We start from the raw sequence: 487,587 nt of genomic DNA on the forward strand, positions 1-487,587 counted from the left end.
AGAGGAATTCTTGACCTTGTTGCCTCTGAAATCCACAACCAGAGGTGTTGATATCTACAATGAAGTCAATAATTATTCTGTCAAAACAAAAATTCCATTGAACAAGGTGGTGGCAATAACAACTGATGGTGCACCAGGATGTCATTCTGATTTTGTTGCGTGCTGTAAAGCAGACCCTGATTTCCCTCCATTATTGCACTACCACTGCTTCATCCACCAGCAGGCAATTTGTGCCAAAGTGATGGGGTTTGATCACGTAATGGCCCCTGTTGTGTGAATTATTAATTCAATTCGTTCAAAGGCCAAACAGCACAGAATGTTCAAAATATTCCTGGAAGAACTATCTGCCGCACACAGTGATCTGTTGCTACACACGGAAATCCAGTGGCTCAGCAGGGGGAAAATACTATGTCGCTTTCTTTCACTTTTGCCAGAAATCAAAGACTTCATGAGGTCAAGAAATGAAGACATCGGCCAATTATGCAGCATTTCTTGGCTACTTGATTTGGCATGTCTGGCAGATGTTACTGAGAAATTAAATATCCTGAACTGTGAACTACAAGGAAAGGTTAAAACCATTGCTGACACAAGCGCAGTAAAGACATTTAAGTCCAAACTTAACCTTTTCAGTGAACAAGTGGATGAAAGGAAAATGCATCATTTGCCTTCTGTAATACAAATGCTGACGGAGCATACAGCTAGTCCTGAACATAGACAAATACAGCAGTCTCCTGAGCAGGCTTAAGGGAGAGTTCAGAGACCGGTTCAGGGATTTTGAAAGGATTGAACCGTGTGTGATGTTCATCGCAAACCCCTTCATGGAAGTCAATGTTTGTGAACTTGCAGAACAAATGAGTGAGCGGTTTTACTCTGGAACAGTTTTGCTATGGAACTCGAGATTGTCAGCCTGCAAGGGGACATTCAGTTGAAAAGCAGACAATCTCACATCAATTTCTGGAGCCTTGTTGATTACAAGGAGTACAGTAAAATTTGCACAGCAGCATTAAAAGTGTCTTCTCTGTTTGGTTCCACCTATCTGTGAATCTGCATTTTCAGATATGAACTCATCAAATCGAAATTTCGAACCCGCCTGACCGATGAGCATCTGAGTGACTCCATTCAAGTTGCTGTATCAAGTTATACACCAGACTACAGAGCACTGGTGGATGGCATGCAGCGCCAACCTTCACACTGAATGTCCCAATGATTTTCCTACATTGTGAAAGTCTTTTTATGAGAACTTCTGATAAAAAACAATGCAATAGAGATCGTGAAGGGATACGTTATTCCTTATATTTATAAAGGGGAAATTACAGCTCAAAGAAAGTACAAGTTCCAATGTTTATGAACAACCCTGACCCCTGAGATAGCCCACAAGTAGCTCATGCTGTTGCCCCCCCACTGAAAGTAGCTCACGGCTACATAAAGGTTGGCGACCCCTGGTCTATTGTATATAGAGGGCACAATGCTTGTAATTTTCAATAAATTGCCCAGACAGCTGCATGCCAGTGCACAGACGCCCGCTGGCATAGATTTTCCTTGTGTGGGGATTGTTGATGTGTGGCTTGTGGGAAGCGTGTGTGACTTTTGCAGCGTTTTTAATATTGCTTAATTCTGAAGCAGTGTGCCAAAGTTTTGTTTGGCTAGCATATAGGCTGGCTAAGTTTTGAAGTGTGTGGCAGACTGTTTGAGCCGCTGTGTGTGGTACGGGGTCTGCTGCACACACTGCCAGGTCTAGTCTCAGGCTGGGGATGGTTGTAACGCCCTGATAAATGAGTTCTTCGATTCCTGCATTCCTCCTTCTGGTGGCACAGGGTGCTTTGGGCTTAGATTTGTTGTTGTGATTCTGCGCACAGAGAATGGTTGCAAATATTGGCCATCCAAACTCATGAAGGAAGAGAAAAAGACTCCTCTAACCAACAGTGGACAGATGCCCACCATCACCTCCATCTATTTATTTCTCTTAACAATGCTTGCAACCTGATCATTGCTTTCACTCAAGCCATTGAACTCCAGCCAACAAAAAAAAAGTGGCATGTCCAGCAACTGTATTTGCATTAAAGGAGAGCCTCAACCCCCCTCACCCTCCCTTTTCAAGCTGGGGAATATTGTTGAGATTTGTGTAATGTGAAAAGTGTACAGGGCATGTACTCTGAAGTTCAAGGTCAAAGCACCCCTAAAGAGGTTCTGTAAAGCTACCCCCCCATAAAAAGCTAACTGTCCGGCATTAAAAGACTCATTTTGTATTGTAATGCTTTTGACATTTTTTTTTTACTGCTGGAAGTTACGGATGCTATACCCGTGAGGCAGAGCTTTTTTACGCCATTTATTTAAAAAAAAAAACACAGATGGCTTGTTTACCCCTGTTTTCCATTGCCTTTTTGGTTCATAGTAGGGCTAGTTGTGCCAGCCGTTATGTGCAGGAGACCGTGTTCTAATTCTCCTCCCCCCCCCCCCAGGACTCATGCTCTACTCCATCTACGTTTATTTTGTTTAACACTCGCTACTTGATTTAAATATATACAAATTTAAGTTTCAGGGACTCAGGATTACTGCATGTTTTAGTTATAATTGTGTCACATTCTCTATATAGGTTGATGAGGTTCCCGGAGGGATTTTATTGCCCCTTCAATGCTTAAAGTTAGGTATACAGTCTTTTTGAATGAAAGTAAAACAATATTGGGTTATTCATCTGTAGGTGAATTTATTACCATAAAGTCAGGCAACACATGCTTCGACCTTAGCCGTCTTCAAGGCCTTGAAATTGAAAATTTGGTATGGTGACCAGGTTTGTTGAGGGTGACAATTTCTAGAAACAATTTTCTGATGGTACTTGATGATAGAGGGTTGAGTCCCGAGAGACCCGTCAATGGCTGACGCGTTGTTCTAAAAGTCTTTAGTGGTGCTTGGACATCCTGGATTGGTTCCCCAAATCAAAATTCCTAAACTGTTTTGATAGTTTTTTAATTTTTTTTTTTAACCTTAGATGTAATCCTGAAAGTTTAGTTCACAGGTTGGTGAACCAATCTAGAATGTCCAAGGTAGATTTCGGTTTGCATATACCAATCCGTTTTCTGTCCTATTCATTCAAGGTCATTATACGTAGACCGTGTGGAATTGGTGACCCAGCTCGCCGCTATTTATAAATTATAGTGGTCACAGCGCACTCTCAAGGGTATGTACCCATACACACTTTTATGTGTGCAGCTACACTGAGTTGTGGGTAGCTGCATGGGGGAGGGAGGGAAAGGACCAAGGAGAGCAAGATTAAGCAAAACTCCAAGGGGGCGTATAGGATCGCGCTTAAGGGAAGTCACCCCAGTGTACAGATCAGGCAAAATGTTTGTTGTATTGGTAGTCACATTATGAAGTTTCAACTTGCCTTTTTCATACCCGCAGCCAAGAAACCGTATTAAGACAGGAAACATTTGATGAAATAAAGAAAAGCTATAATTGAGGCTTTAAAAAGAAAGGTAGAGGAGAGCAAGCAGCTACTGGTGGAATCTGGAAAAAGAAGATGCAGTGAAAAAAGAATTATATTGTAAAAGCTGATGGCTGAAAATTGACTATTCCAAAATGGCTCCCCTTCAGATTTCGGCCCCTCCAAAGTAGGAAGGGTTAAACTTATCACGCAAATACATTGCATTCCGGGGAGGTTGGCGGGCGCATGTGAATCCATGAAAGATACCAATGCTGGAGAAATGGAGTTACAGGTAAGAAACTATTAGCATTGGATCTTTCATGGATTCACATGCTTAGAATAGATTGTATAGCAGTAACACCTGAAACGGCGGTGAGAATGTAATGTAATATACCCTCACCATAATACACAATGCACAGCAGGAATAAGTTTACTCATATAACCTTTCCCACATAAAGTATACTGTCATCAAAAGGTAGAAAACAGACTCTCCCCAGCGTGGAGCTTACCTTACTGAAACAGATGGTGCAGGACAGCTCTTCCCATCTGCACCTCGTCCGCATGCTGCCTGGCAAGGCAGTAGTGGCGGGTAAACGTGTGGGGCACTGACCATGCCGCAGCCTGGCATATATCTGTTAGCGGAATTCCAGGCCCATAATGCTGCTGAGGAGGACGTTGATCTTGTAGAATGGGCTCTAGGATGCCCTTGCAGCCCTTCCGGCCTTGGAGTGGCAAAACGCAATCGTCGATGAGACCCATCGAGCCAATCCTTGTTTAGAGATCGCTTTTCCCCTCGTCGACGGACCATATGCGATGAACAGTTGTCGAGTAGACCTGAGTTCCTGTGTACGATGTAGGTAAAATTTCAGAGCCCTCTTAACGTCCAAGGTATGAAGAGCTTTTTCTGCTGCCGATGATGGGGTCGCGAAGAAAGTAGGTAGAACAATGGACGGGTGATACACTGTCGGAACTTTTGGGACGAACGTAGGATTAGTTGCCAGGACCACCTTGTCCTTAGAGAATCTTAAGTATGGCGGGTCTACGACCAGCGCTTGCAGTTCCGAGATTCTCCTAGCTGATGTGATGGCAATTAAGAATGCCAACTTCCACGATATGAATTTCATGTCCGACGTGGCCATAGGCTCAAAGGGCGGTTTCATTAAGCCTGCCAACACTGTGTTGAGACTCCAAGTTGGAGGGAAACGTTTTACCGGGGGAAAAGTTCGAAATAAACCCCTCATGAAGTGTTTCACAAGTCTGTCGCTGAATAGAGGAGACGACTGTCTCTTCCTCGTGAACCTCGAGATGGCCGCCAGGTGCACCTTTATCGATGTGAAGGATAAACCCCTCTCCGCCAAGAGAAGCAGGTAAGGTAGAACTTGTTCCGGCGTTACCGTCAACGGTTGTAGGCCTTGCTGTCCTCAACACCATTCAGAGAACCTCTGCCACTTATAGGTGTAAGATTTGTTTGTAGAAGGGGCTCGAGCCACCTGCAGAATTTTTTGACAATCCTCCGAAATGTCTAACGCACCGAACTCCGAAAAGTCAGGAGCCAGGCTGCAAGGTTGAGACTGTCCGGGTCGTGATGCCACACCGTGCCTTTGTCCCGGGATAGTAGGTTCGGGACTCTCGGAAACGCTATAGGATGTTCCAGCGACAGGTGAAGCAGGTCGGAGAACCACAGTTGCCGCGGCCAGTACAGTGCCACTAGAATTACCCGGCAACTGTATCTGCGTATCCACTGTACTGTCCTCCGTATGAGGGGGAACGGAGGAAAAGCATAAAGGAACATGTCCGTCCATGGGAAGGAGAATGCCTCCCCCATGGAACCCTCCTGAGGCCATCTGCTTGCGAATTGCTCGCATTTCTTGTTGTCCTTGGTTGCGAAAGCGTCCAGAGGGTGGTGACCCCATTTCTCGAACACTTTCATCAGCTGAACTGTGTCCATTTCCCAATCGTGTATCTGGGCCATGCTTCTGCTGAGGGAATCTGCTTGCGAATTCCTCACTCCAGGGAGATGGCGAGCCACGATGGAATGCTCGTGCTTTAATGCCCAATGCCATGTTTTCTGGGCCTCTATGGAAAGAGTTCTTGATCGCGTCCCTCCTTGTTTTCTCAAATAAAACATGGCCGTCGTATTGTCGGTCAGTACTCGTGATCCCTTGATGTGTGGTAGGAATGCCTTCAAGGCCCATCGTACTGCTCTGAGCTCTAACACGTTTATGTGTAGGAGTGACTGTTGGAGACCTTGCGTTTGAAGAGTACCCATGTGAGCTCCCCATCCGGTTAGGGACGCATCCGTGACTATGGTTCGCTGAAACTCCGGTTCCTGTAGGGGTACACCATTGTTCAGATTTTGGAAACTCTGCCACCACTGAAGGGTCCGAAGCAGCTTGTCGTCGTCATCGATGGTCATCTTGTCTGACCACGATCCTTGGGCCTGCGTCCATCCGTCCGCGAGGAATTCCTGGATTGGCCTCATGAATAGGCGACAGTTTGCCACTAGATGGATGCAGGATGCCATGGCCCCTAGGACCGAAACGCTCACTGAGAGCCTGTTTTGTCGTAATCGGCTCGCCAGCTGGTTGAGTTTTGAGGTTCTGTCGAGAGAAGGCTTCACTAGCCCTAACTGGGTCTCGAACTGTGCCCCCAGGAACACCAACGTTCTCGATGGCCGCAGAGAGGATTTTCGAAGTTTATGGCAAATCCCAGCTGTTGTAGAAGCTGCATGGTGGCTTGCAAACTTGTGTTGGTCGACGCTGGGGAGGATCCCCTTACCAGCCAGTCGTCGAGGTATGGGTATACGTGGTGGCCTTGCTTGCTTAGCCAGGCCGCTACTGGGGCCAGGCATTTTGTGAACGTTCTGGGGGAGGTCTTGAGCCCAAAGGGAAGACCCGTGAACTGGTAGGGAGTCCGCCCTATTACAAATCTCAGGAATTTCCTGTGTTTCCGACACATTGGAATATGGAAGTATGCGTCCTGTAAATCCAGGGACGCTAGAAAATCCCCTTCTTTAACGGCGCGGATCACTTCCTGCAGCTTGAGCATTTTGAATTTTAGGCTCTTTAAAGACTTGTTGAGATCGCGTGTCTAAAATGGGAAACCATTTGCCGTTCGGATTTTTTACGACAAAGTATCTTGAGTAGACTCCTTGACCTCTTTGTGATGTTGGAACTAATTCTATCACACCCTTTGCTAACATGAGAGTTACCTCTTGTTGCAGTATCCTCAGATGGGAATGAGCGGTGAATGCAGGTGGAATGTGCAGAGGGCTGTGCTTGAATTGTAGAGAGTGCCCGTTCCTTATAGTGTCCAGCACCCATTGATCCATAGTTATTCGTTCCCATTCATTGACATATGCTGACACTCTTCCCCCCAGAACGGTGTGTTGTCTGTCACTGCTGATCTTTATTTTGCTTGTCTCTCGACGACGGATAGGATGGTCTCTTCCTGGACGTCTGGAAGTTCCGGCGTCGGTTTGCCGTTTGGGAAGCACGCCTGTATCTCTGGGAGGGGTAAGCCGACCTGCCAAAGGATCTGTCTCCAGACGCAGAGAATCTGGAATTACCTAAAGACCCTCTAAAGGGACGAAAAGACTTGTAGCTTCGGCCACTCTGGAGGGAACCCAATGAATGTGCCGTGTCCGAGTCCTCTTTCATTCCCTTTAGGGCCTCGTCTACCTTCTCTCCGAATAGAAGGTCTCCCTCAAAAGGCATATCTAATACTTTGAAGTAGGTACACCTAAGCCATGACTTGTCGTAATACGACCTCATTGACTCGCTTGAAGCCTGACTCAGCGAGGTCCACCGCGATGTTTATTGCATGATTGGAGGCTTCCTCACCCTCTCGGACAAGCAACATCGCTGCCTTCCTATGCTCTTCCGGAAGATGATCCAGCAACAGCGCTAGCATGTGCCACATCTGTCGTACCTGGCTACAATAGCCAGAGAGTTTGTGGCCTTTACTGTGGTTGCTCCCACGCAGAGCACTTTTTTTCCCCAAAGGCATCCTGGCGTCTTGCTTCATTTTCAGGCGGAGTCATGCACTTGTGCTGGGCCTTCGCCTTCCTCGCCGCCGACACCACCGATTCCGGCGTTGGTTGGGAGGATAAACACTTGGGGGTAGACTCTGGAGCCTTAAACTTTTTCTTGAGGCGTCCTTTCACTGCCGGCTCGGAAAAGGGGTGACCCATTGTCTGCAACCCCTCCTTCAACACGTGGTCTAGTATTGGTATTGAGAACACAGACCTTCTCTTACCCATGTGGTCGAACAAAAAAACAGTCCTTTTTCTGTTCTTCCTGGGACAAACCAAATTCCTTACACGCCTTCTCCATCATAGAATGGAATGATGCAATGTCGTCCGGAAGGGACGGGTGAGCTGGCTTCTTGGGGTTTCTAACTCCACCTCTGACTCCCAGGTTGGATCCCTGGAGGGGGATGATGAGATATCCGACATGGCTCCCCTGTCAGACTCCGAATCTGGCAGCTCACCTTCCTCTTGAGATTGGCGTGCGTAAGTGGACGGGACGGACCCGGCTCGTCGACGGGTGACACTGGCAGATTTGCCTGAGGTAGTCTCTGGTCCAACGACTGTACCAAAGACTGAAGCGTGGGTAGAATTTCCAACGACAAAACAGATTGAGAAGAGGGGCAGATACCGGTATACCAGATTCCCTAGTCGACGACTTGTCAACCACTCGGAGCCCTAGGTCTGCCGGGCCAGCTATTCTCCCACTCTCGTCCTCCCCCGTGGACAGCGACACAGCCTGTTCTTGCAGTAAAGTATCCGGGGGGATCGGATCAAAAACTTCAGGCCTCCAGGCTTCCTGTAGAACCCCCGTTGACGAGGCCACCGTCGCAGCCGTTGACGGTGGGACGGTGGCTACCACATGCGTCAGTGGCAGGGTGGCCGATGACTGGACCGCCGTCGACAACAGTGATTTAGCAGGTGGTTTAGGCAGTCCCGCCTTTTCCACACTTGGCCTGCCTTTACTGGACTCTCGACTCGAAGTCGATCTATGGTGATCACCCGAGGAGGATTTCGGCCTTTCCTTGTCATACTTTTTTGAAGATGACGATTTTTCGACGAGGACTCTCTAGCTGAATGACTCCGAGATTACTCTTTTTCCGTCGGTCGAGGTTTCTTCGCCGGTGGTTCCGACGAGGCAGCGCGGTGTGATATTTTCGCCGATTGTGTGGAGCCTACCTCCGAAGGGGGGTATGCCCCCGCTCCATTATTCAGCCATGCCACCAGCCGACGATTTCGGTCTTTGAGAAAACCCTTTGCATATGTCGCAGTTATCAGCCGAATGATGAGGGTGGAGGCAGTATATACAATCCATATGTCCGTCCCCCTCGGAAACTTTTTTCAAGCCGCACGTCGCTCATGGACGGAACAGCGCTTTTCCTGCCATGGGGAAAAAAATGTCCTCGAACTCCAACTCCAGGCACACAACCTTGTACAAAATAGTAAGACGACGCGAGGAGATCCCACTACTTTGGAGACGGTTGAAATCTGAAGGGGAGCCGTGGGGGTGGGCCTCATAGTGGGACGGCCTACGGAGCATGCGTATGCGGGTCCTAAAAGGACGTAGATAGGACACAAAAGTGAAAATACCAGTGTGGCTCCTACCCGTATCTAATGGCAGTGTGAACCCCGTCAGAGCACAAGTCGAGGGTAAACGCCTGTCCACTTTTTCAGCGGGCCAACGCCACCCCCTATGTGCATTTTCAATGAATGATTTTTTTTTTAGTGCACTCCCCTTTCCCTCTTCATAGAAATAGCCACAGCCTGGGATTCAACCTTCAGGTCACGCGGCTGTGAAGCACTAACACTGGCCACAAGACAACAGAAAAGCATACTTTCTGTTGGAAATGGCAAGTGTTCTTACACATTCTAAAACATCAGCCAGCCTATTCCAACTCAAAGTGTTCGATTCTTGGCAAATCAATTTTCATTTCACCTGTCACAGTACTCTCCCTTGATAAGGGGGGGACCAGCAGGGAAGAGTGTCATGGAAAGCAGAAGCCCATCACCTGATCTCCCGTCTCACCTTTCCTACTATACTGTAACAATAAAGACTTACCTTTTGATAACCCAGGCTCTGGAGTGGTTCCCAAGTATCCTGCTTGAGTTATTAACCACTCCAAATTACATCAGGATCAGACTGTAAAATTGCAAGTTGTCTGTGACAGCAGTGAATTTATTTTCAAAAAGTCATTAACTACGTAAAATAGGTTATTTATAACGCGCTGACTACCCAGAGGTTTCTGAGAGCAGACCTGGGATCGAACCTGCAGAGGACAGAAGCCTGCACTCCCATATCAGTATACCCCACCACGGGGAATACAAAAACTTATCGATCTGGCTCACGACTGTAAATGAGAATATCTTGTGAAACCAAGTGTCCTGAATTTGGGTGAAAGAGGCCTCTAATAGGCCAAAGTAAGGCTAATAACTATCAGCCACTTGGTCTCGGTCTTGGGCCTGCGTCCATCCGTCCGCGAGGAATTCCTGGATTGGCCTCATGAATAGGCGACAGTTTGCCACTAGATGGATGCAGGATGCCATGGCCCCTAGGACCGAAACGCTCACTGAGAGCCTGTTTTGTCGTAATCGGCTCGCCAGCTGGTTGAGTTTTGAGGTTCTGTCGAGAGAAGGCTTCACTAGCCCTAACTGGGTCTCGAACTGTGCCCCCAGGAACACCAACGTTCTCGATGGCCGCAGAGAGGATTTTCGAAGTTTATGGCAAATCCCAGCTGTTGTAGAAGCTGCATGGTGGCTTGCAAACTTGTGTTGGTCGACGCTGGGGAGGATCCCCTTACCAGCCAGTCGTCGAGGTATGGGTATACGTGGTGGCCTTGCTTGCTTAGCCAGGCCGCTACTGGGGCCAGGCATTTTGTGAACGTTCTGGGGGAGGTCTTGAGCCCAAAGGGAAGACCCGTGAACTGGTAGGGAGTCCGCCCTATTACAAATCTCAGGAATTTCCTGTGTTTCCGACACATTGGAATATGGAAGTATGCGTCCTGTAAATCCAGGGACGCTAGAAAATCCCCTTCTTTAACGGCGCGGATCACTTCCTGCAGCTTGAGCATTTTGAATTTTAGGCTCTTTAAAGACTTGTTGAGATCGCTTGTCTAAAATGGAAAACCATTTGCCGTTCGGATTTTTTACGACAAAGTATCTTGAGTAGACTCCTTGACCTCTTTGTGATGTTGGAACTAATTCTATCACACCCTTTGCTAACATGAGAGTTACCTCTTGTTGCAGTATCCTCAGATGGGAATGAGCGGTGAATGCAGGTGGAATGTGCAGAGGGCTGTGCTTGAATTGTAGAGAGTGCCCGTTCCTTATAGTGTCCAGCACCCATTGATCCATAGTTATTCGTTCCCATTCATTGACATATGCTGACACTCTTCCCCCCCAGAACGGTGTGTTGTCTGTCACTGCTGATCTTTATTTTGCTTGTCTCTCGACGACGGATAGGATGGTCTCTTCCTGGACGTCTGGAAGTTCCGGCGTCGGTTTGCCGTTTGGGAAGCACGCCTGTATCTCTGGGAGGGGTAAGCCGACCTGCCAAAGGATCTGTCTCCAGACGCAGAGAATCTGGAATTACCTGAAGACCCTCTAAAGGGACGAAAAGACTTGTAGCTTCGGCCACTCTGGAGGGAACCCAATGAATGTGCCGTGTCCGAGTCCTCTTTCATTCCCTTTAGGGCCTCGTCTACCTTCTCTCCGAATAGAAGGTCTCCCTCAAAAGGCATATCTAATACTTTGAAGTAGGTACACCTAAGCCATGACTTGTCGTAATACGACCTCATTGACTCGCTTGAAGCCTGACTCAGCGAGGTCCACCGCGATGTTTATTGCATGATTGGAGGCTTCCTCACCCTCTCGGACAAGCAACATCGCTGCCTTCCTATGCTCTTCCGGAAGATGATCCAGCAACAGCGCTAGCATGTGCCACATCTGTCGTACCTGGCTACAATAGCCAGAGAGTTTGTGGCCTTTACTGTGGTTGCTCCCACGCAGAGCACTTTTTTTCCCCAAAGGCATCCTGGCGTCTTGCTTCATTTTCAGGCGGAGTCATGCACTTGTGCTGGGCCTTCGCCTTCCTCGCCGCCGACACCACCGATTCCGGCGTTGGTTGGGAGGATAAACACTTGGGGGTAGACTCTGGAGCCTTAAACTTTTTCTTGAGGCGTCCTTTCACTGCCGGCTCGGAAAAGGGGTGACCCATTGTCTGCAACCCCTCCTTCAACACGTGGTCTAGTATTGGTATTGAGAACACAGACCTTCTCTTACCCATGTGGTCGAACAAAAAAACAGTCCTTTTTCTGTTCTTCCTGGGACAAACCAAATTCCTTACACGCCTTCTCCATCATAGAATGGAATGATGCAATGTCGTCCGGAAGGGACGGGTGAGCTGGCTTCTTGGGGTTTCTAACTCCACCTCTGACTCCCAGGTTGGATCCCTGGAGGGGGATGATGAGATATCCGACATGGCTCCCCTGTCAGACTCCGAATCTGGCAGCTCACCTTCCTCTTGAGATTGGCGTGCGTAAGTGGACGGGACGGGCCCGGCTCGTCGACGGGTGACACTGGCAGATTTGCCTGAGGTAGTCTCTGGTCCAACGACTGTACCAAAGACTGAAGCGTGGGTAGAATTTCCAACGACAAAACAGATTGAGAAGAGGGGCAGATACCGGTATACCAGATTCCCTAGTCGACGACTTGTCAACCACTCGGAGCCCTAGGTCTGCCGGGCCAGCTATTCTCCCACTCTCGTCCTCCCCCGTGGACAGCGACACAGCCTGTTCTTGCAGTAAAGTATCCGGGGGGATCGGATCAAAAACTTCAGGCCTCCAGGCTTCCTGTAGAACCCCCGTTGACGAGGCCACCGTCGCAGCCGTTGACGGTGGGACGGTGGCTACCACATGCGTCAGTGGCAGGGTGGCCGATGACTGGACCGCCGTCGACAACAGTGATTTAGCAGGTGGTTTAGGCAGTCCCGCCTTTTCCACACTTGGCCTGCCTTTACTGGACTCTCGACTCGAAGTCGATCTATGGTGATCACCCGAGGAGGATTTCGGCCTTTCCTTGTCATACTTTTTTGAAGATGACGATTTTTCGACGAGGACTCTCTAGCTGAATGACTCCGAGATTACTCTTTTTCCGTCGGTCGAGGTTTCTTCGCCGGTGGTTCCGACGAGGCAGCGCGGTGTGATATTTTCGCCGATTGTGTGGAGCCTACCTCCGAAGGGGGGTATGCCCCCGCTCCATTATTCAGCCATGCCACCAGCCGACGATTTCGGTCTTTGAGAAAACCCTTTGCATATGTCGCAGTTATCAGCCGAATGATGAGGGTGGAGGCAGTATATACAATCCATATGTCCGTCCCCCTCGGAAACTTTTTTCAAGCCGCACGTCGCGCATGGACGGAACAGCGCTTTTCCTGCCATGGGGAAAAAAATGTCCTCGAACTCCAACTCCAGGCACACAACCTTGTACAAAATAGTAAGACGACGCGAGGAGATCCCACTACTTTGGAGACGGTTGAAATCTGAAGGGGAGCCGTGGGGGTGGGCCTCATAGTGGGACGGCCTACGGAGCATGCGTATGCGGGTCCTAAAAGGACGTAGATAGGACACAAAAGTGAAAATACCAGTGTGGCTCCTACCCGTATCTAATGGCAGTGTGAACCCCGTCAGAGCACAAGTTGAGGGTAAACGCCTGTCCACTTTTTCAGCGGGCCAACGCCACCCCCTATGTGCATTTTCAATGAATGATTTTTTTTTTTTAGTGCACTCCCCTTTCCCTCTTCATAGAAATAGCCACAGCCTGGGATTCAACCTTCAGGTCACGCGGCTGTGAAGCACTAACACTGGCCACAAGACAACAGAAAAGCATACTTTCTGTTGGAAATGGCAAGTGTTCTTACACATTCTAAAACATCAGCCAGCCTATTCCAACTCAAAGTGTTCGATTCTTGGCAAATCAATTTTCATTTCACCTGTCACAGTACTCTCCCTTGATAAGGGGGGGACCAGCAGGGAAGAGTGTCATGGAAAGCAGAAGCCCATCACCTGATCTCCCGTCTCACCTTTCCTACTATACTGTAACAATAAAGACTTACCTTTTGATAACCCAGGCTCTGGAGTGGTTCCCAAGTATCCTGCTTGAGTTATTAACCACTCCAAATTACATCAGGATCAGACTGTAAAATTGCAAGTTGTCTGTGACAGCAGTGAATTTATTTTCAAAAAGTCATTAACTACGTAAAATAGGTTATTTATAACGCGCTGACTACCCAGAGGTTTCTGAGAGCAGACCTGGGATCGAACCTGCAGAGGACAGAAGCCTGCACTCCCATATCAGTATACCCCACCACGAGGAATACAAAAACTTATCGATCTGGCTCACGACTGTAAATGAGAATATCTTGTGAAACCAAGTGTCCTGAATTTGGGTGAAAGAGGCCTCTAATAGGCCAAAGTAAGGCTAATAACTATCAGCCACTTGGTCTCGGTCGGAAGTTGATGCTGCAATGGGTTACTTCAGTAATCTAGATGTAACCTACAGGCAACACATCCGGTTCCCAGTGAGAGACAGGTACATGTTTGCTTGCACAGGTGCCCCGTTTTAATTCCCATCACAAGTAACTTATGAACACTGACCCATATGCTTCATGTTTTTCCTCAATTTTTTTCAGGACAGTTGGAAGCAGTGGGACAGGTTTTGTATGACGGTTAGAGGTGCAAAACAAAGACAACTGATAGGGAGCATGCAGGGACTTTGATGGCATTGGGTGAGGACTCATGAGCCCTCTCATGACACGCTTTTTAAAATAGCCCTCCATCCATAGCACCAGTTCATGATCTCCCGGCTGCCCCATCCTTATATTTGATTATTCTTTTTGTCAGTTTGCAGTAGAAGTTTTTCAAGTAAGCTTCTTATTCAACTGCTTTTTTATTAAAAAGCAGATGTTGGTATTCACACACCTAAAAGCTTGTGACGGGCTAATTGAGAGGTGGTTTGATAGTGCACAATTTAGAGGGTGGGGATCCAAGGGAGACTAATGGGGAGTAACTAAAGAGATGGATCGGGCCAAATTTACAGTGGTGCACGATGGTGAATTATTGAGAAAAGTGGTTGAATGGAGAGGTGGTTGGGCAGATGCTGATGGGGGCGGGGGTTGCTGGGTGGGGATAATGTATTTGCATTTGTAAAGTGCCTAGGCCCAAAAGGCATCAAGGTGTGGTAGCAAACCAGTTACTTGATACATATACTTAATGCAATTAAACAATTAACATTCACGAAAAGCGTAAGGAAGCGGTCAGGTAGCAGACCTAGTCACTTCCTGAGTCAAGTCTGTTGGTTGTGGTGAAGTAAGAGCCAAGTTTTTAGAGATTTCCTGAACACCCCGTCAGAGTTTTCTGCTCTTAGCAAGGGCATTCCATTAAGATACTGCTATGGAGGGGAAGCTTGTCCCTCCTCCTCTGAAACGTTTGCGATTTGGTGGTCGGCTCTGACTGGTCTGGAGTGGACTCAATTTTTTGGGCTAGGTATTCGGGTGTTTGCAAAGCATTTGTGGGTGATGGTGAGGATTTTGAAGTTAATCTTTTTCTGGATAGCCAACCAGTGCGCCTGTTTTTTTTGCTGCTGAAATATGGTCTCTCTTGGAGATGTTTAGTGCCGAGCATAACGCATTGTTTTGGATTACCCGCATTTTACATATGTTGTTCTTGGAGGTGCTTGTGAAAAGGACATTGTAATAGTCCAGTCTTGCTCCAGTTATCAATCTTGCAATGGACCTCCAGCTCACTGCTGTGAGGAATTGCCTAGCTGCCTTATGAAGTTTAGATGTGTATGCTGCTGATTAGGTAATTGCATGGACTTGTTTTCACAGATGTTGAGACCGGGATTGGCATCGAGGATGGCAGAGCAGCTGGGGTTTTCCAGTTCTCTAAAGATGCAGATTTCCTCGGTCTTGGAGGAAGTATTCTGGTGTAAACTGATGATTTGGCTGCTATAATTGCTAGTTGTATTCTTTCTGGTGGTTTTTTTTTTACAGGCAACTCCTACTTGACGTTTGTTGGTACCAAAGGCCTGGAGGTCAGGTGAACCAGGCATTGATGTGGGCGATATTTTTGGCTTTTTGCAAGGTCATTGGGGCTACAGCATTCACTGCTATATTCAGTGTGTCAGAATAGAGGTCTGCTAGTATGTTGGGGTCTGAAGAGGCTGTGTAATCCTGGCAGAGGGGTTTGAGGGAGATAGTTTTAGCTATCAATCGAGTACTACACGTCCACCTGGCGGGGGTGTAGACTGGTGAGCCTTGGATGGTCGGAAGATAAATTAGAGGACGTGGTGATCTGACCAAGGGCTATTGACAGAAATGGTAACTTGGGTATGGAGGTCAGCTACCCAATCCCAACGCCTTACCTTTATGGTGTGATAGGTTGTAACAGTGTATAAATCCCAGGTCAGTGTATTAGCAACGGCGGTGGCATGTAGGTTCATTAAGGCTGAGGTTGAAGTCCACTAGAATGATAGCTCTAGAAGAGGGTACGATACTACTTCCTATGAATAGTAGGCTGTCTTCCAAGGAGCCAGTAGGGCAATAGATGTGAATATTCAGGAGTTGGTTGTTGAGTTGAGTGCATCTCGTCCATACTGGGTGTCCCTGGTTAAGGGCAACCCCCTCCTGTGGCATCAGACCTGCCAATTCTCAATACAGTGAAACCTTCAGGGATTGCCAGGCAGAGGGCACAAGGGGGTAAATTAGTCGAATTAAAGAAGGGTTGTAGAATGGACAGCCGTGCATGAATCTGGCGCTGGAAGGTGGATCTGGAGGGAGGAGGCCAGTGTGCGCAGGTCTGGTGGGAAGACTGTATTTTGGTATATCTTTGTAGATCTCCATTAGGCCTATGCACGTGCAGGTAAAATTAAGAATACTACGTATGTATACGTTAGAGGTACTACACAACAATTTAGACACAGTTAAACACAATCAAGAAAAGTAAAACTTCAATTAAAGTGGGGAGGGAAAATCTAATTATAACTAAGGCTACTGGTTTTATGGCATTTATTTTTTTTGCAGTTGGTGGGGGCGTCACAAATAACAACTGGAGATGTTCCAAGAGTCTTTATTTGGATTTCAAATTGGTTCAGCTGAGGGATTCTTGGCTAGTCCTGGGGCGTCCCGGGCTGTGTGGTAAATTGGTGCTAGGCCATCCCCATCTCTACTCTCCCTTTGGCTCTCTGCACGCTAACCTAGGCCTCCTTATCAGTTAGTTCTAGTGCAAGGTAACCTCTACTGTGTTATCTGACTTCGATTGCAAGTGGTTTTACATAAATCAATGACTGGATAACTCCCTAGTTACCTTCTTACTCTCCCTATCCTGGATGCTCATTATTCTAAGGAGCCCCCTGCTGTCCACACACTTCCCCACGTCTCCCTCATTACTATCACTACCATCTACTACCTGAAATGATTCCATCTCCTCCGTCCGAGTCTCGATAATGTACCACTTCCATCGTTCCCGATATTTCCTCTTTGTCTATGGGACTGGCCACTCTCCACAGCCCAAACAGGTAGTATTCCAGTGCTGGTTAGGATTCGTATTATGGAGGTACCAGAAGGCCCTCGGACTCCTTTGCATGGTTCCAGGGTATTTAGGTTCAGAATCCCACTGTCAGCAAGACTTTGTTTATCATATTCAGAAGGGCTTTTGGTAATTGGTTCTAGGGCCATCCACTCTCCCCCTCTATCCCCATTGGGCCATCGCTCACCCAAACACAGGCATCTGTGACCCCAGTAAGTGCAAGGGGGCTTGGTTAACCCCCCCCAATTGACTTCTTGGGCTAAAGCTGCATTGGTATCCCCAATGCGGTTATCAGACTCCCTAGGGGCCTTCCTATTTTCCCTACTCTAGTCCCACTTAGTTCTATGGAGATTAACGGAATAGTGCCATTCATTCACCCTGTTCGAAACAACCAGTTATGCATTCTCACCTTGCTCCGTTTTCCCCCTGCGTTCTCCCCCACCAGGCTTGTCCCTGCAATGTTTCACTCCACCGTCCTACCTCCATCCTTAATGGTAGGAGGGAGGGAAGTAACCTCCAACTACTCTGTCCTCCACTTCTGTGGCTTTTCAGCTATTGCACTACGGTCCCTCTTCCGATACTACGGCCGTCATTCGTTCACTCTCTTGCACATCCACCCCACAGCACTCTCCCTCCGTCCTGCTGGTTTCTTGGTCCTCCTCCCCCTATTCCTTCTTAAGGCCGACAGGCTCTCACTAACCAAATTATTTTGGGAGGTGTATGAGGCAGGGAATGGAAAGCTTTCATAAGGCCCTTTCCGGCGGTCCATGTGACAGAAGGAAAAAAAGTCCATATGGGACCAGGTGTCCCCCATTGTTACAGCCTTGCTGTAGGCCCAACTTAAAAGCATGGGGGCTGCCATCATTGCCCTGCAGTGGTGTGAAGCTGTGGGTTCCATTGGCGTCTCTCCATCTACCACGGTTCCTCCTGCATTTTCCTTCCCAGGCCGAGCCGAAGATGAGGGGCTCTCTGCCATCCTCCCGGCTGCATTTGCCATGACTCATGTTATTTGGTTGAGCTGAGAATGGCAGGTTGGGATGAGGTCTGCCATCAGGCACGCCGAGAGGGCAACGGGTTGGTCCCCTCCCTGCACGGCAGGGCCTGAAAACGGGCCTGTTCACGCCCATTAGTAAGCAGTTGCCTTTTTCTAGCCAACCAAGATGATTGTTGAGAGATTACCCCCCCATAAATACCCGACACTAAAGGGTAGCATTAGCTTCTTTGCATTACCTATCCACCAGATCACCCTTACCAATACATACAAAAATATAAGATTACTTTATCCAGATGCAAGTGGTCTGTGGGCCAACTTTTCAGCCCCAGCCTGTCGCATACGTTATTGCACTACATGCACCCGTTAAAAAAATTAAAAAAAATATAAAACAGTGAGCAAACCCCTGGGGGAGGGGAACAAGAAAATTTTAGGCCACGTTTAAAACGGGGCAAGTGGCTTTGTGCTGTAAGAGGCAAACATTAACACCAAAATTGGATACAGTGGAATGGTGCCCTTTTGTTGTAACCAAAGGAAGAAGGATCAGGTGAATGATACTAGGCTTGGTTTGGAGAGAGGGTTGGACGAAACCATGAGAAAAATGATACAAGAATGAAGTGTGGGCAAGATAAATTTGATGGAATCATGAATATGAAAAATTCCGCCGAGGGGCTGCGTAGCATCAAAAGAGAGGCCGAGTGAAAGTTGGCTTGTTCACAAGACAGGGGAATGGTTAAAGCATAAGTGGTGTCAGACACTCAAGGTCCCACTAATAGGCATCATCCATGGGGATAATCTGCTGCGAGCTTTAACAGTAGGTAAAAAGTGAGAATATACGACCCCAATTTTGCAGACGATTCATTGCCACACCTTATTTTGTCATCTATTTGCACATTGGCGGCCAGTCACTCAGAATAAAAACAGTTTTGCCAACAACAGAAATCACATTTTAACCCAGTTAAGCTCTGGGGGCCCATGTAGAAGCTCTGCCACATTTCCAGTTCAGCTTTTCAAATACACACTGTAGACCCATATTAAAAATGAGAAAAGCCTCACCTCAGTGCGAAGCTGCACTGAAATGGGAGTGCAAAATCCAAACTGCATTTGGAATGGTACTGCCAAGAGCTCAGGCCCAGTAGAAGGGTGTTGCAGCCAGGTCCGTATCACAGGAAAGGGAAACGTGAATGACTCTAGGCTGTCTGGTGGGTCAAGAGAAGGAGACGGACCAAAGTGTGACAATTAAAAAATGTATTGCTTCATTTAAATAAGAAAAGGCCTTCCTGTCCCCATTTAAGGTTTTGCCCTACCCAACACAAGTGTGCTTTAGTCAATATTTTAGCCCAAAGCAATAGTCCAACCCAAAAGCTAATCTACGTTGACCCTACCTAAGCAAAACAAAAAAGGTCCAGGAGAAGGACGCCTGTCTCCTGGAAAAGCTCTCAGCTTCAGTAAGCAGTTCTTACATTTTTTTTTGTGCTTTGACTCAGTGAGGAGTGCCTCGCTTACTTTCACTTATGTTTGGATGCTGTTCATCCTTTTGCCAGACTTGCAACTTTTTTTTCTCATGTCTAATTGTGCATGACCAATTTACTGTACTGCCAAATCACCTGCGAATTTGCACATGAAAATAATATTTATCAGATTGAAAAACCAAAATAGCCAACAATCTCTTGCTCCTCTAAACTGCATCTTCATGCAACTACCACCATGTGAGCTCCCTGTGAGATATCCACCTTCTGATTTTAAATAAAAAAAAAAAACACATCGGTTTACCAACTTCAATTACCTTTACACTCCATCAAAACGATCACCATATACCAACCATCTACAAAATACGGGGGGAAAAAAAAGTCAAGCATGATCAATTCAGGCCAGACTAACTCATGGTGAGCTGGTGTGGAGTATGTCAGTTTTAACAGCAGTGGCTGGGAGCACCAATTGTCATTTTGCTGCAACCGGCAAATAGACCGAGTCAGTATGCCCATCATTTGAAAAGCCCCTTCAATTTGAACACAGTACTGCTCATTTGTACCACTGCCTTTAACCATTCCCCAATGGTTAGTTTGATTGTATACTGTTAGCCCGGTGAGTAAAAGTATCTCTGGTAGTTGCTGCTAGCAAGTAGCTATACTGCTCCCTGCATAGTAGCTACATGCAGCTGTACAGTCCATCCAGGGCGTCAGGCCCGCTAAAATTCAGTTGCAGTACCAGTCATGTTTTCCCCACGCATGTGTACACTAGAGCCCACTACTCACAGCAATACATTTTAGAACAGCACACTGCAGTCCATACAGAAAGACAATGTAAAGTGCGAAGCGCTAGCAGTGTTTGGAAGCAGTGCTTGGAATGCTTCAACTTTTAACCACCATCATGTAGCAAATATGAATGCACTATAGAAGGCTGACACTTTATTTTGGGAGCATTACAAAAAAAATATATACAAAGTTATCTACAAGTGTGCCCAATAGAATAGTCCAATGTTTTGAAGACTGCTGCAAAAGGGCACTTAATTACAGGAGCTTTGTCACAGACAAGAGCAGTTTTGGTGGATTCTTTTCCTGGTGCTAGGCATTTACGCTGCCTCTTCGTCTTCTATCTTGGGGGCCAGATAGTACTTCACATGTCCCATATCAGCTATTTTATACTCCACAACTGAAAGGCAAAAAGGAGAAATCAGTTCAAAGTGCATTCACCAAAATGTAGATTCAGAGTAGCAGCAACACCTCTGAACACTCCCATCGGAACTGGTCACCAACATACTGCAATGGATGAAGATGGAGTACCATACATGAAGACTGAAGGGAAGTGACACGTTAACAGTAATATATACATGCAAACTATAAACAGCCCCACAGATGAGCAAATATATGCTCAGTAGTGCCTCCACTTCAAGCAAGGCTACCACAGGGTGCTCTAATGCTACTGCCTGGTCTGAAGGAAGAAAGTGTAATCTTTAATTTACACCCAGTTCTGCAAAGTAGTTTGTGTATATACATGCCCAAAAATAACTATTGTTATCGAATGAGTCAATACAAAATGTTGACACAATCTAATCACCAATGATACTGTATGGAAAATAGCCATCCACTTTGAGAACAGAAATGAGGTCTAGCTTTGATAGCAGAAATGTAGACTGTAAATCTGCTCCAGTAAAGTTTACAAGGCTCTACTGCTGTAAATAAATGCTAGTACAAGCACATTGAGGCCAACTGTTTACTGATCTGCTGGTCCGCTCAAGTATCTCCACGTTGTTGGGAATTATGGGCTATACCATTGTAGATAAGGTACCAAATAAAGCCTGCACTCCAGTTGCCCATTTTGAATTAACAGGAACATCAAGACCGAGATATGGGACGTATTATGAGCAAATAAACCAGTAGAGCTCCGCCCAGTACCTATTGACCTACCAATACCAAGGAAACCATGGACAGTAAGGTACCCATTGAGACAACCATAACAAGCGAAATAAAGATTGTCTAAGCACAGTCCCTGAAGAAATCCAAAAGGTCTTGATGAATGGTGACGTCACAAGAACCCAGACTAACTCAGATAGAAATGACAACTAAAGAATGATGCAAAGAGAACGCCATGAACAAAGATATTGTGAACCTAAGTAAAAGGATGATGTCAGAATACAAGAAACTTGATGCGTAAAAATGGATATTTGTTTACACCTGTAAATATGCTTGGACCCACAAGAAAGCTAAAAAAAAAAAGTGGCTTGCTATGCTTAGGAAGAACAGTGCAGCAAACTCCACTATACTACCGAAAACTAAACAAAGTATGTTGCAGAACAAGCAGAATCAACCCAGGTTACTAAGGCCAAAGCTTCACATTTAGCAAAACGAGTAGAGGCGGCTGAAACTAAACTCAGCTGAGGCAACTCGTGCCAGGAGAGCCAAGGTCATACCAATAAAAGACGAACAGTAGCTACATGTAATTGAAATTAAGAACAGAATATCCTATCTCTGAAAGGTTGAGATAAGAAAGTGAAGGCAGGTGAAACGAAAATCAAATACACAAATTGATGGAAAAGAGGCAAATTCATGGTGTCTGAATCACGTGACCAGCTGAGCAAGAAGCAAGAGTTCACACCTACGCATGGCACCAGGCCAGATATCAGAACCTTTTCCAGACAGAAGATGTTGAGGCCAAAGTGAAAATAATTGACACATGGCTACTTAAGTTACGATTGATCGTAGCAAGGGCTGGAGGACGCCCTGGTAACTAAGGGGGACCTCGCATCTGGTCGACCATGCTGCGTGCCGCTAGGCCAAGTGGAAAAGTATGCACGGGTTGTGCCAACCCAATCACAGTGGACGAAATAATCACTGTATGGGACGACATACAGTTAGTGACGTCTTCAGTAGCCATTTTGAAGGTATGGCTTCGATGCCCACCCGACAGCTTTGACCCAATCCCCTCACTCTGTTACCATATACAGATTTAAAGTTACTTTTTCCTAACCAATAGAAATGCATGCCATGAGTGTACACGTTGATGACAAGTTTTTAGAATAAAGAACTTCAATGGAGTTGAAGGAAGCATCATTGCTATTACCCATAACACCCCGTTTACTGTACTGGTCATTAAACGGACTCCCTATGCCAAACCGTTTGAGTTGTCCTTATTGATGGTGTTGAAGTATAAATCTGCACCCCCATCCACTCATGGGTGCTGCCATCTTGTCTTAGTGCTTTGGAGCAAACCCCGACTCTATGGGTCAGTTGGGGGGTCTCAGGGTTCACCGACAGATGGGGCCGTGGGTGGTGTGTTAAGGTTTGCAGGACCAAAGATAGGTCCTTCTATAGGTATATGTCCAAACTGCTTAACAGAGGACCGAGTTGATGCAAATTAGTTTGTATGGCTAAAAAAAGATTTGGCTTCTGACAGCACCTTTTCCATAAATTTCCGTTGGGCAACATGAGTTCCGAGGTGACGCGCAGTAAAAAGTCTTTAAATACATGGCGACGTTGCCTATTCAATAGGGCCCTTATGGGGGATTTCTGGGACAAACCAAGCCTAGTCTCGTGTTTGTGAATAGTGTGCCAATTGACTGAAGCCACTAATTAGCTTTGAGCTATGGCAAACTTGAAACACTAACCTCCTTATGCATCGCCATTTGACACAACTTTCCCCAGGGTAAATTCGTTTCTACTGTGGAAAAGGTAGATCAGATTGCTATGTGCTACAGTAAACCAATATCAATCATGTTATCAGCAAGAGTGAAAACATGTATCACAAGTTTACCTTTGAGATGTCATGTAATACCTACAAAAGTAGGTATTAGCGGCTTGTAATATCCCAAGAGCCTACGGTATGAAGATTCTCCAAGAATCCTACAACTGTTGAAACTAGACTCGTGGCCACAGCATGTACTTGGCCAGCGGTACATGGCAACCATACCTTACTACAGAAGGGTGCAAGTCTTCTAGCCACCAAGATTCTATAAGTCCTGAGCTTTATGTAATTGTATTGCTGGAATGATTTGTTACTTGTAATTGAAAGGAAATATTTCGTTAATCCAATAAAGTGTAGAGGCAAGATGACCATCGTACTAGAATAGCGAAAGGATTCTAAACCAGAATAAAAATGGTACTCTTAACTTCAAATGTACACTTCACCACCTTACCTGGAGCCTGGTTTCAACAAGACAAGGCTCGCTTCTCGTTAGTCGTCATGGGTTGACTTTTGCAGCAAAGCATCTAATCACACCCTAATAAAAAAAAGCTGTGCAGCAAATGTTTTCCCACTTCAGCAGGTTCAATATAAATACACTGGCACAACAAGGACGAAACACATGCCTTGCCTGGCATGTCCGTACTGGAAGGGACAGATTGATATGCAAATTGACATTTATCCTCTGAAGCAGCAGTGAGCTCAAACGTGGTTGTATGCCTCAAATGCCATAGAAAAGGGTTTTTAACCCATGTTAATTCTCAGAAGGGGCCCCACACCCTTAAATTTATACTCAATAAATTAGATTAAATTAATGCTGTTCAGGTAGTCAAGATGTCTTACTACAAACGTGTGGAACACTAGTGCAACTAGAACTGGGTTTAGTGCTGTTCAAGTGCACAACTGGATGGCAAAAGTGGATCTAGCTCCATTAATTCATAATGCACCCTCTTGTAATATATTACTCCTTAATGGCCTGAAGCAGCTCAAAATGGACAACCATAACCGTGCGAACGTTAAGTAGGATAGATGGGCTCTTTCTAGCAAGGTAACAAACATGGAACACAAGTTGTAATAAAAGTTACTTACCAAGCGGAATATCTGCAGACATGCTAAGTATCACCTGGTTGCACAATGGGGTTGCTTTTGTGAAGAAGTTCAGGTACCGCAAAGCAAATGTCAGCTGGACGGGTTCATTCATTTCAATTGTAACCTAAAAAGAAAATCAGTGTGATATTCATTACATATATTGGCACAGCTGCACATTTTCTTGGAGCTTAACACAATCCTGGGATTAACGGGCGGGGGTCACCATAAGAAAAAGGGCAGGGTCCAAAATTGAGGGGACCTTTTAGATCATGCGTGCCCCCGTGCCAATTTATGCTGACCACACCCATGTGCATGCGAGATTCCCCAATGATGCATCTATATTTGAAGCATAATAGGAGCCTAATAAGGTCGCATCTTGCGTGGAAGTAGATACGTGAATCATTCCCCAGTGCCAACTAGCTAATACTGGATACCCAAGAGCAAATTTTGCGTGTCCAATCTCGTTTAAATCCCCAAGGATGCTGCCCCACAGATATGTATAGCCAACAGCCAGCCCCACTGGAAGATCCACTGTTTTAAGTGAAGGAGATTTTAATGTATAAACCTGCCTATGCAGTCTGGAATACAAAAATATTAGTAATTATTTTACTTCCGACAACTACCTCCATTAATACCCACGTTATTTTTGCGCCCACTAACAAATTGTGAAACTTTGCGTCCCTTGTATAAAATGCCAAAAGACGAACATAGTTCACTTACAGCTTCCTCCTCTTTGTCAACATTGGAGGTCTGTGACAACTTGATGTTGCCCGTCCCCAGAGAACCGCTAGCAGAAAACTTCACCCCATCTTTAGCACAGGATATAACAACAGCATCCCCCACTTGGCTGAGATCTCGACAAATGCGGGCAAATTCACCAGATGGCATCTTGATGATACAACTGTATTCTTGCTCCTATTTAGAAGGGGGAAGGTGGTAAACATGAATTACCATGCCAAATAAATGCATTATATGTATGGGCAGCAAACATGTCGCGCGGCACAAGGCTTTCAACTTCAGAAATGGCAACCATATTGCGGTGGGATCGTGTTGATCGACAAGCAAGTTACGGGGTGTACTTACTGGAATCCCAAGCTGTTCAACATCAAGGTCCATCAATTTCATCTCGTAATCAGACACCTTTTCCTGATCTATGGAAAAGACAAAAATTGTAATCGTTGCCCTTGGACATGCGTTCATATTCACAATACACACTCACAAGTGAAACGTTTCAGCTGTGAATCAAAAAGCCAATAGTTAAAAGAAGAAGCGTGGGACATTTATGTAATTCAGTGCAAGGCATAGACACCAATACCCGGCATGAATAATGTTTAAATGACGGGACCGACGTATTGTGTACTACGCCTAGGATATACAAATATTTATATAATTATCTGAAACGGGTCGATTCCAACTACTGGAGTGGCAACTACCGAGAAGAGCAGCATTGTCAAACATGTAATTGACTTCGCGCAGAGTGGAGGAGCCCCAGCTCAAGTTAATTTGTTACCCTGCTTTAAAAGCCACGCAACCATGTTGCGCTACCAACTCCGGCTTGCATTGATCACACGGCGGGAAAAGTGTTTAAACATACTCACTAGGGGCCTCGAAAACCAGCGTCATGGTGTCCGCATTGTCTTCAGCCCTGAGCGTTATCACATCGTCACCAGCTGCACACTTCAGAATTTTGGACATGCTAAAACAAACGTGTAAGTGAGTGCTCACTCGTTGATCCAAACAGACATGACCAGAAAACTTTATCTTTCACATATTTATCCTTGGGCGGCATCCTGCTCGAAATTCTCTGCATGCACAAAAGAAAACACTGCATGTATGACACTTGTCATAAGGAATGTGTGATCGTAGTAGCATGTACGGCTATACGAAACGAATATCGCGCCAGTCCATCTTTGTGAAATTGGCGCCTAAGTGACGTCACGGGAGCGCCCGTTTTATAACGGCGCCAAATGAAGCCGCTCCGCCAGGCTGACAGAACATGCCCGGGCAATGGGATTGACGCATGCGCAGACCAGCAGAGGGAGGGCTCACTTGTTAAAGCAAAAACATAACAAAAAACGGTAACTAAGAAAATGCTAGAAACCAATCCCAGGCGCAAGTTACCAACGATAACTCATTCCAACCACCCTGGCCGGGCAAGAATTAAACTAGTGCCGCCGCCCACCCACGTAACAAACCCTAACTATCACGTATCGCCGCGTTAGATCCCCTTCTCGCGCACTGTCCCACCCTTATCCTTGCCCCTGGACCCTCCTCACCTACTCATCTTGACACCGACGGACTGGTTGCGGTCGCAGCGGTACGTATCGAAGCCCTCTGAGCGCATGGTGAGCTGCACCAGGGACACGTGCGATGAATCCATGCTCTGCAAACTGATGCCACTCGAGCTGATGTCCCAGCACGCTTCATCTATCAGGTCCTTTAGGGCCTCGAGAACCTTCTTGAGAATGGAACCCTGCACCAGGCGAGCCTCAAACATGGCGACACAGGACAGAAAATTGACAGCTGAAAACGGGAAGCAAGTGAGAAGAAAGGCGCGAAGCACGGCGAACTAAAACTCAAAATGCAGCTTAAAGACAACTCTCGCCACTAGCCTCGCGCCAAAAAAGTGAGCCCAGTGGCGCGCGCTGAGTGTTTTTATAGAGCGCGTGACGTTTGCTGCGCACCCTCGTCCGTCGATTGGTCTATGCGCTAACTTAATGTTACGTCACGCCAGAAGGAGGTGGTGCACTGGTCGGTTCTTCTGGCAGTAACAAAAGCGCGCCAAACTCGCTTCCCTTTTTTTCTTCACCCGCTGTATCTTATCTTATCTAGTGTTTTTGACACCGGGATTCTACTAACGTTGGTTGAAGTGTGCAATGGCAGCGAATGAGCGCCGAGATGAAAAAAAAAAAGAAAATAGCCCAGTCAATCTATTCACCTGCTACAGTCCCTCCTTTCATCGCAAGAGTTTTTAAGGTCGAGATTTGTGACCCCATTCACCCAACAGTGAAACGTTCCTCAAAACTACGTTTACTAGTTTATATATTTGTTGAATATCGTCACATGTGTTCACAGTTAAAATCCCTTCTCGGTGTATGGTGTTTAAAAAGTCCATATTCTAATTTATGCCTGCTTTCTCCCTCTCTTGACCTCTCACTACACTCCGTCTTTAACTCCACCAGCCAATATTCCCCTTCTTTCTGTACTCTTCTTTCCCTTTGATGTCGCTCTTTCCATCCCCTTTGATTTTACTCCACCTACTCTTTGATTACTACCGCACCCACTACTAGGGTGACCAGACGTCCCGGCTTTGCTGAGACCGTCCCGGAATTTGGAGCTCTGTTTCCCTTTTCTCAACATTATGTTTCAATTGGAAACTGCAGTTGTTAGCGGTGTTCCGGCACCGCCGTCCGTGAGCCCCTCACCCCCCGTGACACACAGACACGGAGACGGAGATGTTACTCGTGTGGGCTCCACGGTGGTTCTGACGCCACCAGGGAACGCCCTGATTATTTATACAGAGCACGCAACGGAGTGAACGTCACCCCGTCACGTGCGCGCACTCCTCCTTTTCCATAACAACAAAACTTGAAAAGGAGAGAATCTAACTACCAAACATTTCACAGCACACAATATAACCCTAGTAATCCCCCATTTATTGAAATGATCCATGAGGGACTGCAACATCAGACCTTTGGAAGGAGTACCTTGCAGGCAATCCCTGGGCTCTTTCAGTCACAGATGGATACCTCTTTAAGGACACAAATTTAGTTGTTCCTACCCCGAGAATCCAATCCAAGATTATGAGTCTCTGCCATGACAAATTCCATTCCGGGCATCGTGGGGTCGCAGCCACTTACCAGACAATCAGGGGAAACTTCTGGTGGCCTCAGATGCGCTCCGACATACATGCCTATATTCAAGCATGTTCAATCTGCAACCAGAACAAGATTGATAACAGGAAACCAGTTGGTCTGCTTCAACAAACGGAAATACCATCTCGACCCTGGGAGCACATTGTTGTGCCAGATACCCCGGATCAACCCATGATTCAATGATCCTGCAGAACTCAACCATACCACGCAACATGGTGCGTCAAGCCGGACAACGATCGTGGCAACTTGGTGAGTAGCAGGGCATGCACATGGCGGTGTGATTGGGGGGGGAGAGATACATACTCCAACTGGGTGTTGACTGTCGTGCGTAGGAAAAATGGACATACAGATGTACGCCAATGTCCATTAGGGAAGGCCACAATGTACTTGAGAAGACACCACATGCAATTTGAAGCTGCACGACATTGAAAATAATCCATGTTTCAAAAGATTGCACATCCATCCACACCCACATTGCACATCATGCCACACCACATAATACACAAATCAGTAACATGCCGTCAAGGCAGTCACACAGAATTAGGGCAGCACAACATCAATACAGCAATGTGCCCTTGAATGCATGCAAAGGGATCACCCCTAGCCATAGCATCGAACAACACAACTATAGCACCACTGAAGTGATGCTTCACAGCATGGCAACATGGATGTCGGAATCGCAGTACACTGGCAGTGTGGTACTATATTTGCCTGGGCCCAGGGACACCTGAGACCTGGCCTCACCCAGGACATTTCTATTACTGTCGCAGGCATGATTCGGGCATGTCTACTTGCATGGTCAAGCTCAGCTTTGCACATTGCAGTCACGCAGATCGTCTGCATGCATGCTGGTAGTTGTGATTTTTAATCACAATGCAAAGACGATTTGTGTGACATGTACTGGCCGCACCAGAGGTGACCAGTAACAGTTACCCATTCTTCACCACATACAGGCGACACCACCTATCCCCTGAAGGGTGGTCAGTCAAAATCTCGAAAACAAAATCTCGAATACAAAAAGGCCGAAAAAAAAAATATCGAAAAAAAAAATATCGAATTTTTTATTTATTTATTTATATATGTTTTTGGGGTCAGGTAAGTAAAAAAAGGGGTAAAATAAAAAAAAAATGAAAAAAGGGGGGTTGGGGGAACCCCCCCCATTTTGAAAAAAAACACATTGAAAAAAAAATTCGATATTTTATTTTTCGGCCTTTTGTATTCGAGATTTTGGTTTTCGAGATTTTTAAATTCGGTATTATCACTATGAACCCCCCTGAAGAGGTGGCTCCTAACCCCTGTACGGAACCCACAGAACCAGCAGGAAGAGGACTAAAACATTGCACATACCCATACCCTCATCGTGAAAGAGCAGGCATTTGGCCTTTCGAAGACACAGCTCTGGTGCCTAAGCGGCCCGGTTGAGGCTCTCCTGTACGGCCATGACAAAGTGCCGAAGATAACCATGGCATGTGTAATGCAACACAAAATGTGCATCAGACGGAATGTGCCTATGCCACCTGACATTGACATGCAACCGCCAGATGAGGATGATGTTGATGGGGATGAGGATGGGTGAAATGGTCCGCCAGGACGTGCATGAGGCGATGTCCAGGAGGGACACGATGTGCGTCAGCGTGTGATGTATTAAATTTTATGAGATATAAGGTAGAACTTTTATGGATGGAGATGGGTATTGTTGTCCTGATGCATGTGGTGAGGCCCACAAAGGACCCTCTCCCCAATAAAGTACACATACACAATGATGAAGACCAAGCCTGTGTTTCAACTTCTCAACAGTGTATTGTGATCAGAATGTGAACAAAAAGTGCATGGCCCCAACTGTGCAAACAACCTTTCCCCCGTCCCCCCACAACACTCCCAAAAAGACCCTTTCCCCTCTCCCCCACAACACTCCCAAAAACACCCTTCCCCCCCTCCCCCACAACACTCCCAAAAACACCCTTTCCCCCCTCCCCTTCACAACACTCACAAAAACACCCTTTCCCCCTCCCCCCACAACACTCCCAAAAACACCCTTTCCCCCCACCCCCCACAACACCCCCATGTGAGCCTTATAGTGTGTACGTGTCCTGCTCCACATGTGCCACCTAGTCCTTGCTGGCCCTAATCCTCAGTGCCTCCTCTGCCATTTGGTGGTTGGAATGTCGTGCGCCTCAAGTTGTGCAGAGAGCGGCGCAGGGAGCTTGTTTGCCGGGAACTCGCAGAGGAGGAGGTACCCGGTTGATCCTGTGTTGGGGGTGGGTATTGGCGCTCAATGGCGTCTGCAATACATGTCATGGCCTGCCTGAGTTGGGCCATTTCCTCGTAAATCCTATTTGTGCAGGCCTCCATGCCCTCCTTTGTCTGGCTTGCATACATACTGAGGTCATCCCTAAGACGGGCTGCATCGGCCACATGCTGCCCAACCAGCGCAGTGATTTCTACCTGCCTCTGGCTGATGGATGCAAGTTCATGTTCCGTGCTACGAGCTGTTGGGGTGGCTGCTGCGCCTTGGTCCTTGCCTCTGGCATCAGGTGAGGACACCTGACCGCTCCATGCCCCTTCCACGGTGTGGGTGGCTGATCCTCCATGGCTACCTTATCCTGATGATGGCCTTGGGTTAGGCTCAATGGACCGTGTTGGGCTGGGGGTCTGGCTTCGATCCAGAACGTCAATTGCCTCCTCCTCGTCCGAAAGTGGTGCAGTGGCTGCTGCCTCACCAGTTCAACTGGTGGCAGCAGAGTGCGTGCCCTCCATGCTGGTTTCACATGTAATGGGACACACTGGCGTGGTGCAACAATAGCAGCAGCCGTAGCCTCAGGCTGCCTAGAACTGGTGCTCTTGCCGCCTTTGGCCCTCTGCTGCTGAACACTCCTCCCGATTCCCCTTGAGGTGGTGGCGGTGTCCACTGTGTCATCTCTCCTGGGCTTTTTCATTGCTGGGGGAGCAGGTGTCGCAGTGCATGGGTCTTCAGTGTCTGTCTGTGGTCCTGTAGGGGTAAAAAAAAAGGGAATATCATTGTTTATGGTTCAACGTGCCTTATGCAGAATGTTTACGTCATGCTTCTCTATGCATTGGGGACTCTTTATTTTGGATTCCGGTAATGGGATGTCGGGTGGGTCATGCATGAATGGGTCTGTGTTGCACGTGTATGTGGTGATGCATGCATGTATGTTTGTGACTGGATCCATGGCCTGAATATGGACACATATTTAGCGGGTCCCTCACCCTTCACTGTGCATTGTTTGATGTATACACTCACCTCCATCGGATGAACTGGCCACACCATGCTCCATGTCTCCAACTCCCTCTACCGATTCCACACCAATTGTGGAGGCGCAGGTCTCCTCCCATTCACAGAGTTTCAGAGGGGAATCGGCGCCACCTCCTGTGCCCATTGCCAGCTTGCGATTCACTGACAGTATGTTTCTGACACGGACCCGGAGGTCGTCCCACCTCTTACGGCAGTCCTTGACTGTGTGGGTGGTGGTGCCCAGCGCACTGACTTTGTGGGCAACCTCTGCCCAGATAACATTTTTCTTGAGGAGGGTCTCCCGGCGCATGTCATTGCTGAAGACTACATTGGCATTTGCCGCAAGTGTCTCAGTGAGCATGATCAGCTCCTCATTGCTGAATTTTTCTTTTCGCTGGCGATCTGCAGCTTTTTTCACGGCCTTGGGCATCTTCGGGCTATCCGGGATGAATTTGTGTTCGAGTTTCCTGGAAAGAGGTCCTGGATGCAGGGGATGGCAATGGATTGTGTTTTTAAAGATGGCCGCTGCGCTCTTTCCCGTTCCTGTGCGATGACGCTATTTCCGGTTCCGCTTTTTAACGGTGACCACTAATAGCGGTGACCGCTAATAGCGGTGACCGCAATTTGCATGTAGCGTGAGGGCAGAGGTGCTATTAGCACTTTGGTCGAAGCCGCTAAGGGACTTTTTGGGGACTTTTACGGCATGGCGGTAGGGTCATTACCGGCATGGCGCTATGCTCGTGTCCGCATACTCATAATGGTATGCAATTAGCGCCCTCTTGCGAGGGCGGAAACGCTAATAGCGCCATGCCGGTAAATGCCTTTTTTTACTGCACAACGTGTAATGAGGCCCATTGTCAGGTGTTGTCAGAGAGAAAAATAAGAAAGGAGGAGGAGAGGGAGAGGAGGCCAGTTGCGGGGCCGAGAGAGGTAGAGGGAAAGGAAGAGGAGACCAAGAACAGGATGTCCTGAGTTTTAGTGGTGAAGTGAGAAGCCAGAGCTGTACAGAGATCCTGGGAGGGAACAGGAGAGTTGGAGACTACAGAGGGATTGGCCAGCTGCTTGCAGATTTTAAATAGTTCGGCCGTGATGCAAGCTTGGATGTGGACTCTCTTATTGGACATGACAGTAAGTCTGTATTGCCTTTGGAGCAGACGGCTACTCCTACTAGCTCCTCTCTGGCTATTCTGCCACCTCCTCCTTCCACCGCCTCTCTGGCACCTTCCTCCTCCTCTCTGGCTACTATGCCACCTCCTGCTACCACCTCTGACCACTCTCTGGCCCCTCTACCTCTTCTGCTGAGTGTACCTCTAGCCTGTACCCCACCCCAGAAGTCTTTCAAATGTGATAACCTGCTCCATGGTGCTACTCTCAACTCTCGCTCTGCTGTCAAACACTCCTCTGACATCTATCACCTCCTCGAAGAACTTGACCTGGATGTCCTCACTCTCATGAGACATGGTTCACACCAGCTCTGTCACCAGTTTTGACACTCTCCTCCCTGATGGCTACAAGGTCCTCTCCGAGCCAGAACCAACTGGCCCAGAGGTGGAGTAGCTCTGATATTCCCAGAGATGGTCCCAGGTTCTGTCATTCCTTCGCTGGCCTACTCTCTCCTGACCTCTCTCAGACTGTGGCCACCATCTACAGGCCATCTGGCCAGGTTGCCTCTACCTCTCAACTTCTCCTCCTCCCCCACCTGGATGCTTCAAATCGCTCAGCTGGGCTTTTCTGCAGCCTCTGCAACACTCTCTCTCTCTCCATTCTACCCTTTGGTCCGACACACTCTGCCGGAAACACCTTGGATGTTCTCATCTCCTCAGACATGACCCTCTCTAACCATCTCACCAGTCCTCTCTTGGACTGACCACTTTCTCCTTTCCTCTCATCTGAAACACTCTGTCCCTCGGGCAGAGGCCACCCCAATACTGCGATCTACATTTACAGTCATTCGGCCCATGAAGTGTGTGTCAGTCGATGCTTTTGCCTCCACTTTCTCTGCTCCTCCTTCTCCTGCAGCTGACTCACACACTGGCACAAACCTCTCTAAACGGCATCTTTCTATCTCCAACACTCTGGACATCCTTGCTTGCATCCATCCTTGGGACAATTCTGAGCTCAGTGTTCCCTTCCCCAAGAGTTCAAATTCTTCTAGCTTTCAAAAACAACACAGTTCCTTGGGATTCTTCCCGCTCCTTTGGTATCAATACTTTATACCAGTTCACTTAGTCAGTCCTGTTCCTTAACTTCAATTTCACACATAAGGCTGCTGCAAAACACAAGCTTCTTTATGCATATTTTCATTGGCTTTTCCATGCAGGGCACTCGGTCTAGGCGCAGTTGTCGGACCACACAGTCCACTCATTAAAGGTCATGCAACCAATACCCCTTCTTACTGCTTCCATCAACAATAAACCACTGTTTCAATCTGACAGTGATGTTTAGTTGATTACCCAGTGTAACACTCTTCAGACACTGTACCATGACTTGCTTAGCCACCATGCACTTGGTTACACTTTTCTGTATTCCTCTGGCTCTTGCCAACACAGGTTTTGTCTTAACCTGCAATTCCTTGGCCCCTCTCAGCTTTGGTTTTCAATTTTCTTACCCTTCTTGGTATTCTCTTGACTTTGCCAATACTTGTTTCGTACACATGCACATTGTTACACTTTATTCCTGGGCCCCTCTTAACGTTGGGCCAATACTTGGTTTCTCATTTTCACACCCTTCTTGGTATTCTCTTGACTTTTCCCCTAAGGCAGAAACAGCTGTCTTCTGCTGCACTGCGAGGAGAATCCATGCAGGGCCCCTTTACCCCTGCCAGAAGAGTAAAATCGCCTGGATGCCTGGAATTGGTCCCCTTTAGATGGCTGCTGCCTTGGAAGCAAACAAGTGCCTGACCGAAAAGGCACAACCGAATACCGAAGACCCATATTGGCCACAGCAACAACCTATGCCCAAGCCCCTGGTCCACCGGATGGTGGAGCTGGCATCCTCCCAAGGCACTCCTCTAAGGCAGACACAGCTGTCTTCTGCTGTCCACTGCTTGCTGCAGTTGCCTATTGCAGACTACATACCCACCCTCTATAACATCTTTACACAACCCCTCTTCCTCATTCTTGACTCTCTGGGTATCTCGTACACCAACTACGCTGATGATACCCAGATCCTCCTCATACTAGATGGGGACTACGACACTGACTCCAAGACACTGAAGATCATTTACAACATAATCCAAGCCTGGATGGCAGCCTGTGGGCTCTGCCTTAAATCAGACAAGACTGAACTACTAATGGTTGGTTCCAAGGAAACTCTCAAGAACCTTGACCCCAATTTCAGCCACTTTATGATCGACAGCATCAAAATCCACGTGGCTAACTCAGTAAAAACACTGGGTGTCTATCTCGACTCCAACCTAACAATGACGAGGCAAGTCAATGCCATTGCCTCATCATCGGCATGCCATGCCAAACTCAGGATAGTAGCCAGACCCTTCCTGTCCAAGGACAATTGCATCACCGTTGCCACAGCTATCACAGGATCAAGATTAGACTAATGCAATGCACTGTTTTTAGGGACCTCCACCAAAAACATGGACAAATAGAAAGAATCCTCTTCAAAGCGCTTCCCCCCCACTCATAAGTGTATCCACCACACTGCTCCACCCTACCTCTTTGAAAGAATCCACCCATCAGTCTCCACAATGCTGACCAGAACACCGTACGCAAACCTGCTCACGGTACCCAGAGTTAAGAGGGCTTAAGCCGGAGGGGCTAGCTTCCCTTACTTATCAGCTATTATTAATTATTATTATTAATTATTATTTTAGCTCTGCAATGGAACGCAGTAGCACCACCCCTGTGAGAAGTCTCCCACCTAGCATTCCGTAAAGCCATGAAAACATTACTCTTCACTTAAATCCTGCTCTCTGACTGAAAACTGTACCAATCCTCATATATATGAAGGATGTCAGAATGTATGTACCTGTCTTGAATGTATGTTGTCTTATGTTCTGCTATAGTATGCTCTTCCAATGTACTGCATTCACAGTAACTATGTAACTAAGCCTGCCACAAGTAACAGCGCTGCGATGCCCCTGGGCTGTATGTGTGCTATATAAATGTAAAAATAAATAAATAAATACCGCCTGCCCAGGAGCCGATTCCCACAAGCAGTGGTAAGCCTGCCGTACCACTCCGGGCTGGCAGCATGCCCCATGGAATACTCGCTGCTCCTGTATGTCACCACAACCCATGCCTATGTGCTTACCCCTGCCCCACCCGTGTTCCCCCGCAGCACAGCCCCTACTCTCATAGCACCATTGAGTCCATTCTGACAAAATCCTTCACATGCCGCTTCCTTCCCCTACCTTACCCGGAGAAACGCTGTGTGTCCCAATCGATCCAACATTACCCCGCTGCAACCCACTGATTAACCCGACCCTCCCAAGCAACCCAATGGGCTCACCCATCCTCCAACCGCATCTGCCACTAACCGTGAGCAGCATAACCTTCTCACCCCTAAACCGCAGCGCATCTGTCATTCGCAGCCTGTTCATAAGCTCCGCCCTGTAACAGTTCCAGAGCACTCGCACACCCTGTTCCTGGAAACCATCTAGCACGAAAAAACACAGGACCAGCTTGCCAATGCACCCTCTCCCTCCCACCTCCCACCATGCATCGCACAAACATCCAACGGAGCCACACCACACAACAAACTGCGAGTTATCATGGACACATGCCAATTCAATCTGTTCCCTTCCCTGGAAACACTGCACACCGTAGGAACACTTGCTTTGCCCTGCATACTATGAGAAGCCCGCTGTATTGCTCTCCCAGAGTGCACGGACAGTCATTAATCACCAGCGCAATTGCAAAGCCAATACTTTAAACGCAGGTAGATGACGCAATGATTTACAACCAGACACACGCTTAGAAAATAATGAGCACTTATACGGCTATTTATTCAAAGCTTGGAAGCAACAAGTGATAACACAGAAATAAATCACAGAAAAGACAGAGAATTTAAAAGAAAATACATCACCGTGGGCGTAACTGAATCCCTCATCTCGCCAGAAGCGGCTGGAAGACCCCGATAACAGCCAGGCCGAGAGCACAACAGCCCACAGGTATGCCGGACATAGGCGCCCCCCTTCCGACTGAGGTCTTTGTACTTGTCCCGTCTGACCGTTGAGGGGTTCCGCATATATGCACTCCTCAAAAAGGGGTGGTAATTTCTCGAACCTTCTGGCAATGCACTTGCGGATTGATGGGCAACCGTTGGTTGCCAGCTGGGTCAACCGACAGTAACCTCAAGGAGCAAAGAGCTTCCCTCCTCTAAGAACAAGCACCACGGAAGACAGTCCCATAACTCATAACAAGACATAACAAAGCCAGCTTTCCCAGCAGAATGTCCTTGACTGCATACCAGGTTTGGAAAGCATGTTTTCTTCAGCAAAGTAAATTCAGCTCCCAGCAAAATGAGTACAGCTTTTCACTGAGGCATGAAGTAAATATCCATTATGGCTCTGAGTGCCCCCAGAATACACTGCGCACCAGCGCCATGTTTTAGCTCAAGCATAACAATTCCACCCTTGGATATTTATCTTCCATAGCCCAGTGGCAGAGGAGCCGGTCTCTGAAACCGACGAAATATTAAAACTAAGTTGGGAATGCATTGAATACAACAACAACAAGCTATTATGATAGCTAATATAATGCAAATACAAGCAAAAGCGTAACGCAGTGTACCCCCAATATCAGGAATCCATGAAAATAACCAATCCCACCAAATCCCAGTATGATCTTGGGACACTTGAGAAATGAGATCCCTCAAACCTCGAATATGACTTTCAATGGATCGTGAATGGTCACTTAGATTGAAACAACACATACCTTCAACTGCGTTACAACCTAAATTATGCTTTAGCAATAGATAATTAACAGCAACCCTGTTTTGAAGTATGATTCAGTCCTTTTGTAACCCCCAGCAGCTAAACCCCAAACTCCCACTAATGAAAGGGTTAATGCTAGAACCTCAGCTTCTGATAGCAAATGCACATGTGAATCACAATCGGGGGATAGACCCACAGACTCAAGATATCGCTGGGTGTAAAGGGAACATCATTAGTCCTAATCGAGTTAAGACACATGGACCTCCGGAAATGTTAGCTGGAATATAAGTGTATGTGATGTTGCCACATGAAAAGAGCCATCCTGTTGGAAGTTCCACATGATTCAAATGACTGGCAGCTATCACCGTATGATTACAAGACATAGGGCCTCATTACGAGTCCGGCGGTAACCGCGGCGGTAAAATCGCCTGGTTACCTCCGGACTCGTATTACCATTCCGCCTCCGTGATTCCCGGAATTACCCGGGCATTACAACCCCGGTTTTCCGGGAATCACGGAGGCGGAATGGTGTAAATCCCCATTCTCATTTAGTCCTACGGGACTCAATGGGAATGGGGATCATGGAAACACCAGCAGCATCTCGTAATGCTGCCGGTGTTTCCTCGTCCGCCTGCAGGCGGGCGGTGCTAAAGCCGCCAGGTCAGACCTGGCGGGAACATCACCTCCCGCCTGCAGGAGTTGGGATCAGGCGGTCCGGAAACAACGGTGGCTGCGGGTTTACCGCCACTGTTATTTCCGGACCGTCTGACCTGTAATGAGGCCCATAGTGTTATTCACACTGGTACATGTGCGTGGAATTCGTGAACACAATCGTTTCTCGAACACAGTTTGATTTTGCTGTTTGGTTAAATTGAGCTGTTGGCATTTGCCAATTTCTTTTGCATTGCATGTCATAAGGTAACACACATCACCTTGAGTTATATTGTAGGTTATAATACGTGTCATATTTCTCCATTTGCGATCTGTTTCCTGGCAAAACCTGCAGTACTCATAGACGGAAAAGGATTGCCTGATATCGGAATCTTGAACCAAAGAATCATTGTGCGTGATGCCGAAAATATGCTTTGGAACCGGAACTGGCGTCGGCACTGATACTAAGCACATAGTCAGTAAGGCTTCGGCATTGGGCACGTCAGTAAGGCAATACATCTGCGGGCACTGGTGGGCCACTTGGCCTTTCCACCCACGCCTTCGCACCCGGTACCATACTGTCTGAAGGGCCAAAACCACGATCCCCAGAGGTAGTTAACACTGTAGGAGGCTCCCCCTTCTTAATCATGGACAACTTAACAGGGATAATAATTAATTGGGCCACCCGATCGCCCTTGTCGATCGGTAATAATTGGTCCCCACTATTCATCAGGATGACTTTGATCTCGTCTTGGTAATCGGCATCAATGACCCCTCCCAACACTTGAACTCCCTTCAATGCTAAGCCAGATCTAGGGGCAATTCATCCCATATGCTCTGGGGGAACTTGTACTCCAATCCCTGTTTCAATTACAAAAATCCCTCTTGGGTCTAATCTGATTTCCTCATGGGAATGCAAGTCTACCCCTGCTGACTCTGGAGTCGCCCGATACGGAGCTAAAGAACCTTGGGTAATTTCCCAGTACAATAGGGTTTCTCTGACTGAGTTGGGTTGAATCTGTAAAGCAGGAGTCATTAGCCGCATCAAAGGAGTTTCATGCTCATTCACAGGCCTATTGTTTAGCACTTGCACCACATCAAACACACAATCACGCCAGCCTGCCAAATTGCCATCTCCAGATTTGCGCAGCTGTTCTTTCAACAAACCATTCATTCGTTCAATCAGCCCTGAAGTGGCAGGGTAATATAAGGCACATGGTAGAGCCATTCAATACTCTTTTCCTGACAGTATTTCTCAATCAATTTGCCTTTGAAGTGTGACCCATTGTCACTTTGAATCTGCAAAGGCACTCCGTAATGCAATATGATCTGATATAACAACCTAATGGTGTTCAGTTGTGTGGTACGCTTGCACGGCAAAACCATCATGTATCCTGAGTAGGTATCCACAATAGTGCATGCATACTGACAACCTTTACTGATTGGCAGGGGACCGATATAATCAATCTGCCAAATTTGACCTGGTAATTTTCCTCTTCGCAATGTACCCCGAACAATCTGAGGGATAGGCCTATGCTGTTGGTGTTGGCACACTGGACATTGCAAAATGATCGTTTTCACTACCTCTAAAGGAATACTGATTCCTCGAGCTTGTGCCCACCTGATATTAGCCTTTTCTTCAAGGTGCCCACATTTCTGGTGAGCCCACTTGGCCAAACCCTCCAAATCGTCTTCCTGAGCCTCCGCATCCACTGATGAAATCTTGGTGTGTTCATCTGTAACAAAATTAAAACACCGTTCTAATGAGTCTGTAGCACAATGAGCGTCCACATGATACACAGGGACTTCACTTTGTGATAACATTTCTGCAATATCTTGCCACAGTTCTTTTCCCCACAACTCTTTTGAATGAATCTTCCACCCATTCTTTTGCCAGGTTGGCAACCACACCGCCAACCCATTCGCCACTGACCATGAATCCGTGTACAAATGACATCGACCAGGGGTCTCTTGTTTCAATTCCTGGTAAACTGCGTAAACCTCTGCAAAGTGACTGCTCTTCCCTTTCCCTGATGTTGTCAAAATCTTTTTTGTCTTGGGATTGTACGACACTGCTTTCCAGTATCGCTCTGCTCCCACATATCGGGCTGAGCCATCCGTGAACCAGGCATGCTCTGTCTGCTCCACGGTCAAATCGCCATAAGGTACTCCCCATTTCACGGGAGACTCGTGTTTTTCGGGCACTTCCGGTGGTATGTAATCTGAGGGCGGTATGTTGGCTACTTGCTCATGTAATTTTGCAGCTCCACCCTTCCCTGATTTGGCTCTGTCTTGAATGTACCATTTCCATTTAATTATGCTGGCTTCTTGAGCATGTCCTATTCTATGTGTTTTAGGAGAGCTTAGTACCCATTGCATAATCGGTATTTCTGGCCTCATCAATACATCATGGCCCACTGTCATTTGCTCGGTATCAACAAGGGCCCAATAACATGCCAGCAACTGCTTCTCAAACGGAGTGTATGAGTTCCAGCATCGGGTAACTTACGGCTCCAGAACCCCAATGGCACACGTTTCCAGTCCTGTTCTGCCACACACTCCAGTTAGCATAATTGTCTTGTACAGACACATTCAATTCCACTTCGCCTTCCTTCAATGGCCATAGATCAAGCACCTGCTGCACAGTGTCTTTCGCCAAATCAAATGCTTTCTGCTGCTCTTCCCCCCACTGAAACTCATATTTCTTTCGTGTCACTTTGTAGAGGGGGGCCAGTATCTGCCCTAAATGGGGAATGTGCTGTCTCCAAAACCCAAACAGCCCTATATACTGCTGAGCTTGCTTTTTGTTCATTGAAGTGGTGAACGCGAGTATTTTCTGTCGGGCCTTCGGCACCATTTCTCGATGCCCATTATGCCACTGAATCCCTAGGAATATCACTGTTTCAGCTGGGCCTTGAATTCTATTCAGGTTAATCTCCCACCCTTCCTTCTTCAATCCTTCCATAATGACTTCTAACTGGTTTTGCACACTGCGCTCATCCTTGTCATGAATCAAAATATCATCAATGTAGTGAGAGATTTGTATGTCAGGTTTACAAGGTATCTTGTCTAAGTGCTCTGCCACCAGCCGGTGACAGATAGTCGGGCTATGTATGTACCCCATAGGTAACCTTGTAAAGGTGTACTGACGCCCGCTCCAAAAAAATGCAAACTGCTCTTGGCACTCTTCAGCAATTGAGACAGAGAAAAATGCATTGGCTAAATCTACCACTGCATACCAAGTCCCCTCAAACCTTTGGACATTCTCATTCAAGGTAATGGCATCTGGGACCGCGGGCACTAAGGGAGGAGTGTGTTTATTCAACTCACGGTCATCGTCCAAGACCCATCCCCTTTTTTGATAGGCCAGAGAGGATTGTTCCATGCGGTAGTGATAGGGCGTAACACACCTGCCTCCACATACCCTTTGATGGTGTCTGAAATTTCCTTGTGCCCCCCAGGTATGCGGTATTGCTTCATTGCTACCCACTTGGTTGCCACAGGCACTTGCACTGGGGGCATCTTCAATTTGCCTACAGTAATGGGGGTGCAGGTTAGTGCACTCACCCCAAACTGGTACGCTTTACCTCCCAGTCCCAAAGTCAACCCTTCCAGAATGTCAAAGCCAATTATGTACTCAAGTATCGGGACAATCAATACTTGGTATTTCTGCCTATTCAAATTGCCTATTTTCATCTCCACTTCAATTTGTACTGCGGGGGTCTCCTTTCTCCCAAGACCTGTAATAGTAAATTGTCTGCCTTTGAATCGTGCTGGATTGCCATGAATCAGAGAGGCCTCCGCCCCGGTGTCTATCAATGCTCGCACCACTTGCGTATTTCCTGGCCCCCAAAAAATCTTAACATTAACATGGGGCTTCCTATCAACATTTATGCGAGCAGACACTGCCGGAGCTTGGCCATAACCCTAGCCAAATTTTGAATGAGTGTGACTTGACTCTGCCTCTAGCATTGTACTCACCACCTTCCTCAAATCAGCGTATGTTGGCTGGTACGGGGAAGGTGTCCCCATAGACCCTTCTTTTTGTTCTTCTTCAGGAGGAGCGGAAGGTGAGGTGTCCCCCTGTGGCTTGGTTACTACTTGTTTCTTAACCTGTTTATAGCGCTCTTTGGCTGCAAGCCCTCTCTTTTTGTATAATTCATACATTACCCTAGTTTCAATGCCATCAATTTCTTCTTGTGGCACAGCATCTTTTAACAAAGCCAAACACATGTCCTTTCTGGACACTAGGGAGTCTCTACTATCTTGCCTCCTGCCTTCTTCTCTCACTATGCCCCTCCCTCTCCCGTGGCTTGTCATCACTCTTGTCCCACTCCCCTAAATCTGCCAGTTGCCGAATGGCATCCACTACCTCATCAGTGGGTTTGCCTGTCATACCTACGAGCAAAGTCATAAGGACACTTTTGTATGCGGGCGGTGCAGTTCTGATCACCATATTTCTAGTTGAAACTGAGAGCGGCACGGCCCCCATGTGTCCTGGAGCATCTACGTGAATTGCCTCTTTCATAGCATGCTCTCTGACCTTTTGAATGGCCTCTTTCAAAGTATACCACTTTGTTTCCTCGCTAGGCCAATCTGTGGTAATGGGGTATTTACGGTTACATGCTTGGGATGCTAGGTGCAACAAAGACACCTGTGAATCTTGGCCATTCTCATCAGGGGGCGGCCCTGCCCTTAAGACCTCCTGTACATTGGTGTCAGTTGACAAAGGTAGAAAACACTGTGAGTCAGTGGAATCTACCAACAACCCTGTGGCGCCCCCATCTAGCAACCTCACCATCCATGTCAATAAAGGTTCCCCTGATTTTTGCCTCAAATAGGTAATAATTTCTCCAACCTCCTGCTGGGTGTAATCCTCCAGCGTGGTTAAATCCACAACCCCGCCCGCAGGATTCTGCGGGTGGGGCCTGGCTCACCGTCTTCTAACTGGCTTAGCCACCACTGTCTTCTGTTTAAATTCCGTTTTGGGATCTGACTCATTTGCCGAACAACTCTCTGGACTGGTTGAGTTAAAAATGTCACCATCCCAATTATCCGGATCCCAGTCCACACCGGCGGTAGCGATTACAGCTGCCACCCTTCTTTGGTTGACCCCTCCCCGTCTTTTCCTATACTTATACCGGGCTACTCTGACTGCTGCCCTCTCGGCCACAGCTTGGTATGTGTCGGCTTTATCTTTAAAAAGTTTCATTTGAATCTGCTGCATTAACGCAATCTGCCTTTCTGCAGCCAGCTCTCTTTCCAATCGCAAAATATCATTTTTCATTTCCAAATTCCTTTGATGTATTTTCCTATAGGCATGCAGGAGGACCCAACCCTGCCTACCCAGCGCAGTGCATTCCCTTCCCCTTTCCACTGAAACTTGTTGTAAGCACAACATTACATCAGGCGGATCAGCATCTCCCAATCCCTGATCCCATGTTTCACTTAGCCCTGTGCCGCATGCCCACACCTGGGCCAATTTATCATATGGGCTCTTAGCCCAGCCTGGAATGATAACATCAGAACATTCACCGCCAGCGGGAACACTCTTTTTCCTAAACAAACTATTCATCATTGCACTAATGTACAAAACCTCTTTATATATATATTTTTTTCCTTTCCACACTGCAGTCACTCGCGCAGGCACGCACACACCAAAAAAAAAAATAACTGATTAACACAGTCCAACACTCACTGCCAAATTACTTTCGCTTGCAATGTAAACAAAGCCTATCTGCGTTCAAACAGATTCTTTAATATTTGGAAGAATTCATCACAAATATCCTGCTTACAGCGCCAAAAAATGTATTGCTCGCCCAGAGTGCACGGACAGTGATTAATCACCAGCGCAATTGCAGAGCCAATACTTTAAACGCAGGTAGACGATGCAATGACTTAGAACCACACACACGCTTAGAAAATAATGAGCACTTATACGGCTATTTATTCAAAGCTTGGAAGCAACAAGTGATAACACAGAAATAAATCACAGAAAAGATAGAGAATTTAAAAGAAAATACATCACCGTGGGTGTAACTGAATACCTCATCTCACCAGAAGCGCCTGGAAGACCCCGATAACACCCAGGCCGAGAGCACAACAGCCCACAGGTATGCCGGACAAAGGCGTCCCCCTTCCGACTGAGGTCTTTGTACTTGTCCCGTCTGACCGTTGAGGGCTTCCACATATATGCACTCCTCAAAAAGGGGTGGTAATTTCTCGAACTTTCTGACAATGCACTTGCGCGTTGGTTGCCAGCTGGGTCAACCAACAGTAACCTCAAGGAGCAAAGCGCTTCCCTCCTCTAAGAACAAGCGCCACGGAAAACAGTCCCATAACTCATAACAATACATAACAAAGCCAGCTTTCCCAGCAGAATGTCCTTGACTGGTGGTCAGTCAAAATCTCGAAAAAAAAAAAAGTCGAATGACAATGATCTCGAAAAAAAAAGTCGAATTCCCTCTTTTTTAATTATATATTTATTTTGGTGTCCGGGAATAAAAAAAATGGGTTAAAAAAAAAAAGAAAAAGGGGGGTTGGGGGAACCCCCCCATTTCGAATAAAAAATGTAATTAAAAAAGTGATTTTTTTTTCGGGATTTTGACATTCGACTTTTTTTCATTCGACCTTTTCACTATAAACCTCCTTGACTGCATACCAGGTTTGGAAAGCATGTTTTCTTCAGCAAAGTAAATTCAGCTCTCAGCAAAATGAGTACAGCTTTTCACTGAGGCATGAAGTAAATATCCATTATGGCTCTGAGTGCCCCCAGAATACACTACGCACCAGCGCCATGTTTTAGCTCAAGCATAAAACCCGCCCACCCACATTCCGGCACCAAATGATCACATAAACAGACACCTTGGCCTATGGTCCCGCCCTACCGCCCACAACCTTAACTGAAGCACACCACAGCCCCATCTTAGACTATGCTTCCCTGCCCCAGGACTCAACCTCATTCATCCACATACCATTCCCAACCACAGCACCCCCAACCACACGGATACCAGCTCAAGCCCCGAGCCTGCTGCAGGTCCTTTACAGACAACCAGCCCTTACCCATGCCATAAAACAGACATGTCAGACCACACCCCCTTGGTAGCCAAACTTCCCACTCAGATCCACAGAGCCCTCATACATGCTAGGTCACTCCCCGCCCACACGCTGGACATACGTGACCTGATAACCAAACATAACTTGGACCTTCTTGCCATCACACAAACATGGCTCAATCAGTCATCTGGACCCGCCCCGTACCTAGCCATGATATATGATATATGGCATTTATATACACAAGTGTTTCAAGGCGTGACCTGAACCATTCGTAGATGTGACCGCCCCATCTCCTGAGGGGGTGGTGGTGCATTATCTATAGGGTTACCCTCCAAATTAGACTCTCGCACAATTCCACAGACGAACACTGCGAACACCTTGTCATCAAATTGACCAACTCCCCCACAGACTCCACCACCATTCATATCCTCTACCGCCAGCGAGGGTCCATTGCGGCCATTGAGGACAATCTCAACCACACACTAGGCAACATCAAACCCACCACAAGAATCGTCGTGCTAGGTGACTTCAACCTAGGCTATCTAGACTCCTCTGATCCAGCTGCCACTGCTACAGCTGCTGCCTTAACTGACCTTGGCTTCGAGCAGTGCATCTCATCCCCCACGCATGACAAGGGTAGATCTCTCAACTAGATTGCAGCCTTAAACACACAGGTTAACATCATCACCAACAACACCTGCTCTTGGTCTGACTCTGACCAACATATCATAGAAATCACTCTTCCCTCATTGAAACATCCACCTGCACCTCGGCCCTCCTTGCCTCCAACCTGCACATGCAGCACCCAGAAAATATCCAAAGACTCTATCTCACCCACCTCAAACCCCTTAGCACAGAGCATTGTCACATAACTGACCCTGAAGGATTAGCTCACCTATATGACAGTACGCTCACCAACATGTGGGGATGTGAGGGTGGACGGAGAGGGAGAGCGGGACGCACGGCCTGAGGAGCCCGCTGTGCCGCGGGCGTGTGCGGCGCCGTAAGCGGGCGCCGGGAAGGCGTCCCTGTTAAAGGGAGAGCATTGTCGGAGTCCCGCGATGGTGCCGACGTTGCAGCCGCGGCGCCGCGGGTGCTCACAGCCAGAGAGCCGCGTGTGCCCACGAGGACCGGGTTCACTGGCGCTGCGGCTGGGAGACCCGCGAGCACAACGCACCTCGGCGGCCTCTGGCGGCGGCGAGGCTCGGGAACTAGAGAGCCCGACTCGTGCTGACCGCTCGGCGTCGGAGGTGCGCCAGACAGCTGGGCAAGGACCCATAGGGGGCAGCCAACCACAACCCCCTCCTTACCTCATGCAGGGCAGACCCAGAACGGCAGCATGGGGCCTCAAGCAGGACGGGCCTCCGGGAGACATGCCTCGAGAGAGACACAATGTTGGGGGGGCGGGGCCAATGGAGAGGGTGTGGCTGAAAGCACGGAGGGGAAGCTAGAGCCAGGCAGCCAGAATAAGGGAGGAGGTGGGGAGGAGGCAGCACTATTCATAGAGGGTGGGTGCCTAGGGTCCCCACCAATCAGACAGGGGGGGAGGGATGTTGTCCCCGATTGGCCCTTTTTCCCTCCAAACCCCAGGTATAAAAGGGACTGGCCTAATGGCGTTTTTGTTGCTTTTTGCAGGGGGAAGGAGAGGAGAGTGAGAGCAACTGGTGGGCCTATCCGGGTCCGTGAGAGTAGGAGACACTCAAAGAGAAGAGGAACTCCTGGTGCATTTTACTCGCAGTGAAGTAACTGTGGGATAAACCTGGAGTCCAACTACCTTGGTTAAGACATTGTGTAATAAAGGTCTACTAACTCCACTTCGCCTACTGTTCTGATTTCTACAAGTGGCGTAGTCGGCAGGATTAAGGAGAACGCAATGGAGAAAATAATACAGACACTGTCAGAAGGGCAACAACAGTTACAACAGCTCTTCAACTTCAGGCCCAGCAGGCGGCCGCTGATCGCCAAGCCTTTCAGCAGGCCATACAATTGCAAGGTACCCTGCAGGCCACTTCTCAAGACAAACACCAAGAGATGATAAAACACCTGATGGATGCTGTCACTGGCACCCGAAACCAGCCCATGGTCCCTTCCGCAGTGTTGCAAAAATTCAAGGAAGGGGAAGACCCGGGTTTCTTTTTCACCACATTCGAGAGAATCGCCCGAAACGCTCAGTGGCCGGTGGACCGCTGGGGCCAGTATGTTGCTCCCCTTTTGTCTGGCATCATGCAAGGTGCCTACCAGGCCGTTAACCCAAACAGAACCACGCCTTACGCTGAAATCAAAAAAGCAGTATTGGACCGGTTGGGACTTGACGAAGAGGCCTACAGAATGAGGCTGCGCGACACTAAACTCAAACCGGGTGAGAACCCCCGACAACTCTTCTACCGAGTTAAGGACCTCACCGAGAAATGGTTACAAGTACCGGGAACCGGTCTCCAAGATGTATTAGATAAAGTCACCCTCGAGCAGTTCATTGAGGCCCTACCCCCTCCGATGCAAAGATGGGTCCGACAACATCACAGGCCCACCTTATCTGAGGCAGTGGACATAGCGTCGGCCTACCAAAAGGCAGGGGGAGCAGGTAAACCCTTCGGAGTCAGATCTCCCATTCGCAATCCAATGCCACCATTGGAACCCCTCCCAACCAAGAGCCTGCGAGGAGGGCTTCCCAAATGGAGAGCAACGGAAGGACGCCCTTCTGGATCCGAGGAGAAGAGGAGCGGTCCCGACCCACGATCCACCCAGTTGTCCACGGGATACCGACAACGGCAATGTTATGACTGTGGCGAGTGGGGCCATATCGCCCGATTTTGTCCCCGGAAGAGAGGCACCGAGCCGATGGAGATCGGATTCATGAGGACCGAGCAAGGACCAAGATGCCAAGGTCTCTACGAGATGGACGTCCGGGTAGACGGGAACCAAGCCAGGGCCCTACTCGACAGTGGAAGTCGACAGACGGCGGTACTACCAACCGTAAGTGATTCTCCTTACCTCGCCAATGTTAGTATCCCGATTTGGTGTATACATGGGGATGTAAGGACCTACCCCATGAAATCCATAACAGTAGAGGTGGGCCCTAACATTGCAGAGATGAGAGCTGCCGTCCTACCCTCCTTACCCGCCCCAGTGGTGATTGGGACCGATCTACCCCACTTCCACCAGACTATCAAGGCCCTAGACCAGGGATGGTGGGAAGAAGCACCCTTTGCCAGGGAGCCCATCCCCCCAAACACCCAGGGACGAGAGAGACCCGCCAGGAAAAGAAGGGAAGCTTGCCTTGCTCAGTGCGCATCCATGTATGCCACCCAACGGATAGCCTGGAACCCGGAGGACCATGAGGATTCCATCCGGGGAGAAACCCTGACGGACCCTACCTTAACATTGGCCCGCGAAAGGGCCATCACTAATGGGGACCCAGACCTGACCAAGGGAGCTGGTTTTATATCTAGACAGGGCCTACTCTATCGGGTTTACCAAGAAGAGGGAGGTACACGGAGGGAACAACTACTCCTACCAAAAAAACAAAGGGGCATTGTCCTCCAGTTGGCACATAATCACCCTTGTGGCGGCCACATGGCCTCCCTAAAGGCACAGCAAAACATTCTAAAACGCTTCTATTGGCCAGGGGTCTATGGGGAGGTGGCGAAATTCTGTAAGGAATGCAAAGTCTGCCAGTTGACGAGTGGGGAAAAGCCAGCCAAAGCGCCTCTGCAGCGGATGCCATTGATCACCATACCCTTTCAAAGGATATGTATAGATCTGGTAGGCCCGCTCGAGCCAGTCAGTCGTGGATATCGATACCTGCTGGTCGTTGTGGATTATGCCACCCGGTACCCCGAGGCCTTCCCCCTAAAGGGGACGTCGGCTAACCAAATATGTGACCAGCTCATCCCCTACTTCGCACGGGTAGGCCTACCCACCGAAATCCTCACCGATCAGGGTACCAACTTCATGTCAGCTGTCATGCGACAAGTCTGTGAAAGACTACAGATCAGACGTCTACGTACCTCAGTCTACCACCCCCAAACGGATGGGTTGGTGGAAAGGTACAACCAAACAATAAAGAAAATGATGAAGAGGGTAACAGGCCCAGAGGGGAAGGACTGGGATAGAGTCATACCCCTGATCCTTATGGTATTAAGGGACAACCCCCAGTCCTCGACAGGATTCTCCCCATTCGAGCTACTGTTTGGAAGACAGCCCAGAACAATCCTAGACCTGGTTAAAGAGGATTGGGAAAACATTAAGGAAACATCCCTCACAGAGTACGCTGAGGACCTTAAGAACCATCTATCTACTTTAAGGGGACTAGCGGAATCCCATCTAAGTATAGCCCAAGACCGACAGGAGAAGACATACAACAAGGGCTGTCGCCTGAGAAAGCTAGAACCAGGGGATAAGGTACTGGTGTTACTACCCACCAGTACGAACAAAATGTTGGCTCGGTGGAGAGGTCCTTATGTGGTGAAAGACGTGGTGGGACCAGTGAATTACCGGATATACCAACCTGACCGAAGCCCATCATATAAGGTTTACCATATAAACCTACTAAAGAAATGGAACGAGCCTGCACCAGTCGATATTCTGACCACCCAGGATACAGGGTTGTTACACGCAACCGGACAATTGGATGCAGTGCAGTGGGGTGAAACACTCACTGAACACATGAAGAACGAGATCCTGGAGACGCTCAAACCACACCGCAACACCTTCTCCCATTTACCTGGAAGGACCGACCTAATGGAGCATCGTATCGAAACCCTACGCGGACAGATAGTCCGGCTGAGACCCTACAGGATCCCAGAGGCCCGAAGGTTGCTCATCAAGAAAGAGATCGAAGAAATGATTAGGTTGGATATCATTGAACCCTCAACCAGTGCATGGTGTTCTCCAATCGTGCTCGTACTCAAGCCAGACGGGGCTGTACGATTTTGTATGGACTTTAGGCAGCTCAACCTGATATCCCAATACGAAGCCTATCCCATGGCCAGGATGGATGAACTGCTGGAAAGGTTGGGTGCTGCCCGGTACCTCAGTACCCTGGACCTCACCAAGGGATACTGGCAGATCCCACTACAGGAATCTGACAAAGAAAAAACGGCATTTGCTACACCACAGGGCCTCTTTCAATATAAAGTGCTACCATTCGGGTTGCATGGGGCTCCGGCCACCTTTCAGAGGCTGATGGACGTCCTCTACAGCCCCACGACCAATACGCTGCAGCCTACCTGGACGACATCGTGATATACAGCGCATCATGGAAGGACCATCTAACCCATCTACGCAAGGTGGTCGGCACCCTGACCCAGGCCGGACTCCACATCAACCCAGTTAAATCAGTACTAGGGACCCAGGAAACCAAGTACCTCGGACATATAGTCGGTGGCGGCGTGATTCGGCCACAGGTGTCCAGAATCGAGGCTATTCAGGGGATCCCAGTACCAACTAACAGAAAACAAATTAGGGCATTCTTGGGGTTTATAGGGTACTATAGGCGCTTTATTCCCTGTTTTTCTTCCCTGGCTGCGCCACTGACCGAGGCGTTGAAAATCGGGGTTCACCAGACCTGTCAACCAATCACGCCGCCATACTAGCCGTTGAGGGACTGAAGCACAGTATATCATCCCACCCGGTGTTGGTATGCCCGGACTTCCAGAAGCATTTATTTTCTGCAGACGGATGCCTCTGGCATGGGATTGGGGGCGGTCCTGACGCAAGAGGTAGACGGGTTCCTGCGACCGATCTGTTTTGTCAGTTGGAAGCTCCTTCTGCATGAGTTAGCGTATTCCACTATCGAAAAGGAATGTCTCGCCATTAAATGGGCGGTGGATTCACTGCGATACTACCTACTGGGGAGGAAGTTTACGTTATATACCGACCATGCACCTCTGCAGTGGTTGGCGAGACACAAGGACTCCAACCAACGTGTTCTACGGTGGTTCCTGTCCCTCCAGCCCTTCGACTTCATTACCTTGCATAGACCTGCCGGCTTTCAGCTGGTGGCGGATTACTTGTCCAGGAGTTCGATCCGGCCCGACCTGCCTGGATCTGTGGTGGGGGTATGTGGGGATGTGAGGGTGGACGGAGAGGGAGAGCGGGACGCACGGCCTGAGGAGCCTGCTGTGCCGCGGGCGTGTGCGGCGCCGTACGCGGGCGCCGGGAAGGCGTCCCTGTTAAAGGGAGAGCCTTGTCGGCGTCCCGCGACGGTGCCGACGTTGCAGCCGCGGCGCCGCGGGTGCTCACAGCCGCAGCGCTGCGTGTGCCCACGAGGACCGGGTTGACTGGCGCTGCGGCTGGGAGACCCGCGAGCACAACGCACCTCGGCGGCCTCCGGCGGCGAGCGGCGGCGAGGCTCGGGATCTAGAGAGCCCGACTCGTGCCGACCGCTCGGCGTCGGAGGTGCGCCAGACAGCTGGGCAAGGACCCATACGGGGCAGCCAACCACAACCCCCTCCTTACCTCATGCAGGGCAGACCCAGAACGGCAGCATGGGGCCTCAAGCAGGACGGGCCTCCGGGAGACATGCCTCGAGAGAGACACAATGTTGGGGGGGCGGGGCCAATGGAGAGGGTGTGGCTGAAAGCACGGAGGGGAAGCTAGAGCCAGGCAGCCAGAATAAGGGAGGAGGTGGGGAGGAGGCAGCACTATTCATAGAGGGTGGGTGCCTAGGGTCCCCACCAATCAGACAGGGGGGGAGGGATGTTGTCCCCGATTGGCCCTTTTTCCCTCCAAACCCCAGGTATAAAAGGGACTGGCCTAATGGCGTTTTTGTTGCTTTTTGCAGGGGGAAGGAGAGGAGAGTGAGAGCAACTGGTGGGCCTATCCGGGTCCGTGAGAGTAGGAGACACTCAAAGAGAAGAGGAACTCCTGGTGCATTTTACTCGCAGTGAAGTAACTGTGGGATCAACCTGGAGTCCAACTACCTTGGTTAAGACATTGTGTAATAAAGGTCTACAAACTCCACTTCGCCTACTGTCCTCAATCCTGTAGCCAAACTCCTTCCTAGGAAAGCCAAACTGACAAACCATCTCAACCTCTGGCTCACCACCGACCTTCAGGCCATTGCGCACCATGAAGCGACAGGCAGAATTGTCTTGGAAAAGAGACCCCACTGACTGCACAAAAGCATACAAACAAGGACTCATGCTGGCTAAAGCCCTAGTCTACATTTTGAGAATCCAGCAAGCCTCTTCAAACACCAAAGAACTACTTAAAATGCTCAGGGAGCTGGAAACACCCACCACACCCCCTGATGCCATAGACAAAAATTAAGCCTGGTTCAGTAACATCCAGAATGCAATGGCAGAAAAAATCCTCTTACTCCTGATTTCTTTTTAACTCAAGAAAGCTAACACATCAGCTACCATACTGCCACCCCCTAAAAAACACACACAACCTCACCCTTCCAATTCAGAGACATCTCGGGAGCTGAAATCGAGAAAATCATCAGCAACCTGAAACCTTCGAATCGCAAGGCTGATATCTGCCCAACCTCAGTAATCAAAAACCGTGCAGAATCTCTTGTACCTTTCATCACCTCATTCATTAGCACCTCCTTTTCGGCAAACCGAGGCCTAACCAGCCGCAAGGAAGCCTGCGAAGGCCCTCTCCTGAAAAAAACACACTTGACCCTACTCTCCCCAACAACTACCGCCCTATCACCACCGTACCATTCCTGCTCAAGATTTTAGACAGAGCTGTCTACAACCGGATTCAAGCCTACCTTGAAATCAACCACATTCTAGGCATCTGCCAATCAGGCTTCAGACCTGGTCACGGCACCGAATCAGCCCTACTTGACTTGAAAATCCAGCTAGCCGGTCTCACAGATGAGGGCAAACCAGCCATTCTCCTCCTCCTTGACCCTTTGATCTTGTTGATCACACGACCCTATGCCCCCATCTCAGCACCTTGGACAACTTCTCGGCAAATGCTACCGCATGGATGGCCTCCTTCCTCAGTGGGAGAACCATGAGAGTGTTCTCTGACACAGCTAATGCACCCCCCATCTCCATTCCCTGTGGCGTCCCACAAGTCTCCTGTGTCTCTCCCTCCATCACAATATCTTCACCAGACAGCTATTCGACATCCTTGATGGCATCGGCATATCATACACTAATTATGCTGATGACACGCAAATCCTTGTCAGGCTCCTACAAAGACGACTCCTGCACAGTAAACAACATCTACTCCACCATACAAACATGTATGGCTGCAAACTACCTCTGTCTCAATGATGAAAAGACAGAGGTCCTCCTCATGGGTTCACCCGCCTGGTTACAGAAGCTTGGCCCGCAATACTCCACCTTCACCATAGATGGAATACAGATTCCAGTCTCAGACACTGTAAAAACGTTGGGGTTCCACCTTGACTCTGCCCTCTGCCTTTCTAAACAAGTAAGTGCGGTAGCATCATCAGCAGCCCACACCGTCAAACTCCTCACCTCCCCCAGACAATTCCTTACCCCAGAGAGCTACTTGACCATTGGCAGAGCTATCACTGGCGTAGAATTGGACTACTGCAATGTCCTTTATGCCGATACCTCAAAACAAAACATTAACAAACTGCAAAGAATTCAGAATAGCGCCCTCTGGGCAGCTCTAAACATCCTGAGAAGCGATCACATGTCAGCCACCAGGAGAAATGCACACTGGCTCCCAATCAAAGAAAGGTCACCTTCAAGACACTTTCGATTACACATAAATGCCTGAGCAGTACCGCCCACCATACCTGGCTCAAAGAATGCAGAGAACAAATTATTCTAGACAAGTCAGGTCTACTTACGAGCATAGACCCACATGCCCCAAAGTCAAGAGAGCCAAGGCGCGGGGAGTGAGCTTCCCATCAGTGGCAGCTCACCAATGGAACTCACTATCCAGGCCTCTGAGAGTAGAAAACCCTAACTGGGCCTTACGCAAGGCACTAAAAACTTTTCTCTGCACAAAACTCTCTGTCTTGTGTTGACATTTTTTGCTATGTATGATCATGTATGCATTTTTGCTACTCGCCCTGTACATTGCCTCATTCAAATCTATATCACGTAACTGGTTGCAACAGCGCCCTGGTGCCTCAGGATATGGGCGCTTTAGAAATATAAACAATAAAATAAATACAATGCTTTCTGTGGTATCTGCCACATGTAATACTTTGCTTTCACTCCATTGATGAGTATTCAACTTGCTTTTTACTCTGTGCTGCATTACAAAATGCTTTCAATCACTTTCAGTTCACTCAGTATTCAATGAGTAATTGTTTCGGCGTTCAAAGTACTTTCAATTACTTTCAGTTCTTCAGCATTCAAAAAGGACTCAATTACTTTCAGTCCATTCAGCATTAAAAAAGGACTTTGTTATGAGCGTTTCCCTTCGTTACACTCACCTGTTGCACATGGCAGCTGCCTTCGGCTGGGCATCCTTCACGACAGGCTTCTCAATGCTCCTCCAGCATTCTGGCTTCCCCAAACTCTGCCTCTCGCTCGCGGCATCCACAGACCGCATTGCGCGCTCCCCTGCTTTCCAGCAGTGGTGGCTGGGGTCAATGGGAGTTTCGCAGCTCCTGCTGCATGACCCATTCAGGAGAGTAACAGGACCTCCAGACCCTCTCACGGCCGACCACGGTCCCGGCGTCTCTTTCTCCTGCCCAACACGACTCTCAGCACCTGGATTGCCAGCTTCCTTCTCTGCAGCCCGCTCACTTTCTCTCAATGCGGCAGGCTGTCAGGATTCCATCCTGTGAAGAGCAAGAGTAAACAGGGTTCCGACCGGTGCTTATCCGAGATGCCGCAGGGGCACGGATATTCGAGCTACCAGGCTAGTTACAACGCCTATTTCTCGCTATCCGTGATCAAGGCAAACTACATTGCTCGTACCTGTTCCGAGTCGCCGCCATCATCCAGACATAGCCCCCCCGCGCTCCCAATACAACCTACAAACAACTTGGAGGTTGCCATGGCGACTCTGGTGACTGTTACATTCCCACGTACGACGCATTGGAGGGCGGGTTCATGTTTTCCCAGGAATGGGTATTTAGCTTCCGGGTTTCTAGAACCCGGTGCTTCAGATTTTGCTAAATCCAGTCGCTATGTGTTTTTTCCTGTTTTTGCATTAATCCTGATCTCCTGCTTCCTTTGTTACCTTGTTCTTGTTCTTGTCCTTGCCCTTTGTTCTGTCTCACCATAAAAACGAAATCGGATTGCTGCATGACTTGCCTTTGCCTGCCGAATTGATCATTGTACTGCCTTACCACGAAGACGAAACCGGACTGCACCACGACATCCTCTTGCCTGCCGAATTGGTAATTGTTCTGCCTCATCTAAAAACAAACCCAGATTGTTAAAACGACTTCCTACTTCTGTTAAGCTTCACTCCATCAAACGGATGCAGACTACTAAACCTGCGAGTTCACCAGGATCGTTCAAGCCTCAGGAACAGCCTATCATCTCTATCCAACACACCCCACGCGTGTATTGCCCTGAGTTCAGCGCAGGAACTCTTGGACTTCCATCCCTGGTGCTCAACTACTGTTAGGCGTCCGTGTTCCATTGGGACACGTGTCCCCCTGGGACTAGAGACTGCTGGTCACTACCGTTCAGGCATCCTTGTGCCGTCGGGTCAGACGTCTTGGGGCAATATACAACGGGTGCGGTGTCTGGATGAACATTCCCAACATTCACTGCTGGTAAGTGTCCTTCTCCTCTCTTTATCCTATGCTATCACTACGGGGGTTATCATTGTTGTTACATCATGTTCTTCTAATTCTATAGGGGCGGGCATTACCTGCGCATCCATAAACTGCCATCTGACAATAACAGAAGAACCTTTACTTCTCTTCTGGGAATCCTTAAACAACCAATTCCAGGTTAGCCACATTGCGAGAGTCTTGTTAACTCCCCACCATCCATATGTTCTCTGGTTGAACATCCTTGTTTTTGTTATAGTCTCCCAGTTCCACTGCCGTCATCTTTTTGCAACCAACATTACCTGGTTCCAGCTGGTGTCCTCCTCTCTCTCTCTCAACTAATAGATCCCTCTGTGTGGATATTTCACCAGAGGGTTAGATTGGTATGGAGATTTCTTCACCTACACTACGCAGCCAAGATCTCTCGTCCTCTACTTGCCATACCAGGTATTCTGACAAATCTGACACAGGCATTGTTATATCCATCATGTGTGTTAAGTGACCCCAGGTGTGGGTCATTGAGTTCAATTGCCTGACTATGGAGGACTCCATTAGGCGGACATGCCTGGTTGTTACATCAGAATGACTCCATAGCCACCTTCTTCGTCTCAGTACCAGAGTGGCGTTTGGAACTGTCTGATTTAATAAAAGGCGCGTGTATAACTCTGTTTTGTCTCTAGTAGGTGTGCAATAAAGGGTACAGGTAATCAGGGCGTCCCGAATGGATGACAAAACTCTAGTGAATCAGACCTATTTTGTAAAAAAGCTTAACTTTTGCTTGGTTTATTAAACGTGATTCTGCATACACAGGTGTCTTGAAAAGGGGAAAATCTTCCTCGGGACCGGCCCTTGAGAGCAAAAATTACCCAATTCAGCCCAAAATACAGGTTCTATCGTGCTGAGCAGTGAACTCATGCTAGTGAAAAATGACACCTTCAAAATGTTTAGCATTTATTAGACAAAAAGCATAAACAGTAAATTTAGCAGCACTTTGGAATTCAACTTGGAGAAGATTATAAAACTCATTAGAGCAATCACAAAACTTAGAGAAACACAAAATATAGAGAAACATAGAACTTAGAGAAACATAGAGAAACACAGTCTTACGTCCCTTAATCAGCGCTAGGAGATCCTGGCCCTCATAAGCTAGCTGTTGCCAGCCCCGCTCAGATGACAGCGCTGCAGGGTGCCGAAAGAGCATCAGGTTCCGGACACTCGCTCTTGCTTGAACCAAGTCCACGGATCGATCTCCCGCCCAGTTCTGGGTGAGTGCACCTTTTGTGCTCTCGTGCCGTCAATCAACATGACGCACAGTTCCAGAACTTTCCCTGTGCAAAATATATGCTTGCTCATGGAAAAAACCAACTCTCTCTGAGATGCTCCCTGCTCGCTCCTACCCCTCCCTTGGAGCCCTCTCTGCGAAAGCACTGGAATGTCCTTATCTGCGTGTGGGCAAGGCCGTACCAGGCCTTCTCAGGGAAACAGGATTTGTTTACAAAGCACGGCAGAGCCTCGGCTAAGGGAAGGCAGAATATTCTAGGAGAAGCCGAAATCAATTAACCCCATGTGAGCAAGCTCTAAAAGGCATGCACTCATAGCTTTAGTGTCCATAGCGCTTAGGATTGGCTATCTAAGCGCTATATAGGTGCCATAATGCTCCAAACACTCCAATAATGTCTCTATTAGCTACTACACTGGGGCCTCCGCCTTGCCTGTCTATGCACAATGTATAATGTGACCTACCACTCCTACTAGGCCTGCATATTCCTTGTAGCTCACTAAAGCGTAATGGAGGCGCTACCACACATTATTGTCACCATTACTTTCAGCATTTAGCACATACTTTGAATAAACTATTGGCTTTCAGCGGCTAATGCTGTCATCTGAAGCCCTAATTGGCAAATTGGCACTTTGTATTTCACGACAGCAGGACAAAAATATATCATTATACACGTGTGGTTTGATCAAAAGGGCACAAGATTCAATGCACAAAGACAGTTATTACAAAACATATTGTACAAGCATAGACAACAGAAAAATCCCATTCTATTTTACTGGGAAAAGTACAAATTTCAGATTCTGCTGCTTCAAACAGTTAACAGTGAACAGTGTTGAAATTAAACACTGTAGGTGAAGATGTCAACACGGATGTGTTTCGGCCAGTTGTCGCATATTGTGATAGCAATGATTAGGTGGCCTTCATCAGGACAGAGGAAGTGAAGGGACACTGAATGATTGATCCTGGGTGGGTCTTGCAGCACTTGCGTTACACAGTATCACCGGGACTCCCGTGAGGAACAAGCGGAGTGAAAGGAAGCCTGGAAGGAGAAACCAAAGGCCTAAGGAGCAGCAGCCTAACAGTGAGTGTAAGAAAGGGAACACTCATACCGGGGCACTCCAGGGGCTGGAAACAGGCATATTTAAATACTGAACAAACTGAAAACAATCACAGGTACTATGGAAGACCGAATTAAGGGTGGTTGAATGCTGAACAATTTGTGAAGTGGTAAAAATACTTTTGAGAGTGCAACAAGCACTATTGAATACCGAACTAAAGGAAAGATGTGATGAGCAGGTTAAAATACAGTGCAAGACAAAATCAAGTGATAAGCATTCATGAATAACGTGAAAATCAAGTAATTAACACTTATGAAAAAGGTGATGGGAAAAGGGTGAACACCACAGAGAATTTGGTTGTGTAAGATATTAGTTGTGGCAAAGCCCAAAAGACTGCCAAGGATAATATAGTTGTATGAGATAGCAGTTGTGTCACAACCCAAAAGACTGCCAAGGAGAATATGGTTGTATGAGATACCAGTTGTGGCAAAGCCAAAGGACTGCCAAGGAGAATATGGTTGTATGAGATACCAGTTGTGGCACAGCCGAAAGACTGCCAAGAAGAATCTAAAATAAGTGTCAGTCAAAGATAAAAAAAAAAAGGTGTGGTAGACACACTTTGTGGCAAAGCCAAGAGACTGCCAAGGAGAATCAGAAGTTATATAAAAGTATAACAGAGTGCCAAGGGGTTATCGGTTGCATGACCTATAATGGGTGGACCGTGTGGTCTGTCAACGGCGCCTAGACCGAGTAGCCTCTGTTCGAGCATGTATTATCAATTGCATGGCCTGTGATGGGTAGATTGTGTGGTCCAACAACTGTGCCTAGATCGAGTGATCTCTGCTTGAAAAGAGCCAAGAAATAAAATATAAAGAAGCTGTATATGATAACCATTGTTGAAGTGAATGAGAAAGAAAGCCATTTATGTGAACTGTTGAAAAGCATGGAGGTTTAAATAGTTAAACTGGAACTATTTTGGAACCCCAAGACTTTGTGAATTGTGTTGAACTCTTGGGGAAGGGAACACCAAGACCTTTTGGAACTGGTTTTGAACTCTTGTAGAAGCCCTGAGACTTTGTGAACTGTGTGGAACCCTTTGGGAAGGGAACCCTGAGACCTTTTGGAACTGGCTTTGGATTCTTGGGGAAGGGAACCCCAAGGCCTTTTTGGAACTGTTTTGAACTTTGGGAAGGGGAAGCAGAACACAAGCTAGGATCTGGAAAAAGCTCAGAAATGTATTTTGAACACTATTCCTTTTGCTGCTGACACCCATACACATTCCATAGATTTAGTTTTGAAGGCAAGTATAGGCGTTGGGCACAGACAGACTTTTGAGTTGAACTTACTGACACAGACTACCCTTTTTCTTAGGTAGGGAAATCCCACCTTGGGATAAGGCAAGTTAGGCCTTAAACCACCCTGACATTTAAGAAAAATAAACCTTTGTTTAGCAAGTTGAATCTGTGTCTTACGTCATGATACCTTCACAAATGGTGTTAGTAGTGGGATACATTCCATTGGTTCAAATTGGGGGATCCTTATGTTGCTTGTACTCCAACAACCCTCAGAGAAGGAAACGATTGTGAGAGTTCAAAAACAAGAATGAGTGTCAACCATAAAGAAGTTAATTTCCATTCAGGTACAGATCCCGATCAAGTGTCAAGATCTATTTTATAGATCAGAGATCCTTCTTGACACCCTTTCCATGGCCCCTGTGAATGCATCATGAAGCAAGACACAGACAACAGATTCAACATTCGAACAAAAGATCTATAGTAACTCAAATGTCAGGATGGAGTAAGACCTAAATTGCCCTAAACTAAGGTGGAATTTCCCTGCCTAAATAAACTAAGGATAGTCTGAGTCTGTAAGTTTTACTTAAAAGTCTGCCTGTGTCCAAAACCTATACTTGCAATCAGTAACAAAGCTAAACAATGTGTAGAGATGTCAGCAACGAAAGAAACAGTGTTCAAACTAAAGTTCTGAGCTTCTTCCAGCACCTAACAGGCTCTTGGCTCCCTTTCCCAAGTTCAAGAAAGCTTCCAAAAGAATGGCCTCTGGGTTCCCTTCCCCCAAGTTCAACAGAGTTTCACAAAAGAGTCTTAGGGTTCCCTTCCCCAAGTTCAACACAGTTCCACAAAATGGTCTTGGTGTTCCCTTCTCTAAGTTCAACACAGTTCCATCAAATGCTCTTGGGGTTCCCTTCCCCAAGTAGGCAACCCTTCTGGCTTCAAATTCACAGTCAGATCAATTTGTGCAGTTTGCCATTTCATTATGTCACTTGAACACAACCTCAGCCTCTTGACTTCCCTTGGTTTATTTCAAGGGAGGGTTTCTCGGTCTAGGCGCAGTGGTCGGACCAAACAGTCCACCCATAACAGGTCACGCAACCAATAACCCATGGCACGTTACAACAGTTTACTCTTTCTCATAGGACTTCCTTGACAACACAGGGTCCCTTTCTGCATCTATGTCAAAAGTCTAAATAGGTTTCTGGTTCACTTTAATGGCTTCTTGCCTTTGGAAATGTGTGACTCTTATACACCGTCTTTCATGGTATTCTCTTCTGGTTACCACATTGCTTTCATACTAGCCAATAATATTTTGCTTTTCACCCGTTTCACTTTGTTCACAAATGCTGTCTCCATAAAATCAGCTTGTTCGTAAATGCATATTACTTTCTGCTTTATTTGTGTGCTATTATTATATCTTTCCGTCAATTCACCATTCAAAACTCATTTCATGTTTAGTAATTTGTTCGGTATTCATTAGGTCATATTTGGTCTCCAGATCCATTTATCAGCATTCAAAGTATGTGATTGGCAACTTGTTGGGCATTCAATAGTTCACATTCGTTCTCCTGACCCTTTTCCATATATTCTTGCTTAACCAGCATTGGCCTTTACATACCATGCCCCTGGAGCACTCTGGTCTGAGTGATTCTTCCCCGTCACTCACATGTGTGCAGCCGCTCTGTTCAGTGCTCTGGTTTCACTCTCGGATTTTCAACAGTCCCTCTCTCACTTTCGGGGAGCTCTGGCAAACAGTACCTGCTTCTTCCCGACCCTCCTGTAGCAGTCAACGGCGTCTGGGAAATCTCTGTGCTCCCCACTCCCAACAGGGAACACCAGGAATTGGGCTCTGCATGGCTTCAGACCCTCTCGTGGCCTGCTCTGGCCTCTGCATCTTCTCGGCTTCTCTGCCGTCAGCAAATATTTCACCGGCCCATACTCTGTCTACTCCACCGTGGATTGCCACGCTCTCCTGCCCAGCTGCCTCCCTCATCGACTGCTCCTTTCTCCTTGTATACACCTGCAAACATTTAATAGGTTGCCGGTGTGAGCACTTAGTTCCAAGTGCCTGACCATAGTTATTGGACATGCCTGGCCCTCACAACAGTGCTTAGGCCTCTTCCTCATCTCAGTACCATAGTGGCGAAATAGCAAGTCAGTGTGTTCTACTCCTAGTTGCCTCCTCCTTGTCCCAGTACTCTGATGATATGAATGAGGGTAAATGGAGGGAATGGTTTGCCACAGTAAATTACATCCCCTAGACTCCCAGCTTAATCTTCACACTGAATCTGTTGGTTGCCTCCATGACCATCAATCTGGCTTCAGAGTTGCCAGAAGCACAGAAACTGCTCTCCTGAACATCCGTGAAGACCTGCTCTCCAACTTTGACTCCAACACCCCCTGTGTCCTCATCTTACTTGATCTCTATTCTGCCTTCAACACGGTCAACCATGCCATCCTGCTCAACCGCCTCAGTGATAACCTGGGTATCACCGATCAGGCCCTGGCTTGGCTGACTTCTTTCCTCTTCGGTCAACCCTCCCAAGTCCAACTTGGATCCTTTCTCTCCTCTATCTCAATCTCTGCCTGTGGTGTTCCCCAGGGGTCTAACCTGTCTCCCTGGCTGTTCAACCAATACCTGCCACTTCTTGGCCACTGCATTGCTGCTCGCTCGCCCTAACTTTCAGAGCTATACGGAAGACACTCAACTCATTTTAAGGCTCCCTCCCGCCACCTCTTCTCCTTCTCTCATCTCTGATTGTCTGTCTGCTATCCAGGAGTGGTATACCGCCAATGATCTCTGCCTTAATGCCAGTAAAACCAAGATTCTCCTAATAGGCATACCTGCTCCCTCCTTTCCTGTCACTCCCTGGCCAGCCTCTATTTGCCCTGTTCCTGCTCTCACCTGTGAGGCTAAAAACCTTGGGGTCATCTTCGACTCCACACTCTCCTTCTCTCCTCACATCTCTGACATCTCTAAGAAGTCACACTACCAGCTGCACCTCCTCAGAGGTATTCTTCCTTTCCTCAACTTCCCCCAGAAGCTCACTGTCTCCAGAGCTCTGGTTCTCTCTAGGCTGGACTACTGCAACATCCTCTTTCTAAATCTGCCTGCCTCTACTCTCCGCCCTCTGCAACTCATCCAAACCAGGACTGCAAGACTTGTCTTTGGCCTGAAGATCATATCTCTCCAGGTCTGAAATCTCTGCACTGGCTCACAGTGGCAGCGAGTATTAAGTTCAAAACCCTCTGCATTATCCACAAGGCCTTCTGGGGCCTCAATACCTTCAACTCTCTCATCCTAAATATGTTCCTTCTCTAGCTCTTCGCTCATCCGTCTCCAATTCCCTCAGGGTCAGTCACTTCTCCAAGCAGCGAGTTGGTGGTAGATCCCTTTCTTTTGCTGGGGCCTCCCTCTGGAACAGCCTCCCTGCTCTATGAAAATTGTGAAGAACCATCTCTGGTTCCGTAAGCACCTCAAGACCTTCCCCTTTGCTTCTGCTTTCTCTCCTCCTCTCCCCTGCTGATCTCCTGGCTGAAACTGAAACTGCACTGGTTACCTGGCTGCCCACTGATCTTAGGCCCAGGTCCACCTCCCAGCCAGTTGCACACCTGCACTGCCCCCCTGGCAAACCTTGCACTCAGGTACTGTTTCTGTAACCATACAGCCCCTACCAGCACTTGACACCTTGATGTCTGCCCTTACCATTGCACTTGCCACCAGCTGGCCGCACTTTTTATTTATGGTCTTTATTTATTTTATTGTTATTCCATGTACTGCACTGCCCCCTCCCCTCTTCCCCCCTGCACTTTTCCCCTTCCCCCTCCCATGCACTTGCACAATCTCAATGTCACCTGGCCTAGTAAGATCATTGTCTCTGTCTTCCCTCTGTCCCCCCTCCCTTGCCTCGTCGCACCCCTCTCTTGCCTCGCCGCGCCTTGAAACACTTGTGTATAGGCGCATTAGAAATGCCATATCATATATAAAGGCAGGGGGAGGTTAAAGTTGGGTCTCATCAGATAAGGGGGGGATACCATGTCTAACCTGCAGATATCCTCTTCCAAATCCCAAAGCACCCTCCACCCATGTGATTCGTCCTCGCATCTCCACCCCCAGGGTCAGGCTCCAAAAGCGATTGCCTTTTCCTGGCCACCTGAGAAGAGGATCCAAAGGGAGTAGATGGGAGGATGCCCTCAGGTTTCTCACACCCCCTATCATTAGAAACACAGGGAAAACATTGTTTTAACCATCAGAGAACCCCAGACCTTTATCCAACCTGGGGCCTTAGGTCCTTTCGGTCTGGAACAAAGATTCTCCTCTATCACTTTCTCTCATTATTCTCTTGAATTAGCAGAAGAGGAAAGAAGAAAAGGGAACACACACCGGACCAGCGTATGATGCAAGTTCTGATACCACAGGGGACTTAGAATTATTTCCTATGTTCGACTCTGAGGGAAATTCAGGTGAGACCATATCAGCTCCAGGAACTATGGTATCCTTAGATGACGTGTTAGCTCAGCTGACTGCATATCAAATACAGGCAGAAGAACAATTTCAAACAGGGTTGGAGCAGCTGATTGCCGCCCAAAAAAAACCAAACATCCCACAAGGAGTTATTCAGCCCTATAATGAAGGGGATGATCTGGGGAGTTTTTTCTTGAACTTTGAAAGATTAGCGACCCAGTTCCAACGGTGAGATGATTTAAAATGATGTTACCTAGGGTCCGTCCCTTCTCCCTTCTCCCTTTCCCCACTCCATTCCTTCGCAACTTAGGACCAGCTCCCCCTTCTTGCATGCAACGTGTGTTCCCTTGCAACTTAGTCCCAGCCCCTGTCTTTGCACCATATGCGTTCCCTCGCAACTTAGTGCCACCCCCCGTCTTCAAGCCTTGTGCGTTCCTTGCAACTTAGGCCCCGCTCCCCCTGTTCTTTGCATCATGTTTGCTCCCTCGCAATTTAGGCCCAGCACCCCTGTTCTTCACACCACGTGCGCCTCCTCGCAACTTAGACCCAGATCCCCCGTCTTCGCACCACGTGTGTACCCATGCTACCTGTCCATCTCCCCAACCTAGCGCAACCCTTCTCTCCGTTGCTCCCCAGGCAACTGCCCCCGCTCCCCGGCCTAACACATCCCTCTCTGCATTGATCCCCACATAACTTGGCCCCTCTCCACCGACCTTGCGTACCCTTCTCAGTGTTGCTCCCACGCAACCCAGTACTGTGACTATTCTATTGCCATTGCACTGGATTGCTTGCATTCTCCTCTTACTTCCAGGTCTCCTTGGATTACCAGTGTTTGTGTATTTTGTTTGTAGTGTTACCATTGTATCGCTTACGTGCTGCATCGTGTGCCAGCTCAGTTTTCTGTTTTGTACTTGCATTCTCAAGCCCTTGAGTACCTTTGCAGTGTACATTTGTTGCTTGCACTGTTTTCTCCACTCACGCTGGGGTCCTGGAAGGTTCCAGTATTCTTGTTTTGTGGTGTACTTACTGTTGCCCCCTCTATTGTGTATGACCCTCGTGTGCCTCCCTCCTGTTCGCCCCAGTGTATGACCCCCTCCCATGCTTGGGCTGGCCCCCTTACACTGTGCCCTGCACCCTCTATGGTGATCTCTGTCTCCCCTATCTTCTCTAACTGCTATTCCATTGACTATCCCTCTCACTAAATCTGGTAGGAAGAAGCTCAAAAGGGACATCTTGGTCTTCAACCTAGACCTCCCTATCGCTGATACCTACACCAGTGCTTCCTCCAGACTTACCCACCAACATCCTCTTTGTCGTTCCCTCTCCATGCCAATGCACCCCCATATGGTCTCTGTTCCTCTCTTTTTTCCTCCTCTCCCATTAATGGTGGCACCAGGTGGGAGGCCTGCCTGGCCCCCTTCAAATCCTCCAACACCATCTTTAATGTCTGCTTAAATGGCACCATCTTGGTCCAGGACCCTCAGGCCAATCTCCTCCTTTTCGATAGATTCTTCATACGTCTTATCAACTTCCTTCCTTCTCCTGCTACTCCTACCTACCTCTCTCTGGATCCTCTGCCACCTCCTTCTTCCTCCACCTCCCTGGCACCCTCCACTGCTTCTTTGGCCGCTCTGCTGCCTCCTTCCTCCGCCACCTCTGTGGCACCCTACACTGCTTCTCTGGCTGCTCTGCCTTCTCCTTCCTCCGCACCTCTCCGGCACCCTCTTCTTCCTCTCTGACTACCCTGCCATATCCTCCTTCCTCCTCTGCCCATTCTCAGGCACCTCTTGCATTTTTGTAGGACGTATCTCACGCCTGTTCCCCCTCCACGGAAGTCTTGCAAAGGTGGCAATCTGCTGCATGTCGCTACTCTTAACTCTTGCTCTACTGTCAAACACTCCTCGGAAATCTGCCGTCTCTTCAAAGATCTTGATGTGGATGTACTCGGTCGCACCGAGACTTGGTTCACAACCAGCTTTGTCACGAGTTTTGACACTGTACTCCCTGATGGCTACAAGATCCTCTCCGAACCCAGAACCAACCGTCCTGGAGGGGGAGTAGCCCATATCTTCCCGGAGTGGATCCCTGCTTCTGTCATCCTACGCAGACCTGCTCCTCCTTTGAATGCCTGATCTGCAGGCTCTCTTTCTCTCCTGTCCTCTCTCTAACTGTGGCCACCATCTACAGGCCACCTGGCCAGGTCTCCCTCTTCCTCTGCGAATGCGCTGATCTCTCCTCCTCCCTCCTTGCGTCTACGTCTCATCTTCTCCTCTTCTGAGACCTCAACATCCACTTGGATGCTTTTAGCCCCTCCTCTGGGCTCTTTCGCAATGTCTGCAACTCTCTCTCTCTCTCTGTGTTCTTACCTCTTGCCTGACTCACTCTGCAGGGCACACCCTGGATGTGCTGATCTCGTCAGACCTCCCCCTCTCCAATCCTCTCACCACTCCTATTTCTTGGACTGACCACTTTCTTCTCTCCTCTCACCTGTCGCTCTCTGCCCCTCAGGCTAAGTGGACTGCAGCACTGCCACCCACCTTCTCGGTCATCCAGCCCATGATGCGTGTGTCAGTGGAGGCTTTTGCTGCTACTTTCTCTCCTCCATCTACACCTTTGGCTGACTCACACTCTGACACAGCCCTTTCCATCCTTCATCTCTCAATCTCTAACACTCTGGATGTCCTTGCCCCTGTCATAGGATTTGTTTGTAGCTTGCATCAAGTGCAACTGTTGGTACAATTCTGACCTCGCCACCCTTAAGCACAAGTGTAGGGTGGCTGAGAGGAAGTGGAGGGAATCAGGCTCATCCTCTTACAAACTGGCCTAGTGCATGCTTCAAAGGCAATACAGACTCTCTGTCCTTTCTAAGAAGAGATCATACATTCAAACCTGTGTCTCGGCGGCCTCTAGCAACTCGGCCGAACTTTTCCAAATCTGCAAGGAGCTGGCCAATTCTGCTGCAGCCTCCACCTCTCTTGTTCCCTCCCAGGCCCTTTGCATGGCTCTGGCATCTCATTTCACCACTAAAACTCAGGACATCCTGTCCACTCTCTCCTCTTCCTCTACCTCCTCCCCCCCTCCCTCAACCATTCTAGGCCCCTTTCCGCCTGTATCTCCTCTTCCTTTCTCCTTCTCCCTGTTCACTCCTGACGAGGTTTCTAGACAAGTCTGATCTATGAAAGTCTTGTCAAAGCAGGTGCTCCCCTGTTCCTCAGTAACCATAAAGGATCACATCGACACCCTTGCTCCAGCCTTGGCCAATTTATGCAATCACTCTTTTGCCACTGGAACCCCCCCTTTAAGCACTCCCTTGTGCACCCCCTCCTTAAGAAGCCCTCTGCCGATCCTTCATCTACGGCAAACTATCGCCCGATCTCCATCACTCCTTTCCTCTGCAAACTCCTGTAAAAGCTGGCCATCTCCCAGCTTAATCTACATACTGCATCTGTTGGTTGTCTCCATGACCACAAGTCTGGCTTCAGAGCAGCCAGAAGCACGGAAACCGCTCTCCTGAACACCCATGAAGACCTGCTCTCTAATCTAGACTCTAACCATCCTTCTGTCATCGTTCACCTTGATAAATCCTGTTCACCTTGATAAATCCTCTGCTTTCGACACAGTCAACTATGCCATCCTGCTCAATCATCTCTGTGACAACCTAGGTATCTCTGGTCAGGCCCCAACCTGGTTGGCCTCCTTTCTCTCAGATCGACCCTTCCAGGTCCACCTCGGGTAGTTCCTCTGTTCTATTTCTCTCTCTTCATGTGGTGTCCCCCAGGGGTCTAACCTCTCTACCTGACTCTTTAACCACTACCTCGCACCTCTGGCTCATTGCATCTCTACCTTCTGTTCTAACTTTTATTGTTATGCGGATGACACCCAGCTCTCCTTCAGGCTCTCCTCAGCCTCCTCTGCTCCTTCTCTCATAACTGATTGTTTGTCCACAATTCAGGAATGGTGTGCTTCCATCGTTCTCTGCCTTAATCCCAGTAAGACTGTGATCCTCCTCATTGGGACACCTGCTCCCGCCTTCCCTCTCACACTCTGGCTGCCCACCCTGGGCCCTCTACCTGCACCTTCCTGTGAGGACAAGAACCTTGGTTTCATCTTCGACTCCACCCTCTCCTTCTCTCCTCACATCTCTGATGTCTCTAAGAAGTCACACTATCAGCTGCATCTCCTCAGAGGTATTCTTCCTTTTTTAAATTCCCCCAGAAGCTCACTGTCTCCAGAGCTCTGATCCTCTCTAGGCTGGGCTACAGCAAAAGCCTCTTTCTAAATCTGCCTGCCTCTAATCTTCACCCTTTACAACTAATCCAGAACAGGACTGCAAGACTTGTCCTTGGCCTCAAACCCAGGGATTGTATCTTTCCAGCCCTAACATCTCTCCACTGGCTCCCTGTGGCTGCAAGGATCAAGTTCAAGACCCTCTTCATCTTTCACAAGGCTTTCTGGGGCCGAGGACCACACTACATCCAACTTTCTCTTCTTAAGCATCTTCCTTTGCGAGGCCTCCACTCATCCACCTCCAACTCTCTGAGGGTCAGACGATTCTCCAGGCGGAGAGTGGGGAGTAAATCCCTGTCCGCGGCTGGGGCCTTTGTGAGAAACCTGAAGGTGTCTTACCCGCTAGTCCCTGGGGATCTGTCATCCAGGTGGCCAGGACACGGCCATCGCTTTTGGATCCAGTTCCTGGGGGTGGACAAGTGCGGAAGGATCACCTGGATGGGGGGTCTTTGGGGAGTGGGAGTGGGACACCGGATGGTGAGACACAGTTTCCCCGTCCTACCAGGTAGGATACTTAGGAACTGAACGCCTCCTTTCCCGACATGAACACTCTCTCACGGATAGCTCACTGTGAGCCAAAATGGACTAACACCAGATCCATATACCTGACATGTCCCAATACAATGGTCAGGCAAGGTCAAGGAATTACTGATCATTACAAACACCTGACTTCCATCAGACGTCCCCACATGGATAAAAGGCAGAGCACGAAAGTACACTCCAAGCAAGGCAAAGCGTACGAGGAAGCAGCAGTTCCAAGATGGCAGTTTAATACGAGGAGAAAGACGGCAAGACCAGAAAGGGTTGCAAGGAGGGAAGTGCCCTTGACCTTTTCAGACCGTTACTTTCATGAACCTTGGAAATTAAGAATCCTAAGAACTGGGACTAAAGTTGAAGAAACTTGTGTTTTGTGTCAGAGGTACCTAGGACTCTCCTGCCTCGCTAACGAAGGTGGGAAGGAGCGGTTGCCTCTGTGGTACTATCCTTGGCTCCTACAACAATGCAGTGTCAGTAGAGACAGCACAGGCGGTGAGTGAGAGAGACTGATACCAGACCAGCCTGTGTTATAACTGAGGTTGTAAGCGACAACAATGTATGAAGAAATATAGAGAACAGTGTGTGAAACGTATGTGACGAGCGACGCAAATATAATTGAAAACCAGACGAGAGAATGAACTTTGGAGGCCAAGAAAGATACCGTAGACAGAGTGGTCCAGCGCCACATGGGTGCTCATTCAAAGGCCCCTGTTAGGTATCGAACTGGTTGGCACCTGTGAAAAGGAAATTTTGAGATTGAAGTGGTCCTGCAATGGGTCAAGCTAAACCCTGTGCACATTGGAAAGTTTAATGGGAACTAAAATTGATCTGAGCCTGGCTGAGGGGTATCCGGGGTGAACCGTGAGTCACCCGAGAAAGAATATTCCCTGAACATTGTAAAAAGGGGTATCTGAGCCAGAAGAGGGGGATCCACAGTAACGATCGTCTTATAAAAGGGATCTGAGCCTGGCTGAGGGAGATCCATGGTGAACCACCTGAATGAGTACTTATAACAGGAAAATAACGTTGTGTTTTGTTTTGGTACATCAGGCCCTCTTAATCAAGAGACTTTGATAAATAAAGAGACTTGGGCACTGAAGGCCCTGTTGCTGGTAATGGAACTGTATCCTCATGCCAAAGAAGCCAGAGTGTGTGCTTTGCTCGAGTGAACCACCTTGTCCCTTGCTGAAAACATGGGAAAGGGATGCCAACAGCCTGAACATCCTGGCATATTATTTTGTGAACACTACTTTCTTTTTCATGAACACTATCCCACACTATTTGTATTTAGCAATAAGGATTGACAATAGTTTTTTTTAGTATAGGCCCTTTTTTGAGATACTGCACTAGGACTGCAATATTATTAGATGGCCGTAGCTTGCTACCATCTGCAGATTTAGGATTAGATAGGTGTTTATCACACGCTTGTACAGGGGGACCCTCTCCATCCCCTCATCAGCCTGGACATATGTCAACTCTGGTACTGGACCAGGAATAATACAGATTCAGAAGATAACTGGAAAGCACACTGAACTCCTAAAATAAACTTTTGAGGCTGATGCAACATTTCCTATGATTTCACAATACATACTGATTGGTCCAGTCCGCCAAAAGCAAACCCGTACTTGTCTGTGATTGGTTGGCTTACCTGTCACTGACCAAGCCCACATGACTTCTTTTTGGCAAGCATGGTTTGACTGACAGATTATCTGATAAGCTTGTGTGAGATCCAGCTGGATCAGATTATAAATCCTTAGATGCCTGCCAAGAACCAGCCCTTATCTGAATCCCGAGACCTGCCAAATCTACTTGGCAGCTCATACAGTGAAAACCCCTCATGCGCTCATCTTATTTGTTGCCAGTTAAGCAGCTGCTCCGCCTAATTTGGTAGCCTTCCCATGCTCCTTATCTGGTTTACTATCAATCATTGTCTACTTTTCCTGCCAAGAAGTTCTAAATATACACTACCCAGCCGTCTGCCAAAGAATATTCTAGATTCACAATGAGTCAGCCCTTCTGGACCCAAAGCCATTTTGTTTTTTGACATCCATCTTAGAAAATATCTGAGCCTGTTCAGCCTAGATGTTTGGTTACCAAACGCTACACCAATTTACTTTTAAGCATAACTCATTTTCTATCTAGTTTGCAGTTTACATTTTTAAATATTCATGATGTATGTGTAATACCCGAGACACCCTCCATCTCCTGTGTCATTCTGATCCTAAAAATATATGTCGCCCTATTTGTACCTTTTGTCTTCAAAAATCAATATAATTCTGAATTTTGCAATATTGGAACCATTGATCCGCCTGGCATGTTACCTGTATTTAGTTTGAGGGGGGAGTGGTCTAGGACCTTCTCTACACTCCCCCTCTGGTCTGTATTAGACACCTATTCAATACCTGACCACTACACCCAATGTCCACTCTCCCCCACATTCAGTGTACCTATGCATCCCTGTCCCAATCACCCCCCTCAGTGTGGAGATTTGTCTCAACATGGGAGGTATCATAAAAACATTTCTACAAAACCAACAATAACTTTAATCATATTTTATTCTCTTAGTCTAAAACATATGTGTATCCTTAAAGAATACCTTTGTTTGCTTCTGTCTGCATCCCACCTCTATTACTTAATTAAATATAAACTAATCATACACAGCAGGCGATTTCTGCCATCACGAAAATTGAGAGAAATCATTCCTTGAGGGAACCCACCAGCCCATTTCTTGATTTATCCACATGTGATTTTTACTGCACACTTTTTCCTTCCTCCCACCCCACAGCACTTCCTTGCTTCCCGCTCTCTCCCCATGCATATTTTTAAAATGTTCTCTTCTTTTTTCTTCACCTTTCATCAACACATCTTTCACCTGGTTCACCTTAGTTTAACTTTCTTTTGTATACACGGACCATCTTAGTGGTAAGTACATTTTTCTAATTGTCCTTTGGGCTGCTTTGCAGCATAGGCCAGTAGTCCATTGTTTATCGTATCGTTCATTTCATCATAGAGTGCTATGACTCTTAGTTTGTTTATTTGAAGTCAGATAGTCAACGGGGGCATTCGATTGTTTCTGGGGAACACAAGGATGGGGGAGTTTCGAAGGAAAATTTTTGAAAACAAAGGTTACTGCAACTGGGCATCTGGCTGGGTCCCTCGATCTTTTCTCTCTGCTCGCAGGGTCGGTTGCCGTCAATCACCTGGTGTGTATGTCTCTCTCGTCCACCTGTAATATAAAACCTAATGAGTTTCTTTCAAAAAATAAGTGTGTCCTTATCGTCTGTACTTCCTCCTCAAACCCAATCCTTAACAAATACTTGTGCGTTTCTTTCAAATATTCCTGCCCCCTAAACAATCTCTACTGCATTTTCTCTTTAATACAATTGAATGGTTAATCCTTTCTCTCTTTGTGCACATTTTGGTGTTCATTTATATTTAAATACATGATGGCTGATATCGGTACTTGGATTTTTAACTGAGGTTATACAATGTATACATCTGTCTTTGTCTGTCATTGCCCTATTTTATCATGGGCTTTTATATTAAATAAGTGCATAATATATGAAAGGAAATACTTCCTCTATGGTCGACATTCTCAGGCCAAAGGGTCAATTTTGGTCTCTTTTTTTATAATAAAAATAATAAACGACAAACAAACAACATAACAAATTCCAACACTTTTTTTTTCAAAAAGAATGTCTTCTTCTTTAATCGTTCCTCTTCTGTCTTCTTGGTGCATCCGTAGCTGAAGAAGACAATGCTGGTATGGGTTCTTGCTCTCTGTAGAAAACCAAAATAGAGGCCAAGTCATATTGGGACTGGCAAGTGGTCAGGTTTTTCCCTAGCATAGACCCTTGCTCATTCCTGTCAATCATACAAAAGGTTTACTACAGTCATTTCTTGATCCTTTCAGCCCACTGAAATGCAGGCTTACTTTTCTGTCCCCAAAGATACGTTGCACATAAAAACGATTTCTCATTAGTGTAGTAATCAGGCTTGTCTTTCTTTGGAGTTTTTTCTTCCATGCTGAAAATGTTCTCTGTACTTTTAAAGGCATCCTTCTGCTAGGGTGGCACTGCGGCACTGTTATTTGGAAACCAGCACTGTTCCTATTAAATGTATGTGAGTGTGACATGTAAAAAATACATTATTTTGCCTATCCTAAATATTTCTATACTTTTTCCCAAATGTACCCATTTGGCATTTTGTCATTACTAGAATTAAAAAAGTGTTACTCCACCTTCTATCCGAAGTCTTTTTTGTCCTTGTTGTTAGATATGGCCATACTTGCATACACATGCTATTCTGTGCTCACACCTGTTTGCGCCCTTCTTGGGAAAATGCTGCCTATTTAAAAGGCTGTACCCCTTACTGCCTTTCTTCTGTACTCACCTGGGTCCTCTTACTCCTAATAATGATCAATAATTTGTACCGCACACTTGCAGTGTGAACTGATACTTGCCTCTTCTAACCCTGCTTTGTCCACTAGCACTTACCTCTGTCGCAACATAATGTTTCTCCCCATTATATTTGCTATACTTTTCTAGGCCATGTAGACATTCCTCCTGTGCTCAAGGATGACAATAATTTTCATCTGTAAAACAGAAATCACCTTCATCATATACTCTCATATGTACTTTAGTCTAGCCCTATAAAAATTCTTTTATATTATCAAATCAACTTTGGCCACCCATCACCCTTTGGCCCTTCATTAATCACATTGTCTCTTTTATTAAAATACACTACACTATTCAATTATAACCAGCACCATCCATTGTGCTTTTCGCTGCTTTATTATCCATTCATTCAGTTTTTATTTATTTATTTATTTATTTATGTATTTATTTCATCCCTTGAGTTGTCGTTGATCTTTTCAATTTTAAGCATCTTACTCCTGTGCTGTCAATGTCAACTGTTTATTTTTTTATCTTATATTAATTAGTCTAATTATAACACAAACCCTCATATATTTCATATTATAATCCCTTACGTGTGTAATTTTATTTTGTTCCCCTAGTTCCTTTAATACACCCATGTCATAAGAGCCTATGGTTCACAGGACACTTGGCACTCTCTGTTCAAGTCTTCCTAAATTATGCTGAGCGCTGTTACATTATTGCCACATGATATACGTATTTCCCTTTCCTCTTTCAGTGTGTGATGCTCCTAGAAAAACACCACTTCATCATTTGTTTAGTGTTGTCTAAATATGCCATCATCAGTGACATTAATCAACCTAGACCCTTCCTTGAGAACTATCACTGTCCTCCATGGTCTATTCTTATTGTCCATTCCTTTCATACTATGACTACTTTTAATTATATAGGGATAGCCTATCCCCCTCTTTATCAATAGGTATCCATGATCTGAACAAGAATTCATCAGGTATTCTCCCCATTTTCTGCACTAGGCCACCCACGTTCAAACAGTATATTCCAGGAGCATAACATACTATCCCTTGGTCAATAAATAAACTCCTCATGTTAAGTTTTGTCATCCAATCCCTTCCCAAAATATTTAACTAGTGTCTGTCGTAAATATAGCAAATATATGTCATGTCACACTCTCCCATAAAGGCTGTTAATTCATTAATAAAAAAGAACTCAACCCATTGCTCCAAAAGCCACTGATTACCCATGACAATTCCCACCATTGAACACCTTTCTTCCTTCATTCATGGACTTGCAGTGCCAGTGTCCACCAATAGAGCAAATATTTTGCCTCCTACCGTCACATTAACCTTTGGCTCCTCTTGGGGCCTAGTGTCACTAATAATTCTGAGCAGATCAAGTCGTTTTACGAACTGCCCTATTGTGGGTGCATGCATACCCCTGTTCCTGTAAAAGGATTTCCTCCTACCACAGTGGCACCTCCTATCCTGGGTGTCAAGGGCTGTCCTATGTTTACATATTACTGAATCTGCATGGGGGCTCGCTGCAATTGCCCCTGTAGTGAATTCATTTTACACTTGCTCTAGCTGCCGTACATGTTGCATTTTCAGTGCTCATGTATTATACAATGTCTGATCCTGGGCAAACACTTCCCTAGTTTGTGAGCAATGTACTGGAGGAGACGCTGTCCCCCCTCTTTAAAATGATCCATTTTGTGCATATCCCTGGCTCTTGCATGTGTGCAAAATGTGCTCTGTCATCCCATACATTTAATATATGGGAAGAGCCCTCTAACTAGTCGCCCTTGGTTAAGAGGTCCTTTTACATTCTGATTATCATTCTTCATATTCTGAAGACTGCCTTGGTTATTTCTGTAAACTACCTCTTTCTCTATTTCCCATTTCTCTACCTTTTAGCACAAATCAATTATTGTATTGGTCCATTTGATGCTGATTATTTGCCTGCAATAAACCTGCTGCTTGCTGCTGCATTCCGAGCCATATTCTACTTGTCAATACTACCCTTTATATGGCGTTTATTGAAAATTTGTTTCTCTGAACTAACTTAGCTTCCTCAAGTTTTCTAGCATCGCCTTTCTTCCTGTTTTTTTCTCCTGTACCAGTTGACAGTGACGCACCATAGTCAACTGTACTTCAGGTTATGGTTTCACTTTCATTCCCACTTGCTTTTCAAGTGCCTCTATTCCTGTTCAAACAATCAATGACATAAAATGTGGCAAAATACTACCACGGTTTTCACCCTCGATTGCGTGCTTCAGAAGTTCAGTGCTCCTGAATATAAGCAATAAGATCTTTACCTTTCATTCATATTTCTTCAAAAAGACCAGCTTGTCTTATATTTCACTTCAATGAAACATAATGTTCCCATCTAGTACTCTCAATGCAAAACAAAAGCATCCTTTGTGTGTGTGTGTGTGTTCTCATTGCAATGCTGAATTCCTTCTTCTGATTACCTATATGTGTTTTTATGTGCATTGCCTATAATTCATTGATTGCCTGTGCTTAATGATTGTGCCAAACCTTCCTCATTCTTCCTTGTCAGTGTCTCAGCCTGTTTGTACTTTTTTCATAAATACATTTTACTTGAAGAAACCCCACAAAAATCTAAATAATACACTAATTTTCTTGAAAATCCTACTAATTAAGGTGCGTGCATTTATAAAACATACTCCTTTGACCTAATGTTTTAAAATACATTTGTTTAAATATATCATGGCCCTTTAGCTATATTGCGTGTGCCTTAGCCTCAGTTCATTTTGCAAACACTGCCCCTTATTGCTCACCGCTTCCTTATTCTAAATACAAATGTGTGCATTAATACATGCCCTCCAAATATTTTCCCCAAAAGCGGTATTTTTATCTTATTTATTCTTGCTATTCCCTATAAATATTCACTGTGCTTAGTTCAATATCATCCACTTATACATAAACCTACTTTTTTTTAAACTGTAATTTACACTCATAATTACATTTTTTATTCTCAGCAACACCTTTTCAATTTGTGTGATCCTGGACACATGTTTTCCTTTTCTTCTCCAAATGCTCCTATATTGCATAGATATAATGTATGGTAAGGGAAACATTGTTCCCCTTTCTTGGAGTCCCTCCAATGTGCTCTAACCTTGGTGCATAAACCTGCATGTATAACATCCCATGACTCTACATTGTATTGCAATACATATCCCATGCCTTCTCTCTGTCCCCAACCACCGGCATTCTCGCTATTGTGGTCACCTTACAGCACTCTTTTGTGCTTTCATTTAGCAATATGTCTTTGTTCCTCATAGCACACTGAAGACATTTTAATAAAAAATGTTTCCTCACTTCTTTTTATCTACACAATTGGCCCATACCTGCCCCAAGACCCATGTCTTTTCCAAATGTCCCATCCCTCCTCCAGAAGGAATGCTTAATTGCCCAACATAAAATCAACAACTTAGGGGCGCTCTTAGTGTGTGCCCACCAAGGAAGCATCCATCACTACCCCACTAAATGATCAATTAATCCCCCAAAATGGGAATTAATTTGTGTAGCCCTAAAAAATGACTCAATGGGGCCCCAGCTCACGCATATACAATAGCCTGGGAAAGCCTCTAATACAGAAGCAATATATTCAAAACAAGGTTCAAACCATATATAGCTCTTCTGTCAGAAACAACCAATTTTTCAAAATACACTGACTAAACAACCACAGGTTAAATTACCTCACAACATATTAATTAAGGCCAGCGCTTCTCTCAGCATCTGTTTTTAACAATTGAGCACTTAATGCCATAAACAATGCTATTTTTCAAAACATGCTTATCTGTCAATTTACTCATCGGGTATTAGTCATTCCAACCCCTAACTGAGCATCTTTACTTAAAAAGACATATCTCACATGTATTTATCATGAAAACCCTTTAAGAACAATAATTAATTTGATGGGTTCTGGTTTAAGTCTACATGTCCATAAGAGTCTGGGTGAGCCCTGCCCAGTTTTAACATGGCATTAAAAAAATTAATTTTCTCAAAGCTGTACAAATAAATCACTAAACATATTTCTTATATACTTACATACATACTAGCTTGAGCCCTACTAATAGCTACCTGTTTCAATCATTTCTTTATGACTTAAATGCACATACAAATGGTTTCATAATTCACCCACAGCCTCGCTGAAAACATTTGTCAACAGCATATTGCTGCTTCCTCTGCGCAAGCTGTCTCAGCTATTCCTGCAATCATGAATCAGCCTGCCAACTGTTATCTCTTCAACCTTGAACAGACATTCTAGCTGGGTCCAGCAACGCAGTCTTGATCATAAATTTCCATTAGACACTGTCAGTGCTAGCTTTTATTAGCTGCGTATTGCATCTGGAAATAGTCATATGTCTATGTATTTTCACTTTTAAACTATGTAATGTATCTTATTCTCTTGGATATTTGCTGGGGACAAAGAATGTGATGTCGGTTTTTGTATGAATTTGATTTACAACCCCTAAATTCCTTTCTTTGTAACTGCCTAGTTCCTTGTTTAAAGCAAGATTAATTTCTCTCATATGTCCTTATCTTCCGTGCTCTTTGTTTACATGAATCGATGTGCATATTTTTATCGATAAAAGCTTTTTGGCTGGCTACAGCTGTCAAGTAGGTAGCGATATAAAAATTAACTCTGTAGCTGCCATCCCTTGCCTGCCTCAAGGGTGCAAAGCAGCCACAATTTGGCTTCATTTTATCTATCATTTTACCAACAGCCTTAAAAAGATTTTAAAATCAAAAAATATAAGCCTGCCTATCAATGGCTTGCTTAAACCGCTATCCTTTTTACTGATCCCTGCCTACCTTGAATTGGTGCAAATCACCTTGCCTAAATAAATAATGCAACCTCTTGATTTTTTCTCCCTCTCTTTACTCCTTATTGTCACTCTTCGGCATCTTTAATGTCAAAACAGACACATAGACAGACAGACAGACAGACACATCGACTTTACACATTAATCCTCATCAGTGCTCTTCACTTTACTTTTGCTCCTAAATATATACCCGGATAGGGTTGTAAGTCATCATCTTTACAGATGCTCCTCGTCTCTCTGAATGCTCCTCATCTGAACATTTGTCATCATACACTAAACAAACCCCCGTTACTTTTCTCCCATTAATATATATATATTTAACATGTTATTCTTCCTTTACCCCTCTCCCCTTTCAATACATTATCTAACAACAAGAGATAAGTGGAGTGGCTTACTGATGCCTGGATTCTACTCCAATTTAAAAATTATAGACAATATATAACTTTGGAATCCAGCCATCTCTCTCCTATATCACCTTTCTAATTCCTTACAGAACTCAGTCCGTGGACCAAATAGGTACTGAGTCACAAGATAATGAAAAAATCTTATTCAATTTATTAGCATATCAAAAACAAATATTATCATCTCATAAACATACATCAAAGATAAACAATGTGTAAAATATTGTGCACATTTCCTAAAAACCAACATACAAAAAATGTTAAAAACCTGTATAGATGTACCTTTAACACCCCACAGAAACTTCACTGCCTATACAAATCTAACAAATACAATTTGTGACAGGCAATATCCCAAATAATGTGCAAAACAACGCTTTGGTAAGTAGCGTCTTGGAATCCTTTAATCAGGAATTGTTCCAGGAAAATAAATCTTGTTTGATTCTAAGTAATTTTCTACCCCATATATATGCTACGAGGGTGATCACAAAAACTCGATGGATTGTTATCTGGCACCACTACTATTTATGGTGCTTTACAAAACCCAACATGTTTCTTTCATAGGTTAATTAGCATCAATTCTAGAACTTCATCAGGGGACCAAAAGCGCCCTGTCAACACATCTTCAATTTCAATTATTTCCTCTAGACCAACATCAGTAGGTAAGTGGCCTGTCTGGAGCTGATTCCCACTACAGCACTTCAAAACTTGATTTGGAGGGGAACCACCAAGAAACCAAGGCACATAGAGAGAGAGAGAGAAAAAAATACAAGAACAGTCATCAGAAAACTCATTGAATATTGTATGCTGTCCATCTACCTAGGCTATCATTGTCCTAAGTAAGACTTACCACTAGCAACAAGAATTCACTGTCAATCTTGAGCCTGGTAACGGGGGGAGCGTTTTTTTAGTAGACGATAAACACACTGGTCGCAAGGGGAGAAAGTGGAAAGAAAAGAAAAATCAGTCGGAGAAGGAGTCAAAACGATGTCAAATACTCATCTCGACACAACTATGTCCTAGGATTCCAACCACCTAGCTACTATGGTCAAGTTCTAAAGTGGATCAGTGTTATCTTAAACGTTATCCTCAAAAGCCCTGCAAACGAGCGCAGGAGGTCAGGTGAAATCAACAATGATCTAGCTCCAACATTCGTGTCAAAATGCTTTTAGAATAAGCAATGTCTCATGGCTATGATTTGTAGTGAAGCTTCTCTTTCAACTGGCCAAAGTGCACTCACATAAGTGATAAAATATTATGTGAACCATTTATACCTTCAGTAATATTTCATAAATCACTGACTCTTGATTGTTAGGTGGCCTGTTCTGCTATTATGCGCGTGGTTGTCAATTCTTATTATCACCTCCCAACACGTTTTACTGAAATTGCAAAAACCGCCAATTACAAAGAAACAGAATGTTAGAACCGCGTTATTACAGATGTCCATATGTCTTCAACAAGATCTGACCATCTGAAGCGTACGTTGATCAAGCAAAATCAGCTGCTTACTGCGTCTCTGTTTTCCTACGCGTAGAACGATGATATTCCTATGCGTAGAACAATAATATGTCTTGCTTCCTTCCTGGACACGTACTTCTGATGTGAGCATACACCCGAGACCTATCAAATCTACTTGGCAGTTCATACTGTGAAACCCCCTCATAAGCTCATCTTATTTGCTGCTAGTTAAGCAGCGGTTCCACTTAATTGGTAGCCTTCCCATGCTCCTTATCTGATTTACTATCAATTATTGTCTACTTCTCCTGCCAAGAAATTCTAAATTTACACTACCCAGCCGTCTTACTTCATTCCTGTTTCAGTACCAGAGGCCACAGATGTCCAGGCTGATGAGGGGACTTAGAGGGTCCCCCTATACATAAGGTGACCACTTTGAGGGACCCTGAAATATCTTTCCAGGGACAAGAATCCAAACCTATGCTGACAGAGATAGGAGATGCCCAGGAGAAGTGACAGTGCAAGTGAACCTGCAGTGTGCCCTAATTTGTCAGGGGAAGTCTTCCTATGACTTTCAGCATAGTGATACATGGCCCTGACATCTGTGAATTATGGTATGGATTGAATATTCTAGATTCACAATGAGTCAGCCCGTTTGACACCTGGACCTGAAGCTATTTTGCTTTTTGGCGTCCATCTTGTTCAGCCTAGTTGTTCGGCTACCAAATGGTAAACCAATTTATTTTTAAGCATAGCTCATTTTCTATCTAGTTTACAGATTACATTTTTAAATATTCATGATGTACGTGTAATACCCGAGACACCCTCCATCTCCTGGGTCATTCTGACCCTAAATATATATGTTGCCCTATTTGTACCTGTTGTCTTGAAAAAGCACTATAATTCTGATTTTTGCAATATTGGAACCTTTGATCAGCCTGGCATGTTACATGAATTTAGTTTTAGGGGGTGGGGGATCTAGGACCTTCAATAAACACCCTTGAACTGTGGTTACTCGTGTCTGTCTTACTGTTGATACCATACCTTCCTTACATGTGGTGTCAGTAGTGGGATGTGACTCAATTGAAACAAACTGGAAAACCCACCACTTCCAGAAGCTTAGTCATAGAGCCTCCAATCCCTCTATTGCCATGAAAGAATCAATAGGCTTTGATATATGTAGCAGTAGAGAGGATACTATCCCCCCTGGGAAAAGAGGAATGATTCCCACAGACTTAGTTTTGATACCCCCTGCTCAGTGTTATATAAGATTGATCCCACAATCTGGCCTGGCTTGGAAGTTCGGTATAGATGTTCTAGCAGGCGTCATCGATCCTGACTTCCAGGGAGACATATAGGTTCTGTTACAAAACCATGGTGAAATCCCATTTGAAGTACATTGTGGTGACAAAACTGCCCAAGGGATTCTTGAAAAGGCTCTATTTCCTCATTTTAAAGAAAGTGAACCAGAAGAAACAGAGAGAGGTATGTTGCGCTTTGGGAAAGCTGATGAACCAACTACCACTAAAGAGGAAAAAGGAGAAGAGTTTACCAATTATCCTGACCTAGCCTTCACCCAGCGAAATGACCCAGCCCTCACTGAGTCTTTCTCACAATCAGTTCCCCAAAGGAGAGGGTGTAGAAAAGGGAACTCTTTTTTCTTCTTAAAGCAAGAATTACTATACAGAAAAGAAACGTCCACAGGAGGCATAATTAAAACTCATTTTTCTAACCTCGAGGAACTTTTTAGAGATATCATAGGCTTGTACCTGCGCAACCTAATTTAGTTTGCCTTTGTAATTTCTTTCCTTTTTAGAATTTTTCTCCTTTTTGGTTGGTTATTTGTCGCATGAGTGTAGATCACTTCAGAGACACTGTGTCCCTCTACTCCGTCTGTAAACTTGTGAGAGAAATTACAACTGTGCCTGCACTTGTTTGCGCCATTATAGATTGTTGATGTGTATCCTTTGACTATGAATAACAATTCCAAAATCCGTTGTATTCAATAAAAATCTTTAAATTTGTTTTGTATTTCCAGCCCCTCTTGGATGACACGTGTTTCGGCGGGTGGCCTGCGCCTTTTTCCAATCCAGGCCTTTTTATATAGTGTTGAGGTTCACACAATAAATATTGTTCTTGTCTTAGAGGTTAGCTTTAATTCTTGGGTTCAATCCCACCTCAAAATTCTACTGCTCGAGGAGGAAACCGAAGCTTGGAGCATGAGCAGTAGAATTTTGAGGTGGGATTGAACCCAAGAATTAAAGCTAATCTTTAAGACAAGAACAATATTTATTGTGTGAACCTCAACGCTATATAAAAAGGCCTGGATTTGAAAAAGGCGCAGTCTATATGCCGAAACACGTGTCATCCAAGAGGGACTGGAAATACAAAACAAAAATAAAAGACTTTTATTGAATACAACAGATTTTGGAATTGTTATTCATAGTCAAAGGATACACATCAACAATCTATCTTGGTGCAAACAAGTGCAGGCACAGTTGTAATTTCTCTCATTAATTAAAACTCAGTAATCTCCAAAACTCACTGGAAGATCATACTAGAGATTACGCAATATCATCTGACAGGGGGACACCTAGGACAATGCAACACCCAAGCGCACATCAGTGGGAGGTTTTACTGGGCAGGTATCGATGCTGATATAAAAACCTTTATTCATACGTGTGAAATATGTCAGAAAACCAATACTCATATACCATTGTCTGTCCCTCTGAATCCTTTGCCAATAATAGAAGAAATGAGATGGACATTATTCGACCTTTAGAAACATCTAGACTGGGTAACAAATATGTCCTCGTGATTGTCGACTATGCAACCAGATACCCTGAGGCATTCCATGTGCAGAACAACACCACCTAGCAAATTCTAAAGCACATCCTACCACATATTTCCAGGGCTGGCTTTCCTAAGGAGATCCTGATGGATCAAGGACCAAATTTTATGAGCAAGCTCATGGGTGAAGTCAAGGAGCTGCTCCATATTACCACCTTACAAACTTCAGTTTACCATCCCCAAAAAGATGGTTTGGTAGAGAGATTCAATAAAACACTTAAAATGATCCTAAGAAAGCTGGTAGACAAGGACGGGAAGGACTAGGACTGTTTGATCCCCTGGGCACTATTTGCAGTGAGAAAAACCGCTCAGGCATCCACTGGATTCTCTCCCTTTGAACTACTTTATGGTAGTGAACCTAGAGATGTCCTGGATATGCTCTGGGAGACCGGGCAAGAAAGAGAAGAGGCACCCATTCCCCTTTCGAAAACTGCTACCAGGTTGCAAGAGCATATGAGATTTGTTCACAATCTAGTCTATACTCATATGGAAAAGGCCCAAATCCAACAAAAGTCCCCCTATGACAAAAAGGTAAACTTAAGATTGTTTTACCGTAGGACAAAAAGTATTGGTCCTCTTGCCTACCTCGGAAAACAAGCTTTTCTCTAAGTGGCATGGGCCATATGAAATACTGGAACGGACAGGAACCTGTACTTATAAGTTAGCACACCTGACAGGAAATAAAAGGTCCATCTATATCATGTAAATCCTGTAAAACAGTCAAAGGAAAACCGTCTGCCACCAATGCCACAATACTATCCTGTTTGGTGCCAGAAGAAATAGACAACTTTGAATTAATTCCTCAAGAACTATCTAATCATCAACAATAGAATTGAAAGGATTTAATTGTATTATTTCCCGGTGTATTGTCAGAGAAACTAGGCAGAGTGAAAGGCACCTATCACTGCATTAGAACACCCAAGGGCAAAGTGGTTCATCTGAAACCATATAGACTCCTGGAAACCTGTAAACAGATAGTATTTGAGGACGTGAATAAAATTTTAAGAGCAAATATTATCGTACCCTCTTCAAGCCCATGGTCCTCCCCTATCATATTTGTCAACAGACCTGACCATTGCTAGAGGTTTTGCATCGGTGTCTGCCAAGTTAATGCCATTTCCCACTTCAATGCCTAACCTATGCCACGTATCGATGACCTAATTAATAAACTCGGAAATGCCACTTTTCTATCAACCATAGACTTAACAAAAGGGTACTGGCAGGTCCCAGTGTATGGAGCTGATAAGGAAAAGACAACTTTCTCGACGCCCCTGCACTGTTCCAGTTCAAAGGCCTCCCTTTTGGCTAACATGGGGCTCCAGGCACTTTCCAAGGACTTATGGACAAAATATTACAGCCCTACTCTGATTTCTGTGGAGCTTATATTGACAATATTGTTATTTATAGAGAAACTTGGGAAGATCATCCTTTCCATCTCTTTACTATTATGAGAGCCCTCAGAGAAGCTGGCCTAACTGCAAATCCATCCAAATGCAGATGTGCCCAATCAGGTGTGAAATACCTCAGCTTCTTTGTAGGGAATGGTAGTGTACAACCTCATTACGAGAAAGTGAAGGCTGTCCTAGATACCCCTACACCTAAAACTAAAAGAGATCTCAGAGCATTCCTAGGGTTATTACCATAGGTTTATCCCAAACCTCTCAGACAGGACAGCTAGGCTGACAGACAAATTAAAAAACGCTGAACCCCAGAAAATTCATTGGACTGACGAGGATGATATATGTAAAAACAACCTAAAAAAACCCTATGCCAGAACCCAATCCTAAAGGTAGTAGATTTATCCAAGGAATTTGTATTACAAATGGCCACCTCTTACAGGGTAGGACCAGTCTTCTCACAAATGTGCAACGGATTGGAACATCCCATCTTATTTACAAGTCGCAAACCTTTCCCACGTGAAAAAAAGTACTCTGTGCTGGAATTAGAGGCCCTTGCCATCAAGTGTGCCATTATCCACCTTAGATACTACCTGTTAGTAAGAAAGTTCACACTCATCACGGACCATTCTCCGCTAGTTTGGATTAGCCAGCAAAAAGATTCCAACCCTTGAGTCATGCGATGGTTCTTAGACCTGCATCCCTATTGTTTCAATGTGGAGCACCGAAAAGACAAAGACCAAGGGAACAAGGATTTCATCTCTTGGTTCCTCTGTGAAACAGATGCAGCTACATTGCATAGGGGAAGGGTATGTGAGAAACCTGATGGTGTCTAACCCGCAAGTCCCTAGGGATCTGTCATCTAGGTGGCCAGGACATGGCTATCGCTTTTGGTTCCAGTTCCTGGGGGTGGACCAGTGCGGGAGGATTACCTGGATGGGGGGTCTTCGGGGAGTGGGAATGGGACACCGGATGGTGGGGCACGGTATCCCCTTCCCTGTAACACCTTTTCCCCATCCTACTAGGTAGGATACTTAGGATATCAACCCCCCGGTCCCTTTCCCGACACAAAGAAATTCATGTGGACAGCTCACCATGAGCAAAAACAGACTAACACCGGAGCCATAAACCTGACTAGTCCCAAAACAATGGTCAGGCATGGCCAGGCAATTACTGATCATTACACACACCTGACTTGCATCACCCTTCCCACACAGATAAAAGGTGGAGCACGAAAACACACTCTGAGCAAGGGAAAGCATACATGGAATCACCAGTTCCAAGATGGCAGTTTAATATGAGGAGAAAGACGGCGAGACCAGAAAGGGTTGCAAGGAGAGACGTGCCCTTGACCTTTTCAGACCGTTACTTTCATGAACCTTGGAAAATCAGAAACCTGGGACTAAAGCTGAAGAAACCTGCATTGTGTGTCGGAGGTACCCCGGGCTCTTCCGCTTCGATAACCAAGGCAGGGAGGAGCGGTTGCCACTGTGGTACTGTCCTTGGCTCCTACAACAAAGCAGCGCCAGTAAAGACAGCAAAGCCAATGAATCAGAGAGACTGATACCAGACTAGCCTTTGTTAGAAGCAAGGTTGTAAGCACCAACAATGTATGAAAAAATCTAAAGAGAACAGTATGTGAAACGTATGTGACGAGAGACGCAAATACAATTGAAAACCAGAGGAGTGACTGAACTTTGGTGGCCAAGAAAGATAACGTAGACAGAGTGGTCCGGTGCCATGTGGGTGCTCATTCAAAGGTCTCTGTTTGGTATCAAACTGGTTTGCAACTGTGAAAAGGGAATTTTTAGATCAAAGTGGTCCTGCAATGGGTCAAGCAAAACCTGTGCACATTCGAAAGTCTTCGATAGTTTAATGCGAACTGAAATTGGTTCAAGCCCGGCTGAGCGAGACTAATTGTGTAAGAGGAAGGATCTAAGCCAGGCTAAGGAGGATCCGGGGTGAACATGAGTCAACCGAGAAGAATATTCTCTGAACATTGTAAAAAGGAGATCTGAGCCCGGAAGAGGGGGATCCACAGTAACGATTGTGATATAAAAGGGATCTGAGTCTGGCTGAGGGGGATCCAGGATGAACCACCTGAATTGAGTACTTATAAAAGGAAAATAACTTTGTGTTTTGTTTTGGTACATCAGGCCCTCTGAATCAAGAGACTTTGATAAATAAAGAGACTGGGGCACAGAAGGCCCTGATGCTAGTAATGCAACTGTATCCGTGTGCCGAAGAAGCCAGAGTGTGTGCTTTGCTCGAGTGAATCACCTTGTCCCGTGCTGAAAACGTGGGTAAGGGAGCCCGGACCATCCTGACATATCATTTTAATTTAATTTAACTTTAATGTGATATAGATTTGAAAATGAATTCAAAACTTTACACATAATATGAATTACATACATTAACAAAAATAAAGAGCAAGTCATAAAATAAGGAATCAAATCATACAATATACCATATAACATATTGTATATATCAACCTAAAAACAGATATATGTGATCTATATATATTAAAACATCAGACATAATTTCTTTAAAATGAGAATGAGATAAAATATTAGGACTTCATTATAACAGATCTTTAACCGTTATGTTTCCCAAGTCAGTACCGTAAATACGGGCATTACATCTCTCACCCACAGCTATCCTAACGAAAAGATGCCATAGATACAGGGTTCCATCAAGTAAGGGTGCTTTACAAAATAGCATGCTTATCCAGCACATGCAACATCGGCAATCTTTTAGCCCACCATGATCGGACATTTCAGATCAGAGTAAAGGACCCAGATGTTTTTCGATCTGTTGCCACACATTATACAATGCAATAAACAGGTGCATATTGCTGGTATTTGTGCAATAGCGCCAGAAGGAGGTTCTACGTATGTTAAGTGGGTCGTGTACGAATTCCCTAAGATATTTAAGTATTGGCTGTTCCAACATTAAGCACTCCGTTAACAGATGCTTAGCTGTTTCCACACATCCAGGAGATTTGCATATACGACAAACTCTGTCACAAGCTGCAATTTTTTCTCTGACTCCTATGTTATAAAAGGTAGGTAGTTGCTCCATTCGGAACAGAATAATGAACCGTCTGAGCCTTTTGGTGGGGCAGAGATATAAATATGCTTGTGGTTGCATTAAGGTATATAATCTATATTTAATGAAGTGGTAGGAGTTTAGGTTACTTAAATGTGAGAAATTCTCTAGCCAATCCCACATATCCACCTTTTTGCCAAGTGCTATTAGCACCTCCTTAGAGAATGTTTCCTCTCTTTGCATCCAGCCTATGTTCGCAAGAAATTTGGTCATTTCTTTCAGGAGGGGGGAGGAGGAATGTTTTTTACTCACTTCTTGATGTATCACCACCAATAATTGGTTGGTAGTGCCACCCTTCATTTTCAAATAGAATCCTGCTCTCCTCTTAAGTACTAATGCTTTAAGAGAGGGCAGGCCGAGTTCGAGCCTAATCAAGGCCATAGGGACACTAGGGGGTAAGCCGAGTATCCGGCGCCAAAATTTGCCCTCTATTACTTGCAGCCAGGCGAGGTCAGTAGAGAGAAGAGACTCCAGGCCATAAATGATCATGGGCGCAAACACTTGAATATATAGCTGTCTTGTCCCCCATAAGGTAAAGCCACCCTGCTTATTTGTAAAAGATGATATTAATGCTATTACTTGCATAGCCCTGGTTATGCGCCCTTGCCTGCACAGGGTATAATCACCCAGTGGCTCAATATCTACTCCAAGGTATCTATAGGATGGAGCATAGAGTATATTATTGTTGTATACCCATAGGTTCACTCTGGAGACTCTTCTCCTGGTGAATCTAAGTACCTTTGTTTTGTCTAGGTTTATAGACAAGCCATTAGTCTTAGCATAATCCCACAGAGTAACCGCTGAACGCCTCAGTCCGGCTATGGTGTTATCAAATATGACCAGGTCATCAGCATATGCTAAGACACTACAGGGAGCCTCACCAATTTTTGGGGGGCAATTGTTTGTCTCCGCCAATGCTGCAGGGATGTCGTATACATATAAATTGTAAATAAGGGGAGCAGTTACGCATCCCTGCTTTACCCCCCTATTCTGGATCACCTGTTTAGTCATACTGCCTTCCTGATTTAGTCTGAGGCAGGCGGAAGTATTATGATGTAATTGTCTAAGGTAATATAATAGGCCCGGCGGACAGCCCATTTTTTCCAACTTCATCCATAACCTTGCTCTAGGTATAGTGTCGAACGCAGCCCTGAAATCTATATATAACGCATATAGCGGGGGCTGTCCCTTACTGAGTGCACGTGTGCGTAGCATATCCATCACACAAAGGTTATGGGAGGTGGCATAGTCACGCCGGAAGCCACATTGGAACCTACTGAGGATGTTAGTATGTTCCACCCATTTCTCTAGCTCATTGAGCAGTAATGCCGCAAAAGGTTTACCAGTGATGTCCAGCATAGAAAGGAGCCTATAGTTGTTAGGGTCTGTGCGGCTACCTTTTTTAAACACAGGTATCAGAATAGCCGTTTGCCAAGAGCTGGGAATAGTCCCCTGGACTAGGATCTTCTTGAAGAGAATAGAGAAGAGGTAAGCCCAGAATGCAGGGTAGTTCTTTATAACTACATTTGCTAACCCGTTAGGGCCAGGGGCTCTGGAGGCCTTAAGAGCAACCATTTTCTTATAGATGGCCTCAGTAGAGATATCGAAAGGCGGAGGAAAGGGAACCTTCTCTAGTGTTATCTTAGTGGTCTCATCCTCTTCTAAATTTCGCCCTAAAAGGAATGTTATCCATGTTTCTTCGCCTATTGGATTAGCTAATGGTCCCTTAACCTCCTCTCTGTTCTCGTTTATGAGTGACCATATATTACGAGAGTTTCTGGTACAGATAGTTTGTATGAGCCTTTGATGTCTGTTGTTCCTTTCTGACATTTTTATGCTCTTAACACAGGCTCTATATCTGGATTTCGCTTTTCTAACTTTCTCATAATAGTCGACTCTCTCCCACCAAGTTCATGCTCCTAAGCCCCCTTATGTCCGCTCTGTATGCTCTCTTAGCATCCCGGATACCCTTATTATAGTAGGGAGTTCTGCCCTCGGGCTTTAACATGCACCTAGTTTTTGTTGTAGCATGTAGGCCAGTAAAACCCCGAATCCAATCCTCTATGTCATTCGATGTCATATGTTCGAAGTGAGGAAGGACCCGTGCATCAGCTGATTTGAGAGCTTCAGAGGCCTTCGTTATATTCTTCTCTGACCAAATTATTCTGGTACCAGAGCAGTTGGTTTGTATGTTTCCGATATTAGAATGAGAGATAGAGGAAGTGGGGAGACGAAGAGAGCAAAGGAGCAGCGCATGGTCGCTCCATGTGTTATGAGTTACAGTCATGTCCATTACTCTAGACTGCAACTCGGGACACATAAAGATGTAGTCCAATGTGCTGCACGATTTGCCATTAGTCCAAGTATGTTTCCCGGGCCGGTCTCCCAGTGTGCGACCATTGATCATACTAAGGTCCCAGGAGTCGAACAGTTGTAACCAACCCAAACCTTCCCCCTCCCTTCTACCATGCATCATCACACATCTTTCACTAAGATCAGGATTAGGGGATATTAGAAGGTCGCCTGTCATATGGCAATTAAAATCCCCCATCACCACTACTGCAGCATTTCCGGGCCTAACTGCCCAATAAGACAGTATATCCTGAATTGCTTCTTGTAAGGATTCACTTATCACGGCACCTGGTGGATTATAGAGATTTAACAGTAAGAATCTACACAGATCGCCTTCTTTTACATAATCGATCTCTACCGCTAATAGGAAGTCCTCAGCTTTGCACTTTATCTTTTGTGATATCACTGTATTCACAACCCCTGTAAGTAATCCCCCAAATGGGCGGCCCTTATCACCCCTTTTTGCAAATGACTGATATGTGACAAAACCGTCGAGGAATAGAGGATCAGAGGACCAAGTTTCCTGGAGGCAGATGCAGCTGTGTTTAGACAGTAAAGCAACTGAACCCTCGGGCCTCAAGAGATGCGTAAAACCTCGACAGTTCCAAGAAATTAAAGAGAAACATCAGTGGTTCTGAAGTACTCGGGGGAAGGATGCCAGGAGTTGTTGGAGTGCAAGCTGTATTTCGGCCAAGGCAGAATATTCAGCTGCTACGGACTTGGCTTCGATGGTGACTAGTGCCGGTATAGCCGTGACCTCAGAATCGTCATGAGGGTCCCTCTCCTGCGGATCCACATCTATGTCAATGTCTACAGCCCTCAATTCTTCCTTAAAGTTTCTGATTAGATTCGCAGAGGCCAGGAAGGTACAGTGTATGGCCGAGACATGTGAATTAGGTACCTGTAAAGGTTCAATAAACAAGAAGTCGTCAGACTTCAAAACTCTGAGTTGAGGTATGTGGTGGAGTCTAGTTAGGAACTCTGAGCGTGACAGCCAGGGGTTTTTGCCACTAGGATACAGATTCTTAATGAAGCAGATGCGGTTCTTGTTGCTCTCCTCCACTTTATTTTTTGGGGCATTCCGTATAGGCTCAGATGGTTCTACTACTGCTCCTATTTCTGACAATTCTTCTGGACCTACGTGGAAGCTGGAGTCAGGATACAACTCAGGGTCCCCCAGAAAGGTATCTTCAGGCTCCTCCACTATAGATTTTTCTCCCGGCACTAACCATCCTGAGAGCGGACCCTTAGTTTCCGCCGCTCGGGCTGCTGCCCTTGCTTGTCTTTTCCTCGCTTTTTTGGAGCGAGTTTCCGGGGCCTTCAATGGCTCAACAGTGGAGGTAATGTCACTCTTAATTGCTTTCTTGTTTTTAAGTGCCTTCTTGGCCAATCTGCGTTGTTTCCGAGTAAGTGATGAGATATCCCCGGGACTTAGTGTGGGCTCTGGGTCCTTAGCGGCTACTGAGGGTGTTTCCCCCTCCGGGGAGTTCCCATAAAGCGTAGCGGCTTCCCCCATTACCTCAAGCGGGACTTCAAGCTCTTCAGATTCTTCTACAAAGTGTACAGCGTCAGATAGATTTTTCTCTGCATCTTCATGGAGAGGATCCTTGTGTTCTAACGCCCAGGTGATTGTATTAGTGTTTGTCAGGATACGTCCTGACATTTGCAGAAGTATTTTAAGTGCGAATTGGAGGGAGGCCACCGAGGATTGTAGCTCGGCTATCGCAGTTGTACTTGGATGTAGATTTTTATCATCTTCAACCTCGTTTTCAGGTTCGTCCTCCATAGATGCCATCGCTAGATTTGGAGAAGCGGACAGACGACTGACATTACCCTCAGATGTTTGCTTCTCTGTGAATGTGTTGGGATTAACCTTGGGTGATATTGTACTGCTAGATACCTTCTGGGGGATCTGAGATAGCATACCTCTCTGTATGTCTAAACAGAGGTCAAGCAGCGAGTTGTTATCTATATCGTCAAAGTTAGTGGAGTTTAGGGTGATATTACTGATTGACACAGGTACTACCGTTTCCTCGTTGATAGTTGAGTTTATTTCAAGGGGCGGATTTGCTGTAAAGAAATCGGTGATCGCTCCTTGGGCCCCATTATTCTTCTTGATCTTGTCTTCTTTCTTTTTGGTCACTTTATTTTCCTTCATAGGTTTAGCCTTAGTTTTCCGTAGATTGTAGATAGAATGGGGAGCTCTTTTCCCTCGTTGCATTGTTACGGCTAAGCCCCAGTTCAGTTATCTGGGTCCTAGCTCAAAACACACCTCGCTGTTTAAATAAAAGCGAGATGCCTGCAACAGCCTCTTCCAGTAAACTCCAGTAAACTCCAATAAGCTCACACTAGGCCGAAAGGGGGTAGTGTTTACTAGGCACCCCCCAGCTGTGTGCACCGAGGTGTCTATAGGGTCAAATGGTTTCCAAGGGGATTTGCCCCCCTGCTGTCTCCCCCGCCGGTGCCTTTCGTTGTCTCTGAGCACTCCCACCTGTGCACCAGTACTGTGCAGTATTCAGGGAAGAAAGAAGAGATCCCACCAGCGGCCCGCTTTAGTAATGGCTCACTGCACCATAGGCCTCTATGTGTTTTAATACAGTGTTTTAATACAGAGTATTATCCATTTAATCTATCGGTAGCGCCTCCCCTCTGTGCACAATCGGCGGTAGAGCAGGCTTACCGTGTCACTATGTGCCTGATGTGTCCCTGGGTCAGCAGGAATCCCTGGGTCAGCGGGAATCCGCTGGAATCCGCAAGAATCCGCGGGGGTCAGACCCGCAACGCAGGCCGACTCTCGCTCTCAGCCACACTCAGCCGCTCGCGTCCTTACACTGGACGTCTGTTGCAGCCTCTCATTCTCAGCCGCTCGCGTCCTAGCGGCCGTTCCGCCTCTGGTTCCCTCGCAGAGTTTCCGGTTTAGAGTAAAGGACCTGGGCTTCCAAAAGGACCGTCAGGCCGCACCTCGCAGAAGCCGTCACGTCAGCACAGCTCTGTAAGGCCGCCTCCGATAATCAAACAAGCCTATAGACTAACATATCATTTTGTGAACACTTCTTTCTTTTTCATGAACACTACCCCACACTATTTGTATTTAGTGCTAAGGATTGGCAATTGTTTTTATTAGCATATGCCCTTTTATTTTGACAAGACTCTTCTAGCACTGTATTATTATCATTTGATGGTCGTAGCTTTCTCCCATCTGTAGATTTAGCATTAGATAGGTCTTGATCAATAAACACCCTGAACTGTGGTCACTTGTGTCTGTCTTACTGTTCATACAATGCCTTCTTTACACCTCCCATCTGGAAACACCCTCCTTGCCTCTCTCAAACTTGAGCAGGACCACCTAAGGTTCAGGAAGCAACTCAAGACCTTCCTTTTCGCTTCCACTTTCTCTATCACTTGCTGAAGTCCCTGTCGGCTGTGCATACTGGTTACCTGGCCACCCACTGAACTTATGGGACCAGGCACCTGCACAGCCAGTTACCCCTGCACTGTTTCCAGGCCTCCCAACCACTTTGGGACTGTATATGCAACCCTACAGTCCCCTGACTCTCTGCACTTATGAGCTACCTCCCTTTTCGCGCAATTATGAAATCTTTTGCACTCTATCCTCCAAAACCCCCCATGCCACTAAACCCCCTTATTCCTCCCCCACACGTACGCGATCTGAATGACACAAGGCCTAGTAAGATCGTTGTTTTGTCCTCTCTTGTCTTCCCTTCCCTGTCTTGTTGCGCCTAGAATCACTTGTGTACAGGCGCGTTATAAATGCCTTATCATATCATATCAGTTACTAAACCTCCCCGGGATCGCTTCTTTTGCTGAAATCCAGGAAGGCCTCTTACAACGAGTAGGTCAAACCAGAAACGTCTATCGTCAGAAGTTAATAAACCTCTATTTAAACCCTGGGGAAACATCAGTGGAACTTGTAGGACGAGTTAAGAATATATTGTCTTTATGGTTAGGAAAGAAAGCTTGCCTGAATGGTTGAAGCCCTAAGCAGAGAACAATTGATCAACTTATTATCTCCCTCACTTCAACGGCCGTCTTACAACTAAACAAGCCCACACTCTCTTAAGCCATTGAAACAGCCCAACATTTTTCTAATGCTAACAAGCACTTCCATTTATTACATCGAACAGAAGAGAGGAAGGAACATTGGGGACCTCTGCATCCACATTTTTTCCCAAAAGAATGAATAGATTTCCCTTACCGATCCAGAGACCTTATTAGCGAGGACAGGGAAAAGATAGAGAAAATGCAAGACCCCAGAAATAAAGAGGAAGTGAGGACAGAATACAGTAGACCAACAAAACCCATGATCCCCATTTGTTTTTCATGTAAAGAGCCAGGACACCTAGCCAGAAATTGTTCCCAAAATAAAAAAGAAAAACCCATGAAAAGTGGATGTATGGTAGGGGAAAAGTGGAAGGACCCAGGTTCTTATGAAAATGTGGAAACCCGACGCAATTTCTTTTGTTGAACATAATCCAAGTCCACCCACACATGTATTTTTGTAAATGGAATCCCGATTCTGGAAGCAAATGGTTAAAATCACCTGTGTCCACGGAGACCAGGAAGTTTACCCCAAAGTGACTATACTCATTTGCGTGCAAGAGGAACAACCACCAATTTTCCTTCAGCCATAATCCCAGGTCTGCCAGAGAAAAGTATTGTTGGGACTGACTTCCCCAATTTTCCATCATTATTGCATGAGGTCAACACCTGCCATTCACTATTTTCCCCATTCAAACCTGGCAAAAAGAACCGTTTATACACACAACTTCTGTGTGGTATTAGGCTTTGGTTCCAACAGATTTGCAACCCGACCCCTCCCAGCCCCCCAGGAAGCCATCAGCATATGCCCTTTTTGCAGGAGCCCTAATTTATAGGGGAAGCAATGTGAGGAGCCTGAGGGTGTCCTCACTTACTTTCCCCCAGCATCCTCTGCTCAGGTGGCCAGGGAAAGGCCATTGCTCTTGAATCCTGACCATGGGGTGTTAGGGAGAGTTCTCATTCTATGGCTAATTTCCCTTACCTATAGAGTCCCCTAGCAGCTTTGCTGGATTTGAAGGGTTTGTTTTTTTCTCCTGCTAAGAGTGAGACTCTTTTTCCCCACTCTTAGGCATTTTTTGCTATGTGTGTTCTAGGCTATTTTTTGTGTTTAATGTCTATGGGGTTTTTCTCACCATCATAGGAACCATCTTTATACACGTGTTACACAGCACCCTCATTTTCAAGAGGGTACCGTACAGTCCCTCTCTCAAAAGTTTCTGGCTGGTGGCAGTGGTTACTACCGTAAATATTCGACCGCAAATATTTTCCTATGGGATTTTGCCATTGTTCGAGGCTACCACTTTTTCTGACAACCTCTAACATACCGCCAGTGTATTTTAATATTAACTTTACTCCGGTAGGTTTTTATTGCCAGAACTTTATTATAACTTCTTTCTTGTGTCTTTCTCTAAACTCCTAACCCAGGTCGGGGATCCTTTGTTCGTCCTTTTGGCTGGCTTCAGCCGAGAGGCCCTCCTTTCGGCGCCACTGAGTCTGGGGTGGGTCCATTGTGTGGGAGTGGGAGTAGGACCCCTGGACAGGGTTGCCTCAGCAACCCATGTCGCACTCTATCCTGATAGGCTGGAGGGTCTCCCGCCAAGATGACCACTCCACTGTGTGAGTGACAGCTAGGCTGTATGAATGGGGATCTTTTTGCATAAAAGCAGGGTCCGGAGGACTGGAAGAACAAGACGTCACCACTGGAACTAAGAAGCCGAAGTGGAGAGAAGCCAAAGACATCTGCAATGAACCCGCGGTGAAGCCCTGCTGCAGCGTCTCACTACTTTTCTCCACACGACGAGAGAAGATCTTCACCTGCAAGAGCCTTCTTCCCTTGAGCTGGTGGGGCCAACCAGTTTTCCAATCACCTTCCCCGGACCTGCCTTGGTCGAATCTCCTGTACCCTGTACTCGGAGGCCGGATAGCCAGGCACCAGTCCACCTGGACCGCGATTTAAAGGAGCGTATCTTTTATTCATTGGGCAGAACCGCGGCTGGTTTCATCCCTGGGTAGTACAGTAACTCGAACCTACCTCCACGACGAGAGCCTCTCTTCCTCTGCTGGATCACCCGCACTGCAGGAACTACCAGGAACAACCGCCACCGCAGGAGCCACTTCTTCATTTAAAGGTACATTGTTCACCCAGGCCGCCCTTTCTTCGTGGTAGCACTAAAGGTATTTTAAATCCTTTACCTACCTGTTGGGTAGGCCCCCCTCTCTCTTAAAGTTGTCTTTTCAACTTCTGCATCCACCTTTTGAACTTCGTTAACCAAAGACTTGATTGCAGCTACAAGAACATTTTGCTCCTGGGCCCTTGCCCTGTACCAGCTGACTTTGGCACAGGCCTACTGACTCTGGTCACATTTGTTAGATCTGCCTTTTTTAGACTGATTCTCAGCTAGAACTGTGTGGTGCGCCTAATTCTTTTAACTACCCTTTCTTTCCCATGTTTAAACCTTGTGAAATGCCATTTTGCTCAGTTTTCATTTAAGTATTGCTATACTGATACACTGTCTTGCTGAAACTGGAACACAAACCTATGGGAAGTGTTGTTACGGTGTGTAAGAACCTATTTTTATATAACTTGTGCTTTCTCTCCTTTGTGAGGAATTGTTAGAGGATCCCTTGTGTGTAGTTGTCACTGTGCCTTTTTGCTCAGTTTTCACTCTGTTTCACTTGGTCTACAATTTAACTTGGAAGAGTGTATATTTTTCCTTTGACTTAATTTAACTTGCTTGATGACTGTGATACATATGTTTTATTAGAAGTGTATAAAATAAATATATAACTACTTTTTAATACAAAGCGTTGATCAGTGTTTCCTTGTGCCATAGTACTGAAGGCCTATTGTGTAAACCCTGAATACTGCTCATCTCCCTCTTGAGATAAGTCTGACTGCTCAGCCACAGCTACCAACTAAATCTTTGTGGTACAGACTGATACCAAAGGGGATGTATTGCTCTCACCTGTAGTCCTAATCTTGTGTAGTGCTCCATAAGGGAACTGCACAGGATTCTGCCTAACACTGGTGGCAGCGGTGGGATAAAAGTATTGGATTTACATTTTAGAGTTCTGCTAGTGCTTTGGTTCAATTAACCACAAGGCTAACTATCACAACAATTTTATTTGAAACAGAAGTCAAAATTATGGAAAGTTACAGCCAGGAAACCCTGCTTACTAATACTGCTGATTACTTATGGAAACTGTGTAGACAGAAAGGTCTTCCTGTCAAAGGCAAGACATTAGAAATGATTGATAGACTATTAGAGAAACAAAGTCTGGATAATGGTGCTGTAGTGCCCACTACTCCAGCAAATGTAGCAAATCTTGAGGAAAATAATGTTGAAGATGTTATTGTTGAAACAGATGAGGAAGAGGAGGATAACAATGTAACCCCCGGTGGCCCTCTACCTGCTCAAAGGCCTCACCCTATGGCTACCAGACCCTTACCAGGTCCCACATTTAGTCCTGAATTTATCCCACTAGAAAAAATGAGACTTGAACTTGAATTCAAAAGAATTAGCGCCCAAACTGAACAGAGACATCAAGAACTAAGGCTCAAAGCAATGGAGCTCAGCCATGAGCTTGAGATGAAGAAAGTGTCTTTGGTAAATGCTTCTCTCCCCGAATCCTCTAGATCTTACAGTCCAAAAAGACCCCCCGATGCCTAAATAGATTGTGGGTATGTATGAACCTAAATTGGATGTATTAGATTCGCTTGCTATGTTTGAATACAATCATGGGCTCCAGGATATCACAAGGAATCAGTTGATCCCCTGATTATTCTCTAGGCTCCCCCCTGTTGCATCTGATGTGGTAATGGAGTTGGGGGAGGTGGATAGGATGAATTCTGAATGTGTAAAGCTAGATTTGATAGCTAGATTTGGGAAGACTCCTTCCAGTACCTTAAGAGGTTTAGGATCCTCAAAAAGCATGATAGTACCCCTTGGGCTACTTGAGTGAATGAGTGTCTGAAGAACTTAGAAGGTTGGATTAAGGGTTATAGAGTTAACACTTATGAAGGAATGAGAAATCTTGTTATGATGGAGTCTATCTATGATGCCTGCTCTCCTGAGCTCAGACCACACTTGACTGATTCAAAAGAACCTGATTCTAAGAAACTAGCTAAGGCTGCTGACTTGTGGGTTGCCAACAGGGCTGCTCACAAGGATTCAGGGGTAACTCAGAAAAAGGATGAGGGAAAGCAGCCAAAGAAAGACAACAAGGAGAATTCAAATAATTCCAATTCCAAAGAGGGCCCCAAACAAAATTCTAAGGGTAAGCCACAAGGGAAACCTAATCAGGCTAGTGCACCTTCTGGTCCCAGACCAGAAGGGGGTCAGAACAAGCCACCATTCATAAAGACATTTGGAAAATGTTATGTTTGAGGCTCTAATGATCATGTGAAAGGGGATCCCAGATGTAAGGGTAAACCTTCAGGGCTCCATACTGTCTCCTTAGCCTTCGCTCCAGGGAGGAAGTACATATGGCCAGTGGAATCTTTCAACTGCTAGCTGAAGATCCCATTGGAGTCTCATCTAGTGTATCTTTAGTATCTCTTGGGTTGTGGGAACAACAGAATTTAGATGTGTATAATTCTATCCCTCCTAATACTAAAGAGTATTATAAAGACAGTGTCCTAGTCAATGGTCAGGAAACTCCTGCCATTAGAGACACTGGGGCCAGCATAACTGTGGAGGACAAATCTTTTTTCAAGGTGGAGGATGTTGCTAAGGCACCCAAACGCCTCACCAAGTTAGCTGGAGGGCCTGTGCAGATGCTTCCCCAATTACCAGCTCTCATCCAGTGCAATGAAATGACTGTCAGGATACCTATGAGTGTACAATCTGAAGTACCAGGAAGGGTGCTGTTGGGCAATGATCTGAAAGACCTGGGAGTAGTGTCCAGTACCCCCAGACCTCCTAGTAAGAGATTACAGGAGCTTACCAGACCTGCAAAGGAGAGGACCTTAATGGGCTCTCCTGAGGAGATGATAGAAAAAGAAATCACTCCTACTCCACTGGAGTTACTAACTGCTATTTCCAAGCAACCAGAAGCAAAGGGGAAACCCAAGACTTCAAAGAAGAAACCAGCAGAAAGCACTCCAGTACTGCCAACCAGGAAATCTCCTAGGTTGTCAAAAATCACACCTGTGATTCCTCCTCCAGCTGAGTCTGAGAGTGAGGTACAACCCTGTGTGGTTTAACTAGAGCCTGAGGACTCAGATCTAGTAGAAGGCCAGGAACTCATTGGAGATCTTGACCCTGTCGACCATCCTAAGCTGCAGTCTTTACTGGCAGAAGGTGGACCCCAAAGGGCAGAATTCAGTAACGACAGAGAGAATGTCCAACTTTGGAAGGTCTTTGCCACCAGGCAGCTTCTCAGCTTGAAGGGCAAGAGCCTGGGAAGTATAGGTTACACTGGGAAGATGGCCTCTTCTATAGTGAACCAACAGAGTCACTCCCTGGGGACTACAAAAGACTTGTAGTGCCTCAAGAAAACCGTCTCCAATTCTTGCAACTAGCCCATGAGATACCTTTGGCTGGTCACTTGAGTTTCAAGAAGACCAAGGAAAGGCTCTCTCTCTACTTTTATTGGCCTAAAATAGGGGCTGAGGTAGATAAGTATTGCAAGAGTTTACACACTTGCCAAACCTCTGGTAAAAGTGGCTCCAAGAACATGGCACCTCTAGTGCCTCTCCCTGTGGTGGGAGTACCATTTGAGAGGGTAGGAATCAACATTGTTGTCCCCTTGATCCCCCGACTTCTTCAGGCAACAGGTTTATCCTTGTTGTAGTAGACCATGCTACTTGGGTCCCTGAAGCAATTCCTATGAGGACTGTTACAGCTCTGGCTGTGGCTAAGGCCCTCCTTGGTATCTTTACCAGGGTTGGGTTTCCTAAGGAGGTAATATCCGACAGGCGGGCATATTTTATGTCCCACTGCATGAAGGCCATGTGGAAAAACTGTGGAGCTACCTACAAGTTCTCAACAGCATACCACTCTCAGACAAATGGGTTGGTAGAAAGGTTTAACAGAACCATGAAGAGCATGATAGGAGCTTTAGAGGACCCTCTTAAGAAAAAGTGGTATCTTCTACTGCCATGCCTTCTCTTTGCATATAGAGAAGTCCCTCAGGAGGGAGTGGGTTATAGTCCCTTTGAACTTCTCTATGGCCATCCGGTCAGAGGTCCATTGGGCCTGATCAAGGAGGGGTTGGAGAGTGTTCCTCCCCCCACGCCAGTCAGAGGCACTGACAATGTGATAGGACTCCGGAGGAGAATGTCACACATGATGGCTGAGGCAAGTGATAACTTGAAAGCAGGTCAGGCTCTGGTCAAGCATTGGCATGACCAGAAGGCCAACATGGTTGAGATTGCTCAAGACCAGCTAGTTCCTGTTATGGTCCCCACAAGGCAGAGGGCCTTGCAGGACAAATGGATGGGACCCTTCAAGGTTGTGGGAAAACTTGGAGAGGTGAACTATCTGGTGGACTTAGGCAATCCTAAGGAGGCTCCTAGAGTCTTCCACATCAACCGTCTAAAAGTGTATGTCTCGAGACCAGAACTGGGAGCTTTGCCTCTAGCTTCAGCTCAAGAGGAGGAAGAGAGTGAAGCTCTACCTGACCTCCTCAGAGGCAAACCTTTAGATGAGAAAATAGAAGGAGTTACCTCTCTTCTAATCTGACACCGGAGCAACAGGAGGAGTGCAAAGTTTTGTTCAATCAATTTACCTCCCTGTTTTCTCTAGCACCAGGCTTGACCCCTGGGGGACACCATGATATCCAGACTGGTGACTGTTTACCTGTCAAAAGCAGGGGCTCCAGGATGTCAGAAAATATAAGAACCCACATCAATGGAGAGGTCAACAAGATGCTTGATCTCGGGATAATAGAGCCCTCTACTAGTCCATGGTCTAGCCCAGTTGTGTTAGTACCAAAGGCAGGATCCAAGGATTTGAGATTATGTGTGGACTATAGAGCTCTAAATGCAGTCACTAAGACTGGTGCCCATCCTTTGCCAAGGACAGATGAGCCGGTGAATAAACTTGGTTCAGCCAAGTTCCTCAGCACATTTGATCTCACGTCAGGCTATTGGCAAATAGCCCTGACTGACCATGCCAAGGAGAAAACTGCATTCTCCACCCCAGTTGGCTTATACCAGATTAAGGTTATGCCTTTTGGATTAAAGAATGCACCTACTACATGCCAAAGGATGGTTAATCAGGTTCTGAATGGGATGGAGGACTTCTGCATGGCATACTTGGATGACATTGCAGTGTTCAGCCCTACTTGGAAAGAACATGTTGACCACCTCGGATATGTGTTGCAGGCTCTGGAACAGGCCCATCTGACCATAAAGGCAAGGAAATGCCAAATTGGTCAGAGTAAAGTGGTCTACCTTCGGCATGAGGTAGGAGGTGGTGAAATAAGGCCTTTGCTCAGCAAGATTTAAGCTGTGCAAAATTGGACAACCCCTTCTACTAAAACCCAGGTGAGAGCCTTCCTAGGCCTCACTGGGTATTACAGGAATTTCATTGAGAACTATGGATCCATAGCTTCTCCACTGAATGTAATCGCCTCTCCTAATATCCCTAAAAAGATCAAATAGAATGCGGAGTGCAATCAGGCCTTTGAAAGCCTGAAGAAAGCCCTTTGTCAAGCTACAGTTCTCAGAGCTCCTGATTACCACCAACCCTTCATTGTACAAACTGATGCTTCCAAAATAGGTATAGGTGCAGTATTCAGTCGACTGGATGAGAAAGGTAGGGAGCACCCCATTTGCTTCATCAGTAGGAAACTGAAGGAACCTGAAACAAGGTAGGCAACTATTGAGAGAGAACGTTTGCCATTGTGTGGGCTTTGAAGAAGTTTAGACCATACTTGTATGGATCTACTTTCATCATTCAAACCGACCACCAACCCTTGAGATGGTTGATGCAAATTAAAGGGGAAAACCCAAAACTGCTAAAATGGTCAATCTGCCTCCAAGGGTCTGATTTTACCATTGAGCACAGGTCAGGATGTCACCACCAAAATGCTGATGGTCTCTCTAGGATGTTTATAACCGACTAGAGGTAAGAGACTCATCCAGGAGTGGATTAGATCCTCCTGTCCCTTAGTGTGGGGGTGGGGGGCGAGTGTTAGGAAGAATTCTCATTCTATGGCTAATTTCCCTTACCTATAGAGTCCCCCAGAAGCTTTGCTGGATTTGAAGGTTTTGTTTTTTTCTCCTGCTAAGAGTGAGACTCTTTTTCCCAGTCTTAGGCATTTTTTGCTATGTGTGTTCTAGGCTACTTTTTGTGTTTAATGTCTATGGGGGTTTTCTCACCCTCATAGGAACCTTCTTTATACACATGTGTTACACAGCACCCTCAGTGCAGTGACACAGGGGTGTCATAGTGACCCCCAAACATACACTCCATACCCTGGGACTGACTACTGTCTCCCAGGGCATGTAAAGCCCCCATTGACTTTACTAGTCAAATCCTATGAACTAAACCAGTACAACCCATCTTACTATGGAGGTACTCGAAGGAGTTAATAGTTTTTCCCCTATGTTAATTTACGAGAGGGTACCGTACAGTCCCTCTCTCAAAAGTTTCTGGCTGGTGGCAGTGGTTACTACCGTAAATATTCAACCGCAAATATTTTCCTATGGGATTTTCCCATTGTTCGAGGCTACCACTTTTTCTGACAGCCTCTAACATACAGTCAGTGTATTTTAATATTTACTTTACTCCGGTAGGTTTTTATTGACAGAACCTTAATATAACTTCTTTCTCGTGTCTTTCTCTAAACTCCTAACCCAGGTCGGGGATCCTTTGTTCGTCCTTTTGGCAGGCTTCAGCCGAGAAGCCCTCCTTTTGGTGCCACTGAGTCTGGGGTGGGTCCATTGTGTGGGAGGGGGAGTAGGACCCCTGGACAGGGTTGCCTCAGCAACCCATGTCGCACTCTATCCTGATAGGCTGGAGGGTCTCCCACCAAGATGACCACTCCACTGTGTGAGTGGCAGCTAGGCTGTATGAATGGGGATCTTTTTGCATAAAAGCAGGGTCCTGAGGACTGGAAGAACAAGACGTTGCCACTGGAACTAAGAAGCCGAAGAGGAGAGAAGCCAAAGACATCTGCAACGACTGAACCCCCGGTGAAGCCCTGCTGCAGCGTCTCACCACTTTTCTCCACACGACGAGAGAAGATCTTCACCTTCAAGAGCCTTCTTCCCTTGAGCCGGTGGGGCCAACCAGTTTGCCAATCGCCTTCCCTGGACCTGCCTTAGTTGAATCTCCTGTACCCTGTACTCGGATGCCGGATAGCCAGGCACCAGTCCACCCGGACCGCGATTTAAAGGAACGTACCTTTTATTCGTCGGGCAGCACCGCGGCTGGTTTCATCCCTGGGTAGTACAGTAACTCGAACCTTCTTCCACGACGAGAGCCTCTCTTCCTCTGCTGGAACACCCGAACTGCAGGAACTACCAGGAACAACCGCCACCGCAGGAGCCACTACTTCATTTAAAGGTACATTGTTCCGCCAGGCCGCCCTTTCTTCGCGGTAGCACTAAAGGTGTTTTAAATCCTTTACCTACCTGTTGGGTTGGCCGCCCCTCTCTCTTAACATTGTCTTTTCAACTTCTGCATCCACCTTTTCAACTTCGTTAACCAAAGACTTGATTGCAGCTACAAGAATATTTTGCTCCTGGGCCCTTGCCCTGTACCGGCCTACTGACTCTGGTCACATTTGTTAGATCTGCCTTCTTTAGATTGATTCTCAACTAGAACTGTGTGGTGCACCTAATTCTTTTAACTACCCTTTCCTTCCCATTTTTAAACCTTGTGAAATGCCATTTTGCTCAGTTTTCATTTAAGTATTGCTATACTGATACACTGTCTTGCTGAAACCTGTCCACAAACATATGGGAAGTGTTGTTAGGGTGTGTAAGAACATATTTTTATACAACTTGTGCTTTCCCTCCCTTATGAGGAATTGTTAGAGGATTCCTTGTGTGTAGTTGTCACTGTGCCGTTTTGCTCAGTTTTCACTCGGGTTCACTTGGTCTACAATTTAACTTGGGAGTGTGTATATTTTTCCTTTGACTTAATTTAACTTGCTTGATGACTGTGATACATAGGTTTTATTAGAAGTGTATAAAATAAATATATAACTACTTTTTAATACAAAGCTTTGGTCAGTGTTTCCTTGTGCCATAGTACTGAAGGCCCATTGTGTAAACCCTGAATACTGCTCATCTCCCTCTTGAGATAAGTCTGACTGCTCAGCCACAGCTACCAACTAAATCTTTGTGGTACAGACTGATACCAAAGGGGATTTATTGCTCTCACCTGTAGTCCTAATCTTGTGTAGTGCTCCCTAAGGGAACTGCACAGGATTCTGCCTAACATGGGGGTGGATATGCGAGAGGATCACCTAGGTGGAGGAGACGTGGTGAGTGGGAAGAGGACATCCTTGGGTGAGACATGGTATTCCCCGTTCCCTTTTCACAATGAACCTTCGGTCTCAAAGGCATTTGTAGGTTATTGTCAATACTTACCTTTTCCTCCTTTCAAAGTGACTCTCAGAAATGCCATTGTTGTACTTGGACGAGGAAGAGATTAACTGTCACCTCTTCATTGGGCATGTTAAACACACATCAGCCGCCTCTTGAAAATACAGAGAAATATCAGATTAATACTAAAACAAGAAAGAAACAACTGGGAGCTATGCACACTTCCATTCATTCACACCACTTTCACACTGAAACAATGAAGAGGACTGTGGAGGAGTACTGTTGTAATAGCCAGGCATGTCCAGCTAATAAGCTTAATTATGGTCAGGCAACTGAAGGGAAGGACTTGCACCTGCAACCATTTAGCCAGTTTCATGTGTATTGAAGCAAGGTCCGCCCAGCAATGGGAGATATATGGCCTGGAGGCAAGGAGGCAGTCTACATGAGGGAGCAGGCTGGAGAGAAACCGGCTGGAAGGAAACCAGACTGAGCAGGCAAGAGATGCTGCAGCCCAGGTTGGCCGTGAGAAGGTTGTGAAGCCTGCAGTCCACCTTGTGCGGTGTCCACACCAGGAGCTGTGGGACACGGAAGTTACCTGATCGCCGCAGGCTGCTTCTGGCAGCTTCCGCTGGTGAAAAGCAGCACACTCAGCAAGATGCCAGGATAGCAAGCGCTGTTCGCTGGGTCTCCCATGAGGAACAAGCAGAGTGAAAGGAAGCCGGGAAGGAGAAACCAGATGCCCGTTGGAGCAGCAGCCTTCCGGTGAGTGTAAGAAAGTGAACACTTATACTGTGGTGCTCCAGGGGCTGGAAGCAGGTATTTTAAAATACTGAACGTACTGGAAACAATCACAAATACTATGGAAGACCGAATTAAGAGTTGTTGAATGCCGAACAAGTTGCAAAGTGGTAAAAATACTTTTTGAGAGTGCAATGAGCACAACCGACTATCGAACTAACGGAAAGATGTGATGAGGAGGTTAAGATACAGTGCAAGACAAAAACAAGTAGTGAGCATTTATGAATAACGTGGAAAGCAAGTAATGAACACTTATGAAAAAGGTGAAAGCAAGGTGGTGGGAAAAGATTGAACAGCACAGAGTGAACATTTAGTTCTGTAAGATTTTAGTTGTGGCAAAGCCCAAAAGACTGCCAAGGTGAATATGGTTGTATGAGATACCAATTGTGGCACAGCCAAAGGATTGCCAAGTAGAATATGGTTGTATGAGATAACAGTTGTGGCACAGCCCGGAAAACTGCCAAGAGAAATCTAAAATAAATGTGAGCCAAAGATATAAAGGTGTGGGAGACACACTTGTGGCTAAGCAATAGACTGCCAAGGAGAATCAGAATAAATACAGAACTATAACAGAGTGCAAAGGGGTTATCGGTTACGTGACCTGTCATTACGGGACTTGTGGTCCAAAAACTGCGCCTAGACTGAGTGACATCTGCTTGACCATGGGTTATTGGTTGCGTGACCTGTAATGGGTGGACCATGAAGTCCAACAACTGCACCTACTCCGATTGACCTCTGCTTGAAAAGAGCCGAGGAATGCAAATACAAAGAAGCTGTATATGATAACCATAGTTGAAGTAAATGAGAAAGAGAGCACTTTACGTGAACTGTTGAAAAGCCTGAAGGTTTAAAAAAGTTGAACTGGAACTGTTTTGGAAAGCCAGGAGATTTGAACTGATAGTAGTTTTGAAGCTGGAAGAGCTGACTTCTTGGGGAAGGGATCCCAGAGACTTTGTGAACTGTGTTGAACTCTTGGGTAAGGGAACCCCAAGATCTTTTGGAACTGGTTTTGAACTCTTGGAGAAGGGAACCCCAAGGCCTTTTTGGAACTGTTTTGAACTTGGCAAAGGGGAAGATGAACACAAGCCAGGAGCTGGAAGAAGCTCGGAACTTTATTTTGAACATTTTTTATTTTGCTGCTGACAACCCCACACACTGTATAGATTTATCTGTGAGGGCAAGTATATGTGTTGGACGCACACAGACTTTTGAGTTGAACTTACTGACACAGACTATCCTTAGTTTTCTTTAGGTAGGGAACCTTAGCATAGGGCAAGTTAGTTCTGGTGGTAAAAAGACTGCCTGGTGAAAAAATTAAAATTGGCCGTCTCAACTCTCCTAGAGTTATTCTCAAGGTTAGAGACTCCACCATCTAATTCCCCTGAGTGTACCAATTTGTGCCAATTTGTCCCAGTTTTTACTTGAGTTCATTTTAATGAGTAGTGGATCAGATGCTTGGTAAATTTGTCTCTATCAAGGGTTCCCCAACTTGTATTGGCTGATCTACATCCCACCGCTGACACCCTTTATGAAGGCATCATGGAGATGGAGTTGACACTGACACTGTGAGAAACCAAAGGGTGTCTCACCTGCTAGTCCCCAGGGATCTCTCTCTCTCAGGTGGTCAGCGCACAGCCATCGCCTTAGTAATAGACAATGGGGGTGGACCAGTACCGGAGGATCACCTGGGTGAGGGGTCTTCGGTGAGTGGGGGTGAGACAACCAATGGTGAGACGTGGTATTCCCCCCTTTGCCGTACCCATGCCCCATCCTATTTTATAGGATTCTCCAATGTCCCAACTCCCCCCCCCCCTTTTTTCTGCACAAACACTGAGCCGAGGAAGAGGGCGACTGAGAGTAAAGAGACTAACCCTTAAATATCTCATTGGACATGTCGCACTAATCGGGTCAGGCAAAGTCATGCACTTGGCTTTAATCACATACAGCTGATACCCATTGGCCTTCCCCATGTGGGTAAAAGGCAGTGTTACGCTCACCTTAACTCTGCAGGAGAACCCGGAACCTCAGTGCGTGCCGTGCTCTGATGAACTTGTGCTTGCTCCACAAGGACTATGATACTATCTGCTTCCCCAGAGACAATGATCTAAGGATAGAATTCAGAGAAGGTGAGAAGTGTTAGATTTGTATGTGGGGGCTAGAGATGATCACACCTTCCACCCTCCCACACACGTGATTCCACCCCTGCACGTGAGCTCACCTTATGTGATGAGGTAGGGGGCTCTCCATTCTGCTCTGGTCAGCAGGGGCGCAATGTCCAGCTGTCACCAGTTACTTCACTGGTGCGGAGTCTGTAGGGAATCTTCTGAGCAAATAACCTTAGCGCGTTAGCACACTCAACTGTGTGCTGTCCAATAACTCCTAAATTACTTAACTCAAGTGGGTTCTTATGGATTTTTTCAGTATTCTCCGTTAAATTCACATGCAAGAATACGGCCGTGTCCACCGCTGGTTTTCGCGTGATTTTCAAGAGAAGGTAATACTACACACTGCCTTCTATTCAGGTCCTGTTGAATGCTGCTCTTACATGTTAATGGATTACAGCTAACTCTTCTCTTTCTTTTCCTTACAAGACCACTGGATAGCCAAGCACGGAGACTCGTCGCGTACACTATGGAAACATGAGATCGGGAGCGGAAGAACCCACGAGAGGAGGGGCCAGGAGCCGACGCGAAACGAAGACACGACCGCCGCGGAACGAAGACCAGAAGCGGAGAAGTCCTGGAGATCGGAAGACTGCAGAAGCCGCCGCGGAATGTGGAGGCAAGCTTTCTGATTACGCAAAAGCGGAATGAATGCATCCGGAGCGGGAGATGACTTGGGGATTCACAGGAAGAATCGCGGAGCAACGGTGAGCGTTCAGATGCATCGGGCAGAGTAACGCGAAGCGGTGGAGCACGCCTGGGTGTGGCTTAAATAGCCAGCCACACCCAGAGACTAGACCGTTGCCCCAATAGAGGCAGAATGGAGTCCTCCATGTTGGAGTGTTCAGTAAAATGCTGAGTACAGTGACTGGTGCAAAGAGTGCCATGCTTGAGCCCAACCGAGTCTCTTCCTATTCCTAGGCACCAAGTGATGAATATGTGACAAGGGTCTGTGGCCCGGCTGAGAAGCCCCTGGGGTGGATATGTGTGTGTGAGCTACAGGGGTTGTGGTCATAACAGTACTCCCCCCATGGCCCCTCCTAAAGTGACCGCCCCGGGGCCCGGTTTGGTTGGCTATGTGCGATGGAAACTTTTCACCAAACGAGGAGCATGAATATGTTCACTGGGTTCCCAGGATGTGTCTTGTGGCCCATATCCTTTCCATTCGACTAGATAATATTGCTTTGACCTAACGTTCTTGGAGTCTAGTATGCTTCTGACTTCGTATTCCAGTTCCCCATCCACAATTATCGGTGCTGGGGGTTCTTGTATTCGAGTGCCAGGTTGAACAGGTTTCAGAAGGGAGACTTGGAATACTGGGAGAATGCGCATTTTGGTGGGAAGGTCCAATTTTTCGGCCACCGGATTGACGATTGACTTGATGGTGTATGGGCCTAGATATCTTGGGCGGAATGTCTGAGGTCCTTTCATTGCGATGTGTTTTGATGCTAACCATACAGTATCTCCGACTTGATGCAGCCTTCCGATGCTGATCTGCACATTTTTTATGTCTTTCCTTGGCCCGGTTTAGGTGCTCTGTTGCATTCTTGAATGCTTGCTTAATGGTGATATGCAGATTCCTCACTGCCGGCATTTCGAGTGCCTCCGGTGGATCAAGGATGGAAGTTCGCGGATGCTGTCCGTACAAGACATAGAACGGACTTTGCCCGGTGGTGGAATGTTGCGAGTTGTTGTAAGCATATTCTGCAACCCATAGTACATCCTTCCAGGAGTTTTCAGATTGATGGAGCAAGCATCGTAGATATTGCTCAAGCGTCTGGTTTGTCCGCTCTGTTTGGCTGTCAGTTTGGGAATGGTGACTAGTGGACAAGCGAACATCCACCTATGCTAATCTGCAACTCTTCTGCCAAAACTTTGAAATGAATTGACTGCCTCGGTCTGATACCAGAATCAATGGAAAACCGTGTAACTGCACTATCTGTTCCAGAAATACCTTTGCTAGGTTAGCTGCGGTGGGTAATTCCTTCAGAGGGATAAAGTGGGCCATTTTTGAGAAGAGATCTACAACGACCAGTATCGTACTGTAGCCATTACAGGGAGGTAAATCAGTGATAAAATCAAGGGACAACGTATACCAGGGAATAGGTGGGACTTCTAGGGGGCATAAGAGACCTGCTGGTTTTTGTTTTTGTGACTTGGTTTGTGCACAAATGCCGCATGAAAGAACGAATTGAGTCATATCTTTCCGCCATGTGGGCCACCAGTAAGCTCTTTGTATTTTGGCCATAGTTTCGGCTATGCCAGGATGTGCTTCCAATAAGGAGCCGTGATATGTAGCTATGATTCTTTCTCGTTGTGTTGCAGTGGGAATATATATCTGACCCTTGAAGCAAGGTAGACCGTTGATAATTGCGTGTTGACTGCTCTTGAGAGTCCATGATTGGAGTTCTTCTTCACTCATGTGTTTGAGCACATCTGTCTTTAAATTGTCAAGGGAAGCAATCGTTAGGGCCCCTAGGATTCTACCTTCGGGTATAATTGCCACAGGTTCTGTTTCTTCATGCACTTGATCCTCACTGTCCAGACATGACAAGGCGTCAGCCTTACCGTTTCGCACCCCCGGGACGATATGTAATGAAATAATCGTACTCTGCGAAGAATAAGGCCCATCGGAGTTGGCACGATGACTGTGCCTTTGCTGACTTTAGGTGTTGCAAATTACGATGGTCTGTGATGACGGTAACGGTGTGCCAGGCTCCCAAGAGATAGTGTCTCCAATACTTGAAGGCTGCCTTGATTTCAAGAAGCTCTTTGTCGGTAATGGCATAATTACTTTCGGCCGGAGAAAACTTCTTGGACCAGAGAGCAACTGGATGTAATTGGCCGGTTTCTGGGTCTCTCTGTGAGAGGACAGCTCCAATGGCGGTGCTAGAGGCATTGGTTTCCACTGTGTAGGGAAGATCGGGTTTTGGGTGTCGCAAAATCGGAGCTCAGATAAACTTCAATTTGAGGGCTCGAAAGGCTGCTTCTGATTCAGCGGGCTAGTCAAACTGCTTGTTTTTACTTAATAAAGATGTGATAGGATGGACCACTTGGGAAAAGTCTGGTATGAAGCAGCGATAAAAGTTTGCATTTCAAGAAAACTCTGGATTCCCTTAATGGAGGTTGGTGAAGGCCAATTCTGAATTGCATCCACTTTTTTGTTGTCCATTCGGATACCTTGGGGGGTTAGAATAAACCCTAAAAACTCTACCTCGGATACGTGAAAGGAACACTTTTCCAATTTAGCGTAGAGTTGATGTTGTTGAAGTCGGTCCAGAACAGCTCGCACATATTTGATGTGTTCTTGTTCTGTGGATGAGTATACCAGGATGTCATCAATGTATACCATGGCGCAGACGTCTAGTAAGTCTCTTATTACATCGTTCATAAAATTTTGAAAGGCGGCTGGGGCGTTGCACAGCCTGAAGGGCATTACTTGGTATTCGTATAGGCCGTACTTTGTCCGGAAGACCGTCTTCCATTCATCTCCCTTTTTGATCCGTACCAAATGATATGCCCCTCGCAAGTCTAATTTGGTGAAGATCTGTGCATCCTTCACCTGGTTTAAGAGTTCCGGAATAAGGGGTAGAGGATAACGATTTTTTACCGTAATCTGGTTTAGAGATCAATAATCTATGCAAGCCCTTAAATCAACTTCTTTCTTTGGGATGAAAAAGAGGGGTGAAGCTGCCGGAGATTTAGAGGTTCGAATAAAACCGTTTGCCAGGTATTGTTCTAAGTACGTTTACAGGTGGGTGTTCTCTTGCTCGGTTAGCGCATAAATGCGGGTACATGGCATCTGGGCACCCGGGACGAAGTCTACCTGGCAATCGTATGTGCGATGTGGTGGTAACGTGTTAGCCCGCTCCTCTGGAAGTCATCCTGATAATCTGCATATACCGGAGGTAAGACGCCTAAGAGCCCAATCATACCTTCCTTCTTCATGACTGATGTTTGCTTTTCCTGGAGGTTTGTGGAAGTGTAGCAAGAATGGGTACAATCCTTGGAGAAGGTTATCGCTCTTGTGCGCCAGTTAATAAGTGGGTTATGGGCCTCTAACCATGGTACTCCCATTATCAACCGAAACTGGGGGGCACTTATTAGGTCGAAGGCTATGTCTTCTCTGTGTCCATCCTGGCAGAGGAGAGTTATGGTCTCGGTGCAGTGGGTGACAGGTCCAGAGGACAACTGAGTGCCGTCTACAGCCGTAATGTTCTCTGAGGTTGCTTTTGGGTGAGTGGGAAAACCGATGCAGCCCGCCAGATCCTGGTAAATATAGTTGCCTTTAGTGCCGCTGTCTATGTATGCCTTGAGAGCGTGCATTTGAGACGACAGCCGTTGGCAGATCTGGATCACTGGGACAACAAGATGAGAGGCCTGTAATTCCTTCTTCTTGCTCGACAAGCGGACCTCTACGCATGCTGGGCGTGGGAGTTTTCCGGATCAGGTCTGGTTTCTTCGCAGTCTATTGCCCCTACGGATTTTCTAGGCCTTTTCAAAGGACAATGTCTTGGGAAGTGCCCTGCCTTTCTGCAGTACACACACAGCTGCTGCTGACATCTCTTTTCCCGTTCAGCCTTGGTTAATGGGCCTTGTACCCCACCAATTTGCATAGGTTCTGGTTGATTCTCTGGGTGGCGAGGTTGCTGTTCCTTAGGACGTACATACATCGTTCTTCCTTCTGACCATGCTCGGTCGGTTTTTCTTGTAGTCTATGATCGAGTCGTACCACAATATCGATGAATTCCACCCAATCGTCTGGCGGATTGACAACTTGGGCAAGAACGTCTTTTAATTCACCGCGTAGCCCTCGATGAAAAAGGGTGGTTCTTTTCTCTTCTGGCCAGTTGGTTTCAGCCACCAATCTGTTGAACGTGGCTACGTAAGTTAACAGGTCTTGATTTCCTTGCCGTAAATACAGAAGCTCGTAGTCTAAGGCCGTGCAAACTGTTTTTCTAGCTTTTGCTGAAAACCCGCGAAATTCCATAGTAATGGGTCATCGAGATTTACAAGGGGAATGGACCAGTCTGCTGCGCTTCCCCCCAGGTATGATAACACAAAGGCTACCCTGGATTGCTCATTAGGGAATGCCCCAGGTCTGCAGAGGAAATGTAGCCGGCACTGATTCATAAAAACTTGTTTGGATCCCCAGAAAACTGCTCAGGTGGGGCTAGTGGTACTGTCCCAGGAAGAACTACTTGCACTGGTGTTTCTGCGGGTGTAGGGGAAGGTTGACTTCCTGGTAGGGGGGCCTGCCCGGCCTGGTTTTGTAACATCTGCCGAGCTAAGTCCTCCATTCTGCCCCTGTTAACAATTAATTCCCTGCGCAAAGCATTTGTTTCCTGTCGGGAGGCATGGACTTCTGCCTGCAATTCCCCTAATAACTGGGCCAGTTGGTCTGTATCTGAGGTCTCCATGGTGCTCGGGCAGAGATTTCAAAGATGGCTTTGCGTTCTGTTACGCTCACCTTAGCTCTGCAGGAGCACCCGGAACCTCAGTGCGTGCCGTGCTGTGATGAACTTGTGCTTGCTCCACAAGGACTATGATACTATCTGCTTCCCCAGAGACAATGATCTAAGGATAGAATTCAGAGAAGGTGAGAAGTGTTAGATTTGTTTGTGGGGGCTAGAGATGATCACACCTTCCACCCTCCCACACCTGTGATTCCACCCCTGCACGTGAGCTCACCTTATGTGATGAGGTAAGGGGCTCTCCGTCCTGCTCTGGTCAGCAGGGGCGCAATGTCCAGCTGTCACCAGTTACTTTACTGGTGCGAAGTCTGTAGGGAATCTTCTGAGCAAATACCCTTAGCGCGTTAGCGCACTCAACTGTGTGCTGTCCAATAACTCCTGAGTTACTTCACTCAAGTGGGTTCTTATGGATTTTTTCAGTATTCTCCGTTAAGTTCACTTGCAAGAATATGGGCGTGTCCACCGCTGGTTTTCGCATGATTTTCAAGAGAAGGTAATACTACACACTGCCTTGTATTCATGTCCTGTTGAATGCTGCTCTTACATGTTAATGGATTACAGCTAACTCTTCTCTTTCTTTTCCTTACATGACCCCCGGATAGCTGAGCACGGAGCCTCGTCGCGTACACTATGGAAACAGGAGATCGGGAGCGGAAGAACCCGCGGGCCGTGAGAGGAGGGGCCATGAGCCGACACAGAACGAAGACAGGACTGCCGCGGAATGAAGACTAGAAGCAGAGAAGTCCTGGAGCTCGGAACGACTGCAGAAGCCGCCGCGGAATGTGGAGGTAAGCTTTCTCACTACGCAAAGGCTGAATTAATGTATCCGGAGTGGGAGATGACTTGGGGATTCACAGGAAGGATCGCGGAGCAACGGTGAGCGTTCAGCTGCATTGGGCAGAGTAATGCAAAGCGGTGGAGCACGCCTGGGTGTGGCTTAAATAGCCAGCCACACCCAGGGACTAGACCGTTGCTCCAATAGAGGCAGAATGGAGTCCTCCATGTTGGAGTGTTCAGTAAAATGCTGAATACAGTGACTGGTGCAAAGAGTGCAAAGAGTGCCATGCTTGAGCCCAACTGAGTCTCTTCCTATTCCTAGGCACCAAGTGATGAATATGTGACAAGGGTCTGTGGCCCGACTGAGAAGCCCCTGGGGTGGATATGTGTGTGTGAGCTACAGGGGTTGTGGTCATGGCAGTCAGAACATAGAGACACACTCTAAGCAAGGTGGAACACAAGAAGGGGGAGATCTTCTGGGGCGAAGGCAAACCCACTGGATCAGAACGACCAATCGAGGTACGAGAAAAAAGGGTAGGGAAACCCAGGGGATCCCTCCAGGAGGTTGTTGCCTCCAAAGAGCTGTGAAAGATACACGGAGAAGGCCAAATACCAGACAAGAAGACTGCATTGTGTTTCAAGGATGCCAGCAACCCTCCCTGGTGACTGACAGAGTTGGAGAGGCGAGGCCACGCATGTGGTATTAAATTTGACTCGTGAATTAAAGCTGCAAAGACAAGAAAGGAATGCACACAGCCAGTGATTTAGCGAATGACATGAAAGGCCAGTGTGTGTTAAGGAAAGATTGAAGTTGCACCAGTATATTTCACGATTGAAGGGTGCGCACGTGCTGATGAGACGTGAAGGAAGGCATGTGGTAAACTTTAGATTACCGATAACTTTGAAGCCAGTGATACAGAATAGCATAGTGGTCCGGCGACAGGAAATATCCCACTTGAAAGTTTCCGAGAAATACGTGATATCTTGTTGTAAAACAGCAAAGTGAACAAACTACTTTAAGAGAAAGATTTCTATGAACATTTGTGCTTATGATACTGAACTACCAAGACCAAGAGACACTGGGGCAAATAACACAAGTGCTGTGATTGTGAGGTCCAAGCCTGGCTGAAGGAGGCCTACGTTGAATCAGGTACTTTTTGTTGAAACAGGTGCGAGCCCAAATGAGGGAGACCTACATTAAATTATGACTGAGAAGTCCGAGTCCGACTGAGGGAGACCTACGTGAACTTTTAATACCTTGAGAGGTCGGAGCCTGGCTGAGGGAGACCTATGTGAACTGTTAAAGCTTTGAGCGGTCTGAGCCCAACTGAGGGAGACCTACGTGAGTTTTTTGGTTGAACTGTGAAATAACTTCTGGAAAGCTGGAACAAGTAACTTTAATGTGGAAGGCCAAGGGGGGCTCCATCCACATTTGGAACTGCCTTTGTTTTGAGAACCTTTGCCAGAGTGTGTCATCCTGTTTACAGGGGCCGCCTTACTCTGTGCTGTCAAATGTGGGAAGGAGAGCTGACTCAGCCACATTGATTCATTATGTTAAAACACTGACTTTCCTTTGCATACATATTCCCCTTTAGACACATTTTGTATAAGAGATACGGCAGGAATTAGATTTTGTTAGTCTAGGCCATTTTGATTTGACATAGACTGACGAAGACAGTTTTTTCTTTATTATTTGATGGTAGAGACTACTCCCATTTTAGCTATAGGGCCGAGTAGGAGTTTCTCTAAACCCCAAAAAGATAATAAATGTTTTGAAGCTTGTAACTCTTGTGTCAGTATCATACTTATGATTCTATGCCTCCCTTACACACAGATTCAAATGCATTCTCAAAACCTGTATTTAACTTAAAATGCAGGATGGAGTAAGTCCTAACTTGCCCTATGCTAAGGTGGAATTTCTCTACCAAAAGAAAACTAAGGATAGTCTGTGTCAGGAAGTCCAAATCAAAAGTTAGTATGTGTCCAAAACCTATATTTTCCCTCACAACTAACTGTATTTCAGCATCAAAATGATAGTGTTTAAAAGAAAGTTCAGAGCTTCTTCCAAATCTCAGTTTATGATAGGTTTCCCCTTCCCCAAGTTCAAAACAGTTCACAAAATATTGGGGGTCCTGTCCCCGAAAGTTGAGATCAGCTTTCAAAAACAAAAAAGTTCCTTGCGATGCTTCCCAGCTCCTTTGGTATTAATACTTCACACCAGTACACTTAGGCAGTTCTGTTCCTTAACTTCAATTTTACACATAAGGCTGTTGCAAAGCACAAGCTTCTTTATGCATATTTCCATTGGCTTTTACATTCAGGTCACTCTGTCTAGGCGCAGTTGTCAGCCCACACAATCCACCCGTTACAGGTTATGCACCTGATATCCCTTCTTACTGCTTCCATCAACAATTAGCCACTGCTTCGTTGATTGCACAGTGTCACACTCTTCAGACACTGTACTGTGACTTGCTCAGCCACCATGCACTTGGTTACACTTTTCTGCATTCCTCTGGCTCTAAACCTGCAAATCCTGGGCCCCTCTCAGCTTTGGGCCAATAATTGGTTTCTTGTGTTCATAGCCTTCTTGATATTCTCTTGACTTTGCCAATATTTTTTTCATACAATACTTTCCGGGGTATCTGCCACATGAAATACATTGCTTTCACTCCATTCATGAGTATTCACCTTGCTTTTTACTCTGTGCGGCATTACAAAATGCTTTAAATCACTTTCAGTTCACTCTGTATTCAAAGAGTACTTGCTATGGCTTTCAAAGTACTTTCAATTACTTTTAGTTCGTTCAGCATTCAAAAAGGACTCAATTACTTTCAATTCATCTGGATTCAAAAAGGACTTTGTTAAGAGCTACCAGTGTGTCCCCGTTATGAGTGCTTCCCTTTGTTACACACTCCGCCCTTGAGGGGCTGGGGGAGACACAAGTGTACAAGCGGTAGTACTCTTGCTACCTAACAAGCAAGGGACTGGGCTAATGGATTGAAGCGCGCTATAGGGTAAGCTAACCCGGGACCAGCCTATCTACGTGGAGAAGTGTAGCTGTTGCGAGCTGCCGAGCCAACGACCAGCGAGCAGTACACTTCGAGCGCACTTCTGAATGTGCATGTGCTGGATGCGCGTGGGAGGCTGTATTTATGGTGCCTCCTACTTGTGGGCATGGCTTGAATTCTAAATACTAAACAAAGGCACAAATATACCATATTAGTCTCGTAGTGAGTAAAGGTAAGTATATGTTAACAAAACAAGTCCATATTATATCCACCTGAGGTATAGATTATAGTCCAGGCATGAAGTGGCCGTGGTACAGATTCAGGAGCAGAGATTAGCGCAGCGAAAAGCACACTTCGAGCGCACTTTTGAATACGCGCTCACTGGTTGCGCATTGGAGCTTGTATTTATGGTGCCACCTGCTTGTGGGCGTGGCTTGAATTCTAAAAACTGAGGTGTAGATTATAGTCCACGCATGAAGTGGCGGTGGTACCAATTCAGGAGCAGAGATTAGCGCAGCGAACAGCATGCTTCGAGCACACTTCTGAATGCGCGCACGATGGATGCACGTGGGAGCCTGTATTTATGGTGCCTCCTACTTCTTTTTGTGGCTTGAATTCTAAACACTGAGGTGTAGATTATAGTCCAGGCATGAAGTGGCTGTGGTACAGATTCAGGAGCAGAGATTAGCACAGCGAACAGCACACTTAGAGTGCACTTCTGAATGCGCGCGCTGGATGCGCGTGGCAGCCTGTATTTATGGTGCCTCCTACTTGTGAATGTGGCTTGAATTCTAAACACAAACACAGAGAGTGGTCACTCTTTTAAAAGTCTCATGAAGGATTAAAAAACAGGTAAGCCTGCCATTATTTGAAACTGTACGTCACATACACATCAGAAATCTCTCTGTTTCTTCTGGTTCACTCTCTTTAAAATGGGGAAATAGAGCCCTTTCAAGAATTCCCTATGCAATTTTGTCCCAACGATGTACTTCAAATGGAGTTTCGACACGGTTTTGTAGGACGACCTTTATGTCTCCCCGCAAGTTGGGATCTATTACGCCCGCTTGGACATCCAGACCGAACTTCCAGGCCAGATTTTGGAGCCAATCTTATACAACACCCAAGAGCAGGTATTAGGACTAAGTCTGTGGGAATCATCCTTGCTGCTACAGATATCATAGCCCATGGATTCTTTCATGGTGATAGAGAGATCTGAGGCTCTAAGACTAAGCTTCTGGAATTTTAGGGTTCCCCAATTTGTCTCATTTGAGTTGCTCCCCACTACTGACACCATATGTAAGGAAGGCCTGGTATCAATCAATAAGACAGACACAAGTGATCACAGTTCAAGGGTGTTTATTGAACTTCAATTGGGTTTGAAAAATGCCTTTCTAATACTAAATCTAAAGATGGGAGCAAGCTACGACCATCAAATAATAATAACAGAGTCCTAGTCGACTCTGTCAAAATAAAAACGGCTTTACTAATAAACCGATTGCCAATCCTTACTTCTAAATACAAATAGTGTGTGAATCAATGTTATGCAAAAGAAACGGGTTCAAGAAATGATATGTTGGGATATTCAAGCCGTTGGCTTCACTTTCCCATGGGACAAGGTGGCACACTCGAGCTTAGCACACTCTGTGGCTTCTCTAGCACGAGGATGCAGCTCAAAACTTCAACATCAGGGCCTTTTGTGCCAAAGTCTCTATGCCATTCAAAGTCTCTTATTTCAGAAGGCTTGATGCAACACAACAAACATTAAAGTTCCTTTCTTCTTTACATATACAACTTCTCGGGTGATTTACTGTTCACCCCAGTTCCCCATCTGCCGGGCTCAGACCACTTTAACCCAAAACCCTCAATTGGTCTCCCTCTGCCGGGCACGGACCAAATGTATTCTACTATTCAAAACGTTCTCCAATTCATCAAAATTGAAGACGTTCGACTGTGCGCAGGATTTTGCTTAACACGTTGCAGGACCACTTCGATTCACAATAACTTGTTCTTTTCTTGATATAGCCGCTTTCTCACTTTCACTTTTGCCATTTCCCAGCTGGATACCTTACAGAAACCTTCGATTGAGCACCCACGCCGTGCCAGACCACTCTGTCAAAGGAGCCGTATCTTGCTTTTAAAGTTCAGTCACTCATCAGCAGTTCAACTTTACTTGCATCGCTTATCACACACTTTTTAACAATGTTCGTTCCAGCACTCGCCATACAAAGTTGCTGCTTGCAACCTTGGCATCAACAAAGACCGGTCTTGTATCGATCTCCCCAACTCACCGGCTGTGTTGATTTTTAAAGGACAATGGGCCTCATTACAGCTTTGCCGGTCTGGAAACAACGGTGCCAGTAAGCTTACTGGCACAGTTGTTTCTGGACCAGCAAAGTACAAGTCAGTGTGGCGGGTGCCCTCCCTCCAGGTCTGACTTGCTCGGCGGAGCGGCAACTGCGAGCAGACTTTCACAGAAGCACCGGCACCTTTATTAATGGCACCGGGGCTTCCGTGGTCCCCACTCCCATAGAGTACTATGGGACTCTATAGGAATGGGGAACAACATAGTTATCAGCGCCTGACTTTCCGCAGCCAGGGTTGTACTACCCCGGTGTTACCGGCAAGCCAGGCACTGGTAACTGTTTACAGGTCCGGCGGCTACCTGCCGGTTTTACCGGCACGGTTACCGCCGGACCCGTAATGAGGGCCAATATCTTGCGATGTACCCAAATCTTCTACAAGAGAAAACTCTTCGGTCTTGGGTAGGAGATAGGGATAGAGGGGATGGAATGTCTCCATTCCCAGCTCCTATCACAAGAGTGTCTGGACCTGATCTATAAAATGTCTCTAACCCTTGATAATTAGGATGTATTTGGAGGTCCAAAGGATGTGGTTCATATGGGTGGCTAGGTTCTCTATATGAATAACAGGAACCCGCATCATTTAATGATCCTGGAGGAGAATAGAGACTCTCACCCGCTCTCCTCATAGTGTTTAAATGGGGTTCACTATATTCAGAATCATCGGATGTCTTTAGTTCTAGTGGATGGGTATCCCTGGGGAGGATGGTATTTGTTCCTCTTTGTCAAAAGGGAAACCTCCCATGTCTTCTCTACCAAATGTTATGGCATTATCATCCCCAGATGGGGTTAGGGAACCCGCATTTTCTTTGGTTTCATAGCCTGATAAAATTGTGTAGGAATTCTCTTTGGTCTCTGATTCTATTTCCCACAGAGAGAGACGCTTCACAGACATTGAAACCTCGAGAATAGGGTTACACTTCCCTAAGAGCTTACTCCGTATCTGATCATACTTGACCTCACTTTTGGAGGTGTAAAAATAATTGTCTGGGGACCCCCATCCTTCAGAAGCATTGTCATAACCCTCTCTCTTATTCTCCTAATAGGTCTCATGATAGGGAGATTTCACCAAACTATCATACACCATGCTTCCCATTAGCTCACCTCTTTTCATTTTGATTCGGGTTGATGAAAAATTCAGGAGAATAAACTTTAGTTCCTTCCCACAGGAGAGGAGAGCTAGAACCTTCAACTCTCTTTTGCGGCGGGATATTACATAGATGGCAACATTTTCAGGGACTTGCATCTGTATTTTCAACAAAATTATTACTTTGTCTATTTACTGCACCAAATAAACTTGGGGACAATAAAGGTGTAAATTGCTCCCGTCTACACTTTTCCTCATGGGGAGAATAGCCTGTAGTGTTAGGGGATAAAAGGTGACTCCTAATTGACAGCCCAGTTGGTAATGAGGATTATACTTCCCTCTAGATATTTTGACAGGTGGTTAGAAATGAAGGGAGGTTGTTTCTTATTATGATGGGATCCCCTGTTTATATCACCAGTGTCACATCCCACTACTGACACATTTGTGAAGGTATCATGAAGTAGACACAGACAGCTTGTTTACAGGCGTGCTATAAATGACATATCATATCTACAAACTTGTATTTAATCAAAAAGAGAGTTGGAAACAAGGTCCAACTTGCCCTATGCTAAGGGAGGATTTCCCTACCCAAGTGAAACTAATGATAGTCTGTGTCAGGAAGACCAAAGCAAACGTCTGTGTCCAAAACCTATACTTTCTCTCACATCTAATTGTATACAATGCGTACGCATTTAAGCATCAGAATGAGAAGTGTTCAAATAAAAGTTCAGAGCTTCAAGGTTCAAGCTTTCAAGTCTCTCACCTTTCCAAAACAACACAATTCCTTGGGAAACTTCCCAGCTCTTCTGGCTTGGTTACCTTTCACCAATTTCATAGAGTTCCGTTCCTTAATTTCAGATCACACAAGTTTTCCTTTATATTCAATCACACATTTGTGGGTGATTTAATTGGCTTTTCCTTAGGTGGTTACATACTCCGTCAAAGTGCAGTTGTCAGACTGCACGGTCCACTCATTAAAGGTCACGCAACCGACACACCTTACTTGCTTTTACTTCATAGACACATTGCCAATGTTTCAGCTTTACAGTGGTGCTTGGCTTATTGGGCCTCATTACAACCCATGCGGTAGCTGTGCCGGTAAGTTGTGTTTTTTTCCGTAAAATGTAACTCCCCATTCCCATTTGGGTCCCAGAGGACTCAATGGGAATGGGGAGGATGGTAGTACGTCAGACCGGCGGGTGGGAGGGCATCCGGCCCGCAAACTTGTACTCTCCCCATCCGTTAACAAAGGTGCCAGTAAGCCTACCGGCAGCGTTGTTATTGGACCAGCAGGGTCGTAATGACCCCCATTGTCTTTTCACATTGTCTTTTCACATCCACTTGATGCTTTAACGCTGCTTGTTTTGCCACTATTCACTTGTTACACTTTCACATATTCTCATGGCCCTTGCCAATGCTTGTTCTCTCGGGTTCTCACAGTTCCTTTTTATCAGGGATTTGTACAAAACTGCTTTCAATCAGATAGGGATTCAACCACAATTGCTTTCTTTCAGATCGGTATTCAAAAAGTCTTCCTTTCATTCAAATCAGTCACATTGTAGAAAACAACATCACATTCTCAGTATACTCTCCTACTGGCAACCTGTACACTTGTTCACGGGCATAGTCACAAGTTCAAATATTACAGTTTTCTCTGGCCCACTCTTGGCCTTGTCAATGCGGCCCTCTTGGGCCTGGTGAAAGCTGGCTTAAATTCAAACTTTCATTAAATTCACCCTGGTATTTTGCTTGGCTCCAGGTTAGCCTTTCTTTCATCTCATTTATAGTTCAGTATTGACAAAACCTTTACTAAGTTTTCTTAGCAGTTTCATGTCATCGTGATGATCAAAAGTATTTAGTGATTTGACGGCGTTCAAACTCAACGGCCCTTCATATCGCTGAAACGGTCTCTCGCTCACTCTCTTCATTGTGGAATTCGCAGCCTAGTGCTAGTTCTCTGAGATGAGCATGGTAGTTATTGATACTTTCTTTTGCCCTCTGCCTGAATATGCAGAACTGGAACTGTGCGTAATCGGGGTACAATTCCGGTTGAAACAAATTTATTGTTAAGCGCCAGTTTTGCGGCATCATAATTGTCTGTCGTTCCTCTATTTGGCAGGGTGCTAAAAAGCCTAAACGCGAGGGCACCAATGTTTAGTAGTATTAAGGTGCGTTGTCTTTCCCCTTCTGATATTTCCCTGGCTTGTATGTTGAGCTCAGACTGTTGTAGCCATATTTCCAACCTTAGGGTATCTCCTGAGGCGTATGAGTCGAAGAGCCTCATAAAAATCAATTGTGAAGCTTCGGGGCCTAGGACTCCTAGACCAATTTAGCTGTCTCTGGGGCGTCTGCTGTTGCTGCCACTCGCCCTTGTTGGGCTGTTCTCAGGGCTTGCCATTGGTGTGGTGCACCTGTCTTGCATGGCTTAATTTTCCCTAGTTTTTTCTGTCTCTGTGGGATAATGCTTGGCAATGGATAGCCCTAGAGGAATCGGCCTTCCAAGAGATAGAGCTGGCTCTCTCATTAAAAGTCACAATGGCATTCTTTGAACCGAAAATATCATCAGAAATGGTGATGGAGCCAGTCCATTTGGACTAGGTGCAGTCATCCTACAAATGGACTCAAAAGAACAAATGAGGCCAGTGGCATATGCAAGCTCTGCACTGTCAGAAACCGAAAAAATATATTCACTAATTGAATGCAAAGTTCTGCTGTCCTGTGTGGATATCGGCATTCATCATATATATATCAAAATGGCAGGTGCTTTGCTATATCCAGGTGGATTATCTGTCACGACGTCCATCCTCAAGTACCAAGGACTGCAGAGGGGAGGAACTACAAACATGAGCATGATCACAGAAAGCCATGCTAAATTCTATGTCTATTAAAGAAATTGTAGAGGCTTCCGTACACAATGAATGCTTTCAAACAATTGTGATTTGTCCAAACAATTAAGACTGGTGTATGGTAGCAAGTACTTAAATCTCTAGATAACAAGACTTGAGCAGCCAAAGATGTACTAGAGAAGCAGTGGCAAATAAAACATGCTCTGATAATAGCCCTAGAAGTGCTACTTTTGAGAGATACACACATTGTCAACCAAATGCCACTGATACCGAGTTATTCAGTTGGCTCATCAATGTCATCAGGGAGCAGTAAAGACTGAGGCACGTTTAAGGCAAAAAGTTTGTTTCCCACTCCTGGAAAGTAAAGTTGATGAGTACATAGAACAGTGCATATGATGACAAGCATCATCACCCACGCTGAGAGGATCTCCTATCCAATCGCCAAATAGGATTTGCAAGCCATGGGAATGTGTCAGCGTTGATATTGGATCCACAAGTGCTGACCACCATTTCCTTGTAGTGGTAGACCAATGATCAAGGACCCCAGAAGTTGAGTTGGTCACATCAACTGCTGCCAGTGTCGTCATTCTAGCATTGGAAAGGATGTTTGCCACACATGGTTTTCTGGAACATGTGAAATCGGATAATGATTCGCCCTTTGAAGGGAATAAGCTCCAGGGTTTTCTGTCTGATAGAGGTATTCACCATCAATGAATCACCAATGTGTGGCCACATGGCAATGGTGATGCAAGAAGTTTCATGAGGACATTTAACAAGGTGTTTAAAATTGCGCATGGCGATAGGCTGAATTTGGAGCCAGCTCTATATCAGTTCTTTAGCGGATATTGAGGTACACCTCATTCCTCCACAACCGTGGTGCAGCCTCTGCAGAAGCACTCATGGGAAGATGATGGTGAGGACTCATCCCTAATTGCCCGACAAGGCAGAATTGGGTGATAGATGATGCTGCTCTAAATGAAAGGGGGACTGGAAAGATTCGAGAAAGTATTTGGAGAGGACAAGATACACCACCCATACAATACAAGTTGGAGACAGTGTCCTAATAAAGGCACAAAAGCCTTCTGGGAAATTAAGTCTCACAACTGAAACACACCCATGGAAAATGAGTGAGAGGAAAGGTTCCACGATAACTGCATTCAATTTTAGACAAGACAATGCTTGTAATAAATGCTTTTTCAAGATGTTAAACAAACCCCCTCATCAGGAACAGTCCTGTAATAAACGATCTGGAATGGGCACAGTGCAAGATGAGTTGGAAGACCTATCTCTACCAGACCATGAGATCACCAATTCAGAAGTAATGAAGGCAAGTCCCTTTACGCTCACGCCAGAAATAATACAACCCTCTAGGAAAAAAAGGGCAAGTGATTGCTTGCAAGGATAACGTTTAATTGTACACAAGGTAAGGGTGTCAGCAGAGGACTCTGCTGCCCGAGAACGTTCTGCCTGAATCATCATGAACAATACATTATAAGAGTCCACAGCATCACTAATGATGTCATTCCATAGGATCTAAACCCGCACAGCGGATTGGTGAGACCATATACATGGTCTTGCTGCATAAGGGATGCCAGGCTGCGATTGGTTCCAGTCTCCACCATCTGTCTTTTCCCACGTGGGTCAGCTGGGCTCATCTCTCCAGGGACTGAAGGTCAGACTCTTCACATGTTGCTGTTCCCAGGCTACTATTGTACACTCTTGTTCTTAAAATCCGCCTTGATCCAGTATACTCCCTAAATCTATTGCTTCTTTATATACCCCCTATTCATACATCCCCTTTCGAAGAACAGCTGCTGGCTTTTGTTGGCAACTCCTGTAAGTCATCATTAATGTCTTGAGTGATACCAGTCTTGGGGCAAACAACCCTACAGCTGGAACTGCTATTTCCCTTGCTATGTCCTTAACATCTATACATTTTGTGCAGCATATTAAGTTTCCCACTCATACAGGTGGTAACACCCTAGATTGAGTTTTATCAAAAAATCTTTCCATCACAGGTATTCAGGTAGACACATGTATTTGGTGGGACCATTAAGTCGTATGCTTTGAGATGAATCATCAAAACATCATCTCTATTGACAAGCAATTGCCCATATCCTGCATGACTAGGACCACACAGAAAGTTACTCAAGATGCTTTCCAGGCTACGGTTCTCCCATTTTTACCATCACTTGAAGAACAAATGCCTCTTGGTAGTTTCGTAACTAATATAAAATGTGCAGCAGACAAAGCTTTTGAGAAACTTGCTCCTCTTAAATCCTCCATAATAAAAATAACTAATCCATTCTATACTCCCTTCACACCCGAAATAATTGAAGCCTGTGCCAAAAAACACCAACTGGAACGACTATGGTGGAAACAATCATCCAAGGCAAACCTTACTACTTATAGGCTTGCTGTCAGACATTACAAAGCCCTTATTCATGAGACCAAAGAAATACACTTGAATTCTCGGATCTCAAAAGCAAAATCTAGGCCAAAGGAGCTCTTTACAATCTTTCAGGAATTAAAGGGCTGTACTATGCCTTGTTCATCCCCTGGTTATAGCTCTTGGTGTCAAAATATTCATAATAGCTTTATTAATAATACTCTTACCCATCAAAATAATATCAATGCTTAGGTTAAATTATCATCTGATCCCATGACCTCTACGATAACCGGCACAGAATAAGTCAGTGACTCTCCTGTATTTTCTTGTAATGCATTTTCTATAGAAGAGGTAATTGATGTAGTCTCAAAGCTCAAACCTACCTCTTGTAAAGTGGATTTGTATTTGTATTTGTTTTATTTATAACGCGCAAACCATCAGGCCCGGAGGCATCAGGGCGCAATTTGTACAAAGTTACCATAATATATATATACAGACATAAAAATTACATTAACAACATACTAACAGTGTTTCTAGCTACATAAATTACAGTAATTACAGTGCTGCTAGGCTTACCAGTAGATATACCCAAAGGGTGTACAGTAAATAGTAGCAGAGGTCAGCAGGCCAGAGCACGTAGGACAAGGGGGCAGAGCATGTATTAGTGCTGGTCAAAAAGCCAAGATTTGGTTTTAAGCCTTGAATGTGTTGAGTGAGTCTTCAGCTCTGATTGTAATGGGGAGGGAGTTCCATAGCTTAGAGGCTAGGACAGGGAAGCTGGTGCCCCCCGCTTTTTGAAGTTTAAATCTAGGGATCGATAGACAGTGGGTCTGGGCTATTCTTAGAGGTCGTGAGTTCGAGTGGCGAGACAGCCGACTGCAGAGGTAGATAGGGGCCTTGTTAGCCAAGCATTTGTGCGTGAAGGCAAGTGTTTTTAGTGAAATTCTCTGCTTGACAGATAGCCACTTTAGGTTGGTTCTGGATTCTGAAATGTGGTGGTTACGGGGGATGTTTAGGGCAGCTCGAATGGCATTGTTCTGGGTTGTTTGGAGTTTATTCAGGTTCTCTTGGCTAGTACCTAAGTAAAGAGCACTACAATAATCCATTTTGGCGATAATGAGAGTTCTAGCAAGTGTGACACTGTTAGGGGTGGTAAGGAATGGTCTGCAGGCTGCAATAAGTTTGCACGTGTATGCAGAGGCAGATCTGACTGCATTTATTTGTCGAGATAAGGATAGGGTGGCGTCAAGGTAAAAACCTTACGTTTTGGTATCTTTCGAGACACGTTTGGTATTACCATCTATGGTAAATGACTGATAGGACGGCTCTAGTTTGCTCAGGGTTGTGAGGTGCCCAGGATGAGGAGCTCCGTCTTGTCGTCATTTAGGCATAATTGGTGTTGGGCCATCCAGACTTGGATGACCAAGTAGATGTCGTTAAGGGCCTTGGTGTCAGCTAGATAATCACCTATGATGGGAATGAGTATCTGGGTGTCATCCGCATAGTTAGTGTAGGAGACACCCAGATAGTCAAGCACATCAAAGAGTGGTTTCGTGAAAATGTTATAGAGTGTAGGTGACACGCAAGATCCCTGAGGTACGCCGCAGTGAATTGGGGAGGGGTCCGCGGCTGCAGATGGGGCAAAGACCCTCATGGATCTATTGCTCAAAAAGGATTTGATCCAGGCCGCAGCAGAGGACAAGAAGTTGGCAGCAGAGTGGAGGTGCCTCCATAGGATCTGGTGGTTGACCAAATCAAATGCGGCAGAGAGGTCGAGGAGTAGTAACATTGCTAGTTTACCCTTGTCCTTCAATACCTCAATTTGGGTTTTTAGGTCTATTAAAGCAGTTTCCGTACCATGTCTAGGACGAAATCCGGATTGTTGTAGACCTAGCAAATTGTTAGATTCCAAGTAGTCTTGGATCTGAAGGTATGATGCGCGGTCTAAATCCTTAAGCAAAAACGGTACCGTGGTGATAGGGCGGTAGTTAGTAGGTATGCTTGGGTCTAGGGATGGCTTTTTGAGCAGTGGGATCACCCAAGCGTCCTTGAGGTTGTCTGGGACAATACTTGTTTTAAAGGAGGAGTTGATGAAGGCAGTGTTGAATGGGGCCAAATCATGTGCAGAGTCCTTGATGATGCGGGCTGGGCAAGGGTCACCTTGGCAGTTGGATGGTTTAATTCTCAGGATGATATTTTCTACCTCGGTAACGGTGAGCGGTGAAAAGGCAAATGGTTTGGTGTTAGCAGTGTCTAGCGGGAGTGCCCTAGCAGGGGAGAGTGAGCGGTTGTCAAGCTTCAGACTGTCCTGCTTGTTTTTCATTTTAGATTGTAGCGTAGAGATTTTATTCAGTAAGGCAGCTTGAATGTTAGCACACCATTTACTATCTTTCGAGCAAGTGTCTGGGGGGAGACTGGAGTTTTTAGCTCTTTTAGGATTCTGAAGAGTTCCTTTGTATTCAAATCAGCTTGCAGAATACGATTGTTGAGAGACTCCTTTTTTGCAGTGATGATAGCATCTTTATAGCTAAGTGAGGCAAGAAGGAAACCATCTTTATGCTCATCAGAGGGGTGGCTTTTCCAGCGATTTTCAGCACAGTGTTTAGCTTTACGGAGCATTCTTAACTGTGGGGTGAACCATGAATTAAGATGTGCTCGTGGTTTAGCCTTCCTAAGTTTGATGGGTGCTATAGAGTCTATGGCCGTGAGCATAGTTTGGTTATAGGTGTCTGCTAGGGAGGTGGGATCAGAGCAGGTGTCAGTGGCCGCATTGAGGGAAGGGAGTAGCAAAGGGAGGAGTTTCTCCTTAGTTATGTCCTTTTTACGTCTAGTAAGGAGTGCTTGGGCTATCAGTGTTGGGGCTTGCGGGGTTGCTTCAATATTAAAGGTTATGATGTGATGATCAGACCATAAGCAAGGGGTATTGTCGAGAACCTTGATAATGCAGTTAGAGCCGGCTAACCAGTCAAGGGTCCTGCCTTTGATATGGGTAGGTTCTTGAATGTACACGGTGAGGCCAAGGTCAGTTAGAACATTCTCCAGATCTATTGCCACAGGATCTTTTGGGTCTCCAAGACCTAAGTTAAGGTCGCCTAGGATGATAGTTTGTGAGTTATTTTTAGTTTTGCCAAGGAGGAGGGTGGATATTTCACCGACAAAGGTCGGTGCCGGACGTGGGGGCCTGTAGATAAGGTGGAGGGTGGCCGTTTGGTTAGGTGTTAAGTGTTACTGACAGTGACTCGGCTGATTCGAGTTTGGAGTCGGATACCACTCTTAGGTCAAGAGAGTTTTTGTGGATGAAGGCCACGCCACTGCCTCTGGTTGGGGCAGTGGTACGGTCACATCGCGTGATGCCGTAGTCAGGCGGTAAAGCCAAGGATAGTGAGGGGCCAGATGCGGCATGTAGCCAAGTTTCGGATATAGCGATGAAGTCAAGGTCAGAGGTGGTGATGAGGTCAGCAATGTCTAATGCGTGTGCTGTGAGAGTTCTAGCGTTGATAAGGGCGCCCTTGAACACAGGCAGTTTTCCCTGCAGCATTATCCACAGAATATATTTCTACTCTTGCTCCATGGGTGACTACTTTCATCATCCGATCGTTTTATGAGTCATATGTTCCTGAAAATATGAAGGAGGCATGGGGAACGCCTCTGCTTAAGAAGGAAAATGTAGATCCTGCAGAGGCTGGGAACTATTGTCCAATTACAAACGTTCCCTTTATCCTAAAACATTTGGATTAAAATTGCCTACTGCCAATATCAGACTTTTGTTGAAGAAAATGATATATTAGCTGACCAGCAGTCCGGTTTCCGACCAAATTATGGGACCGAGATTGCATTGTTAGATCCAAAATCACACATTGCTGGCATCATAGATGAGGGTAACACACCATTATTGTTTATCTTGGATCTGTCCGCTGCGTTCAATCTTGTCGATCACCAACTGTTGCCAGACAGATTCATTTTGGTTGCCAAATGTACTAAAGCGGCAACCGCCTGGTTTAAATCTTTCTTGGGTCCACGGAATATGAGAGTAACTAAGGATAATGCCTTCTCCATTGCCTCTATCTTATTATGTGGTGTCCCCCAGGGGTCGTGTCTTTTGTCCTTGCTCTTTAACATTTACTCACAAATTCTCTGTGCTCTTCTATCGGCTATGGGCATATATTTTGCCAATTATGCTGAAGATATGCAGATTGTCATCAAACTTACTGGTGAGTATTATAAAGATCTGGATGGCCATTACTTCCTTGCCCTCAACAATGCTAAAACCAAATTGCTTGTTTTGGGCACTCAGCAGTGGCTCAAGAAGCTGGATGTAAGATACAATCATTTTCTGATCAGCCAACATGTCATCCAAGTATCAAAAACTGTTAAAACTCTTGGGGTCTTTTTCGACCCTCAGCTATCATTTAATCGGCAGACTAGGTACTAAAAATCTTCCTGCCATTTCTACATTCAGCTTCTTTGGCAGACACGGCCTTATCTGTCTAAAGAAAATCTAGCTCTGATTGCAGCTGCGATCGTGAACTGCAAACTGGATTATTGTAATAGCCTCTTAATTGGCACATCTCAGGCTAATCTTAGATCTTTGCAGGTGGTCCAGAATAGTGCTGTGCTTGGTCTCAAGTGTAGTATGCACATTTCTGAGGCTAGACGCAGCCTTCATTGCCTGCCTGTTGAACAGCGGCTGCAGCATAAGGGTAGGTCTATAGTGAACAAATGCCTGCAGGGCGAGGCTCTGTCATATCTTTCCGACAGGATTAAAAAGAAACCCGCTGGATGTCTATTACGTTGTAGTGGTAGTATCTCCTTGGTTCAACCTCTGTCTACTTTGAAGAGAATTGGTGGTGCTAGTTTGAATATTTGGGCTCCTGCCCTATGGAACTCTATGCCAAAACATCTGGCTGAAAGCAACTCATTAACTGTCTTCATGAAATAACTAAAAACCTTCCTATTTAATATAGGTCAATGATACATTTTTTAAATCTGTTTTTCTGTCCTTCATTCTTACATCGCCACTTTCTAACATCTAATGATTTTCTCCTATTGGCTTTGTAGGGTGTTTTGTTCTTTCTTGTCCTCTTCAGATTATATGTTTTGTTGTTGGTTCTCTTTTTCCATCTGTCATGTGCGCCCTGAGGCCTTTGGGTTAGTGGCGCAATACAAGAACATAGATAGATAATGCAACTACTACATCATTATGGCATGCACCTGGGAGGCTCAGGGCTGGCACCATGGGGAGTGGACGAACAAAAACCATGCTGACCCACACAGTCTGTGCTCTGTCTATATCGCACCCCTCACACCCAAGGCTTCCACCCTCGTTTTGATCTATAATGTATCCGTCCCTGTACCTCGTACTACAAAGTGTGTATTTATGGGAAGAGGTGAAACAGTTGTGCATGTTCAGATCTTTTATGACCATTGGTTTTATCGCTGGTGGGCTGGGGTCACTCACTATCGTAGAATGTAGCGGTTCTAGTGCCCGGTCAGGGATAGGTGCCATTACTCTTGGATGGTTGGTTGGGGTTGTGGGCTTGCAGTTGGCCTAGCTGTGATGAATGTGCTGCGAGGAGCCTGGTGCTGTCTCGTAGCCTTGCAGCGTGCATTCTTTCTATGGAATAACAAGTAATTACAACCGTTTAAGAACAATGGGAGGTTTATGTGTGAATTTAGCAGCACAGCTCTTCTTCCCTCCGAGTTCGAGTCTGCTCACGTGTCTTCCCCAGGCATATGTTTTACCACACAGCCATGTAGGTCTGCCTCTGTCTTTCATGACTACAAAATGGCGTCCCAGTATATATACGCTCTACGATTATGTATCAGTTAATTCCCTAATATTAAATTTGTGCTGGCTCAGCACGGCCTTCTCCCCCCTGGTATATCGCATGGCTCCCTATGGAATTCGTCTCACTCTGAAGCGCCTAGGGGGGCGGGACAGACTCCTTTCCATCCCAACATACCTCCCTTTTGTTACTTCTACAGTAACAAATTCTTCCCCATATTTGCGCTCGTTCTCTCTTCTTATCGCAGCTTCATATGGGGTGTTCCCTTTATTGGCATCCATGCCCTACACACATTTTGTAAGCTTTGTCCTGCTCACGCATACTCTTCAGGAGTACATGTCATATAAATGCAGCCATCGTCCCCTGCCAAATATACCCATACTTCCTTGTAATGTTCAGGGTCTGGGGGAGGGACAATGGTTGTGTGGTAGAGTCGATCAACTTCCTCTCTGTAGGGAATAGTGACCATGTGGGGAATGGGGTGGTCAGTTCGCACTTCTATCTCCTTTGTGCTACGAGGTACTTTTGGAACGACAGTAGAGACCATCATCATTGTGCTATTAGGCACTGCTTTGGCCCAACACCGGAGACCCAAATGGCATGTGAAGAAAATGACCAAGATGAACACGATTATGGGCACCGGCATCTTCACCAGTGCTCCCAGCCACGGTGGAGCCCAACTAAAAGTCACTGTGAACCAGTCCTCGTTTTGAACGCCAGCCTCCTTTTTCATTTTGGCCCCTAGATCATTCACTAGATAGCGATGACGTGTGATAGAGTCCCATTCTCAGCATCTTCAGAAGGTATGAATGTGCAACATGAACTCCCTATCTTTTTGCACACACCACCTTCCATCTCTGTTAGCATATCTAGAATGTAGTGGCTCTGCATTGTCCTCAGCCTTAGGGCGCGCAGCTCCACCCTTTTGACGTTGAATCCCTGCTCGGTGTTGTTAGCCAACTGGACTAGTTCCCAGTGCACAATTTGGAGCCATTCTGCATTGGCTCATGCTTGTATACGGGGTAGCAATTAGGATGCCAAAAATGTCTCTGCTGAGGTGAATAGCTTATATTATTCTGGTATTTCTTCAAGCAATTCCAATTAGTCTTTGGATTCAGTCGATGTTCTCTTTTTTTCTTCACAGCTGGCCATACATTTCTTTCCAAGGGAGAATGTGAAAGTCTGGTGGTGGCAGTGTGTTTTGTTCTGCGATCATTGGAGGCACTGTTGGTGCTTCGTTGAGCAGTGGCCCCCCTTTCAGATGTTCTTCTGGGACTACTAATAGGGCTGAGTGTAGCATAGCTAGCAAACAATAGCCCCTCCAAGATGGGAGGTGCAAGTACGCTTGTTGGCCACACACCCAATGGTAGTCCATCAGTGCTGCTGTGCCCTTCTTTACATCAGGAATCAAGAATGTGCTGTTGCATTATTCATTTGAGCTGACAAAGACAGTTTCTTTGCTGAAAAAGCACAACTCATAGTTCTTTTCTTGGTGCAATTTACTGGCTTCTCCATTGCTGCTATCCATGCCAGTTCCATGATGTGCTCTGTCCATGTTTGTGCGCATGTTCGTTCCACGAGGACTACAGTTTATTCTTGAAACCACAGGAGGCTTTGGCTCGGCAAGTGAGGGTCGTTTCCTGCCACTTGTTAACATACTTTGCTCCTTCGATGCTTCTTTATGGTTGCTTTAGTTGATGTTTGTAGGACTTGCTTTACATTTCTTGGCATGTAGATCGACAAGTTGTAGATGCACGTTGCGTGCCTGGAAAGTGCCTATGAGCCTACATAGCGCAAGATGAATCATGCATTGTGCCTCTATAATCGGTACTTTTTGTGGTACTGGAACCTTGGGTGCCCACCGATGCGTGCAGTATTAACAAGCATACGTAGCAACTGCTATTGGTTGTTCATCTACTCACTGCACTCATGTCAGAATACCAACTATTCGAGTGCTCGGGATGACGGATATCTTCAACCTTATCCATGCTGTCAGGTGCTCAATCTTGCGCAGGGGTAGCACGTACACCTACCTCCCCGTTGGGTCTTGGCACCCGGTTTGGTAACAACACGGGTCACCGCGACCCGCCGGGGAAAGAGGGTTAGGGTCCGTTGATTGGATAGGTAGAGGGTTGTTTGGGTAACCGGGTAAAAGGGGAGGAAGGGTAGGAATGGGTTATGGATAAGAAGGGATTTAGGAAAGGTCCGCCTTGGTGTTCTGCCTGGGACTCCTGAGTTCGACGGTACTCCGCCCATGCACGCTTCCACACTCCCAACCTACTTGCCCCCAAAACACTGTGACTTCTATACACGGTTCACTTACAGTATGGAAACACCATGGGAAAGGACATTATGAACACGCTACAGTTTCTGACATAGAGTTGGCAGTTTCATCTACCAACCCACAAGGTTAGCATTATCAATAACACCCAACACCTTTACAAGTAACCAAATGAGCACTTAGCTTCGTTTGATGGTGCCGGGTGGCGTGCCAGGCGACTGCCAGAGTTCGTGCCGTTAGACTACGGCGGCGCAGCGGGTTCTGGCAACTGATACTGTGGGATGCCGTAGTATCACCGGAGCTTTCCTCAGCCCGGCGCTCATACTGGCTAGGAAGTTGTGGGAGAATCAACAACGTTGCATGCACTACTGTTTTGTTCTGTGAACCAACGGTTCGTAAAAGCAGAGAAAGGCACTTATCTTGCCGGAGGCGCGGGGCCTGTAGAGGTCACAGGCGGGGAATGGCCCCGCGGGTCGCAGCCTGCAGGAGCCCTCAGCCTACACGTCCGCTCCCATCCGAGTCTGTTAGCGCAAGCGGGGATCCGTGCGCTCGTCGCGCGCATGCGCGGACCGTCGGGCGTTGTCCCACGTAGTTCCACTGCTTGCTAGCACGCGAGCTTGCTGGGACTTGTAGTTCTGGCTACCGGATGGCGTTTTCTGCCATCTGCAGCCAATGTTCTGCAACAAGGACACAACAGTGTTCTGAAATACAGTAAGTTATGGCTCCTACCGGACCTAATCCCCACACTGGACACAGCTGAGGCAGTGGGGGTCCTGACAGTACTCCCCCTCCCAACAGGTCCTGCTTTTGCAGGATTGTTTCTATGAAACAAGCGCACTAGTCGGGGTGCATGTACATTTAACGCTGGTTCCCATGAGCGTTCCTCGGGCCCATAACCCAACCAGTCCACCAGATAATACAATTGTCCCAGATGCAAGCGAGAATCCAGAATCGCTTTCACCTCGAACTCAGGAACCCCATTCACAGTTATCGGGGGAGGTCTTTTGGAACGTATGGAAGCCGGGGCAGGTTTGAGTAGTGCTACATGGAACACAGGGTGGATTTTCATTTGTGTTGGTAAGGTGAGACGGACTGCTAATGGATTGATGATTTTTTCTACCGGGAACGGGCCTATAAACCTGGGTTGGAATTTGCGTGGGCCTATCAAATGCAGGTTATGCGTGTTTAACCATACCTTGTCCCCAACCCTATAAGTTGGAGCGGGTTCCCTGTGTATATCTGCATATTTCTTATAGGAAGCTTTAGCCATGTCTAGATTGACTATTATACCACGCCAGACATTCTCTAAATGTGTCTTGAGCTGGGTCACAGCGGGTACATCAATATTGGGCAAATGTGGCACTGGTTGGAAACGGGGATGAAAACCATAAGTCCCATAAAAAGGAGTCACCTTAGTAGAACTATGTACAGCGTTATTATAGGCTAGTTCCGCCAGCCAAAGAACATCCGCCCACGTGGATTCGTTATTGTATGTCATACAGCGGATGTACTGCTCCAAGGTCTGGTTCACCCTTTCCGTTTGCCCGTCTGTTTCGGGGTGATAACTCGTGGATAGTTTCAATCGCATCCCTACAGTGGCACAAAAGGCCTGCCAGAAACGTGAAGTGAACTGCGCTCCTCGATCTGAAACAACATGTAATGGCATGCCATGTAAGCGGACAATATGTTGAAGGAAAAGGTGAACCAAAGCCCGAGCCGTAGGGATTCCTTTGCTGGGTATGAAATGAGCCAATTTGGTTAAAGAATCCACTACCACCAGTACAGTGGTATATCCCTGACTTAATGGCAGGTCCACTATAAAATCCAATGATATGGTGTGCCATGGTACTGGCGGAGTGGGTAAAGGGCGCAAGTGCCCAGCTGGTTTTCGATGGTCTGATTTGTTCCTCAAACAACATTCACATGTTTGTATATACTGCTGAACATCTTGCTTGAGACCAGGCCACCAAAAATGTCGAGTTAACAATTCACAGGTTTTTGCATTGCCGGGGTGCCCCACAAAAGGGGAATCATGACACCACCTGATGGCTTGTTGACGGATAACCGGTGTGGGTAGATATAAGGCTGTTCCAAAAAAGGGTAACCCATCCTTCATGGTTTTCTTCTTGCTTGGGTCGGTCCACTGGGCCAATTCCTGTGCGGTTAATGCTTTCCTGATTTCCGTGAACATGTCATCTACCACTATAGATCCAATTATACGAGTTGGTGGTACGATAGGCTTTGGCTCTTCCGATTGATCGGTTTTTGAGTCTGGTTCTGGGTAGCGAGACAAAATATCAGCCTTCCTGTTCTCCACTCCAGGGCGGAATGTAACTACAAAATCGAAGTACATGGCCCATCGCAATTGTCGGGGACTAAGCGCCTTGGCGGATTTCAGGAATTGCAGATTTCTGTGATCAGTCAGGATTGTTATAGTGTGTTGGGCCCCCATCAGGTAGTGACGCCATTCACTGAATGCCGCTTTAATGGCTAGTAATTCTCTGTCCGCTATTACATAGTTACGTTCTGCTGGTAAGAGGGTACGAGAGTAATACGCTACTGGGTGCAACTCGCCGGTGTTATTCCGTTGGGACAAGATAGCTCCTAGAGCGTAACTTGAAGCGTCGGTTTCGATGACATAGGGGCGAGTAGGGTCCGCATGTGACAACACTGGGGCTGTAGTGAATGCCTTCTTTAAAGCTTGAAAACTTGTTTCTGCGGCCGTATCCCATTGGAACACTACTCCTTTCTTCAATAGGCGAGTAATTGGTTGTACTTTACTCGCGAACCCATCAATAAATCGGCGATAAAAGTTTGCAAACCCCAGTACTGTCTGCACATCCTTAACTGATGTTGGTGACGGCCAATCAATTATAGCCCGTACTTTGTTTTGGTCCATGGTTACTCCTTCTGGTGAAAGGATGAATCCTAGGAATTCCACCGTTGTTTGATGAAAAACACATTTCTCAAGTTATGCATATAATTTGTGTTCCCTCAAACGTTGTAGTACGGCTTTTACATGCCCTTGATGCTTTTCCAGATTCCGAGAGTAGATGAGGATATCATCGATGTAGACGATAGCAAAGATGTCCAAATATCCCCGCAGAACCTCATCCAGGAAATGCTGAAAGGCGGCGGGTGCGTTACAGAGGCCGAATGGCATAACCTGATATTCGTAGAGCCCATACTTGGTTCTAAAGGCAGTCTTCCATTCGTCTCCCTCACGCACCCGCACCAAGTGGTAAGCCCCTCTTAGGTCGAGCTTGGTGTAAATCTTTGCATTCCGCACCTGGTCTAATAGAGTGGGTATTAAGGGCAGAGGGTACCGGTTCTTGATCGTTATCCTGTTGATTGCCCTATAGTCAATACAAGTCCTCAAGTCCCCGGTCTTTTTTGGGACGAAGAACAAGGGCGACGAAACCGGTGACATTGAGTGTCGAATAAACCCATTAGCCAGATTAGTCTCAATGTATTTCCGGAGGTGTTCGTTTTCAGCCTCCGTTAAAGCATAGATCCGACTACATGGCAACGCTGCTCCAGGCTCCAAATCAATCCTGCAGTCAAACGTCCGATGAGGCGGTAGGGTTTCTGCAGCGGCCTTACTGAAAACATCCCTGTAAGCTTGATAGACAGTTGGTAGGGCTTCCATGCTCCCAACCACATGCTGGATTTCCGGGATTCCGGCGGAGGGTCGACAGCAATGTTCTGAGCAATAGCTGGATGTAAAACGCACTGAGCCCTGAGTCCAGTGCACTTCCGGATTAACCAGGGTAATCCTAAAATCATTCCAAACTGCGGTGCCGCAATTACATCGAATCGTATGTCCTCATGATGTCCAGAGGTGCATTCTAAATGTACCCACCTGGTCTGCTTGGTTATAGGACCCGACGTGAGCGGTGATCCGTCCACTGATTTGACCTCCTCCGGACACTCCTCGTTGCTAAGAGGTATTCGTAATTCTGATGCTAAGTCTTGATCAATAAAATTGCCTGTTGCTCCAGAGTCCACCATTAAGGTTACGGGCACTTGTTGGTTTGCCCAACTAACCTGACCAGAAAGTGTCACATGAGTTACCAGCGCATGATGGGTATTTGCCAAAAGTCTCGGGGTGTTTTCTAGTTGGCTCGCCCGGGCCACCCTCACTGGCGAGCTCTCTCGTTTCCCGGCAAGTCTTTCTTGGGTTTGTTTGGACATTCTTTAACGAAGTGTCCCCCCTTACCGCAATACAGGCAGAGTTTTTCTCTGCGCCTCTTGTCTTTTTCCTCTTTAGTTAGAGGCCCACGTACTGTTCCTATCTGCATGGGTTCTTCAACTGATTTCTCGGGTCTTAATGCCTTAGGTTGTTGATCTAACCTAGCCACAGGCCTTACATCCCATTTTCTTTTGTCCTGCCTCCTTTCGCTTTGCCGTTGATCCAGTCGCAACGCAAGATCAATCATTGAGGAACAATTGTCCGGTTGAGGATCCACTTGTACAATGAGATCTTTCATCTCATCACGTAACCCTTGATAAAAGAGGGCTAAACGTTTTTCTTCCGGCCAATCTGTTTCCACAGCTAAGCGGTTAAACGTGGTTACATAAGTCACGAGATCCTTTCCACCCTGACGCAGAGAAAGCAACTCCCTATCCTTGATTAAAGTTGCAGCTTTGCGGTTAAAGATCTTTCCAAATTCCTCAAGAAAAACGTCCCAATCATACAGTATAAGATCATCCTTAGACACAAGGGGGGTGGCCCAAGACGCTGCGTCTCCACCCAGATACGATATCACAAATGCAGTCCGAGACTGGGCGTTGCGAAAAATGTTTGGCTTGGTGATAAAATGCAATTGACACTGCATGATGAACTGGTTGTATCGTTGAGGATCCCCATGATACCTTTCTGGAGCTGCTAATGGTAACGGAGTTTCCGTTGACACATGTACTTGGACTGGGGTGGGTAGAGCGGGATCCCTGGGCAAGGGGGTAGCTTGAGCGGTACTTTGCAAAGTAAGTGTGTGCACCTGCCCTGCCAGATTTACATAGTCCTGGCGAGTAGCCTGTAATTCCCCTTTTAAATCTCGCAGGGCCGCTAGTACCTCCTCCATGGTGTCGTGCTACCCAGGCACTTGACGATCCTTGGGCTTGCGCTACTGTCAGGTGCTCAATCTTGCGCAGGGGTAGCACGTACACCTACCTCCCCGTTGGGTCTTGGCACCCGGTTTGGTAGACAACACGGGTCACCGCGACCCGCCGGGGAAAGATGGTTAGGATCCGTTGATTGGATAGGTAGAGGGTTGTTTGGGTAACCGGGTAAAAGGGGAGGAAGGGTAGGAATGGGTTATGGATAAGAAGGGATTTAGGAAAGGTCCGCCTTGGTGTTCTGCCTGGGACTCCTGAGTTCGACGGTACTCCGCCCATGCACGCTTCCACACTCCCAACCTACTTGCCCCCAAAACACTGTGACTTCTATACACGGTTCACTTACAGTATGGAAACACCATGGGAAAGGACATTATGAACACGCTACAGTTTCTGACATAGAGTTGGCAGTTTCATCTACCAACCCACAAGGTTAGCATTATCAATAACACCCAACACCTTTACAAGTAACCAAATGAGCACTTAGCTTCGTTTGATGGTGCCGGGTGGCGTGCCAGGCGACTGCCAGAGTTCGTGCCGTTAGACTACGGCGGCGCAGCGGGTTCTGGCAACTGATACTGTGGGATGCCGTAGTATCACCGGAGCTTTCCTCAGCCCGGCGCTCATACTGGCTAGGAAGTTGTGGGAGAATCAACAACGTTGCATGCACTACTGTTTTGTTCTGTGAACCAACGGTTCGTAAAAGCAGAGAAAGGCACTTATCTTGCCGGAGGCGCGGGGCCTGCAGAGGTCACAGGCGGGGAATGGCCCCGCGGGTCGCAGCCTGCAGGAGCCCTCAGCCTACACGTCCGCTCCCATCCGAGTCTGTTAGCGCAAGCGGGGATCCGTGCGCTCGTTGCGCGCATGCGCGGACCGTCGGGCGTTGTCCCACGTAGTTCCACTGCTTGCGAGCACGCAAGCTTGCTGGGACTTGTAGTTCTGGCTACCGGATGGCGTTTTCTGCCATCTGCAGCCAATGTTCTGCAACGAGGACACAACAGTGTTCTGAAATACAGTAAGTTATGGCTCCTACCGGACCTAATCCCCACACTGGACACAGCTGAGGCAGTGGGGGTCCTGACACATGCCTAGGCCATGGTATGCATCATAATTGATATTTGAGCCTACGTGCTTGTCTTTTCATTCTGTCATGGCGTGATATATATTTCCTTGGTAATCTATTCCTGCTATCCATGGTGCTATCACTACTATATGTGCTACAAAAGCGGTATTTAATAGTTGGAAGTAGTTTTTCAAACATTTTACTTGTGCATACGGTCATACGGGTACCACCAACCTCTTGAGGACACCAGGTTCAGGCTTAGTGGGCTCACTAACAAGGAGCTCACCCTCCCAATAGATCCGGAATGTCCTAGGCACTTCTCCTTGTGCCTGGGGCAGGGCCTGTTTCCTCAGACCCTCGAGAGAGAGTGGCACTCTCTTTGACCCTTACAGAAGTCTGCCTGGGACGGTCCCCCTTCAGCCGGCATTGAAGGTCGGGGTGGTCCTCCGAGTTGAGAACCTCTCCCGCAGGAGGGTCTTCTGCCTCTTCTCCCTCAGGAGTTGAGCCTGGGTGTTTCACTGGACCCAGCCCGTCCAGAGCATGGATCCCAATGGATGCTGTAGGAACAGCAGGAGGAGAAGGAGCCCCCTTCACAGAGGTGGCCTTCTTGTTCTTCCGTCTTCTTGCCTTAGGCCTCACCTTTGGCTCGGGTACCTGACTCACAGCCAGACCCTGTGTGACCTGTGACCTAGTTACTGCAGCAGCAGTCATGGGTAGACCATCCAAGATCAACCCCAACTCTACTAGATAATTTCCTAACAGAATGTTAGCAGGGACATTGTCCTGAACCAGGACAGGAAGCTTTGCTGTCTTGTCTCCAATCCTGAGTGTGACTAAGGCTACAGGTGATAATTTGGGGGGCCCACCAGCTAACCTGGTGTTTCTCAGAGGAGCACTTACATAGTCCTCTGGCTTGAGCAGGGTCCTGTCATGCTTGCCCCAGTGTCTCTCAAACCAGTAGAAGGCTGACCATTCAAGAGGACACTTCTGGGATAGTCGCCAGTACTTCTGCGTACTGGTCCCAGGCCCCAAGGGACACTAAGGAAATCTCTACAGGAGCACCAAATGTGATCCCTGTAGAGGAGGGGAGGACAGTGGCCTCCACCTCAGACATGCGGTAAGGGTAGGTCAGGCTGACAGCCGGGACTCCAAGTGCCTTACATTTACACTTGGGATCACCCTTCTTGTGATCCAGAGCCCCACATCCCAACAAGTGCCAGTAATGCGGGGTACAGTACTGGAACCATCGGGAGCCTGCTTTGCAGCAGGTGGACCACTACTCTTATTCCCACCCACAGATAACTTATCCCCACTGGATTTTTGGATCTTAGGAGAGGAATGTTTTGGTTTACCCGACTGTGATTGCTTTTGGGACTCCTCGGCTTTCTGAGAGGTCCCCTTTTCTTTGTCCTTGTCCTTTTCACTGGAGCCCTTAGGGGACACCCGGTGGGAGACCCACTTGTCAGCTAGCCTGGCCAACTTAAATGGATCCAAAATGTTCTGGTCAGCAACATACTGATGCAGCTCTGGTGAACAGGCTTCAGAAAAATGCTCAAAAAATAAAAGGTGGGACAATTCAACAAAAGTTCTCACCTTGTATCCATCAATCCACCCCATCATGTTCATGTGCGCAGCACTCACCCAGTCAACCCAAGACACATTCTCTCTTTTCATAAAACCCCTGAACCTTTTGAGGTATTGGGTAGGTGTCTTGCCAAACTTGGCAATCAAAGCAGACTTCATTCACTCATACTGACCCCTTTCTTCCACACTCAGTTTCAGAATACAGTCATATCCAGTCTGAGGCACTCTGCTTAACAAACACTTTGCCCAATCTCTCTTATCAACCTCATGAATTGCACAAGCCATTTCAAACGCTTCAATCCATTGGAGGATATCAGAACCCTCCACAAACACACCAACCAAATCTTTCATAAACTTGGTGGCTGGAGACCTGCCACTCTCAACTGGTTTAGCTGAAGTCTCCACTCTAGCTTTCTCTAGCTGGATCCTCTGGTGCCCAGTGTCCCTATCTTTGAGTATCACTTGCTGTGCCAACTCCTCTTTCTTCAACTCAGCTTCTGTTTCCAACTTTTTGTATTGAAAGGCTAACTGTTCCCGTTGTAGCTCCAATTTTAAAAGTTCAATCTTCAGGGCTTACCCCTGAAGAGCAGTGCTGGGGTTCGGAACAGAGGCAGCAGGAATGGTGGCATTCCCAGAATCAGATTCAGCAATAAACCCAGGGGCAGAATCCTCATTGGTTGCATCCCCCACTTCAAGAGTTTCACCATCAGTCTGGTAGTCCACCAGGGCAGCATCAGCTCATCCCTAGACTTATCTTCAAAGTCTAATTCCCTGGCTTCACAAGCACTCTGGAGAGCCTCTATGCTCATCCTAGTCAATTTACCATTTGGAAAAGACCCCATTGCTTGTAATGCAGTTATCTTGTACACAACTAAACCTCAATTTAACAAAGTGCAGATTTTTTGCAAGTGGCACTGTTATACACTGATTCTTTAAACCATAAGCATCCCACCGCTGCCACCAGTGTAAAGACTGGAGGGGGGAGTCTGTACTCCTGCTCTCTATATGGTAGAGGAGAGGCACAGAGGACCCCAGTCAAGATTCTCTATTGTTGGTAGCAATGGACAAGCAATCAAGGCCTAGCTTCCCAGGAGGTGATGCAGGTTGGTTCTTAAGTACAGTGTAGTCCCCAAGCCCCCCACAAAGGAATATCCACACACTGTATTAGTTACAACACAGTCTTTATATAATTAAGTTCAAGGTTATGTACACAATCACAATAACTCACTTTGTGCTTAGTAAATCTACAATGGCAAATATATACAATTCTAAGTGGTACCACAATTATTATCAGATTTCATTAAAGTACAACAACTGTCCTTTGGTTAAATGTCACACAAAAAACTTAATAAAGGTAACCTAACATAGACATAGGAGGAAATCAGTTGGTTAGAACAATTGGCAGAATACTGGCCTCTACCATTACACACAATTCTGTGTGGAGATCCCCCCAACTGGGCAACCTGTAAAATATAGATATAACACAAGCCCAGTACATATATTGTTCTATTTGTCTTATTTCCTTCTACAATGTTTCTACCACCCCAATGTACCTGGAATAGCAGAGTTCAACGACGGGTCGTCGACGGATCATTCTTGAGCGGCTCCCTTTAAAGCAGGAGACACGGATAGTCGCAATCCCTTAAAGAAAGTGAAGTCGACGTTGAGGCGGCAGCTTCGGTCCCAGCAGTGCTCGTCGACGAAGGAGCGAAGTCGTCCTTCAAGGAAGAGGCATGCTGGGCCCCCCAGGGTTGATAGTTCAGGACCGCAAAGGGTTTGTGAAAAACTGTGGCCCAGCAAGGGCGTTGAGTTGTCCGGCATCTCTACAGTCGTTGGGTGGTGGGAAACCCATCAGCGGATGCTCCTCGGCAAGTCGACAGCCTGGCCTTCTCCGGTGGGATAAGGTGGGCGGCGGTGCGGACGAGTGCATCTGTGAATCAAAAAGTCTTAGGCAAAGGAGCGTTGCGGATCCGGTCGTCAGCGGCACAGCATCAAGCGGTTCCCTCTTCTGGGCAACACGGCTTCAATGGGCCTCAGCTGTTATGCAAACCTGCGAACCCTGGTAGACGACGGTGGACGGAAAGTCTGGTGCTTATCTTTGTTCTCCTCGGCGGTCCCAGTCTCCGATCGGCAGACTGCCGAGGGTGTGACTTCCAGGGAGCTTCGGCGAAGGTTAGCGGTGCTCGATGGTCCCTCAAAGCACGGGAAGAGGGCGCCTAACCAGGTTATCTCTTGGATCAGTCTTGACGGCTTTCAGCTTTCGGCGAAGGGTGACAGTAGTCAACCTTCTTCTTCAGGCTCGGTTTCGAGATTAAGTATCAGTTTCAACTTAAGCTTCAGAACGATTTCTAGCAGTGAGACACCCCCAGATATACTAGTTGATCTCCCATTCATTCTGCCGGGTCACACTTAGGCAACCAATCACTCAAAAGGGCATCCAGCAGTCAGTAAGCCAATCAGGCATACAGTGCAATCAGGCCATTCTCCTCCCTCTCAACAAGGAATGTGTATTGGGACAAGTACCCAGCCATTCAACACTACACATTGCATTCATACCAGTTTCGGGCAGGGCTGTCTTAGTCATTGTGTCAAACACCATAAACCAGACATCCACAACAAGAAGTGCATATTGGTCACACCCTCCATTCACCCATGTCCCACCCACAGGGTGTACCCACAACATACAGTCACTGGGAAGGCTCCAGGCAGTCTGGTCTGGACTTCACAACAACACCATATATGGAAATTCCACCCAACAGCCAGTCAGGGGGAGGGACAGAGTCAGGGCTTGCCAGGACTTTGGGAAAACAAGGTAACAGGCAATAGAAAGCAAGAGGCCACAGGGGCCATCTTGTTTCCTATCAGGAATCAACTCATTCCAATTGCAGGGCCTGAATATCTCAAAATGGAAGATACTCAGAGCACCTGTCAAATTCAGCATGGAGCTGCCACTAGCCCATACCCTGCTCTGTGGGCCACACACAGGTGCCCAAATACATACACTAGGGGCACAGGGTTGTAGGTTGTGCTCCCACCCACGGGTGCCATAAGGGTATCTCATGGGTCTGTACACCAAACCAAAAACAGCAAGGGCTGCACTGCCAGGAGTCCCACATGGACTCCTGGGTGGAAAACAATACAGAACACAAATGAAAAAGGACTACAAGACAAGGACAGGGAGGCCCTCTACCTCCAATGCATTTCCAGCATTATAGCGGCCTACCACATACCCAGCCATTTCAGACTGGGAGGCCCGGTCCACATGGGCAGATGGCATGCTAGGTGGCGCTGCGGGCCCGGAATCTATGTCTGGTGGCGCCTCACAGGTATTGCACCTGCCTCACGCCTTTGACCTGCCAGATACTACTAATCTGGGGCCCCGAAGGGCCATATGTCTACCTGACTTCAAATTCTACCTGGGGGCCATATGGCTCATGGATGATGCCCGACTGAAGAACACCCTATCCATGGCAGTGGGACCCGCAGTACGAGACAATGAAAGGGAGTTGCTTAATATTGACACAGCTCCATACCGCGATCTGCAAGGCAAATTGTCTGAATACTTCGCACCCCACACCAATATTGACTACGCAAGACACATCTTTCATACTATACGGCATGACAAAGGGGAATCTCTCGACAATTTCGTCATGAAGCTCTGCATAAAACTCAAGTACTGCGAATTCCACCATTATTCCAATGAAGAGGCATTGTGGTTCCAAGTCATCACCGGTTTCGAGTCGCAAGCATTTAGCAAGAAGCTACTGCAGGAACAACGGTCATTGGAGGACATCCTGGCGCTAGCTCGGATGGAGGCGGCAGTGGAGTCCCAGCTCGACAGTCTGGGGAAAATCACCATCCAACACCATCCAACACAAACCCGCCTACTTGGATACCTTAAACAAGCTATCCACCACGCACAACATGCCGGGCAGATGAAAAGTAGCCACATGCTTCCGGTGGTGATACGAATATCCCCACACAGGCAAATGCCCGGCCTTAGGACAGCAGTGTGCTGCATGCGGGGGAGATGACCACTATAGGGCCTTCTGCAAAAATGCACCGGTCACCACACCTGGCAGACAAAGATTTCAAGAATGATGGAGAAGAACCCAGACCAGCCCTCCGGCAACAGGCAGGAAGGAGAACCCCGGAGTCAGAGGCGGGAGGAACGAGAATGCTGACCGTCGGCCTGCTGATGGGTCCAGACACACTGGCAGGAGAAGGATCGTCCGATACATATGAATGAGGTCTTCATCGAGCAGCGACTCCCGTCTTCATGTGATGGTCAACGGAAAAGGGGCTACATGTGGGCCCTCAACAACAGTACAGCCACGCAGCACAGCCCGTCCTCACACTCCACATGAATGACACACCACTACAATTTCTCATCAACACAGGGGCAACCGTTAACATAATTAGTGAAGAGGTGTACAACACCCTTGCCCAGCCTCCATGCAAAAGCATCAAAACGTCCTGGTGCACCCACAAGTCAGACGCAGCTAAGATCACTCTGCAGGTACTGAAGACGGAAGTCAAAAAGGGCTGCATACTTAGCTTCCGGACAGCGGTCGACATGGGGCTGGTACACATATTATACCAGTTAATGGCCCATAAGTACTTCGCCATTTCAGAGGATATAGAAGCGGCCTTCCCAAAGCTGTTCAAAGGGCTCGGAAAGCTAAAGCATCGGAGAATACAATTGCACATAAATCCCGAGGTTCATCCAGTTGCCCAACACTACCGGGGCATACCTGTCAATATTTAGAGGCAAGTGGGGGAGGAACTAGACAAACTCATGCAGCAACAGGTGAATGAACCAGTCAACGGCCCCACACCGTGGGTCTCACCCATAGTCCCAGTACCCAAGAAGTCGGATGGCAACATACGACTGTGCGTCGACATGAGGAGGGCCAACAAACTGATCGAGCGGGAGCCACACCAGGTGCCAAGGATCACTGACATGATCCATCTGCTCCATGAGACAAAGGTGGTTTCCAAGCTGCACCTCACGAAAGGGTATCACCAGATCGAGATTGCACCCGAGTCTCGATATATCACCACGTTCGTGACACACCTGGGTCTATTTCAATACAAAAGACTCTGTTTCAGCATCTCGGCAGCTGCTGAGATATTCCAGGAGGAGATCCATAAGGTCATACGGCACGTACTCAACTGCCTCAATTACTTTGACGACGTCCTTGTGTGTTCGGGAAGTCCAAAAAAAAACACAATGTGGCCCTACACCGGGTGTTCCGTGCTCATGGAGGCCGGCCTAACGCTCAACAAAGTGAAATGTGAATTTGGGAAAGGGTTGCTTGGCTTTTTCAGGCACATCTTTTCTGAAAAAAAGGATGAGGCCCTATCCCGATAAGGTGGCAGTGCTCAACATAGCACAACCCACCCAGAATATATCTGAACTGCAATCCTTACTTGGCCTGGCAAGCTACTGTTTGAGAAACCTCAAGGACTACGCCACCGTCAGTAACCCTCTTCGTCTCCTCAACCAAAAGGACTAGCCTTTTGAGTGGTCCAGAGACTATCAAAGTGCCTTTGAAACCATCCGGAACAACATTGCACGGGCCGAGGACATGGCCTACTTCGATGCCCAGAGGAAGACCGAAGTGATTGTGGATTCTAGTCCTGTAGGGCTCGGAGCAATTCTGATGCAGGGAGACCCGGCGAACCCTGCTGACACGCTCATCATAGCCTATGCCAGCAGGAGCCTCGCGGCCACAGAACAGGCATACTCTCAGACAGAGAAGGAGAGTCTGACGGTGGTATGGTGAGTATTTTCACCTGTTCTTATATAGGAAAGCATTCACAGTCGTGACTGATCACCAGACCCTGTTAACGATCTATGGAAACCCGAAGGCCAGAATGCCCCCCAGAATAGCCAGGTGGGGGCTGCACCTGCAGGACTACAAGTTTGACATCAAACATCACCCAGGCGAGGAAGACAACCCGGTGGACCGCCTGTCCCGCCACCCCACAGGCCTGGCTGGGGTGGGGCCCTCCATCGCAGATGTGTATATCAGCTATGTGGTAAACAATCTACAGCCACTCCCCGTGGACTGGGCTGACCTTGCGGCAGCATCGGAGCAAGACAGAGCTCTCTGCATAGTGATGCACTGCCTCAAGCCGGAAAGAATGTCACATCTGAAACATCAGGCCAAAAGTGAGAATGAGTCTGTACAGGACGACATACGGTGTCTAGACCTGGTAAGAAAGGAACTGTCCATCGTGGATGACCACATCCTCCTAAAAGGCTGCAAAGTGGTCATTCCAGAGGCACTGCGAGAGAAAATGGTAAGGCTGGCACACGAAGGTCACCGGGGGGGTAGTGTCTATGAAGCGCTGTAACGCTTACCTGGACTCCTCGGGAGCGTAATACCCTCCCAGCCTGTGGACCTGATACCTTGGAGTCTTTAGGATTCTTTTTCTGTTTGAACAAACAAATGACAACAATAGAAATGCTATAACATCTATTAACTGAGATAATACTATATGAGGTGTGTATACCCCTAAAATCACTCCCTTCTAACTCTAGGGCGTTATTCCCTGCTCACCTGTGTTTTATTATTGTGGAGCTCTCCATCCTGATTTTCTACAAGGGAGCGTTGAGATGGAGAAACAATGGTAACTTAGGATGCTGATGAACTCTGTAGCTTCTTGCCTTGAAATGTCTATTCTTTTAAGAATGAGTCTTTTGGTAATTCAGAAGGTGAAGATACTGTAATCTTTAAGGGCTTCAATTGATCCCTACATTGGAGAGATCTCTCTTTCTAATTACTTGTGTCTTTTTCTCTTTTCCGCAGGTTCAAGGAACTTGGCAAAACAATTATGGCTGCAGATGGCTGCGCAGTTACTCAGGATGAGAAAATGTTTTAAACGTAAGTTTGCCAATACAGAGTAACTGCAGCCTGCAAGGTGGAGTGCGGTAACAACTGTGAGGTGAAAACTTGAGGAACCTTCAGGTATGTAAACGCTTATAAAACGTCTTCTTTGTAAAACTGTTAAGGTCGTTTTTTAGTTAAATACCTCTTGTGTTGTCTACAGGTTTTTGGAAAGCTGCGGAAAAAGACCATCGGAAGATGCAATGGCTGCAGATGAAACGTCTGACTGAAGATGCTGCAACTGCTAGCGAATACTGTTGACTGAAGATGCTGTGAGTGAAACTTCTGATTGAGATGCTGCGACTGCGAGCGAATAAATGTTCTTAACTGAATATAACAACGTCAGAGATAACTTCTGTCGGGTAAGTCTCTTCTGTGAACTATGGTTTACTATGGTAAAACTAATGTCTCTATTATCTTCTTTTTCTCAGGTTCTGTGAGGAGAAATGCTGGTAGCGTTACCCGCTGTCAGTGGACCAGACACCAAGAGCGCATTCCAGCGGAGGCTGGGCTTAAGTAATTCCCTCTGCAAATATGAATCAAACCGTGCTGCTACTTGTAAATGGGTTTTGCGGCCGGCCATCTTAAGTGTATGAAATTACTATTGAATATCACTGGAGTCTATGGAAGTAGATGCTGTGAATGGTGTAAAAGCCATATGTGCCAGGCTAGCACCCACCTTTGACCTGCTGATTGATAGAATGTACTCTGCCTAGCCTGAATGCCTGAATGAGGACTATGCTCACTGACTGGGATCATGACAGTTTTACCCCACCAGACCCCTCCCAAGGATGGACCCTCCGGCCCTGGCTTAGAGGGGTGGTTCTATTGAAACTTCTGAAGCAATTTGGTAGCATGAATATTGGAACTAGGATCCCAAGTTCTGTCCTGTGGACCAAACCCTTTCCAATTACCTAAGTAGAACAATTTTCTTTTGACTATCTTGGAATCTAAGATTTCTTTTACTAAGAATTCTGGTTACCCTTCTATAATCATGGGTTTGGGTGATGGTTGTAGTCTGGTCCGCGGAATCATTGGTTTTAACAAGGAAACATGGAATACTGTATGAATTTGCATGTGAGATTCTAGGTTTAACCTTACTGCTACAGGGTTGACAATAGTTTCCACAGAGAATGGGCCCAGAAACCTAGGTTGGATTACTTGGGCCCTTAAGCACAATGTGTTTAGAAGACAACCATACTTTGTCTCCCACCTTATAATCTGGAGGTTTTCCTCCATGTTTATCTGCAAATTTCTTTTGACTTTCCTTTGCTATAGTTAAATGTCTCAGGACCTCTTTCAGTACCTGGGTAATGTTCTCATGAAGATTCTGTACTGCTGGCATCTCTAAGGAACCTGTTGGATCAAAGATAGAGGTCCGAGGATGTGAACTGTTAAGGATGTAAAAAGGGGTATAACCTGTGGAGGTGTGTTCAGAGTTATTGTAAGCATACTCTGCAACCCAGAGGACATCTGCCCAAGAACAATTTATTTGGTGGAGAAGACATCGAAGGTATTGTTCTAAGGTTTGATTGGTTCTCTCAGTTTGACCGTCAGTTTGTGGGTGGTGGCTGGTAGATAAACGTACTTCAACTTTAGCCAACGCACAACATTGCAGACAAATTGACTCCCTCTGTCAGAGATCACTGCTGATGGAAATCCAAGAAGACATACAATTTGTTCTGGAAAAACCTTTGCCAAAACTGTTAACGTGGGAAGTTCCTTAAGGGCAATGAAATGAGCCATTTTGGAGAACAAGTCCACCACTATAAGGATTGTGTTATAACCCGAACAAGGGTGTAACTCATTAATAAAGTCCATAGAAATGGTATGCCATGGTGCTGGTGGAATAGGTAACGGTTGAAGAAGTCCTTCTGGTCTCTGCTTTGAGCTTTTGTTTTGGGCACAAATAGCACATGTTTGGATGAAATCTATGATATCATTGCGCCATGTTGGCCACCAAAAATGGATTTTGATCTTGGCTGTTGTCATAGCGATTCCAGGGTGGTTTTTTAGTGTTGTTCCGTGGTAATCTGCCATGACCTTTCTTTGTAGCTCCTGATTTGGTAGTTAAAGGCGACTCGGGAGATAAGGTAAACCTTCTTGAATGCAACACTTTGGTCCTTGTGACTTCCAGGCCTCTAACTCCGAAGTGGTCATGCTGAGTTGAATCTGTGACTTTAGGTCTTCTTCCAAAAATCCAGTGACTCCCAGCACCTTTTCTTCTGGAATTATGCTTACTGGATCCGAGGTACTTTGGACCTCTTCTTTCTCTCCAATACGTGAAAAGGCATCCGCTTTACCATTACATGCTCCTGGGCGGTAAGTTAAAACAAAATCATATTCAACAAAAAGCAATGCCCAGCGGAGTTGTCGGGATGACTGAGCCTTTGCATTGCGTAAATATTGCAGGTTTCGGTGGTCTGTGAGAACCGTGACAGTGTGCCGGGCCCCTAATAAATAGTGTCTCCATTCCTTGAAAGCGTGTTTTATTGCTAGTAATTCCTTATATGTGAAACTGTAATTTAATTCTGCTGTTGAAAACTTCTTCGACCAGAAAGCCACTGGATGCAGTTGTCCGGTTTCTGTGTCTTTTTGAGATAAAACAGCTCCCATTGCAGTACTGGATGTGTCAGTTTCTACTACAAACGGTAGCTCAGGTTGTGGGTGTCTCAAAATGGGAGCAGTGGTAAAATGTTTTTTCAATGTCTGGAAAGCCTCTTCCACTTCTTTGGTCCAGGAGAATGCCTTTTGCTTTCGCAATAACCACGTTATTGGATGGACTAGTTGGGAAAATCCTGCAACAAGGCATCTATAAAAATTGGCGAATCCCAAAAAACGTTGAACTCCTTTCACTGACGTTGGGGAAGGCAAATTCAAAACTGCTTCAACTTTTGGATTATCCATTTGAATTCCCAATGGTGACAGAATGAATCCCAAAAATTACCTTGAGGTCGCATGAAATGAGCATTTCTCCAGCTTGACAAATAACTTGAGTTGCTGTAGTATTATATGTACTGCCCTCACATGAGTTATGTGCTCTTGGGCCGAGCTCGAATAAATTAGCATGTCATTGAGGTACACTACGGCACAGGCATCTAGCAATTTGCGTAAAACATCATTCATAAAGTTCTGAAAAGCCGCTGGAGCGTTGCATAAGCCGAAAGGCATAACTTGATACTCGTATAAGATGTATTTTGTGCAGAAGGCAGTTTTCCATTCATCCCCTTCTTTGATTCTCACTAAGTGGTAAGCTCCTCAAAGGTCCAGTTTGGTAAAAACATTTGCATCCTTAACTTGGTCCATTAACACTGGAAGGAGTGGAAGGGGGTACCTGTTCTTAACTGTGATCTGGTTTAAGGCACGATAGTCAATGCAAGTACGAAGGTCCTCTTCCTTCTTGGGCATGAAGAACAAAGGAGAAGCCATAGGGGACTTAGAAGGCCGAATAGAACCATTGGCTGGGTAATTATCCAAATATGTCTTCAAAGGAATATTTTCTTGTTAGGTTAAAGCATAAATTCTACTACATGGGGTTTTGGAACCAGGGATTAAATCGATTTGACTATCACATGGCTGGTGTGGAGGCAACACGTTGGCCTGTTCTTCTTCAAAAACGTCTTGAAAATCTTGATTCTCTGGTGGACGTGTTACTATTAATCCTAAAGTGGGTTCTTCTCTTGAAATTGCTTGAACCTCTTTTCCAAAGTTTCCGCCTTGAACATAACAGGAGAGTTTGCATTCCTCAATAAATACTAAGGTTCTGGCACGCCAATCAATCTGTGGATTATGTTTCTCTAGCCATGGAATACCTAAGATTACTTTAAACTGTGAGGCACTGATTAGGTCAAAAAAGATCTTTTCTTGATGTCCCTCCTGGCAACGCAAGGTGCAAACTTCAGTACACTTCGTCATAGCTCCGGATATCAGTTGAGTACCATCCACTGCGGTGGCATTTTCCACCACAGCCTTTGGATTTATACCAATACCCATCTTGCCTGCTAGTTCGTAATCCATGTAGTTTCCAATCACACCACTGTCCACATATGCTTCAAGAGCATATATCTTGCAAGGTTGAAGGTCACTACTTAAGAAAGCAGGAAAAACTAAATGAGAGATCTGAATTTCCTTCTTCTGGCTCGACAAGTCAACTTCTACACTTGTCGGTCGTTGGAGTTTTCCGTCAGTTCATTTTTTATTATATTCCTGTCCGCCTTGTCTATGGTTCCCACTGGTTTCCACAGTGGTTTCACTGGACAGTTACGAAGGTGATGACCGGCTGAACCACAATAGAAGCATACATTCGGTTGTCTTCTTTTGTCTCTTTCTTCTTTAGAAATTGGACCCTGAACACCTCCTAACTGCATTGGCTCAAAGTGACTTTCAGACACTTGACAAGTTCCACTGTCTTTTGAATGAACATAGAGTGATCTAGTCTCTGACCTGGCCCGATCAGTGCGCCGGTTCTGCAACCGGTGATCCAATTGTTTAGTTAGGTCAATGAATAGGAGGGTTTACTACTTGTGCCAATATGTCCTTGGGTTCTCCTCGTAATCCTCGATAAAAGAGTGTTGTTCTCTTCTCCTCAGGCCAATTAGTCTCTGCTACTAATCGATTAAAGGAAGCTATGTAAGCTAACAATTCTTGGTTACCTTGGAGTAAAGAGAGCAGCTCATTATCCAAGGCCTGCCCCTGAGCATGATGGGCAGAGAGTTTTTCTAACTCCTGCCGAAAACCAGGGAAGTTTCTTAATAATGGGTCATCTCGATTGACTAAGGGAATGGACCAGTCAGCAGCATGTCCACCCAAATATAACACAAATGCCACCTTAGCCTGATCTGAAGGAAAAACTCCGGATCTACACAGGAAGTGTAAATTACATTGGTTCATGAAGACTGCAAAATGCTTCGGATCCCCCATAAACCTTTCTGGGGCTGCTAGTGGAATGTTCCCTGGTAAAACCACCTGTAGAGGAGGACTGGGAGCAGAAGCTTGACCCTGTGGGAGAGCACCTGGAAGTGGTGCTTGTCCTGCTTGGGACTGTTGTAATAATTGGCAACCCAATTCATCAGTGCGTTCTCTGGTAACCACCAACTCTCTCCTGAGAGAATTGGTTTCTGACCTAGCTGAATGGACTTCTGCCATTAACTACCCCAAAATCTGGGATAAATTGTCTATTTCTGTGTTTTCCATTACGCTCAGGTGGAGTATTTTTTGTATGGCTTCGTATTTTGTAACGCTTACCTGGACTCCTAGGAAGTGTAATACCTTCCTAGCATGTGGACCTGGTACCTTGGAGCCTTTAGGATTCTTTTTCTGTTTGAACAAACAAATGACAACAATAGAAATGAAATAACATCTATTAACTGAGATAATACTATATGAGGTGTGTATACCCCTAAACTCACTCCCTTCTAACTCTAGGGATGAATTCCCTTCCCACCTATGTTTTATTATTGTGAAGCTCTCCATCCTGCTTTTCTACAGGGGCACGTTGAGATGGGGAAACAATGGTAACTTGAGATGCTGATTGGTATGTTGTTGTTTACACACTTTATATGGTAATGAAGCACACCAGCTCATGCATCCTTATTCATCTTTATTTATGGTCAAACTGAACTTGCTCCAGCCTCTACATTCTAGAGCCTTTTCTTAACCTCCTAGCATTCTATATTCTATTTAGACTATCCCTACACTAAGGTGTGTACTACCAATACATAACAACCCCCCCTTACTTATCATGTAAATGCTTATCAAACTGTAAACTATTACATTTGTTCAATTAGTCTCGCCGGCTTGTGAACTACTCTTTGATACCTGCTTCTCATGTTTAAGTTCCGGGGCTCATCATCAATGTTCATGTCTCTATGATCCAAACGACCATCTATACAAGAGTCTTTATGTCCAGAGTCCCCTTCACCCAGATTCACACCTCCACCAACACTTGTTTCCTCTTCACTTTGGACATGCCCCGCGCTACAATCCAACAACTCACCTTCTTCCGGGTATAACCATGCTAAACCAATATCCCTATCAGAGCTATTCACCTCATTTGCCCCATTCGCCTTACCCTGGCCATTCCTTTCATCCCCTTTCTCCTCACACCCACCTTGTACGAATTTTCTGAAAAAGGATACATTTGTAGGTATTACACCATTACTACCAGCCGCCGTGACCATGGATCCCTTTATGTTTTTGACCTTCAACACCATCGGCCTATATTTAGAGTCTGTCTTCTTTCGCTGTTTCTGTTTCACTACCACTGCATCTCCTTCCTGTAGCTCCAATTCCTCAGCCTTCCTTTTTCCGATCCACCCACTCCTTGGTCTTCAATTGTTTCCTTTGATCCTGCTCTCTGATTTCATCGTCCTCTTCAACTGTATAATCCTCTGCTCTAGGAATTCGAATTCGTGGTAGGTACTTGATCATCAATTCCGCTGGAGAGCGCCCTGTCATTTCACGAGGGGTGTTCCTATAGCTCCTTAACATCTGCAAAACTGCTTGTGGAAATGACACATTGTCCACAACAGCCTTTTGTCTGGTCCTTTTTAAGGTACTCATGAATCTTTCCACCATCCCATTTGTTTGTGGCCATAAAGGCGTTATCTTCTGATGCCTGATCCCATGTGGGATGCAAATTTTGTAAAATCATGTCCTTGGAAAGGTGCGCCGTTGTCTGTCTTGACTGTCTGTGGGATCCCCCACTCACTGAAGAGTTTATCTAATACCACTATGACATGATGAAATGCTGTGGATTGAACTTGTTTTACCAGCGGAAACCTTGAGTACTGGTCTATGGCCACTAGGAAATACATTCCTTCTTCTAGTGGACCGAAAAAATCCAAAGCTACTCTGTTCCATGGTCCCTTGGGAAGCTGCACTATCTGTAGAGGCGCTGCTTGAGTAGCAGGAGATGTTATCTGACAAGCAAAACAATTCTGTATGGTGTCTTCTACAATCAGATCCATGTATGGAAACCATACTTGATTTCTCAAAATTTTCTTTGTGTTTACTACTCCTCTGTGCCCCTCATGAGCCAACATCACTAAGGTTTTTCTCAAGCTCTTAGGTGCTACAAGTCTGCTCCCTCTTAAGAGTATTCCATCTTTTGTTAGAGATAGCTCACAGCTCACCTTCGCTAACTTCTTCAGATCTTTCATATCTCCCTCTTCCAAACTCGTTTCTTGATGAATGCACTGCCATTTTCCATTCCGTGTGAGTCTAACTGCTACTTTTATCAAGGGATCATTCTGACTTTTGTTCACAAATACCTCTTTTGTTATGGCCAGGGGCAGTGCATTTGATGATATATACGATATGTACTGTTCCGCTTCCTTCTGCATTTCCTGATCCATGATGTTCACTGGATGCCTTCATAAATAGTCAGCTGGATTTGCATCCTTCCCTGGCCTATGTACGATCTTGTAATCATACTCTTGTAATCTCATGCCCCAACGCTCAATCCTGGGGGGCATTTTAACTCTTGGGTTCCCAAATAATGAAATTAGTGCTTGATGGTCCGTCACCAGTACAAAAGGCTTTCCAATTATGAAATGGTTGAATTTCTCACAGGCCCACACGGCGGCAAGACTCTCCCTTTCCGGCTGCGAGTAGGCCTGCTGGATGTCACTTAGCGCTCGACTAGCATAACCAATAACCTTCAGCTGTTGGTCTTCTGATGTCTCATCAGGATTTGTTTGTGACAGTATTGCACCCAATCCCACAGGGCTAGCGTCAGCAATCACTTCAGTGTCCCATTTTGGGTTGAAGTATGCTAACTGTCTATCGTTTGCTAGTTGCCTCTTTATATTCTTGAAGTTCTCTTCACACTCTCCATCAATATAAATGTTACATCCTTCTTCAGAAGATGTCTCAACGGCTCAGTGAGTGTAGCACATTCCGGCAAGTACCTTGCACAATATCCTACCATTCCAAGGAAAGATCTCAATTCTCCTACATCCTTTGGAGGTAAAATCCAATATTACTCTCACTTTTTCCGGATCTGCTTTCATGCCTTCCTCAGAGAATATATGTCCAAAGAATTTTAGGCTCCATTTATTTATTTTACACTTTTGAGCATTCAGTGTTGCCCACTCTCCTGCGACACTCTGCATACTTGTCTCAAGGTATCAGCATGCTGACCTGATCAATCCTGTATACAAGAATATCATCGCTATAGTTGAATGCATTTGGTGCTGGTGCTATCACTTTCCTGATGGCTTCCTGAAAGATCTCAGCAGCTGAGGAAACCCCGAAACTAAGTCTCTTGTACCTAAATAAACCCTCATGGGTACTAAAAGTGGTTATTGATCGAGATTAATTATCAATTACCAATTGGTGGTAACCCTGGTTCAGATCCAATTTACTGAATCTTTTAGCTTGGTTCAAGCGAATGATCATGTCCTCTATATTCGGACCTGGATGTCTCTCCCTCATTATGGCCATATTTGGTATTCTTATATCCACACAGAGTCGAAGTTGCCCATCAGCTTTGGGAACTCCCAGTGGAGAGATCCATGGGGTCGGGCCGTTCTCAACTCTCTCGATGATGTCATTATCAGTCATATATTTCAGTTCCTGTGATACTTTTTTCTGCAGATGTAACCCTACACGTCTTGGGTGTTGTGGGACAGGCCGAATCGAATTATCAATATGTAGATGTACGCTGTTAGATTTCAACTTCCCAATTCCCTGGAACAATTTTGGGAATTCCACCTTTAGCTTTTCTAGATCCACTTCTTCTTTGATCAGGAATCTTATGCTTTGGGTCTTCGAGGGAATGCCTCGTATCTTTTCATACTGATTATATTGTACATTAATGAGTCCCAAATTAGTTGCAATCCTGCAACTAATGAGGCACCTGCAAACCGTAGGGGTCTTAATGACATGTATTTTGGTTGGTATGCACCTTCCCATGTGGATCAAATCACAGTGATATAGCCCTTTGTTCAACAAAGGCTGTTCCGCTCCCCACTGAAAGATCACAGCTCTTGATGCACTCAGAGGATACCGCCCAGCTACTTTTCAGTACATTTCCTCACTCATAACATTGACTGTAGCACCGGTATCCACTAGGAAAGGTATATCTTCTCCATTCAAATTCATTACCACCTTTATTGTATTCTTTTCGCTTTCTTTGTTGCCTATCAATCTCACGTATTCTCTGCTATACCTGTCGTATTCATATTCTTGTTGGTAGTCGGTAGGCTCCACTTCTTCCTCATACAACACAGTTGATATTGGGGGATTCTCATATGGGTCCTCATATTTTACTCCTCCTTGAACTGGGGATCCATTATTAATTGTTGTCCTTTGTCTCAAGTTTTGTGTATTGTGATCTGTTGTCTCAATCTGTAACTCATCCATGGCTCTAACAAACCCTGGTCGTGTCATGTGCGGATTTATTCACGTTCCCGAATATAGCCGCGCATCTTTCTCCCCGGGGTTTCGTCCTCCACCACCTCTTTGGCTATCGTACCTTCTATTCGGCATGACTTGTGATTCATAAGTATTAGATGGAGCGTTCATTCTTTCTCTGCACATTGTCTGGATGTGGTTCTCCTGCCCACACCTCATGCATAGTTAGCCCATTGCAGGGCATGGCCGTTTATGGGAATTCAAAGCCACATCGTTAGCACTGTCTCTCTCCGCTGTCCCTACGCATCAAACTTGCTGATCCCACTACAGGATATCTCCTTTGCCACTGGATATTCCTATTCACAACAGCAATAGTGTCCATCTTTTTCGGGTTTTCTATGTTTGCCGCCTGCGCACCACCCTCTCATAAACCCTGACAAGCTCCAATACTTCCTTCATCGGTAAAGGCTTTTTTAGCAGGTGCTTTCTAAATTGTGACAATATACATCCTTCAATCACTCTTAACCGTATTGCCTCATCGTCATTAAAATTGGTAAATTCACAGAATGAGGTCTTTTTTTGCAACCTCTGTACAAATTGGGCTATTGTCTCGTGAGGGCTCTGTGTGCACTGGTTGAAAACATACCTCTCGTAATCCCTATTGAGTGGGATTATTACTTGTGTATTGATTGCAGCCACCAACAGCGGACAGGTCATTCTTTCTTGGGGCGGAATTGTTTTTATAATACTTTTTATTTCTTTCCCAAACAAGTTTGTGAATATGTCCATTTTATTTGGTGCATTTTGATCTCCTACAGCTCTCAGGAACTCCTCGAACTCTTCAATCCACTCTTGCCATCCGTTACCTTGTATCTCTTGCGGATCCAGAGTGAAAGGATTTGGCCTCCTCAGGTAATTTAGAAGATTTGTCGACATTAATGTGCTTGCTGACGATTAGGGCATGCTTTGTTGTTCACTTGCGTCCCCTGCCGAATGTGTGTCTTCAAGTGACATTCTTGTGTAGTTCTCTTGTTTTATTTGTCTTATGAGAAATTATGTGTGCTTTTCTTTGTTTTCTTTTATTTTATTTTATTACTTTCTCTTTTTTTTTAAATTCTATTATTGAGTCCACTTCCTTGTCCAAATGTGAGTGTGTGCTTTCACTCTCTATGTTTTACCCACAATTGCTTGCCTCTTAACAGTGTTGCCGGTCTTTCCTGTATATCATTTCCTCATTGGTGTCCCAGCACACGTTGCTTTCACTTTCTACTGTATATGTTTTGGTTTGCACCTCATTCCGATCTGTAATTTTGTTTCTTCTTAAAGTTTTTGTGCGTTTAAATGTTTGTTTCTTTTATTATGAAGTCATCCGTGCCGATGCACTTTGTAATGGGCTGGTGTCCTTTAAGATGGCGGCACATATTCCCACATCCGCAGGTCCTTTTTTCTAATGTTTCTCTGCTCTTTCTCTATTACGGCGCATATGGGCTCGCTCGCAGGCTCGCGCACTCCGGTACGTTTTGTTCTGGTTTGAAAAATGGTTTTCAATGTTTCGTTCATTCGCGCAATGAATACATGTATAAGTACATGTATATTCTTTCACTAGCGGATGTCATATTTAGTCCTCCTACCTCAAGTGCAATTGAGTTCGTAGGCCGTACCTTCGTATTTTCCGTTGTGTTTTCCTTCTGTTTCTTTATTCCTTCCGACGTCCCTGTTTATGTTTCTTCGGCTTTGTCTGCCCTCAGGAGATCCTTTCATTCACGCCAAGTTTATCCTCGTCGCCATTGCTATGTTGTTGTTTAGACACTTTATATGGTAATGAAGCACGCCAGCTCATGCATCCTTATTCATCTTTATTTATGGTCAAACTGAACTTCTTCCAGCCTCTACATTCCAGAGCCTTTTCTTAACCTTCTAAAATTCTATATTCCATTTAGACTGTCCCTACACTAATGTGTGTACTACCAATACATAACACCGATGAACTCTGTAGCTTCTTGCCTTAAAATGTCTATTCACTTAAGAATGAGTCTTTTGGTAAGTCAGCAAGTGAAGATACTGTAATCTTTAAGGGCTTGAATTGATTCCTAGGTTGGAGAGATCTCTCTTTCTAATTACTTTTGTCTTTTTCTCTTTTTCGCAGGTTCAAGGAATTTGGGAAAAGAATTATGGCTGTGGATGGCTGCGGAGTTACTCAGGATGAGAAAACTTTTTAAGCGTAAGTTCGCCAATACAGAGTAACTGCAGCCTGCAAGGTGGAGTGCGGTAACAACTGTGAGGTAAAAACTTGAGGAACCTTCAGGTACGTAAATGCTTATAAAACATCTTCTTTGTAAAACTGTTAAGTTTGTTTTTTAATTAAATACCTCTTGTTTTGTCTGCAGGATTTCGGAAAGCTGAGGAAAAAAATCTTTGGAAGATGCAGTGGCTGCGGATGAAACTTCTGACTGAAGATGCTGTGACTGCAAGCGAAAACTGCTGACTGAAGATGCGGAGGCTGTGAATGAATCTTCTGACTGAAGATGCTGCGGCTGTGAGTGAAACTTCTGACTGAGATGCTGCGACTGCGAGCAAATAAATGTTCTTAACTGAATATAGCAGCATCAGAGATAACTTCTGTCGGGTAAGTCTCTTCTGTGAACTATGGTACTCTGAAACTCTTCGTAAAACTAATGCTTCTGTTATCTTCTTTTTCTCAGGTTCTGTGAGGAGAAACGCCAGTAGCGTTACCCGCTGTCAGCAGAGCAGACGCAAAGCGTGCATTCCAGCGGAGGTGGGGCTTAAGTAGCTCCCTCTGCAAATATGAATAGAACCGTTCTGCTACTTGTAAATGGGTTTTGTGGGCGCCCATCTTAAGTGTATGAAATTACTATTGAACATCACTGGAGTCTATGGAAGTAGATGCTGTAAATGGCGTAAATGCCATATGTGTCAGGATAACACCCACCTTTGACCTGCTGATTGATATAAGGTATTCTGCCTAGCCTGAATGCCTGAATGAGGACTTTGCTCACTGACTGGGATCATGACAAGCGCCTTCTAAGACACAAGGTGTGGTTCCTCAAACTGGACGTACTGGTAGAGGAGATGGTCGGAGGGTGCCCGACATGCACCCAGGTTGCTCCGTCTCTGCACCCAAATCCACTGCAAATGCCCCCACTACCAGAAAATGTCTGGGATGAACTTGCGGTGGACTTCTTCGGTCCTCTCAGGAACAGCAAGTATGTCCTGGTGCTGATAGACGAACACTCTCGGTTCCCAGATGCTCAAGTGGTTGAGAACACATCTGCCACATGTGTGATCCCCGTACTCGACCGCATGCTTTCAAAATACGGAGTTTCGAATGTTATAAAATCAGACAATGTCCTGCCGTTCACCAGCCAGGACTTTTAGAACTTTGCAAGGGTCATGGGGTTTCAGCATAGGAAGATAACCCTGCAATGGGCCCAAGGCAATGGCATTGTCGCAAGGTTTATGGCCAGCATCAAGCGGACTCTGCAGATAGCCACCATTCTCAATAAACCATTTGAGCAAGCACTGCATCAGCTGCAGCGGGAGTACCAGCACACCCTTCACAGCATCACTGGGGTTTGCATGTCAGAACGAGGCTGCCACAAGGGCCCACGTCGGTCTCACCAACCCCCCTCGAGCAGCAGGCGAGAGAGAAGGATCAGGAGGAAAAGAGCAAGATTAAGGACAATGCGGATACGAGAAGACGAGCTCAAGAATGCTTAATCGAACCCGGAGACCAAGTAATGATACGACAACCGAAGGGGTGGAAGGAAGACTCCACCTTTGCGCTGGAACACCTGATAGTGACCCACCAGAAAGGTACGATGATCACTGCCAGTGGAGATGGACATTCGCCTGTGACCAGAAACTCGTCACATTTTAAGAAGGCATCAGCATCATATGTACTGAGATGGGAACAGCCATGCTATAGTCAGGATGAGAGACAGTCAGATGAATCCTACCTCGGAGATGATGAATTATCTGAAGAAGATGACAGCGGTGGGAGAGAGCCCTCACCCCCGCCGGTGACTCGCATTCCCTTGAGGCCCCAGCGATGTCGTGTGAAGCCTCACAGACTAATTGAAGAGATGGCCTGACAAACTGCGAGTGACCCACTGTCTTAAAAAGGGGGGGTGATGTCATGTCATGCGTGCGGCTGGCGTGGCTGCTCTCTACCATTATGCGGGTTTGTCTGCGTTTGGGCTAGGTTGAGGGGTTGTGACGTTAAGACTAGGGAGGCGGGTGTTGGGGGGGAAAAGTTAGTTCTGTGTTACTGTTGAAATAAACAGACGTTCCAAGCTGCGACCCGTGTCTGAGCATTATTCTCACCAGTGGTGAGATCCTGTTAGCCGGTAGAATGCCAGGCCAAGCTGACACAGGGAATGTTTAGGGCAGTCTGTGTGTTTCCAGCTGTACTATCACATACTTGCCAACCCTGCTGATTTAGGCAGTAGGCTACTGGTTTTTAAGCAGTCCTACCTCCTACAGAATTAAGTGACAGATCCTACTGCTTTTTACAGTGGCAGGTAATTTATGTGACTCTAAGGCAATTAATCATCTGTGCGGTGGGCGGTTAAGTGATACATTTGAGTGATGGGCTCAGATCAATTCACTGACCTGACAGCTACATGACTCTGCCCTGCAGTCTTGCTGGACAGACCTTAGGTGAACCACCAGTGAAGGCAAGTGGCAGTGCGTACCACCATTACACAGCATCTGCCTATCAGAATGAGGAGGGTATCAGTCTCCATGTTGTTCAGTGTTCAACCTGCACTGCAGGAATAAATATGTACTGCCCAGGCTGCTGAACATAGCAGTGGCAAACATTGCCTACCAGCTGTGTATGATTATTTTCTGTGAAGTTAGGTAATTGAATTTGAATTTGGTGTTAACAATTCACAATGATACATTTAAAACATTTGAGCATATTTCGATGTTTTGCTGGTTGATGGGTTGTGCATTTTAGAATGCCCCAGTGGTGCCAACAATGTATGTTTTGTAATTTCCTGCAATGTCATTGTTATGCTAAGTATTACTTTTGAAACTTGAAAAATCCTACATCTTTTTGGTCACAGAATGTTGACAAGTATGCTATCAAACATGGTGTCCGCTACCTTCATTAATGTTAAATGTTTAATGTTAAAGGTATTTGTACTGCGCACCGTCACCAACGGAATTGGTCCCCTAGCGCTCAGGCGGATCTGTAAACGATAAAGGTGGGATGGGTTAGTAAGGTGAAGAAGGGAGTAGGATAGTGAGAGGAGTGGTGTTCTGTTGGCAGCATCAACTCGTATACACCGGGTGCTGAGCTTTGGTGCGGGTATCGGATCGGAGTTAGTCCGCGTGTGCTGTTGTTCCTGCTTGTGTGTTGTTGCAGTGTTGTGAAGTGCGTGCGGCTTGTTGTGCGAGAGATGGTTGTGTGAGTTTTTGAGTGAGATAAGTATGCAGAGTTTGAGCTTATATTGGTTAGTGGGTTACCTGACCTTTATCATGCTAACATTCACAGCTCTGTCCGAGTGCGGCACCTGTCGGCCTCCACATTCCCATCCAGACGCGGCGCAGGCCAACGCCCAGGGCTCCCTCCAGGCGTGGTCGTGCCAGCACTCACACTCCCACCCAGACGCGGCGCAGGCCAGTGTCCAGAGACCCGTCCAGTTGTGGGCATGCCAACATTCACAATGCAGAAAATTTACGTGCTGATCCGATTGCTGTACCATGGGCCTCAAGCTAGAGGAACACGACACTTATAGTGGGAAAAAGGAAACTACAAGCATACAATGAGAAAATACAGGACTAGCTCACCCATGCCATGGGGCATGTTGCTCTCTGGGAAGAACACTGTGGGAAACCCCCGCAACCTTGCCATGCCCCATGCATTTGCCTGTCTCAACCCCACACACCCAGAGTTTATTTATTCTACAGATGCTTCAGGCTGCGCACATCCTTGCATACGGAAACACATAGCAAGAGAACACACATTCTGCTCTGTTCTAGGTGAAAAGCGAAGTCAATATTTCAACATCTACTTGTGTAACTAGCAGTGTCTTCTTCTTGCTCACTTCCTTCCCAACATGGCCGCCAGTTAGGTTTGTTTTGGGTTTTTTTTTTTCCATCACCACTCCATCGCTTCTTATTGGGAGCGTGACAGGGCTAGCTAGGTACGTCACAATGGGGTCTCGCGCAGCAGTGCAAAGCGCGAGCTCTGTGAGCTGCAGCTGAAGGAACGGAGCTCGTGCACAGCGTGCTGCATCCTGGCTGTTTTTTTTATTTATTAATGTACATTGTGTTTACAAAATGACCGAAGTCAGGCAGAGAATCACCCGGGAGCAGGAGGCAGAGGGGCAGGTAAATGTTAACTCAGAGCTGGTGACAAACGGGCGTTCCTGTTTTGCATAGCACCTTTGCTCTCTCTCTGTGATTGTGCGAAGTGTATTGACAGCACTATCCCGCATCAGGGACGTCATTATGTTTTGCATGAAAATACTCTCTGTGCTTCACTAGATATTGCAGATATCGCCGGACCTCCGTTATGCTGCAAACTCGGGTTTTGCCATTTGTGTGCACATCATTTGAAAGACTATACATTAACAGTAAAGGTATAGAGATACTGCAAATGATGTTGGTACTTCACATGTTGCAAGCGTGCGACTGTCTGCCAGACAACACATCAGCGATAGCATGCATTATTGCACATTCTTAGTACAGCACCATTCTGTCCTGCAACCAGTAAACGGAGCCATACATTTTCTGTGGATGAGAGTGACTTGAAAATTCTGCCCGATCACTGTTATAATCTCGAATACACATCGATGATGTTCCCGAAGCTGCCAATGAACGTTAATATCATGCATATGGGAGAAGCTCAACAGTAAGTGAGTAGGTATTGTCAGTGATTAGCCTTAAAACGTTGCTTGCACACTATTGATGTGTACAGGGCATCCAAGCTATTGGTTTTCAAAATAGAAATGCTAGAGCCAACGTTGTTGGAATGTATCCAAGTGAAGCTGTTGGTACCGAATGTGTTGCAGCTCTCCATGCACTCTGAGCCTTTTTATTTAGTATCCACGTATATCTGGGCAAAGCAAACTCTCAAATATTACAGTGCAACAGCCTTTCACTTTGGGGGGTGGGGGGAGGGGTGTCACATGTGCTACGCTTTGTAGTATCGCACAGGTGTGCAACAACATTGAGCTATTTGGGGTTGTTTCTCCCATCACCGCACCCTCCTTTGAAACGTACATTTGTTCGGAGCAACATAATTTGGTAGCAGCATATTTCAAATGAGAAGCCCTTTGAAGTGGGTGGTGGCAGACACCGAATTAAATGGTGAATTGATCACTGGAATCGACCACGTTTGTTTATGATAATATACTATGCTTGTGGTTGATCTGTGATGGACACGTTTCCAACTGAAAGCCCTCTAAGTGCGTAAGTAACCCACTAGATCTGCAAATTCTTCAACGAATACGACTCGCACAAACCGTTAACTGCGGGAGTGGGCGGAGCCTACATTCATTTATTGTACGAATTCAGGATGGTCATGCACTTCCTTAGCACTTACGGGTTTTTAAAACTCGCCGTTTAATCTGCCAGCTATGCATTCATGATGTCTGCTAGTTTGACTTAAAAAAGGTTTAATTGTTTGAGGGAGCACGTTTCCTTAACTGTACAAAAAGGTGTATGGGCAGGCGATCTTCTTTAAATCCTGAAAATGACAGTGATAAAACAGATGGCGATTTTGGGCTACATAATCCTCTTGCTTAAAATTGTTTATTATTTTATATGTGTTTTTTTCGCCATATATGATTACGTTTGAACACTCTTAAAATCAAAATCTACCAAATATTTGTAACAAGATCTTAGAGGTATGTGGTTATGCGCCTAAATTGTTGAAGAGGCTCATATCACAGCTTCATCACTTAACCAAAATCTCTGATTCTAGACACATTAGTTTATTTTACAGTGCCTTCTCGGCAGTGCTGGAAATGGAAACAAAATTATCGGGGGAACCTCTCCTCTTTTGGTGGACGGGGGTGGGGCTAAGCAATGTGTCACCAGGACAGGTTACCCAACATCTCTTAATAGAACCCAATCCTGGGCGTTTACATAAAAGCAAAGAGCTTTATGGGAACGTAAAAAAATTGCCACAATTGTAAATTTGATCATGCCTAACAGTCATTCAGCAAGAAACGCTTGAGTAATGGAATTTGGACTCTGCACTTTTCATTACTCACCCTAGCAAAACAAATCTGCAAATTGCAAGACAAAAAATACCAATTTGGAGGCTTTGAATTGAGGACAAATCGGGGCGTTTTCTGGGTTAGCTGCTGGGCCTTGGGAGACAGGATAGGTTCGGCTCTGCTCTGTTTTGTTTTGGGCAATTTCCTACTCTGCTTCTCTGCAAAAATGTGGCGTCTTCCAAAGTAATTCAGTTTACAGTGTCCTCTAATTGAAAACATCTTCACCCGTAATAGGCTATAATGTTGCATCATATCTAACATTAATAGTGACAATTCATATACTGCACATCACAAGGTTTCATACTGTTTCAACTTAAACATTTGTGTCAATACCTTCCAGACCTTGCTCCAGTACATTTTGACAAATTTACATTCGGGAAACATAAATGAACCTTCAGTATCTAAACTGCTCCAATATTTATCATCCTGAAATAACTTACACTTAAATAGTCTAGCAGGAGTTATGCTTAAAGAAATATAGGATTTGGGCTAGACACACTGATGTAGTGGCTTACAAGTTTTTGGTCCAAATTTGAGGCCAGAGTTTTTCTTCCAATGGATTACATTCTAGCTCCCAGGTGATTTCTGATTTCCATGTTGGTTCATCCATTTGGGTAGCATTAAGTATTTTGTAGAACATTGATGCTTTGTAGGTAATGTTCCAGCCTTTCCTCATTAGGAAAGGAAAGGATATGCTATCTGACGAGATTAATATGTTCTCCGTTAAAGTATTCATAATCATCGCATATTGGTACCAATTGGATACAGGAATGGTAAATGTTTCTCTATGTTCATTAAAAGATGGGGGGAGTACCATCAGTCGGGAGCTAGTTAACATATTTAATACCTTAGACAACCATAGTTTCCAAAAGATAGATTTCCCATTAATACCCATTAGCTTATTTAACCATAATGAATGTGAGATAAAAATCAGTTGGTCTTCTAATATGTGGGTACACAAAGCTTCTAAGATGTTCAACTGATACCTTAACACTCATACATTTAATACATCTTTTTTTGCCTTTTACAAAACAACTATCTTCTAATGATAAGCGAGAGACCAGTGCTTTTTCTAATAGATACCATGCAGGTATATATTGATTATCCTCCAGAGTGAACCAAACTTGAATTTATTTCAGCAAAAAAGCTGAGGGATACATCTTGAAGTTTGGAAATGTAACCCTTTCGCTGGACATGGGCCTTTTTAAGTTTACTTGGGGATATTCTCTGCCTTTTGTTTCCCCACAGAAATATCGCCAAACATGAATCAATTGATTTAAAGAAAGTGGAGGAGAAGGAGAATGATACCATATATAGTAGATGCATTACAATGGGAGAGATCATCAACTTGACTGTTTCTCAGCGACCCACCATGTTAAATACAGAGATGACCAGGAGGCAGTGAGCTCGTTAAGCTTAGACATTAATAATTTAGGGGTTTGCTTAACAATATCCAAAAATGAAAAATGTATCCCAAAGTATTTGATTACCTTTGTGCACCATTTCATACCAGATGCTTGCATATCATGTTTTGTGCGATTATTTAGAGGCAAGATTCAGATTTAACGGTGTTCAACTTGAATCCCGAAATTGATGAGAATAGGGGTGTTTTACGCATAAGGTGCTGTGTGCGAATGTTAGGGTTTTTAAGTAATAGGGGAAAATAATCTGCATATGCAGCTAATTTGATATTTAGATTACCTATTTCTATCCGCTGTGTGATCATATTTAGGAAGGGTTCCAGAGCAAGAATAAATAAAAGGGGAGACAAAGGTCAGCCTTGTCGTGTCCCACTAAATAAGGGAAAATAGGATAACCTGTATCCTTTCAGAAATATAGAGGTCTAGTGATTGGAGTATAATAATGTAGTCATGGAAAGGAAAGGAACGGATCTCCAAAGCCTTACCATTTAGCGCTGCAAACATATAGCTCTGTTCCACTCTGTCAAAAACCCTTTCTGCATCTAATGCAAGTGCAGAATAACTTTCACTAGATTTGTTTATGGTATCTAGAATTGGAGGATCTACCATTGATATATCCCACTTGGTCTCTTTTAATTCGTTTGTGCAAGAAGGGGATTAGACGATTGGCTAAAACATTGGCATACATTTTACAGTCAAAGTTTATTGGGGCATATAACTTTGAGGACCTTCTGGATCTTTATTCGGCTTTAGAAAAACAATTAACTTGGCTTCTAAGAAGGATCCATCAGATTTACCATGTGATGTACAATAGGAAAACAGCTCATCCAGCTTAGGCACAAGTAAGTACTGAAAGTGCGCTGTAAGTGATCAAGAGTAAGACTCTGACACAGTGGTAGGTTTTGGTTATGAACTTTTATTATTGAAATAATAGGAATGATTTCCCCAACCCCATCTATCCCTAACTCTAAGAGGTGTTTCCCTGCCTCAACAAAACTAAGGAACGTCTGTGTCAGGATGTTAAATAAACAAAGCGTCTTCAGTCCTGTGCCCAAAATCCTAAACTGACACTTACACTCCAAACTAAATACTTCCATTGGGAAAGGGGTTTCCCTTCCCCTAGATTTCTTCCAGTGACGTTAAAAATACTTTATTCCAGTTCCACTTGGTTGAAGGCGGAAAGCTCTTCTCTTGAATCGCCTCAAAATCATACAGTTCTCATGTATCAAAGTACAGTATATTTAAAGGGGTAAGGGTCCTCCCTTATTTGTAGTGCATGCGCATGCTTAGGGATTCTGACCCCTAAGCTTTTACAATCCCTTTTCCTCCCCTGGTATACTCGCCTGCCACAGTATATTCACTTCCTTGCTTGTGTGTGATTCCCAGACTCACTGTTTGCCTGGTTCGCTAACCTACCAGGGCTTTTCCACTCTTTGTTCATTTTCTCTTTTATCCAGCTCACAACAATTCCCCAGTATCGGGTCAGCGCCCCCTTTCCTTCTTCCACTGTCTTTATTTAGACTGTTGCTCTTAGCATTGATCATAGTTGTAATAACTTCACTGCCTTTGCTTAGGCTCTTTCTCTTAACAATGTTCGTAATAATTGCACTACCTTTATTTAGGCTTTTTCAGTTCACAGTGTTTGTATCAGTTATAATGGTGTTGCTTTTACTTAGGCTTGCTCTTACAAAACTACTCGTATTGGTAAGAATTGCTTTGCCTTCACTTAGGCCTGCTCTTTCAACAATGTTTGTATTGGTAGAAATTGCTATGCGTTCACTTGGGCTTGGACCCGTAGTACGCAGTTCATGGCATTCACTGTAAAGCGTCCGGTAACCCGTTCTTTCTCTTTGGCCATAATGGCCTTTGGCCTTAATGGCTGGCATCTTCAGTGCATTTTGTGTTTTCCCAGCTTGGCAGCTCCTGGTCTTTCCCTGCAGTTTCTAAAGACTAGTACGCAGCATTGTTTTGTGGTGTCTAGTTATCATCATTGCTCCTCATCTCAGTACTACAAAAGGGGGGGGGGTTGGGCTAGAGAAACCTGGGAAATCAGTATCTGTTACAATAGGCCATGTATGACTGTTGCAAAGCCCCTTGGTGATCACTAAAATGTATGACTGAAGGGGTATCTTGATAGTTTCTTTCTGTCTCCTTGGGGCTTGTCCTCTCCCACATGGTCCTCTCACATATAGCCACCCCCAGGGCCAGAGTTGGGTACCTTCTGCCATGTAAGAGAGGCTCCAGTGATGAAGCCATCAGATTTGTCATAGCGCATAGAAGTCCATAGAAAAACCATCTGGACCAGGAGCTTTTCCTATTTTAAGATCTGGGATTGCTCTATAGATTTCATCAGTGCTTATGGAGTTTTCCAGAGAGCTAAAATCCAAAAAGGGTAAGGTAGCATGTAAAATATCATGAAAGAATTCTTGAAAATTATCAGTATTATATTTTGTTTCTGTGGGATATCGTTTGGTAGAATTTAGAAAAAACATCAATGATTTCTTTATCTGAACATTTTCGAACTCCTTCTTCATATTTAACCACCAAGATTGTAGTTTTATCTTTTTTAAACTTCAGGTACGGCGCAAGAGATTAACTGGTTTTATTTGAGAATTTATACATTTTAGCCTTCTATTTCATCAATGTAGCACTGGAGCATTCATAAGCTATTTTGTTATATTTAATCCTTAACTTCATTACAATTAAGCACCAAGGGATCCAAAAAGTTATACTGTTTCTAGGGTTTTCAATTGTCTTAAAATTGACAGATTTCTATTTCAAGCTTTTCTTTTTCCTGGCAACATAGGATATAATAGGGCCTCTTAGTACTGCTTTATAACAGTCCCAGTTATTTGAGAATGACATGTCTTCACTTTTATTTTCTGTGAAAAATTGATGATGAATTTCTGTGAGAAATGGGGTAAATAATTCATCATTCATTTGAGGTCTTAAATCTCCATCTATGAGTTCTATAATTATTTTGCGCAATTTCTAACTTACTATAAACTGAGGCATGATTAGATAATGTAATAATGTCAATATGGGCATGCAGTATGGAACTTAATAGGGATATGGATAAGAATATGTAATCTATTGTAGAAAACTATTCACGTAGAATGTATAGTTAATGTCTGTAGGATGAGTGATATGCTAGGAGTCAACCAGACCTAATTCGGTGATAAACCTCAAAACTGTTTGTGTTCATGGAGTCTCTGAACTTCACCTCTGATATTCTATCTATGAAAGGGTCAACACCTTTGTTACAATCTCCACAAACAATTAGATTATAGATGTAAGTTTGGAAGAGAGAATCCTTCAATTTGGACCAGAAAGTAGAATCAGGTAAGGTGGGACCATGCACATTTAGTATTGTATACTCAATAAATTCGATCAGGATATTGATTAAGACCCATCTGCCCAAAGCATCAGATTCAGATTTGAGTACTTTATATTTAAGAGATTGTGAGAAACCAGATGGTGTTCTTTCACCTACTCCCCTGTGATCTTCTATTCAGGTGGCCAGGGAAGTGCCATCGCTTTTGGATCCTGACCCTGTGGGTGGACAAGCGAGGGAAGATCACTTGAGTGGAGGGTCATGGGGGATTGGGCAGAAAATAACCAAGGGAGAGGCATCGTATTCCCCATCTCCCCATTTCCCATCTGAAACCCCTTCCTCAGCTTTCATGGGATATTTGCAATCCCATTTCATTATCCCTCCCCATTTCCAAAAAATACTGGGAAAAAGAAGAGCAACTGAGAGTAGTGAGGATTACCTGCACAAAACACCTTGAGAAACAAAAGGAAGACTGCCACCTGCTACCATCAGGTTGTCCCATTAATAGGGTCAGGCATTTCACACTGACTACTCACCCCTGACTCCACTTGACTCTTATGTGAAGTATAAAAGGTGTGGTTTTGCACAGTCACGAGAGCGAGCCGTGAATCCTGAAGTAAGCAGAGAAGCAAAGGAGCAGGGAGCTGAAGGGAGAGGTGCCTGGAGGATCCGGAAGAGAGCAGCATGCTGCGACGCTGGCCAGTGCCTGTCAGGGTCTGCAGAGTGGCTAGGGAACCGTGTCTCCAGGGAGCCAGATTGAGGCAGCCCGTGTCTTGCTGGTAGCGTGTGGAGGAGTGGTCGTTCCCTTGGGACATGTGCCAGTCCTGAGGGGGTCTGACCTCGATTTCCCCAATGCCCTGAGAGGATCACTCGCCAGCGCAACGTTACGCAGTGAGTTTCAAAGGGGAAAGAGAGGAGAAATTTGGGAGTGTGCAGCTAGCTGGAGCAGGAAGATAGAAACGACAGAATTTGTAAGCAGCATGAAGCAGAAAGCAAGAAAGATAGTGAAAGTAAAAGGAAAGTGAGAGAGCACAAAGAAAGAAAAAGGCTGGAAGATAAATGAGAATTGTGTGAGTGATCTGAAAGTAAAGGAAAGGTGCAAGTGAGCACCAGTGAGCAAAACAAGTGTGCATAAGGCACGAGAATGAAAAGGACAGTGCAAGGGTGCACGAAAGCAAAGAAATGAATGTGCTAGAGGCACAGTGAAGAGAAGGTGAACCCAAAGAGAAGATGCCAGGGGCACAGCAAGCCAAGAGAAAGCAAGACAAAGAAGGTGCAAGTGAGAACATCAAAGTGGAAGATAACCAGGGGGTGCAGGAAGCACCTGCAAGAGGAAAGGATGGAAGAGAAGAAAATACAGGAAATACAAAGAGGAGCCAAAGATCAGGATGGTCACACTTAGGATGAGCCAAAAACCTAGCGTTTTTAAAAGACTCTGATATAACCCCATGAGAAGGTTGTTTGTGAAAGGAACTGTAAACAAGCAAAAGGCACATCTTGACAAGTTGACCTTTTTTGTTTAAAACTGAAGAGGCCTAAGCTTGGGGAAGGGAACCCTGAGAGGCTTAAGAGAAACTGTGTTGTTAAACTGAACTTGTGTTTGAAGCTGAAGGGGCCTGAGCTTGGGGAATGGAATCCTAAGAGGCCTAACAAAGGCGAACTTTTATTTCGTGAAACAAGGAGGCATACGCTTGCAGAAGGGAACCCTGAGAAGCCTGGAAGAAATTGTGTTATATTTTTGTTTGATTTGAAACTTGGAATTCCTGGAACTAAAGACATTGGGACTTGTTGAACAGAGTATAGGAACTTTGTGGAGAAGAGCTGATGAACAACTTCTTTTTGATTGTGCTAAACATTGAGGATACTAACCAAGTCACACCTGGTGAGATCACCTGAAACTAGCCTTGGTGCATATTTCTTTTTGAATCGCTATTTTTCATTTAAAGAGACTTCCTACCACGTTTTATCAGACATTGAGGGCAACCATAGGTTTAGACACAGACAGATTTTGGTTTTGGACTACAGCCCTTAGAAACATAATTTGAGAGAACTATCCCTTTAGAGTTGGGGCCAGTTAAGTATTACACCAACCCCAGCATTGTAGTAAATTAAAGGTTTTGGAACTATAACAGATAAAATATGAGTCTGTGTCTCTCTTGATACCCTGCCTGTCTCACAAGATTTATTTATAAGGGTAATCGCACCATTCTTTTTTCCAATTACAGCACTTGGTAAAATATAAAACTCCACTCACCCAGAACCTTCTTAATTTTATTGGCTTCAGTCTCAAGTAGGTGAGTTGTTAAATACATCCAATAGAAGGTTTGGACATATTTAAATGGGATAGAACCTTTTATATAGGATTAGTCAATCCTTTCACATTCCAGAGAGCAATATTCAACGGCATATCTTTGAGGATGAAAACCAATAAGAACCAAGGTATTCATTTATTAAAGTAGAATTTCAACATACTCTTTTTGTTTGACGTAAACATAGGTACCAGAACCAGGAATAAAATCTACATTTTTCCACAAGTATCATCCTGTGGTGACCACAAACAACAAAGACACTAACATATTATAAAAAAGTTATTGTGAAAAATTATCTAGAATGTGACGTTACGTTCTTTTCTGGGTGAGGTATCCATTTCTTCCATCTTTTGAGTGCGAATTAAATGCCTCAAGTCCATAGGGGTTCCAAAGGTAGAAGTTTGACCATTGAAGGTTACTTTCAGGATTCCTGGACGAATGATGCCAAATCCTGAAGGTCTAAATGTTAAGAATTAATTTCTTCTGGAGGCAGTTGCATTAGAGACATCCTGGGAAATGTAAATCTGCTGCCCGTTCCAAATAAATTGTTTGACCAATTTAAAATGTGCTTAATCTAATCTGAATATGTGTATAATCCAGCAGTACAAAAATCAATGTTGTCGAGGAGTTGCTTCTATTAATTGAGGTATTGATGGGGGCCTATTTGATGAGCTTTTTGAATATTCAATACTATCAAACTGAGGTGATATAGTTGCTTGGTAATCATGGTGCTTAGAAATAACATTGGGCTGTCACCCTCAAGACCATCAATATGCTGATTATTTTGCCTGTTTCTGTTTTGTAGGTTTTCACACTGTTTCTGTAAGGTTTTAACCGCAGATTCAAGTTGAGTCACTGTATTACATATTCACTTTTCTACTTCTATCCTAGCTTCAAAGTGTGGGGAACAGCTCTTAAGCATGCCTGTATGTGTTCACAAATAACTTTAAATAAATAAAACCACTAGCACAGGAGGTTTTTAAAAGAAAATTCAGAGAGACAGGTTTATTTCGCTTCAAGCGAGCCCAGCATTATGTACAATCGTTCATCTGGGCTTCCTACCCTCACTCCCTCTCTGACGTGAACAGCTTTATCCACGTCAGCAGAAATAGCTTTATGATATGTCACTCACTCATGTCTGAAAGTGGACAGAGACCAGAATCTCAGCTGCCATTTGGCTAATTTAACCCACTGGCCTACTGCACAAGCACATGTCAACAGTCAATCCAAACAAGGACATTCTGTTTTCTGCAAGCTAAGGTCTCCTTAAATCGTGTGCGCTGCTATCTCATTAGAGAACCTATGTTATAAATCTTTAAAGCGCCTACAAAATTAACACATATTGTTTACAGTCGCTTCTTTTTTTAACATAGGTATACTATCTCAGTAAGTAAATTAATCTGCTACATCTATGGCCAGCATTTCCTTAATAACATTCTCTTTTATAATAAAAGCATTTGTGCTGGATTTTGAAGTTGCATGTGTTAAGTGATATGGTTACATTGGGGGCACTCATTACTATAGTAAACAAGGATAGCGCTATATAACATTCCACTTGTTGTTTTCTTTTTCTGACTAGAGCATAAAGATGCAAAGACCCTCTTTGGAATTAAATAGACATACATGTGGTTTTGGCATAGCTTGTGTAATGGTGCAAAGTAAAACAGCAAAATGAAATTCCATCAGGACAGGTTTCATGGAGCTTAATCGCTCCTTGGAGTGTCTTTTTCCTATGTTTACCCTCCAAGTAGACAATAATGATGCTCTTGCCCATCTGGTAGTTGTCCTTTACGGAAAGGGATTCCTTTTCACAGTTTGTAGTTCATTCCAGGTTGTGCTGGATCTCAAGTTCATATTGCAGTCCTTCTATTGCGCCAGCAATGTCTTTGGGACGAATGGCAATGATGCAAATGTCCAATGTCTCAGCAGAAGGGCCGCTTTTAGTACTAAAGATGGCAGGCAATGGTGTGGGTAATCAAAAGAAGATAATTCTTGCTTTTATGCGTAAAGCGTGGATCCAAAACTAGCAGCAACAATCGTTTGTGGTGAGCAATGCCTGTGATGCCCCTTTTCACCTGGTGTGCAGTCTTAATGCTCGACAAATACCCAGTCATCTGCCTGGATGGCGTGTTGAGGCTTCCCCAATGGTGTTTAGGAAAATACTCCAATCAGCAACCTGTTTGCAGAGAAAAGACAGGTGTTTAGCTAACTCTTACAGTAGTTGATTAACAGCGGATATAACACATATTTTGAAATTTGGCACACCCCATTCATTTGCTACGCGGCCCATAACTACTTTTTAAGGAGACAATCCAACACCTGAGTGCACTAATTCTGTTGCAGCATTAACAAAAGATACATTACTGTTGCTCCAAACTGTGTAATGCGGTCCACATCGGGGTAAATACTCCTTTACAAGTATTTTTGCAATGCTTAATGCAGTACTGTCTTCCCAGAGGAAAAAAACGGAGTTAGTACAGATAACGCACATCCTTGCTTTTCATGCACAAGCATAAATTAAGCGCGCCTAAAAGCAGGTGAATTACATAAAGCAGATTTTAAAACCACAAAACTGTCTTGCAGAGCAGAATTCCATGGCAAGGGAACTGGGGTTCTAACAATGCATAGTTGCAAATTTCTCAGCAAATCCATTCCCAACAGATTCAAAGCACATTTATCAGTGTCAACAAGCTGAGCGTTGCAAGATAAAGGACCTATACTGAACTGTACGGGATCAGATATTGGACTTTGCACTGGCCCTATGCTGTGCAGTCTATTGTGCTATATTCCTCTTCATAATAATGCCTAGCTGAATATGGCTGATTTTGCCTAGGGTCAAAATAATGATTCTGTTGTTCATTATTCTCTTTGGATGTCTCAGTATTTGTTGCTATAATGTTCCCAGCCTCCGTTCTTAAAAAGAAATTCCCCTCGTCATTCCTCGCCCATAAGAGCGTCTGTGCCCTTTCCAGCGCAAAGGACATTCCCTTATCCAGTGGTCCTCTGCCTTACCAAAATGACACCTAATGTCTATCGTACCTGCTCCATTACATGGTGGAGCTCTACCACTTCTTATTCCTCTATACATTCTTCTTTGTCTATACGTATTACCTCTGCCTCTTTTCTGCAAAAGCCTGCTGCATTAGTGCTCTGGTTTTTAAATTACTTTATTTTATTTTCCTTCTCCCCTTTATCTTTAGCGTGGCGATTTGCATAGAACATAGCATCAAAATCTGGGCAGCAGTTTCAGTTGGCCATGTAGATTCAAAGGTTTGAATATCATTGTTTAGGTGAGGCAACAGTCCCTCTACCAAATGTGAACAAAATGCTTTCTGTCCCTCTGTTATAGCCATATCCATTCCACTAAACGGGGTAAAAGCTTCTTCCCTTTTTACCAAATATTTTTCAACTGACTCCCCTTCGTTCTGCTTGCGGGAAACCACTTGCTGGATACGTGTAATCAGCAGTGCTGGAAGAGTTATTATTTAATTGGACAATTCCCCAGTCTACTGCCTTGGTCAGCTCATACCACTTCATGACTGGATCTAAACTGTCTTGCATTCTGCGTTGGCACCATATATCTGCTGGCAGAATACATCAAAACAACTGATCCATACATGCCGGTGTAAGCGGACTTGTTTTAAGTACCTGGTCTGTCTGGGTGTAACACTTTTCTGGATTCTTTCTAATATCTGGATAATCTTAAGTAAAAGACAGTAACTGTATCCTGTTTCAAAGAACATGAATCTGGTGTGTTGGATTATCGGTGTCAAACCCAGGCACTTCTCTCATTGTAAACACTTGGGTTACCATAGACATTGATTGGTTAAGGGAAACATCTATGTATACTCTTCTATAGAGGCTAGGATTGCTATTGGCTGTCCATTATCAGGTGGACAACGTATGCCCAGCTCTTAAAAACATGTAATTTCAGAAACATTAGTTACACAGGAGGTCATTACAAGATGGGCGGTAGCCATGGTGCTATTAGCACCATGGCTGCCTCCCATACCGTGTCCGAGTCCTGTCTTGCTCAATGGGGACTTACGGGTGCATTCCGACCCCGGAGGGACCAGTAAGTCCCCATTGAACAAACCATTCCCCATTCCCATTTGAGCCCCCATAGGGCTCAATGGGAATGGGGAGGGCGCTAATAACGGGCTCGCGACTAGCAAGCCCGTTATTAGCGCCCTGGTCCCTTAGCGGAACCCGTAAGGGACGTGTGGTTAGACCACACGTTCCTTACTGTTCCCACTAAGGGACCTCAGAATTGGGCGGTAAGGGATTACCGGCACAGGTCTCCTTACCGGTGCCCGGTATCCCTTACCGCCCAACTTGGAATGAGGCCCACAGTTTCTCATTGGTCTTTTAAGTATAAGGTTCTTTGTTATATGGACTAATCTAATTGGTTGGCACACTTCGGCCACGTCTGGAACATTTGGTTCATTTTAGCAGCACATAAGCCAAGTCACAGGCGCGGGGAGGTAGGTCATGAAGCTACCTCGCAAAAACAAAGAGGCAATGGCTGGAAGGTTTAGATTGAATCTTAACCTCTGGCATTGCTTTAGGCAACCCTCCAGACCGTTGTTCTTCGCCTGCCAAGCCATTATAGAAGGGGAAAGATCATATGCAAATCAGACTTGGTCCCACCCCAAAAAGGGGCAGTCCAGCCATAACTGCTAGGTCACACCCCCTCTGCACGATACCACATGCATCCCCAGACATGTATCAGCCTTTTTGGGCCTCATCAGTGAGGAGTAGCTTGGGTGGCAGTACCTGGCTGATGTGCATATGGCTGGACCCCTTTTGCAATGGTGCAGATGGGCTAAATAACAGTGGTGTGCAAGGTTGCCCAGAGCAGTGCTAGTGGTTGGGATTCATTCAAAACCTTCCGCCCATCACTTTTGTGGTTAGATACCTTACCACCGAATTAGCCTAACATCTCATCGCCCATGCCTTCAGCCATGAAATTGTCTTTGTTGTTGGCCTTACAGAGCATCCCTGTCTTTGGGAATGCACGGGAGTGAGTGCGCTCGCTATCGTGTCATGGACTTGAAGTTCAAGCTCTATTTCCATCCTTGGCTTACATGACGGGAGGCCATGATTTGGTCCATTTTGTAGCTTTTAAATGCTCTAAATGAAATAAAGTTTGGCATCCTTTGTGCTCTATCTTGCACTTTAATGCGAAAAGGTTCATCCTCCGCATAGTCGTTCTTCTTCGGAACAGATAGCCGACCTTGCTTCTTAAATAGGCCAGACAGCCTTGCCCTTTGGCTTCATGAGCCGATTATTCTTGCTGCAACACAGTTTTCTATTCCAACTTCATGGGTTCTGGCCTACTAAATACGTGATACCAATGTCCAGTTTCCATACAATGGCGGCTTTGCCTGCATTCTATTCACTAATCATAACCAGCTTCTATGATGACTTAATCTATCTTGCATTTCAGCAACTGTACATTTATTGAACAGTTGTTTTCCTGCAGCACTTCATGCACGTGTAATCTTCCTTTTGTATATTGGGATATCTCACTTAATTCTTTACTTCATTAGGTTCTTCAGGATCTATACATCATCTGTAGGCAACATCTCGAGACGTCTTGCACGCTTCTTATGATGTCATTAATTAATTGGTTAGCTTCTTTTCACACTCTTTCAGGTTTTTCCCCTCCTGCAGGTTATCATCACGTCAAGGCTAACTTTGGTAAGGTTGTCTCAATGGTATCTTCTTTCAAACACTTGCTGCAATATTGGTATTATGGCTGATGATAGGCACGGCATGATTTCATGTCTCCAATACACAGGAGGTAGGGGGGCAGGATCTCCTGGAGAGGCACACAGCTGCTCCTCTACATTCTCCCCTCTGGTCGAGTCCTCAACCATCTCCTCCTCAATTCTCTCGGTGCCCTTGTATCTTCTTTTGAAGAAATGTCTCTTTGGAGTCCATATCTTCGTCACCCCCCTCAGGGTGCCTGCTGTTTTGATGGGTTCATCGACACTTCAGGTCATGTAGTTACATTGTCCATTTGGGGTACAATAGACCCATCGTCCCACGTATTTCTTATGGTCCTTTTGGATACCAGAATTTTGTCCCTTCAGGTGCTACAATGCTGACCTTTATGTAATCCCTGATGGTGTCATCATTCCGCTCCTTTGCTTCCGGTTCATCTTTGGCATCAATTATGATCTTTATTCCTACTGCTTTCTTGGCAGTTTTCTTACATTGTGCAATTATTATCCTTATCAAACAGAATCCAAATATGATTATCACCAATATTGCTCCAAGGGACTTGAACAAGGTCGCCATCCAATAAGGAATCCATGAAAACTGGAAGGCGAACAAACTGTAATTTTCAATGGCTGATGTTTCGTCCACCATTTTTATGTGCAAATCTGTCAGCATCGATAAGGCATCTGTCAATGTCCTGTTCTCTCTGTAATGAGATGGTATGAATGTGTGACATGATGGCGCGATCTTGGTGCAAACACCTCCTTCCATAGCTGTGATCATGTCAAGGACATACTGGTTCTGGAGGGTCATCACCCTTGTGGCCCTCAATTCTTCTTATATTGCGCTAAATCCCTTTATGGTGGCATTGATCGTCTGGAGCAGCTCCCATCTGGTGATTTGTAACCACATGGCATTTACAGCAGGCTGGATCCCAGGCATGAACATAGATGTGAACAGCACTGGAGTTTTACTGAATAATTTGTGCTCATTGGGAATATCGTCAAAAGCCTTTTTTGAATTTTCTTAGAAGTAATTCATTCTCTTGCTTCACCAGATTTAGACTGATCTTCTTCTTCTCAGATGATCATCAACTTTTGGGAACTCTTCAATCTTTTGGTCACTTTGTGGGATCACCAATGCTGGAACATGGATGTATACTAGAGAGCACACTCCACCACAATTTTTGGGTAACTTCATATACGCTCTAGATCTGCAAGCCCAATACTGACCCATTAGGACAGCCGTCCGTCTCCTCATTCCTGGAATGTCCATGGTGTTTTACACCCCTTATTATGTCTGACATAATTCTTTCCCTTGCCTTGAAAGCACATAGTCTCATTTCTCAATGGGACTACAGATACTGGCCCAGCTTCATCCTCCACCCGTGTCCGCATCTTAGAGTATTTACACCATGAATTCAAACACTCATTGTTCACCTTCTGTACTTGTTGGACTGCTTCTTTTCTTAGTAGATGAGCTGCAAAGGAAATAATTCCATCTTACCATCCTTTACTGTTATGTACTCGCCCATAGATCAACAGCTGTGACCGTTCCCAGCATTCAGGCATCCCAGTCTTCTCAGCCATGTCAGAACAATTCATTCTCTTAATTTCTTCGATAATCGCCTTGTCCTGGCCTGCAGCAGGTTACACGAGCATTGTGTCTGTCCGACCAGGTTCCTTCTCCATTTGTCTTGTTTTGATATACTCATCCTGGTATGGAAACGATTGTCTTGATCTCCATCGCAATGTCGCCCAGCTTCCATGGAACTGTTCTTTAGTAGTACATGGTGCTAGATGACTGAAACTTTTTGCATCTTGCGCTGGCATTTCTTTTGAAATGAAACTTTTGACAGTATTCATGGCATAGGGGATGAGAGAGCAGACAGACATGACGATTCTCATCAGATGCTCTTTCCCCCACCTTTTCCATGTGCTGATACCACATATTATTTCCCAGGTGAGCTGCGTTATCAAGTTAAGTATTTATCCCCTCATTATCTTCTTCTGCATTTCTCTTAAGTTGTTTAACATGCTCATAGAGATTAACAAAATTATCATCATTTGTACCTGAACTGGCGAGAATCATAGACTTACTTTTTCCAGTTGTATCAGTGGGAGAATAGATTTTCAGAAATGTGAGATAAAGAAAGATAAAAAGAATACAAATCCATATGTATATTAAACATAATAGCCTGGAGAACTATTTGCTGTGCCGTTCTAATGCATACTGCGCTAATGCTCTCTCTATAACCACATTGCCCTCTTCTTTTTGCATCTGCAATTGTACAATGTGCTCAATAATCGCCGTCAATAGTCTCCTTATCACGGGACCATTGTTGGGATCATGTAAAACGGTGTGAACATCAACATCTCTCCTAACAAGGGGAGGGTTGGATTGAAGCAAGAACACACAAATAGCAACCACAAGTCTGTTTGTATTAGTGCCAACAGGTATCGTGTATCTTATTAATTAAAAGAGATATTCCCCACGAAATGAATCTGGATATTGAGCTCTTTTCCAATTTCTAATCACAAACTGCCGTTTAGGCATAGTATTAATGTATTAATCGTTTCTTCAATATACTTCTAAAAGTTTATTTCAGCCTCTGGAATTCTTCTGCAAGTCTTTGCACTCCCTGCTAAAATGTATAAGGAGTGTCCATTACATTCCTGTCCACTAAAAGTATGTACTAATCACTTTCAGCTTTATCGTCATCCTTCTTGGACATCGATCTAGTCTGCACACATGTAAATTCTTCTTCTTGTCTTGCTTCTGGGTCAGCAATCGTTGGAGGGGGGGGTTCTCACCTTTTATAAACTTTCATGTTGCTCAAATGCAGCCACGGTCGTCTTCCTGATACCTTGGCTACAGAAGGGGAAACCTCCTCAACTAATAAGGGGCCATTGAACCTAGGCTCGTGCCACCATCGAGTGATGTTCTTTATTAAAATTAAATCTCCAACAAATAACTTTGGTGGTAATAGTGCATTTGGATTGGTCACTGAATCGTCCTCTTCCATGCTCTTAGACCTCTCCTCTCGATGCTTGACTTGATCTGAAATAAAAGAAATACTGGTAGTCGTACATGTCACTTGTGCATTTCATTGTCTAGAGTCTTTGCTACACTCTGGGCATCACTCCTAATCCTAGATGGATGTGTAAGAGGCATTCTCATATAATGCCTCATCACTAATTCATACGGGGTGAGGTGGTGGTCAGAACCTGGCTGATTCCGAAGGGCATATAAGGCTAGGTGTAAGCAATATAGCCATCCCTTCTTTAAAGTCTTGGCAATCCTTTCCTTGGGGAGGCTGTTGAGTCGCTCACATATTCCATTTGCTTGCGGGTGATAAACAGAAGAGAACTTGGGCCTCATTACGAGTAGCCCGGTAAAAACGGGTTCATTACCGGCATGCCGGTAAGAGCGGGTCCGTGCTCCTATGAACCTGCCAATAGCGGGTGATTACGAGTGCATAGGAATGCCCAAACCCCCATGCCAGTAATGGCAATAACGGCATGCCGCTAAAGGACCTCCAACCCCCTAGAGCGGAATCGCGGGACGCGCCGATACCGGCACCACCTCGGAGCAACCCCTAAATACCGGCACGGTAATACCACCATGCTAATACCGGGTTTGCAAAACCGGACCCGGAAATAACTCATCGCGCAGGAACTGGAAATGGGCCGGCGGCCATCTTTAAAAACACAGTCCATTGCCATCCTCCCTAACCACCAGTCTTTTCGTGTCGTGCTGTGTCAGAAAACCCTGAGGATGTCCAAGGCTACCCAGAAGATGAGCCCCCCCACCCCCCCGGAAGCGGAAACAGCGTTTCTCTGACGCTGAGCTCAACATGCTGGCAGACACTCTGGCCCAGCATGCAGACATAATCAAGTCAATGACATGAAGCATGCTGCCCAGATAAAGAAAAAGCAAATCTGGCAGGAAGTTGCCAAGAGGGTGTCGGCGGTGGGGACCACCCCATGCGCTGTGCGTGACTGCCGCAAGAGGTGGGATGACCTCCGCTTGAGGGTGAGGAACATCCTGGAAGTCAACAGGAGGGCAGCCATGGCGACAGGCGGGGGACCACACTCACCAGCAAAGCTGATGCCCTGGGAGGAGACTGCCAGCTAATTCATTGATCCTGAGTCAATAGAGAGATTCGGAGGGATGGAGATGGAGATGGGCGCCGCATCATCCCCAGAAGGAGGTGAGTGACCCTGCACATCCCTGTAGGGGAAACCATGACGTAGCACAAGTGACGTGGAAGTGAGACTAGGCAAGCCAATGCATGTCCCAGACCCACATCAACATATCCAGTCAATAATGCGTGCCACACCCTGCCACACACAAATGCATGCTGAGTCCCAATCCCAATACCAACACACGGGCAATATAACATGACCGTGCCCATGTAACTCAACACACAGACCCCATATCAATGGCATGCCACCTGCCATGCATTGATAGCCTACATGCCCCCTCAGAACACCAATTGCCACACCCCTGTAATAAATGGATGCATGAATGTATGAATATATCGCAGTGCAATAGTATGTTGCTGGCATGTGACACCATCACTGATGACCTGCATCTCTTCTAACCCCCATGCACCGATGAGGAAGATGCCAGTCAGGAGAGGGGCGCAAGGGCATCAACATCACGCCATGGGACAAGGGCCACTGCCACCACCACCCCCCAGCCAGAGAAACAGGCCAGACCAACATGCAGTGTGCCAGACCGGGTTGACACCCAGCAAAAAACACCTGCTGCCAGTGTGGGCCACACACATCAAGACCAGCAGCAGCCACCCACAACAGTGGGAGGGGTTTCCTTTCCTGCACCACCAACCACCCCGGACGTTGTGGATGCAAATGTGGACACTGAGGGTGTCACAGCCGTGTCCACTACACCCACCCCAAGACCCTGACCAATTCCCCACCCCATATGGAGGCCGACAGCAGTGACGATCCCTACCTCCGCGACTCCGACCTCGGAGATTCCAACATGTGCCTCTTCGAGCAGGACAGCACCCTGGATGTGGGCCCCACGCAAGCGCCATCCACCACCCCGGCTACCACCACCCCTCTACCACCACCCCGGCCACCAGCATTCCAGCTACCACCAACACCGTTGAGGCTCGCCTGTCGGGGGTGGAGGCACGACAGGAGTGAATGCTTGATCTATGCGGCAGTATATTGCCTATGAGGAGGACACCAGGAGGGCCATTGCTACTGCTATTGGGGAGACCACAGCAGCCATCTCTGCGAACACTGCTGCCGTTAACACATCTGCAATCGTCATGAGGGACTGTCTGGGGGCAGTAATGCAAGTGCTAACGTCCATCCTGCTCCATGTGCAGCAGCCACGCCTTGGAGCAGGCGTGGAACCTGCCTCTGACACGTCCTCTGCTACGACACCTTCAACCTCAGCCCACACAAGCCCTGTGCGGATGACCCGGAGGAGTGCATGGCACTCGGAGATGCCACCCCCGGATACCAAAAAGGACAAGAAGTAGATTAGCCAGACAATGGCCGTTGGTTGGTGAAGGGAACAATCATTAGAGTACATTTGGGGTTTGTAGGGTGGGTTAGGGATTTCACTGGGGGTTATTGGGGTTTGTAGGGTGGGTTAGGGGGTTCACTGGGGGTTGGGGGGGGGGGAGTGTTCACATTGTTGCCTGTTTGAAAAATACACCCGTTGTGTGCCACAAATTCAATGGCTGGACATTCTTCATTTTGTGCATATACATTTAATGTGTGATGGTGTTCAGTGGCCAACTCCCAACAATACAAGTATGCATGTCCACATGGAGCCAGTGTGTCACTGACACATGTCTATCATAGTCCCTGTGTTTCAGACGTATTTGTGAATTAGTGCTTGGCGTACAGCATGGCCATCCCGTGCATCACGTACTGGCAGGGGGGCTACTTCACCTCCGTCTCCATCCTCCTCACCCTCACCCGGGCCATGCATGTCAATGCCAGGTGGCAGTGGTACATTTCTCCGGACGCACATGTTGTGCAGCATGACACAGGCCATGGTGATCTTTGCCACCTTCTCAGGCCTATATAGGAGTGCCCTACCAGACCTTCAACAGGCCAACGGTCTGCTCAATCACAACACGGGTACGGGTGTGCACACGATTGTACTTCTCTTCATGGCTGTTCTGCGGGTTCCGCACAGGGGTAAGTAGCCAGGCCTCAAGGGATATCCTCCATCACCTGCAAGCAGATACAAATAGGTGTGTGTCACTCTGAACTGCCACCTTCAGGGTGCATAGTCATGGCGGCAGCTATTTGGTGTGGGCATGCACAAGTCCCTGTACGCATGCAAAAATGTCACCTGGATGCAATCTATACTGTCATGAGGTGTGGTAGTCTGGGTGGCGTTCAATAGATGATGCAGGGTGTAACTGTGCTGTGGTATTGGTGTCTTTGGTGTCGGCTATCTCCTCGGCAGTCCGTGTTAGGGGTATGTGACTGCTTGCGTGCTTCAGGAGGGCATCCAGCACTTGGTTCAACACGTAAAAATAGTGGCCTCCAATTCATGCTGTTCATTCTTCACTATGCATGGTCACACTGACCACATTGCCTCAGTTGCCATCCTGTTCATTCATGCATTGCTTGCCATCACCATGGTGGCCTGGTTGTGCCTCTTACTTGTCATCGATATGCATAATTTGTGAAATGTGGCCCAGTGATGTGTCCTGTTCCGTTTGGCCGGTTCAGGTCAGGAGTGTTTAGCTCTGCATGCATTCTCCAATCACCGGCAATTGCCACCCAGGTGGAGTATGCCCCCCCCTTTCCCACCCAGGTGGAGTATGCCCCCCCCTTATGCACCCCTACACATCAGTACCCCAAAGCACTGCCATGGGACAGTTGTGCAACTCACCAAGCAGCCAGGAACGTGGTCCAGCATGTCGCTCCATGTGACAGGGTAGCGTGGAGTTGCGCAGTACCATGGCATCATGTGTTGATCCGGATAATTGGGCGCAGCAATGTGTGATGATCTTCCTGGAGTCACATACCATTTGCACATTGTTGGAGTGGTATTGCTTGTGATTGTGGTACACCGCCTCTATGGCATGGGGGACTACCAATTCCACATGGGTGCAGTCGAGGACACCAACACAATTGGGCATGCCTGCCAGTGCATGGAAGCCTACTTTGGTGTCGGCTATCTCCTGGGCAGTCTGTGTTAGGGATATGTGGCTGCTTGCGTGCTTCAGGAGGGCATCCAGCACTTGGTTCAACATGCGTGAAAAATGCCATGCAGCTGGCCCACTGTGTGTTGGTAGGTACCTGTGGCCAGATAGCGGAGCACAGACACCACCTTTTAGTAGCTGGGGGATGGCAGTGCGTATTTCTATGAGGCTGGCAATGTCGTTCTGTATCATGTGCACTATGGTGGTGATGGTGTCACGGTCCAACCGGTACTGGGTGTGGATCTGCTCAGGGGTTAGGTTAAAAGGGCTGGCTCTGGTGCGAGGGATTGGTGGTTGCCTACGAGGCACTGCTGGCTGCGCTGGTGGTAATTGTTGGGCCTGTCTCACCCTCCTTCTCCTCCTGCGTCTCCTCTGTGCTGCCTGTTGTTGCTGCTGTAGTTGTTGTTGTTGCTGTTGTTGCTGTAGTTGTAGCGGTATGGGCATGTCCTCCAGCGCCATGATTGCAACAGCTAGTGGTAGCATTTTGGTGTTGGAAGGGGTGTGGTGTGTGGGTGTGCTCATTTTATACTGGCCCAGCCCCCATTGACTCCACCTGTGGGGATTGTGTGCACCTGTGGCAGTTGCCTTGTATCCTGATTGCTGTTTGCGAGTGGCCGGCGATGCCTGTATGGGCGGCATCGTGCAGCCTGTGGATACCGGCTTTGTGATGCCGGTATTTGCATGTCGGCGTGGGTTGGGGTTACCTCCTATCCTCTCCTAACTGGGTCTGAAATCTTGCTGTAATATGCCAAATGTTTGTACCCCAATGTTGTACTTTGTGTAAGCACTGCTGTCATGACTGCCCCATTTGTATGCGGAATATATAAAATTCTGTGGCATAATTGGGAATACCTAAAACTGGTGCTGTACAAATTGCTCTTTTCAAATCCTCCATTTCTTCAATCCATTCTATCTTTTTCTTGGCAACTTGTGCTTTCTTTAGTGCTTGCAAAAGTGGCTTGGTATATGTGCTGTAATCAAACACTCAGCCTCTGCAGTAATTGCACAAGCCTAAGAACTGTTACATTTTTCTCACTGTGCCCGGTTCTGGTGTTTTCATAATTGCCTCAGCCCTTTTGGATGTCACTTTCTTCCCCTCATGTGAGATCAACTGACCTATGTACAACACCTCTTCCCGGCAATACTGTAATTTCTCCCTGTCCACCTTATATCCTTTGCCTGCTAAAATAGTCATTAGTTGGATAGAGTCCAGCCTACACTCATCCTCTGTGGTGCTGCAAATCACTATGTAATCTACGTACTGTATCACCACACTTTTAAGATCGATATTACCTAGATCCTTCTGTAGGACCCCGTTAAAGATCGATGGGAACTCACAGTACTATTGGGGCAAACAAGTATGTTTTAGTCTTGTTTGTCTTGACGTAAAGGAAGTCAGGTCTTGTGAGGAGTCGTGCAGCGGGATTGAGAAAAACGCATTTTTCAAATCGATCACTGTGAAATACTGAGCCTCAACTGGAATGCAGCACAATATTATTGCAGGATTATGAACTAAAGGAAACTCTGCCTCTAAAATCTGGTTAAAAAGTTGCAAATCCTGAATAAATCTCAACGCCCCCTTTAGATTTTTTAATCAGGTACACTGCAGTATTGCATGATGATCCCGATGGCACCAGGATCCCCTGATTCATTAGTGCGGAAATAGTTTGGAGTATACCTTCATCAGCTTTTCAGGACATGGGGTACTGCTTTGCTCTGGGTAAAATTTGCTCCTGGTTTGAGTTTTATTTTAACCTCCCATATTCCCTTTAGTAAAGCTACGTCATACGGCCCTGTGGTCCATAGCACACTTGGAACCTTTTCTAGATCTTCCTGAAAAAATGGTTGTTGCAGCACTATTCCCATTCGCTGTGGGATCTCTCTTCTCGATCCTTATCCAGTATGTAATGCTCATAAAGAACACCACTTTGTCATTGATACGTTCATTTCTGAACATATCTTCATCTGGTATGTCAGTCAATCTGTACCCTTCCTCAAGAGCTATCACTGTTCTCCATGATCTACCCTTATCATCTACCCCTTTAAGCATGGTTATCTCGTCTCAAACTATAGCTGCTTCCAACTCTGTAGGGACAGTCTGTCCATTTTCCTCATCCATAGGTATTCGTGATCTAAACATAAATTCATCAGGTATCCTCACAATCTTCCCTACCATACCGGGTAGCAATGTTAGCAAAATGCTTACTTCATATAAAAAGATTTCTGGATCTACCGGGACGCCTCACAGAGCTACTTGCCCAGTGAATGCCAGTATGTACTCTCCCACATTTAAATAGTGTATTCCTGGAGTGGAGCACTGGTGTCTGCCGTGAATATAACAAAGGAACGGACATGTCACATTCCCCTATAGAGACCTGTAATTTATCAGTCAAAGGAACTAAATTCGTAGCTTCTGAGAACACTTGAGCATTTGTGGCAAATGGCTTACATTTGGGTATTTTCCCTTCCGTATACATAAATGAGTTGCCCCAGTGCCTACAAGAAAAGAAAAGGATTTGCCCCCATCGTCACATCGACCCTTGGTTCCTCTTGGGGGGGGAGGCGGGGTCTGGTGTCACAGATAGTACTGAACACATCAAGTCATCCTGTGAGTTGTCCTATTGAAGGTACAAGCTCATCCCCTTCCCTGTGAAAGGGTTTCCTCCCACCACAGTGACACCTCCTATTCTAGGCATCAGTACCTGTCCTGTATTCGCATATTGTTGTGTTTGCATAGGTGCTCGTTGTGATTGCCCTTGTGGTGGTTGCATTTGCACTTATCCCTGCTGTTGCGCTTGCTGTATTTGCGGCACCTGTGCCCGATAGGATGTGTGATCCTGGCTAAAACCCTCTTGTTTGTGTGCTATATGACAGTGGATAAGCTGTGCCCCCCCCCCTGGAAAACTGACCATTGTCACAACCCACCTTGGTTGTTCTGAAATCCACCTCCTCTTCCCTTAAAACCCATACCACTGCTTCGTGGCGCAAACCAATACCGACCTTGATCCATCGGGCGTGAATTATTTGCCAGTGATTTCGCCCATCGCTTCCTGCATTCCCAATCCTTCTCCGCTTGTCAATACCGCCACTTCATGGCAAATTTTGACAATTTTTTTCTGAACTAATTTGGATTCCTCAATTTTTCTATTTTCATCCATCTTTTTATTCTTCTCTTGTAGTAACCAACAGTGATGTACTATTGTCTGCTTATCTCAGCCCATGGCTTCGCTTCCATCCCCACTTGTTTTTTCATCTGTCTTTGTACTGGTTTTGGTAACTCGTGACATCAAATATGATAAAATAGTGCCCCTGTCTTGTCCCACGACTTGCGAGTTTCAAGCTGCCATTTCTCCTGAATATCCTGAATGTAAGCAATGGAGTCTTCATCTTCCTTCATTTTCCGTGTCATAATTGCACCCATATTTTATGCATCAGGATACTGTACCCTGAGAGCCCTCCAAACATGTTCCCTACAGTTATTAAATGTTGCTCCATCATGCACTGTGTTTTGTGCAGGCACACTTGAATACCCCGCTCTTATCCATATTTATTGTATTGTATTTGTTATTTATATAGCACTCTTTTCCCATTTGTATGGCCTCAAATCACTTTGTGGTTGGAACTTCCTCAGTAACCGCAGTCAATGTGAAGGAGGTTCTAAGAGTTTAGATTAAGAGATGTGGGTGTGCATTTTCGCCGCCTTAGGACTTAGGTGACTGGCTAGGCTCCAGTAAGCAGCCCAGAGGTTAGGCACGTGGGTGGGCGCTATTGGTGGTTTAGGATAGAGTGCTATTGCTGAAGATTCGATGTGTGCCCAGCTATACCGAATTTTGTTTTCGTTGGTAGTCACTGTATGCTAGTGGCAGAGGTGTTAAGGTATGTCAGTGGTTTAAGTGTGGACGTTTATGTGCGCTGCTAGATCGGAATGGCATAGCTATAGCTGCATTTTATGGTGCATGAATGGATGGCCGTGCCTGCGCCCTGTGTCCACAGACGTGGTGTGAGGTGTATGTACTGTATGCTTTCATGTAGTTCGGCTTTTTCTTTGTCCAATGTGGACGGCATGGTCTTGTTATTCGTGGTCTCACTGGAGCAAAGTGTTTCATGTCATCAGCCCTCCCCAAGAATGGCTGCCAAGGGACCTTTTATGTCTCCTATGGCCAGTGTATTTCCTCCTGTCATTTTCTCTAACCCATATATCCATTTCCCAGCCCCCAAGGTCAAACTAGGGAGCTTACCTTTCACATTATCCTTGTCCATTTGGGGCCATGGAATGTATTGTGGTCTTGCTCCCCCTTCTCAAGGGGAACTGTGTGAACCCACATCCCATATTCGGATCCCGCTATCAGTCTATCTATGGCGGGGGTAATCGTCCCTATTTGCCCTATTGATGGTAACAACCTTAACCTACTTACTTATGTTGGAGACTCTCCCTTCTCACTATATGATCATCCTCGGGGACTCCGAGGATATGCTACGGGATCTGGCGTTCTTCCTTTAGGATGTTCCAGATCTGACCATCTTATTTCTTTATCCATATGTTGATATATGTTCACGCTCTGAAACACTTGTATACGAGCGCGATACAAATAAAATATCAATATCTTTCGCTCTATTTCTTCATCTATTCCCTTTGCTTTCTCGCATCATTATAACTTTTTCTTCCTCCTGCTTTCGTTCTTCCCTCCTTACTCCTTCTCTTTATTCCTCTTCTCTTCTATGTAACCTTTTGTCCCTTAATATGTGTGCTTCTTAATCCTCTCTTTCTATCCTTCCTATCATTTCTTCTATCGTCCTTTGTCTATTGTCATACTTCCTTTGTTCCTCTGCCCGTTTTTCATCTTTATCTTGTTCCTCCCGTTATATCTATTCCAGTCGCTCCCTGCTCTTCCTTCGTTTTTACCACTTTGCCTTCCGACTGCAGGGTCCCTGTGGGAGGCGAGCAGGGATTTGGATTTCTTCGAAGAAGGACCTGCCCACCGTCTCAATTTTTCTTGCAAGTTCATTTCTATCAGCCGCTCTCCATAGGAAACTCTGCGATCTTACAGCAAATGGCGGAGGATACCCATTTGTCCGAAATACTGTAGTAAAACTAGTTTGTATCTTTAAACCATCTGCACTGCTACCACATGAGTTTAGGGCCCTATAGGATGTGCATATGTAATGGATGGGATCACACCAGAGTCATTCTGAATCCAAATAACAGAACCAACTCAGGAAGATGGCAAAGTGCTGTTTTATTAACAATTGTCTAAAACAGGGAGGTTACAACGAACATCAACTGACGTACGCTCAGTCTTTCAATGATCTCCACAAAAATTACAATTCTTATAGTGATAATGCGTCAGAGTAACATCATACTACGTGGCAATAGTGAGAAAACCGATCAAGGGTTGAGATTGGTTAAGGGAAACATCTAAGTATACTCTTCTATAGGGGCTAGGATTCTTATTGTTTGTCAGTTATCACATGGACAACTTATGCATAGCTCTAAAAAACATGTAATTTCAGAAACATTAGATACAGTTTCTCATTGGTCTTTAAACTATACGTTTCTTTGTTATATGGACTAATATAATTGGTTGGCACACTTGTACTATGTCTGGAACATTTGGTTCATTTTAGCAGCACGTAAGCAAAGACCCAGGTGCAGGGAGGTAGGTTATGAAGCTATCTCGACACCCAAATTAGCACCACATCTCTCATCGCCCATAACTTCTTCCATAAAATTGTCTCTGTACATCCTTGTCTTTGGGAATGCAGGGGGGTGAGGGCCCTCACTATCGTGTCTGAGACTTCAGGTTCAAGCTGTATTTCCATCCTGGGCTCACGTGATGGGAGACAATGATTTTGTCAATTTTGCAGCTTTTAAATGCGCTAAATGAATTAAAGTTTGACATCTGTGTTCTATCCTGCACCTTAATGAGAAAAGGTTCATCCTCTGCATACTCGTTCTTCTTCGAAACAGATATCTGACCTTGCTTCTTGAATCTTGACTTTAGGCCAGGCAGCCTTGCCCCTCAGCTTCACAAGCTGATTATTCTTGCTGCAACACAGTTTTCTATTCCAGCTTCATGGGTTCTGGCCTACTAAATTTTGTGATACAAATGTCCAGTTTGCATACAATGGCTGCTTCGCCTGCATTCTAGTCAATACTCCTAGTCCGTTTCTATGATGACTTAATCTATCTTACGTTTCAGCAACTGTACATTTATTGAACAGTTGTTTTTCTGCAGCACTTCGTGCACGTGTAATCTTCCTTTTCTATATTGGGGGAAAACTCACTCAATTCTTTACTTCGCCATTAGGTTCTTCAGGATCTATACATCATCTTTAGCCAACATCTCGAGACGTCGTGCACACTTCTTATGATGTCATTTAATTAATTGGTTACCTTCTTTTCACACTCCTTCAGGTTTTTCCTCCTGCAGTTTATTACATTGAGGGTGCATTCGGTAGGGCTGTCTCATTGGGTATCTTCTTTCAAACACTTGCTGCAATATTGGTATTATGGCTGGTGTTAGGCATGGCATGATTTCCTGTGTCCAATACACGGGAGGTAGGGGGGTTAGGATCTCCCACAGAGGCACACAACTGCTTGTCTACACTTGTCACTCATAATCCTAAAAAAAGGGATTTATCTGTAGAAAACAATGCTCCAAAAACCAGGGTGCCAAAAGATGAACCAAAACTAAAGTTCAGGAGTGCCTCCCTCCTCCTAACAGTTCTCCAAGTCTTAAAGTTCCAGTTAAACCAGGTTGAACGATTCCTTTCCCAAGGTTTGTTAACACACAAAAGTTTCCAAAGACAGTCTTACTCCGTGACTTTTGTGCCCTCCGAAAGTTCAATGAGGGGCATTTAATTCTTATGCATCATCACTGGTCAAGGGGATGCTTCCCTCTTTTTTGCTTATTTCCCAATGGTTTCAACACCAGAGGGAGTGACTCCCCTCCCCTGGTCAATCTACCGCTGCTGATATCAAAGCCAACCTGGTGCACTACCCTGCCAGGTACTGTGACTATGAAGATTCTGCATGATGCACTCTTCATTTGGGTGCGAGTTACAGACTTGCCTTCTCTGTGTTTCACAAAATGTCTGCTTCTGCTTCTACTTATTCTGCTTATGGTTCTTCAGCACTATTTTGGGGCCCCAGTGCCTCCCTGACAACCAGCATACCCGTTTGTTTGGTCTACAGTAGTTTTGGGTCTTCCTAGGCACTGGCAGTCTGCTATGGGGCTACACCAGTCCTCGTGGTCGTTTGGTGGCTTGTAGTAGCTCAGCACTGTTAGCCACCTTCATGGGGTCGCAGGACTCCCTTCCTGCGTCCCCCTCCACCCCTGTCCCAGGAGCTTCTTCTACATTGTGTAAGTGGTCCTTCTACTCTCTCTGGATCCCTCTGGTTCCTTCTCACTCCTGCCTCTGCGTCCCGGTCATCCAGCTTCCTTCTGTTCACCCGGCAGTTGCACTTGTAGTTCCTCGAGCGAGGGCTTGACAACACTTCATGGTTTCCCTCCTCTATTTCTACTCCCATTGGACCAATGAGCCGCCGGCGCAACTAGACCGCTCAAAATGGTTCTCAAGCACTCTCTATGCCTCCACTCCTCCCCGTCCCAGAACTAATCTTTCGGTTCCCTTTTGAATCAATGGAGGGCCTCCTCGTCACAGTACTTGAAAAGGGATATTCACGTAAAACCATATAAGTAGATTCCATCGGGTTAGATTTTGCGGCAGATTAAATTTCTTTGTTGTTGAATTTTGCCACAAATGTATGTGGCGGTGGTTTAGAGTAAAAATAAAGGTGGGGGTGAGGAGGGGTGGCTGCTGGGGCTGTAGGAACAGGGTCTAGAGTCACATGATTGGTGGTGATATTGCTTCCTTCCCGGGTTATCCCCATAAAAAGCGGTTCCTCCTCCTTTCAAAGAGACACCGCTTTGCATTTCATCATACAGGATACAAGATGCTCCATTTTGTGCTGGTTAGTATCTTCTGGGGAAAATGTGCCTAATTGGTTATATTTCTAGTGGCATTCGTAGGTCCACCCTTATGAGAAAAACATAAATAAAAGTCCTAAACTGCTATCTGCTGTTTGCTCAAAAGCCAGTGCTAGCTGAAGATGTTACAAATGACGTTTAGTCAGTCAGTCAAATAACTATTTTTACAATTACATAATTGTTTTCTAAGGGCAGCTATAGAGAGTTAACTAGTTGACGTTGCTCACCAAATGATCTATCAATGAATTATCATATATTGGTATACAACCAATAAACCTCCAAAATATAGTTTAAGCAAATAGTAACTGATTATAGACTGTTTAAGTAATTGGACTGCTCTTTATATTAGAGAAATGTAACAGAGCTTGAAGCATTAGTTTCTTTCGGACAGTAATCTGACAATAACTTGGTGCAAATTGCACGTGTCAACAAAAAATAAACGTTATTCTCCTATTCCGGTAAGAGCTGACACGTATTTAAACCAGTAGTCTTTCTCAAGGCTGACGCATAAGCTGTTATCTTCAAATAATATCAAGTTCACCTTAAAATAATATCAAGTTCACCTTAAAACGTAACATGTAATGATGGTACAACATTATTTTCAAACAAGAATACATACAGGGTCAAGGTTGGGAGACAAATAAAAAAGCAAACAGAAGACATAAGAAAAATTGAAATGCAAAATGTCAGTAGTTCTACGTCCTTCTAAAATTGTAAGAATACATTCTTAATAGGCCCTATCTAATGGCATTATCAAATACTTGTCATCTCTAAATCTTCTAAAATGTAGATTCATTGAAGCACCCACAAACCCAAAAAACATAAAGGATAAATCTAACAAAACGCTCCTATTGCAACCATGCATTGTGCAGATTTGTTCCTTTCAATTGGAGTTATTAGTAGAGCAAATACAGTGGTGTCCTTACAACTCGCCAGTTAGTATCTCGGGTCCAAGGTTTCCGTGCGTTAGTCCCAGTGGTTGCCCATATTATATGTGATGGTGAGATTGGGGTTTTAGTAAACTCGCCAACTATTCTTGTATTCTGAATAACCAAGTGTTTGCTATTGTATCATTGACATGGTGATCTTAGATTTCTCCCACTACCTGGAATTAGTAAATTAGATGGTTGTTCACTTACCCAATGTGCAAATTCATATCATTCAAAATCACTGGCTAGATATAACTTTCTCTTTTTCATAAATGCTTCTTTAAAAGCTGCAAAAAGTATCATCATATACTTTTTAAGAGTTATCCAAATTAACTGTAATATCATTGTTATGAACTGACATCCATTGTTCAAGTATAGATATCATAAACATACCCCTGGATAATTGTTTTCATTCACTTTTACTGATGTTGCATGATCGGTGTGTCCATCTTCATCCCATGAGTTAACTGCTGCAAAATGCAGGAATAGCAAATAAATGTGTTTGTGTGATTACACTCCTAATGATGGCACAACACCCTAAATCTAAAGCACGTAGGTGTTACTGTTGTCAACAGAATGATCATTGTGCTGTAGTTTTGCCAATATTAATTGTTAGAGCAGTTTTCTAGTAGTGTTATTTCGAATTTACATTAAATATTTTATTTGGTATAACCTGTAACAATAGATTTACTGATCTCTTTAAGTCAATATGTATGAAAGTCTTTGATATTTGGTCACAAATAATCATTTAATGGCATGATGTTTGAGTATGGCACTCCAAAACACTTTGTTTCAAACTGACAAATATGTACCAACATATTGGTATGTGGTAACCCACTTGAAAATCCTCAACTGCCAAATTAAGAATGAGTTTACCATGGATTTGAATAGAATGTCCTGTCAGGAATCATCATGTGGCGTCCTGTGTATTTCTCACGCATGCACCATTTTGTTAAGCCAAATATATAGAAACTAACGTCTGACGTCACACGTAGGCTGCGTGGGACATCACATATCTGCTTCACAACAATAACAGTTGCTAATGCTAGTAATCCTAAGTGGATGCGGTTACTACATTTTAAATTGGAAACAATTGGGTTTAGAGATGCCCATGGTAGCGTGCTGATTGTGTACTGGAATAACCTTAAAATGAAGAAGTAGTGGAGTTAAGAATATGTAATTTTATAATGTTGAATCGGTCTTGCCCCATCATTAAAGGTGCTGGTATATTCTTAACTGGGTAATGTCATCCCAATTGGCTCCCCAATTCTCAATGGGGTGCTACGATCACCTTTTGAGTGTTTGACACATTAGTACTCACTTGTTACACTTGGTACATTACAAATGGAATCAGTTGCTAACAGGTCGCAGCCAAGGTCATAGATGAGCAGATCATTCCTGGCTCCAGGGAGAGGGTGCCACCAGCGAAATAGCAGAATAAATGCTCACTAATTGCAGACAGAAAAAGCTCAATTTTGTGGACTTCACCCACGTGATCTGGCCGAGCCGAACAGTAGCCATTTACCCACAGTGGGAAGAAGAGCAGTTCCCAGCGAAGCAGACAAGAACTGATAAATGTGTTGTTTTATAATGTTGCAACCTGCATGCACTCGGCGAGGTGGTTATACCACTGACAACAATGGGGACACATAGTCTTTCTCATCACCTTGAGAAGGTACAGAGCGCTGAGAACAGTGCTGGGTCCCAGGCCTGAGGAGGCCTTCTCCAGCCAATCAGGGAGCATAAATTCAGGGGTGGATGGCAAAGGGCAAGGGCCAATGGTAATGCTGAGACCCTGCAACAATGTAATAGATCGTTTTTGGGATGGCTCAGGCAAAGCCACCTGACATGCAAGGGCTAGTCAGCTAATCTCTATAGGTGCCGTCTATAGGCACTACCACACCAGCCACCCAATTGTGTAAGCTCTTAGGTTTTTGGGCAAGAGCCCCAACTTGTGCCGACACGTACCAACAAAAGTCCGTGACATGGGCCCAGGAGCTCTGATTGCTCGAGATTTAGTTGTTTCCTATATGATCTCTGTCTGTTATGGAAAATCAAGGACAGTTCTAATTTGCCCTTGGCTGGGTCCTCTCGTTTACCGGGGGAGGATTTGTTGGGCCCTGGATACTCTGCTGAATGGTGATTGTGTAGCACAAACACTGGTCCTCTGGTATACCTATACACTGATACATCTGTATGTAATAAAATCCAAAACGCACATTAGTTCTGAAACCCCATTGAGCCAGAAGACCATTGCGTCCCCCCTTTAAACAAGACAATTCTTGCTTCTATAAACTAAGTTTCATTTGTTTAACAGGAGTAAGTAATTGCAGCACTGGCAGAGAATTGTAATGGGGGTGACACAAATAGGAACATTTCCACCAGAGCCTAGCAACAGTGAGAACAAGTCCCACAAAGTCACTGGCCCGTACAAATGTTGCAAGGTAATCTGAGTGCTACCCCTTCTCATTGTAATAATTACCAGTGATGCCTCTGTTCTCCTTGTCACTATTGTTTGCTCCTTGCCTTCTTACTTTCGTACCTTCTCATCCCTTGCCCATCTTTCCCCTCAGAGCTCTGAAGCAGATACAGGGAGCTGTAAGTGCTATAAAAGTAATTAACACAATATTGATAAAAGCACATCTTTGTGTGGATAATAGCAAACAGTATATCTTTCAAACCCATTGCCTGAGCCCAGACCCCACATGATTTTACGTTTCTGTAAACCTTTTTTCTAGATGGCATTCCAAACTCATTTGTAATTAGCTTGATGGCTCTTTGTTTCTCAGAATGTCCCACAATCGGACTATCCTGTAACGTGAGTGGAACCCACTCTGGTTTAGTCCTGTGTCGGGTACTATCAAGTATCTCCTACTTGGCCATCTCTGGCTTTCTATTGCAGTACCGTAAATCTTATCAGGAAGTGATTGATGCCTGCAAGAAAGAAAAAAGAAAGTGCTTATCCTTAAACAATCCAGAGGTCCAAAGATTGCTGAGAACGCTTTTGCTGCCTAAAATATCTTACAAGTAGCCTGCAAATCTGCTATATAGAAACATGGGATTGTCCCCACTTCAGAACCTTGTATTGAATCTTTCTAGTACAAGTCACACATTTTACATTCGCCAATAGCCATTGGTGAGTTAGAATTCTATCAGGCCAACTGAGAAATAATGAGCATTTCTGGAGCTTCGACATGTACATTCTGTGTGTGTGTGCATCTCTTGTTACCAGAGATCCAATTGAAGGGATAGCCAGGATCGCCCTAGATAACTTAATTCAGTATATAGCATCAGTATCTGCACTCACTAGGTCTTCAGGTGCTGGATTTGCTGAGTGACTCGAATACCTATGTGAGTCAGGGCATGGCCCGGCAGGTGCCCATCAAAGTAAGTGTAAATGTTCCAGCCAATGCTAGCCATTCGGGGCATTCTCCATTAATTAAGGAGGTCCTTCAAGTGGTCCGGAGGACACGACTGGGTCGAGTGTCCGCGCATGGTTGAATGCCTCTCTGAGATTGCAAGGCAAAAAGCAGTTAATTTCTGCATGTTTGAGGACTGGTGGCTGACACCCCGGCTTCTCGACCGCAGTTTCTCAGGATTTGGTGGGACAGGCTATCATTAAGATATTGTTGTGTGTAGTCATTCCAGGAAAGGTGCTGGGCAAACATGGAGCTGTCACCTTCAAGTTTACCTACCTGGGTGGCAGTTTCACCAAATGTATCTGTCTTTTGCCTTCCTCATTTTTAGTCTCTTTTTCTGCTGATGTCTTCCGGTGGTCCAATGGGCATTCTTCATAAGCTGCATATGCAAAAAATGTATGTGTCTGTGTTTTTTTTAACGTTCATTTTAGTTTAGAAAAGGTTCCTTACCCGTGTTGGGTTGTTTGACATCTCTGATATGTGTCTCTGATCCGTGATTTAGGGACCCCTCCCCTACCTGCGACCTTGTTTCATCCCACATAAAGTGTGACCTACAAAAGGATGTAGCATGGCTACTAACTAGTCAGTATTTTATAAGCTTCATGACATTGGCAGCCCCGGCCTTGCAGCAAGCAATCCTCTTCTGTGAACATTCAGTATCCCTAATGTTCGAAATTAAAATGATTGCTCTTTATATGTGAGCCTTCAAGTAAGGGAAGATAATCAGTCTAACTTAATTCTGTGAGCTTCTTGGTGATCCTAATGTTAACAGTGAGTGAAAAGGAGGCAAAGTGAAATAAACTGATTTACCCAGGGTGACCTAATTCAATTAAGAGGGAAAACTGTGATTTGAGCCTAGGTTTTCTGGTTTATAAGTTTGCAGTTAGACAGTAAACCTTCCGAGGTGGACACAGTGGCCCTGTTTTCCTTTTGGCACTCTCCTTTTGTAGTGGTAGTTATTTTATGCGATTTTGCTATTTAAATGGAGGGAGTCTGTGAGGAATTCGACCATCTGCACGGGGAGAGTGCTCTCGCCTGGGTTTTTTGATTTTTTTTGTTGAATGAAAATGAATGATCGGAGACCAACCTCTAAGAAATGTGTGCCACCATTCCGCACCCATTTCATTTGCTTCCCACACAAAACGCATAGTCAAATGTACTCCGGGAAGATGCAGCCTACAGGTGCCGTCTTCCCCTGTCATATTGAGCTGGAATGTGACAGCCACGGGTACATCAAAGCCTTCCAAGAAGGGGGAAGTCGCACCTTCCTCCATCCATGAGCAGCCAAATTTAAATATCAACGGCTCCATGGATCTTTGTCTAATCCGACTTGTGGCAATGCATACTAACGAGATAATTGAAGCAAGCCTGAAGGGGCTTGGTTGCTAGATGGACAACTGGAAAGATGGGGCTAACGCCCATATGGTATGCAATGTGTCAACTTGAAGCTAGTTCCCACCTCTCTGTATGAAAGGCAGTGAATGGCCTGTCTGGGTCCAGCAGTTACAGGAGTGTGGTGAAAGTGTTCCTTATGTGCCTTGACCTATTGGCATCTCGATCCCGATTCTACGTGTTGAACCTGGAGATCAGAATTACACGTGTGAGGGAGCATCGCCCCTCTGTTGCTTTGGTTGGTTGGGAATTATTCTGTGCTGTGCTCACCGCCCTGCACCAGTGAAGGCATAAGCTTTAAATCTCCATTGTACACGCGGCAGGAGTGTGGTGAGAGTGTGCCTTAGGTTCCTTGCATGCTTTGGTGATTTTGACCTTGTGGAGTCTATGCCCCCCTCCACACCCCTGTGGACTCGCAGTATGAACAATGCCATTTCAATGAATACTGAGGCGTCTCTCTTTTCCTGGATGGAAGGGACCAATTCCATAGTAACCCATTCTGACAGTGTTGGAGGGGATTGATGTGAAGGAGAGTGACATCGTCCCCCACACTTCCCCGGACTCCTCCTTTGAACTTAACGCCATTCCAGCCTTTATGTAATAATCAACAGCGGGAATCATGAACTCTAAAATAACCCAAGGGAGTGGAAACGTTACATGTCCACTCCCAGGGAAATGCAGGCCAGTAATGCTCCAACCGACTCTAGTCCTACTCTCTCAGCCTTAAACTTTGTACTGACCTCTCTGATCAAAGTATCTGAATCACTAAAGATTGAAGTACAACAACATACAGGTTTTCTTTTAGAATTAACTAAAGATATGGATGAAAATAAATACACGTTGGTTGCATTAAATTCAGAAATAAATTGTACAATTGGAGCAGCCATAGTTAAAATTTGTTCATAATCAAACAACATTCCGAAAAGTTAACGTCTCTGCAAATGCAATGGGAGGGTGTCAAGGAAGAAGTTCACTTATTGCGTGGGACCCTGAGGAAATAGATCCTGGGTGGTCGTTGTATACACCACTCAGTGTACCCTAGACCTAGATGTATCCCCACTCGAAACATTGGGTAACCCTTTGGATGAAACCCCCCTTTCGCTTTCAACTATGGAGGAATTTGTGCGTCTGGTGAAAATCTCAGAGAAAGACTATGCAAGAAGTCAAGAAACAGCTTCTGCTCCTGCTCCAAAAAAAAAGATGTTGGGACACCGAATGAACCTACTTTAAAGTCGAATGGTAAAACTAAAAGGAGGAGGAGGAAAAGACAGCTATAGGAATTGAAAGGAGACATGGCAGTGGTGGAGGTCTCAAAGAAAAAGACAAAGCACCAGAGCCGGAAAAAAAAACTGAAAATCTGAAGTCAACCAGTTTATCCGCAAGCTCAAATCAGTTAACTCTATCCAAGCTATGGAAGAGGTTAACGTGGCTGGTGAGATAATTGAGGAAGGTACTGCAAAGCCTGAGAAAAAAGGGCAAGAAGGTAAATAATCTAACTACACCTCTTGCTTCAGGCCAAAAACCAGCTCCTATCTTTTTGAGGGGAAAATTTGGAGGACACTTTCCAAAAGAGGCTTCTGACCACCCAGGAAGTTCTCGGGAGGCTCCAATTAATCCAACTCCTCCCTCTAGGAAGGGAATAAATTTGAGATCAGCCAACGGACAGGAAGTTGGGGGGGGGGCAGGGCCCAAAGCAGCAGGTTGGTAGTCTGACCCTTCCTGTAAATAAAGAGTCAAATAAGAACAATCTTGATGATGTAGTGCTGAGTATGCAGGCACAGCCTGCCCAGGGGCCTCCGACATTCGATTGAAAAAAGAAATCAAAAAGCCATGGGCTGTTTGCTCTAGCATGGTCCCTAAACTGTTCATGCAACTGGTGGCTAATACAGGTTCAAGAAGAAAGCCTTTGAATCGGACCTTGATCCTCTCAGTCTTGACAGATGCGCCAGACCTGCATTACTTTGTATCGCTGGACTTAGAGCATGTATTTGTTTTCCTTATGTGCTCTCTACGGACACCGTGAAAAATGGGGTCAAGTCAAGACTTGGTGTCAACGCAATGTTGGCTGCACAAATGGATCTGCAGAAACTGGGTTACAAAGTTTGCTCCGTCTTGCCGCAGAAAGTCAGCCCTGGAGGAGAGTCGATTAAGGGAAAGGAGCGATATTTTAAATTCTGAAGCGAATTCAAATCTGCTTGTTTTGGTTCCAGAGATTGTCTCCCAAAGTCTCAAAAAATTGGGCGCCATTGAGAAGCCGCTCTAGCAAAACTAAATGTAAAGTTGCTGCAGTGGAACACTAGGGGCTCCAGTTCTTTTAGCAGCAAACTAAGAAGGGGGTATCTTTTTGACCATTTTGATTTAATTGTCTTCCAGGAAACTTGGCTAAAGTCGGGCTTTGGGGTGGATAGCTTCTCGGTGTTCCATCAGTTGGCAACGGGTGAGAGAGTCGGGAGGCCCTTGGTTGGTCTCTTGAACGTCTGTAGAAACTCAGTTGTTACCTCCACAGTATTGCTAAGCAACTCAGTAAGGGGTATCCTGGCAGTGAAATTAAAACTTTGGACAGGAGGTAGGAGTAGGAAATGGATAGCAATCAACATCTGCTGGAATCCTTCCTGTTCCACCCTTGATAACTTTGTGCAATCTGTCAGACTTCTTGGTAGAGCAGGCAATTAATTTCCCCTCATATGAGCTAGTCATCATGGGTGACTTCAATTCACAATGTATTCGATTGGGTGCCCAGGGTAAGTTACTAGGTAAAACACCAACCAAAAATGGGAAGATCTGGCACAATTTTATGAAGGATTGGGATTTGGTCATGGCAAATGGGGAATATAATCCATCCTGGAAGAGAGGATAGCCATTCTATTATAGACTACTTATTACTTTCTAAAAATGTATTTGACCAATGGACATCCTTGGCTTTTACCAGTGGTTTTCCTAGTGATCATGAGATCCTAGAAGCAGTCTTTGCCCATCACATAGAAACTAAGCAGGTATGTGTCCAAAATGACTTGTGTGTGAATAATGGAAGGAATAGTGTGGCAACATTTCAGAGAGGGGGAAGGGATCTCATTAACTCTCTCTGTGCAGCAACTGAACATCTGAGTGTAAAGGAGTTGGGCTCACTGTCTGATCCTAATACATTTGTCCAATTCCTTTGGGACCTAAATAAAAACAACTATAGGACTGGTCTAAGTCCAACAAAAATATCCGACTGCAACATAATGGGGAATTGATGTTGAGAGCAATTATATATTAAAACTCACGTAATTTCTGGTCAATAATCAATTCAAACGAAATACCACAGTGCAGGTTGCTACACTGGATAATACAGGAAGAAACCTGGTTAGATCATTTTCGAAAAGTGTATGGTACATCAGAACCTAGGAAGGTGGTGTCTATAACAATGATGACATGGGAACTAAATGTAGTACAAGATGAGATTTGTATTTGTATTTTGTTTATTTGTAGCGCGCCCCGGGCCCACCGGCATCAGGGCGCAAAAACTTGCCAGCAGATACGTAGTTATGCAAAAGACAAGAGCTTGGGTCGTGCTCAAACAGTTACAGTTACAGGTACATACAATGATATGTCAGTTAGGATCAGAGTGTTACAAGATGAGCAAGAGCAAGTTATCATGGCAACAACATAAGTTAAACAAGAAATTTACATAAATTACAATAGGTAAGTAGGGCCCAAGAGCTAAACAGGTGACCAGTAGCTATGGGTGCTTACTGGATTCCAGGACTAGGTCAAATATGAGCAAAAAGCTAAGATTTTGCTTGTGTTCGAACAAATTAAATGAGGGCTCGGATCTGATGGTAGTGGGGAGAGAGTTCCACAACTTAGATGACAAAACAGGGAAGCTCGCACCCCCAGCTTTCTGAAGTTTAAATCTAGGTATCGATAGACTGTGTGTCTGAGCTATTCTTTGAGGTTGGGTATATGTGTGGAGAGAAAGACGGTTAGATACGTATGGGGGGCCTTGTTAGTCAAACATTTGTGGGTCAGAGCAAGTGTTTTCAGAGAAATTCTCTGCTTGACAGGGAGCCTGTGTAAACTGGAATTCAGAGATGTGTTGGTTTCTGGGAATGTTTAAAGCGCTCTAATGGCATTATTCTGAGTGATTTGCAGTTTATTCAGGTTTGCCTGGCTAGTCCCCAAATAGAGGGCACTGCAGTAGTCAATTTTAGACATAAGGGTTCTGGCTACGGTGATGCTATTAGGTGTAGTCAGAAAGGGTCTGCAGGCTGCTATAAGTTTGCAGGTGTATGCCGATGCTGATCTGACTGCGTTGGTTTGACGTGACAGAGACCGGGAGGCATCTAAATAAATGCCTAATGTTTTGGTGTCCTTGGAGACCTTGAGAACGTTGCCATCAATGATGAAAGACTGATACGAATGCTCTAATTTATTAAGACGTTGAATAGAGCCCAGGATAAGGAGCTCTGTCTTGTCATCATTGAGGCAAAGTTTGTGTTGGGCCATCCAAGCCTGGATGACCAGATGCACATCGTTCAAAGCCTTAGTGTCAACGGTGTCGTCAGCATAATTTGTGTAAGACATCCAGATAATCAAGCACATCAAAGAGCGGTTTAGTGAACACATTGTAAAGTGTAGGTGACCCGCAGGAACCTTGTGGGACACCACAATGAGTTGGAGCAGGGTCAGCGGCTGCAGACGGGGAGAAGACCCTCATGGATCTGTTGCTCAGAAAGGAGCTGATCACGCAGTGGCTGAGTTGGTGAAGTGGGCAGCAGAGCGGAGGTGCTGGCACAAGATTTGGTGATTGACCAAATCAAAGGCCGTGGAAAGATCAAGGAGTAATAGCAAGGCTAATTTCCCATTGTCTTTCAAGACTTCGATTTGTGTTTTAAGATCAATCAAAGCTGTTTCAGTCCCATGCCTGGGACAGAAGCCGGATTGTCTTAGACCTAGAAGATTGTTAGATTTCAAGTAGTCTTGAATCTGCAGGTATGCAGGACGGTCTAGTATTTTAAGCATGAAAGAGATAGTGGTGATAGGTCTATAGTTAGTAGGTATACTTGGGTCTAAGGTTGGTTTTTTCAGCAGTGTGATCACCCATGCATCCTTGAGATTATCTGGAACAATGCCTGATTAAAAGGAAGAATTAATAAAGGCTGTGATGAACGGGGCCAAGTCGTGGGCAGATTCCTTGATGATAGGAGCAGCGCAGGAGTCGCCTTGGCAGTTAGATGGTTTGATTTTATTGATGATGTCTTTCACCTCGGAGATAGCAATAGGCGAGAAGGCAAAAGGTTTAAGGTTAGGTTGGGCCACGCGGACAGCCATTACTGGGGTGGTGGGACGATTGTCGGACTTAAGGCAGTTTTGTTTGTCTTTAATTTTAGATTGAAGGGATGCGATTTTGTTCAGAAGTGCTGACTGGATGTTTGCACACCATTTACTGTCTTTAATACAGGTGTCAGGAGGTGTGGCGGGAGATTCAAGTTCCTTTAGGATCTCGAAAAGTTCTTTGGTATTTGAGTCTGCTTGCATGATGCGATTGTTGAAGGACTCCTTTTTTGCATGGAAGATAGCATCTTTATAGTTGAGGGAGGCTAGGATGAGACCATCCTTGTGCGCATCCGACGGATGACTTTTCCAGTGATTTTTCCGCGCAGCGTTTAGCTTTGTGGAGGACTCTTAAATGAGGTGTAAACCAGGTGTTAAAATGTGCATGTGGTTTGGGCTTCCTAAGTTTGATAGGAGCGATTGAGTGTAAGGCAGAGAGCATCACATGGTTGTAAGCGTCCACTAGGAGTGTAGGATCCGAGCAAGAGTGTGTAACTTTGTTGAGGGAGGGGAGTAACAGAGGGAGTAGTTTCTCTCTGGTTATATCTCTTTTATTTCTCCTGGGAAGGGTCAAGCATTGGTACAAGCATTGGTCAAAAAATCATCATCCTCTAGGGCCGCGGATCTGAATGGCTTAAGCAATGAGATCCTAAAATCCGATCCCGACCTTTGGTCACACCTGTTGGCTGCCTTGTTGCCCAAAATAATCTGCGTCACGCAATTACCTGAGTCTTGGAGAAGGACCATAGTTATTCCCATCTACAAAAAGGGGGACCGTTTGTCCACCTCAAATTATCCTCCTATCTCCCTCTTGGACGCTGATGGAAAAGTATTTTCACGTCTGGTCCTAAAAGAACTGGAGAAGTGGGCGGAAGCTAATGCCATCCTGTCAAAGCATCAGATAGGTTTCCACAGAGGTCTCTCGACCTCATTAAACGGACTAGTCTGGAGTTCAATCATCTGCAGATCATTTAGTAAAGGTGGGCCCCTGCTCTATTGTGGTTGGATTGACCTGTCACAGGCAGTCGACACTGTTAAGAGATCATCTCTGGGGTAAGCTGAGGAGCTGGGGCCTCCCCAAAACTCTGCTCGCAATACTAGTTGAGCTACATAGGGGATCGGAAATACAAATAAGGTTGGACAAAAAGGGATCACTTTCCAGAGCAATCAGTATAGACAGAGGGGTGAGGCAAGGTTGCGTGGTCGCCCCTTTCAAGTTTAATCTTTATCTCTCAGACCTGGCAAAGTGGTTGGCGGAAGCAGCACTGGCTAGTCCAAAAATCGGCAAAGCTAAAATCAACTGGATTGCTTATTGCCCTGCTTGATTAAACACAGATTGGTCTCCAAAGATTGCTAAAAGCCCTGGAGGAATATGCCGGGTTATATGATTTCAGGATTAATCCCCTTAAATCCAAAATCCTGGTTTTCAAACATCCGCTAAAAATCACGAAGGCTATCTCTTGGCATATGGATGATCAGATCATCCCGATAGGCAATGAGCTTTCCTAATTGGACTCAGTAGTTAGATCCTTCTTGACTTAGGTCCATCTAATAGACACCTTGGAGGGAAGAACGCTGCAACTAGGTGCTCAAATGAAAAGAATTGTAACTACGTTTTGCAAGTTTTCTCTATGTCCTGCTATCAAATACTATATAGGCAAAGTTGTACCTATAATGATATTTGGCCTAGACACACATCCCCAGTTTCTTGTATTAGAATGGCAGAAAATTGAGGGTACGCTTTGGAAGTGTGCCCTCTCCCTCCCTAACTGTGTTCCGGTAACTTGTTTAAGGTGCAAGTAAGGTTTACAGTTCATGAAAGCGTGGATGGAGTGGAGATGGGTTTCTCTCTACAGGCTCATCTTGGTGCCGCCTCCCCTGTCTCTGTATGAAGAAGTTTCTGCCACTATCAAGGGGTCCTGCAATCGATTTCTGATTTATTTAAATTTGGTATGTAAGTAACTGTACAGGTGATTTAGCTAATTCATAATCCACTGAAAGTAAAGGAGAAAATAAAAAGGGCAGATTGGATTAGAACAATATTGGTCATGCGCTCATCTAAAGTATCTCCATCTTTAACCTGCATCGATAAACCAAGAGCCAGCCTTCACAATTATTTGAAGAAGTTACCAGCCTCATCTATGAGGTCTGAGTTCTTAAGGTTCCATCTGAATCTTCTGTCTACTCGTGAAATCCAATATATTAGACAGAGAGAGGCAACTGGAAACAACATTTGTAATTTATGCGATGCCCATAACCTGCAAACCCTGAGGCATTGCTCAGTGATTGTGCGGGGACCTTGGATGTGAGGCTGTCTAGGTTATCTCGATTTGTGCCTTGTGATTGGTGGTTGAATACATCATGTTTTTGGGAGAGGTGGCGTTGGGTAATGAAGCTCTGTTAACAGAGATTGTGAGACAGTTGAATTTGCTCGGAAAATATTCATGATTAAGTTTCTGAAGCCCCACAGTGGGGCGTCATCCTAAATGTCTGATTATGTATTTTCTCTGTTCTCATGCTGCCTGAAACTTTCGCGCTGGGTGACCTCACCGCAACTGTCATGTACGATGAGCTAGATTAGGAGATCACACGTATTGTCTTATCTCTTATTAATTGCCTTTGACTTGGAGATTTTATTTCAATTATTTTTTCTAAATTGTAGCCTGATCTGTTTTTATTTCTTTATTTTTTCTAATTTAGATCAGGTTATGTATGTGATAGTCTTGTAATTCTTTGTTTTGTGAAAAGTCTAATTTTAACAAACAAGTGTTATCGCAGGTGACCCTGCAGAGAAGACCCCTTTTAGAGGGCAGCGGTATGTGATTTGGGGAGGTGAGAAGTCTGCTCCCGCCACACACTTCAAGGGAAACCTACGCTTTGATCAAGGGTCACAGAGGACTCGGTTAATCAGAGAGACGCTGATTGTCAAAAGACAGGAAGATGGGTGCATAACAGAAGATTGTTGGTGGGGGACTCAGGATTGGTTCATTAAGGTAGGCTTGCCTGCACCAATCACTGGGGCCTAGTTGGCTTTAAGAGAGGGCTTAACCTCTCACTTGTCGGATCATCCGACGACTTCGAAAGGAGTGAGGACTCATTTGGACCCGGGCTGAAGGTACAGTCTACCTTACATCTTCTGCCAGTGAAGCAAGGCCATGGGTTCCAAGAGGGAAGTGAGATCCCTCCCCTAAACATCTCCATGGGAACAGAGGGAGATTCCGGACTCAGAGACCCGCCCAGCAGCTCATAACCGTTACCTAGCAAGCACACAGCGTGGCCTGCTAGTTTCTGCCAGCAAGCTTCCTAGGTTGGAAGTGCTGGAGAGTCACTGGACAAAGGACAAGGCTGTTTCCTGTAATCACTCTCCTGAACTTTGGGCCTTCCGCCTTGAAAGGACGATACGAGCCCTGCGAAGAAGGTAGGAGGAGTGTTACACAAGCATCATCCAGCACCTATCTTTTAAGGACATTTTCGAGACAGTCGAGTCCTCAAACTGCATCCGGTTGCACCATTGACTGTTGTCACACCGCAGTCGCAAGAGCCGTCCAAGCCGCCTCAACCAGCATTCCAGATTCGCCAACTAGCACAGAGACAACGATTCTTGTCCCCGGGCCTCTGCGCTGGACAGCCTGCAAACGCCCGTCCAGTCTCGCTTGCTGAATTGCCTGCTGCCTGGTACCCGCAGCTGTCTCCTGCCACTAAGTCTGTCTCAAATACTTCAAAGCGCCCTGGAACCGCCTCGATGCTGTCGAGCACCAAGAACTTCTTCAGCACCAGGCACATTGTGGTTCTGCCCCCCTGGTCCATCTCTGAAGGTCCCTAGAGAAAGTTCTAACCCTTTGCCCCCTTTGTGCTGGAACCAAATAACCTTAAACAGTAAGAGTGATTACTTTACCAACTACCCTCCTGTCATTATCCAGAGTGAATTCCATTGCTTTGTGAAACTGTCCTGTGTTCCTTTACAGGGTGGGTTGTATTTTGTAGTGTGCTAGAACTGTCTGATGTAGTAATAATAAAGTAGATATTTTCATACAACCTTGACTGGACAGTCCATTTTATCATTGGGTAATAATTGTGTTTTCGCTGTGTTCAAACTAACGATCCACAACCTTGTGGAGATAACCCTGCTGCTCCGTCCACGTTACCAAAATTGGACAAGGAGGTCTATTAATTCACTTGTATTGGAATCTGTTTGGATCCCTTCTGATGTACTAGAGGTGTTGGGTTGATTGATGGTTTAGAAACCGATATTCATCCCTGGACCACTGGTGCCCTGGAAGTTGATTTGTCACAGAGTCAAATTGAGATTAGATGTTTTCCCCATGAGGAAGCCAGGATTGTAATCAATGTCTCCTGGTTCCAAATTCCATATCACTTCCATGATCTCCACACAATAATATTTGAGAGCTTGAGCAAGTCAACGCCATTGCAACTCTTGAGATTTGTTATGCTGCATCGTGGTAGTGTGAGATTTACACCTGAATGTCATTGTTGTTTTGATGCAGTTGCAACAAACGCAAAACTTTGTTTATATATGTGAGGGATGTACATGTGGGGTTAATAGTTTACATCTTGAAATGACGCACCTTGGTTTAGTAGGCACTTGTGACAAGGTCCTGTGACTGGCTCTGAGGCCCGCCAAGTGAGTGACTCAGTGGACCAGGTGCTTCCCTGAGCCAGTGGGTGATGGGCAAAGGAAGGTATGGGGTTCATCCCTTAGTTAAGATTCCTTGTGCCCTGCCCCTCCACCCCCGCGCTTGGTAGGGTACTGTCGCAGATCAACCTTAAATGCATACCGTCCCCAACTGAGAGAGGCTGAAGTGTTTTTCTAGGCGTACTCAATGTCCAATTAAGGGAGAAGAAGCGCTTCCCTTTCACCAGAGGCACTTGTGTTCTGAGAAATGCCATTTCCTGGTGTTTCGAACGGCAGCCTCAAAACACTATGAGATGTTCTGTGAGATGTGGGGAGCCATGCTTGTTACAATATTGCCAGTTGGCAGGTCGCCTCGCAAATGAGTTCGAATGAGTTCCAGAGACTCCAGCCTGACAAAGTTGCAGGCACGTGGGTTTCAGAACATGGGTATCTTCCTGGATGAACCCTGAAATTGCGAACCTGATCAAATATTGCAAACTCTCAATTATTTTAATCTTGATTCACGCTGCCTATGATTCAAAGTTAACAGTTCAAAAGTCGGGCTTTTTGGTGTGCGGCTTTTAAAATGCAGAATAATCGCATGCAAACATCACAGTATAGAGTGAAAATCACTCTTTAGTTTTACCTAAAGAAAATCGATTTACAAAGACTGCTCAGAGCAATTGGGCTGGACGGGAAGATGAAAGCTGTGGACGTTGAAAGTGAGTGTATGTGTGTGGGTCTGTATCTGTGTGAATGTGGAGTGGAATGTGTGTGGCATGGGTTGGAAGGGGGCAAGAATAAACGTGTTTGCTGGGGGTCGGTGTTGCATGCCACCACTCCAGTGAGCATGGTAGCTCCCAGGATTTGTGTAATGGACACATGGTGTTAACCATGTGACCACCCCAATAAAAGGGACGCGTCAGTCGACCAAGAAGTGACTCCTGTGTGATCATTGTTAGCACCATGCTGGTGCCACGTGGTATGCAGCAGGTCTACTGGAATGGCCCCGCATTCGGAAGGTGCCCCTGCCAGGCAACACCATCCCAACTGTATGGATCTGCCGTGTGATCACTGCCATGGGTACAACCCTGGCCTGGGTGCCCCCAGAGCCGGGGCAGCGGTAAACTGGGTGCCCCAGCCTCGGTGTCCCACTCTGGTGATCCGGAGTGTGCAGGGTATTCACTGCGGTCTCCACACTACCTGGATGCAGTGTGCTTTGTGTATGCTCGGTGGTCCTGGCATCTTGTGGGACCCGCTCCGTGAACCGGGAGTGGGGGCCACAAGAGTCAGGAAAGAGTGTTTCTTGTGTGGAAGGGAGGGGGCGAGTGAGCGGGTCCATGTGCGTCTGTGTGTTTATGTCTGTATGCAACTGTGCTGGAGGAAAGGCTTGCCTGGGGGCTAACCCCCCCCCCACCCCGAACACAGTGATGTATTCCGTGTTTTAAAGGCCACACAAAATCGGCCGAAAAAAGTCTGTCTTTTTGGTGTGCAGCCTTTAAAATGCGGAATAATCACATGGGACGCTCGCGGGATTTACACAACACACCCAGAGCGTTTCCAGTGTATAATTCACACAGTGGAGGAACAAAATACCCATATCCTGCACAGACCGTGTCAGAGAGAGGCAGAGAGGGAGGGCTGGGATCCAAGCTGGTGGACAGTCTAAATGAAGGCTTTGTTTGCCATTCTACGGTGGGCCCAAAATGAGACCAGGAAAAGCAGCCGATCTCAACCCATTGTTATAACTAGAGCAATGAACTCAATAGGTATAAAACAAAATGCTGTTTTTTAAAAAGCCCACTACAACCTAATCCATTTTGGAACTATCTGTCTGACTTGAGAAATAGAAAGCTGGTACATTTGATCTTCCAGCAAAACCAATAGTTCACCCCTCGTTTAACTGATTCGTAAGATTTACAAGGCTGCTGGATGGAACTCTCCAAAACTTCAAAGTTAGGCAGGTCATTTTTAGTCTAGCAACCGTATCCATCCAAATCACCTCTGTTATCCATTGTATGGGGAAATGTACCATGATTTACAGGTGGAAAGCAGCAGAGTCTATTCAAAAAGGATTTGTGGCTATTCTTCTGAATTTCACAGATTCGCCACACAAAGAAAAGAAAGGAGTCTTTTGTTCCTTCCACCAATCCCGTGACCCTGCGAGCAGAGCCATGGGTTAAAGAAATACAATCTAGAGTATAAACGGAAGGGGGTTCAGAATTCTCAGATTTTGGAGAGTTGACATTAAGCATGGAGTGAGAGGAGGATCCATTGGTAGGTCAACAAGCCAAGTACACAGCGTACAGGAAGCTGGCGAGATGGCGACAGTGCTGAGAGGGAGTTTCACTGTCCACTCAAGCATACAGAGAAGTGCAGATTCAAAGGATGCCAATCCGAGTGGGACACCAAGTCACCGAGAGGCCTCGGGAGGCTTAGCAAACAAAAGGTGGCACCAAGTCGACGCCAGCTACATAGCGCTGTTAATAAGAAAAATAATATAAGTTTTCATATTTTTCTTGCAATGTAAGTTAGGCTGTGTATTGCGGAAACGTTACAGCATGCAAATGGACCTGGCTGATGTCTGGAGCAGTGGAGCGTGCATTTAGCTATTGGGGAGAGAAATGAAGTCGCAAGTAAGACTGCAGAGCAAACCGGAAGCTTGGTAATCTAGGAGACATTATGAGGTGAAAGCATTGGTTATTTTCTTGAAGGGAAAACCTAATATAATAAGCATTGGCAAAACCAATAGGAATGACTCTGCACATTATCGTGTGCCCCTTTTTAATTTTGGCTATTGGTTGGCACTCTAGTGCAACTGTATGCTGAAATGTTGACATAGGAGTACAGATACGAATACGCGGCCTGTTGGTGGTGTTTTGGTAAGGTATTGTCCTCCCATGGCCACTCCAACTTTGCTTGCCCTTCCATGACCAAAGCACACACACTGCGCTGTCTTTTTAAGGTAGCTCTATGTGACCTATCAGGCTGCCATTGTTATTTTTAAGCAGTCTTCTGAAAGGTAGTAGCTTCGTTACAGCTGCACATCTGCTCCCAAGTGTCCACCACCTGATTAACGAGCAATGTCCTCCTGCATCTAGTTGTGGGTTACAAATAAGGATGGGTATCCTGGGTATCACCCATCGCCCAGTAAGCAGGAACCATCTATGGGGAACGAGGAGCTAGTACATCGCGGGTTGGAACTCTAACCTTCACTTGAGAGGCAAACTATAACCTTCTGTCCATTACATACAAAACATTACAGTTAAATGTTTTCTCTATGTGTCCTAATGTTTCGGTAAACCTATTCTCGAGCCCCCAGAGTTAATGTCACATAGGTATACTCCAGTGGTTCTCTGGAGTCAAAAGTAGCTCCTGGAACTGTCTGTGTTGAGGTAAGCAGGCCTTTCTAAGCTCAAACAGGAGCTACATGGCGTCCAGCTCCTGGCAATCTCGAAATCCTGTAGTTTAAAATTCAAATTGGACACCCTGCTTGCTATGGTTTAATGATACAACACTGATTGTGCATGGGGAGCTGTGGAAATCTTGTGGATGTTATCTTTTAGAACATATTTTTATTTTTTATTTTCGATATGTCCGTGCCATTTGTTCAGCGTGAATCATGACTTTTAGTTTTGCCCACCATTACAAACTTTTCCCGTTCCTATTAAATGCCTGGGGAGTCACTGTTTAAGTTCATACAAATATATCCAGAGTTTATTAAAGTACAGAAGTTGTCACGACCCTCGCCCAAAACCCCCTCTGGCAAACCCATTGGCCTGGTGGAGTCAGGATTCGGACCTCTAGAGCCTGGCATCCTCTTTAAAAGCCCTCATGGGGCCAGTCCTGGCGCCTATGGCGCCACACTGGTACACCATGAACAACAATGTGCTTGGGAACTACTTTATTGTATTGTCAGCCAACATGGAGGCATCCACATAGCTTGGTTCCCTAAGAACCAAGCTATGCGGTCTAGTGTTTTGGGTGTGGCAGGCCTGGAACTACTTTCCCTGGTGCTACTTTACCTGGGCTATATAAACCACACCCTGACTGCAGAACATGTTTCGTGTTACTTTGCAGCTTGCAACGTGACGCTCGCCGTGTCCAGCTATTCCCTCGAACCTCGGAGAAGCATAACCTGCAAAGAGACAAAAGGAACATCATTAGCAGCAGCATCTTACCTGCAGTCTTCATCTTTAAACACTTGCAGCTACTGAGAACAGCTTCCTCGAATCTGCACGCCTCCCGGACAGAACGACCTGAAAGAGGAAGATAGAGGCAACATTAAAGAAAGCTGTAGAGACATTTACAAATTACCAACTGCTCAAAAGGATTACCTGCCTGGTCGCCTCTCGGCTGGCACCACTCCGGACATTCCACTCGCGCTGAAGAACACAGCGACCTACAAGGAAGGAAAACACAGGTTAGCAAAGGCAAGGCTTCTCAGCGCTGCGCATAGCGCTTACTTACTGCATCATAGCGCTCTTAATGCGCCATCATTTACCAGCGGGGCTCAACCAAGCCAGTTCGCCGCGCTGAAGCTCTGCATACCTAAGGGAGAAAAAAAGAGACATTTTAAACAAAGAAAGGCATGCATGATAGCAACAAAACTAAAGAACAGCAATAAGACCTACCTGAACAATATCAAATGGGCCGGCGTCAGTGAAGTAACTGGACCGGACTCGCCCATGAAAGACAACGCGCCCCTGCAAAGAAGGCAGGACGGAGAGCACGCCTAATTCTACCATAAGGCAGAACCTTCCCCGCAGACCACATCAGGGCAAAGCTGAGAAGCATACCAGCGAGTAACCCGGCTGGGTGGCGTCCCTGTGGATAGCAGGTGAGCGTAACAGAAGTAGCAACTTGACAATGTCCGTGTTAACTCCTCTTGAAATGTTCATCATTCACACTTCTTATTAGTACCTGACTAAATTTCTCTTACTGATGTTTGCACGTAGGAATCCTATTTAAGGTGCTAAATTGAGCCGTGACACACTCACAGATTTCCCAGTTTTTTTCCCCTCCATTTAGAGTTCTAAATTGGGTGATTTAATATAGTGATTCATGCCCAACTCATCCAGCTTCTGAGGGCTGTATCTGTTGTTACCCACTTGTTGCACTCAATTTATCTACCTAGGGGAGAGGGCTTGTGGTGGTAAAGGGCAGATTTGGCCCAACCAGAGTCTCAAATCCATAGTGCATAGCATTGTCCTGTTCCCAAGATGTGTGCATTGCACTTGAGCTATCCTCCTGGCCGTATGCATTTAAGTTTAATTTGTCACAACACCAAACCATCTCATTTTGTGGAGGAGGAAATACTTGGCAAGTGACCATCAAAGCTGCAAACTAGCCAACCTTGAGCAAGTTCTGGCTTTTTGGCCAACAATTCAACATTCTGGAACATGTACTTTCATTTTTCTCCTTAAAGAAATATCTACTCTCGATATCTATGTGCACCTGAAGGTCACATGCTTGATTGCATTTCATGCATGCATGCGGTGGATGAAGTGAATTGAAGTGGCTTGAATAATAGTGACACAAACACAATTGGCTACATAAAATTCCAATCTGAGTGGACATTTTTTTTTGTGCAGGTAGCCTGACTTTGGGCTGTATTTTGCTGTAATAATGTGTGTCCCTGCTTCTGTGCCCTGCACTGAATTTCTGTTAAATACAACAGTTTTGTCTCTTGTATAGACACTTGCCAGGCATTGTCATCATATGCCAAGGTACCAATGCTATTTTCCGTCTCTTACCAACATCTACCCAGGTTATACAATTACGTCCATGCCAAAATGCCCACACAAAACCAAGAGCTGTTGGATTTGCCAGTGCTTGTTTGCCCAGTGTGTTTTTATTTTCCTGAATCTTGGCCTATGTTTTTGTTTGCAAAAGAGATGGCTGTAAATTGATGCTGCTTCTTCTAGGGTGTCTTATTTAAGCAATAAGCCCCGAGCCGCGTGGGCATTACCGAGTCAGGTAATGCCCCAGGGCCCATAGTTACAGGCCCCGGAGCATTACCTGACTCGGTGAAGACCCCGCGGCGCGTGGCTTATTGCTATTAGTACTCGGCCTGCCAGACCGGGGTAATAATCGGATTGTTTTTGTGTTCCGAAATGCTGCAGCATTTCGGAACCGAAAAAATAAAAAGTTTTTAAAAAATGGCCACCGGGAAGGGAAAACAGTCTGGGATCGGACATGCTGATGACAGAAGTGTTCCCAGCGCGTTCGCTCCCAAAAAAGGACAAAAAAGAAGGTAAGTGGGGTTGGGAGGGCAGCGGGGAGATCGTTTGGAGGGTGGAGTGGGGGAGACAGACAAAAAATGTAACCTGAATCCCCGGCGGGGGAGGATGGCAGTCTCCAGCCGTGTGGAGGCTCGGAGCAGGGATTCCCCTGTTTCGAGCCTCCTCATTGGCTGAGGGGCTGCCAGGCACCCCTCCGGGAACAAAGGGTAAACCCTCGGCGAGGGCCAATCAGATTGTTTACATTCTGATTGACCATCGCCGGGTACTAATGTTTTTTAAAACTCCCCACAAATGTCAGCGAAATAAGGTGCCTAGGGCGAGACTATTTTTTCCTAGAACATCTCGCCATTCACTTTTTCTACACCCAATCCTCCCCGTCCCCTGGAGAATCCCTTCCACTTCACCCCCATTCCATGCCCTCTGCTACCCCTTCATCCACCCTGTAACCACCTGGGTGCATTCGCTATTTACAGCACTCTGTTGCTGCCCAGCTAGGTTTGCTCTTTATGAATCCCATAGATAAATACACAGTTAGTCCGAATACGTTCCTCAGAAAGGTAATGGAGTGTACCTTCCCCTGTGAGTGGAAGAACATTCATTGTGGACTTTGGTGGGAGGTGCCTCCATTTGAGGCCACTCCAATGCGCCTGCTTGATTCAGGAGACCCCAAAGAATTCTGGCATCGTCCAGATTCCAATGCTTAGACATACACCAATTTAAAAAACACCACCAAGGGGAGCACCGAAAGTGCACTATTAGATATCCACAAAGACCTGCTGTGGAATAATTTCAGACATAACCGTTCTCTTCTTAAATTGGATCTGTCTGCAGCATTTGACACCCTTGATCTTGGGACCATCCTACAGAGAGGTTGTTACGTGGCAAAGGTATCTGGCAATGCCCTGAAGTGATTTCTTTTCTTTCTTGACGATTGTGTACATTGTGTTAGTCTGTTTGGACTTGAAACTGAATCTACAGCGGGAGGCCCCCCAAGGGTCTGTTCTCTCCCATCTTTTATTTAACACTAACACTAAACCCTTCCATAATCTTCACGATATATAAAAGTTACTGTTGCTATGCTGATGATTAGCTGCCATTTTTCAAATTGACAGGAGACTGCATTTTGAGAATAACCGTATACAACAACCTTTTTTTTTTTTTAACAATAAAACCTGGATGCAGCATTGGTTTTTTTCTTAAAGGCTGTCCAATTGAGCTATTATTAGCACACAACGCAAGGATAATACTAGTGCAGCCCCCATATTTTAGAAGCTGAATCAGTGACGCTCCCCATCCTGTGGCATGAACTTTGACTCGCATCTTGAAATGACCACTCGAGGCAATGCCTTACTTAGCAGCACTAGCTACTATATTTTTCTGTTTAAGCAAATATGTCCATGCTGCAGCGAAAAACATCTTGACATTCTCATTGGATCTATTGTTTGGACAACATTGTATTTTGAAGAGTCTCTGTACATTGGTGCCACAAAATCCTTTGTTCAGATAATTCTAATTGTTCAAAAGCACTTGGATGGAACAGTCACTAAAGCATCTTTTGATCTATCACATGATGCCTATTGTATGCCATCTTCACAGGCACCCTGTTGAAGCAATGGCCATTTTGAAATTGGCTACTATAGGCCATCCATGGTTCAGCACGGAACTACCTCACACAGAGATTTAAACCCTATAACCCTGCCAGAACCTTGTGCTCATCCAGCTGGCTCCTCCAAGATTCAACCTTTCATCAATGGGTGTTAAGAGTACCTGTACAGGAGTCAAAGTTATGGAATTCTGTTTCTGCACACTTAAGAAACATCCTTAATTTAGCATTGACATGGAAACATTCCACCAACACACACTCCAAATTTGGTAAGTTGGTAAACGTCTTTTAATGGTAAAAGCAGCAAGGCAGTAAACGGACATCAACAGAACAGGTCACCAGGAACACATATCCCACACCAAAGCCTCTCCCCTCCCAAAACGCAGCAGTTTTTCTACCTTTCTAGATGCATTGAATACTGTAAAAAAAAAGGGCGTACACAACAGTGCTCATTAAGACAACCATAGGGCGTGAACTCGTGGCTTCCTGCTAATCGTACAAACTTCAAAGGGCAAACCATATTTCTATTATTCCTTCAGCTCTTGTGTGAGGAGGCCCATAAGAGAGGTGCAGCTGTGTCTTGTTACAAACAATGTATGGCAGCTTTATCTAGCTTCGACTACAAAGCAGTGTCCTCCAGTTACAACTGGATCAACTATAATGGTGCAGGTTCATAAAAACAAACTAACAATGCAGAGCAGAGTAATGCAACATGAGAATTCCCGCTTAGGGGTGCCAAGTGGAAATACATGCAACAGTGATAGCATCTCAAACACCTACGGAGTAGCCTCTCTACCCAGGCCAGAGTAATGTTATATTGGCCTGCCCTAAGTAACATTGTAGCATGAATACTGGCTTGATGATCGAGCATTAAATTACTTCATTTATCTTAAATGCATACCATCTTACATGTATTTTTTCTTCTGCCGCAACATACTTGAAGAAACTATTAAAATGTTCTTGTTCCACTTACATTTAAATTCTTAATCACCTGACCGGCTTCATCTCAGTATCATTTTGCTGATTTTAAGCCTTCTGTTTGCACTTTATTACGTACCGGTTGTTAATGCAACACAAATTAATAAAACATAACACCTCAGAGGCCGCATATAACTGGTGCACGCTCCAGTCCTTTGGAATGCCTCGCTGTTCTATGTGAGAATGTCTCCAGGAATAAGTAGTCATGTTAAAATGTAGTCAGCAAAAAGGCATTTAAAAGAAATGTAGTCATTCAATACAAGCAATCCAAAGTGTGAAAATGTTGCCAGTAATAAGGCTGCCAAAAAAGCTATTTTTAAATGCACAATAGTAGAAGGCTGTAATCCTAAATATGACCCAAACCTCTAATGACACCTCCACAATTACCCTAACTCCACTCCTAAATCCTACCCTAACTCTAATTGCAACCCTTATCCTACCCTGAACTCTTATAGAATACGAACCCTTCAACGTGCTAAAGTATTCTATTTGCATGCTCAGAAATAAAAACTAAATAGAAAATGAACCGTGAACTTATCTCCAACTCCATCACCAGCGTGCCACAAATTACACAGTCCTTGCCTTATCCCAAACCCTTGCTCTAATACTGACTTTAGCCTTATCCTAACTGCAACTCTACCACTTACCCTAATGCTTTCTTTACACTAACCACTAGGTTCATCCTAATCTCTATCCTACGCCAACACCACCAGCCCTCTCCAACCTCCCTATCCCTTTCTTTAGCACTTACAAAACCATTACTCTACTAGCCCTAGCCTTACCATATCCTAACATTTACCCTGGTACTTAATCTACCCTAATGACTAACCAAACCCCAACATTGTTACTCTGATTTCTATCCTTGCCCTAAACCAGCCAATCCCAAACCCACTGAAGCCTCCTTATACCTACCAATTACCGTAGCAGCACTACATATTGTCTACTTTTCAGCTGCATTCATTGACTACATTTTGCTTGGCAGCTTTTTCACTGCAGAGGGATTTTCACTACGACTTTTTCACTGACTACATTTTTGTTGACTATATTTTCACTGGATACCTTTTTTAAATGCTCCAAATACTGCTCTGCTACAAGATGTGGAACTAGAATCTGTACGTTTCAGTACTACTTTGACTACAGTGCACTGTGATGCACCAATGCAAGACCTGGAAAATAAATCTACACTTTTCAGCACTACATTTGCCATAAAGAACTGTGCCAGTATATTTTCACTTAAAACAAGTAAGTATCTGCGCTACTTGGCTCTATATCCCCTAAACTCCTCTGGGTAGACAGGTCAATCATAAGATGCTCACCTTGGGAACTATGCGATGCCGTGCAACATGGATTCGATACACTGGTCGGGCCAATATGGTGACCCTGATTATTGCAGCGTTTAGAAACTGAAAGAAGCTATATGCTCTGTTCTCCTAAAATAACCTGCAACTTGAAGATATCTTTTTTAACTTTTCTGATTCAGTGACATTAGATATGATGCAGCCAGAAAACTACTTCTCACATTGCACTGTACTGATCCACTCGAAGGCTTTGGATTGAAATAAGCAATTGCCAGCCTCCATGAGTTGATCATGCCAATACCCTGCATCCATAAACTACATCTCCCACAATGCCACTTATTGAGCTACTGGGAATTCTGGAAATTGATTCGATTTGGGTTTGAAAACTAGGTTGAAGCAGTACCCAATGTAATCATTAGATTTAGGAGGCAACTCCTGCACGGGTGCTCTCAGCTGATTTCCCCCCCCCCCTCCTCACCTCCCCCTTCCAGCATGACGATTACATACCTCGTTTCCACCAGTTCACTGTGACTGGATTCCTGGCGAAAGCATCTCGAGGCTTGTGTCTTTTGTATTATTGTTTCTCGTAAATGATTTGAGGCAGTGTTCTCTTACCATGTGATTGCTGGCTTCTGCCTTCAAGCATGCTTTTAAAAGCTGCTCTTAGTTGATTAAGGCTAGAGGCTGTACTTTGAGCTCTCAAGGTCCAAAGCTGCATTTTTATTTGGTCATTAAGCAATCTTGCCTCCTTGTGCAATAACCCCCAGTGCCCTTTTTTGCTGTTCAAAAACGTCCTACTTGGATGACGCGCTTTAATCCTCAATGATTCCTCCTGGTTCCTTGTCTTCTGCTGCTGACTGGTCCTTCTGTCCTTGGATTCTAGTTAAAGCAAAAACTGCAATTGAAGGGGTCGTGTTTAAATGGGGGAACAAAGGAACCTCTTAGCTCTCTAGTCGTTGCAAGTGAAATGTCAACATATCATCCAGTCCCGATTTGTTTCCGTGCATTCTGGGCTTATAGTCCTGTAGTTACAGTAAGACAAGGAAAAAGTACAAATACCAGGGTGCTGGTAAACCAGGACAGGATAAGCCGCTAATGCCCGACAGGGGACAACCTGGATGGATTAGTTCAGCAAGTTGCACTGAAACAGAAAATAGGTTGCAGAAATGAAAGCATAATTTGTACACGTTCAAACAAGCATTAGTACTGTAAGTAGCAATATCCCAATCTTTGAATTAAACATATTATGGAGCAGTTTGTTGTCCCCAACCCGTCAGGTATTAACATTTTTTCTGGAGATAAACCCCCTTTTAAATGTATTTGCATATTAGCAGAAGAACAGTGTTTGTTTATGCTATTTAAATGCTACAATTGTAAATGCTAGGTTACCCGATGATGTTAGCAGATAGTTTCATTTTAAGGGATTGGTTAAATAAGACATTAGATCCTACTGTGAATTATAATACTTGAAAGTAGCACAATCAAGGAGACCAGTACTTTTATTTCTATTTCAAACTTGCAAACACTGCATGCATTATGCACAAAGTAACCACCACCAGTATGCCAGCCTACCTGAGCACCAAACTAAAAACATCCAGCGCACAGCGTCATTTCACACTAAGCCTATGTCTAGACTTCCTCGCGAGGAGAAAACTAGGAAACGGTTCATATGCTACTTTGCAAAAAGTAGTCAAAAATGCAGATGAAAAGTAGCCAAAATGTAGTGCTGCTAGGATAATTGTTAGGGTTAAGAAGAGTTTTGTGGGCTTGTGATTGCCCGGTTTAGGGTAAGGATAGGAGTTAGGGTAGAGTAAAGATTTTGGTTAGATCTGTGGGGTTGAATGGAAGCCCCAGGAACAGAATGAAAAGTCCAGCTTAGGCACCAATTTGCTGAAATACATTATTCTCATGAAAAGGCACACTGGCAGAATGAAACGCCAGCCTCTGAACTTTAACACAGCCGTGCATAGTGAATACAAACTGTGTTTCTGCAGTTAAAACAAGGAATTTGCTTGCGAAAAATAAAATTAGGCTGCAGAAAGTAACTGGGAAGGCACATTGTGAGCTGACAGACAGACAAAAAGGCAGCCTTTTATTTTCAGCTACCACATAACAAATGCTGTGTGTAAATCAAGGCAAAGACACTGATTCAAAAGGGCCTTGCTTGTGATTGATCAAGCCCAGACAAATTAAATAATTATTCTGCATAGAATGAGAGTATTTCTATTATTCAAAGCACAGAAGGTGTGTGCCAGTGTTAAAACTCTTCCCCTGAACGTTAAAGTGACCTTCCCCCAATCACATGTTCTGTTCAGCCACTCCATCTGAAAGACAATTGTTCTGAGATTTCAGGGCCTGAGAGGATCTGTGTTCATGCGTGACAGAGCGAGACCGCCATTAAGTGGGGCTGAACTTTGTAAAATCCCCAAAATTCAAGAAATGTTGTGGACCATCCCTGGACTGACTTGCAATTAAGATTGTCACATGAGGCCAGAGACCCATCTGGCCAGAGAGATAAAATCCCTTCAGTATCCATTAGCCTGGTGTTTGACTTCATAAGAATGATTGATCATTTTGCTTCAGGTTTAAGTCAACATTGAGGCTGCAGAGCCTTTAAAAGATGCTTGAACAAAAACAGCAAGTTAAACTTTGAAATGAAACTCAGAAATATGTATGTAAATATATGGCCATAGGTTTATATTAGGAATTTCATCAAAAGCCGAATTTTGCGAACTCTGCTACAACCTACAATGCATGCCTAGCTCCCCAGAAAATGTTATCAAGCTGAATGTTGGGGAGCTGGTGGCTTATATAGATATGGTTAGATATCAGCATCAAACATTTCTAGTTGGTAGCTGTTATAATTGTTGTCTAAAGTGCGATAAATCGGCATTTAAACCTGCAACATCCTGCCAACACAGGGATCATTTTGGTAAGACTGCCACGAGTATAGGAGCTCAGAAATATATATGTTGTGATGTTTATTTATAAAACACAATTTTCTCATGCAGGACTTTTTCAGTGCAAAATTACATGTGTACAAAACATTTAAAATGACAACTCCAGTAGGTGTGTTCCTCTGTCCCATCAATTCTACATCATATTCCAAGGGGCCTATTGATGGAGAGGGGCTGGGCCTTGGGGAAGGAGAAGGGGATAAACCTCCGATAAAAAGTCAGAACCAATAAACTTGCACCTTCTAATTTTTATATTTCAGAGGTGTGACTTAGAGGGTAAAAAGGCCTTGGGAAAGAGATGCAATGCCTACAAAATCTTCAAAGAGACTTGCCTAGAAACCATCTGGGTGAATCCTGAGACTGCCTACATATTATCTGGGTGGAAAGACACAAAATTGCTTTAGGACTAACTTTGCCTGGGAAGACAGCAATTGGTAAGCCTAAAAGCTGACTTGGCCCTGTGACCAAGGAAAGCCGAATAGAGGGTTAAATGCTGGTGGCTATCTTTGACTGAAGTACCTGGCCAGATCCCCGTGCTTCCACAAGAGAAGGTCCTGAAATGCGGCTGACTTAACTACACACCAAACCCAGAGTAATCCAATGTCAGTAGCTTGTCAATCAGAACCAAGAGGGTGGGGATTTGTGTGATGTAATACCTTCCCCTTAGTTAATGGATGGGGGTATGGAAGTTGATCCTTAGTATATTTGATAAATAATAATACAATTCAATTCCCCTATAGCCAAATATCACGGGGTGATTTTGTTAACGTTCATCCCCATTGTACTTTAAAAACTATAGTCTGTGATTTAATGAGTACACCTATTTTTCTTGTCAACCCCATACTTCCACAAAGGAAAGGGGTGTCCTTGCCCAAAAACAAATTCCTAACTGCCACCATTCCTTAGATCTGGCCTTTTGGCATAGGGGTGCAGAATGTCACAGAAGGTCTGGGTTTGGTGCCAGGTAAGCAAAGTGCTTTTGCTAAGCGTAACCAAGTGTAATTTCTAATTGAAAAATGCACACCCTCTCCTGAGAGTGAGTATGTGATCCGGAGAAAAGGAAGATTTTGAATTGCTTCAGGGTGAAGAAGGAATATGGGTTCTATTAATCCATAGTATTACCAAAAGTCTGTTGTGATTTCAAAACTGCTAGCATTTTCTATTGTGCAGGGAAATTATATATACAAAGCACTGTTTGAAATTGCTTTTGAAACTAGCAAATTGTTGCAGTTGTTTTAAATCTAAACCTTATCAAGAAATGCTAATGCTCAGGATCTGGTAATGTCACATGGTATTGTTTACATTTTGATGTAAAGGGGTTTGTGGGACAAGAGGTTGGAACTGATTATTTGGCTTGTGTTCCCTGTACGCGAGCCAACAGTAAACTTCAAAGAAATGTGAGATTTTGTATCAAAGCTTTGTTTTGTGCCACAGAGAGGATGGCATGTGTAATCATTTAGTGTGAAGATTCATGGAACCTATTATTTAATAAATATATGTTCTTTCTGTACACAGCCTGGTTCTTGGCTCGTTGGTTGCACAGGGGGAGGGAATCTACGTGGCGCCATATGAGTCATAGACAGGGATAGCTGAACAAAAATAACTGATGCTTTGTGTGGTACCTTCATTGGGGGGAGGGAGGAACTCCCTATGTTAAGTGTGGTCTCCCAATATATTGCAACAAAATAAAGGTAGGAGTTGGGGTCAGAGTGGTTGCTGCAAGGCTGGTGATGGTGGGGTTTAGGTAGTCGTTGGGGTAGATTAAGTGTCCGGGTGAATGCTCGGCTAGGGGTTATGGTAAGGCTTGGGCTAATAGAATCATGGTTTGGGTAAGTGATAAAGAAAGGGATAGGGAAGTTACGGAGGGCTGGTGATGTTGGCGTAGAATAGGGCAGTGGCAGAGCCAGGTTTTGATGCCAGAGGGAGTGGTGGGGGTGAAGAGTCTGCAAACTTCCCTAGTGCAAACGTTAAAAATATAATCTTGATAATACAAATAATCTTGATGGGTCACTTTTTTGCACTGATGAAAAGGTGAGAGAATCTGGCCCCAGGTCAGCAATCAATCAACTTTAAAAAATAAGGGACAGTGCATACCTTTTTTGCTTTTGCGCTTAGCGCTAGCACAAATAACATTTGCGCTCACATAACGTTATCATAAACAGATTCCTACTCTAAAGCCGGTAAAATAGCACAGGGGATTAAGCGTTGGCTGCTGCAATCTGTGTGTGATCAGCAGGTCGCACGCTCCACTCCCAACAAGGCCAACTCAGCCTTCCATTTTTCGGGGGTTGATAAATCGGTTCCAACTTCGTGTGTGTGTTATTGTATGGAAATATGTTCCATAGAAAGTGCTATGTCTTTATCGGTAAATAGGGAAAACGCACATGAATGAGCACTGCAACACATTTTTATAAAGTAATTCTGCCGCAGTGTGTGCCCCACTTCTTGCACCATTGTTTACATGGTACAGGAATTGGGGCAAGAAAAATGTCACCATTCAAATTGCTTCGGAGGTTCAATATAGATATTCACCACAATTAAAGCCAAAAAAGGAGAGAGGAGCAGACTCTAAAAAAGAAATTTAAAAAAAAAACAATCATTAACACTTTACAAGTGTCAAAGTGAACGCTTATTTAGGTCGAAGAGAGGATGTGTTCTGACATATTTAGAGTGATCAGTGCAAATGTTTTCATAATTTAACACCACATAAGTCACCGGTTAGCTATCTCTAGGTTCAAACAAGTGAACATTAAACCCATTTAAAAACATACTTCTGTAGACTCACTTCGTCAGCTGTTTGCCAGAGCCGTTTTCTGATTTTTTTTCTTTCTGTTTTTCCTTAACACAATACTAACTAACCAAAGCTGACCATGCATGTGGTAGGCAATACAGGGTGATGCATTTTTCACAGCCTAGAAACACTTGTGTACAGGCACGTTATACATGACTTGTCACATCATAAAGGTGTTTTAAGCTCTCCCTCTTGTTAGGTGATGTTTTAGCCCTTGCCTCCCAACCTATAAGGATCTTTGCTTTTCAACTGCATGATCCTTGCCCTGAAGCAAAACCTCTACCACCTAGATTATATGCTGAATGTTTTTTCTAGCCCACATAATAATTATATTTGTTATTTCCTGGTGGAGAATCCCTTCTGAGAATACATCCGCTCATCGCCTGGTCTTTAGACTGCTCCGTTCACGTCACATGTGCTCTGGGGACTAAGCTTGGTGCCTGCGTGCCTGTTTTTCGCGTCAGCATTGAAGTTGCATGAAGATGAAGTGCCGGGGTGCTCTCGATGGGCCGCACATACATTTTTGTTTTCTTTTTAAGACTCCTACATTGGGAAAACGGAACTGTAAGAGGGGGCGCAGATATATACCCTTAACACTGTATGCTGGACGCGTTGGTTTTCTGGCAGGACTGGGGAATTGTTTTGGATGGCTTTGCAGCTGCTCCAGGTTGTGTCCTTCCTGTACACTGACCTCTCGGGAGGATAGCTCGGGGGCAACGCGCTCGCCTTGGAAGCAAGACGATGCGGAGCAACACAGGTTTAATCCCCGGATCCGCGCTTAGAAACCGCCGCGTATTAAGCGCGTTATAAATAACCAAACATAATGTCATAATGATGAGGCGGATGGGGATATTGTGGTAGAATTGACTGTGAGCGATGCAGTGGAATGTCCATGGCTTGTTCCTGTATCCCCCATTGCGCGCCGCTAGCTTTGCTGGAAGAGAACCTCTTGCTCTCCAGGGAGAGGGAGAAATGTGGCTGAAAAACAGAGAGCATGAGTTAAAGGATTATTTGATTATTCTGATTCCAGGGGATGTTGGGGGGGCTGCTCCGGACCACCGGGCAACCCCCATACTCATGTTCGGGGCACCCGACGGGACATACTGGTGCAGCGATCACGCCGCGGACTCATGGGTGGGAGTCACCCCACCCGCTCCGGAGCGCCGCACGTGGCCGGGGGCACCAGGCGCACAGCGGCCCAGGCTCTGGGGGCACCCAGGCCGGGTTTGCCACCCTAGCCATGCTCACATGGCAGGGGAAACCCACAGGGACGGCGTTGCCCGGCAGGGGCACCGTCCTCGAGCTGGGCCCCGTCCTTGGGCCCAGCTAACACGGTGCAGCACCAACACGGTGCTGACAAAGAACGACACTGGAGCCTCAAGATGGAGTGACTGACGAGCCGCTTCTTTTATTATGTTGGTCAGGACTGCCACGTGACCCATTACAATATCCTGGGAGCTACCATGCTCCAAGGAGGTGTCAACATGCTACAGGGGAGTTCTGGGTGGCCAGGGAGGTTGCTCAAGAAGTAGACGCAGAATCTAGGCATGGGAAATAGGATATATGTATTATTTTTACTGGCATGTTGAATGGTAAAGCAATCTATATGGTAAATGTGTACGCCCTGAACGTGTGAGTATGCCAGGTTTTCCTAGAAGTGACGAGTGAACGAGCGGCGTAGCTGGAAAACATGAAGCTTGCTATGTTGAGATATAATCTTGTGTGATTCACTTGAAGGTAAACGTTAGCCCCACCTCCATTTCACAACGCATCTTTTTGTATCAAATAAAGCACTGCCCGAACACTAAAAGAACAATTAGTATACCATGATATACTATATCAAAAACTTTGATTACCAAAACATTTTTTTGGCCTGGCAGCCGTGAGTTTTGGAGCTCTCTGAGTCTTTTCTTTACAAAGTGTTTTCTTCTGCTTGGCGGGAAAGGCGAACGGGAAAAGACACTTGTAAAGCTAAGCAGGGAGGGGACTGGTTATGGAGGGCACATGGGCATGGCTCCACATGCATGGAATGAATTACTCGTGACAATTAAATTCCTCCTCGCCAAACGACAGTGGGAAGTGCACATTTGAGGCCTATCAGTGCAGTGTTTGTCCATGTTAGATGCTGTGCCAATTCAGGACCAAAGAGGAAGGCTTTGGTCATGTTACTCGCCATTGCATGGCTTACACCAAGCGCTGGTCATTGGGTCGGATTTTCCCGGATCCGGCAAAAAATGCCTGCTTGGATCTCCGAGCTTGGAAATCTATTTTGTCCTTTAATGAAAATGATCTTCCCTTGTTGCCGAATCTGGGACTGGAACTCGTTCATTAGAACCAAAGTCGAAAGACTTAGCCACTAGACCACTGGAACGTGTGTGTGCACCTTGTGAAAATGCATGTTCAGATTGTACACTGCAGAAAATATTTAGGTATAGCTTTCTATGTTTTAAAAGTTGTGAACTTTTTTATAATTTGCAATAGAAAATTGTCCTCCTTTCTTGGGTTAGTTTCCAGTTGTAAAAAATGTAATTATTGTTATTGGCCTGAAAAGGAAATGTTTGTGGATAAGGGAGAAAGGTGGGGGGGGAGGGGCTGAGAGTCGCCCCCCCCCTCGGGTCGCTGGTGGGATCCCACAGTTTATAATTTCCATTTCCAGCACTGCCTGCACCCAAGAATTTACTACTGTGTTTTCTGATGATTCACCCGAAGGGGTGTGGGGGATGGGGTATTTTTCCACAACGGTAAAGGAATGGACCCAAAATACCAAGTCAAAACTGTGGACAGAGGCTTTACGTTGGGAGATTACAACGTTCAAGGAGGGACATAGGTAAGATATCCGGAGGTATTTTGAGGAGAACTACGTCACTGTGGACACTATGGCGATGTTACTGGAGGCTTAAGACCCACAGCCAATATGCTGCATTGTAAATGATCAGGCTGGGGCATTTAGGCTGCAGGGAGGAAGCACGTGGTGCTGCTATATTTGATTGCATTATAATAGTTATGCGTGAATGTGCCAGGCACAGGTGACTCCATCTGGGCGCAGCTGTAATGAACGGATGCTGTCGAAAAAATGGGTCAGAATTTTATCAAAACAGCAGATATATGCTGCTATTTTCAAAGGATCTGACTGTTCAGGGCTGATCAGTCATTGGGTAATGTTGTCCGGTCCGTTTCAGTTGGGAAGGGTTTATATGGGGAGGATTCATCAACCCTTCCCCGCTTGATCCTGCATTGACCTCTGCCCCTGGTAACTTTAACGTATGTAGAGACCATTACGTATCACCAGATGGCCAATTAATTTTAGCACAAAATGAATGAGGTGTAGTTGGGTCTAAAATACTCCATAAAATAGAAAATCTTCTATCAGGTTGATTTGGTGTCTGAAAATAAGGAAGGTATTGATTTAACATTGTTAAGTCATTCTACGTAAGATTTGCAAGCCTCAGTTTGTGATGCATAGGAGTAGTCCTCTCAATTGCACTTTGTAGTGGACTGGTTAGTTTGACCCTACTGAAGAGTCTTAATTACTAAATATGGTTATTGCAGCATGACGGATATCTGGCTTGCTCACCCTAGAAACTGACAGGGGTATTTCCTTACTTTATTTTGCTCTCCGATTGCCTCGTCTTGCTGATTTAATGTGCACACAAGTGGTATTCATCTTAACGGCCTAAGGCATTTTACCCAAAATGGATATTCCTATTTTATGTATTTGGTTCTCTTTAAATATGTACATTACACGTTAAAGAATTTGTCTTTGTGTTCAGGATTTTGTATACATTGCTATCTCATCTATAATAAAATGGTTCACTACATGGAATCTATGTTCTCCTTTATTACTGAACTTAATGTTTTTATCTATTTATTGTATTTATGGAGAGGGAAATGTGTTTTGACCACACACACTTAAAATAGTTAAAGTTTAGTAGACAATTCTTCAATAGGTTCCTTACAAAAGAGGGATCAAGTGATTACCAGTTGTCCGGTTGATCATGATGCATGCCACATGGTGGCTAGACCAGAGACTAGACAGGACATGCAGTTATACAAGGGAAGGATGGATATTGTGAAGGCCTCATGAAGCAAGACACAGACAACAGACTTAAATTTCAAACAAAAGCTATTTATTAATTTAAATCAGGATGGTTGAAGGCCTAACTTGCTTTATGTTAAAGCGAGATTTCCTTAGTGAACGAAACTAAGGAACGTCTGAGTCAAAGAGTTCAGGTTAAAAGTCTGTATGTGTCCAAAACCTATTCTTGCCCTCACATATAAAACTAAACAATGTGTAGGGTATGTCATTGTAGCCTCTCTTGGTTGGCCTCTTAACTTACAATGTCCCAGTCTTTGGGTCCTCCTGATAAGCCTTGTGGCTCTGCCCAAAAGTGTCACACACCCCTTCCCAGTCTTTTGGTCTTGCCACACTGTAATTGTCAGAAAAGTTCACTTTGTGGTGGTCTTGCTAAAGCACTTTTTCCCATGTGCACTCTTTCCAGTCATTTGGTCGAAAACAATTGGTCGACTGGACAACTGGTCGAATCAATTTGGTCGAAAACCAAATGGTCGAATTTTTTTTATTTTTTATTTTCACCCCCTTTTTTTTCTTTTTTGGGGGGGACCCCCCTAACCCCCTTTTTTTCTTTCTTTTTTTTTTCTACACGAAAACCCACAAAACACATATATAAATAAAAAAAAAAATCGACCATTTGGTTTTCGACCAATTGATGTCGACCAAATTGCAGTCGACCAGTTTGTAGTCGACCAAATGACTGGACACCCATTGTTTTCCCATGAGCACTTTCTCATTGGCTGTCCTCTGCTTTGGCCATAAAGTGTTATTCAGTTCCATATTTAATAAGTGAAAGTGTAAGGCTGCGTTAAGTTCGAAATCCAACAAATATTCACTTTCCTTATTTTCAAGCAGTTATTTTCTATTTGTTATACTTGACTTCATGTTTTCCTTCACTTTGATGTTTAAATATGCTTCTGGTATATTTTCCAGTTCAGTATTCAAGGTTAAAGTTTTCCTTCAATTGGGTATTCAATATATAACCAGTATGGTTTAAGTTCAAGTTGTTATTTACTTTGGTATTCAATAAATGTACCTTAAGCTTAATTTCAGCTGTCTGTGCAGTTTGGTAACAGGAATACATTCATTCCCCACTCGCAGCCCACTTAACGCCCCGGTCACTGAGCGCCTCTCCCTGACACTCACCGGTACTTGACGGCGTTCCCAAATGGCTTCCACTGCTTCTTTCTTCCTTGTAGGTCAGCGGGCCAGCTCCTACCAGTCCTGCTCACATACCAGGGCCCGCCTCTTGCAGGCTGGCAGCTCTGCTGCCTCGATAGAGACACAGACAGCGTTTTCCTTCCTCCTGCACAGTTCAGCAACATGGAGGCTCCCTCTATGGGCTGCTGGCTGGCGTTCTGGCGCCTCCACAAGTCCCACCAAGGCTTCCTCCTCCTGAGAAGGTTTTCTCACAGGTTTCCCTGCTTCTCTCTCCCTTCTCCTACTATGTCTCTGTCCTTTATTCCGTCTGAATACCAGTCTCTGGCTCTCATTTTATGTACACCTGCAAACCTGTAATAGGTTGCAGGTGTAAACCCTTCATTAGGCTTGCCTGACTTTGATTAAAGGGACATGCCTGACACTCACTATACTCCTCAGGCATCTTCCTCATCCCAGTACCAGAGTGGTAAAATGTAGATGTACTGTTCATTACTCTTAGTCTCCTCATCCTCGTCCCAGTTTTTTCAACTTTCAAATGTTGGGAATGAAGGGAGAGGTTTTGCAATAGCCCATAAAGGTTGGGGAGAGGGTTAGGTTGGTCAACAATAGGAAAAGGGGGATACCATGTCTCGCCTGCGGGTGCCCCATTCCCAATCTCTGCAAACCCTCCTCGCAGGTGATCCTCCCTCGCTACTCCTCCCACAGGGTCGGGATCCAAGAGCGATGGCCTTTAGCTGGCTACCTGAACAGAGGATCCAGGGGGAGTAGGCATGAGGATATCCTCAGGTTTCTCACAATATACACAGGTGGAACGGTTCTATGAACTGTGGTACAAGTGCTGGTGTTGTCAACGAGGGGGGAGATTTCTTGGGATGTGGAGGATACTCCTTCCAGCCTTCAGGTGCAGCTTGGGTGTACATTTAAAGTAGTGGATACTACAGGTTTTTTTTAATGTGCAAGGGTAGTGAGTTGTAGTGGTGAGGGGTAAGGCTGAGATAAGGAGAGGAAGTGAGAGGATGCACAAAGTGGCTGGGCAATGGCGAAGTTAAGGATTGTGCTAGCGGGGAGGAAAGTATCAATAGCTGTTTTGAACCAGGTGCAACCTGATGAACCCACTAATGGTTTTAAAGCAATCTGTAGAAACTGAAAATGGGCTCCATTTTTCTCAGAGAACAATCCAAAATCTATACACGGTTGAGAAGGGGGAGACGAGTAGGCAATATTATAGCGGGTATGTATGTCAAAGTTGATAATTTTCCAAGAAGGGAGAAGGTGTACAGCGGTAGTCTGAGGACAAGACATGTGCAGTAGTCAATGCGAAAAGTTAGGATGAGGGTTCCGGCCGAATGGTAGGTGAGGAGCGGTGGTTTATAAATTATTTAGCTTACTCCTGGTAGTGGTCTAAATCCCCATCAAAAGGACCCCAATGTTGTGTGCTTTTGGGCAGGAAGGAGCAGGTCATGGGGAAAGAGATGGGTAAGGGAGAATGAGGAATTTGAATGCTATGAAGTATATGACCCAAGTCTTCAAGAAGTTAATCATGGGACAAAGTGCCATCAATGGACAGCTGGTACAAGGGCCATTTGAGATAGGTGCAGAGATATGAGTGAGAGAAGGGAAGGGGGGTAACCTTTAATCATCATCTACATAGGGATGATAAATGGCCAAAAAGAGGAGTTGTCCAAGGGAGGCGGTATCGATTTGAAAAATAAATTGTTATACATTTCCATTTCTTACAACCAAACAAAATTAACTCGGGCAGCTGCTCGTATAGCCAAACAATTAACATATGAAGAAAAGAAAAACTAAAAATGCAGTTCTGGAGACACAATCCAGAATGACCACCTTCTACTTTATATCCTACAACTTTCAATCGCCCCTCGCTCCCCACTCATCCCAACCTCCAAACACCCATTCCTGCCAGTTCATCCCTATCGACCAATGACAGTGGCCACCCACCTCCCCTTCTTCTCCAGATACTCTTCCACTTCTCTTCACCTCAGCCATTGTAAGGAACTCATGGTGGCAATAGTAAAGACAGTGACAAGTGATCACAGTTCAATGGTGTTTATTAAACTGTATAAATGGGTGAGAAAAATGCCAAGTCTGAACCTAATTCCAAGATGGGAGCAAGCTACAACCATCATATAATAATAAGTCAGTCCTAGTGGCGTCCTGTCAAAATAAAAAGGGCCTATACTAAAAAACCTATTGCCAATCCTTACCGCTAAGTTACAAAAGAGTGTGGGATAGTGTTCACAAGAAAAGAAAGAAGTGTTCACAAAATGATAAGTCAGGATGTTATAGCCAGGGTCTCTTCCCCACATTTTTATCATGGGACAAGGCGGGGCTCTTGAGTACAGCACACTCGTGGGCTTCTCCAGCACAAGGCTACACTTCCTTTCAGCGATATCACGACCTTCGGTGGTTAAGTCTCTTTTCTACAAAGCCTCTAGCCTCCGAGGGCCTGATGTGTCCCCTCAAGGACAATGGCAGAGACTACCAAAGATTTACAGCATCATCAATCCCTGACTACGCTCAGCATATATTGTACACAAGTCTCCTCGATAACATGGAATATCTAAATGCCCAAATATTTAAAGGATTCTAGTTCCCGTTTTATACCCCACTCCAGAAGTTCATCTCTATTTCGGTTCTTTAGGGCAGCCAAAGGGAACAAAGCAAATCTTTCCTTATTAATCAGAAATCCCGATAATGTTCTGAAGTTGTCCAAGATCGCCAACGGATTGCTTATGTACTGTAAAACAGTAAAATAATCATCTGCATAGAAGGATATATTTTGCATAAAGCCCTGTACCTGGATTAGGATGGAGGGGTTTTGTAATGGTGAGCAAGGGTCGGAAAACCTGATCCATGGATAAAGGCTGTTTGCATTGATCGCTGACTGTGGGATTCCAACTGGAGAGGGTCACGGAGGTCATTGTTGTCAGGCTAGGTGCAGGTCCAGTTGAAGACAGCCTCTTCAGGATTTTTGAGCCGTGAGGTAGGAGGGGTACAGGTCGATAGTTAACTCGATTTTTGGGGTTGAAGGCTTTAACTCATTCCTCTAAATTAAATAATATGCTTCCTCTTATTCTTTTGCTTATTCACGCCACTGCCTTCTCCTTACATCAATGATAATGAAGCAATTGCTATGGCAGTGGAAGTGACATCAAAAGGTCGAATGTAAACCGTAAACAAAAAATCGCTGATGAGCGTCTGGAAGACACATTTTCAGTGCCTTAATGTCCGAGCATCTTGTGTCGATTACTAACACTCTAGCATTAATGTAAATTCTTATCCAGTTTAAGAGCCCGCCTTTAGGTCTTCTGGGCGCCCCCTTAAAACTGGGATGGCATATGTAGCAGTACCACCTGCCCAGGTTTCCTGTAGGCTGATAATGTGAAAATCAATCCGAGAATAAATGGCAATTAGGATCTACTGATTTAGATTTAATACCAGCTATATACCAGGAGAGAAATATTAAGGGGGAAGCATTTCCCTCATCTACAAGTGGAACTCTGGCAGTCCAGGGGACCTGCTGGGGGGGGGCGACGTATCATGATGATGGAGGGGGCGATATTTCTGATGTGACTCTACTGTTTACTTCATTATTGCCTTGCTGCTGTCCTAACAGTGGGGCCTGTGCCAGAGGGTTAATACTTGTAGTCTGTATAGAAGAGGAAGCAAAGGGTGGACTTCTGAAATCCAAGATAGACGACTCTTCTGCAGTATCAGTTAGATAATATCAGAATCATTACCATCAGGATCTATAATTCTTGTGGCTTTTGTGATATCTGTTCTGACCACAGATAACAGCCCCTTACATGTGTTAACCAATGGGCACATTTGTTTCTTAACGATTCCTTGTTTTCAAATTTACTACCAATGCATTTAGGGACCCCAGTTAGATACACTTTACCTAGGCCATGGGACGCACTAGATGTACTATCATTACAACAATCTGATGAAAGATTTGCCTCACACGCAGAATGCCATAATCGCTACACTTTGCTTTGGAGATGGTCTAATTTCTAAATTAGTTCTAATAGTATACAATGTGAGAAACTTCAGGGTATTCTCACTCCTAGCCCTCTTGCATCCTCTGCGCAGGTGGCCAGGGAAAGGCCATCGCTATTGGATTCTGACCCCGGGGGTGGAGAAGCGTGGGAGCATCACCTGCGTGAAGAGTCTTTGAGGACTTGGAGCGGAGTACCCTTGGGCGAGAAATGTTATCCCCCTTTTCCAGTTGACAACCAATCTAAACTGCCAGGAAGCAATAGATTGCCACACGCAATGCTGCATAGCTTAGCTGGAGCATGGCTGAACGTTACCAGTTAGGCCTAATTTCTGCTGGCCAGGGACTGGTCGCTTGGATGCCTCGCTATGATGAGAAAATGCATAACAGAGGAGATGGGGCCGACCCTACTGTGGTCTCTGGAAGGAAAGACAACCTACCCAGTGTAAAAGGTAACACTCATATACATAGAGTTAAGAGGCAAAGACGTGAGGGAGAATGGGGGAACAAGCACAACACATGGTGTGCGAGTGGCGTTTTCTGCGAGCGAGCGCAATGTAGTGCCATGCAATGCTGCATTAAAATATGGATGCTGGTTAAAACACCAGAAAAGTTAATGTTTGTGGCGTGCTGTTTGTCTTTGTGGGGTAACTGACTGGGTCTGGAGAGAGAAACCACGCAGACTTGGGTCCCTCTTGGGGGCCAGACGATGCCCCAGGTGCGGGGAGGAGGAAGCTGGGATGTTACACATGTTCTGGGCTTGTCCAGAGGTGGGTAGATTTTGGGCTGAACTGAAGAATACGCCTGGCTGGAAAAGGTATCAAGCTAGAGGTGAAGTCGGCCTGGGCATGCATGCTAGGAGGTTTCCCTAGGCCACGTCACCTGAGGCACATTAGCAAGATAAAGGATTTAGCATACATCCTGGCCAAGAGGAGGATTGTCAAGAGGGGACTGTCAGACTCTCAACCTGGGGTGGGAGGCCTACCAGGGTGGAATCCAGAGTCAGTCATACCCCAGAGGTGGACAATGGCAGTTTGAGGGCCCCAATTCCTATCGCCTCCCGATGTGCCTGTTTGTTTGTGTAGTATACAAGTGCATCACTTCAGGCGTATGACCCGAAATGCTGGCCAAGGTTTCTCTGTTCTTCATAGAGAAACCAAAGAATCTGGAGAACACCCATGAGATGGACAGCCAGGAGTGCCCCACGCAAGAACCTTTCAGTGCTATGGCGGTGAGAGGTAGCTAATGGGAGGAGGGACGGAGACCTGGCTTACTCTGTAGCAGTTCTTCGTGAGTGGCATACAAGCAGTGCCATGGGAGGGAACGTGGCAGAGACAGGAGCTGCAGCTCCTACGTGGCAGCCACCAAAGCTGGGCACTGCACGCCTGTTGGCCATTGGTTAGTCAGTGCAAGTGGTACTGAGTTTTGAGTGTGCAAATAAGAGTGGCAAGTGTGTTTTAGAGAAGGAGTTTAGGGAGTGAATGTGAAGTGCTTATGTGAGTGAAAGGGTGTTTGCGTGGAAGGTGGTGTGAGGGGTTAGAAATGTGAGGCAGACAACTTTGTGAATGGTTTTCACAAGATGCCATTTTATTCATTCAACAAGGGTGGATAAACACCTTACTATCCCTACCCTAGCGAGGATTTCCCCGTCTTATCAAAATAAACTAAAGGAAAAACTCGAACAAAAGAATTCTGCCCCTCAAACTTGTACATACAACAAACTCAACAAGGTAATATATGTCAATTCAAATATAATGAAATTTATGTTCAAAACCTGATAACTATTTCTCCTTGTTACCCCGCTGGTAAGTTCCCATTCCCCAGATTCAAACAGGATTTCAATCAACAGTTCAAAAGAATAGGGTCATTCTGTCTTACAAAGAAGTTCCAATAAACTTCCTCTTGCTCCAGTAAGTCTCTCACTTGGACTTGACCAACAGTTCAAAATGTTGAACAAGTCTTTTATCTTTCATTTGTGGCAGAGAGTTCTGCACAACTTCTCAGAAAATAAGTAAACTTCCACAGTTCATCAGTATTAACACAGACTTCTGTCAGGATAGTCTTTTGACTTTCCACACCATCGATTATGACTACTTCTTCTAGGAAAACATGGGACACATTGGTGTTGTTTGTTCCCCCATGCAAAGCAGGTTATGCTTGTCTTCTCCTGAATACCTTCTGACAGAAGGGCAGCCTTCCTGCCACTTTTGTTTTCCCACTCTTGAATTAACCAAATGCTGATAATCGTTTCCACTCACTCTTGCTCTTCTTTGGCTTAGGCAATGATCCCTTAGGTCATTCCCCCTTTCGCTCCTGTCTCTTTGACAATAGGGTATATATTCAACTTGGTTCTCAATTGCCCTCTCTTGGCTTTGGCAATGTTTGTTATCTATACTTTGCTTTGCTATTGCCCTCTTTTGGCTTTGTTAATAAGTCTGACCTTCCAAAACACCCTGACACTTTGCTGGCCTGTTCGCCAAGTTCTTATATTGCCACTTTCTGAACTTCATATCCGCTTGGTATTCAAAATAATTAGCCCTCTTCTTTACATCAGTTTGACATTCAAAATACTTCTGTTTCTGCCCCTTTGCTCTGTTTACGTGAGTTTGGCATTCACAGTACCTGAACCTGGCCAGCGATGGATCACAGAGCGCTCCGGGGTCACAATATGTTGGTGAACTCACTGGGTTCGGGGTGCACATACGCTCGTTCTGCTGCCTTAGGTTCTTCTGCTTCTTTTTCCCCGCTCAACACGGTAAACTGCTTTTCTCTATTTTGCCCGTCCCGCGCCAGTTAGAAAAGGAGCATTCCTCGCTCCCAAGGCTCTCTGGTGTTCGTTTGCCACTGGAGCCTGCCTTACTGTGGGGAAGGCTTCTCAACTTCATGCTTCCTGCCTCGCGACTCCTGCAACCAAGGTCTCTGAAGGAAAAGATCCTCCCATAGCCGGCATCCGTTTGGTAAACGGCGGCGGCTCCGCTATCCTTCAGCTGAAACTGCAATGTGTGGAGTTACTGCAACACTCCACCTCCCACTACTGCTTTCTCTGCTATTCTCTATGGCCTGCACCTGAGGGGGACTTTTATGCCTCTCAGTCTAAAGTGTCAGTCATTAACCCTATTGACCTGCAGCTTGCAGATCAATGCATCTACACCCCTCCTCTTCGTCCAAGTACTTTGGGCATTGTGAGACTTTAGCCCCCAGTGTTCAAATCACATTTTTCTACAGTTTCAATTTTACAATAAGCCATTAGGATTGTCGGGTCTCTGAGAAAGTTATTACAGGGGGTTTCCCATTCATCCTGACCTGCATCCCCCCCCTCACCTGTTCCTTCCTGGCCACATGAGAAGGGTCCTAGGGCAGATTTTCTGGAGAAATCATCTCTGATTCATCACATAAGGAAGGAATAAGATAAAAGGGCGGAGACAGGACTTGGAAGGACCGAAAGACATTGGAGGGGCAGAAGAGGAAGATGGAAGGAAGAGAGAAGTTTGAGTTGGAGGAAGGGGAAGCAACAAGAGGGAAACATCAGGGAGCGAGAGAGGAGACAATGTGGGAGTGATAGAAAAGAGACTGAATGCAGTGAGTGCCTGAACAGCACAATCTGATATCCCTGTTTAAATAACTAACATCTGGATAGTGAAGCTGCAGGAGGTTGGATAGATTAGGTTTTAGGTCATCACTGTTAGTCTAAATCAGAACCTAGACAGCAATGGGGTCAATATTTGGTACATACTAACCAGGGGAGTGGGTATCCCTGGGCTAGGCAGGATTGGTGCTTTTTAAACGAGAGATAGGAAAGGCCTCAGGGCCCTGAAAAATAAATTCAAAACCCTTGAACTGTCTGAGATTTGGAGTATTATTTTAATCATTTGTGATAGTTAGCACACAAATGTCATCCATGTTGCCTAGACCTGGTATGGTATAATGAAGATCCTGTATTACACCAGTCAGTATGTCAAAATACTCCCCATCAGAACCTCTTATAGCCACACTGGAACCTGCTGTATGAAGTGTTTGGCTACTTTGAAAAGGCCAGTACCCTGGCCTTGTCAGAAGGTGAGCCAGCGCCAGTCCTAACCATGAGGGGGTCGGGGTGGGGTTCACAGATGGACCTCCAATTCCTATTCCCAACCCTGCTGCTAGCATGCTAGTTTGAAGATCCTTCTCTTTAGCCTTGCCTCCAAGTACAGATGCTCGCCAGTGTTTTCTATTGGTTGCAGATATTGTCAAGCTGAAGGATGAGGGCGGGGAAGAGAAAACCAGAACACCACAATGCCGCAGAGACCCAATTAGGGGGCAGGGGGTTGGGAGGAAGGAGAGTGTGAACACAACAACAAACAAGAAGTATTCCCCATTTGGACATTGAATTTCCTACGTTGTTATGGCCATTACACTGTGATTACGCTTGAAGAAAGTGGGTGGGTTTTAGCCCCCTTTTGATGACTTTCTCATGCACATAAACATCCTCGGAGGGATGGAAGCAGGAAACAGAGTGTGTTGGTTTTTCTGGGTGAGGTCAGCAGTGAAGGTGGAGGAAGACCAAGAGACCAGCAGGAGCTAGGAAGGAGCGATAGCTTGAGAAAGACATTGTTGGAGAAGGTGACTGGCTTAAAAGAGAAAGCAGTTCTACAGTGGGCATGTGCGTGTTTGTGTGGCGAGTGATTAGAGTTTAGTATAAGGAGTGGATGTGAAGCAAATGGGGCTGGGTGAAAAGCGGGTGTTTGAGTAATAGTGTTGGGAGGAGAGGTCCAACCAAAATCTTTAAATACCCACTCAGCAGCACTGTGTAGGCATTTATGATATGATAGGTTATTTATAACGCGCTTAATACCCAGAGGTTTCTAAGCGCGGACCCGGGGATCGAACCTGTGGTGCTCCGTGTCGTCTTGCTTCCAAGGCAAGCACGTTGCCCCTGAGCTATCCTCCCGAGACAAGAATGTTTACAGACTGTACAAAGATTTACAGATGTTAATGCCCCTGCAGTGGACTTGCATACATTAGCTTCAGGCCCCACTTGTTAGACAATCCTAGCTATGCCTCTGAGTGGTAGCATAGAATGGGAGTTGAGGAATAGTGAAGTGGGGTCTCTCCCTCGCTCTTTCATGCTCCCTTGTTCTTTCCCTCCCCATTCTCCTGGTTCTCTCCTCCGGCCCTTGTCTCCTGCCTGTTTGCCAGCCATTGTAAAATTAGCTCCTTCTCCAAACCTTCTGCCAGGGCCCCTTCTTTTTATAGGCCCGTGGCCCCGCCTTTCAGCCTTGTTCTGGCCTAAGGAAACGTGTGTTTTATTCCTGTTCAACTTTTATGGAGATTTGCTGATGGGCCCTACTTCTGGGGATGGGACTTGACGCTGGTTAATCCCTCCCAGTGGGTGGTCCTCTTTCTTTTCGCCAAACCTTGGTTCTGCCCACAAGGAGGATTTCAGAGTAGGACGTTTGTGTGAATCTTCTAAGGTGATTGGTTAACTACTTGCATTTTTTGTCTTAGTTTGGGCCCGACTGTCTCCTGTTCCACTGTGCAAGTGGCTAGAAGCTCATGTATCCATTTCGACTGTGATTTATACACCCGTGCAATAAGAGCCAGTCATGCAGATGCTACCAGCTCTGCAGTTTCCTTAAAGGGACAGTAGCTTTTAAGTCAATGTGACAAACCCACGCTGCGCCCCGCCCCGCCCCACCCCACTTGATTTGTGGCCGCACCTGACCGACTTGGCGACCCTTCCATCCACCAGCAGGGTCAGCCAGGGGACTTCAAAGTACCCAAAACATTCTTGTTCACTAGCTATACATTGTTTTACTGGATCCTTTTGCTACCGTGTGGTTATTTGGGCATCAAATGAACTAGTACAGAGAATAATTCAGCTGTATCTTGGAACATGCAATGGGTGTCTTAACAGTGTTACTTTGTTAGTTACTGCTGTTATATTGCACGCCTCTACCGTTTGCAAGGCTTCCAGGCACTCTGGCAGCTCTGAAAGAGAGGGCTTAGGGGTGTGGAGAGGGAAAATGCGAGATGGCTTTACTCCTGTGTGGATGAATGCTCTTCACAAGAAGCTGGGTACTGTGTGCAAATATGTTTCTAAGTGGCCTGTATGGAGGGCATAGATGCTTTGCGTTCAGAGTTAACCAGAAAGAAATGTGCTTATTTTTTTCACAGAGCCTAAATTAGTCATGTGCTCCCTTATAAACTTGTAAAACAAATTTGGTTTTAACCTGCATATTTGGACTTCGCTTTGAAAAGCCCAGGAGACTCCAGTTTCATACCATGAAGTCCATGTGAACAAAATGAGTAAGCAGATTCGAATTTTCCAATGGAAAACCCCACTTTTGCCAAGTGACAAAGGTCTAGGATAGCAGTTCGAGGACATTTAGGCCATGCCTGCAAGTTATCACCCATTTAAGATCATTTTACTACCACTGCAGTGTGCACAATGGTCTGTTTTGACACTGATGTTGAAGATTGTCATGCGGACTTCTCTAACCATGCAGTCTTTTAAATGGTGGTTGTAAATGTGACAGCACACATCAGACTATATTGTGATTGATGTGGAGTTTCACCTTTAGAACATTTCTTGTATGATGTTATGATTCCTGTCAGAGTAGCTATGGTGATTTGATGCTTGCTGGAAGGCTGTGCAAACATTTTAGTATAAATGTTTGCAAACTTGCATTCAACAAATTCTAGTCAAGAGCCATTCGCCTCGGCTTCACTAGAAGTAGGAAACTGTTTATTGCCCTGAGTTTTACTGTCTACATCTTGAACATAGAGGTGAAGATGTTCTTATACTGTGGCTTCCTTCCCTGAGAAGATGTTGCTGCCTTTGCACTCTTCAGAGCCCGAATCGGTAGTAGTAGTCATTTATTAAAGTGCTTATTCCCATTTCTATGGCCTCAAAGCGCTAGTGGTGGGAACACACTCGTGGGCCGAAGTACAGTATGGGAACATTCTCAGGGAAGGCTTAGAATGTGTGTGCACATTTGGCCAAGATTAGGAACTTGGTGGGCTGGCTAGGCTCCTCCAGTAAGCAACCCAAGAGGCCAGGCATGTGGATGGGTGCTGAGGGAGGTCGCAAGAGTGTGCTAGTGCAAGAGATTCATTGTGTCCAGCTAGTCTGAATATTGTCGTAGGTTGTTGCTGTATTCTAATGGCAGAGTTGTTGAGGCAAGTCTGGTGTAAGGAGGCAAAGACGTTACTTCTCCAGGTAGACTACATTTGTCATAGTTGTAGCTGCATCCTAATGTGTGTGAATGATTAGCTGTGCCTGCGGCAGATGTCCACTGAAGTGGTGTTTATGCGTACCTTGAGCTCAGATGGAGCTTATCTTTGATCTCCCTATGTGATCAGATCATTTGTGTGAAAAGACAAGCTACTGTGGAGAATCCTGCACATCCCTCACTAAAACCCTGCCTAGAGTCTCCTCCAAGATAGCCAGGAGAGGGCAGACACTTCCTAATCTCAATACTGGAGGTGGTGTACTGTGGGCGGATCACCTCAGTGGAGTGCTGGCACAGGGAGGTGAGGACATTTTTGCAGGGTGAGGCATGTTACTACTCCTTGGGCTCAAGCCCAGGGACCGCATCTCTCCAGCTCTAAAAACTCTCCACTGGCTACCAGTTACTGCAAGGATCAAATTTAAATCCCTGTGCATCATCTATAAGGCTGTCTGGGGCTGGGGACCACGCTATCTACAACTGGCTCTCACTAAATAGACTCTCTCCAGGTCTTTACGCTCCTCCGGCACCAACTCTGTGTGTCAAGCGATTCGCTAAACAGCAAGCAGGTGGACAATCTCTTTCCTCTGCTGTCTCCCTCCTATTGAACAGCCTCCCCGTTCCTCTTCCTCTTGAGCCGGATCTTTTATTTTCGCCTCCTCCCTCCTCTGCTAAACCCCACAGTCGCTGAGATTGGTGACCTGAGCCCTTATGTGTCCACCTAGGTCCTGGCCTCCCTTCCCTAATCGCCTTCAGCCTCTGCCCACTCCCAGCATTTGCCTTAGGCACCCTCTGGCCATGCTATCAAAGGCCTACACTTATTTATTGGCATTTGACCATCTTCGCCAAATGTTCTCTTCCAGTCACTTAACAGTTTGCAACGTACTTCCTAGCACTTCCCTCCATGTTACTCTCTGAATGCGCACAAGGCCTAGTAGGACCATCTTTCTCTTTCATTGTTATATTTGCCTTTATTCCCATGTTACCTCCCTGTTGCCCTGTGAGTGCTTTGAAACACAAACTACCTGATGTGGAAATGTCTTAGAAATGCACAATAAAATAAAAATAAAAAATAACGGTAAGATTGTTCCAAGAGAGGTAGTAGTATCTTGCCATTATGATGTACATCAGTATATGGTTCAAATGAAGGCAGTGGGACCTAAGATTAAATGGTGCCAAGGTAATATCTCTCCAAAACCATTCTTTTATACCCCTAAGCTCCCATGTCTCCCACAACACCAAAGATATGCCAACAGGAACAGTGAATATGCGACCTTTCCTACTCCTTCTGTCTCTGTAAGGACTAAACCTTATAATTCCTCCTAATAATATTATGGGAAGAAAATCCATCTTAACAATTTTGAAAAAATTAGAGAAACCGAAAAAGTACTGCAAGTCCCAGAATCCCTCAGGGACTGTGAAGAGGAAGAGGTCTAAAGAGGCATGCCGGAGTCCAAGGCAAGCCTAATGGCTATTGGGAAGGTCAGGCAATTAGTCTTAAGGGCCTGTACCTGAATTCATTTAGCTCACCTGATGGGCATAAAAGGGTTGCACCAGGGAGGAACAGCAGAAATAAGCTGGAGCAGGAGCTGGAAGGTCGGCAGTAGCACAAGAAGCAGAGCACGAGGCTGCCAGTTCACAAGGAAGTGTGACCACAGAAGGGACGCTGGAGCAGAGGAATGGCAGATTTCACCTAGAGGCTCCAAGTTGGTCCTCTGCCCACAAACCCTGTTTGGCTGTGGCAGCATTTGAAGAGACTGGAAGCAACAGGTAGTCTTTCCAGGTGCGCCTAATTGCTGTGAATGAGAGCTGAAGTTGTGCATTCTCCCAAGGCCTGTCTGCAGAAGCAAGCCGAGGGAAACTGGACAGTAGGAGACTCTCCCTTGATGAGGCCGGATCGGAGACACCCGTGCAGCAGAGGGGCGTGGGTCCCAGGATTGCCCATAGCATTAGCAGGAGAAGACACCAAGCTGGGAAATGGCAGCAGCCCGCAATCGTTGCCATTGGGAGTCGGAAAAGAAAGCTCCATACTCCTGAACAACAGAAATACCTTGCCGGTAACTATAGCCAGCTTTTAATTGCCCTTGCGCATACATCTAAGCGAGTAGCAGTTAATTGTAGAAGTGGGAAGTCTTTTAATAAGGAAAAGGTAACACACGCTTATGTAGAAGGCTTGCGTGTGGTGAAAGCATCTCCGTTCCTTAATGATAGAAATACTTTGTTGCTGAGCGGTCTCGTGGCTACCCTTGTCATGGAGAATGCTTCCGGTAAGCCGAATTGAAGAAGAACAGACTTTCCCAAAGTGTTACGAGCACCGTTTGAAGAGGCAGCGCATGAGACAATGTTTCCCGATACCTTGGAAGCTGAATGCTGACCAAAAGGTGGGAACGCATCTCCCTTTGTAGTTGCAGTTCAAAAGTAAAACAAAATTGCGTGTACCTAATTACATTTGCAGTAAGAAGTCTCCATTTTGTAAAACATAAATCGCGGAAGCAGCAGTTGTGGAAGTGGTTGAAGCTGAAGCGAGAACAAGCATTATTCAAGCCCATAGAGTGAACTCTATCAAAGGGAATCCTGCTCAATTAAGAACTATACACTATTGTTCTGGATTTGATGAAGTTGTTGTTACTGAGGAATCCTCTAAAATAACCATGACCAAGTTATCCAAAGCTGGAAGAGTGACACAACAGCCTTGGGCTAACTACTGGAGGAAAAGGTGTATATGAATCTGGGGAAGGGAGCTGGGTGAAAGATACCGTTTTTAAATCTGCATGGCTAAGACTATTTGAAGGGAGAAGTGGTCTAAAAGCCAGAGGCAGATTTGTGGTAGCTGCAAGACAGGCAAAGAGGCTGCCCTTTCTTTCCATACAAGAGAGAAGAGTGCCTTGCCAACCTGCAGAGGTCGAGGAAGTTTTGTTGAAGTTGCCTAAAAGTGAAGTTGTGGCAGCAAACTTGCCTAATATCAGTAATTTTAGTAGCAGCAGTAGCACTGTGGTCGTCAATATTCTAGTCAGAATTGTAATAGCTGGAAAAGTAGAAGCACCCTGACAAACTGTGTATGAAAGACGCCGCAGAAATTGAAAGCAGAGAAGTTGATATAAGCAGAAGTGGTACTTTTGTCTTCAACTTTACCTATTCTTTCTTGAAAGGAAGTCATCCGGGAAACTCCATTGGTGCTGTTATTTTCTTGGTGGAACTGTAAAAGGGGAATATTTTCATCAAGCAAAGAGACTTTTGCCAGTGGATTTTTATGTGCAAGCACCTTTGCTTCTATGGATCTTTTCAAGACTGTGCTTAAGACTTTCTTTTCCTTGGAAGAAAGCGACTTTGGGACACCCCTGGGGGGAACAGGATCTGCCCAGGACCACTAGAAGTCATCCAAGACATTGGGTGTTTGGTAACCTATTAATTTATGTTGTTTTCATGTTGCTTTGAATGTTTGTTCTTTAGTGTGAGGGTTAGTTTTGTGAATGCTAGGAGGTTTTCCCATTGACTCTAGACTAGGTAGGGAATACCCTGGTAGAGTAGGTTTAGTTAGGGTTTATTTTATAATTTTGTGTTCAATATAATGTCAAATCCTGAGAACTAAACACAGTCGCGAGTCTCACATTACCGACCCCTCAAACTACCCTCATAGGTTCTTCTAGGCACTTTAGACAGGCTACCCTCAAAGAATTTTAAGCACAAATAGACCTGCTATCTCAGTACATCGTATAGGCTTGACAGACAAGCTATCTGAAGGTCTTGGTGTTATAGTATTCTCTAAACGCAATAGATAGGATACCCTTGTAGTCTTACTATATATCTTCTAAGTTCCATAATAGGCTACCATCAGGCATCTTCTAAGTGCAGTATCAAGGAAACCCACATGTATCTTTGTGTTGCAGTGGCTAAGTGCCCACTCCAAGATCCATCTAATTGCAGCACATTGTCCACCCTCAAATCTGTCTAACCTTCACATGTCTTCTAAATGACATAGATGTGCTAACCTCCACAATTTCGTCTAGAGCAGTACATGTGCTAGCCTTCACAGTTCTTCATGTGCAATACATCTGCTAACCTACACAATGCTAAACTTCACAATTCCTGCTAAGTGCAATGCCTGTGCTAACCTACTCAATTTCTTTTAAGCGTAACACGTGTGTTAATTTACCCAATGTCTTCTGATTTCAGTACATGTGTTAAACTTCACAGTTCTTCAAGTGCGATACAGGAGCTGCCTGCACAGTTTCTTCTAAGTGCAACACATGTGCTAACCTACAGGTGCCAGTCTTCTAGTTGCCATATCAGGCTACCCATATATCATTGTGCAAGCCCTGGGCTATCCTCACAAATGTTAGCGCAAAAGACTGGCTAACATCAAGTAACATCCTGGTCCGATACCAATGCTAAGTGTGATATGTGGGCTTTCCTGATAAATCTGTTAAGCGCAAGAGGGAGCTGTCCTAAATACATCTTCGAAGTCCAAATCTATTCTCTGAGATCTTCTAATTGCATGATCATGGCTACCCGCATTATCGTGGCTACACGCTTATATCTTTATGCAAATGATCAGCTACCCTCAGTTATTCTTAGCGCAAATACAGGCTACCATCTTGAATCTTCCAGGTTCTATACCTTCGCCAATTGCAATAGATGGGCTGTCCTAGTACATATATTGAGTGGAAGAAACACTATCCTAATACATCTTATAGGTGCAATTAACAGCCTGTCCTCATATATTTTCAAGGCGCATTGGACCAGTTCTCCCTGTAATCTGTGGTCGGGTTACCATCATAAATCTTCTGATCATAATGGACGGGATAATGTTTGAGTGCCACACATTGTCCACTGTCCAAATCCATCCAAGTGGGACACATTTCCTGCTGCCCAAAAATATCTATGTGCGACAGATGGTTAACATCTAACTGGCTGTGGGGTGCAGTAGGTAATCTGCACAGTGTTCTAATATGTTGGTGGTAGTAATGGAGAAGTGGCAGGGATTTAATTGAGCACATTAATGGTGTGTTCACTGCCCATACCTCCTTACCTTCGTTGTTGTTGTAGGGTGCTTCATTCATGGGCGAACAGGTGCAAACGGGTAATGGAGCTGCTCTGAGGGGAGCTGCCCTTTGCCTCTGGCCCTTAGCTGGCTGCCCGGGCAAGGCTGCCCTGGGCTCTTGGTGATGAAGGGCTTCCTGTGGAGCCTGGCCAATCACAGTATGGGTGGCAGGGAGAGGGGAAGGGCAGGAGCAGTCCTGCAGCCAAGGGAATTGGAGCTCCTTGTGCCTAGCCCTTTGTCGAGAACACATGTAATGCAGCGCCTTCATGCCTTTGAGCCTAGTGCGCTTAACAAATGCAAAAATAAATAAATAAAATAAGCAAGAAATTGGAGATGCTATAGTAAAAATGCATTGTGGAAATTAATTTGTGCAGCACTCCATAGCAAATGCCCTTTCCAGAAAAGAAATGGTTTCCTAGTAGCGTCTCGTTTCCAATTCATCTTTGCTATAAGGTATATCTTTCTCTGCTGCCACTAATTTATTCAGCTCTTGAAGCAGATCCTTTTTTGTTAATTATTTTTCTTGGGATTAAGGGATAATATCATAGGACACTGTGAGTTATTGGTTTAACAGTTTTCTAAATATGGGCGACTTATACTAATAGCTTTCACAATCATTTAAGAGGAAAGTGCTGTAAGCAATAATTTTCTGAAACAATGTAATGCAGCAGATCAGAAAATGAAATGGAAAAGATATGGATGTGCAGAAAGAACAGGCAAGGCAGCAGATCCATTATTGCCAATGTCAAGTGCTGTACCTATTCAGAAATCTCATTGAACTTTGGCAGGGTATTCTCTTATTGGAAGCAGACCCATCTCAAGGCCAGCAAGGGTGTTTCCTTCATCAAGCCAGGTTTCAGTAGCTGCCTTTTTAAAATATAATTCAGTGGCATTAGACATACCGTTTAATGCAAGTAATTGCTCTCAAAAGTCACTTTTTATCTTGTTTTACTATATTGTGCACGTTGTATATACCGCTTATAATTGTATCCAAATGCTGAAATCAACTGGTTGAGAGACAGGAACTTCATCAAATAGACAATTTGATAGTGGCTTTATGTTGTCTAAACTGTTTTCAAATGTTCCCTTCTGTTCTGTGGTGATCTTTTTCTTGTAGCTGTTTCGTTTTTATTTTATTTCTCTCTTTTTTAAAAAGTTTGTAATAAACTGTATAAAATTAAAAAAAACAATAATAAAAAAATTATTGCAATATAATGCATTATTGAATACCTTGTTCCTTGGCCATTTCTGTCCATCCAGATTCATGACCGCATTTTATGGGCCTTTAATGCAGTTTAGCCAATGCCAGCCCTCTTCTCAGTGGTTTGCCAAAACCATGCCACATGAAACAACCCCTTGCACCTGGTCAGACCATTACATAGTTAACTTCCACATCGAATTTAAGACTCCCATTCAGAGACCCTCTAATCCCAGCACAAGGGCTACAAGCTGGAATTTTAAAAAGATCTCCTCCCTCGATATTCAATCCTGCCTGAACACAGTCATGTTAAACACCTCAGATAATGACCAGGCTGATGTTTTGGCTGACCATTACACTAAGTCTCTCCAGACCATGATTGATCTCATTGTCCCGCTTCTTTGAAGGCTTATTAGAATTAATCCTAGACACCAGCACTGGTTTACCTCTGAACTATCTGTTTTTGGCCTTCTTCAGAGCTGGACAAATACCATTTGAATAATAAGACCTCCCTTGACAGTTAATGCAGATTTCAATATTTGGGTATAATCCGTTCTCCTCGAGTCCGTGTGGGATACTGACACTGACCTTTCAAATTGTATTTGTTAAGCTCTGAAGAAGGCCAAAGGCTGAAACACGTGCAGCGTACTGGACTCGACTAGTGACTTAATATTTCCAATTGGAAACTATGACCAGTGAATACATCTCATTCTTTAACTGGCGCAGACTTCATGGTGGAATTTAATTTTTGTTGTGCAAATAAGAGGGCAGTGGGACAACTCTTTTGCCTGCATGCAGTTCGACAGACAATATCAGTTATATCAGTGGATATTTTCTAATTCATTGATCCCTGTCGTGCTAGGAGCCTCTCAAACCAACCCACAATCGGCTTTACAGTTTTGTATTCTGTTTGCATGCAAGGGGATGCAACATAACATAGGTGTATTTGTAGAGCACACTTTCAACCCCAGAGGGGTATCTTGGCGCTATTGACCGATTCCTAGAGTTTGTTACCCAACTTATTGGTATTCATTTTATCAACTTCAGAAGGGCTGAGTGGACCTCAGGTATTCGAACCTGTGTCCATGAGGTCAAACACAGGCCACTGTAATGTATGAATTAGTCCATTGATCCACAGACCCTTATTAACACTCTTTAAAACCTAGTTTAGATTACAGCTTATTGGTTGTTATTCTTTGACATATGGGTGTGAATGTGTAGAGTACTAATTATTAATAAAACCCAGTAGGACGCTAAAAAGAGGAACATTGAAACGGCACCGGGTAGTCTGAAATAGTGTGCTATGTGCTTACTTTAAATTGCCTTTCCAGTGTAGACTCTGGCATGTATGCTGATCGTTGCACCCTGGTTATTAGCACACATGGCTATTAATGCTTCCAGCCTGATGTGCGGCTCCAGGCTCTGGGTGCCCGTAGCTCGGAAGTGCACAGAGCCGCGTTACCATGGAAATCCCAGACAGCTGGATTAAGAAAGACAATTCCATGACCTGTAATTCACCAGAGTCAAACGGCAGCTTTTGAATTAATGATCGGATGTTTCCGATGGGGGAGCGTGTCGAGAGATATTTTTAGATCTTTTGTTTTGCTCTTGTCAAGCCAGACAGACGCCTTGTGCTTCATTGGGAGGGACAGTGACCAGTTCTGCTGGTAGTGGGACCCGTTTCATCGTCCCATCAGAAACTGTCATGAACGCGCATAAAGCTTCACCAGGTGCACATTAACAGTATCGACACGGCAAATACCTCGCTGGGATATTGAAGGTTTGCTATCGTCTTTTGCAATGCTCAGTGCTTCAACTGGAAACAAATACTCTCATTCTAAAGGGCAGGAGGAGGCAGAGTGGGGCTTGTTTTCGAGTTATGGGGCAGGCAACAAATAGGCTTGTACATCGTGTATAAACAAAAGGTTAACATTAATATAACATATCACACCGTTTTACAGAGACGATTTGAAACGACCACAAATCACGCAATAAACCAACTCGACAATATATAAGCCCTTGGAGTAGCTTGTTTACCAACATGCTAAATAATGTGACCTACAGAAATCAAATCTAGGTTTTAAACTGTAACATAAAGACTGAAACACACAGACATTGCGTGCTACCATAACCTGATGTAGTAAAATAATCGCACTTCAAGCAATTTATATGTACCCCTCACTGTCTAACTACTGCATTGTCACCCCTTAAGGGACAATAGGTTCCCAATCACCTACTCGCCTCTGTGTCTGTAGTCATCTCACGTTAATAGCACTTTATTCTGTTTTATTACACATCAGTGGCAAACCTGAGCAGAGCTCTCCGGAGCTCAAGGTTTGCCTCCCTGCGTTGTGAACAGGTGATCACTGCGAGTGAAGTGTTTAGGGGCTCGGGCCTTTCATTTTCTTAGATTCGCAATCGAGGGAAATCACTTGTATTGGTTTCGAATGAGGAGAATTACGGCCGATTCCTGCACTGGTTATGATGTGCACTGTTAATTGGGCCAGATAATTCATGGGCAGAGCCGAGGTGTCTGTCCTGGATCTAAGAGTCAAACAGGAGACCTGCTACTAAAACGGAGTACATGGAGCCCTACCCCACACAACCGCCACTTTCTCCACAAAACAAGACCTATATCTGGAGGTCTGCTCGCCCTACCCCCCAAACACACCACCCAAACCTGGCGTCCTGCCTCTCAACCCATCACACACAAAACCCATACATGGCATCCTCCTTTTTCTTTTTTTTTTCTTTACAGATAATACATAGTAAGATGACCATCCTTTGCCTAGGATCACACCATTTAGCGAGTAGGAGAAGTGGGGATTTGAGCCCAGTTTGCACTGAAACACTGGACCACATATTTTCTCGGCTCTTGCTGATGCTAATGTTTGTGAGTTCATGTATGGCTTTAATATACATATTTATGTTGAACAAATAGATTAAGATTGACACCCTCCATCCCCCACCCCAGCTATAATAAATGAAACATTAAAAGTACCAGGATGCATAGTATGTCAGTGCAACATTCTATTCTGGGTTATGCAACTATACTGATGTAAAGGCACACAACAAACAAAAAATAAAAACTGTATAACAAAGTCACCTGCTTGTAGTCAATTTTTTGCAGAGGCATGCAACTTGTTATTGTGCATGATGTCTATAAAATATGTAGTTCTACAAAAAAAGCAACACCTTAGTTTGTGGTAAACCAATAGACATTATCTAAACAAACTGGACAGTTTAAAAGATGGCTGAGGGTATTTTGTAACTAATTTTGTCTTTTAATCAGACACATACTTTGGAGTCTGGTGGTGGACTTTCAGGTGCAAATGCGCCCATCCAGTTCTTTTCACCGAAATTTCACACTTGGGCTCTGCTGTATAAAACCCTGATATAGATATTACTGTGGTGTATGGCTTCCACAGAACACCATAAGCAACGACTTCCCTTTGTGAATACTGTATCCTGCTGTGACATCATGGTAGAGATTATAGAATTCATAATAACTTGATATGATTTCACAGCAGGGTGATATGGCATTTTCTGTATCCCCTCATCAATACAACCGAGAGGTCTTTTGTTGCCAGATGTGTGAATAGATATTAATCAGTGTAATAATCACTTTCTCTAGTCTCCCGGTAACCACTGGGTGCTAGGAACTGACTTCAGAGTTCTCACAGGAGTCGTTGTTAAGGCGATGATGATCTCCAAGCAGGACTGTGCACCACCCCAGAAACCAATAAGAGAAGCCCACCTAAGGGCCGGATTCACCAACAGGAACATGCCAAGAACTAGAGGTTCGGCAAACGGCAGCTGGCTGAAAGACCCAGATGGAATTGATTGGGAGCAGGTGATTGGAAGGCGCAGGTGGTGTGTAGACTTGGCAGTTATTGGGGCTGTAAAGATGAGGGAAAATCTTTAGGAACAGACCCAATGCTATGGACAACCCTCTCTTCCCTTTCCAGGGAGACAATATATCCCAAATCCTGCCTAGGAGGACGGCTCCGGGAGGCGGCACAACTAATGGGAGAGCAGAACAAGTTGCTTGGGTGGCAGGTTCTTCTGGTCTTGAGATGAAGTTCTTGTACAAAGACATGGCACAGGAAGGGAAAGAGGAGAAACACAGTGCCTGTCTTGGGCTAGAAGTAGTAGGTCTACAAAATGGGAACCACACACCCAAGTTTAAATACATAATCTACATAGCTTAGTCCTACTGGAACATAAATCACAGAGTTAATGACCCTGTAAAGCACAAGACTTCAGGTTGGGGCGATTTATACAGTAACATCATGTAAAGGTATCTTATAATGGCCTTAGAATAACATGCCCCATCAAGTTCATTTTATCTAATACCAAAATCATAAAGGACATTCTTCTTTTAAAGCAGTCTGTAAATGTATTGAATATTGAAAAATGTGGAATGTTCATAAGGGGTCGTTTTGTAAACAGCAGCTGCCTGCACATTAATTAATGTGTGACTTTCCTCAGAGTGGAGGATGGGCCTCAAAGATTGCAGTATCTGATGGAAGCATCACTACTCGCACCACAGTTCGATGTGGCGATGTAATACGCCAGGTGTCAGGTTGCTATAATAGTTTCTTCCAGTTGTGATGTCAGACTTCTAAACTTATATACGTACAACTAATAGTAGATTATAAAGATATGAAGTCACTCAGGGGTTCTGTGCTATATAAGGCACAAGGATGCAGGCCATGGGTTCTATACAATCATATAACTCAGAAGTGGCCTTTAATATCCTTATAATGTATCAAAGGAACGTTAGCAGATGAGTAGACCAGAAGGGCTACCATTCATCCTAGGATATGATCTATAGCCGCTTGTTTGTTTCCTCTGGACGTCACCTGCACAGTCCCAAACAGTTATATTAAAGGAAAAAAGGAAACTGCCTTGTTCTTTATGATCGGCAGATTCTTTATTCCAAAATCTTCAACATTTATTTTTTATTGAATTGTTGAAATTATAATTGATACATTCCCTTAGAGTGTTATCATTCTGTGACTCTGTATTGTTGATCATGTGATATCTTCTTAAAGAGTGTCTTCATATGTGTATATAAAAGCAACACCCGTATAGCCTTATTTCCTTTCTCTTGGTGTCTTCTATTAGATGATCTTAATTTCCATATTAGGAATGTCCTCTACTCGTGTTTCGCCATTAACTCAGGAAGAATGATAACGTTAAGATCTAATTAACCAATTTTATGGTCAATTAGATCTTTATTCTTGATTAATTTGAAAGTAATTAGTTATTCAAGGTGCTTTTTCAGGGCTCTTCTGCTTATGAATGACGGAAATGTCTTTGCTATTAGCAGCATTTACATCTGCACGCCGGATTATAATGTACATTCTGGCTGTATTGTATCTTATTAATGAAGTTAAACATTTTCTGGTGTGGGTATATAAAATAGTAGTGCAATAGGAGTGAATTCAATCGGAAACCTTTAGATGAACCAGCATTTTACATATGTGCCTAGTTCTAACCCTAGAGAGGGGTGGGGGATGGGCCTCGGAGTATATTCTCTTTGGGAGAGCAATGGACCTTAAGGTGACAATGAGTCACATAGCAGAGATGGGCTTTGCGATGGGGAGGGTCCTCGAACAAAGAAGGACCTCTCTGCTGGGATAGTCTGGGGACAGCGTGGGTATTGAGTGATTATGGGTATCAGATGGGGATGTGCCTTGGGCAAGGAGGGACCTTAGGTGAGGAGGTGGCACAGGCCTAACAAGTATGCATGGTAAGGTTAACTTTGACTGGGGAGAGCAGTGAAACCTCGTCTCCCATGCACGTGTCCCAACTAGCTGATTATACTAGAATTGGCTAGTTGTGATGTCATAAGCTAGATGGTTATAAGATTATTGTGAACTACAAAACCTATCTAAATTATGTGCTCTTGGGCCTGTCTAGACCGAGTCCATATTCATGAGGGAGTGTTTCTGTTACAATGCAGATGTAGTGGCAAGGGGTCGTTACGGATTGGACAGCCCAGCCAGTTTGAATGCTGCAGATCCTTACCATTTTTGGGCTGGGTCAACTCCATCTTGGATAAAAGGGGGACTCCTGCAGCCATTCAGCCATTCAACAGATCACGGTTGGAGACAAGATCCCTATGAAGGAGAGCAGCCAGCTGAAGACCTGGACCTCGTTGTTGGCAGCACTTTCGTCACTTGTCCTGTGAAGCCCTTTCGCTCTGCAGATCTCCTGAAGGCATTCATCGGTGCTTGAATACCTGGACCAGTGGGAACAACCAGTCCATGCTTGAAGATAGTGCTGGAAGTGCTCAGAAGAGTCCTGGAACCATCTTGTGGACTAGCCAGACATCCTCCTGGGCAACCTCACTGCAGCAGTCGCTGTCTGGAGTTGCGCCTTGGAGAGTCCGCAGAGCCTCGGTTTATGAAACAAGAAGCATTTTCTTGAAGTTGCATCTCTCCACCAGAAAGGGGGCCTTGCAGGACCAGTGTCTTTGTTTCCTCCACAAGGATCACTTTTTGACATTTTCTTCAAGTGGCTGTCACTACTTGCCGTTTGTATAGTGTCCTGGGAGCCCTCCGAGTTCATATCCAGAGTAGTGGTCCAGTAGCCAGCGTGTCCAGCTGTCCGATGACCAGAACTGATCCATCGGAGCTCAGAACCACAATCAAGCCAGACCCAAAACCCTGACGGCTGAAGTGATCTCTGCACCTGAGGCCCCTAGAGTTCGTTAAACCGAACACGGCACAAATCCAGAAGGCATAGTGAAATAGGGAACTCCTGCACTGGCCGCCAAATGAATCGGAGTAGAGTGGATGAGTAAACATACCTGTTTTGGGCCCCCTTTCTCCATAGGGTTGCATGGGTGTAAATTCCTGACCCTACATCTCCCTTGCCTAACCCTGAATGCTGATGTTCTGGTCAGGTATACTCCTTGCGTCTCCTCAAAGGAGGATGGATTGGGAGAGGTTCTGTTAAGAACGTTCCTATAGTTTTCACTTAACATTGGAACACTTGCAAAACCTGCCTCTTGGCCTGGATCAGCATTTGTTCGACTTCCTAAAAGAGAGTCCTAGCCTCCTGACAGACTATAAGGGATTACTTCCCAGAAGTACAGTATCCGCAAGATGTAACATTGTGTCTGGGATGACTTTACACTATGGATGCATCCGATGCCAAATAGCTCTCACTATCATTGTCCCCAAATGATGAGCAGAACAAATATATACTAGTAATGAGGAGAGCTGCTAAAGGGATCAATCGACATAAGCTCAGAGGCAGAGAACAAGGATTTTCTCTAGAAGCTCTGGATGAGCCTAAACCAATTTCACATTAGATGCCATTTATGAAACTAGTGAAGAAAGAGGGTTTCACAGATTCTGGTCTAACATGGTGACATTTTCTTTCCAAAGTAGTTGAAATTCAAATAACTCACAATGGGTTGTCAGCGGTCGCGTCTCTCTTGGTTAGTGGTTTAGCCAAGAAAGGACCACATATAAACATTTAAAACAAGAAGGAAAACCCAGGATGAGACTGCGCCCAGTTTTTCAAAACATGGTTTAATATATAAATGCCCTTTCAGATGACGTGTGTTTTGGTCCCCTTAGGACCTTCTTCAAATCAGGGCTAGTTTAGTGTATTAACGAAATAAATTGTTTTTCGATATCATCCAACATCAACAAAAAGCAGGTATGTTCATTCACATGTTACCAAATGAGATGCGCGTGATCTAATGATATATGTTTAGTGACAGAAATAATGTTTGTTAAATCAAAGAACAACAAACAAAAAACAAAAAAACAAAAGTGCCAGACAATAATGGGGTTGGGGATAGGGAAGGACAAAGAGGGTCAAGAGATAATCAAAGACACCTTAATTAGTCAATCCTGGATATATTGTCACATTCTTATTCCAAATAAGAATAAATGTTTCTGTTTTACCTTGTTTTCACCTAATGACCCTTAGTGGGTTAAGCAGACAGTATCCGCTCCTCAAGTCTCGGGTTAGATCCCTTGAAGACAATAAATCAATCATAGTATCAACTTTGCCATTTTTTACAGAGTCATTTAAAAGTCTCATATTATTTAGTGGCAAGCATATTTCATCCTTATCCATGGGTCCCTTGGGTTCCATTGAAATGGTACCATTGTGCATGCTCTATAAACCAATCCCAAAACATGGTGCCCAGTATACATTATGGTATAAGATGTTATATATTCTACAGAAGTAAACCTTCACGTATGGTTTGCTGAAACTTTCCCTGTGAAACGGCGCAGTAAATACATGTAATTCTAGTAATATATTTTTTTAGATGGCCTTTAAAAATGACTTTCCCTTTCTCTGGTGCTTTCAAAGATATGTGCTCATTTCTATTTGTAGTAATAGCTCTTCTGAGAGAGCGTATAATCAATAATGTTTGAATTAGAATATTGTGTGTGTGCGCGCGGAGACGCCATGCTGGGCTGGATAATGGAATCATCCGCAGCGTTCTTCAACGCGCACACAAACGCACGGCAGACATTTTTTCATGAGGGCAAAGCGCCACTCTTAGGAGACAGTCTCTTACCTAGTTCACAGTGGTCTCGCGTATAATCGCGTGCTGCCGAATGTCCAGAGGGGGCCTCAATAGATGTTATATATTCTACAGAAGTAAACCTTCACGTATGGTTTGCTGAAACTTTCCCTGTGAAACGGCGCAGTAAATACATGTAATTCTAGTAATATATTTTTTTAGATGGCCTTTAAAAATGACTTTCCCTTTCTCTGGTGCTTTCAAAGATATATGCTCATTTCTATTTGTAGTAATAGCTCTTCTGAGAGAGCGTATAATCAATAATGTTTGAATTAGAATATTGTGTGTGTGCGCGCGGAGACGCCATGCTGGGCTGGATAATGGAATCATCCGCAGCGTTCTTCAACGCGCACACAAACGCACGGCAGACATTTTTTCATGAGGGCAAAGCGCCACTCTTAGGAGACAGTCTCTTACCTAGTTCACAGTGGTCTCGCGTATAATCGCGTGCTGCCGAATGTCCAGAGGGGGCCTCAATAGGCGTCCTCTCCCTCATTATTGTGTTTCTGTCGCCATGGCAATGGACCCCAGCACTAGTCTGTTTTCCATCGCATGTGCAACTCATCCCTATGCCAAAATAGAGCAGCCATTTTAAGAAGGTGTAAATCACCATTCTCTAATGTTCTTGGTATAATAGAATCATTATACTCTCACATTGTACACACTTAAAGTTTTAGGAAATAATAATAATGTCGTAATTTCAAAGAATACCAATCCGGAGCGACAATTTATATGTTATTTTATGTTATGTAAATCACCATTCTCTAATGTTCTTGGTATAATAGAATCATGATACTCTCACATTGTACACACTTAAAGTTTTAGGAAATAATAATAATGTCGTAATTTCAAAGAATACCAATCCGGAGCGATAATTTATATGTTATTTTAAATAAATTGTGCCAGTCAATGTAAAATGTTATATATATATCCTTCCGGTGTGATAAAATCAAATGGCTCTACATAATGCCTGATCTTGTATCTAGCAATCGTCTGGTGCATTTGTAGTGAAGTGAATAATTACTAGGATGCGCTATCTGGAACGCCTATCATGTGGTTCTGGGTCTTAATCTGTTTAATGTAATAGATACGTTGTATCACAAGGGTATGCTATAATATTCACTAATTACCTAGGGAGCAAGAATTAAAATATCAAAGTTATATGTAGCTTTAATATGGATAATGAGCACGTGGATTGGTTCAAACATAGTAACAAACATTCTTTTGTCCCATCCAGATTCTGGATTATAACTATACAAATGTTATATACATGTTGATTCACTTTGTTAGTTATGTGCACAGAGATCATTATTATATGAGTCGCTTTAAGATCTGAACAGAAATGAGGTCCCCTTATAGAAAGGACACCATTTTGTTGTCGTGTTCAATCCGAGAACTGTAGCATTTAGTTTGAGACAAGCTGAAGCATGAACAATTTGCAGTTTCTTTTCCTTGTTCCCACCTCTTTTGCCTAACATGATTTTCTTGAGGCCAATAAATCGTATGTCCGCTTTGTTGGAGAAGAACTTGAATGGCAGCTCTAACAAAATGGTAGAGCTTCTGATAGAACATGCAACACGGGAGCACAAAAGGACAATTGAATTGATAGATAAAATAAAAAAAGAAATTGCAGAAAAGAATTTGCAAGAAACAACGAAAGAGAAAAATTATAACGCCATGCATGACATTCTAAAAAAGACCAGGACGAAGTTAAACTAAGAAAACTAAGAAAGCACTATAGAGATGAAAGAGACTATCCGGAGGATAGGGTGTATACCTTTCAAGCTAAATATAACCAAATTTACGAAATTTGATCTAAAACAAGCACACCTAATGCATCATCTGCAAGCTCAGATGCTGACTCGGAAGGAGAAACACTCACCGTGGAAGACACAACTGAGAAAGAAAGTACAAGGGGGAGATCAACCTCTAGCTTCATGAATCAAATAAAGAGGTATAAGAAAGGCAATAGAAATTTTCCACCAAAACAGGTCTGTTTTCAGTTACCTGGGAACATAGGATCAACAACCAGTACACCAGGAGGAGAGGAAGGAGGGGTTGGGGGGTACAAGACCCAACAATTCTAGGACCTCAAGGAAACGCAAACAAAAGGTACACCAGAGCGTGCGCAAAAGAATTGAACAGAACGAAATCGCACAGAACCTTGTCCTGAACCTATCTAGAAGAGGGTTATCTCTCGAACAGAACAAGTTACTTAATAAAGGACTGTCATTCGCCCCCACGGCGAAGCACAACAAAACGGATTTACACATAGACCTATTTAAATTTGTACGAAAATTAAAACGTAAAAGTTTTTTGCCACCAAAGCACCTGGGAACTACCATTAACAAACGACGACTCAACCAAGTGACCTGAGCATCAAAGAAATAGAGGAAATTCATCTACTCAGATCCATCGCAGAGCCTGCAGACTATGACATCAACCAAGTACTAAGAGACCTAAATGTGGAACCTGATATGCTGTCCATCAAAGAGCTAAAACCAGTTTCTAAATGTGTACCCCAATTTGCAGCGGACAATATTATCAACACCTTTTATAAAGCGGTATCACAGGACCTACACCAGACAGATTATAAGAGACACAAGGCGAAAACTACACGCAACCTGACTATGAAGGAACAAGAAGCCCTCCGGATTTTAGAGATTGACCGCTCTATAGTAATAAAAGAAGCAGACAAGGGGGGGGGCAATATCATGAACAGAGAGGATTATCTAGAGATGGCCAGGAAACACCTGAGTACACTAGGCTGCTATGAAACACTACATACCAATCCAATGAAACAAATATTACTGAAATTGGACCAACAAATCAAGATCTGGCCTCTTGGCGGATGACGAAAGAAGTTTCCTTACTATCAAAGAACCCATATTAGCGATTATGTACTTTTTGCCCAAGATACACAAGGAATACGACCAGATACCAGAAGGACGACCAATCCTTAGTGGAATAGGCTGGGCAACAGAGAACATCTCCCAATATCTTGATAATATACTAAGACCAAGAGCAATGAGTTTGAAGGCATACCTAAAGGATAACACTGACGTCATTCTTAAGCTGAAAAATGTGAGTTGGAAAAGAAACTATCAACTTGCAACATTGGATGTGAGGGCCCTCTATACATCGATTCAGCACACATGGGCTTTGAGAGCAATAGATCATACTTTCAAGGAGGACTCGGCGTCAATGTACCAGCAAATCCAAATGATAAAGGAAATGTTGGAACTAACATTTGAAAGTAACATTTTCAACTTTAATAACAGCTTTTGCAGACAGACCAAGGGCGTAGCAATGGGCACCAATACGCCTCGGCCCTAGCAAACATCTTTATGGGTCTGTTTGTCTTTGTAAATAATTGTGTCCTCAAAGCATATGAGAAAGAACTTGTGCACTGGATGAGATATATCGATGATGTACTAATAATATGGAAAGGCATAACATCAGAATTCATGGACTTTAAGGATAGGATCAACCATAATGAAATGGGAATACAATTCACAGGCTCCTGCGATGAGACAAGGATAGACTTTCTGGACCTTTCAATATATATTGACCACAATCGGATCAGAACTTGCACATACCGGAAACCCACATAAGTTAACTCAACTCTACATGCAGAAAGCTGTCATTATAGACCAACCATTCTCAACATACCCTCAGGGGAATTTTTAAGAGCCAGGAGACACTGTCAGACAATGGAACATTTTGAGAAGGAATGTACGCTCCTAACATCAAGATTTCTGGCAAGAGGCTACACAGAACAATGTGTTAAGAGAGCTTTGGACAAAAGTTCAACAAAAAGCGAAGAACAAACTCTAACAACTAAGATTAAAGTGACGGAACAACCAACGATTGGCTTTATTACACAATACAGCTGTGATCACAGAACCCTGTATAAAATCTTAGCGAAGCATTGGTACCGCCTTAAACTTGATGACAACATTGCAAATAATGAGGATGACAAACCAAGGACTATCTACAAAAAGGCGCAAACCTTAAAGAATAAATTAAGTTTCTCAAACTTACCAGACCTAATTGTGGAGGAACCATTGAACTGGTTAAAAGTGTCAACCAATGGTTTTAGAAAATGCGGATCATGTACAATGTGCAAATTTGCACATAGCACAACTGACTCATTTACTGGCTCCAACAACAGAACCTTGAACATTTTACAATCCATCAATTGCAGGTCAAATCACGTAGTCTATGGAATCATATTTGTTTGTAATCTGGTCTACATTGGCAGTACGATTAGAGAATTAAGGATTCGGGCCAGGGAACACCTAGCCAAAATTGGCAGCCAGGATCCAAGACTGCCACTGGCATGTCATTGGTAGGAAATACATCAAATGGACAACAAAGCAGAGTTACGATTTATTGTCCTCAAGAAGATCACGTTAGGCAAAAGAGGTGGGAACAAGGAAAAGAAACTGAGACAAGCTGAAGCAAGAACAATTTGCAAACTCAATTCTACAGTTCTCGGATTGAACACGGACAACGAAATGGTGTCCTTTCTATAAGGGGGCCTCATTTCTGTTCAGATTTTAAAGCGACTCATTATATAATAATGATCTCTGTGCACATAACTAACAAAGTGAATCAACATGTATATAACATTTGTATAGTTATAATCCAGAATCTGGATGGGACAAAAGGATGTATATATACCTCATGAAGCTTTCAGAATGTTTGTTACTATGTTTGAACCAATCCACGTGCTCATTATCCATATTCGAGCTACATATAACTTTGATATGTTAATTCTTGCTCCCTAGGTAATTAATGAATATTATAGCATACCCTTGTGATACAACGTATCTATTACATCAAACAGATTAAGACCCAGAACCACAGGATAGGCATTCCAGATAGCGCATCCTAGTAATTATTCACTTCACTACAAATGCACCAGACGATTGCTAGATACAAGATCAGGCATTATGTAGAGCTATTTGATTTTATCACACCGGAAGGATATATATAACATTTTACATTGACTGGCACAATTTATTTAAAATAACATATAAATTGTCGCTCCGGATTGGTATTCTTTGAAATTACGACATTATTATTATTTCTTAAAACTTTAAGTGTGTACAATGTGAGAGTATCATGATTCTATTATACCAAGAACAGTAGAGAATGGTGATTTACACCTTCTTAAAATGGCCGCTCTATTTTGGCATAGGGATGAGCTGCACACCCGATGGAAAGTGTACTAGTGCTGGGGTCCATTGCCATGGCGACAGAAACACAATTATGAGGGAGAGGACGCCTATTGACGCCCCCTCTGGACATTTGGCAGCACGCGATTATACGCGAGACCACTGTAAACTAGGTAAGAGACCATCTCTTAAGTGTGGCGCTTTGCCCTCATGAAAAAATGTCTGCCGTGCGTTTGTGTGTGCGTTGAAGAACGCCGCGGACGATTCCATTATCCTGCCCAGCATGGCGTCTCCGCGCGCGCGCACACAAACAATATTCTCATTCAAACATTATTGATTAGACGCTGTCTCAGAACAGCTATTACTACAAATAGAAATGAGCATATATCTTTGAAAGCACCGGAGAAAGGGAAAGTAATTTATAAAGACTATCTAAAAAATTACTAGAATTACATGTATTTACCGTGCCATTTCACAGGGAAAGTTGCAGCAAACCATACGTGAAGGTTTACTTCTGTAGAATATATAACATCTTATACCATAATGTATACTGGGCACCATGTTTTGGGATTGGTTTATAGAGCATGCACATTAATGACAACGGTACCATTTCAATGGAACCCAAGGGACCCATGGATAAGGATGAAATATGCTTGCCACTAAATAATATGAGACCTTTAAATGACTCCGTAAAAAATGGCAAAGATGATACTATGATTGATTTATTGTCTTCAAGGGATCTAACCCGAGACTTGAGGAGCGGATACTGTCTGCTTAACCCACTAAGGGTCATTAGGTGAAAACAAGGTAAAACGGAAACATTTATTCTTATTTGGAATAAGAATGTGACAATATATCCAGGATTGACTAATTAAGGTGTCTTTGATTATCTCTTGACCTTCTTTGTCCTTCCGTATCCCCAACCCCATTTTTTTTGTTTTTTGTTTGTTGTTCTTTGATTTAACAAACATTATTTCTGTAACTAAACATATATCATTATATTACGTGTATCTCATTTGGTAACATGTGAATGAACATACCTGCTTTTTTTTGATGTTGGATGATATCGAAAAACAATTTTTTTCGTTAATACACTAAACTAGCCCTGATTTGAAGAAGGTCCTAAAGGGGACCAAAACACGTGTCATCTGAAAGGGCATTTATATATTAAACCATGTTTTGAAAAACTGGGCGCAGTCTCATCCTGGGTTTTCCTTCTTTTTTTAAATGTTGAAGAAAGAGCTCATGCACACTTTGCTAGTCGGGGCAGTGGCAAGGCATGTACGCTTTGCCTTCCGAAGAAGCATCCCTTTGTCCAGAAACACTGTAATTAATTATTATGACTGTACAAAGATGTGGCACTCCAGCTTCGTATTGATAAGGAGGATAATTACATTCATGCTTTGGACTTAAAAGATAGTTACTAGAGCTGTGTACAGTTGAAGCATATTTAAATACCACTGCACCGTTGGGCCAGTATGGCCGTTCAGAGTTGGTACAAGATGCAACCCTTCGTAATGATGTTAGGAGAGGAGAGGAGAGGAATCGGTGCGCAGGCTAGGCTCTGGCTGTTGTACAGGATAGGAAAATCACATCCAACCCCTTTAGCAAGAGTAACATGGCTGCAGCATAAATGGCAGAAAGGCAGGCAGATCAAGAGTTGGTTTTCAAGATGTTCTAGGCACAGGTTTGGCGGTTTTCTACCTAGGGACACTGGCTAGCATAATCAGTATGCCGTTAGATGGGGAAAACTGTTCAGAAGACAATTGGGCTTTTGAGAAATCCAAGAAAGAGGATGAGCCAGCGCATTTCCTGCAAGCAATTTCCAGTAGACCATTCTAAAGGAGAGCCTCCACAACAGTTGGAAGAGGATATAGAGGGCATTGCTCATTTGGATTGCAGGGCAGCAGTCCTCAAAGGCCCGAGCACAAACATGGCAGCAATATTCCCAGCAGTAAGGACAAGGACCAGTATTGTACAGAGAAGCTTAGACAGAGGACAGGGTGGCCCTTACAGTGGAGCTCTATCAACAGAGCAGTGACTGCAACATGACGATGCCCTCCCGCAATTCCCTTCAGGCAAAGGGTTACACTATATGCTCACAAACGGGATATCGCCTCAGAAAAGTGGGTGAGAGATACCGTAAAACAGGGCTATTGCATGGAGTTCCAAGAGAAAACGTGTAACATACCAAAAAGGCCAGATTGAGCAAGCAAAGAACAATTCCCTCTGTCACTAGTGCAGGTCAAAGGCCTCTTGGACAATCAAGCCATAGAGGAGGTACCAAAGAAGGGACAAAATATATGTATATATTCAACATACTTCATTATTCCAGTGAAAGACTGGTAATACCAGACCTGAGACCTCTGAACAGGTGTTAGGAGAACTCCATAATTCAGGACAATGACTCTTCAAGAAGACATCCCCTTTTTACGGTATTAGCATAATTGTTTGTTTTCTTTTTCACGATGGAATAATACATTTGGCTGATTTTGGCCAGTACCATTCAATCGTAAAAAAAAATAATTAGGCTAATACATACCGAACATGGGTAGCAGGGGTTGCGGGGGTGTCCCCGCTCCCTATGTTCAGTATGTATTAGCCTTGGGGGTTAGAGGGGTGCCCCCACTTCCTCAATATTGGAGGTGGGGGACTGGGGGGTGGGAGGGGCGGGTGAAGAAAAAGGGACCCTGCGACGTCGGTTCCAACCTGCATTTGAGGGACTATATGACGCTGCAGGGCTGAAGGGGACCAGGCCGCGGGCAGTGCGGAAGGGGGAAGAGGGAATGGGGTGGTGGATTGTGTGAGTGCGTTTGATCCTCTGAGAATTGATCACATGTGGACTTTTTTTTTTAATAGTTTGCAGCGATCAATTCTTAGACGAACAAACACAACCAAACCCTTTTTACAGCAGGGAGAATACATGGCCACAACTTGAAAGGTGTTTGTTTTCATATTTTAATGTATTGTAAGCACAGACATATTACTCAAGATTCAGAGTGGGTCATTGTCACCAGTTCAAATTACTATTGTCTGCAATAACAACAGCCTCCCTCCCAGGTCTTTATCCAGATCCATCTCTTCCTTGTCTGACCTTACAATGTCTCCTGGGTATTTATCCTCCACCTAGTTCTCCCCTTGCCTGGCCTCAGCTACTCACCTGGAACTCTCCTTCAAACTCCTCCTTGTACTCTCTATATTTGCCAATGTTTGTCAAACTTCTCTTTCCAAATCTAGTTCCTTCTCCAAACCAGGCCATCTCTCTCCAAAAACCTACACCGCCAGACTGCTATTGTAGGTTTTTATAGGTCTATGCATCCTCCTCTTGGGCTGCGCTTTTAGTGAGGGACTGCACCTATGTCCTCAAATCGGTAAGAGCTGGGATTGGCTTCCCCAACTAGGCTCACCTGAGTTTACTGTTGGTTTTAGACCCAGGACCAAGCCTTTATCTGGTTGGTCCACCAACCTGAAATCGACCTCCCTTTTTGTGTTACTCGAGGGCGTAACCTGGAGATGACACATCTGTCCTGCTTCTCCAACATTTGAAATGGATGCTAGTAAATCCATTACAAATATTTTTAATCCCTGCGAGTGTATAGTGCTTGTCTGTCATAAAATTGCAACTTTGTGTCACTCTCGATTGAGAACTTGACAAGTGGACCATTGATTGCTGAGTTTGTGTAATTTGCATGTGTGAATACTGCTGGTAACCATTGAACTTGCAACATTGTATCGAGAGTGAGAACTCAAGGCTCTGAGGCAATTTCTTTGGGCCTTCTGAAGTGAACTATCATCTCCTGCAGAACCATCGGCAACAGTTGGTGTGGGTTTTAGAAAAACTGAATTTCAGAGAATACACACTCCATACTTTCTTTAGCCAGCAAGCTAAAATGACATTGGAAAACAAAACAAGGGTTGACAATATGGTAAAGCCGCAGAAACCAACACCTGCAGATCAGTAGGCTGTAAATAGCCTGCACTTCAACGGATCCTCAAGTGGAGCGGCATTCTGGATGCTTGAGTGCCACACTTTTTGAAGGGATTGGCAAAGCATTTTAATCTAGTGTATTACCCCCAGCCTCTACTAATCATCTGCTTGCGCTCCAAACCTGAGTAGCAGATGGCCTTCCCAAGGATGGTTTGAAAAAACATTCCTGACATGAGAAGGGATGACATTGCAAAGATCATCACATTGCAATGGCTTCAGCAACCAGCCAAGCCTTCCTTCTTTTCAGCTGTTCAAGTTAGTTGCGTACTGTGCAATGTTTCCTTTGCTGGTCCCGTTTCAATTTCTTCTTGTTCGTTTTCATTATTCTAGCTTTGGTATTACTATTCCTCTCCTTTGCAATTACTTTCCCAACTTTGTGGTTTCTATCCCCCTCCTTCAGTTTACTGGCTGATACTTTTCATTGAACTGAACATATTATGCTACAATGGAAAACGCATTAGCTTTTCAAAGTCTCAGGCAGGGGTGGGCTGACCCATTGGGAACTCTGGAGATTTCCCGGTAAGCCGCTGCACCCCGTGCCTCTTTTGTGTGGTAACGTGTTTTATTTCCAAATGTTCTCATAGAAGAAGTTTGGGCTTGCTGAACATGTGTACTGTAGAGCCACTTGAACATTATTTCCAGGGCCTATTTTGGTTCCCAGTCCACTCTTGGTCTTCATCAGATGGTAATGGGCAAAAGTGAGGGAAGAGATACGTTCTGAGAGTTTTATCAAGATTGGCATCTGAAGAATGCAGTGGTGTGATCCTCTATTTTTTTTGTTTTTTTTTTGTTTTATTGTTTTATTTCAAACCTTTAACTATTAAATACAACTATAAAAATACTTTCCAAATATCCATATATAAAATTGAAAAGAATAAAACAAACCACAAAAAGAAAGAAAAACATCATAACAACAACCTAAAAGGAAAAAAAATGATACTTCAAGATATACAAACACAATCCAAACAAGGAGAAATGTCCTGTTGGGGTTTCCCTTTTTGTACATCAATTTCCTCGGTATCACTTAGGGGAATTCCACCAAGAAACTCAACCAGAGCAAAGATCAGCATATGACTTTCTCCCCTTAGGAATTTTGACCACCACTCATCCGCATCTAGTTTTGGAGCTGTTGCAATTGTCCGGCCGAAGAACAGAGACTGACGGTCTGACCAGCCAACACATGTTGTTAGTAGATGCTTCAATGATTCTATATCTATAGGGTTCCGACAGATTCTACAGGCCGACTGTCCTACATTAAGCTGTTTCCTGGCGACTAGGAGTTCCCTTGTTGGATACAGGTTTAATCGGATTCTCAAAAACTGCCCGTGCACAGACGGAAAAGAAAACCTCTTCAGGTAGTTAGGTATCTGGTTCAAGTGTTTGCACTCCAGGGCGTAATCTTTCATAACAATCAGTTTATTCCTTTTGGCCTGTGTCAAAAACCCAGTCCTGTTGATTTTTATAATTTTTTTTTTAAATCAAAACTGGATTGGAGATTAAAGTTGCCACTGAAGGAGTCCAGATCTGCTAGACAATTAGTGCATTTTGTTTTCCATATGAATAGATAATCCACATTGCTTGACATAATATTGTCTCCCAAGATGGATAACTGTGGAATCATGTGGGCCAGCAACGATTTACGGAAAAGAGCGAGGGATATCCACAGAGAAACTGAATATAGGGATTGCAAGCCCAACTCAAAACGCCTCCTCAGATGTTATGGACAATTGCATCCACAACAGCTCATTTTTCACCTTTCTCCTTTTTACTAAGGGCTCGCTATACAAAAATCTAGCAACATTTTTCCAATAATATCCTTTCAAGAAACCTACATACAGGAAATACATCTTTAGTTACAGTGGGGAAACGTGTGTAGAGGCTAATATAAAGAGGTTACTAAACTAAGAAACTGTAGGCCTTCTAAACACAAGTCTAAGAAACAAACTTCAGTCATTGTCAATGACACAGAAGGCGCCCTGACTGAAAGCCAACAAGATAAAGACTTTCCAAATAGAATTTTGAGAAATCATCAAAATGTACTTTTGAAATGGAATCATTACTCCAAGGCATCAAAATTAACTTCTGACCAAAGACAAGGATTTTCTAAACATAATTGTGAGAAACAATCAAAATGCATTTGTGAAAAGGAACAGCTATTTTGAGGAACTATCAAAATGAACTTTTGAAGTGGCAAAAAACCACTTAACTATTGAATCATCAATACTTTGTCAATTTGTTTTTTTTCAAGATGGTCTTTAATTAAATCACCAGTTGTATACTCACCTGACTTGTATGAGTTTCATTCACAAATCTAATAGTTGGTGCAATTTGGATCACCCAATCAAGCAAACTTTCATTTTCTATCTTTGCTTGTTTTATGACTTCTTTGTTGGCGGTGGACTGCCACATCACTTACTAGTATACAAATAAATTGGCCACTAGGCTAGCACCAAAAACGTGGATTATCCATCCACTGGCCATCAGGCAGGAAACCAATCTTTTCCGTTTTCCTAAACAGTTGAAAACATTTCTATTTATTTAGTAAACAAAAGCCTAGACATCTTCCTGACCAACTGTCCTGTGTTTCATGTTTGTCCACATGTCTTTATGTGCACCCTGATGCCTGCGGGCTGCCGTGCGGTATAAATAAATAAATAGTATGACTGTTTTATGCGTCTTCCTCTCCAAGAAGGAACTTTTAGCAGTCCAGTTTCTTTGTGATTCTTTGCTGCTGATTGCTCCACTTGGCACTGTGAAAGCTCCAGGCCCCGTTTGTTTGCCATCCTTTGGTGGCAGAGTGAAGGAGACCGTGAGAGGAGGATGGATTAGGCCACTGAGTCCCTTAACTCCCACCTAGACGGGTGCTTCAGTTTTTGTCTCGCTCCCCAGACTCTGGGGTCATGACCCTCCTGGCAAAGTTGTTATAATCTCTCAAAAGATGCAACACATGAAGGAAACCATTTTCGGGGTCCCACGGTGCGGCATGGCACTTTATATGAAACATTATATACTGCATTGTCCTCTCCCATCAGCCACTCTTGGCCCTTCGAGGAAGACACTTATTCAGATTGACCCTTCAGGGAGTGATAAAGCATACATTGCCTATCTGATTGTGAAACGCATATGGAACCGGAAGATGTTCTTTTGCTCTCATTGGATCCTTCCTGTCACTAAGTAGCCCCTAGAGATGAAGACTCTGAACCTCAGAACCTCTGAGGCTCTGTTTAAATGCCATTCTTAACCGTCGCACCTGCCGCAGGGTTCGTCCACAGAAACCAAACTTGAGACTCAAAGTATGGTTCAAAAAGGTTTAGTGCACAACAAAAGTAGGGCAAGAGTTTAGGGTAACCTGAATCTAAGAATTGCAAGAAAGATTATAATTCCAGCTAGTTTAAGCACTGTAGTCTGTAGATGTGTCCCTCTCTTTCCTTGGGCTCCACCCCCTGATGTTCAAATTACAGTCACTCCACCTGTGAGGTTTGTCCCTGCACTTGCTTCTTGTATTGGCTGAGTGGTTGTTGTGTCGATCTCTCACATGGACTTTCCAGCCTTCAAAGCTTGAGGAGCCTAGGGTATTTCTTCAGTGTTTCAAAAACGGAATGAAGCTGCATCAGACTGCCCTAGACCTGGGTATGATGCAGGATAGGTACAGGACTAGCAAATGCAGGCTCTGCTACAGTCATCATAAGTACTGGACTGTTAGGTGTCTTGGTCTGTACCTCTGCTCTGACTCCTACCCTCCCTACCTCTGACTCTTCCTTCTTCTTATCTGGTGTTCTATCCCTTAGTACCTACTTGATGCCCATAAAAGTCACACCCTCTTAATATCCCTGCTTAGTTTCCAGCCTTTCCTTCTCACCCCTCATGCTCTCTTTATCAGTCCCTTCCTCCTCGATAGTCATGTAAAAAAAAACATTTTTTATATCGGGGAACCCGTTTAGTTTACTAATGGAACATATCCCAAAGTTAGTGGCCCATGAAATTGTCAAGGCATATGGTTATCAGAACTATTTCTTTATGCCAAATTCATTAGGCATATGAACAATTTATGATGACATATCCACGTTATAACTCTCTATGCACCAGATACTTGGCATCTGGTTATTTCTTAAAATATAGGTTTCAAACCACTATGAATATATAGGTGCATTCAATGTGTTTGTTTTTTGTCTTCTATGTCTTGATTTGATTTTCCTCTAGAACCACATTAGTTTAGGGACCAGTGTATGGTTTATGTTGTTTTGTTTATGACAATAATATATTTTTCTGTCTTCAGTCTATAACTTTGTTATATGTGCATATAAGAGAATTTTTTGCTTTAATACAACCAATTATATTCACTATGCAGCCCCTTATTTGTGTTTTTCTTCCTTGACAATTTCATGGGCCACTAATTTTGGGATATGTTCCATTAGTAAATGAAACAGGTTCCTCAATACAAAAAAAAGAAAACATCTTTAGATGACTATATATTTGGGTAGAACCCCTGTGCAGTAGTACTGTCCCCTTTTTTGCTTCTTATTTACGATTGCCCAAATCTGCTACTAGCCACCATGGGCAAACCGGATTTTTGATTTAGGTATTAATCGATGACCATATGCCAACCCCCTTCCTTCTTTCCTTTTCTCACCTCCTCTCCTCAAGATCTCAAGATGCTGCTTCTCTTTCCTGCCTTCTCTTCATCTGTTAATTTTCCTCTACTTCTCCCTGTCACCTAAATACTTTTCTTCTAGCCTTCTTCTCTCTTGATTTACATGACTTTTTTTCTCTTTATTTGTTTTTCCCTCCGCTTTACTTTCTTTCCCAACTCCTCTTCAGATTTTCCTTGCTTCTTATGCTGCTCTGCTCCTCTCTCTCCTTTTGCTCTGGTCTTAATCTTGCCCTTCTTTCTTTTTCTTTTCTGTGTTTCGCCATAGGTTTTTCACCCCCCCCCCCCTGATTGTTCACTTTCCACTTTCCCCTTCTCAGTTGTCAAAAAAAACTAAATACTAGAACGTACGTGCCCACGAACACGAGCTGCGCTCTGCTAGATAGCCAAGTAAGCTGATTGCGGGGAACAGTCCTTCGAAATCAAACTATGTCGCAGCTACAGCACGTTAATCTATGCGTCTCTGCATGGAACGCTCATAACCGTCGTTCACCATCTGATTTGTCAAATCCTGGCTACCCCTGTTATCACTGTCCTCTGTACAGTGACTGGCAGTCTATCGGTCAACATCTCTTCCACATACGTGAGCTCTCCCTTCCAAGCTTGTGGGCCAGCACATGATAGTTGGTGATAGTCCTTCGAGGCTTTTTGCTCCTATCCATGTTCCACAGCCTGGCCTGCAATTCTCTTATGCTGTACATTTTGCCTTTTACATTTATTAGTTATTACATTTGTAAGAGTTCTCGATTGAGTGGCCAGCTAGTTAATGAAACATAAATGTATGCATATAAATAACCCTCTTTCTTCATCACACAGGGCCCTGGACTGGAAGCCAGAGTTACAGGAGATGGCGAGACCCCATCTGACAGTGAAAGTAAACCTCTACCTGCTGCAACTCCACCAGGCCAGGGAACGGATGACACCCCAGAGGTTCTGAACAGAGCCCTCTCAAAGCTGTCTTCAAGGTAATATTCGGATCTGCTTTTTCCGATAAAGATGGGTGTTGGTTTCTCATGTTGTCCATCTCATATACCTGCTTTACATCTTTCCGTATTCTCTTGCAATCAGCCTGCTCCACGGAAGGAATTTGGCCAGAATAAGATGGAGCTGTGCTGTGGCAAAAACTGTCTTGCCAGAGCCACGTTCCATGTAGACATGAGGCCCAAACCCCTCCAAGTTTAGAAAACTCTCTGCCCCTGACTGCAGTGAGTCTCCCAAACATAGTGTCTCAATGCGTCCAGTTGAGTGGTGAACGTCTTCAGACAGCATCTGAAATTCGTCCTTTGCTCAACAGCCCAAACTTAAACTATTAAACCGTTGTGAGAAACCTGAGGGTATTCTTACTCCCAAGACCCCTGGATCCTCTTCTCAGATGGCCAGGGAAAGGCCATTGCTCTTGGATCCCGACCATGGGCATAATTATAGGGCGGCACAGGGGGTTTTGTCCCCCCCCCGAACTTCTATCGCATGCATTTTCCCCCCATCTTTTGGAGGGAGGGCAGGGGGGCCATAATCATCAATTATGTAATTGGATAGCGCGAGCCCGGCTGTGGTGCCCAGCAAGACTTGGGCTGTCTCATTACATAATGCTGAGATGCCTGGCAGCTGCGCTGCAACACATTCAGGGCGGGATGCCCTGCATGGCTCAGTCCCTCACCTTGGCTGGCATGGGCCTGGCTGCTCAGCTCGCTACCAAAAACTGTGTGTACAGACTTATCCCAAAGGTTGGTCTTGCTTACACCTGTAGTCCTAATTGTATGTGGTGGCCCCAAAGGGTACTGCATGCAATTCTGCCTAACACTGTCTGACAAATTCACCAAACACCAGTCAGCCAGACCTACCACAGCTCTGTACTCGCATTGCCTCGAGGTTCAAACTAAAAAGAGCTGAAGGAGCCAGTTTCCCCATATTAGCTGCCAAGTATTGGAATGCCCCTCCCCTTTCCATCAGAATGGAACCCGCGTTCTGGACCTTCAGAGCTGAAGTAAAGAGCTGGCTCTTCGATGAGAATCACTAACGGATGCCCAGTATGCTCTGCAAAAGAAAACCTATCTGCCTGACTCAATACTTCTGTATCTTTTATGCAACACTGTCACCCGGACACTGGCGCCAGCATTCCGTATATCGGCCTACCTGTATTTTTCTCCTGTATTGTAACTTCATTGTAACTTCCTTCGACCTGCCTATAACCAATGGTCTACCTGCACTTATTGTTGTAATCCTTGTATGTTTGTAACACTTCTTAAGGTCTGGCGCCCAGTTACCCAAGGATTTGGTGCGCGTTACAAATAAATTAACTAAACTAAACTAAACTGACTCAAAGTCAGCAGCCAGGGTGCTGAACTGGGTGTTGCAGGGCCTGGCGCCTGTGCTGCCACGCTAGCAGCACCACTTCCAGGGGTCGCGGGGCAGAGAATCGTTTTCCGGCTTTGTGTTTGTGCGATACACAGACAGGAATTAGGAAGCTCATTCAGCTTGCTGGTTTCTGTCTGGAGGTGCGTGAGTTCAAAGAGGTTAGGTCGGTGTAACATGAGACGTGGCGTGGGCGGCATTTAAAAGTAAAGCAGAGGTACTTGAAAAAAATATATATATTTTTAATTGTGTATGTTTGTTGGGGGGCTGGGCTGTGGGCTGACCCTAGTGAGAGCGCGTGTCACATTTGGACGATGTGAGCAGAGCTCACAGTACACATTAAGGCCCCAGGTATGAAGACACACTAACAATAACAAATGGTGCATTCTCTGTGGCAAGCCACAGCTCTGCAACGCCTCTAAAATTAGTCTTGCCACTTTTCAAATGCTACTAAAGCACCACCATCCTAATTTCAAAATGAAGTTGGTGGAAGGTGCGCCCTCCCCAAGTAGAGTGGAAAGAGTCGAGCTGAGAAAACCTGTGACCCAAAACTGTCGTACTCCACAAATTCTGTGAAATGAACTTGAGTGCTATACGCCTTCCAAACATGGTGAACCTTTGTTAAGAAGTTTTTTCTCTAGGTGCACAGAAAGAACCTTATGGGATTTTGTGTTAAAAGCACACTTTTAGGAGCCCTGTATAGCTTTCCCCCTTCCGCCAAAAATAATCTTCACCATTAGTAAACGGGTGTCATGGTTTAGGTTACAGGCCTCCAAAAACTGCTTCACTTACCAAACTAAGCAGGGGAGTATCCAGCATTGTAAAAGTGGCGGGGGTGGGGGGTGAGCTACGAAATGCAGTGTGTGGAATTCCACATGGTCTCATTGGTGCCCCCAAACCGCCCACCTCTGCCCCAATCTACTTTTTTGGTAACATTAGTGGGAGATGGCATTTTAACACAAAACAACAAACATAAAACTGCAGGATCATTCCAGATGCAGGAAACTCATCTATTAGAGCTCTGTCCAAGCCCTCTGTGGCCAAATACATGCACACTTCCTAATTATTATATGGATTGCACCAACAGAAGTGACTTCAGAGAAAAGGACATTGCAAGGCGCTTCATCAGTCCTTGATACTTGGAGGCACCATGGAAGTGACTTCAGAATAGGTTGCCATGAATAAGCCAAGTGACAAATAACTTTGTGGTGCAAAATACCTAAATTGCACTATTGTTATATGTGGAGCAACTCTATAGTCATTAGGCTTTTCCATTATAGTACCATGATACATTAACATAAGCTTTGAAGTGAATCAGAGTCACTTGCAGAGCTTCAGATAAGGCACAATGTGAGTAAATGATTTGCTCTGGATCACACACTTGGTTAAATGGTGAAACTGGGATGTGGACAATTTAAGCGACTGCGCACATCTTTCCAGGTTTAGTTGATATAGATATTTATTAAGGTTTTGCTTTACATTTCATGTGCATAATTATTTATAGCAATGCCTTGGAAGCAAACCATATAACATAATAAACTATCCTTTCATAGTAAACTAACCATACACTATATACAGTGTCATACAAATATGTTGAGCAATGGGAGTATGGCTTTAGTTTTATTCTCCCCATTCTGCATGCAAAGTCACAATAGCATCATGTAGATTAATGTGAGCCTAACAAATCCCCCTTGGGTTTTAAACCCATAATCATTATTTCATAAAGTATGCAACATTATGCATCCTTCTCACTTTTGAACACTCCCTCCCATTCCCATTTCTAAAGGGACAAAAGTCCCTGGTAAAAGTACCCCCTCCCGCCTCCCATCAGTGCCTAATGGCTCACATTGTAATGCTCTATTGATACAGAGCAACGTGAGGACCGTCTGCTGCCTGGAGCTTCTTGGGACATTATCCTGGCAGCGGGATACCTCTACCATTCGGGAACTGGTAAGGTGTTCTGGCAGGACAATGAGCGTGCTGAGTAGGAATTGCCCAGCACACAGTGTCCTGCCAGTGGGACACTTTTGCCGTTGGGAGCCCTCTTTGATGTGTCGAACGGGAGAGGTGTCCCAATGACAGATGTCCCGGTCTGGCTTTTAAAAGAGCCACGGGGGGCAGCTTGCCCCCTCACCCCCCCGCCTCTCCCGCTTGGTACTTCCCTGCTTGGAGCCATTTGAACACAGGAAAACATACCTTAATTTTAACCAGTCAGAACCTTGTAGAAAGAATCTATCAGCACGTACACATAAGGTGCTGTGCAGAACCCAAGTTTGGAGATATATGGCATTTAAAAATTGATACCAAGTATACTTGATCACCCGCTGCACTGCATTAAACGATGGCTTCTGCCTTTGAATGAAAGGAAAAATCAAGGGAATTGCGAACATTCTAGTGAATCTCTTCCTTTCGGCCATGGCTTTATAATTCAGCTAGGTCAAGTCAACTTAGCCCAAAATTTCAGGGATCAGAGGATGATAAATTATGGTTGAGAGTGTACAATCATATGTGTGTTGACTTTTGTGTTTGAATGAATGATAAATAATGCATTGTTTGTATGTTCTATTGGAATTAGGTTTGTGAATGATATGTTGTGTCACTGGGTGCATGGCAGGCCGGCTGAAGATGTGTCGAGGCCCAATTGAATTTGAAAGATAGGCCACTAGTCTTATGAAAATTATACCAGAGCGACAGCAATGGACTCTCGTGGTGTAGTAGTCTAGTGTTATCCCTCAGGGATTTTGGTTGTTTGACCGAGGTACAACATCACGGCAAAATTGACCGCAGTCCTTTTCGCTGCAAATATGTTTTTACCTCTGGACAAAAAACCAAACCCATGTCTCCCCAAACCGCCAGTACACCCATAAACCCTCCCTACTTACCTTTTCTCCATCCGCTGCCTCTCCTGTACCCTGCAGCGTCAAATCCATCCATCAAACGCGGGTTGGATCTGACGCTGCAGGATCCCTTTTTTCTTTTGTTTTTGTTGGGTCCCCTGTCACCAATGCTGAGGAAGCGGGGGACACCCTGCCACCGCTGAAAGCCAAAAATACCGAACATGGGGAGCAGGGGACACCCCCGCAACCCCAGCTCTTCATGTTCGGTATCTTTGGCTTCGAACTAATGGTGGTGACCGAATCCAATCAAATCTACCATTTGACCAATATCTATCGAACAATTTTGGCGAAACGATCACTAAGAACCACCACCCGCCCTCACACCCTCCACCCCACCCCTACCCCCCAACATTTTCAGCAAAGTTACTCCACTGCAAACAGTGGTCCCGACGTCTTCGCTCTCCTCCAGCTTCTGCCTGGGCTATTCAGCATGGATCATGATGCTTCTTGCTTTCTCTGCTCCTCTCTAACAACAACTCCAACTCTATGGCCTGCTCATGAGGGGGCCTTTTAAGCCTCCGTCTCCCTCCGGTGTGGTTCAGCTGCATTAATGAACTGACCACTTCCTCAACATTGTACCTTTTCAGCCCTCTTCTTTGTCCCATTGCTTAGGAAATGATGGGACTTGAAGTCCCTAATGGAACAATTAGGATTTTGAGTTTCTGTTTTACTTTTAAACAGCAGTTTGGTTCCTATAATATTCTTTAAAGGAACATCAGAAGGATTAGTCATCAGCCTTGATTGAAGACTGAAAGGCAATTCTTTTAAGCCGTTGTTATTCACATATTTCCCTTCACTGTACCTTTGGGTGTTTGGGAGGTCTTTAGTTTAGCAGGTCTCCTGAATTTTAGAGGGGTTTTGATTTCTCCCAAGGCCTTGGAGTTGATTTGTTTTCACCCCTATTTACACATGTATCTTGTCAAACAAGAAGATGGTTATTACAACAAGCCATTACGTACTTTGGCATTGCGGAGCCATCCTACCTAAAGGGAGACCAATACTATGTCTCATCCCACAGAGTCCTCTCATTCCCCTGGGCCCATTCTCCTCCCTAGTGATCCTCCCGCAGAACACCACCCCCAATGTCAGGATCAGAAAGCGTTGACTTTCCCTGGCCACCTGGGAGGAGACTTTAGGCAGGTGCTTTGTGAGGATTCCATAGGATTCATCAAAGCTGGTATTTTACAAAATTTGAATCCAGCAGTGCTGCTGTATTTTTGCAGCAGATCCGCTAGCGATGCTCTGAGATACGGATGTGGGCTGCTCTTATAGTTTAACCTACCTATCTGAGGCCACATGGACGCTCTATGCAGTATACTTCCTTATTGGTCTTGCCGTTTGTCAAATTTCTCAATCCCCACTGTTTGTCTCCAACCACAAAGGACTTCATTTTCTTTGTGTACTTACACACCATACATGACCCGCAGGGGAAATGGCCTTGGATGGGACATAGGTCCCAAGGCAATGTTCTCAGGCCTTCCTGCTGTAACTGTGAGTGTACTAAATAGTCCCTCACATTTTTTGATCGTTTGAGGGCAAACATGGGAATAGGCTTGCTTAGCAGGCTCATTTGAAGCAGTGGCTAGCATTTCTTAATTGTCCTTTTAAGTCCAATGTATTGGGCAGTGGGTAAAGACACACATACATTTTTCTTGCTGACTGGAAGAGTCCTTGGGAGTGAGCAATGTCTCTCTGGGGGTAAACCAAGCCCGTTCCTTGGAATGACTGATGAGCTTTTTGGGATAACCTCTTGCCCTTAGTCATTTATCTAGGTTATTGGCATGAAGTTAGTAAACTGCAGCGGACATACAGTTGGAATGTAGTCACAGGTATTGGCCGTACAGGAGATTCTTTCAAGTTCTATGGGCGGAAGCTATCAAAGTGCAAGATGGTGTTCCTGTCACTAGGTTTTTTATAAAGAAAACCTGCTAGGTTACCCTGTTGATTCTTGATGACAATGGCCAGAAATGTTATATGTTTGTTGTACTCTATGGCAAATGGAATATTCCTATTGTATTGATTGATCCACCTGAAAAACTGCATGAGGTACTTTGTTCCCTGCCACACAAAGACTATATGATCGATATAGTGCTTCCAGACTACATTGGCATGAAATGGATTGGCTTTTTGCTCCGACAAATTGAGTCTCAAACTATGCCATAAAGAAAATAGCAAGACTGGAGGTAAACACTGCCTCCAAAGCAGGGCCATGAGTTTGAAGAAAAAATTGATTGTGAAAGAAAAAGGTTTTCCGGAGAGCTATCGTCATTAATTCAATAATGAACTGACTTGGAACTCTATACTGAAAGGTTTTGTGGAGTCAGATGTTCCCTGATGCACTCATTTGCCTCCTCCTGGGGAATACTTGGCAAAGGGACTTGGGTCTGATTCACAGAGCGTTTACCTATGGGATTGCGCCATTATAGAACGCTTCTTTAAATCAGGCCCTTCATGTCCATTGTCACAAGTAGCTCTGAATCCGAGTCAAAAGTGTGATGAATCAGAGGTGATCATCCTAAAGACCCTGGCCTGGCACCCTTCTCATGTGGCCAGGGCAAGACAGACACTTCCTGATCCTGACCCTGCAGATGGCGTTCAGCGGGAGCATCGCATGGGAGGGAACTTGGGTCCAGAGTTTTGGGAAAACCCTCTCACTAACTTCCCTAGTAATCCCACGATCTTAATGGCCTATTGAAAAATCAAAACCTTTGATAGAAAAAGGATTAAAAACATTAGGAACTTAGTCCCATAATGCCCTAAGTACTGGGACGAGGAAGAGGAGCTCAGTGGCACCGAACTGCAGTGTGCAGTCTTGCTTAACTGATGGCCCACACGTGAGTGGGACTTTTGAATATTTAAGACCCGTCCAGGTATGGACCATCCGAAGCAGTAGGAGAAAGGCAGCTGCCGTGTATGCAGCAGGAACAGAGAAGCCAAGACGCCGGGACCGCTGCTATGTGCATAGCGGATTATGGTGCTGAGAGAGTCGTATAAGGTGGAAGCCCAAAGTGCAGATGTTGCGCAGCGGGAAGCAATGCTGTGACAGGCTGCCCCATGCGAGAGGGATGTTCTCCCTGTCTGGTGCCTTTATTCCAGTGGCTGGTGAGCACAGGAGAAGACAAGGAGCAATGCAGGCTCCTGTTGTGAGAGGCGCGGACCACAGTAGTGCGATTGGAGCTGTCAGAAGCTCTGGATTTGACGAAGGAACAAGGTACAGCAGCAGGTTGAGCGAACGCGCAGGGAGAGACCGGTGAGTTGGCCTTTAATAGGTTATCCCGGGGCGCTCTGCGCGAGACTGCTGGCTGCTTACAAACATTCTGAATACTGAGCTAATGAAAGAAAGTATTTGTTGTGCAAAACTCGTATTGAGCGGAACCGCAAAGAGAAAACGTGCAACTATCATTACCAGAGTAAAGAGGGGGCAATATTGAATCCAGACAGGAACCAACATTGTCAAAGTAAACAGGGGCAATACTAAACAATGACTGTAATCAACATTGCCAAAGCAAAGAGGGGACAATACTCAAGCCAGATAACAACCAGCATTGCCTAAGCCCAAGAAGGGCCATTATATATAAAAAATGGCAGGAGAGGAGCCCTCCTTCTGGATGATATCAAGGGGGAGATGAATCTATCCTGCATTGCATGTGGCAAACAAATCAGTGGAACAAACCGCATCAATGGGTGTTGTATCCTTATGGAAAAAGTTGTGAATCTCAATGTTGTTGAAAGCCAAAAACGTTGTTAAAACTTTGAAGTAAACCTCACCACAGAGTACTTGCAGTACTGGTAGGAGTTTTATCCGTCAGGCGAGCATACCAGGAACGTGACTGTTGGTGGTAGTCCTGCCAGGTTAGTGGATGAGGAAGAAGATATTGAAGTACTGCATTGTGATGAAAGGTGGTTGTCTAAAGAAAGTGGCAAGGCAACTAATGTGTTTGATGAACTGTAGTAAAACCATCCTGACAAAAACATTGTTGTTGATAAAGAAGAAATTTAAATAGTTGTATTTTTCAAAGAGGAGACGTTATATTGAAATATTCACTGGAGATCTGAAGCCAAAGACTTTGTGGTCTGATAAGCAAGAACTTCTGGACACTTTATTCTGAAGAATAATGAACCTTGTTTACTATAAGACAACCCAAGCCCCAAGTGAGACCCTCACAGAGTGAAGGAACGTTCTGTTGGAAACAGAACTTGGCTATTGGAAGGAACGTTTGTGTTACCTTTGAAGGAAAACGTGACTAGTGGAATGAACTTTGCCAATTGGAAATGTTTATTTGAAAAATGCTACAGTAGTCCTTGGGAAGGGGATCTGACCCCGGTTACAAGAGTACTTGATTCCAACTGTTATTTTGTTGGGGTTGAACAGCCCTATAATACCTGTATGATTGTGTTGTATATAGAAGTTTGAGGGAAAGATACCTTTTGACATTAAAGTGTTTTCCTTTATTCTTAGTATCATGGGCAGGGAAATCCTCATTAGGTTGTGAAAAGCAAGGCATTTATCACACTGTCAAAGATTAATAAAATGGTTTCTTTTGAAAACCTCTACAAAGTTGTCCGCCTCGCATTTCTGACTCCTCACAAAAGTCATCCCTTCAAAGATTTGTGGAACTGACAAGGTAACTCTCAAATAAGTTGTTGTGAGTTGACTCGTAGGTTTTAAAAAGAGAGCAACAAACTTACAGAGGGGTTCGAGAATGGAACTGCACTGGGCCACTATGGGCCATCCAGGGGGATTAATTTGGTTCTTGTGTATCTCAGGGATGGGCGTAGAAAATGTTCTTGAGCGTTGTTTAAAAACTCAAACTCCTTTTTCGTTTTCCATATTCTTTGGAAGCCATAAAGGGCTGTTTCCGAAATGGTTTGGCGGATTTACTGCATAGGGTTCTTTCTGAGAACAACATAGTTGTTGGTGTCATTAAGAAGGTCCATCACCATATTCTTATATTGAGTCACATTGAAGACCACTATTCTGCCCCCTTCATCAGCGGGTTAGAATACCAACTATGGGTTAGAGGATAGAGCCTTAAGTGCAGCTTTTTCATCATTGGATAAGTTATGTCTAACTCATTTGCTAGAGGCCCGCAAAGTTTTGAAGTCCTTAAGGATGCATTTGTCAAAGGTGAGGATGCCAGACGAAACCCAGAGTCCTCTTCCCTGGGTGGATCATCATGGTGTGTGAAGATTGTTTTAAATCTGACATTCCTAAAGAACTGCCTGATGTCCATCTCTGTAGTTAACCAATCTGTAGGGTTTGAAGGGACAAACGTGAGACCTTTGGACAACACTGAATATTGTGTCAGTGTTAGTTCTGAAGTATTGTATGAATGGAAGGTGAAAACAGGGACAAAAACATTCCCTGGGGCAGAGCCCATTTCCGTAATGACTGCACCTTGCAGCAGAGGATTGAAGATCGGGCCCTGCATTGCTTTCAGATATAAAGCATCACAGGTGTGCTCTGCTTGACCACACATACACCTTTCCCAAGTAGGTCTGGCAGAAAGAAAACCTGAGAGTCTCAGTACCACCCTGAGCTGTAAAGCATTGATATGTAGAGACATTTCTCTATATTGACTGGAGGGCTCCAGCATGAAAATTGGCAGTTTTGACTACCGAGCCCTAGAGGCATTTGTGATTACAATCACTTGATGCCATGGGACTGTGAAAGGAGCCCTGCTGGCTGGAGGGTTGGCAATATCCTTTCACCAACATAGAGTATTGCAAAAGGAACTGATTAGAAAGAGCTTGTTTTCCCAATGTCCTGAGACCTTATCCAAATGGGCGTCTTGTAACTCTTGCAGAGGCCACATGTGCAGCCTGCTATTTGTGATGAGCAGAATGCATGAGAATATAATGCCCAAAAGGGTCTTGATCACTCGTATTGAGGAAACACGTTTGAGACACAACTCTAGCACCTTAGACAGTATTGTGTCAAGTTGGCAGATGAGATCGCAGTTGAGGTTCTAGTGTCTAGGCATGCCCTTAGAAACCCCATTTGTTGAAGTGAAATCACAGACTCCTTGTAGTTGAGTGGGAAGCTGAACAATGCTAGACTTACTTTCGTGGGCCTTGTGTGTTGAAGGCCCTGTTTGAGGGATAGTGCTCGGATTAGCCAATCGTCCAAATTATGGTGGACATAGAACCCTGTCTTCTTGAGATGTGCTGCATCTTGGTCAAGGCATTATGTAAACATCCTCGGGTGAACTTGTGTCCAAAAGAGCAGGAACTTGAATTGAAAGTGGTAGCCTGCCACCATGAAACACAGGAACGTACAGTTCCTACGGTGGTGAATGGGAATGTGGAACTAGGTGTCTTATATGTTATGTTATGGTATGATAGAAAATCTCCATGAAAAGCTGGGCAAGAATTTGTTTTCGTGGTGTAATCATCCAAAATGATTACGAGCAGAGGAATTTTCTCAGGTAACGTAGTTTGAAGATGGTACTCCACCCATCCAACTTTTCTCGGCCCAGGAAATGGTGCGAGTAGAAGCCCTGATTCTTTTAACAACGAGGGACTCGCTCTATGGCTCCCTTGGACAGAAGCACTAGCACCTTTTAGTTAAAGCGCATGCAGATGCTTTTGCTGGCTTGTCGGCAGGGAGGAATGTTGGCAGCCTTTGTACAAATTCAAGGGCACGGCCATGGGCCACCTTGGAAAGCACCCAGTTGACTGATGTTTTTCGCCTCCATTGATGTTGAAATCAAGACAGGCGCCCTCCCGCTGGGGTTCAAAAATGGAAGGGCTGGAGCTGGGTGGCAATTAAGCTTTCTCATTGGACTTGCCCTTGGGCCAAGAAGTGCTGCATCATGTATGGACAGTTATGTAGGGTTGAGATCGAGCTTTATAATGCTTGCCTTAGGTGTACTATGCCCCCCCGTATGACTATGAGTGGTATGTTGAGCAGTTGTCTTTGCCGGATTTCAAGAAGCAGTATGGCTTACAGTGAAAGGACTGAACGCGCCAAATTATCGCAGAAAAAATATGTCCTGGATGAGGCTCCTTACAAATAAGGTCTTCTAATGGATTGTGTCCTCCCACATATTCCTCATCTCTGATATTCTCTGATATCCTGCTTGCAGCTTCTGATTTATTTTCTCAGCAGAGTGCGCTGTGTGTCGTCGACTCGTTCATGGATGAGGCCTTTTGGCTATTAAGTCACCAAGTACGATACCTTGTTTTTGAATCCCTGTCATAGACAAGACTTCTTCCTGAATAGAACACTCACAGACTAGGTCTGTCATATAATGGGCATTTCGTGCGTTGACCTGTCCTGGATGAAACCCCTCACAAGTTTGTTAAAGACCGGTTTCTATCCAAAATAGGCCTTCTATAGACGAGTGTTTTTGTTGAGGCCTGTTCATTGATGAAGCTGTCGTAGACTAAGCCTCAATTACAGACAAGGCCTCTCGTAAAGGAAGTTGCCGCAGACAAGCTTGTGGTAGATCAAGCCTTTATTAGATGTGCCTGTGTTAGAGTAAGCATCTCGTAGTTGATGCTCTGTCGTATTGTGGTCTTCTTATTGACAAGGTTCATTTGTAGAATAAGTCTAATCGAAGACTAACTCCACGTGTAGACAAACTTCTTCATTAATGAGACTCTGTGGTAGACTGGCCTGTCATGGCATATCTCATCTCATAGACCAGGCTACTTAGTAGACAAGCTTGTCACCTACTAGCACTTCCTTTACACAAAGCTCTCTCGTAGAGGAACCTGCTGTTGATTGGGCTCTCTCATTGATGAGGTTCCCTCGTTGAAGAAGCCCTGTGGGAGATGAGGTCATCTTGTAGATTGAGGCTTCTCCTTGCTCTTCTTACTTTGGCCAAAATCAGCTAATTTATAGCCATTCCCTTCGAATATCTTTGATATAAAATGAAAGGCACATCAAACAAATGCCATTTATCAGAGGTTCCATAAGCAGCATGTAGATCAGGTGTGCAGACCCCTTTACTACAGGTACAAATCGTTGAACAAAGACTGACAAATGGAGCCAGAATCCAAGTTGTGGTCAGGGCGACTGCAAGATCTACATGCTTGTATTCCACATAGATGTTTTCAATCTGCAAAAATGGCAAGCTTTGAAAGGCCCTTTAGGATCAGTAATGGTGAGGAGAGGAAGGTGCACTTCAATGGACTCTACCCTGAAGGAACACAGAGTAAACATGTGCCCCCATTAGGGCAGTACCAAGAGAGTGCAGAAGCTCACAAACACCACACTAGTAAAGTACTTGTAGCGTTCAGCAGATGTACATGTGTAAACTGTAGGTTGAAACTTCTTGAAGCAAGTGTCTTAAAAAAGTGAGAACTCTGAAGAGGAGTCCAACTCTAAACATGTGGTAAAGAATTAAGGTGGCCTGCAGTAGTGGAGCGAAGGGAGGCTCTGCCTATTGGCTGATGGGTAAAGGAACCAAAACAAGACTAAGCAAACACTAAAGTGAATGCAGTTTCTTTGGTTTTCTATGAAAAGACTTAGGGCCTCATCATGAGTTGGGCGGTAGCCCTCAAATGCGGCAGTAACGCTATTATTGCTGGATTTAAGGGTCTGCCCAGTCAAAAATCTGGCAGCATTTAGCCCCAGTTTTAAAAAAAATAACGTTATTTATTGATTGTGGTACACGTCACTGCAACAACACAACATTTCATACATTTCTATAACTGAGATGTCTAGTTCAGATTTATAGCATGACATATGATATTTACAGAGCCGGCGCATTTCTGGGCCCTGTCTGGCTGCTACTGGCCGATCCACATTCACATAGATACACTCTGAACGGGGCCCAGATGTCCTTTGGTTTACTTGTCTTCGGGAGTGTCATTACATACTGCTCCTCGCACTCATTAACATACGTCAGTTCTTTGAGTAAGTGATTTATGTGTGGTGCGTGTACGCTCTTCCAGTTCTGTAGTATACTCTTCTTGGCCACTGCGCATGTAATATTGAAAAGCCTTCTAGTCACTTCAGATATCTTTCCTATATCCCCAAACAGGTATTTTTGGGGTGCAAGGTCTGTTGGGACATGCGTGATTTCTTCCAGAATTTTCGCCACTTCCCCCCAGAATCCATATATTTGTGGGCAGCTCCAGTACATGTGGAATGAGTCAGCGTGTTCACTCCCGCATTTCTGGCAACTACCGGGACAGTTTTGTGTACATTTAGCAATTTTTCCTGGTGTGTAGTGCAGCTTATTCAGTACCTTGAATTGGATCAGCCGGAGGCCTGCGTTGATGGATACCTTCTTGGTCAGTTCACAGTATCTCGCCCAGGTCTTATCTGTTATGGTTGTTCCCAGGTCGGTCTCCCAGGAGGCTTTAAACGTGTTTATTGGCGGCGTGTTCGTCTGTACAGCCGTGTAGAGCCCAGAGACACTGGCACCCGATCGGGTGGACAGAGCCACAAGGCATGGGTGTGGTGGGGGCTCATCTGGGAACAGTGGCCATCTAGCCTTGAAGGCCATTCGCATCCTATGATACTGTAGTATCTTCAACTGGTCCCTCCCCATCCCAGTCTTGAATTCTTCCAGTGTTAGAAATTTACCGTTGGGGAAAATGTCCCTAATTTTAAATTGCCCTTCTGGGTCCCATGTTTTCTGGACGTCAGAATCATATGGGGGTGCTATGCCGGGAAAGTTCCAGAAAGGGGCTTCTGAGTAGTATGGTGTCTCCAGTTTAAGCCTATGGTAGATCTTGGACCACGCATGTACTGTTGTACTGCCTGGGTCGAATGGATATTCATCTTTGTGTTTTGCTTTGAAGATGATGGACCTTAAGTCGGTTGGATGTGCTGCGTGTTTCTCTTTACAGATGTGTGGTGAGGTGTCCAGATCATCGTACCAGTATCTGACAAACTGATCCTGCGCTACCAGGTAATATAATTCGAAGTCCGGAGCTGCTGTGCTCCCTTTGTTATAGGGCTCCACCATTTTTTCCCATTTCATTCTGGCCGCCCCTTTCCCTGCACCAAACAAACTGTACAAACATGAATCTAAGGGCATCAAAGAACTGTCTACCAGGCCATATCGGGATGTTGGTAAATATATATAATAGCTTCGGCAAGATAACCATTTTTAGTATGGCCACCCGGCCGATGAGCGAGATAGGGAGTTTGGCCCATAAACAGAGTTTGGGAGAGATTGTGTTTAATAATATTTCATGATTGTCCGATTATAGGGAGGTTTTGTCCCCCGACACGATAATTCTCAGGTATCTTATTTTAGTGGGAGACCACTGCAGGCCTTGTGTGTTGCTTGGGCACCTAGTGGCAGGGGTTAGGGGAAAGATTTCAGATTTGGAGCTGTTGGTTCTGTAGCCTGAGTATTCTGCAAACTCATGTATAGTTTCCATTGCTGACCCCAAGTGTATGTCGGGTTCTCGGATATACAGCAATGTGTCGTCCGCATATAGTGATATTGACTGGATTAGGCCGGCCATCTTTATACCCCTTTGTCCTTGATGTTCCCTAATGGCTGCTGCGACTGGTTCCATTGTGAGGGCGAACAGTATGGGGGAAAACGGGCATCCCTGTCTCGTGACCCTGCCCAACTTAAACCAGTCAGACATGGTACGGTTAGTTAGTACCCTAGCTCCCGGATTAGAGTATAGTAGCCTGACGCATTTTAGAAAGTATGGGTCTATTCCAAATTTCTCGAGTACTGTAAACAGGTACATCCATGACACTGAATCAAACGCCTTTTCAGCGTCAAGGGATACGGCCACTGCCTGGGCTTCAGGTTTTATCTGGGCCATCACTCCAAACAATCTCTGAAGATTCAGTGCCGTTGACCTAGTGGGAATAAAGCCGCACTGATCCGGGTGTACCAGCATGGACATATTGGGTAGGAGTCTTGTGGCCAAAATTTTAGCGAATATTTTTGCATCGCAATTTATTAGAGACAGGGGCCGGTAAGAGGACATCTCATTGGGCGGTCGCCTGGGCTTCAAAAGCACTGTTATTATGGCCTCTCTCATGAATGTTGGCAGGGTTCCTAGTTCTATGGCTTCCTCCCACACCGACAGCAGTACTGGGGCCAGCTCCTCACTGAGCTCCTTGTACATCTCGGCTCCCAGTCCGTCTGAGCCTGGTGCTTTTCCATTGGCTGATTTAATTGCTTCAGTGATCTCGTCAATCGTTAGGGGTTGGTCGAGTGCTAATTTATGTTCTATGGGCAATTTCGGGAGTGTAATATTGTCTAGGTAATTTCTTATATCAGTGGCTGATTTCAGGTCATGATTAGTATATAGTTCTGAATAAAAACGGGTGAATTCTCTATTGATGCCCTCCTCACTTGTGGTCACTGTGCCGTCTCCTGCTAATATGCTGGGAATCGGCGTATGATATGTCTCGAACTTTAACAGGTTTGCTAAGGTGCGATCTGCTCTGTTTCCTTCACCGTAGCGGCGTGCTCTAAGTGGAGTTGCCATATATAGTAGTTCCCTGGTTGCTAGTTTAAACTCTTGTAAGTTGCTATTAATGTCCGCCAGGGTTTTATCCTCATGTGTGGCTGTTTATCGTGCTTCTAGCTCTCCCAAATGTTTCTCCACCTCTGCCAGTTCTACCCTGACTGACTTCAACAGACCCGTGGATTTAGAAATTGGGATCCCTCTCACCCATACCTTAAAGGTTTCCCATAGGGTTGCGTTCCTATCAACTGATCCCCTATTGGTTTCAAGGAAGTGCTCCACCTCTATATGTAGCGCGTCTGCTACTGCTGGGTCTTTAAGGATGTCGGGTGGCATCCTCCATCTCCTGACCGGGGGTTTTATATTCTCTAGTGTCATGTCCATATTGATAGGGTAGTGATCTGAAAGGGTGCGGGGAAGTATCTCACAGTTATTAATTTGGTTCATGAGAGATGCGGATATCAGCCAGTAATCTATACGAGACTCAGTGTCATGCACTGAGGAGTAAAACGAGTATTGTCTTTTTTGTGGTTGTAGCATTCTCCAGGCGTCCACCATTGTCAGTTGCAATAGGATATGCTGTACCATGGCAGATGTTTTTGTGGGATTTCAGTGTTTGGTGGTGCAACGGTCTAAAGTGATATCCAATATGGTGTTAAAGACACCCCCCACAGTATCTGCTCATTCCCAGTGGAGCCTATTTCATGTACCACATTTGTGTAGAAATCGGGGTCATCCACGTTTGGTCCATACGTATTCACTAACACCATCTCTTTCCCCGCAATGCTGCCCCATACTATGACATAACCACCCTGAGAGTCTATTTTGCTTTTTCCAAATCGAAAGCCAGAAGAGGGGTGGATCAAGGTGAGAACACCTCTTGCCTGTGAGGAGTAGCTATGCTGCCCCCAGCCCTTCAAGAACTCAGTGTTTACCTTCCGGAGTGCATGCGTTTCTTGTAACATAATCACCTGAGGTTGGTGTCTGGTGACATAGGCTCCCACCTTGTTTGACATAGTGCGATTGTTCAGTCCACGGACATTCCATGTAAGGAGTTTTAGCTTCAGCCCCTGAGCCGTCGTACTAGTGTGTGCCATGTCTGCATACCTTTATTATGTCCCTTATCTCCATATTTCTTAGGAGTGTGTCATGTGCAGCGGCGAAACCACAAACTTTAACTTGTAGGACCCCTCCAACTGGGTCCCCGGAACCTCACCCCCCAACCCCCTATTCACATATAGCTCAACATAGCTAAACATCCTTTGGCATTTTGACCCCCCACCCGCATCATCTCCCCCAACTTGACGATGCTGCCCGTTGACTCTTGAAACCTTCCCCTTGGGCATTCCCTTGAACTGGTGGAACTTTCCTGAGGGTCGTCTGTTGTGGCCATCTGGCTAACCCTATCAGAGGCTCACTGCTCGATTAAAAATGAACCTTTGCCCAGGCCGTCCTTGTTAGTATTCCTTTATCCTTGTAACGGAAGGCAGGTGGCGTGCCTTTGTCAGTCTGCAGAGTCTTGCCTCTCCTCTCCCGGCTGTGGTCTAGCATTTTGATCGATCGCCCAATCCTTGGAGGCAGTGGGATGGAGGCTTCCATATACGCCATGGCTTCTGCAGGATTCTCGAAGAAGCGGGCTCTTCCACCATGTTGAATTCTCATTTTTGCCGGGAAGATGAGGGCATGGGGCACGTTGCGCATCCGTAGCTGTTTCTTGACCAATTCATAGGACCTTCTCTGTGTTTGTATGTTGGCTGAGAAGTCCGGGTATATGTGAATTCTATTTTGCTCATAATGTAAAGTTCCTTTCTCTCTGGACAATCGGAGTATTGTATCTCTGTCCCTGCAGTTAAGAAGACGTGCTATTATGGTGCGGGGTGGAGCCCCTGGTTTCGGAGGTGATGCTAGGGTACGGTGGGCCCTCTCGACGAGGAAGTGCTCCGAAAAGGATTCCGCTCCCAGGATATCTTTCAAAAGGTTTTCCACTTGTCTCTCCATGGGTCCCTTGCAAAGGTTTCCAAAACCCCGACAATCTGGATGTTATTCCTCTGTGATCTCGATTCGAGGTCTTCACACTTGTTCTGAGTTTTATGTAGTTCTGTTTTGAGTTGGCCTATGACGCGGCCGTGTTGTGAAATTGTTTCCTCGTTCGTACTTATCCTATTCTCTGCTTCCGTGATACGCGTGCTCTCCTTCTCCACTTGTGCTTTCGGGGATCCAATTGTCGCCACTATGTCATCCAACTTGACATTAACCGTCAAGAATCCTTTTTGTACCAGTGTTGCTAGGCGATCTAAAGGATCTTCCTCCTGTCTGTCGGGTGCTTGTGGCGCCACCCCAGCCGCTTCATGTGGCTGGGAGCTGGCGAAGGAGTCCATTGGGCCGGTCTTTTTCCCTCCTGTGCCTTTCTTCTCGTTGCGGCCCATGCGTTGTGGCTTACGGTTTAAGGGTGGACTGTGTTCTCCCACGTATCAATGCCAAACGTGATATTGTCCAGCAAAAGGAGAAAATAAATGAAGGGAGTGTTTTCTCTTTAGCCCCTTTTTGCTCAGTATGTTTTGCACGCTTATTGAGTGTCTTTGCTTCTTCTATGGCACCTGAATCCCCCCCATGTGCACCCCCAAGTCTGTTCTGGTTGTTGCCTTGCTGAGTTTTTTGTAGACTACACCTCTGCGCGCTTCTAGTGTGGTTGGAGTATCGCCCGGGGGGGGGGGCTGTCTGGCTGTGCCCGCTGTGTTCATGATATACTGTAGTTGCAGGCAGCTGTCCCACACTTAAGGGTTTATGTTGACCCAATTACTGATTTTGCCAGAGTCTATGGGGGTTCAGATCATTGTGCCTCCTTGAGACCCCAGTCTCAATTTAGGGTGTCCACATGCGATCTCCCCCAGCGACCCCCACCGTGGATCGTGTGTTGGGTGTTGTTCTCTCTCTGGTGTGTGAGTGTCGGCAGAAGCTCCCCCCCGGCCTTGCTCCATTTACTTGGTGTGGGGGAATGTCCGCCCCCTTCGCGTGCCTCTGCCTCCAGCCCGCGCTGCGTTAGGGCGCTTCAGGCAATGTGTTGCCGTGTGGGGGATGCGGACGTGGAGGCCAGGCTCCTGCGGTGGCCGCGGCGCTCCCAGCCGTGCACCCAGCGGGAGCGACTCACAGCCCCCTCCGATGTGCCGCCAGCTTTCTTTTCCCTGCTTCTTTCTCCTGCGCGGCTCCCGCCTCTGGTCCCGCGGGGCGCCGGTTAATATTGGTGTAGCGCACCAGGGTTGGGCGGCCACTCGGCATTCTTCTCTGGCCCTGGGGTGCTTCTGTCACTGTGGCGCCCCTCCCCCAATGCGGCCTGCTGTTCGTGTCTGCCTCCTCGGCTCACAGCAGAAGTCTCGTGGAGCCGCCGGCCCATTACCGTCTAACTCTTGATCCTTTGCTAATAGCGCCACAACAGTTGGCAGTAGCGCTATTAGCGCAGCGGTATCCCGGTGGTATTCCCGCCGGGATACCGCCCAACTTGTGATGAGGCCCTTAATGTTACTGCTGATTCCCAGCCTGATGATGGATTATTTCAACAGCATGTGAATCTATAAACAATCCAGGGCTGGAGAATATGCAAGTGATGCAAGGGTACAATGAGAACATGTTGTGAGTTTTGCTAATTTATGGTTGCCTGTTTGTAAGCCTTGCCTGTGATATTACACTTGTTGTTTGTGATCCACTGTCCGCCTAATGTCTCCAAGTCTGGTACGTAATATGTCCACTGGTCCCTCTCTCAGCACAATGAATTAATCACAGATAAAAGAATAACATGGCAAAACTATTTTAGGAGGCGCGTGATCTCAATTAATTAATTCAATTGCAGAAAAACCCTTATGTACATAACGAGTTTTCAGCAATCAAATTGATTTATTTTGTGTTTTAGAACAAAAGTGAACTTTTCACACATCGATGAACAAATATCATTTAACAATTTAGGCATCTTTTAAAAACTAGAGTTAAAAGACCTAATACAAAAATCCTTAAAATACTTTTGACGTAATATTTTTAAAACCACAAAACCAAATTCATTCCCTTTAAAAGTCTTTAAGAACAACTTCCAGAAACTGCAATAACCTTACTAACAGTGAAGGCTCATTAGTATTTAAATTCTGATCCACAGATCCTCTTCACTCAGCCCAAGGCACAGTTCAGTTATTTTCTCCCACACATAGCGTAAATCCGGGCATGAGACACACAGATGTTTTAAGGTCTCATCCTCTACGGCACAATAGCGACATGACAGTTTACCTTTAGGATCCTTACTACTTCTCCCTAAAACTTTCCTATTTGGGCATAGATTTAGCTCTACCCTCAACATTTTGAACCTAAATTCTCTCGACTGATGTTTCCTCAGGTATGGGGCTAAAATGTAATGTTTTATTGACCAATTAAAATGATCATCAAAGGTTTAGTATTCCATTATTACAGCCCTGAGCTGGATCCAAACATGTCTAAATAGTTTCTGTTTTACCTTGTTAGGATTCAGCGTAAGTTCCTCTGTCGAGGATTCGATTTTTGAGAGTATCAGCGTGCCCCACTCCACCCATTTCATTAAGACCCTGCAGTTACCCTTTAACCACATTTCATTCAGATGTGTAAAAAAGGAAGCATTTGGAGGACTGACAATCCTGGCAAGATTTGCAGCTTTCACCAGGCAATTCCTTTCTCAATTGGGAGCTGGCCCAATTCAAACAAAATAACAGCCACTGGGACAACGGCCTGAAGGCACAGGACTTTGCACCATAGTTCAGCCTCCAGCTTAGCCCAGGGTGTACAATCTTCTCTCACCTGTGCCCCAAAAGTAAGTTTAGGCACTATTTGATGTCTGAATAATTTCATTACCGGCAGCAAGGAGTACCTTCCAAATTTAAAGTCAAATTGAATTAACTGGGTAGTTGCTGCCAAAAACTTTGAGTTTATATCAGCATCAGGCGCGTTCCTATTTGTTGCATCATAAATGAAGGATGCCAGATACTTGTCAACCACCACCAACAGTGGTGATGTTATGATGGTTATGGTGAGAGATTATGATGTTCCAACCAAATGTTTTCCACTTAAACTTACTCCTGTTCAGTAACAAGATTTTTGATTTCATGTTGTTAATCTTAAGATCCCGCTGGCTAAGACACTCTTCCACCGCCTGCAGTGCTCTTTGCAGCCATATAGGGGTTATATCGCAGATGACAGTCATCAGCATATGTCAAATGTATCACATTTTGATCTCCTAGTTTAGGTGGGTTAGTCCTGATAGAATTCCAAGTTTCGGGAGGATTGCTCATGGGCAATGTGCTCTCCTTGGAAGCAAGACGACACAGAGCAACACAGGTTCGATCCCTGGGTGCGCGCGCGCGTTATAAATAACCTATCATATCATATCATATCAAGTGGGCATATCATTTATATAAAAACAGAAAAGAAACGGACCGAGGACACACCCCTGAAAGAGTCCCCGATTAGTCTCTATCCAATTAGAATATGAGCCCTGCAGATCTAATCTCACTTTTATTTTTGTACCGGAGTGCAAAGCCTCCAGGATTCCAATTAATGGTTCAGGGCAACCACTATCATACATGGTTTTCCACAAAATTGCCCTATTTACGTGATCGAAAGCTTTACTGACGTCCAGGAACCCCAGGTATACCGATCTCGTCTGTTCCTTCGCTTGACCAGGCAGTAATGTCAGGACAAAACTATTCAGAGTTGTCCCTACTCCTTTCTTGAAACCTGTCTGGTATAAATCTAAGCAATTTGCTCTTCCTGCCCATAATTGCAGTTCTTTCAGGATTATTTTAGCGATGGTTTTATTGGATGCATCCAATAAAGAAATCGGCATATACTGCGTTGGGGACGATCTGTCTCCCTGACCCGGCCATTCAAGCAGGACCGCTAGCATATCTTTTCTTTCCAAATGTTTTTGTACTGTGAACCTCTGTTTTCGCCTTATTGCTGTTAGTATTCTACCAAAAGGACGTCCCTTTAGACCTCTTTCTGCCTTGATAAATACAACATCAAATCCTTCAATGATCGGCGTGTCCATCAGCAGAGTCTCTTGGAAACATACAATATCACACGAGACAAACAGATCTTGATTATTTACAATGTTTACAAAACGCCTAGAGTTCCAAGATACCATAGATACCCTCAAATTTCAGGCTACCTGGTCTGTGATGTTGTCCCCAGTAATAGCATGGTACTGCCCATAATTAGCCTTATTTTGTGGAAAATGTACCCGATGCAACAACGGCTCACTTACTTCAACCCGCATTGCGCATTCATGCTCTTTCTCCCTTTGTTCCATCCCAGGTTGCAGAGGAGCAAGTCTGGATATAGTAGGAGCACCTGCATCTGCCACTTCAAATCCTTAAGTTAGAAAACATTCATTTTCAGCCAGAATCACATTTTTGATCATCTGTGAGCATCTGTGTAGTTTGGCGATATCAAGGCAATCCTCGTGGACAAATCCCACTAAACTGATGTCACCGGTAGTTACCAGCCTTAAGCTAGGGATTTCAAGCATCAGAGACAAAATATAATGTCTACGTGGAATTCTATTAGAACTTTCAGAAAGGCGGCTTAGATAGAGACATGCCACATCTTCCCCCATCAACTTTTTAGCACTGTCGCCCATTGACATTTGAATATCACCTTTAGCTTGCCCGCCCTTCAACTGCAGATTGGGAGCAGAAGTGAACCCTACTGCTAGCATTTTACTCTTGGATGTGCCAGGCCCCCTTTCCTCAATCCATTGTGACTGTTGCACCGGCATTTACTCTCTGTACCCTCATCTGATAATTCTGCGTGCACAATCAATGGTCTAGCAAAAATAGAGTATAGCTTCTGCTCCTTCGCTGGTGCCAATTCCTCTGCCACTTTATTCATCTCCACCACTGGCTTAAAGAGCTTAGTACCTAGTACAGATTTAGGGATTAAAACACAAACGTGACCACCTCCCCTACCTACAATTGGGTCAGCCTTGATTGAATCCTTAGGTTCACCACTACCATCCACCCTGTCCATTACATTCTCCTCAACAGAATAGGTTGAAATGTTATTTAGATCAAAAGAAGGACTACCTTCAACTTGGTTAGCACTCTTAGGGGCATTCAGACCAATCCCTGACCCGCACCTTGTAATGGACTGGTGACAGCCGCCGCATTCCCCTTCGCCGTCCTACTTTTGAAGTATCCCTCTTTCGTTCGGAATCTGAGTCCCTGCCCTGCTCAACCTCCCTACTCAACATTGCCACAAATGTACGTGTTCCCCTGTTTTGCTTTCAGGGCAGTTTACAGTTACAGTTTTTTGATTTGTTTTTTTCAGCCACACTCTTTTCTTTACTTTTTGGCCCTTTTACAGGTGGCAGAACCGCCTTAAAGCTACTGCACAAAATTACGTCTGTCTCCTTGTGACCGCTCCCTAGAATTGATACTGGCGGCAAAGGCTCTTCTACAAACTGAGGAGCGTCTCCCAGGGCGTTTTCTTTTAAGCCCTCCGTTTCCACTGTTATCACTTCCAATGCATTCCCAGCACAGATGGGCATCAAAGGTGGATCAACCCCTTCTCTTGTCCCTTTGGCCCCAATTTAGGCCTGTCGACCCTTAATGAGGCAACTATAAACCCTTCTAGGAAGCTAACTTTACCTGCAAGCTCCTTTAAGGTTTTCCTTACCTCATGTGGTTCAAAATTTTATGAGTCATACCCCATATCCATAGAGTTTGTGACAATATTGGGAAGGATAGTTTGTCAACCACACAAGATGTACCTCCCCTAATTTGAACTCCCCCCCCCCCCCCCCCTTGAGATGCCTGGTTCTCGGCTATGGGCCCCACTCTATCCATGGAATCGAAGCCCCCCCACCCAATGGCTTTCATCTGGGACCCCCAATCTCCCACACATAGAATATAACGGTTGGGGTGAACAGGAAGCGTCCACTCTGCATGGGATCAATTCTTCTGATTGGTGCAACATTCTTGCAGTCAACCCTTGAGCCCTAGCTGCTGAATCCGGAACAGCCCAATGGTTGTCTAAAAGTCCAGGGACAATCTTGCAGGTTTGCCTAGTTCATGTGAAATTGCTGGGCGCCAAAATGGACACGTCAGACACCAAATCCTTTGAAGCAAAATCCTCTTCCACCATATTGGTTATGTCTGTTTCAATTCTTGTTAATGCTCTTTCGACACTTCCTGTTACCGCCTTGAAGAAGTTGTCCTGAATGTTTAATACCCCAATCTGCTGACCGTCGCCAACAACTGCCAGACCGATGTTATTACTTGGAGCTTCAGTCCCTATAGCTTTGGTACCCAGCATCGGCACTGTTAAGCAAGTCAGGGCTGTGCCTTCTTGGCCCCCACCCCTTCTGATGGAGCATCACCGCGGTTGTATTTCCCCCCTCCCCACTGATGGCTCTGCTATCAACCCCATGCTTCTAAGGGTTGCCACCATTCTGTGAGGGATTATGATGTTCAGCCTTTGCTCACCATATACGTACTACGTTTTACTATAGTCTTTCTGGGAGCAATCAATTCAATTTAATAGAGGAGCAGTACATGGCCAAGTCACCTCGTATGCTGCTTTCCGTAGCAGCCTTCTGGTGGGGGGTTCAAAGGCACAATAACCCACAGTCACCCCAAGCCAATTTGATGCATTTTTTTTAAGTCTGAACTTGGTCGCTGGCTCTAATCCCGCTCCAAGGCACTCCATGTGCCTCTTGTCGGAAGAGTAGATCAGAGTTTGAAAATATTGGCACCGTAAAAGTAGCGCTCTGTAAGACACTGTTCACTGTTCGCTGAGCGCGCTAATGCCTGTTACCTGAACTTGCAGCAGCAGATTCTTTGCCGTCGTAGCCTCAGCCCACACACCTTGAACACACCAAACGCACTGCTTCACACCGCAGCGCACTGCACAGTGTAGTAGATTTTATAATCTCTGCCTCCTTCTTCAACAGTGTAGAAATATTAGACCGATCCAGACTTTGCTTCAAAGAAGAAACGGGAAGCTACTCTGGAACAGGCTCACCAAACACACTGCTTCACACAATTGAATTAATACTGAACCCTTCAGTGTACCTTACTGGCAGAACCTATAATGGCGTTCTTTCCATTGATTCAACCTAGAAGCTTTCAATACCAAGAAAGGGACTTCTAGTTTGATAAGTAATATTCCATGACCAAGAAGGGCTTAGCCAAATTGTTTATTAATGGTAAGACCCACAGTTTGTGAAATCTGTGCGCCCATACAGCAATATGTTACTTATTTCCTCAAAGACTCAAGATTATATAACTGAGAAATGGGGAGTCCTGCAGGCTTTAGTGGATAGTGGGGATGTTGAATGGTTTTGGCAGCTGGTCGTACATGGCCCAACTGGAGATGGCCCCATTCATGCACTATTGAATAGTATATAGAGAATTGTTTGGATGGATTACTTCTATCAATTATTTGCCATCTTTGAGCTGGGTCTGTGACCATTCAGTCGTTACCACAGAGAACATGGATCCAATAGGGCCATGGTGACTAAGCTTATCTCTGAATGAAACGGAGCTGGCAATACTTTCACAACACCCCAGTAAGACCCTGGGCCCGGATGGCATTCCAGAAGTGATCTGAAGATCTGGGTCCTAGCAGTTGTGTGCATCTTTATGGCCGTTTTGCATTGTTTCCAAGTCTACTCTTCATGGTTCAGATTATTCCCATGCATAAGAAGGGTGACATTGCAATCACAGGGAACTATTGACCAGAGTCCCTTTGAGATAATCTGGGTAGGAGTTTTGGAAAATTCCTTTTGAGCAAACATGAGGTGGTTGTGAGGGATACTAGTTTGTTGGAAAATGCACAAGGAGGGTTTCGGAGAGTGCAAGAAACCTTTGACCAGTGTTTTAAATTCTAGCTTTTCATGCAGAAATGGGTGCTAGTGAGAAGAAAAAAAGGGTCCTCAGCATTTGTTGGCTTGAAGGAAGCCTTTGATTCTCTTAATAGAGGTGAGCTTTCTGACCTCTTGAAGGAATAGGGGATACCAGAGGATCTTATAAGAGCAATAAAATGACTTGGTAGTGCCAATAGTACCTCAGGTTCGGTAACACAAGGCAGACGATTGGCAGCTTTTGATATCAATAAAGGTTTATGGTAGGGGTGTATATTGCTTCTGTCTTTTTTACCTTTTTGATTGATGAGGTTGTACATCAAATGATTAAAGAGGGGACTGATGTCCCACTGATGTGCAAGGATCTGTGGCTTATCCTGCTCTGTGCAGATGATGCAGTGCCGATAACCAGGACTGATTTATCTATGAGGTGGTGCTTACACACCTTTGTGTTTTACGGTAAGCAAGACCTCATTGTGAATCTTGCAAAAACGAAGATCCTGAAAGTAGGAGTCTGGAACCCCCCTTTTTCACCTTTGAAATGGGAGAAACCTCCCTGGATGTGGTTAGTTTATTGGATTACCTTGTCTTGCGTTTCTCCTCAAATGGGTCGTGAGCTTTGCATATTAATCAAGCTACATATTCATTTTTGAATTCCTCAAGTTCCATTGTGAGATTGTATAAACAGTTAGTGAGCGCTAAATGAGGTCGGCCCTAGAGATTCACACCAGCAAAGCTGTCTCAGTGGCGTTCTAGGGGGGGTGGGTGCGCTTTGGGGCTATGTTAACCATGTATCCCTAACCAGAGCTGAGAAGGCATTCTTTAAATCATTCTTAGTTGCTCCTCCGGCCACCCCATTGGAGCCCCTACATATGAAGTATAGAGGCACTGATTACCCTTAAACCAGTTTTAATAGGACCCAGAATCTTACTTAAACTGGATGATGACAAATACGGGAAACATTTTCTGTGACATAAAAAACTAGATGTGAAGAGAATACAGCCCTGCTCTGCGTATGTTAAATATAGGCCTCTGGAACTTTTGGATTAAACCTCACACTTTGTGGAAGTAGCAAGTCTCTAGTGAAGACATCAAGGCTATTGGTTAATGATGTAGAAATGAAATCTTATTTGTTTTTTAATATTTATATCAAATGAAACACCATCACGTTTCCCTTTAGATTTTAAACTGCATTTGCAAATTCTTGCAGTGCTTGTGGTGGTGGAGAAATGGAGTAACGCCACTACCACTGAGCGCCAGCCCATTGAGACGGTTATTCCTTTACTACTCCTATGTCCCTATTCCCAGATTCTTGGGCCTCACAGCTTATGAGCCTTTATCAATGCTACAACATCGGAGCTCTTGCAGAGGCCTCCCATCTCTGCAGGTTTTCGGGTACAGAGGAGGTGACATTTGCAGTTAGTCATTAGTTATAGAGGGTGTGGATACGCACACAGGGTGGTTCCTCTTCAGAAACCCGGCCTATTGTGCTGCCGATTTTTACATTTGAATGTATATGTTTTTTTTTTTACTCTCAGTATGTGGCATGTATCTAAGGTATTTGTGGGATTTGTATGCTATTGATAAACCTACGGTTACCAATAAATATACATTGATAACAAAAAAAGAATGCAAGCAAGGTTGGAAGAAAAGGTCCTCTTTCCTTTGCAGTGGCCACTTTGTCATCTAACTGCCTCACTACTCTTGTGCGGTCTGCACACATCTGTGATGGCCGATGGTTAATCCATTTGCTGTCTTAGCCACCGGGGTCAGCACAAACAGCCTCTGATCTTCAATCCACAAACCATTATAGAACAGTGCTTTTTTTACTCTAGTCCGTGATTTCTCCACTCCAGCATCCATTGCTTTAGTGTAATAATCACACAAATATGGCTATTCGAGTCATGGCACATGTGCAGTACCTAGAGAGTACGGGGATAAATGGGGGGCAGTGACATACACTCCCTACACCAATAAAGATTGAAGGATGCTTCAACGTCGGAGGTGTCCAGCAAGCAGTTCTTTGTGACGCAACCGGATACACACCCTGTGAGTCTGTGGGCTCCTGCAGCCCAAACCTTGTCACCACTGTAATGTCCGGAAACAGGGATACAAGGCCATTTAACAACTGCAATGTGTGGTAAGGTAGCTCTAGACGCAGAAAGATTTGATATTCTGCGATGACTTTATATTACCAGGTAACGATGGGCACCGGCATTCTAGAACATACATCTAGGGTACATTGCAGGCTGAGATCATCTGCTCTCTCCTGCTCTGCACCTCTTACTCTGCACTCTCCTGCATCCGCACTTAGCGGGGACAGCCCACAGTGATACCCCTCCCCCCACATACTCAGGCTTCATCCACCACGCCAGTCATACTGGACCCAAACTCGTATCCGCACTCCCGTTATCCCACCACCTCCCCAAGACCCCCCCCCCTTGTGGTTTCCCTGACATAAGGAGGCAGGACCAGTTGTCAAAGGTGGAAGTCACAAATGCTGCAGCAAGCGATCTTGAACATCAAGCCAGGAGTTAGTTTACAGGTGATGTTTCTCCAGCACACTTCAGGATTCAGCACTGAGCGTGGCTTCCTAAGCCCCTGCCCCTGTCAGCGTCTGGAGGACCCTGCCGGGTAGACCCCCCTCCCTTCATACTCGTTCCCTCTCTAACCATGGCCATTTGTTTGTTTTGCTTTTCTTTTCTTTTCCTCATTCTTTCCTTCTATTTATTAGTTTTTTCTTCACATTCTATTCTTTCATTATTTTATTTCTTCACATTCTATCCTTCTTTTCATTTTCTTTCTCATTCTTTTCTTCTTTTCATTATTATTCATTTTCCCCATTTCTTTCATTCCCACACTCTGTGCCCCTTCTAACTCATCGCCAATTCTGCCATTCCTGTGTATCTTCTCACTCCCCCTTTACTTTCTTCCCTCTTCAGTTCTGTCCATTTGCCCCCTACTATTTCCTTTCTCAATTCTTCCTATTCCTCAAATACCTAGCATTCACGCCCCAATTCTTTCTATGCCCCACATCTTGGTGCCCAATGCTTTGCCTGCCCCCGAACTCCTTCGATCACTAATCGATTCCATCCCCAGTACGCTCATTCCCCAGCTCTTCCAATACCCCATAGCCAAGTCTATTCAAACACCCAATTCATTCCAGTCCTGAACTCCTTACTCCCCAATACCTTCCCATCCCCCAACTCTTCCCATCCCCCAACTCTTCCCATCCCCCAACTCTTCCCATCCCCCAACTCCTTCCCATCCCCCAACTCCTTCCCATTCCCCAACTCCTTCCCATTCCCCAACTCCTTCCCATTCCCCAACTCCTTCCCATTCCCCAACTCCTTCCCATTTCCCAACTCATTCAATTCCCCAGTTCTTTCCTCACCCAATTACTTCCTTTCCCCTCTTCTTATACATTCCCCAATTCCTTTCATTTCCCAGTCTTTCCTGTACCCTAATTCTTCCTGTTCCCCGACTTCCTATCCCTTTTACATTAGTTTTCATTCCCCATTAGTTTACCTTCCCCATTTGCTTTCATTCCCCTTCTCACAAGCTTTCCACCCACCCCTGCGTTGTTGGAGTTGGAAAGACTTCCAAGCCCCCTACACCTCCCCCTTTCCCTGGGCCTCCTCTGAGTCTAGTACTCATGGGTGCCGTACTTTCTAAACTAGTGGCTGCGCAGACCCCTTGTGGTATCTGCCAGTGCTTTCTAAAGTGATATCGATGCACTGTATCATTTATAGCGTCCTTTGTTAGGGAGGCGTTGAGCAACAACATCGTGCGAGGCAAAAGAAGCGTGTGTGCACACTGCTGCAGTGTTTTAGTATTAATGTACCCCACACTGCAGCACTCTGTCTGCTAGAAGAGGGAGGAAATCTACAAGGACGCAGCTGAGGCGTGGACTGGCCTGGCAATGCCCGAACTAAAAACACAAAATGCTAGTGTGTGCCAGTTTTTTGGGTCAAAGTGGCCCAATTTTTTAGTCATGCTAGTGTGTGCCAGTTTGATTACTTAATTCACCATGCGCTAGTAGTTTTGACCGCCAACGCCCCCTTTCCCCCCCCCTTCGGTACTACTAAAACAGTCTGTCACAAAAGGAATGATTTGCCATTTGTAACTGTGGGCCACTTTTTCTTTGTTGCCCGAGACAATTGTACGCCTCACTCCGACTCTGACACAGCTCAATGCACAATGTTGACACAGGGACATATGCGTGCAGCAGAATGGTCCGATTGTTCTTGTTTTCCATGTTACCTTTTTTCTCCCTTTATCTGCCATAACTTGCGACTGGATTCCAAAAGGAGCAACATTCTTTTCTCTAGCCCAGACCTTAAAAAGTAATGCTAGTTCACATTTTGGAAGCAACCCAGGCGTCCTATGCCCGGAGACCTGTCTGCACGAGACCCGGCCAAAAGGGCTGATGGAATAGCTAACATGTTTGAATGCGGATGGATCATTGCAGCGTTTGTGAAGATATGCAGTGTCTCTGCTAAACGATTACTCTTAATAGACATCTTACTCTTTTGTACCAGAAGCCACCGCTTAATTTTTATCATTTTAACTTCCACAGTAGTCTTTCACCAACACAGGAACATTTTCTCATAATCCCCAACAAACTCACGGTCCCGAATAACATACTACGACAATGACATTAACCTTGCTGCAGGCTCCAGCCTATGAATATATATATATATTCCATTAAATCATTGTTGATGATTTGTAAAACTAATGTTATTTTGGCAGAACTAACTAGATTTTATAAAGGCACCCATCTCTGAATAAAACAAATATTAAACACCGTTGTATGCATATTTACTTCACCTTAGTCATCAAACAGTTCTCTAGGACTGAGCCATGCTATTGACATTTTTAAGAGATTACAATTTCAAACATCTAGAGTTGACCAGTAATAGAATGTACTAAACGGAAAATGCTTATGGCTGGTATGCAAATATGTACAGCCCATGCCCCCACTCACAACACACCTATCAGCAAATACACCGACTATTACGGAGCGAACACAAGAAGGCGGGCTATTTTCTATCCATACTCTCCAATATAATCACTGCAGCCGAGCCACAGAATACAAAATGCACTCAACGCTTGAATTATTAATAAAGCTTTCAGAGATGTACCCCATTGGCAGTCTTGTTCACATTTGACTGTTCAGATATTGCTGTATCGACAAACCCATATTCAGTTATCTCTTCGTCTTCCGTGTCCGTACTGGAGGTCGTCTTCTGTCGGCTTGGGAGGTGGTGGGGGTTAGGGTAGCAGAGCCAGACTTTAACTTGTAGAAGAATCGGGTTCTGTTCAGCGCTCTGTACACTTGGACTTGTTTGGTTGAAGCCCCAACACTGCCGTTTTGAGCGTTTCTCATGTTTTCTTTTAAGCTTAGCGGCTGGTTTGCATTATTTTATATGACTTACTCCTGTAAAATGTCGTAAATATGCATGCAGTTATCAAAAGCTGCATTTCACACGTGGCACTGTAAAGAATGCGAATCTCACAAGCTCGTGTAATCTAGCACTTGGCTTGCACCAGTGGGCCGCTCTGCGGTCGGTGTCAGGGCGGGTGTAAGGAAGTGCAATGCAAATGTCCACCAGAGGAGTAATTCTGCCTAAAAAGTTGGGTGGGTGGGAGGACATGACGACAACCTCATTCATCCGAGGAGAGGCAGCCAAGTAGCATAGTTTCTTCGAGTAATTCTGGACTGAACTATGTAAATGAGTGCAATTTCAAGTCCGTGTTTATTAAGGACGCTTGCTACTTACTGTCTTAAACTGGGCCAATACACAGCGAACCCGCAGTACATAATCAAAATGCATTGCACACAGCTACCGCCAACAGGTGAGAACTCCAGTCCAGTTTAGCCAGAGGTTCATGCCCTCAATGGAATGGATCAACATTTTCAAGGGCAATAACATGAGAAGTGTTGTTTTAAAAAAAAAAAAAATTCTTTATTGATTTTACAAAAAAAAAAACAGAGAGAGGCAAACAGTAATCAAACAAAATTATACATCTTCGAGAAGTACATGTCAAACAATCAATGCAAACTAGCACCTATTATTGAAGTCTCTTAGTTGTGTGACAATCCCGTTTACCTGGGTATGTCTCTTCCACTGTTCGCCTCAACCCACTCCCACCCCCCACCCCCACTTGGATTGGTGCACATCTCAATTATGAACGTTTAACGCAGATACTAGGGTCACACAATTGACACAGTGCCCCATCTGGGAGCACCATGGCCGCTGGAAATGAGTCTCTCAGCCTTTGTAATGTTTTGAGTCTTGTATCATGGGGTTAAGCTTCTGAGGGTTCCTCTGATTGGGAATCGGGCATAGGTGTGATATATTTATTCTTGAAGTCCATCCATAGGGTTTCACATTTCGCTGATTTATTATGCAGGGAGGCAGTGATCGTTTCCATCACATAAATATTCGTGGCCAGTCTAATCCACTCATTCTTTCCTGGGACCTGAGGAGATTTCCATTTGATCGCTATCAGGGCCCTCGCCGCCAACAATAGCTGGGGGGCCAGGCCTTTCACCCGAAACCAATCGTCTTTGTCCTTTTCGAGACCAAACAGTACAAGGCATGGGTCAAGCTCCCTTTGGATCTCATCTACTTCCTTAATCCATCCCAGGACCTCAGTCCAAAACACTTTAATATACGGGCAGCCCCACCACATATGCCAGTAGTTGGCATTTTCTCCACAATTTCTCCAGCATCTCGGGCTCATGGACTGGGACATTCTAGAAAGTCTGAGTGGATCATAATGCCACCTGTGTAGGAGCTTTATTGCATGGAGCTTATATTGGTTAGATATGGAGGATTTGGGTGCAGCTCTGCACATTAAGTCCCATTGATCGGGGAGTATCTCTTCGCCAAGATCACTTTCCCATTTGGCTCTAAGGGATTCTGTGGTTCCGCCTCTCGCTGCTGGTAGTGTTTGATACATTACAGATATAAGGCCTTTCATTTCTGTTCTGGAATCTAGGAGTTTCTCAAAGGCGGTAAGGTCTCTTTTCAATTTTTCTCTCCATTCAGGTTTCGATAGCACCCCTTTTAGTTGGATGAAGTGGAATGTCGACAAATTACCTATCCCCAGTGCCGTCGTCAGGTCTGGTAGTGTGATGAACGAGTCCTTTCTTTGGAGTTGTCCCACCCTTTCCAGGCCCGCCTCGTACCATGACTGGAATCGCTCTAGATTCGGAATATGGTCGTTTATGCCAGGAGACCACGGGTGGCTGAGCGGGGATGGCCAGGTAGTGACTTCTCGCATCTCTTTCCCAGTGCGCCATATGTTCCATATGGTGGTCAGTATGGGGTGATGTTTAATCCTCCTCTGGACACGCTGATATGGTGAACACAGCCATTCTGCCACTGTGGCGGGGGACATGTAGTGGTTGTCCATCTGTACTCATTGCAGGTGTTTGTGGTCTCTAAGGTGTGGGATTAGGACACGCAGCTGGGCTGCTTTATAGTAAGTCTCCAGATCGGGAAGGCCTACCCCTCCCTTTTCTCTGGGGAGTATAAGTGTGTCGTATGCTATCCTCGGTTTCTTCCCCTGCCAGATGAATCGCATCTTGATCTTTCGGGCATCTACAAAGAATTTTTTGGGCATCTCGATCGGCAGCATCTGAAAAGGATAGAGAAAGCGTGGGAAACACACCATCTTGAAGGCGTTAATACGCCCCAGCCAAGAAATTGTCAGTTTGCTCCATTTCTCGAGGTCTGCCTCGAACCGTCAAAGGAGCAGGGGGAAGTCAGCCTCATAGAGGTCGCCCAGGGTTCTGGTGATCTGTATACCCAGGTATTGTAATGTCGTGTGTTCCACTTTAAGCCCTAAGGGGAGGAACTTGGCATCATTCTCATCGGGGGTACCTTGGAGGGGGAATAGTATGGACTTTGATTTGTTTACTTTAAATCCAAAGTACGGGCCATATTCTTCTATTAGCGTTAGGGCATGATGGATAGAGTCTGTAGGCTTAGTTACGTATAGAAGGATGTCGTCGGCGTACAACGCTGCTTTATACTCTGCCTCTCCCAGCCGTATTCCCTCTATTCGGGGATCGTCTCTAATTTCTTGCGCCAGGGGTTCGAGGGAGAGTGCGAACAGAATCGCAGAGAGGGGGCATCCCTGTCTGGTCCCTCGCTGTAGTTCAAACCACCTGGAATATTCTCCGTTCACAAATATTGATGCCTTGGGAGAGGCGTATATTGCTCGTATCCCATCACGGAATTTGGGGCCTATCCCTACTTTCTGGAGGACTGCTCCCAGGAAATCCCATTCCACCCTGTCAAAGGCTTTTTCTGCGTCAATCGATAGGAGGGCCGGATCGTCTGGCAGACTGTGCGCTGCGTGGACAAGGTGTAAAGTTTTACGCATGGTGTTGGCCCCCTGCCGTCCAAGAATAAACCCAACCTGATCGGGGTGGACCAGTTTAGGCATTAAGGTTTCCATTCTCGCAGCCAGTACACGAGCGTAGATCTTGGCGTCGAGATTGAGGAGGGAAATGGGGCGGTATGACCCACATAATTTGGGGTCTCTGCCCTCCTTAGGGATGACTGTTATGAGGGCTCTCTTAAAGGAGTCCAGTGCGACCCCCGAGTCCACTATCTCATTAAAGAGTTCCGTGAGGAAGGGTGACAGTTGATCGCTAAAGGTCTTGTAGAAGCCGGCCGTGTAACCGTCTTCACCCGGAGACTTCCCTAGTGTAAGCCGTTTGATTGCATCCCGTATCTCGTGTTCGGCTATAGGGCTATCGAGGATGTCGGCCTCAGTGTGTGCTATCGTAGGCATAGTGATTGAGGACAAGTAGGAGGCTATACCAGCTTGGGCAGCGCTCAGCTCGGAGGTATATAGGTTTTCGTAAAAGTTGGCAAAGCACTCGGGTATTGAGTGAGGGGGGTGCATCGTGGGATTAGTGGGCTCCATTATCTCTTTCACCTTGCGTTCCTCTCTCCGTTCCCTGAGCCTGGCAGCTAAGAGTGCGTCAGCCTTGTCCCCCTTCTCATAGTATGTCTGTTTTAGGAATTGCAGTTTTCGCACCACCTGGCCATGTTCCAACAGCCGTAGTTCTTCTCTTTTACGATGAGCTATGTTTATTTTAGTGGGGTCTACCTCTGTGTTATCTCTTACTTCCGCCTCCAGTTGGTGTATTTCATTACGCAGTTTGTTTTCTACAATCTTGCGTTCCCTTTTTTTAGAGGAGCCCTCGCGTATCAATATGCCTCGCCAAGTAGCCTTCCCAGCTTCCCAGATCACTTGTCTGGAGACCTCCCCGTTGTTGTTCACCTTAAAGTATTCTTCGATCTCAGTCTCCATTTCGTTTCTAAACACCACATTGGTCCAGAGTGACTCGTTGCAGCGCCAAGATCCCCCAGCGGCAGGCAGGTTGGTCCAATTGACGTCGGCCAGAACCATGTCATGGTCCGACCATGTTATCGGGACAATGCCAGAGTAATTCGTGGATTCTGTGAGGTCAGGTGAGAAGAATATATAGTCTATCTGTGTGAATGTGCCATGGGGATTCGAGTAAAAAGTGAAGCCACTTTCGCCGGGATGTAAAACCCTCCACACATCCCGTAGATCGTATAGTTCCATCATGACGGCAAATTCAGTACGGTCCCCTCTATGCTGAGCCCTCGTGGCCAGTCCACGGATGGGTCCACCCACTGGTTAAAGTCGCCTCCTAGGATGAGGTGACCTGCAGTTTCTAGTACTATTTTGGGAATCGTTTTCGTAAGGAATGCGGCCTGTCCGCTATTGGGTGAGTATATTGTAGCAATTGTGACCTGAACTCTTGCAATTTTTCCCACTATCAGAAGGGCTCGACCACTTACATCCGACCAGGTCTTTTCCAATTCAAACCCAATTCCCTTCTTGATGAGGATTCTGACCCCTCCCCTCCTGAGCGGCCTAGAACCACAGAATTTCGTGCCTCCCCAGAACGCTCCGCTCCTCTCCTCTTGCAAATTTCATCTCCTGAATGAGAAGAATGTCTATGCCAGATCTTCGGAATTCTCTATGCACCAACGACCTTTTAGTAGGGGAGTTCAATCCCTTCACATTAATAGACCCAATTCTGAGGAAACCCTTGCCCTTAGACTTCTCAAGTGATGCCATCATTGGTTTGTATTCGAAGATCATTCATCCCCAGCGGCCAGAGAGACACGCAAGTTCCCAGTGCCACCTTGGCTGTGATGCGTTGAAGTGAGCCCATTAATGTCTGTACATTTCCCAAGTGTCCATTACCTCCCTCCCCTTTCCCCCTGTTCCGCCATAGTAGGTGGTGTTCGTTTGGGTCTAGGAACAGGAGGTGCTGCATGGGCAGCTGTTGGCGGCGTCCGGAACGGGCTAGATGACAGTGTGCAGTCCGTTGGCGGACCATCAGTGGGGACCGTTGCCTCACGGTCCCGGTCAGATTTACCATCGCAACATAACGGTGAGCCCCTTCTCAATTTCCCCCCCCCAAATAATATGCAATTTCAACAGTAATAACAACAAACATGTAAGAGTTTAACGTTACGTGTGTCCCCCAGGTCTTCTTGTGGGAGTTCTCGTCGCAATCCAATCCAAAGGGGTGCCCCGCCTGCGGCGGCACCCACGCGGCGGGGTCTGCAATTTCGCAACCTCTGTGGGGGTCCACGCCCTGTGTTTCAGCTGTCGCTGTAGTCAGGTCGAGTCGCACGCAATTCCTCTTGCTTATTCATTATCGGGGGTGTTGTTGGGGCGTCTGTATTTTCTCGATCCCTTTACTCTCTTGCGCCTGGGGCCCTGCAGCTCCCACTGCGATCTCGGTGGCTCATTGTCGCCTCCTTCCTTCCCCCTCGGGCCTGTGCCAAGGAGGTCAGCGATGCAGTCTTTGATTTCATCCTCAGAACGTAGGACTATTTTTCTGCTGCTGTGCTCAAAAGTGAGCGAGAAGGGGTATCCCCATCTGTACAGTGTGCCCTGGTCTTTGAGCCATTTCGTCAGGGGGCTGCAAAGGCGTTTTAGGGCTAATGTTAGCGAAGACAAGTTCTGAAAAATGGTGATTTGGGCACCTCCCAATGTGAGTGGGCCTCCAGACCTGGCCTTCTCAAGAATTCTGGTTTTATCTTGATATCGATGGAATTTGGCCAGGACAGAGCGTGGGCCGCCAGGCGGCCCGCCAGCTCTATGTATGCGTTCGGTCTTAGGTTCGTCAATGTCCTCATCAGCGGTCAGTATTTTTATGATGTCGTGGATGGTGTCTTTGAGGTCCTTTTCAGTTTCACCTTTGTGCTCTGGAATACCAAAAAAGCAGAGGTTGTTCCTCCTCTCCCTATTTTCGAAATCATCCATCTTGAGCCGCGCCTCAACCTCCCTTTTTTCAATGTTACGAATCCGTACATACATCTGAGTTTCAAGGGTGTCAATCGACGCCTGATTATTTTCCACACATTCCAGTCGTTCTTCAAATCTGTCCATTCTCTGGGTAATTTTATCGATTTTACCGCCAAGATTAGCCCCCATGTTTTTGATCTCATTCAGTAGTGTGGTGATGTCTCTTTTGGTGGCAGCGGCACCCGCTTCTGATACGTCCATAGACATAGTTCCTGCAGATCCGCTGAACGAAGGGGACGGGTCGTAGGCAAATCTGGCTAGTTTGTGATGTGGGTCCATATGATGAAACCCGGGTCAGAGGAGGTACACGCCCCTAAACAGGGGGCTCTACCCTCTTTGAGGATGCACAGGGCTGGAGATTCAAGACTGGCTCCTATCCTTTACACCTCGTGGGTGTCGACGTACAGCCATTGGGATTTACGGTGTGCGTTCTACGCTGTTGTGGGTCCACACCTCGATTCAGGTCCATGAGGGGGCCATGAGACGAGGGCTCAACGCGGCTCCGGGGCCAGAGGCGCAGGGGTTCACACGCAACAGGCTAGTAGATACTGCTCACGGGTGCGCATAACGCGATCTGGGGCTGCCGGCGGAACACGGGGCGGTGTGACACAGTCAGGACGCCCAACAGTGTGAGTCCGCTCCGAGGACCAGGGAGGTGGCGGAGGTGCGTCAGATTCTGGAAGCAGTTGGAAGATAGCAGCTGCGTACATTTATATGGACACAGGTGGATGTCCGTATGTATGCGGGGTGGTGGACTCCCTCATTCCATGAATCGGGTTCCTCCCCCAGGCGCAGGCACAATGTTGGACCTGAGAGGTCCCCCGCGCTGTGCCAGCAGAAACCGTGCACGGGGCCTGCAGGGAGGCGCGGCACAGTGATCCCTGCGTATCACGGCGTGCAGGGAGTTCAGCGATTTTAACTAACGTGTCACCACGTTGTTCGTCCTCCCCGCTGGGGGCACTTCATGGGGTGGGGGTTAATAGCCCTCCCAGTCCGGGAAGGGGGCCGGAGATGGACCCAGTCAAGCCTAATGGGGTTCACAACAGGGCTCCACGATTCGGCAACGGCAGTCCGTGGGGGCTTCCTGACTGGGGTCCGCCCAGTCGTGCTCACCGTTGGTTCACTCGCTGCTGCAGGGGTTGCCGTGTTGGTCGTAGGTGCTGGCGATTGACCCGCTGTCCTCCAGAAAGCTTCTCATGCGTTCCGAGGGGTCCTCGGCCAGGCCCTCCTCCGTACTTGCATGCGTATGTTTACTTTCACTTTCACCGGCTCCCTTCCCGGGCCGTTTCTGGACGAATTCTTCACCGATTTTCTTCGGGACTTCGCTCAGCTGACGGAGGACACTTTTGGACAGCTGCCACTGGTGGTCACTCGAGGGGGGGAACCCAAAACGGGGGCTCAAGTCACTTTTGGCACCTCCGAGGGGAGAGCTCACACGGAGGTTGCGTTCATCCGTGCGCCCCCTGGTGGCTGATGTGTTTTTGTTTTTAATCAACAAATATGAGAGTAAGGCAGGGGCAGAGACCTTGATTAACATGCCTTGAGCAATGTTCTGCTACAGTGAACTATTGCCCACAATTACTATCTGGCAATTGTTTTTAATGAACCGTCTAGTACATGTTATCATTTCCATATGCACCCTTTGCAATTTAATGTTTGTGTCATTAATGACACACTTCACAGTGTGACAAAGCAGGTTTCTATAGTGAGAGCAGATTGCCCCACTTCAATTCCTTGTGTGCCCTCAGCCAATTTGTACACGTTCCAATGTGTATGAAGTTGATGCCCAGTGCAATGGTGGCTGAGACCTAATTGCCTTTGTCTTGTGGGTTCTGTCTACAGAACAGTTAATTGGTTTGTTCTCTAGGCTGGTCGGCCCTGTACGCCCCCTCCCCATGCCTATTATAATTGATGGAAGTACCTGGACACCTGGAGTTTCCTGGGATTGTTATGTTATACGGTTTAATGACATGCTCCACTGCTATTTGCATGGTCAATAAATAAAACAGCAAAATCAGTGAAACAAAACCCACCCAACCCCTGGTTCACATCTCATTACCTACATAATCAATTCAGTACAGTACCAACATTTTCCCCAAATCTTTGTAAACAAACCCATTTTGCCTTGTTTTCTATACAACCGTTCCTCCATGGCTGCCAAATCCCGCATTTCAATCAGCCACAAATCTTTGTCTAATGTAGCAATCGACTTCCAATTTCTAAGGATAATCTTTTTACCCATTGCAGCTCCTCTAAAGAACCATTTTTTTTTACATTGAGTGAGATCTTCCAAAATGGTATCATTCCCCAAAATTATTGTCTCAAAATTAAAATCAATTGTCACATCCAAGATTTCTTCACAAATACCACCGACATCATTCCAAAACCCACGGACCTTCACACAATCCTACATCATATGTTCCATAGTACCATCCTCCTGAACACATGCCCAACATTCCGGGCCATCCTTCAAACCTCTCCTCCACAATTTTTCCGGGGTCCAATACACCCTATTCAAGATCTTAATTTGTCTTGTCCGTTCAGTCAGTCCCAAGGAACACAATTTAACATTCTCACACATCCTTGTCCAACTTTCCTCAGTAATGTCCGTTCCAATTCTCCGACCCCATTCAATTCTTAGGCAATCATTGCTTTTATAATTGCCTGTACACCCGGCTTGCCAATCCACCCTCATTCACCAATGATTTCCTCGTAAGAAATTCCAGATTGAGACCATTCTGAAAATCAATCATACCAACTGCCAACTTCAATTTCCTGTAATCCGATAATCTGAATCCGTCAATACTAAAGTCTCGTTGTAATTCTCTCGCGCTTTTCCACTCACCCTCAGTGAAGAGGTCCCCAATCCATTTGATACCAGCCAAAAACCATTTGGGCCAGAAAAATGATTTACCATTCAATTTAATAGACGGATTCATCCAAACAGACGCATTCGGATCCCCGTATGCGTTCACACCCAACAAGACATTCAAATTCTTCCAGAAATCTCTCAGTGATGTAGTCAATATATCTTTTACTCCTTTCAATACAGTGGTTAACAATGCCCTTGGAGATAAAGGACCATTTGCACTCGCCTCCACCGCAGCCCATACACTAGGACTTGTTTCCTTGTAATCCACCAAGAAAGCACAATTAAAGGCCAGATGATAGGCCCTGAAGTTTGGTACACCTAAGCCACCTTTCTCTAAAGGTAATTGTAGCTTCCACAAACTCAATCTAGCCGTTTTTTTTGTCCCACAAGAATCCTTGTATTAGCCTGTCCAATTCTTTCCATGGTCTTGTGAGTTCATTTAAGTGCTTCCTTCCGTAGGGATATGTTGCTAGGTGTTACGTTGGTGTTTCAATGAGATGTATGTACGCTCTGTGGGGGCTACAATAGAAATACTTATCGGGTTACACTATTATGGGATGTCTGAGGGGTCCGAGTGAGGAGACACAGACTTTTCCGAACAGCTGTGCGCTTCAATTGTATTCAGTTTAATTGGAGCTCATATGGAATTTACTTATGATGTAGTCAAAGGGAATTATTATGAGGCTTTCAAAAAAGAACGTGTGCAAAACTTAAGTGGGGTTCTCAGTCTGTGATTCTATCATGTATATTTGATCACACAAGAAACTGAGAAGAACTTTTATAAATCACAATCACTTTATGAAGGGACACCTAGAGCATAATCTTATGAACGCTTACACTGATGGGAACTAAGCATGCTATTCAATATTTTCATTGCGTTGCCCCGTGGAAGTGGTTTATTTTAAAATGCTCGACACAGCCTGTTTGTGTAAACACTTCAGGAATAGTCGGCAATTAAGTTGTCGGTTTATTCCAATGACTTCCCTCCCTAGCCGTCTTTAGCCACGGACATTACTTGTATCCTCAGTTACGTTAAAAAAAAAAAACAATGGTAACACAGACCCATCTGGACCTTTAACGGTTTTACGCTGTTCAGCTGGTACCTTTCCTGGTCCCTGCAGAGACAATGTTGCCAGCTGCCTGGGACAAGAGGCAAATCAGGATGATTGCATCAGCGCCATGCAAAATTAAATCGCCCAAAATTGGAGGGAGGTGGGGAATGTTGTATTCTCACACAAATTGTGGGCAACAATGTCCTGCTTCTGGAAAATGTGTATTTCTATTTCTATTTATAAAGCAATTACGCCTAAGCCCTGCGGCATGGTGTGGCACAGGCGTTTCTGGTGGAAGTGCTGCATTAGGTGAGCCACGATTCTCCAGTTGGAATGTTTTTCTTTTTCAGCGTTTTTCAAAAGGAGTCCACCGTGGATTCCAAAATGGCAGAAAACAGAACAGCAGCTTAAGCTGAGAGCTCCTACTCTCCCCTGACAATTGATTAGCCAAGGATAAAATGAGTTCACTAAACAGCAAGAAAAAGATGAATTCGGTAGAAAACCTAATTTCAAAGAAAGCTAAGTGGGTCAGACTTCAGCTGCAGATGGAAAATGGAATGCCATGTGCTAAAGACATATACTATCTGGTGAAATCTACGCTTGGACAATTGTCATCTAAAGTGTCACAGCTAGAGGGCAGGATGTCCAGGGTGGGAAAGAAGTCAGAAGAGCTGGCTGGAGAGATCAGTGGGAGCTTAAGAGCATACAAAGAACTGAAAGAGGAGGTGAAAAAACTTTGAACAGTCAATATCAAACACAAGGAGCAGAAATCTAAACCTGCGTTTGTTGGAGTAAACGAATCGGTGGGGAGTGAAAAGTATCTGAATCAATTTGTGGTGTAAACCCTAACTGAGGTATGTAATGAGGAGATTCTAAATGCTTAAGAACTGGATCTAACCTACAGAGTAGGAAGACTGGAGGGTCACAGGTCACGATCATTTTTTCATCAACCAAAGTTAGCAGCAAAGAGAGAATACTGAGATTCGCCAGAGAGGAAATGTAGAGCTGAAAGTAACCCACGTGGCAATTTACCTTCCTTAAAGATGTTGTGTCTAAAGAGAACATCTTTTAAATGCACTTGCAAGGCAACTCGAGATTAAGGTGCAGCTTAATAAACCAGCAGCATTAAAGATGTTTCTGCTGGATGGCATCACCTGATGATGCGACAAAGGTGACTTACTGTTTTAGAGGGTCCCGAATGGGCGAGGACATTTCAAGTTTGGAAAACACATTCAGGTGTTGATTGGCAGCTTGGGTGAATTTTATTATTACAATAACCTATATTGACTTTTTGACGATATTTAAATGGTTTTGTTTTTAACTTCAATATATATATATATATATATATATATATATATATATATATATATATATATATATATATATATATACATACACTGAGGCTTGTGAAATCTGCTTGGATAACATGCTGTGCATAGGACGACATCTAGTGGAAGCTGCAGACAGTGGAGTAACTTTGCTGAAAATGTTGGGGGGGGGGCATGACATCTCAAGAAAAGGTGCCCCAGCCAAATGAATGGGGACAAAATGTTGTGCCATGAAAGTTGGGGGGGGGACAAACACCCTTGCCCCCCCCCTCCTAAAATTACGCCCATGGCTGCAGAGTATTACAGTTGTTTTCAAAATTCAAAAAGGGACGTTGACAGGGCGTGCCAGTAATACTATTGCATGTGTGACATCCACTGTACCCATGGTCCTTCACACGTCGAGGTACCTCAGATAGTTTTTTTCTGCCATTGTAGACGGACGCTAAATCGTGGTGTTCTGATTTTTGCATAATAGCATTGATTAATCAAATTAGAGTTAGTTTACTCTTCCTATCCTTTATATCTTTCGCTCACTGACTATCGATAACATCTCCGACAGCTGTGAAGAAAACGACCGTCAAATAACACTCCCATCGACAGATCCCACACAGTAGGGAGAGAGGGGGAGGACATTGGAGAATGTATTTACCCCTTTTCATACATTATCTTCGCCTAGTTGCCATTTCATTTAATTATTGATAGAACCCCTTGCAAGTTCTGCCCAAGTTGCAACAAAACATTCCTCTGGGTCGACAAGCACTTGGTGTGCAATCTTTGCCTCCCACAAGATCACGTTGAGAACTGTCAAGCCTCTAGGCTCTTTAAACCCAAGACGTTAAAGGACCGTAAAACTAAGCGCTGGGCCCACCACCCCATGCAGGTCGAGGCTGCCATGGACATGGAGGGAACCTACAGCGATGGCGGCAATGCAGCATTTTCGGATGGTGAAGGCGACCGGGAAACGTTGGTTTCCAAAGCGCAAGCCAACGACCCCAACAGACAGGCTGGTGGCTCAGTTATGGGGATGACGCACTCGCACTGCCCCGACCACTAAAACACAGCCAAGGGCCGTGACTCGACACGTTCGTCGACCAAGAGCTCACACATGACATCTAGGGAGAGGTCCACAGAATCCCTGCCCTCTGGGCACTCGTGGTCCTGATGGCCACATGACAGTACAGACGACGTGCCTGAATTCATTCCCGAATGTCGCACATGGGGAGAGGAGACGTTGGGTCACTCCACAGCCGAAGTTCGACATGCCTCGTCGAATATGGTAAAAAGCTCAACATAGTCGGGAATAGCCCACCTGGTTAAAAACACGTCCCTAAGAGTGTACTGAAGGGGAAGGAGTCCAAGAAGCACTCTTCTAAGACCCCTCATAAGGAAGGGTCCCCTACAATACCCAGGGAGAGGGATTCCCATCCACTCAAAGAAAAAGATTCACATCCTCAGGAAGAGGAATCCTTGTCAGCAGCACTAAAAACAAGGGACAGCCCTCACCTCGGGTTACAGTCACACCTCAAGGTCGGGCTTTTCCACTAGGCCCTATGTCCATTCCAAGCTCGGCCCAATTGTAATGTGAGGACGTTTATAGAGTCATGCGAAGGATGACCTTTATGGCATTTCTTTTAAAAAATAACCCAGATTCTTTCCAAAGCTTTCAAATCACCCCTCCCATTACAGCTGCCTCTGGTGCTCAAACCCCTGCAGATGACCCTGCTTCTCAGCCCCCTCCTAAAAGGTCTCGTCCTGAAACCCTGGCTATTCCATCCCGGCAGGACCCACCCTCCATTGATCTGTATGACCTACATACCAACACTGAAGACCTCTATACAGCTCAGGAGGGCAGAGAACAGGACTATGGCGATGGCGATGAGGAGGAAGATATGTATAACATAGCCTCTCCTGTCATCCTAGATCCCCCAGTGGCAGATTCGCCAATAGACAACCAGCCACTACAAAATGACATGCTCATCAAGGCAGCTGAGCACTTTCAGATAAAAACAGAGGAAACTGAACAAGACAAGGACTTAGTTGAGGACATTTTAGGGGACAAGAAAGCCGCGGCACAGTTCATTCCCATCCTAAAATCTAGCCAGTGAAGGATCCAGCCTTCTCTGGAGACACCTAACCACACACAGTTTATCCACGCATCGAGAAGCTCTTCCTCCCTGGTCCTACAGATCCTCTCTGTATCAGGGGACAGCTCAAACCAGACTCTCTTGTAGTAACAACATCAAGAAAGAGAACAGGAACTCCCTTAGCCTCTTCAGAGGCACTACCAGACAAAGAAAGTAAGAAACTATGCACTAGAGGGCGGGAAGTAGGCTCTTTGGCTGCAATATCATACTTCTTGTGAGTTATAACTGCCATAATTGGGATGAGGTGTCCGCATTATTCTCATCAGCTCCTGAACCCTGTTAGGGAGAATTCTCTGTTTAGGCTGAATTTCCCTACCTAGTGAGTCCGCCAGCAGCTTTGCTGGATTTCTGGGGTTTCTTTTTTTTTCTCCTGCCAAGAGTGAGACTCTTTTACCCTCACTCTTGGTCATGTTTGAAGAGTGTTTCTTTGGTTAACCTTGTGTTGAATGGGCTATGGGGTCTTTTACTCCATAGGGCCTCATGTATTTTTGTGATCTGGGTTACACAGCACCCTCTGTGCGGTAACCCAGGGGTGTCCTAGGGACTCCCCAACATAGACTCCATACCCTGGGACTGACTACTGTCTCCCAGGGCATGTAAAGTCACCAATGACTTTACTAGTCTTAAATCCTGAACAGAACCAGTACAAACCATCATATTGTGGACGTACTGGCTGGGGCAATTCGATTGCCCCAGGGTCTGTTAGTCGAGGGGGCACGTCTCCGTCCCCCCTGATCGAGTTTTGGCTGGTGGCAGTGGAAACTACTTTTTATATTCAACCGCGAATATTTTCCTATGGGATTTCCCATTGTTTTAGGCTAACACATTTATTTATTTATTTACGGTAGCCTCAAACATACCGCCGGTTTATATATTTATTATTATAACTCCGGTTGGGATTTTTTGCCAAAACTTGATTCTAAAATGGCGTTGGCGTTCGCCTCTGTAACTCTGACCCAAAGTGGAGCCCTTTGTTCCACTTTTGGCGGGCTTCTCCACAGAAGCCCTCCAAAGTGGTGCCACTCTGTCTGGGGTACTTAGGAGGGGTGGAGGGGGATTTAGGCACCCTGGACTGAGTTACCTTGGTAACTCAAGTCGCACTCCGTCCTGATTGGCCCAAGTGGTGAGCCGGCCGGCTCACCACTTAGCATGGTTGAGTGACAGCTAGGCTGGGTGAATGGGGGTTTGCTGCATAAAAGCAGGGCTTTGGGGACTGGAACTTTAGAAGTCGCCACAGGACCTAAGAATCCGACGAGGGAAGAGCTGAGCCGACCTGCTACGACGACACCACCGGTGGAGCCCTGCTGAACCGTCTCACCACTTTTCCCGACGACCGAGGAGAGCTCTTAACAGAGTGTCTCCTTCCCTTGACTGGTGGGGACAACCAGTTTTCACCTTCTTTCCGCTTCTTCGAGGTATCTCGTGGCCGCCTTGCCAGTGCCAAGCACCCCGGCAACCGGAATACCACACTTTTACCACAACCGCGAAAGTCGGTACAACCCTTTAACCGGAGGACTCCGCGGCTGGTTTCTTCGCGGGCAGTGCAACGACCTTCTTCTTCTGCTCTTCAGCGAGATCTTCTTCTTCCTTGACCGACGTCGAGCCTTGCTGCCACTGCCTGGAACAACTGCCACCGCTGGAGGATCCTTCCCGTTTAAGGTACCGTGTTCCGCCTGGCTTCCCTTGCCACCGACTGTACGGGGTAGTTTTAGCCCCCGGCTTTCGAACCTGGGATTGCCTGGGACACCCTGGCTAAACTTTCTATGCCTCTCTAAACTCTTTCTGAACTCTTTTGCAAGACTCTGAATCCCTAATAACTGTGTGATCTTGGGCACATTTTCGCTCTGTCTGCTCTAAGAGTGGGCCCTGCCTAGTGACTCTTGCTCACCTGTGACTTTGTGCTTCCTTGAACTTACTGAAAGTGTTCTTGACCTTAGAGTGGTGTGTTTATCCTAATTCTGCTCTTTTTCCCTCCCTTCTTTGAACCTACTAGAGTGTCATCTAAAGTTAAGTACTCACCTCTGTTTGAATTATGTGGTGTTAACCAAGAGTTGTCTAGTTAGGAATAAGGGTTGGGACTGCTTCCCATATAACTGTGTTTGAAGTGTTTTACTATATATTGCTAGAGTGTTTTCAACGTGTGTGTTCTTAACAATAAATAACTATATACTTTTGAAACCAAGCTCTGGTCAGTGTTTGCTTGTACTATTGTGTTTGAGTACATATTGTGTATACTTTGCATACTGCCTAACTCTTCTTGAGGGAAGTCTGACTGCTCAGCCACAGCTACCAGGTAAATCTGGGTGGTACAGACTGCTACCAAGTGGGTTTACTGCTATACCTGTAGTCTTAAATCTTTTGCAGTGTTCCCCAAGGGAACTGCACAGGTTTCTGCCTAACAAATCCCTTAAAACACACACAAATGGCCCTGGTGGCAGCAGAAGGCAGTGCAGTTTCTAGCTGCATTCTGAAGAGTAATCTAGGCGCCACGGACAATGTGGGCAGAACTATTGCAGAAGGAACAATTATTAGCCATGCATGGCTACGCCAGACCGGCTTCAAGCAAGAGACTCAAGCTACGCTTCTTAATATGCCTATTGAGCCTAACATCCTCTATGGAAAGGACGTTGAAGACGCCCTAAAATCTGCTAAGGATGAATACGACACCTTAAAGTCTTTAGGTCAGCTTACGAATGAACCCACAGGCCAAAGAGGTAATAATAATAATTTTTGTCGCTTTCGTGGACAAAATTCACAGAGGGGTTCAGGTTACAGTCAGAATCAGCGATCATCCTGGGGTAACAATCAAGGCCAGGCCTCACAAGGTTACCAAAGGGGACAGCGCCGATCTCACGGCCGGGGGAGGTCCTCCACTTCTAGAGGTGGAGCCACACCTCCAAAACAGTGACTTTCCGTTTCAGGTGCCCTCCCATGCCTCTCCAATAGGAGGGCGTATTTCAAACTTCACCCAAGCATGAGAGGGAATCGCCTTAGACAAAAGGGGTGCTATCCACCATGGTGAGCGGTTATTGTCTGGAGCTAATCCAGTGACCCCGGAACCATCCCCCGCGTCAAGACACACTCTAAGGAAGAACAACGCATCCTTCTTAAGGAAATCTCAACGCTGCTCCAAAAGGACGCCATTAAAGTCGTCCCGGCGAACCAGGTGAACAAGGGTATTTTTTCAACCTACTTCCTTGTGCCAAAAAAAATCTAACAATGCGCCCAGTAGTAGACCTACGCCCTGCAAACACCTATATCAAGCCACAAAGTTCTGCATAACTAGGCTACAAGAAATAATCCCTCTGCCAAAGTGGGGGGACTAAATGGCAACAATGGATATGAAAGATGCTTATTTTCATATTTAAATGTTCCCAGCGCACAGAAGATTCTTGCGGTTTAAGATAGCAAACCAGCACTACCAATTCAAGGTGCTACCCTTCAGAATAGTATAGGCACAAAGGGTATTCACAAAGGAACTGGCGGTGGTGGCAGCGCACCTGTGCAGGGAGACCATCCCAGTGTACCCTTACCTGGACTACTGGCTGATTACAGGGGAGACTCCCCAAATTTGCAGGCAAAACACTCAAAGAACTATCAACCTTCTCTTTTAATTGGGCTTCACAATAAACAAGGAAAAATCAAGCCTAGTACCAAGCTTAACTAAATAGTTCCTATGAGCTGTAATAGACTCAACGGAGGAGTTATTATTCCTGTCAGAGGAAAGAGTCCCAAATGTGTAACTGCAATTATTAGGCCGGCCGGCCGGCAGATAAGCGTACACAAATCTATGCGTTTGCTAGGCATGATGGCATCTTGCATTTACCTGGTACCGCATGCATGCCTGCGCATGTGTCCCATGCAGGAATGGTTGGCGAAACGGTGGTCTCAGGCAAGTGGTCAATGGGACGATCTAGTGGTCGTTTTGCCAACACTGGTACAAAACCTTCACTGGTGGACAAGGGAAAGAAAATCTGTTGAAGGGGAAACCCTTCCACGATCCAGAAGTACAGGCGATAGTTCCGATAGACGCATCACTCGCCGGGTGGGGTGCTCATCACCTTCATCACACAGCACAAGGTCTGTGGACTCATGCTATGGTGCAGAACCACATCAATATGCTGGAACTACTGGCAGTACGCAAGGCCCTTCAAGCATTCAAGATACACCTAGCACACCAGTCGCTGCAAGACCTCACCGACAGCACTACGGCGATGTTTTACATCAACAAGCCGATGTTTTACACCAACCAACAGGGGGGGCACACGTTCTCGAAATCTGTCCAAACTAGCACAACAAATTTGGAAATGGGCACTCAAACGGAAGATATTCCTATCCTCACAACATGTACCAGGGGAACTCAACTCTCTAGCCGATTCACTGAGCAGAGATCCCCTATCAGAGGAACACGAGTGGTAACTAGACACAGGGGTCGTAGACCACCTGTTCTCTCTCAGTGGGATTTCCCCGCGCTAGACTTGTTAGCTACAAGTGAAAACAAACGATGTCCAAACTTTGCGTCCAGGTTCCCCCAACCAGGCTCCAAGGGGAATGCCCTATGGATTAACTGGTCAGGGAGATTTGCTTATGCTTCCCCCCCACCCCGACTCCTCTTATGAGCAAGGTGGTGAACCAAGATTCACAAGGAACAAGTGACACTTATCCTAGTTGCTCCTATGCGGGGAAGACAGCCATGGTATCCACATCTGTGCAAACTGGCGATGTGCGATCCCATCAAACTCCTGTGCCTGACCAACTTACTCAACACGGGGGATTAACGGTGCACCCTCAACCTCACTCGATGAACTTGGCAGCGTGGCTCCTGAAGTCGTATAGTTCGAACATCTTAACCTACCACAAAGGTGTATGGATGTCCACAAGGAGGCACGAAAGCCAAACACTAGACACTGTTATTTCGACAAGTGGAGGAGATTTGTAATTTGGTGCAGTCTAAACAAGTAAACCCCATAGAATGTACCCCATCCCACATTCTAAATTATATGGTCCACTTGCTAGACTTGGGGTTAGTATTCAACTCTATAAAGGTCCACCTGTTGGCCTTATCGGTTTACACCACCTCCCACAAGAAAGTTTCGTGGTGGAAGGTGCCAGCCATCAAAGCATTAATTGAGGGAGTAAAGAGACTCCACCCTCCAATTTTACACCCACCACCAGGATGGGAACTCAATGTAGTACTTGCAAAGCTCATGGGGCCCCCATTCGAGCCGATGCTCGATTGAAGTCTGAAACACCTCACTTACAAGACTGCCTTGTTAGAGTATCAGGTAATAAAATCTCTAACAGCAAAAATGCTGTGGTTTGAACCGGTAAAGGTGTTCCCCATTATACCATTTAAGGGGAGCGGGGGTACCCCCCGCTCCCTTTAAATGCTATAATGGGTCCGAGGGTTGCAGGGGGTGTCCCCGCATCCTTTACATGATTGTGGCGCAAAAAATCATGTCATTTTTGCCGCAATATTTTGTATTCACAGCCATTTATACCGCGATTTTAAGACATGGAACCCTTCTTAGTGGCTATTACTTCCATGAGAAGAGTAAGTGAATTGCAAGCATTGTCAGTGCAGGATCCTTTCTTTGTCATACCCAAAGACAAACTGGTTTTACGTACACATCCTATTTTCTCTCCTAAATTCATCTCTAAATGTCATGTAAACCAGTCCATTGAGCTACCGACTTTTTTCCAGAACCCAAAGAGCTCAGCTGAGGTAAAACTCCGCACACTAGATGTAAGGAGGGCGGTCCTTTACTATGTAAACAAGACCAGACCGCTAAGAAAAACAGAACTGTTTGTCTCCGTAGCCCCAGGCAGAGTAGGAGACAGCATTTCCAAAAAGGCCATCTCCAGATGGATAGTCGGATGCATACAACTGTGCTATTCTCTGTCAAACAAAACACTGCCTTTCATGCCAAGAGCTCACTCCACAAGGAGCACAGGAGCCACTCTGGCTTTTATTGCAAATATCCCCTTAGACAGCATTTGCAAAGCAACTACATGGAACTCAATACACACTTTCACTCAGTACTACTGCATTGACACACATTCCAAAGCAGATACACAGGTGGGACAAGCAGTTCTAAAACATCTGTTTGCCAATTAACCTTCTCACAACCCATCACCTTCTCCTAACACTGCTTGCTAATCTATGCACAGAATGTGATCTAAGCAGATTTCACAAGCTTCAGAAGGGATACATTACTCTCCATAATGTATCCCATATTTCTGATGCTTGTGAATCTGCTTAGAATCACATGCTGTGCATATAGTCCAACATCTAGTGGTAACCGCGGAGTATTGCATCTTGTCTTTTGAGGATCGAAAGGGGACATCGACATGGGCGTGCCTGTAACACTATCCCTAACGTGACATGTAGTGTACCCAAAATCCCTCACGCGTCGAGGTCCCTCAGATTGTTTTTTTCCGCCCAGCTAGCTGGTTGCTTTATGCGGAGCTCTTACTTATTGCAAAATTGTTATACTTCCCGACCTCTGGTCATTTATATATTATTCGTCCCTTCTTCGACGATTACTTCGTTACTGCCAGTGAAAACAGCGAAAGAACAGACTTCGATGGCTGGTGCTCCGGTGGACACTGTCGATCCCGTGACAGGGCCTTCTTGCCGTCTCTTTAAAACACCTGAGCTATGGACAGGACACCATTTAGATTTTGCCCTTCCTGTATTGGAAAATACCCCTGGAAAGACAAGCACTGGCGGTGCAATAAGTGTCTCCCTCTCAATCATGACGCAGCGTCCTGTCGGTACTGTCCGCTCCTGCGTCCTAAAACGATCAAGGAGTGTCGAGTGAAAAGGTGGGCAGCCTACGCCATGTCGCAGGGCGAGGGTAGCTCCCCCGCTGCCGCAGATGCCGAAAGTGATGGGTATCTAAGCGGCGGCCGTGGCTCCGTTCTGGATGCTGGTGACCTCTCATCAGAGCGCTCGCGCTCCATGATGTCCGTCTCTGGCCCCACCATGCACAACGATAGTCCTGCTATGGGGAATGTGCATGCCGGTGACAGGGACACACCTGCTACTCATAGGACAAAGCACACAACCCCCGGTACCGCCTCGACGGATCAGCGGTCGGAGGCGCTAACGAGTACGTCGACTTCCGCGTGATCGGCAGCCCTCCCCGCAACCGCTGCATGCATCCAGGCATTCTGCAAGCAAGGGCACCACCATCAGAAGCCTCCTAAGAGCACGCCGATGCATAAAGCCCTGGTTGCATCGAAATCCATGACACAACCGTCTAAACAGCCTAAACCCCTCCTGGTGACACCGAACATCAGCGAGAGTCTTGCTAAGATCCTTTTGGCGGCCAGTAAACCAAAGGACGAGTTGAAAGACACGTCTAAATGCCCGGAAGGGTGGGAGGATTATTCTGAGAGTCCTTATCGAAGACTCTCCTTGACAAATCTTGGCGTTCTAGGCAAGGGGATCCCCAGGAGGAGCCCTTTCCCCCTCTGGACCCCTCTGGAGCCCTCTGGCTCATCTCCATGGACCAGGAAGAAATTTGAAGGGTTTATGGACAGGCTGGCTAAATTTGTGGACTTCTCTGAGAAATCTACTCCTAAAAGGCAGAGGGAAGAAGACCCTTATCGCACAGTGGCCAAATTCCAAATAACCTCTTGCCCACTTCATGAGGAAGTCTTTGACCTTACAGATCAAGAAGAGATTCCTCTTGACCCTTATTCACAGGAGGATGATCCCTTTGAGGATCCCACTGATCAGACCCCGGATTGGGAGAGTGAACAGCGGGTGGATAACCCGCTGCGACTGTCTCCTACCCATACGCCGGATCCTGATACCTTATGCATGAACCCCCCCTTCCTCCCCACCTCTTTAACGCCATCCTGAAAAAAGCAGCCGACCACTTCCAGATAGCCACATAAGAGGCGGTGCTAGATTCAGATTTCGTAGAGGACATTTTAAAGGAGAAGCCTCCTGCCAGCCAGGCTATCCCTTTACTTAACTCCATCAAAAGGCGCATCACCCCTTCCTTATTAACACCTTAACAAACTAGGGCTGTAAACCCACGGGTGGAAAAACCTTTTCGCCCTTCCCCTTCTGACCCCCTCTACATTAGGGGTCATGCCACCCCTGATTCTCTTGTGGTCACAACGACAAGGAAAAGGGCACGGGTCCCCTCGTCCACAGGTGAGGCACCGCCGGACAAAGATTGTAAAAAATTGTATACTCTTGTAAAGAGAACCACTTCTGCGGCAGCATATTCCACCAGGATAGCCAACAACACCACGCTGTTGGCTTGCTATTCTGATATCCAATGGAACCTGCTGCAGGAGGTCCTGCAAGAGGTCCCCAAACCAGTGCGTTCTCGTCTGCTTACATTTGTGTCAGAGTGTAAGCAAGTAAACCATAACATCCTCAAAAACACCTTAGATGCTGCTGAGACAGCAGGAAGAACCTTAGCCCAGGGTACCCTTTTAAAACGTCACACCTGGTTAAAGAACTCAAGGTTCAAACCGGAGACACAAGCGTTGCTAATCAACAAACCGGTGGAAGACTCCAACCTGTTTTGCAAGGCTGTTGATGAGGTGCTGGAAACTGCCAAAAAAGAACACAAGACTTTGAAATCTTTGAATCAAATTACTCAAAGGCCCTTTCAAAAGAGAGGGGGAAGTTCTTGCTGCTCCTTTCGCGAACATTCCTATTCTCGTTCACCACATAACCAATATGGCACAGGTAACAATTGGTCCTCAGGACGGGGGTCTGCTGCCTCGAATACATATCCACCCAGAGGATAACACCGTGGGAAAGGAAGGGGTCGCAACACCACCCCCAGAGGCTTACCAGCCTCCAGTCAGAAATGACTCTCAAATTTGGGTCCCACAGACCAGTGGGTGCTCAAGACCGTCACCCACGGTTATTGCATCGAGTTCAGCCGGCCACCTCGATTCAGACCTTCAAAATCCAGGCGTCTAACACCAGAACACCTGAAGATCCTGCTGCAAGAGGTCGAGATCCTGCAGGAAAAGGGAGCAATCAAAGTCATCCCCGTTCTACAGGTAAACAAGGATATTTATTCAGTGTACTTCCTTGTACCCAAAAAGGATCTCACCATGTGCCCTGTGCTAGACTTGCGTCCAGCAAACAAATTTGTCAAACCCCAAAAGTTAAGTATGGTAACGCTGCAAGAAGTAATAACTCTACTAACGCAGGGGTATTACATGGCAACATTGGACATGAAAGATGCATACTTTCATATTTCAATGTTGCTGGCACACAGCAAATACCTAAGGCTCATGATAGAGGACAAACACTATCAGTTCAAGGTCCTTCCCTTTGGCATTGCCTCAGCCTCAAGGGTATTTGCGAAGGTACTGGCAGTTGCAGCACCTCACCTGCACAGGCAATCCATCCCAGTTTATCCTTACCTCGACGACTGGCTCATAACAGGGCATTCCTACAGAACATGCCTGTCAAACACTCAAAAGACAATAGACCTCTTATTCAGTCTGGTATTCTCCATAAACGAGAAGAAATTCAGCTTGGACCCCAGCCAAATCAAGCAGTTTCTGGGGGCTCTAATTCAGACAGAAGACGGCCTAGTCTTGCCCTCCAACAAGAGGTTTAAAAAATGCTGTTTCAGATCCCTCAGCATGTAGCCAATCGAGAGGTGACAGTATGCAAGGCCATGCGGCTGTTAGGGATGATGGCATCCTGCATTTACTTGGTTCCTCATGCACGTTTGCGCATGCGCCCCATGCAAGCGTGGCTCAACAGCCAGTGGTGTCAGGCCAGCGGACAATGGGCCGATCTAGTGGTTGTCTCGGCAGCCCTCATTCTCTGTCTGCAGTGGTGGTCGAGGGAAAAACTCTTGAAGGAGAAAACCTTCACCACCCCCGCAGTGGAAGCCACTCTCAACGACGGATGCATCTCTCAGCGGGCGGCGGGGGGGCTCACCTCCTTCAGCAGACGGCGCACAGCCTTTGGTCTCCAGCAGTAGCATCCAACCACATAAACCTGTTGGAGCTGTTCGCGGTATTCGAAGCACTGAAGGCCTTTCAGACACAGTCACAGGGAAAGACAGTACTGATCTTCACAGACAGCACCACGGCCATGTACGACCTGAACAAGCAAGGGGGCACTCCCTCTCCATGGCTGTCCAAACTGTCACAGAACATTTGGAAATGGTCTCTCATACACAAGATGTTTCTATTGTTTCAACACGTTCCAGGGGAACTCAATCTTGTGGCAGACGTGCTCAGCAGAGACTTCCCATTGCCCTTGGTGTACAAATGGCGACTACACGAAGAGATCGTCTCCAATGTTTTCGCAGAATGGGGCTTCCCAGAGATCGACGTGTTCTCAACTCTGGAGAACTCATATTGCCCAGATTACGCCTCCAGGTACCCTCAGAACTGATCCAAGGGGAACGGTCTCTGTATAACATGGTCAGGGAAATGTGTTTATGCTTTTCCCCCCGACCCCCCTACTCAACAAGATTGTGTACAAGATGCACCATGAACCAGTCACCATGATATTAGTGGCCCCAATGTGTGCATGCCACCCTGGTGTCATGATTCCTGCCCCTCATGTCCCCAGCCCTCCAAGAGTCAGACTTGGCGCTTGTGGCCCCAGACTCACTCCCATAGGATAACATTGGAGATTGGACTTGTAGTACATTGATGGGGACAAGATGGATGCCCCCATATATTTCGGTTCCCAGAACTGCATGTGCAGTCTAGTCTTTTGGGTGTGGTTCATCCCAGAGACACCTGGGGTACCCAGAGACTATTTAAGCCACGCCCATGCTGAAAAACATGCTTTGTGTTTTCTGCACCTGCAGCGTGACACTCACCGTGTTTGGATCGGTCTCCAGTAGGCCTGCATCTTTCTTCTGCGCTCAGCTCCTACAAGAACACTGTTAGGAACAGCCTTACCTCGCAGCGCTTCTGCCCATCATTCATCGCTTCTTCTGTTCTGCAGGCATCTTCGGCAGTGTCATTCCCATCTCGGCACGCCGCTTCCTAAGGAAAAGGAAAAAGAACAGAAAAAAGGCATTAGTAAGCATTCAGCAAATCTTTGCTTATTTTTAAAGACTGTACGAGCTTCAAACTGTTACCTGAATCCCAGCCGCTCTGGGGGAACTCTGTCTCCGGAACTTCTCCATCTGCAAGAGGGAAAAGACACTCCAGGTTAGCGTGGAAACATCTAGAGGCGCTGCATACCGCGCTTACTCACCGCATTTCTTCTTCTTTACCGGCATCCACGCTGAAAACGTTGCGGCACCTAAAAGGCACAGAAAAAGAACTCAGTTCAATACAAATACGAAAGTGTCGCATCACGCATCACGCTCTCACTCACCTTCAGCGCTACTCATCTCAGCAGCACGTCACCATCCCCGGATGCTGGCCATCATCTAAGGAAGGAAAGGAACGAAGTTAGAGAACTGTTCAAAAGACTCATTATACTTACCTGTCGGACTTTTGCCAGTGAAGTAACTAGGCAGCAACGAGCCTGCATCAATCAACGCGCCCCTGCGCTGAAAGCAGGGTGGAGAGCAAACTTTCCAAGAAAACAAGGCCCAGTGTCCAGTCGAGTAGACTCCAGGGAAGGGTTCGAGGTCATAAGCGGTCAGAACAGGCTGAGTGACGTCCCCGTGGATACCAGGTGAGCGTTAAACCTGGTTCTCCCATCTGATGGAGATGTCTCTCTCTCCTCTGATGAAACTACCTTGCCCATGCAACATGCTATCTCAGGAAAAGGGGGAAACCTTTAATCCATGCCCGCAGACTCTCTGCTTAACGGCCTGGTTCCTGAGATCATTGAGTTCGGGCATCTCCAACTTCCTCAGAGATACATGGATAAACTTAGAGAAGCAAGAAAACCGAACACCAGACATTGCTAATCCAATAAATGGAAACTCTTCGTCGTCTGGTACAATTCCAAGAGCATCAATCCCATTGACTGCTCTCCTACTCATATTGCATTATACCTGACTTCCCTACTAGACTCGGGTCTAGTTTTAAATTTCCTGAAGGTCCACTTAGCTGCACTGTCAGCCTATACCACGTCCCAGCAAGAGGTGGAAGATCCCAGTAATTTAAGCTTTCATGGAAGGGGTTAAAATAATTGATCCCCCTAATTCTAACTCGGCTCCCAGATGGGACCTAAATGTGGTATTAACTAGACTTATGGGGTCTCCTTTTGAACCTATGCACAAGGCAAGCCTCAAAGCACTGACACACAAGGCCGCCTTCCTAGTGGCAGTCACTTCAATAAGAAGAGTCAGTGAACTTCAAGCCCTTTCAATTCTCGGCCCTTCCGTTACAATTCACAGAGATAAGGCGGTTCTGCGCACTCACCCACGGTTTGCGCCCCAATTTATTTCTTAGTTCCATATGAACCAGTCAAAAGAACTACCCACATTCTTCCAGAACCCTACTTACACGGCGGAAAGAAGCCTACACAGCCTGGATGTCCGCTGGGCAGTCATGTTCTATCTGGAAAGAACTAAACCACTGAGGAAAACAATCCAGTTTTTCGTTTCAGTGGCGGCTGGTAGAGAAGGGGACCCTATCTCTAAATCGGCCATCTCAAGGTGGATTGCCAATTGCATCACACTCTGCTACACTCGTACCAAGAGAGATCTGCCCTTCAAGCCTAGAGCACACTTTACTTGGGGCACTGCAGCTTTCATAGCATTCATTGCAAATGTTCCTCTCAAGTCCATCTACAAAGCCGCAACCTGTAGTTCTGTACACACCTTTACAAAACACTATTGCCTAGACACTCACTCTGGGTCTCATTTTCAGGTGGGACAAGCAGTACTAGGAGATCTTTTCACTACTGTTCCTTCTCACATCCCACCTCCAACTCCGGGTACTGCTCGCTAGTCCATGCACAACATGTGAGTCTAAGTGTATTCACAAGCATCAGAAGAAATGCATTACTTACCGTAACAGCATTTCTGATGATTGTATCTGCTTAGATTCACATGCACCCACCCTTCCTCCCCACTCGGATGGAAGGAACATAGACATTTTATTACTTCTTCTCTCTTTCTGTACTCACTCACGATAGTCATAAGCCTCCCTCACAGCAGAAAAAATACAATCGGAGGGACCTCGCCGCGTGAGTGATTTTGGGTGCACTACAAGTCACGTTAGGGATAATGTTACAGGCACGCCCATGTCAACGTCCCCTTTCGATCCTCGAAAGACAAGATGCAATACTCTGCGGTTACCACTAGATGTCAGACTATATGCACAACATGTGAATCTAAGCAGATACAATCATCAGAAATGCTATTACGGTAAGTAATGGATGTCGTATGTTTAAGATGGCTTTTCGTGAGACTGGCAGATTAAACAAAACTTACTGCAAGCATAGAATGAAAAGACGCAAGCCGTCTCGCTCTCGCTCTCTCTCTCTTTCTCACACACACTCCTTAACTCTTACGCACTGGTATGCTCTATGGTGAAGAGGGGGTCGGGATAATGCCACCCCTCTCCCCTCCTCCTAAATTCATAACAAGAAAGAAGGGCAGGAAACATTACATTCATCCATTCTATTTCGGACGAATCCCTAACGGACCAATGATTAACAAATATGTTGAGAGGTATGCCCTCAGCCAGCCATACAGACCAGGTGCGGTACAGATCTATTCCTGTGTAGATGAAGAGCTGTATGCCTTGGTCAGAGAGCCCTACGTGGACAGCCTGGACTAAAGCACCAAAAAGCCATGTTGCTGACGTCGTTAGAGATGCCACGACATAGATGCCTTCCACTCTTCGGGACACAAACTCCCACTCGAATACATGAAGAACACGAGTGTACAGTTCTATAGTTAGAAGACAGATACATATACATACTGCCATAGCTTTTATTATTTTTACCATTAGTCAAATGCAGTAACGCAGAAACCGCAAGACGCAAGAGATCCTGAGCAAAGCTTGCAAATGCTTCAACGTGAATAACCCTTTGGAACTGCAGGAGCACCTATGGACTTGACAGAGCCAAGTGTGACTAACCTATGGAGAATATAGCATAGCATGGACACTGTAGAAACCACATTATAAGTTTTAGTAAAATGACAGCGGGCCTCGGACCACTGAGCAAGAGACGAGCTGAGCTGATTCAGGCTGGACAGAGAACAAGACGTGTGAGACAGGACTTGCAGCCAAGGTCAAGAGATATGGATGACATTCCAATCACCAGACGACAAGGGGAACAGCTGCAGAAAATACGAATAAAGCAGCATAATTCAGAGCTGCAGAGATCAAATTCATGGTCTTTGAACACGTGACGCGGCCGAAGCAGACAATGGACAGCGATCAGCGGTGGGAAAGGAGAGCTGGTCTCAAGCAGCCAGACACAAATGGCAACAAGTATGCAACAGTATGCAACAAGTGTTGCGCCGGACAGGAGAGCACTCTCATAAGGCAGAGGTGGTACACACAAGTAACAATACAGACACATAATCATTCACATTACCTTGAAAAGGTACACAGTGAGCTGAGAACTTTTTCGGGTCCCAAACCTGGGGACATCCGCTCTAGCCAATCACAGTTTACTACCTTTGAGGTGGGTAGCAATGGGCAATAACCAATAGCAAGTCCACAACACTGCAACCATATTATAGTTAGTGACTTGGGGATGGAACAGGCCAGCCACCTGACATGCAAGGGCCAGTAGAACAACATTTATAGTGTCTTGTATAGGTTATAGAGTGCTCAGTACCCAATCACCTTTCCCGGTAGGTTTTCAGGAGAAGGGTCCAGGTTGTGACAAAGTGCTGACACCATTTGATAGTAAAACCAGCCTGCGAGCCGAGGAACAGCGAGATGTGCATGAATATTCTCTGTTCCTGTCCTGATCCCTATTGGTTTTGTCTGTAATAAGTCGCAGTTTGAACTTGCCGCTGACTGAGTCCTCAGTGTATCATGGGGGACGGTTTTGGGACCTCCATGTCCTCGAACTTTCAATACCCGTCTGGCATACTTGGGAGTTCTCCCCCAACAAGTTGGTAGCAGAGTGAATGGTTGGCTGCGCCAGCCCAGCACCAGATCATCTCCTCCACCGCTGAACCTGAGAGTCTGCAAGACCCTCGCATATTTTGAGAAAACGGGAAAATGCGTGCCCGTGGAAAGGCAGTCAGGAGCCAGTTGGAAACCATCCTGCCCGTAGTCGGCGAGGAGTCCAGGCAGACCAGGACGGGGAAGTGAGCACCTTCTGGGGGAGTCGGCAGATGAGCATTGCCAGCAGACCACAGAGTATAAGTATTGGCCCAGTCTAGCGGCAACTGTGGGTGTGAGGGAGGGTATTGCGTATTGTGGAGTATTTAGTATCATCGAGTATTGTCAAAGTATTGTTTAATATTGTCAAAATTAGGAGGGACAGGAGCGGAAGTAGAAGTTGTTTTTCTATGTTTAGGGCATATTCAGTTTTAGGGTTAAACGGTTCTGGTGAATAACCTACACTATTGACTTGAGGACACAGATAATAAAAGATAAGTAAAAAAGTGGATTCCCTGTGGGTTGACAGTTTTAGCTAAGGTCATACAAGACGATATCCATGCAAGGGTTAGTAAGAGAGCTGGCCTAGATTGCGGAAGGTGAGTCGACTGATTAAGTCTCCTTGAGTGAGAGGTTTTGCACAATAGGCACTGCAGCGGGTACAGTGTGATCACACGAGAATATTGGTATACCCTGCTTGAAGGAAGGAAGACAGCTGTGAGGTTTTGTGTGGTTTGGGAGTAACAGGCTATTACAGTGTACATGCAGTATTTGGTTTGTTTTAGCATTACCTTGGTTAGTAAACTGGAGATGTCCCCCATAGGGTTGTACATAAGACACGGAAAACATGAGACGGTGAGGAGCTAGTATTGGAAAATTGGGATTGACAGACAGGGTGAACCAAGTAGCGGTGCGCGGAAGGTGCATGCGCAAGATTGTGAAGGGGAGGGTGGTGCGCAGAGATAAATTGTGGAGCTAGAGAGGCTCGTAGAAACCGAAAGTACTGCCATCATATTGTACTTTTTTCCCTCAACAGTCCCTCCTTACAAAGAAACTATTTGTAAATATAGCATACAATGGTCCAAAAGTACAGAGGGAAAGTTAACTAAACCGTGGTCACCTTATGGAAGTTTCTCCAAAGATGTGCAGCAATCACTACTGACACACATACAGGGTACCTATAAGGTGAAGAAGCTAACGAAACGCATGGCCATATTCGAGTTGTATCCAATATGAGAATTAAGGGCAGCAGAGGGGTACTCAAATCCAATATATGAGCCACCACCATATACAAAGGAGGAGAGGCTGGTAGGCGGTGTGCAGGAAGTTATTGCGCAAGAGACAAGCAGCAAAAGTGCAGAAGGGTGCGAGGTAGGGGCTTGGGAGCATAGCCATGAACGAGTGGATAGGAGGACAGATACTCCTGAAGTTGGAAGGGAAAACAGATGGAGAGGCAGAAGGGACGACTAAGGCAATGGAGGTTCTGAAGAGAAGTAGCGAAGCATCACACTGGGTGGAGATAATGGACGAGGAGGACAGGAGAGACAGGGAACAGTAGGAGAAATTGAGAGAGAGGACAGGGAGAGAAGGAGATAAGTTGGAGATGGGGAACGAAGGAAGGGGGAGGAGAAGGAGCGCATGGAAAGGGAACGGGAGGAGAGGATCGAAAGTTACCTCAAGGAAAGGAAGAGAGCAGAGCGTGGGCAGCGGGGAAAGACAAGGGAAGTTGAAGAGATCGAAAGGTGAAGGGAAGTAGCAGAGGTGTAAAAACGTAAGTTGGCTGAGAATGAACAGAGGAAGTTACAGTTGGATAGACTGGCAAGAGAACGAGCACGAAGAGAGAGCAATAATAGCGGTAAAGACACAAGGAGAAATAGGTAGGGGAAACAACAGACTGTAGGAGGACAGATGGACGGAACCAGCTAGTACAAGCTCGCCGGGTAGGAGCACAACTGAGAGAGAAGGTGCAGGCCTACGGGTCTGGGGGGTGGGGTGAGTAGATATGACTTATGGGACATTGATATCAGCACAAAACCTAACACAGACTTGACATCGAGGCGACTGAGTTTGGCAGAAGATTTTTGTAGCAACATGGACACAGGGTCCAACAATGAAGACAGAGCCAGTGGGGACGAGAGGGGGGAGCAGTTCCGACCCCAGTCAACTGGGATGGGGACAGACAAGCGGGTGTCATGGGAGTTTAAGATGCACACAAGGGGAGTAGGAGGGGCAGCTCGAATGAGCAGACACGACTAATCAACCGATCTACGCACCCTACATGACACCACTACATATGTCGATAGACTTAGAGACCTTCCAGGATGAAGGAAAGGGGAGACAGCAATGGCCTGTTCAAGGGGAAGGTTAACAAGGAGATATGACGATAGTATCCGGGTACTCATACTAGAACCGGTGGACATATGCGCAGGCATTGACAGCGAGAGAGGAGACAGATGGGTCAGACTGACTAGACAAACGTATGAGGAAGAGGAGGGTTTCACACAAATTCCGTTATTAGAGACAGGAGGAGTACGACGCCAGGATATACCATGGAAGCACGCAGAGAAGGAGAATGTGAAGTGTAAACTGCCCTTGTTGAGTGCTGGAGCTGGGAAGTGGATTTAGGAAATGGAGAAGGTGACCGCAGGAAATAGGCTAGCTGTGGGAGACGTAAAGGGACTACTAGTGTCGATTCTGGGTGATGGAGCCGGAAAAGGGCGTGGTTCCTGGGGTTGACGACACAGAGCACAGCACATGATGGGTCGCCATTTGCAGCAGTATGGCAAGCACTAAGGACACAATACCCAGACAAATCAGACATTGGGGCAATTACGTCCCGGTAAATGAGGGAAGACGAAAACACTGTGCAGTACATTCAGGAGATTCAAGAGCTTTGGTGCCTTGAAACTCGTGAGCCGTGGGACAAAACAATAGCAATATGTTATCACATACTAGTACAGGGGCTACCAGAGCCTGTGCAGAAAAGTTTAAGGAAGTTGGTAGGAATGGAAGCAAAGGGATGGCCAGAAATGCAACTCGCAATAGTTCACCATTGTAGGTTCTGGCAGGAGAAGATTAAGAAAAAGGCAGAGGACAGGAAGATGGACGAAGCGAAACTAGTACAGAAAAAACTATTGAAGTATGCAATGTAAGGGGCGGTCTTAACCAGCCCCACCCCACAGGAGCAACAGCCGCAGCAGCAACAACCACACCAATTTGCACAGCCCATGGGGGGGGGTTCAATGGGTGGGGTGGCCCACAAGGTTTTCGAGAAAGGAAGTGCCAACGGAGAGGGCGTGGGTTCAGGCTACAGATGCACCCTAACCAAGGGGGCTTTCCAGGAGGGTTTCAGGGATATGGGTAACAGATGCAGAAGAACCCAGTGGATTTTTCGGGCAGGGTTCTAGGGGCAAGGGAGGGACCCACCACAGTGTTGGACACGTGGGCAGCTAGGACACATTTCAAGAGTGTGTAGGTACAGGGGGATGTAACAAAACTGGGGAGCGCAGGGCCAGCAGCCCTACCAAGAGGACCAGTAAGATTGCTATGCACAGGACCAATGACCGCAAGGACAAATGCAGGGCACACATCAGCAAGACACCACAAGTACAAGCGCCACAAACAGAAGTGCAGGTACCACAGATGCCAGCACCAGTACCACAATATTTGCAAGCACCACAGATTCGAGGAAACACACAGCAATCAGCACAGATACAGAACAATGACGCAGCAGCACACATGGACTCAATGGCGACAGTTCCTGTCAGGCAACTGGGAGGAGTGACCATGGTAGGGAACATTCCCTTTACATGGAGTGGAATGTCCTTATTCCCTCAATAGGACAGCCCACAGACGGACTTGATATGTCCCATCCTGTCGATCACACCCAAGCCTACCGAGAAACCTCCCATAGGCATGGCGACAGGTGACAAAACTTTTTCCTTTCTTGTTGACACATGGGCGACTAGGTCCTGCATTAGGAAAGGAACATTTACGTTGTCAGGCATTGCCATGAACACTCAGGCATTCACTGGGGCTCATGAAGTGGTTCCTTTCACAGACAACATCTCACTATCTATAGGAGATCACAATCTATCCTTACCTTTTCTTTACTCTCGACAGACACTCGTAAACATACTGGGACGAGACATTATGAGCAGATTGAACATGACCATTTCATTCACAGACAAGGGGAAGGTGTGCTCTACACCAGGAATACATATGCTCAATTTAAGACAGATTGTTCAAACATATTGTGGACGCACGTTACAGAAGGGGGTGCCAGAGGACAGAAATGTTCAAGTATGGAACTGACATTGCTATTGCATTGCTTCCCGGAATTGCAGGGATGGTGTGGACAGTTCCAAACGAATATCTATTCAAGCTTGAGCTGCCAATGGACGAGGAGGAGGAAACCATAATGCCATTAGAAATAGAGGCAATGGTTGGGAGAGAGGACTGGATAGCGCTACACAGGATGGATGACACAGGATGGGCATGGAGAGCAGTGGTGGAGGGGTGCAGATTGACCACAGTGACAGACACAGAGCTATTCAGGGAGGAAAGGCTAGAAATAGAGATGGTGTTTGAAATGAGTGTGACTTATTGGTTACAAATACACTACAGGGAAGTACCACAGAGAATGGCAATGGCGCTGGAGGCGCCACCCCCTTTCTGGGTGGAGCACATGGCAAATGTACCCAGCACCCTATGGACAACCAGTCCCTATGATGTGGGTCACATAAAGAGCATAGGGGGAGTGAAGATCAAGCTGAAGCCAGGAGCAATTTTTACCAAGAATGAAAGAGTACCCCCTAACTAAAGAAGCAGATGAGGGCATTTATGAGACAATCACAGCCCTGGTTGAGAGAGGCATCCTTGTACCATCAGAATCCCCATGCATTACATTGGTCAGACAATATCCCAAAATGGCAGAGAGATCACCCCAGAGGGAGCTGAGACAATACGCAAAACACCCAAGCCCATGACAGTGAGGGAAATGCAACAGTTCTTAGGGTGTTGCAACTATTGCAGTGCATGGGTCTTTGACTACAGCACAAACATGAGGCCCCCACTGGGCGCCCTGAAGGAACCACAGAAAGGAAACAAGACACTGACATGGACCACAGACTGAGGCATTTGGCATGCTAAAACAAGAGATATGCACAGCACCAGTGCTAGGGATCCCAGACTACAAAAATGAGTTTTTCCTGTTCTCACACATTAAGGGTGTAGTGATGAACGCAGTACTGTCACAAAAGACAAGCATGGGACACAAGCCAATAGCCTACTACAGTGGGAAACTCAACCCAGTAATGAGAGAACACTATCAGTGCGAACAGGCTTTGGTGGCTGCCGCATTTGCAGTAGAGAAGTTAGCAGCAATAACCATGGGGTGCACCACCACTCTACGTGGAGCACACCCTCTTTGCGATACTGCAGAAGCCAAGGAGCACATTGACAACTCAAAGAGCATCAGGATACGAGGCGATTCTATCGAATGTATGACTGAAAATAGTGAGATGCAGAATTGTCAACCCATCAATATTCCTAGCAGATGTCCTACAGGTAGGAGACTATGCACACAACTGTACAGTAAACATAGAGATGTTCAGTGACACTCGTAAGGTAGAGGAAGATGCACTTGAGGGGGGAGATATGCTCTACATTGATGGGTCTTCAACAATAGATCAGACAGATGGGGTCAGGCATACAGCAACTTTAGTAGTAAGACTGAGGAAGACGGGACAAGTGAAGTAGTAGCCAGTGCTTGACTACCATCCCATCACTGAGCACAAGCAGCAGAACTAGTGCCCTCATACTAGCACTAGAACATAGCGCAGAGAAGGACTTGACAGTGTATTCTGACTCTGCCTATGTGACATCCACAGTACACTATGGACTGTCATGATGCCTAAGGAGAGGGTTCAGGAGGGCAGAAGATACTCCAGTACAACACGCACTTCTATTGGGCAGATTGATTGAAGTAATTGCTGGACAAAAAGGATAGCAATAGTGAAGTGCCAAGCACACACAAAAGGGGATGATCCCATCTCAAGCGGGAACAAAGCAGCAGACTTTGAGGCAAGGTGTGCAGCAGATTTTGGGTAGCAAGTGGGAACTAGAGGCTGCTCCAAATGCACGGGAGTGCACCAGAAATATGGTGCTTAAGGAAGGGTACAATGTACTGCCAGAAGCACATATGGAATTGTAGGGAGCAAGCAATTCCATGATCTGGAAGAGAAGGAATTGTGGACTAAGAGGAGGTGCACAATGTCGCCGACAGATGCCATATGGTGGCAGCATAACACAGGGAAGGAGGTGATGCCACTAGTGTTACTGAACACTGCATTGATACAACTGCACTATCCAAAACACACGGGGAAGGAGGTCATTGCTACACTCATTGGAGAAACATGGTTCTGTCCTAATTTGGCAGAACACGTGGCTGAATTTGTGTGCAATTGTTTGACTTGCCAGAGGTTTACAGCAGGGCATAATCTCAGAGTTGTGAGGGGAGCCATACCAAGGCCAATAGGCCCCTTCCAGAATTTACATGTGGATTATGTAGACATGATCCAAGTTTGCCAAGGATACCGCTACATGACTGTGGTTGTATGCCCATTCTCCAGGTGGATTGAGTCAGGCCCTTGTCGCATGCTGACGCCCTTAGCGGCTATGTTCCTGGTCAGGGAAGTGTTCCCAAAATGGGGCATGCGTGAGGTCCTGCGGTCTGACAATGACCCTCGCCAAAGAAATGTTCCAGCACATCACAGCTTTGTTGTACATTCAACACAAGTTTGCTGTGCGTACCACCCGCAAGCAAATGGGGTGTTTGAATGTCTGAACGGCCTCCTAAAGGAATGCATTGCCAAAGCACAGCAGAGCACAAAAAAGAATTGGCTACACTGCTTACCTCTTGCCTCATTTGCATTGTGCAATAAGCCTTGGTCCGACCACCATTTAATGTCCCACAAGGTGGTGATGGGACGGCGCATGTATCTCCCATTGGATCCTCCCACAAGAGCACTGAAAGATTGTGAATAGCGCAGATTTATTTAGGACAGGAGATGCATGAATACATCACTTCTTTGGTTGCTAGCGCTTCTTTTATCTCTCGCCAGATATGACACGAGGGAGGCCCAGAAGACAGCAAAGAGCAACTGCGACAGCACACCACAAGACTCAGGATTAAAAAACCCTGTGAATGTGAGGGACATTGTCCTCCTTAGGTATTACTTGAGGTGCTGGAATGCGCCGTGTTTCACAGGTCCGCACATCGTTGAGAAGGTGACAGACCGTGCTGTCAAACTCAAGGGGAAGCAGGTCTGGAACCATCTAGCAGACATCAAGCCCTACAAAGCAGCGGCCTCACCTGGCAACAAGATCACCTTGATCGACAGGGCCAACGTTCAGCACCTAGGACAGCTACAAGCACGTTTTGAACTTAAACGGCCGGGAGGAGGACATCCAATGGTCCTGAGCTCACGGGCAACCGAGTTAGGGACAGAACTGCTCATCGACTTAGAGTGAGGGCACACTGTCTCTGTTATTTTTCTTTTCCACACATAATCAACGAGAAAACCGATGTAATTGTTTATGAATGTCCATGTTGCCCTCTGCCCATCACCCAGAGGCTTTCTCAAACCAATTTGTCCAAACTGTGAGGAGACCCAACAGATTCTGAGCTTGTTCCCCCGGAGTATAGTATCTTGTCTTTATAGAGTATTTGGCCCAAACATACCCACGGCTTGAACATGGTAATCCCCCCTGTTTTCGCCACACTGAGAGACCCAAAAGTAAGAAAAGTGTGGGAAGAAGTATTTGCCTTTGCCATCAGTGATTTGGTCTGCGGGGCTTAAGAGCATTTACAATACTAACTAAACAACACATTTCTACACACATTTCAGGCGGGCAACTATATCTTCAAGCTACAAGGATTAAGCAGCGTAAGTGAAAATTAATGACATATTAAAAAATGTGATGGTTTTGTTGGTCTTACTTGTTCCTAGCAGTGTTATTGTATTTGTATTTTGGAAAATTACCTGATTTGCTAGTGCTACCGCTGTACCCTCCACTAACATACCCCAACCCTAAGCAGGTCGAACGACCATCACAGGTTGCCAGGAGAACACTGCTGATAAGGTAAGGAGAGGTAAGCGCAGTGTTGACAGACATGAGAGGGGTTGACATGTATCTCACCAACACCGCTCGAGTGTCTAATAACATGTGGTACAAGCACATGACCAGAGTAGCTAAGGAAACCACTGGGGAGAGCGGTTATGTCTGCTCCTTAATCACCTATGCCATGAGTGCCTCCAGAACGTTCATAGCAACTGAAATACCAGCAGCAAGAGCACAATGTTTAATGTACCTCTCGATGGTGATGACTCGAGGCAGGTTTCAACAGAACACAGTGACGTTAAGATGGATGTCCAGAGCATCCTTCCCGTATGAAGACAACTGTATAAAGACTTTCGACATGATGAACCATTATTGGCAGCTAGTGAAGGTATACAGTACATAACTGATGAGCTGACAAAGGAGAAACAAAGACTGTCATCCTGAAGGAACTACCATGTCCTTGGACGGAAGTGAAGGAGACCGGAGGAGAGGCTGGTTGCTGGGAAAGACTGCAGATACTTGTGTATGGCCAAGTGTACACAGAAGATGGATGGAAGGACGAAGTGGTGTGAAGCAAGGCACTGACACCAGCACAATCACCAGTGAACGAGGTGCGAGAAGAAAACCAGTGACTGAAGGAATGGGAGGCAAGTGTAAAGCTACTGACATGAGTGGAAAATGAAGCTGGTCTGATGCCGATAATACCTCTAAAGACACCAGCAATGTGCTATCAAAATAATGGTGAAGTTGACGAGAATGTCGGATGAAGGAGCATTGAAAAACACACAGCTACGAAGGCAGAAACAGCAGTACAGATGGCTCATTACTGGGCTTGCAGATCGAAGGCATACGAGAAGCTGCCACCTGACTGGGGAGGAGTATGCTCATTGGTACACATAAACCTGCCATAGTTGGTTGTGCCAAAGAAGGATGTGAAGCTTGAGGAGTTCCCTAAAATGGACAATAACAAAAGAAAGAAGAGGTTGATCGAAGTGGTACCAACAGCCAAGGCCGAGAAGGCAGAGAAGCCATCTGGATTAAGCAGAGTAAAGAGCAGTGGACATTACTTCTCAGATGCATCAGAAACAGCACTAGATGAAGTGCCAGCAGAACACAGATTGTTCAGCAGGACGCAGATGTTCTTTTCGTCACTGATGCTATCTGTACACAAATGCGAAATTGTTACAAATTTCCCCTTGGGAGCTGATGGTACTGATCAACTCCACAGTGAATGTATTTAACGCGATAAAAGAGGAGCTCCGAGCAGTAAGATTGCTGGCACTCTAGAATAGATATGTCCTGGATCTGCTCACAGCTATGCAAGGAGGAGTTTGCACAAAAAATGGGGAGTTCCCGTTGCATGTTCATACCTGCAAACGACGAGGACAACGGTACCCTGTCAGAAGCAGTACTACAGCTGTCGCAGATGCATGCCAAAAGGGAAGCAGAAGCAAGGGGGACTGGAAAGGACCAGAGCTGGATAACATACATTTGGTCATGGATGCCGTCATGGCTGTGGGACGGACTAAAGGTGCATTGTCCACAAGGCCTTCTGGGGCCTGGGTCCACAATACCTCCAACTCTCTCTTCGTAAATACCTTCCTACTCGAGCTCTCGCTCCTCCAACTCCCTCAGGGTCAGTCCCTTCTCCAAGCAACGAGTTGGTGGTAGATCTCTTTTTCGGATAGATGAAGATGGTGTGCAAATTAAGGTAAATTCTGCCAAGAAAGCAGCGCATCAGACGCAGCTCAACTGGGCTTACCTAGGATTGTAAGGCCCTTGTGGCTCTGTCAGCCTCATGGTGTTCTTCATGCAGGAAAGAACCTGCGTCCGCATGTCAGCGTGGATAAGGATGGAAGGTGAAGAAACAGGCCAGACAGGGGCCATAGGGTGGGCCTTTGTCAGGGGGGTGAGGGGGGGTTCACCTTTACATAATTTGTAAATGTTCTTAATTAAGATTACAGATATATAATGGCAAACTGCTAAATAAGTGCATTAAGAAACATAATCTTTCCTTTTAGAATTATAAAAAATATCAAACTACAAAACAATTTTTTGGCTGGTATTCTATTGGAAAAACGGCTTTGCAACTTTATATTCACTTTGGGTATAGTTGTTAAAACATACTGTTATAACTTTTTATTAGCTATTGGTGCCATTGTCTCATAATAATAATAGAAGAGATATTGAGACTCAGAACTAGTTATTGGTTGTTAGCTTCTTTTTAAACATTCGTAAGACATTTGAGTTTAATGGTTGGTGTTGGTTGGTCATGAAAATAGAAATTGCTTGTAAAACCTCTCTAGCTTATCACATTTCTAAAATTATAAATCTTGTCACAGTGTGTAAACTGCTAGGATGGTTTAGTGAAACTGACTTTTAAATTGGCGTGTAAATGATAAATGCCAACATTTTTAAAAAGCGTAAATAACATTTTCAGCTTCTGTTGGTTTATTTGGCACTTATTTTACTTATTTTGTGCATTTACACCCATCAAATCTATTTTTGTTGATTGATTTCCTGCATATTTATTATTTGTTGCAGGAGAACTTGTTATGTCTAATAGTTTATTTAATTTCGCGCATGTCTTCACATATAACCGATTTGTGTAGATGTTTCCCCTGAAAATGTCTTCACTAAAACTGTTCTTTTGGTAAATGTGTAATGAGTAAGTAGGAGCAGACAACACGTTTTGTGATCTTTGGCAGTTTTAATCTGAGGTTTGAAAGCATGGGTAAAAGTGGGGGTTAAAGACATTTTTATTTTATGGATTTCCCCTTTATAGAATTCAGTGGAACCCCCAACATATCTGTTTATATGACTTGCTATCCTGGCTGATTTTGGGGTGAGTGAGGCCCTTTAAGCCTCACTTATCTGCTTAACTGAGATTTTTTGGGGGGCTTTTGTCAGTTCCTAAGGCTGCCGGTGCAGGAAGAGTTTCTTTCTCCCATTTACTTTTTCCTTTGTTTTGTAAAGCATCTTCAGTGGAGTGTTACAGAGCTCCCTTTTTATTTAGCAATATATTTGGCCCCTTGTAAATGTGCCCAAGAAAATCTGGTGGCAGTTAACCGTGTTTTACTTTTCTCTGGTTAAACTACCATCACCATCTTTTTACTGTGATAATGACATTTTGGGCACTACATACTTAACATGACTGCTCCTCATCAGTCAAGCACTGTTTTTGTGCCATCTTGCCTTTTGGTGGATATTCTGACACCTGAAGCTGAATACACACAAATAAGGTAATGCACTTTTTTTGGGATCCAGCCTTGGTTTAACATCTGTGCTTGTTTGCCTGGAGAAGGTTGAAAGGGGACTGTGGTCAAACTTCAGTCACTGCTGAACCTCGAGTCATCTACAGCGACCAGGGGAGACCTTAGTCAGTGGCTTCCTCCTCCAGATTGGTGGGCCTAACCAGTCTTGTATCCTGCACTGCTGTTCTGCCAGTAGTGGACTTCTAAATTGTCTGTGGAGCACCATGTGGGTTGACCATCCACTGAAGGGGCATCTACACTGGACATCATTCTACCTAGAAGCTTGACATTTGGCTGTCCCTTGACGTGTGTCCCAGGAACCTCATACCTGCAGTAGATGCTCTCTACAGTGAGGAGGGGCCTGTCTGGATCTTGTGTTTGCTGCCTGCAGATTCCTGGGGGTCTTTCTTCATTGAGGAAGTCACAGTGGCCCTCTTCAAGTCATATGTCCAGTCCAGCTGGCGGAGCTCTGAAATTGTGCCTTCACTGGGAGATCCGTCGCTAGCCGCTCTCCATGCCCTACTTTGAAATCGACTTGTGACTCCTGGATCACCTGAACCTGGACCAGAAGTGTGTACAGTTGGCCCCAGCAATTCCTACTTACCTGAAGATCGTAGTTTTGTGAATCTGAGTTTAGAGCGACTTCCCACTTTTGGTACCCCCTGACCCCATAGGGATTCAATGAGCATATAACCCTTAACTGACTGTGGCCAGTGGAGTTCTGATTTGGGACTGCTTTTACTGTGCCCTCCTCAGTGAACTGGAATTGCTGGTTAACTCTGTGCCCTTGTAAAACTGACTTTCTGTAGAAAGTGTTCTTTTGAACTCTTTAAAAACGTACCTGTGGCTGCGGCCAAGTCTTGTTGAAGTGGGACTTATCCAGGTAGTTATCTGCGACCTATTCTTGTAGAACATAGGAAGTTTACTTACCTGGTTGCGGAAAGCCTGCTTAAGTTTCTTGTAAGACAACTTCCTTTATAATTTATAAGGCATTGTTTTCCTTTTTTTATCTATTGTATCTGTGGTTTTTGCCTGCATAGGGTTTGGCGTAAGGAGTAATATTATGGACAGCTGTGTGGACCTGTATTGCTTTGCGATCTCTAAATGTTGTCAATTTTACCTGCATACCAATGTACTGATTTACTAACTCCAAGCCCTACTGCTCAGCTTGCACTACCGAGAGAGAGTTTGGTTAGTTCATGCTTAAGGTTGAGCTTTCAGAACCACACACCAGGGCCAATTCTGAAGAATGCTCAATGGGGATCAACACAAATAGCATGGGACTAATCTGCATTGCATTTTGGATTTCACAGGGAAATTAATTTCACAGAGGGAGTCCAGCTTAAAAAAAAGGGGTTATATTTGTAGCTGCTAGGCTCTCTCCAACAGAGGTCTGTAGCGAAAGTGGGGATTAAACGATCACTTAGTTTTGGGAAGTTGTCCCCTCCTGACCAGTAGCTCTCTAGGCTCTAGGTAGTACTCCTGAGTTTCAGGATAGGCTTTGGTAGAATACATTTGGGAATAGGTACACCTCATAAGGAAATAATGTACTTAAAACAGTGGGAGAAAGGCAGCAAAAAAGTCCATTAAGTGTCTTGGTCTAAGCAAATGGGTAAGGTTCAGCGTCCAAACCCTATCCTAGACATCCAATCCTCTGGCTGTGTTTCTCAAGTCAGTCACATGTTTTATTTTAGTGTCCCAGCACACGTCTTTAATGCTGTGCTTGCTTTGGTCTTAGTCTCTGTCTTGGCCATGTGTATGCCTTGAACATTGACTTGTCCTGGTCTTGGTTGTTGACTTGGTCTTGCCTACCTTTTGGTCTTTGACCTAGCCCTAGACTGTAGAATGAAAGAGCAGCCTCAATACTGCTATCTGGGAAAGTCCTGCTTTGTAATCCTCTTGCCCTAAGGATTTCTTCAAGGCTCATGCTGGCAGGATTGTTCTCTCCTTCTCCCTGGGTTCTTCAAAGTTTAGCAAGATTTCTTTATTTGGCTTGTGGCTTTGCAACTTCCACCACAGTCTGGGCTATGCTGCCTTTCTGGCTTTTCTAGAAATGCTTAGTCACGGGATGGCCCCTGCCAATCCCTGAGCCCAAGCCCTCAGCACACCTCTCAATCTAGCCCGACCTTTCAACTTTGTTCTCGAAAGCTCTGGTTCAACTGGCCAGACTCCTCCTTATCTCTCTTCCTGTTTGGTGTTCTTGGCTTTGCAAACACGGGTTCTGATCTCTGACCTCCCTTTCTCTCTCTCTACTTGCTATAGCATCAGCCCTTCTCTGGAGCGCTGTCCTAACACGAATGAAGTGATTGTGTCAATGAGTAATCTGATTTGTGGGCCTTTTCCCCATATGCTTCGGTATCGGAATGGTTATAAAAACACTTGATGGTTATAGGACCATAGCACATGGGTTCTGGGGACAATGCTCTCAGGGTTTTTCCCCTTTGAGTGTCAGCTGAACCCTGAGTCTAAGTGGTTCACCCTATTCCCCTCTCATCAAGCAAATTAACTCCTAACAGATGCGTTGTGGGTTTCCTTTTGAGGAGTAATGCCATTCAGGATCACCCTAAAAAAGACTGAAGGAGCTCTGTGTATTCTCATTATTTATCTCTAGAGGTTGGATCATGGAGTTTGTGGCTCTCCATACCCACCAGAGTTCTCCAGCCCTCCTTTCCGGGTCGCAAACGGGTGACTGTTACTTTTAACTTTTCTACTTTTGTGAAACATTCATTACATTTCTGAAAGCTAGATGTCACAATTATGCACATTTCTACTGAGGATAGTTTAGCTAGACCAAAAATGTGAGTAGGTGTTTAGAGTAATTGAGGGGAATTGCTGAGACAATGCAATTTCTACAGCAGCAATATTTGAATAGCATTATTAATGCATGTCTCATTAGCAGTAGTCCCTATTTGAAGGGGGGTGGCGGTCAGGGATGTTTCCAGCCTGCCAGCCTTTGACATGTGTTGAAGGCTCAGAGATATTACCGTCTCGGTCTACCAAAACACAGTGATTCTCCAGCATTGGATCTTTCATGGATTCACATGCTTAGAATATTCCCCGTCGTCAGACTGGGAACCCTCGGTACACATATATAGTCATTTCCTATAGGAAAAACTTCCGACACTTGTGTGTCCTATCCACATCTACGTCCTCTCTGGGGCCGTTCACGCATGCCCCGTAGGACGTAGCGGTTTAAAAACCCCGCCCCCGCGGGTCCCGTCAGATTTTCAACCGTCTCCAAAGATAGTGGGATCTCCTCGCGTAGTCTCTACTGCTAGATTTTTCGAATCGTCGAACTCATGTGAGTTGGTTAAATTTTTCAGAATGTCGGGAAAACCTCTATTTCGCCCGTTTGCCACGTGCGGATTGAAGAAGGTTTACGAGGGGGACGGCCATTTAGACTGTATTAATTGCCTCCACCCTCACCACTCGGCAGACCAGTGTGAAATATGTAAAGGTTTTTCCCAGAAAACCTTGAAGGATCGAAATCGACGGCTGGTATCCTGGTTAAATGACGGTGCGGGAGCGTACCCTCAGTCCGAGGTGGGCTCTGTGCGCAGCGTGGCCTCTGCGAAAACATCAGGAGCCCCTCGACGCCCAACTTCGTCGGAACCTCCGACTAAGAAATCACGACCCGTGGAAAAGGACGTTCCACGAAGTCACTCTTCTAAGGACTCTTCTAAAGACTCTACAAGAAAGACATCTTCGTCAACTTCGTCAAGGAAAGGAAAGGCCTAAATCCTCCTCGGGCGATCAACACAGATCAGCCACGAGTAGAGATTCAGATAAACGCAGGGAGAGCGCTATGAAGGCGGGACCACCTAAACCACCTGAAGGCCCAACGTCGACGACGACAAACCAGTCGGTGTCCTCACTGCCTCTGACGCAGTCGATTTCACCGGTCATCAACCCAGCGACGACCTCGGCGACGATGTCCTCGTCGACGGAAGTTCTGGCCTGGAGACCAGAAGTATTCGATATGGGGTTGCCTGACACATTGCTACGGTAACAGGCAGCGTCAATTGCCTCGAAAGAAGACGACGGCTTCAGAATTGTGAGCCCGGAGGACCTCGGTCTACGAGCCAGGTTTCCATCAGGAGCAACCTGCTCTCAGGTGTTTACCCAACCTCCAAGCTCGCAGGCGACCCTGTCCATGGAGGTACTGTCCTCCTTACACTCGCTGCTGAAATCGCTGGACGAAAGGCTTCCACCTGTACCGTCGACACCCCCCGTCGACGAGCCCGGCCCTTCACACCGCCCGACCAGATCGATCGGGGTTCCAACTATAACAGCAGTCCAGGAGGAGGGTGAGCTTTCGGACTCCCTATCTGACCACGGGTCAGCGTCAGATATATCCCTCTCACCATCTAGGGATCCATCCTGGGTGTCGGATGTGGAAATGGAAACACCAAAGAGTCCCACTCATCCGTCACCACCGGACGATATAGGTGCCTTTCATTCCATGATGGAAAAAGCGTGCAAGGAGTTTGGCCTGGTCCAACAGGAGGAGAAAAAGGACTGTTTTCTTTTTGACCATATGGGCAAGAGTAGACCCTCAATATTCTCAATACCCATTTTAGACCATGTCTGGAAAGAAGGTGTTCAAACCATGCGTCACCCATTTTCTGAGCCTGCTGTCAAAGGCCGCATTGACAAGAAATTTAAAGTACCAGACTCTACACCGAAGTGTCTTTCGGCTCAGCCTTCACCGGACTCGGTGGTGTCATCGTCGGCGGCGACGAGAAAAGCAAAGGCCCAACATAAATGCTCTACCCCTCCAGATAATGAGGCGAGGCGCCAAGACGTGTTTGGTAAGAAGGTTCTTTCTGTGGGGGTCTCAACGGTGAAAGCAGCTAACTCCCTGGCGATCGTGGCCAGATATGACAGGGAGATGTGGCACAGACTGGCACCTATTCTGGACCACCTCCCGGAAGAACATAGAAGAACGGCGATGTCCCTGGTTCGAGAAGGCGAAGAAGCATCTAATCATGCTATTAACATAGCGGTGGACCTGGCAGATTCGGGTTTTAAACAAATAAATAATGGAGTTGTTCTAAGACGCCAGGCTTGGCTTAAGTGCACCAACTTCAGACCCGAAGTACAGTATAAAGTTTTGGACATGCCCTTCGAAGGTGATCTTCTTTTCGGAGAAAAGGTGGACGAGGCCTTGAAGGGCATGAAGGAGGACTCAGATACAGCACGCTCGTTGGGTTCTCTCCAGAGTGGTAAGCCATTTCGTTCTTTTCGTCCCTTTAGAGGAGCATCTGGAAACTCAAGATTCTCAGCAACCAGGGATAGATCTTTTGGTAGATCAGCGTATCCTTCCCAAGGATATAGACGCGCCTCTCAGACCTCACGCCGGCGCAGAAACTTCCAGTCTTCCAAGAGACGACCAACGTATTCGTCGTCGACGAGCAAACAGAAAGACCAACAATGACGGGAAGCGTACCGTTCTGGGAGGAAGAGTGTCAAGCTGCATCGAGGAATGGGAGACCATCACAACAGATCAGTGGGTTTTGGACACTGTGAGGTACGGACATTCCCTACTGTTCAAATGCAAACCTCCAAAACGTCCACCAATACACCTATCCCAGCCACATCTAAACATCTTGCGGCAGGAAGTAACACTCATGTTACAGAAAGGCGCCATCGAATTAGTCCCTGCATCGCAGAAAGGCCTAGGGGTATACTCACGGTGTTTTGTGGTAAAGAAACCAAACGGAAAATGGCGCCCTATTCTCGACCTGCGAGACCTCAACAAGACCCTACAGAGTCAAAAATTCAAAATGCTTACACTGCAGGAGGTGATCAGATCTGTCCAAAGGGACGATTTTTTGGCGTCACCAGATCTACAGGACGCGTACTTCCACATTCCGGTGTGTCAAAAACACAGGAGGTTTCTGAGGTTCATGGTAGGTCAGACACACTACCAATTTGCAGTGCTCCCATTTGGTCTTAAGTCCTCCCCAAGAACGTTTACAAAATGTTTGGCACCTGTTGCAGCCTGGCTGCGAAAGGGAGGGCATCATGTATACCCGTACCTCGACGACTGGCTTGTGAGGGGATCCTCCCCAGCGTCGACCAACGACAGCGTACAAGCCACCTTACAGCTTCTGCAACGACTGGGGTTCGCAGTGAACTTCGAAAAGTCTTCTCTAAAGCCCTCAAGGAGCTTGAAGTTCTTGGGAGCTCAATTCGAAACCCACTCGGGAATAGTGAAACCGTCCCTAGACAGAATATTGAAGATCGAACAACTGACGAGTCGACTTCGCCTACAGAGCACATTTTCCGTGAGAAAATATGTGGCAATCCTGGGTTCCATGGCTTCGTGCATCCATCTAGTAGCAAACTGCCGATTGTTCATGAGGCCTCTACAGGAGTTCCTGTCGGACAGATGGAAGCAGGCCACGGGCCGGTGGTCAGACAGGATAACCGTCGACGACGAGGGTGTCATCAGATCCCTCCAATGGTGGAATATTTTTCACAACCTGGACAGAGGGGTTCCTCTACAAGAGCCGGAATTTCAGAACACCATCATCACGGACGCCTCCCTGACGGGCTGGGGAGCACACATGAACGATCTTCAAACCCAGGGCAGATGGTCTTCGACCGAATCGCACCTACACATCAACGTGCTGGAACTGAGGGCAGTGAGATGGGCCTTGAAATCATTCCTTCCACATATCAAAGGATCAAAAGTAAGAGTGCTGACAGACAACACGACAGCCATGTTCTACTTGATAAAGCAAGGCGGCACCAGATCCAGGACCCTTTCGGCGGAAGCTCAAAAGATCTGGCACTGGGCATTGAAACACAACATATCCTTAGTGGCTTACCATCTCCTTGGTGTGAAGAATGTGCAAGCGGATTCCCTGAGCAGGACAATGGCTCAAATACACGAGTGGGAGCTGGACACCGGTCAGCTACAAATAATCTTCGAAAGGTGGGGGACCCCATCAATCGACCTCTTCGCAACAAAAGAAAACAGGAAATGCGAACAGTTCGCGAGCAGATGGCCTCAAAAAGGATCCCTGGGGGAAGCGTTCTCGTTTCCTTGGACGGACAAATTCCTGTACGCTTTCCCTCCGCTCCCCCTTATACGGAGGACAATCCAGGGGATTCGCAGGTACAAATGCCGGGTCATTCTAGTGGCACCGTATTGGCCGAGACAACCATGGTTTTCCGACCTCCTACATCTGTCGTTGGAACAGCCTATAACTCTCCAGAAAGTGCCGAACCTACTGTCCAGGGACAAGGGAACGGTGTGGCACCACAATCCGGACAGCCTCAACTTAACAGCATGGCTCCTGACTTTTCAGAGTTCGGCAGCTTGAAAGTCTCGTCGGATTGCCGGAGAATTCTGCAGGCGGCTAGGGCCCCTTCGACTAACAAATCATACATATGCAAATGGCGAAGGTTCTGTACGTGGTGTCAAACACAGCACGAAATTCAGCCTTTAGAAGTAACCCCTGAGCAAATTCTTCCGTATCTTCTTCACCTAGCTGAGAGTGGGCTGTCATCGTCGTCCATCAAAGTGCACTTGGCGGCCATTTCAAGGTTTACGAGGAGGAGACAGTCGTCACCATTATTCAGTGACAGACTGGTGAAACATTTCATGAGGGGTCTCTTTAGAACTTTCCCCCCTACGAAACGGTTCCCACCTTCGTGGAGTTTAAATGTGGTGTTGGCTGCCTTAATGAAGCCTCCATTTGAGCCAATGTCCTCTTCATCCATGCAGTTCCTATCTTGGAAACTGGCTTTCTTAATTGCCATTACATCGGCTAGAAGAATGTCGGAATTACAGGCATTGGTCATAGATCCTCCATATATGAGATTCTTTAAGGACAAAGTAATTTTATCAACTAACCCTACTTTCATCCCGAAAGTACCGACAGTCTATCACAAGCACTCGACACTGGTCCTTCCTACTTTCTTTGCGTCCCCGTCGTCGGCGGCGGAAAAAGCCCTTCATACTCTGGACGTCAAAAGGGCGTTCAAATTTTACCTGCAAAGGACGCAAGATATCCGAACTACCAGACAGTTGTTCATTGCCTACGGTCCGTCGGCGAGAGGAAGGGCAATCTCCAAGCAAAGCCTGGCTCGTTGGGTCTCTTCGGCAATTACTTTTAGTCACTCCAAGGCTGGTAGACCCCTACAAGAACGCCCTAGAGCCCATTCCACGAGATCGACAGCCTCCTCCGCGGCTCTATGGGCAGGAATTCCTCTGACAGACATCTGCCAGGCGGCGGCATGGTCTGTCCCACACACGTTTACACGCCATTACTGCCTGGAAAGGCAGCACGCGGATGAGGTACAGATGGGAAGGGCAGTTCTGCGCCATCTGTTTCAATGAGGTAAGCCAAAAACGGTTAGGCTTTTGTCTTTTGCCTTACCTATTCTGGTTCGTTAGTGTGTCTGTTTTGAGCAATATAGGTATATATATGCATGTATTATGAATATGTATATATCGGAAAATATGTTGCTGCCTACGTGCCTATATATATATTAGGTTTTGGGGTGTTTTTTGTGGTGTATGTTACATTGCATTCTCACCTCCTTCTTTTAGGATACTGCTATACAATCTATTCTAAGCATGTGAATCCATGAAAGATCCAATGCTGGAGAAGGGAGTAGTTTCTTACCTGTAACTCCATTTCTTCAGCATTGGTATCTCTTTCATGGATTCACATGCGCCCACCAGCCTCCCCGGAATGCAATGTGCAAGATATGTGCATAAGCAGGTCCACCTTTCTACTTTGGAGGGGCCGAAATCTGACGGGACCCGCGGGGGCGGGGTTTTTATACCGCTACGTCCTACGGGGCATGCGTGAACGGCCCCAGAGAGGACGTAGATGTGGATAGGACACACAAGTGTCGGAAGTTTTTCCTATAGGAAATGACTATATATGTGTACCGAGGGTTCCCAGTCTGACGACGGGGAATATTCTAAGCATGTGAATCCATGAAAGATACCAACGCTGGAGAAATGGAGTTACAGGTAAGAAACTACTCCCTTATCACTGATAGCACCGCAGGGCTTTGTCTGGGGTGCTAATATATTAATTTTCATGAAAATGTTTGTGCGTACCGAGCATGTCTTGTTTCCGTTAGGCTGGCATTAAGAATGGTAAAGGCAGCACATTCCTTTACTATTTCCAAGGTTGTGATGCTGGCGGCTGGGGTACAGAGTGGGCTGCCAAAGCTGGACAGGTTAGTGGGGGAATCAGGAGGGATGTAGGACTCTGAGTCGGTGCTTCTGGAGGAGAGGGGTTTGAGGTAATGATGAAAGAATGTGGGGCTAGGGCACCAGTAAAAGGGAGAAATCCCAGAGCTGTGAGGGAAAGAGCCTGTGACCAGGAGAGAAATGCTGGTGGTTACTATTACCAACCACGTTCCTTTCCACCTGCTGGTTTGGTACCTCTACCGTGGGTACTTATATAAGTTTAATCGTGTCTTGGGTGGTCAGTTCTCCGAACTCCATCTCAGTCCATCTCAGTAGTGGACCTTTAGGGATCAGGTTGGCCCGGCCATTACTTGTTGTGCCTCCATTAGGGTGGTTGAAGTGAGATCACGTGGGCCTGTTGCCCTTCAAGGAATCCAGAAATCCCTGTGAATAGGCATTGATACTTGAGCAAAGAGTAGAGGACAGGTCTCATGAGTCTCCGAGAGCATGGAGACCGCAAGAGCGGCCGATGAAGGAGAACCTCTGGTGTCCCAACCCGCATATGCAGACTTAGTTCATGCAACTTTTTTTGTTGCTAGTGATCAATCAAGATGTAAGTCAGAGTTCCAACCCTGGAGGAGCAGTGGGATGAGCAAAGAAAAGAGGACGTAAAACTAACATTCACTAAGGGCCAAGATGGCAGCAATAGCACAACACCCTTTGAACCTCCCATGACCTTCATTAGAGAACTCAGGGTCCATTACATGATTAACCAAATGATTAGTGTGATGAATCCTGCAGCGTCCTCACAGAATCCCTACCTAAAGTCTCCTCCCCGGTGGCTGGGGAAGGCAGCCGCTACCTGATCCTAACCCTGGGGGTGGTAGTAGAAGGGTGGTTCACTAGGAAGAAGACGTGCCCCAAGGGAATGGGATGATTCAGTTAGGAGAGACGCTGTATTTCTCTTCTTCAGAGGAAGAGATTTTCCTGATGTCTGACTATCTAATGGCTTGTTGTCAGAGTGAGGCTTATCTTCCCAAAACTACCCACCTTGTTAGTAAAAACAGTTATGACCAACATGGGAAGAATAAACATAAGAACCAAAGCATTAGTACCTTAGTGCGGAATTCTTAAAATTCTCCCTTGGGTTTGAGCTATGAAGTCCAGAATAAAACATTACCTTCTTTAAAAAATTCTTCCCTAAAGATATCCTGAATAAACAGAGTGAATTAAATAAGGCTGGATTTGAAGTTAGTGATATAAAAAGCAAACAGAACATTGGGGACTTCAAGTTCCACAATGCCCTAGGTACTGGGAAGAAGAAGAGGGACTCAGAGTTACAGAACTTCAGTATGCAGTTTAGTGGTTCTAATAACCCACACCTGAGCGGGACTTTTGAATATTGTAAGTCTGTTTAGGTGCAGGCCATTAGAACAAGAAGGTGGAGCAGTGGAAGGAGTTGCCAGCCACAGTTAGAGCAGCAGAAGCGCAGATGCTGGAGCCGCCACTGTCTTTGAATCGGATGTCAGACCTGAAAGGGTCTTCTCTATTGAAAACCTAAAGAGCAGAGGTCGCGCAGTGGGAAGCAGTGTTTTCACAGGCTTTCCCAGTGGAGAAAGAGACTTTCCTTATTTTGCACCGTGTCCTGGTGGCTGGCGAGCACCGCAGTGCAAGAGGAGCAAAAGAGGCTCCTTTCCCAATCGGCGCTGGCCGTGGGAATGCAACCAAAGTAGTCAGTCATTCAGGAAGCATCAGAAGAAGCATAATAGGCAGAGGCAGCGGCTCGAGCGGACGCGTATAAAGAAACTGGTGAGTTTACCTTTTATTAGGTCATCCCAGAACGCTCCATAGTTGACCGCTGGCTGCTAATCATTATTTTCAATACCGAAATAATGTAAGAAAGTCCCATTGGAGTCATAAGAACTTTAAAAGTGAACAAGCAAGGTTACAGTTTTTATTGCCAAAACCAAGAATATTGCCAAAACAGAGAGAGGACATTATTGACCCAAGATAGAAACCTGCATTGCCAAAGTAAAAAGGTGGCAATACTGAGGCTAAACTATAACCCACATTGCTAAAGTAAAGAGGGGGCAATACTTTAGAAAGACTATAAACAATATTGGCAAAGTAAAGAGAGAACAATGTTGCTGAAAGATTGTAACCCTTACTACAAGTGTAAAGAAGAGGCAATAGTTAAGCAAGACACCAACAAGACCCCTAAACCAAAGAAGGACAAGTATAAAAAAAACCTTGTCGACAGTTATCACCAGTGGCAGAAGAGAAGCCCAACTTGTGAAATATATCAAGGAGGAGAGGACCATATCCTGCATTGCATTTGGCAAATAAATCAGTGGAATATTCAGCACAAATGTGTATTTTTGTCATCACAGAGGAAGTTGTGAATCTCATTGTTGTTGAAAGTCAAATACTTTGTGGTGAGGTTTGTTTCACACTTTTAGCAGAGTACTTGTAGCAGGTTGGGTGTTGTTTTTTATCCTGGCAGGCGAGTACACCTGGAAAGGGATTATTAGTGGTTGTCCTGGCAGATTAGTGGACCAAGAAGAAATTGAAGTACTGTATTGTGGTTGAAGGTTGTGATGGAAAGAAAGTGGCAAGACCACTAATGTTTGATGGACTGTGAAAAAACATTGTTGATGAAGATGAATTGGGGAAGTATTTGTTTTCCAAGGAGGGTAGATGATACTGAGACATTGGCTATCAATTGGAAGATAAAGACTTTTCTTTTTGTTTGGTGGAAAATTTGTCAAGGCTAAGTTAAAGACTTTGGGAGTGAGAAGAACGTTGCGTTGTATTCAAAACACAACTTGGCTACAAAAAAGAACCTTCTTATTTTGAACTTGTAAAATCCTGCTTTGATCCTGGGGAGAGGATCCAGCCCTGGTTACAAGGATACCTGAGTATAAGGTTTATGTTGAAGCATAACTGTCATTTTGTTACAGCTGAATTGCCATATTATACCTTTATGTGTTTGATGTATGTATAAGTGTGAGGGACAGATTCCTTTTATTAGTTTTATTTTTGCCTTAGTTGTATTGGCAGGGAAATCCTCTTTAGGTTAGGGATAGTGAGGCGTTTATCACACCCTTTAAAGTTGATAAATGTTTTTCACAAGTAGCCATTTTATCAAGTTGTCTGCCTTGCATTTTTGACCCCTCACATTAGTCCCAAGTTCAAACATTAAACCGAGGCAACCAACAGGGTGCAAAGAGCTAACCCAGCCTCAGTGGGAGCATGATAAATGGGGCTGGGATAGCCGAGACACTCTGAGGTGTTCAGTCCTAATACCTGGATACACAGTGGGAGCGTGGAGAAGCATGGAGCCTAGAAGGCCACGTCTTGGTGGCACCCCTTGAGGCTGTGGGAAACCTTGCTACTTGCCAGAACAGTCAGCTGTAGTGGAAGAGGGGACAATTGTGACACGCCCTGCTACAAATCCTTTGAGAACCGGAGGTAGCCCCTCAGACCTCCACCTGCAACCTGACTGGACAAGGCATGACTGTGGCAGGAGTGCAAAGAAGAGACTATCAACTGCCTGCCAATCACCTAGAAAAGCAGGGTTGGGGGTCAGGGGGTGGTGACTGAAGATCGAACTTGGTAGAAATATTGAAGGAGGTTCAGAAAGGACCTATCTTTGAGAGAGAAGTAAGGAAGATGGCTGTGGCTGAAAACTGCAGTTGATGGCCAAAGCCTGTCAGCCATTATACCAGGGACACGTGAAGGACCTAGATGTCTGATACATAGACTGGAAACCCTGACCAGGGGAGTTGAAATATGAATGGAGAGGAGTGGCATTTAACTGGGTTACTCAGACCATGTTCAATGGGAAAGACACCAGGTTAAAGCAGAGAGGGTGAGAAAGAGGATCGAGGCAACGAGTAACCCACACACAAGACTCTGTTACCAAAAGAGAGGAGATGACAAAGGGCTTCAAGCAAGGTTACACAAAGGTATTCAATAAGATGACACCAGGTGAAAGCAGAGAGAGTGACGAAGAACCCAGACTTTGAAAAGAATGCACAAGAACTTGTTTGATACCAGCGTAGGAATGGACTCATGAAGAGTAGGCAATTGAGCACTGTTGATTTTAGCCATACCTTGGGATGTTAGCTGTAGACTTGTGAATCAGCCTGGCTGAAAACTTATGAAGACTAGGGTTTCAAGACCTCTCCTGCTGACCTTTCAGTTGTAGTGTTGGGTGACTCCAGGGAGACACAAACCTCTAAAGAAGAGGTAAGTGAATATTGGGAAGGGACTGTGGCACTTCAGTGGCACCGATAAGGCTGAGCCAACAAAACTCGAAAAAGCCTGATTTTTAGAGCTTCTCTAAAAGGTAAAGGGAGGGTGTTTCAGCTAAGAGCTGATTGATGGTAACTTGACATTGCTTTTCTGAAAGCTGAAGGACCCAAGAGGACTTGCTCAGAGGATTAAAGTGGGCAGAGTGGCCAGGCTGCTTGGCTTTATTGGTCATTTATCAGTTCAGAGTGTGGATTTCCTACAAGGAGATATTTAAGTTCCGGGATTGCTGCTTAGATTTTTGTGAAGTGCCTAGTATCTGCCCAACAGCTGCTACCGTTTACAGCTTTACTACTCTCTGGCACTATTACACATCAGAATCCACCCTTTTTTCCTGTGCATTTCTAAAAATATATGTAGAGGTTTGTTACTTTCTGCAGAGTGTAGCTGCCATTTGTTTCTGTGATTTGCAGTTCTGTGTATTGATGTATTTGTACATGGGACATAGCTTCTCTTTGGTCTAATGTTATTGTCCCAGCTGGATTTGGGGCCTTCTCTTACCTCTCCTTTCTCTTTTTTGTTTTGTTTACAGATGGAAGAATTGGTGGGTTAGGGGTATCTTGACCTTGGCTATGATCTCTTTCTTCTTCTTCATCATCTACCTGGGACCAATCGTTCTCATGATGATAGTAAGTAATCCTGTGAATCCTTTTATCCTGTGAGGTGTGGGATCATTTTCCTTCCAGGTACTCCATGTGTGAATGTGTGTGTCCAATTCTGGAGACTCAAGATCGCTCTACATCCAGATTCACCCTGTGCAATTGCATATGGTTCTTAAGGTTTGTGAGCCAAGACCATTCACGGTCCTAAACATTCTCATTGTCAATGTGCATCTCCTGTAGAAACACTTGTGCCATGGCTGCCCTCCTTTCAGACTCTCCCTGTGAACGTCTGTCCTGTTTAAGGTATACTTGGGCTACACGCATTTCAGACTCTGTGTGACTTGGTGTCTTGTTCTAGAATCCTATGATCCTTCACTGCTCTGTAGACACACTTCCTGTGATAGTATGTATAAGGCTCCAGAGGTTCATGGAGCGCGATCCCGCCAAGTCCCTGTGTGCCTAATTGGCTGGTTGTAGTAGTATTTGCATTGGGACTCCTTTCCTTCTAGGCACTCGATTTGTGAATGCATTGGCATCTTTATACATGTGGCATGTCACCAAAGAGCCCTTTGCCTCTGCAGATATTTGCAAATTGAGTATGTGTCTGGCTCTAAAAGGCATGTGGACAATGATCTCATTTTAACATCTTGGATGGTCCTTGTGCAACTACGTGGCTGGTTTCATAGGCATGTGAGCTCTTATCAACCTTACTATGGGCACCAGTATATGAATGTGCTTCTGTCTGTATACATGGATTGTTTTCATTCTGTCTGGGCACGTTCGTGTAAACACATGTTGAGCCCTAGAAACAAATGTTCTGGGGCAGCTCTTCATCCAAACACACCAAAGTTAGCATCTTGTTCTAAAGGCACATTGACCGAAACTGATTACCTCCCAGATGGCATTCTGTTTGACTGGATGTCTTGTTCTAGATACCAGGGTTTGGAGACTGTCTTCCTCTGGAGGTATAAGATATGTGAGATGATCATACTCTTTCCAGACACTCCCTGTGTGAGTATCGGCCAATTCACTTTGGTTGTGGCCACTTATACCCAAACCACTCCCATGTCATTGTGTCTGCTTCTAGAAGCACATGGTCATAAGAGGCCCACCTTTCTGAAACTCCCTATGTAAGTGTGTGTCTAGTTCTAGGTATACATGGGCTGTATTATCCACCTGTGAATGAGAAATGGGTTCTAAAAACATATGGGCCTTCTTCACCCTGTGTAAGTACATTTCCTCTTCTAAAAGTGCACTGGCTCTGGCACTCTCCTTTCACAGCCGGCCTTGGTGCAAACATGTCCTGTTCTAGAGGCACATGAGCAATTAATCTGTCCTTTCAGATTCTCTTATGCCTGTGCGTGATTACGTGTCCAAATCTATGTTATGGGTATATGGATGGTGTGAGGAATCATGGTGACACAGTAAAGACAGACACAAGTGATCTCAGTTCAAGGGTGTTTATTAAACTGTATGCAGGTTGGAAAAGCCTTATCTAAACCTAAATCTAAGATGGGAGCGAGCGTGGACCATCAAATTGAAAATAAGGCAGTCCTAGTGGCGTTGTGTCAAATAAAAAGGACCTATACTAAGAAACCTATTGCCAAACCTTGCAACTAATACAACAAGGATGTGGAATAGTTTTCAAGAAAAGAAAGAAGTGTTCTCAAATATTATGTCAGGATGCAGTGGCTTGGGTCTCCCTTGCCAATGTTTTAAGCACGGGGCAAAGTGGGATCTTGGAGCACAGCACAGTTCTTGAGCTTTCTCCACCACGAGATGACAGTTCGGTTTCAACTTCTTAGAAGCCTCGACGGCCAGATCTCTTCAACAAAAGTCTCTTGCCTTCTAGGGTCAGTAAAATAACAAACAAACACAAAGTCCCTTTTCACGTTTTCTTTGGGGTGATGGATTCACCCCGGGGTCCCCCTCTTCTGAGCGCTGACCCCTCACAACTCTTATCTCAAAATAAGTTACTTCTCTTAATGAACTTTGGGTGATGGCTTCACCACTCCTTCGTTCGGGCTTGGACCCTTCAAGGACAATTCCTATCAATATCAAGGCCTTTGGTGGTTTTGCCTTCTGATTCCGAGGGCTTGATAGATGGTGTCAACTATAAACAAATGTTCCTTCAACCAAATGATAGTTTTTCTGGTTTCACTTAGGGTGAGGATTTGCCCCTTGGTCCCTCTCTTCCGGGCGCTGACCTTCGCTCACAAATCTTAATGTCTTTTTCATTGAAACTTGGTTCAAGCTTGCCACTTTGCGATTCTCACTCAACACAGCCCGGTTTTTATCAGTTCTCTCCTCGACTCACCGGCTGTGCTATACCGCTTGGCTTTCGGCTTCACTGGAGTCAAGGCCGGTACTGTGGTCGCAGGAGCTTCCCTCGCTTCTACTTATCGGTGTAGACTTGCCTTGTGTACCGTTGACATCTGCTGCATGACACTTGAGCTATTGTGTGAGGTTTTATGCTCTCCTCCACGAAGGGTCAACGGGCCTGGGTTGAAAAGGGCAATGTTGCTTCTCTCCTCGCAACCCTCTTGAATCCCGCCGCCTTTCTCTTGAACTGCTGTGCCGGGTTAGCCATCTCGTCGTGCTGTCTGCCTTGCTCCCTTTGTGCTCTCTTGTTCCACCTTTTATACCTGTGGAAAAAGGAAAGGGTCATCATGTGTGTGTGGTTCAGGTTAACTGCCTGACTTTGCCTGACGCTGGGTTTGGGACATGTCAAGTAGACAGGCTTTACATTAGTCTGTTGTCTTGGGTCTGTAAAGGTATTTGTGTCGGAAAAGGAGGGCGAGTGTCCTACGGGATATGATGGGGAAGGTTTACGAAATGGACGAAAATTACCGGGATGGAGAACCGAACATAGGGATTGTGGGAATGGTAGTGTTTTGTAAATGCAGTATACCAGAGTTTCGGGAAAGAATAATTAGAGGGACGTGAAGAAGAATGCGAAGGGCAATGACTGGGAGTATTCGTGTAGGGAGCTGACAAACAGGGATTCTTGGATGGATAATCTTTGTGTGCAAGTGGGTTTGAAATCGCAGGTGATTGTTTCTGTATGGAGGGGCCATTAGGTTTATGTAGCAGAGATTGATGTAATGGGAGGAACGGGGGGGGCAGATGTGGCACAGCCCATAAATGTCTCGGAGACTTCACCCTCCTCTTCTCCTTCATCGGTAACATACTGCGTCTCCTTTTGGGCATTCTCCTGGGCATAACCCCAGTCCCCCTACCCAGGTGATCTTTCCCTGTTTGTTTGCCTTCAGGGTTGAGAGAAGAGAGGGCCAGTCTCTCTACTGCCGAACACTTGTCATATGAATGTAGGACTGCATGATTGGTTGTAGAGGCATCTTTTTACAGACACTGACACTTTTAGTTCTTCCAGTTTTAGAGGCACATGGGATGCCACTCTTCTACCAGGCATTCCCTCTGGGAATCCGTAACTGATTCATGAGTGTACAAAGAGGTGCAGAGCTGCTCAGGGCCAGCCTTACCATTTACTCCAAGCTCTACAGGGAAGATGAGCCACCAGTGAGAGCTCGTGCAAATCCCTGTATTTGGATAGGAGGCGCAGTGAAGGTGCAGAGGCACCAGGCCTGTTGACGAGGGCTCCCTGAGTGTGTTAATGCTGTGTTTTGGGCGGGGTGTGGCTCGATGGAGGAGGACGGAAGATGGCAGACTGGCTGTGATCTACGTGGCCAGAACACACCAGTGGTGTGTCGCGGAGAGATGGTTGGGAATCCTCTCTTTGAAGCTGGGTGGAAACAATGAGAGGGCTCTGTTTAGGATTTTGTTTTCATGGGGCCACGTTTACGGCTTGCCTCATGGTCCCTTCTCTCCATGTCCCAATGAGTAGAGGCAATTACTTAACCAGGGCCATCAGTTTGAAATTGCCATAGGCTGGTAAGAGACTGTGGGTGCTGCTCTCAGGTGGGTGGACTTTCTCTGGGTGTGTGCCTTGGTTGTACAGAAGGACAGGCAACAAGGATTTGTCGGTGGTGATTAAATGAGTTGAACCAATAAGCCAAACAAGCGGGAGTGTTCCACCATGTGTACCCGCCATGTTAAGCAGATTGCCACTGGGGAGGGAGTATCGCACCCAAACACTGACATGGCTAAAGATTTTCTAGTGGTAATGGTGGCGATTACAACATTACAGAGATCAGTTGATAAAGTGGAGAGGTCAGATAAGACTGTTAAGACATGCCTTGAGGCAATGGAAAGCTTCTTGTAGGGAATGGAAATGCCATTAAGCATGGTAGGCATCTGTTTTGATGATCTGGAGGAAAAGGTTTCTGATGCTGAGTCCCAGTTGCAGGAAACTTTGGAAAGTAAAAAACAATTAAATGTCACAGTGCGGCAAATGTAAAGGTCTTGGTAGTCCTTGCCGTGAAGGATTCTGAGGGCTTGACTACTGCTTTGCAATCCTTTCTGGACACCGAAATTGGTCACTAAGACAATGGTGGGGTCTTTCACATTCTCGGGGTGTATAGACTTCTGTCCCCCAAACACAACATGGAGAGTGGGGGAAACGGTGGCCATTGTATGTAACGATGCAGCTGGAAAGAACTGCGAGAAACAAACATTTGGAAGCATGTGGATGACAAATTGGAATGTTTCCGCACTCGAGCCCAGCCTCAGTAGGGAGGACAAGGAAGATGCTAGGAATCAAAAAATCGTTAGTCAGTGATTTTATTCTTTGTGGAACCTGACTCTGCTGAGACTTGTCTTCGTAACAGAATGGTGAGCCAATGGCACCCACCCTGTGAAGAAGTGAGTTTATGGTTTTCTTATGTATGACTCATCCTCTTTTATTGGTTTTGATATGACGCAGCAGCTATATTGTCTGGTTTCAATTAGACAGTTTTGGTGGGCGGGCGGTTGTCAGAAAGACGTGAGGAGCTGCAGGTTCGTTTGTTCTCCCATGTTGACATAGTCCTCTGGGTACCCGGTTTGTGCCAATCGGATCTTCTTACACTCCTCCTTTTTGTTCAGTACCTCTCATCTCCAGAATGTATCTGGTCCCTTACTACGTCCCTTTTTGTACTTTGTTGTCTCCTTTCCCTTTCTAAATATCCCACAGTAGAATCATCAGTGTCTCTAACAGTAAAGTGTGGCACTGTTATTTCTAAAATGCTGGCTGATATTACCATATAGCTGTATTAAGGGTTTTATGTTATGTTACTTGGCATGTATATAGCGCTCTAAATATCATTGGTATGACCTCAAAGCGCTGGTAGGTTGAACACCCTCAGGAACCGTAGTTCTGGTCAGTAGAGAGAGATAGTGTCTTAGGGTGCGTGGGTGCACCAGATATGTTTGCAGCTGATGTAATTGTCGAATGGTAACTGTATCCTAACGTTAGGTGTGGTGCTGAAGATATCAATTGGATGTGTGCAGTCTGGTCGGTGGACACCCAGACTGGGCTCTGGCTGCGTTAGGCCTGCAGGACGCCTATGTGAGCGACTAGGCCGGAATATGCTCGGCTAGCTGCGTTTTATTAGGGTGATGAGTTGTTCATGGGGTCGTATTCGTATGTGAACAGCTAGGCCGAATTAATCGGGGGTATAGCTGTGTTCAGTTGAATGATGGTGTAGAGAGTAAGCGTAGTGATGTGATATGATGGTTATCTTTAAAGCATCCGAGACCAGGCGCATGAACAGGATGGCAGAGAACAACCCGACACACGGACATATAGAGACAGGGGGTTGGGCTTACAGTGACAGGAGGGGTGGATATGGATATATAGCAACAACATGGGGAACAGGAAAGCAGGGTACACAGTGATACACATGGGGGCATGTTAACATTTACATTTGCATTTCTATCCAGATGCGATTTGGACCAATGTTTATAGGTTCACCCCCCAAGGGTGGGACATGCCAACATTTGCATTTCTATCTAGAAGCGACACAGGCTAACGTTCACAATCCTGTCAGGGTCTGGAGCAAAGGGTAGGACATAGGGATGTACAACAACCGCTGTAAGAATGCATACATTGCCAGTTGCCAAAAACAAAACAAAAAAAATCATGATAAAATGAAGATTTACGTGAGCTGGTAAGGCCCCCTTTTACAGAACTCCTACATAAGTGTCTGCGTGTCGAGGTCTGGAAGCACATGAACCATAATCAGTCTCATGCCAGACTACATCCATGAATACCTGCCCCTTTTTTGTACCGGCGGATGGATTGTGACTGAACCTATTTCTAACAAATTCTGTGTCAATGTGCATCTGGTTCTAGAGCCATGTGGTCTGTGATTCTCTACTTGCAGATGCTCCACACATGCATGTGTGTACGTTTTTGCAGCCGTCTGAGCTCTGGCAACCCACCCAGCCTCTATGTATGTTCTTCTTGAGGCAACTAACATTTTTGTCCATGCATATGAGGTCTTTGCAGGAATTTGCAGATGATTGTTGTTTTGCCTTCTTACCCACTTAATCTTTTAAGACGTTTGATCATAATAGTTGAACCTCTACTAATCCATCCTAAAACGATTCCAATGACGTTGCGGGATAGCTGGATACATCTGCAGCCTGCTTTCACTTTAGTAAGAAGATAATCCTGCATCCTTTCATGCGTGTGTTTTACTTTGGGCTTGTATGTTTGAAATGTTCTTTCTGAATTATAACAGGCAGCATACCGGCTGTCGATGTGATTGGGAGTCGCAGGGTTGTAGAAGGGAGGGAGATTTATAAATGAATGCCTCCTTGGGTCAGCATATGCCTGTTGCTTCTTGATAATGCCTTGTCACATAGTTGGGCGGATAAAGCACGCGAGTTGATGGGGGATTACATAGAAGGTCCTAATGTTTTGGACCTCTGAAGAAGCATGTAGTGTATTCTGTATAGGTGTTGCCACAAACGCATTGCCAGAAGGTCTTGGATCAAGCGAGCAAAAACCTGAACAGTGTCTAAGAAGCACACTTACTTGGAGAAGTGATCTGATTTTGCCTACAAGGTTGAGCCCGTGACATCACTACTACATGCTCTGGGCTGTAAAGGGCATGCACATAGGGGTCTGTCATGAGGCAGGTGTCTGAAAATCCCCAGCAAGAGGATTCATTGACCCAGTGCGTCAGCAGGCACTCTGACCTCAGAAGAGCACCAGCTTTATCACTCTCCATGTGGGGGAATACTCCCCATTTTGAAGAAGTGCAGGCGTTGCATTGTCAGAGAGGTAGGGTGAGGAGAATCGGGAAGGAGGAGTAATCGAAGACCGGCATCTCGTGCAGCCTTGCACGAACACATTATGCTAGGAATCGCTCCCAGAGGAGACGAGAGTTGTGGTCAAGGCAGGATATATTCGTCACAAAGCCATTAGAAGCATGGGACTGTTCTTCTGCTGAGATCAGCTGCAATGAGTAACATACTGGATGGATTTCGCTATCCTGGTGACTCAGTTTTCACAAAGTTGGGACTGGTGTTCGAGCCTTTCCTGCTCTTGCGACCCGTACCTGGAATTCTCTGCCAAAAATGATGCACAAACATAATAACATTTTAATTTTAGGAAACATTTAAATACCCACTATTTGCCACCTACTCTGGCTTTTCATCCTCATTTAATGCTGGTGCTCTCCCCCTCTCCCCTCCATCCTGTAGGTCATTTCCTGGTTTCTTTTCACATGTTTATCTCATTTCGCATAAACCCTCTGTGCCTTTTTTAGTGTGGTATATTTGGCCGGTTTACCTTCCGTTATATATCTCCCTGCTTAACCTGTGCTGTTTGACTTTATTGTGCCATCATTTGGCCAGTTTAATCTTCTATCTCCAGGTATATTTGAACATATTTTACTTTGTTCTGGCATTGTCCTCAGTCTAGCAGATCTTTCTGGTGGCTTTGTAAATTGCTCCCATTAGTAGTACCTCCTTTCCTTTGCTAGGTATTTGTTTGGTTGCTGTTAAGAGTATTTAGAAAGAAAGAGAAAGAAAAGACTACTGTATTGTTTTACATGTGTTATTTCAAAGGGGAAAAAGGGTGTTTGGTAAGGCTTTTTTCTCTTTTTGTAAACGATGTAAGAAAGATCAAAGGATTATCGGAATCATTTTTGCCCCAAGCGCTCCAATAATAGTGAGCTCATTTTGCAGCAAGGATAATCAAACATGGAAAAGGGGTGAAGCTATCCTAAAATCCTAAGCTATCCGAAAATCTTGCACTGTACTTCTCTTTGGAATTATATGGAGGTTGGCAGGGGATGTTGACCTTCTCTAACTTTGATGGTGTGATGTCGTGGCAACCTAGATTAGTGCAGGCTTTAAGGACTGCTTCAGAGACTTAAACTCACGTCATCTTGATGGGTCCACAGCAGAGGGAAGAGGGTAGAGTGGTGTTTTCTTCCACCATGTCTGCTTCATTGCGGAATCAATATCTAATGCCAGACTTGGATGTGGGAAAAGGCTGCCTGCCAGGACCCAAAGACAGGCTGGGATTTGGAGAAGACCTGCCAAAGCTGTAATGGACAAGAAAGTGCACACTTTCATGCCTTGCCAAACCCCTTTTAAAGTTCAACTGCCTCTGGAGGTAGTGAACAGGATGACACATTTCAGCATGCCTTTGATAAGTATTTTCTGAAGAGAAAACCTGTTCCATCAGTCCCTGCATCCTTTTATGCCGATCTACCAATTTGGGGTCGATGGACATCCGCAGACAGCCTCCTCTCAGTCAGGAGCATAACTTTTGTATTGTTCATCAAGCAAATTGCTAAGCATAGCCTCGAAGAAACCCCAACCTGATGGGAACATCACGCAGGGTAGCCTTTAATACCAAATCTAGGGTTTTGGCAAGTGGGTGGAGAATGTCCAGCAGCAAATTCACTAATAAATGCAAAGCCTTGTAAATGTCATTCGTAGAGTCACGCCCCACACGTGCAAGAAAAGTTTCTCTGGGGATACAGTTCAAGCAAATCACAAGCTGTGGCGGCCTAGGATAGTTGGCAGCATCTGGCCTTCAAGTGACTTCTACCATACTTTTCCAATGGTCTTCAGATCCAGCCTGTGAATAATTGAGACTCCTTTCAAATGGCCACCAAGCTTTCAACTCGTCTGCATAAGCCTAGATAATCTAACATCACTCCCCATGGATATAGCGATTAGAGGTGCAATGGGTTAGCTTAGTCTCCAAAAGGCCAAAATGTCTGTATTTTTTACCTTGTGTGGGGCGCACCGCTTGTGGGGTTTGTTCATGGCTTGGCTGACACTTCTTGCCGTACAGCTATTTAACTGAAATGAGTGCTTACATGCCTGGCGTTCTGCTGTATGGTCACGTTTGCTTGTGCCTATGTGCATCCTTTGGGAATCTGCACATGTTAGCATATTAATGATTGCCATGGCAACCCATCCTGCCTCTCATGGCTGTTGTCGAAGGTGGGATCGCCAACGCTTTGCCCACCTTCTTAACCATTGGAGAACAGGGAGTTTGCAACAGCATTACGGCTGTGGGGGGGGGGGGGGAGGTGGGTGTGTGTGTGACGTGCCTATGCTTTGCGTTTAATCAACCTCACTTGTTTCTGCCCATGCTTCTATTGTCATAGATGACTCAAGATTTTGCCTATACTGGTAACCAATCAGGTGACATGGCTTCATTGTCCCCTGTGAAGTGCATTGATTCGGCACCGTGCCTTGATTTGGTGCCTCCTCCTTCGGTGCAAATGATTAATTATTGCTTTAGCCGATACTCTGCTAACTATCCCAGAGATCCCTCTTTCAGCAGAAAGAATGAGATCGCATTGCCTTCTTCCTCCCAAAAAGGGAGGCAGTGATACTATGATGTGGTCATCTAGACTTGTACGGACTCTCTGGGTAGTAATGTGTTGTCTTGAGTGGTTATTTGGGGAGTCACATATGCAGATCGATAAACAGTTATGCATGTTCAATTTTTGCTTAATGTAGATCAAATACCAGATGAAGGGAATGTCCAATATATGTTCTTTGTGCATGCAACAATGTACAAATAGTGAAATAACGGTGATTAATCTAAAAGAACCTTTGGAGAGTGAAAAATAAAACACTGAAAACGGAAATTGGTAGTTCCCTATTTTGTATAGAGTGCATAGACGGGAGCAGTTGTACTCCCCAGATATTATATTAGTTCTCAACAGAGAGGTTCCAAACATTTTACCTCTGCTTCCTCTGGAATATCCTTGTCTTGTAGGATGAAAGGTAGGTGTGAGCTCAAGATAGTAGGCAAATATTCCTAGGACCCCAGTTGCCTGTGGCAAGGAACATAAAACGACCTCAGACAATACCCTCCTACTGCAAAGAGGATCTTATATGGGCTGCTTTTCCAGTCAGACCTTGGACATGGCTCTGGGTGGATGGACATGGCGCTGGGTGGATGGCCATGACTCTTGGTGGATGTTCAATCTCTTAGCCCACCACTAGTTCAGCTCTCTGAAGAACTTGTATCATTGTTTTGGCAGATGTATTTGTGACATTTCTGCCTGGGTGTTCGAGGCTCATCTTCCAGGCCATGTGCATTCTGGGAGGGTGTATGTGTGTAGAGATTCGGAAATGAATTCACCTAAAACAAGCTGGGTGTTCTGGTTTTCCAGTTGGTTCAGACAACGTAGGACCCTTTCAATGTGGACCTCCTTGTGTTTTCCTTTAATCATGAACTTCCATGTTTTTGTTGTGAAGGCTAGACTCGATAGAGGAGGCTATGAATGTGAGGCCGTCGATGCATTCCACCTTTTTTGATGATCGTGCAGGAGGTCATTCAGGCTTCACACATCTGGGTCTGCGACTGGTCTTGATCCCTTTTTTTTGTTCAGTTCACTTGTTATTTTTGCCATTCGTAGAGCTGTCAGTGTCTCCTCCTTTTACTTCTTTGCCATCGACTGGACTGTATGCTGGAGCATGATGGAGGCATCCAACTTAATCAAACTTGTATGAAGGATTTCAAAGATCCCGTGGGCCTTCTTGGACTTTCAGTTGAGGCTCCTGACCCTCTCTGGGAGTTGAGGAACCTGGATTCGAGGAGGAGGTATTGTTTAGCTTGGTTGCTCTGGCTCCCTTGGTGCCCGGTTGAAGATCTGATCCCCATCCAACTCTTGTGACTAAGCTGGCAATGTATTGTGTATTCTTGCTTCGTTAGAGGAAGTGTTAGCAATCCATGATAGGATTTCCCTCATCTAACATCTCTCGATAGGTATGACAGTTTTGCAGGCTCTTGTTTCTAGGGACTCCTCCCTATGAGTGGTGTGTGGCTGGTCCTCTTGCTTTTTGATCCCTGGCTCTGAAATGAGGTTCTCTAGCTCTGTCTTTGTCTTGGAAATTAAATATGCTCCTGTTTCTTGCCTGTATTTACACATTGAGTCTCTGCCCACTGGGGGGTCCTATAGTGCTGTGAGAAACACAATGGTTTCTAGCAGTAAGGAATGTGGAGTGTTTACTGTCCCACACCCTCCCCAAGTGTGTGGCAGAGCAAGATCTCCTCATAGAACCAGTCAGTTGTGTTCCTCTTGGCAACCAAAAAGGAGACCCCATCGAGAATAAACAGTGCTGGACCAGGTCCGAGGCTCTATTATCAGAGATACACAAAATCCTTTGAGTACCCCTCAGATATATACCTTACATATGTCTGACGAAGGAGCCTTTGTCCTTGTTCATTGGTTGAAAAGAGAACAAAAACCAACTTGCTCTGTGCACTTCTGGTCTTCCACTGCTCTAATTCTTGTCCATCTCTTTAGTAAATTGGGCACACAGGGTTTGATATGTTGTGAGGGAAAATGTTCCCTGAACTTCAGTATGATCATAATGTGTGTTAAATATCTGCCCTTCATGTGTGGTACTTGCAGGCATCACAAGTGTTTTCAGTCCATGTTGGATGGGTTCTAGGAGGGGTATGGCATTGGTAGGCCTTCTGTTATTTATTTATTTATTTATTTATTAGTTAGAAAGGATAGTAAGGGCTCATGACTGGATTGTTCTGATTGTTTTGTTGGGGATCCGGAAGACATTTTGTGTAATTATCTAATATTCTTCTAATGTGGCCCTGATACTGCCAACTGAAAGCACAATGGACTTTGTTCCACCTACAGCTTTACACTGCCCCAATAGCTTTTGTGAGTAGACCTCCTGGTACAATCCCTTAAACCCAGGTCTCAGCACGGCACAGATTAATGCTGCACCCCTTACATTTGCTTGCAGGTGATGTGTGTACAAATCAAGTGTTTCCAGGAGATCATCATGATTGGCTACAACGTGTATCACTCGTACGACCTGCCCTGGTTCCGGACTCTCAGCTGGTGAGTACTGCCAATGCTGCCCTTCTCTGTGGTAGGGGTTGGGGGCAACAAGTCCACTGATTAGCAATAGCCAATATCTCTTTTACTGGGTAAATTTCGTTTTTCAGGACGGTGTGCAAAAAAACAAAGGTTTTCAGCCTAAATAACAGAAACCTACACGTTGATGCAAATGAGGGTCACCAGGCTTTTCCATGTTGCCCTTTCCTTGCATGAGCTTTTATCTCAGATCTTATGTGGTCTCCAGGTTTACTATTCCATATTATTGCTTTACTCACCCCTTTCTTCCTCACACATTGAGCAAATGTAATCTAATGCATACTTTTGTAACCTGGCTGAGCAGTTGACGCGCGCATGTCAAAGGCTTTCTTCAAAGCGTCTTCTGTAAATTATGCAGGGTACTCTAGTTTAAGGAGAAGCCTGCCACCAACAATTGCAGCCTGTTGTGCATTCCTTTTGGAAGATCAAGGTCCATAACTATGTATCCTCCATTGTATCCATGCTCAAAGTGTTAAGCCTGTCCTCGTACAGTGTGTTGTTTTGAATCTTTCACAACATGGTCTGCTCCGATTTATTTGTGTCCTTCTGAAGATGAGGCTTCCAGAGCTGGACACGTTGCATATACATGGTGCCTCCCCAGGAATGTACAGAGCTAAAATAGACCTTCCTGTTCTACCACTGCATGTGCGCCTCGATATTCCCCTTGCACTCCCTGTGACCATGGCACAATGTTAAACTACTTTCATTTCATCTGAAGCATGGGAGCCTCATCTGAAATTGATGCAGATCAGACCTGTTGATCTATTTCCCTGGTAACTTTGTAGAAGAAGTCCAGTAGAATGTTCTGCCATCTCCCTGTGAACATGGAGCCAGCGCTTTTAGACTTAGCATCTGTATAAATAATTGAAAAAACATCAGTGTCTCCATTTGGAAGGTTTTTTTTTGAGAAACTCATTTAAGTTCCCTAGATCTGTCACATGATAGCTTGGGTCTTTGAGGAGCAACTCTAACAAACCGAAAACAAGACTAACTTGTTCTTACAAGCACTAGTGTATGTAGGTACCTTATAACCGAAGAGCTCTGACCATACAGACTGCACTGTGAAATATACTGCTGAGACAAACCCAGAAGAGTGTATTCTAAAACATGTACTCTGTGGGGAGCGCATCAGGTTTTGTCGGAATGCACATCAAGCACATTTTAAGGAGAATAAGAAGAGGTTGCCAGCATCCGTTTTGCTTACTTTCTACGTCCATCCTTTTTAAGTCTTTGGTGATGGTAGCACATTGTGACAACCTAAATTGAAGGTGATCTGTAAACAAAATTGTGGGTCAGTGGAAGCTATGGTATGTGCACGAGACAAGTTAGAGGATGGGATGGGATGGCCTCACTCCAGTTTAGATTTTGAGACGTTCAACTTGTGTTGATTCTGTTTTGTGTGTATATTGGGCCTCTTACTTCTGGGGACTGTGAAAAGACTACCAACCAGATGGGAATAAAATGTAATTGTCACGTGCCTTGAAACAGATTTGCCAGTGGCTTAACATCAAAAGCCTTAAAAGGCTGGCCTGTGATGAGGAAGTGGGAACAGTCCTATCATAGAGAAATTATCTTCTGGGCCACTGGGTGGAATAAAGCCCAAGACCCGATATCGGTGGGTGGCACTTCTGACTGATCTCCAGAGATGGGTTCTAATCTCTTCCTTTCTATGCCAGGTACTTTCTTCTGTGTGTAAATTACTTCTTCTATGGGGAGACGGTGACAGACTATTTCTTCACCCTGGTGCAGCGGGAGGAGCCCCTGAGGATCCTCAGCAAATACCATCGATTCATCTCCTTCGCACTCTACCTGTTGGGTAAAGCCTTGCCCCATCCTTTGTGTACAACTTTGAAAATTGTGCATGTTTCACATTTTTCATTATGCATGTCTGCCTGTCATCAATGAAGCGTGCAACATTTAGTTGATGCCTTCTGTGCAGAGTTTATAACTGAGCTCGTAATGCTCTGGCTGTTTTTGTGACTTCTGCTACTCTTCACTTATGCTTTCCGAAGACTTTGAATGAGCCAATTGTTAACATTCTTTCCGAAAACTGTACACTTTTTTAATGAATTGTGCACATCCTTTCATATGGAATTCTGCCCAATTAATCAATAAGTCTGTACACATTTGCAAGAAACGGAGTACTCTTTATTACTTCTTTTATTTATTTATTTTTTATTGAGAAATTATGAACTTTTAAGAGTGGACCCCCCAGAGTAATTTCCCACAAACCTTTGTTCAAGGTGAGGTATCTGAAGGTTTAACTAATAAGAGTTGCCATGGAATGCCTCCAGGTAGCTCGCCAGTCCTGCCCCCACCTCCTGCTACCATGCAGCTCTGTATTCAGCTGCAGAATCCCTGCACCACATCAGCTAGAGCTGCTCCATGGAAGCTGTGGCATCAGTCACCAAAGCTTCCGTCATGGAAGATCGGTGTGGGGACACTTGGAATCCCATGCGGCCTAGATGGGGATTTTGGCTTCAGAATAAACCAGCAGAACTGGGGCTGTGTACTGTATAGCCTTAGTGGTGACATATTGGAGGTAGGCAAAGGGAATCGAGCTTCAAGCTAGATGGTGAGTTGTTGATCCACCAAGGTAGAGAAGCATCCATTGAGACTGCAGAAACCTCAAAGGTGGTGGAGAGATAGGAAGACCTTTTTGCCCCAACTACCTTCCCACACTCATACACTTCGAAAGTGGAGAGAGGCCTGAAGTAGAATTCACAACCCACATAAGTCTATCTGGCAATCACTTCACCTGGCCCATCCTGTGCTAAAGTACAGGGGCACCCATCCCATCTGCACCCCTGCCCCAGGTATGGCGACTGTAATATTGCACACAAGCAAACACACAGAGATTGCAAGAAAACAGACTTCTGCACCCTGAGCGGTGGATTGCAAAAGCGGGTCTCACCTAGTGCTGATTCCTTGCATTCCTTCTCTGAGTCATGCCATTGTGGAGATGTTTGCAAAATTGAAAGAGTGACCTTGAAGACAGAGACTAAGCTGGACAAACTGAACGTGACGTCTTGAAGCTATTGAACTAGGTTGCCATCATGGAAGTAGGCATGAGGGTAACACAGATTGAATGAAATGAGAACCACCAGAGGGCTTTGATAATATGGTTGGTGAGTTCTCAAGCGGTGCAGTGGGATCAGTCTTGAACGGCTTTACATGTGGGATCATGTGGGCTTCATGAATGACAAGTCAGAGCCCAGTATTAAGTGCTAATTCCTGACATTTAGCCAAGAGATACTTAGTAAATTAGGAGATGTTGGCCAAACTATAATCCACTTGGGGTGTGGAGCAGAGAGGCAGGAGGTCTTAGAGAAGGTGAAGGATAAGAATGGAAGGCGGCATTGTGAAAAGACAGCCTTCATTTTCCCCAAAGCCTGAGAGGAGTCTAACCGCAGAAGCAGAGAATTTAAAACCAAAAGGTCTTTGTTGATCGGGAGCTAAGCGCATCTGTACTCTTTGCCTCAACACAGTTTTTGGAAATCTTGATGACCCCAAATCATTAAGTAGGCAGATGCAAGGAGGCAGACTATGAGAATTTGGCAGAGCAAGAGGCTGTTGATGTTCCTGTAAACTTATGTGATGGTTTGCTTGACAGGGTGGAGAGGAGGCAGTGAACAGATGGCAGTACTTTTGTTGGGGTTGTTTGTTTTGATCTGTAAGGGCGGTCCAGGGTTCAGTCAGTTTCAGGAAATCTTAATGCTGAGTTTTCTGATCCAGCAAGGCATTATGCTTAATGGAGGATAGCTTCCCTCTGGGCATTGTGGCGGCAGTCGCTGCCCCATACAAAGAGGGTACGAATTGATTCGGTTTATACTCTTACTTTATTACTCTGTGAGGTCTATGATGTTTGAGTTTTCCTAATTGGTCGTTGTTACTGTATTTACAAACAGTAAATGATGTGAGTTAAAGCTAGCTGAATGACTCCGGGATGCTGCGTTATGAACCGCATGGTTTACGCAGGTCGGAGCACTCGCGAGTGAGCGAAGGACAGTGTAGGCAATCGGAATGCCGGTCCAACTTAAAATACAGATGATTGATGACTACAATAACCTTAAGGCTGAAGGAAATTAATGTGAAATTTTGTGATTACTGAAATGTAATGAAACTGACAAGGTCAAAGAAAGCCCAGAAAAGCAGCTACCTTTTGAAAGTCTGAATAAGCATGTGAATAGGGTGCAAATTCCCAGCAGGAGAGTAAACTGGGAATTTGAGGTTGCTTTATTTGATGTGACTGATTTGAAGTTTTGCATACCAAAAAGAAAGTAACAATAATTGAATGCAACTTGGATTGAACGCGTTGAAGAAAACAAGCATTGCCAAGTGCTATAAGAATATAAGGAACTATGAATTGTATAAACTGAAGAAAACAGGCATTGGCAAGGGCCATACAGAATATAAGGAACATTGAATTGTATAAACCTGGGAAATCGAGCATTGGCAAGAGCCATAAGGAAAAGAGGAACCGTTTAAGTTGAAAGGTGAAGCAGTGGCAAAGCTGTGAGAAGATTTGATAATCTAACAAGTATAAGTCCAATACCACTGTTAAGCTGAAGCAGTGGTAGTGTAACTGTGCAAAAGAAGCACATAAGATGTGTTGGTTGCGTGACCTATAATGGGTGGACTATGTGGTCCGACAACTGCGCCTAGACTGAGTACACCCAACTAAAGAAAAGCCATTTAACTCATCTATAAATTTGTGATTGAATGTCAAGAAAAGCTTGTGTAATTTAAACATAATTAACTGAACTTTGTGAGATTGGTGAAAGACACAGAAGCCTGACAAGCTAGGAAGTATCCTGAGGAATTGTGTTGCTTTAAAACATTGACAGACTTAAACGCTTGGGGAAGGGAACTGCTTTTTTGTTTGAAAGGGAGCTGCCTTCAATTCTGGGGAAGGGAGAACCTTTTCCAACCAAGAGCTGGAAGTTTTGACGCTGGCAACCCTACACGTTTTGAACAAGAAGATGTGAGGGCAAGTGTAGGGTTTGGACAAAGACAGATATTTACTTTGGACATTCTGACACAGACTACCATTAGTTTGTTAGGTAGGGAAATCCCACCTTGGCATAGGGTAAGATTGGCCTTTTCCCCACCTTATTATGATGTTAATAAAAGTTTGTAGTCCAAACTTTACTCAGTTGTCTGTGTCTACTTTCTGATGCCTTCACACTGTACAGCTCAAGTTCAAGGCTGAGCCTAGGTTGTCAGTTGTGCATCAAATGAAAGCAGGGATTCACATCCACCCCTAATTGGATGAATGGTGGGTTTGACAAACGTCACAAGAATCAATGGCGAGGCTTATAAAAGTGGTACTAAAATACTCTATTTAATGTGGGTGCTTTGTTCCAATTAAGGAAATCATCACTGACTCCACAGAATGTGCAGTTTATGGGTGCAGTCCTATACTTCAGTTAGGGCAGTGTGTTTCCTCCAGGGAATTCGCCCACAGTGAAAATCAAGTAGTCTGCCAATTTCTAGGCAGTATTTTCATTCCGGCACGACAGTTTCAGAGAGTTCTGGTCCTCCACGTATCATCATGCACTGTGATAGTGTATATAGCCAGACTTCACGTGGGGCCTCTCCAACAGTATCATTGAGACCATAAGCATCAGTCTCAATCTCCTGGTATTCCCATTCTGCCTTTCTCTGCTTGAAACCAATTCTAACATGGCGGTCACAGAAACCAAATTATCTTCAGGACGTTCCCTCTCCACTGGACTGACTGCAAGTTCTCTTTAACATCAACTTCTTCAGAGTACCGGTGTGGCGCCTGGGTTGGGGACCTAGAGATGTAGGATGTGTGGTCTTGCACAAGACAGTGAACCCTCAACAATTAGACACATAGTAATATCACACACTCCACTTCTATAAAATCATATACAGTACTCGGAAGGATTATAGTGGCAAGTCGAAACTGTGACAAGGGATAGTACATAAGTCTAGCTGTCCCTGGTAGACCCAGGTGCGGTGAGAAGAAATTGCAAAGGGTTGGTAAGTTTGCTCCCTCCTTTAAGAAAGTCCCATTCAGTTTGGCTCTTAAATGTGGTGCTTAGTGCCCTTGCCCACAAGGCTTGTGCACCTAAGGCCGCTCTAGACATTACTTAAGTAACCATTAAACAGTGATTTTGTTTGCCACTGCTTCAGCTGGAAGGATTAGGGACTTGTAAGCACTATCTGCAGACGGACTGTATATTTTTCAGATAGAACAAAGTGGTTTTGCGTCATTCAACTTTTATCTAAGACTGTTTCTGATCATGACATTCCACAAGGAACGTTTCCAGGAAACTCTGAAACAAAGAGGGTATTCAACAATTTAGATGTGAGGTCCCATCCCTTTTTATTTGGACAGAGAAGTGTTTTCAGAAAATCTGCAAAGTTGTGTTATTATATATATATTTTTTTATTTGATTACATAGTTTCTTACAAACTCATCTCCTCAAGAGACCATTAGTAATACAATACAAGCCCATTCACGCAACCATTTTGCATTTAGTCCAAGCCTTTACACACATGAAGAACTTCTTTCAAAAACGGTATTGAAGTGAAAATTAAGTCAGTCTTCCCCACCCAAAAGATGTGCCCAAAAGAGATCTGTCTCTTCAGTGTCTTGAAATTAGGCATTCGCCCAAAAACTTGCTTCTGCACTCTGTCAACCCCCTAGACCCCACTAAGATGTGCCACAGTTTTTCTACCTGGTCATCCTGATTACAAAATCTGCACCTCTCGGTTTTGGATTTGCCATATCTCTTCAGGACCTCGTTGGTGGGGAACAGATTGAATCTCAGTGTCATGAACTGAGCTCTATACCACGGAGATGGGAAAAGCTTTAGGTTGCGGGGTCTTTTACCAAAAGCCTTTGGTTCTTTTCACAGTCCCTGTTGCCACCTAAGAGAGCTTCGGTCCTCAAGAGTGCTTATCCATTCTTGGTCTAAGATTTTCCTTTTGACTTTGCCTGGGTTAGCAAATAGGAGTTTGGTGCTTGAACCCAGCGACACCAATAAGGCTTGACAATTATTCTTCCATTGAGTCAATATGCTAGGCTCCATTCCACCTGTTAGTTGTTCGAGTGTTTCAAAAGGGAGGGCTGACGGCATTAAAAGCAATTCCGAAACAGTGAGATTGCATTCCAGGCAGTTTTCGCATAAAGCGAAACGAGACCAAGTTCGTACCTTATTATAGAAGTAGTTACAAGGTTTGGCATCTTAAGGAGCTTCCTCCAGAATGTCCCTTCCAGAGATGTCCAAACCTTGTAGAATGTAAGGAGGAAACCTTGTGCTCCAAAAATCAAACACAGAACAACCTTAGCCTCATAGAATGTAACCAGCAGCTCTAGGGAAAATTTGCTGAATTTCCTGTGGAGTAATATTGCTTGCGACGTCATCATGGTGTTCTTCTTCTTTAGGGACAAGCACTTACGGCCATCATCTTGCTTGCTATTGACTAAAGCACCCAGGTAGGTCACTGAATGGAATTCCATTAACGGGGCATCTTCTAGAAACCATTTGCACCCCGATGTGCCCCTCTTATTTCTACTACCAAAGGTTGGGATCTTGGTTTTTGCAGGATTGACTTCTAGTCCATTCTTCCTCATGTATTCCTGCAGCACACTTAATGATAGCTTTAGTCCTATAGTGGTCTGATCTATAAGGACCAGATCGTCAGCAAAGAGCAGTCTACCGATCTCGCGCGTGGCTAATTTGGGGGCCGGGGCGATAGTCACCCTGTCTAATACGATGGGTAGATTTGACAGGAACAGGTTGAAAAGGGTCGGGCGAGAAGGCTTGTTTCAACCCTCTTACCATGGGAATGAGGCTCGATAGAAGACCTTGGGCATTGAGCCTTATTTTAATATTGGTATCCTGATATCTAATAGCAGATAGCAGCCTTACAGGGCAGCTCCATTCCTCCATTTCGTCCATAGCTTCTCCCTGTCAATGCTATCAAACGCCTTTTTGACGTTAATAAAGGCCATATATATTCTGCACCCCCTTTCCAAATGTATACCCTTAAGGATATTCAAAAGAAACAGATTTAGATCGGTCCCCACACCCTTAGTAAAGCCCATCTGCCTAGGATCCGCTCTACCTGTTGATGCTATCGATTTCTGTAGATGGGATAGCAAAATCCACCCAAAGATTTGTCTCGTCACATCCAAAAGTGCAATGGGTCCATAGTTTTTGGGATCCGCACTATCACCTCTCTTATAAATCGGGCAATCACTGCAGATTTCCATGAGTCTGGAATGGTCTCGGACTTCAGTTTTGTTGAAATGGGGCTATATAAGGGTTGCCTATTCTTCCGGGGCTTCCTTTAGGATCATATTGGTAAGGCCGTCCAGGCCAGAGGCCCTAGACCTACTAGCCTTCTTGAGAAGCGTTAGCAAGTCACCCTCATCAAAATGGAGAGACCCCCCCCTCCTGTTTGTGTGTGGCCAAAGGCACTCCTTCACTTCTATCAAAGGTGTTCCCGTAGTAGCCCAGCCATTTCCCCTCAGACACCATCAGCAGCCTATTCCTATTTCCCATTATTATTTCATTATTGTGTTAAGGATTGGCTCAGAATCTGCCTGCAGTAGCTTGGCTTTATGGGCTGCTGCCCAATTTCTGTATTATAGTTTTCTCCTGGCTATTAGTCCACTAGCTGCATCCCCTTTCCTTTGTTTCAGTGCTCTTAGATCTTTTCTCAGGAAGTTCTTCTCTCCGGCTATTGCGACATCATAGGTATGCAGATGATCTCTTCCCCTATTTTTTTGTGGGTTTGGTCAATACTCTAAATTCATGCAGGAGATGTACGTGGTGCACACCCTCTCTAGCATCACCTATCCGTAGTCTCAACCTGTTTGCTCCATTAGAAACCTCTAGAAGAAAGTTCCAGAGCTCTTTTTACGAGGGTTCCCCGATCTGTTGTAGTGACAAGTTTATGATGGAATGGTCGCTATGTTTTTTCTGGTGTATTCTCAGAGATGACTCACTTGCTAAGGTGAGGGCAAACAAATACATAGTCCAATGTAGAGGAACAAATGCTGTATGAGCATGTGGTTGCCGGATGGTTGCCACCTTCATCAAAGCCCTTGACCATTAGGTCCAACCAATCTGCCACCCTCTTGTTAGTGGTTCCTCTAGCTCCCACTGCTTTTTCCAGGATAGATCCTGCCCGGACCAGACTAGGCAGGTTTAAATCACCACCCACACAAATACCATCAATTAAAGTCTTAGTGCGAAAATCGTCAATGAGGGTATTGACAAAAGGAAGGAGCCTAGATGAATCGATTTCCTTCGCGTTCCAATAGCTATTGATGAGGAGCGAGCAAACAGAGGTACGTGGAGGCAGCCCTCCCATTCACAAACCAATAGCCTGCACAAATCTATTTGGGCATTTGGAGTCAAGAACACAAAGATGTCTACCATTTTTGACCAATTTTAGCAGGCCTGTTGAGGGTCTACCTATCTGACCTACTGAGGCTGGGTTGATATAAGAACTGTAGCCATCATAGACAGGTGCCACTGGCAGCCAAGTCTCATGTAGGCAGAGAATATCCAGTTCTGTTGTAATTTCTTTATCTCTTGCTAAGTGGGAGAATCCTCTCGCATTACAAAAGCCTATGGACAATCCTTGCGCCCATTGTTAGTTCTGAGCAGGGCCTTTCTACTTTCTGATATTTGGAGGCACAACTTCCAGAAAAGAGGATTTGAACGTTCCCACAGTTTGTTGCATTAGTAGATGCATTATTCAGAGTGCTTCTATTCAGAACTTTTCACCCCTTTAAGATATTCATGCCAGCTCATTAAGAGCAAAGGCAATGTCTGGAACTTATCCGAGCCATGCCCATGTTGCTCCTAAATGCAAGGCTGCCGTGTGGGTGACCTCCCAATGGTTTCTGCAAGAATGATAGGTTAGTACCAGGGGCCTGAAACCTGCGGGTCTCCCGATGTTGTGGACTAACCCTCCCATAATCCTTCACCACTAACTGTTGGCTATGGCTAATGGGAGTTGTAGTCCAAAACATTTGGCGAGCCAAATGTTGCAGACCTGTGCGTTAAACACTAGTTACCAGGCAGATATGCAGTTTGATCAGACTATTCTATGGACAATTTTTGTCAGAATTGTTTGCTGCTGCAAGCATCTCTTGATGTCCCCCCTTTTTAGCTCATGCTTGGGAATCTTTCCATGAGTAGCATCTGGGGTGTGGTGGGGCGGGATGATGGAATGTTAAGATAAGTATCTCATTTATTTTTTTTGTCCTCCTGCCCCTTCAGTAATCCAACCCGCTTCCTCCTTCCCCCTCGCCTGTGTTCTGCCACTGATTAACATCCATCTACATTGGGAGGAGAAAATAGGATTAACCCCACAATAGCTAGAGGGTAAAGAAGGGGTGGACCTCTGTAAGTGGGTGGACCTATCCTCTTGGTTCTCGTTTTTTTTGTTTATAGTGATGCATCTGCTTTGGGCCTATGGATGACTTAACAACTACAAATTCCGTAGTTCTTGTGGAGTGTAACCTATCCCTGCAAGTTTAGATCAACCAGCAGTATGGCAGCCCCACCCTATTTCTCAGGCTTGTGCAGTTTTTACGTGTTCTCTCTACTGCATTTTTTTCTGTAATTGAGAAGGCTGCAGTGCTTTGTTGTCATTAGAGCAGGCACTATTTTCTACCATTGGGTTAATGGTTCGTGGGTTCTGTTTTTTTGCTTGCCACATGCTTTTGAGTACTAAACTAAAATGGACATTCTCTGGTGCATCAGCTGCTTAAAGATTGTGTTCCCCTATAAGTGGCCGTTTATGTTTTTTGAAGTTTCAAAAAAATGATGCTGAAAATGTTCCAGTAGGTTTTTCACCACAGTGTGTGCTGAAATTCAGAACTCGGCATGTGTTAAAGCATTTGGAACACTTATTGTTAAGTAATTCTGCAATGTATCTATCACTAAATTGTTGCACTTTTTAAATATAATTTTTCTGGTATTTTGCAAACATAGCCTTGGGGGTCATACATAGCATTACATGTTTTGGAGTTTTCGTGAAGTAAAAACTTCACTTTACTTAATGAGTAAAGCAAATGACAAACACGCGTATTTTCTTGTTGTAGTGTTCAAATAGGGTTCTCCTAATAAGTTAAGCATTTAAATTAGAAACATCTGTCAGGTTTGAAATAAGCGTGCATTAGGGTGCCATGTAAAAGTAAACGATTTCTTTATAAAAGTGAAAGCATTTTCCCATGCTTTAGCTTTCTCTTTGTTCTGTTTAACAGGTTGTTGCAGCAAAACAAAAATCCTCCTAGAAAGGAAGCGTCTTACCTGGAAATTACTTTTTTGTTTCCCTGTTTGCTGTTTGCTTTTGTACACAGAATATTCAGAATGCAGTCAATACCAGTAGTTATTGACCAGACTCTGAACATTCTGATTGGCTGAGAGGAGGCCAATAAGGGTTTCCATGTGATAATGTAAAATAACTCTACATACATGTTAAGGGGTTCTCTGCAACCTTTGTCTGTCGAGATGTTTTGGACTACAGTCCCCATTAGTCCATGATGAGGGAGCATGGGAGTCTCAAAGCACATCTGGTTAGACACAGGTGTCAGTTAAGGAATAATTGACACTTTTCTCTGAAGAATTGCTCATCATTTTGAATGAACAAATCTGCAAAATACTACAATTCTATTGAAGACTGCACTTTTTTAGTTTTTTTTTCTCAGTGGAAGAGCCATGGATCCCATCAAGTAATTTGTACATTGTTTTATTGTGCTTTTTCCACACTATCAAGGATTGCTGTGTTGTGTTCCCTGATACTTGGAGCATAACAATAGCTCTGAATGGAGGCCTAGAAACATTCCTATCCAAACTGATTGTATGGACTCTAATAAACAGAACTCAATACCCTACTGAAAGGGTGTGGAAGGAGGAGATTGATTTACAGGTGGCATGAATTTGGTTAAAGACCTTTATTCAAGTGAAAAAATGAGAAAAATTACCCTCTCGCCCTAATTGTAGGAGGGGTTTCCATGCCTCAACTAAATACTAAGGAAAATGTCAGAATGTACGAAAGTAAGAGCCCACCGTCCAATGTCAAAATCCTACTTCTATCCCTTACACTTGAAAAGCAAATTAATGTTGCCTACTGTCCTGTTGTTCCAGAAGAATTACTCCCTTTTTCTGGACAGCTACAATTCTGTTTACCAGATGGGGTCTTCCCTCACTTGTTCTTTCGTAGGCTGTATTTGGAAGTTCAGTGAAGAAAGGGGAATGTCCCCCGTCCCCTGGCCTTTCTCAGGCTTCTCTCTGCAGTTAAATCTGGTTGGGGGGAATGTCTCCCTTCACCTGGCCTTTCCCAGTCTTCTATGGGCAATTCAATGTGGTTGGGGGAATGTCTCCCTTCCCCTGCCTTTCCTCAGGCTTAGGCGTCTCTCGGCAGTTCAAATAGGCAGTCCTGGTGTACTCTCCTTCTAGGTACCGCCTTGTGTCCCAGACTCCTTCAAAACGTTCTTCTATGTGTGGGTCCCAGACCCCTCTACGATTCTTTCTCTATTCCCAGACCCCTTTGGTTTGGCTTCTCTTGTTTGTGACCAAGACCCTTTGACTTGAGCCCCAGACCCTTTTGGTTCTCTCTCTTTCTGGTATGGGTCGTAGACCCCAATGGTTTTCTCGCTCTTGTGGGTCCCAGGCCCCTTCACAAAGCTTTCTTGTGCCACCTAGAAGTCCAAGGGCAGCCCTTGTACCTTCTGTATGGGCTCCCAGTTGCTCCCCTCAGTCTCAGGTTATTCTGCGTCTTTCAACAGTTCTTCGATGCTGCTTCCTGTCGGCGCATTGCTGTACCTAGCTTTCCAGCACTTCCTGGGAGCCGGGCGGCATCTGCCTCCCCAACCATTTTCCGTGGTGCTCTTCCACACCAGGATCCTCAGCCTCTCCCGACCATGGCTCTTCGATATTCTCGGTAGTAGGTAGGGATGCTGTTGCTAACCCGTCAAGACCTGGTCAGCAGCTGTAGGCTCTGCTTCTTTGGATGCAGAAAAATCTTCCGCTCGCGGTGCCTCCGGGATGGGACTGACCATCTTGTTAGTGCTTCTTCCAATTTTCCCGATTGGAGAGATGGAATGTTCAATCCAGTTCTGTCGAGGTTTATCATGACTCTGCACCTCCTCCTCGTCACAGTAGGTTGCAATAGAGATTCAATAAAGTCAGTCCTGCTGTTCCTCATCACAGTACTATTAGTACAGAGATACATTGGAGAGTGGGTTAAGGTGGAAGAAGGTAACAAGGATGGGGAGTGTGGAGGTGTTTGTAAGGTGGTGGTGGGGTCGACATGCTCCGTTATTCCTGGATGTAGTCATGGGTCCCATGGGGGTTTTCTGTCCCCTGAGATCCTCCTCCTGAGTACCACCTCCACGGGTAGCAGCCTCACCTCCCTGGCCTGATGGAAAGGGGCTTCCCCCCAGGGAAGCAGTGACACTGTTGGGATTTGTCACATACCCCTCCTCTTCTGATGGTCGCATCCCCGTCTAAAGTGAATGACGGGGCCTCTGGTGTTTCCATGGGAGATGGTTTGGTTGGCGTTGTAACACTCCCCTCCTGCATCCCTATCCTCATCTCTATTTTTACTATTTGTGACACCCATTGACTAAAGTGTGGTAATGTACTACCTATTACCAATTGGGCTGGTAGTCTTGGAATCACAGCCGCTGTTAGCTTTTTTTTTTTCTCCCCTAGATTGTAATAGTGATTTTAATGAAGTGGTGATTTTCAGTGTGGTCATGGACACAGTGAACTTCTTCCCTTTTTATTTTCTCCCACTTCCCGGGAATAAGCTCTGGTCTCATGTCACACACTTTGCTCCCACTGTCTAATTGGGCCCAAACCTTTTTATTCTGAACGGTGGTGGGGACTCGATAGATGTTATGCTTGCCACCCATACACATTTAGTTGGTTTTGGTTTTGCTCCATTTGTTTTTCTTTCCCCTTGGGAGGTTTATCCCTATTCCCTTTTCTTCCAAACCTAGGCTTGTGTGCGATGTCCGAGCACAGTACATGGAGAAGACTGGATGTTGTATTTCCGGTATCTCTTTGTGTTGGATTCCCTTAGGGACTTCTTTCTCTGATGATGATGGAGCAGGTAAGAAGCTCTCAGGACAATATCTAGCCTTATGACCTGTACCTCCGTACGTGAACCAGTTCTCCTCTGAAACAGGTGATCGAGATAACAGGTTTGGCCCTTTTTCTAAAGGGGCTTCTTTTCCTGGAATAAGGTTCCCAAACACGTGTAGTCTCATGTGGTTTTTCTTCCCATAATCTCTGATATGTTGGTATTCTAGCTGAGTCATATGTGGCCTATTATATGAAAAGGGGTATATCCTCCTGGTCTTGATCCCAACGAAATGTACTTTGTACGGATGATACAGGGGATTCCCGGTCCTGTATTTCCAACATATCAGATGGGGAAAATAAGCTCTTGGAGTTTTTCACTGAAAATTGGAGGATTATATTTGGGCATGCGTGTTGAAATTTGTATGCTGCTGGGAAGCTCCTACAATGCCTGACAGAATCTGGGTGGTATTTTGAGTGACCAGTGAGGTCAGTGGGTAAGGGACTCCTGAAGTACAGTTCTTTTTCTCAGGCTCAAATTCCCCAGCTGCACTGGCTACAGGTTTCTCAGTGAAGGATACTGATGGCAAAGTAGGGACCTGGTCACAGTAGACGTACTAATTATGGCTTCCTCTACTTGGTAAGTGTGAGAAACATGAGGGTATTCTCACTCCTACTCTCCTGGGTCCTATTCACAGGTGGGCAGGGAAAGGCCATCACTAATGGATCCTGACGCTGGGGGCAGAGAAGCGAGGGAAGATCACCTGGGTGAAGGGTCCTTGAGGATTGGGAGTGGGGTACCCTTGGGCTAGAAATGCTATCCCCCTTTCCCTATTGACAACCAACGTAACCATCACCCAACCTTTATAGGCTAATATAAGCCGGTGCCCCCTCAATCTTCCACATGTGACACTTGACAGTACAGGGACGAAGAAGAGGCCACTAAGAGCAGTGAAGATTACACCTTTTCACCACTTTGCTACTGTGACTAGGATGATCCCTACTAAGAGTTGTGAGGGTCAGGCATGTCCCTTTGATTGTGGTCAGGTAGGGCTAATTGGTCAGCCGCACCTGTAGCCTGTCAAGGGACTTCAGGCGTAGAAATGGCGATCAGCCAGACAGAAAAAGAGAAGGTGCACGACACAAGGAGCAACGTGTGAGGAGGAAGCTGTGGTAGGACTGGAGCCACATGAGCCAGCACGCCAGCAAGACATCCAGTGGACTTGGGGGGAGGGGGGGGGCCCGCCCGATGCAGATGGGCCGTGTGACTTCACCAAGCCTGGGAGGTTCCAGACCCCTGAGCATGTAGCAGGAACTGCCGTGAGGCCGGAGCAGAGAGGACGCTGCCCGCGTGCCAACCAAGGTATATAAGCTGCTGGTGTGCGGAGAGGCACAAGGCAGGCGAGCTGGGCTTCCTCCGGTAAAGCACAGAAGACTGGTGAGTGAAGAGAGGGCAGAGAGTCTCCAGGCATTTTGGTCAATGTGGGCCAGTTTGATGAGTTACTTCACTATGCAGCTAGAAGTTTTGACCATTGTCGCTGAATAAATATTCCTTAAATATCACAATTTGCTTACATTTTAACAAAAAACACCCCCTTGGGTACTATTCAAACAGTCTGTCACTAAAGGAATGAATTGCCATTTGCAACTGTGGGACACTTTTTCATTGTTGGTGCCCGAGGCAGTTTTATGCTCCAGTCCGACCCTGTGAGCCACCCCTGCCCATTTCCTCCCTCCAGTTTGAAGACCTCTGTCCTAGGGGGACGTGATTTGGACAGGGAGTGGTAGAAAGTGGGTGGGAATGGCCATAGGAACTAACATGGCCATGGGCAGTAATGGGTGGGTAAATTACCAAAAAACGCCTACAAGCTTTGTATCACTCCTCGCATGCCTCTTTCCTAGCTGTTCTCTAATGCAATAGTTACGTCATATAAGTAGCGCTAAAGTGCCATCAAATAGCCAAAACAAAAAATGGCATGGATCGTCATTTAAAGGTCCATAGCTTATGTCTGCCAGTACATTTTTATTACGATCTGCCATTTTACCTGGCCATATATCAATTACCCCAGTGTATTCATGCACAATATCATTGTGTAGCAAGCAGCACATGAAACAATACAAATAAGTAAATACGTTGGTCGGAAGATGACTTCTGGATCGCACAGCAGCACCGAATTCTAACCGGACCAATGGCACCGCCCAGAACAGGCAGGCTGTTAGTAACCCTTCTCTCCTCCCGGGGCTGGTACACCAACCTCTTTCCTTTGGCTGCGACCCTAGTGCAGCTTTAGTTGGAGGACATCACCTTGCCAAATTGTAGATTTATCACAAAAATGGGAAATGGAAATATCGACCCCAGCATGGAAAACGGGAAGCAGACCTTTCGAGGGAATCCTGCACCAATCAAGAAGCATCTAGATTCACAGGTGTACGAGCCTACAGGGAAGTCTGGACATTTTCCATTGGGCCTCTGTGCCATGGGCCCCTTTTCTAAGAGCACTCATAGTTTGTTACATTGCTGCATGCAGCACACACAATTAAGATGTGATTTTAGCCTGCACCTATATGGGGCCACTTTGGAAAAGAAATCCAGGGCCTCTTTTCAATCCCAATCCAGTCCTGTTTATATTCATCGTTAGTTTTACTATTGACCACTTAAGCAGGACAAACACGAACTGAACTGTCTGATCCCCCTTTGAAAGTTGTCAGTATTGCCCCACACAACGGTGCCCAGGTTATTGATCTCGTACGAGCGAAAGGCTTACTGGTTGCCAGTAGGTTGTAAACTAAGGGCCTGCAGCCTACCCTCCCTCTGCCTAGCGATCTCCTCATATCACTTTGGACTGTGGCATTTTCATGCATCGGGTTTTAGCCAGCACACACACTGTTAACTTAGCTGTCATTTTTCAAAATGGATATACCCGTTTTTCTTCATTGAATGGAACATAAACATCTGTGATTGCATGGAAAAGTCATAACCATCATTTATTCATCGGAAATAATAAAAATGGCTCCGAGTTTCTGTCCTGGCTCTGCTCGTGCTCTGCTCCCTCCTAGACATCGGCCTGCCTGGTTGGAATGAGCAGATTGGCCTCCAAGTTACCTGCGCCTCTACAACTCTGAAAATCCGAGCTAAAGCAATTAAGAGCAAACAATGATAAGTGCACCTTCTAAAGGTCGTCCTTCTAGACCATGTTTATCCTATGTTCTTTTTGTCACGCTTACTGATCTTTCTAAATCTGTGTCATGGAAAACAGAATTTGCATAACAAATTTGGATATGCTTCCAGAGGCAGTCTGCTTATGATATTGCAGTGCAATACAGTAACCCCCTCAGTGTGCCCCCAGCTAAACTAAAAAGACCTCTCCCGTGTACAAATCAGTGTCCTTCAAAACGTTCCATGGGTCGTCATTCGGTGTTTAATTCTAAATACAGTCCTGGGAAGATGCATATTCTGGCTGCACCTGCTTGTCCGTTATCACGGTCTACTGCACCTGCTGCTTCTCTCTAGATCACATGTCCATAGGCCTGGGCTTTTGTCCCTTCTTGGAGGCAGCCTTGAGGGGCTACCTGCCTCTTTCTCAAAACACATAACACTCTGGGTAGTTCCATTTACAAAAGCCAATCCCAACCATGTCCTTCTGATTGTCAATGTCGCCCTGCACTGCACTGCTTGCTGTTGCCACGGCCCAACTCCCAAAGTCTGCACCCACTTCTCAGTGCCAACAGCCATTGCAGCTGTGGCTTCATAGTAATATTAGTCTCTTTGCATTTGCTATTTCCATTATTCATTGTTCAATTGAATTGATTGAAAGGGCTGACTTCATATCCCCACAACATATTCCCTTTTGATAAACACCCTTCACCCAGTCAGTCCTTAAGCAGGTAGGTGTGGCCAATTTGGAATCTGCTTGCTGGTAAGACCTTTTGGGGCAGACTGGTGGATTGTGAATTGCTTTTGTCACCTACTCGCTTAGATCATATAGACATTCCAGCTAACTTGCCTCACAAGTTACTTGTCTTCGTTTTAGACTGTGCGCCCCGGCCTAGGACTTTGTGATCTAGTTTCTGTGGATGAGGATGCTTTAATTTAGTCAGCAATATTCCTTTTTTCCAGACTTGCATTAGATTTCGTTTTCCTGGATCATTTTGTCATTTTCATTCTGTGTGGTTTTCTCTTGTTCTTGCTGTTCTGTTTTCTTGTGATGTTGTGCTGTCCTTTCTCTGTTTTGTACCATTTAATTAATAATTGTAAAACACTGTACAAGAAAATAAACAATACAATACTGAAACTCAGTCATGACCAAAGGATGTCACCTGTCTCAAACTGCTGTACCTCACATTTTTTTGATCCAGAAGACCAGCAACTCCAGGTATGTTTCAACCTCATTAGTCCTCGTACGTAAAGTGTAGTTTCAGTCTCTAGTTATAGTGGGCAGTCGCTCTGCATCTGGACGTACCTACTCCACTTGGTTAGAGAAGAGAAAACATGAGTGAAATAATAGTGGTCTTGTGCAGAAAGGACATACATGTCTCATCGGGTTGAGCCCTACTGCTCGTTTTTGAAATGGAGTCAGATTGCATAAGATCAATCATGTCAACTAAAAGGGATGTATATGCTTCCAGAAGCGTCTCCAGTGGCTTAGAAAGAAGATTTTATTGAATGGACGTATTTCTTTCCTATGTGTTGTTCTATGCTCAGTGGCTGCTTCTTGCATAAGAGGTCCATGGTTTTACAGCAAGAGCTCAGCCAGTATCATTGACATAAAGGCTTGTCCTCCTGGGCAGCTGCTTGGGACACTTGCTACATGGTTGGCTACAACATTTTGGCTTCAAACGTGTTGTGTTTGTATGCAGTCACCAACGTTGAGTGTTTTATTTGTCTTGGTATCATTTTTTAAAACGAGATTTGGACAAACTAAGGAACCGTGCTTGATCAGAGTCATTATAGTTAATAGGCTCTTTCACAACAGAGGCAAAGATCCTTACTCTTTGTCCGAAATGTGGCTTTTGGTTACCCTCTGGAAGGGTGGTCATGTTTGGTTCTCCGGCTTGAAAGTCTTAAAAGCGGAGCAGCAATGGACTACAGTGCCTATGACAAGGGGCAGTTTGATAAAGTTAGCCTTTTGAGTGGGGTGTGGCCCAGTTCTCCTCCTTCCCCCTTTGGGGGGGCCAGCATTTCTATCTTTACCTACAACCTCCTCAGTTGGATGCCCCTGCATGAGCCTCTTGTCACCCATCGAAGAGTTGTTATAATATTGGAGCACAGACCCTGGGCGTCTTTTCTTGCTGGCTGTGAAACCCTGTGTTTCACTCTCGTTGCGTAATATGACGGGCTAGCACGCTGCTATTGGATCCTGGAGACCTGGGTAGTCATCCCTGCTCTTACATGTACGTTTGGAATACTTGGAAGCAGGTGTTCTCTCCTTTTTGCAATGCTCTCCGAACCTAGCAGCAGACTCAAAACTCAGAATGATCATCTTTGCTGTGTTGTGTTTTTAACATATTTCTCTTTCTCGACCTCTCCAGGTTTCTGCATGTTTGTTCTGAGTCTGGTAAAGAAGCACTATCGCCTACAGTTTTATATGGTAAGCTTGCATGACTGCATCCTTAATAACATTAGATGTGTTTCGGTATTCCCAGTCATTGGTTAATCTTTTGACTTCTTCACACTAAAGCTACTCCTTATAAACGTACACCAGCGATCGGTCGATAGGAGACATGTCAAAAGTAGTTTATTGCGGGAATTTTGTTTTAACACCTTCAAAAGAAGGCACTGCTTTGAGATGGGGTTTCTGCAAGGGGATCCTCATAATATTTATATAAACCCGGGAATATTGTAATGATGAAAAAGAGATCATTTTAAAAAAAAATATGTAATCGCCACAGCACTTCATTTCAGAACTGCTTACCAGGTTAAAGAAAACTGAGTCTGGGCTTGAAACGGGGTGCATTTCGCTGAGTTGGTCAGGGAATCCTACACGCTCTCTATTTCCACTGATAGAGAATAGCGTCAATTTATGGATGGAACTGGACAATGTGACTTTTATGCCTTCAGAACACCCAGCAGCAACACTATGATGTCCTTCCTGAGTAGTTAGGGTGAAAAAGGGTGTCACGGAAATCCATACAGTTGTGCAGGCTTCCAATGGATTTTAAGTACCGTGCACTGGACAAACACCAACTTTGTGCACACATCGTCTTTTGGTTTAGAACTCGGAAAACATTGCTTCAACTGTCTTGGTCCTGCCTTTAAGAAGAGAAACAGACACTGCCTGAAAGGCCCACGATTTTTGCAACCTCCAACTGTCCACGGCGCACGTGTTTGAGGAGCATTTGTCCATGCACTAAGGGCCATCTTAAGCACTTTGGGGGCCCTGGGCATGGACATCATTGGGGCCCCCCTCCACCAAACCAAAGGAATGAAGGGATCAAGAATACTGGTCATGCATCACCCCGCCTCCACCCGTCGCGCTCACAACCTATAGGTTGATTTTCTGTCTCACAGCATAATAAACACGTTTACTCCCAAGTCCCCTTACCTTCTTCATTCTTGCTCTAATCAGAATGATAAACAAGTAGCATTTGAAGACCAAAATTAGCAGTCTACGAAGAGGTTACTGTTCTAGTACATACAGGATACTTTTTATCAATAACATCCAGGAAGGTATGCAGCCTGTAGTATTAATGCAGGACCGTATGTAAAAGGTACATGCAACCCATAATAGACAGAGAACTCACATTAGCTGCATCACAGAATGCAAATGTGCTCGTGCATGGATAGAGGAGACCAATTGAAAGGAAGGAGGAAGCATGAATAGTGGATGCAAATTAGAAACTACTAGGAAGGTGTCTTTATCCAGACAGACTGAGATTAGAAGTGGGATATGGTTTTCCAATAGTGTTGCCATTAGATATCAAAGGAACAAATGCCTGTGGTGTGCGATATAAATATGCTCACTATTAAAGTAGAAGCAGCCCTATAGCCAGTTAAACAATGAATATGTTTTTTATGAAGATCATACCATGAGAAGAAAATCACTCTGAAGGGCTGGCAATTTTGAAAGGTTTAGGGACTGGCAATATAAGACTAAATGAGATGCCCAGGATCACACACTGGTTAATGGCTGAAGGGGTGAAGCTGGAATTTGTGCCAACTCTGCAATTTCAATATTTAAACACTTTCTTTTCCAGTTCTTACCATGAACTAAAACAATCTCATTTTATAAAAATGAAATTGGAAAGTACACAAATCACATTACCAAACATTACAATTTTTTAACAAAATATTATAGAAGGGTATTATGCAAAATGGGAATGGTTCTAGCTTGATTCTCTCCATCATCAAGGATAGTATATAAGTACCGACATACCAATCAATGTGATTTAACACATTTTATCTGGGTTTGTCTTTTGTATTTTAAAGCTTTAAATACTTCCAAAACAATGGCTTGTGACATTTTCATTTATAAACGTGCAGAAAAACCTTTGACTTTTACCAAAAAAGCAAACAGTTTTTTTAATCAAACAAGCATACCGTAGAATATGCTTGCCTGAGGCCTGCAACATCTGGTTCCCTCTCTTCTGTCTACCAACCCTTCCACTCAATTGGCCTACATAAGAAGACAGATCAAGTAATGGGATAATGCAAGAAGGCAAACCTCACAGAAAACATCAAAGTAATGTAAGATATATATTTGATGATTTGACCAGGATCACTTTATCGTCTGCTGGCAAATCCAGGATACAAGCATGAACCCTTTTGTTCCATAGTCTTGAATTTGGATGCTTATTCACCTCTTGGACTAACAGTTTATGCCATCGTTGGAGGCGATTGCCTAGGTTTTACAACACCCCATCTTAACAAACCAATTTCTAGACCTTCACCATATGGAAGATATGTTAGTTTTTATAGCATTCCCTATCTGGTGCAGGTACATTTGGTGATACCACCAGATTTTGTTCTGCAAAACCAAGTAAATATGTAGGCACTTTTATAAACTTCAGAGATAGGAAAGGCTCAGCCAGCCTTGCTGGAATGTGATATTCTAATTTTACATATGAACACATATCTCTGCAATGGGTGCTTCACACACTGAGCTAACTTATGAAACATTGTAGGACTCAGTTTATCAATATGCATTTCACCATTGCCAATTGCACATGATCAACATAATTCTCACAGGAAGGAAAGAATTTTAGAGAGTTGTGCTGTAAGGAACACACAAACCATGTGTACACTATGTATGTACCACAGTGAACACAGAAAGCAATACATGATGAATTGATCAAGGCAGAATGTTCTTGTCAAAACAGAAAGGCAATGAGTTTAGAGCCTCAGCAGCACCCCATAAAATATCCGGATGTGTGCTATTTAAGACTGGTGAACAATGGAATCTTACTTCTTCAGATCAGGCAACCTTGTGGGGCCCCGCTCCAAGGTGGGGGCCCTGGGCAAGTGCCCCTTTCGCCCTCCCATAAAAACGTCTCTGCATGCACCCTAAAAGAAGCTAGCCCATGTATACTTTTTTTTCTTCCTCCCACAAATCAAAAAGTAATCGGAAGGCTTGCGGCTGCCATTGTGTGCACGAGACCATTTTTGTGTTCGTTTGTAAAAACATTTTTATAAATGTATTGCTTTGTTTGTTTTATTACCTGCACTTGGTCGTTGTCCTTCTATTATCTGAGAGAGAGGGACTTCCTGCCCAGGTTAAAGGGGAGTTTCCCCCATTTCTCTAATTGCTCGCCTAACCAATGAGTTTGCCCATTCCTCCAGTTTGCTAAATATAAGATACTACTTCCTAGGGCTTGAGCAGATAGTCGTCCTCTCCTGTCCACAGACGATCCAGTGATGAAAGTGGTTAGATATAAGACATGGGCAATGTCAAAAAAGTTATTGAGTGGAAGACCAGGAAACCCCCTCATCCCCTTTCTCACGCCCTATTAGTAACATGTTATGTGGTTATCTCTTTTAATACCAAGATCCCATTCAAGCACTTGCGGCAACATTAGAGAGGGGGGTAGTCATGTGGTTTAGTATGCTCGGGGAACTAGGGAAGCAAGAGAGGGAAAATGGCTGTACGCTAGCTAAATTGATTGCTTAAATACTGCCATAAGAAATGTTCAAAGCACTGGAGAGTTGTATCAAATCTTCCCATTGACCTTACTTCCCCTGGACCTGAGTGGAATGCGCTTGTTTCCTAATTCCTGAAGCACCAGGGAAAATGGGGGGACAAAGCAGCCTTGCTAAAACTTGAATTCAGGTAGGACTTGTTTGGCTTACCTTGGGCCTGCACCGGGGCCTGAGCGAGGGCCTTAAGATGTTCCATTAAATATGCCATTCAGTGTTTATACTCTACATGTTTGCCATGTAAATGATTCCCACACACAGCCAGGTTTCCTGGTTGTTTGTTAGAAAACCTTTTTGTTTTTTTAACCTTTATTTATATGCTCATGATGGAAACATGCATAGCAATACCAACTTGTGACAACTGTGGTGAAGACACACCATGTGACACGACTTTGCAACTATAAAGAATAGCAAAGCAGAGCAGTAAAATAATAGTCCAATTAACGGTGTGGAGAGATTGGAAAAACCTGCTGCAGATCTGGAGTGTTCAGCGGTCAATTGGCCGTTTAATACCTGCCAGATATCTCTGAAGTGCTGTAATAGTATTTGCCCAGGGTTGGTTTCATTAGTCAATACACCATGAAAGGTCCATAAAATAATGATGTGCCCTCAGACGTTTTCCCCCATTCCAAATCAATAGAATATGCCTTATACCTATGACTAGACCAGGAAACCAACTCATTGATGTCTTTAGATAAGTCCTTAAGCCATACCACAAACACCGAACTTTGCCCATTTCCAGATGGACCCCAGCAATAGTTTGCAACTCCTGGAGAACCTGGAACCAAAAATTAGTCACAGATGAAAAGGACCCGAACATAAGACAAAAGTCTGCATTTTCTCTGGAGCATCCTCATGTACATTGCAATCCTATTGCTTGCATATAGCGGCCTTCATCCTCTCCCATTAAACATCGGAGAAGGGCCGACCCTGTTCCCATTTTGCTTGATTGCTGTAGCCTCATTCACTTGGGGGTGGTGGGTCTTCTGCTTTTGTTTCATTCTCTGGCGGGTTTCAAAGAGTGGGTGTTGGGTTAGGTGGTGGAGAACCCTTTTTCGGCAGCCACCTGCATTTACAGTTTTATTTAAAAATGGGGTTGTTTGCGGTTCTGCGTGAACCTCTTAACTCATTGACCTAACCTTGCGTTCTAGAACGTGTCGAGTTTTCCCAATTGCTCTTGAAAAGCCTTTTGAGTCACAAACGCAGCCTTCACAAACGAATCCCTGCAATCGCTAATGTCCAAGCAAGAGGTTTATGAATAGTGAGCGTGCATGTGGTATTCAGTTCTGGTATCCCCAGAGACTAATATACCCTAAACATGGGTCCCCGAACCCTAATCGGCAGCATATCTTGGACCATGCTTTAACTGTACATTTAACTGAGCCAAAATCACATTTTATATCCGTTTTATCCGATAGCAGCAATGACCACAGAGAAGCAGGATACACCACTGCCCTCTACATGTCAACATGAGCGAGAACTGATGGAAAACCCAAAGAAAGTGCAAACTTGCCCTGAGCAGCCAAAAGATGCAATTCTATATCAAGAGATGTCATTCAATCCTGGAGATTGGATAAAACATGATATACCATTTATTAGTACCCCAGAGGTGGGTGGCAGCCTCCTAACAAATGAGGCGGCTCGGAGCAAGGGCTTTATTACACGGTACAGCCCCCGCTCTGAGCCTCCTCCGAGCGGGAGGCCGCCATCTTCCCTTGCCAGTTTTTGGATGTAAGTGCACTTCCACGCGTCTCATCCCCACCCCCACACAATAAGGTACCCCCCAACACCTCCCCAATTAACCTCTGCTTGCTTGTCCATTGGCTGCGCCGGGAACAGTAGTGTTTCTGGCACAGCTCCGATGTCTGCAAGGCCACCAAAAAAAGGGAGAAGGGACTGTATAATCCCTTCTCCATGGTGGCAAGCTTTTTGACATTTTTGAAAAAATATTTATTATTTTGAACGTTGCGAAAAGTTTCACAACTTACAAACTATTTGTATCCCTGTAGAACGTGCCAGGATACTAATAGCAATAAACCCATCACTGGGGGGCCATTAACACATCTGATAATACCACGTTGGCTTCGTTAAAGCCCTCACTTCACTCAGGCCTGTAACTATGGCCCTGGATCCTTACCTGACATGGTAATGGCCCCCAGTTTGTGGTTTATTGCTTAAATACAAGGATCTTCACATATCTAGGTCAAATGAATGAAAAGTGAGTGTAACCAAAACAAAAAAAGCTCCTAACCAGGCCATATTGGGACATTTTAAAGAGAAATAGGTTTTGGGACCTCTATCATATTAATGAGAGACACTCTTCCAGCTTGACAACTTGAGCCAATGGCAGAAGTTAGTTTCAAGGCTTTCTCGATATACCATGTGATTAGCCACCTGTAACTGGGATGCTTCTCAGAACACTTTAGCCCTCAAGATGGGTGACTTTATCTTGCACTCATTTGTAAACACTCAAACCTCAAACTTGAGTTGTGAAATACATCACAGGGAAAAGATCAGATTTGGCACAGTATATTTTCAAACGTGAACATATTTTAAACTGATCTACCTCATCTATCATTGGAGAAAAAATTATATCTGGGTCCCTAATGTAAAGGAGAACATAATAGGCATACAAAAATATAACGGCTCTACGTCTGCAAAGTGCGAGTCCCCGATGTGCATGCTTTCCCCTCATCAACGTTGCCAACAGCGTCATTGCTATGGTACATAGAGGCCGCAGTGAGCACCCCATGCGGGTCCCACTCCTAAAAAAATATCAGACAGTAGAGAACTGGCGGACACTCTGGCGCAAGGATCGGTACACAGTCATTTTGTCCAACAAGGCAGGTGGGGGCCGAAATACATACGATGCTGAACAGCAGTCTGGTAAACCCATGAGATGGAGTTCAATGTTTTTTCCAGCATTCAACACCACTTCAACCACCTCCATCATTGGATTAACCTGCGAGAGAACTCCAACTAAACGCTTAAAGTTGAGGGCTTTAGACCTACCCATTATAAAACTGTTTTGGTCCGGATGCATCAGAGATTCCATAGGATCTATGTGAAAATACTGAATCCTTCACTGCGAATCTCGAAAGTCCTGTCCCTTTTTTCGTTTTTTGTGTGCACTTTTTTACACAAATGCAGGGGTAGACCACACGCAGCCCCTCCCATATCCCCCATTCGAATGAATGCCTCTACACCACTTACCATCTATACTTGTGCGAACAAGTGCAAACATTCGACCAAAAAAAACCCTCAATTTTTGGGTTGGCAGTAAAGGGGTTTGATATTTTCATCCTATCCCATTCCATATGTGGTAGCAGTCAGGAGGCAATGATTTAGTAAAAATATTGATCAACGAGATTGGACGGTATGAGCTGCAGATCACCAGAGGGTTATGGGGCCCGAGAAGCAGAATGATTATAGCTTCACATACAGCAGGTGGGAGATGTCGACTTTCCATTGCTTCATTCCTTTCCTCTAGTAAATGCGGAGCTAAGAGGGGGGAAGAGCGCTCCTGGTAAAACTCCAATCGCAATCTATCAGATCTGGAGCCTTGCATGCTGTGGTCCACTAGCTCTCATTATATCATATATGGCTATGTCTAGCTCAATATCCTGTGTGGTGGACCTACAAATGTTTTAAGTGATATACCCTCCAAAAATGCCTATCTTTTCCCCAGTGCTTCATCTTCTTGAGAGTTTAGCCGTGCGTAAAAATAAAAAAATACCTCGCTCTCCTCCGTGGCAGTGGCAGAGGAGCAGAGTCCCAGACCACCATAATTAAGGTTTAAGCCTTGTGGTGGCCTGTTTCAGATGTAGATTTAGTCCTGGTTTATATTTGCAAGATCCTGTGACATTGATTGCTCTCTCTGTCTTCGATACTCTCTAAAATATATTGTGTGAGCCTGGTCTCTCCAACACCCCTATTTTGGTGCAGTAACTGTGCAAGCCCCCTCCCTGGCCTTGTTGGTATAGCCAGAAACCTTCTCTCCTCCTCTGCTGTTGATCTGCTCTCATCCAACTTGCTTTCAATGGCGCACAAAAGACTGCTCCCTCCCATCACCACCTACTCAGTCTCCAAGATATGCAGTTCAGACTCGATTCTTGCTAAGTCATTCCAAACAAATGTATGTACACTTCATTCTCCTCCCCAATGCAAATACATCTAATATAAACTTTAAATGTTTTCCATAAAAACGAGGCTTGTGTAAAAATTCCTTCATTAAGAACAAAGTATTGCTGAATCTGCGAACTAACGAATGCTACATTTGAAAGAGCCAAGCATGTAATCTCCATGAAGGTCGTCCAGCCCTTTTTGGTCTGTAGACTCAGCTTAACTACAATAGAGCCGTGATCTGAGAACAGCTTCGTTAAAGTTGAGTTGAACAAAACGCAGGCAATATAGCACAGGTTCACTGAACGAAACATCACATAAATCCTCAAGTATGCATCCTGCACAGAAGACTCAAATTAATTTTCACAAACTCTTGGGTGGCCTGCATGCCAAACATCTATAAGGTTTAAGGAAATCCATGATTTTGGAGATTTCCTTCATAGATTGATAGAAGGGCATTTTAGTTACCCAGCACCAGTCAAGTGCTAACTCAAGAATAATATTGAAATCGCTCACCCACAACATATCCAATAACGGAGCATCCCAACACCTGTCATCAAGTTTCTCAAAGAACCCTGTGTCAACTATGTATGGGGCATACATGTTGATTAAGGTGAGTGGGGAGGCCACACAATCTACCAATCAGTCATGCACATTCCATCATGGTCCATGTCAACCATGAATGCCATCCGTGGAAGAAACCAATGAATAACTCCTCTAAAGTTGGAGGAATAGGATGCCTAGAATCTGCTGGCACCCCATCCTTTGGCGAAACAATCGTGCATCACCCTCTTTTGGTGCGTTTCGCTGTATAAAATCAAACTTGATCCCTAACCACTCAAGATTGGCCACCTTGCTTTCTGATCATTTATTACGTTTTCGTAGATTTCAGGATAAAAAGGAAAGGCAGGCAGTCAGTCATAACTTTATTCGGCATTAAAACCATGAAGTTCATAAAAACAAATACAATTTCACATCATAGAAAACAAAATAATCCCATGAAAATGACTGAAGTGCAATATGCATAAAAATACAGTACATACAGCTTCATAACATTTCAAACAGGTAGAGTATACTCGCAGCCCCTTTATCATACATAACCTTAATGAATACACATTTTCCATAACAGATTTCTCTCTCTGTGCTTTCTGCGCTATCATGATCAACAGTTTAAATAGTTTTCTGCCTGTGTAGCCAAGCCCGATGTATAGAACTAGCTACACAGTTCACTATGTGAGGGTCTGTGCTCCCTTTACACAGTTCCAGGCCTTCAATGGTCCCCCCTGACTGAGTAAAGATCTCAAATACCGAATTCTTAGGAGTCTTAACATATAAACAGAAAATGAATGAGTGTTTCCTCACCCAAACCACATAATGTACAAATGGCCGTCCCTTCCAAACCCCAACTGTGAAAGAGGCTATCTACAGTGTCCCGAATCTAAAGCTGACATAAAGGGCTCTGGCATAAGGTGGACTTGTATGATTAAAATATCTTTCCAAACCAAACTTCAATTTTCATCAAAGATATTCTGGGACTAATTTCAACTTGTTGGCCTCTTCTTCCATTTTCTTCCTGGCCAGGACAATTGCTGCTAGCCAAGGCCGCTTCATCTGCTCTATGTGGTTCCTCCCACAGCCTGACCTCATTCAGGGTGAGGAGAGGTTTGTTTTCTGCATTTGCCACCCAAGGGATTCTTTTGCCCTCTTCTATGCTCAAAAGATGTTTCAATGCATCACAAATTTCCCTCTGTGCTCCATAGCCTTTCCCAGTATAATACTGGGATAGGGGGGGGCTTGTTCTCCAATGGGACGCACATTGAGCTCAAGATGTAATAATGCATTGGGGGAGGCTAGGGGAATCTGTAAAATGTTTTCAAAAACTCGTTTTCTTCCCTTGCTAGCCTCGTTGTATCTACATTACTCTAGAGTTCTGTGCCATTAAGAGACGCTGGAATGGCTTGTTTTCGATATGATTCAGTTACTGGGGTAAACGGCACCTCTGCCATGCCTATAAATAATTAATCTAGATGCTCCACCATATTGCTCCAAAGTAGTGCAGGCCTTTTCTACTTGAGCAGTCCAGTGGCCATTCACATGGAATCTAGTACCTAAATAATCATAAGGTGGTACTTGTTCCAATGTTCGTCCTGCCACAACAGTGTCCAGTTTATAGTGCTTAACGAACTAGGGTTTGAAGACCATTACCTTCGTCTTTTCGACATCCAGGCTAAGGTCAATGTCTCCACATTTCTTCAATAAGACAGCCAGGGAGGTTTTTACTCCCCGAGGGGTAGTAGACAGAAGCACTACATCCTCTGCATAAAATAGCACAGGCTATCTGCCCAAATCCATTCTAGGGCAGTCCATGCACTCCTGCAGTAAATAATCAATGATCTCGCCGATGTATATACTAGATAATAATGGGGCGAGGCCGCAGCCTTGTCTCACGCACCTACAGACATTAAAGGGGGCTAAACCATAGTGCACCGCCGCTTTATTATTGTGGTCCATCTCCTGTATAACAGAGATCCGATGAGAGGGCACATTTCTATTCTACAGAACCTGCCAGAAGGTATTTTGCGAGACCATGTAGAAGGCGGTCTTAAGGTCCACAAACACAGCCTACATGTGCTTCCGATTGAGCACAGTGTATTTCTGGACCAAACAAAAAAGTCAGAAACTTTGATCCACCATACTTTTATGTTTTTGAAATCCAGCATCGAGATCACTAATAACATTGTTCTCATCAGCACAGGTTTGAAGGTGGGATACAATGGCCTTAGTGAAAATCTTCCTGTGCTGTCCAAAAGTGGGATAGGCTTATAGTTAGCCTCCCTTTTTGTAAATGGGCAATATTACAGCATGTTGCCAGGTGCTCGGTACTACATTTAGTTTGATAACTGCGTTAAACAGTTTACATCAGACAGGTCCCCAAATACATATATTGGGCCTCATTATAAGTTTGCCGGTCCGGTAACAACAGTACTGGAAAGCTTGCCGGTACCATTGTTACCGGACCGGCAAACTACGAGTTCAGCTCGCGGGTGCCTTCCTGCCCGACAGGTATAACCCGGCTTTACTGGCAAGGCTACCGCCAAACATTTAATAAAGCCCATTATCTTTGTAAAGATCAATGGGGACCCTGTCTGGACCAGAGACCTTTCCACTCTTTTGTGAGCCTATAACCTTGCATACTTCCACCACACCAAGCTGAAAGTCATCCTCCGTCATGATTTTTTAAGTACTCTGTGGCTACATGCAATTGGCTACCCGGTTTACTAGGGGGAGACGGAATATAGACCCACAAAATGATTCTCTCAGGCATCAGTTGGAATGCAGCATTGAAGACTTACATCCCCGTTCACTTCTTCCCTGCGATCATTTTCCAATAGGTTACAGAGTCGCCCTCTTCAAAGTCTTGTGTAAGTCGAGTCCACTTTAACTCAACTGCCTCCTTCTTTTCTGCAATTAACTTTTGATAGCTAGATCTGTACAGATGAAGAGGTTCCTTGTCCATGGTGAGGCCAGCTGCTAAGCAGGTCACTATCCGTTTCTTCGCTGCTCTGCAATCATCATCATACCAATTTTCTCTAGTTAAAGCATTCCTTTTGACTTTAGATGCTACACTAGTTACGTGTGGTAGCAGATTATCATTTGTGCCTACCCCTCTCACAGCACTACTCTTTGTGGGTAACATTTAATACTTTGCGCCACATAATGTCACTCTACTGTGCACTGATAAACCATATGACATTTTAGAAAAATAGAGCAACATCCAACCACCACCCACACTGCATCCAAACATCAATAGCAGATCTTCATCCTGCTCATAACCAAGCACACGTACACACCACCATCCTGTGTAGCCATATTTCACACACTATAAATCAACATGATCTATTCTAGATTCTCTGAAAGAAGAGTCTGATAATATTTACCACTGTGATAACATGCAAACATCTCTAGAGTAGAATCCAGCTGAACATGCACATGCACAGTCTCGGGAGGATAGCTCAGTGGCAACGTGCTCGCCTTGGACATGGAGACACACAGGTTCGATCCTCGGGCCCGCGCTTAGAAACCTATGGGTATTAAGCGCGTTATAAATAACCTATCATAACATATGAATCTGGGAGTCTTTGTAAACCCCATCAAACTAGAGTTCTTCACCACAAAGCAACCGAGTTACCTTAGCTTTGCTAAAAAAACAAAAGCAAAATAGGGAACGAAATCCAGTGCCACTTCATGCCGGGCAGATTAACCTTATTATGAAAAAGCCATAAAGCGATGAGGGCCCTGAACTGGATACTGTGATGGGGAAGGGAGCATCATAAGGACTTCATGAAAGAAAACCTCTATAAATACTTGCATATTTCTGATCTATGTTATTCTGCCGAGACTGGGCCTGAAGATCCACATTTTTATCTTCAACTCAATTTTGCCACTTGCACCAGTCGTTTGAGCGTAGATTTCACTGTTTTCCTGATCTACTAAGCCACTTATTCTCATCTGTCATCTTGGTACTGACCTTTTCAGCGCAAGCCTGCCATGTCTTAACGTTAAATGTCGGAGTCCAGTTTGGTGCCCACAAGATCCAGCATGCATTATCTGGGTCATGGGACAAGGGCGTCTCAGGGGTCTGAGGCGCAGTCTCACCATCTAATATGCCACTTGTAGGTTGTTTTATTTGAGAACATTCTAGGCGGGTCTGATGTTTTGCTCCCATGTTCAGTAAATTGACTTCCCCAATTTAGATCAGATGTGGAAATGACGGGGTAATGGCACAGCCTGATTTAAATATCTCTGTATCAAAGTTGAGAAAAATTCTTTGGAGCCTATGGCATAAAACCTGGTATCTTGATGACAAAACCTTTAGTTGTTATCACTTCGCCTTTTCTTTGTGAGCTAGAAGCTCTCGGCTTCTAAACCGTATACCATTTTTAGTTCTTCCTTAACTACACACTTGGTTCATACTTATGGCACTTTCAGATTAACCATTAAATACCTCCTTGAGTTGTTTTTGAAAGGCATGTAGCAATTGGTTCTTATGCAGGGTGACCCTATGGGCTATGGGTCTTGAATTGTGTGTTACTCAGTGGACACACTCTTAAACAGCCTTTCACCGGAATCAGCTGAACGGATTCAAAATGCCATATGTGCCTACCTTGTGCCTGTCTCCTTTTCCAAATTGTATTCTGCCTGCACATTGGGGAGAAAGAAATCTGTATGCTAAAAATGTTTACAAAGGTCAGGGGTCTCTCCTGGGTTCATATCTTCTAGATCCCTCCCTAGCACCCATGAGGATGCTACCTCCAACTCTTCAGCTTGCATGCAGTGGAATACACTGGATACTCATCTCCTCGCCATGTCAAGCACCCTCCCTCTCACCAACCTCTGGAAGCACATCATTATGTCACTCTTTGAGGACATTTTAGGAGCACTGTGGACTGCATCATGACCAGTCCCTTACTCCCCTATCAAGGGACCAGGATCCATCCACTGAAAGATCATTTTGTTTACTTTCAGCAGCTCACAATGATTAAGCAATGTTAATTGCCTGAACAATAGTGAACCTAGCTTTCTGTCTGACCACAAAACAGCTAAATAAATGATGAGTAATCCTACCGGTTTGTGGTTAAGGAACAGAGATGTAGGCTCTTAGTGGTTGAACTGTGGGCGGGGAGGCACAAGGCATATATGCTTGGCAAGCATGCTCCTTCCCCCTTGTTGGAGGTTACCATACCCTATTCCTCAGTGCCATATGAATTGGACCAACATAAATACATACTGAGAATAGGTTGGGAATTAACACAGAGTAGGAAGGTCACTAGAAAGGGTTCTTAAAGTAGACATATTTACAAAATTGAAACACTGACCCTTCAGTACTCCAGTATCTTGACAGGTATTTTATATATAATATTTAATCATGCCCTTATTTAAAACATCACGTATGAATTCTGTGACCTCCTTCCAATATTATTTAAAACAATTTTAAATTGACCATGTGAAACCTGAGCTGGGTAATATTGCCATTGAAGCTTTCCATCCCAGAAATTGAGCACAACCACACTAGAGTTCATGTTAACATTGTCTATCACAGTAGTTTGGGTTTTTGAACAGTCAGTGGGGAAACTACATTTTCACGTCATGGAATGTGTGATCTGGCCCAGGGCTGTTACCTCTGGAGTTTGCCTTCCTAATCGCATTGTGTTTTCTCTTCTTTTTCAGTTTGGTTGGACACACGTGACTCTCCTGATCGTAGTCACTCAGTCTCACCTCATTATTCACAACTTGTTCGAAGGCATGATCTGGTGAGTTGGAGGTTGCTTTGCTGGCCGTGTTTCCGATAGATGGCTGGTGTTGTTCCACTTTGATGGATGGTTATGGCCCCTTAAACCCACTCCCTATTGATACAGGTATTTGGCTGGATATGTCCTTTATGAATGGCTAATGATGTCCCCATAAATATTTGGTGATGGCATCAAACCCCCCAGGATGGCAAGTAATGACCCGAAGTTTGGTTTCTGCTAATTTTTGGAGTCCACCTTCCCACCCTACAAGAGGTGATGGTTATGCCCCTGGCGGATCACTGTTTTGCAGCCTCACCTGCCAGCTGCATTTGAATATTATCATGGACCTCAGATCATGCCCCCCAGCATGTCTGGTGATGTTGCTTTCGATGCATGATGTTGCTCTCCTTGGATGATTGGTTTTAACCCTACTTTCCAATCCTGTAATGATATTGACCACTGATGCTCACTTGCCAGAAGAACGCCATCCTATTAATCTGAGAAACCTAAAGGCTTTAGTGGATCATAAAGGCTAAGTGTTGGTGCATTGAATTGTGTGTACTCCTCCCTCTAAAATGTTTACCTATACCTATATAGAAGGAGAACCCTGGTACCCTAAGGACATTAATCAGTGCCTCTTTGTAATTAATAATTGCTGGGGAGTTTTGATGATGGTACAAAGTCTTAAGTTGGTGCCCAAGACACTACAAGGCTTCGGTTGATACTCAATCAAACAGAGCTACAGAACAAGAAATATGGGTTAAAGACCTGTAGAGGCAGAGCGTCCTATTTGAACACGTCACTGGCAGGACCCTTGGAGAGCTCATAAATAGAGGCCCTATTTTCCATTAGGCAAAGCATAAAAAGTCTGATTTTTTTCCTAAGTGATTGTATTTCTCCAATGACTGGGGAGCCATACTAAAGCTCTCTCCCAGGTAAGCACAATGCCCGTGGGCTGTTTTGTGTGCGTGTGGTCCTCCGCTGCTTCCGTTTCTCGACGCAGCTCTTCTTTGCCGCGCTGCTGATTGCAGTTTCCCAGGTGGGAAGTCATTCTGTCCTCCAAATATTGCTGAAAGAGGTTTTGAGACATGGCCGGCTAACGACTTGTTGCTGATTTTTCAAACCCGTACATCGAACTTAACTCTATTTTATCACCCTGGGGACTGACGCAAGCCAATCAGGAGGCTGTGAACGTGGACCGATGATGGCTGGTACGAGCCTGCATTGCAGTCCTCCCTTTGGTGCCACTCCCCAAAGCCATTTTTGTCTCCTTTCATCCTCTTTCCCCCCCATTATTTCTGCCGCCCCTCAGCCGTGTTTGTCCCCCTCCAATAACTTTCTTCATCCACACTCACCTGCCGGCGGTGCTCTCTGCTCACATGTTGGCCACGTTCAGTACAGTTTAGAGGGTCGTTTTCTATCCTCCTATAACAATTCCTTCCATCGTTCATTATGTTTAATACTTATTTTTACATGGAATTGGGCCAATGCGATATGTCTGAAATGTGCCCTATTTTTTTTTTAAAGCAGTGTTATCACCTGCCACAACAGTGCTAATTGCATTAATTCCTGCTTTGGTGGGCTATTATTGGCCCCAGTCCTCACTGAAAATGGCCAAGCCCGCAATTGACGCCATCTTAATACATTGAAACGTTGTGCGTTCCATTGCAGCTGTAAAGGGCAATAATGGCTGACATTACTCTTCTATCCAAACATTCTTTGGATAGAACAATACATTCTTCCCTAATTTGACAGAATGTTCTAGAAGCTTGCGTTAAAGACCCTTATTTGGTTGGAGTATTTTAACCGTAACCGAGGCTATTACCACCGGTAATGGCTCTCCCAATGCATTATTGCTTAATGAAACGTTCCCAGCAAACCCCCGCCCTTCTTTCACTCAAAAAACCAACACATAGTTGTTTGTTCCCTGATTAACACTATTTCTGACTATGACAACAAGCTCTACGCCGCCTGCGGACATACCAAGTGCAGAGATTGCAAGGAGTTTAAAATTCTGCCTGTTTACTAATCTTAAGAAGTGTAGAGTAGTTGGGTTAATGGGGTAGTAAGGAGGATCGATGAGTTTTGTGGATAGTGTTAGGGGTTATGGGAATGGAATATTAGCATAATTGTCATTGTATATGCATTGGGTGTGGATTTTGGGGTAGTTGCAGTTCGAGACTTTACTGTTTTTTGTAAATAACTGCACTCATCATCACCTTACAGTCTTGCGGGGTGTATTGTTTGATTTGCTATTATGTGTTCTTGAAATTGCATTGTCTGTGTTTGTTTTGTATTGTTTTGTGTGGTTTTGTGGAGTCTGTATGCTTTACTTTGACTGCTCCCCTTTAGTTTTTGGTTTGGATTTGTCCAACTTTAGTATGATTGGTCAATATAGCTGGTGTGATTCGAGTTCAAATGTCGTTGAGTGATTTGAGAATGTGTACCTGGAATGTTAAGGGCCTGAATATTCCGAGGAAAAGGAAGGAAGTACTGAACAGACTGAGGAGGGAAAAGACGGATATTGCCTTCATCCAGGAAACTCATTTGTTGAATGAGTCAGTGCATCTACTCCGAAATAGATGGTTTACTAAGACCTTTTTTAATTGCTATGGTTCCAAATCAAGGGGGGTGGGTATACTGCTGCGCAAAGGCCTAATGTTTCAGGTGGAGAAAGTGGTGATGGATGATGAGGGGAGAATACTTCTTATTGATGTTACGTATGAAGGCAGATTAATCACAATTGGTTCGGTCTATGGTCCATGTAGTAGTGGTGGCCCTTTTCTTAAGATGCTATCGACACTATTAAGGGAGATGAGAGGGGAACATGTAATTTTAGGAGGTGATTTCAATAGTGTGATTGATGGTAAAATGGACCGTTCGGCGCAGTGTAGATTTACTGCTGGAAGCAATAGCAGATCCTTTAAAGAATTTGTGGATAGTCAGGATTTAATTGACGCTTGGAGATTTTTTAACCCTACAGTGAGGGAGTTCTCCTTTTACTCACCGGTGCATGACTCTCATTCAAGGATTGATTACTTTTTTATTTCTGAGCGGTTAGCTGAGGGTTTGCGGGGGGTGACCATAAAAGAGAGGAGTATTTCAGATCATTCGTTGATTATGATGCAGTTGGGTATGGGACAGGATAGGTCGGGGTTCACTAAGTGGCGACTTAAAACTCATATTTTACAAGAACAGGGGATTGCTGATTCTCTACACGGTTTCACAAGGGATTACTTTGATATTAACATTGGGAGTGCATCTGAAATCATGGTGTGGGAGAGCTTCAAGGCGACTGTGAGAGGGGAACTGATGAATATTACATCGCGGGTGCGGAAAAAAACCCTGGCGGAGATTCAGGAATTGGAAAGGGGACTAGAAAAAGTGCAGAAAGATTTTGCAGTGTCCAAACGACCTGAGGATAAGTTGTTGGTTGGACGGTTTAGGGACTTACTTAAACAGAAGATGGACGACCAATATGAGAAAGGTATGTTTTTTATGAAGCAGAAGTTTTGGGAACGAGGTGACAAAAGTGGAAAACTGTTAGCAAATAGGTTACGGGGACTATCGGATACTTCTTTTGTCCAAAAACTAGTTGATGATAATGGTGTTCATATTAGTAAGAAGGATGAGATATGTAGTGGTTTTCGGACGTTTTTTGAAACTTTATATCAAGAAGATCAGTTCCCAAGTCAGGTAGACATGGACTCCTTTTTTGATAAAATTGTCATGCCAAATTTGAATGTGGACCAAGCTGAAATGATGGATAGACCTATTGAGGAAGAGGAAGTGTCAATAGCTATTGGTCAGCTCAACAAGGGTAAATCACCAGGGATAGATGGCCTTCCGGTAGAGTTTTATCAGACACTTAGTGGGGTTCTTGTCCCGCACCTGTGCAATCTATATAATGGTTTTCTGCGGGATGGTATGCTTTGTCCCACTATGAAGGAAGCTTGTGTAATTGTTATCCCGAAGCCGGGGAAAGATGGTAAGAGATGTGAGAATTACAGGCCGATTTCGCTCCTGAATGTAGATTTAAAAATTTTCAGCAGGATTCTGACTAATAGGTTGAATATGTGCATAGGCAAACTGATCAGTGGATCACAGGTTGGCTTCATGAGAGGCAGGTATGGTTATGATCATATTAGGACATTGATAGACTTGATGGGCCTACCAAAGACAAAGACCAGAGATACATTGTTGTTATTCATGGATGCAGAAAAGGCATTTGATAGGGTCAATTGGTCCTTCCTTTACCACACACTCAAGAGAATGGGATTTGGGGACACATTCATCAAGATCATCAAGGCGATGAATTCCAATATTAGTGCAAAGGTGTGGGTCAATGGGGTTATGTCCTCCTCTTTCTTGTTATTTAGGGGAACTAGGCAGGGTTGTCCATTGTCCCCGTATCTGTTTAATCTGGCCTTGGAACCTCTCATCCTATACTTGAAACAAGAGCAAGGTCTTCGGGGGCTTAAATTTGGTGATGCGGAAATGAAAGTTCTCTGCTACGCTGATGACATGACAGTGATATTGTCTAATCCGGCTGAGGGATGTGTACTACTTAAACAGATGTTTGATGAGGTGGGACGTTTATCGGGCCATAGAATCAATTGGGGGAAGACTGCGGCTTTCCCTTTGGATGTTAGTGTCCCGCGTGATGTCTTGGGCTCTTGGGACTGTCACTGGGAGGTGGGAACTATGAAATACTTGGGTATACATTTAGTTAGGGATTTGAAAAGAATGACCACTTTCAACGTGTCAAGGATACTGGAGGTACTTAAAAGAGACATATTGAGATGGGGCCGGCTGCAGTTGGGAATTTGGGCCAAGGTTAATGCTGTTAAAATGGTCCTTTTGCCAAAGGTTCTTTACATCATGCAGTCCATTCCCTTGAGGTTTACGAAGAAAGATGTTGCTTCTATTGATAAAGTTTTTCGGGATTTTCTTTGGGGCGAAGGTAAACGGCCCAAGATTCCTAAATTTATTTTGCACGGTCCAGTAAAGGACGGAGGATTTGGATTCCCGAACTTGATGAATTATTGCACGGGTTTTCTCTTGAAAAAATCGACCCCATATTTCTCTGAGATTCGTGAATATGTTCCCAATTGGTATATAATTGAGAGTCATCAGTTTTCGCCTTATGCGTTGAGAGACCTCTATTCAATGTCTAAATTGCCCGCCTCAGTACAGAAGCTGCCCACCATGAGTGCGACTAGGGAAGCGGTGATGCGCTTTCTGGACTTTGGAGAGGAAAATGATGGGTTGCACTATGATGCATCTTTATGGCAAAATGCATGTTTACAATTAGATAATAGGCCCTTATGCTGGAAAAGCTGGATAGGTAGGGGCATTCTTAGAGTCCGTGATGTGTGGCATAATGGTGACATGATCCTCTTTGAACAGTTAAGAGCTTCTTTTGGTATTGGAGCTAGAGAAAGAAATCGTTATGTGGCCTTAAAGAGGCTCTTGACTGAAAGGACAGGGATGCTGGATGGAGGCATGAATGAGAGGCCTGCATTGTGTGAACTTCTCCGATCAGCATCGTATGGAGTTTCAACTTATCTGAAACTGATGCCGGCAGATGAGAGTGATGTGAGAGCTTGGGATAAGCTTCGCCAGGCCTGGGTGGATGATCTTGGGGTGGACATCTCGGTTCGGGAATGGACGTATTTACTTCATGTGGGAGTACAAGCAAAGATGGACATGCAACTGCGTTATATCAGGCAAAGGATCCTCTTTAGACTATATTGGACTCCGTCCAGGATGGCCAGATTGGGTCTATCGGACACTGATTCATGTTGGGGTTGTGGATGTGGTGTGGGCTCTTTGATGCATATGTTATGGACGTGTCCGAGAGTTTCTGATTTCTGGACTGGGGTATTGGATAGACTGGACCTTGTATTAGAAGAGAATCTTCCTCGCTCTTTCCTTTCAACTATTTTGTTATCCAACAGAGGTAGAGGAGACGGAGCTAGGGATTGTACGGAATGGATCAATAAAGGGTTGGTTTTAGCAATGAAACAAATACTACGGGTCTGGAAGTCAAGGAAGAAGCCGAGTGTGGATGGGTGGTTAACAGATATGCAGGTATTGTCAAACTATGATAAAGTTTTGCTTATTGGACAAGGTAGAGAAAGCCGTTACTCTCGACTTTGGGGACCTTTCAATGATCTATTTGGCTGAAGGTTGGGATCTAAACCCGGGGGGGTAATTCCCTCCTTGAGTTGGGGATGCTTTGATATGTCTGGAGTTGGGAAGCTGTTCCGTTGTGTGTTTGTTATATGTTTTGGTTTCTTGTTGTCTGTCTTAATTGTTGAGTATCAGGAATTTTGGTTCAAATTGTATTTGTTTTTTGCAATTATTATCGAGGTTCATGTGTTCAGCATTATTCTGTTTATTTATTCTAAGTCTCTTTTAAGATTTTGTGATTTGAACATGATGCAATGTACTGGAGATCGTTTTTTCTTTGTTTGTTGTTCGAATCTTTAAATAAAGTGATTAAAAAAAAAAAAAAAAGAAGTGTGAAACAATCTCATGTCCTTTATCAGAACAGCTCGGCCTCTATTTAGCTCATAAAAGGTCGAACACTACCACGCGCCAGCGTCATGTGCTGTGCGAACATTTTAACGGTCCCCGGGACGAAACGAGAGAGATGGCGCCTCAAATGTACATGCACTCGAACAGCCCCTACATGCCACAAACCTCCTTCAATTCCTATCCCCCGCCCAGGTATTCACTCATTGAACTCTGTGCAGCCATTTCCAGAATAGCCATTTTGCTGTCGGTTTTGATGGGGATTTTGAATGTTAGCGAATCTGAAGGCATGTTGGTACCAAAGACCGCTCAGCAGGTAACAGTTTATTTAGGATATGAAGGGAGGAGGAGGGAGTGGAAATGAGCCCAGAGGGGCCAGGTAATCTGATTCAGGTGTTGCCGTACCCGCGAGGGAAGGAGGCAAAAGAGGTGGCTAGATGTTACAGCCCTGCAGGCGTCTATGTTCCTGCAGAATGGATTTTCTTTTCTTGTACAAAATGAGATATTTTGTGTTTTTGGGACGCTGTCATGCTTTTCTTTCTGTTCCTAGGTTCATCGTCCCGATCTCTTGTGTAATCTGCAATGACATCATGGCCTATATGTTTGGCTTCTTCTTCGGCCGGACGCCCCTTATTAAGGTCAGTATGGTTTACTGCGGTGTGCAAATGCTGGCAAGTATGGACAGTTTCACCAGGGCGTATGTATTTTTTTACATTCGTTGTGAGGTAGTGAAAGTGCTTTGGGTTGGGTGCTGCACTTAGCAGGTTCTTTGGCCCCTGCCCACAGCTGGACCTGATGCAGATCAATATGCTGGCAGTCATGTTTTCATATCGTAGTACCTTAATAATGACCCGTTACTCTAGGATCATGGAACATAATGTCACAGAAAGTGATGCGTGTACGTTTCTTGGCACGGTACAGGAAAGTAATGGTGGCGCTGGTGCCCAGGCACCAGCCATGGTGTTTAAGAGTTGGTTGCTCAATGCAACAGGATTTGTGTGGTCTGTAGGTTTTCATTTTTGCTCCTCAGTGTCTGTTTATTCTCCAAGCCAATGTGCACTCCAGCTTTATATCAGTGATAGGCCTCATCTAGGTTTGCATGTTGGATGTTGCCAAGAGAACCATCTAACCCAACTGCATATCCAGACCTCCCTCTTCTCCATAGGGGACACACTTTGACTCGGCTCCCCCTGCTCCCTTCACTCCCATATGACTCCTGGTCTTGTTCTTTATTAAACTGACAATAGATTCATCACCATGCAGCAATATGTTGCATGTAAGAGTTAAGTTTCACTTCTGTGCCCTCTGCCACCAGAGGAAAACTATCAACTATGCCGGTATGGGAACCCAGAGCCTCCACTATGGAGCCCTTGATTCCATGGCATAATGCAGTGACCAGCCCTGGCAGTGGGCCTCCCAGAGAAAGAAATGCTATTTGCACATCATTGGGAGCGTGAATAGATGAAGCGAGATCTGCGATGGTCTCTTTGTGTCTGTACATATTCTAGCATCGGTGGGAAGGGCTTTTCCAAGGCAGGCAATTTTATTCTGAAGGTAATTATCTTTTCTTTTCTCTGCAGCTCTCACCAAAGAAAACCTGGGAAGGTTTCATGGGAGGATTCTTTTCCACTGTAGTCTTTGGGCTGCTGGTATGACCTCCTTATTTTCTCTCTGAGCTGTGCATTTTTTCATCACAGGTTGTCATGCCATTGGCTGTTCGCTTGAAAGCATGTACTGCATCTCTGCTCTGCCAGGTCCTCAGTCTATATTGTGATTGTACATGCTTTGCCTTCTATCTGTGGAATTTACTGTCATCTGCTGAAGGAAATCCCTGCTCCCCTCCTGAATTTAGATGGAGGTTGTAAAATACTCTGCGCTGCAGAATTTGGCCAGAGCTATCCCTCCTAATATTGATTTCAGGTACATCCACTTTTATGCATACTCGTTTGCTCTCACTACTTCAATACCCTTGCTATGAGTACCAAATCACATTGATTGTTGAAATTCGAATCTAAGTGATTTGCCCGCGGTTGAAACTACTGCGGGCAAAACGTTCGCATGAGAAAGGTGCGAACTACCAAAAGTTCGCACCTTTCTCATGCAAACACACATACATACTCACACCCACACACCCACACACACAACACACCCATAACACCCCCTCACCCACACCCTCAGCACACCCCACCCACACCTCGAACATAAACAAACCCCACTTACCTCATCTTCACGCTGGGTTCCTGCAGCGCCAGTTCCCTTTCACTTCCGTGATCAGGAACCGGCACCAGAGGGTCCTTTTCTTTTCTTTTTTTTTTTTTAAACGGAAGGCTGCAGGTATGTCCCCCACAGCTCCCACTCACTATACCATAAAGTATAGTGAGCAGGGTGATGCGGGGGACACCCCTGCAGCCCTGTTTTTTTTTTTTTACAATGCTACCACCAAAGGTTTGAACTTTTGGTGTTCGAACCTTTGGTGGTAGCATTTTTAGAACTTTTGGTCATTGCGACCATTTGTTTTCGGTAAAATCGTCCTAAGCCTGAAATTCACCACTCGCATTTCAAGTAAGTACACATTAACTTTGCACCCATGCGCAGCCTATGACCTCACTGACGACATCGCCAATTACATCAAACATGACATCACCAATGGTGTCACTAATGACATCATACATGACATCATTGATGAGATTAACAATATATATGAAATTACTGATGATATAAATTTGAATATTTGTGTTGACCTCTTTTGATACATATTTTAATTTATTAGACTCAACAATAATAACATGACATGGAACAATACAGTCATACACAAGTGTACTCTGTGGCCCTCCAATCCCACCACATTAAACTCGTAATTAAAAAAAAAAAAGGATCACCCACCGGGCTAGAAGCAATGCTGTTTATTACAGCTGGGTGAGCATAAATCAAACTGAACAGTGACCTGGAACTAATTGATGATAGCTGACATCTGGGCTTACAGCGAACATTTGTTTTATACTATGAATACAAAAGTCTAGGAATTAGAAACAGTTGTAGCTCAAACTCTTCATAGTTGTTGTGGTTCCCAAGAAACTCATTGGTTGGACTACATCCTGTCCTTAGAGCTAACATGTGTTAGTAGAATGGCGCTAAGAGATCAACATTATCCTAACCTATCGCCTTCCCATGTGACCCCACATCGATTCTTACCCCGCCCAGGAACAGTTTGCAATTAGTAAAATAACATTTGTGCTGACCACCGGAACTTTATCATACTGCCATTGGTCAGCACCATTGTGAAAAGAACACGAGACACCCTGCTTCTTGTGGGAAGGGAGACATTCACACAGTACCTGCCAGATATCAGCATTTGCAAACCTTGTAGTGGATACTCCGAAGGCTGTCCATCTCCCAGGAACACAAAGACATATGTTTGATTGGTTCTGTCAGAAACGCCACTCGGTTCTGCTTCCCCTTCTCATAGCCACCTGCCGATAGGCACTCATGGCCATGTGAGCGGGTCCCCGGTTCAAGTCCACTTTCCTTACGCCCTAGAGTGCCCGCAGGATTGCCTTGCCGCCCTGTCATCACCTAGTGTTGTTTTAGCTGCTTCCGTCTGCCTGTGACGTGCAGTTTGAGCTCAGTCTCTCTCTTCCCAGGCCCGTGGAGTGTTGATTATGTGTTGGGAGCAGGGGATCCTGGGCAGGGTCCATCCTGGGGGCATCCCTGCTAAATGTGTTTAGCTGGGATATTTTTGAACTATCTTGTGCTAATCATACAAAAGTCCCTTGGGCCGATGGTACCCACAAGGCATCCCAACCAACTCCTGCATTTCGCTGTGAGGCCTTCCTTCGTGGTGTGACTTCAGTTTGTCTTTGTACCCATGTTTCCCCCCTCCCCGAAGGTATGCAGCCCCCTTAGTTATTCTCGAAGATGGTAGGTGCGTGCCTCTATCTGGCGCTGATTTAGCGCATTCACTTGTAGTACTTACCACGTATACAATTTAAAATAGAAATATGTAACGTTATTGAAATGGTTTGAATTTCACGTATTAGTAAGCAATTACGATACTTCGTTACAGGGAAAGTACCTGATTCAGTTCAATCTATTTCAGGTATTTTAAAAATAATAAAATAGGTATATGTAGTCGTAAATAAATATATATATATATATATATATATATATATATGAATACATCGAGTTAGAAACATGTTTAATAGTAAGTGTTATGAAAATAGTAAATGTTCACATTTAAATTTACAATTCCCCTCACTGTAATAACATTCCATGAACACATTCTTTTTCTAGGTGGCAAGTTTTATTAAAAAAAAGAGTGCGTACCCGTGTGCATTGTGATAGTATAGAATCTAAGAATTCGAAGTTTGGTTAATATACAAAAAACATATGTTACTTGTACTACATAATTACATTTATAGAAAAGAATGAAGATTAGAAAGTAAATATTTAATTATAGAAAGTACAATTGTATTACTGATATTTTCAACTATTTCTTTTGAAATAAAATATGAATGTTTGCTCTAATACAACATATTTCCTTCAAAAGTACATAAATGCTTATATTCTCCTTGTAAAAATGTCTGTTTGTCCTTACAATGATATACGTACACTATATTTAAAGAAACAAGGGCAGAACTGTACTGTGTATGAAATATATACATGTATGTCATGTAAAAAAGCAGAGTTGCCATATTTCAAAATGTAACAAATCAAACCAGTGATATCAGTAATGTCATATGTGATGTCATTGTGGTCATGCACTACGCAACAAGGGGTGCAAAGTTAAGGTGGACTTGCTTGAAATGCGATTGCTGAATTTCAGGGGTTTTGTTGCATTAAATCTGATCACCTTAACTCTCTTAACCAAGTTTTTTTTCACTGAATTCCAAAAGCTTTGTTGCTATGTTTTTTTCACTATAAATGTGATCACCTTAACTCTCAACTTCTTTTAACGAATTTCACAGTTTCTTTTATACTAGCGTTTCTTTGGGGCCCACTAGCCATGGACTTTGGCCTTGGCCACTGTACATGTTGCTCCAATACATTTCTTTGGGGCCCATGCACCAATATGTTTTTTTGGTTTGTTTGTTTGTTTATTGACTTTGTATGGCGCGCCAAACCCAAAGGTAACAGGGCGCTACAGAGAGCAGGAAAACAAGATTACTTAAAAACTTAGTTACATGCATAATATAAATATATACATTACATCACATGATAAGACAGTTGAGAGATATACATATGTATAGTCGGGTTGATAGGTAAGGATAGTACTTGATCTTGGGTGTCATTGGAATGTAGCCATGCGAGAATATTCCGTCTGAAGCTATAGTAGGACTGGTCTGTTCTGATGTCGAGTGGGAGAGCATTCCAGTATTGGACTGCCTTTACTGGGAAGCTGCTGACGCCTGTTTCTTTTAGTCTAAATTTTGGTATCTGAAGGCAGTAGGAGTTGGTGGTTCTGGTCGGGCGAGTGGAGGTTTTTCTTACAATTCTAGCTGCCAGATGGGGGGGGGCAGCATTATTCAGACATTTGAAGGTGAGTGATGCTGTCTTAAGTGCAATTCTGTCGCTGATTTTGAGCCATTTGTATTTTCTTCTAGTGTTGGAAATGTGTTCTTTAGAAGGTAGTTTGAGGGCAGTCCTAAGGGCGTTGTTTTGCAATGTTTGAATTTTGTCAATGATGTATTTGTTGGCTCCCAAATACAAAGCATTGCAATAGTCAAGTTTGGAAAGTATTAGGGCATTGGCAATGATCATACAGCTGGCTTGGGTGAGGAAGGCTCTACTATCCCTGATAAGCTTGCACGTGTAGGCTGTATAGGATGCAAGGGAGTTAACTTGTTTCTTTAGTGTTAGGGCTGAGTCAAGGTGAAAGCCTAATGTTTTTACTGTTTTGGACACTGTGATTATATTTCCATCAATGTTGAATGCTGAGTAATTAGGGCTGAGTTTTTTTAAGTTGGCAGTGGATCTGAGGAGTAGGATTTCGGTTTTGTCATCATTCAGGCATAGTCCATGTGTGGCCATCCATGCCTGAATGATGAGATATATTTTGTGTACCAAGGCCGTATCCGTATCGAAATTGCCCGAAAGGGGTATGAGGATCTGAGTGTCATTTGCGTAATTAGTGTAGGTGACACCCAGTCTGTCCAATATGTCGAATAGGGGCTTGGCAAAGATATTGTATAGAGTTGGCGAAACACAAGAATCTTGGTGTACACCGCAAGTTATTTTGATGGGGTCCGTTGATGCCAATGTGGAGAAGACTCTCATTGTGCGGTTGTCCAAAAATAATTGGATCCAGGCTATAGCCTCATTTGAGAAGTGGGCAGCGATGCCAGGTGTTTGCACAGGACTGCGTGATCCACCAAATCAAAGGCTGCCGACATATCAAGGAGGAGTAGCATGGCAGTATTTCCCTTGTCATTGAGTTCGTCAATCTGTGCTTTAAGATCAATTAAGGCTATTTCTGTGCCGTGCTGTGGTCTGAATCCTGATTGGCGGGTACCTAAGAGTTGGTTGGTTTCAAGATAGTGCTGGATTTGTAGGTATGCTACTCTGTCTAGTATCTTGAGGAGAAATGGTACCGTGGTGATAGGTCTGTAATTGGTGGGAATAGCAGGATCTAGAGTTTGCTTCCTGAGGAGGGGTAGGACCCAGGACTCTTTTAGGTTACTTGGGATGGTGTTGGTGGAGAAGGAGGCATTGATTAGTTTGGTTATGAATGGGGCTAAGTCTCTTGCGGCATCCTCGATTAACTGGGCTGGGCAGCTGTCACCCTTACAGTTGGAGGGTTTGAGGGATGCAATGATCTTTTCGGTTTCCGAGATGGATATTTTTTTGAATTTTAAAGGGTCGAGGCCAGGTGAGTTGGTGGTCAGAGGGATGGTGGTGAACGAGGTTTCAGTGGGAGTTTGGGAGTCTTTTTTTTAAGGCAATTTGGCCCAAATTGGGGCCCACTTGCCATGGCCTTCGGCCACAGCCAGTTGTCATGGCCTTCATTTTTGGCCACTGTATTTGTTGCACCAATAGATTTCTTTGGGGCCCACTAGCCATGGCCTTCGGCTTTGGCCACTCTACATGTTGCACTAATAGGTTTCTTTAGGGCCCACTGGCCGTGCCCACTGCACATGTTGACCTAATAAGTTTCTTTGTGGCCCACATGGCCTTTGGCTGTGGCCACTGTACATGTTGCACCAGGAGGTTTCTTTGGGGCTCACTAGTCATGCTCTTCGGCGTTGGGCAGTGGCGACAGCCTTCGGTCTTGACCACTGTACATACTGAGCCAATAGGTCTCTGCGGGGTCCACTAGCCATGGCCTTTGGCCTTGGCCACTGTACATTTTGCACCAACTGGCCATGTCACACCATTAGTTTCTTACCCAACACCCCATGCCCCCTGCCCATCAGATGTCGGGGCTGCAGTGCTCATTTTCAATAACAGAAATGCCTGAAGTGGTTTGCCGATTCCTGCGATAACATGAAGCAATGCTAGAAATGAAAAAGTCTTCCCCATTCTTACAGGCATTCAGCATGTGTCCTTCCTCTTTCCAGGTCCCCTCACTCGACTCAATTGCCTTTTACCTCACTTCATGTGATGCTAAATAAATTTAGAGCGCCTATTGCTGCGTTGCCGTGGTAATTTTGTGAAATTCCTGTGGTCTTCCCCCGATAAACCGAAAATGTTCAGTCTGTAACTGGCTCCCCAACCCACCACCAAATCACCAACTTGACATAGTGTCCTCTTTCCCAGTCCCAACCTTTAGCCTGATGCGATTGCTATTGCAATTGGTATTGGTATTGCTATTTATATAGATCGCCTAAGGTCAGGCCATCAAAGCCCTGTCTTTTAAAACAGTCAGTGTTCTCCTAGGAGTGACTACATCAAGTTTTTTAGTCTCTTTCTGAAGTTGAGAAGGTAATTAGTCTCTCTCGGGTCATAGGGGAGTTCATTCCAAAGCTTGATGGCATCCTAGCATTTTGAGTTTTTCATTTTCGGCTTCTTCGGGTACTATCGCGGGAATCGCTTGTATCAAGCAAATAGATGGCTGGATTTTATTTCCGAAAAGCCTCTGTGCTGTAAAGCACCAAAGCTGATAAATAAGACGGTTTTAAGGAGCATGGGGCACCTCCATGCCTCTGTTGAATATTAAAAAAAAAACTACTGGATGTATTTACCCCAAACCCGTCGACCAAATTAAGTCAACACTTTGTAAACACATTTTTTCTTACTTGGTCCAAATCTGCAGGTGGTTTTCGCACTATGGCTGTTCAGAAACTGCACTTTCTCTCTATAGGAAAATGAATGGGAGCAGGCATGTTATTTCACCAAAATGCCAGGAGTAGCAGACGTGACCTCACATGACCCTTGACCTCTGATGACATCACATGAAGTGATGTAATTTGACCTCACCCCAAGTGACATCACGGGAAGTGATGGCACACAACTTTTCACCCCTTGACAAAACAGGCGGCAGAGGCATCACATAGCATTGTTCTTCAGTACACTAAGAGAAATATGGTGATATCATTGTAATATGATATACATTTAATCACCATAGGTAGCGTTAGTATCCATGTGTACAGGCCCATATTACCAAGATCTTTTAGTTGTATGACCACCGAATGGGATGGTACCATCTTCCCCTGCCCAGTGGACTTTGACAAATACCCACAGGTAGTTTAAATATAGTTTAAATACACACAACCAGTTTGCCAGGGGTAACAAGGGGGAGACAGCAGGGTTAGCAGCTGCGACCCTCCAAAAGACGTCCCTGAATGGGGGTAACTGCGCTTTTGTTTTCTTAACTTGATCACTTTTTATCAAATTCTTCCCAAAATTTCCAGTTTGTGTGGGCTCTTGACAAACATTTTGTTTGGAAAATTACATCCAAATCCATTCAACAAGTGAAAAGTTATTAGCCTCTCTGCCGCAAACTACCAAGGATGATACTTGCTGAACATTAAAAAAACTACTGGATGGATTTACTCCAAACCAGTCAAGGAAATTAAGTCAACACTTTGTGCCGAAGTTGTTGCTTATTTGGTTCAAATTTGCCTGGGGTTTTCGCGCAACGGATGTAAATAAACAGCACTTTTTATGTATGGGAAAATAATGGGGATAGGCCGAAAACAAACAGTGCTTTTTTGTTTTCTTATTATTTAAAAAAATAAATCTTTAACCTATTGTTCCCAAAATATCCAATCTTGTTTGGGGGTGTGCAGGGGGATGAGGGGGGGGGGCTTGACAAACATTTTGTTTGAGGAATTTCATCCAAATCCATCCAGAAAGTCAAATGTTATTCACAATAGAATTTTTTGAAAAATGTGCATTTCTAAAAAGCCTTTCTGCTGCAAAGCACGATGGAGATATGGGTATTTTTTTGGGAGCAGGTGGCATGCCCTTCCCCGTCAAATATTTTTAAAACTCCTGGATGGATTTACCCCAAACCTGTCCCGCAATTCGAGTCAATGCTTCGTGCCCAAGTTTTCTTATTTGGTCCAAATCTGCCTAGCGGTTTTTGCACGTTGGCTGACCAAAAATCTTTCTTTTTCTCTATGGGAAAATAAATTGGAGTAGGCCCAAAACTGCGTTTTCTTTATTTCTTAGTAACCTTTTCATTTTTTTTATGGATCTTTCCCAACATGACAGTTTGTTTGTAAAATGTCATCCTGATCCGTCCACCAAGTCAAAATGTATTAGCAGTAGAATTGTCGGATTTCTTTTGCCTAATATGTTTCACCCTAACTATAATAAATATATATATATATATATATATATATATTTTCGAGGAAAACACTTTAGTTGCAGGGATGTTATGGAGAGAAATACATTGTAACAAAACCTTTGAAATTCAAGGACAGAACATTAGTTGCAGGGACGTTAAGGTGAGAATTTAATGCAACAAAACCCCTGAAATTCAGCCAAAGTCACCCCCTGTTCCACAGCCTATGACCACAATGATGACATCACAGATCACATCACTGATGACATCACTAATTACATTACAACAGTAACTGTCATTAAGCATGGGCTTCAGCCATGGACAGTGTGCATGGCCAAATAAATGTTAACACATGAATGCGTACTAGTCATGGACTTCAGTTATGGACAGTGTTCTCAACCTTCACCCATGTGCACTGAACATTTTAAAACACTTAACAGGCTACCAACCATAGATTTTGGCCTTTACCAGTGGATACAGCTTTCAACCGTGTCCACTGTATATTATATACACTGATCAGGCACTGGCCACCGACTTTAGCACAATACTGGCCAGTGGCACAATCTTTGGCGTGCCCTCTACATATTCCCACATATTAATTGGCCACTAGCCATGGCCTTTTACCTTGGGCAGTTTGTACATCTTTTGTCCATGTCCATTGTATATTTTAAAATAATAAAATGCAATGAGCAATGGTTTTCGACCGTGCCCACTGTGTATTATACAACACTAGCCAGCCACTAGCCATGGTTTTAACACAATACTAGCCAGTGGCCACGGCCTTTGGATGTGTCGACCGTATATTGTAACATATTAATGGACACTTGCTATGGCCTTTAGCCATGGCCACTGACTACAGCTTTCAATGTTGCCCACTGTATATTTTAAAAGGATGTATGTGAAAATAGCGAAAGGGAAGGGTGCACCGGCAAAAAACGAAATGAATTTGTTCATAAAGTACAGTAATTTTGTATTGGCTAATTAATGTTAGTATTACATGTGTGGGCATAAACGCTATTAAATTATATGTTAAAAGTGTTTTAGCTTGCAGAATTAATGATAGAAAAGAAGAGGTATATTACACGATCTCCCCTGTCTCCCTGCAATGTCAGTTCCCTTCACTTATGTGTATGGGAACCGGCGCCGCAGGATCCTTTAAAAATAAAACGGTCACCCTGCCCAAAAGCGTGGAACACCCCCTGATCCTATTATAGCGAACAAGGGAGCGGGGGGGGCACACCCACGTCCCCGCTCCACCTGTTCGCTATAATGGGATCGTAAGGTGTAATTGCTCCACATTTTTGGTAGGTACGACATTTTGTGTCTACTTCCATTATTGATGTAATCAGTTGTATACAATGTAATTAGTGTTGTCACCAGTGATGGCATCAGTGATGTGATTTGTAATGTCTTCAGTGTTCTCATACAACATGTAATTAGTGATGCCATCCGTGATGCCATCAGTGTGGTCATAGGCTGCGCAACAGGGGGCATGAAGCTAAGGTGGCTTTAGCTAAATTTCAGGGGTTTTGTTGAGTTAAGTTCTCACCAGAACGTCCCTGCAATTAAAGTTTTTTCCTTGAATTTCAAGGGTTTTGTTATTCCATAGATTTATAGAACACTTCTAGACCACTTGCATGGTCTTTGGCCATGGTCAGTGGGCACAGTCTTTGGCTGAGCCCACTGTCCATTTTAAAAGGCTACCAGACAACTAGCCATGTCCCTCGGATTGCAGCCTTTGAGAACTCACAATGTTTTTAGGCAATGCGTAGTGAGATTAAATTATTTGCCATGGACCACACACTTTGGTTAATCAGCATGCTCCAAGCGGTACACCCCTTTTCGACACTGTCATTTTGGCGTGGGCCGAATTGGCACGCCCATTTCGCTGCAGTGCCCGTTTCGGCACGCCTTTCACGGTGTGAAAGCCAATGCCAAATAAGATCACAGGACTGCACTGCAACACACTTTGCCACCTCCCAGTTGCATTACTTTTCTTTTACTTAAATTAGTTAAATGAAAAAAAAACACATACAGCCTTGAACCCTGGTCTGCCAGAGTTCAAGGCCCAGCATTTAACCACTAGGCCACAATGACTTGGTGTTTCACAGGGCATACATTTCATACTTGTCCTATAATTTAATATGCTCAATGATAAAAGCCTAGGTATGAAACTTGTGAAAATCCAAACAATACCATCATTGTAGCATAATGATTTAAGTGCTGTGTCTTGAACTTCTGCAGGCCATGGTTCTCCGATGGCAGCGTTCAGCATAAATGTGATTTCTTTTTTTAATTTAATTTTTTATGTTTTGTAATGTTGCCCAGAGATGGTGTAGTCCTCTTTTTGATTATATGTGCAGTGTAAGTGGGAATGGGTGGTGTGAGGGTGTGCATTACATCTGAGAGGGTGTGCATGCAATGTGTGTGTACATGGTGTGAAGGTGTGTGTCAGGGATTGTGCGTGCAGTGTGCATTTGCTAAGTGAAGGTAAGTATTAGTGTGTGTGCACCCGTGTTTGTATGTGAGCATTGTGATACCTCAAGTGTGATTTGTCAGTATGTGGGTGTGTGTGCATGTCTCCATGTAATTCGGAAGATGCCACCCAGTTCTTGTTTTTGCATTTTGTGACTTATAGTTTTGTTTTGTCCATCAAATGCCCTGTACTACAAGTCCCAACATGCAAAGTAAAAAGGAAATCTGAATGATCATCTTCCAAATAACAAGGGATGTGTGGCATATAACAATATATACAAAACAAGCAACTCAGCTAGATTCATGATTTCTCCTGCACTCCTATTTGTTTGGGTTGAATGCAGTAGTGGAATCTGTAAGTTGTTGAAGGAGGAGGTACGTAGTGTAGAATCAGAGGAGGGGGAAAAAGTAAAATGCTTTTCAGCTGGGGAAAGTGAGAATAAGGGGCTGAAGAGAAGTGGTCTCTACTTGCCCCCTCCATTTTCAAAGTCTAACAGTAGCGCAATATATTAAGGGAATAATGGGACTGTATGGCAAGCCCCCCCCTTTAGCTGCAAAGAAAGTCTTGTTTGCACTGGCTCACGTGCAATGGAAGACACACAACTATTATTAACCCATTGGTAGTGCAGCTCAAAAGACCTTCTTATAATCATGCAGTGATTGGGTGAACATTTCCATGAAGGCCGCCACATGGAACAAAGGCGTGCCCGTTAGACCACATAGTCCAGAATACAGAGGGCCTCATTACACGGTAGGAGGTAACCATGCCGCTATTAGCGGCATGGCTACTCCCTTACCGCATACCGGGTCTGGGTAGGCGGTATGGGGACTTACCAGGTCATTTCGACCCTGGAGGACCCAGTAAGTCCCCATGCCAAATACCATTCCCCTTTCCCATTCGAGCCCCATAGGGCTCAATGGGAATGGGGAAGGAGCTAATAATGGTATCGCAATTTGCGGTAACGTTATTAGCTCTGAAGTCCCTTAGCGGGTCCCGTCCTTAACACCTGGTCAGACCAGGCCCAGAGTGTTTCCCAAAATAAACTGTTTTTAATTTTAAAAAAAGACTTGAACCCTGGTCTGCCAGAGTTCAAGGACCAGCATTCAACCACTATACTACAAGGGCTTAATTCTTCATGGTGCTTATATTTCCTACTTAGTCTACCATTTAATATGGCCAAATGTAAAAGGCTAAGTATGAAACTTGTGATAATCAAAACAATAAAATTGTTGTAGCATAACGGTTAGGTGCTGCGTCTCAAACTCCTGCAGGCAAGGGTTCTCAAAGGCGGCATTCAGCACAAATGTGTTTTTATTTCATTTTTTCAGTTTTATAATGTTGCTCAGGGGTGGTGTAATATATGGTTCATTCTGTTTTATAATGTTGCAGTAAATACATGTTTTTCATGTTTAACCTATATTCCAAAATCAAAAGTGCCTGCAGCTTTCTTGCCAATTGCGATCTCTCATGCCAAAATATCCTTGTGCCGAGAGGTACAAAATGCAAAGTGCCTGTGGGTTTATGCCATGCCAATTGCGACCTCTCGTGCCAAAAAATCCTTGCGCCGAGAGGTTGCTGTGCCCAACTGGCTGCATCTAACTGGGCACACCGAAACGGGACCTGCGGCAAAATGCCACGCCTTAACGAAGTGCACCTAACTGGCCACGCCGAAATGTCCTGTCCAGTGCTCCAAGCACCTTGTGTTATGGCCGGTCCCTTGGTGACTGTTCTACATCGCACAACCCCAACTAACCACATTCAAGCAGCACAGAAATGGGGGAAAAAAGCAACATGGAAATGGGGGAAAAAAGGGTCAGGCTGCAAGAATAACATATGCTCAGGTACTTTCTGCACCCATAGCAAAAATCAAAAGCTGGCACCCATGAATATATGCACAGTACTGCTTAGCTTCAAAGTGAAGAAGGGGCCGGTCCCCTCAGACCATGTTGCTCTAAGTGGTCTTGTAACTTTGCCCCCTTCGCTGCATCAAGCACTTTAGCTGTCTCTGCACAACTTGCTTTTAAACTAGTTGCTATTATGTTTAAATCATCGTGTTGATCGTTCCTGTAGCTCTGTGAACATTTATTGGGTTTTGCTTTTATTATTCCCTCCTTGTTGTTTCAATTTCCATCTCAATTTTTGTCTGGCATTTTGCTTTTAAAATTGTGCCTTTGCCTGTCACGTTTTGTTGTATCCTGCATTATTGTAGTCTGCATGCATACTTAATTAGTTAACTGGTGCATTGGAGCCCAGCCGGTTAGTGCCGGTATGTGTCGTTTTTTGACATTCAGCGTTTCTTTCTTCGTTTCCTTTGCTGCAAAATGCTGCCTCCACACTTGAATACCCGCTGCCTGTTGCTTGCCCAGAAATATGCTTGAGTGGCTAGTATCTGCAATTTCATTGACTCCAAATGTGAAAATAAAGTAAGTTCGCCTTGTAATATGCTTGTTCCCGAACTCTTAAAGGACCTAACCCTCTCAGAACCAGCAAGCTGTGCTCATACTTTTCAAGCTGAGCATAATTTACTAACCCAGCCACAGCTTGATCAAGAAGGTGCAGATATCGTGCCACCTATTTATCTCGGCTCTCCCACTATCATTGGTATTGAGGACCTTTCTCTCTATGTTATGACTTCTTTGATGTTTGTCCGTTCCCACAAACATTGGTTGTTTCTTTGCTCAACACTTGTTCCGCCTTTAAGCACGCAATGGACATCCACGATAAAATAACAGATAACAATATTGATCTGATATGTCTTACTGAAACTTGGTTGAAGGATTCAAACGGCCCTGACATTGAACTTGCTATCCCAATAGGCTATGATTTTCTGGGACAAAACCGCACTACAGGAAATGGTGGTGATGTTGCTTTTATTGCCAGGAAAGAACTCAACTTCTTCACATCCCCAGTTTCTTGTGAAGACTGTGAGGCGCTACGTTCTAGCACCATTGCACAATCCTAATCGCTCTACTCTGGACATGTGTTGCAAACTCAGTCCCTAGACCCCTCTAACGGCCAAATTTCACTTGGTTTCCTCTTACCCCACCTCCCCTCGACTCTAGACTGATGGCATTTGCATGTTTTTTGACCCGTGTGAGTAATCTGATGGTATTGTCCCACCTACTCCCTCAGGATCTTCCATTCAGGCGGTCATGGAAGGGAAGGGAAGGGAAGGAAGGGAAGGGAAGGGACTGGGGGTGGACAAGCGAGGAAGGATCACCTGAGTGGAGGGTTACAAGGGATTGAGAGGAGGATACCCAAGGGGGAGACATGGTATTGCCCCAGTCCCAATAATATCCCAACCTACTTTCCATCAGCCTTCATGGGGTATTTACAATCCCACCCCATCTCCCCCTCCCCATTTCCAACAAATACTGAGACTAGGAGGAGGCAACTAAGAGCAGTAAAGATTACCCATAGAACCAATATGGGAACAGTAAGGGAAACCTACCATAACAAGAACTCAAGTCCTTTAAAACAATAAACAATGTTGTGATAAACAAAAGAAAAAACTCAAGTTGCCCCACTAATAGAGTCAGGCTGGGCAGGCACTTAATAATGACCACTCACACCTGACTCCACTTGACTTTTTTTTCCACTATAAAAGGCGTGGTTTCACACACGGAAGTGAGCAAGCTGGGGATGCTGTCAAGACCCAAGAAGCCAGGGAGTGGAGAGCAGCAGGAGAAACAGCCTGGAGGAGAAGGGCGTGCCGAGATGCTGGCCTGGTGTTTGAGAGGGGCTGCAGCGTGGCTAGGGAGCCATGTCTCCAAGGAGCTGGAGGAAGGCAGTCTGTATCCTGTTGGTGGCGTTTCAGAAAATGTTTGTTCCCTTGGGACGTGTGCCGGTCCCAAGGGTGTCAGAGGGGCAGGTGGTGAGACCCTAACCTCAACCCAGTGTATCCAGTGGAATCGCTTATCAACGTGATGCTGCCCGGTGAGTGAAAGAGAAACTCGAGAGCGTGCGTTTAACTGAAGTGGAGTGGGAGAAAGACACCATTTTAAAGCGGCACAGAGTGGAAAGGTTTGAAAGTGTGCAAAGGACAGAAAGTATAAGAAATAAGCAAAAGAAAAGAAATGGAAGAAAGGAAGATGCACTAGCAGCACGGAAGAAGAGAAAAGTGAAAGGTAAGGCATGTGAAGAGTTTCAAGAGTGTACGATGAAGAGAAATGAAAAACATACACAATAAAGAAAGGACAGTGTTTTAGGCCTGCAGAAGCACCAGAAAGCAAAGGAAAGTGCAAGTGTGCATGGTAAAACAAGTGCAAGAGTGCACAGTGAAATAAAAGGAACAGAAAAGTGAAGGTGCAAGTGTGCACGGGCAAAAAGCCAAGGAAAACAAGAAGGGGTGCAGGAAGCACCTGCAGGTGAAAGGTTTAAAAGAATAGCAAGAAATAAAGAGAGGGTTTGCAGATCAAAATGTTCACACCTAGGATTACCCCACAAGTGAAGAGTGTGTGGAAGAACTGTGTTCAAAAGTAAAGGAACATCCTGACAAGTTGAACTGGTGTTTGAAACTTAGAGGGGCATGAGCTTGGGAAAGGGAACTCCGAGAGGCCTAACAAAAAAGTAAAGTGCATTTTGACAAAACTGAATTTGTGTTGAAAACTGAAAGGTGCCTGAGCTTTGGGAAGGTAACCCTGAGAGGCCCAACCAAGTTGGAGACGTATTGTTTTTGTACTGTTTAACGGATTGAAGCTTGGGGAAGGGAACCCTCAGAAGCTTCAAAAGGAACCATTCTATTTCGTTTGTGGTGTTTGGAACTTGAACAAGTTGAAGCTTGAGGAAGGGATCTCCAAGGAACCCAAAGACACTGAACGTATTTGAAACCACTGTAAGGGCTCTGTGGAGAAGGTCTTACGAACAGCCCTTTTTCATAGAACTCTTTTTTTTTTTTGTGACATTGACCAAACTACACCTGGTGAGAAGAGCACCTGAAACCAACTTTGGTTTCCAATTTTCTGTGGAACCACTATTTTCCTTTTTAAAGTCTTCTAACACATTTTGTACGAGTGAGGGCAAGCATAGGTTTAGATACAGACAGACTTTTATTTTGAACTATTACACATTGACAGCCTTTAGAAACATCAGTTAAGGGAACCATCCCTTTAGAGTTGGGGCTAGTCGGTCATTACACCAACCCAGGAACCTTAGTAAATAGAGGTTTTAAAATGAACACCTTTGAGTCGGTGTCTCTCTTGATACCATGCCTGTCTCACACCTGCAAAAGCCCTTTTTCTGCATTTGATTTTCCGATACCCTTGGTTATCTCTCGCATCTAGTAAAAACAAAAATGGAGGCTATTTCATTATATAAACACCTGGTTTCTCTGCAATTTACCCACAATATAGCTATCTATTTTGGAGAAGGGGCACCCCCTTCTCCATCAAATATTTAAAATAACTACTGCATGGAATATCCCCAAACCACAAAAAGGGCTCCAGTCAAAGCGTTGTGCCCAAGTTGTTTCTGACCTGGTCCAATTCCGTCCAGCGGTTTGGACTGTGCGGTCTTTCAAAAATGTACCTTTTTTTACTATGGGAAAAAGAATGGGATGTAGGTATCGACTTTTTTGTTTATTTTGTTTCCTTAATAACTTTATTTTTTAGTGAATCTTTACCAAACTTTGCAGTGTGGGGGGGATAGAGGAGGCACGCGTGTCCCTAATTGACTTCAACATTTTGGCTAAATCCGTCCCATGAGTCAAATGTTATTAGCAAATCAATTTTTCGGGTTCCTAGCGGAGTCTGACTCACCTTAACTATAGGGTGGGGACGGCCTCCCTATTATGTATGTTATAGGACGGCGTATAGTGCACCATTGCTGTTCTTTAGTTAAGGTGCATGTTGAGTACCACAAGAAATCCAATGATTTGCTAATAACTTTTGACTGGTATGACAGTTGTTGGCTGAAATATTGCAGGCAAAATTGTATGCCCTACCAGACTGGATTTTTGGGGAAGGATCTGTTAAAAAATTAAAAAGTTATTAAGATAGCAAAAAACACACGTTCAGCCTAGTCCTAATATACAGGCTGATTGATGGAAATATCTGCGCATAAAACGTAGATTTGCACGCCATTCTGCCTGAAAATCCCTGTTCGAGGTATGGGGATTTTCAGGCAGAATGGCGCGCAAATCTGCATTTTACGCGCAGATAATTCCATGAATCAGAGGCTTATTTTCTCATTGACAAAAAATGTTGCCAGACTTCACTGCGAAAACTGCTGGCCGGAATTGGTCCAGGTACAAAACAACTTTGGTCTGAAGCATTGACTCGTGTTCTGGGGACTTTGGGGTTCTTGCGTTCAGTACTTCTTTTTAAAATATTTGGCAGAGAAGGGGGTGCCCCGTTCTCCCAGAATTATAGAGCTATCTCCTATGGTGCTTTGCAGCAGAGAGGCTTTTCAGAAATGAAAAGGCCACCATATTTTTTTTTCCCTGATGCAAGAAATATTTGTGAATATTTGGGGTAATAGTTGAGGTTATCCAATATCTAAAAATGTTGAAAAAATGGCATTTGGAGCAGGAAAAAGGATGAAATGTCATCAAGCTAGATGTGGGGAGGGGGAAAGTGGGCACCATGTGAAATAGGGGAGTTGGGGTGGGAGGGCTGGGAACCAAGTTCCGAGCTCGAATGTTTTTACTCGTTAGAGGTTATATTTTTCATAATCAAGGTTATTTCCATATCAGAGTTTATTTTTTCATATTCTAGGTTATTTTTTAAAAGTGCCTCACATGTAAACTAACCGCAAATATGTTCAAAACATTCAGGGTTATTTGTATTTCATTGCTGAGATAACCGTGGTTATGGGGAAAAGCTTTTAGAGAAAAAGAGTTTAAAAAAAGTGATCAATACAAAAACAGTGGAATGTTACAGTGAGTTGTGGGGTAACCTATTGGGGAAACATGTCAAGGGGTGCAATATGACCCTGGCCAGTGATCATGAAGGCTGTGCTCACTCGACCCTGGCTAGTGAACGCAAAAGACATCTATAGTGGCCACAGCCGAACAAAGCAGGTCATGACTTCCCACATCCACTGACTTTCAAGGCTTTTGTTGCGTTAAATCTGCGTAACTTAACTGCACCTTAACTAAGGTTTTTTCAGTGAAAAGAAATATATATAATCAGCTAGCCTGCACAGGGTAGAATTATACAAATGTTTGTTGAGGCCATGCTCCACGTAATCTGGTCACCAACAAACGTTATCTTCCTCAGGAGAGCCATTGTTTTCACACTGTGTATTCTCTGCCGAAATAAGGTTGCGATAATGATGGCCATTCAAAATACTTTAATGTTATGCATGTCGAAACACTACTGGTAACACCACCTTAAATTCTAATCAGTACGTGCCAGATTCACGTGGCATTCTCTCCTGCAGTTATGGACTATTACTAGCTACGTATTTTATCCTTTGTATTTATGCTCTAACGCCTATAGAGCTTTCACCAAAACTGCTGCCCATAAAGTAGGGACTGTACAAAAACACAGACATGCAGACTGAACAATGCAACCAGTCTGAGATAAGGGCCTAGAAAATGATTTTTTATGGCGACCGCAAATGGTGCTCAGTAGGGCACAGAACACACAATAAACGGAAAGATGGACACAGAAACTGGGAAATGAAGCAAAGGAGCGAATTCGGGATGAGGTTAGGCGAAGTTGGGATGAGCTGTGAAGGATGGGAAGAAATATCTCAAGTGTCAGAAGAAGAAAGATAGCGTGGCCGAGTCCATGAATGTATCTGAAGACCGTGCATTGAAAGTGGAACCTCAACTGTGATCGGAAAGGAACCCAGTAAAGAGAAGCAAGTGAAGAGAGGGGCATGGGCAGTGGGGGCAAGTTGAATAAAATGACAAATGCCTGCACTGTAGGAAAGTTGGAGAGGAACCAAGGCATACCTGGAAGACATACTTTCGAAGTAGAGCAGTAATCAAGACGAGAAAAGATGAGGGTGAGAATGCAAATTTTAGTAGCTAAGAAACTGAGCAACCCACACATTAATGTAATAATTACTGTACAGCTAGTAACAATAGTTAGCACTTGGTTTTATCAGAGTAGCCAGTCAAGTTGCTTATAACTCACGCTAGAATTCAAAGATTCTTGCCTTTGTTCCAAGCAAGATAACGGCTGATTCAGCTGACTCCCCCTCTCTACTCCTTCCCAGCATCCGGTGCTAACCACCTTGAATCATCCCCTCAAATGAAACACCTTCCACTGCCTTCTTTCCTGCTGCCATCCTTCACTGGCTGCAAGGGCAAGAGAAAAGGGGCTTTTCCCGAGAGCTTTTTTCTGCTTGCCCGGAAGCCACTCTGTGTATGTCTTGTGTAAATCTGACAAAGTCAGTACCCTGACTGTATCTGGAGGAAATAGGAACCCCTCTCAGTTTGGGGGGAGTCCTATCGGGGAGGAATCTAGGGCTAGTCTGAGCGCAGAGTGGGTGGCAGCAGTTGGGAAGGGCCCCATTTTCTGTCCCGTCCCCTATTGCTGCTAATGTATACACGTGTAGTACCAATTTGCATCACTCCATGCCCTTGCAGCAAAGCGCTGCCCAAGTTTTCTATTGCCTTTTCAGATATGCTGAAGGAAACCCCGGTCATGGTAGAAGACCACCCATAGAATAACAACCCATCAGTGTCCGAAACATACCAAATTCTGGTGTGGGAGGAGAGCCTACGGAACGAGAACGGGCTTTCCTGCACACCTGCCATGAGCCCTATGCGAGTAGTGTACAGACACCACCTCGGGAGATAGAGCAACCGAATGAGGACCTTGAGCGCCTACTTTGCTGTTACCAACACCGCACACCGCATGCCAGCCTCATCATGAAAGGCAGCGAGACCGGGGGAGTCTCCCTAGACCACCAGAGACAACAATCAAGAACTGTATTTACCTTAAGCCGAATTGACACGCGGTTCCCTAACATGAACTTGTAAACTATGCAGTCTGGGGTGCCATTATCGCAGCGCAGCACTTCACGCATGGTAATGTTGATCCCACTTGGGAAGGGAAATCGGAGCCAGATGAGCAACCAGAAAAAGGAGGCGGTGTATAAACGCACCCCCAGAAGCAGGAAGTTTAGGGTTGATCAGGGGAGGTCAGAAGAGGAGAAGTTTGCAGAGCAAGAGACCAGCAGGAGGAAGGACACTGCAGTGGAGTATGGAGGTGATCTCTGGAACAGGTGAGGTATTGGCTAGTAAGTGAAAGCAGTACTGTGTTGCAAGTATGCGTGAAAGGCTAGCGAGGGTGATTAGGAGAGGGAGTGAATGTGATGTGGATGTGAGGGCGAAAGAAGGCAACTGAGAAAGTGGGGTGGAGTTGTTGTAGTTTGGACGATGAGAGTAGTAATGTGTAGGTGGGAGCAGCAACATCAAAGGATGGGTGCAGGTAGTAGTAAAAGTGTGAGACATTGGCGGGGCAGCAGAGGAAGATGCCGGGAATAGAGGGAGCGGAGGTGTGCTGAGCTGGGTGGATTTGGCAGGAGCAGGGCAGTAAAAAGGGGGGGGGGCATCAGAGAAGGTTTGAGAGAAGTATGTGGGTGTGATCGGAATAGCACCGAATTGAGTATTGTGGCTGAAGGCACATGCAATTATGCCTTTTTAGTCAACTAACCACTGTGATTGTGTAGTGTAAGCCTAGGAAGTCCCTCAGGGAGGATAGATAGAGGGGTTCCTGAGAAACCAGTGAATTAAAACACTTGAACCATATATAAGACTCTGAGTATTTCTTGAGCCATCTGTGACTGAAAGGCTTTTACCCTTGCTCAAAATGAGGACCATTAGCATCCTGTTGCCCAGGGGTGCGTGATAATGCGGTTCAGTGGGCCATACCAGCGTGTTACAGCTCTTAGCCTGCCTGCAGGATGTTGCCAACTGGTGCAGTCCTCTGATCCTGCCAATATTCCTTCAGTACAGGCCAATAGAAAAACGTTGAGGGAGATCACCCGCCTACCTCGACACTGGTTGTGCAATGGTAAGCTGTGCTCCCTATTTTCTTACTAGTTTGCCTCATATTTTTGCTTGGCCAGCATGACCTGATAATAAATTGCCCACAGGTTGGAAACATTGTAATGCCATTACAGCCTGCTTAGGCCAGGTTGTAACTATTGTTATCGCCCCTTGCCCCACGTCAAGACCCCTCGGCGGAGCTGGCCGGTAACGCCCATTGCAGCGCAGCAATGCTGATGCATCTAGGATAGCATACTGATGCACATTGCTTTTTTTTCTTTCATGCAAATTCTTTGTAACTCTGATTTTGTAAAGGTGCGTAAGCACCAAAACAAAATAAAAAATATATTTTTTTAAAAAAATGATGCACATTAAATTGACATTTTCTGCACCGCACTTTCGGAAGGAACTTAAGATCGTGCTGTACAAGGAACACATTGAGGCGCCTTGAACCCCTTCCATGCCCTAGTAGAATACTCCCGGGCTCCCTGTCCTGCTCGCTTTGAATTCTTCTCCCGTTTTTTGTGTACAGCGCTACTTTGCATTTTAGCTGCGTTCATACGTAATGGACACAATTTCTACATGCAGATACAGATGCACTTTCTGCATGGGATGACATTATTTTCATTAAGGATCTTTTCATTCAGCACATGTGCTCTTTTCAACCACTTTTTCCCCCACAATCATTTTTTAACAATATCCTCTCATTGTGGGAGAGACCATCTACACTCATGGAAGTACATTCTCCTTTTAAACATGATTACAGTGAGTTTAGAACCTGTGACAGGACCTGTTTGCAGGCCCTGTCAAAGCGGGGGAGGGAGCGTGGGAGCAGCCCCGTTTCTTGGCCCAGGCTGTGCGGGCGACGGCCCGGTGCGCAGAGCTAAATAGTTCAGGAGGGGGACGCAGTAAGGGGCCCACACAGAAAGCTGCTTTCGAGCTTGCCGGACAACAGATTAAGCAGCCTGCTGTGCTGGTGAGTGCTTCTCTGCCATGTGCGGCTGGCTGATATCTGCCGACTGCGATGTGTTCGGAATATGCAAATGCATGTATATTCAAAACGCAGCGTGTGAGATGCTCTGGAGTCACACACCCTTTGTCCCTCTTTGTGCTGACAGCATTTCAAGTGGGGCAATTTATAAGTGATGGCTCACTTAACAAACCATTGTTTTATACAGTATGTGCTTAACATTTTACTGTTAAGAACTGAACATGGGCCATTTTTATTCATCAGGCCAGCACAAGCATCAGTTAAATGACCAAACCTATGCATTCGTCAAAGAGAATTAACGGTGCCACACAGAAGTTTTAAACTATTTTCTTTATTTTCATGTCTCTTTATTTGACACACCAAAACGTTTATTTTTTTTGTATATAACTTTTTAGTTACCTATGGCGCATCCCTGGGAAGCTTAATTGTCTTTTTCTTGCTTAAGTATTCTAGTGGCTGCTTTGGGACATGGAGTAAATGCATCTGCTCAGCATCAAATGTCTTTTAATTTTCTAAACAAGCCAACCGCTGCCTAGCACACACTAGATGGCAACTCAATATGATTTGGAGCCTTCATTAGGAAAGCCGGGTTTATTGCGTTACTGTGCAGACCATAGACCGTGGCAAATCAGTGCAGTGATATATGTGCAGCAATGATTTGTGCGCTGCGCAAGTCATCACCGATTAATGGCATCTATGTGGCGCTCCCGTATTTAACAGCACATATACTTGTCGTTGTCTGATGTGCCCAATGTGCAAACAATAGCACACTGGAATGTTTTGTGCATGTGACTCTGACAAACATGCCATACTGTGCCCGCACATAAAGCAATCAAAGAAGTTGCCTCAAATTGTACATCCACTAGGCCAAACACCCTTTCTACACTGCCACACCATGATTTTCACTTGCTGCATGCCAGCACTAATAAGAAATGCTAATGCCAGCTCTGTTAGATCATGGACCTGCTCTTTTATGCCGAAATAACCCCTGAGGCCTGCGTAATAGTGCAGAGGCTGAGGGACTGTGGACCCTTTCCCATGCATTAGAAACTGGTTTTGTTTAAAACGCTTCATCGGCTTATTACTACCAGGCTAAAGTTTGTAAGAGGTACAATCCTTTTTGTGTAGCCTTCCTGTGCATTGTTTATTGGGCCTCTCTTGTGCAGTATACTGTCCTGTCTGTAGATATAATTCCCTAAAGATGTTTCTGTGTTGTAGTTGGGCATGCCCACAGTGGGACCCAGCCCTTCCTCATCTAAAATTCTTCAGAAACAAGAAGCAAAAGAACCCTTGTACCCCATTTGAGTGGCTGACATTGCAGCCATTTAATACACACATCCAAAAATTAAGCTGTCCAAATAAGAATGTATGGTTCATGGTTACAAACATTTTAATGTTAGGGTGAGTATTGTGAACTGTGATGTGAGCACCAAGCCATGCATTGGTTATGCATTTAGAGATTCACACATACAATCCTTTTATCACAGACTTGTTTATCAAATGTAGAGATGTCTGATCACTGTTTTAGTCCTGAAATGCTCTGTGATTTACTGCAAAGCTTACAGGAATCCTCATTGGTGCTATTTGTCCTGTTTCCCACTCTCAGAGAGATATGTTGAAAGAGTACAATAAGAGTCTATCAGACTGTCCATCTTTGAATGATAACCTAGTATCAGAAAATAATTCATATGGTTAGTCTAGTATTGCCCCTTGTGAAAAACATGTGAGATGGTACGAACAGAACACCTGCAGCACAGGGCCAGTGGTCAATGGGCCCTCAGGCCCCGGTAGGCTGGTTACACCGCAGTGTGCCAGTATGGACAGTTTGAAACTGCATTCAGGCAAGGCCTTCCCTAAGAGCAGGTGACAGAAAAACCATTTACTTGGGCAGCAACAGCTGTTTTTTCACATTAGAATTCTGCTGTAAAGTACTTGAATTACTAGATCATTTATATAGGAATTATTTATTCATATTGTGGAGGGGTCTTGTCGCACGACAGAGGTGTAGTTTGGGAGTGACGTGAGCCAGTCGGGTGGGGGTGTGGGGGAGGGGGCACATTCTGATGTTTTGCCCTGGGCACCAAGTTGGCTAGAAACTGCCCTGCCTGGGAGCCCATCCTGACCGGTGCCAAAATGAGGGCAGACCCCCTAAAGCCCCTCCTTATCTGAAAAATACTAGCGGCGAGGCACGGGAGGACCCTGCTGCAGCAGGAGCAGCACCACAGGGAAGATGCTGGAGCTGCGATGCATCTGTCGACACTGACGCTGCAGGGTGCGGAAACCATCCTGACACCAGCCTGCCAAGGTGTGCGGGCCGTAAAAAGGGAATAGAGGGGTGCAGTCCACTAGCCACCAGGGCGGCTATCTTTATTAAGTACAAGACCTCCATTGGGGCCAAGTTCCTCCCCTACACCACCAGGGACCTGTATGGGTAAAAGGCCCCTGAGAAGCCGATAAGCATGCATGACTCCTGGAAGCCATTCCAGGTTCCAGGTTAGGACTGCAGCCAGACTGCAGGAAAGGGGCCTGACTAGACCTCGCTCAGCCTTTCCTCTGACACACCCTCAAGGAAGGTAAGCTATTGGCTATGGTAAGTGGCCAATCCTGGGAGGGGGTGGGGTATTTAGGGTGAGGACAGGTGTTGGTGGAGGAGGTCCGAGAGACCATAAGAAACGAGAGTGACCGGATTGCGGAAGCTATTGGAGAGAGGGGGTCTGTGGAATATTTGTGTGTAAGTGGAGAGTGTGAGGAGTAGATAGGATAGGAGTAGCAGGGTGGTAGTGGTGGCGGAGTCTGTAGTAGTTGGGGTAGTAGAGTGGTGGTGGGAGTTGGAGATGGTAGCAGTGGGCAGTACTATGTCTTAGTGAGTGGTAGTGGAGTAGATAGTATGAAGCGTTAGTCAGTCGAAGAAGTAGTAGACTGGGAGTAGAGGGTGATAGCATGGGTTAAGTATGGAGTAGAAATAGTAGGAGCAAAAGAATAGTATGTGCGACAGTGAGTGGGAGAATATGAGTAACTATCTGCTTAGAGAGAGACAGAGATTACAATAAGAGCAAGAGGCAACGAAGTAGAGTGAGAGGAAGGAGGGAAGAGAAGATCAGGGTGGTAGTGGGGTAGTTAGAGGCACAAGAGAACCGTAGTAAGAAAAGAAGTAAGATCAAAGGGTGGAGGCGGAATGGAGGAGTGCAAGATTGCAGGGACAGTGATGTGGTGGAATGAGAACATCTGGAGAAACCAGTATATTGAAGTTCGGTACGAGCGGCAGTGAGAGAAGTGAGAGTGACACCGGGCAGTAGAAGGCTCCATGCCTACCTTCCTGGGACTACTAAGTGGTCAATGTTGGAGAAAGCATAGAAAACCCCTGAGGAGTGAGACGGCCGTCGAATCGGGGACAATGCTATAAGCCTAAGTCAGAAAGGTGTTACCGTTGACTAGTACTAACATCCCGGTAAGGACGCTGAGGCTAGGGAGCTGGGCAAGACCAGGGAAGTCGAGATAGAGAGGGATGGCCCTAGCGCCGATTCCCCAAGAACCCGCTTAGCCCTGAGAATTATCTGAAAGTCCCTAGCCTAGGTTTATGATAAAGATCCAATAAACACCCATGGACTTGACATACGAGTCAGCGTGGTTCTTTGTGGCCGGCAGCCCCATCACATCTAGTGTCAGAAGTGACCCTGAAAGAGAGAGGTCAACCAACACCTGAAGAACAGAACTGGCCGGAGTCAGTAGAGGCGTAACTGGAGAACAGCTTAACCATGAGATCCAGGTCATGGAGGAATTGGAAGAGGGACAGGCAGCTTTGAGGCTGGACTTGGAACACCTAGCTAGCAAAAAACGCTCCCAAAATATCGGTGTGGAGATGCGCATTCCCGGGGAGTGGACCCTGCAACAGTACTGAGGCTGGAAGGGACGGTCCCAACTAATTGAGCAAGCTGACCCTGACACGCAAGAAGAAACTATAACCAAGGTTCAATTGGGGATCACCTACAGTTGGTGGTACTGGTAAGCAGGTTTGGCAGCAATTCAGCATATTTACTACTGAATTACCAAAAAACTCATAATGAGACCCACAATAAGCATGTCAAGCATGCAGCCTTTCACATACATGTATATTCCTAATGGAATAGAAGGCAGCGCAGCAAATAGGCCGGAACAAGACAGCGCTCTGGCAAAATGTGTCTTCACAGAGCGCTGCTCTGCTGAAGCCGAGTTATCGCATGCACGAGCAACCCTTCCTCAACGAGCAGACCGCTTTCCGAAGACTCAGTATAACTCGGCTTAAGAACAGATCTACCCTAGGCCCAGGACATGCCCAGCAAGATCATTCCTGAAGCAGAGTTGCATGCTTGAGCAACCCATGTTTCAACACGCAGACGTTTTTAATAAGATTCTTCACGGGAAACTGAATACAGAAACAGCCAAAGCCTCACATACTAGCTGCAGCTGTCCAGACTGGTGTATATGCGATGCAATTTACAGACTTTTTTTTTTGTTTGGGTGTGTATTACAACCAATCAAAACCGCAGCGTCCGACTTCCATTATTCGTTCAACACTATGACATGTGAAAATGTAAAACTGTGGGCATTCTCATGTTCCCTTAATGCTCTTTGCTTTTATGCAAATCGCCAGGATAGGGTTTGATTAAGAGACTCTGTGTTGGTGATCTGCCTGGGACCCCGCCCCCTCTTCACCATGGCCCCACCCTTCCAAGCAGGAGAGGGTTCCCCCAGTTAATGTTTTCTATTTCCAGCACTGATATAAGGTGCTATACATTCATTATTCTCTACACACAAATACTATTACATTTTCATTCAGGATGTCAGCTGCATGCGCTGTCATCTGCATGATAATGTAATACTGACTCACTGGTCAGATAGGAGCAGCCCCTTCAATAACCCCTGTGGCATCTGTGTTGCCAATTAAAATGACTGTGACCTTAATTCTGGGTGATATGATATGACATTTATAACGCGCCTGTACACAAGTGTTTCTAGGCGCGACAAGACAAGGAGGGGGAAACAAAGGGAGGACAAACTAATGATCTTACTAGGCCTGGTGTCATTCAGATCACACAAGTGCGGGATAGAGGGAAGGGCAGAACTGCCAGTGGGGAGGGTAAGGGGGGGAAGTGCAGTTAATTTACGAGTACAGCCAGCGGGTGGCTCATAAGTGTAGAGAGAAGGGACTGTAGGGTTGCTGATACAGACCCTTAAGTGCTGGGGAGCCCGGAGGCAGTGCAAGGGTAACTGGGCATGCAGGAGCCTAGACCTGGGTTTAGAGGGTGACCAGTGCACGAAGCAGTCGGGTGCATCAGCAGGGGAGAGGAAGAGAGAAAGCGGAAGTGAAAAGGAAGGTCTTGAGTTCCTTCCGGAGCCAGAGGTGGTTCTGCTAAAGTATGAGAGTGGCAGGGAGGCTATTCCAGATGGTAGCCCCAGCCGAGGAGATAGATCTGCCCCCACTCTCTGCTTGGAGAAGCTTCTGACCATCAAAGAGTTGGAGGCGGATGAGCGTAGAGCTCGAGAAGGAAGATGTTTTGCAAGAGAAAGTTGGAGGTAGAGAGGCCCCAGGCCCCAGAAAGCCTTGTGAACGATGCAGAGGGTCTTGAACTTAATCCTTGCAGCCACGGGGAGGCAGCGAAGAGATTTCAGAGCTGGAGCGATAAGATCCCTGGGCTTGAGGCCAAGGACAAGTCTAGCAGTCCTGTTCTGGATAAGTTGTAAAGGTCGAAGTGTAGAGGCAGAAAGATTTAGAAAGAGACTGTTGCAATAGTCCAGCCTAGAGAGAACCAAAGCTCTGTGGGGAAAGAGGGAAAAGGAAGAATACTTCTGAGGAAGTGCAGCTGATAGTTTGACTTCCTGGAGACGTCAGAGATTTGAAGAGAGAAGGAGAGGGCAGAGTCGAAGTTGACACCAAGGTCCTTAGCCTCACAAGAAGGAGCAGGAAGAGGGCCCAGAGTGGGCGGCCAGAGAGAGAGAAGAAAGGAGGAAGCCAGTGTCCCAATAAGGAGGATCTCCATCTTGCTGGCATTAAGGCAGAGATCATTGGTGGCACACCATTCCTGAATTGCGGCCAGACAGTCTGGTATGAGAGAAGGATAGGTGGCTGAGGGGAGCTTGAAGCATAACATTGAAACATATGGTGATTTTACTTTCCGAGCATTCCTGGGCTGATATGTCAGCAAGAAAGCAAGTGTCTGCTAGTACCTCTACCTGTTCAGAACATACCTTCTTCCCTGTGGTAAAAGCTAAGAAAATCACCCACTTATTCTTTCAGGAACTGTTGAAAAGATTTACGGTAGAAGTGTAGGGCTTATTGAAGTGGGACGCCACCCCAGTGATGACACTATGTTGCCTGGTACACATGCTCTTTCCTGAAAACAAGGGAAAGGGTGCATTTTGAAGTGCAAAACAGAGGTTTGCCTCAGTGAAATCACGATAAAGGGTTGTTTATTTGCATATTTCTTTGAAGTCTTCTTTTATTGCTTGCTGGGTTGGGCAAACACAAGTGTGAAATGGAGAAAACTAATGGCCCCTTTCTCTGACAAGTCACAGCTCACTGGGAAGGGGCCATTAGCACCCCAAAGCCCCCATGCTGTGCATACTCCACAGTAAATTCCAACACCACATAAGCCTGATTGTTTTTCTAGCTAGTCTGCAATGTGTCTAAATTGACATGCAAACAGTGAGGTAACAATGCATACACACTTGCACATTTTATTCAGAAGATGCTTGTGTGAAACAATTCTATGAGTGAAGACAAGCAGGGCAATACACCGAGATGTCTGGTTGTCTTGTGCACGTTCGAAAATGTCATGCATCAGGGTGTTGTAATTGTATTACGGACATCGTGATTTCGGGAATAAGGGGTGTTTGAAATGCATGTTGAAAACAAGGAAAAGTGGCGTTTTAAAAAATTGGTGACGAGAATGGGGACAACTTTAGACTGAGAGTGCCACCAGTGGGGACACCACCAACCCCAAATGCACGTCTTTTGGCTGTAGTTTTCCTTTAAACCCAGCTATTTGCCGATTAACTGAAATATAACAGGCCTACATCGACAGTGTTGGTGAATATGTGGTTAAAAGACTGAACTTGTAATCTGCATGCAAAGTATTGGGGAACCTAGATGGAAGTGAGGGTTGAATTCTTTGAGGTCTTTCTAGAAATTGATTTGGCATTTACGATGGCTGCCTTTTTAGTTTGGGCCTTTAGGTGGCGGTGTAAACCCTGCCTATAAGCAAAAGCTATTGGCATAAGAAGTGAAGACAGAAAAGCAGCGTTATTCCGAATAGCACACTGACTAGCTTGTTTTTATTTGTACTCCTGTCTTCCCCTAGCTGTCGTACTTCATGGCTGGATACAGCTACTTTGTGTGCCCAGTGGAGTTCAACAATGACACCAACCGCTTCACTGTGGATTGCCAGCCACCGGAGCTGTTCCAGCTGCAAGAGTACCACATTCCCCTTGTGGTACAGTCAGTCATTGGCTGGGTAGGCAGCTACCGCAAAGCTCAGTACCATTACTGTTTAAGTAACAGTGTTCTGTTCTCAGTTTATCCATCTTGTACTGTTTGTGAATTGCTTTAGAATAAAAAATATTGACCAAGAAGTTTCACCAAAGTAACCTCTGCTGACAGAATTCGCTCGTACATTTTTGCTAGTGAGAATGTGTGTTTAAGATATGCTACAACCCGTAGTAGCCACGTTGCCAGTTTTGGAATACCTAGCTAATCTTACTGGTGTATCCGAGATGAGAAACCGCCCGGCCCCCACAGACACTCACCCGATTCTCTCTCTCATACGCACCCACGTCCATCTTTACACAGACGTAGGACACGACACAACCTCTCACACACACCCGCCTAAATAACACACATGGACAAGGACATGGCTTTCAGAGCCTTGGGACCCTTCATGCTCGAGGAATTTGTACTGAAGCGAGGGCAGCTATTTCCCTTTGCCAGGCTAAGTCCAAAGTCCGGCACCACTATGTTAATGTTGCCCCATTAAACCTGGGAAACCAGAATTGCAGAAAGACGAAAAGCTACAGTAAAAACGCCAGGAAAAAAATATGTAGATGATATAGCTCGGGGAAACTACAAGAAAAACAGGTCATTGGCAATAAGGGAAGCGCGGGAAGCAAGGAAGAGTAAGTAAGGTGGGAAAGAGACTAGCAACTTTGCGACACACAGGAGCGAGGGTCTGCATCTCTTAACCCAGAAATAATCGGCGGCCATTTTAAATTTGGAGAGGGCTGTAGAATAAAGTGAGGCAGGAGCTATGTTGGTAGTAGAATCAGCATGGAAGAAAGACATGATGCCATGGAAGCTATGAAGAGAACCGTATGTGCATGAGCCAGAACTGTAGGTACGCATTTGTGAGTATTTGCCCATGGCATGATATCCGCATTTCCCGTGTAATATGCGGAGTAGCAGGGGAGCAAAGAATGTGCAGGAGCCATGGCAGTGGGAGGAAGAAGGGAATCTGCTGTAGTGGTGTGCAGATGAAGAGTTGCAGCAGCGAGCACATAGTCACAACTGCACTAGAGGATACTGCAGTACCTGAAAGGGGACAGCATTTGAAGTCGCAGTGTCAAGCAGAAGGCGAACACCAGCCATGCATGGGCTCAGTGTGGTGACTGCCCAGGCAATGGCGGCATCAGTTCACCGTGATCAAGCAAAATGAGCGACACACAAACGCACACCAATCCACCAATCCTTACCACCCCCTTCGCAGCCACTTGTTAATTTCACAAAGCTGAGGGTACAAGTGTCTTTGAAAAATGGCCTACGCCTCCCCTGGCGTTCCAGTTCTAGTCCTTAGGCAAGGACTATCTGTGAATCTCTGTTATATCTCACATCATCTATACTGGCATTGTCCTGTGCTGTTGATTCCCCTGCTAGTGCCCACGAGAGCCTGGCTGACAGTGTAAATGGGTAGATATTTCTACACGTCTGTGTCAATGGATGACCAGAATGGCAGGAACGAGTCGGTTGCGTCAGGCCTCTAACCTTTTACACACTACTGTCTTGACCAGCCCTACTGGTCCTCTGTGTCTCCAGCCTGCAGAGGAATTTCCCTATTTCCATTAAGGTAGTAGTCACCGAGCCTTCCCCAATTATGCTGCAGAGCACCTGTCTTTCTGAAGGCGTGTCGCCTGTCAGAGTTGTGGGGAGTTTCACATGTCGCCACCCTCTGCTTCTGTAACCCGCCCTTTCCTGTCTTTCTTTCTCTTGCAGAAGACCGTCTGGATGTACCCCTTCCAGATCCACAGCATCGCGCTGTCCACCTTTGCCTCTCTCATTGGACCTTTCGGCGGATTCTTTGCAAGTGGATTCAAAAGGGCCTTCAAAATCAAAGTATGTGCGCCAGCTATAGTGCATTTACGAGTGCATGCCTACACGTTTAGCATAATTACTAAAAAAAAAAAAAAAAAAATGCATGCCTTTGTGTCCAGTTGGCTTTTTGGCACTTTTTAAATAAACCAATATAAATTTGAGAACGATATAATTTCCACAGAAAAGCAACGGTATGTTTAATGCAACACTGTTTCACTCCTCATATTGAAGGAACAAAGTCATTTATTTGAGCATTTTCATTTGCTCGCATTCTGGAGAAGCTCATAATTTGGGAAGAAAGTTGTTTATTGAGTGTCTTTGAATGATTGAAGAACATGTGTCTCGCCCCATTGCTCATTTCATCTTCCTTTCCCGAAAGTCCGTGCAGTGGCTTTGACCAGGTTTGGTTTTTAGTAAATAATTATCTATTCCTCTGGGCTGCATCTCAAAATGTCCACACACCTTCCGTGGCAGACTAGAAATGAGCAAAAAGGAATCGTGTTATCCTAAAATATAATTGCTACGCACACGTGCAAGCATGGATTGTTGCGCGGGCACTGTGAAGAGGCACAATAAGCCTGAGAAAGAAAAGAAGGGCTGATGGAGCTGGGCAGCCTGCTGCAACAGGGTTGTCGGGCATGGCCGAGTATCCAAGTCTTGAGCAGTTTCTTGAAATTGAAGGAAGAGGTAGTGTGTTAAATATTGATGGGTAGATGGTTCCAGAGAGCAAGACAGACAGTCTTCTGTCACCTGTCTTGGAATGCTTTGATAGGGGAATTGAGGAGCAGTTCAATAGCCGAGGAAAAGGACTTTGGGTGTTAAAGCATGTGTCTGACTGTTAGGGAGAATTCTCCTTCTAGGGCTAATTTCCCTCACCTAGTGAGTCCCCCAGCAGCTTTGCTGGATTTCTGGAGTTTATTTTTTCCACCTGGTAAGAGTGTACATCTTTTTCCACTCTTACATGTGTTTTGGCCTATGTGTTTTACTCATTGTGTGATCTTGGGCACTGGAGCACACCACTCCAGGTGCCCCTGTTCTTGTGCGGGTTACACAGCACCTTTAGTGTAGTAACCCAGGGGTGTCTTTTAAGACTTCCCTCTGACTCCATTTCGCTGGGGATGACTACTGTCCCCCAGAGAAAGGTAAAGTTGGCATTTACTTTACATAGTCATTTTTACCACAGACCCAGTACACCCCTAATCGGTACCCCTTTTCTGTCTGTACCTCCCTGAGCATTGTTTTGCTCTTTTAACATTTGGACTTGGCTCGTGGCTGTGGTATCTACCCTAACTTTTCTACCGCAATTATATTAGATAAACGTGGTACTATTCTTGGCTATTATATTAGCCTCAAACATAAACCCGCTTGAGCAAATTGTCTTTCTTTTGGCTCCGGTTGGGTTTATTCACCATTTCTTTTTGTTAAAGTCCTTCTTATGTTTTACTTTGCACGGCAAACTGGGTTCGCCTTCTTTGTTCACCGTCTTTTTGGCAGGCTTCTGCAGAGAAGCCCTCCTCAAGGCGCCTGCGTGTCTAGGTGGGCTGAATGTGAGGGAGGTGTGTAGTCACCCCCTGCACAGGGTATCCTAGGAAACCAAAGTCGCACTTTGCCATGATTGGCTGAGGTGGTTGTCCCGGCTGGACAACCCCCCTGCTGCATGATTGACAGCCAGGCTGTGTGAATGGGGGTTTTGCGCATAAAAGGCAGGTCTCTTGGGCTAGAAGTCAGAGTCGCCTCTGGAACTAAAAGGAACTGAAGAGAAGCAGAGAGAACGACGGCTGCTGCAACTACCCCGTCGCGGTGAAGCCCTGCTGCAGTCCTGAGCCATCTACCCTTCGACGACTAAGAGGAGATCCAGTCCGGAGTCTTCTTTCCTTGAGCCTGGTGGGGATAACCAGCTCATCATCTTCAGCCAGAGATCTCCGCCGTTGTCGAAATCGCTGCACACTGTTGTAGTGGTCCTGATAGCCACCTGCTGAGCATCTCCTGTTTTTAAGGAGCGCACCTTTTCGTTGTCGCTGCTGCCGGCTTCATCCCTGTGTGGTGCAGACCCCCTTCAGACGTCCACCTTCACAACGAAGCTCCAGGAATCGTGGGTCTGCGGGAAACCAACAGGAACAACTGCCAGGGCTCCAGCTGCATCGTGGAAATAAGGTACTGTGTTCTACTCGAGGAAACTGGGTGAACCCTTTTTCTTCATCTCCAAGGCTCGTCCTCGTCTTCCCTCCTTATAACTTTTGCTTCCGAACATTGACAATATTCAAGTACTCTTGGGCTATACGGAATTGTGAACTGTCCAACGGTGTGATCTTCGGCACAGGCCTCCGGTGTCATCTAAACCTGGCTCCGACCCTTTGACTTTTGAACTCCTGTTTCTAAGTGTTTCTCGATACTGTCTACCTAACCTAAATATTGCCTGTGATTTTTGCCTCCAACTCCTTCTGGGTATCTCAGGTGCCAAGTGTGTTTTTGCCCCGGTAGCATTTCATGTCACGGATACGCGTTTATTTAGTAGACCGAATTGTCAAAAAGTGATCGCGACCGTAATCGCGGTAACGTGTTTTGTTCATAACACCGGTTCATTCAAACACAGGGTACTTACCTTGAGACTTACTGTACAAAGTTAATTGGTTAGTTGTAGTATATTTAACATGTGGTTTTGTTTACAGTTTAATAGAGGTGTTGTGTTTATAACCGATGGTTTAAAAATAAATGTACTTATATTTTTTATCTGAAACCTTGAGTCAGTGTTTGCTTGAGTCACAGTAATTGTGGTCCCTTTGTGTAATCTCTGCTACTGCTCATATACTCTTGAGATAAGCCTGGCTGCTCTGCTACTGCTACCACTATAACTTAGTAGTACGGGCTTGTACCAAAGGTAAAACTTGTATTGCCACCTGCAGTCTTAATTGTGTGTAGTGGTCCCTAAGGGCACTGCACAGGATTCTGCCTAACACTGACTTCCAAGAATTGACCATGAAGATCATTGTACATCTGGCCTAATATTATAAAATGCTGTTTTGCAACCTGCACATCTGCATCTAATCTGTGCAGTCGACAATTAGGAGGTATGGGAGTGAAGGAATTAACTGTATAACCTCACAGAACTAAGTGAGGGTCTCATTTTCAACTGAACTATGTTGTACAGCCATCCGACTTGAGTTTTGAGATTGATTGAAGCACCTTAAAATAGTCTCTCGGTTATGTTGAGGCATGAAATATCTCTGCTCGTCTGAAGTTCCTTTTCTTCCATTGATGTTTATCTCTTTGTGTAGCTTGGAGTTGAGGGATTTTTGTGGATGCCCAAAGTTGTGCTGGTTTTCCCCAGCCATTAAGTGTCAGGTGAACGGGCGTTCTGGTAGCATTTGCAGTAAGCATAACATTCGACTAACCCCGTTCGGCTCTACCACAGACAATAAGCCTGATTCGCATTCACATTTTATTATGACACAATCCCATAGGAAACCGTTCTGGGAATCAGGCCCAATGTATTTACGTGAAACCATTGGATTTTCTTTTAGCCAAGTCACGCTTTTGTAGAACCACTACCAATGTGGTCCTGGTACGCCCGGTGCAGACACAGCTTAAACACTGTGGATTGTCTTGTCCAGGCTAACATTTAGGTTCGTGGTGTCTTGGTACTTGCCAGGAAAGATGGAGGCATAAGGAGATTTGGAAGGCTCACAGTAAATTGAACAACCTGAAAGGAAGGCAATTATCAACAATTTGAAATGTTATGTTGTTTTCACTCTTGCAACAATACAATACTAGCTACCTTTTTTTAAATTTGTTTTTGGATTTATTTTGAGGTGTTTCAATGAGACCTATTGAAAAGTAAAGTTCCAAAAGCGAGACATTGTGTTACCAAATAAGTTTTAATGTTTTAAAATAAGAAAGTATGTTTCTCCTTTATTTAATTTATTTATTGCACATTTGTATGGTGCCTATAGAGCACTGTGTTTCCAGGCACCACAAGACTAAGGGTGACGGGGGAACAGAGGAGGATAACAACAATAAATGGTCCTACTAGGCCTTGTGACATTGGGATCGTGCAAGTGCAGCAAACACTTTTTTGGAGCGAGGTCAGGGTAGGGCGGAAGGTAAGTGTGAGGGGGATGGGGTGAAGGAGGTAGGGGGAACCAGCGGCTGGGTAAGTGCTAGGGGAATCCCAGAGGGCAAGGACGCTGGGGAGGGGATAAGGGTCAAGTGCAAGGAATGGGGAAGAGCAGACTTGGTGGTCTAGTCAGGGAGGGTGCCCGAAGGCAAGTGCTGGTAAGGGGGTGCTGGGGCAGACTGGTCGAGGCAGGGCCTAGGCCCTGCATGAGCAGAAGTGACCAGGCAACCTGTCGCAGCAGCAGGGGGGTGATTAGCAAGGAAGGGGAAGAGGGAAGGAGGAGGAGAAAAGGAAGGTCTTGAGATGCTTCCGGAACTAAGGAGACCCGGCTCAAGTCTGAGTGGGGTGGGAGGCCATTCCAGAGAGAGGATCCTGCCAAAGAAAGAGATCTACCCCCACTCTCTGCTTGGAGAAACGTCTGCCCTGTAGCCAAGGGCCAAGTAAATGGTGAGGAAATGTGTGATGTTATGGGGAAAGAATCTTTGTTTTGGTATGAAGTGGGAGCTGTTGTGCCAGCCGTGCTTCACATTTTCTTTATTGTTTTGCATCAACAGGACTTTGCCAACACCATTCCTGGACATGGTGGAATTATGGACCGTTTCGACTGCCAGTACCTCATGGCAACCTTCGTGAACGTGTACATTGCCAGTTTCATCAGGTGAGATTTTTTTGATGCCCCTGAAACTTCTTATCACCCAGTACAACTCAAGAGGGAGTGTGGTCTAGCCCGAGACAATTATTTTGACTCTTTCATTCCCTTAACGATTACAAACTGGGGCATTTAGTAAGTGGCAAAATACAGTTATGGCGTGCTATATGAATAAATGCAAATATACAATGCCTATCTATTTCTGAGGAAAAAGGAACAGCATTGCTTTTGTTTTTGTTCAACATTTACACCTATGCGTTTATCTTAAACAATCTTTACTTATGTAAAGAAGTCCTGAGCAAAACGTACCTTCTCTTTCTGTAATAGGATGACCAAACAAGCACTCACATTTTTGGAAATGTTGGGAAATATACTAAAAGGAACAAAAGATATCTTTAAGCACCCATCCACTACTATATTAGAAAAGAAATATAGGCCAACAACGAGTGCAACCCCTCTTTCACACTACTTGACAAGCAGAAATTAGGGTAAATGGCTGAGTCCTTGATCAAGTCCCCCACTAGATGGCAATGATCGTTTACTGTGCCCCGCTTGGTGATAATATAGAAAAGTGCCATCACACATAGATTGAAGGACAATAGGACCTTAACTTTACACTTCAACAATGTAGCACTCTTCCCCCCCTCACAACACTAATGGCAACCTCTGAGGGTGTGTATGGTTTAAAAATTCTCCACAGTTAAGAAAGTTATCACTAACATGTTTACATAGATACATTTCATCTATAAAATAATAAGGCTGTGGTAAAATAATGGTAAGACACACAAGCATGTGAATCCTCTACCTTAATGATGATATATTTTATTCGAATCTGACCCTTTACTCGCCAGATATGCAATCTCCAGACTTTAGCCCCTTACTACGTTACCACTGCCTCCAAACTAAGGCAGCGGCTGCCTAAGGTGACAAATCTTGTAATGAGTCCTCCTTTCTTAAATTTCACCTGACGTCTTTTAAGATACTCCAGGTTTCTGTTGCACTCTGAGGCCTAATGATTGGGCTACCTGCTGGAAGACCCTGTCCTGTGACCTAGGTTTGGTCCCCAAGATAGACTTCTAACCCTCACTTGTTGGGATGAGGGGATAACTAAAGACAACCGTCAGTTTCCACATTTGGGGTAAGATGCCTCTTCCACTCAGCGGCACACCTGTAAAGATGCACTTTGAAATAAGTGACCAGCTGTAACGGTTTGAGAGGCCATCCTCAACCCGGGGAATTCATTCCCTCCACAATCAAGGTGTCGCATAACAAACTGTCAGTCCTTTGTTCAGCCCTATTTCTAGTTCATCTCATACCCCTCTTGGGTCTCTCCCCCTCAGCCACCAATGAGCCAAGAACCTGGCCGGTGTACAGGAAATATATTTGTATTTATTTGGATGCTAGGTAATAGTGATCACACTAAACTACACATACCAGCTTCTTTGTGGCTCACAATTAAACTTCTTGTTACATAAATAAATCACACAAGCTGGTTGGGAAAAACACAAATTACAATACTTTTCTTTCTACCGATTTCACTTCAAGAAATAATCAACACTGGTTAATGAACAACATCATTTTACATATGCAATGCAGTGCAATTTCGATTTTATCCTACGCGGTTAGAAGGCTAGCAGTTTGGTGTGCAGATGTATACAAATGCATATGGCAATTATTATTTCATCCCCACTTTTGCTTTAAAATAAACACAGGCTGATTCAGCAGTTTGTTTTTCAACCCCCCCTCCACTTAAAGGCCTGTGTTGGGGAAGCTGGACAGAAAAACAAATTGGGCTGATTTAGGAATTTGGGATTTCAGACCCCCTCCCTCCACTTAAAGGCCTGTGTTGGCCAAGCTGACAGTTTAGGGATTTTTTAAATATTAGTTTAGGGACAAAGACACCCCTCTTCCTGAAAGAAGTCGGGGTTAACAGAAAACCTAGGATTACCCAATTACATTACAGGCTATAGTATCCAGCGCACACTGCGAATGAGCTTTGTTAATTTAGAACTTCAAAAAAGCACCCTGTGGTGTCCTGCCAAGGGGAATTAATTAAATTTATATTTTTATTTAAATAGGCTAACAATCTACACAGTTGTGCCCCACCCAATATAAAGGGAAAGGATTTAAGGCCAGCAGACCCCCCCCCCAAACGTTTGGTTTTAAAGGGCTCAATTTTACTTGCATTGAAAACCTCTGTTTAAAGTTCAGGAAAGCCAGCTGCATTTCAGGACTCTCTTAGCGGACAGGACAGGGTCACTCCACTCTAAAGGATGGCCCAGCTCTTCACCAAAGGGCCCAATCAGCTTTTAGGCCTCTCCAGCAATAGACAGCTCCACTCAAAAGCAAAATCAGCAAATCTCCTTTGGTGTTTCTTTGCGGCTGTTAGATAGTAGCTATTAGCAGCTCTCTCCCTCTCTCACAGTGCATCCACCTTATATACCAGTGATGGCACCATCAAGATTTCAATGTTGGGCAGTGCCCTGCAAGAACTCCTGCGCCTTTGATTGGTCCTTCACATTCCTCTCCAACCGCCAGCCCATCCCCTGTCTAAGGATTGGCTCAGGAGTCTAGAACAGAAATATTGCAAATCCCCTTTGAAATCCCTTTTTTTTCTTATGTCAACTTTATCCAAAAAGTAGCTATATGGCAAGACTTTGTAACTTACTAAAAACTGCCATAATGTATATATTTTCTGATTCATCATGGGGAATTAAATAAGGCAACAACCAGGTCCACACCATGTTGCACAGGTGTTTGTCAATTTTCCGCCATTTTTACCAAAAGCATAATAGTTATGCCCATGCAATTTACTCTCCACATATCTAATTTTACCCTCTACCAGCACGCCAATTCTGAAATTCGGGACATGTTCAGAGCTGCCAGAAACACATTTTAGCTTGCCATTACATTTCCCTGAGTCTTAGATGGACACATTTTAATTAACTAAAAAATAAAACCTACAGGTATGCAGTGTGACTTGTGGTTGCTGAAAAAAAAAAAATTCACCAATTGTGATAGTCCATTTAAACTAATCGGAAATCTTCATGTTATTCAAATGTGCGCTCCTTTTCCGCGAGGCCATTTGCCGTTCCTGGCTAGCATGTGACCAGCGCTTCCTGGACTTTGTTTTTATTAGCCTCTTTGTTGTTTGAAGTTGGTAGGCTGCTGGTTGTAAATGCTTTGGAGACATCAGCTACACAGAGATACCCCGCTGCGGATAATGAGGTAGGCCTGCCCTCTGATGTCACGAGGTCCTGGTGCCATTTGGCATCCTGCCCTGCTATCTGAAGTGTACCACCATTTCTTGCATTTTTTCAGAGTTTCAGCTTCCCTTCATTGTAACCCCTCCCTGCATTCCAGCCGCACACACTGTCTCTGTCCATTTGTCCTGCACAGAGCCAAGCCTTCAGAGACAGCAGGCCTGGGGAAAGTTTATTTTCAGCACCCTTAAGGCAGGCCACATTTTATTGCAGTTGTAAATAGTTGGGATGCATGAACCAGGCTTGCAATGAGGGAAGCCATTTTCAAATTCTGCCCAGAGGCCCACCGATTGCACTTGGCTGAAAGGAACTTTCATATTACATTTTCTAACATCAGCCTTTATTCTTTGACATACTGGGTCTTTTACTGATCAGATTTCACTTTGCTTTTGCATCGATGGATTTCTTCTTTCTTTTCACACAGCATGGATTTTTTTTAACGAGGACAGCTGTACAGTGCTGTTTCTTCCAGTCATTGATAAAATTCACTCTTAACTACCTGTTGTTCGTTTTTATGCTGCAACGTGGGTCTGAATTGTCACAGTGAACCACCTTTTGATGAGTGACCGTTTCAGTGAAAAATGCTGCATTTTTTTATATGGTTTGTTACAAACCTTTAAAAAAAGATATATACAGCAATTATTTCACACTTATTTCAGCTACAACAACAACCACAAGTGAATTCAAATAGAAATAAAAGAATCTGAGGCTCTAATCACTTTACAAAGCATTGACATTTCTTAGATGACAATTGATTTTTCATTAAATCTCTTAACAATAAATTCTAAGAAAGATGTTAATGCGATCGTTAGTTTTCTTTTTGAGTCTTCAAAACATAGAGCCCACAAGTCGTCAGCACTCAATGTTTGATGATCACCCAGAACCCTGCCCAAGTAAATAGTTCTCGCTTCTCGCAATGCAAAACAATATAGAGTCAAGTGCTTTATGGACCCTGGTTCGATATTACATAGACGACATTTGTTATCTTTTGGCGAGCCCTTGTCCCAAAGTGCCAGAACTTCCTTAGTTTTAAATGCATTAAAACGAAATTTCAGAAATAAGTCTCTCCAGCGTTTATCTGGAAATTTTACTTGATATTTCTGGATTTCATTATGTTTTTTTGTTTCTGGTGGAGACAAAAGCATCCGTTTTTGTTTGCGTCTAAGCTTGCCAGTTTCATGCATTACTTGCTCACATCGTGTCATCCACTGTGCAAGCATATTAGATTTGTCTAGGCCATCTGAAAACTGCAGTATCTCAAATTGGGGTAGGGTCGGCTTGATGGTTATTTTGTGATAGAGAGCCAACATGTTCCAAGAGTCTCGCAAATTTAGGGATGTCAAGTTTATTTCTTGGCCTGCAATGTGATGTGCTTTTTCAATCTGCACTCAAATTACATTTTTATTTTAGCATTCTCTGGATTTCAACTGCAGAAAGACACCCACATAGTCTGCCCAAATAGTCCCATTTTCAGCGTGAAGGTTTTTGAATGCTGGCAGGTCATTTTCCCAGTGGTCCCTTCTGTTGGTTGTGGCCTTCTATTAAACCCCACACAGCTGCCAAAAACGTTTCCTATTCTTTACCCCTCCATAATATTCCTGTCACAATCTGCCCTGGATTTACCTTGAACTCCCCTGATTACAGGGTTTCTGCCATACTCAACTACCATGCTCCACCTATTAACAGGTAGTTCATGATCTCAGTCCATATTAATTAGTGAGTGCTTCATCAATACATAATGATGTCCAATTCCTTTCCTGGGTGCTTCACCCATGCCTGTGTACATGAGCCAGCCCCACTCCGGGGACTTTTGTCATTGTGCGATGACTGACATGGTGGCAGTTTTCGTGTGAGTATGTGCTTGTATTCTCCTCTACCCATTAGGGAAAGGGAGAATCTGAGGAAATCCTATGTGGGAATCCACTCAAACAAGCACTTGGTTTACAGCACTCCACACCTGAAAAACTCTGATCTTTCTCTTCCTCACACACTTTCCTCAGAGCCAGTCCAGTTTCCCATTCCTATCACAAGTCCTACAGTCATTGACTTTGTCATCTGTAAGTCATGCCATCACTGGGATACAGCACACCCACCCAGCCTGTATGGAGACTCTATACTGCTTGCTACTTGCTTCTTCCGCTTTCATGCATACACCACCACATGCAGCCATATGCTGCATGCCCACAGAAAATAAAGGATATGCCTGCACTAATCCTCTCAAACCTAAATTATGCAAATAATCTTTCCATAGGCCTTCTAGCCTACCTCACCAGGATATCAGATGCCAGACAATTGCTTCACTTAGATCCCTGAAACCGCAACGCGTGGCTCTGGTAGAGCTTGCACTCTCCAACCTGTGTATCTAGTAATGTTCTCTTCAACATGCAATGGATAATTCACTGAGCATTTCATAGATAGGACCCTGTAATCCAATAGGAGAACATTATCAAATACCATGAATACTGTCCTCTGAGAACATGACTGTCCCTCCTGCTGCCATGAATACAATTCAGTAAGAACTGTGTGAGCAGTAAACACTTCTCTGTTTTCGCAGCAGAAACCTGGAAGTGCCACCCTCTCTGCATATGCTGCACAGAGGGTCGGTTATCATTCAGGAAAGTCTTAAAAGCATGTGTAATCCCCCTTTTGTGTAATTTCAACATAAAAATAGATCCATCAGGAGATGAGGGAGGGCAGCACTAACTTACTGATAACCACCAGGAGAGGGGCACACCATAAGCCATCAGTCTCCAGGCTGTAAGTATTTACATAACCCAAATGGTTGTAATATAGCTTGTAAAACATTGCTGTGCTTGCAAGAGACCCTTATACCGCTGAAAGTTGCCTACCTTTAACCTGAGGCCATTCATCAATACCGACACAGCATGAGGTGAATCCACCAACAAGATGACAGACTACTAAGTTGGTTTGTCATTGGTACTTAAATTGAAATTCATGTTATAAAATGTCTTAATGTGGTATGCAACTATCACACCAATTGAATCCATAGTTCAATAGTCTTTTGAACTCATTACAGGCATCAAAATATAAATCTACCAACATCATCCCCCAACTGGATTCCAAAACCAGGAGAATCGTCGGGCACATATTCATAAAGATTCTAGAAAGCACTCCCTATACCTTTCATGCTTTAATGCACAAACGGGCACAACCGAGTCGCTGACAGAAACACTTTGCTCCATATGTCTCACAACTTTGGATCCTACTAGGGGCCACATAGCACCTCTGTACAAATGTCACACCCTTAGACAGTGCATGTGGCGCCAAGGGGATGGGACACCGTGAACGCCAGAGTCGCCAGTGATTTCCATAGTCATCAATCCAATGTGATTTATACAGGGGACAGCTATGAGGCACCTTTTTGTTAAAGATTATAAACAGGAATGAAAGGGCAAACAATGAACCCTCAATGTTCCACTTATGTCCTGATGCATAACATAAATATATATTAATAAATGCAGGTGTAAAGTGGGAAATGTTAAGACTATCAACCTAGTAACAGAAAAGTAAATGAGAGGATGCATTGGAAGTCGGTACACCTCACATGAAATGTGAACATAAAGGCTACTCCTTATTTCCTCTGGTCGCTTTGGGGCTTTTCATTCTCTAGCCGTTATTAGTCACCATATTTTAATTTAGATTAATTTCTCCAGACAGTCTGTCCAGTCTTTAATTTCAGTTTATTGATGCCAGACCTTTGCACAGATCTTTAACTTGGCTAACTCCTAAATGTTCTCACTCTTGTTTAGCATACTGGATCAGCTAGACACCATAACATTAAGTATTAGTCTGTTTTGTATGTTGGGGGATCCCCACCTACCCAGGGAGGGGGCAAGCACATGGAGGTTTTCTAAGGTAAACCCTTCTCGTTGGTACAAGCTGTCAACCCCAACTCTCATCTGTCTCATACGTTTGTGGTCCTTTTACCAGGCCTCAATAGAGTCCTCCCCTTTTATGCAGCCACCCCCCCAAACCCTTGAAGAGAGGAACATGTCCCTGGAGTCAAGAGGCTGACAAAAGAAACTCTGTGAAGTGTCAACCCACATCCAGGACATCGGAAGAATTAACCCTCAGTCACCCAGCACACAAGTCCGAAAAGTAAAACATAAACAGATGTTGTATAAACAGGCTGTGGCTGGCAGGGGCAGAAAAATAAGAAGGGGGAGTGATGAAGACCCCTACCTAACTCAAAGGGCATCGAGTGAGGTGCCTACCCGAGCTAGTGAATGATTGGACTTGTATGGGAAGTGGTAGGAGCACGGTCCCTTTGGTAGCGCCACTGAGACAGACCTAATGCTTTGGGATCTGAAACAGAATGGAATCAGCAATACAATGTTCCCCCTGTCCCCAAACATGAGTAACTTAATTATTCACTGAGCATATCGAAATGTAAGCACTGTGAGTGTGAGGGAGTGACATTATGAGAGCAAAGAAATTGGGTACCTTCAGCACCGGTAGATGACACCCATTTAGACAGTACCTTACCCTTTTAATTCCTATGGGTCTGCACTGCAAATCTGGGCTAACACCAGAGGCACACCACATTTTACAGTGCCCCTCGCACGGCAAGTCTGCATAACACAGATGCTGCATTAATTTCCCTACAGTCCTGCATTAAAGAGATCAGATGGGTAAACCATGCCAAATACAAGTGCTCTGACTTGGCTCACCCTAATTTTACAATCCTGTGTAGCGCAAGCACTAGCATGTTGCACTTACAAACAAGGGGACTTGTTTGGGCATCCGCTCAGTTGAAAGTCAAATCCAAAGTGTCAGATCAACCTTTTGAAGGCTTGCTCTGGCCCCAGTGCCCCAAATAAACCCCAGGTGAATCCACTCAAAATAAGTTAATCATTGCCAAACACCCAGTCACAGCCACAGGTGCAGACACTCACAGAAAGCCCACCCCAATTTGAGGTGTTAAAGGTCTATATAAGCACAGAGTGATTTCAGGCAGTGTGGGTGTTTGGAAAAGGAGGTACTGATAGGAGTTTGTGGCAGGTTGGTGAAGGAGGTGATGGAAGGAATTGGGAAAGAAAAAGGTGGGAGCTGGAGATGAGGGGGAGAAGACCCAACAGGAGGAGAGTAGAACAGAATACCAAGAGGAGGTTTGTATTGAACAGCAAAGGGCAGTTTGAGTGAAAGATCAGAGGGAGGCACAGGAGGCTGGGGAAGTGGTAGCTAGCATGGCCAGGAAAGATTACAGGGCACATTTGGCCCAAGGCAGGGAGTAAGGGTGATACCCCAATTTGAAGGGGTTAAACCCATGGTGGGAGGAGGAAGTAGCAAGTGGCAAGGCATTGAGGAGGAGCAAGACCAGAGGATTAGTAGAGAGGCGCTGCAGAGGAAAGAAATCAGGACCCTAGGAGAGGAAGGTGATACTTCCTTCTAACTTTGGCAGTGCAAATTGGAGAAGGCAAATCCACCTGACTCTGTTTTAATGTTGGGAAGAAGCAGGAAGGGTGATGGAAATCATTAAACCCAAGATTGAAAGTACAGATAGTGATGTTGAGGAGAGCGTTGACAAATGATGTGGGAATTCCCTTGAAAACAGTGATTAAGAAAACTGGTGAATACCAAAAGAAGAACCGAATAGGGGTGTGGAAACTCCTGTGGTGAATCGAGGGAATTCGTCCCTTCTCCCCGAGGGGGTGCCTCCCCCTTTGAGGCTAGGGAGGTGAGCCTGCTCCGTAAGACCCTCCGTAGGAGTCTGTACAAGTGGGACCTCACTGGGAGAGACTCCCTGTTGGGGGACAATGACTCATGTTCCGGTCAGGACCTCTCTGAGCCATTGCCCATGGCATACATGGGAATATCTGAGAGGCAAAACAGCAACAATTCCAGAGACTGGGCTGAAGGCAAAGTTAACACATGCCATGATCATCAAGAAACAAAATCTGTCTCTTTAAGAACAAACTTCCAATCAACTGTGACGACTAGGTTGAATATAGAGGACAAGTTGAATCAGAGGGAGGATGAGAAACTCATACGTGAGCAGGCGAGGGCCCCCTGACGGCATAACACAGGAGAGAGGCAGAGCTGCGAGGAGCTGTGGAGCGCAGAAAGTTCATAACTGCTCTGAATGAGAAGAGCAGATGCTTGAGACCCAGCGTGTACAGTTGGTGCTCTGAACGAGAAGAGCAGATGCTGGAGACCCAGCGTGTACAGTTGGTGCTCTGAACGAGAAGAGCAGATGCTGGAGACCCAGCGTGTACAGTTGGTGCAGAACCGAGGAAACAGGAGTATGAATCCCAGTGGTGGCATTACCAGGGAAGGTTCCTGCTGGGCAGTATGCCCAACTGACTATGCCAACACTTCTCCACTGAAATATCAGCCACCGGGCCGTTTACCAGAAGGGTCACCGGAACACTGGACAAGAGAAGATTGAAACGCCGCCGAGAGCAAGCCGACAGAGAAACAAAGAGAGAGAGGAGGTCCCAAGCAATTGCAGGACCTGGAGATGTTCCCCTGTTCTAGAAAAGGTAACATAACAGGAAGAACAGAAGGACTGGTAGGCCAAGTGGGATTCATTATGTAATCGGAGAAACTCGTCCCAGTGAAATTGATGGAGTCCAAAATGCAAAGTTGACAAACATGAACTGTAACACCAAGGAAAAGAGGATTAGAAGTGCACCTGAGAAAGAGACTGTTAAATCGTGGATCATTTTATTTATTTATTCAGTATTTATAATGTGCCTATACACAATGTGTTTCAAGCTGCAACAAGACAAAAGGGGTTGGGGGGAAACCGGGAGGACAAAACAAACGGTCCTACTTGGCCTTGTGACATTCAGATGGTGCAAGTGCTGCGGTGAGAAGTGCAGGGGACAAGAGAAGGAGGGGGGGGGTGTCGGTCAAGGCGGAAGGGACTGTGATGAAAGCATATGCCACGGGAGGCCAGGTGGACAGAGCCAGAGCAGAGAGTACAGAGAAGGAGGTTCACGAGCTAAGTGTGTGGTAAGGGACAGGAGGGCTACAGGGTGCATGCCCAGTCAGGCTAGTGCAGGGGGATGGGCCCAGAGGGCAGTGCAGCATGAGGGGGAGTCAGGGGAGACCAAGAACAGGGGTAGACTGGACTAGGGGGGCCTGGTGCCCTGTAGGAATCCGAGGGAACCAGGCAGTCAATCAAGAGGCAGACTTGAACATTAGCAGGGGAGGGTGAGAGGGAAGGAAGAAGAGAAATGGAAGGTCTTGAGAAGCTTCTGGAACATAGCGAGATCTGTCTCAAGTCTGAGAGGAGCGGGGGTGCCATACTGGAGGGAGGCACCTTCGCAGGAGAGAGATCTACCCCCCCACTCTCTGCTTGGAAAAACCTCTGATCTGCAGAGAGTTAGAGCTAGAAGACCAAAGGGGTCTTGCAGGAAGGTATTTAGGGAGAGAGAGGGTTGGATCTAGTGGAGTCCCAGGCCCCAGAAAGCCTTGTGGATGATGCAGAGGGTCTTGAACTTGATCCTCGCAACAACTGGGAGACAATGGAGAGATTTTAGGGCTGGAGAGATGCTGATCCTGGGCTTGAGGTCGAGGATAAGTCTTGCAGTTATGTTCTGGATTAGTTGAAGGGGGTGAAGGGAGGAGTTGGGCAGATTGACGAAGAGGCTGTTGCAGTAGTTCAACCAGGAGAGGACTAGAGCTCTGGAGACATTGGGCCTCATTACGAGTCCGGCGGTAGCCGTGCCGGAAAAACTGGCAGGCTGCTGCCGGACCGGTAATACCATTCCCCCTCCGTCCCCCTGCAATCACCGGGGACCGGTAATTCTGGAGGCTGAATTCTGTAAATCCCCATTCCCATGGAGTCCAATAGGACTCCATGGGGACCATGGAATCACTGGTTCAGTCTATGACGGAGCCGGTGTTTCCATATCCGCCTGCAGGCGGGTGGTGTTGCTTCCGCCAGGTCAGGCCTGGCGTGAGTGACACATCCCGCCTGCAGGACTCGGAATCAGCCGGTCCGGAAACAACGGTGGCGGCGGATTTACTGCCACAATTGTTTCCGGACCGGCTGACTTGTAATGAGGCCCATTGTGTCTATGGGGGAAGGTGAGGAAAGGGGGAATGCCTCTGATGAGATGCAGCTGAAAGTGGGCCTTCTTGGCAAGGTCTGTGATGTGAAGAGAGAAGGAGAGAGAGGAGTAGAAGAGAACACCAACGTTTTTTCCTCACAGGATGGTGAGGGGAGGGAGCCCATGGAGGGGGGCCAGAGTGTAGGAGGGAAAGAGGGAGCAGCGGTCCCAATGAGAAGGATCTCTGTATTACTGGCATTAAGGTAGAGGTCTTTAGCAGTGAACCATGCCTGAATAGCAGACAGGCAGTCGGGAATGAGAGAGGATGTGTAGACAGAGGAGGGAAGCTAGAAGGAGTGCTGCATGTCATCTGCATAACACTGGAAGCTGGGAGAGGAGGAGGAGATCAAATGGGCAAGTGCGGTCAGTTAAATGTTGTTGAAAAGCCAAGGCGAGAGGATAGAGCCCTGAGGCATACCACAGGTGGAGAGAAAAGGGCCCAGTTGAACTTGGGAGGGTCGCTCAGAGAGGAAGGAGGTGAACCGGTCCAGAGCCAGGTCCGTGATGCCAAGGGTATCACAGAGCCGATTTATCAGGGTGGCATGATTGACCCTATCAAAGGCAGAGGAAAGGTCAAGAAGGATGAGGACGTAAGGAGAGACGAAATTGAGATTAGAGAGTAAGTCTTCACTGGTGTTCTGGAGAGCAGTTTTCCGTGCCTGTGGCATCTCTGAAGCCAGTCTGGTGGTCGTGGAGACAAGCAACAGACTCAGTGTGGTGGATAAGCTCGGAGATGGTCAGCTTCTCCAAGAGCTTGCCAAAGAAGGCGGTAATGGAGGGCGGTGCTTAGCCATACAGGAAGGGTCGGCAGAAGGCCTTTTGAGGAGATGGTGCACAAGGGAATGATTGAGTAGAGAGGGGAAGGATCCTTTGGCAAACGAGTGATTGCAGAAATTGGCCAAGGCTGGAGCAAGGGAGACTTCAGATTAATAATAGTACCCTGGGAAGAGGGGAGAATATTCTGTCGTTCAAGAGATACCAAGAGGAATATATTAGAGAGAGGATTCTAGGAGGTGAAGGGAACTCGTTCCAGTGGAAGGGTCAAAACACTAAATACCAAGTTGAGGAATTTGAACAGTCATAAACCAGGCAAGAATAGTAGGAGAAACCTTGAGCAAGAGATTATTAAAAATTGGTTAACACCACCCTGGGAAGAGGGGAGAGTCTGTTCATAGTCGAAAAGCTGTGAATGGAGTAAATGAGAGAGAATACTATGAAAAGAAGATAAGAGAAGCCATTAAGATAAAAGATACCTCGGATAAACCAAAGCTGAATAAATTAAGAGAGAACGTTAATCACCCAGAAAATATATCCCACAAGGATACACAGAACCCACAAATATATACAAGACCAAACAGCCTAGATCAAAAGACAAAACAAACTGCAGGAAAAACAATCTTGGAGTGCACTCCCTAAGCATAAGGGAAAAACACAAAGACATTATAAAGGAGTTGCAAGATTTGATACAAAAGATGACTGAAAGATTGGATATTGAGGAGATACAGTCTAAAAATATAAGTAGACCACTGAATAATCAGGAGAAGGGAGTCATTCTCCTGACCTTAGTTCTGTTTGAATAGTGGTAGGGTCAGTGAGGATTCTGTTTTTTTGGACAGTTGGAGTGTTTAATTTGGACATTTACAGACGAATGACGAGCGCCTTAGTTATTTATATAGGTAGGGTACATAGCAGGGAAAAGACAGATAGGCCTTATATTTAATTCTTGGTCTGCGTCCTTCTTCTGACCCTCCACACTCCTTACAGCCAATATTAAGGACAGAGTGGGGGAGGAAGGCTGAGAAGAAAGAGGAAGGGGGTGAGAATCCCTCAAAACTGAGATTGAGAACACTCGTAAAGACTTTGAGAGGAAATGGGTTAAAGGGTGCCGGATACCTGAACATGTGCTGGTGGTTTGGTAGGTCCAGACTGGTCAAAAGAACATGAGAATTAGAAGACTTGTTCAATCATTTGCTTTTACTTCTAGTTCTCAATTGTTATTTTGCCCACCCTGTCTTATATTCCTAAGATAAAGAAAAACAATTTCCTTGCACTGTCTTGGCCTGACCAATGATCACTGTAACCTTTGTGACTTGGGTTAGACCGGGATCTAAATGTTAAGCTTTCACTCACCTTTGTTGAATAACAAACAAAAATGCAATAGCTTTTGCACGTCACTCATTGACACTCCTCTAAACCTCACTCTTCTGCAATCACCACATCTAATAATCCCCCCACCTGTGGCAGAAGATGGGATAGAACTAAATGCTCAGACCTCCACATCACTCTTAACAGATATCGGGAGGATAGCTCAGGGTCAACGTGCTAGTCTTGGAAGCAAACGACATGATGTAACACAGGTTCGATCCTCGGGTCCACACTTAGAAAGCTAAGCGAGTTATAAATAACCAATTACAATATACAATTAATTCACCGCTCATACATATTGAGCTTGGAAATTGCGGGCCATTAATTCAGGCTACTGATATAGAAAGCACTGTCCTAGTCAAAAACACAATTTCGAGAGTAGACCTTCACCTTCCTTCAAAGCACCAATGCATAGGCCAATTTATAATAAAACTCAGTCTAACCACCTGTACTAACGAGTTGCAGAACCTCCATCCCTGCATGCCACTTCTGCCATCAATGAAAGTATTGAAACAGTAATGCCAAAATACTAATTGGAGATGGAGAGTCCCACTTCCTACTAACAACATCAATTACGCACTTAAATATCACCACATGAAACACCCGCTAAGCAACAATCCCTGGCATAATCTTTGAGCATATACCACCAGCAACCTATCCCCAATCCCAGTTGTAGCACTAAGGTTTCTGCATAGACTCTGCAAACACCCATAGTCTCTGTACTGCAAACACCCATAGTCTCTGAACGGGAAGACAACAATCCCATGCCTAAGGCTACTTGACCGCAACCATTAAGGTTCACTCCAACAGCTGATAACGATCACAGGTCACACCGCTTACACAGATATGGGAGGTTTCAAGACCTGTATCTGCACCTACTGGCCGCTCTTGGGGTTGGTGCCTTTAACCCCCTTCAAGACAGAAACTCTGCTCCACCAGGGCACATAACCACGAGTCACAAACACAATTCAACAGCCCCACAGCCTCCCTTATATATGGAAAACTATTACCAGAACATGACACTACGCTCGCAACCACGGGGCATTTTTAAGCTCACTCACAACTCCACTCATACAATGCTCATACTGATGAAATCTGGGCACCAATTAAAGTGCGACATCTATTTCTTTTACTAGATTTCTGTAATCATTGTACCGTGGTACGGCATCTTCCAGGGGCAGTAATCTGTTGCTCAAAAGTCAACATTGTCATTTACAAATAGCCTTCCCACAATTTATTTTAGTCTGTAAATACATCGGTCTATCAATAGATTCAAGGTAGATTTTACGGTTATGTGCAGAATCAGTCTATGTATAAAAGCAGAAAGTAGGAATGAACCACGTCTGCCATAAACAGCACTGGTGAGAATGCTGAGCAGTATGGTCAGTGATAGTGGGACTCAAAAGGACACAGGACAATAGTTTGGGCAGGTCCCATGAGAAGGATTTTGAACCAGTCTAACACTGGTGCTTGGAAGCCTTGCTGGTGTAATCTTTCCAGGAGCATCTGATGGTCCATGGTCTCGAAGTCAGCTTATTCCCTTGTGACTACTTATGTATCAATTAAAGATTTAGCACATAAAATAGGTCTTTCAGAATCACTGATATGATCCTTTGTTTGATTTGCAGGGAATGTGCTCGAAGCAAGAGGCATTGCTATTTCTGATTAGCTTGTACCATAGTGTTTCTGAACTGGGAGTACATTCAGCCAGGGATGCAATCTCCTTATCTAGTATAGGAAGGCTAAGGAGTGAGCCAAAACAAAGGTCAGGGCAGTTGCAAAGTTCAAGTGAAGTTGGCTTACAGTGGTTTGTTACAATTTGGTTTCATAATTCATTCAATAGGTTAAACGATTCTTCAAAAAGGCAATCTCATCTATTAGAGAAATATTTAGATAAAGCATCTCAAATGCTTGTTTGTAATCCCTTAGTGCTGGTGAATAGAATGTTTTCTCTTTCTCAACATCTTTCACGCCGCTATTTACTTTTGTATTGGCTAAATTGTTTTTGCCTTCGCTCACACATCGAAGTGAACCATGGATTTGATGGTTTCATTTTTGAGAGGTTGAGCATTTTACAGGGAGCATTCCTATCAAAAGGTTTAATGATATAATCCTGAAAGGATGAGGGAGTATTGGTCATACTGTCTTTGGTATCCCTTGCTGTGGGTGTATGTACCTGGCCTATAGTCATTGGGCTTATCCTCTGCTAGGGGCAAATCAATTTCCTCTGTGTTCCTGACTTCTTGTTTTGATTTTTGGACTTGAGAAACCCAAGGGTATTCTCACTCCTACTCCGCTTCAATCCTCTGTGGCCAGGGAAAGGCCATTGCTCTCGGATCATGAGCCTGGGGGCGGAGAAGCGAGGGAGGATCAGGAGGTTCACCTGAGTGGATGGTCCTTGAGGATTGGGAGTTCGGAACCCTTGGGTAAGAAATGGCATCCCTTTTTTCCCCATTGATGACAAACCTAACCCTCCCCTGACCTTTATGAGCTATTATAAACCAGCCCTCCTAATTTTTCCACACATTACCTTTGATCGTACTGGGACGAGGAAGAGGCGACTAGGAGTTATGCACACCAACATGCACCACTTTTATACTGAGATGAGGAAAAGGGCTTTAGAGGAGTACCATTGCAAAGACCAGGCATGACTTGCTAACAAGCCTAACTAATTTAAGGCAATTAATGGAAAGGACTCACACCTACAGCCCCTTTACACAACTCGGGTGTAGAAAAGGGGTGTGTGCAGGAAGGACAAGGGAAGGAGGCGAGACTGTGATGGGAGCTGTCAGAAGCCGTGCTGCAGCCATAGAAGCACACCGAGGACCGAAGCAGCTGAGGGTCATGGCGAGTGTGAACTGGAAGCAGGAGCTCCTTGGTGCAGAGGCGAGGCAAAGGAAGGAGACCAGTGAGGGGTTGCCCTTCCTTCCATTTAAAGGACTGTGGTGCTGCAAGAGCACAAGAGTGTCTGAAGGGCAGAGAAAACCCCCTTGAAAAGAAGCTGCCAAGTTTATGGCCTGTGCGATACAGAAGATGACTTCAAAGTGAGCCGGTGAGTTTTTCAGAGCGAGAAACCCGGTGTTAATGTAACCGCAATTCTCAAGAAGTGAACCGCTATTGTCAATGAGACCCAACATTGGTACAATGTAGCAGAGTGGTTGTGTGCCTTGTTAAAAGGAACAAGCATGTTTTCGAAAGTCTTGGAACATTATGAATCCATCCTTTTTTAACTAATTAAGTTTGTTGAAGTGGTCGCGCACCTTAAAGGAATACAAATGTTGAAAAGCAATGCACATTGAATCCCGAGTTAAAAGAGAAGTTTGGCATTAAAACAGACCAGTAAAACCCTGAATGCTGAAAGTATGTTGCACAACAAATGAACTCAGAAATGAAAGCGTATTGAATATCGAACTAAAATGGAAATTTAACATTGAAGCAAACCAGTGAAACGCTGAATAGTGAATGCATGTTGCACTACAAACTAGAATCTTGAAGCGGAATACAATTAAGCAACATAAGACTGCATGAAACTCCAACCTGCAATTAAATAACATTGAATGATTGTTACACAATGAAGAAAGCCTAAGGAGTTAATAAAGTGTGAAAAGGCTAACATTTGAAAAGGGGTGTGTGACACGTGGTGGCAGAGTGCTGAGGTGGCTAAGGAAAAACCACAGGAGCCCAAAGAGCCCATCATAAATCCCAAAAGCAACAAAGGAAAGTAACTGAAGGTAATTTGTGCACAGGAGCAAGTACCAAGGAACCTGTGTGAGATATTGAAGTCTTGGGGAAGGGAACCCTGAGGCTTGGCAAGTTTATATGTGTTGTCTTGGGATTGGAGTCTCAAGACCCCCTTTTTTGTGGATTGCAGTATTTGAAACTTAGGGAAGGGAACGCCAGGAGTGACTTTGAACTATATTGCTTTGTACTGGAAAAAGGTAAACTTCAAGACTCTTTTTCATGGAACTTTCATATGCTTGGGGAAGGGGAGCTGAGAGGAAGCTGTGAGCTGGACAAAGCTCAGAACTTTAAGTTGAACACTGTTTATTTTGACTTTGACATCCTACACATTTGTTTGTTCGAGTTGCGAGGGCAAGAATAGGTTTTGGACACAGACTATTAAGTTGAACTATTTGACTCATACTTTCCTTAGTTTTGTTCAGGTAGGGAAATCCCGCCTTAGCATATGGCAAGTTAGGCCTTCAACCATCCTGACATTTTAAATTAATAAATATTTGTTTGAACTTTAAGTCGGTTGTCTGTGTCTTGCTTCATGATGCCTTCACAGACTGCAAAGGGATCTCAGAAAATGCAGAGTAATCATACTGTCTTAGAGGGCTTCATAAGTACCACATACAATAAATAAAATGTACAACCTGTTGCATTTCCCATTCTTGGAACTTGAACCTAATTTTAGGAGAAGTGGTGATTATTTATTTGAGGCCTCTTGATAAGTGTTTTAGAAATAGCTTACCATCAACATGAATATTCTGCTGGCAATTTTATTTAGAAATATACTCGGTGGACTGTAGGTATTTCCCGTGCAGTTACCTTAAGTATCCACTTGGAATGAAGTCCAAGTTAATTTTTATGGAGTTTCTGCAGTCCACCAGAATTATTCTGGGTCGCTTATTTTAACTGTGCGGTACACCCTTTTGAACTTATAATCTAATTCATCTCGTAAAAACTGACTTTTTTTAGTTTAATTTCATGCGAAAATGTTTCGATAATGTCATCAAGTATTTCATAATTTTAAAGGTCTTTTCCAGAATGTTTAAAGTTTCAATATTTTCTTTGATTGTACTAATGTCCTTGATTATTTTGTCATGTTGTTTTTTGGCATTGTCAATCAATTTATGCATCATCTGTCTAGATGTGTTCGTCAGTAGTTCTTCCCAGTCTTGTAGACTTTCAACATCATTCTAACAATTGGAATAAATTAAGGCTAAGCAAACTGCACCAATCTCTTTTTCTTGAGTGACCTTTTTATTTATTTTTTTCATAACATTCTACTAATTGGGATACTCGTTGTATAAGCGCAAGCTACAATAAGGTCTAGTTTGTTCAGTTCTATAGTTGTTTCCCTCTTCAGTCTGAGGGCAATAGACCTTCAACTTGCTACTTCTACGCTCAAAATTGACTCACATGGAGTAGCATCGGAATCAGCCAAAGACTGAGTTCTCCTCTATTTCAATAACTTAGATGTCACAAAATAATGTACATTTCTAGTCATTATTGACCCAAGAAGATTCAGATAATGTTGCTTTTCTGCTAATAGACATTGGAAGGTCTGTTGGCAGGAATCTATATCTGAGGATTGTCCTGCAGTCCACCTAACATTCTGTAATCCCAGTCTCCCATATCTGCATGCAAATACCTAACTTGTTCGTAGCGGTTGATACGGAAGGTAAAATGTGTTGGGTTGAAACCCCTAGGTTCCTATGGGAAAATAAATTGAAATGGGGGTGTGGCGAACGTGCAATTTCTATAGCCATTTAAAAATAAAAAAGCCTGTTAGACATGTGGGGGTGTAGGTATTGGGGAAGATGTCCTCGTACAAGACAAAAAATGCGGCCCCTTTTGGCAGGGGTTTGGAGGGTGGAACACTGGTCTTTCCCAGGAAACAAGCCCACATTCTGTGCACCCCGATTGTCTGGCTGGCATTCTCCCCTGGCTACTAATAACCTTTACAGGAAATGGTCTAGTAAGAAATCTAAATTGCATCAAGGGGACTGCCAAGGTTAGCACTTGCATGCTGTTGGGTCTATATGGATATAAATGCCATATCATATCACATCCTGTATGCCATTTTGAAGGTCTACAAGGCGTAGTGGACAAGGAAAGAGAAAAAGCGAAGGCAAACTCACTTTTACTCTTTTGTGTTTTCTACTTTAGAAAAGTAAACACCTCTCCAAGATCGTACCTTTGTCTGCATCTACTTTGTGTAAATTGGTTACACCTTCTGCATCCCAGTTAACTTCACAATGTGGTAGAGGGAATTGGGATTTTGATCTGAATAGCTCATTGTCAGATATTGAATGGAACTGCATGTGTACAGGTCCAGTTAAATACAAAGTGGACTTAGATTTGAGGTATACACAACAAAGAATTAACCATTATCTATACTGGTCTCCATGGAAGATGAAATTGTGCAAGCTATGTAATGTGGACGTTTTTTTGGAATTGTAAAAGAGAGGAGGGCACCACGCTCCATATGTTGTGGTTATGTGGAAAGATACAATTATTTTGGGATGGTGTCTTTCAGAGAATGGAACTAATTTTGGATTTATCTATACGCAGAGAACCACTTCTTGGTGTGTTAGGTTTCATTTGGTTAAATATTCGACTGTCTAGCAGCAAAATGTTCTGGGTGTATAGAGCCCTTCTCTAGCTAAGAAGTAAATTCTGAAATTTTGGAAAAGTGACACTTCCCCCAATGTTGAGGATTGGTTGCAGAGTTTGTCCCTACTGTCTAGGAGAGAGAAGGTATCCTTTAATGCAAAGGACCAACTTGACAAATATGAAAGGATTTGGGGTGCATTTAATGATCTTTATGCTTAGTTATTTATTCGCATCCCCGTGAGATTACTTTCTTTGATTTTGTAATTTTACTCTTTTTTTTCTTTTTCTTTCGCTCTCTATTGCTTTCTCTCTATTTTGTTCCTTGTAACTTCTGTCCTCTTCTCATTGTTATTCTTTTATAGATAAAGTTACTATGTTGCATTTGTGTATGTATCTCTGAACATTGTATTATTAAGTTATGTTTTATTGGTTATGTAAAGTATTAAATGTATAAATAAAAAAGAAAAATAAACACCATCTGGAAATACCTTTTTCAGGTGGCATTTACCAGTCGATTCATATGGATTCTGCCAAGGTGGTTTTCATTGGAATCCATTCGTTGTACGCCTGCATGGGAATCTCACTGACGAAACGGAGGAGGACTGCACCTCACTTTTACGCCTCCATTTAATAGGAGACTGTGCATTGTGACGATTCACAAGAAGGTGTCGTCACTTTTCCCCAAATGGTAGCCCTTTTCTATGAGGCTAGGGAGGTGTGGCCGCTACCTAATAGTTCCCCTATGGGTGGTTTAATGTGGGAGGACCTCATGAGAGGGACTCCCCCTTTGGTTATAAGGACGATCACCTGGGGTACAGTCCATTGAGTATTGTCACTCCCCAACATTCCCTAGCTGCCTCTACTGTTCAGAACCATTTTATTGAAAGTAAACCTATGTATTGTAACACAGGGGATAAAGCTAAAGCCGAAAGTACTAGGATGAAAAAGAGCACAGGAGACATGAAGGTCACTGACTGTGCTAGTACTGGTACGTGGTGGCCCAGAGGAGGCATGAGGATTAAGTTGTCAACAGAGACAAAGGACTCTTACAATCTGCCAGGGTGGGACTTGGCAACATTGTATAAGTAGAGAGGATGGACTAACAAACCTCTCAAGCCCAGCCAGGGAGGCAACAAGCTCGGAAACCAGCGGGAGTTTCAAATGCTGTTGGCAGACCAGTGTCTTGGAAGAGGTCTCCGTGGGTCCAGCTAAAGCAGACTCAAATGTGAAGCAGTAGAGAAGAGCCGAGCAGCATACCAGAGCGCGGAGCCACCGTGGTGCTGTGGAAACCGGAGAGAGAAGGCCGGAGTATCGGAGAGACGAACCCCAGTCCCAGGGACGTGCCAAACTCCCCCCAAAGGTAACGGGAGGTGCGAGGGACACAAGGGTGGAAGAGAGGTCAGGGACCCTAACACTTGTGTACCGAGCATCTGAGGGGAGCTGACTTCTTGCAGTGGCAACAATAAGGCCACTGACCACCAGAAACGTGTTGGAGACCCCAATCATTGGAAACCAAGCATCCAAGGATAGCTTCCTCGTTTCAGTGGCAGTAATAGGTCCACCAGAGAAGGGTCTGGGGCCCCAACAAAAGGGAACTGAGCAAAATAGAAACTTCCTCTTCACAGTGGTGGCACTACGCCCACTGATTAACCAGAGAGTGATTTGGGACTTAGCTAAGACCAAGAGAGACTGGCAAAGTGTACATCAAACTAAAGATTGCGAGAAGGAACTTTTGAGACACCCGGAGAAGGAAGTAGTTCGAACTGGAAGTTGGGCTAAAAACGCCAGACGAAGGGAGTCCTTACCCCTGGCCGTAATGTGAAACCTGCAAGCCAGGGGAAGGGAGTAATTCCCCCTGGCATTCTTGTTGCAAGAGAACATTCTTACTATCCGAGCATCAGGAGAAGGGAGACATACTGGAGAAGGAGCTTTCTGTTGGATTATCCTTTAGTTGTAGTGTGAGGGATAGAAGCAGGCTGTAACACAAGAACGTGGAATTTAATTTGACGAACATTCTGACAGATCTTTTAGTATTAGTTTTGAGGCAGGGAAACCCATCTAGGAAGATGGGGATAGTGAGGACTTTTGTATGCACAAATAAAAGTTTATAACCACCTCCAAGCCACCTTTGTGTCAGCTTCCTTCTTCGACACTCTTACAGGATGTTGTTACTGTGAAACGCAGATGAACAAATAATTCTATACTATCTTCTACTGGCAGCCGTAAATTTTATAGGGGAGACTGTTTTTTTCAAAGAATCCAGGCTCACAGAGCCATTGGTAATTGTAACTGATAACTGTAACTCGTTATTCAGTCAACGGTTAAGTGTGTCTTTTTTTTTTTTTTTTCAGGGGACCCAACCCGAGCAAACTGCTCCAGCAGTTTCTAACGCTGCGGCCTGACCAGCAGCTGCACATTTTCAGCACATTAAGGGGACACCTGCTGGACAAAAGGATGCTGCTGGAACACCAGGAGGAGGCATAATGGCACGAATCGTCACTCTGCCTATCTTAACACAATAGCAAGGCATCCACCAGTATTTCTCCTGCATTTTTACCAATGTCTGCATTTGTGTTTTTATCTTTTAAATATTTCTTTCACTCACACATACATATATAAATATATATATTTATATCTAAATGTATATTCGCAAACCAGTAGTCGCGATGCACTTGTCAGATATGTACAGACCAAGGTAGGTGGCGCGGTGGAGTTTACGCACACAAGCATGTTATTGTGCACAGCGAAAAATTCCAAGGACGCCATTACAGGGGTTTGTCATTGTGAAGGATGTATTAAGGTTCATGTTTTAAGCCCTTTTTTATTGAACGGTTTCATTTTGTTATTGTGCGACTCGGAACAGTTTACTGTGAGTGTTTATGGTGGAAGCTCCCAAATAGAGCCATGGGATCGAAAGGATGTGGATGTACTCAGGGGTTCATAGTACCATTAAAGGCACTACTATAAGCCTTCCCCCAAGAACACCCAATTTCCAACTCCTGCCTGCTCCACATACTTTGATCAATTTTCAGCGCTTGATATGGGCATGCGATATTATCAGAATGCAGGAATGTTGAGGGTAATTACAAGCACATGGGGGGGGGGTGTCAGGAAATAAAGAGGGCCCTTGCTAATCCTCCACCTTCTGTGAGCAAGCCCACTCTAGGGCCTTGGTCGTGCTTTCTATGTCTGCGTAACCTTACCAGCCATGTAAAGCGATTTGTCTGGGAACCTGTGCGGGTGGGGGATGACATTGGGTGAGCTTGTGGCAAATGAGGACGGATTATTCCCGTTTTGCTGCTTTTGGCCACACCCTCTGATTTATCATGGAAAAGCGCCGACCTTATTTCCCATGCCATGCATCGCTGCTTCGACACACATTTCCACTTGATTTTTGCTGTCACGCTGCAGAGAGCCTTGCAGCTTGTAGCATGGCCAAGCTTGAAACTCACTGTGAAAGTTTATGATTTAAAACAAATAGACTGTACACACTTTACACAGTTTTATTTAAAAAGTCGTCATGTTTTTGTTCCTTTCAGTAGCTCAAGGTTCATTTTCAGTAAAAGCGTTTACATTTTTATTTGTAATTTTGTTTTGACGCAGACAGGCATATTATCAGAAGCATATTAAGCCGAGCACAGTATTGTTTTTTTAAAAACATTTTAGTTTAGTTGTTGCACCAGATTTCAATAATGTTCTAATTCCAAAGAACAGCATTGCAGCACTGATGAATGGTTGAGTATATTTGTATTAACACTGTAACGTGTCCCTTGTCGTGAGAGGGGTACTCATTTTATCAAGAGGGTTTTAGGGGCAGGGTGTTCCTAGCCCGCATGTTTCTGCACGTTCGGCCAACGTTAGGGCAAAGACTTCTGGTGCAGGGCATGCTGGAATCCCTATTATTTAGGCAGAGTTGTTTTGTAATCGGATGGCTTTCCCTAGTATTGATACCAGCATTGGGGTTAATGGGGATCAGTTATAAAATTCCATGGGGACATGTACCCTGCTTGCAGGCTCTGCGCAATTCAGTTTTCTTAAAGCGGAGAAGCAGCCTGCCGAATCTGCCATTCTAAGCATCAAAACATTCCCTGTTCGATCAGTGGGATACATGTCTGTCATTCCCTCAAAATCCGAACTCTTTCTAGTGAATTGGCTGTTATTGTTAGAGTGTTTCTTCCCTTTCTAGTAAAGATAAACATCTTTGGCGGCAGAGTAGTAAAAAAGACATCCCGTCTTAAGAGGTACAGAATAAAGGTGGAAATGCGTGGATGAGCCCAGAGCTATGGAAAAAAACCTGCAATATGTTGAGAGATTTTAGGGGACGGAGGTGCCTGTTGGGGCAATTCTGTCTTTTTATTTTGCGTGATTCTTGTATTGCTTACTGCTCCAAGAAATAGTTAAATATTCACAACTCGTGCTCCAAATAAGCTTGGTGTCGTGGTGTTTTAGTTTTAAACTTTAATTGCAACTGTAATTTACACTGATTTTGTTTTAATTCTACCGAGCAGCAACCTGTGTTTACAATGTTAACTAGTGTATTTCTAATAATCGTTTGCACGTCCTTAGCCAATTTTATCTGCTCTGTGGAGTAATTCTTTTTACTTTAGTTTCCCTCCTCTCCGTGCCTCCTTTTTCACTGGGTATCGTTGACTTAAATTGTTGATTACATTAAATGATTATGTTCTGTCTAGATTGTTCACACCGTTCATGAACTCGGAATTCCCTGTATTGATTGTTGCAGGCACGCACTATTACTAACATACAAGTTATCGCTGCTTTTCAATGAGCATTCCAGGTTCAACTTCGTAAAATGCCTTTTATCCACAAAATTGTAATATTTATTAAGGAACTACATGTTACCTGTGGAGTGCTGCTTGCCGCTTCAAAATCTAATCTTTTTACTTTCTGATCTGTTGATTTTCTTGTTGGATACCATTCAGATCTATTGTTTCACTAGTGCCTGCCGAGAAGGGCACTGTAAGAAAAAGAATTGCCGGCGGGGGATAGTCGAAAGATGTTTGGTGTGGATCCTAGGACACTATTGCTCTCTGAATCCCTAATTCAGCCTTCTCTTGCACGAATCTAATCGCCTGAATGATATACTTTTTTCATGCCTTGCTTCAAGTAATACAAGTAATATGCAGCGATCACTTACACTTTTCTTTTGATGTAATGATCTGTTCAGAATTGTACTTCTCAATAGTTTGTGGGCTCAAGGCATCAGGGAAATATTTCAATGAATTCCAGAAGCCTTTCTGTGAGAATATTACAGTAGAATATGACTTGCCAGGTTGCAGAACTAGCTAAAGTACTCCACTAGGTCACACAATGCATCTAAATCACAGGCTTACTTCCGCTAGTCGTACCTCTTCCTAGGCAAACACCACATTACAGACTCCTACCTGTGTTGTCTTGTGGGATAGCTGTATCCATGTACGGCTATATTTCTGTTTACATCGTATGACAGGGATGGATCTCGTTGAGGCCTGGGATGCTAAAATAATGCTTTCTCTCCTAAGTAGCAGAACGCCAATTCTTTTCACCCTTCAGTTGTAAGTTTGCACTTGCATTTTGTAGGCCATTGGATGTTTTTGCTTTGGCTGTTGCATTGAATCTGTCAACAAATACCCATCAGAAATGCTATTGTTTTTAGATATTGTGGCAATGTTCATAATTGATGGTGGATCTTCCTGACGATGAGACCTTGAGGTAGTTGTTTCCAGCGTTATGGTACCTACATGCATGTGAAGGACACCAGTTACTGTTATCTAATTTATCAAGAGCATTCCTGGTGTGAAAAATGGTTTTAACCTTTTAGAACATGTGTAGCACTGTTTAACAATTTATTTGGTAAACAGAATGCTAATCATCGTGAAGAATAACTATTAGGAATGCTACTTGAGTTGTTTTTAAGCATCCACTTGCCCTGATTAATGCACATTAACATTCCAATTGGCCGCTGCATTTACATTATTAGCACATGATTTTTTATTTCATTGGAGAGGATGCACTGCTCCTCCCATGGTTTCAATTCAGTGGATTCCTCAATCTTTATTCATTTTGGAGAGAAGTGGGGCTTCGCTCACTGTGAGATCAGATTTTCCCTTAAGAGTTTTGAGTTCTCCTCTTCACGGTCGCTGAACTTGTCACCCTCTATAGTCTGTTTACAAAGTGGTCCATTAGTCCTGATCACGGTGGTCACTTATAACATTGATTTGGCTACCAATTTGCAGATCACACCATACTTCAAAGATCTGTTGGACACGTTTTCAGTGCCATTGGTTCTTTACCAAGGCTGTCTGGTAACGCACAGTTTAGATAAGGAGTAAGTTGGGTAAGAGCTTAACTGAAATCGTATTTTTGTGTGTATTGGTTGCTCTTTATGGGTGTATGTCTGTTCAGCTAATGGCAAAGTCGCTCATGTGAGTTTTGAACAAGCCATTTCTGCGTCAGTCTTTCCAGTGACCAACCTTTTCTAATTGGTGGGGACAAAAACAGTATATTAATTCAAAAAGGATAGCCAGAGACACTGACTAGATATTACTAAAGAAGGGTAAAACTGGAGACGGATAACGCTTTGTATTTGTTTTTAGGGCTGGTGCTGCCATAACACGTACATTAGTGCTGGTAAAAACCTGAAATGACAATGACGGACCTGATGCTTTACCGCTAAATTGTGATGGGGTTTGTACGAAAAGAAATTTGAATACTGGTGAGGCTGTTCCAAATGTGAATAGAATTAAACCAACAGCGACCAAACCAGGATGATGTGCGTTTCAACTGAAGGGAATTTAATGAGGTTGTCCACATTGCATTTTTTTCCAAATCTGTGTAGCATTAAGAGCCAAATATACCGTATGTGCCACACATGAGCAGTTCATTGCAGGTACTGTAACACCACACCTTTCAGATATTGATTTCTTCTGCCAGCACACTAAAATAAAGTCATACATCTGGAAAGCACAGACCTACAGGAGGGATGGAGGGAGGGAGCAGATGGACCAAAGACTAAATCAAAACTCTAACAGGACACATAAGCATGCCAACTGCCTTCCCAAAGCCACTCCATCAGGCTCTTCTACAACCCCTTACCAGGCTAGTCAGAGACCAGGTCCCCCTTCCCACCCGAGGTTTCAGCAGATTTCAATACATTCCACAGGCTGTCTCAGGACTTCTTCTGTACACTTGTCAATAATGTGTTAGCCGCTCCCCCCAAGCTAAATCTAAGGGCTTTGCCTTGGTGCATTATTTTTAGTTTAGCCGGGTTATGAAAAGTGGATGTAATCGCAAGTTATTAGCTCCTTTTTAAGTTATCTTTTCCTTGCTGGATTCTCAGCACTTTGCCTGGGAGCAAACATTTGTGTTTGCCTGCTCATAGGTCCTCCTTTGTCTTTGAGCCCTCTCCCTCTGCTGCCACAACTTTTGCACTACTAGCAGTTTGCCACTGCCTGGAGTCCTAAACGCTTTCTTGGGGATCTGGGCCACCTTGAAAGCGTAGGCCCTTCTCTGTTCCCCCTTTGACATCAAACTTCCAGCATCAGTGCTTCATCCCTGCTTGCAAGTTTTTTTCCCTACTGCGGGTGGAATGCCAAAGGTTGGGACTCTTCCACTTGGGTTTCATGCTTTAAGATCTTCCCCACAGCACAATGTTTACATTCTTTATGCTGCTCTAGGATGGCCTCGGTGGACATCCAAACCTACGCAGGTCTGCTTTTAGCCCTATGTGCAGATTGCTCCAGACTCCCAACTCGAAAGGGAATTTAATGTTACGTATGATGCTACGGAGTAATCAAAACTTCTTGTAGGGCTCCCTTTTGAATGGGCAGACATCGCTTGCTTCGCTGAATTTACTCTCGCCGCAGTCTGAGCCACACACTGCACGTTGTTGAGCATCTTGGAGAACCTTTCAACAGTGATACCCTCGGCCCACCATCCTCTGGGTGCATCCTCGACCATAGTCTTCAAATGAAAGTGTGACATCCGGTGTGGAAAGGACTTCTGTGAGATGATTTCAAAATGAACTACAATGCATCTTCTTGGATGCTAACTCCCTGTGCTCGCCAAGTCCTTTATCATACAGGCAGTAATTCCTGTAATTTGGTTTTCGCACCCTGGAACTTCCACTGGCGTCCTCTGTCTGCCTGATTGTAGGTCGGTTGTGAGCACAGAACATTCCCACCAATTATAGCAGTCTTCCTAGCTGTCTCTTCCCATTCTTGCTTCTCCTTTTTCTGCCACCGATTTCAGCCTCTGATTGAGCCAAAATGAAAGCCTGGGTATGTTTCTTGCCAAAATCCAAAGTATTTGTCTTATATTACTTGTTTCATGCCAAGTAGATTAAAGCCACTTATCAGGCAAAGCCAACAAACCTTTCGATTTCTCTTATTACTGAATTTCATGTTGTGTGATACTGGTGACATCAGTACTCCGATTGACAGGAAATGGCACTTTTGGGGGGTTTTCACCCCTAGGCTGCCAGCAGACCACCAGAAAGTTCTCTACGCAGAAGACATTCCTGCAAAAGTTGCACATTCGGTTTGATATATATTTTATTTATAGTGTGCTTATACACTGTTTCAAGGTGCGACGAGGCAAGCGAGGGGAATAAGGGGGGACAAGATAACGATCTTACTAGTCCCAGTGGCATTGAGATCACACAAGTGCAGGGGAGAGAAAAGAGGAGAATTGCTGAGGGAAGGGGAGAAGGAGCAAAATCAGGATATAGGATCAAAAACATCGAAAAAAAATAAAAAAGACAAGGTACGGCCAGCTGGTGGCAGTGCAGGGGTTAAGTGCAGACAGCAAGTGTTTGATAGTGAAGGTAGTGGGGCTATAGGGTTGCAGATACAGCCCCAAATGCAGGGTTGCCAGGAGGCAGTGCAGGTGTACAACTGGGAGGACAGGGACCTGGGCCCGTGGTTCAGAGGGTAGCCAGGTCGCCAGTGCAGTGTCAGACAGGAGATCAGCAGGGGAGAGGAAGAGAGAAGGCAGAAGCAAAGAGGAAAGTCTTGAGCTGCTTCCGGAACCGGAGATGGTTCTGATCGAGTTTCAGAGAGGCAGGGAGACTGTACCAGAGGGAGGCACCAGCCAAAGCGAGAGATCTGCCCCCAGCTCGTTGCTTGGAAAATCGACTGTCCCTCAAGGAGTTGGAGGTGGCAGAGCGAAGAGTTCGTGTAGGAAGATACTTCAGAAGAGAAAGTGGGAGATATTTTGGTCCCAGGCCCCAGAAGGCCCTGTGGAAAATGCATAGGGTCTTGAACTTGATCCTGGTAGCCACTGGGAGCCAATGGAGAGATTTCAGTACTGGAGAGATACGATCCCTGGGATTGAGACCAAGGACAAGTTTTGCAGTCCTGTTCTGGATGTGTTGCAGAGGACGTAGATTAGAGGTGGGAAGATTTAAAGAGAGGCTGTTAAAGTAGTCAAGCCTGGAGAGAACCGGAGCTTTGGAGACAGTGAGCTTCTGGGGGAAGAAGAAGAAAGGAAGAATACCTCTGAGGAGGTGCAGTTGGTAATTTGACTTCTTAGAGACGTTGGAGATGTAAGGAAAGAAGGTGAGTGTGGAGTCGAAGATAACCCCGAGGTTCTTAGCCTCACAGGTGGGAGCAGGAAGAGACCCAAGGGAGGCCGGCCAGAGTGTGAAGGGGAAGAGGGGTTCAGGTGTGCTGATGAGGAGGATCTCCGTCTTGCTGGCATTCAGGCAGAGATCATTAGCTGCGCACCACTCTTGGATTGCAGACAGACAACCCGGGATGAGAGAAGAAGAGGCGGCAGAGGGGAGCCTGAAGGTGAGCACATTGCAATCAGCATAGCACTGGAAGTTGGAGCAGAGAGCAGCAAATGCGGTGGGTGAGAGGTGCCAGGTACTGGTTGAACAACCAGGGAGAAAGGCTAGACTCCTGGGGAACACCGCAGGTGGAAAGAGAGAGATGGAGGAGAGGAAGGACCAAAGTTGGACCCGGGAGGGTCGGTCAGAGAGGAAAGAGGTCAGCCGGGCCAGAGCCTGTTCGGTGATACCCAGGTTGTCACAGAGCCGGTTGAGCAGGGTGGCATGGTTGACTGTGTCAAAGGCACAGGCGAGATCAAGTAGGATGAGGACAGGGGGGAGATTAGAGTCAAGGTTAGAGAGCTGGTCTTCACAGACGTTCAGGAGAGCAGTTTACATGCTTTGGACTGCTCTGAATCCTGACTGATGGGCATGGAGACAACCAACAGATTCAGTGTGAAGATTAAGCTGGGAGATTGCAAGCTTTTCCAGGAGTTTGCCCAGGAAAGGAGTGATAGAGATTGGGTGATAGCCGGAAAGGCGGGGCCAGCTGAGGGTTTCTTGAGAAGAGGGTGCACAAGACAGTGCTTCAGGGGGGAGGGGAAGGTTCCAGAGGCGAAAGAGTGGTTGCAGAAGTCAGCCAAGGCTGGAGCGAGGATGTCAATGTGGTCCTTGATGGTTTTGCAAGAACGGGGAAGAACCTGTTTTGATGAGGTTTTCATAGATCGGACTTGTCTAGAAACCTTGTCAGGGGAGAAAAAGAGGAAAGGCAGAGAAGGGAAGGGGATGGGGGGAGGAGGAGGGTAGACTGGAGGGAGAAGCAGGAGAAACTAAGACGGTGGACAGGATGCCCTAGGTTTTAGAGATGAAGTGAGAAGCCAGGGCCGTACAGTTGGCCTGGGAAGGAACAGGAGAGGTTTGCATTATTTTTGATAGATGGGAAGTCTAAGCACACTTCAGAAGTTGGCTTTGCATACATCACCACAAACCTTCAACACCCCACTGTGTAGCAGACGGCATAGTAGAGATGGGTATTTTAGATGTTACGCTTTAAAACTGCATCAGTAAGCTGTGATACCAGTGGTGTTCACCAGCCTATCACCGCTCATGAGTTGGGTACCCTGTCAGGACACAATGTCATGCTTGCCTGTGCACCCTCATTAGTTAAATTGCTTATTTTTGCATCCAGTTCCTGTTAAGTTTTCTGACTGGTAGCAGAGGAGATGATTGTTGGCACCAGGCGAAAGCTTATTAGGCATACAAGTAACATGCATAGCAAAGGCAACCCTGTCCTACTTATACGGCCTAGGTCTCTCCTAGTCACAAACAGAAGGTCACTATTCCCTTCATAGAGTGATGGAGAAACCGGAACGAAAGAAAAATCAGAATCGGGCAGTTATGGATCATAGAGAAAGAGAACTTGCTCGAATTTAACTTTGCTATTCAGGAGTGTATTAAGAATGTTCCATCAGCAGAAAGAATGTAGAGTATCCCACGCAGCTGCCACACAGATGCTACCCCCTGAGTGGCATTTTTCTGGATGAAATAACAGATACCACCCTAGCTCTGCTCGGATGAGCAAATGAGCTTGCACATGATCGGGAGGACGTGATCAATGCTGTAGCTACATTATCAGACACGGGCCTAGAAAGATAGTTTTCTTTAGTTTGTCCCACCATCAGTTGTAAAAAGGAGTGTGTGTGTTTAGTCAAGAACTGAAGTACATGGTGACTAATCATGTTTCAGTCACCTCACCATAGGAAAGTAACATGGGAGGGCATGTGTATCTGTGTAGTTGGAAAGCAGTCAACAGAGTTTGAATATAACTGGAATGAGTCCTAAAGTCAAATTTATCCCTTTAGAAGGCCATTTATGGCTTTACATTTAATTATGCGTCTCTCTGGAGTGCAATGTACAAGAAAGTGGTTTGAGATGAAAAAGACATGGTTTGTTGCAGCAGGCCCAAGGATTGAAGTGTTTGTGCACGAGAGAAGTCTGGACTAAATTCAGGTCCCCCAGGAAGTGGAAACGTCTTATCGTAGACTGGGGAAAATCGACAGAAAAGGTTGAGGAAATTGTGCTTTTTGGCTTTGTTATAAGTCAGAAAGGACTCCTAGGGTCTGTGTCAGTGCCACCATAAATGTGTTCGATGTATGAATGTGGATGCTAGACTCTGCTACTGGGTCACAGAAGAACATCACATCATCCATCAACCAATTAGAGTGTTCATGTATGTGCTCATTGCCCAGGAATAACATCCTACCCGTTTGCTCTAGCATTGAAGCATGTGAGAGACATTTCTAGCAGCGCCTGAAAGGCAGACCCAAATAAGAGGAGGGTAGTTGGTCAGGACATTGCAGAAGAAGGATGGGATTTCCTCTGTATGTTAAAAAGAAAAGGGTCTATAAAGGAGCGGCCTGGTTGGATCAATGCAGTTCATGGAATGGATGATACCCAGAGGAAGTTTGGGATTAATGCGGTTGAGGGAAAGGCATAGACAACTTTCCAAAACCATGACTCTTATGCCGCCACCTTTTGTTTTAACCCCAGCCAATCCAGGGGGCGATTGGAATGTAGATTTGCAACCAGCGTTGCTGTCTTCTCCATGTCCTTCCAGTGCTGGCTTAAGCCTGTCATTTCCTGGAGATTGCACCACCTCTTCATGAACAGATCATTTTGACGAATGTGGGAGCTCTTTCGGGCAGGCAAGGAGCCGATCTAACCGGATGACCGTCCTCTGAACAGGACACGCAGATGCTGTCTGTACCACCAAAACAATTCCAATCCAACCATTGTGGCACTGGTAGACCTAGCCAGAAGAACACTGGCAAGCATAGCCTGACAAATGGAGATATGAGAGCCGGCCGGCTGAGAAATGGTCAAGAGTGAGTCGGTCCAATGCATATTGGCGGATGCATTGTGCAGCCGCATAAGCGAAGAAGCATACTATATGCCTCCTGCTTTAGGTATATGGAGTAACTGCCTATGCACAGTCTTTATGGGATCCGCTTTTCTATCAATACGTGCAGGAGTACCATACCCTGTAGCCAAGCAATACCCCTGTCTTGTAAACGGTTTGTGTGTCAATAGGATGTATATAGAAGTCCTAATTGCCAAAGGAAAGAGCCAAAGTCCTGTCAGTCAAAGAGTATTTAACTTGGTGAAATGGCAGTGATCATCAATGTTAGCAGGACAGTGGTAGAGTATTCCAAATGAGTACCAGAGGAAACGGGAGTGGGTAGGCTCTTATCGGTTTAAAACCTGGTGGGGGTTGTGATGACCTCTATGGATACATAGTGAATAACACCTAAACTATAAATAGAATGATAGCAAGAGACCAGATCTCGCTGCCAAGAACCGGCTGCGGCAACTTTGCGAGTGCCCTAAAGGATGGCTTGTTATATTTCAAGAAAACAGTGCAGTAAAACGTGTGATATGCAAATACACTTTTCTTTCAAGGCAGCCAGCGCAGACATGTGATTGCACCACTGCAAGTGCACCGTTTTGACTACTGGTCTCAAAATACCACTCCCCATGCTTGCTAAGCACGGCGGTTCTCCAGATGTGTGATGCAAAATCTGCCCTGACCAGTGGATTTGCACAAGAATCTACAAGTTGTGGGTTCCTTGCATTTTTGGCAAGTGGAGAACCCACTCTGAGACTGCTCAGTCGTTTGAGAACCCACAACCGTGATCTGTGCAAAATCCATATGTCACTTGCCAAATCCTGCAGTAGCTGCCTCCGCCTTTCATCTTTCTGACGGTCATACATTCTTTATCATAGCGCTTAATTGTTGAGCACCAGGAGACAATGTAGACTAAGGCATGCACCCAGTAAATGGCCATTGTTTGTTCTTGCCCATTCCATAAATTTTTAAGAAGTCCAAAATTTCCCACTTTCTCTGGTAACTTAAACTTATTCTCTTCAGTGTAGCATCTGGTTATCCTAGATTGCTTTGCTATCTTCCGAGGTCCAGTCCTCTAGAGATATCTAGGTCATCTGTCCCCTCTATATGAGCAAACTAAACTAACGCATACAGGTAGCAACATTTCACCTTTTCTGTTTGGTTTTTCTCAAGGTAAAAGTACTTGTAGGTTTCTCTCCTTTAGAAACATTTCACTTGCAAAAGAACACTGGATATTTCCTTTTAGGAGTGTGCTTTCCTCCAATGTTAGATGCAAGTCAGGAAACCTTGCTGTTTGCATCGAACACGATTCAATGTTACATATGCCACTTTTGCTTTGTATTTTTACATTGTCATGTATGTTTATACCATTGCCTGTCTTTCTTTGTGAATTATCAGTGTTTAGCAATAATTTTAGATTTGCCTATTTGGGTGAAGTTCACCATTTGATGTTATATATTTTAAAGTATGTGCCCTATTTATATACTGTATGTTATGGCTCAATAAAACAATATATAAAGTTGAATTGTCTGATGAAATCTCTTACTAATGCCATCAGAATACAAAATAGGCAAAACTAAATTAATGAACCCTCTATGGCTGTATTGTACAAGCTGAAGGAGATACTCCTTTAAAAAAGTGTGTGAACAGTGCTGCCTTTTGAGTGTCAATTTGTGGAAAAGCTACAAATCATTGAGGCCAAAGAAGCATGTCCGGCCCTCCTGTGCCTAGTAGCCCCAGTTCCTACTACCACTGCCTCACAGTTTAAACCTTATCTTGCAAAGAGAGAAAACAAATTATCTTGTTTTTAGCCACATCCATGTTGTTGATGTTGTTTTTCTTAAAAAGCTCGAAGCACATGGGACTTTTGATTTCTCTGCACCTCCCTTCTGTTTGTGCCTTTCCATTGCAGTCAAATCAAGATAAAGATGAAATGTTGAGAGTCTGTGACCATCAGGAGTTGGATATCTGTAGTGGACCCCAACAAAACCCATGTCCATGGCCTCCAGGCATTTTGATCTACTTCCATCTTGCATCTTCACCTTTTCAGATTGTTTGCAGGACACCCAGTGCATGAGGTATTTTTTCAATTGGCCTGTCTCTGGTGAGCCTGAATACTTCCAAAAGCTAGGATAATACTTCTGAATGTTAGGGTCAGGTATATAGTAGGCATGGTCGCTCATTTAGCAATGGTCCTGATATTTCCTTTCCAAAAAGGACTTCGCTCTCCTTTGTCTGCACATTCTAGAAACGCATGGGTCTCGGCGCTTCGTTTGCACAGGCACCCTATTGAGGTATTTGGTTTTTACGAGTGTCGCTGGTACCACACTCCAAGTCTTGGGGCAACCAGCTGTCACAAAGCACTCACAGTATAAACACAAACATGACACATGGTAAGGTTCTACTGATTAACTTGACTTCAGTTTGTTTCGTTATTGCCGTGGCTGTCACAGGAAGGATAATAAGAGTACACAATACCAAGTTGGGCAGGATGGTCTTCCTCTATATTGGTGGCAAACAAATAGTAGTAGTCTGAATGCTATATGCGGTTCTGCCTTCCAATGGGGTTGCACGTTAATGCAAAACTCAAAAAAGAAAAAGTATCTGCGGGAAACATCAGTAGAAGTTCTTCTTTCAACTGGGAAATTGAAGTCTTAAATTCCGGGAAAATATAAAATGGAGTCACAATGCTTTAAACCCATCAAGTGATTTGGTTTCTAATAGGAATATCTTCCAAGGGGTTGACAAACTGTGCAGCAAAAACAAATGTCTCTTAAATCAAAACTCTCGTCTTGGTCTTTCCCGAGTGCCACTCACAGCCATGCCCTGTATTATTTGAAGAACCGGGATGTGAATTTAGATCAGAAATTACTTATAATATCTGTGCCCTACTTTGTGCCTGAACTGCCAGTGTATAATGTCATGGGAATCCCGCTTACATTTTAGAGATCCTTTAAGGATCGGTTCCAGGTGCTGGTAATACAAGCACTGGGGGATTTAGTGCAGGATGGGCAGTTTATACAATGGGACGAACTAAAAGCCAGAGGTGGCACAGACGCAGTGACCCAGCTTCAGTATTATAGGCTGCAGAGTATACTTAGGGTCAAATGGCCGGGATTCCCACAAGCCCCACCCCTTCAATCGGCCTTGTGCTACATAGTCCATCCTACGTCTCCCGCAAAGGTAGTGTCCACTATTTATAAGCTGGTAAGGGATGGGAAGGTGACGTAGGAGCGCTCATGCAGGGACAAGTGGGAGGCTTCCCTGGGGAAAACGCTGGGTGAGGAGCAATGGAAGCACATTTGTACACAAATGCAACATATCTCACTAAACCTCTGCTATAGGCTGATTCATTACAAGTATATCCATCAGGCCTATTATACCCCGCTCACTCTCAGTAGATGTTTCTGGTGCCGACCATCGACATGTAAAAGGTGTGGTGCAGAGCGAGCAGATTTTTATCATGTGTATTGTAGCTGCCCCAACATTAGCCCCTTTTGGGGGAAAATTGAAGAGGCCATGTCGTTAATGTTGCCATTGGTACAAACATACTCACTTGAAATGTGGCTACTAGCATTGATTGAGGGTGGTTCTCGTACTGAAAAAAAACGATTGGGCATGGCTTCTGTGATTGCTAGATATTTAGATATCTTGTGGCCAGAGCATTGGGGAATGCCAGCCCCCCCCCCTTTGCTAAGTGGCTGGACTGTATGGACTTATGTGAATGAAGGGAATCCATGTTTGCGTCAACGCTCCCGAGTACTAGTCGGCCGTTTGATTACTGGCCCCCGTATAGACAATACCAAATGGACAGGACACAGGCAGTGCAATCCCCTGAACCCATACCGGGTAGTTAAGTTGGAGGGGGAATACGTGAGCTTCCAGGTGGGAGTGACCTGTGCATGTGTTTGCTATCTCTGCATATTATAATGGATTGTTGAGGCCGTATAAGAAAAGACACTGAATGGGTTATGTACTGTGATGGCAAGTTGTGAGTCTCATGATGGGATTTGGGGGAGGGGGGAGTTGGGTGATTTGTTTACTCATCTGAGTATTTGTTACTTTGAAATAATAAAGTCTAAAAAAAAAAAGAAATGACTTATAATAATAGTGAAAAAGATCGCCTCACACTTAGAAAACTGCGCCACACTTGGTAGGTACGTTTTTCTGAATTTATGAATCCTTGTTTAATAAAACATAATTGACAAACAGTGCCCTTTAGGACTTATAATAATACATTTACAGATGGCGGAAGCATTCCCACAAAGGGTGCCTGTACAATAGCATGAAGACTAGAACAAGTAGTAAGTCTGTTTATGAAGGTGTAAAATAATTCGGACATATACCAGGGACAGAACAAACAGACTAAATGTACATAAGAAAACAGGTGACTTACAAGGGTAACATTAACCTAAGGGGGCAAGTGCTTCAAACTAACGAGGAGTTCTAATTAAATATATAAACTAGCAGTATTAAGTGTAACTGGAGGCAGTGGTGGGATCAGGTAGGTGGGAGATGGTGGGTGGAGAGGGCTTACTATTTAGCAAGTGAGTGAAATTTAAGTCGAGCTTTCAAGAGATCCACAGTTGGGCTAGCTTTTATTGCTATGGGCAGTGGATTATAGTGGGGTGGGGTAAGCTGAGTAGTGAGAAAGAGCAGAAGTGAGAGGAGGCACAGGGAGGGTATGGAACAGTGGGTTGAAGTGCAGAGGAGGATCAGAGGGAACACAATGGTGAATGCACTGGGATAGAAGCAGACAGTTACAGAGGTGTAAGACCTTTGATAGCTTTTTAGACTAGGGGAAGGAACTTAAATAGAGCGGTTGTACATGGAGAGCCAACCAGCATATTAGTAGTCCAGTTGGGGAAGACCTGGGTAGGTTGTATGGAGTGTGGGTAGCAAAGTTAAGGACTTTGTCTAGAGGGAGAAAGAAGCAGAGAGTAAGGCCAAGGAGTAGCCTTGTGCAGTAGTCCAGTTTGCTGAGTACAAGAGTGCAGAGTACAGTTTTTGTAGAGTGGTTAACAAGAAAGGGATGAATTTTCCGAATGTTGAGACGGTTAAGGCAAGCGGCAGTGGCAGTGGCAGTGAATCTATGTGAAAACATCGAATATTTCACTGCAAATCCCAGAACATCAATTTTATGTTGAATTAAGACCCTAACCCATACCCACATCTATAATTTTGTGGAAATTCTATAAAACAAATCCCATTTTATTTGATTCACAGTGATATGATTCAATGTTTTTGACCTATCCCATGATAGTGCTGTATTGTTGCAGTCACAGGTCGCTGTCGAAGAGTACCCCAAGATTGCGTGTCAGGCAGGAAGGAGATAGCAGAGGGAATTGTACAGATGGCATTGAAATCTGGGTGAAAGAGGACTTCCATTTTTCGAAGAGTTCCGAATGAGGCAGCTGAAAGCCATCCAGTGACGAATTGTAGTGAGCCAGTTGATGATCTTTTCCGAGATGGGTGGGGTCAAGGAGGCAAAGGAGACAAATATTTGGGTATCAGCAAACAGGTGATGGTGGAAACCAAAGGATGAGATAAATCTTCCTTGGGCAGAGGTATAGACTATGAAGAGCAGTGGTCCAAGGACACCTTGTGGAACACCGACAGGTAGAAGGCTGAGGTCAAGGTTTGTGAGTTACAAGATCTTCTAGAGGATTGCCCTTCAATGTATGAGTCTATCCAAGCAAGAGCGGATTCCAAGCTCCTGGAGAGTGAGCCGGAGATGGGCATGGTGACATTGTCAAAAGCGTCAAAGGTCCAAAAGGATGAGTATAGAACGAAGTTTGGAGTGGTGAGCATTAAAGAGAAAGTTGGAGACATGCACGAGTGCAGTCTTGGTGAAGTGTTTACTATGGAAGCAAGATTAAAGTGGATCTCCAAGGTAATTAAAAAGGAACATGGTGATCTGGTTGAAGACCACCAATGCAAGGACTTTTGAATAATCTGGAAGGAGAGAACAAACGTTTGATGGGATGTTTGGGTCAGCAGAGTGTTTCTTCAATAGGGGTAAGACAGTTGTAGATTTAAAGGGAAGACTAGTGTGGGAAGAGAGGTAAAAGAGCTCAGACAGATAAAAGCAAGTGATTTAGACTAAGTCTTTGACCATTTGGGGAACAAAAGGGTCCATAGCAGTTCAAAATGGTTTGGCACTGCGGAGGATGGGTGCTAATTCAACAGGAGAGGCAGGGGAGAAGTAGTCGTGCATAAAAGAGGAAGGGGGCAGATGTGGCAGACAGAAGGAGGGAGGCAGAGGAGGGCTATGACTGTCATGAATTCTAGAGATTTTAGAGGAAAATTAGTGAGCAAAGATATTAGCAGAAAGGGAGGAGGCAACGGATACGGGCTTGGGAGGTGTGAGCAAACATTGGACGGAAAATTAAAGTTAGCGTGGATGGTTGCAAAGGAAGGATATTAGATGTGTGAAACGGGAGGATTTGGCAGAATCCAGTGGAGAGGTAAGGGCAGAGCGGGAGAGTGAATTAGATACTAAGTGAGGTCAAAAGAGTTCCCACCAGGGCAGAGAGAGTGTAGAGGGAGTAGTCAGCTAGGAGGGATTTACGTTTCATGGCAGGTGGCTGCAGAGGGCTTGGTATGGCTAAAGTCCCCCAGCATAACGTGGTAATGTCATAGGAAGTGACTCTAGGAGAAGGGTCAGGTCATGAAAGGAGAAGTTGATATCCGGGGGTCGCTGGAGAGGCAAATCAGGGAGCAGAGTAGGAGGGAGGAATTGAATAGTGGCATTTTCATGCAAGGAAGAGTTGATGTCAGAGTGGGGTAGAGTGGCAGTTTTGAGGGCCTTATTGATAAGGAACCCCTCACCGCTGCCATTCCCAAAAGGTCTGAAAGAGTGGGAGAAGGTAGAAGAGTCAGTGTGGAGAGCTACTTGTGTAGCAGTCATGAGGGGAGATCCAGGTTTCTGTGATTGCAAGAAATGGAAGTTGAGGGTAATAAGAGTCAAAGTAATCCGTGATGTAGGAAGGTGTGTTGCAAAGGGATTGTGCATTCCGGTGGCCGAGTAAAAGAGCGATAGGTGGTGCATGAGAGGAGCAGGTGTTGTGCGGAAGACGACGGGGATAGATGAGGTTGGGGATCCTGGCAGCAAGGGAGCGTCTTTATTTTATGTGTGCTGGAAAAGGGGGTTGGAGGAGGCAAATGGGGGAGGGGGAACAGAGACTGATGCAGAAGTTACACCAAGATGGGGGTGAAGTTTTTGGGATATTGGAAGTAGAAGAGTGAGTAGGAGGATTGGAGTGAAATCAAGATGCATGATGGATGGTGGAAGAAATAGGCAAGTGAAGACAATGAAGAAAGGATGAAGCCCAAGGGAGAGAGAGGGTAGGTGGATGAGGGGAAAAGTAAGTGGTGGTGGATGGCTGGCTGAGAAGAAGCAGGTGTAAGTTCTGAGTTCGATTACAATGTGATTGAGGGTTACCAAATTAAAGTTAACATACCCAATGCTGCAATGTTCCCTGGTCTTGTGAGATAACACAAGCTCTGCTGTGAACAGATAGAAAATGGGTCGAAGGATCCCTATTCTTGGAAGAAGAAGCCAGGAAAAGGGTAAGCTTGATTGAGTCCTGGTTTGGGTAGGGATTCTGGCCCTAGGTCCCTACCGGCCCTAAAAAGGCCATACAGGGAGCTGCCCTTTGCTGTTTTTTTCCCTTGGCTGCAGACATTCGGGCTGGATGCCCAGGGGAGACAGAATGAGGGAGGCAGTGTGTCGCATATTCCTCTTGGAGCCAGTCAGTGCTCCAAATGGCTCCCACACTTGAATGCAGAGTATTCGGTGTTGTAGTCCCAGAGTTTCGTTTAGTAGGCAGAATCCTCAGGTGGTGCACAGGATCCTCTGGCAAAGCAGGATGTCTTTTCTTTTGTAGTGCTCTTATCCTTTCACTGATTGGGTATCCAGGGTGTGCGATAACAAGCATATTAGTTAATTATTCTGGCTGCTATTGCACTATTACAGAACTTTGCTGGTCGCTACTAGCCTAGAAGTAACTTGCTGATCCTCATGATTCCCACACCATGCACCTCAACATTCCGACCCACCCTCTCACTTCCACCCCCTTCTCCTGGGGGTTATAGACTGCTGTTATCCCTCAGCAGCTCCTCCCATGACCCCTTCTTGTTCTTTGTGTCCCTCGCAAAAGGCACACAAATGCTCCTCTAACCCTAGAACCAGTAGCCCCAAACTATTCCAACTTATCTGCCTCTCCCCCCTCCCTCCTGCAAACACCCCGCCAGGCTCCAGAATTCACAGTCATTCTGCTATAAGATTTCCTTTATTGTGAATTACTTTGACTCCTATCACTCTTTCCTCTTGGTAGTTGTAATAGTCATCACTGACCTGGAACACCCTCCATGACACTGTCACTCTTGCTTCTGTCTGCATGGATAATGCTAACTTCTTTCAGATATCTGGCAAAACGAGGGGCCCTGGGGCAGCTCTCATGATCAGCAAGGCCTGGCCACCACTCTTTGGTTATCTGACTTTCTTCCCTCATCTGTTGAAAAACGCGCTGTACAACTTCTAGCTTCTACCCCTCTTGCTGTTCTCCTCAGCTACTGAGCCTATGGCTCCCATAACTTTAATTCCTGACCATAACCACCTCCTCAACTCCTTTAACCACTTAGCTCCCTAGTGTGCAAATGGGTGGCTCCACTTCCTAAACATCCCCAGTGTTTCTGATCTCATCTTCCTTTCCCTATCCCTGTCCTCCATAGATTGTCTCCTATTCCTCTGCCCTCTATTTCACAGTTGTCCCTCATCTCCCAATCACTAAATGCTCATTTAAACCAGACTTGCTAGTTCTCCCACCTAGATGATTTCAGGAAATATATTCTTGCCCTCTTCCCAACACAGGCACACACTATTGAGCAGGCCTCCCTTGACTTCAGCACTGTTGTGGCTACTCCCTTCAGCCTTAACTATCCTGCTCGTACCTTTACTTCATCTCGCCCTGCCTCAAGCCTTGAACGAATCCCACTCAGGAGGCAACTGAGGACAACTATTTGGTTACTCCTTTGCTGGTTGTGGATGTCTTCCTCTCCCAAGCTCCATTTTTCCCCTTCACAAGGAGTCCTTATCTGCCCTCACCACTGCCCCTGACTCTGCCAAATCCATCTGCAATGCAAGCCTCATCTCAGTCTCTTACACCCCTTAAGTTTCCGATACCCTCCAAACCATGTTGACTCCTACTTGCAATGATGTTCCTCCTCCTTCTGCCAATAATTTCACATTATGCTGCTCTACCAAAAACGTCAAAATCAGGGAAACTCTGACTGCCCTGGTATCCCTCTATCGCCCCTCATCCATCTCTGCAACCTCTTCTACCCATCTACATTTATCCCCCGATCCCCTTCCCTGGCCACTCCTACTCAATGGGCACACATTGCCAGGCAGCCAACATATCTTGTGCTCTTATTGCCCCTTTTGCAACACCAGAGATGAACGACTTTGCACACATCACCTGCTCTTACATTTCTCCTCTCTTCAATATCTCTTATTACTGGGATCTTCCCTGCATGTTACAAAATTGAAACTGTTCTACCTATTGTGAAAATGCCCTATACAGCCCCCATAACCTCAACTATTGGCATGTCACTCTCCTCCCTCACTGCTCCAAGATCCTGGAACGTGGTGTGTTCAACAAAATCACGGACTACCTGGCGACCAATAACTTATGCAATCCCCTCCAGGCTGGACTCTGACATATCCACTCCTACGAGTAGGATTCTCTCAATGATCTGTGCTTGGACCACTCCTTT

At 45.1% G+C, this 487,587-nt stretch overlaps 2 protein-coding genes across 2 annotated transcripts; one reads left to right on the top strand and one right to left on the bottom strand.

Annotated features, from left to right (window-relative positions):
- Positions 1-20,415: 20,415 nt before the first annotated feature.
- On the bottom strand, positions 20,416-26,944 carry PCNA (proliferating cell nuclear antigen). Its single transcript, XM_069618878.1, has 6 exons — positions 26,564-26,944; positions 25,886-25,983; positions 25,371-25,438; positions 25,008-25,202; positions 24,288-24,411; positions 20,416-20,672 (listed from the first exon to the last, which is right to left on the bottom strand). The coding sequence occupies exons 1-6, from the start codon at positions 26,782-26,784 to the stop codon at positions 20,593-20,595; spliced, it is 786 nt and encodes a 261-aa protein (XP_069474979.1). The 5' UTR covers positions 26,785-26,944; the 3' UTR covers positions 20,416-20,592.
- A 136,207-nt stretch (positions 26,945-163,151) lies between these two features.
- Positions 163,152-479,332, top strand: CDS2 (CDP-diacylglycerol synthase 2). The gene is made up of 13 exons (XM_069618879.1): positions 163,152-163,326; positions 270,671-270,819; positions 355,543-355,639; positions 367,766-367,863; positions 369,576-369,715; positions 387,516-387,574; positions 401,467-401,549; positions 408,619-408,706; positions 409,649-409,717; positions 438,543-438,695; positions 440,444-440,563; positions 445,211-445,314; positions 467,488-479,332. The coding sequence occupies exons 1-13, from the start codon at positions 163,276-163,278 to the stop codon at positions 467,618-467,620; spliced, it is 1,344 nt and encodes a 447-aa protein (XP_069474980.1). The 5' UTR covers positions 163,152-163,275; the 3' UTR covers positions 467,621-479,332.
- The last annotated feature ends 8,255 nt before the right edge of the window (positions 479,333-487,587 follow it).

Source organism: Ambystoma mexicanum, chromosome 10, assembly GCF_040938575.1.
Source record: "Ambystoma mexicanum isolate Mex_15411 chromosome 10, UKY_AmexF1_1, whole genome shotgun sequence".
NCBI lineage: Eukaryota > Metazoa > Chordata > Amphibia > Caudata > Ambystomatidae > Ambystoma > Ambystoma mexicanum.

Coding starts and splice junctions, on each gene's coding strand:
- PCNA (XM_069618878.1), bottom strand. CDS start 26,784: ATGTTTGAGGCTCGCCTGGTGCAGGGTTCCATTCTCAAGAAGGTTCTC. Junction 25,439..25,885: donor GCTGGTTTTCGAGGCCCCTA/GTGAGTATGTTT, acceptor TCTTTTCCATAG/ATCAGGAAAAGGTGTCTGAT. Junction 20,673..24,287: donor GTCTGCAGATATTCCGCTTG/GTAAGTAACTTT, acceptor TTTGCCTTTCAG/TTGTGGAGTATAAAATAGCT.
- CDS2 (XM_069618879.1), top strand. CDS start 163,276: ATGACCGAAGTCAGGCAGAGAATCACCCGGGAGCAGGAGGCAGAGGGG. Junction 270,820..355,542: donor CTCTCAAAGCTGTCTTCAAG/GTAATATTCGGA, acceptor TTTTGTTTACAG/ATGGAAGAATTGGTGGGTTA. Junction 369,716..387,515: donor CTTCGCACTCTACCTGTTGG/GTAAAGCCTTGC, acceptor CGACCTCTCCAG/GTTTCTGCATGTTTGTTCTG.